Source organism: Limanda limanda, chromosome 15 (assembly GCF_963576545.1).
Source record: "Limanda limanda chromosome 15, fLimLim1.1, whole genome shotgun sequence".
Classification (NCBI taxonomy): domain Eukaryota; kingdom Metazoa; phylum Chordata; class Actinopteri; order Pleuronectiformes; family Pleuronectidae; genus Limanda; species Limanda limanda.
In genome coordinates, this window is record NC_083650.1 from 14120071 (window position 1) to 14667632 (window position 547562).

General features: G+C 41.6%; 9 protein-coding genes across 14 annotated transcripts; 3 read left to right on the forward strand and 6 right to left on the reverse strand.

Moving 5' to 3' along the window:
• The first annotated feature begins 62078 nt into the window (after positions 1-62078).
• On the forward strand, positions 62079-315759 carry LOC133020538 (neurexin-1a-like). Of its 3 annotated transcripts, none has more exons than XM_061087130.1 (23): positions 62079-62790; positions 77878-77895; positions 79504-79533; positions 80270-80281; positions 80724-80771; positions 143931-144232; positions 146936-146959; positions 148090-148251; positions 153649-154090; positions 161032-161415; positions 170779-170982; positions 173394-173420; positions 180860-180982; positions 182122-182503; positions 184508-184698; positions 185393-185566; positions 189601-189720; positions 229542-229723; positions 270559-270730; positions 277276-277365; positions 278738-279057; positions 300612-300699; positions 315458-315759. In XM_061087130.1, exons 1-23 carry the CDS (start codon positions 62079-62081, stop codon positions 315757-315759), a joined length of 4509 nt encoding a protein of 1502 aa, XP_060943113.1. The 3 variants fall into 3 exon arrangements, with proteins under 3 accessions (XP_060943113.1, XP_060943112.1, XP_060943114.1); XM_061087129.1 differs by lacking the exon at positions 80270-80281 and adding an exon at positions 187245-187271 and having other exon boundaries at positions 146936-146980; XM_061087131.1 differs by lacking the exon at positions 80270-80281.
• A 56372-nt stretch (positions 315760-372131) lies between these two features.
• On the reverse strand, positions 372132-375052 carry LOC133021098 (uncharacterized). 2 transcript variants are annotated; one of them, XM_061087868.1, is made up of 6 exons: positions 375013-375052; positions 373956-374052; positions 373757-373852; positions 373354-373500; positions 373048-373140; positions 372132-372795 (listed from the first exon to the last, which is right to left on the reverse strand). In XM_061087868.1, exons 3-6 carry the CDS (start codon positions 373805-373807, stop codon positions 372481-372483), a joined length of 606 nt encoding a protein of 201 aa, XP_060943851.1. In that variant the 5' UTR covers positions 373808-373852; positions 373956-374052; positions 375013-375052; the 3' UTR covers positions 372132-372480. The 2 variants fall into 2 exon arrangements, with proteins under 2 accessions (XP_060943851.1, XP_060943850.1); XM_061087867.1 differs by lacking the exon at positions 375013-375052 and adding an exon at positions 374313-374368.
• A 64040-nt stretch (positions 375053-439092) lies between these two features.
• On the forward strand, positions 439093-448040 carry LOC133020627 (lutropin-choriogonadotropic hormone receptor-like). Its single transcript, XM_061087260.1, has 11 exons — positions 439093-439259; positions 439532-439603; positions 442297-442371; positions 442672-442746; positions 443622-443696; positions 443983-444060; positions 444232-444300; positions 444719-444793; positions 446072-446260; positions 446430-446483; positions 446900-448040. The coding sequence occupies exons 1-11, from the start codon at positions 439093-439095 to the stop codon at positions 448038-448040; spliced, it is 2070 nt and encodes a 689-aa protein (XP_060943243.1).
• A 2128-nt stretch (positions 448041-450168) lies between these two features.
• Positions 450169-453640, reverse strand: gtf2a1l (general transcription factor IIA, 1-like). The gene is made up of 9 exons (XM_061086944.1): positions 453617-453640; positions 452993-453094; positions 452763-452880; positions 452607-452650; positions 451812-451905; positions 451197-451708; positions 450641-450877; positions 450383-450472; positions 450169-450276 (listed from the first exon to the last, which is right to left on the reverse strand). The coding sequence occupies exons 1-9, from the start codon at positions 453638-453640 to the stop codon at positions 450169-450171; spliced, it is 1329 nt and encodes a 442-aa protein (XP_060942927.1).
• A 4367-nt stretch (positions 453641-458007) lies between these two features.
• LOC133020406 (stonin-1) lies at positions 458008-466911 on the reverse strand. The gene is made up of 4 exons (XM_061086943.1): positions 466751-466911; positions 459896-461838; positions 459539-459741; positions 458008-459448 (listed from the first exon to the last, which is right to left on the reverse strand). Exons 2-4 carry the CDS (start codon positions 461748-461750, stop codon positions 459383-459385), a joined length of 2124 nt encoding a protein of 707 aa, XP_060942926.1. The 5' UTR covers positions 461751-461838; positions 466751-466911; the 3' UTR covers positions 458008-459382.
• Positions 466912-467973: 1062 nt separating this feature from the next.
• ppp1r21 (protein phosphatase 1, regulatory subunit 21) lies at positions 467974-480925 on the reverse strand. 2 transcript variants are annotated; one of them, XM_061086994.1, is made up of 22 exons: positions 480290-480925; positions 478870-478938; positions 478417-478563; positions 478087-478164; positions 477801-477965; positions 477648-477706; positions 477026-477120; positions 476729-476781; positions 476459-476608; positions 476243-476344; positions 476074-476162; positions 475854-475990; positions 475624-475716; positions 474673-474800; positions 473928-474077; positions 473595-473687; positions 472467-472721; positions 471248-471283; positions 471028-471144; positions 470321-470419; positions 470096-470224; positions 467974-469514 (listed from the first exon to the last, which is right to left on the reverse strand). In XM_061086994.1, the coding sequence occupies exons 1-22, from the start codon at positions 480347-480349 to the stop codon at positions 469485-469487; spliced, it is 2334 nt and encodes a 777-aa protein (XP_060942977.1). In that variant the 5' UTR covers positions 480350-480925; the 3' UTR covers positions 467974-469484. The 2 variants fall into 2 exon arrangements, with proteins under 2 accessions (XP_060942977.1, XP_060942976.1); XM_061086993.1 differs by having other exon boundaries at positions 478087-478188.
• A 2059-nt stretch (positions 480926-482984) lies between these two features.
• On the reverse strand, positions 482985-501762 carry foxn2a (forkhead box N2a). Its single transcript, XM_061086973.1, has 6 exons — positions 501595-501762; positions 491140-491714; positions 488930-489054; positions 488634-488683; positions 487899-487967; positions 482985-486657 (listed from the first exon to the last, which is right to left on the reverse strand). The coding sequence occupies exons 2-6, from the start codon at positions 491698-491700 to the stop codon at positions 486233-486235; spliced, it is 1230 nt and encodes a 409-aa protein (XP_060942956.1). The 5' UTR covers positions 491701-491714; positions 501595-501762; the 3' UTR covers positions 482985-486232.
• Positions 501763-513296: 11534 nt separating this feature from the next.
• On the forward strand, positions 513297-524360 carry LOC133020416 (F-box only protein 11). Of its 2 annotated transcripts, none has more exons than XM_061086967.1 (22): positions 513297-513583; positions 515541-515665; positions 515769-515850; positions 516683-516827; positions 517173-517302; positions 517834-517917; positions 518008-518140; positions 518229-518335; positions 518418-518529; positions 518611-518717; positions 518896-519033; positions 519349-519566; positions 519679-519859; positions 520015-520137; positions 520360-520445; positions 520596-520672; positions 520760-520903; positions 521068-521178; positions 521308-521415; positions 521514-521622; positions 521703-521801; positions 522677-524360. In XM_061086967.1, exons 1-22 carry the CDS (start codon positions 513490-513492, stop codon positions 522804-522806), a joined length of 2643 nt encoding a protein of 880 aa, XP_060942950.1. In that variant the 5' UTR covers positions 513297-513489; the 3' UTR covers positions 522807-524360. The 2 variants fall into 2 exon arrangements, with proteins under 2 accessions (XP_060942950.1, XP_060942951.1); XM_061086968.1 differs by having other exon boundaries at positions 516686-516827.
• Positions 524188-533086, reverse strand: msh6 (mutS homolog 6 (E. coli)). The gene is made up of 10 exons (XM_061086966.1): positions 532716-533086; positions 530745-530947; positions 530433-530608; positions 527638-530215; positions 526690-526964; positions 526460-526577; positions 525820-525909; positions 525558-525712; positions 525225-525424; positions 524188-524508 (listed from the first exon to the last, which is right to left on the reverse strand). Exons 1-10 carry the CDS (start codon positions 532982-532984, stop codon positions 524427-524429), a joined length of 4146 nt encoding a protein of 1381 aa, XP_060942949.1. The 5' UTR covers positions 532985-533086; the 3' UTR covers positions 524188-524426.
• Positions 533087-547562: the final 14476 nt, after the last annotated feature.

Below are 547562 nucleotides of genomic sequence, written 5' to 3' on the forward strand. Positions count from 1 at the left end.
CACACCAATGGAGTGAATGTTTAGAAATGTTGTCTTTTGTTTTTACATTTTTTCTATTGATCATATCTCATCTCTATTTGCACAAATTAGATACTGAACTTCCTCAAGCAATAATGCACATGCCAAGTAGTGAAGTTGATAAGATAAAGAATTTGGGAGAAATGCATGCAGAAGAACAGATGATTTCAGAATTCGAAGGTTGACTATGGTTAAGTTCTGTAAAGTTATATTATTTTATTAACACTATGAACATTTTTCAACTCTGCTGTTTTCTGATGCTCTGTCTCTCTTCTTCACAATCTAGACTGAGCTGGCCTCGAGGAAGTCGTGACTGAGACACGTCTGTCAGTCGAAGTTAAGATCTGAATTCACTCAACACTCAACTTCCCTGCATGTGATATAACCATTAGCAATTAATGGAGCTCAATCACTTTGCCTTGTTGCTTAGGGAACAACCGTCTCGTTCATAAGCACAGTGGCAGATAATATGGATACGTGTTTCATTACAAGGGAAATGTAATTCCATGGATGTCATGTTATTTAGTGCAGTGTTCCTGTTATTATCCTTGTGTTGTAAACAATACACGGGCTCTGGAGTGTGTTTAATAGAAATCCTGAAAACAACCAGCAGTGTCATCTTTTATCAACGTGAGAGCGCTCATTTTACGGAGCAGGGAGAAAAGTAATTATGACTCTTAATTGAAACTTGAGTTAGTGTGAGGGGAGAGAGAGACGGAAGGGTTGCTTCAACATGATGAGGAGGAAATAGCTGGTTGTATTGTGGAGCTTAAATCAGAGATCAACTAAACCTGAAGTCACACAGTGATGCCTTCAGGAGGAATTACACCAGGGGGAGCGTTTGTTGGATTGACTTCAGACTCTCTCTTTCCCTCATTCTCGGTCTCTATCACACACACACACACACACACACACACACACACACACACACACACACACACACACACACACACACACACACACACACACACACACACAAACACACACACACGCACACACACACACACTTTATTCACCTCTGTCTCGTAGTAATGAAGCGTACACAGAGATAATATTGTCCTTGTGGCAGATGACACCTTTGGGTGTTTCACACTGAATAGGTATCCCACTATCGGTGTCCGATGTGGGATACAGCTTGATGTGTACAATGACATTGTTTTCTAGTTCCAGCAGGAGCACTTAAACAAAGCAGCTGGTAAATGTAACAGGTACTGTGAGAGGGTTGTATGGGGCTTAGATTCAGATTCCCCTGTGATAGCAGGAGGGCACCACCTCAGTAAAGGACAGAGGATTGAAGAGGCAGATATTAATATACCAGGTCAGAACATATCAGATCAAAGCAGAGAAAAAACAAAGGGAATATGCATCTGAAATAGAACAGTAGCTATACCAAACCAATTTTTTTCTATGTTTCTATGGTGCTGAAAAAGAAAGTAAAGACAAAATATGTAATAAAAGGAAAATAAATATATAAAGCCTAATGTTGATGTGTACAGTTTGTGATATACAATAGTCACTTCACGAGAGGGGCATCCTCTGGTTGTCAGTGAGGCAACAGCGACATTTCAGATGTCTTACCAGTTCATGCTCTGGTGCTCCCTGTGAGTGACAGCTCTGATTTCCCACTGACAGACAACAGTGCTCGGGGGTATGAAGAGCAGGGAGTCCCCTTCTTTTAAATCACTGAAGGACTCCGAGCCCCTCCGGGAAGCCATCAGACTGCAAAGTCAAATGGGGAAAAAAGAAAGAAAGAAAAAAACACTGTCATAGAAATAAGTAAATAAATACATTTGATTTCAGAGTCTTCATGGCGCCAAATCAGTTTCAGAGTCGTTATTTTGTGCCCACTTATTTCTGCACTGTTTGCCAAACATAAGAGTAAAATGAATACATGTTGTTACTGTGTTTGAGTTTCAAGGAGCAGATTCACGCACTTGTTTTGTTTTGTGTTCTTTGAAATTATCGATTTTATTCGTGGAAGACGGCTGAACATGAAGTGAATTCAGAAGCACCATTATGACACATAAAAGTAATTTCCATTTGATTATCTGCTCCCTGACCTTGTTTTCTCTATGAAGTCCCCTCTAAAACATTTTTCATCTATAGTCTGTTCGGTAGGAGAATTGTGAGTGGAGCTTCCCCAACAGTGTTGAATAAATACACAGCTCATGTTGTTCTTCTTTTCCTTTGGAATCTCAGAGTTTTTCAAATTGCTTTCTCCAGTGAGAACAGAAGCTGATGCCTGTTTTCTGTACTTGACATTACTGAATGAGGTATGACTTCCTTTATAACTTTAGTACTGATAAAGAATCACCGGTTAAAAGGGCTTGTAGTCCATAATCACTGAAAAATGGTACAGCAGAACCTAAAAAACGAATTCTCTAAGATGAGGATCACGTTAAAGTGTGAAAGGTTTAGTGTTGTTATGTTTTAAATGGTCTGATATGATCATTCAGACTAAACATGTTTTCTTTAAAAAATGTCAATAAATGTATTTTGTCAAACCAATATACCATTTGTCTTGTTGCAAAAATTAATAATAATCGTAATGACCATAATAATCAAGATAATTTTGTTTATATTGTACCTTTGAAAACAGCCTTTAAAAAGTGATTCAAAACTAAAACAAACTAAAACAAAAAGACAGAAAATCCATAACAAGAAGCTCATTAGTAAAATATCATTACAAATTAAGACAACAAATGATATTTAAAAAAAAAACTATTATCAAGGACAGCAGATACAAATTTTAAACATATTGGAAAAAGAACATAAGAGAAAAAAATAAAGATAAGTGATAGCAACAGGGGTCAGGTTGGTGAAGGTTACATTAGTTTACATTAAAGTCTGAATGAAGAGTCACATGGAAATGGTGAAAACACTGATTTATAGACAGTCCACATAATGTGGTGGCCCAGCAGGATTTCTGCGGATACTGTCTATGGTTTTGTGTAAACTAAGGAGGATTTTAAAATGCATGGGGCAGCGTAAGCCCGACCCTCTGAAGGTTCCCTCATTTCTCACTGCTTGAATCTGCAGAGCTTTTCGAGCCCCTCCAGCTGATCAGTGAAAAATGACATTACTTGTAGAGGGCCAGACTCATTCCTCCTACTCTATAGACCCATACATTTTATAAAACCGTTCTTTGTGTACACATACGTATCACAATATCATCCGCTATGATTGATAACAGCACAATGGTGTCATGTTTTATATTCTTCAATTACTCACACATTGTTTCCTATTCAAAGATGCAAGTTTCATATTATTATAAGAATATAGACCTTTTATTGGAGTTATCAAATCATAAAATGAAATATTTCACTGTATAACTACTTATGTTATATTTCTTGTTAGAACGTCATTCATTTTTATGTTGTAAAAGCCTGAAAATATCCATAACACGAAAAATAACTTATTAGAACAATAAACGCTTAATGTTATAACATGATACTGATCCATTTCCTTTTTTGTTAAGGCAGCAGGTCTGAGCTCTAAGTGGTGCAATCCAATACCTGTCCTGTCATCTTTTAAATAAAGCTTCCTACCGTTGCGATATTAATATATAAGTAATTTCCATTTAGTGGAAGTTCAAGGATTAAAAGGTTTTTAGATCCCATTGACTATAAATGCGTTAATAAACGGGTATGATCACATGTATGAATGACTGCTGTACCTTATTATTTTAAAGGGCCATAAATCTTAACAGTACTGCAACAACAAAGAAAACAAAAAAGAAATTAGATTGTGTTTTGCAAATGCTTCAATAACAGAGATATTGAAATCCAAAGGCTTTTTGGATGTAGATAATTAATGAAAACAAAATTATTGGACAATGAATAATGGAGAATCCCCCGTTCTGTCATTACAGGGGTCTTCCTTCAGCGTGGCACTGCAGATAATGAGATTAATATTGAAGAAGTTTGATTAAAAGGAAGCTATGTGTCTGCAGGTCAAATATATGTTTGTGTTCAGTACATTAGTAGAATGGCTTTCTTGAGTCAGGCAATTTCACACCAAATACCAATCAATGGTAAACAATCCACTGGAATTGCAGCTATCACAGAATAATATAATATAATACTTTTGATAATATTGAGGGAACAAAATCACTCGTGTATCTTTATGTAAAAAGTTACATGAATAATATTTATTTTTTTTGTCTGATTAATGAGTAACAGGAAAATAATTGAAGTGATGAAACGGATTTGTTTCTTTAATGCCTCAACTTAACTCCCTCACGCAAGTCGGCCCTGCGTGTATTTATAGATGCTTTTAACAGACAGGAATGACACAGAGTACATCTGCAGAAAAGCAGTGACCACAGGAACAGATACAGACCAGCAAAAAACAAGGACACCAGAAAAAAAACACGCGATGAGAGCCAGAGCTTCTGTTTGTGTGTGCGTAAGTGGATAGGAGAGAACATGCACAATACCGGGGCACTCAGCAGTAGGTAGGTATATATTACAAATATATAAAGAGGAGGGAAAAGGGTCGGTGAGGCAGGAGGTAAGGTCGTCTCTGAACTGCAATGGATGGATTTGTCCTCTGTCTCAAGCTCTAAGAAGAAATCTGACTCCCTGACAGTGTCGAAAAGCTTATTTCACCAGTAGGGCTGTTGAAGGGGAAGACTCTGTATCCAGCAGTTTTTTCAGTGTGCCAGTATCGAGAGCTCCTGCTCCTTCTGAGGGGAACAGTATATATTAGCCGACACGGGATAAGTCAGACACAGCACCATGGAACGCCTCAGAAAGTTAGACGTGGTAGTGACATCAATAAAGGAGCCACTGGAGACGGAGCAGGACGAGAGTAATGCATCTGTATTTGCATGAAAACAGCCACATTTACGGCCCCTCCCCTCCCTGCCGTCGCTCTCCCGCGGTGCAGTCGTTGTTCATCACCGCGTTCGTTTCTGATGCGCATTAATGAACAAGCTGTCAGTGCCGCCACAAATGTCAGAGCGCGACTCATTTAGGTGAAGTACCTCAGTCATAATAATCATTATGTTGCTTACAGCGGTTGAGGGATGGGGGAAGCTAAGCAGCGCCGCACGCAGGGACGTAAGCGTGACTCAATTAAATTAGCTATCATTTCAAATAAAGGTCACATATTGCGCTGTCGGAGCATAAAGGGAAAACACAGAGCATGTAATTGAGCGAAATTCTACTTTTTATAATATTGTCCTCACGTTACCGAAGGCTATACTTCATTTATTAGGCTGTATATGCATCCCTTTACATTTTCTTTGAATAATGCAATTATATGCTGCGCACAGCTAAGTATAAAAGTAGTTGATATATCACACAAGAGAAAGAAACCCATTTCAAAATTGTATCAGCAGTTTAACCTGTTAGTGATTTTCTGCACAAAAGATTCAAGCTTGAAATTGCATCTTTTTCTCTAGAGACCGAAAACTACTGAACATTTGTTTCTGTCTCACAATTGAATGATTTTTGCTTTCAAGAATATAATCTGTTTTATAGATAATTTGGATGTAAATGTTTATGTCAATCTTATGATCATTTGGGACAAATATCATATCCATTCTTGTGAGTGGATTGGCAGTAAGCCTTTCTTCAGTGTGTTCATGCAATTTTGAAATGTAAGAGGAAACTGGACAAAAAGGTAAAACAACATGTACACATGTCCTGGTCCTTGCTGTTTGCACCTTCCCTCTTTGTTTAAATCCCTTGTTCCCTAGTTTCCTGTTTCCTTGCTCCCTGTCTAGTTTTGTAAATTTTGGATAATAAGTCAAGTCATTAATGTCCTGTAATCTCAAGACCTCAACAATTTTAAAATCTGACAAAAATTTTGAACACACACATTTTTAGATCAATGCAGTGCTTTGGTATTACTCATCTAAAAGGCACTTTTCACTACAAACTACAAGCAAACAAGCAATATGCAAACACCATCACATCTACTGAGAATGCAATTAAAAACAATCTTTGTACTTAACCAACTGTGATCCCTCTGGGCCAGTAAAAAACTCAATTCTTATACCATTACAGAATCTGTAGTCTTCACCAGGTAATTTACAAGACGCTTTATCAGAGAGTTAAAACCTGCTCCCACTAGAATTTATGTGATTATTACCACTTAGAAAAAGCATAGTGGTTAGCACTGCCATCTTACAGCTAAAAGGTTTCTTTGTTTAAATCCTAGTTTTTCTACGTAGTGTTTGCATGTTCCTCAAAATATCTCCACACTACCGAATTCTTCAAACCCTTCTTTCCGACAATGTCCTCGTCTTTTGAGCCTTGGGCTCTGTCTGTTGGGGTGTCTTCTTCAGTAACGCTGTTTTCTTTAACATTTTCTGTCGTCATTTTGTCTTTCATCCCGATTCCACTCCTGACGTACTGGTGTGCACGACTGCAGTAGCCCAAACATTAGCAGGTTAGGTGCTTCTCTGACCTTCAACCTAACCTGTCGTGGCTATAACTCTATTCCAGCCACATGATTGGTTCGGTGTGGTGCTATTCTCAATATCAGTGGCTGTTCGTGTGGTCCGTCAAAACATGAATGCAATGACTTTTTTCGAAGTATCAACCCTGTCTTTATACTCCTATGGAGGATAATCATCTTTACTGTTTTATCCAGCAGCCCTATAGGTCGGTTGAAGTCTCTAAATTGACCACAAGTGTGAATGTGAGCCTGAATGGTTGTTTGCCTCTGGCCCTTCAACACACTGGTGACCTGCTGACAAATCCCACCTCTGCATCCCACCTTTTAACATCACCAACAGCTCGATGCTGATGGTTTTGAAAAAAGTGCCATGTGGCTTTATTGCATCGCAGCAAAGCTGCAGTGTACATTTCTTTTTTCCTCCATCTGAGTTTCTGGTTCACAGTGAGAAGAATGATAAGATCCGATGCCTGGCATGGCTTTGAATACACTTACCTTCACATAATTCAGCAAAACTGTGCAAAGACATTGATTTCTTTTCTGAAGACTTGAAGAGTGCCAAGCCTGAGTTCTTTCCTATTTCACATCATACCTGGTACAACACAGCATGCATATTTCTCTCAGTGGAATTTAGTCGACTCATGTAATACACAAAGACGCCATCAAAGCCGGTTGGTTGGGATTCAAAGGGAAAGACAGACCCCCCCTGGGAAGGGGAGTCATGTGGGAGAAAAGTTAGGCAGCGCCTTTGAAGCCTGAGTAAATGAGGCACTTTTTGCTCATCTGGGGAGAGAATGAGCGAGAGGATGCCTGCGATGCAGACACACACATACCTGCAGATGGATCATTTCACAGCAAGGACAAGTGCCATATCACTGCAGCAGCATCCGCACAGCCAACACCTCATGTGGACTCTGAGGCGCAGGGCTATGAAATGAATTGTGCAACAGGGCTGGTTTGGCGGAATTGTGACATGAATTATTTTCGTGTTTCCTGAGGCACGAGTATAACTGAGCTTCTGGTAAAACAAAGCTAAAAAATGAAGCCTGCATTTGCAAGTGAAAAAAGACGTATGATTGGAAGCACGACCCAATGATTGTAATGCACTGCTGTGGTGCTCTCGACACTGTTTCTGTCTCTGTGACTGTCTGGGGCTGTGCCTAAATTGGCACTTTGAACACCAGGGTGCACCATCGGAAGACTCCAATTGCGACCAGGCGAGCTGCATCTCCGCAAAACAATAAAACTATGTTTGTCAGACTGCAAGCTGCTCCAGTGTTTATAGAGTGTGCTCCTGCGAGAGGATTTATCATCCTAATTAACTGTCATTTAGATTTTCTCTTGTCACTCCGCTCAATTAAAAACCAACTTTGTTTGTCATCAGATTACAGCTTCACACAAATGCTGATTCCACACTGTGTACATTTACTTGTATCGTCGTCTGCATGAAGAACAAACCGAGTTACTCACAGTTACTCTGAAATGAACTTTGTGGGAGCCACAGGTGACAAACTCAAACGAACATTTGGTGACAGAAATTCAAAAGTTCAGAAAGGAGAGACGGTTGTAGAAAATGTATGCATTATGTGATTTATGTTGTCATGTCGTCTATCTTTATATAGAGTGTATGGCTGACTGTAATGAATGTATTTTTATTTATCCTTTATATAACCAGGAAGAACCCACTGAGATACAATATCTATTTTGCCAGTGGGCCTTTGTCAAGATTGGCATGATTGAAGTAAAAAAAGATTCAAATATAAATACAGGGAGGGATAAAAATACACACACACACACACACACACACACACACACACACAAATATAAACATACATACACTAAAATAACACAGCAAATAGATTAAGAACAGAGAACACACATAAAAAACTTATAGGAATCAATATCAAAAATAAATTGTGGTAAATTAAATGCAATAACATTATTTTATGAAATACATCTGATATTTAAAAGTTTTTAAAACATGCAAACAAAGGGGAATGATGAAGGTTATGTGTTTAAAGATGGACGACATGACGGACCCAAAAAAGTGAAGCCAAATCATTCTGATCATCCCCCGTGGTAGCCGGGGAATAGATCACAGACAGTAGCCCAGTTAGTCTCCATGTTAGTAAATGGATCATGGACCAAAATATAAAGTACACATACTGTACATTGTTTTCCATCAAATATGATTTCTGTTACTTTATGTCATTTTTTCCTTTTAATACGTTTTTTAATTAGGTAAAAATTTGGTAAGTCGTCAAAACTGACAGTCGATTGGTCGAGCACATGTACCGACAGGACCTCAATACTGCAGCTCCAAACCCTGATCACTACTGTACAGGCTCCAAATGACCTCACGTATCCTGTGTTTGCAGATTATTGATTCGGGAGTCAGGACTTTCTCTTTTAGGTAGACGTGTTCTTCTTCGAAAGAGTAAACCAATTAATAATGTTCGCAAAAAAATAAATGGACTGCTCTAACAGAGTGGTCAGATTAGCTGCAGGAGGTAGCTACCTTCTAATTAACCCAGGTTGTATTCAAGTGTGAGATTTTGAGGGAGACTTTTGATCTGAGCGTGATTTATAATGAGACAACTGTGTTCAGGTTTCGTTCCCGTGCACAGACTTAGTCCACGATGATTCAGTGACAGCTGCAACAGAAAAACAGCAACTTGTATAGATTTTACCAAACCCAAAGATGTTCCCACCACCATTTGGACTCGTGCAGCCTTATAGTTTAATTTACAGCTCAAAGCACTGTATGTTCCCTGGTCCCTAGCGTTGATGGATCTGTTCCTGTGGGACTAATTATTACGATTTTTCTCGTCGCACCCTGCGAGATGAGTCTGTCTTCATCCTAATCTTCAGCCATGTGACATTTGGTGTAATTAATTCAAGTTGAGCCCTCTATTTCTGGCTGGCTGTCTCTAATGGAAGCAGGATGGTGCGGTTTTCTCACCTCTCACTAACACCTCCTGTTTGAAAGGCAGAGCGATGGGTTGGAGGAGATCACGGAAATGAGGATGAAGTGGTACCCAGAAATCAGCCGGACCAAGTCCATGTCTGAAAAGATACACATACTAATGGGCACTAAATTGAGGTAAATTAAATACTTATATTTGTACAAAATATTCGTCATTTTCAAAATGTCTCAATTTAATAATTTATAAGGGAAGTATGAACTGATTTGGATATGATATCTCATCTTTAATTTTCCAATATAGCCAACACAATCCACAGAAACTGTTATATAACCAAGTCTACTTAATTTCTACTACTGTTGGACTGTTACTCAGGGGGGGGGGCAAGAAGAACGAGGAGGCAGAAGGAAGTACATGATACTGTATCTGCCTTTTGGCAGTCGAGTAAATAGGACTCCAGCCAACTTAGTTTGAATGTCTTATTAAAGCACACTGTTCTCACTATGAGATTCCGAGATTTACTCACTGACAAGACCCCTAAAGCTGTTAGGAGACTAGAATGAAGCTAGCTGGGTGTTTAAAGAGTATTTATAAGCTTAGAATAAAACAACCGATAACACCCCCTGAAAGTATTAATTTACCTTTTGAGGGAACGCTTACTCGGATGCTTTCTCGCACAAGTGCTGGATTAGATGTTTTATACCACTTCTTATGTCTGTATATAGCAAACACGGAGCTGCAGACAGGTTGCCTGCAGATATGATGTGTTAATTAGTGAGCTCTGGATGTGTTGGCTGCTGCATGTAGCCGTGTTCTCATCGAACTCTCTCGGCAAGAAAAGTGAAGGGCTGTGTTTTCTCCGAAATGTCAAAGTATTTCTTGAACACCTTAAGAAGTCTGCTGGTAGAGCCTAAAGACAGGACCTTTTAAAAACAACGGTTTCCAAGGACGTAAAACTGAACACGTTACAGTGTTGAATGCCCTCCTCTGTTTCCTAATAAGCCTCATTGAATTAAAATAGTCTAACTTATTAGAGCATGACTCCCCTCAGATGGCACTGTGGCTGGTGACAAGCTTATAGAAGGTCATGCTCTTCTATTTTAGAAATTACAGATTCTTACTTTATATGATATAAATATCAAGGGATAGGAACGATTTTCATCAAACTAAATTCCCAAGTTCACTGTAATGTATCTCAACTCTATCTTCAATTTCCAATAAGATGTAGTGAAGACAAATAATGGAAATAGCTTTTCACAGGTGGCAAAGACGTGTTCTTCTGTAACATCTTTCAGAAAATGCTTAAAAAACTATTTAACTGCTGTTATGTCATATTTTTCTTTTATGTGTTGCTCTCTTTGGAGCTATGATTTGATTGTACAATTGATGACTATTAATGCATGTGTATTCTACTATAACTCACCACAACACACACTCACTCAGGTGCACAAAACAAATATCGTTTGTATTTATATTGATATAAGCTGGTGTTTATTTGTTTTTATTAGGCTATACATGTTATTGTTATATGCTGAGTCTCATATAGTCATATAATTTTGTGTATGCAATTTTTTATTTTCAAATTTTTTAAATGTTTACAATATTAAGGTAGATGCTTTCAAATAAGCCCACTGTGATTTCTTGCTCCTTCTGCACTGTGTATTATTATTTGCAAATGTTTGATGTGTTTTCTTTTTCTCTGTGTTAAGTAAAAAATCGTATCTAATCTAAAGTCCACAGACTTTTGCAGCGATTACCGATCTCTAAAGAGAATTCAACCAACTGGAAGAGCAGGCTAAAAATGAATTGTTAAGCTTTGAATGAAACTACTGATGCAAACCTCCAGCTCAAATTGCTGGTGGGTTAATATCCCAATATTGTGCAAAACGTCCGCAGACCGAATAAAAGGAATAGAGGAGAGACAAGGATGAAGGGCAAAGGAGAAAGAGAGATGGAGGGCAGAGGGAGAACATCAAGCTATCTGGAACTGCCGAGGTGTAATTTACTTGAGAGACGACAGGAAAGATACAAGCAGAAGTCCCAGACTGATAGCTTCTGGTTATGAGGGGAGTGGAACATCAGTTATCTGGTGGCTAAGTGACAGAGCGTGTTGATTGTACACAACACAGCCACAACTCTTCGGAGAGGAGCTGCGGATCTTAAATCAAAGAAAATTCCTGTCGTTTTTCTCTCGCCCTCCCTGGCAATCTATTTCTCCTTAATATTTCTTCACGCGGCCCCGGCACTGTATGGCGGCTTGTTTCACGCTTTACAAATGACCAGACAGACACTTCGGCCGGCTCTCGCTTTACTGTGCGCTTTTTGAACTCAAAACAGAAAATATGTATGATGTGACTCTGTACAAGCTGTGGAGTAAAATCAACCGTGTCGGGAAAAAAGACCCAGATATTGAGCGTTAACGTGCATTTAATAGACCCTATCATGCACAGTACACATCGCACAGGCCTGCAATTAGACCCACGTTTATGTTCCTCGCATAAAGCAAAGTTTCACACGGAAGCACTTGACACAAGCAGCCGTGCTCGATATCAAACAAAGGCCAGTGTTACCCCGAACGCCACACAGCAGCAGGCAGCAACTCCCATGGCTGAAGGCTTGAATTGGGCTGTCAGTGCAGACTTGAAGGAGCAGCACTGGGCCTCAAGCAGCAATTATCAGACTGGCAGCTGCTGATAACTGCCACCAGACAAAACAGAAGCGTGAAATATTACTCCTTTCTTCTCAAGTCTTTTCTTCTTTTTTTTTTTTTTTCACATCCTCAACTCTTAACACGTCTTTTCTACCACTGCTGCAGCAGACCAGCTCTGCACGAACTCTGTGGGGACTGTGAATGTGCACACCTCTACTCCCTTAATCATATATGCATATACATAAATGTTCCGTCTGATGCTCATTAGCAGTCGAGGTAGCTGTAGAGCCAGGGAAACGCAGACCCTAAACCAAATTCCACAATGTAACCCTGACTTCATCATCCATTGATTTCCATCCGTGGATTTGAAGTTAAGTGAGCGAAATGTTTCCTTATCTTTACTTGAAAGTGAATTAAAATTGGGCTAGATGAACGAAAGGATTAGACAAGCTCTGAAGGTGACCCTCTCCCTGTTCCGCAGCCTGAACCATCCTTTCTCTCTGCACACTGCGACTTTAGAGCAGGAATAGAAAAGGGAAAAAAAGACACTTCTAAGACCGCAGAGTTCCAACGAGTCTATAATTTAATATTGCTGGGGTTGGGCACCGTGTTCTCGGTTTAAACAAACTTAATCAGAGTTGACGTATGTAGAGTGACCTTCCTCGCATGGCAGGTGATAAAAGGGAGTATTTTAGTAAGAGTAGAGATGACTCAATTACTTGAATATACAGAGAGCAGTTTGTATAGCAGTGAACCTGATTTTCGTGTTGTTCATCAGGAAATTTGCGTACAAATGTGTTTGTATAGTGTGACATTTTTCTAGAAATATTTTTAATACGATTTAAATAATGAAACTCATATTTAACTCCTCTTTCTGGGTAAAGTTGTCTCCAGCTTTTTCTGTGCTCTTCGATTTACACTCTCGTATTTTGAATAAGACTGAAAACATTCAGAACTTACATAAATCCTTTAAAAAATAAAAAAGAACATGATTGTTCTTTAATTATATATGGACATGAAATGTCAGTATAATGTAGTTGTGCTGTGATTTGATATTTTTATTTTTGCTTTACATTATAACTATGATGATCTGGCCGTTCTTTTAAAAGTCCTGTCTGAACTCTGTCTGTGTTTCTTGTTTTAATTTGAAATAATAGTTATTTTGTGTTGTGATTTTACTTCCTGTCAGATTTGCGTGTTGTCAGTTTTCTGCCTCACCTGTCTCTCCTTAATTAAATAGTCCTCCATTTTTCTTACACCTGTCTTTCACCTTTTCAGCTGCTAGAAATCATATGTCAGTGCTGTTAAGGCTTTGAGTCTTTATTCCCTGTGTTTTTCCATCTTACTTGGAACTGTGGTCTGTGGATTTTGGATTAAGGCCTACTCCCCTCTGGATTTGTTTGAACTTCTCTCACTGGTCTTTGACTCGACCTTCTGTAAGTATAGTTCCTTGCCTGTATGTTTGAATTTGTGTCCTTCCCCTTGTGTCTGCTTAACCAGTTGTGATAATTACTAGTATTTTACTCCTGTTTGTTCAATAATGTTGGGTTAGGGTTAGGGTTAGGGTTATCAACTAAACAAATAGGACAGTGGCTTCTTTGTTTGTTGTAAGTAATGATGTTAAAAAAGGTTCACCATTATTTTGAGTTATTTTCATGATATGACTGAAAATTACACGATATTGTACTACATATTCTTATACTCCTCTTTGACAGTGGATGCGCTAATAAAAGATATCCACTTTACACTTACTTCTTACACTTTGCACTTGTTCTTGTGGCTCTGCATGAGAGGAGCGCCTATCAAGGGTTCTTGATACTATAAAGCAGGGGCAGCTAATTAAAAAATAGATAGATCCAGATGGAGAAAATGTCCTCGTGCAAAGGTCAGGAAATAATATATGTCCTTATATTATAATTCAGTGGAATATGTGTTCAGATATCGGATATATCAATGTCTGTGTATATTCAAAAGCTGATAGTCATATTATGTAATGATAATAATTCACCTTAGAAAGATTATAAATAGATACTGTTAATTCCTTGTCATCTAAAAAATAGAATACACAAGATATATTATATATATATAATTTGAATGATAAAAGTGCTTGATTTGGGAGACAAAGTGAAAACTAATTTCCACCTTTTCATATTTTTGTTAACTACCTTTTACTTAACATTTTCCAACAATTTCAACACATCTTAACAACTGAGCACATTTAACACCTGTTTCTCTCTTCCTTTCGTTTCCCTTCTATATCCCACCTCCACTTTTCTTGTTAAGTGACAGAGGGAGCTTGTTCTTGTGCTGCCAGGATTTTAACTCCAGGCAGGAATGGTGTAGTACTGTTTCACGCTGCTGCTTTTAACAATCACCATTGAACATGTGAGACACACTGATTGTGAACTGCCTGTCGGAGAAGAATGAACATGTACGTGTCTGTCCAGTCTTGATTTGAAGTGTCTACTTTTCTCTTTTTGGAGGACACCGTGTAAAGTTACTTTTTTACTTTTCGTCCTCGCTTGTCTGTCTATTTTTCCTCCTCTTCTTTCCAGTGTCTCTCACTGTCAGAATGCTCTTAGTGATTCACAGATTGTGTTGGGTTCAGTGGCTTCGTGTGAGATGATTTATGTTTCCTTGGCTGTTAAACCAGCTTCGGAAGAGAGAGAAAATCTGTTCAGGTTCAATTAGACGTGTGTCTAATTTGGATAATTCTCAATGATCAGTTTTAGGTCTGGGTCTGGATAAAACGGCATCTGGTTCAGAATCTGGACCGTGATCCCTCCATCAGTGACCTTAAGGAAGTTCTCGAATGTAACAGTGAGGGTTCTTTTCTTTAAGGTTACATAAGGAAGATGCTCCCTACTTGTTCTTGTCTTGCTGCAAACTCAGCAATGCACATGACTGATGTATTGTAGGACACAGGTCGACGTCTCTTTCACCCTGGTCTCCTACAGGTATATCACTGTAGAGGTCTTTTATGAGCCGGCTACACCACCCATAATTCATCTGATGTGGTCTGTTCCTGACACCACTGACTTTGTGAGGCAAATTCACTTCTCTGCCACGGTGGGAACATTCAATAACCGTCCCGCTGACTCAGAAACAATAATTATAACATCTCTTATTCATTAAAAAACGTATCTTGTCCTGACAGAGATGAAGGTCTCCATTTGTTGTGGGAGCCATTTTTATCACTGTCACCTTAAAAGGGCTAAATTGCTCATATTAAGATTGCAATTATGTTTTACATTTCTATGCCTCATATTTCGTTGTTGCAGAGAAATCCAGTGATAGTGGCATTTACAGGAAGAGTCTTTGAAGTAAACACAACACTGCCATGTGAGGAAGAGTGCACAGCCAGCTTAGAGGAGGAGGATTAGGTCAATCTACAGTATTTATGTAAATTATAAAGGGACCCTTTATTATCTAACACTCAGCATTCAATTTCTGACACTCTTCAGTACAGTCTCTACTCGAATATAGTCATTAGTGCGGTGTTCGTTTGTCTACTACTAACTGATAGTGGGGAAAAATTGACCCAAAATTTAAATGCCATCAAATCAAAAGAAAAATACGTTAAATGTCTTTGTAAACTGTTTTATTATGATTAAGGATTAATTTTCTCCAGAATCATGGGGATGTCTTTAAATATCACCTGTTGATTCTAATAATAACCAAGTTAATGAGTTTATGTGTGGTGGTTATCTTGGACCTTCTTTATTCAACAGTCTCCCCTGTGTGGACATTTCCCTCCCCCGCTTCTCACACTGACTCAATGATGCTACTTTGTAAACAAAGTAACATTTGCTAGGCTGTAACACTGCTGAGGAATGGGATGTACAATTTAATAAAAGCTGTCTGCAACTTTCATGTTGTCAGACCATTTTTTGTGTTGAGATAGAAATATGGTCACAAAGGGCTGTGGTTTTTATAATTTAAGATGGAATTATTAAGTCCATCCAGGGGAGAACATCAGATGTTCAGCTCGGAGGGGGAAAGACTATAGAGGCACTTAAATAGTAATTACCAACGCCAGTGCTCCTCTGGTGACGCTTCTGAGGATTTGGAACTCCTTTTCTGATGAGGTCAGGTCCTCATTATAATTACTTGTTTCACTTAAGTATACACAGCTGCAAACCGGAGCGCAATAACAGCAATAGTAATTAGTGCACTGGAAATTATTAGTGGTGAACTTCAAAATCAGCAGGGAGCCAATACTTTTTTTGATTAAATCGATGAAATTACTATAGGCTGGTGGGGAATCAATAAAAGAGAAATCAGCAACTTAATTCTGGAGAACTTCTCTTTATGTGCCTTAAACTCGTGTTGAATATTTGAGTCCTAGATGAGGCAAATGTCAGATGAGTTAAAGATAAATCTCTATATGTAACAAATATATTACATCAGCCGTTTAGGAATTGCCCCCATTTTTATTCGCAGTCCCTCCATTTTCAGAGGCTAAAAAGTAATTTGAAAGTTGACAGTTTCATGGCCAGCTGTGGCCTGTTCCTTTTTTATTTCATGGCAGATTAAGCAGATACACGGTCTCAATAAGCTGTCCAAAGAGGTGTCTATGCAAGGAGGCCAACATTAGGCTGAAAAACAAAACAAACCTATCAGACAGACACTTCAGCAGTGGCCAAATCAACCATTTGGTACATTATTAAAAAGAGAGAATGCACTGGCGAGTTAAGCAACAATAAAAGGCCTGGAAGACCATGGAAGACAACCCAAGTGAATTGTAGACTTCTTAATTTAAATTCTAGAATCAAGAGAGGCTTTCATGAATGTAAATACACAGGGTTTACCCTAAGGTGCAAACTACTGGTAAAACTCAAGAACAGATTGGCCAGATTATACTTTGACAGAAAAAATCTAGAAAATATTATTTGGATAGATGGAGCTAAGATTAATTGTACCAGAATGATGGGGATAGAATAGTATGGAGAAAGAAAGGTACGGCTCATGATTAAAAAGCACACCACATCATCTGTCAAACATGGTGGAGCCATTGTTATGACATAGGCATGGTTTATGTCATAACAATGGCATGTATGGCTGCAAATGGAACTGGGTCACATGTGTTTATTGATGATGTGACTGCTGATGGAAATAGCAAGATGAATTCTGACGTGTATCGGGGCTATACTATCTGCTCAGATTCAGCCAAATGCTGCAAAACAGATAGGAAGGTGCTTCACATTACAGATGGATAATGACCCAAATCACACTGCGAAAGAAACTTAAGAGCTTCTCCAGGGAAATAAATTTCTAGTTATTCATTGGCAGAATCAGTCACCTGACCTCAACCCAACTGATAAGGCTTTTCACATAATGAAGACAAAACTGAAGGCAGAAGGATCGACAAACAATCAGCATTTGGTGATGTCCATGAGTTCCAGACTTGAAGCAGTCATTGACTAAAAAAGGATTTCCAATCAAGCATTAAAAAAAATATTTTTAATTATTTTAGTTTGTCCAATTACTTTTGGGCCTCTGAAACTGGAGGAACTATTTATATAAATGGGTGTAATTCCTAAATGATGGCCGCTGTCTTGATAAATAATAAATTGAACCCACTCCATCTTAATTTATTGGATATGATTGCCGGACCTGTCTCATGACAGATGGAAATGTGTGAATAGTGAAGGGAACACAACAATCCTATTTTCAGGCTATTTCTATAGCTGGGGTGAGAGCACAGGGATTTTTCTCATTCACAATCCTAGTATAACGTTTCCCAGCCAGTAGCTACATGCAAATTCAGGTCAAAAAGTAAAACGTGTTTTGATCGAAGATTGAAATGTCATTGAAATTAGTTTTCAATGGAATATTTCAACTTTTGTTATGTCTTGTCCAAAGTAGATGTATAACGTATTCAGCTATTTTACACTTCCACTGTTCTCCTGAACGTTGACTCAAACCTGTATTTGACTGAACAGATGTTGACAGCTGCTGTGCCGTCGCATTCAGCTTCTTTTCACTCTCCCTCTAGACTGTTTGCATCCCCATGTTAAATTCAAAAGAAATTTGGCAAACTAAACAGAGATTCTCACTTTCTGGTTGTGGCAAGAGTTTAATAAGCCGTATGCAAAATGTTTCTGAGGCGTTTTTCTCTCCCATTGCTGGGCATCAAAAGCGGCAATGAACTCATTAGCGTGAGGCCAGCACTTGACAAATTATGATTGAAAGAACCCACAAAACATCTGCCTGCAGCGGCACTGTGGAAACGTAATGAGAAAAAAATGGTATATCTGACTGTAATAAACCTTATTACTATCTAATTAATTTTTTCATCCGATTAGATTTCTTTTTATATCAGATTTATGTAATGGATCAGTCAGAGTCACTTCTAAGAACTGAGATGTTAACATCCTAACCTCACACTCTGTGACAGTATGTAATTTGGTCCCATGGGCCAAGAATGAAGATTTAAGTATAAATTCATCACTAAGGGGGAATCCACTGTGTATTGTAAACTACTTGCATAATGGAAACAAACATTATGTTCAAAGCTTGTACAGTTATTCAACTGTATTGGAAAATCAAATGTATGTATTTTATTTAACATTAGAGGAGAGCTGTACCCTTTCTGATATGAACGCAATAACCTTTAAAAATATATATATATACTGGAATGAGTGGAAGTGTTTGACGTAATGGGCCAGAGAACTTCTTTTCATCCTCAGCTGAGTCAACTGTTTTTTTGCATTAGAGCTATGATAATAAATGCATTCACACCTAACTCCGGTTACTCTCAGATTAAAATGGCATCAGCTTAATATTCTTTTTGAAGTCTGTCTGTTAACATCCACCAACAAGGACTTGTTTGCTGACTCAGAAGGATTGTTCTCACTCCTGTTGATAAATACCCTTCATGATTTTCTCTCTGAGATTGTAACCAACCAGTATGTTTGGGGTTTAATGGTTTAATGGTTTAATGGTTTAAATTGATACTTTTTAAATGGTGCTGGTGCCTAAATGGTGCCAGTGCTGATACTTCTTTCTTTTAAACGGTGGATAGAGATAAAAACGGCTTTTTATTGCTGAGGCAAATTGAACGTTTAAACAGTTAACAGTTATGATATAAAAAAAGTGCAAAATTCACATAACAATCACATAATAAATATAACCTTACCCAACAATTTTATAAAAAACAAAAGTGCTTTATGAAACAAAAATACTCTCACCTCCAAACTCATCATCAATCGTCTCCCCATGGCCGCGGCCATTTGATGCATGTCCCAGCGTTGGAATCTATTCATGTGAAATACAGACACACTTTGGACCATTTAGCTTTAGGCGTTTTTATGTTGTGTCAGCTCGCGTCTGGAGTAACTACAAGCTAACTCTATGTAGTGTGTTGCCACAGGAGTTAAGTGAAATTTTGACTCAGTACGTGTGGGGATGTTTATGTTGCCTGTTCACAGGGCAACTATTTCAGGCCATAGCTCAGGTGCCGAAATGAGTTACGCGAAAGGATCGAAACAGAATCAAACTCATGTCCTACTTACAACATTACAATAAATATGTCTGCTAACATACAAACAGAAAGAGTGAGATTTAGTCCTTTAGGCTTATATTTTCTAAAGTGCTTACTGCTTATCTCTCCCCAAGCAAAAGATGTTAAACAATTTGTTCATTCATCAGTAATGTGTTGGTGGATGTGCAGGAAAAGTAGCTTGTTAAGCCTCTTTCTCCCGCTGTAGATCAGATGTGGCTCCTCAAACGACAGAGACGTGGAAAAACTCCGCTCTGCTGTGGCATTGGAAATAGCTGCAGTGATGTCGAGACACAGCAGCCTGTTCCTCTCAGTAAAAAAACACCTGCCACATCTCCTGCTGCTGCCAGAACATCAACGAGGATGGCTTCTTGTGTGAATTTTGCAGTTATTAGTTGCTATTGAGCAAAATTTCGTTTTTCTTCAATGTTCTGTAAGTACGTGTAAGTACTTTAATTACAGCCGAAAGTCTTGTCATGCCTCTTATTCTGGCGCTTGTGTTTTAGATGCCTTGTGTTTCTGCAATAAACCTGTATTATGAACCCCTGATTGGCCCTTTTTACACATTTTTGTAAGGATGTCAACCAATGTCATCTATACTCGTATCCAGATTCATAATTTTAATTTGAGTTGGTACTTGAAAAGGTTTACATGCTTAATGTTCAGAAAACACATCACTTTCCTCAGGGTCCATTGCTGCAGCTCCTCTTTTCAGCCTCTGTCTTAAACACTTGGTTTTAGCTTCTGTTTATCTAAGCCCTTCCTCCAGATAAAACCAAGTCTGCTCTGATTGGCCAACTGGCCCACTCTGTTGTGATTTGAAAATTCCTCTGCTCTCACTACACATGGCTTTGTGAGGGAGTGTGCTAGATTATCCATTATGCATCATGCCACTGTGTATCTATAACCAAGTCCAGTTGCCTTAGATCACACTGAGAATCCTCAGAGATGACCAATGAGCTCAAAGTTAGACTTGATAGGTCGTCTCATAACATACCTTCTGCAATGGTAGAAAAATCAACTTGCACAATCTAGGTGGAGACTTTGTAGTGTGGGAACATAAAGACGTAGCAAAGATTCGATAATGAATTCACAGGCTCGTGGTGCTGGGAGCAGAACATGCAGATATGTTGTTTTCATGCAGCTTCATGCCCTCTGGCTTGTGACTGTGGTTGCTAATAGATTCTCTGGAGAGCTCCTGTAAACATCAGATCAAGTTTGTTGTGATTTGACTGTTTCTGAGAACACTTCAGTCACTGTGTTCACAATCCTGCCACACACCACTGTGCGGCAAACAGTCGTACAACATTTAAATATATTTAATAGACGGGAGCTGTGGAGGCAACTTTGCTGTCTGATCTTTTCAAGAATAATGACCCACCAGGGCTTCAACACTTCTGCAGATTTCCAATCCATTCCCTCATATTCTCTTAGAAAGTACAAATCAAGCATTATTGTTGTTAATTCCAGATCCTACTGTGCTACTAAATTGTCGTAGACGTGAAGCGAAAAATCATGATTTATGTGCTCCCACAGTCCGATTGTTTGAAATGACCTGATCGCTGACTTTGTATGGTGCATCGTCTCCTCCGGACAAGCTCCATACTGGTGTTTTTGTCAAAGAAGAAGTGGAAGTTTATAACCTAACAATGCTAACCATGGAGAACCATGCTGTGCTGATCATGTGTTATTCTGTGTAAAGAAACATCCTATGCGTCAGCATATGGACACAATTGGAAGACCAGCTATTTTGCGGGGAAAAAAATTCTACTATTTTTTAGGCTACTATTCTGTATTGTAAATTGATCACCAGCTATGCTCTGATTACTGCACTGTAATATCCTCTTTATCACCTTCTTTTTCTTTCTTGCTGTGCAATTGCTTCCAGCCATGAACTACATTTCCTTCTATTTGTTTTACCATTTTGTGCACATGCAGTGAGTGAAAAAGCGGGACTATTCTTCAACTGTACAAGAGCCTGACGAAGGCCGAAAGAAACTTGTGAGATGTCAGAAATTCATCTAATCTTCCATTGAGAGGTTGGGAGCATCTTAAATCATTCCGACTCATGCGACCAAGACATAGTGCCAAAATGTGGCTCAAATTGCATAGTGTGTTCTCAGCTTTGTTCGCAGTGGGGAGATAAAATCCTCCCTTCTCCTTTTTAAGTAAGAAATATATAAAAGCTTCGACCTCCTTGAGTTTAAGGGACAGAGCAGTAAGTACAGTCCAAAGAGTGGAAATAGACACTATTTTACAGTCTGGGGCAAAACAATACATAAAAGCTTGTCTGTTTGAATGCAACTTTATCATAACCGACACTAAAACGATGTCCTAATTAAAGTGTGTATTCGCTAAACTGGAGCATTGCTAATTCAACACAGTTTCTGGTTCACAACGAGGTTTCTCTGCACAGTTGAAGATAAAAGTTGAATTTCATTACTACTATTGTAGGAAAGGGGCAGCACGTCTCCAGTATTCTCTTACAATACCAGGGAATTTAATAAATGACTTGATTTTATTTTGCAGCGCTCATCAGTCATGATTTGTGCTTCAACAAGCGTCAAGCCAGGTGAAATCAATTTAAGAATGTCATAATGATTGGTAATGCGACTGAGGCAAAATGAGTCATGAGTGAAAAGCAGCTAATCCTCGTTTTCTCTTGCTGGAAGCTGAATGGAGCTCTACTCTAATTCTATTTTCATGATGACTGACTCATTCCTGCATGTCTCACACTTTTTTTTTTCAGCTTTTCTCGCAAAATTGAACCGAGGCTTACTTTTTGTCTTCATTACCTGATTCCAGCATTACAGCCTGGCCCTTTTGCATTTTTATTATTCTGTCATTTGTTGACATCCCATGGGCAGTGCAGCATATTGTAGGAAAATCCTTTTAGAGGTTAGTTTAGACAGTAATCTAATGTTGGCGCAAAGTGAACAAACATATCTTTTCTACTGGTATTTTCATGTGATTTGATATGTATTTAAACTGCCTTCAGGAAATAGCCATATCATTGTTCTCTAAGGTCTCACACTGACAAAAGCTTTCACTCTCTCCCGCCTATTCAACTGACAATCAGCCGTATCAGTGAAGGCATGCGCAATCTTTAATAGTGCTACAAGTTCCCCTGAGTTCTGTGTGACTTTAATCTGTGCAGGTATTGTCTGATGGAAAGTTCTTCCCTTGAGTCTGCTGAGACCATTCAGTAATACAAACCCATATTGTCGACTTTACTGATACCAGCTCTTTCCTACAGGCACTCCTGGCACATGTCGAATTGTGTCAAAGACACAAACTGGCAGCTTGAGGGCTCACGTAACACAGTCGGACTGTAGGTGTGTAGCAGGGATCAACAGTAATATCCACAGCAAGTAACACACCTACAGTATGGAGAAACTTGTTGCTGCACTTTGGTTAAGTTCGACAACTTTTACAGCCTGCTAGTGTTAATCATTGTTCTGCATTTTGATATAGATACTTTAGTCATCTCCAGGTAATTAATTTTTTCTGCCACTGTCATGATACAACAAATCTGTGAGTTGGTTTCCAATGGATAACAGTCAGTAGGTAGTAGGTATTCGTGAGGGGAATGACCCCCAAACCATCACCTTGATAACCTGCCAATTGTGACAACCCTCTATCCCCTGTGAAAGAGAGTGCTGCCAGTGCAGATAGAGTATTCGTGTTTGCAGGTCAGCATCCTATAGTTAGGGCTGCCAACTAAATAATGGAATCCAAAGTTCTTTTTAAAAAGTTGAAACCGAATTGCATTGAAAAGGACAGAGCTCTATGCCTCGCTTTCCCTGTCTCTTCCAAACAAACACACTGACCGTCTGTCACAGTCAGATTGACCATCAGCCACACTGGGAGAAATCCTATCCACTTTCACTGTGCACATTACCGACACAAGCAAACAGCTCTCTAAAGAGTGGTTTTCACACACAGCCAAGACCGATCATCTCAAAGTTTGTGCACACACACAGACAGTGGTGAAAACAACACCCTGCTAGTTACATTGGCAAAATATAATAACTAATTTAAAGTTATTTAAGGCTCTGCTCTCTCTTGTTATTGTGTCAGGAGGAATTCACCTTCCTCCAGGAAAAAAAAATAACAAATACCCTACTGATAGCATTTCATATTGGTGTTCTTTGCTCTCTTGTGTCCTGAAAGTTGTGCAACACACTTTTCCGGAAAACCTGAATTACTTGATACATGTTGGGGATCTGCATCTGGGATATACCAAGAGAAAGTGACATCCAAATGTTTTCTAAACAACACTATGATTCAAGCAATTTTACATTTTGATAGAGGTGATTAAAGAAGACATTTTTAACAGGAAATTATCACTGAAATCCAAGCTTTTTGTACCAACACCTATCAAGCTTGGAGACATCCAGAGCCATGCTCAAGGGTACAAGGGTAGATGTTCTCAAAGTTCCTCCTGAAATAGAACTCCAGCCTGAGGGGGGAAATTGTGTAGAGCGTGCTAAAACTGGTCTTAGAAATTGATACATTTAGTACAGTACAGAACTTTGTCCTGTCATCCTGTCACTTTTGTGCTTTAAATCAGATGCATGCGCTCAATACAAATACATTTTCCTCCTCTTACCCACATCTGGATTGCTTCTGTGTTGCATCGGTTAGACCGATCATTGCCATCATTCAACAAAGCCAGGAGGAAAACGTCTAAAAATAACTTGTCTCGGGGTTGAGTGCTGCCTGTGATATTGTTTTAGTGTACTTATCCTCCTGTTTGAGGAAAAGGCGTTTTCTTCAGGCACATTCTTTTCATCCTCATGTGGCATCATTAGTTCCAGAGATGTTAACACAGCAAAAGACCTAGCTCAAGTGAAAATGAGAGTGACCTTGTTGTCACTGTCCCACAGCTGCTGAGAGACGTTAGATTTTAGGACTGTACTGTACTTTCTTTTTTTTTTATTCAATCTAATGTTGCTACTCAAAATGACCATGACAACACAACTCTCTTATTATTTTTCTTTCAGAAGTTTGCACTCATATATTAAGACCCTTGTGAAACAAACACAAGATGACTGATGATTGGACCTTCAGCTGAAATGGCTTCCCATAAGCTTTGTCGATGAGGGACAGTTTAAAAGCTGTGGTTTCTGAAGTTTGTGCGAAATGAAATGTTTATCTGGTGAATTCAAGTTTGCCGAATATTAGATACGTATCTTTGCAAACCACAAATACATAATGTTCAATGACTGTCTAATATCGAGAGTATTTATTAAATGTGTTTTTGGGAACATGTTTAAAAAGTATTTTTTTTAAACATAACTGTGTCGCTCTTTCTACCGAATGCAAGTAAGGATTTTTGGAACAATCAATTTAAAGCAATACTAGGTCGTTTTTATACCTTAAAATAAAAGCTTCAAAATCATTGTGATGTTACAAAAACTTTTAAGGAGAATGGCACATCTGTCATTGCCACAGCGCCCCCTGGGTACCTGGAACTGCACTCTGTAACTCTTGTGTACCATGCTAAAAACAACCAGAGCTAGCAGCTAGCTATAAGAGACAACTGGCAAGCCATTCTCAGTGTGGACATCATGGCAGAGAAACAAAAGAGTTTGTTGCAGGAATCGAAACAGAAGAAAGGAAAAAGTGACGAAGAGTGAATATGGGAATATATGGTTCACATATTCACCAGAGCTCTAAAAGGCCAAAGACGCAGGAAGATAGCACACTGGTGTTGTTGTTATTGGCTAAGTTAGCCACAACCTTTGCTTGTAGGGGGAGCCCGAGTATTACAGAGTGTATTGATTCTTGAATAGTTTTGCTTCAATGGAGAAATGAAATGGGCACAATGCTAAGATCTTTGTTTTCTTGGTTATGTGCGTTTGATTTTATGTAATTCCTCATAACAGCATCGCCTCCGAAATCCAAGTCTCCTTCCAGTGTTGTTGGCAGAAGCAAATCTTATGATCTACTATCATAATATTTATGTCTTCTGAAATGGTGTCATTTACAACGGCTACATTTTCTTCTCACCACAATTTGACAGATGTCTGCCTTCACTTTTTTTTTTGCATGTGATTTACCTTTTCATTGACGTGTACCTAATTAGGTTTTCGTATCGACTGATGTCAAAGATTCCAAGTTGGCCCTGGATCTTCATCTGGGGTATGTACGAGCACCGAGGGATTCCTCTCAGCACTGCAGCGCTTCTCATTTTAATCCAGCATCTGATTTCTCCTCCGAGTCTCAAGAGTCCTCGTACCTCCTCAGCATTGTGAATTCCACTTGATTAGCCTTGATCAATCTCTCTTCTGATCCTCTTGTTGTGATGGTTCATGTGAGCTGCTGCTGGTACCATCATCTTTACATCAACCGTGTAATTCGCATCACATAGGCTTCCGCGTTCTTATTTTACACACAAAGCTTTATATTTCTGTTGTTCAATAGGAAATGAGGGATGTCATAAAGTAAAACATTTGGTCTTCTGATGACATGTTTGTCTGACACTTTTCTTCATTTTAGTGTTCTGGAGAATTTGTTGCTTTAACTTTAATCTCCTCTACTTTAATTTCTAAGAAATCCTCTTTTTGAAACATGGAGGTAAGTAATGTGGCATAAAGTGAACGATTAAGCCAAAGACAAGGAAGACGTTGCAGTTTTTTTCACTTGTCCCTTTTTCTATTATTGGGAATTTTAGTGACAGTTTTTGATAGTCAATGTGCAAGGTTTTCACCAAAACAGGTCCTCCTCACGATGTATTTTGCAAGGGCATGGTCACTGCATCCTGGGCTCAGTGCCACCGAAGATGATCACGACTGTGTAAAGACGTACAAAAATGCCAGAGTTTCCAGTATAGCAGAATGATAATGGGTTCAGTCAGACTGTTCAGCATTGCTGTGTCAGCGCCACAGAATGGTCAGACAACTGCCTCCCCATCTCTTACCTTTTTAAACAGCTTATTTTACTCTGTCCAGAGCAGCAATGCTATGAAAATGCTACCCCACCAATGTATTAATGACCCGTGCATGTCACTACAATATGGAAGCAAGATCATTGATTTAATCCAAACAGGACATTTCTGTGTCTGAAAGTTTTGCTTAGACGTTTCATAAATGAGATGACCGTAATAATCCCTTAATTATTAGCACTACGGTTCTGTAAATCAGAACCATAGTGAATGAACAAAGATGTTATGAAAGTGGTGTTTGATAGTTGTTGATGCATCCACAGCCACCACCAGTACACACTTCAGTGCTTGTCATGTAAACAAGTAAAGTCATAATTATTTATTACTACTATTGTAAATCAATATATTCTCAGCTGCATGTTAACTATGTGAAATATATGAGTGTGTTTTGTTGACCTTGTCAGGGTTCTGAGCTTAATTAATTAATAAGAAGTGTAAAAAGAGGCTATTGGAAGTGGAGGTTGGGGGAAGAACAGATACGATTATGATACAAGATCAACATAAAAAAAGGCTGTTTTGCAAATAGTCCACAAAATCTTAGATTATTGTATCAAACTTTAAGAATAAAGCGATGCCACTTTTATCCCTTCAGAGAGTGTCACCAGTCCTAAACTATTAGAAGCTGTGTGAGAAAACATGTCTCATAACCTCAGGGAAATCACGACGTGGATTCTGCACCGCAGGGATGTATTTCCAAGCAATTTCATGTAGTGGACTTTGTCACTGGAAACGGCAAAGCTTTTTACACGTAAAAAGTCCTGCTCCAAAGGGAGAGGGGGCATACAAAGGGAAACAAGCAGCCAATAGCAAAGTGAACTATCCACATTCACAGGCACAGGAACAACAAGAACATCTCCCGTTACAGAAGTGCTACAGACCGCAAATATAAAACAAAAACAAATGTTTGTTGGTTTATTTGGAAATGCACTGTAGTAGTTGAACACATACAGTTTACAACCATGTGTGGAGATTCGTTTTTCAGGAGCATAACCAGCTGATTCATAGTTACACAAACAGTCAAGGTGAAGCTAAAACTATAAATTGATTACAATGGTCTGACGTCTTTGCATCAAAGGGGCCAAACAAACAGAGGGAGCAGCAGCAGCATCTTTAGGATGTTTGCACATGATAATTCTAGATAATCCGAACCACAACTTGCAATAGCAATCTACAGGTGAGTGTGCTTTAGTGTCCAGGGTAACGACTCATGCTTTATGCTAAGCTAAGATAATAACCGCTGGCTCCAGTTTATGAGCAGACTGATATGAGGCTGGTATCGATCTTTTCATTAAACTCTCAATAAAGCTGTTTTACAGACTTGAACTCCGGTAAACGTTTTTCTTTCACATATAAAGAATGCAACAGGAAAATTTACGGAGCATTCAGGCGAGGAGTGGTGCCCTGGTAGATCATGGAGAAGACATGATTATGTGTAATTTTTGTGTCGGCCCTTATCGTCAAAAGCTCCCGTATCTCATTGAAATCACACACTAATCACTGTACAGTGAGTTTGCCATTTTTTGGTGAAGTCCCAATGTGTAGTAAAAATTTGTTATACCCTCTTTAGTGCACTAACACTGCATTGTGAAAAGTAGTGCACAGCCGATGGTCACTAACCAAACAATATGGCACTTCTTCTTCATATCGAGACATTTTCTTCTAGATTGGCTTCTGTTATGTGTCACACACATCTATCACATGGGCCCACTTTCTCTAGACACGGACGCAAGCAGGAAAGTTAAGGAAAATGTGCAGAGCTACAGATTCTGGGATCTGCTTTCTCACATACAGCCGTAAATGTCCTCACTTCAGAACAAGATTTTTTTAGTGGTAAGTAATGAATCAATCAAATCTTATTTGAATATCCCATATTCACTAATCACAATTTCTCTCATAGGGCTTTAACAAGGTGTGACATCCTCTGCCCTTAACCCTCATCAAGAGTAAGAGAATAACTACTAGAAAACCCTTTTAACAGGGTAAAAATAATGTAGAGACCTCAGAGAGAGCCACCTGTGAGGGATCCCTCTCCCAGGACGGACAGAAGTGCAATAGATGCCACGTGTAATGAGAACATCAGAAAGATGAGGGTATTTGCAGCATTGATTAGAAAAAACACTTTGTAGCATAATGGGAGGTAAATTAATTGTCAGATAACCCCTCAATATTGGTCTGCCTCACCACGGCAACACATTTTCTGTTATTTGAATCTATTCATCTTCATGCGTACCTCTGATGAACATCTAGACGAACAGACTGGTGTGGACACATGGGAATTCATCAATAGGTCCCATCGACACCTTCACTGCAGCCAATCAATTAACAGCACAAAGTGACATTTTGTTTTTTCAGTCCCTTCACTGGCCTATTCACCTATTTCACATGATGTTTGTTCTTCAATCACTATCACCCCACATGGCCACAGAAGCCCAACGAGCCAAAGAATATTGAGGGGTGTTCTTTGTGACGGACCCGCCGGCATCTCATCTACCTTTTCTTTTCTTTTCTTCCTTTATTGACACAACATACAAAAATGGCTTTTCTCTGCCTGGAACAGCAGACCCCTCCTCTTCTTTTTCCATTTCTCCTCCACTCGCTTTCATCGAAGCCTAATTACATGGTGGACAAACTAATCGATACAGAGGAGAGCAGAAGTCCCCAGCAGGCAGCTCAAGGACCCCCTCATCTCCCTCGGCTCGACCCTTCCCATACTTGCACTTACCCACTAGTAAGTCATCTAGACTTTTTTATACACATTAGAACCAGGCCTTGCCTATTCCCAGAGAAGACTCCATGTTGCCTAAACAGAGGAAGTGCATTACACTTCACCTCAGGGTAAAGCAAATACACGATTGGAAAAGAAAAAAGATGGGGGGAGATGCTGCCTCCATGTTGTAGCTGCACAAATGGTTGAACACAGGAATGATGAGGAACCACATGTATTTTTGATGTTATGTGTATTTGTACGCCCAGCTGTTTTGTTGTCTGTGTTGTCGCTAAAACTATTGCATCACATCAACAGATAACAACATTGTAGCGCTAACCAGAGGGAAAAAAACAGTTGCATGGATATCAAGTTAGCATGTTGTGAACCAACTGCGGATTGTTCTTTTATTATGCAGCTCTTTCCAATCAGAATGGTACAGCATGCTGTCGAGTGTAAATGATGTAGAAGCAGCTGAGCAAATGAAACGGCGGTGTGAGAGGCTGCAATCACATGTCATGCATATTTGTACTCTGCTATTTGTCATACATTATTTCCCCACATTTTCCCAATGGTGAGTCTTTTAATCCATATGTAGCTGGCGCAGTGAAAGTCTATCCGAGCCACTGCAGTACTAACAACCTCTCATGCATATCATCACGGCACAGTGCTGCAAGTCAACCTTGGAGCCCATTTTACCCAGTGGTTGTATGTGGTATTGCAGAGGAAAGTCTCATGTTGCCTATAAAGCATTTCAAATTTAATTTTCTTGTCCAGTTGTGATTGTTGATAAGGAAATACGATTATTTTTATAATTCACTTTTCAGTCCACTATCCTATACAATACATCCACATGTCCTTATTCAAGCAGTGCATGTTTTCTCTAAGCTGCTCTTCCTCTCTGGATTGTTGCCTTGGGCGTATGTACAGATTCTCTGGTAGGTGTTCTCTCCCTGGACTGTATATAAAGATGGATGACATAGCAGCTTCCCTAAAAGTGAAGGCAAGTGTATTTGTATGTGTATGGGTGAAAGAATGTCATGATTGACAGCTGAGACCGATTCTCAATTGGTATCGGCAGGACCTCCATACTGCACCTTCATTCCACTGCCACTACTACACAGACTCTGGGTGCAAATGATGACAAAAAGTGCAAGATACTCATACGACTGCATACTCGTCCATGAGTTGGACAAGGTAATTGCAGCTCTAGTGGGTCTAATTTTGTAGCATATAGTTTTTTTCATATTGGTGGTTGCTTTTGTAGTAGACTTATTTTGGCTGTAAACCCGCCCTGTGCTGGCAGCCACCCTTACATAATATGTCCCAGAAGGAGTGTGAAGTTTTAGGTTGTGTGTTTAGAGTTATCCCTGTATACTGGCATTGTATATCTGTTGAGTGCTTTGATATTTCTCTTTGGTTTCCCCTGTTTTGAGCCCCACAGGCCCAGCAGAGTGAGGCCTGTTCACTGTGGGAGGACAAGGACGTACGCCACCTTTCACCCCTCTCTGATTATTTTGTGCTGTCCTGGGATTTGTGTTTTATTTTTGAGTTTGTGTGTGTCGGGCGCCAGCGTGTATTTAGGCTGCTTGGCCCATTTGGTAACTATCCTCTCTGCCACCTGCAGCGCCACTCCCCCAGCCTCCAGTGATCCTGTTAATCTAATTTCAGTTCTTGAAGCTTGCTCCATATCTTGTCTTTTCTTTTAGAGCCCTTGTAAATTCCCTGTTGATGTTGTGTTTCAGGTCTTTACAATCTTGTTTCTACCAGCTTTGTTGAAATAATCTCTGGTTAGCTTGGTTTGTGTGATCTAAGAGTTTTTTTCAGTTTGTATGAAATTAATGCTAAACTTTCCGCCCGCAGCCCCCAGGGCTTGCTCCTGCTGGCATCAAACTCTCCAAAGAGATTTATATCAGAGCTTTGGAATTACAAGCCGTGATATAAGGGATGATCATTATCATAGAATTGGTGTGTTCCAAAATTATGTGATGTGCTGTGATGCCTTTGTTTTCATATTTACATATTGAATATTTTTGAGTCAAATATTTGTATGTAGCAGGATTATTAGATTTGAGAATTAGTGCTTGGTTTACCTGTAACAGAATTGTACAAAGGATCTCACACTATAATGCATCCATTTTAGATATTTGTTGATATCATTGATATAAAAACAGTCATGGTCACATTATGTTAGCAATTTAAAGTATTGAGTGTGTATAATATGCGTTGGTCAGCATCCTTTAGCCGCCGACAATGGTTTTATTAGGCCAACACATTTCCTATTCAAATTATGTTCTCAGAAACTATTCACATCTATTTCAGTCTCAGTATAAACTCTCATTTATTGAATGTGTGAACTTACTTTTCCATTTTCACTTAATAAATAACAGACAGAATTGATATAAACTAAATATATTCACAATAAGCATTTCATTAACCAGGGTTAATTAAGGGAATATTTTCAACCTAATTTATAATAGAGAAAATTATATGCTTATAATTTGGTCTCACAAATTAGAATATTTTTCAGTATGTTCTTTTATAAAATAATTTAAATTGCATTTAATGAGGTGTTGCTCTGTAAAATATATTTTTGCTTCCGCTGGTTATCAGAACTTTCATGTAGCCGAACCTTGTTTTTTCAACTGCATTTCTAATTAAGTCTGAATGACCTTTATTGTAAGACAGCTTTTCAATAACCATCATTTGAAACATGCATCTTTACAAACAGAGGAGTGATTGCTGAACTGCGGCAGTAAGGAGTCCATGACTTCTCAAGAAATTACAAGTCTATTGAATATCAGCACACAACAAGAACTTAGTTTTTACAAAGGCAGAAAGATAAGGACTCTGTAGCCCTGAATGATTTTGTTTGACATCGAAATTGCTATTTCATTCATTTCTAATTGTGTGTCTATGATGGATGAAGTCTCAAGCAGAATAACGGGGTCTTTGTGGAGATTAATTGTAAATTAGTTATTGCTGTATCTGTATCTCTCTGCTATAGCTGTAGTTGTGGGCAGATGCACGGTATTGCACAACTTGTTTCATTAAAAATAAGACTCACAAAACACACACACTGAGGCACAGATGTTGTTTTGAGATTCATGTTAACATTTAATGTTGAACTGATGAAGTGCGAGTACCATGTTGACTGAAGGATTTCTCTGTTCCATTAATCATTGTAGGTTTACACACGTTGCTATGGTAACCTCAGGTAGATGGATTTGTTGGGACGTCTTGGGGTTAAATCACATGATTTAATTTGCCCAGAATCAAAACAAGACAAAAAAAGCAGGTTTATGAGGCTGTGGTCTGACACAGAATTGCTTCTTTGCTGAGTGCAAATGTCAGGATGTGCACCTGTTAACAATGCCAATGCTAACATCGTAATAGTATCAGATGAGAGAGCTGTTGAGAGTTTAATTTGGACCATAGATTGTACTCAAAGATGGACCACCTGTCCCCATGTCCTCCGCTAACCAAGGAAATGTAGATAATATATCTCAGATTCAAATATTGACATCTTGTGCATCTGGAGTCTTCATAGTAGCAACCAGTGATGGAGCCGTGGCATCGAGGTCCCACTCGACCAATCACGTTACAGCCAATCCTGACTTGCCGCCTGTTCTTATAGCATCAAATAACTAATAAAACAGTCATTGAAAAAAAGCATTTGAACAAACATCAGTGTCATAAGAACGATCCACAATCACATTTTTGACAACATTCTAATTGACGTATACTTGGACTTTTTAGTTTGGTCCATGCGGCATCAATTAATACGGTGGAGGAGGGATTTAAGACTGAGACTGCAGCCAGCCATCAGGCATGTATTCTAGACCAATGGGTTTACTGTGACCAGGTGGCCTACCGACCAACTGAGAAGCAATGGCAATACTTGGAGATACGTCCCCAGTCTGGCTTAAAGTCTTCCCAATAGGTTTCTTGTTGTAACATATATTTTTTTTCCAGTTATCATTGTACAGATTACCCCGTGTAGGTAGAAAACAATAGGTACTAGTGAGTGGATAATGAATCTTTCTCATCGTGCTATCTGATGAACAGGAGGATTGGATATTTGATTAAAATCTTGTTCACACACAGTTGTGCAGGCTGTGCACGTCACAGAGTTGTAATTCTCTTTGAAAAAATGCGGTTGTTTCAGTTAGTGATCACTGCTGTAGGTGCAGTGGTCAAAGATAAAGCACTGCAACAATCGCAAATAATCCAGTCTTAACAAGTTGCCCCCTCGATCGTATCACCCCAAATTCATTAGTGTTCTCTTTATTTTTAGCCAGAGTGATTTAAGTGTCTCATCTCAGTGAATCATTGCTGATAGTTAACCTCACCCTTCTTCGTCTGGCTCCCTCCCAGCTCCATCTTTGTTGCGGCCATGGCTTAAAGGCTGAACATGGGTGCACTGACACCACGGGATGAGCAGCGAGCACAAAGCCAGAGCTAATTAAAGAAGGCAAACTTCAGCGGCCGTGTCTCACCCTCATTGACCTTTATCAAAACACTGGCATTCATGTCGGGCAAATGCTGGCGCTTTTCACTGCAGGCAATGTGGAGGCAGAGGTAAACAAGCACAGACTCATTAGATTGCACCAGAGACAGTCCCATCACCCCAGCAATCTTGTGATGCTTAACAATTCAACACCCCCCCCCCCCATAGGGATTTTGAGCTGCAGATGGGCTAATGAAAACGTCACAGATGTTAATGAATTACAAGTCACATTTCATGTCACTGGATACAAAACAACTAAAAGTAATCAAACAATGTCCAATGCGTCATATCTCCTTCATAGTTTACCTGTTTTTTTTGGAATAACTTTGTCCCATATATGTCTTCAAAGTCAGCGCACTCTTGTATCAATATGGAATGTATGTAAATATGCAATTTTGATTCAAACTATTCACTGAGCTGATGAGTATGATGGAGTATTAGGGCCACTTTAAAGGAAATATTACAGAAAATAAGTCGTAAATTAATGAGAATAAAGTCGTAATGTTAAAGGGAAAAAGGCATACACTTACAGGAATTAAGTCTTAATAATACAAAAAAAAATTTGTAATATAACAAGATAAAAGTTCTATATTTACGAGGATGACGTTGTTATCAGCAAAAATCATAAATGTATGAGAATAAAGACAAAAGATAAAAATGTTGGTTTACAGAAGAAAAATTTGACATTAATTTATTTACAAGATTAAATCCGTATTATCATCAGAAAAATAATGCTATGAGAATAAAGTCAGATAACACTTTTTTGTAATAAATAAAATAAAATATTCCATATTTATATATATACATTTCTTTTAAATGGCCCTGATACAAAAGTGTTGATAAGAATAGCATTTATTTCAGGGTTAATCTGAATAGCATTGTGTTGAGCTCGGGAGCAGAACCAAATTTATTGAAAAACAAGGTGAGCAGAATGCAAAAGCTGCACTGCTCTGATCTGGCAAATATTAAAGGATATATATGTTTATTTAACTGCACCAAACTTACATCCAACAATTAAAGTGACCAATTTCCAGGAAAGTTTTCTAGAATTGGCTTTTTGAAATTTGTTGAACATGTCGGTGTTCAACGCTGCGGTTGTGATGTAGCAGCTAAACAAACAAACAACCGACAAATGAATGTAGAAACAGGCTGATTCTTTCATTCTTTCAAGTCATGCCGCTTGTCAAGGGGAGCTCCAGCATGTTAGTGAATAATTCAGCTGGAGGTGTCGGCTGCAAACAAAGCAAATGTTTTAAGCCAAGTCATTCTGCATTCAGAACCAAAGTGAGAAGCCTTGTTATCTCTCGATGGAGATCTAGAGTGATCATGTTCAACATTTCCCTTTACGTCATGTTTTAATAACGAATGAAACCATCATTGGGCTGAGCTAAAAAATGTTAAAATAATTTGAGACAATGCCCAACTGTGATGTTTGACTGAGAAAGCAGCAGATGCCGGATGGCAGCCCAAGTAGACTTTTCTTCCTGGGTGTAGTTACTCTTTAAGGACATGTCAGTTTGATGAATAGAGATAAAGTCAACACAGCAGTGTTTCATGTTAATGACTAATGGGCACTGACAGCATCTTTTGATGGGCTTTTGAAGCATCGTAGACTCCTTTCAGCTGTTCACCTCGGATGTGCTTCACCATAATGTATGCAAGGCAGACTACTACTGTTTATTTTTCAAAAATGAAACCCGACGCAATACGACGTTGAATATTGCATGACTGTGTTGTAGTAATGTAATCACCCATCCGGTTTCTTTACCCTCGCTCCTTTCTTTTTTCAGGATCTACTCGGGGGGGCTTGAGCCTCCTGCAGAGCTACACATTAACAAACACAGACCTATGGGCGATTTTTAGAATATCCAATTCACCTGACGTGCATGACTGAGCTGCTGGAGGCTACGGGAGCACCCAGAGGAGACACGTGAATGCGGCGAGCATGCACATCGAGAAAGGTCCCAGTCGGCCCTGGTTGTGTTCAAACCCGGAGCATTCTTGCTGTGAGGATAAGCACTGTGGAAACATGCCCTCCTAATGTGATTAATACTGTGGAAACGTAAATTATGCCGAATTCCCCACCCTGAACACTAAGATGATAGAAAAAAGCAATTATTTGAGACCTTTAAGATTAATGCTCTTATGTTAATGATCAGAAAAAAAAGCAAATGTTTTAAAACAACAAATATTTTTAATGCACTGAGTGGGTTGTAAATAACCGGTTGGCACAGTGTAAAAGTTTCACTATGACTTAACTTGTCATATCGGCGGATAAACAGTGTGCTTGTTCCTGTGTGGAGTTCAGGAAGCTGTGTGAATGAATAAAAACATATTCTTTCACCTGCACTGCTCCCTTAGTACCTCGGCCTAGACATTGCGGTGACCTCAGCCAGACACCACTGTAGATTAGCCATGGGGAGGCGATAACTCACACTGTCAGAGCTCTGTGTCACACAGTTTGAGTCATTCTATCCAAGCTCACAAAGTGATACTTCCAACAAATTCACGCATTTCTCTGCCTCTCCATTTCTGTATGTTTTCTTTGTCTTACGTCTCTTCTTTCTGGTCTTTGCCTAATGCCTTTCCCTCTGTCACGTCTTTGGCTCTTGTTTGAATCCCACTTTGTCTTTCTATGTGGAGTTTGCATGTTTCCCTATGGAATTGCGTGGGTTTTCAATACACATGCAGATTGGGGTTAGGTTATGGAGACCTTAAATTGATTGTAGGTGTGAATGGTTGTTTGCCTCCATATGTTGGTCCTGTGATTGACTGGTGACCTGTCTAAGGGTTTACCCCACCTTTTGACCAATGTTGGCTTGGATTGGCTCTTGCTCCCCCATGACCCTGAAAGGATAAGCCGTATAGATGGTGGATGGATCTTTGGATCAACTGGAGTCGACAGCCAAAGTAAGAGTTAAACAAACATGTTGATGAGGATTTCTGCATCTTATCAAACAATGATTAAACCAAAGATGGACGTCATGGGCCCTTGGCAGCATATTGGTAGCTATGTTTGCTGTTAAAGAAAAGAATATACTGATATTTTTACAGAACATGCCATAAATATGCTGTGTGATGTGAACACACCAGTGACGTCTCTGAAACACTTTCATCAAAGACTGAAGAAAGTTAGCCTTAGCCTTGTTGCCATCAAACTCTAAAAGCAAAAACACATTTCAACCCCATTTAAAATGTTTCACTTCAACACTAACTCAAGAGAACTGACCTATAAAATTCAATTTAGTCTCAAAAAGGAAGGAAAAGAAAAACTGAGCGAGAAGATCTTTCTTTTTGTCGCAAGAAATCAAAGTATCTTTAAGTCCTGATCATGAGGCTGAATTACATACTGTTCCCAGAATGTTTCCTTTCTCCTCTTACCTCATTACTTCTAACTCTCATAAATCAGAGTGTTGGATATATAAAACATAAATTACCCCCTCAAATTGCTGCAGTGTTAATTACAATTTACCGCAGCAGCTTTATCCACAGGATCTTTAGCCCGAGCTAATAAACATGACAACTTTTGTCAGAAATATGAATCAATCCTTTATATGTGGGTATTTTATCTTCCCAGCCTGACCTGTACCTTTTCTTTAAACTTGAACCCTTGTAGCAGCAACCGCTAACTTCATCTTGGGAGCTGATGCTACCTGTTAACATCCCATCCGCACTGTAAGGACGGGGATTGAGGAAGCTTTTAAGTGAGCTTTTCGACAGAGCCAGCATGTCTCTTTGTGTCTCGCATCAAGCCGACAGGAATTCAATAATTCTGGGGTCTCATTAAGTGCTGGCAATTTACCTGCTGTAACGTGTCAGGAGCACATCTGCAGTGAGAGCCCCTTAGCACACCAAGTCTGGAGTGCAGCACAATCTGCAGCAGCAGCAGCGGTTATTGTTCATGCAGCACCTCACCCTGGTGCCCAGCGCCTCACAATTCTTATTCAGAGAGAGACCTTCTCACAGCTACTGCGCCTTCCATCCCTTTGCTTTGCCACTGACGGAGAGGGAGAAAAAGGGAGGAAATCAATGAAACCAAGAATCAATAGGACTCCTCCATCGCCGAGCCCATCTGCTCCTTTTTAAAAAAGATGATGTAAAGTTAAGCCGTGAAAATAGCTGCAGTCTGGTGTTAATCCTTTCCACCGATTGTTGGAATTTATTATGAGCTATCGAAAGTCTTCAAAACTGGACCTTGTGCGACCTGGTGTTGTTTGTTGGAGTTGCTTCGAGGTGCATCCCCCTGATGGCACAGCCTATTCATCAATAGCAGTATAACTATCAGAGTTAAATTCACTGATAAAATGATCCAGTCTTAAGGGGAACTTGAACCCTGTGACATTTAGGGCAGAAGGCTACATGCTCCGTGAACCTAATGCAGAATAAACGTTCTCCTGTAAGGACACACTTGGATACACCCAAGAGAATCCTATGGTTTTTGCTTTTAGCTTGTCAAGCACCCTTTGTTTGTTTCGTCTTTGCTTAGCAATATATCACAGCCAAGTATCCTAAACATACACATTATCTGCCTGGTGTGATTCAACCTTCACGGGTCAAAATTCATACCTTTTCCCCCTAATATTATCTCACGCCCCCCCCCCCACCCTTTCTTTTATCTCTGTTGTAACCAGGCATAGCATTTGTAACTGTTATCTGTGTTATGCAATGAAAGATGGTGTCTTGTCAAAGCGGACTTTATTCAAAATGAAAGCGGAGAAAGGGGAGAGATTGCACAGATACTGTCGAGGAATAACTTATCGGTGCGAGTCAATAAACAACGAGCAGCTGGTATAGAAGCCCTAAAATGGGAAGACTGATGCTTTATATGAAGTTACAAAAACGTGAAAGCATTCATTATGTCCATTCAGCCATCAGTAAATAGTCTGCTGGCAGCACTGTTAAGCTCCCTTTAATTTATTCACCAGTATTTGAGTCAGATTTCCTTGTTGTTACCATTAGAGACTATTTTTCCTCACTTTAGCTCAATCTGTCACACTTTGGCCACTTTATTCAAAAATGTAATCGAAGAGTTTCAAATACAGACAAAGAGTATGTGTTTTAATGTCTATTGAGGAGCTGCAAATAATGTTTGATATAAAAGCCAGCTCCGAAGCAGGAATGTTTGGTTTGATGTTGGAGCATGCTTTTGGTGTACATTTTAGACATGCAGTTTGCTTTTTTCAAAATAGGAGTGGATTTTTATGCTGTGGATCTCAAGCACAGGGCTTGATATCTGTTTTACCCTGATGTGCTGGACACTTGCTTTTAGGAGTTTTCATCCTGACATGTTATATGATACCTCATTCTTTTGGAATTCATTTTAGTAGTATCATTTGATTTGTTATGGTCTAGTATTGATATTTGTAACTTTTTTTGATATAATTTATGCTCCAGATCACAGTGATTGGTAACATTAGGAAATGGACATGCTGGTGATGAGAACTCATAGTTTCATATGTCTAGCTTTGTTAATTATTGTTTTTTATTAAATAAATCTTACATTCCTTCTGCAATTAAAGCCGATAAGTCTGAACTTAAAAGTTCTTGTCCAGGGGCCGAGGATTCATCCTTTTACTTGCCCGGTTTAGATACGGAAACTATGTGAAAGAAAAAAAGGTAAAAGGAGGACAGTGATTATGATTATAATCATCATTATTATTTTTAAAATGTATTAAATTATACAATTATCAAGAGAGTTTGTCCTGCCTGCTACCTCTGAATATCATCGTCCAATCAGCTGCTGGGCCGAGCCCTCGTTAATAGACTATGGGGCATTTCATTGGCAGTGACTACTTCATGTTATCTCTGTTCATTTGACAATCTGGAATCTTAAATATTGAATCTTGAATTTTCATATGGCTGAAAATTGCCCCACATCTCTGTCATAGACTTTCATTGTAAAAATTTGTTACAAACTTCAGGCAGTGCAGTGCATTCCCTATGACTTCCGGGAGGGTCGCAAGAATGTGATTTCGTCATATGTAACTCTGTAACACGTGCACTTGGGCGGTGCAATCACGCGCAACCTATGATTATGTCACAGTCACGGCTAACCGGAGCAACTCGATCGTATCGTTAAAGAAATAACATTCAGTCGTCGCAGCAATGCAATATATAGACAACCAAAGAATGAGGATCACACAGACCGAATTTAAACATCAAGTATCTACAAAAGGAGGGAAATGTTATAAGCAGCGTTTTTCACGGAGCTGTTGTGACCAGAACTCATGGTTAACAGGATGCGAATGAGCTAACGTCTTGTTTTGCTCCCCCTGTTACTCTATTTCACCCCAAATCTAAAAAGGGTAACACTAAACAGAGCAAGAGTGACAGTAGGCAGAACCAGGGCCAACCTACAAATTGGGGAATGAACACCATTGCTCAGTGTCCCCCAGGCGAGACTCAGACCGTGGAGCACGTCTTCAGAGGGTGCCCATGGGGTCCTACTAGCTCCAGAAGGAGATGAACAACATCCATCCAACTGTAGAATGGATAAGATAAGATATGGTGATGATGATTAAATGAATCATCTATCTGACGTACCCTTGATCTCATGTCTTTCGTAAGCTCGTCACACAAAGTAACGCATGCAGACGGCCTCTTAGCCACTTTCTTGTTATTCCCTAAAGTATTCCTCCATGTTTCATATTGAAAATTAATTAAAACATGAATGAGTCTTCAATATCTAAATGTGGAATAATGTTTTATAAGTAAAGGAAGTATAGCCGTTATTAAAAGTGTCCTTATTCTGAAGCAACTTGGCATGCACGCCACCGCGATCTCCCTTAATTACATTCTCTGACACAATACTTCAGGAGCAGCCTTTGTGAACTGGAGAGACCCCATGTAATTTCTTTCTTCTTTTTATCCCGAAAGGCGCCGACTCCTTCCTGTGTCTCCTCAGACGAGTTGTGTAAAGATATGGCTACAGGCGATTGATTGAATAATCCTCCGCAGCCCTTATCTCAATCCAGTTCATCACTCCATCCAACCTCCTGAGCAAATCTCCATATCTCCTCACACTAGTCCACAGGTGAAAACACTGTTCCCAGGTCTATCTCCGCACTCAGCCCTCCATCTCTCCGTCTCTCTCTATGTCTTTGCCTTTCACTCTTCACTTTCTTTTGTTCTCTCGTGGATTCAGACCCGACATATTGTGGCTCAGAGTGCCCACGTAAATCAATAACAAGTCATTACGTTGTCAGATAGTTTGTCTCTATTATTATGATAATCTTCTGTTTACTGCCATACCACTTAAACATGCCATTAACACACCAATCTGAATGTAGCCGGGTTGAACCTAGCAAGGTTTCTATTGATGAAATCATGGTCATTTTTTTTTTCTTTTACAGCCGTTTGCCTTTTTTTCCCTCCATGCCGTGGCCTTGTGGCATGAGGTATGTTTCTATTCAATCTCATTTCAGACGTTGAAGACGGTACAAATCAATGCTTGACTCCTCACTTTAACCTTGGGATGTCATTACTGGGTGCACATTAAAGCCAAGCTTGACTTGAGCTAATTTAGCTAAATGAGGATATCTCCCAGCAGAGATGGAATGATGGAGGGGAGCCTTGGAAGTGTGACATTTATCCCTGCAGGAAAAACTATGGATTCATTGTCAAACCTTTTATTGGGCTATAATGCAAATAACATTCATGGTTGTTTGTTTTTATTCAATGCATTTGAGTTGTTTGGTCTTTTTAATAGTATATACGTATGATGTTATTGTTTGATTCATATGTCCATTTGTTTGATAGTTGGTTTGTTTGTATGGGTCAGGGAAGAACCCTTTTAATTTAGGTGCGGATCTGGATCCAGGGAATCTTTCTATAACTTTTGACATTTTCACAGATTTCCCAGGGAATAAGTCATGGATCTTGATGAAAAGAATCTGTAATGTTTTTGGATTAATATCTATAAGTGCGAACATCCTGGTGCAGCTTGTTTCCATTTAATTGGACTATTGGGCTTTGGCAGATGTATAATATGTGCTCTACTGAGTCCTATACTACCAAAACAAATTTAAGCTTAAATGAATCAGACTGCATTTTTGGGGGAATGTGTTAACTGAGGATTCAGGAATTATTCCAGAATTTTCAGAAATACTAATTTTGACACAGTTCAGGAGATCTAGTGCTATACACACTTCCAGAATGGGACTTTCAGGAAATGTTAAATTTGGTAAGAGTGCTGTAGGATCAGACCTATTGTATGGGTGCACTGTGTATGTGCTCTGCTAATCGAAAATTATACGACTTCTCAAAACCAAGTATGTGGTCATTTTGATGTTTGAATGTGTGCCAAATATACAATTTAAGAAAAATCCAGGTATTCTGTGTCTATGATCAGGCTTTGTCCACACAAACCTCATTATCATCAAACGTATCCTTTCTGTTGCTTCAGGAATGCATTTCACCCACAGATGCAGAATGTGCTATATCGACAGACTGAATGAGAAGGAGTCCAATAGTGGGAGTGTGATTGTCTCCTTGTGAGATAGTCACACATCTTATCGCCTCACGTATTCAGACACTTACCTCATTTATATGGTCTGTGTGTTTACTTGGCGACGGATTCTTTGCCACTCTTATCCATCGCCCATCAGCCTCTGTTGGATTTGTGCATCTGGGTAATCTTGAATCTAGCTCGGGTGGCAATTGCTCTCATTGTGCATGGAGATATTTCTTTATGCCGCTACCGGATCTGTCCATCACACGGGTGAGCTCCTCCAGCCTGATGCTTGCAGACACTCATTACTGGCTCAGAGTGAGTCTTGATTAGAATAATGAGAAATTAAATATTTTAAGAGGAAGGATACCCGCTTTTTCAAGTCTTAATCAATTTTATAGATATTGTCAGGGAATTAAATTAGAGGAGATAAAATTTGCATTTTCTAACTATCACCGAAAGCCTCCCTCCTTTCCTGGCAGAGTCTCAATCCAGAATCAGAGTCTCTTCTACTGTAAACGTCTTTATTAAAATAATACATTTTGCTCTAAAGCAGGAGGTTACTCCAGGTTTCAAATCTGTGCATCCAGCGTATAACGAATGGGAGAGCAGAAGAAATCCTTTGCAGACAAGACATGAGGTTCTTTAAATAGAAAGATATAAATGTGTCTGGGGTCAGAGAGGATACAGTGTCTACTTCCTAGATAATGTTGGCTTGTCATTCGGTGTGTGGAAACGTACTGAAACAAGCAATGCCATGGTTCAGGGTGAACATCTAGTCAAGAAATGCTAAATTGAATAAAAATACAGAAAAATGTCAAAAGAAACAAACTCTCGTGCTCCGAGACACTGATCGATTTGTTGAATTTGGGGCTGAAATTAAAGACAATACTATAGAGACACTATTGTTCATGTACCCTGATTAACTTAAAAGATTAATAAAACCATCGCCCACGTGGCTTTGCTTTAATTTCTCACTGAATAGAATAGAATTTTCTGCCATTACATGCACAACAAGGACGTTTATCCCATTAAGTCCAGGACGGAGAATTACCAATCATTGTGCCGAATGTGTGCATCAAACATTAATGCTGCAAGATGGGCCATATGGAGGAATGGTGCTGAGGCGGCATGTACATTTATAGTCTGATGCTTTTGAAAGACTTAAACAGTTAGTCTTTTTATTTTTTTAAATCATTAAGATCCCACTCACCTCCTCCAGCAATGTCAAATGACTGCCAATATATAACTAAATGAATGAATAATCGTTAAACTGTGGATGCTGCGGAGGATCATTGAAATGACTGTGAATAATGACCGAGCAAATGAGACAGTTGGCCCAACCGCTGTCTGAGTCTACATTATAGAGTTATTATTCAAGTGCTCGGCTCCAATCATTGCACTTGACAGGACAGGTACACAGAAAATATATAAGTAGCAGTCAATGGGCCCCATACATGGAGTCAGATTCAGATTCAATAACTTCACAAACCTAAATACAGTTTTTCCACTTATTAATGCCACCTGTTTTTTGTAGAATTAGCCAGATTGTTATATTCACACCTGCACTGCTCAGCGGTGGGTACATGTATTTTAATCAGTGGTGTTTGTCCATCTGTCCCACAACCAGGCAGTTTAAATCCTATTTGTTAGTTAGTTGAAAACTTGAGCCTACTGCATGGGGAGTATTCTCAGAAGTACAAATACAGACAAGTACAATTGAAAAGATTGCAGTTTTTTTACTGGCTTACATCCCTCTTATCATAATAATGTCAGAATTTTGACAATATACATATTGTACTCATTTAGCCTAAGGTTAAAAAGTTAACCAACTCTATACATGTTAACAAAATAAAACATTGGCTAGGGTATTAAGTGCATTTCTAGTTTGATGAGGTCTAACAATGTAGCAATGTAGCACAGGTAAAAAAAGAAGATATGTCTGGTTAAAGCTGGCAAGCTAATTTAGAGAGGCAGCATTTAAAATCAATGGATTTATTTGTTATTGTGAAATAACAAGAACAAGGAAGACAGACGTAGCTACAGGAAATTGAGAAAGTTATTACTGAGACCAAGTGGGAATAGCAGTGTCTCAACTGCAGGCTCAGGTTGGTGAGGGAGAGCTGCTCTTTAGTTGGCCTGCCAGTCTGGCTCACTGGTTCTCAAATGTGCTTTTCAAGGCACATCTTTATATGATTATATGCAAATCGTCATAACTGAGAGCGATTACCAGACTCACCTGAGTGGGATGGACGAGAGAGCAAGTTAAAATATACTCAAACTTCAAAAGAGCAAACCACAGGAAAGGGTGAGGTCACATGATGTGATGGGAGATGGATGTTTTTACAGTGCAGTAAGTCATAAATAACAATATAATGCTGATCAATCTACATCTGTAGCTCCATGGAATATTAGCCTGTTGGCCTATTGACATTTGGCAGTGTTACTATATGTGACCATCAGTTTATATGGAAACATTTATATTGATCACTGTACATGGATGGAATAGTCCATTAATGATTTGCTTGAATGTGGTTGATATGTTAAAATGTGTGGTTAACTCACTGTGTTGATAATCAAATCATCAGTTTAAACGAACAAGGATTCTGTGAGATTTTGGTTGCCATATTCCGACTCCGTCTTTTGTTGATGAGCAGGACAGGAGAGTGAGGAAGAGGGAGCGGAGGAGATGAGGAGTGAGAGAGACAGATGAGACACCAAAAGAGAGAGGTGAGGAAGATAGCATCAGAGAGACAGAATAGACACAGAGTTAACACATTAAGTCAGGGGCTCAAAATTTGTCACGGTTCAGAAAGGAGCGCTCGACACACAATAGAGGCAGAAGCTCAATTTAGCTCTGGTCAATTTTCTAAATTTAACAAAGCACTAACAACGTTCGGTTCTAAAACATCCCTTTTTATCTGCTAAGACTAGATATATTGTAGTTGAATGTTATTTTTCATTTTATTTTTTGACTTAAACATTTGATAGAACACTGTCTCAAGTCTTGCAAGTACATTAGGTATTAGCTGACCTGAACAATTGAATAATAATGCTATAGTCACATGTTCTTAGATAAGTGTTTATTCACTGAAAAAGGGAATTATGATATTTAAGCATTTGCCAGAAAATACCTTTGTTTTGTACCTTTACAAATATTTATTTTTTACATCAAACCCTTCAAACTGTACCCGGATCATCATTGTCACCTATTAAATCAGTAGTTAACATCGGTGCAATGTAGTATCCATAAGTTGCAGTAAGTTAAAAGTCTTCAAATTTACTGTGAAAATGTCTGCAAAAAACAAGAGAAATGCAGATTTGTTGAAAACTGGCTACTAAAAAAAGCTCTGGCATGATAAATATTGCATAGTTTGCCCTTTCAACAGATCGAATGTGTCACTGAGCCTCACATAATATTGAAATGTGTGCATTCGCTCACACTCTGAGGTACATTTGAATAGTAACAAGCAATTGAATATAACAATTTGAATCATGAGTGATTTTCCCTTTAAAAAACAAGCATTTCTGAAGCACACCTTTCCTCAGACGAGATGTTTTGCTTATTTAGGGCTGCTGCACACCAGACTATAATCGGTCTATAAATTTGCCCCTTCAGACATCGTGGGGGCGTTCCCGACTGGAGGTCGCTCGTTGCCGATTATCTGACAAAATAATCCTGAAGTGTGAGGGGTTTAAAAAAAAAAAGCTTTACCCATTGAGTCAGAGCCAGGGGTGGACTGGGAGAATAATTAAGGCCGGGATTTTGACTCGTTTCCAGTCCACACTTCACGTAAAGGACTAGACCTCTAATTTTGTAGGCGAACTCTATTTGGATTATACCACTGCCCTCTGCCATCTTTTCAGTGATTTCCTCTTAGCCAAGTGCCATAAGAATCTCCATTTCTCTTGCTACAACCAAAATATTGAAAATCTGATATTTCCAAGCGCTTTTACTTTAAAAGGTCAGATTGTCCTGGGAAAATCTGGTAAACCGTCATTGTGAAGTGAAATTAGTCTGTGGAAATTTGTCTGTTCTTGAATAAGTTTTTTTTTCATTATAAAGTTCACAGAGTGGTAATGAGCTCCACTTATTCATTTGTTTCAAAATGGTTCCAACAAATCCTTGTATCATTTGTAAACAAGCGAACAACTTGCTGTGAAATCTTCAAGGTTTACTAAACAGATGGTTTCCCAATTTGGTATGAAAGCCAACTGATGACAAGGTTATTTATTGTTGTTATCATTTTATTATGTCATTTATTGATATATCAATGAAACTAATTGTAAAAAATGTAAGAAACATTGCTTGTCTTCTGTTGCTGTGTTGTGTTTTTGTAATTATTAGAACACTAAACCATTCACACTGATGTGTTTAACTCCAACACTGTGTTAATTGATGAATCCTGTATCTTTATTCAGAAGGACATACACAGGTAGATGTTACCTTACTTGTTATATTTATTAACCATGTGTATAATATTAACATAATCAATAATATACTTATATATATAATATACTATCAACACATCCCTCTCTTGTTTGTTCACTGATTGTCTGCTGGTTCAGGAGTTTGTCTTTGTTCTAGACCTTCACTGTCCCCAGCTCATTCTCTGTCTCACTCAAAGAAGACAAGGTAGGATTTGGAATAAGCTTGTCTCTTGTTTGTTTCTGTCTTTATCAGCTCGTTCTTATCTCTCACTACCTCCTCGGCCCGTTCACTTTTCAGAATCTGAACTTGTTCTTTTAGAGACGTTTTTACTTTGTTGACGTCCTCCACCTTTCTGCAGCTCAGTGAGCACGGCCAGGCAGTCGATGTAGGCGTTGGTGCAAGTTCTCCTTTTCTTAGTAGCACTCATGATGAGCTGGTTCTTGTGTAAGTATCAGCTCATCCTCCAGCCTCCCCTGTCCGACCTTCAGCAGGTCGACCTCCTCCTTCAGAGCCTGGTTCTCCTTCTCCACCTCCACCTCTCTGTCCAGCTTGTCTCGGGCTGAGGTGGCTCCTGGTGCAGACTTGCCTCCAGACTCGTGCACTTGGCCTGACACTCAGTGAGCTCGACCAGGCAGTCCATGTAGGCTGTGAAGTGAGCATGCAGTTTCTTAGTCTCATTTTTTATGAGACCATCTTTGTCTCTCAGCTAGTCCCGGAGCTGCTCCACCTTCTCCTTCAGAGACGAGTTTCCATCCTTGAGAGCCTTAATCTCACCCAGAGAGAGAGAGAGGGAGAGTGAGATGTGATCTCTCACGTTTTTTTAAACGGTCGAGAGTTGAAAATCCTCCAGTGTGCAGCAGCTCTTACTTACAATTCATTTGATGTTGGTAAAATGTTAAAATTCAAATTCACTCAGATTAAAGGATTATCTTTCTTCATTCTAACCACATGGAAAGAGCCCTATCTACTATATCTGAATGCCAATTGTACGGAAGATTTGCAAAAATCTATTTTAATTTTTAAACCTTATAAGAAATTACTACATAGTATATGTTCAAACCAGTTATTTCCTTAAGAGGCTCAATGCCCCTTAACAAACAACACATTTTACCTTAACTGTTAGTAGCATACCTCTGTAATGTGTGCTTGTGTGGTTCCACGGCCAAATGTATTTATTTGCTCATCTACCTTTCCTGCAGCATGTGACATGTGGCGGGGCGGTGATGAAACAACCTCCGTGGCTAAACTGATAAATAATAGCCAGGGTTTCTCCGCTCATTTCCTTTGATTGACTCGAGCTCACACTTAAAAGGAAATGAACCTGGGCAGGAGTGACAAGCCTATTCAGCGTAATGCATCGTGGTCGTTCTAAGACTCCAGATTTGTGCCTGCTGTCTGGGAAAAGCCGCCATCCTCTGCCGTAGGAGTGGTTAATGAAGTGTGTTCCTGGGCGCTTGTTGGCAGTTTGACGAAACCACAGAACGGGGCGATCCTCTTCCCTTCCCCCCCGATGAAAGGACTGGGGGGGGGAGTGAGATGGCTGTGAATTGGCCGATTTCTCTTCCTGTCAGGAACAGCGAGCAACCAGCCTTTGCCATGCAGCTGTTAACTCCTTTTAATTGTGGCTCTTCACTGTGCTCGGAACACAAGTGGACTCTGATTTACCCAGCTCCTTCTCACGTTAGTCTTTGAATTGTTGTGAATTACTCCTATTTTGAGACTATCATTTCTGACCTCACCCTTCAACCAGTTTCTTTTCAAACTAAAAGAGGATTCACTGTTGGAATACATTAAGATGCTTCCTTGGAGCTCTCTTTTTGAGCAGGCAAAAATAATTTCTGAGATGTTTGGACTATTTCCAAATGATTGCCCTTTGAATGTTGCCTCTCCTGAGGTATACTTAAGGAGTTGTGAACAGGAGCGCCAGGGTTTGTGCATACTTTATCATTAGTTGCTGATTTACTGGCCTATCATCAACAGTCACTTTTAGGTTAAGTCTTTCTGTTAATACACTTGGTTATTCAAGCACGCAAAAGTTGTTTCTGTATTAATCCAAGAGAGAGAGAGAAAATTAGGCTGATAAGACGGATTCCTGTTGGCCCGCTGGGGACGAAGGCTGCTTCCCTCAGAGTAGCAGCAACAAGACAGCTCAGTTGACCTCGTGTTAACAATGTGAAAATATTTCATCGTTCTTACTAGTAGAGTAACACACCGTCAAGATTTGCTGTTATTAGCAGAACATGGACAGATTTAGCCCGGGCTGCAAAACACACAAAACGCCTCCCTGATGCACACACACAGTATTCACTGTGAATATGTAGCACTAGTGGTTTAAAGTCATTGGCTTTAAAATGTTGGAAATATTACATAACTTCAGAAATTAGTTTATTTTAGATATATGGACTCAGCGAAGTTGAGACTGAATTCCCCGTAGTAAAAACTAACCCAAATGCACAGAAAGATACAAGTAGTGTTGGCAGTACATGTAAGTGACTTATAATTAAGTCTTATTAGTAAAGTAAAAACACTTCGTCTGACTTTCTGCTTCTAATTTTGAAGTGATAACAGTGGGTGCAACAAAAAGGCAAAAAAAAATTGCTGGTGAAGAAACAGCTTTCTAAAAAGTTTCCAGCAGAACCATAACAGCTCCAGCAGACACTCTAGGTAAGTAGTTTCACTTGTACCTGCACTTCCCGAGCTGAGACAAAACACTTTGCTGCCTGCACTGCACTGCCTAACTTTATTATACACACGTTTACTGCATTAGGTTTACTGCTGTGAACGGACAGTTAGTTAGTCTTATGGGGCGAACTGTTTCAAGCCTGGAGAAACAAAACTGCAGGACCGGGCCACACTATCACACAGTCCATTTTAAAGCACCATTTTTTTTACCTTTCATTACACAATAACATTTTGACATGGAGAAATAAAACTATTCCCTAATTATTTTGAGATCCAGGGTTAACATCTTGTATCACCATTTTTGCATTGTAACTATAGTCATTTTAAGACACATGCAGGCCAAAGCTATGATTTGTATTATCCTTACAATGCTAGACACCATATAAATAGCATCTTATAGGGGATTTTAACAATTTCATAAAAACCCTACTCCTACACAGCTTTACCACTGACTATCCCTGGAGCTGTTATTCATGTAAAAGTGCCATATGTAAGTTTTCTCTGCCGCTGATCGTGCCGTCTTTCGTGGCAGTGGGCGGATGGATTTATGAGACAGGGCAATAATGCACCATCTAAGCAGTGCTGCTCCTTCAGGTCACACTGGACTGGAAAGCTAACTCTGGCTTGAAGAGGACAGAAGTTTGCTGCAAAATTACCAAATTTTTGTTTGACTTGTAAGTAAATTGCTTTTACTAAGGGTGGCGGCTCCTGACAAAATTCTCAGGGGTGTTGATTGTTGTGATGATGGCTTAGGTTCCCTTTTTAATGGGTAAATAAACTCAAGTCAGCTAGACATTGTCTCATTGAATTACGTACATTTGCATAAAATGTGCACGTGTTCGGGCTTACTTATGATGAAATGTCGTTAGTGCGAGCCCTCCCGGAAGTCATAGGGAACGCATTGCAGTGCCTGCAGTTGGAAAAAAAAACGTTTTACAATGAAAGTCTATGAGAGCAATGTGGGGCGATTTTCAGCCAAATGGAAAACGCCCCATAATCTTCGATTGGAAGATGATATTCAGAGGTACCAGGCAGGACAAACTGACAATAAAGTAATATTTATTATTTTATAAAACAATAGTGATGATAATAATCATAATTATCAACATTTATAATTATAATCCATTTTCTTTTTTTTCTTTGGGAGGGCGGTGCCCTATCGCCCCCGTTTGACCAGACAGCCCTGACTGCTAACATTGGCTATGTGGCAATAGCAACACATTGAAAAAGCCCCTTTAAGCGTCTCTCAGTGAGTTATACTTCTTTGATACAATCGTCCTTAATACACTCCTAATCTCCTGAAAGATTTATGCACATCTATTATGAATGTATGTGTTTCTCTTGTCCTCAACCGCAGTGTCATACTGAGACGGCAAGCGTTGCTCCAACACTGTGCATTTCAAAACAGCTCTGTGTGAAAAACCCACTTGATCTAACCGTTTAATGAAGTGAAAGACAAGAAATCTTTCAACACAAGAACAATAGAGCTCCGGGGCCATTAATCACTTAGTCATTGTCTGCTTGGTTGTCCCTTTATCACTGTGCTGCAGTCACCACCACCGCCATCCAGCCTTTTCTGAATCTCAGTGACGCCAGACGGATTTTACCACATTGTTTTGAGGAGCTTTAAAAAGTGATATTTTTGAGGAGCCTGTTATTTTCAAAATTTCAATCAATATTGTATTAGAAACCCCCTAACTCCAAAGTTTGAAGAGTATTGATGGTCTGCATTAAATCTGCATTAAAATAGACCAAGTCAAGTAAACTTAGAAAAACCTTGTGAATTTTAATATAGTGTGTGCTATTGTATAGTCTGTTCCTCAAAGGTGTTGTGTTTGCTCAACTTTGAGGTTATATCAGCAATAAGTAGAGAATTATGTGCATTTTTAATCTTGAATCTTGAATGTTTGCAGCTATACCCCCCCCCCCCCACACACACACACGTTATAAACTGTCCAAAGGTATTATGTTATGTTAAGAAGTATTCACTTTAAGTTAAGAGCACATTAACAGCAGTAACTTTTCAATGTGATCACATTTAAAACATTCTTCTGTGTTTTCCATTGTTAATGTCATGATCGGCTTATGTACATATCCTGCTTGTCTAATAACTATTCTTCTTCATTTATCTATATTCATTGAATGAACACTGATCAGAATGTTGTCTTCCTAGAGAGTTCGAGCTGTGGCGGCAACATAGGTATGTGTAAAAAAAAAGAAAAGAAAATGTATTATGGGCAACATGAAGTTAATATGAAATGCAGATGCATTTTCAACGGAGGGAGTCCTGTTCTATATCTGAGAAGATAAACTCCAGTGAAAGTACACCCAAATGGAATTAAGGATTTTATTTAAAATAATTTGAGTGCACTATGAAATATATCAGATTTATATTTGGTGTGTGTGTGTGTCTGTGTATGAGAACTGTGTTGTTTTGCTATTTCGGGGTTTAGGATGTGTATTGAGTAAAAAGCCTTTTCCATTGCAAAAGCACTGACAATCCTGAACGATAAGAAAGAAGCTGCCACAAAATACCAGGATTACTATTTGTGATCAGCAGGTGTGTCAACATTCTCATCTTATCAGGCCATTTCACACCAGCTTGCACTCCAATGAATATTATTCCACATTATCACATATTGGCCAATGATATGGTCGCTCCTTTACAACTCCCTTTGCAGCGCATACTGATTCTATGAAATTTGCCAAGTTCTTTTATTAAGATGCACAGTTCAGTGACGTCCGATATCAATTTAGACGGAATCATGTCGATGTCAGTCTGGTTTTATACTGAAATAAAGGACGGGTTGTGTGATTTGTCAAGAGCTCAGCTCCAGGAATTCTACCTTGACATTATAATAATCCTTTAATGGCTGCACCTGATGGAACAGGATGCGACAAATAAGGAATGATGCTGCATGCTTCCGTGAGGATTAATGCCCATTTCCTGACATGGTCAAGGTTTGCCTTAATACCTTTGAGGATTCTTGTTGAAATCCATTATTCATCAGACGTGCACATGCACTCGCATACGCAAACATTATCGGTAAACAGTTGCTTGCATGTTTATTTACACATAGTCATGAGAGTCCCCAAGGCAGCGTAGACTGAAGATCTCATGAATAGTGCAGATAAGAGTGGATGAAGACCTTTGAGAGGAGCTCGATCTTTAATCCGTCATGAATGCAGGAGTGTTGTGCAGCCTGAGATGATCTCTTGTGATCCACTGACTCACAGGGGATTTCTCAGCTTGTCGGGATCTGCTGGACCCAGTGGTCTGATATGAAGATAGAATAAAGGGGCGGAAGGATAATGCTGGGTGCTGGACTTGGTCTGAGTGGAAGGAAGTGTCAAAGTCAACAATCGACAAACCACAGTCTGGAAAAAAAAAAGATCAATAGAAATATCAATGTTTGGAGAGACGCATTACTAATACCCATCACGACAGGTTTGTAACACACACACACATCAGTCATCAGATATTTGACACCTTGACACCAGTACACGTAAAAGGCGTTCAGCTGTGACATTAATGTCACCGAATAAATGTCATTCAGTGTTGTATGACATATAGGTCACAGCCACAATGGTAATTAGACTAAATGTTCCCGTATTAGATTCTAGTTTGACGCTGTCATGAAAACAAGAGTAGCATCTCTTTACCCTCTAATGTCAAAAATCTTCCTTTAACAGATTTATTCCAATCGTCTCAGTATCACATCTGTGGCCAACATAGGCACAACAGAGCTTTGTGGATTTGCATTGATTCCAATAGCAAAGTGCAGACTTTTTGTCTTAAATCTCAATTGATTTCACTTTTCTACACTATTGAAGTATAATATTTTCTGTAAAAGAGCTAGAGCAAAGAAGCGTCTATGAAACCAAATGTTTCAACAGCGTCTGTTTGCAGCACTGCAAGGCTAGAGGGGCACAAGTAACCATGGTGATTTACCCTTGTAAAAGGTAAACTAACCACATAACCCGCTTTGATGCACCAGCTGCTGATTGTTTGGGTTTTGCATGCTTCCTGTATTTGTAGCAGGTTTGTTGATTTGCTCCTTGAAGAATGTTTTTATTTGCATCACATTTATGCTGTTGTATTTGTTTACTCTGTATGTTTTTGAATCAGTAGCATTTCTGAATTTGCAGCATATTTTTTCAGAAGGAAATGTTTTTGGCCATGGCAGCAGGTTTGCCCTTGTCAACCACTTTGCAGAGCAGTGTCCGTCTCGTACAAATAATTCACCATCTTCAACAAATTCAGCCAGTACAAAGGAAATAACGAGACACTGGCCGTCACTCTGCTTTCTATTTATAAAGTGAAATAATACACTTTAAGACTGACAATTGCAAAGACGTAAGCTACATAAGCTGGAATAAGATTTGTCTTTATGGATCCCCAGAGGGAAAATGTTGATGTTAGAGTAGTAAAACATATTCATGTGTGATGGTGAAAAAACAGTAAAAATATGGAAGGAGAAATGATATGGAAAATACAATTGGAGTCAGATTGTACACCACTGTATGTCCAATGTGTATCATGATCACCAAGAAATCCATGATAACAAAAGTCAATTTTGAAGAGTAGAAATAGGTAAAAAATATCACCATGGATAAGCCACCGTTTGTGTCGTTGGAGGATATCGAGTGGTTTGTGGTCGTAGCGGCTTAAATCAATGGTGTGATGACAAACATCTGCATCACTTCCTGGACTGGAGCCAAAATAATCTACAGACAGACTGAAAATGTGGGATTGATAAAACAAACCTGTTTGTTCAAGCAATTTTCTACTTTGCAAACCTGGAGCTACGACAACGAAAATCTACAACGATAAGTATTATGCAAATTCTGTGGAAAAATGTAGGAAAGGATACAAAAATCAATTGATTCAACAATCCCTGGATCTTTTGTCAATAAGGACCGAAGCAATTTGTTCCAGGCTGTTTGGTCAGCCTTTGAAATCTAGGTTTTAATCAGATTTTTGTCATGTTAATGCTTTTCTCATGCATCTTCAGTAGGGTCATTATGTTGGAGTCAATACAATCAGTAAGCTCATTTGAGCCGGACATGTGACCAGCTCTCTGATCCACACTCCTACATTTCATTAATTCCTCCAAAATTAAATTCAGAGTTGCAATGTCCTTTCCCTCCCTCGTAATCTAATAACTGTAATGATACAGATTTCTGAATTCAATCAGCTTTAATCTCGGGGATACAGATGCTTTCAATGGGGAGAGAAAAATGCTCTCAGCTGGTGAGTGGTGAAACACTTAAGAAAAAAAAATGGAGCTACTTTATAGGGATGAGGACATTACTAAAAAGGCAATTTGAGTATTTCCATTAAAATCCCTGCCCACTACGACCCCTCTGTTGTGGAATGAGACTGCTCAGTGGCTGTACATTTTAAGTTAGAGAAAATAATATGTATATTATGGGTAGAAACGTGTTGCTTCCCTGTGAAAACGCTGATCAGTTCACTAAAAAATAGAAGAGCGCCCAGAGAGCACATGTCTCCACCAAGGCTAATTCCCTATCTCGCCGTATCCAAGCCGTGTTTACCACTAATTATCCAGAGTGTGGTGGCCTGTCATATTCTAATTTGAACTGCTACAGTTTTGTAATAGACCCGGAAAAATGTTGACACTTCCCATAAGAGATCCCCAAATTTGTGCTTTGGTCGGTTGCTGCATTGCACAGCTGTGTGCAGAGCTACTTGCTGTGTGTTGACGATATCGCTTTAAAGTTGTTACTGTCCAACAAGCAGGCTGTCGGCTGCAGTTGTGCACGTACCAGCAAGTGGTATTCAATACGATACTCTCTCATGTGAGACCTTCTCTTTCCATCTTAATCTTGTGTACCTGTCACTCAATATCGGTTACTCACATGAGTGACCTTTGTGAGCATGTGTGTGCATGTGCACCCAGCTACTGCCCGAGACTGAGTGAATTCTGAGAAAGAAAAAACCCTGGATCCGCCCATTTATCAGAATCCCCCCCCCCCAAAAAAAATATTGAATAGGTTATTTTTTGGGCCATATCTCCCCCAAAACATTTCATGGAAATTGGTTTAGTCTTTGCATAATCCTGCTAAATGTCAAACAAACAAATACAGACATGCATAACCTCCTTGGTCGAGATAATAAGGATTCATTTTCTCATGAATTATATTGTCCGAAAAATTCTAAATAACTTTATTTCTAAACCTATTTTGTGAGTCCGGTAAATGTTTTTCTCAATTTGTGTGTTTTCTTTCACTGTTGAATCCATAACTGTGACAAATTACAGCAACTCATTATATTTAAATTTTTATGCTATCTTGTTTTCTTCTCTGCCATATACTAACTGTCGTGTCGTTTCAGAACTCCCCCCCCCCCCCCTGCAATGGAACAGTGGACACTAGTTTAAAGAGCAGCTCATGACCCCAAAGCATGTTCCACCTTATTTTGTCAAACATGATGGTGATTTGATCATCTCTGTCTCTGTCCTGGTAGTTTTGTAAAACTATAAATTTAATGATATAATTATATTCAGTCTTCACTCATTTTCCTGCCCCTCCTCAAAGCTCCACCCTCTTTCCACCCACCCACCACATTAAATGTCCATCAGCCAGCGTGATTGAAAACGCCTGTGTGGGCGTTTGGGGTCATTAAGCCAGTTTTCTGCATTTTATGAAGTGATCAATGTCAAAATGTAAAGTCATAGTTCTTGATCGCTGGAGGAGGATTTGAAGTTAAAAACAACAACCAATGTGTCTTTGAAAAAGAAGCAGTGAAACCACAGTGCCTCTAACTTCTCATGAGGTTAAAGATTGTATGAGTGTGCCAAATAAGTAAATTCATGCTGTTCCTATGAACTGAGATGCAAATTAATTCAGATTGCAGGAAATGTAACCTTATTTACTTATTTACAACTGTACCCTGAGTATGTTACTGCATTTATTTGTCTGCCAGCTTTTCTTGTCTTTGACAGTTGGATATGTTTCTTTATACCCAGTCTCTCTGAAAAAACAAAAAAGGAAGCACCGGCCTTCAAGGCTGTGCCTCGCATCTTGGCTGAACCCCCACCCCACCCCCCACCCCCCACCCACCGGACTACAAGTACAACCTACTGTAACTTCAAAGTGAGCAAAGCAGAATAACATACATTAACGTTATCCTTCTTCAACTGTTGTTTGAAGGGAAAGACAAAATAAATAGTTTTAATATTTAGATTGCGTTTGAAGAAGTCAATTACAAAGTATAAAACAACTCTTATTTATTTATTCTGCATCTCAACAAGTACGTACATGTTATTTGACAAGTAAGATAATATTATGGTTTATCTGAAAGTACCTTTCCCCCCCCCCTTGCTGTAGAAATGTGACATTTACTGTATCTATTGTGTCTGGATGCAGTGTTGATTTCTTTGGTCACATCAACAGAAACGTAATCTGCAGAAAAAAAGGTAGAGATTCCACTAAAGCTGTAACTAAAGTACAATACATTTTTACTGATGAGTATCTTAAGTAAATTAGTTTGTTAACAGGATTATTTTTTAAGGATTATTTTGGAAAGAGAGAGATTACACATGTATAAACAATAAAAAAGAGCTGCCTTTATCCTGTATGAATCCAGAAAGATTAGACTTCTATTAATCTGAAATGCTCCATCTCTCTGTTCTCCTATAAAACTGTAACCTCAAACGTTTAATAACCTCTTTATTTGGTAAAGCTTGGTTACTGCAGTAAATACCCCCCTAATAGAAAAAGCCCAATTTATTTTGATGTGTATTTTTTCCTATTACAAAGTTAATGATGTGTAGGGTTTTTCCTACCGTGTATCATCCAATTGCTATTGTACGATAGAATATACATTACACACAGATTCAGAGGTCTAGTACACATTCTCCATCAGTCAGACGCTCCAGTCTTTTGAATCCTACTGGTTTTTAAATGTCTTCCCTTTTTAATTCTACTTCAAGCTACTTGTGTTTTTATTACGTAAACTTTGAGCTTGCAGAGTTCCGTTGTGAACAAATCCCATATGTGGATTCCTTTGGACTTCCAAAAGTAAAATCAACCAATTTTAGCTTATAAAACAACACAAAGGGTAATAACATTTAAAGTTGTTAACATTTACTAGAGCTTTAACTTGAAATTTCAAGTGCAATAATGTCAGCAATCAAAAAACCACTGAGCCATAAGATAGCAGCTATTATCAACAAGCTACTATTATTACCAATTTAAGGTTTAATGATTATTAAAAGCAACAGTTTTTAGTTGTCAGACAAACACTAACAGTTCTCAGCTGTTTTTATCCCCCAACACTTTTTTTGGTCCAAAAAAATAAATTCTTCACTGAAAGTTACACATCAGTAGAGATACCACTCAAATGGTGTAGACTACTAAAATTAATATATATGTATATATATCTTCATTCAAATATCTGTTCACCATCTCCACTAGCAGAGCCACATTACTATTCATAGTGTGTCCATATTCTAGACTAAAGATTTTGTCTGCGCGTTGACATCCAGGAAAACGGTGGCTAAAAGGGAAAAGAAAAATATTCTTAAAGGGGAGAAAAAAAGAAATGACAGCAATACAGTCTTCTCTCTGTATGATCTTTTTAGAAATGTGGGAGGTTACAGGTCCCATGAAACACACATGGAAGCTTTCCACCACTAAATTGAAAGACAGAATTCCATCACAATTGCACCAGACACAAGTCTGCAAATTCAATACAGGGCTTGACTCGTGTGGATGAAGCATGTGTCAGGCATGCTTAGCTGTGAGGGGAGGAAACTTTGATATATAGAAAATGTTTACAGAAATAAGCATCACGTGTCCTTTTATAGCAAAATGTCCCTTCATGATAGTAAAATGATCAATATTATTAAAGCTGTACAGGTGATGATGGCCTATAGTTTATTTAAAACGTGCAAAATTAGGTTCAATGTTGACATTTCCTTTATTGGATGGACAGAGAAGCCACTGGGTTGAGCCTCTGAAATGAGTCAGTTACCAAATACAAATTGCTGGGCTGCAATTGTAATCAGCAGCATAATTAATTGAAGTTTAAAAAGTAATATAATCTGCCACTTTTTAATAGTTTTGCTCTCGAAACATCTGATAGCAAATCAGGTGATGAACACTGGAGGAATTATTAAAACAACGTTCAAGGTGAATCAAAATATTCAAAAGTCTATCAAACAGTCTGGGCTGATTAGAGCCTAGTTTGTAATCTGACGATGTCATCCAAGATTCAAGGGTCTCCACTGTTTCGGGACATGAGGTGAGGACACACACCACATGCAGTACAATCAAATGACCACATACACTCTTGTTTATTATTCCATTTAATGAACAAACTGTTCTACAGACTTCAAAACTTGCTGAAAGTTAGAATTAGTGACTTTTAAGATACTAAGCATCAACATGAAATATTCATTATGTATCATGTTTGTTCATCACATTTGCGGCTCATAATTTAACAATAAGTCCCTAATTACTCAGCAAGTGACATTTCAAATACAAACAGAGATAAAGCCAGGGCTGTATTATGACCTTTTCTTTTATTCTGTATGTACGAAACTAGCAGTCCAGTGCTTTCATTATTTACAATCTTAGTATGCATTAGATATGAATGCATTGGAATATATTAAAACAAATGGGCATTCACAGTCATAATTATTTCAGGAAAACTCGTAAGGGGGGAAAACAAATATTGTCCCAGTGATACACAAATATTTTGAAAAAAAATACTTATTTGATAAAAGAAAAATACTTCACACTGTGTGTAATGGGATTCTTTATTATATTATTCACGCGATATGAAAACCTGTAAGACCTTGGGGAATGTAATGAATATACAATGTACCACTGCAAATGTCATAAAGAAATTTCTAAAAAGCATTTAACTCTCCTTGAGGAATTATCCATAGAGCCGGATCTCATTATATTGACTAAACTGAGAACTTGTAGTGCTGTTCAGACGTAACACAGAAGTGATGTTGAGGCTCAATCCATCGCAGTTTTTTAAACCACGTATATTCACAAGTGCCTTTAACAAGGTCGTACTTTATTTTATTCTATATTTCTAACCATTTTGATTTGTATTTTTTATCTCTCTCTCTAAATGTCTATATGATCATTTTTACTCCTTTAACTTATTTCTTTTAATCATTGTACCTCTTTTTTCAACTCTTTACAATCTTTAATTTTACTTGACGGTTGTTAAAAAACTGTTATATTGTTGTCTTCTAATTTTGTCTCTGTGTTGTTTTTAATGTCCCTGTGCAGCACCTTGAATCTCTTTGTGAAACGTGCTTTACAAATAAAATAGCCTTGCCTGCTATAGTTTTCTGTGTAGCCGACACTGACCCTTTACACACTGAGCAGACCTGAAACCCTCCCTGTCTGCTCAGTGTCTTTAGTGCCATCAATTAATCAATCAGGGCAGTTTTACAAGCCTCCTCTCCGAACTCGCCTGCGTCTGCCATGAGTGTCCGGGGATGGATGCAGGCGGAGGCAGAGGCGCTGTCCAAGGTGCTGCATTCAGCCCCTCCCCGGCAGACATCACGGCGAGAGAGAGAGAGGGATGGGGAGAGAGAGAGGGAGAGAGAGAGAGAGACACGTGATCCTCGGTGTCGGTGGCTCCTGACAGTCGCTGGAGAAGCTCAACAGGGAAACCAGATTGCAGCGTTTCCCTCCACACACCATAACTGGATTTTCTCCTCCTTATTCTCCGTCCAGCGGTTTTGATCCTCTCTCTCTCTCCATCCACTTGCGTTTTTCTTCCCCTGGAATCGGGGAAACAAACTTGGGAGGACGAAATATGTGAGGTAATTGTTCTTTTCTTCTTCTCTCTTACCACTCACCCTGTAAGGTTTTTATCTTATAGTAGTTAGAGAGTAGAAAGTGGACGCGTTTTTGCCTGTTCCTCTCACTCTCTCTCTCTCTCCCTCTCTCTCTATCTCTCTTCTCTGGCGGATGCTGTGATTCACATGAAATCAGATCTTGATGAGGGAGGATTTGAAATAGATGCTCCGGAAAACACCGCGTTGTTTGTTTTTCTTCTCTCTCTCTCTCCCGTGCCAACTATTCAGGGTCCCGTAGAAGTAAAGGTGCGCACGCAAAGGTAACACGAACGCCTCGTCCAGATTCTATAGTTATGCGCTGGAAACGCCGCAGAAAATAGCACCATAACCGTGCGCTTTTTCCAGCTGTCGTCCCGGCTAAGATGTTGAGGCATGTTATTGATGAGGTGATGGCGGAAACAGGAATCCTGTCTCGTCTCTGCAGATCATGTGAAACGATCAATTTCACAGGAGACGATCGCTCATATATCTTGTTTAAATCCTGGCGATGATTTTAAATGTTTGACTGACATTTATCACATTTAAACCATCATTTCGGTCTGTTTAAAGTGCGCTGCTTGTAATAAGTGAAGCGGATCCACCGTCCGGGCAGCGGTGGCATATTTTTTCCTCCTTGAAATGGGAAGTAATTGCGGAGATTTGGAATTATGAGTCCTTTTTTTTCGTTTCTCGTTTCAGTGGTTTCACATGCTGAATTCGTCTGATTGTGCAAATGAAAAATATAGTGATAAGAAAAAAAAAGGATGTGTGAGGAGCAGATTTTGGGGTCTGACTGAGACCCTGTATCACCAGCTCCACTGGTTCGTCTTACACAAACCAACCACTGTGAATCAAATGACGCACTTCTTCCTCATGCTGGGACTTCAGCAGAGGGCAGGCCACTCTTTGAATGATGCTGATTATGACTGTGCAAGGTTGCAGAAGTTGTATCTCGTTTTTAAGAAAAAGTTATGTTGTAAATGAGTTTTAAACCACCTTGTTTTAATATGTTGTAACTGACGTCTGCAGGAATTTGAGATCAAACATGACGATTTACAAATCTGCAAGAATATGTCCATGTTTAGTTATTTTTCTGGGAGGGACTGCAAAACAGAATGATGGCCACACAGTGCTCGGTACTGAAATGAAGTAACGTGTCTCTTACTGCTGCTCGGTGCTTCCTGGAAAGCCCCGGTGATATTAATCTAATGAAACTGCTTGTGTTTGCTGTAACAATGGCCTCTCTGGATATAAGTGCCTTATTGGTGCTTCTGCCTTAATCATAGCATTAAGACTGGCTTTTGACCAAAGTGGATTAGGAGACGGATATGGCGAAAATGCTGATACTGTACTGAATTTGCTTTTCTTTTGCAGGGAGCTTTGCGAGTGAGGACTGCCTCTTGCACACAGACTGCTTCCCTTGCTGAGCTTATCGCCAGCGTGGCTCCATAGGACATTTTCCCTCCTTGCTACAGAGGATGCCGGGTGAAAAGCCCCAAGCAAGGCTCCCAGTTACCCGCCAAAGAATGTTGGCATGAACATGAATTATTAATTATATTATAGCTGCCATTTCAACTTGAGTGAATCCGTGTACGTTCTAGCCGGCAGCAGAAGGGACTGTTTAATAATTACATAAATTACCTAAAATGTGCCCGATGGATATTTGAATCTTCGTCACTTTGCTGTTAATAGCCATGGCAGAGGGGACCTTTGAACAGTTCAAAGTATTTTGGCGCAAACAGTGAGAGGTTTGGCCGGTGGCCTGGACAGTTTGAGGTAATGGTATTTGCTCCAGGAAATAAGTGCTGGCCAAGCCCATTGATATGCAAATATATGACAGCGATTACTATTTTGTGTTAAAATGCATCAGTTTACGCTTATATATTCATGTAGACAGTCAGTTATATGCCAGTCTGCTCTTTCGCAATCAACCCGGCACACATCCTGCCTAAGCAACAAGTAATTTCAGCCCGATAAGTCCCTATCCACTGGCACAGAATCTGTGATCACACGATGGTTTTACAAAAGCCACATGGTGCCCATATCTTATGGGCTGGGCTGCTCATCTGCTGCTTTGTAGAAATAGGCACTTGCCTAGAATTCACAGGTGCTGAGGGACAGTGGGCAAGATTTCCAGTGTGGAATGCCTGTTGCGAAAGTGAAATGAGCTTCAACATGAAAACGAAGAGTTCCCACGGGCTGCTGGTTTACTTCGACGACGAGGGATTTTGTGACTTCCTAGAACTTCTCATCCTGAACGGCAAACTCAGCCTGCGATTCTCCATCTTCTGTGCCGAGCCCGCGACCGTGGTGTCCGACACAGCGGTCAACGACAGCCAGTGGCACGCGGTCACGATAAGGAGAAACTTTAAGAACACAACCCTGATGGTGGACAACGAGATAAAGTGGGTCGAGGTGAAGTCCAAAAGACGGGATATGACTGTTTTCAGCCCTTTGTTTGTTGGCGGAATACCACCGGAATTACGATCGGAGGCGTTGAAACTGACTTCGGCTGGGGTCAAGGATCGGAAGCCTTTCACTGGATGGTTAACGAACATAAATGTCAACAACACGGAGTCTGTAACGGTCAACAGTGAGGGGGTCTTACACGACTTCTGCGGCACGGCCAACATGTGCTTAAATGGAGGAGTCTGCAGTTTAATTAACAATGAAGCGACTTGTGACTGCTCTCAGACTGGCTTCCAGGGAAAGGACTGCAGTGAAGGTAAGACATCTGGATTCCGTTACGACAACACAGTCGCTCCAACATGTCGTCTGCGGCACAAAGTCAAGTGCCTTATCATAATTACCATCCGTCCTAACGTAACGCATTCCCTTCCTCTACGTGGCTACAGCCGTGTGTTTGCATCAGTCTTAGGATGTGTGCCATTGATCTGCGATATACACTTTTAATGAGTGAGGCTCCTGCAAGGCCTCATTAGCCAAACATGCAGTTGTTCTCCGTCCCCTAAGGTGTCTCCCATTCTCCTCAAACAGGTCAGTAGGGATTGGTTGACCTATGAAACATCATCTCCAATGGTTTACCTCAAATGCTAGAGAGGCAGTAATCATTCAAACGTCAGTTGGAGTAAACATGAAGGATATAATTGACTTGAAAACAAATTCATACACTTGGGAACAGAGGAAACCACAAGTAGTAACCAGGTGAGGTCTATCTATCAGTTGCAGGTGGATAAACACATCGTCAATAATACTTTGATACCCTTGCGTAGAATTCTGATCAATCATTATTAAATGTTCTAAATAAAAACAAAAAAATAAAACCTCCCTCAAAGCAGTGGCCCTAAATGTTTGAATAATCCGAACAGATAAAAGTGTCATCATTCAGGAGGGTAAGAGATCCTGGATGTCTTTGAGGCAGGGAGGAAAGTACGACAATGACACGGTCCAAAGTTGGGATGATGATATCCGGATCCGTGTTGCCTCTCATCCTCAGCATTGCTCGTACAGAAACTGTATCAGTATTCAGGGTATTCAGTGCAGAGCTTCCCACAGGTTGGCAGCTCACTGCTGTGGTGGGGAGGAGCAGGCTTGTTGGTCAGGCCGAGTGCCGATGGGGGGAAGGGTGTGAATGTTTATGTGATTCTTAAATGTACAAACGCACAGAGGGACTTTAGCATGTCCTTATATGGCCATATACTGTTTACATTTGGTATAATGAGCTCATGTGTCTTTATTCAAGCTCATATATATTTTCTTTAACAATAAGCTCATTAGGAATGGGTTGGATGACCTACTACTGCAGCATAAGATATTCTCTTCTGATTGCCATTAGTTATTGAGGCAAATACGAAACACCATAATTAGAATTGTCCTCTACATACTGTTTTACTTCCTGCTCTGTTCATGTTTTGTTTTCTTGGCGAGGACTCGTAGGCTCCTTTACAAACCTCTTGCACTGACACACTGAGTGATGCTGTAGTTCACTAACAGGATTTCAGTGTTGAGCAGCATTAAAGTCTTTGTTTATTTAGACGTCGCCACATCAGTGAGAAATTGTGCGATGTATTGCCACGCTGCTTCAAAGCGCCCTGAATAAATCTAGATCAAAAATGAACTGTGGCAGTAAATATACTCGGGCATGACACCCGGATGGGGTTACTGTTCTCTCTCCTGCTCTTTTTTTTAAAGTGCAGACTTTCTGCATGTTTAATCACAAGTCTTTTACTGTAATGTGTTTTACTCGGCTTGCTACTCTCTTAGATTTAAGGTTTAGATTTATGTTAAAAGTAAAAAATTGTACATCAAATCCTCGTCCACACTGGACAGTGATATTAAAAGGCCAACAAGTCGATGCAGTTCACTGTGAAACATCTGTCTGCATTTGGCATCGATATTTCCTAAAGACATTACATTCGTTGATTTTATTTTGGCAACAAGAGTCACACTAAACAGGCCTCTTTAGAAGATTATTCATATTCTCAGACATTACAAATCACAATGAACGCTAAGTAATTTAATGGTAGGCAAACGGTCCTTCAGGGAGGCAGTGACACATTAGGAAACGATGCAATAAATTGCTGATGAATCATAATGTAAAAAACACCAGCAATTTTTGTAATACTTCAATAATTATTTTCACATTAATGGGTTGAGTCATAAAGTATGACTCAGTGCCCTGCCTTCTTAACTCAATAGCACTTGCCTCAAATACAATGACAGATTCAAAATATCATGCAAATGAAAATCTTGAACAATAATGGCCTATCCACTTAATTAAAATATTTCATAGTAAGGTGTGTGTGTGTGTGTGTGTGTGTGTGTGTGTGTGTGTGTGTGTGTGTGTGTGTGTGTGTGTGTGTGTGTGTGTGTGTGTGTGTTTTATGCTTTATTAGTTAAGAAATAGTAGGAAAAGAGGAACAAAGAGATGCTTTTGATGTTAATAGTTCTACACCAATGAAATAACTACTTGATTATTATGAGGAAGAGCAGTTTGAGCTCTTTTACAGAATGGCAATAGGGAAGATAAGTGTGATGGTCATGCCAGTGAAGGTCCCATGTATTGATCTACGTATATTAGCACACTTAAGGGAGTTGATTCTCTCGTGCACTTCGATGGGCTGGACTCACTGTGATACACACTTGTTCTCATGAATAAATCTCATCACACTCATAAATTCACAAATAGACTATAACTGTACAATAAACCCAACTGTACAGACAAAAGGTTTTAGGTTTAAAACACTGAATATTAAACAGTTTATCCTATTTCTAACTTTGCCACGGTGACAAAAAGTCTATTATTTATTTAGTAGTTGTCCTGAATAGAGAACTTGTCTTGCAACTTGCAGGATGGTGGGAGGGAAAACCAGTCAACCTGAGGTGCTCACTAATTCTTTATATCTTGCCTGAATTATCACATCAAAATACGCAAGACAAACTGCAGGTTACCAAACGCGAGTCATTAGATCCACTAGATTACACAACAGACGCCTCAAAGACAAACAAGCTATCTGTCAGTGGGGTTGTCTGCTGCTGTCACAGCAGATACAGCCACACAGCACAGTGTGGGACTGAAACCCCTCTCTCAGACATGCTCCTTCTCTGTTTGACAGAATTACACCAAACATACAGGCAGGCGCTCAGTTAGAGTTTCACAGATGAGCAATCGCCCCCATTCATGAGTGTATAACTGAGTTTTAAAGGTTTGGGAGTTTGGAGAGGCAGTGGGTTACGTCATCATCTGTATCTGGTGTCCATGGTTTGCTGATCGGTCTGGATATATATGTTTTATAGAGTAAAAGTGTTTTTATTGGCCACTTGGGGGCACTGCACCAGTCCTGTACATGATTGTTTAGTTCCTATAGTAGAGATATACAATAAACAAGGAAGTGGTCCGTTAATATAAATGTACGAAGGAAATGTAAAAGAAAGTGGAAAAAAAATTCTCCTGAATCCCAACTGCACCAGAACTAAATGGATTTTTCTGAAGCCCAGGCACCATCCCTACACCGAGTTTAGTGGAAATCACTTCAGTACTTTTTGCATAATCCTGCTAACTACCAAACAAACACTAATAAATACATGATCTTGTTGCTCTGCTTTGGTTTCCACCACCTCCTTAGGAGACAACGGGCCCGTCAGCCACTAAACGATTCTCTCTCAGTCACTTTCTCTGCAGTTCGGTGTTGGGTTGGTGGTGAACAGTTGGTTCATCACAGCTTTTTTTAAACTGGAAATAAGCTCCCTGCCTTCTGTTGGAAATAGTGTTAATGAAAGCGTAGAGGCTAAACTACAACATCGAAGCTTCAGGCTGTCAAACCGAAACAATGAGTTTCTGTAAAGCCCGACAGAGCGGAGGGGATTGCAGAGTCAGGTGTTACCTGTCTGCGAGTTTGTCACCATACGCAGCCCCTCTGATGTTACATGTTAGATTCATTGTTAATAAGGTCGGAAAATATATATTGAATTGTGCCGCTACACGATGTAGCCAGGTTGCAGGATTAGAAATGCACAAAATGTGTGTGAAGCTGATAGCGCCTTTAAATTAAAATCGTATTGAAATGTTTTAATTAAAGGACCGAGAGAGAGAGATCAGTTCAAATGCTAAAAAAGGGAATGTTTGGCTCTGCTGGATCACATCTTTGTATTTGTGTGCCTATAAAAATGAAGGAAAAGCTGGAAATATTGTCATTCTTCTTCTTCAATAGTAAAAAAGATTAATCACTTAATGATGAGATTTTTTGATACCTTTCATTTGTTTGAGCTTATGCTGAACCCTTAACATCAACTACGTTTTATGATTCAATCAGCCATGTTTTCAGACCATATAAAATACCATATAACTTAGCAGTACTACCTGCAATGAAGAAATACCGGTCGCTCTTTATAGCTCGTTTTAAATGGCCCTAATATTCCAAGATGTAGAGACTAAATTCCCAGCGGAGTCATCCATGTAGAAACTCTGTGAACTCACGGTTCCTTAAGTCACATTGGAAAAAAGCTAATTTTATCTCTTCCAGATTCAGTTTTCCAGCTAGAGCAAGGTTTTGCGGTGTTGCATTTTCACCATGATTCTGTGGAAGCCCTGGAAAGTAAAAGAAAGAAAAGAAATATTTTTTTAAGTTTATCTAAATTGCTTCAAAAACAGTTTTTACCTGTATTTTTTAATATTTAAAATCTTTTGGAAGCTTTGTGACCTCCTATTCATCCATGAAACCAAAAAAATAATGTTAGCCAGATTAAAGAAAAGCTTCAGCAGGATAATTTATGTGGTCATCTGTTAAAGGACACCTAAATAAATATTAAAGAGGCCTCCTTTTGATAAGATTTGATTTCTCTGCAAAAAGACCTGCCAAAACTGTTCACTTTATTCTCTGATTAAATGAAAAAGATACAAATATTTTGGATCAGACTCAAAAATGTTTCAACACTTTTATTTGCCTTTAATTGGCTTGTCCCAAATCCATGTTCTGCAAAAGCACAAACAGGGATCTAGCTGTAAAGTACATTGAAGTTTGAAATGTAACCGTCCATTAAATCATTTAAAAGCTGTTGCTACTCTGATTGGATGAAGGATTACAGGATTTCAATCCCTCGCCAGCAGCACGCCACACACTAAATCGCGTGTCACCATGACTCATGATGAATGATTATATTATGTTTTATATTCATAAATGAACCATAACTACTACTTGCCTGTACCTTAACACATATCTTCAGTTCAAAACAGAATCATTAATACTCTGTCATGTTGCTTTCTGTCCCCATAAGAAAAACAGGTCCCCACAACATGAGTAATATCTGAACGATACGCACACACGCACACACACATACACACACACACACACACACACACACACACACACACACACACACACACACATAAATCCTTTGATCGGTTAAAACAATTATTTAAATGCACTGTTCTTTGGCCACTAAGTTCCTAGAATCTGTCCCCTTGTTTCTCATTAGGGAAATAACATAGATGCATTGCATGGCTCCATATTTTATCCTGATAAAAAAATAAATAAACGAGTGATGTTGTTTATTTCATTATACATTAGCCAAATATAAATCAGTGCAGGTAAAAAAAAAAGTAGGGCAGACCTCAACTGAGACTGCACAACAAGTTATTTTTCATTTAGTGAGCTACGCTGTTCACAGGATGGCTGACGGTAAATAACTGTGATTGAACTGCACTTTGATTTTATGATTTTTAGCCGAGAGCGTCGCTTCAAGGTCCTCGTGAAGATGTAGTTAGAACTCCCTGTAGCTAACGTCACTTATTGTGGGACATGCAGTCAGAAAACTACCACTTGATTTATCTGCTAATGCGTCATGAGTACGACAGGGTACCAAGAATGACCGTTGCTCACATTAACTGAGGTTACGTCACACCTATTCTCTCATTTGAATCGTGGTCAACAGCTGACTTGGTTGTTGTTGTTGAACATTTTCGATCAACTTAGCAGAACAACATATTTGTTCTGAAAAGAATGGTGCAGTGTATATATGTTGGCCATGGTTTGGTCTTTGTTGATGCTGCCGCGGTAAATTTCATTCAGAACAACTATGACGCTCGATACCTATTATAACACCACTTGGTAAATGGAGGAGGAGGAGGGGAGGCGTGTAATGTCATAATGCAAATAGAACATGAGAGGTTGTATTGTTTTTTCACCGCAGTGTCCAGCCTATAACTTGATCAGTGAGATCTCTGTTTTTAAAGACATAACTTAAATGTGCAATTAATGTATATAAAAACCAAGACATAAACAAGAGAAGCTAGAGACAATACAAATTAAACACTGGCCAGGGGCAACATTGTCTTATCTAGTGCATATTGTCTAATGTACTGCTTTTAAATTTAACTCATGTTTTGTTTATTTACTGAGATATTAAAAAAATAAGTAAGTAATGCCATTACCATTACTTTTTTATCATATCATTTACTTCAGCCTCAGTTGGATGAGATTCAAAACTACATAAAATGTTGTACTTTTCCAAATATAGTTTACATTCTATATCGCACTAAATGTTCACATTTTTCTAAGCCATCGGCCAACCTGTGGCCTTGAGTTTTCTTCAACGATAAGGTGGGGAGGAGACATTTGTTTATTCCTTTTGTATGACTAGGGCGAAAATTAATATTTTAGAATCAGGTTTGCTTTACATCGCACAATAGGTGAATTATTTGTGAGATCTTGCACCAGAAAGTATAACTTACCATTGTCACATGTATAAATGATGGTCCCCTGGATGGTTCAAACTTAATGCAAAAAATACTTGTTTTTACCATTCAGCTTTAGCCTCAGTTCTGTAGTTTGCGCTTGTGTGGCTTTCTTTTATTTAGATGTTATGGAAACAGTTATTAACTTGGCCATGTGGGGGCAATGCAATAAGCTGCCATTTACTCCTCCCTAGCCCCTTTGCTCTGTTTTGGTCTGGACCAAAACCAGAGGGAAATATCTTAAAAATCTAAATCAACTATGTTAACATACTTATGTCTGTGAGCAGTGTGGTTGAAGAGGAAGAGTAAGGTGGGTTTATTATGAAAACAGCAGACTGCAGTATTTGGACATGGAGTCTGATTGCAGTGGTGAATTAAAAGAGTAAAACCCCAACAAAGAGCTGAAGAATGTTGACAGGATCTTTGGAGCAGAGAGGAGCTGCAGAGTTCACTGTAACAACCAAAACTACTTCAGTTAATTTCCACCAAATGGCGCCTGTGCCTGGGAAAATGTAAGATAAGTAAATGCTGGTATGGATGTGCACCAGTGTCCTTCTAGTTCTTTGTGGGTTTGTAACTATGAGCGAGTCCTTTGATATTTCACATACATTTGATGAATTGTTACATATGAAATATAAAAACATTGATTAGTGCATAACAGTTTGGTGACAGTGATGCTGACTGACTATTACAACTGACTGCTATAATCTAAATCAATACACTTAGTCATTAAATGGTCTATAACATGGACTATTTAAATGTATTTATGTATTATCAATATTTCACTTTTAGCAGCAACAGTGCAGCTCATGTAGCAGGAAACTTGTCGGACTGTTCAGCATCTGAAAACTGTTTCTTTTTCTGTATGAAGAAGGAAATGATTTCACAGCTCTGGCAAAGTACTGCACAGTTTGCGCCAAGTTGTGTCCCCGAGGACAATTCAACAGGAGACACAGGAGGCAACAATAGAAAGGAGAAGTTGGCAGGGTTACATCTGGTGGCTGGACAATTGAAGTAAAAATTGATTTTTGGCCAATGACAAATACAAATCGTTTGATCCCATAGAGTCCAACACTAGCAGGAACTATCTTGAGGCCACTTAAAAAAAGGAAAGTGTGTTATTTGTTTGCATTGATGCACAGAACACATGATGAGCATAGGTAACACACTTATTACCTTGTCACTGTGAACACAGATATTGCGCTGGACATTTATTGATTCCAATAATGAGCTCGTGTTGGACTCCCCAAAGCCAACACTGCCCTGTTTTGCATAAATGGCTCAATATGAATGGCATATATGGTTTATTCTTTATCATGTGGCATTTGCATTTTTCACTAACCTCACTCACATCCACGCGCCCAAATGAAACAGCTTGGAGACACACTGCGCTGGGAGATAAATTCTCCATTTGAACGAGCGCTCCCTCTCAGGCACGTCTGTCATTGTATGAGCACGGACCATGTGACCTCGGCGTATCTCTGAAAGTGTCACTCTGTCTGGGAGCCTCCTGCAGCTTCATTCAGACAGAAGCAGATTAACAGTATACTGCTGTCTCTGAGTCCAAAGACAGATCGCCTATTGGGATCAAAAGATTAGAGGGATTTTCCCGGAGGATTTTTGCCTTGTTTAAATACAACTGCTCCCGACTGTCAAAGGGTGTTTGTGAAATTCTTTGACACCAAACTCTTCCTTTAACAGGATTCGTCCCTCGACACAAATAAACACATAAATGACACAGACACACGCACACACACACACAAGCTTGTATTAAACTGGACAATACACTGTTATCTGGGCATCTTAAGCTCATGGGGCTTACAGTATATCATGAGATGCATAATTCATTGATTGAACACTGTTATCTCTCAACAGCTGACATGGAAATGAATGACATCTGCAAAAATTACAGCTTTAAACTTAATTTGCTTCTTTGTTTGCTTTTCACTTTGCATTTCTTTCGTTGCCGTCTGCACGGTTTGATCTTCTGTTTCAATAATGCTGTTCACGGGCGGGGAAAAAAAGCCTCTTTAGAATTCCAGGCTTCAGATGATTCTTTTTTTTCTTTTTTTTTTACTTTGAACATAAGTTGCCTTTGATGCTGCTGGTTGGGTGTCATCCTTCATGAGAGTCGTCTGAAATACTAAAAACAAGTCAAAAGTGCGGCGACATAATTTGAAAGCTGTCGTGCAAACGAGCAAGTGAAGACAAATCAGTTTTCAGGAACAATTCTCGTGACTTTAAAACTGTTAGTGAAAGCACCGATGCATATACACTGTACGTGATTTGGAGGAGTTTTCCACTTTAAGTACAAGTAGGAGGCGGCTTCTCCTTCCTCTATATCTCTCCTCTTAATATAGATTGTGACTTACACAATGAGTTTGTTAAAATAGTACTGCAGTCAATGCAGATTTATCAGGAACAAATCAATGGTTGCATCAGGGTCCTTTCTTAGGTCTTTAAAATCAAAAAGATTTAATGTTAAAGTTAAGGAACTGCTTAAGGAAATAGGGATTCATCACACGGCCGATGACAGCTTCCTCAACCTACTGCTGAGCATGTTTAGCCTGAAAAGGAAACATTGGTGTCTGTAGCTCAAAACATTAAGCTGTGAAATGTTTCATAACTAGTTACAAATAAGCTGAGCCCGTACTTACAACCTTGCAGTTTACATTGATTTCTTAATTCCTCTGCCTAATACTCCAGTGTTTAACAGCTACTGCATCGCAAAAAAAAAGAGATTTACTCCACATCTGTAATACAATCCTAGATATCGTCAATCCTGGGATTAAGGTTATTAGAACTACTGTATAAGCCAGTCTGATTATCCGGTTGGATCTTTCTAACCTACAAGATGTAAAAGAATGGAGAGGTCTTCAGCACATCTGCTGCCGCAATCCTGTCTGTTTGGTCTGTAGCCTTCGAAAAATCTGGATTGGAATATATTGTCCACACACCATCTGTCCCGTGAACCTCAGAGTGGCCGCATAATAAGATTAATTAAATCTACAATAAACTCTTGAACTTTGAGATGATTTAATTAATGAATTGAATAAAACAAAATATACAAATATTCTGTTAGTGTTTGTAGAACCATTCTTGTGAGAAAAAACAAACTGAAATATTTTAACGGTTAAAAAAAAAAAAAAGGGGAGAAAGTCGGTCCCTCTCGCTGAAACTCAATTTTGTCTCTCTCCGGAGATGGGAAAATCTGTCTAATGGTCTTTATCTCACAAGCTACAACTTATCAAAGTTGTTTATTTCTGTAACATACTCATGGCAGTATTATTTTTGCCCTAAGACAAAACCTGTTGTTGCCCCCTGTAAACAGTTTTTGTTGTGTAATCACACATTTTTGTACATTAATTCTAATTCTGAAAAAATTGATTGGATAACCCGATTTTGAGGAACCCAATGTCAATGGGGTGATTTCACATAAAAGCACTATTTATTATTTTATTATCTTCATTGTTTGGGATCCTGTAGTTCAACTGCACAGGTGTGGGAGCTTTCTGTTAACATGGGAGGGGCCGGTCACTCTGCCCCTTTCCTTTCTCAAGCCTTTTTGTAGCTTGAAGAGGATAATGGGGGAGATGGTGAGCTGTGTAATGCCACTAACCCTCCCCTGTTAGGTAGATGCATTAGGTTTGGGCTCTGGTACTAAGAGATGAGCCCCCACTTATATTCATTACTCTCCAAATTGTATTTTAACAACAAATCGATCCTCTGGAAGCTCTAACCTTTGCTGCAAGGCTTTTACATTTTCCCTTAAAGCGTCTCAGCGACAGGGGATTTTAGTGCAGCCTTCCTGATTGTATTTTTCCATTTTGTAACGACTAATGAGCTGGCAATAGCTTCACTGCCCTCTCTTCTTCTTTGTTTTTTTATATGTATGATGATGACATTTTAACATCAGGATGAATAACACTGCAGAAAAAAGGAAAAGGTCAACAAAAGCTCTCATCTTATCCAAAACATTCTGAAGAGATTTTAGATTTAGGGGTTTTGTGTTTTTCTCAAAGTGAGAAAATCGCCAAACATTTTGCTGGATCTGCAAGTATTGAGGTTTATAAATGTGTAGATGAATCTGACAATGCATCCTCAATTGGCTTGACCAGAGTTAAGATAACTGGGTGCTACCTTCGACTGAGGGTGGTGTACTATAGTTTTGGCAGCTACATTTGGAAATTTGCATATTGAAAGACATAGGTATGTAAGTTATTTCTATTTACACATTTTGTAAATATTTACAGAACAATGTAAACATTGTACTTCCTCAACATGTTTACAGATATATGTACACATTTATTATTTATTTAAATAATTGCATATAACATTTACTTATTTGGCAATTTTCTCAACACATTCACAAATCATTGTACACATTTATTTATTTTTTTACATATTTACATTTCCATATATTACATCTTTGTATACACATTAACAGATCTGTGTACACATTTACAGTTTTGCCTACATACACATTGTGCGCACATACAGTAGATTGAGATGGTTATGCAACCCTCGGCTCACATTTGTAAATACTGCCTCAACAGCCTCATACAGTGTGGCAAACATGAGCGTGTTTTGTCCAATCCACTGATGTCGTATTGCATAACGTTACTTAACATTTTCAGTCAGTTACCTCTCGTTCTCATTTGCAGCTTTTAACCTTTGAAGTCCGCTGCAGCATCTTTAAAGTGATATTCTCAGACAATTTTGTCAAGGCGAGGCTTTGAGTTTCAGCTTTGCCACAATGAAACTTAGTGCAGCTGACCCACTTTCTCAAAGCATAGCGGGGCGTGATAAACTGCTTCAGTTTGAGGCTATTTAAAATGGAATTGAACTGCTTTCATTAGGAAGTGTCAGTTGCTTAATAATTCATATTATTGAATATTATTTAACATATTACTTCATTTCATTTAATTACATTTACATATTATACAACATGCCCTTGTTTAAATGACTCTCGTTCTTACTGACCAGTCTGCCCAACAACCAGTGTCCTGAAATGCGTCTGCATGAGAAGGTGCAGGACGTCAATGTCAACTCTTTAATGGCAAAGTCTGAATATTTCTCCTTTCTTTTTTTAAATACACTTTCTTTCTAAGAGAAAATGGGGCTATTTGTTTAAAAACTGCTATATCACACATACAATGTGGTTTTCAAAGAACATGCTGCTGAAATAATTATTTAACTGAAAGCACGGCCTATCAGGTGGTGGCGGTGATTCAGCAAAGAACATAGAGTCCAGTTATAAATATCTTACGGGTCTAGATAATGTTGAAAAGGTGCAGTCTAAACACAGGCTAATGTTGTGGCCTTATTTGTGGTGGCATGCACTCAACCATGGCGATGTAGATATGAAGAATGTAGATTTCATTTGAACGCTTCGGGGTTATGTTTGTGACAGAGAAGCAAAAGAAAAAGGATAGTGTGGAGCAAACCATACACTTCTATTACAGTTGTCTCTGTTATTTGGTTCAGTAAATTTGACCTTATCACAGTTAGCACCACATAGGTCCCTATTGGAAGAGAAGAGAATCCCTAGTTAATTTTGGGGTATATTCGCTTTAAGCTTCTTTACATGAAGGGAGGCTTTACATTGTAAATCCTGCTGAAACATGGTGATAACAGAGAGGGGAGAAATTGAGCAAACCTACACCACTGCAATGCTGATGGCATTAGGAGCGGATGAAAAAAGATTGATTCAGGCAGAGAGCATGTTTTTAAACATTTTGAATGGCAGATAATGAAGGAATTCCAGGTCTGCCGGGTCTGCTCAGCCAACTGCATTCTGGACAGACACGGACAACTCCATGACAGTTTGTCGAGCCGGCTGACGGAGGCCCGTGCTGCTGTGCAATACCGGATTGAGTGGAGATAGTTTGGCTTTTCACCGACTGTCACTTTGGCTCACATATCACCGGGCTCATAGTCGGAGGGTCAAGGTTATATTGAAAGTGTCAGCAATACATCTGCAGAAGCCAAATCCAACAGAAGGAAAACCCATCCAATTTATAGATTTATTCACCGTCCTATTTTTCTTTTGTCAAACACCAGATGTGTCATTCACTGAGGCATCAACTTGAATAGTAATGTAATTATTTTCCAAGAGAGATACACCATGTGCATAATCAACGGCACAAGACCATCCGAGATGCAGTTTGCCTGATAGACAGTTGAGTGCATTTTGGTTTAGTGTTACCAGCACAATAGCACTGGGATCACTTTGTCAAGGGGATTAAATGGATTTACGTCTCTGGATTAGGATGTAACCAGCTGGCTACATTTGTAAAAGAAAGTGTGTGTTTTTGCCTGTGTGTGCATGTGTGTGTGTGTGTGTGCGTGTGTGTGTGTGTGTGTCAGGGGGGGCTTGTTTTAATGGTTCCTGTCAGGTGATACTGCTGTTAGAGGAAAGCCTCTTTTCCACAGAACACGACCAAATGAAGCCTCGTTTATTGTGGCCACAAAAGATTGCTTTAAAAGTTAAATTAAAAAAGAAAACACCCACCCTCGTAGAAACCATTTGCTGGTTGCGCTACAATTGGTCATCCATTCAAAGTCTCCTTCACCTGTTTTTTGTTTTCTTTATGTATCACAATCTGTATCTGAGGTTGAAATGCAAGTGTATTTCCTTTAGTGTGAAGACAATGAGCTCGGATCAGATTTAAGGTTGTGACACTCTAAACCTGTATGTAAGTAATAGCAATAATAACCTGATACTAATGTGGTTTCATCATTAACAATTTGAGGAAGGGAATCGGTAAAACAGAGTTAATTGCACAGTAACCTCACACTAAAACAAACGTTCAACATAAAGCTATTAAATAAGGGTAAATGCAGTGGAATAAATGATTATGTTATTGTGGGGAAAATGTATGAATCCGTGTCAGTCGTTGGGGTCTGGACATCAGGAAATGGTCTCGATTCTTTTTTTTTACTTTTCTCTTCTCATGTGGTCACTTTGCAAACTGCTCAGCTTCATGCCTGCCATGTCAAAACGCTTCTTCAGCAGCGAGCTTCTCATCATCAAGCAAACGTTTTGTGAACAAAGTGTATCCCTCATCACTCAACCTCACAAATTCTGAAACGCTATTGATTCGACACATTTACATGCACAAACGATAGATTAAAATGATAGTGTGATGCTCTTGTAACTTGTTCACAAAACGGGGATTTGGGTTGTTGTATGTGCATGGTGTCTGATTTGGAAATGGATCCTGCGACCGTGGTAAGTGTTGGGTCAAAAAAATCGCTTGAATCTGGGCAAGAATTTGGAAGAGGTAGGAGATCATGTTGCGGTGGAAACAAGGCTTCTGTTCCAATCTGGCTGCATGGCTGTAATAACTGGATTGACAGGAGAAAAAGATTGGTTAAGACGTTGCATGCATGAATTTTGAAATTAACATTGTGATGTCATCAAATTCTATTGCTTTTATATAAATTTGTGTATTTCCTTAAACATTTTTGTTTAATTTGTTAAATCAAAATATTTAAATACAAAATGGAATCAGTCTCCAGACTTAATGATGAACTAACTGTTGACTGACCAGCTTTTTGTTCTTTTCATAGGCATCTATGAGCCCTCACACTCTCATGTCATTGGTTTTGCATGCTTCCAGTCACATCATACTTTAGCTAATCCAAGTTATGTCCCCACTGAAGCATGACGTCTACCTCACCTCTCTGCCAACACTTTACCCACATGTAATTCCTCTCCTGGTCTCCTTTATCAGAGTGACAGATTTTACATGGATGTTTTTCTCACCTTCACAAACCTCACTTCAATTGCCAAAACTAATGTTAGGGCAATTTCATTTCGTAGGCAATCTCCTTCTGCATTTCCAATGCGTGCTCACTGGTCACCGCTCCCAGTGCTTTGACCAAATCACCTGAGTAGAAATCCAGTAACACGAGACCCCACAGCCTGTTCTGAAACCTGAGAGGCATTTCTGTACCACGGCCAACTCTATTTATTTAGGTTATTTTCTCGTTCAGTGCGTTTCATCACATGTGGTGTAGAGCAGCTTTTTCATTTACGGATAAAAAAGAAGAAAACAACACTCAACACAGATTCCTTTGGAGTCTGCTGAAATAAATAATTGTTGATACCATGGTTACAGTCCATCATGTTTTTGTTGTTGTAAGTCTAACTCAATAAATAAAAGATTTAATGAGCCAAACACAACGAGATGAACCAGCTTCAAAGTGTGCTTCTTTATCCCCCCACCATCTTATGCCTCATGATCAATACTGGTTCTTAAATCATTTAACGGTGAAGCCAGTTTTCTTTTTTTTCTTTTTCATTATTATCTGCTGCTGTCAACAAACACTTGAAATAATTGAATTCTTCAAGGTTTTATCAAATATTCAGAAGGGCTCATTAAGTTCAGTTCTTTCCTGGATTCCAGGTCAGTGTTTGAGCTAAAAAATAAATAAAAAAGGTTGGGTGGGGGGTGGGAGAAAAGAAAAAATTCCTCTGCAGGGGTTACAACAGGTCACTTGCATGTGATGTTTAATGTCTTGCATGGTTACGACATGCAATGGCCCGTACTAGTCTGCATGCTGCTTAATGAATGTTTTCCTCTCTTTCTCTCTGCCTGTCCGTGCTTCCAGAAGACAGCCAAACTGAAGGTGGGTGGGTTGCTGTATTTGTTGGTTTGCATTCTAGCTAAGAAAAAATCTGTATATGTCTACACATTCTCACGGCTGATGAGGCTCCTCAAATAACTGTAAGCCATGCAATGTTTTATACTGGTCGAGGTATTGATAATACTGTAATGGTAAGTCTGGTTACTCTGGTTTTCCTTTGTTTTAGTTTTTTATAATTGTTTTTTAAATACATTTCCCCCCAAAAAATAAAACATTTAAATTTTATGAAAATACAGATAAAAAATTTCTGTTGTATTTATCAGGGGGTAAAATACTGTATTGAAATGGGTAACAGGGATTGTGACAAATCAAGACCAATGCATTTTTGAAGAGATGGATTTGGCTGTTCCAACATAAAAGCTCAGCAGTGCGTCAATTACCTATCAAAAGTTTCTTCTAGTAACCTTGGAGTACTACAGATTTTCTAAGGTACAAATCATAAATGCTTTCATCTCAGGTGTAATTTAGTTTGATTGCCTCAATAACAAAGAACAGCAGGATTTGGACCCTGAACACTGCAGAACCTTTCATTTTCACTGGAATGTTTAAAAATCAGATATTGACAAATTCCCTTTTGACCGATGTTTAATTTAAACTCTAACAGCTAGCTTCCATAATCCAGGCAGATAACGTTTGCTCTAGCCACATGCCAGAGAAAACATAAAGTGCTGTTAATTGTGCCTATCGAATTAATTTAATACATTTTAACTGTTACTTAAGCGATTTGCTTCTTAAGATGGCGCAGTGACCAGACCATGTCCCATCCTCCTCATCTGTACAGCCGTTTTCAGACATGAACTCCAGAGTGGGTCCAGACTTTCTCTGCTCCGACGGGTTCACAACAGCAACAAATCCCAGGGTCCAGGCGAGGGGGGGGGTGCAGCAGGCAGAAGAAGGACGTAACATATTAATTCCTGACACTGGCATTGGCTCTTACCACCACAAACTCTCTTCACATCTTCGTCGACACTTTCTATGTTTTCGTCACTGCTTTTTACATGTTTTTTAACATTTTTGCGCCTGCCACATGTTGGAAACCTCACCCCCACTGGCTCGCGATAATTCCTGTGGGGGATCTCCCGCTGTTACATCGTTGCCGTCGCTCACTTTGCGTTACAGCCCCTGCGGAGAAAGTCTGAAGGATCTCTGGAGTTCAGTGCGTGTCTGAAAGCAGCATATGACACAAATGCTACACGGACGCACGACTATTGTTGTTGAAGGTCAAGGTAAAACAGGCTTCAGCTGTATTTGTGTTGAGCGACCGCTCTGTCAGGGCAATGTAGGATAAGTAAGTTTGGGTACTTCACATTTTAGGGAACTACCGGGTCAACCTGAGTTTTCTGAATTTCTGAATGATGTCTAGTAAGTGGCTGATGACGCATCGCAACCAGCTTCGGTTGGCCGAATGCTCCATCGTGCTCGCCCTGTCTGTCCATCCTCCTCTGTTTCTCTCCGTCCCACTCTTTCCTGATCCCGACGCTCCTCAAGTAGCACAGACATCTGCTGTGAAAGAGATGCCTGCCTGCCAGTGTCACACAGCTTCCCATGATCCCTTGTTCTCTGCTGACTGTGCTCTCGTTTCCCTTTAAGGTATGGCACACCTGATGATGGGCGACCAAGGTATGAGCTCCGTTCCTGTATCCCGTCACACTTCCATTGTCCCTCCCGCTCCTGTTGTGTTTGGAAATGTGCGTGCCTCTTACTCGCGTGTGGGGTGCTCAGGCTTGACGCTTCAGATACGGGCTGTCATTTCAATTATTTTACTTACTTTGAATTACCTCATTAATATTCATTCTCACGGTGACTTCCATTTTTTTCCCCCTTTGACCCCGTTTTTTTAACGCCCATTTAGAACCGTTCCCCACTCTGCTGGGTAGCCATTTCATTTCTCTCCATTTTCCCTTCCTTTCATTTTAAGTATTCAAATCTATTGTACATTCTTGTGCTTGACGGGGATGTGGTTCAAGTTAAGGGACCTTTGCATTACCATTATCAGGACACAATGCATGGTGGTGGAAAATAGCTGTCTGAAGTTTTTGGCCACGCTGCTGTTAATGCATGTTGCGAACAGTCCGTCTGTTCTATCTTCATCATTCCATCTCTATGGCCACTGCATATCCTCCTCATGTAGCAGAGCAATGTGAAGTATTGTTCTTCTCTTCCAAGTTTCCATTTCTTTGTCCCCTTTGCCTTTCTTTCTTATATTTACCCATATGTGTCGCCATCAAGCCTCCTTCTCCTCTCCTCTGTCCTTCTCCAACATAACCATGACACTTATCGGTGTCTCCTCTCCTTCTGTTCTTCCTTTTTGTCTGGAATCTGCTTTCTTCATGGAACATTTCATCAATTCTCATAGGTAAAAGTAAAGGTACAGCTGTTTTGATTATCTGAATTCATTTAGCTATGAAAGCAGTGTTTGTGGCTCGCATACTCATGCTAAATGAAGTATATAAAGTCATTGGCATTTTTTCAAATTGCTTTCTCAACTTTTAATGAAAGCTTTTCAAGGTAGGTGCCGCTCTGCTTTGCATTCACCCGTTTAAGCTGTGCCCACTGTCTCTCTTCTGCTTTGTGCATGGGAATCCTCAATGAGATTCATGGGGTTATTTGAACAGAACAATAGTTTCTGCTCTAGTTCCAGTACACCTCTACCACTCAGGGGTAACTACACTCTTTTTGTTCAAATAATGGGGTTGCGAGTGAGGCTTGATCATAGTGCTATGGGCCTCCCATCCTGGCTGTGATCCTCACCTCTTCTCCCCGTGGGGTAAGTGGATTTCTGATCTTTCCCATTTGACTCTCCTCCTCAGGGCAGAGAGGGGAACCTTGGCTTCTAAGGTCCCTACTGAGCATTCAAGGTAAAACTTTGATTCTTTCAAGTTGGTTACTAAAGTTAAGTCAAATTTAGCAAGTCATCATGAGCTGGCTAGAGTGTGGGTAACCTGAATGTCAATGTGTACGCTTTATTTAATGTAAAATTATGCAAAACTTTATAAATTATAATATAAGAAGCAGTTTTTAACACTGTGACATTCAAGTGTCCCACTTGCATTCTGGAACATTTGTTTTTCTTCTTTTATGTTGTTCTTGATGTTGCTTTGAAATGTACCAGGTTATTCATTTAGGTTTCACAAATTCTCATTCAGAATTTTGGTACATTTTTATTACTTTACACCGACAATAAAATAGTATATGTATTAAATGTCTGTTGTCATGAACTTGTGAAGCATCATCTGAGCAGGTAAGTCCTCAACCTGCCCTTTGTAATATATATTTAATGCGATTGTCATGTAGGATGTTACACACATACATGAAATGCACGTACGCACACACACACATACACATACACACAAAACCATTCTTCATGACAAGATTACAGGACTGATTTTTCCATCTCTTAAGGTAAGTGTCATTTCCAATTTACATATACCTGAAATGCACCTTTTGAATATAACTCCACCTTCAAATTACAATTACAATACAAGGACTAATATACTATTTGTCAATGATCCAATTCTGTACTTGGTTCTTTGCACAAGTGCCAATTTTTCATCACAATGATACAGGTCATCCAAAAGATACAAACTGAAATCACATAGTCCATGACCTGGTGAATACTGTCCCTGTGTCAATTTGCTGTTTCACACAAATTAGTCAAATAGTGGATTAAAACCCACTCAGTTTGAATGTTGTATTTAGTGTACACTCCAAGGCTTGATTTGAAACAAACAGGTTTTTACTACTCCAAACCAAACACCCAGCTCGGATGTGGCAGAAGGAAAGCCACAGGGAGAGATTGAGAGAATGCTGATGAGGCACAAATCGGACATACGTAGCACAATGCTTCTAATTTAGGCCGTGGTTTGTTGTCCCTCATGTCGTACACTTTGAAACCTAGTCGGTCCAGTTATGTACTGTGTGGTCTCAAAGACACATTGCCCATTTGAGTATTAAACCGAGAGGCGAGGACAAGCGCCTGTGTTCATTGTCTGCTTTAAGCTTGTGAGAATAGTGTGCATTATGTGAGCTCCCACTGAGGTCCTCCTGTGTCACGTTTAACCACTTGTGTGGTTTATCCGGTGCTTCATGGCTGCTCCTTTGAGGACGGGCTAGTTTATGTGTGCTGCTTTCAGCTTGTGCACCGACACCGGATTCGTGAAAAACCTTGTTCCCATGCAGCTCTGGAGAGCAGGGCATGCAGAGGGATAAGTCGTAATACCACTGGCACACAAATCACTGGGTATTTAATTGCTGTCATCACAATAACTGCCATGCGCAGCTTAAGAGGAACTGCAGGCTGTGCAGGCAGGCTTACAGGTACACTCATTTCTAAATTAGGCCACTTTCTAATGTAATTGCTTTCACTTTCAAAAGATAGAAATGGTCCCTTTTTATTTTACAGACTTACAGTATACGCGCACTCCCGGGGTTTTCATTGAAGTGAGGCCTTTGTTGGTGTGTTTGCTCCTGATGTGCTTTATTTTACTTGACCAATTAAATTGATGTCTTAACTGCAGGGTTCTTGTTCTTTTTATAACACATGAAGCTGTTGCAACAAGGTTTTTTAACTGGGTGCTGCACACTTAAAGGACAACACATCTAACAGATGCCTTCAAAGAGTAACATAGGGCTCATATCCAGAAATCAGCTTCACAAGCCAGATGTGTTGCTCTTTCAGTTTGAAGCTATTCTTTCTTCATCTTTGCTGGATTAGAAGGAGCTGAGGTAAATGTGTAACCAAATCACAGCCATTTGCTGTGTTCAAGCGTCTTTACTTAGTGCAGTTTATAGCTAGCTCGGTAGCTTCATCCCAAGCATGCAATGAATCCTGGGATAGGTTGGTCTGAGAGGGATTCACCCAATGGATCTTCTGTTGCTCAGTGATGATTGGACGCATTTGAAGGTATATTTGAAGTGGGACATCCTCGTTTTTCACTGTTACGCAATCTGTCTTCAGATGTAGCCTCCGAAGGACACAGCCCCTGAATTGGGATATATGTATGTGTTAACGAAATTTTGACATATGGGTTATGTTCTCACATATACAATTCCCCAAAGTAAAAATCCACAAAGTTGAAATATACATCAATAATTTGGTGTTTTTTTACATTTATGAATGAAACCTGAGCCACTTGAGACAAAACCAATGCCATAATCACTCCTTGATCAAAAATAAAGTTGCATATTGGCAATGGTATAGTGGATGTTAACAAATACATTAACAGCTTACCTTCCATGCAAGTAGATTCAAATATACATCTTGAGTCTTGGCTATGTTCTGATGCCGATGTCTAATCCAGGTCACGAGACTCTAAAAAAAGCATCTTTATGGAGGTGTGCATATGTTTGCATTCCTCATCTCCTGGTACAGTTATGGATATTATTTAAGCAGGCATTGAGCACAGCCCGGTGAGTAAGTTATGTGGGAGTGTGTTAAGAGAAAGATGTTGAAAAAAAGCCTCACTTTATGTACAGTATGTGGGATTTTCAGGTTCCACACATTTACAACAGCACGAGCTTCAGTGTAGATTTTTTATCTGCATACGAGATCATAATGGATTATCATTTAACTCCTGATGCTTTAACTCCATCACCTCAAACATTAGCCACATAATTATATTTCTATTTTACATTATTTTATATAATAGTAATTTCAAATCTGTAAAAATCTCTGCTGTAGTGCGTGATAGTTTTTGTATTTAACTTGTTCATAAGGAATATAATAACAGTCATGTACATTGGCTTGAATATTCCTTAAGTCAATTGTTCCCTAAGAAGACACTGACACAATTTGTCTCTATTTTGCTTGTGAGGCTGCTTATTAATACCCCTTTGATGTCATCTTCAGCCATCACATGAACATTTTCATGGATTTTAAAACAGTCAAGGAAACAGAAGTGTCTGAAATCCATATGGAGTGATACAATTCCTCTTATGATCTGGCTTTTGTATAAGTGACATCATCGGGGGGGTAAGAGTGCGCACCTGAGCAGAGCGTCAGAGTGGAAGGTGAGGAAGAGGCAGCGGAGCGATGGGATCACGATAGAGTTGGGTGCTCTCACGTTTGCTTCTTTCCATTTACAGTTGTGTTGACAGGTTTGTGAGATGGCAGCTGAAATTTACTGGTTGTCGGGATGTGACAACATAGATTTCCACATGTGACTGACCAGGCATGTGAGATAAATGTCACATGAAATGGAAGGATTTGTCAATGTACCGGTGTAGTAGATATTCACAGCGTCATGTTGAGCTTTAAGGGCTATGTCTAGGTGCTTGTGTGATACTGATGAGCGTAGCAGTGGTGAAAAATATGAAAAAAGGGAATTGAGTAGTTTTTGAAAAAGTTTAGAAACCATTTACTTATGCAGAAGTTCTATTTTGCTGCTCGGAAATGGTACATGCATATTGAAAAGATTAATTTTCAGTGTATAAAAGAGCGAAATGTACAGAGAGCTGCTTTATATGTTCTGATGATGGTTGTCAACTCGGAGTAGTTCATCTGCAGCACACGGGGACTTTGCAAACACGGCGTAACAAGTTCCTCTAAATAATGCGGAACAGCATATCAGAGCGTAACTTATCAAGACTTGTTTGCCGTCTTTATGTGACAGCTAACACAATAGCATGTGGTGTGCGTTGAATCAACAACAGATGTTGCCTTTGTAGCTTTACATAAAACCTGGCAGACTTGTCGGTGAGTTCCTCTCAGATTCACTGACTTCCTCCGCTCTAACCCGACACATTAAACACATCTTTAATACGTTTTAATGTCCGTGGTCAGTAGATGATCCTAAGTGAGGGCTACTCAGAGCGAACAACACCTTACAGTCAGTGTTCGTCTGTACCCTCATCATGTGAAATGTCAGGGGAAGTGCTGTTTGAGAACTTGACTCAGGATTCCCCACAAAAACTCAATTAGGTTTATCTCTAAAGTCGGGGCATATGGGTGATGTCATCGCCATCTGGTCTAAAAGACCCAAACTGTGGAGCCCAACCAAAGCTGTTTTTTTGTTTTGTTCCTAATCAGTGAATGATTGTGATTGTATATGAAAAATAACAGTAAAACTTTAGTTTAGTGTTATGTTCGATCTCTTTAACTAAGCAGGTGATTTACTGCCATGGCGATGAAAACAATTGTGTATTCAGTGTTTAATCTTCCAGGAGGCAAAGCTTTCAAAAGTGTCAGTGAAGTAGAAATGCGAGTTCTTACAGAAAGTCGGGGATCTGCCTCCGCCCTGAGTTTTTCTCTTTTCCTTTGCAGCTTCTGTCACATTCAAACAGCTCTTAAAGAGAAACTCACTTGGAAATTACAAACATGGAGGTGAAGGGAAAATGTTTACCGTGGCAATATTTCTTCAAGTGTCACACAGTCTTGCTCAGTTTCAGGTTTGAAGTCTTGGCAAATATGTATCTCTCACGTCTTTGGGGAGATTTCTGCCAGGAAATCCTCAAGTCTTCTGGCATACCTTTTTTTGTTTTCTTCTTTCTCTGAAAGCTTAAGCAAATATTCCTGTTGACGGACCCAAAACTTCAAAGCTCATCCCTTAGCACGAAAGTCATTGAACGGATGAAAGCCAGCTCCTCCCCACAATATCTTTAAAAGCTAATGTTGAAAGATAAAAAAAAATGAAATTAAATGACAAACGCTGAGTTACAGTGATTTACTTCACTAAAACCCTCATTAGCTGCAGGCGACAGACCCCTCAGGGCTGCTGCGAAGATGTGTAATTGTCGCTCCGTCTAAAAAGAACTAGTAGAGAGGAACAGACGTGGTTCCGTGTAGCTGTATTTGCATCGAGTCGAGGAAATGCTGCCGGAATTCTTTCAAAATGTGTTTCACACCTCTAATTATTCATGTTCCTTCATAACAATAGTGTGAAAAACATGATTCATGTTCGAGGGAGAGGGAAAGTGTGTAATTATGTAGCGAGATATGAGAGGATTTGATCAAATAATAATCTTTGGTCACTGATACACAGATCTGATACGTCGGAATTCGATTTTAAACAGATTCTGCTTGAGACAAGTAGAATCTGGATAAGAGGGACGAGGTTCTGGAGCCGGAAGCCTTCTGGTTTCGGGTTTTAGTTTGACCAATCACGTTTGAGCAGGCACAGTGAGCACAGAGCGCAGTGACCAAATGCAAGGGTTATATCAGCTTTTCTGATTCTGATTCATTCTAATGAACACGTACACAACCTATCACTCTATTACACATGCCTACGAGAAGTTTTTTAAAGAAGGTATTTAAATCCCATATTTAAGAGGTGATATACAATTACACAATCAAAGCCATACGAAACCCTGTAACTTCCTCAAGGACAGAAATACAGTGTTGAATTGAAATCTTTTTTCAGCTTATTTATTTGCCTTAAAATAAATCAATGTTTTTTGTGTTAAAATATGCTTTGTGCGTAATAAACTGCCAAATCAAAGTGACTTTCTGAACTCAGGTTTGGTCATTTGAATAACTCGCTGCAATCCAGCTCACCATCTGCTTTGTCTGTGAAGCTGACGAGTACAAAAACATAATATAATAATACTCAAATAAATCAGTTCTGAGGGGAAAAGTTGTCCCTTTTGAAACATACAATTAATTCAAACACCTGAGAGTGTAGGTCAGTTGTCAAAGCCACCTGGTTGATGGAATATTACTTTAATTCCTTAATATTTCATTAACTTTAATAAAAACTGTTATTATTATATGAACTGATGATGAAGGTATTTAGTAAATTAGAGTTGCTGCTTTTCCATCACCTCTATTATTTGTAAAGATTCATGATTTCCATTGAATTCAAGATGTTGAGCTGGTTTTCTTGTTGGACTCATTGCAGAGATTCTCCCATCAAACATTATAAAATTAAGACTTCATACACAGGGAATTTAGCTTATCTACTGGTGACTAATTTACCTCTCCGGTGCCTTCAGCGGCCAGGTCACCTGTTCCATACACCAGCCAAGGGCCCTCTGTGTTTACTACAAACAAGGTAATTGTACTTGATGGGTCACAGAGGCAGTTTTCACAGCTACAGAAATGGAGAAAAAGACTCCTTTGCAGTGCAGGAGAGGGGGGCTGCGGGGGGGACTGTAATTGCCGGGAGTGAGATTTGTGTATCTTGACGTGGCAGATTGGCAAGACTGCACTAAATCTCCACAGATTAGTACATTACCACAGATTCTCCTGAGGGGGAGGCAGGAAGATACAGAGCGAGTGAAGGACTTAAAGACAGAGAGGCCTCTCTCTCTCTCTTTCTCTCTCTCTCTCTCTTTAAAGAATGAGCACAAGAAAATGGGCAGAGAAAGGAAGAGGGGGCACAATGTGGAGAGAAGAAGTGCGATAAAGTGGGATTATAAAACAGAGGCATGTGATTATAATAGACACAGAGGGAAAATAAAGTGATGAAGGGAAAGAGAAACGTTCAGACTGTTGCCTGAAGTTCTATGAGCGTGTTTTTTCTTTTTAAAACAAAATCCCGCTTTTTTTGTTCGCAGCAAGAAAAAAGAAGGTATTTCGGTACATCAGAAACGCCTGTCTGGCTTCCTGATGGACATGTTTGGCGTCTCTTTATTCCAGACTCAGCTTCATCGTCAGCATCCTCAATCAGCATCGTACCCTCTCATCTCTCGGCTGTCACCGCCGACAGGTTTTCTGAGGCAGGTTTTCTGAGGCAGGCCTCAACGGCGCGTCCGTCATCTGGCGTAGATCAGCGGTGACAAGAAAATCCAACAGCACACTCTTGGATTAATAGTTATCAATGCCTTTCTCAAAGAATATTTACGATAAGAGATGACTGTTCCAAACCTAAAGAGAGGGCGAAGGAGAGCGCGGAATAAAAAGGTTGGATCGATATGAACAAGGCTCATCTGGCTCCCCAGGTGGACTGGAAGGAGATCTGCTCCGGATCAATATTGCTGGTCGATGCCAGTGAGAGACTGCAGTGATGAAAAACTCTATTTCTTGGCCCGCAGAAGGGAGTGGATGAATCGTAGCAGAAAATAGATAAAAGGGAGATACCTATACTTGAGCCGCGGACTGTGAAATGGATCCTTTGAATATCAGTTTGTTTAGTTATATTCCAGCTTTGAGATTGTGGATTATGGCCATTTCACCGGCCTCCGCTGATGGAAAGCTGCCAGGTGTTATTGCGATGCTGCGTGTTGGCGATGGAATCACGCCGCTGCTTTCTGTAGGTTTTAAGAAGTAGGAGGAAAATGCTCATAATACATGTTTATGGAGTGACGTACAGCACTGCTTTGTGTAGGTTATTTATGAGAGCAGGCACGTGGCTTATCTACCTTCAGAGAGATTATTTCCCCCCAGTCGTTATTGGTCCATTAATCATCTCCCGTTACACCGCGAGTCTGCGGCATCCGACTTAATGTAACCACGCACACAACAACCACAGAACAGGTCAACATTTATCCATCCTGGTTATTGATATGATAAATAGATATACTAAATTAAACTACAATCAGAACTTGAGACTTCTTCCACGACCTTCTGTGAATATTTCTGTGCCACTGCCCAGGCTGGATGCCGTTTCAGTGATGCATAGCGGGGTAATGGCAAGGCTCCCTGTGGGAAATTGAATAGTCCATTTCCAATCGAGTGTGCCCTGAAAAATCCATGGGGGTCAGTGGCAATTTGTCTCAGGAGGTCTGCAGTGAGAGTCATTACGTTCAAGACCAACATGTCCCGAGGGACAGAACCATTCTGTAGAGGGAGACTTGAATTCCCTATTTGATACGTATGAAATATTTCCCTTCTCTTCCTGCATTTCCTACAGTAAACAGGTGAGAAGATTTGCCCCTCTTCTCCTCAGAGGAGTTACATATGAATTGCCAGTTGCATAACAGCAAAAAATAACACAATATAACAAACGATTTTCTTCCGCTACTATGAAGGAAGCATCTCACTAACCTATTTTTTGGAGTCTCACAAATTGTCTCTTCTGAGATTACAGATGTCATGTGTTTAAGCAGTAGTAGGATGACTTAAAGAAATGTTTTCTGATATAAAGACAGATTCTTTTCTGAGCTCTTGCCATGTGAGCTCATTCTCCTCGTGCTTGTTGTTGTTTGGTAACCACAAGTCCTGACGTTGCTGTATTTAAAGATCCTGGCTGTGGCTTTTTTCCGAGGGAATCGCTTAAGTATTTATATGCAGTTAGTGTTGACTGTGTGGCTAATTTGTAGGCTGGACACTTCTATTCTGTAATTATATCCATGTGGTTAAAGCAACTCTTTGCCAATGTGATTTCTCAGAGATGGTCCGGGCTGAGGATTTCGTGGTCGATCGATTCGCTTGGATGACATTTTACGTTTTGTGTTCATGACTGAAAATGACAATAAACAATTCAGTGTAAATCTCTGCTCTGATTTATACATAATAAGGCAATATTTAAAAAAAAATGAGAACGATAACACTCTCATATATGGTGTTTCCGGTTTACAATAGTGCAACATGTCTTTGAATGAAACATGAGGTTTACATACAAAACCATCCTGCTGTATTCTGCTGCTCATCTAAAGACATGTTTTTCACTGTGGATGCAGTACTTGCATGTAAAGACGTCGGCCTCTGTGGTATTCATTTGCCCTTCCCTCTCATTTCCTGCCTTTTTTTCTCTCCCTCTGCTGCTTAAATTCAAAACAGCCATACGTTCCCCACACATCCTTAAAGCGAGAACAAACTGATGAGAGACAGTGGGAGATTACATGACCCCACTTGATCTATAGCTGCTGTATCGATGAGTTCTTAGCTTAGTTCAGCTCAGGAGTGTTTTGTCTTACGGATGACATCTGCCTCAGAGGCCATTACTGTTTTCCATTGTCTTGTCACGAGGAAGGAAATCCGAGGAGTTGTGATGTCACCATGGAGATCAGGGCTAAGATAAATGTAGCTTATTAACTACTTCCTGAAACACTAGAAAAGTGGTATTAGCTAAGGCTGGTTTATAAATATGTAATACGGTTACTTTTTCACAACACCACATAAGCTTGGCATTGTATGCAAGCTGCAATAACCAGTATAAAGTTGAAGCAATTTTGGATGTGGTCTTTAAAAAGAGACACCTCATGCTTCCCTTCCAACCACGAAAGAGAACCTGTGGCAGCCTTCAGTTGTCATTAAAACTCAAAAGGTGATTAGTTTTTCCATTTTGAAATACTGTAAAAAACATGGCGGCCTCCATGGAGAGGACCTGCTCCAGATTTAAAAAAAAGTATTCAAGTTTAGATCACAAAGACTTTTTTTTCAATCGATTATATGAATATTATTATTATAGAATGGATTTTTTAATAGATCCCCTCACCTAAATCTTACACACTGGTCTGTTAAAGAAAGTAAAGGAAAATTCCTTGGTCTACCCTTAACACCAAAATGTTATGGGTTCTTCACTGGCTCATACCAAACCCTTCCACCAAGTTTTGTGATAATCCAACCGACAGTTTTTGCGTAATCCTGCTAACTAACTTACAAACAAACCAACAATGATAAGAACATAACCTGCTAAATGGGGGTACAAATTCCTTTAATGCTGCTAAAGAATGTGAAAACCAGATTGATTTCCAGTCTAATTGCTAAAGCAATTTTGGAAGTAAAAACCCTTGTGGTTAATATCCTTGTAGTTTTCTCTAAGGTAGGTTTTAATATCTCTTTTCCAAACCCTCGTCTCAGCATTTTCATTGACAAATACAACGATGATCGAGAATTCCGCTGAAAAAAAAACTTGGTTGTTGATTTTCGGGATGAACATTTGCTCGTGACCCATTTGATAAAAGCTAAACCCCTGTGTTGTTCTAATTATTAAATGTAGCTCGCTCCACAATTTGAGGAGGAGACTTCTCACGTCCTGAACGTATTATTTTAAATGGTCAAATGACAGTGTTGTATTTGCCACCTCATTTAAAGGCAAAGCTGAACTCCAATAGAGTAAATAAGATTTTGCAGCATTATTTTGAAGTCATGTAAAATCCCTCTAATGGTGATTTGTCCGAGCTAATCATCTCACCAACCTGCTGTTAAAGATTCATTTCAGTACAACAATCAAGGATAAAACTAGGGATTTATCATCCACATCTCTCCAGTGGCCTCCACATAACTCATGAATTATAGATGAAACTAATTGTTTCATTTGTGGTTATTCCCTTTGGTGTTGCAGTTATCTATCATTTTTCCCCCCCTTGCTGATCTCTATCACTGTAATAGGTGTGTTTTGTAAGAAGCCTGAATCCAAACGCCCATTACAATTAAGCTCCTCGAGGAACGACAATCGTACAAAAGAACGACTGTTTCTGTTGTTTCGCTACATCACAGCAAGGGAGCGGATTACTGGAATTCAAAGGATTTTTATTTTTCAGAATTAAATCTAAGTTCTCCCCAAATACTTTCGGCGTTTAAGATAAATAAGTGCAATTAAATGTCAACACTGTATCGTGTTGTGTAAATGTTGTGTAAATTCAAACCTAAGCACACACACAGCAAGTGTTTTTCCTAGCTCCATTTAATTACCCTGTCAAGTAGCTACTCGCGTGTTCAAATAGCGAATGCACTTGCAGTGATCTGGATGTGTTGGTTTAAAGATGAGGTGTGGTCGGCGCATTGATGCCACATTGATGTGCTAAGCAATTACCCTTTTGACGAAATAATGCCTGGTGTGAAGTCAGTGGTGCAGTGTTTCACTGTTGTTGCAATGGAGCATCATCAAGACAGTAATATGCATCTACACAGGCGGGTGCACATCACGTGTCAGTCTCTTTTAACTTCTGTAAAATCTGCCACGATAATAACAGTCTGCAAGCCCGACCTGGCTCTGACGAGACGGCCCTCTGATTGGTTTATTGTATGCTACGTCCAAGCTACACCTATTATTGATTAGAGACTAAGTTAAACCCTTTTGAACCATCCGTCAAACAGCCGTTTAACGAGTTAAACTGAATTTGTACACACACAATAAATGAAATTGCACCATATGGTTCAGATCATTCAATTCATTTTTATTTGTGCGAATTCAAAACAAACACCTCAAGGCTCTTTACATAGTATTGTTTAGACCTCACAGTTTTATAGAGATACTCAAGGTCATAGTTAAGTTCCTTCAGACTGATTGTTTTAAAAGGAATGATAAAAAAAAAATTACTTATAGAAATAATGATGTTATTAATGAATGCCGTGTCAGTAATAGTAATGATAATTATAATATCAATAACTCAAATCCAAATTGTATTTGTACAGAGCCAGATCATAATTTACATTATCTCAAGGCACTTGACATAGAAGGTCAAGATCTTAAAAATGATGGACAAACCCAACAGTTAATGAGCAAACACTGGCGACTGTGGAGAGATGAAAACTCATTAATTAGAAGAAACCTCTAGCAGAACCAGACTCAATATGGGCGGCCATCTGCCTTGACCGGTTGGGGTGAGCAGAGACAAATGGGGACAAGAGGAGAGGTGGGTGAAAAAGAGGGGACAGAAGAGAGAGAGAGAGACTATGAAAGGGAAAAACCACAAGGTTAGTGACATGTAGTAAAATAAATGGAGGGCAGAGAGACGGAGATAGTGAGAGAGAGAGAGAGCAGTTAAGGCCAGTAGCGGCATAACTAGGGGATGGTTCATGACTCACCAGCCCAACCTGAATGTAGAGAGGGTGTCTGCCTCCGAGCCCAGAGTGGTAGCTGGTTCCACAGCAGAGGAGCCTGGTAGCTGAAGACTCTACCTCCCATTCTGCTCTTACAGACTCTGTAGGAATCACAAGCGTGCGTTTTGGGAGATCTTTGATAAATGAAGTGGCATTTTGTATGTGAGGAGCAGGATCTTGAATTCTGTTCTGATTTGACAGGGAGCCAATGCAGAGAACTTGTCCAGAATAAAAATTAAAATAATGATATATAATAATATATAATGTGTGCTCAGATTCTTAAAATAGAGCCTTTCATCTTAGAATTATACTGATGGGACCAGTCGGTACATTTTTTTAATCAAAAACTAAATTTTCAAGTTAAATGTTAAAGTAAGTGTCATAATTCTAAAATAAGAATTTCTTTGCTTTAATGCAATACCATATTGACCCGGTTGAAAAAGTAGGAGCTTCTAATTAAAAAGACCGAAGCGTGTTTACCTATCATTACTGGATAAACCTTGTGCTGCCAGTGGGGAGTGACATTATGAACTGTAAATATATTGCTTCTGCACAGTCCTGCTGAGGCCGTAATTCCCCGTCCCTGAGCTCAGGTGAAGGTCAACGGGGGAGCTGTCAAAACGTCCATGTTGCCCTGAATGTGCAACCAAGGCAAAGCTCCCAAGAATTAAACTGACTTTTCGAATCAGGTCAACCTGGATCATTAATTTTCGTTTTGTCGGACGTTACTTATTTATCCTTGGGTTTTGCAATGTTAAGCGTTGTGGGATTGGGCTCGATTTTCCCATGAGACAGTGAGCGTATATTTTGAATTTGAAATGTAGCAGCACGCCAAGCGTTGAGACTACCTTGAGAAGTTAAACCATGTGTGGATTACGTCAGCCTCTGGTTACTCTGCACTTGCCTTAAATCATTTCTGGTGTTGAGAATAGTCTCTTCAACCATAAGAAATTAAAAAAGCAGATTAATTCAAAAATGTCTCCGAAACATTCCCTGAACACTGAGCTTCTTAGCTTCTATGTTCAGGGAATCTCTTTGATATCGTGTTTCAGTCCCTTTGTGGATCTGCGCATTATCATTTTATTGTACCTGCTTTACAGTAACATTTGAGCTAAGGTCTTAAGTCTAAGTTTTAACAAGCGGTAATTTAACCACTGGTTAAGACAAGTTTAAGAACAAACAAGCGTCTTAAGTTAATGTAATGATAAGGAACATAACATCCATTGGCAGTATAGAGAACTGTATATATTATATCAAACATTTGATTAATAAATGATTGCTCTAAGTTGGGAATAAGCTCACAGCGATGCAATTTTTTTGTATTATTTATGAAGACTGTATGGGGCCCTACTTTTCTGGTGGTGGAGAATCACGATATTAAACAAATTAAGGCTCAGATTATCAAATTTTAAATTATATGTAACAATCCACCGACCCATCAAACAGCAGTTTGAGATTAATACTGCTCTGTACATGGGGACTTCATACATGGAAAATTAGATCCCTTTGAAAAAGAGGGTACATTATGATGTATAGTGGCATGTTACTTATTTCTTTATGTTTTCATGTAGAACAAATAGCAAACATAGCAAAGTAAAATAGATTTAATATATCATTATTGAATATTTTCCCCTTTTGCTAGTTTGTCAATGTTTTCCATCAAAGATAGAAAAAGATGGCGTATGATAACTGTTTTAGTCTGCTTTGGATTTACACCAATATATACCTAGAAAAAAACATCATACATGATATTAGTACAAATGTGAATTAATGTATGCACATATCATTCACCTATAGTATTATAATGCAGTATTACTGTACTAACAAGGAATTCACTCAAGAACACCAATGCTGTTGGGACAAGATATGTAAAATGATATTTGAAAAGGAGTTAATTTGAATTAAATCAGTTGTATTGGCTCTTTTACTGTTTTGCAAGCAGCTTATAGTTTGTAACAAGCAACATTCAGACCTGAGGATCTTACATCATGTGCAAAAATAAATTTCTAAGTAAAAGACTTTAGATAGACAGTTGGAAAACTGGTAGATTATTAATACTTGCATTTACATTTTCACAGCACACGAAGGTATAAAGGTAGCATACAAGTTTGCGATGGAGATAATTGTCAGTATCGTGGTTCTGAGGAAACATTATATGTACATCACAATTTAACAGTACTGGAGCTGCATTTTCTCTAAAGGTGTAATTTAGAGGCTGTGTCAGGGACTAAAATAGGCCTGCAGATAAGAGCTGAGGACGCCTTGCACATCATTAAGTGTGAAATATAACAACACACCCCTGAGCCGCCTACTGTTCCCCCGGAGAGACGACAGCTAGATAGGGCTCTGCACAATTAGGGCTGAGAGAGCCACGGACCTACACCTTCCCCATACTGCTTGGCTTTAAAACACTTCTGATGGAGAGTAGTTCAGTGCACCGCTGCATGAATCACCTGCTAACAAAGGAACAGTTCTCCTTCTGAGCATAGTTTGTTCTCTGATCCGGTAAAAGCAACGATGAGGCTAATGCAGTTCTGATTGGGTTTCTGTCCCTGCTAAAGTTGTGCTCGCAACACCTGAGCCCCGAGTGTTCACCAATAGAGGACGATTATCAGCGGAATAATTGCACACCACTTCAAGAACTCCCTTCGAAAAACTGAAGTGTTCTCTCTGTAAAAAGCAGGATGTTGTGGTCCCCTGCCTTGTCTTCCCTTTCCACTCCTTTCTGTCCATGGAAAGCCACTTTGCTGGGAGACTGCAGGCTTATTTCAGAGTTATACTAGGTTGGCTGGAAATGTTGGCGAGGTGTCCTCATTGTAATTCTGTCAGCTTTTAAAAATAATCAAATACCTCTTCGGTGAGTCATTTCATTACACGTTCTGAACAGAAGAATAATTAGAGGCAGTGTGAGGCAACAGCAACATCAACACATCTAATCAAACACCGGCTTTAATTTATTATACATTACAGGCATCTCCAGCAAACTCCTATTACATGTCACCCATCTGCGCATGCAATCCCACACACAGGATCACCGCCACTGTACGCAGCTGCACGGGGAATGGACAATGAATCACGTACATCACCGAGAAAAAGAGTGAATGCTATCTTGACATTGGTATTTTCCAATCTTCCCAATATCCCTCCCACGGCAGAACCCCTGGGATCCAGAGATGAGTTTAAAACAGTCTCCCAACATTGTGATTTTTTTTAGACTGCTGACAAGCTGTTCTCTCGCTATTAAATCCATTTCTCACTGTCAGTGGAGCCGGAGCGGCTCAGATTTGAATGAAGACATGCTGGCGCTCCTGCTGCTGTGGGACCTACAGTATATATACACTGAGGGACAGGGAGTCCGTACTGTGCACTGTGTCACACCTGATGCACTGTTGGGTTATTGACGCAGGCTGTAAGTGATTATAATAAGAAATGTGTTCATGTTTGGAATCATTAACATTATACATTATGGTTAGAAACTATAAAGGTATTGCTATGATACCATTAGCATATGTCTATCTGAAAAGACTATTCCTTTATTATATGATAGTCTTCATACCTTAACGTACCTATAAAAACACCTGGCGTTTTCTGATCTTTCACCTCTATGGTTGAAATTTGGTTAAATTGCAGAAACTATAGCTTAAGTTAAGTGGGAGATTGGTTTCATGGTTAAACAAATAGGGGCTGACTATATATTATGTCTATATATTATTAGTTTTGCCAAATACAAATGCAATTGCTAATTGATTAACAACCTACATTTATTTAAGTGCTACATTTATTACCAACCCTAACCCAAGGTCCTGTATGTTGTTAGATTTAGATGCTAAGCACTAGTTTGCATTCAGCAAAGGTCTTTGCTTCGGGTTAAACGTATTTAAATCACATCCTGTCGCACCATGTCCCTTTTGACACATTTGACATTTTCAATATTTGACGAAGATATCTCTTGACCGAGTGCTTTGATTGTGCCATACAATAACATGGCAGAGTGTTGGTGGGAAACTCAACATTCTGTTTATACCACTAATTTGTTTAGCCAAAGACATTAACTGCCCAGATCGTCTTCAGTGGCAAAAGACATTCTAATAAATGCTTAATTTATTCATCACACATAAGCCCAGCCCTGACCCTAACCTAGGGTCCTGTATGTTGTTAAATTTAGAGTGTAAAAGCCCTCAGCTCACAATTCTGGGAAGGTTTAGCTTTTCAACACAATGTCCACTAAATACACTAGCTCGATCCGGAGTTACTGAGCACATCAGACAGTCCGAAAATATATCCTCTTTAAAACAATTTTAAATAAATTAATGAGATTGTGTCACAGGAAAATAGAGGCACCATTTGTGCTCCCATTATTTTAGTGAAGTATTGTCTTGACTATTAATGACTAATCCTTTTAAACCAGAACCCACACAGCACTCAGCAAATGGCAAACATCACGGCATTATTGCATATTTATATTCTGACATGTAAACATAATTATATTAACACAAAAACCACCACACAAATCCCTCAGTCAGAGATTGATGCGAAGAGAAGAGAGGTGACAATGGGTTTCTGGTACCAAAATGATTGTTATGAACTTTATCTTGAGTCTTATTTGAGAAACAAATGGCCCTGTCATCGAGAACACGCCATCTATAATTCTTTGTCCTCTTTTTTTTTTTTTTTTTTTCATAAACAGTTATTCCGCCTTTACCGTCCTTGGTGCTAGAAGATAAATAAGGGGAATTAATTTGTGTCAGGATGACAGGAAAGCACTGCTCTGTTTGGCAGGAAAAACAGAGCGGAGAGTGTTATTAATGACCAGACGTGTGGACTGCAAGGACCACAGTCGCTCAGAAGGAGGTCAGAGAGAGGGAGGCGAGCCAGGGGGATGGGGAGGACGGAACCAGGCTGTTAATTCAAGAGTAAAGGGAATGTTCAGTAAAGTTTTCGATCAACTGCAGAAACTAGTCTTTGGGACGTTGGATTACCCAGAACCCCTCAGCACTCCTCGTTTGTCCTGCTCCTTTATGGCACACACCTCTCCTTTCACTTGTCCTTGCTGTGTGATGGTGTAATATAAATAACACGATCCTTACCGCTGACTGGGGAGCTGCTGTGTTGTGTTTTGTTGTGTAGAGGCAGCAGTGACGCAACCACCCGACTCCCTTAGACTAAGAAGGAATCATGATTATTTAATAGGAAGCATTGTCAAACTCATTGTGCACTTTTCTGTGAGTTTCTGTAAAATGCCTTTTGCATTAGAATTCAGTTAAAGTCTATAAGTGTTCAAATCGCATGGGGTCTAAAGGAATTGGCAATTAGATTCTGTGCAATTCATCATTGATCATTCGAATGAACAACAAATCAGGATTTATCGTCTAGCTTATTCTCTCAGTCAACTTCTATTACGAGTGATGGGATCCTTTATTTAAATAGCAATTATGTATTTCTGTCAAAGTTAGAATAGTTTTATTTTCTTATATTTTGCCTTTTCAGTTTTAAAGTTTCTTATTCAGTGAAACATGATGTCAAATGCCCCTGTGGTCCAGTCCCAGTTCAGCATAAATTGAATCAAAACGTGATTATGATGGTGGGATTGTCAAATCTGCTCAAACCACCTCAGCATAGTTCATCGGTGAGAAACTCTTAAAAGGTATTTGCTAAATTTTTTTGTTAAATCATAACTGTTGCACATAAAGTCAGTTTTGCATACAGTGCTGGTTTTGATGTTCCGATACCAGCATTGGAAATAACTGAGATATTGGAGAGTACCAATCCAATATCATGTTTTAGATTTGTATTAGTACTTCCCCGATAAAACTGCAATTTAGTTCTCCAGGAAATGACTCATCTTCAGCACTCCAAAATGGCAGTGTTTACTGTTTTTAGAGCTGTGAAGACGACGTGATTTCCAGCAAGGTAGCACAAATTTCAGCAATGTGTTAATATGTCATGATGGAAAATCTGCGACACGTCCCTTATACAAGACTTATGTTCGGAGGTTTGGCAATGGTGTTGTCAGTTACAACACATATTTAAAGGCAGTAATTGTTGAGTATTCCTAGATGTATTTATTTGTGTTCTTTTTAGTTAGGACTGTCAAACTTAATTAAAGTAGTCTACAGCATTTATTCTCTATATTTGTTTTTCAAAGGCCAAACAATAGTAACAATCATCACTTCCATAGGTTAGTAGCATACTGCTATTTAAAATACCAAAGCTACCTTAAAGAACCTCTTATTTTTCTTAATGCACTAGTGTTGGATTGGTACTCGATATCTACCAATACGCACGGTCCAGCTATCAGAAACGACATTTAAAAAACTCGTATTGGAGCACCACATTTTTCTGCTGTTTTAAACTTTTTCTCATCACAACATTTCCCCCCATTTTCCTTTGTACCTTTCTGATAAATCTGTGGCACGTCCTTTTTAAACTCATTCCACTAAACGAACAGTCAGGTGTTGACATGTGTCTAATTATGTCTCACGTTTAATCTGTTATAAAGAGAGTGTTATCGGTTGTTAGCGGCCACTGATGTGTTAATTATGGGTTATATCTTTAAATAGAGCAGTAGGTGACTATAATAGTGTTGTGACTGGGTGATTCGTCCAGACCTTTAATATTAGCAGCCTCATGGAGGGAGCTGTCGGTCCCGAGTTTACTCAGCAGCTCATACATGTTGGAGTCTGTCAAAACATGGCACATTGTTAGCGGTACATTCTTCATGAGTGACTGCTTCATGATTCATTAGTGTGTGGGTAGAAATAGCATGTGTGTGTACGGAAAAGGTGTGTATGGAAGAAGTCGTGTGTAAATGGTCGAACAAACTGGAACAGCGCGGCTTGCCGTTAATTACACATACGTTAGGGCAAAGTTAAATATAGAGCCCACCTTCCTATGGTGAACCCATTACGATAACACGTCCAAATGACCCACTTCATTGCATGAACTTGTGCTCTGCTGTTCACTGTTCATTCCCGACAAAGGTGAAGCGTTGCATTAAGCAGGTTTCTGTTTAGCCTTAGCCTCTTTGAACGGCTGATAACCTTCCACACCTCAAATGTTGCTTCTCTAGACATTAAATACAAAAAATCTACTTGCCAGCTGAACCTTGTTTTAGCTCATACACCACGCTAAAAAAAAACGATGTTATATATTCTTTTTGTAAAGCTGCCATCACAAGTGTCGTCGCTGGGTCAGCTGACGTAAGAACGTGTGAGTCACTGTGCATATTTAGTCTCTAGTGTCAACACCGCGGAATAAAAATACAACATGAATTCATGTTTCCCTCGAGTCTAGAACTTGAGTACATATCAGGCAAAAGGCTGCGATCACAGAAAACAATCCTCTGCCTCCAGCCAGTGAGACGTCGGCACTGACCGAGGCCTCAAAGTGAATATTTGCGCGAGTTTGCAATGTCTTCTTGGAAAAGGATAATGCAATCTTATTGTTTTTCTCCAACATGGTTCTATTGCAAAGAGGTAAACAGTGAAAGGGAGGTTCCCAGTTCAAAAGGTTCATGATTTGATACACAAAGCACTTGATGAAACGATATGCAAGATAAAGCTTTTTTTAAGGATCCTAGTGATTCCGGCGTTTTTCTATTTACCAGGCAAAAAGGGAAGTAAAGTGTTTTATTAAAGCTGCGAGAAGCCGTTTCCTTTTTTTTTGACATTACAGCTAAATCATCTCTTTATCTCTATTGAACAGGTAGAACAGACATTCACAGACAGGTCTAATGGACAAATATGGGACAGAGATACAAAAGAAAAGAGGAAACACTAGAGCACATAAGGAGAAAATTGGATAATAGAAGTAGCTCCCCAACAACTATATCCCAATATTGTACATTGACAATCATTTATTTTGATTTGGAGACGTGGTGAAACATATGAGCATTGCACTACCGCTGTTTGCATTGTTGTAAAGCTCTAAACTGCAGTAGCAGTTGTCGTGCAGAGACAAAGCAAACACACATAAAAGTACACAGACGTATACAGCAAACAGATTGAGCAAAGAGAGGCAAACCATGAGCAGCTGGACAAATAAATATGAATGTTTGTATATCAGGCTGCTTGTTAGTTGGTATTGTATTCCTGTTTTGTATTATACTATATACTCTAATATTGGCATGTCAACTAATTTTCTCAAGTGTCTGCAGTAAACCGCTAATCTCATGCCTTTAGAGTCTGTCATTAAAAATCATTCTGTCGCACTCATGCACTATAAGGGTGGGAAACCGCTCGGCTAATTGTCAACGGCGGCGTGTGATATGTTTTTCAACGCGTAAAGGTCAAGCATGCACTTCACGCTTGTGTGTGTGTGAGTGTGTGTGAATGTGAGTGTGTGGGTGGGTGGCCCTTGGGTGATAGCATCTCCTGAGTATCTTTGGCTATTACACCCACGCGGAGGAAACACAGTGGCCCACAAAAGCTAGGCTGACCTCACAGCTGGCACACATGCATGCAATATGGGCTCATTCGTCTTTTGTTGAGCCTGAATCCGGCAGCATAAAAAGCATGACTGGATTTTGCGCATACGGAACGTTTTTTTTCAGTATTAACAACCCCTATTGAGTTTGTGCTGTTTAAAAGTGCTTTTATTTGATGGTTAAAGTGAATAGGGACTGGAAATGCAGGGAAGGAGAGCACCAGAATGACGTGTGGTCAACAGTTCGGCCAGCGGGGAGTCATACGCACTGCTCAAGGCTTTTGTGCCCATGTAACATGTGCCGTCGCCACTCAGTTATCAGGTAGCATTAACAAGCTTCAATAATTATTTGCACAGACAACCACCTTGCCTCCGAACAAGCGAATCTATATATCGGAGGACTCAGAACGTGTGTTTGTGTGTTTTGTGTGACGATCTGACGGGACACAGGCACAGTTTACATACCTGACGTTACAGGAGTCCTGACAAACATGTGATTATTCCAAAGTAATTAGCTTGTTGGCGTCCCCATGGTATAAAAAAACAAACATGGCTGGTAATTATGAGGAGGAGGTCTTGGGACTGTCGTCTGCGTCTTTTCAGGAGACATAACTCAACGGGGGATTAGACAATGAGATGGGGACAGGATGACACAGGGGGGAGAGGTGGAGGAGGGGGGGGGGTGCATGTGTTGAATGTGTCGATGCTGTCATGGAAGACAAAACAGCCACGTAATTGCTATGCGAGGAAGCCAAACACGGGACGGCGACGCAGCGATGTGGAATTACATGAATAATACAATGTATGTGACTGCAAGTGCCTTTTAAAAGTCAAGTGTGGCCTGCATTGTCTGTATGTTGGTACCCTAATGGGTGTGTTGTAAATAATGGAGATAAACTTACTTCTAATGCTGCAGAGAATTTGACCTTAATTTGTTGAGATTCAAAATAAACCTGTAAATCTGTGGTGATATAACAACCTTTAGACCCACATTCCTGTGAAATACATACGTAAGTACATAAGTAAATTGTGAATATATTAGATTGTAGTGTATGCACCAAATACGTGACTCACATTGTCCGGTGAAGTGTTTGCAGCTTGGCCGTTTGTCTCGATCAGAGGGCCACAGGGTCACTGCGGACAGATGAAGATCTATCACAGCCTCGCCCGGCGCTGTTCGGACCGCGAGGCCACCCCAGGACCTGCAGGGTCCCAACCGCTGCTGCAGTTGCCTGGCAACCCCTCGCCGTAATTAGTCCTGAGATGTAGCGCCTTATGTCAGATGCCCAGTCTTCACTGCTGGGTCAGACCACAGGAGGAACGGAGCCACACCTACACAGGCTGCGGCTACTCCAGTGAATTCATATTAGAGCGCTAACCACATTGTCAGCATATGAACACAGGAAACCACTTCCCCTAATGGCTTCAAAACTAATTTCCTCTGACTTAGTGAAAGAAAAATTACGCCACTTGGATTTTATTTTGGTAATTGCTTTTATATTAAACAGACTGTATTCTTTAGAGAGAAAAGCTATTTCATTTTTTAAATATTATGTCATCTCAGTGCATACTTTACTTTTATAATCATAAATGACAAAACAAAGCCAGTGGCCTGTTTGCATACTCTAGTTTCAAAAAAGTTACTCACCTGCCTTTAATTTGAAATCTGTCCAAATAGTCTTTCTCAGGAAGCAAATAATGAAAAAGCAGCTTCTCTACCATATTTTTAGATGTCTAACTATGGAGGCTACATCTGCTGACACCAGAGAATTGCTTTCCTCGTGCAGCTATAGTGAGGCATGAGTGTTTCAATATACATATTTTACCAAACTAAAATATTACTGGGAGCGTGCAACGTGACAAATGAGCTACTGAGGAAGCTAAAGGCCACTTTTGGCCGACTGGAAGAGAATGACCCGCTCAGCAGAGGGGGCCGGGACGAGAAACCGAGGAATTAAATAAAGACAAATTGCCACGGCCATATTGTGGTGAGATTGCATTTACTGATGGAGGAAGAGAGTAACAGCTTATTCTCCAGAGGAACACTTGTATAAATAAATCATGCCGCGTGCACATGAGAGTGGCAGAACTTCTGTGAGCAGGCTGCGGCGACTGAAGAGAGGAATGAAGGGAGAGGATTGGATGAGTGAAATGCAAACAAGTATCACTCAGCGACTGCCGTGTAGAAGAGGGTTGTAAGGGCTCATCATACCCGCTAGACTTCAGATAATACATTTCATACCACTGTTGCAGATGCTTCATACTGTAGATTCAAATGAATTGTATTATTATATCGATAATAATAGCAATCATCATACGAATAAATACAATTTTGGACATGTCGATCAAATGTCTTCAAACTGTGTCCTTACAAATCGCTTCAGTTTAGTTCAAACTGTACAAAAAATGTAATTAATCTTATATTGACAGCACTTCACACTTTTCATACAATTGTATTAAACCACTAGACCTTGATATTCCCTGCAGGAAGCAGTGAGTGCTGCCAAAGAGAGAATTAACTGTGTATGAATTCTGTATAGAGGTACAGGAAACACTTTTTAAGAGTGTTTGTCAGGTCTGAATTTATAAACGTGTATTTTTCAGAGTCCAGATTCACACAGCTTCTGCAAATATTACATTCGAAGTAATGTAACAGTTATTAAAACATGTTGGTTTTAATAAGAAGAAGCCTAATGCCACGTGTTGCATTTGCAGAGTGGTGGTAGATGTTATTATTGGCCCATAAATAGTTTGCTGGAAATTATGATCATCACTTTGCTAATTTTGAATGGCGGTGCCCACAATTGAATTAACTTGTTTTGTTAGCTGACATTTGTTGGTAATGGTTAGTGCTGGTAAGGGAGAGGACAGTTAGCTGCTGTTGCTGGGACCAGGAGTGATTAGACCAGTGACTGTGAACCAGCTGTGATCCGTAAAAAAACGAAAACAATCAGCTGAAAGAAGCTAAAGTCCAGAGCAGGGGGAGCTACAGGGTTAGTTTCTATAAGTAGCCCTTACCATATAATACATAGTGATTTGATCCATTATATACAAAGGTATATATTTCACCAGCTTATACAGCTGAGCTAATGTATGGGCACTGTAAGTGTAGCTTTAAAAGATCGTTAAGCAGGCATTGCCGAAAATAGCCTTTAAGAGACACAGACATCATAGGCACTGAGGTGTCTTTTCATTTTCATTTTTCCTCTGTGTCACTAGATGGATAACAAGTCAGCGACATGGGCTTGTTTGGTAGTAATTCATGACCTGTGACCCATATTGGTGACCCATAAAACCTTGGCAAAGTACCGGGAGGTCAGTCCTGACTCAATAAATCCTGAGACCAGCCATCAGCATCCTCAGATAGAGGCGCAATAAAAGCAGACACAGCTCATAAACCCGGACCTGAGGAATATTCTTCCCCCGCCGGTGTTTAAACTATCATTTTAAGATCGGACTCTTGTGGCATTAAAATATTTAGTGAGAGTCTGTTTCCTTTCTTTTACCCCGTTTGCCTTTATTGGTACTGCATACAGTTGAAATGCATACAGTGAATCTCATTGTAGGTGAATGTTCTCCATTAGCTTTACTTTAAACTAAACTCGTGCTGATTTGATTGTACTTCAGTTTCTACAGAGCATTTAGTCGTCTTATTTCCTTCCTCGTCACCAGACGTCCCTCTCAATAGACACATGTACCAGACATTTTGATCTTTTTAAAGAGACATTCGATTTCCCACGATGTCGGTGAGTGTAGAACTCTGTGTGACATGAACATCGTGACCCACATCTCTTTGGAAGTGTTGCTGGGTCCCACTGGGGAGTTCTGACATTTCCCGATGTGTTCCTTTAACTTCATTTTTTTCCCTCCCTTTTAGCCATGCTGCTGACAGTTCTGCCTCCTCGTTATTTTAGAGCTTTGCGGCACTCTGCTAGCCTCGCTTTATTTTTCTCCCACCCCCCCACTCTTTTCAAAGGACCACTTTCCGACAGCACACATCCTCTGATGTCCTCATGGAGTCCGCCTGTCCACTAGCGAGCGGTGACAACAAACACTCATGGAATGGAATAGATTTATGACGGCCCAACCTTAATAAAGGGTGACCCTGGGGGCCGCATCTGCCGTTAAGCACCATGTCTCCATAATTTACAGCTCCGACTGTCTGGGCTTGCTCTCAATACTCTCTAATTCATAACTTTACATTTTCATTTATATACACTGTCTTTTCACTTTGATCGATGGCCCGTTAAAAAATGCAAGGGGTCAGAAATGGCTTTAATTCATTATTCTGACAGAGGTTATGATGTGCAGCCCGGACTCTCAATTGATCTGCAAGTTAAATCAATATGCTAATGTTGGAGAACTGACAATAATGAATATGGACTGAAAACATTCTTTCGAAATGCATAATATTTATAAATTATTATATAATCTACAATAGCAGACTTAATTAAATTGGAGTGTTGGAAGTCACAGTCAGTTTAAATCTGAAACATAGAAAACCTCACTTGTTTAATAGTGGTTAACGTTCTGTGTTGTGTTTACTGAGTTTAGTTGGTTACACATCCTGTTGTTTTTACTTTGTTTCCATCGAGTCTTCTACTATCCCCCTTTGATTTTCCCACTAATGACATACAGTGAAGGGAGAGAGAAAAACAATGTTCCAGTCATTAAGTGGAATAGGGGAGTACTGTAATTCAGAGAGCGTCCTCATTGGCTGTGCCGCTCTCCTCCTGTTATCCCTCTCGTCTCCCGCTCCCCGGTGACTCGCCTGTGGTAACATCGGCACCGGTGTGGATCCCATCCCAAGCTGGTCCCATGAGGAGCCTCATCATATGAGCCACATATACAGTATCCACTCTGAAGTATCTTGCCTTTACCTTGAGACTCTGCATATACAGCACGGGCCTAAGGGTGACACAGAATGTAGAAATCAGTGTTGCTGCTACATAATGGCATAATTATAACTTTGGTTTAACATCATCAAACCGCCTCCTGGAGGTATGTGCGTCAATGGAGCTCCAACTCATATTAATTATGTGTTTACTTGATTTAGGCAGTTTCTCATTACACTCGTGTGGAGGTGTTTCGGTAATGAGCATCAGTTACACTGAGGTGGGAAAGAGCTGAGTGATGTTGACTTGAGCTGAAAGTGCGTTCAAGCGTCTCTTCACTTTTAAAGTAATCAGACTGACAGGCTTGCCAAAAGCTTGACAGTTCTGAAAAAACTAACCCTAACCCTAACCCTAACCCATGGAAATAGTGTACGTTCTGTCGCGTCCTGTGGCGAATGATTTTCTTGCTTTTTAAGATATCTGTGCCTCGCTATGAAGTAGAATGTGGTTATTGGAAATAAACGGCCGTCAAGGTGTGGTTTAGGTCGGGTTAAATATAGCACATTGTTTGTTTTTCCATCCACCTTCTTGACCTCGGCACCCTCACTTTCTGCCTCATTACATTTGGGGCACATCATGTCATGCAGCAAATGGTGAAGTGTGGAACCATCCAGCATGAAGATATGTTTGCTATAAAACAAGAAACCTGTTTAGGATTTTGCTATTCATCGAACCGCACTGGTAGTGATCTAAGGCTTTGTTGAAGGCATTTTTGATGGGGGATAGCATGGTTGGCAAACTCCAAGGAAACATCGCTATAGATTATAGGAGGAGGCTTCCTCTGCTAAAGAGCATGACCGTGTGCTATGGGGTGAATATCATGACGCAATGGGAGATCAACATTGTTAAAAGTGTGTGGCTGTTTAGCCAAAACATTATGCAAGGCTTCGAAACTACACTTAAATCAATGCCAAGTTTTTTTTTTAGTCTAAAAATCTTCAACCTTTAGAAGCCTTTTTTCCAGTTTCACATTAAGGCTTTGTGTTTTTCTCATATGCATGCAAGTTTGAGATTATGTACAAAGGAGGTGTTGGCCCTATGCTTGTGCCATTTTAAAACTAAAAGGGGACAAAAACGTCTCCTGGAGACCATGTCAACTTTCAAAAAATTTTAAATCTATATTTTATCATTTAAACGTTGTGGACCCTAGCTGGAGATATTTTACTATTAGAAACGATTCAATACATGATTCTAATAAGCAGAGATCAGTGTTTCCCTGCGTCATGTCCACATCTTTGATTTCTTGAGCGCTGCAGTGAAAAGCTCTTATCTGCACTGCACCATAACCTTCCCCAGGGAGGTCGCCAGCTAATATCCACGCCTGAGTTTAGTCCGGGATAAAGACCTCTGCTCTCCGACTCTCTTGGTGACCGAGGGTACACAACAAAACAAGAGCACTATCTCTCTGCCAACTCAACCAATAAATGGGGAGGACCATTGTAGTGAAGCTTTTAGCCAGCATCCTGGGGAGTCCTGTAGCCGATGACATTTCTAAATGGACACACAGAGCACGGGGACAGATGCACTTACTCCACGGAGACACTTTGGTTCCCTTTTGTTACCTTTGGCTTTGTTCGCTAAATGCTTCTGTCCACACACACAACATATTTATTGTGCTAGCGTTTTCCTGCACACACAGTAGGTCTATGATACAGTTTGTTTCTAAAAGGCAGTTAGTTAATGTAAATAAACTACTAGAGTAAAATTAAACAACTATAATAAATATAGGATAATATCTTGGGAGTTCAAATGCCATATTCAATAATGTCGAGAACTGATTAATTCACCTCAATTCAAATATATCATCTAGGACCTTTTTTTCATAAATCTGTAATATCTGGCACGTACACAAATGGGATGAAGCCTAATTAAAGGGGGATAAAAAAACGTAACCTGACACAACGGCATTATTAATCTGGCAAATGAACACATTTACAGCAAAAGCCAGTGACAGAAAACTAGAACAATTAATTAAATTTAGGTGCTGCACAGAGTTAGGCTGATGTTGTCGTTAGGAACATCACAGAAAATACAGACACGTTAGTACACAACTATTTTTTTCCTGACGATATAATGAGGTGAAACACAAAGATTCTAACTTGACAGATAAGTTTTGAACTGACCAATCACGAAATCGCTGGTCATACAGTTATACAGAGATACAGTTTGAGTCTGCACACTATGACAAGAGCTGTTATTCTCCTAAATTACCCAAAATGCAGCTTGTTGAACAACAGTTTATTCAGAGATAATTTAATTTAAAATTTTTAAACTTGTAGCCTTTAGCCACAACTGACACTGACTTAAGTGACTTCGAGGCAACATGCGGCTCCCACTGAAGTCACAACAGCCTTTAAACCTTTTGTTTCACATATGGAATCGTATTTAATGATAAAAAAGGTGGAGTTCCACATTTATAACAGATGCAGAACTGAGGGGTTCATCATGTGAATGATACTAAAGCTGCATAGCCTGACGTATTTACTCATTTCAGTTTGCAGTGTAAAAAGAACGCCACCTTTCTCCAGACTCAAACCTCAAATAAAGATAGCTCAGTTGTGTTTCCCAATCAGATGTGGAAACAGGTCATGTGGATGTTGCTGTTGATCTGAGGAGAGAACTGTTGCGCTTCTGTTGAACAGTCCTTCAAATATATATTGTGCTTTCAACAAGGTTTATTTGAATAGCTGTATCATCCTGGACATGGGCTATTCTCATTGGTATCTACAGACAGCGGGGCCATAAAGAGGCACAAAGGTTGTTTTATGTTGTTATTAATATTCACATTCTCCGATCGGCCTTTGATCAACTTACATTCTTTGTTGCTTAAATAAAGTTGCACACAAGTAATTGGCGTACTTGCGTCAGCACGGTGCCGCAGTTGTTAGGACTGTCACATCTCAACGAGCCCGGGCCGAGGGCATTTTCCACGTGACCCTCGCAAGGATCACCGGGACATCTCATAGGGGACATCTTTGTATTCTGAGCCATGTTTGTTGATGGCATCCCTTTGATTATTTATGATGTTTATCCTCCCTCCTTTGCACTTCCTGTACCCATGGATCACAGGGAGAAAAAAATATGTGGACATTTATGGGAAGTGAACTAGTAAAGTAATAATCTCCTTATGAATAATGAATCTACTTAATGGTCTAAAGTATTGCAGTATGTATGCTGGATGACTGGAAATGTAAAGTGATGGAAACAGACAAGACAGAGACTTTCCCCATGAATGGGAAAGCGGTCTCAGACTTTTGGACCCCAGTGTACATCCCTGTCAGTAGACAGGATGTTCATTTGTGTTTTTTCACACAAAGGAACATCCTGTATTCAGTTCACATGCTGCAGATATGGATCATATGCTTTTTACAGTTTGCAAATACCTGACTGTGACAGATGACTTTTAAACTCGAATGGCGAAAACTTTTGCCAGACTTATGGAAATAATTTGCCTAAATGTGCCTGATTTTTATTCATAAAGAGCCATGAATTATTCCCTTGGAAATCATTAAAATATAAAGAAATACAACTTTAAAATTAAATTAATTCCACCATTTGCCACTTTATCCAGATCACTGGCAAACTTGATTGGGGTCTTTCTTGGCTAATTTTTCATCCTTATACTCTCCTGGAAATACGTTTTTGCATTTTCCTGCACCAACCTACACCCAATTTCACACACTCATAAATCCATTAGAAGTAGTTTCAGAAGAAATTCTGACAATCTAATCTAGTCTTGTTATTCCCTTGGATATCAGCGAAGATGTTAAAAAAGACACAAATTCAAGAAAGTGGATGACAAAGTCCTGGATCTGCCCTCAGATCCAGATTTGCACCGAAAATGTATAGGTTCTTTTTTTACCCATACGGCATCTTTCCACCAAGTTTCATGGAAATCTGTTCAGCAGTTTTTGCATAATCCCACTGATAAACAAACAAATAAACAGACAAACGGAGAGTGGCTACAACATAACCTCCTAATAACCTCCTCCATACCAACAGCTGAAGCTCATGCGTTTGAGCACAATCCTCTTTTTATACATTAAAGAAGATGGAGTGCTGGTGGGGAAGGTGAGCCTGACATGTCTGACTCTCGCCGCCATGCAGATTGCTGAATAATGCACAGGCATACCATCAAAATAAAACCTGCTCGGCACTGCTCCTCCTCTCACCGCCGTCTCCAGCCTCACTAACACACTCGGCTCTGAATAAAATATACCAGCTTCCTTCCGTGTTGAGAGCCCGTTTCTAGCGAAGGACATTAGCGGAAATCACTTTGGGGACATCGCTTGTGTTTGCGACCAGCCGAAGACAACATTGATTTATTTATTTATTTATTTTCGTCGCTGTTGTTTGAGCATGACTGAACTGACTTGTCGTGCAATACTCGGAGTCTGATTCTTCATCCTGTATTCATGGTGACTGCCCTGATAGTCTGGCATGCATGGCTGCCCCACAGACTTTTAGCCCCTGATTGATCTGAGATGTTGACAGACAGCGGTGTTTGATTCTGCTCCTGTTATCTGTAATGTAGCCGAAGCTCTCAATGGGCTGACAAGATTAGAATGCATTACTGTCAGCGAGCAGGGTGCCCTGGGGCTGCACCGCGCTCGCTGAGTGTTAATGACTCAGACTGGGCCTTGCAAGTGCCGAGCATGTGCTGACAGTCCACCTAGTCACACGCATCCCAATCAGTCCAGCCCGTGGCCAGACATACAGAGAGAAAGACAGCCAATTTAAATTGATTGATAGATTTTCAATCTTTAAGTATTGCTGATATTGGCCATATTAGATTTAGTCAGTCGCTCGAGGGCTAGTTAAAGACTATTGTTGATTTAGGAGCTATATTCGATCTCATAAGAGGATGTTGAGAGGTGCATTTACGGGCAGGATATTAATCATTATGATCCTCATGAATATACTGTTTGAGAGGTTATTAAAGTTAGAATGGGATTTTTGTTCTCACTATTGGAAAAACATAAAAGAGTTCACTATAGTTGAATTAAATGTTTTTTTTCGAACTCAAACAAGCCAGTAAAACTGGGGAATCCTAAGTTGAAATGTGCAACTGAGTGTTTTGTTAAATGTTTTATTATATCGAACAATTTCACATCCGTCCATTATCTCCAGCGCTTTTCCTTTGAGGGTTGCAAGGAGGGTGGGTGGGATTTGAACCAGGAACCTTATCGTTGTGAGGCAACAGTGCTAATTGCAAAAACTCATAACACATTCTGTAGCTGTACGTTATGGGGTTTGATTGTTATTCTCACTGTTGGGGTGGAAAACAAATCAAATACATTTGAATTTCATGATTTTTCAAGAATTTCTTCTAACCCTGACAAGTGGAGAAGACAAATTAGAAAACACACAAGTGGGAAATATTTTGTGACCTCGCTAAATACTTTACATGAATGCTGAATAGTTGAAGTGAACTCGTTTTCAGTCCCCGCTCAGCAGTTGTTGTTTAGCTAATCTTTCATCAAGGTAATGGACACATTTGAGAGGATCTAAACTACAGTATTATATAATCTCTGCAAGTGCTGTTTTATATTTTTCACATTTTTTTATCGTGTTAGATGTTCTAAATTCCACCTTTTTTAATGCCAAAAATTGTAGATAAATTGACTTTTATATTATAATATTATGAGGAAATAATAAGGGAATAATTCATGTTCTTTTAGAATCACCTGCAGAACTTTCCTTTTAATATATGAACTTTTTATTGAGTACCTTCCTGAGTGTATCTACTCTACATGTACATCTACACACACGCACCACAGGCAGGTGCACTACATGTCCTTGCCGTTGCAGCCTGTTGAGTTGGGAATCTGCTTGGAGAGCAGCTGAGTGGTCCTTGAGGATCATGAGATGGGGAATTGGATCATTAACGCTAAGATCTTTAATAAGAGCCCTGGGGAAAATTAATATCCACTTAATACTCAGTGCCAGTGGTTGCTCATCTAATAGGCTGAGCAGGGAATCTCACTGCTCACATGCAGGCGGGAAAAAAGACCTCTGCGATCCGACATAATGTTTGTCTCCAAAATGTCAGCCCTTTGACTCGTGATTGACGGTTTGTTTCTCACCTTTTGTTTTCGTATGCATCAGCCGTTGTGCTTCAAAAGCCCCCAGCTGGAAGCGTCCTGTGTACCAGAAATCCAATATGGTAGATTTTGTTTAGTGCTTCCTATCGACCCTCGCTTCCCATATTGGAGCCTTTTACTGGTTCTGCCCCGGTTTCAAGAAGGACGCGTCGCACGGCTCCAATTAAACCGCACTGGTTTAACACAATACGCAGCGTATGAGCACTGCTGCTGCTCAGTTTGACGCGTGTAGTCTCTGAAAACGGTCGCCTCATTAAGATGTCTTTGGCCTTGACTCTAAGTATAACAGATATGTCTACTGTTGCCATGGCGACAGGGCTTCTTCTATGGGTGACCCAAATTAATTTGCCAATTACAGTGTGTGCGAGACACCAACACTACTTCTCCCTAACTGGTTGGAAGAGAGAATGAGAGGTGAAATGTTTTGACTATATTTACATTTTTGTGGAGCGATGCGGAGCAGAAACTCATTTCGGCGCCACGTTTGCTGGAGTGTTTACTGTACATGTTCCTGTGACTTGACATTTTGCATGAGGATAGAAGTGTAGGAAGATGAACACATTGTAAATAATATGTAGGTGAGATAACAACCGTGCTCCAGGTCATCCAAGTGTATGCAAATTAAACAGGCTATTTTTCAGTCTTCCTCAGAATAAACAAATCACTGAATTTAAACTTCTAATCCAACATAAAACTATTTCCGTTGGTATTAGACCTGATATTGTCTTGTGATTAACTGCAGAGAGGGAAATAAATGGATAGGATGAAAAGCACATAACAGCTTTTCAGTATTTTCATTCCTTTGCACATGAAATGGTAAAATCACTGTGCAAACTGTGCTCTGAAATTTAATTAACATGAGTTAATATTCGGCATGAATCACTGATCCATTAGATGATTATTTAAACTGATATGTCGATGTGATGATTACAAATAGGTAACATCACAGCTCAAAGCAGTTGTCGGTTCAAATCCCAGGTTTGACTGTTTGGAGTTTGTTTCTTCTCCTTATGTCTGCGTGGGTTTTTCTCTGGTTCTTCCTCCAAACACATGCAGATTGGGTTTTAGTGAATTGGAGTATTTTGATTGTCCTTAGGTGTGAGGGTTGTTTATATGTTGGCCTTGGGATGCACTGGCGACTGGACCAGTGTGTAAGTGTCCCCCTCCTTTCGTCCAATGTCAGCTCGGATTAGCTCCAGCTCTTTACCCTCATTGGATTAGATGTATAGAAGATAGATAGATGGTTAATTCAAATAATATGATGAAATTAAAATGTAAAAATACAACTGTGATATTAGCCATGGCTCTATGTATATTTATTCATATTGCCAAATGTCAAGTGATTAAAGTGAAGCTTCTCTTCCATGTTCATTTCATCATGTAGCTGAATTTGAAGAGGAGACTCACTTTGCTTTACTCTGTCAGTGGATTTTATCTTCAGACTTTTCCACTGACAAATGCACTAATTAGTTGTTTTTATTTTTCTGTGAGTGCACCAAAAAGCTCCTTTCAATATTCTGATGTTCAAACACGAAAAAAACCCTCATTCACTCAGTTCCCACATTTTTAAATGAAAGCAGCAAAATGTATTTCTACTCTACCTGTATTCAAGCAGCAACCTCTTATTAGTCTCATACTGCGGCAGAGTATTTCATTTATTCAACGCTGTTGAAATTTTGAGTGTCTTTGTCAGCTGCCCTTCGCTTTTTGATGTGATGCCAGTAGTTGTCACGGTGATTTCCAGACCTACAGTTGCATGTGAGTTCGAGGTTAGATATTCCTCCATTGTATTCACTTCAGCATCAGTTAACTAGACGTGCGTTTTAGGGAAAGCTCCACACGCTCTACCTGTGTGTGGCCACGAACTTCTGCAAAACAACACTATTGGCGCACATGTTAAGATTCGTTACATCGGTGTAACCTAAATGTGCAATGATCTTCCAATGTGTAGGCTTCCACATTGGGAATTATCCCGTACAAGTGCAGTCAGGCTGAAGTTAAGAGTGGATGAGTGTAAGTGTTTTGAGGCACCAGGAAATCCCGTGTTGCTTTTTTGGGCCTACAGACTCACCTTGAAGCAGGAGGAAATACACTCGTTGCCGGACTCGGGTCGCAAGCTCGGCGATGGGACTGCGGATGAGACAAGGGCGAGGGAGAGATATGGAGACTGTCGGGGGTAGAAAAACAGGGAGGGTAAAAAAAAAATACTCAACAGGAAAAACAATATTCTGTCTGAGTCATGCGATGCAGAGGAAAGAGATAGAAGCAGGTAAGTATAGAGTGGATACGAGGGTATGGTAGCTGTCGTGTAGAATCATGCAGACGCCGCGAAACAAGGTCATCCTAATAGGGAGCCGAAATTTGCAAAACATGTAAACCTTTCCTTCTGCGTGTAAATGTTGCACTGTAACTCATTTCATTTGTATTTTCTGCCTCAAAACGTCCTTCCTTACCATTTTTAATAGCGGAGAGTGTTTGATCTTATACTGCACGCAACATCACCATGGTAACTCACTAGCAGCCATCAGTTTAATGTATCAGTAAAAAAAAAGGATGAAATAGAGGAAAAAAAGTGCAATTATTTTAGCCTCATTAACTTGCTTCATCATCTAATCGCCCACACTGCTAACCTGTCCGCCCTAATCTGAAGGTGATCCTCCTTCCAGGTTCGGTCCGGACAGACCGAGTGAGGTGAACAACAAGATTTATTGCGAGGGGAAATACTAAGAAAGCAGAATTTAGTGGAGATCGTACTTCCCTGTGAAGCTGTCTTCACGAGGGTCGTCGCTACATGAATCTCACGATCTACACAACACAATACAGACCTCTGGCAATTGAATGTTACCTAGAAAATAAGACACAGGTGGGTTCCTTTATGATCTCAGTATTGGTGAAGGGATGCGGTTTCAGCTTTCACCTTGCTCTGGCCTTGAGTGTGTGCACATGTTCTCTTTGAGATGTATAGAATTATCTCAGCAGTGAATAGAAGATGGAGCAATACATTATAAATAAAGTAGTAATGATATGTCTATTTAAAAATAATGTTTTCATTTAGATCATTATGTATTTGAAGGTGTTTTACCTATGTGGAACAAAGGAAACATGCATGGCTGCATATGTGTCACGGGAAAGACACACAATTATGTGTTATGAAGGTGACATTAGCCCTGCAGGGCAGCAGCAAGCAGAGATGAGACAATTTCTCAATTCTCTGGAGACAGATTTGAGGTAGAAGACCAGAGAATGTTATTTCACAATACGTACTCATTCATGATTTTATTTGGTATCATGACAAAATAAAGGGAAAACTGTGTTTTAGTGCAGAATGTTACATTTCTCTATTTACGCAATTAGCTCACTCATATATTTTATTTTCATGGTTTGTGTCAACCCTTTGTCATCTTGACGGACGGCCGACAGCAGCGGCATGCGACGCGATTATGAACTGTTCGCTCCCTAGTCTGTTCGCTCCCTTCTGGAGACGAGAGAGGAGCGACACACTGAGCAAACAGCAGCAACAGCCGCCTCTTTAGGGGACTGTAGTCTGCAGGTGAGACAGCAGAGGCCAAACGCTTTGATGAAGCAGTGTGACAGCAGGAGAAGCCACATGCAAACCTCCGCCATGGTTCACTTCACGTTTCTGCAGCTTCAAGAATAGGAAAAGGAAAATATCATAACACCTTTCTGAGGAATTGAGGAAAATATCAGAATATTGCAATGTTAAGAATGCAAGAAGAAAGATGAGAAATCCCTGCATCCACCTCTTTAACTGGATCCACTTCGAAATTTAAGGGATGTCCCACAGGCCCGTGTAGCTTCCCTCCAACCAGTTTGATGCAAATTAGCTCAGTTCCTTTTTTGTAATTCTGTTGACAATCTAGAATGGCACTGAGAGAGCATGTACCTCTGCCAAGGCCCATCAGTCCCCCTGTGAAACCATATGTAAATCTGCTAGATCTGGGTTTTAAATTTGGATCTGCACCAAATGGCAAACACTCATCAAGGTCCATGAATTATTACCTGGGAAATTGGTGAAAATATCACCAAGAACAAAAGGCAATGTTAAAAACAAACAAATCCTGGATCAGCCCCTTTGTTCAGATACACAAATAAGTTTAATTATTTTCTTGGCCCATGTCACATTCTTCCACCTAGTTTTGTAGAAATATATTCAGTAGCTTTGCGTAATCCTGCTGTCAAACAACAAAGAGCAAAAATCTGGCAGAGGTTTTTGAAAAACTTCTATCTTCTTACGATCAATTAGTAAAGTTATGCAATAGTGAGTAAAGTTATACAATTAGTGAGAACAAAACTAATCTTTTTTTATATTGCTGGCGGAGTTGGCTGCTTGTCTCTTTCTACATGTGTGGTACATTAGTAAGGGGTGTGATAAGTGGTGTGATGAAAATAAAGTGCAATAACTAAGGCTTTATATCAACACCCCGGGATTCATGAATAGCTGAGTTTGGTTATCTTACAACAGTTTGATGGAATCACATCCAATCGCAGGGGTCTCTCTAACAAAAGCCCTGAATGACACACATTCATAAGCCGCTGTGCTCTGCCACAGCCTCAGATTATTCTGAAAGATCCTTCAAATAGTGGGGGGGGGGAAAAACTATATGTGAAGTCAACTCAAACAGATTGCATTGCATTATATCGTTGTGTATTGCACGGAGACAGAGCTGAATTGAATCATATCAAAATGTCTGCCTCAAATACATTAGAGCTGCTCTGAATTATTGTGCCCATATTGAGGTGTATATTGAATCTGTCGCAGGAGGAGAGATACGCAGCCCGAGGAGGGAATTTGCTTGTGGTCCAGAATCTCATCCAGGCTTCTGCTCGGCTGTGATGAAGATGGAAAGGTTTACGAGTAGAACATTTACTGGAGAAAAAGTTGCTATAAAAAACATATCTCGTTCACAAATCAGTTTCATTAATGCACAGAAGTAAAGAAAGTTAGATTTAAGCTTTGTGTTAAATTAAAAACTCCATTTGACCCGATTACAAAACATCTCTGTCCAAAAGAGACACAAACACAAAAGTGACGACAATCATCATCATATTATGTTCAATATCATTGTCATCACTACTTTCTATTGCCAATTCAGCTAATGAACTTAACTTGTTTTTGTTCTATTGCTATTTCTATTAGGCACTGGTTCTGTGTGTAATCCGTATACACTATATTTTTATAGTATAGTATAACTTATAAAGTCTATTTTATCGTATCTTAGCTGATCTTATCAAACAAGCATGCCAGGCCAGTAGGTGGCGATAAAGTCTATATCAACAATCTGTCAGATACCAGAGAAGAACACTGTGGTCCCAGTGGCAATGGGCACGCGTGATGTCATCGTTTCCCAAATGCTTTGTTGTGCATGTACGCAAAGACAGATTTTGGGCCCAAACCCAAGAAAATTTTAACTTTGCAAAACATCTGCATCAGAATGGACAAGTGCGTGATACTGTAAAAAGATAAACTGCTCCATTCCCCCTTTTTATTTCTCCATGTGATTATTATGAAAATCGCATAACTCCTTGTCACATGACTCAGAGCTGAACAGATGTTGCTATGGAGCGAGCTCCCGATTGTCTTTCATGTCTTGGTCGGCCGGAGTCCCAGCTGTTAGCAGACAACAAAAAAAGAACTCTACGTAACTCTGGTTAGCATTCTGAAAATAAAATACAAATAAAAAGCTCACATTGCAGATGCGTGTGACTGTGAACTCTGCTTCTCCGAAGGGTCTGAGTTTCATTCCAGTAATTCAATTAGAGGAGAGGTAATCGCCATGGTTATCTCCCATTGAAACTTGACCATCTTTAAACATAACATCATATTACTGGATCTTACGGAAGATGCTCTTGAGGTGTACAGAGCCATTACGTTATTCATAATGGAGATTGAGGCCACAGAACTGCTCCATTTGAAAGCCGTTGACAGCGTCACAGTGATCTCCAGCAGCCCAATAACTCTTGTGTGATTAAAATGGATGCGCTGTATTGCACTGGGATATGTTCATCAGCATCATTTACTTGATTAATCTGCAGGGCCGTGTGCCAGGCTGCTCTTTTTCTACCTCGTTGTTGCTGCTTTTATAATGACATGACAGCATACAGCAGGGGGGGGGCTGGTTAGAACTGACCTTGTCATATTGTGTAGCTGGAAGACAATCATGTCGGTGATCTTTTCGTTATATAAGTACCATCCACCTGCAGGATTCTTCTCATTTCAGGTTCTTTTCTTTATGCCTGATTTACATTTTCCCACCCACCTCGCCATCCCTGCTGTTTTTTTTTTTTTTAACCTCCTCCTCAGGTGTCAGGTTTGCCATGCAGCGAGGTTCCTTCTTTTTGCCCGCTGGCGTAATGAGTCATATGGCATGGCACTAGTTGGCGGGGCCTTGTCTCCCCTCGGCCGCCTGAGGAGCCGTGTCAGATTGATGCACCAGTCACCTAGAGACTGCTTCGCATTCTGATTAGAGCGGCCGAGCGGCCACCGCGGCTATAGAGGAGTTCACCACAGGATGGATATAACCTCTTCCTCTGTGGCTCACACACACAAACACACACACACACACACCCATGACGGACATAGACTTAAATAGCAAAGGTGATGCAGCAGTCGCCCGAGCTCTGTCACCGGGCCTCAGCCTGTTTGTGCCCCCAGCTCTGTTTCCTGATGTTAAGCCGCTCATTAAGTTCAAACCCATTCCCCTTGAACACAGCACGCTCCTAGCCATGTTTTTAATTAGTTTATTTAGCCTTCCTTGTGACTCGGGGATGAAGCTGCCCTCCTCTCGCACTTGGCTATCCGTTAGTTCTTCACTCAACTCTGCTGTGGCTGCAACTCTGGCAGGATTTCAAATGACTAGCCCATAACCACAAAGGTGACTCAGAGGGTCAGATCCACTGTAGAGTCGCGGTGATGCTGAAGTTGACCGGATAACATTTGCCGTACGCCTGGACAGAGATCGACATGGATTCCAGGAGAAATGGACAAAGATAACTTTGAGTAACAAGTGGCAATAATAATTACACATTTGATCATTTAATCATATTTGGAGCAGCCAAATGGGGCTTGAGATCTCAGTGCCTTTGCCAACCCATTAGCTTAATCGTGTTACAGTATGCACAGTATTTTCTCACTAATATCTAATTGTATTTGCCGCCTCAAGCCATTTCTCCTCAGTAATGGTACTTTTCACATGTTTTTTTTCTGGTTTTCAAGAACTCTCCTTGGCAGCTACTGTAAATCTGTGTTTTTGCTGATTCTCTGTTAAGGTCAGGTTTGTTACATTCTGTCCAATACTGTAAGGTACAGGTCTGCAAGTTCATTTTCAGTTAATTTACTACATTTGCATGGTGGCCAAGACATTTCACACAGGCACATTAACTGAAAATGCAAATAAAAAAGCCACAACACAGCTCCAACTACTCGGGTGCTTTGAGCGCTTGACGCTCCCACTCATAATTTTCCCATTAATGTCTGAGAATTATTCTCTGGGAAATATGTTAAAAATAAAAGTGATGATTTTTATCACTTTTATCATTTTTAATGATAAAAGTGATAAAAATATAAAAACATACCTGGATCCACACTAAAATTGAATGGGTTCTCTCCTGACCCATACACTGTGATAATATACTTCTAAGCAAACAAACAAACCAAAAAACAAACATACAGGGGTGAAAACATAACCTCCAATATTTAGGATTATTATTTTTTCCCAACATCCTGCGACTGCAATTGCAATAAAAAGGCAGGCGTCTGACAGGACTGAGATATTCACACTTGAGTGATGCTCCTGGAAATATCTGTGCAGTTGACACAGAGCAGGAAACTGTGCAGGACTGAATGAGTCCTCGATGACGGAGCAGCGGATGATGTCACCCTGATGCAAAATGAAAAAAAAAATGAATCAGTCCAATTGTAAATGCAATGTGTCAGTTGCAGGATGTGTAGCCGAGGGGCTGGGGGCTGTTGGACTCCTGACAGTCAGAATGGTACAGGCCAGCCGGGGTGGTTGGGTTCTACGGATGAGCAGGCGTACCCCCCCCCCCCCCTTCCTCCTGCCTCCTCTTGCCAGCAACATGCTGACACAGCACTTTCCCCCCCACAGACTGAAGGATTGAAGGGATACAGAGAGCAAATCAGCTCCCTATCTCTGCTGGCAAGGGTTCATCTATCTGTCTATCACTCCAGTCTACAAGCAATCTGCCGTTATTTATTCATAAATCCCACGCGCTCTTTATTCATTGCAGCCATTTTGTTTCACAAGGTATTTGTCTAGGCTCCGACATGCTGACACACACACACACGCACGCGCACACAAACGTGTACCTTTTAAGCCCCAGTATAAGATTGCATCTCAGCCGCGGCACTTTATGAAATTATTGAACGTGCTGAGAAAATGATGCGACGCAGAGCGATGATACCAGAGGAAATTGGGAAATAAATACCAAGAGGGGAATCTTCCTGAATCCTACCAGTGTCGAAGTTCTTCCCGTCATTATCCAGCAGGGAGAGGGAAAAATAACATGGCAATTTAATAGTCCCGTTCATGGGCCTGCATCAAATTTATGGCTTCATTTATTATTTGCAATTGAGGTCTGTGACAAGTTATAAGGGAGCATGACCAGACACAAGGGGAGCGGTCGTCTCTCTGTATCCGAATGAGGGCAGTAAACATGAACAGGCCGTGCACTACCATAAAAACAATAAAATCAGATTGTCATTTTCTAATTTTTTTAAACTCGACTTGGCTCAGGAAGTTGTAAGGCTCTTACAGTTTGCAGGTGCATTTACTATATAAACACAGTGGCCGTATTTCACTCTGATGAGGTGTCATGACCGGTGATGGACTGGTATTAGATAGCCACTGGTGGCATGGGGATGGAACAATGTTTTACAGTTCAATTTCACCCCGTCAGCAGCCCTGTGATATCACAGCTGTTTGTTTTAGCCACGAGAAAGATCCTTGGCCCTGTATGACACGGCTGCATATTTCCTGAGAAATCCCTGGCCCTGCTTGATGATGTCAGCACACCGCTCGGTGCAGGACACGCTGTGAACTATGATGCTGACCGGTCCAGTGGCGTCACCTTCCTCCTCGAAGCCTGACCGTTTGCTTGTGCCCCTTCTCCTTCCCCCTCCCTCTTCTCTCCCGCCTTCATCCATCCTTTTTTATGCTGCTGGTTGTCCTGACAGTGAGCTGTGGTCAACAGGGCTGAGGGGATGGTCTGCATGTTAATCTGCCAGGGGACGGAGAGAGAGAGCCGGGGCCAAGGCTGACGCAGGTGTCCCTCCTATGGAAGGAGGGAGATAGTGAGAAAGATAGAGATATTCATCACGTTTTTATTAGGCCCACTGAGTGTTGCTATTTACATGGAAGCACCTGCCTTTAAGCACCTTTGTCATGAGTCGGAGTTGGTTCTCATTGTCACTATTTTGCAAACCTCCCTTTATTTAAAGAAATTCACCTTTTCCCATGAGTGGCTCTCTGCTGTGGATGATGAAGTTCCTCCCCCTGGCACAGCATCATATAGAGTGCATCTCTTTTTTACCGTGGGCACCCACTACGTTTGAATAAATTCTCTGCCAAAACATTAATCTGCTCTGTAATTGGACACCACTTCCACAGCAGACTGTGTTTCATGAGCAGGCGCACAATAGGACGATTGACTCGCTAAAGCTGCATATTCAGCGGTGTAATCTGGTGACATGGCTGTGTAAATAAGCAGTGGGGGGACACTCACAGATAAATACACACAGCAAAGACCACATGACGCTCAGTGGAAATGATCGTTCTGGTGTACCAGGCTTTTGTAATGATAGAGTTAGTGTTATGTACTGAAGCTGCATGGTTTTCATCGACATTCTGTTCATTTCAGCCGGTTCTACTGCTCCCTGATTAACATTTGATGCTTTGTTCCAATGAAGCAGTGTGACATTCATGTCGGAAAGAAGTGGTAGATGATGAGTATCTGACTCCACCACCAGAAACCAGAGGCTATCTTTTAGTGTGGCGCTTACAGCCGGTCAGCTCTAATTGGAGGATGTGGTGACTTGAGTATCTCAATCTGGTTTTGCTGTGACACCCGGCGCCGACATTCATGCACCATATTGAGATGAATTGTGATCATTGATTTAAGAAGTCAGTTTTTTAAAATGATATAGTAGTTTTCATCTTAGCACTGTGCCTGATAAAAAATGCCTGTTTGACCTGTGGTAATGCTGGTTTCCACTTTTCTAACTGAAACTTCAAAAGTAACCTGAGGTAACTGACCAGCTGCTGGACTCAGTCACAGAACCCTGCTGCACAAAGAGATGCCCACCTGTTTATATAAAGTTCATTGAAGCTCTACTCAGAACCCAGAAGCCAGATCTGGAGAACCGGTAGTTATTGTTTTGAATGCGCCAGTTGTCGTGAATGAGTTGGGATCGACAACGTCACTTCTGTTAATGAGTCTCAGCTGCAGCTGCGACAGAGCGCGTGTATTTTTTAAATTGTAAAAATATTTAATATATAATTATTGCATATTCAGATTTGATAAAATTCAACACTTCCTTGGGCTCTCAGTAATACACATGCCAAGTGTGAAACCGATGAGATTAACGATTCTAAATATGTACTTTCCACATGCGTTTGGGGCGGCCGTGGCTAAGGGGTGAGAGTGGGTCGTCCTCTAACTAGTGGGGCGGCAGTTCGAGCCCAGTCTTCCCTATTCGGCATGCCCTAGTGTCCTTGGTTAAGTGCCCCTGTTGGCTGTGCCGTTCTCATAAAGAAAGTGCTGCACATTTATGCATGAATGTGTGTGTGAATGGTTGAAAGGCTAAACCTGCACTGCAAAGTGCTTTGAGTGGTCATCAAGATTAGAAAAGCGCTATATAAATACAGACCATTATCATTTGCCACATACAGACGGACATATATATCTTATTTTGTACGGGGACACATCTAAGGTTTATAGTAAACAGCTCATATACAACTCACACGTGGCTATAGACTCTTTAGACTAGTTTAATTAACTGCTTTAAACACGTGTATCAGTTGCCAGTAGCGACCATACGTTTGTAGTTGTTACAAGAATGAATGTTGAAGGGATATATTAACTTAGGAAGAAAAACTCGATTGCACATTAAAATTGTTAATGGTCAAGTGCTGGATTTATTGGGTGTCCTACCATCTTATCAGAGGCAAGTCCAACATGGTGTGAGGTTCTACTCTGATTTTCTATTTTTCATTTAATAGTACAATTCCTGTTCTTGACACCTCCATGTAATGTAGATTGTAAAGTATCAGAATCCATACTGCAGAATGCTTTACCTTTTATACTTTTAAGCATCTGTCCATTTGTAGGGCATCGTTTGATGTTTCACCCTCAGATCTTTGTTCCAGAGGAATGCTCCAGATCTCCACAGCTGGAGGCGCAAACAGCTGTCCCGTGTGAGGACAGAGTTATAATGGCAAAAAAGTGTTAGATAAGCATCTCGGGGAGAAACGGTGAAATATTTATCAACCTGGTCTCTCACACTGCATGTTTGATGTCGCTGAAAGGCATTAGCATCCTTCCGGTGGACCAGCTGCTAAACTGACCGACTCCTGCCCCATTTCAATTAAAGTCCTGCAGAGACTTAACCACAATGCGTGCCCAAAGAAAGCAGGACAATTCGATTTACAGTAAGGGGACGCTAATGATGCTGAATTGAACTTTATATCATCCGGGTGTCTTATAAAAAGCCCTGTTTTTTAACTTTAGTATCCATCTGAGAGCCACTCCTTGTGCTCTACCATCACAGACTGCTCAAGCAGACCTGCAGATGTTAATTAGAGACGTGTGCTTCAGCCAGTTTGCAATCCACCGGGGCTTTTTCCCCGTGAGTCCCTCTGAGTTCTCCTCTCCAGTTTGCCACAATACATTGCAAAGTCTTTGCTTTTGTGGTGGAATGAATCAAGATAATGGCGAGCCGTAGATCCAGCCTGTCAACCGCGGCGCCATATTTATGGCTTAGGAGCCATTAGACGTTGGTTAGGTGTCAGTCCTGCCTGACAGACTGCCACCCTGGGGTCACAGAAGAGGGACAGTCTTAGCTTCCCTTCCCCAAAAAAATGAATCTACGAAGAGACAACAATGAGAGCAGAGTCTGCGCGAGTGACTTATTGCCTCTAGCTTTGTATCCCCTGGCTCTCTAAATTTGTTGAAGCTGCTTGGCTATTTTAATCTCCGTAAGCATTGTAGTAAATGAGGGCAGACGTCAGTGTGGATTGCCTCTCTAACAGCGCAGAGCTGATAGCTGCTGGTGCGGGTCATTTGGATGTGAAGTCATGCCCTTCATCATGCCTGAGTGCCGACCCATCATGGCCCCATGTGATTACTGTTACTGCTGTTTGCCTGAGGTTCCTGGAGAGAGACAGTCGTCAAGACTTTCACTGTTTGTCATTGTCTGTAGGAACCAGAACTCTAGGCTGTTTGATGGGCTCCGATTCAAGTCCAATACAGGACGTTTTTTTTTTGCTGTTCGAAGGTGCCGGAGTTTGGTATCATACAACCTGAGTGTAAAAACTCCAGTGAGGAGACAGTCTTCTGCCTGCAAATGTTTGAAAGTTTAATATTCTTCTTTACCACATGTAATTCTGCAAGTTGGGTAAAATATTCTGCAGGTTTAAACCATTTATAAGGATTTATTTTTTTTATAAGAAAATAAAGGGTTTGTCTGTCTGATAGAACAACACAAAAGTCCACAACTTCCTCTGAGACCAAAATCAAGACATTACATGATAGTGAATATTCAACTACCATCTTGCGACGGGATTTGGAGACAGAGCCATGGGAAATGGACAGACGTTAACTTGAGAATAAATTACTTAAGATTTATTTGACTTTTTATTTTTGTCCAGTGTCCCTTCCACTTTTATATGGAGTAGGCAGAGTCCATGACCTATACTGCAGACAGCCACCAGGGCACGATTGAGACACTTTGTGAATTGCACGTCATCCATTTCTATATACAGTGTACGGTTTATTATTTAAATCCTGTTCTACTGCTCCTATTTGGCCAAAGGCTGACATTGCATGTTATCTTATTTCTATGTTTACCTTTTTTTTTTCTTTTACTGGTTTTCTTACTCATGGTCACCACCAAACCATGTCATGTAAACCTGTGGTGAATTCCTGTAAATTACCAGAGCCCACGCCACATCCAAACACCTTCCAATCCATCACTGGTCTTGGTGCGGCTCCGGCCGTGAAACTGCCAAACTCTGCTCACATGATTGAGATGTTGAATGTGAAATATTGCTCACAAATCAGAGGTGAGGGCTGCACTTTGTCCTTGCTTCTGTATCCTCACTGCAGGAATGTGGTCAGAATGCACCGCAGCTAATCTGCCCTATATGCACAGTCTTCCTGACAGTTAGAGCTAGTAAATAACGAGCTGCATTGATCGGTGACCACTGTATCACATCCGTCTCTGACAAGGGTCTATTGGGAAGAGATCGATACACTTTTCAACATGCAACCCTCACATACTATAAGTAGTAAACCATTCAGTCAGATTAGGAAAAACAACATATTCATCTCCTGGCCAAGTAATGCTCCCTGTTTCTTTTGGTCTGTTTTTCTGTCTCTGTGTTATTTAAGCCTGGCCTCGCTCCCCTCTGCCGGCTCGAGGTCCGCAGACCCTTAAGACTAGAAGCAGTCTGGAACTGCAGTCCAGTGAGACAGTGCCAGGCAGCATCCAGGGGTTAATGCACTGTGATGGCTCTGGGTGCATGGCACTGGCATGGTTGAGTGCACATCCTGTCGAAGCATAGTGAGGCTAAACTCCTCTCCGATGCACAGGCCACAGATTGGCCTTCTCGCATGAGCGCACAAAGGAGGATGCGATTGTGAGTAAACAAAGCAAACGACAGACAGGGAGCTAGCCCCTTATTGTTCTGGTTCTCGGACTCACCTCCGAGCCCGGCGACCGCTGCACTCGAGCAGAGTTAACTAATTTTGTCTTCAAGGGCAGCGTGGAGACGCAGAATGGTGCGACAGCGAAATGTCAGTGGGTGGTGGGTGTGAGTTGGCAGGAAACCTCCAGCAGCAGAACTCTCCATTTGATCCCTGTGGCCCAGCTCCATCTGGCTATACACTGACCATGTTAGTGGACAACTGCCACTGCCTCATGGCAACGCAACACTGGCTCATCCTCGGCGTGATAGTGGAGGAGGTCTTATCTTTTAGTGAATCAGCGCTGTCTTATTAAACACATGGCGGGCCAGCGTCGCCAGAATCGTCTGCCAGGGTTGTATTAGCTGTTTAGCTCCAAACACACCACAGCAGATTAGGATCATTATTTAATAGCCAAAACAGCCTGTGGATTTTTTACTTTGTTTTATAAATATAATCAAGGCAGAATGTGCAGGTCAGAGTGGAAGCCTTTGAGATTAATTTCCAAATTTCCTTTTCAGTGAGGGTTTCTCTCACCATAGCAACGAGAAAGTATGTCTGCTGTGCCAAGTGCCGTTAGTTACACATGGTTAGATTTGGTGACAAGGGATATTTACAGGATAAGAGTAAAGCTAACAGTCGCTAGAGTAATAGTCATAACTCTATGTAGAATATCTAAGTAAAGGAAGCATTAGCCAATATAAGATACTGGTCATATAAGACCAAGGCTGCAGCAACAAAACTGTTGACTACATTGAGGGATGCATTTATACCTCAGCCAAGAATGTTATGTTTGTTTGTCAGGTTTACTCACAAACTACTGGACGGATTAACACAAAACGTAGAAGCATCTGTTGTTAAGATCAAGATTCAATGTCTTTATTTTCATCACAATAGAATATTGAAAAAAGGATAACCTATTTGATCTTGGTGCGGATCTAGATCAGGGGTTGGATCCAGGTTTTTTTTTTTATTTTCTCGATCGCGAGATAGGACAATTTCATTAATGGATCTCGATGAAAAATAAAATCTGTCATGTTTAGGGTACTTATATTTATGAGTGTGTGCAATTTGATGCAAAACCAAATAAAAACCTTGTTTGTTGGAGCTCCGTGGAGGTAGGTACTCTACTGAGTGCCATTCTAGTTTCACTTATGAATTAATTTTCTTCATAAGGGGAAAATGCATGAATTGAATTTATGTACTCTCACTTACCTTGTGCAAAGATCAACAGTAAAAGTTTTATGTGGCCACAGCATCCTGTAATTGCAGTTTCTAGTTTTCCATGATATTCTAACAAACAGCTTCTTATTTTATTATTCAAATAAAACATATATCATCTCAGTGTGGATTTGAGAACCAACCACATGTGATCGGATCATAACTCATGAAGAAAAGTTATACACTTGCTAAAAGTTCTTAAGTGTTTTCCTTTGATGGGGGTTTGCAACCTCCTGCATCGCCCGTGTAACGGACGGTGGCGTGCCATGCTGATAACCTTAATGAGCTGCGCCGAGTGCTCGCAGCCATCCCATAATGAAATTTGCTCGGGGCGGAACAGACCGGAGAGCCTTGGCAGAACATTGAGGCATATGGCGGAAACAGAAGCGATTGCCATGGCAGGTGGCTAGATGCTGCAGATAGGTAAAGGGCTCATTCACCCAGGGCTATGGCCCTGATATAGCGAGTGTGAGTGTAGGACTCTCCACAGAAATAGCCCACAAAACATTATCCTTTCATTTTACTGCTCTATTCTCATGTTTCTGCCAGAAAGCTGACTAATCTGTACGTTCGTCAGTGTCCCCCAAGCATTTAAACAGGCTGAATTATACATCATCGTTTTCTGTTTCACTTACATTCTTTGATGAGACCAGCAGAATAAAGATACCGAGCAGCGCACTTCCAGTGATACATGTGGACCATGGTGACCGTGTTTTATGTGGAGCAGGGGACTAACACAGTTTAAAAAATAGGACTAAATGATTAACAATCTGCAATGTCCCCTGTCTCTCTTTGTCTTGTATGTATTTCTTAAAGAAGCACATGCTGGGACCCTCATCAAGGCTTTTTCCACCAGTCTCTAGAGCGCACTTGAGAGGAACAGAACAAGCAACCCTGTTCTTTTAATTAATTCGTACATTTCTCGGCGTTTAGTTTAGAAATAGAGTTGCTCTCTCACGAGGGGGAATCAACAGAAGCATGGGTACACACAAATGTGTTTTTTTTTGTGGATTGTAGGACGTGCATTTTGCAAACTGTATGCATTTCAGCCTTTGTATATTTATTTGTTACAGCAGAAGGTATAAAATGGAATTAGACGATGTGTGCACTGAATCATTCCTTTGTCTTTAAACTGCTGAAACAAGGAAATCCCATTAAGTCCTGAGTCTGTTCCAGGATAACACTGTGTGAGAACGAGGCAGACAAGTAAACAGAAAGAAAAAACACACACACACACACACACACACACACACACACACGCACACACACACACACGCACACACACACACACACACACACACACACAAGGCGAGTAATCCTGCGATTTACACCAATTTTTTATTGGATCAACCGAAGAGTAGTGAAGCTCACCAGCCCCCTCCTACCTTTCCATAACAAACGTATGACATGCACAAATTGTTTCTGATTTGCATAATTTCCAATAATACAAATTATGGAAATGAAACGCCCTTATTCCAGGAGCAGGACACGTCTATTGATAGTGCTTCCACTTATGTAAAGCATTCTTTGTGCAGGCGACTAATGGCTGAACCCGAGTCTTGAATGGATCTAACATTATCATTTTCATTGCATAAGCAGGACAGAGGTTTTTCTTCAGAAGCAATATGTCAAGCCAGTGGAATCTTTATTAAAAATGTCTTCACCAGCCTCCCCCACTGTAATACAGGCAGATGTACCGGACCTAATCATCACATATACTGCAGGGAAATACTCACCTTAGCACTGATTGTCTCATGAAGCTTTTAGGTGGTCAACGTCTGTGGTTGGGATCCACACTGAATAAATACACAAGACCTAGAGAAATATATATTAATTCATAATTTGATTCAATTTATAATAAGTAACGGTAAACAACAATCAGAAAAGAAAAGAAATGACAAATACATATACCATATGATATGTGCCACATACATCAACATTTTAGATTTCAAGAATAATGTTGCAATATCACAGAAATGAATTGCAAACTTTGTTCTCGGAAAATTATGACTTGTATCTGAAGCTCCGCAGTTTGACGTTTTTCTTTTATATGACATTATATAAATTACATTATCGTGAATGAAACTTGTGTGAAAGTTTTGTTCCTGCCAAATCTCAGGAACACTCAACTCCTCGTGAAACAGGTCGTATTCATTCGTCTGAAGTTTTTGTGAGTTTGGTAAATCCGACCTGAGACAAACATATTGTCATACAAACAAAATCATAATACAAAACCAAACTTGCATGAGGTTGTATTAATAGCAATAAAACAACAAGTAGAATTTATGATTTGATATTAAAAGGATTGTTCTGTGGGTGAAAAGAAAAGAAAGGGGAGGTTGCAGCAGGTCACCTCTGCCCGGGCGACACAGGAATTTGAACTCCTTGAATCATATCTTTGTTGGATGAGTAACTCTGATGGATGTGAAGCCCGCTGATCAATTCATAAGCCTGACAAGATGGACAGTGACCAGACAAAAGAGCAGTAAGACAGTCGATACTTCTCCGGGTATGGCCGCGCTCTGATTGACTGCTCTTGCCAATCACATGCATTTATTCCTGAGGCATCATGGCCGCTGCAGCCCCCAGCCAAAATGCAAAACAGATCGGCCGTGCAGACGCAAGCTACAAAGCAGATCTATTTGTCACCACTTTGAAGGCTTAGGGGGGCAAAATGCAGGATCATCTTTTTTCTACCCTTCTCTCTTTCCCCCCAGTTTTCACTCCTGATAGAGGCTGATCTTTATCAAGCTGCCGCAGCCTTGACTCCTGTCGCCGTAACTGGCCGCACTCCCCTTCATCACTCAGGCCTGTTGACAGCAGAGTGGCAGCTGGACAACCCATTATGAAATGACCTTGGTGTCGTGTCAGCGGGGCCATTGTGCCGCTGAAACAGTAACACCCCAAAGTGAGTAATTCTCCCTCCATAGGTCAGCATCTTTGCAGACAGACAATCTCCCCCCTTGTAGATAAAGATGGAGGAGGGAGGGGTGGGGCTGCCTTGAGGAATCACTAAGGTGATGGACCGGGGGGGAAGGAGGGCTGTCCATACAAGAGAACCCCGTGTAAACCACCCCGAGCGAGGACAGTGGCGTCAATGTGATTAAAGGCTGATCTGATTAGGCCGAACGGTTAAACTGAGTAACAGATTAACAATGGCACAGTTCCATTTTGCTTTGGTTTCCCATGCAGGACCGTTTCACTCTCTTATATACAGGTTTTTTTTCCTATTTATCCTCCCACCAGAGTGGATTTCATTAATGCCTCGGATGTGTCGAGCCGTAGAGTGGTTACATTGTTCCCCTTCACATGTCAAGTGTTCAGCTTTTTATTTTTACCTCAGTGAGGTGGTTTAGCATTTGAAGAGGTGTGATCACAGCACTTTTTATAAGATAAGATAAGATACATTTGTATTTATCCCACACACATGCACAAACATGCACAGACACACTCATGCAATTGAGGGAAATTTGTCCTCTGCTTTTATCCCATCTGGTGCAGGACACACAGAGCAGTGGGCAGCCATGTACGGCGCCCGGGGAGCAGATGTTGGGGGAGTAAGGTGCCTTGCTCAGGGGCACTAGACAGGGTAGGGAGAATAGTCTTTTGATTTTTGGACAGATCCAGGTTCGTCTTTCTTTGTTGTTATTCCATCCAGGTAAGTTTTTGTTGAAACCCCTTGGAGTCGAACCATGGAGTCGAACCAGCATCGAACCAGAGACCTTTTTCTGCCACTAGTCCACCGACTCTGCATCACACAGAGGTGAAAGACATGACTGCCCAGGAACAGTGTTTTACTCACAACTTAAATTTAATGCAAACACCGATTACATTGTTAAGCTGGGAAACGAAAGAACACATTTGTTACGTAAGCTACACCCTGTTGGTGTCTGTGAGAACATGTTGTGCAACTTTTATCAATTTTTTATCAGTCTTTTAACATTTTCGTATTTCGGGCTGGTTCACTGGGTTCGTCAGCAACTCTGTTTAAATCATATTGGTAAAGACCTATGCTCCCACTGGGAGAATTGGGCGGTCCCGAAAGCAAAAGGAATCCGAAGCGGTTATTATCATGTACTCAAGGGAATTTCCTGTCATGCCCTCAGGCTGGCGCTGTTATATACCTGCTCTTAAAACAAATAGTTACTCCTTCTGCTGTCAGGCTTAAAGCTGTTGTTGTTGATTTGTGCCGTGGTCACTGGTATGTTGTCGTCTGATTGTGGCTACTTATCTATTTGTTCTTATCTATTTACATTATGAGTTAGACACTGTAACAAATTGTCCTTCTGGGATTAGTAAAGTTGCCTGAATCTGAATCCATCGCCGTGGAGGACACTTGTGTCTCTGGTTCTCCACAGCTAAGGGTGGTCTGATCCCACTCGTGGCTGGGAGGCTTTATCAAAGACATTGCATTGTCCGTCCCTGCTGAAATGCGCCTTATCACAGAGGCAAAGCTCGGTTGTGAAGAAATTCCTCGGTGCCTGCAGCACAAAGCCTGTAACGTAAAGCTTTGTCTGGGAGAGTCTTTGCCCAGTTCAATGAGAGGTAATTGGAGAGCGGCTGCTTTATCAGCCACGTCGTGTGTGGATGCGTTACCGAAACCAAAGCAACGTGATAATGTTGTGAATGTAACAATGGAATTTGAAAACCGCCGTCCTTTGGCCAACATCCTGCAGAAACCAGCTCTGGTGCTGGTGACCTTGTCCAGCAGCTCAGTGAGGTGATGCTGGAATTCTGTCAAGTTTCACTGTCCTGCAGCGATTTGTTCACTGGAGCACGTTTTCAAACACGCGGCGTGATGCTGCCCAACATGCCGCAGCGCCAGGTTACGTGTGTTCTCACCAAGGCTATTAGTAAATCTCTGTTTAGAAAATCGGAGGACTAAACACAATAAAAAGAAAACAAAATAAAACAAAAAAGGGAGGCTGTTCAAAATGCCCGAGAGCAGCCCGGGCTCCTTGTTCCATTTTCCTGTCAGCGGTGACGTGCCGGGAAGATTTGGTTCAGATTCAGGATACATTTAATTCAAGTTCACCTCACTGCACCTGAAAGAACTGGTCCTGAAAGACAGGCCACTTCGCCAGTGTCACAGTATGAGAGGCATGAATGAACAATCTGATCTCATTGTTCTGACTTTGGAAGTGAAAGAACAAAAGTGTATATGTGTGCCACCGGGAGAGAAGTGCTGCGGGAAGTTTCTACTGCAGAGACATCATAGGTAAACGCTGTTTCTTTCCAATGAGATATTCAGTCTTTCAGATTCTTTTCTATTCCTTTCCCCAAACTTAAAATTCTGAATAAATAAATATAAATTACCTGTTGCAAATACCATAGTTAATGTATCTATTATTTATTTTTATAGTATTTCTATTCTTGACATCATTTTGTATCTTTGTATGTAGATATGTGGTTTCTTTAGCCTAATACATTCATCCCTTACATTCCGATTTTCTTTTGCATACATTTGACTCTCGTGAAGGGAGTAAATGAAGGTTATGACAACGGCCGACATGATGACTGCCTTCCAAATGATATGGTTTAATTATATTTGGCAGCTCATAAAACACACCAGTAAGCATTTCCTCCACAGCTGATTAAGCAATTCCACTTTTATTGAGGTCTGAGCGCAAGCGACATTCAAATGCAGCGCAAGAAAACTTCCGGCAGACCAAATGAGTTTTTAGTTTTTTTCCCGCTGCTGTCAACCACTTATGTAATAAATCCATACCAGGAACGCACACATCTTTTGTATATTAGCGGACATTCTCTTTAAAGAATCAGATGAATTTAATTGACTTGATTTTGTTGAGCCAATCAAATGGCTGACGATGGCAGTGTAATTCCTCTCTTGTACGTTAAACAGTCTCTCCACCAAAGCTGTGTAGCTTAATACTTAAATGGATGTACACATTGTCTGAGGGATGAACACTGAGGATAAGGAGGAGGACTTGTTTTTTTTTCGTTGATGTGTCGTCTCACTATCAAGGATTCATGCTGCGTCAGACAGAGCGAGCGGATCTCGGGGCCTGAGAGCCGGGATGAGACGAGAGCAGCGCCCGCACAGAAAATCATCCCGAGACACGCCGCCGCCGACGTAATTAGCACATGAATTATTTCTGTGCAATGACACGCCTCAGCACCTCTTGACTTTGCTCTTGTCTGAGCAACGCCTCCGTGTATATGGCCCGAATTAGACATCTGCCAAATGTCAGTCCTTTTACAGTCAGACGCCGCTTTCCCGCCGCGCGCTCTGGTAATCAAAAGTGGACGGTAACCTCGGCCGCTCTCTCGCAGCGTGCTCTTTAGATCTACCCTGGCAACCTTGACAAGGTTACATCAGAACTGAGCAGCTTGTTTAGATGCGTACGCTGGTGATTTATTGCCGTTGGCCCATTTCGAATCGCGGCTCTTCGGATGTTGCCATGCACCTGTTCACGCAGTTCATTGCCGTTGATTGTCAATAAAATGATCATCTTGTGTAATATATTAATGCTGATAGGTTGATTATATTTCCTCTAGGAGAGAGAGAGAGAATGTTTATACACTCCTGCTCTTTAAATATAAATCATAAATATACCTGCATATTTAAGTGAGGTAGTAACTATATATTAGAATCAAAATGCTTGTCTTTTTGATGAGCCTATTGATCCTCCCCATCTCCCTGAGGCTTACATTATTATCTTCTGGATTTACTCTGCAGAAATGGATTGGGCTTTGCAGATTAGCATTCAGCACATTCCTCTCCCTCTACTACACTGTAATGCTGTTTTGATTTTGTAATGGTCCGGGAGCAAATGAGAGCTTTGCAGCTGGAAGTGTGTGGTTTGCTTTGTGTGTTCGTACGGTGTTTGTCTGCCGGGGGGGGCACAGGGTATTCACATGCATTTTTGTCGGTCTCTAAGTGTGTGTGTGTGTGTTGAGATGCCGGGACTCCCTCTAAACTTAAAACACCCGAGAGGCTGAGACACTTTTACCCCTTCCCTGGCTCTGCGCTCGGGATAAAAGAGGTTTCTGTGTATCGCTAGGAGATTGACTACCTTGTCTCTTGTCAGCGCCATTAAGTTCTCAAGACGCTGCTTTCGGGGGGGGAGTTATTTGTTAAAGCCACTCCACAGAAATGTTCCTGTTGGTGAGAGAGAGTGCACCAAAAGATCTGGTTTAATGGCCCAGCTGCCAACTATAAATGTCGGCCCGTTTTTTATCTAAGACATATATTTGATCTCAAGTATCTCCTGCAGTTTTAAACAAGAAGCCTCCTCCACTTCTCCTGCAGAGTCTCCGCTGATCAGCAGAGGAGCTAAAGCCGAGACTCTGGCACGCCATCACCATTTACTCTATTTCAAGATATAAAAAAACATCTGATGGAGGATTTTGAGATTTACGGGGACACAGGTTGCTCTGCATAATGGTGTTTTTCGGCGCCATCAGATTTCTTAAAAGCCTCAAGGAGGAGGAGGAAATGAGATGCTGTTGCCGAGTGGCCAGTTTTTGAATTAAATGAAACCTTTTCTCTGACATGCAGACAAATGTGGCGAGAGAGTCCGCACATATTACCTTGCTTTGTGAGCTGTCAGGTCTTCTACTTAGAAGGAAATTGCAGTTTGTCACGTGGACATTGCGGGAGCCAGTGATGTTATTAGACTTTCATCCAGCTCTTGTGTCAAAGCACAGAAATAGTCGGGTGGTTCTCCTGCACCAGCTCCATTGTCTATTGTGTGTTTGTTTTCTCGCATGCACTTATACAGGTGTCTTGTTTTCCATGCGTCAACAACACTGTGATGCCATTTGCAGCTGTGCATGAGATGATTCATGTCCTCGTGGGAGCTGATCCCACAGGAGGGTGGCCTGCATGTGCACCTGATTGAGACATTGCCAATTAGAGTGATTACACGTGGCCTATGTGTGGTCGCACTGACACACACTCCAGTAAGTGCTTGACTCTATTATCGCAAAATTACATCAGACTTTATGAGCTGCTTCCCCCTAATCTCAACAACCACATACCCCTTAGATTTCAACTTTTTTTTATCCCTGGACATTATGGTTCTTGTCAGCTCGGAGCCACACTCCCCTGCAGACGCCCTGTGCATCAGAGTATCATACTATAATGGAGGGGGATGCTGATAAAGATAGAGGCTATAAATAACAGGATGGAGCTTTGACCTTCATTCCAGCTTCGGCAGCAGCAGCAGTCGCTGTAAACACAGCTCTGTTGTCCGTAATGAACAGGCGAGCAGGCCAATATTTAGCGTTCATTTTGCTCAGCTCCACTCCACTGAGCAATTTATTCATCTTTATAGATATAAATTGAGGCATTTGCATAATACAAAGTAAGAGAGAATAGAGGAGGAGGTGCATGATATAGTGGGAAATGAGTCCTGTGTTTTATAAGGCTATTATACCACGATAACCTGGTGTGAGCTTTTCTCTTAGGTTATACGTTTATTGTGCTCTGTGTTGTGGTGACATATGCACCGATATGCATATGACTGCGATAAAATATGTGACACAGTCATGAAACACCATTATCCTCATTATATCCATCACCTTTATCGTGTGGCATTTTGCTTTCTTACATATTGGTAGTGAGCCAACAAGATGGACCGGTTCACAATGAGGAAGTGGTCTAACGAGGCAGCTTTCACTCTTTGTTTCTGCTTCCGAACAGGTTTTCGGAGACAAACCTTCTACCTGCTGTCCCGGTCGCCAGCTGTTACACAGGGTGCTATCTGTGATGCTGCTGGCAGCGACTGTGTGGAAATAATTTGATGCGGTGATTCCTCTGCGTGACTGTGTAAAAAAGCCGTGCAATACGTAGCTAATTTACTGGAGCAAACAGCCCATGGTGCACGCTAACAGCGGTGACACCATTACACGTACACACAGTGTCACTGGTTTCAGGGTTAACTGCAGTTTGATTGGCAAAGTTCTGGAGAGAAGCGAAATGTGGAAAAAAGGTTTACACCCAGTAACAAACAAATAAATAGAATGCATGAGTCAGCATAACAGAAATCCAGTGAGAATAGGTTGTTGCGAAGTTTAAGAAACATTTCTTATAATTATACAACTAAAAATAATAATATTTGCTTATATAGCACTTTTCAAAACTCATTTACAAAGTGCTTTACAAGTTAAGAATGAATATTTTAGGGCAAACGATAAAAAAAACCTACAGTCAATTACACCACTACACAAAATTTTAGCCCAAATATAAGAAAAAAGAAAAAAAATAATTAAAGTAAAACATTATACAAAGATTTAGACATTAAGTAAGATCAAAGCTGGATAAAATGAAAAAAGATAAATATAAATACTTAGTCGAAGGTGAATTCACACACCGGCGGAGAAGTGAGAAAGCACACCTTTGGAATTATTAATGTCTTGGTTCATTCACATGAACAATTCCTTGATTCCATCATTTTATCCATTTCTAGTAGTAGACGTGATTATACATTATTATAATCTTCTTTACCCAAGGAATATATTATTAATCTTGATGCAGACACAATGAAATTTGACCTGCTCTCAGTGCAGATATTTCACCTCCTGGCCACTAGGAGACGTATTTTCTCAGGTTCGTGTCTGTGCTTTATTAGCAGAGAACAAGCAGCAGTTCAGAGGCTGCGGTGAAAAAGATCATGTTCAGAGCACGTTGTCTCCACAGCTGTAGAGAAATGTGTTTTTATAAGTTCATCACTAACCTCACATCTGCGCTAATCCATCTGTAAGTATGTTGACATGTTTGTTTGTTTGTTTGTTTGTTGTGTTGGTAGAGACTCCGCTCTGACCTTTGACGTCAAACAGAGAGAAACTAAAGTGAAGCAGAATGAACAGAGCTTCGAAAAATACAATAGAAAGTTATATTAAATCATTTTGATACATTTATTAAATGTTCATGAGGTTGTAAATTCAATCTATATTTAGTTGTTGATCTGTAGGTGAGACAAAATCTGATTAATGTTATTATTTGGGCCCCGGCAACTTTATGCTGGATATTTTAAACCCAAAATTTTCACAGAGAGATTTATAGATATTGACAATGGTCATTAGTTATATTCCAAGAAAATAAAACACTATCATCTTTCTCCTACGTGAAAGGTAAAAAAAAGATAAACCAAACTGATGCATTGGCTTAATTAGGGCTGGATGAAGTAGCCAAAAATTCTATCAAGATAAGAAATTTCATATTAGTTGATGTCGATAATTATGATAAAAATCACATTGTTTCTGTGAAGTTTATTATTTTCTGTTAAGTTTAATTAAACATTTAGTGAATCTGATCGACTAATTGGACTTTCTTTATATTGCTATTCATAAAAAATGTATTCCAATAATTATTGAGATTGTTTGATTGCCCAGACCCAGACATAATCTAAATTTAATTAATATAATATCATAAAAAAACTGTTAAAACTACATAACCAAGAAAAACAAAAACCTTTCAGCACTCCATGTAGCTTGTGTTTGTCTGAACACTTTGCAGAATAGGTTTTACTAAGTGTCTAATTGACGCCTGAATGGCAAAGCCAATTATGAGTCCATTTCCCATGGATGGTGCGTCTCTGCAGACTGACACCGTGGAAGGAGCTCTGAGCACAGCAAGACATCCTTCACACTGTGGATCTAAATGACAGTGAACGTGGAGCACAGTGTGGTTTCTGACAGAACTTCAGGCTCACTCGCACACACACACACGCACACTCACACACACACACACACACACACACACACACACACACACACACACACACACACACACACTCTCACGCCCTGTCCCTCTCTTTAACGCCTGCATACGTTTAGATGAGCAAATTGAGGCTTCCTCTCTTTCACACAACTGTAGTTCTGTCAACACAGTCGGCGACAAGAAGCTTCTCCTGCGTTAATTTTTTTATCGCAGATGTATAAAAAGTACCGACAAGCACAAACACCCCGGTGGACGGCGGGATGCCTACCTTGCGAGCAGAGAGCAGTTCTGAGACATGTTATTAAGTCTTTTGAATGGCGTGATAATCATGTAATAAAATATGTTCTGGAAGAATAAGGCACTTCAGAAAACTCTTTGCTCTGTCACAACCTAAGAGGCTTAGGTCGGCTGCACGACGCTAACTTCCTATCATTTTAATGGGCTGCCAGACGCTAACTTCTGTATCATTTTAATAGGCCTCCAGTCAAACGGGGGGAACAGAGAGTGAATGGGAACGGAGTGAAATCCAGTGTCAGTCACTGAGCCCTGCCACAGACGATTAAACAACTTTGCTCCCCGCGTCGTGTCAGCGTCCAATTTTACTTATGGCACTTCTAGTCCCTCAGAATCCACAGGTGGTACTTTGGGAGTGCATGTTACTTTTTCTTTTTTCTTTTTTCTATTTTCCTCCACAACTGTGAACCTGCTCTGAACCTTAGAAAACCGAGTGTGACACAACAAGCTCTTTTTTTTTTACCTCAGCTTGTTACTGAGAGCTAAAGAATGGTGTTTCTAGTGGTGAAGGGAGGTTGGAGTCTCTGACAGGGGAACAGGGACGTATAGAGGTTCGTGCTGCAGCAACTGCCAGCACCACTGGAGGTGAGCGACATACTGTAATTATTGTGTCTGTTTAAGTGATGCCTATAATACCCCCCCCTCCAACTCCAGCACCTTAATAGCAGAGTCCTGCTTGTCATGGATCACGGAGGACAGTGAAATGTTGTCTTTAATATAGAATTTATATATGAATATTAAATTAAATCCAACAAAAATGACGGATAATTAGTCAAACGATTCCTGTCAATAAATATATTTTAGGCAAGACAAGTTTATTTGAATTTTGAAGTGCTTAGTGTTAAATATAAAGGGCATCATGACAGATTGTAAAAGAAACATAAAAACTTTAAAATTAGTTACATAGACTAGAATTATAAAAATAACTAAAAAAGAGAAAGTAACTATAAGTAAGTATTTATTTGTATATATTCAATCAAATATATGGAGAACAATAGTTTATTGGAAACATGCATTGTATATAAAGATGGAGGACATGAGTCATCTCTCAAAAAGTAAGGACCAAGCATCTTGATTTGAGGAGACATCCATCTTTATATACATTCTACAAATTTCACTCAAGCTGCACCAAATTTCACAAACTCATAGATATCAGTTGCCTTAAAGTGCCTGATTTTATTGCCATCAAGGTCCATGAATCATTCCCTTGGAAAACCATGAAAATGTTGAAAAATCTCACAATGTTTTAGAAAGTGGTTAAACATATCCTGTATCCATCCTGTGGACCAGATCTGCACCAAAGTTGAATGGTTTCTCCCTTGACCCAAACCACATCACTTTACCAAGTTTCGTGGCAATCCGTTCAGTTGGTTCAGTTTAATCTTGCTCACAGACAAACACGCGGCAGAAACACAACCTCTTGGTTTGAGGTAACCCAGGTGCATCTCTGTCATTCTCTCTCCTTTATCCCTTTTCTTGGCGTCTGTGATAGATTTATTACCTACATAATCCGTTCAGGAAAAAATCACCGATTAGAATAATGGCAATTAAAAATCAAAGCTTTTCCCCTGTCGTTCATTTAATAGGTAATCTTCCTCCGGCTCCTGCCAAGTCTGCTTCAGACTGTTGTGTCATGATTTGGTGTTGACAGGCCGTGCGCTCCCCTGGGTGCGGGCTAATTTAAAAAAGCAGCCATAGAGTAGCAGATGCCAGATTAATGTCAAAGGGAAAGTGACTGATGAGGAGCCTCCCAGTCGCTCGGTCACATGCTGGCACTGTTGCACATGTGACAAGCTCCTGCTCGTAGCCCCTCAGTGCATCGTAATGAATGAGTGAGGTGGTTTTACATACTCAGCTTCTATTAACCGAGGGTTAAATTATACTGCTGAGACATTTATGCTGCCTCTTCTACTTTTGCAGTGAGGTATATGCTTTTTTTTTTTATCGTTTCCACATGCAGCACCATACCTCTTTGACTCTGTGACACTAATTTCATTTGAGTGGCGAATAATTGTATCACTTCCATCAATATGGGTAGTTTGTTCTGCACGAGAGCCACAAACGTAATGTGCCCGTAGAGAATGGGGGCCCTGAATGGCACGAACAATTACATGCTATTGATTAACAATTATTTGTATCGCAGAGGACTCGCCTAAATTTGAAAACGGATTACGGGGAAATCAGGCTGTCGCGGCGCAGTTGTGCTTGTCACAACTCGTAATAAATCCAAGAAAAGAATAAAGCACTTTACGTTTAATATATGTGCTTTTAATGGCACATTTCTACATCTTGTCAACATCCTGGTGTAAAGTGGATGCGAGTTAAGTCACACACATTCTGTTTTTGTTTAAAAAAGGGTTTGAATGAGTCAGAACAACAGACTCTGACAAGTGTTTTACCCTTGTGTCTATTCCGGGCATATCCCCAGGATTAACACTCTAACTCTGTTCGTGTCTTTTTCTGTTCTCTGAAAAAAAAAAGACCAAAGAAGCCGGTTCTTTTGTGAGTTCTCATTCAGTGCCATGACTCCCGGGCGTTCAGGTGCTGGTGTCGTTGCTGTAGTTTGATTGACTGAGGAGCGTTGGACAGCCCATGAGAACACAATGACAAAACAGTTGTCTTCTTCAATATCAAGCAGCTTTATTTAACCTACAGGGAAATGACACATCGGAGTGACGCGTCAGCTGCTAAATATTACACCAGTGCAGGTTTGTGCGTCTGCTGTGATCCTGTGTTTGAAAGGGATGAACACTCAGGCGTCACACTCTGAATGCACAACATTCTGACAACGCCTTTTGCACAAAGTTGTTTAATGTCAGTATTCAAGCAAAAGTGAAGGGGATAATTGTCCAGAATCGTTCAACTTTATCTACTTTTCAAGAAAGTTGGATGTGTTTGATTTAGAAGTAAATATTTTACATGCTCCAGCTTTAAAATAAGACATTTATACGTTAAGCCCCGCTGTCTGTCTGTAATATTTATGTCTGTTTTCTCGTGGGGGACCCAGTCATCATGTTTAATCTGAGTGGGAAAAAATAAAATAATTCACAGTTTATGTGTCATGAATGGCAGAGAATTACCTTTGAACAGTGATTCATGCATTTCTAACTCATTTTATTTTACAACTTCTCACCCTAACTTTTTCAACTGATTTCAGATCAGTGAATTTTCAATAATTAGCAATACGTACAGATGTTTATCTCATTAAAGCACTGAATACTGATCTTTAAATATGGTGTGAATAAGCATTTAAAAGTTCAACCCATATTTCACTTTTTCAGTTATACGAACCCAGCTACTGGTTTAATAAGCAGGGTGTTGTGCTAATGTGATGGTGATAAGAGCTGCACAGTAGCTGATACATAGCATAAAGGTGCCTTGATATAAACTTGTGATCTTGATTTTCCTCATCGTGTCAAATGCATCTGTTTTTGGATCTTGGTTTAAAGAATGACAGCAAAGAGACATTCTATTGGTCCACTGCACTTTTTGCAGATCGAAGAAATATACAGTAGTTTGCAAAGAAGACTAATTTATTATCCAAATATGTAGAGATGGCTAAAGAAGACACTTCAAAACCAAATATCTTGAGGTTGACAAGTCAGAATTGATTGATCTATTTATTAGGACACAAAATAAAGTCTTGGAAAAATGGAGACTGATGCTCAAATCGTTGTGCTTCATGTAGACCCACAGACAGTTTGCTTACATCAGAGTGAACCTGGCTGCCAGCGGTTGAATGAATGAATTGATGTAAACCCTCACAGTCCTAAAACTGCCTCTGGGCTGTGCCCCAAGTGTTGTAAATTCCTCACAACGCCCCTGCTGTTCACACACACACACACACACAATTCTTTCCCCATTGGTTAGGGGAATTAACTGAGAGGCGCCAGGAGCGGGGATGTGTGGAGAGAGAGAGAGAGAGATGAGAATGACCCCCATGTATTAACTCTGTTTGTTATGTGGCCAGTGAGCTCCTGCAGCGGGGTGAGGTGGGTTCTTGTGACGAGGGTCGAGGTCTCTCATTTTCCCTGATAGAGGGCTCAGACATTGAGGGAAGGACCAAAGCGTGGCGGAATTCAGTCAACTTCAATTACAGCCCCTTGTAGTTTTCCCAAAGGCACACTATAGTGCCTTTAAGGGGGAATCAATGAGGTGACAAATTGTTGTGGACAGCAACCCCTTTTATTTGTTACGCTGTTGTGTCCAATGCCTGGATGCGAATCAAACAGCGTGCATGTGTGTGTGTGTCAAGGTGTGCGTTTGGCGTATATAGACGTGCAGTGCTTTCCATTTATGATAATTGAATGCTTTGGTCCATTTGTGTTTCGGTGCTTTATTTTCTGCTGGTGGCTTTAATGGCTTGTTATCTGTCAAAACCTATTTTTAAATGCTTCCTAATGACTGCTCACATGTATCAGCTCCTGAGGCTCACAGAAGCTTTGTGTTTTAATATCACAATAACAGTGTTAAGGGTTTTTCTTAAGGTTATTTGTGCTTTGTCAAGTCTCTGTCACGTCTGCACTCGTCTGACGGCTGATGAGGGGTGACTCGCTCGAGTACATCCAGAAACATATGTTGTCGCTGACTTGTTTTTTAATGATGGAGGGAGTCACCAATATGCTTTCTGCTTGAACAGCTCAGGAAATTGGATAAACACCAGTGTTGGACGTATGGCGGAGCTGAGCAATAGAGCTTTAGGTATAGGAGAGTCACAGGGAAGTGAGAATTTATCCATACACCTTTACACCTACACAAAAATAGATTTGGTAGAAGTATAAAGATAATTTAAATTTTGAGATATGCAAATTGATTACCGTTGTTTGTTTGTACCATGCATTAATCCAACAAGTAATGAACCTGATCGGCAGCCGACTGCTTTGGTCCATTTAATCTGTGAAGAGGTGAAATGTTTATCAGTCAGTGTTTGTGTAGCCCGTGCTTTGTGATAGCTGAGAGGCTTTGTGTAGTTTGCTTTTGCCCAGTGGTCAGGTTTATACTGTAAGTGTGAGAGTGTACTGACTTTACATTACCTGGTGAATCTAATGCACGTCACTTAATTACTCTGGACCTGCTGCAGGATATATTTCATGTAGAGTAGAGTACTTTCACATCATATTGTCTTATATATGTGTGCTTTTTAGAAATGATTATGTGTGAGTGTGGTGTTTGATCAGTCAAGCGAATGTCAAGTTGCTATTCCCGAAATGGTTGTCATGAGACTTGTGGAACTTGTACAAACAGAATGTGATTTCTCTATGTGCTTTTCTGTTCGGGCAGCTCTGGTCCACGACTGCATTTTGATAAAGCAGATAATTTTTTTGTCCTCTTACCTTGATCACACAGACACAACTGGGATGAGATGAGAGAAACAGTTCATGTCTACAGGAAAAGCAGAGCAGTTATTCAATTGTATGATGAAGCAGTGCAGTGATACTTTATCAGCATGCACAAGGAAAACCTTTGCTTAGTATGATGACAGGCCAAAAAATAGCAGAAGTGTGCATGTTAATTCTAATTAAGTGTATTAACAGTGAAGTCCTAATGCTTTGCCACAATCTACCTGTGTTCTCTGGCTAAGGTAGGTGCTATCTGCTGGTCATTGGAGTCGTAGGACCCAGCTGCACCACTAAATTAACTTCTATCCCATTTCAGCTCTGCAACTTTGTCCAATGTCTGTTTCTATTACTAATCCTGCAATTTTGAGACGCTCTTCATCATTTTCCTCGACAGCTTCCCATCAGGAACCCAAAGGGCCCGTGATTTTAATGCAGCACCTTTTTCTTTTTCTTTTTATGTCTCAGCAGGAAAAGAAGAGTACGTCGCAACCTTCAAAGGATCGGAGTTCTTCTGCTACGACTTGTCCTTGAACCCGATTCAAAGCAGCAGTGACGAAATCACCTTGTCATTCAAAACCCTGCAGAGGAACGGACTGATGCTGCACACGGGCAAATCAGCCGATTACGTCAACCTGGCCCTGAAAAATGGGGCTGTCTCTCTCGTCATTAATTTGGGGTCTGGAGCCTTTGAAGCTCTTGTGGAGCCAGTCAATGGGAAATTTAATGACAATGATTGGCATGATGTCAAAGTTACAAGGAATCTACGTCAGGTAACAGTACAGAGGATGATGCAGAGACTCAGTAAATGAATCCAAACAGATGCACTTTAATCATTACCATCATACAATATATTATTTTCTGACCAGACATCGTAATTGGATTTCTAAATTGAATCGTGGTAGTTTCTGGTGGAGATAAAACCGAACCGCAAGTGAACAGGGACTTTTAGATGTCAATCCAGAATTCTATTAAGTTACAAGGGGGAAAGGAGAGGAGTTGCATTCAGCCTCATTCAGACAATTGACAACATAGAGCATGACATTTATTTAGAGTTTTACGTTTTTACTATGATGACAATATCCTTAAACAAGACCTCAGTTTTCACAGTTTGTAGTATATCTGTGTGAAATTGACTGAACTCAAATGCCAGTGCAGTTAGAATAGCCTTTTTGTTTTTATTAGTACATTTCTATTATGGATGACATCACTGTTGGGAGCTTATTTCACAAGACAGTTTTCATAAAAGAGCAGTAAATGAATAGGAACAATTCTGATAACCTATTCTTTATAAGACGTCTATTGTGTAGACATTACACAGTTTAGTCGCTGAGGGTTATGCTTTGTATTCAAAGTTCAATGAGCAAATCACTCCAACTGGATCTACAGGCTTTAATAGGCTCTTCAGCATGGCCTTGACGACCCATCTCTGCATGTATAGCTCTTAAGAGACTATGTAGTGACAGCCTGTCTGGGTCAGACAGCAAAGGATTTCTTACGAATTCGACTTCCCGTTCCATTTAGCAGCTTGTGCCTCTTACATTACTCTACATCAGAGGACGGCCCCTTCTAGCCATCCTACTGATTGTGCCATGTGCCTCTGGCAATGCTGCTCACAAGTGGGGGACTAGACAGGGTATCAACAGAAATGGTTCATGCCGGATTCTCACCCAGAGCAGCGGAATCAGCTGGGATGAAGGAAAACGTGTAAAGCAGAGCCCTTGGCCATGTCCAAGTGCATCCATCTGCAAGAAGAGTTTGTCCTGACTGGGGGTGAGGCTGCAGAGAGTTAGGGGTTTGTTGCATTGCAAGCAGATTGACTAATTCTATTTGTACCAGGCCAGCATCCACTAAATGGTGTCGGGATTCAGCTGCCTCTCAGCAAATGGCAGCAAACCCTGGGATAGACCAACAGTGCTAGACTGTTGGACCCATGATTGATCTGAAGACACTGAAGGCTTGCTGCAGCACAGATCAAAGCATCCAGCGGCTTTGCAACTTGAACAACAATGCCAATCGATGTCAGCCGCTACTCAGCTGTAGGTTGGAATTTCACATCCCTGTTGGCTAAAGGCTGCCACCACTATAACAGGATCCTGATCCCTGCTTCCGTTTACAGTAGGCTGATGTGTTTTGACTCATTCTGGTCAGGGAGTCTATTGCAGGAAGTCACTGAGTGGTCTCTGTACTCCAGGAGCTACGTAGCAAAATGCCACAGGCTGAGATATTGGAGCTGTAATCTTTGGTGCACAAAGCACTGCTACATGTGTCTCATGAAGAAAAGCCAGTCACTAGCACCTACACCAAGCAGTTGGTACAGATCACTTACCAAAGCCAAAAGGACATAAAGGTTATTATATCATGGAGTTGCTAGGGAAAGAAATCTTGAATGGGGATTAGGTTTTTACGTGTAAGTGTTAAGGAAAGGCATATGCAAAACATATTTTATATGAATTACCACATACATACTGTTGCCTGCAAAGAGTGTAGTGTCAACTTTTCCCGGCATACATATAGATCCTGTTAAGCCCATGTACAGACTATTTTCAGTTAGCACAACAGTGTCATTCTAATTCTAGACCAGACTTTGAAAAACAACATCTCTAGATTCGTTCCTGCTCATTTGGTGGGAAATGTTTGTCTCCACCTCACTACCAGAGCTGCTTCTTCTGCATAATTAGCAGATTGATTATTGGAAAAAGCCAAGGATCTGGCCAGCTTGGAACATTCACTGCATTCAAATTGTGAAAGACAACCAAGCATATTGAGTGCATGCTCTATGGGGGAATCCGAATTACCATCCTCCTCATTTTGTGTCAGGGTCTTCTTTGCTTTGTCTCATTGCAGTAAAGTGATCCTAAAGTTCATCAATAAGACCAAGCGGAGGTACAGTATTGTATGGACGACGGAAAGTCTGAAACGCTGGATTGGTCTGAAGACTAAAACCAACAATAAAACAATGCAAAGATGTTAAAAAAAACAATAAATACCAATAAAATAAACAAAGCTTAAAATGGTCTCGAACGTAGGACAGTCAAAGAGGGTCGACTGATGTGCTTTAGGCATTCCTTCTTATGAACCATTTGGTGTCTGTTAATCATAACCTTTTGTGAGGACGTGGGTAAGGGAGCTTCGGCTTCTCAGTGGTCTGGTAACATAAAGAACATGGTGCACAACCACCGGGAGGAACTGAGGGAGTTACTGGTCGAGCTCCGGTACCTCTTGTGGAGCACTCCTGTTATTTCCTTGGTCTGCCTTTTTTCTTGTTAAACTTATTTTGCCCTTTTTTCCTCTACGTTACTAACATGCTTTGGAAACAAACTAACATCATTCATGGAATGTGCCATTCTACTAATCTGTATGGTTTTTGCCGTTTAACAATGTACTAACAGTATTGACCATCATATATTATTTGAGTAACAATCGTTATTCTGTTCACAGTTTTTAATTTCCTTTCTCCCCCCTTTTCCACAAAGCACTCAGGCATTGGACACGCTATGGTAAACAAACTACATTGTTCGGTAGATATCATTCTAATTGTTTCTTAGTTTGGGTTTGCCGTGTGTTTCTTTTCTTTTCTTTTTTTTTTACTGTAGACGTCATTTACAAAAAAAGGGAAATCGCGGTTGGTACTCTCTTCTGCTTACTTTTTCGAATCCTTTTTTAATTTCTCGGTTCATTTGTTTGTTCCGCCCTCTTTATTTCACTTGTCTCCTGTCCAATTCTGTTTGATCCACCTTTTTAGGAGCATCATTTCGAGCCTTTTGCATCAAGCTGTGGTTAATAATGAGGACCCTCTCCTGTCTGGCTGGCCTGATGCTCTTTGGCTCAGCCAGTTGTATCCCCATTCACTTTGCATGGCATGCACTTTGACTACGTGTTTTGCGAATGCCACGCTGCCTATTTGTCAAAAAACAATGTGACAGTCGAGCTGTGTGTGTCTGTGGTGCTTCTCCGGTGTTTCTTATTTGTCTTTGTGGTTTTGCAGTGTCCAAGAGCATTTGCATGCATTGGACACTGTGTCAAAAATTCTGACGGTGTCTCCCAATCAAGCAATTGGGAACATTTTCTTTTTGTACGCTTGTGAACAAAAAGAAAAGACAAATGCATGCATGCTGTTTTGTTTCTCTACTACCCTCAGTCAGTGTCCTGACCTATACTGAAAGGTGACTGTACTTTTCATGGCATGTGCTCCCTCTCTAACCCAGTGGCACGTTCTGATTTCATTGGTAGAACTGCTGGAAGTACTAATATGGAATTAACAGTTAAAACTAACCTGAATAACATTCTACTAACACCATTTTTGTGTCTGCTAAAGTACGTTTAAGTTGCTGTAGGGGCAATACTAACACTGTAGTATGGGCAGTTTACTAACTCTAACAATACTTTTTTTTGAAGGCTTGCAGTCTTCCTACTAATCAAACTGGACAAAATAATATTTGAAAACAAGAAAAAAGAGAATAAAAAAAATAACACAAAAAAAGAGAATACAAAAAATAATTAAAAAAAAAAAACAGACATGAAAATGGGTTTCAGTCTATCATAGACGACGAGAAGAAAAAGGCAATGGTGCTGCGGTGTATAGGCTGTCTGAGTATAGCATGTCTTTTCCCTGTGCTTTGTTGTCTAGGTAACAATATCCGTGGATGGGATTCTGACCACCACAGGATATACACAAGAAGACTACACCATGCTAGGCTCTGATGACTTTTTCTATGTTGGAGGGAGTCCTAGCACAGCTGACCTGCCCGGATCTCCGGTCAGCAACAACTTCATGGGCTGCCTCAAGGAGGTAAACACTGCTTCTGTGTGCACTCTGAGGCTGGTGGGTGTGCAGGAGATGACTGGCTTCACCTTAGGACACCCAAACAGGCACATCCACCCACACACTGACCCTGTCTCATCCTTTCCACTTTGCTTTAGTTAGTTTCACCTCCTTTCCCTCGTACGCTCTCACAGAAACTTTATCTTGCCTCTACCACCCCCTCAGTGCGGTGATAATATTAAACACACATACATTCACATGGAGGCACAAGCTGTCCCACACTGCCACACATGCAGAGCTCAGTCTTGCGTTGAACTCGACCACAGGCTTCATACAGATCTGTCAGGTGCATTTCTTAATCCCAATTCATCCGTCTGTGTCAAAAACTATACCGCAGCCTATGAGTGACCTGTACCCTATGTAGAGCCCTACGCCGCACCCTGACGTGCAACTCCCAAGAAAGTAACAACACGTAGAAGGGGGGGGGCGCATGACCACAAGAGCTGGGATTGGTCCGCTTGGTTACGTCCGATTTCGGGCAGACTCACTGCCATTTTTGATTTGAGTTGAAGGGACGCACACGGAGAGCGTCTTTCTTTTCTTTTCTTCGCTACTGTTCTTTGAGAAGAAGTAATTGTTCTTCGACATCTATCAGCTCAAACTCCAACATGATCAGATTAGTAATACTTGCCATTCTTCTGAGGTAAACAGAGACGCCACAGAATTTGTAAATAAGTGGACAAGAAACCGGTTTGCGTTTAAGCTGTGTAATTGCAGCACGACCCACACACTAACACCTATGCACAAATATGAATGCTTGGCCCCATGCTAAGGTACCGTGTGTACCTATGATGTAGCTTCGACGCAGATGCATGAATTGGGCTTAGGTGGAGCAGTGGTCCTGAGATCAGCCAAGTTGGAGCTACTTAACTCCTCACTATTCTTCCAGTGGGGGATTTGACTACTTATTTGACTACCATTGTGTTTAATCATTGTCAATAGTCGAATGTAACCTTAAAGTGCTCAAAATATGCAAGTAGTGTTACCTGGGTTTAAACTCGCCACTAAAAAACAGACATGGCTGTACTTCACTGTTTTGATGTAAAATCTATACTGTCTGAACACAGCTCATTCTGTATCTTGGGGGTTTCATGATGTAATGACTTATAGTCTGTCATTTGTCAATTAGATCTGAATTCATGTGCCGAGTACTCAAGGCGTATACCCGGCCATTATCTATACTGCTAATCCTTGTAAGGTTGCTGGAGCGAGTTACAGCTCACCAGTTTATCACAGGGACCACATAAAGACAAAACAACCAATCACACTCACACCTCTGGTCAGTTTAAAGTATCTAGTTAACTTAACCCCAATTTGCATGTCTGTGGACTGTGGGAGGAAGCTGGAGCATCTGCAGAAAACCCGTGCAGATATGGGGAGAGCATGCAAACTCCACACAGAAAGACTCTGGCTGTCTATATTTCATCTCTAGAGATGTGACAAGAGTAGGAAAGAAAGAGATAATTTGTCCAACAATGGGTTCTCAAGTGATTCCTTTCACCTGGAGCTTTTAATGTTGGTTAACATGGATTCTGACCTAAATCCACAAATATCGGTATAAATCTCTGTACAGCACAAATAAGCCATTGCTCTTTATTTTTTATCTCAAACGCTATTTCTCCCTTAGTCTTTTTCTTGTGTTGCTCCTCTTGCTCATTTGGTGTCCTACATTTTGTCTCTCGCCTCAAGCGCAGGCTCATCGTCAGTGAACCTCCGCGAGATGTCTAAGACAGCTCTGCTTAATGAGCAGGCAGGGTGTGGACCACATGTCCACACGCCATGTACTGCTCATTAGAGGTCTGCTTGTTAAGGAGACTCGTCTTAGTTAACTACGTGTCTCTGAGATGCTGCGGGAATGGGACTGGGGAACCCCAGGCACGCAGATCCACCCCACTGAGCTGCCTTTGCTGCTGCACATCAGCCTAACCACAGTGGCGGCTATCGCTATCCTCAGATCAGTTGCTCAAAAACTTTTAAATATGGTGCAGAGCCGTGATAGTTCCCAGGAGACGGGAGACAGACTTAGTTTCCCCTCTTTTATTTGCCTCTGGGATCATTTAATATCCCTTATTTAGTTTTACAGGACAAGTGCAGAAGTCAATACCAGTTTTTCTAAGAGAAAGCTCATACGCTGTAAAATCCATAGCGGCTCTATCACCTACTTGGCTTTTAATTTATTTCTGACGTTTTTAGTGCGGGAACAAACTCACTGCATCACGTCATCCGGCCTGTTGAATTAAACACATGCCCTGTCTCGGGTCAGCTCCTGTGTATGGCGTGATAACATATCAGCGGTGGTTCTTAACAGCGTGCGCCGCGGGGCCCTGATCGATGGCTCGGTCCCGAGTGGCCTCTTGCAGTGTTTGTGTGCAGATTCCAGATTTCTTGGGGTTGCCACGCCTGCCCGATGGTTCTTCTGATGGCAAAACAAACGCTGGTGCAGTAATAGCTCAGCTGTCACTGCCCGAGCTTGATGACAAATTAGTGCAACATTACTAGTGCAGCACCAGTCGTAGCTCACACCAGTCGCCCCTTCGACTCGGAGAGGTGCCCTTTGTCTCGACCATAAAAAATTGATTTGGGTTTATTGGCTGTGTCTCTGGCACCTTTAGCCGACAGGTCGAAAGTCCAGCAGGTAGAGATATCACCACGTCTGTCACTTTTACGTGCTTTACGGCACCGTCAGGAGATTATGGTCAAATCATCTTTATGACACTTCCATTTCCACTCTATTCTGCTCAGTGTCAGGCTCGAGAGCGAACTGTACTGTACATTTTTATGGGATGGAAGATAATGATGTGAGAATAAAAGCTCGCAGTTATCCGCTTCCTGTTTGTCCTTGCAGTTGAATGCGGCCTGATACAGTCAGTCACAAACGACCCGAGCATTTATAAGCCTGAGCTCGCCTAATTCCGAAGCTCCGCTGTGAGCTCGATCTACCAGAGCCACAGTAGATCTGACTCAGTGATAAACAAAATGCTCCATGCAAATGCAGTCCCATCGGAGGTGTCCCGTTTTTTCAGGTGAGCGAGTAGCACAACCGCAAATAGAGAACATGGCCACTGTTTTCCGCAGCTGTAACTCATGTCATGTGGTCCGTTGAAAGAGATATAGATTCACCATTACGACTCTTTTGTTATGTAAATACATATACAGGCTTTAACTATAATGGCGCTATCCGTCACTTCATAGTCGTGCCTAGCAATTAGTGGTGTTGGAGCGCTGTGTAGGAGAGCTGAGCGGCTCTGGATGGTTGTTGTTAAATATTAGTTGCTCCGTTATCCCTCTGCCTGGTGTTCTATTGGCAGCTTTATCTCAGGTGTTCATAATATTTCCTTTGCAACTTCATCATACAGCCTTTTCTTAAAATACTTGTGCATTTCAGTGGTGAAGTAATTTTAAATATCGTGACCGCGCTGACTTTTTAATGAAAAAAATTCTTGACATCCACCAAAATGTTAATTTGTCTCGTATGTGGAAATTAGAGGTAACAAGGCAGAGGGATCCTCCAGCTGCAGTCAAGCCACATACTTCTTCAAGACAGAGATTGGATGATGATGAGGTTAAGGCCGCCTCTAATTTCCGAAGATTGCTGCCAAAACAGTATCACTTCGTCCTAAACACAAACACACACATTGTGGCTACTACGTCTGCGGCTTCATCAATATTTTGAAGAATTCACTCCAGCAGCAGTGTTTAGAGCAGAATGTAATATGTATCATATAGTGTCTTTATGCCTCTATACCGAACATAGACAGGCATAACTCCTGAAGATAAGGGATGGATGGATGGATGGATGGATGGATGGATGGATGGATGGATGGATGGATGGATGGATGGATGGATGGATGGATGGATGGATGGATGGATGGATGGATGGATGGATGGATGGATGGATGGATGGATGGATGGATGGATGGATGGATGGATGGATGGATGGAGTTCCTAAACACAAATGGGTTTAACAAGGAAAGCCAATGCCAAACAAAAAATACTCAGGGTCAGTTAATGGCGGTGCTGAACCGTATGACAATGATCCTAATCGGTAATTGATGGTTTAACACATGACATTATGACACATTTCTTCTGTAATGGGCTCTTATGCCTCTGCAGCACTTGGCATCTCAAGGGTCACAGCACGGATGCACTTCATTTAGCTGAGAGCCAGACCTGGTTTACACGTCCTGAGAATATGAACTGACACTGATATCTGTGTCTCAGCAAAAAATGAAACGTGCTGACTGTCAAATTTCAGCCTTTTTTAAATAAAGAACAATACACTGTTTGTGTATGTGTATGCTCATTCATTGGTTTTTAATTTGTTTTAGGGTAACCAATAACCCTCATCTGCCAACTTTTCTCCTAATAACAGGGTCCAACAGGGGCCTTAATCAGCGTTTTCCTTCGCACCTGCGAACAAGACAGCGGTGCAGATTCATCATTTCAATAGAAACTCCCAGATGGAATCATCTCCTCCAGCCCTAATCACTACTGTCGTTTAAATTCAGACGTCTCTTCCTTCAGCAGACAGTCGAGCCAAATGTCAAAAAGCCATGTCTCAACTCTTTACACTTCACCCAGCCAGTACAGTGTGCGTGTGTTGTGAAGGCTTCAAATAGGGGGAAAGAAAAACAGGATGATGCGAGTGACACTTGGTGAACACTAAAAAAGGTGCAGGTCTGAAAAAGAAAACTCTTCAGGCCAAAGAGAAGGCAAAGGCTGCACTGCTTTGCTCGTACAATAATATTCATTGTATTTATTTGTTTTTCATATTAATGACAATCTGTAGCAGGTGGTCAAACCAGACACCAATTTAGAACTAATAAATTATAAATGATAACTAATTTAAAATATTTATCAATTGTTTAAAATTAGAACTGAACTGTATGTAGGTAAAAGATAAATGACATTTAGTGTCAGGCAAACATCTGAAGCCTTTCTGCAAACAACAACTTCAGATTTTCATAAGCAGCTCATTCATTTTTGAAAGCAATCATAAATAACAACTAGACATCCAGGGAAGTATAACAAGGGCCAAGCAGCTTGGCACAATTCACTGACCTTGCAATTAAAAAGCCATAAGCTTTGAGCAATAGGTGCTTTTACAAAGGCCTTAAAGTATATTTGCAGCTTGGCTGGGAAAACCTCTGACAGTGCACGCTGCCAAGATCTGGTTGAGTCGGGGACAGCTTTACTCTGGATCAAAATGTTTTAATCATATATCCTGAGCTAAGAAGTGTCTTAAGAAGTAAGATAGTCTCACGTTTAAATTTTGCAAACAATGCAAGATGGTAGTCTTTGACATTGGGTGAGATACTGTATGTATGACTGTAGAATTGATTTTCTCTTTCTACTCAAATTCAGGTTGTGTACAAAAACAATGATGTGAGACTGGAGCTGTCCAGGCTGGCCAGGCAGGGCGACCCCAAGATGAAGGTGCACGGTACCGTGGCCTTTAAGTGTGAGAACGTGGCCACTCTGGAACCCATCACCTTCGAGACGCCAGAGTCTTATATCATCCTCAACAAGTGGAACGCCAAGAAGACGGGCTCCATCTCCTTTGACTTCCGCACCACCGAGCCCAACGGCCTTCTCCTCTTCAGCCACGGCAAGCCCAAGCAGCCGGGGAAGGATTCCAAGAACCCCCAGACTCTCAAGGTGGACTTCTTTGCCATCGAGATGCTGGACGGACATTTGTACCTGCTGCTGGACATGGGCTCGGGAACCACTAAGACCAGGGCGGTCAATAAGAAGGTCAATGACGGAGAATGGTACCATGTGGACTTCCAGCGAGATGGCAGATCAGGTAAATTTAAAGTAATCATGTAGAGTTTTGAGGTGAAGAAGATGGAAAATGTTTGATGAAACACTAACGAATGTAGAATACGCCTTCAATCTGTCTGCATATATGTATGCGTTTTCTTTATCTGCAGTGCGTTCAGGGCCGCTGTGTTCATGAATATTTGCAGTCTGTTGTTGAGAGGATGACTGGTAGTCTGTAGTGTAAATATCTATCATAGAAGACATACATGCTCTACAACATGAAGCAGAATCCTAGAGTAGGAGCTCTGCTCTGTGCCGGGTACATCAATTATTTAAGTGCAACAAAAATACTACTGTGGTCTCACAGTTAACTTTTCTGTGGAAGAAATAGGCTGATACTACATCACTAGTGAAAAGTAAACATTTCTCCACATTACACGCTCATTGTAAACATCTAAAGACATTTAGATGAAAGTTTTTCACTGACATGGATACCATTACCGATATGAGGGATTAAAAAAAACGTCTGATACTGATATATAGGCAGATTTTAAAAAGATGGCATTGATTCTTTAGATGTTAGGATCAAACCGTTATTATATATAAATTGAATTGAAGTTTTATATTTTGCAGTTTAACCATAAAGTTCGTGATGAATAATTTCAAATAAGTTAAACCAAATCAACCAAATCCAACCAAATTAATGCAAACAGACAAACAGACAAAGGAAGACGAAACATAAACTAAGCGAATGTATACAAAAAAATTATATAACCAATAAAAAATGGGAGTTCATCCACCAATTCCCCTGGATTCAGACCACCAACCACTACAGAGCGTCACTGTGAAAGATCCTTGAGGTTCAGTGTGAGTGAATACCAGGCATATATTCCTGATTCCTTCATTCCATGAACTTGAGTGGTCGACAATATTAAAATAGAAATTGCTGACATGTCAATACCCAAGCACAAAAAGGCAGTTGGGAGGCCTCTAATGTGTTGCAACCACTTTATGTTAAAAAAAAAATATATATATTATAAAGTGAAAGTAAGGCTGAAAGTTGACTACTCATTCTCATAAAAGTTTTCATATCAGCCTGTATTGGCCGGATGATACTGTAGATTGGTCAGGCTCTATTAGTGACCTCATGACTTCAGCTGGTGGTACCTTGTGCCACACGTTTGGACTCTAGATGCACAATTACCACAAAATAAGTCCCTCATCTGCTCTGTCTCCCCTCCTGTCCTCTGAGCCCCCGGGTTCCTCTGCTCTGCTCCCTGTTGATTTGCTTATCTAAGCAGCAATTTGTTAGTGTGCGCTTAGAGCCAAGGCCTTACAATGTCATGCTGAAAATTAGATATACCCCTCGACCGTGTTTTTCCACTCCGTCTCAGGAGGTGGAAATTAGATTAACTGTTTCATTACCCCCCAAAGCATGACTGGGTGCTGGTCTAAATTGAGCTGTATATACAGTTTATAACAACAGGGCCCTTTCATGTTGTTTGGTGTTCAAGTCCAGCTGTTTCATGCAGCGCTGACGGTTCCCCTGTTTGCTTTACGACATGGAGCTCTCCTCGACTTCGGCTTAACATATAAGTATCAAAAAAGCTGCGGGTTACTTCTCCGAAAACAACAATCTACAATATTTACTTACAGACCAAACTATGAGAAACAAGAAACCTCCCATCATCCATCCCACATACAGTACAGTCCTTACTTAACTCTACACACAGTACACACATGCTCACACATACACACACACACACACACACACACACACACACACAAGTACGTCGACCTCTCTCTCTATACTCGCTCTTTTTCTCCGTCTACCCTGCCTAAGTTTCCATGGAAACAGGAGGTGGTCTCTCCCAGGACTGAGACAGTTACTGCGCAGTGCTGTGCTGAGCTGTGCACTAATGACATTTCAGAATAACTTTTCTTCTTTTGCCCAAGTCTCAGTCATCAACACTTACACGCCGGAGTGTAAAGGGGACGTAAAAAAAAAGGTCCCCACAGTGTGACGAATGACAAGCGCGCCCTGCGCAGTGCACTCACACAGCGCACTGCATAACAGAGAGCTATTTTCACATTTATTTGCTCACCTTTTAGATTAAAGCCAATCCCAAACAAAAGCAGTGCTGCTAAATGCAAAACTCCTGCATCTGAAGGTTTCCAGGAGCAGCACAGAGCACCATTGTTTGCAGAGTGTAATGATGTGTGCGCTGCACCTCAAATGGAAGCAGTGGAATTTTCTTTTTTTTGCAGCTCCTTTGTACAGAATAGGCCTCATGTGATTTCCATTCCCACAGGACACATGTAATTCCAACGGTGCGTATTTGTGCAAACAGAGGGGTTTGAAAACAATACAAATAATACCTTTTATTAAATGCAGCTTTTCAAATGTATTTTTTCCCCCATAAATTATGGATACACATTGATGTCTGGTTAAAAGCTGAGCCATTGTAGAGCTTTAGAAATATAGTCTGTGTCTGAAATCCCTCTCATTCACTAACACCTACCCATTATATAGTAACTTCAATGTAGAAGATTGTATTATAACTCATTAGCCAAAGATAAAAAGCTTTTGGACACTACTCTGTTTGGTCATTGTTGCAGGATCATGAGAAATATCAGCATCCAACAACAACAAATTCAAAATGTTTATTTTACACAAAGTATGAACACTTTAAGGTGACCATATTTAAATGTATAAATTAAGTTGTTTGCTATAGTTGCTGCTCTTATTAAATAATTTTAAATAGGAAATGCTAGGGACGTATGCTAAAAATCCTTCCGTGAAAATTGCGGCAGATATGAACCTGTCTGTCTTTAACATGACGATATTTCAGGTATTTCTGATAAAAGTTAGAAGGACTACAAATACCAGAGGGGAGAAGGCTGTGCTGCCCTCTCCCCTCTCGTCTCCCATTTGTTTTTCTGACGACACTTTTCAATGATGCATTGTGGGAAACAATCAAATTATAAAATCTCGCTAAAGATTTGAACAGCACCAGAAAATGGCGGATTCACCATGATTTAGTGAGTGATTTCAAACACTGTGATTCTTAAGATATATGAGCTACTGTTATCAATAAGCATGAGGGAATTTGTTGAAGGTGCACGCTCAGTCATGCAGTGAAACAGGTTTAAAAATCCATATGTGGGCATAATGCTGGTCTGACACCCATACACATTTTTGTCACAGTTAGTATTTCATAGAATTCAGGTAATTTTAAAACAGGATAAACTAACTCTGTGTTCCCCCTGAGAGTGTGAGCCGTCAAACATATGGGGAGCTCTGTTTCTCATCTGTTTTTTCAGATGTTTTATTAATACACGCCACCAAGTACATCACTCAAAAGTAAAGTGCTATGCCACAGCCGGGCATAATTACGTGCTGCCGGGTCCTCCATGTGCAGCGCCTCCTGCAGCCGTGACAATGGCAGATAATGATCCCTGCCCTATTTAGTTTAGACGGATGTTCCTGCAGGAAGCCAGTCTGGAAGTGGACTCTCGCTCTCAGACAGCATCTTCAAACCTCAATGCATTAGAGTCGCTGAGAGACACTCTGCTTTTAAGTGAGGGCTTCTGCACTGGGAGTGCCGTGGGTCACTCATCAGAGACATTACACGGACATTGCAGCCCCCCACTTCCTGCCCGGGCCCGCGCCACTACTTCAACACACTTTTGCACACGCGTACAGTACACAAATGGCCTCATGCGAATACAAATACACACACACACACGTAGACGGCGCATCCCCCATCTTCACAGCCCACTCACAAGCTCCTCTCTCCCCACAGAGAATCTAATCACATAGAGAGATTTGGCCGTATCGCCCTAACTGGATTGTAGTAATCCCCTGTCTAACATGTTTTGGGGATGTGTGAGTGGGGTTAGGGGACATCATGCCAAGTTGAGCCTGGCTGTTGATGCAGAAAGTGTGAGCGAGATCTGAGCTGTCATTTGGACCCCTGCCTTCAGGTTTGATGATGGAGTACCACTTACGGCTCAGCCCGCAGAGCGAGAGAGAGAGAGAGAGAAAGAGAGAGACAGACAGACAGAGAGAGGGAGGGAGTGTTTTGAAGTTGGCTGGAATTTTTGATCTTCGTCATCGTTATTCATCCTCGTTTATTGCTTGCATCATCACTTTGATCAAACCCCGCCTTAACTGTACATCCTGTGCTTGCATGTCAAGATATTATTTGCCGCTGTGTTCCCTCATCTGCTTTCTTATCTGTCATCAAACACCCCTCCCTCATCTTCTTTCCAGACATCTTTATCTCCCTGCTTCCATCTTGTTCTGAATCCATCTCCTCCTCTTTTATGCTCAGTAACATTCGTAGAGGCATATCCCTCTTCCCCTTTTGGCTGTGACTAATGTTCTAAACAGCAGCCCTGGACTGTGTGTGTGTGTGTGTTTGTGTTTCCATGTTTCCCATGCTCCACGCCTGGTGATGGCACATGTCCCCATGGGATCGTATAGTGCCTCCTGACTTAACATAGCTTGACTGTGTTTACACACTTTCTTACAGGACGTTGACAAGTGAGTGGAGCACTCTAAGCAGATGCCTGAGAGATGCTGACATCCTTCTCTTGTCATGCACTTACATCAATTTAGACATACATCGTTGTAGACTTAACAGCATCCTTGTTTGCTGTTTACCGCTCTTACAAGACTTAAGGATGCAGTAGAGGCGGAGAGAAGAAGCCGTTCGATAACGACCCCTGAAGCATTTACTTTGTGAATGTGTGCTTCACAAATAATTTAGAAAAGAAAGAAAGTCAAGATTTAGCTCCCGCCTGTCCCACGCTGAGATCTGACAGTGACCGTTTTTTTTCATTTACACATAACAGGAGTGTAGACAATCCCATCAAGGTTCCTCCTGACCATAATTCTTCAGCAAGGCACCTGCTCTACCCCGAGAAAGTTTCCACGCTAATGAGTTTGATGTAGTGAGCTCGTTAGCTCTAACCTGAAGGGAGCTGTTCTGGCTGCGTGACGGGTGGCCTCTGCCAAGTGTGCAAAGCTTGGCTGGAGAGAGCAGGGGCAGTGGGTGGCGGCAGGGAAAGTGCCGGAACAGATGCCTGGGGCCAAGACCTCGAGAAAAGAGCTGGAAGACGTTAGTGGGACCAGGTTAATCATTGTGCAACGGGTCCTTAGCTGTCTCTCTCTCTCGAGCGCCTCCGCAAAATGGCTGGTTCACCTTGGCAATACAAAGGATACATAACTGAGATTATTTTTAGGTTATACACTGATTTTAGTATATTTTCTTCTCGTCCGGTTTTATACAGCAAACAAACCTTCTTGCTGCGAAGCGGTCCTAGCCATAGATATATATATATAGAGGCTAGATGTCTCGGCCAACAGAGTCGAACATCCGCACATGGCGGCCATCTTGCCACAGGCGGCTCGCTCACCCATAACATTATGTGGTAGTGGTACGTACTTTTTAAATAACTATAACTTGCTCAATTTTCAACCGATTTTTTTTGTTATAAATGTCAGAGATGTAGTTAAGACACTTTATACTTATGAATAATTATGTTATTTTCTAAAAAAATAGACTAATGTTCTAAAATAGGTTCAAGATTTCCCTTTACAAATATACATCATGAATTATTTTATTTTATTTAAAAAGTACATGTACCACTACCAACACAATGTTATGGGTGGGCGAGCCGCTTGTGGCAAGATGGCCGCCATGTGCGGACGTTTGACTCTGTTGGTCGGCAACGCGGACGAGACATCTAGCCTTTATATATATAAATATCTATGGTCCTAGCCACCGCTCTGCTGTACTGTCCGTAAAAGATCTGTACTAGTACATCCATGCATGCTAATGGTAGCTGCAATGAAATGTAAAAGTCTCCATTTAATTAGTTTCAGACAAGCTCAGGGGTTGTTTCACCACATAAACACTTTGACTGGAAAAGTAACTTCAAAGTAACTTAAAAAGTTCCTCCACTCCAGATCCAAGCAGTTAGGGCTCTACTGTCATTTAGCTTGAGGCAATCAGCTAATAGCTCCTTCATATCTGCCATGGCATACATCTGCCACTCAAAATGCAAATGATGACTTTATGGCAATTTTTATTTTTTGAAGCTCCCGTAGCCAACCGTTTCTCTGCCACGCTCCCCGAGCCCAGGGTGTGTGAGCGCCCGGCTCCTCGGCAGCCCGGTTTATAGATTGCTGGACGGAGGATGCGGGCAGTGGACGCAGCCGCCATTAATTAAAGATCCACAGTGGCTCTTGTGCTGAGAGTAACGGATCCATATACAAATTAATCACCTGGTCTGAGTCCCACACTAAGGCTTTCCTTTTTCCACAGCTTTACAGTCCAGTCATGTCCGCTGTTGTTTACCGTGCTCCAGATCGAGAATTAAACCTGAATGAGAGCGATAAATCATGGTGGGGAAACACACAAACTCTCACTGCAGGTTTATGTGTTGGAGGGGCCAACAGAGGGAGAGACAGGGTGAAAAAAACACCCTGCAGTCCGTTAATCAAGTTCAAAAAGATGGCTACTATGTTTTTTTTTCCCCCCTGCTATTGTTTTGTTTGGTTGGCTGAAATGATAGAGGGGGCAATGATTTTTCTTTTCCCATCCTTTCGTTTTTATGACCACTGCTTTATAGATAAAGGAGATTTATGATGGGAAATCCAAGGAAAATGGAGAGGATACTCTTAGGGAGCCCAGATTAGGCTACTAATAGACTAGTTGTCCTGTGATTAATGTGTCTTATCACCAGTCATCAGTTATTCTAAATGAAGAAAATCCTGATCCTGTCCAGATGGATAACACCTAATTAGGCTAATTTCTTCATCAGGCCATCTTTAAATAGGTCTTCTCTGCATGTTTATGCCTCCGTTGGTCGGATAGTTTGCTTTTGCATCTACAGTCATCAGTAGGTGTCCATCTTGTGGTAGTTTCGGAAAAGCAAAGATTAACTTTTCCCTACTCTGTCTTATTTTCTCAGGCACCATTTCTATCAACACCCTCCGCACTGCCTACACGGCCCCTGGAGAAAGTGAGATCCTGGACTTGGATGACAACCTCTACCTCGGGGGTTTGCCAGAGAACAAAATGGGTCTGGTGTTCCCAACGGAGGTGTGGACAGCGCTGCTCAACTACGGCTACGTGGGCTGCATCCGGGATCTATTCATCGACGGCCAGAGTAAGGATATCCGGCGCCTGGCCGAGGTCCAGAAGGCTGCCGGGGTGAAACCCTCGTGCTCGAGGGAGCCTCCTAAGCAGTGTTTGAGCAACCCCTGCCAAAACAATGGGGTCTGTAGAGAGGGCTGGAACCGCTACGTGTGTGACTGCTCCGGAACTGGCTACCTGGGACGCTCCTGTGAAAGAGGTAGGACTTTTGGTTTACATTTTGGTCCCAGCCACTTCTTTGGAAGCATGTCATTTCTTCCTAGTAGGCAGGACCTGGATTTTTGTGTGAGACATATTGACAATGCCTAATAACTAGGGCTGTCAAAATTAACGCGTTCATCTATGAGGTTATTGTGCCCGAGATTAATGCGATAAAATATTTTAACGCAGTTAACGCAACTTTGTTTACTTCTGGTGTGCGGAAGAAAATTCAGCTCCTCGAGCAAGCTGCCAGCGTCGCCCTCACCGGTGACCACTGGACGTCAGTCGAGTCAGCACTCAGCAATGACAATTACCTGGGTGTCACAGCTCATTTTATTGACAATGTATGGAAAACTAGATATTTAGCGTTTGAAGTAAAAAAAAACAGAGGCGCGATATACAGCGGAGAACTTTGCGGAGCAATTCCTCGATGCACTTCAAACACAGCCCGTCAAAAGATAAGTCCCGTCTGAATCAAAGCACAGCAAACTGCACGAGGACAGCAGGAAGAGTCGCTAGTTCAAGATGTTGCCACCCGGTGGAATTCTGCCTTGGAGGTTATCAAACGGATCCAGCGAAACAAGGGTCCGCTCGCTGCCACCCTGGCTCAGCACAAGACCAACATCTCGATGTTGATTTCACCGGAGCTGGCTAAACTGGAGAAGTAGGAGAAGCTACTTGAACCAGGCAGGCAACTCCACTCTATCCGTCCTCTCATGTGCACTTTTTTTATCTTCCTCGATCTGTGTGTGTGTGTCTGTGTGTGTGTGTGCGCATGTTCGTCTGCGCGGCGCTAGCTAGCCCCTCGGAGTTAGCAGGGCTGCTAACTGGAGCTATGGGCAGTGGGCTATGGGAGCTGGAGCTAACTGCTCCAGCCCCCACTGCTCCCACTGCTCCCACTGCGGGCCTGCGCTGCGGCGCTGGGGCTCTAGCAGCCAGGCTTCGGTTCACCTGACACTGGTTCAAAACGATATGGTTGCAAGATTATATCTTCGTCTCCAGCACTCAAAACAGGTCAATCTGAGGAGGGCTGTTTTAGACGGGGTAAAAAGGCTGCTGTTTTAAATGATCCTTGTGGTATTTTGACCAAAATATGTCTCAGACATTTCATTAAGACCCCAAGGAAGCATATCAACTGTGGTGAAATGGGTATACGGTGGGACCTTTGAAGTAGCAGAGATCGTCCTGTTTTCATTTTCATGTTTGTTTGCACTTCAAGTTTTTGCACTTTAACATGACAGATTTGAATGTCAGTTCAGTTTACCAAGGCCACTTGTTATGCTGTTGTGTGTGTTGTTCAATGTTAAAGATGACAGTACCAATGGTGTCTCAAATACACCTCTTTTTTTACCTTTTACTAATCTGGATGTTTCAATGAAGAAAGAAGCAGTTTTATTGTTTCCAAGGACATTGGGAATATTTTCAGCTGGTTTTTAAAAAAAATTTTTACACAATTTATCATACATGATATTTAACGACCTGGCTGCCACTTTATAGGTAGGTGTTATAGGCCTGAGCCTCTTTGAAAACACAACATTGTGTAAAATACAGGCTGTCTGAAGTGATTACTCGTTAATTTATAAGATTGAGTCTTTAGAAGAAAAACAAACTTTTAACCGCGATTAATCTAGATTAATGAATTTCAAAATGTGAGATTAATTAGTTTTTTTTTTTTAATCTATTGACAGCCCTACTAATAACACTTCTTTCTCTATATGCCTGATCTACTGAGGCGGGACAAATATCACAGAAGCGCAGAAACAATTGACATCAAGGGCAACCAGCAAAATAATGGTTTTACTCATATCCATGAGACATTTTTTTTTTGTATTCTTGGTTTGAAGGGGACCTTGTTTCAAGTTCAGGCTGAGCGGCATCGCCAAAACACAGACCCTGCAGGTGGTCTTGTTATCAAGGCTGTTGGCTGTGCATCAGCATCCTGCAGCAAATGGAAAGTTTCGTAAGACAGGAACGGAAACTGTTGCGTGCGGAGATAGACAACCAGAGAGAGGCAGACAGGATGAGTCAGGCTACGTCAAGTGTTGACCGCCTGATGTTGGACCGTGTTGAGTGGCAGGTGACTGATGCACCGCTGAGGTGCTCCTGGTCACGTCCACTTTTCACACTAGCCTGTAAATTGGCTGTCTTCTGCTAACCATTTGGCTCATTAAACCACTCGGTCATGACCAGACCTGGTGCAGAATACTTATCCCTCTCTCCTCCCGAGAAGAGAAATAGAAGAGTGTCACTCGGTGAACTCGTTTAGCTCCGTGTCTTAGCTGGAATGCAGCTGACTCTGTAGTTTATTACAGTTTTTTATTACTGTTTATACTCAAATAAAAACTAACACCATCTCCTAGTCAGTGTTTCATATTGGTTGTGGTGGAAGTTATTGCTTTGTAACCAATATATATATGTGTGTTTGTCTATGGTAAGAGCTGCATTTGCTTGAAGTTACCCCCCCGAGACTCCATCCTGCCTGGTGTATTTTGTTGTTACTGTATCTGTAATGTGGCTGGAAATGAGAAGCAGTCATGAGGGCACATCTTTGCTTACGAAGGCAAAGCTCAGCGTAGAGCCAGTTTTCCGCCTGCTCAGCATTAGCTTGCTGGCCCGGTGACCGGATGGATTGCCCTTTGACCCCTTTGACTGAAATCTAGGCCGATTTAAAAACAACACCCAGCTGTGCGAGGGGGCCTAGATCCTTCCTGGTGTGCTCTTAGGCAATTATTCAAAAATTGGCGCTTCATGCTTATTTACATAATTAGACTGAGTGAATAAATATGCTTAATGTACAGTTCAGTCACCAAAGACATGTGCAGGATTAACATAAAATAACCCAGGACTCTGGAGCAACAAACACCAGTTGTGAGGTCTAATAGGATTTATATTATTTTTGTTTTAATGTTTTTTTGAGTTATCACATTTATGTCACCTAATGACATGTTATTGTATTTATAATTTAATAAAAGTGAATATGCGATGTTTGTCTTCAGAGTGAATTCATAATGAATTTGAACATTAAACATTTGCATAATCAAGGCAAAGTCAAAGAGCGAGCAGGAGTGTGTGACACCATTATCACAGTCACTGCGGTTACATGTGTCCGATTGAAACCCGATTTCTGGCGTTGTCTGGTTTCAATCGAAGATCCATTTCATGTAACTCCACAAATCTAGATTTCTTGTGTCCGACTGAAGTCGGATAACCACCCCCAGATAAGTAGATCAGATTTGGTTGTATATCGGACAACGCGCGCATGTAACTCTGGAAGCTAGACAACAACTGGAGATGACGTCTTTGCGCATGCTTGAGATCCTGCCCCCCCCTCCCTCCCTGGCCGTGTCCCGGAAGTCGACAGTTAGATAAAATGTCGCTGCCCGGTGCCGGCCGGCACAAACAAACAAACAAACCATTCTAATCAAATGCGCCGTTCGCATACGCAGTACTCCTAGAGTAAACATGCACAACATCATGTAGAGGGACGTAGCTTCACCTTGCTCTCCGTTCGTCATCTTTCTCACATGCTGAGTTGAAGGCTGTTGTTGTTTTTGTTGGTAGTCACCACTAGCTGTAATGAAAACAGCGCCACCTATCGTAGCGGGGTATGAAATGCTTTCGGACAAGAGTCGGATTTCTCAGTGCCATGTACCCTGAGATAGAGCAGTTAACCCCCCATGGATAGAGAAACCGGGCTTCAGCCGAAATCGGGTTTATGCCATCATGTAAACGTAGTGAGTGAGATGCATCTGCACGGGAACAGCAGCCCCGGACAGGTCTTCAGTGGGAAAACCTTAGCTGGAATGGAACACGTCCCACGCAGTTAAATACACGTGTCGGCTCCACTACTGCTCGAGCTTCTCCTCCTGCGCTCGAGTCATTCACCTTATAAAATATGAGAGCCTAAATATCCTGGGGTGTGTGGAATATGTCTGGCTGATGGAAATCTGCTGAGTCAAATGGAGGCAAAACAACACAAAAGCACGGGACACCAAAAAGATGCTGCCTCTCTTTTTTCCCCTGTTTCTAAATGCAGTTTATCCACTTGTGAACGTCTAATGACATGTGACCGCTCCTCTGAAAGCAGAGATGTGGTTGATTCCGAGACAGGAAATTAATATTTGAACTGAAAGACTACACAAACGAGAGGATCTAAATCCATCTCTGATGAATGCGTCAGCTCGGCCTGGTTTTGGCGCTGCTCACATTTTTGTCCCACATGTGCATTTTCCATTCTGACTAATGAGTTGACAGGAATTAGGGCACAGTACGCGGGGGAGGTGGGAGTGGGCATGGGACGGAGAATCGTTTCACTTTGGGAAGCTAATTATTAATCTGAAGGGTGGTCTCCAATGAAAGAAAAGAAAAATGACTCCACTCCCAAAACAAAAGCAGAAAAGCTGCATCTCTGCTTTCGGAACAGCTTTACAGGAAGTGCCGCATGTTGAGGAGGTCTCCGCCACAGTGACCCCCCTCTCTCCTCCTCCACCCCTACACGCTGAGCCTCCTCTGGCATCTTGACTCCTCTGTCCAATTTCCTATTTTTCTGGCTGTCTGTGCTCTGCGTGTACGAGCCTGGCGAGAGTGCGAGTGGGAGCAGTGGTACGGAGGATGGGTCCCGGTGTGCTGCCAGCTGTTTTGATGGCTCCAGATTGCCTCTGCGCTGGTAGGATGAAGCCGGCACCAGCAGGCCGAGGAGCTGTCAAAAGAATTACCCCGGCTCTCACTTATCCATGCATGGTGTACCACCCGGTGGCAAAATATAGCTACTGCATATGGCCGAGGAGGACAGGAAGGGGAAGGAGCAGGAGGTGGAGTTTTCCGAAGAGAACCGACGAGCTCTTCGCCCTATTTTGAGAGAATTTAATTAAGCAGACAAAGCAGTTTCCCCTCCTTGCATCCCAAATGTCTTCCCCTTTATTGTTCCTGCAGTTGCTAATTAGCCCAAATATTAGTCTTGCCGTGTGAGGCGACGGCAGCCTCCCAGATGGTGTAGTAGGTGCGTCGCGGCACACGCACGTATTCCCTAATGAGATATGACATACTGGCTCTCAGCGCTGACAGCACCTGCATGTCTTCACACGGAGAGTGGCTGCACATACCTGCGTTTAATAAAGGAACATGCAGGAGATCAATATAATAATAATAATATATATAAATGCACAAGTGCGCTTACAGTGACACACACACGCAATTCATGTGCACATGCAAGCAAAGATTGTCCACCAGAGTTGTTTTTTTTTTCATTCAGAAATTCATAGTATTTCAGCTAAACATTGCCACAGTTGTAAAATGTCTCGTTCCAAAAACACAAAACCCTCGACCACAACAACAACAGAATGCATCACCGCATTATGCAAATCGCCATAACTGTAGAGATACTGGTTCTTTGGGGACACGTATTGCTTTTCAGAGCATGAAACCATTCGCCACTGGTCCGCAGCGAAAGCCGAGGGGTGCAGGGTATTATTGCGTAATTGTGAAATGCCCTTCAAGGGGAACAGGGCTGAGTTTTTGTTGCAGTAAAACAGGTTTTTAGCCGTGTCCCTTTCAACAGCACACTGTGTGTTAGTCACCATTCACCACACTTGGATATAGTCACACATTAGAGAGAACTGGTTGTCTCACGTCCTTAAGCCATGAACACAGATGCGCAGAACATTGGTTGACAAACATGGAAAATGTGAGTGTGAGAGTAGAAATACTAAAGGATGATTATATTGGGTTATAGGCCCATGTTGAGGAGCAGAGGCTTTACTACTTTTTTCAAACCTATAGCAAACATTAATTCAAGACTGTTGGAGCTTTTGAGTTCTGCTTCCTACAGCTTATGATAATGGGTCTTGTTAAAAGACCTTGATAGAGCAGCATTGGCCAAACACTGAAGATTAACTTGTAAATCATTAAATGAAACGGTAATTCTCCTTTAATAGTCTCAGTGGGGTGAGAACCCTAATTTGCACGTGCTAAATCTTTACCATCTTGGCTGTCGCTCGCGTTCCCCTCAGCAGTCGCTGAAGTTGCAGATTCCACGGCTCTAAACGGACGAACCGATCCATTTTCTGTCTCTGCTCTCATTTCCTCGCCCTACTGACGCTGTCGTATTGTCACGGAGCAGCAGACGATGAAGATGAGGATGACGATGCTTCTCCTCTCTCCGTGGTGCCGTTTTTTTCTGAGTCTCAAAAATCCACTTGGATGTCAGTTTTCTTCTTTTCTCACACATTTACTAGCCGGCGAGTCTTTTTTCTCGGCTACTCAAAGGAGGCTGCGGTGAAGAGGACATGGGCGGCTTTGAATTATTTATGATATCTCAGAGCCAAATCGTCCTGTTTATTGTGGATGTTGAACATACATATTCCAAAAGCCTTTTGGCTGTTTTTTCTTTCCAGGGGAAATGTTGGAATTGGCTCGGGCCTGGTGCCCTGACACGGTGGGACATCACGGTCCTGTGACATGAAGCTGACAGCTCCCTCTTCCTCTGGAGCCTGTTAACCTTGGGGGGGGGGGGAGAATGCAGCACAAACTCCTGTCTTCACATTCCTACCTCTTGTTAGTGGCACAGCCAACCTCATTCTCCCCCGTTGCTCCTTGGGAAAATCAGAAAACAATGTGATATTTTGCTTTATCAGACAGAGGAGGGACGGTTGGTTAAGTTTGATATTTGCTCCGTCCGACCTCTGACAGCCTCCTGCTGGGCTGGCACAGACACTACAGCTTCAGTCCTCTCAATTTATTTTGATATTAAACACGGGAGTGCCATTAAAAAATGACGGGGCTTCCAGGATTGGATTTTTGACAGGTGCTCACTTTGCATTAGGTAATGATTCCCTCACTTGTCAACCTCCATATTTTCATATCTGTGCGGAACATTTGTTTTTTTTACTTCATGATATTTTAGACAACCTCTCGTATAATCTCAGGAGAGGTGACATCTTGGATGAAATGCGATATTTATTTACTCCAGCTGTGATTAATTCCGTCCATCTATTCAGCCTGAAAAGATTATTCATGAAAATAAATAATCTAGTAAAAATGTTGGATATTTATATGCAGAGCCGTAAAAAGGTCACTTTTCTTCTTACCTTGATTCTCCGTAGGTGTTTGTTTTCATAAGAGAGGCAGGCACTTGAACAGATCTCGTCGACAGTAAGTTATGAAGCAGAGCTGACGCAGAGTCACATTTTTGTCATCATCAGTTTCTTCCTTTTTGTTATCTCTCCTATTACCTTGAGTTTTTTTTTTTTGTGTATAATGGATCCTTTTTCAGAAAGGCATTTAAAAAGCAACAGGGTTGAAGCCCGAGCAGGAATTCTATACAGTGCAGCACTCAGATCTGTCACTCATTGTTGAGCAGTAATGATTTTTCACATCCCATCTTCCCAGCGTAAACATACACCACCAACTACAGGCGGCGACTGTTTACTTCAATACGCCATGAAGAGTAGATACAGACCGAGAATGAGTGAAATGAAGCTTGGGAATTCTCTGGTCGGGTCTAAAGTGCTGGCTAATGTTACAGTGACAAACATTTTTTCTGTCAGTATTAGGAGCTTGAACAGTGGCCCCCATTTTTCCTCGCATCTGCTAACAGTTTTCCGAACGCGGCTCTTTGCTGTAGCAGCCTGGCAGGGAGCAGTTTAGCAGCGAGAACTCGTTTGTCACACGCCCCTGTCATCTGCAGCGTACCCCAGGAGGGCGTGGAGAAATTGGATTTGGGTGAGGAATGTGACGGAGTCTTCCCAGGGGGACGGATGTGACATTGGCTCTGTGTGACGAGGAAGTGGTGATGAGGTGTGTGTGTGTGTGTGTGTGGATATTGGATCCCTATCACCCCCCACCTCCCCTCCTCTCTCCAACTACTCCCCCCTTCTATCTGTTGTGGCTCTGCAGCTGCAGTAATGGCTTTGTTATTGGGTTTTGGTTTAGTTACACTACCGGAAATGCTGTTACAACCTCCTGCCGGCGTTAAACACTCTCCCCAGCGTTTCTCCAGACGGCTGCCTAATGCTTTGAGTAAATGCAGTCACCCTGAGCAGAAGCTCAATATTCAAGGTCCTCAGACTGTTAAGATTCTGTCACAGTTTTTTCTCCTCAGTCGATACCAATTTGTCCCTTCTGTAGTTTGCCACTGTTATACAGCTGATACCCAAAAGAAATGTGGATGCACAGCTGCCACTTACATTACCTTTTTTTTCTCTTTGCAGTAGGATGTTTATCCAGGTGTCCTATATTCCATTTTGAGTGTTTATTCTTCTATGTACATGTGCCTACCTCTATACTCTGTTTTCACTGATGGAAGCCACCATTTAAACTGTCACAGAGATGACAGGGAAGAGACTATGGAGGGATTCCGGAGAGCTGTCAGCTTGAGCATAGTCTTATGCAACACAGTTAGACGAGTGGCAAGTGTTTGCATCCTTCTCTTTGATGACGTATATGTGCACATTACTGTGAGCGATTTTCTGTTGGTGGCCAAGAGAATATTAACTAACGCAAGCCTGATGTTTTCCCCGATTACAGGTAAATGCAGTGTCAAAAATCCTGTTCAAAGCCCAAACAAAGTGATTGAACCCGACCCAAATTCGAATCCATCCATCCTTTCTCTTTATCGCTTTTCCTTGTTGATTCGCGAGAGGAACTTGGGTCAATTCCGGCTGACATAGAGAGATAAAGATACAGAGATAAACAAAGAAGATCTACAAAGAAAGAACCCAGGCAAACTGGGATTTCAAACTGGAACCATCTCGCTAACCACTGACTCACCATGCCAACCCCCCCAAACCTGGTTATTATTGTCTGACCCTGGCATGACCTGTCAGGGCCAAGTTGGGCATTCACACTGTTGTGTGCATTAGGCATCACTTGCTCTTTTGTGTGTTGTATTTGTTATTTAACAAGTTGTTTAATTCATTACTTGTCTTCCTGAGCAAAGTAAGGACATGTCTGAGCTCCACCTCCACACTGAGTCCTGTAAGACCTGTAAATCATTGTCCGTGTGTCTGTCAGCTCCGTGGTTTAATCCTCCCTCATCCTCTAGACGCTGGAGGACAAGTCAGTCTGTAAAGGTTGCACTGCAGTAGGCGTATCTCTGTGCATTTTTTCGAACAGAAACACAATCCGCTCTTTCCCCTGTATGTTTGGTGACCTCTGAATCACAGGTCTGTATTTGAATACATAATCACTACTTCACATCTTCCCCTCTAATGTATTTCTTTGCTCCGGCACTAAATCACCTCCGCAAATAAGACATCATTTTGAACTGGGCTGACAGACCCCGGGTCACCGATTTACCGTGAAAACCTCTCTCCATTCTACCCGTCCCTTATCTCCGTTCTCTTCTTCCTTATCCTCCCTGCAGAGGCGACGATCCTCAGCTATGACGGCAGCAAGTTTATGAAGGTCCAGCTGCCAGTGGTGATGCACACAGAGGCCGAGGACGTGTCCCTGCGCTTCCGCTCCCAGCGAGCCTACGGCATCCTAATAGCCACCACGTCTCGGGACTCGACTGACAGCCTGCGTCTCGAGCTGGAGAGCGGGCGCGTCCGCCTGACTGTCAATTTAGGTAACGCCTCGGACACTCACTGGCTGCTGCTGCTGCGGCAGAGTCACGTGTCAGACAGAACAGAATTAAGCTTGATAACTTGTTTCAAACACACATAGTCGCATACTCTCTCTCTCTCTCTCACGCTCACAGACACAGGCACAGCTATTATCTTCATATCATACACACTTTGAATAGAAGGAGATGGTGTAAAGACTTTCAATGGCAAGAGTCTGCGGCTCTGCGCTCACTGCCAGCAGAGCACACAGCCACTGGTGCCCAGCAGGGAATGCTTGCCGCCCAATCCATCAACTAACCCCAGATCAACATCCATACATGGTTTATTGCTCCAAGGGGAGTTTGCCTTACACACACACACACACACGCACACACACGCACACACTCACAGCCAAATTCTTTCCTGGTGTTTTTTTTTTTATTTCGAACAGATTCATAGGAGGGAGCTAATAAATCATCTGGAGAAGAGGTTGTGTGTTTTTAATATCAAACCCCCTCTCAGCTTGTGGTTACCCAATATAACGCGGCCCCTTCGTTGCACCCACGCACTCATTTGTTCACCTCTGCACTTTAATCATTGCAGGGTGGGGAAAGTGCACGATTGCCCATAAAATCTGCAAATGTGTCCTAAATTAGCACACGGAAAAAATGACATGCCGCCACCCATTTCCCTCCGCCTTAAGCAAAAACAAGAAAATTGAGGTGAAATGAAATATGCGGCTTGTGTGTGTGCGTGCGTGCATGTGTGTGTGTGCACTTATTTGCTCGGGACAGGATTCAATGATGCCTGTGAAAAGTTTTGATCGCTCTCAAACAGAGCAGTGCCGCATAAATGATAGTCATCTATTTTTCCTTTCCACTGGCTAAACAGAGATGGGCTCCTTAAGCGAACCCGTTTAGCCGTGCATACGAAGCAGACAGTCCGTGTCTGCTGTCAACCACCAGGAGGCGCGTGTCCCGCCTCGATAAGACACTGACAGGGCTCACGAGTCGATCATTGCAACTCCCAAAAAGACAGATGCCTCCTGATGAAAGCAACAGGTCACCGTGTTATTTTTTTTATTCTTGAATTAGCTTTGACGTGTTTTTAAAGGCTTATTTTTTCTTTTAGCTCTTCCCCGTAGCCGTCGGATCTCGAAGCACCCGTCTTTCTTGTCCCTCCTTCAAAAAACAAAACAAAGCAAGAGCATTCCCTGTGAGGCTGGTGGCTGGTGTTGGTCTCTGGCTGTTTGCGACCACTTTTCTGCTGTGGTTGACGACACACGACAGGCAGGGCCAAATGGGAAGGAAGAGAGGGGAGTTTGATCTGGGTCACCTTTCTCTGAGCACGACACCAGCTAAGCCTTAGGAAACAGAGAGGTACAAAAAAGAAAAGAAGAGAGAAACCCTGGCAGTCTACAAGGCACTGCTGTGCGCTAGGAGATTAGACTGTTATTGTACTGGCAGTAATGACGACTAGGCCATCATACGCTGCTGCTGCTACTGCTGCTGCTGCTGCTGCTGCTGCTGTTTCCACTTGTCTCCAAAGGTAGGAGAAGTATTGCAGTATAAAAGTATCAGTACCATTATTTAAAATACTCAATTTTTATCATTCTAAATCTCACTTAAGAAAGTTTGCCCTTAAATGGTTTACTTAAGTAAGTCTTGCTATCATTACCCTTTCAGAAAAAAGGATCAACATTATGCAGAATGGTCCCTATTACACGATAATGTTTGTTTACATATTAACTAATTCATTAACATTTAAGCAGTGTGTTTTTATATTGTAGTGAGATGTAAAATGTACTATAACATATTTTATAACCTTATATTATGCTTCCTGTATGAAATGTAGCTATAGCTGTCAGATAAATGCAGTGGACTAAATGTTTGTAGAATATCTAGAAGTAGAGAAGCTTCACATGTAAATTCAGTATTAGCCTTGATCTATTGAATGTGACATTGTATAAAGAGAGATAGATGTCTGGATAGATGAGGATCAACAGAAGTAGAGAGAATCAACAAAAAATACCTTCCACCTGGCCCTGTCTGACCCTGACCCAACTCTGATGCTCTCACACTGAACCGACGATCGTATCCCACAATCTAACAGAAATCTCCCAGCATGCACTCGACATTCTGTTTGGCTGCAGAGAAAAAAAAAAAAACCTGAACAATGTCATCTAACTAGACCCTCAGCTCCGATGATTCCCGACTCTACATGGCTGTTCTCATGTAGGCCACGCTGTGCTCCTCTGGCGCCGCTGCACTGCCGAGCTCCGACCAGCTCGCCGGGGCCAACGGGTGAGAGCACCAGAGGACGGGCAGGGTCTGTGTGTGTGTGTCCCCAGAGGGGTGGACTGTATGTTTTAATGATGTCTGCAGATGTAACGTTGAAAGATGAATTTATCTCTCATCTATTCTTCCCCATCTAGATTGTGTCAGGATTAACTGTACCTCCAGTAAGTCACTGTTCAGCTTTTCTTCTACTTCTTCTTCCTCTTCTGTCGTCTCTGAATCTGTTTCTGGACATGTCATGTTTTAGCTGTGTTGTTTACAGTTTCTTCCCCCCCCACACCTAGCAGCCAGTTTATGACCCCCCTCCACATTACAGTCTCCCTTAAGGCGTGGAGTTTAATCAGTGCACTGGAATATATCTGACTTGCACCTTGCATTGGCATAGATGTTACATTTTATCATACCAATTCAAAGAGTTATGGCTACATAAGAATTGCATGATGCTGCTGCTGCTGCCTGCATCAGCTGTCCGGGAGAATAATGAGAGGGAGGGAGGGAGGGAGGGGGGGAGGCTCAAATTAATGACAAACCCAAATATGGCAGCGATTCCTCACACCGAGTTGTTTCTAATTAACAAACCTTTTCACTCACGTACTCAGGCTGATATAAAACGCATGATTTGGAAGCGCAGGCATTTCAGACATGCACGATTCCCTTGTCACTCCCTTACAACTTTTTTTCTCCCCCCCCCCTTCTCCCCTCCATCTCCCTCTTCAGTATTTCACGCCGGTTGTAAAGTGATGAGGCCATTCAAGGCGCAGAGGAAATACAGAGTGTGATTTTATTATTCTCATTAACCTGCCTCACAGAGCAGAAAGAAAAGGATGAAGAGGGAGGGAAGAGAGAATAGATCTAGTTGTGGGATTCACGGTGCATGCATGCATGCGTGCGTGCGTGCGTGTGTTTGTGTGTGTGTGTGTGTGTGTGTGTTTCAACGAAGAGGTTACATTGCAATATTTTGGGAGGTAAATATCCCTGACATTTATTATTCAGGGACAGTGATGAATTAATAATTACTTCTCCGGTGTCATAATACGCCAGCCCTCTTCCTGTTTAACGATTCTGAATTGACAGACACGCTCTCAGTATCAGTAAATACCAACAGAAATTAGACAGTTTAGTGATACACTGCCAGTGTCACATATTGTATAGAAGGACGAGTCGTTTCTGATCTTTTCCCGTGTGAAGTCTTAAAGTATTTGAAGGTCGTTGCCTGATGAGAAGCGGAGACTGAACACAACAAAAACGCCCCTGCAAACAATCACATGATGTGACCTCTAGCGAGCCCTTCTTAACACCTTTCTAAATGCTAAATAGCATTGTTCATGCATCTTGGATTGCATCCTTTGTTTGTGTATGCAAATACAAAGCTTTAAGGTCTAATTCCCCTCCTCCGGTGCTTTAAAAGGTCATTCTTAGCTTATGTGGATTGTACGAAGGCATAATCTGTTCGTGCGTGGATTCCACTGCTTGTTATTTGTTGCTTTGATTACTTTCCTTCTGTAATTAATAATTTCCTCTGCTAATATTACCCGATAGATGTCAACAGTGTGGTTCCAGAAGTAAAAATCTCATTAATTTCCTGAATAAAGGTTTTGTTCATCAGCCGTAATATTGTAACCGTCCCGAGAGGCTGAGCACAAGCTACGGGATTGTATGTCAACAGTTGCATTTCAAGAAAAATTTGTTTTATTTGTGATGTTAAGGACTACACTACCCACAATACTCAGGTGTATTAGGATGTGATTGGCGGGGCTTGCTGTTACCATGGAAACAACCATCACCAGAAAATATATATCGGCCACGATCGGATGGTTTAGCGTTACATTACGTTAACCACAGAGAAAGCGTAGTTTATTTTCTTACATGCCACAGAAGAGGAAAAGAGTCAGAAGGATTGAAAGTCGCTACAACAAGGCTGAACTCAAGAAGTTGTTAGAAGAGGGATCATTCGCAGTTGTTTATGTGATACGTGATACATTCACTCTTAAAATAATTATATACAGTCTTGTACCTTTACCTTTTTTTTGTTGTTGCTCCGAATCAAATGTTTGTGATTCATTTGTAGCTGGTCATTGTGGTTATAGTCTTAAAACTCTTCATAACTCTCCTTATTCCCTAATATCAATTTAGTTCTGTGCATCATCTTTTCCAAATTAGCCATCGCCAGATTCAGCATTAGTGGAAATGAAAGCTGGTTTAAGGAAAACGTTAAAGAATAGAATATCTTTAAGATAATCATCACCATTGTTGGTTCAACAGTTCCTTTCGTCTCATGCATCAAAAAGTGTAAACAGGCAGCGTGGAGAGTCTGTTAATTGGCTGGATGTTTACACACAGGCTGTTAAAGTAAAGCAAAATAAAAACACTATGCAGCATTACTCTGTTTTTGCTTTTAATTAACTTCCTGTTGACATGTTATTATTGGACTTAATTCTGTTTGTGTACATTTTAATGACCCTAATTCTTATATTTAAAAACCCTAGTCACATAAGCAAACAACAGTCACGTTAATTAATTAATTGATGTTTTCATAGATGTGAGAAATATACTTCAGAGTTTTTCTCTCATAATTAAGCTGCTCTATAATTCGAAGTGAAATTATTTTCATTCCATCGACATTTAATACACGGCAGAGAAAGTAAATGTTTAAATAAAGCCAGTGTGAGCATTTTCACTTATGAAGAGTTGGCATTTAATTTGTTTTTTTTTATCTAGGTTGTTATTTTTCTCCCAAGTTATTTTTATCCTCATTCTTTTTTTCAGTGTTAATTAATGTGTCTTGTCAGGCGCTGCAGCTCCGGTCAGCTCGGTGGATGAGGAATTTCAGTAGCGACTCAAAGAACACATCACTGTCTATTAGGGACCTCGGCTCCCTGGGGCTGCCCAGAGCCGTCTGAAGAAAACACTGCCACTTCGACTTAAACACTGTTAACAGGCACTGAGTGACAAGAAACTAAAAAAATGTGATCTAAAAATATCTTGTGACAGATTCCATGATGGACTTGTATTATTCATTCACTTCAACTGCAGGATAATCACAGTTGAGATTGTTGCCAGGATGCAGAGATGAGGGCAACTCAATGTGCTGATTCTCCATGTGACCTTCTTGAGCAGTTTTTCTCTCATAATTGATCTTTTACACGCATCAATCTTTCAAATTTTGACCTATTCAAGAGATGCAGGACAATCTTTTACATGGAAATTCCCCCAGTGTGCATGTTCCAATGATAGATGAGAGGACTTACAGGGAGGGTGCATAGGGAATGTGCTCTTATTTGCCAAAAACTGATTTGTAATAGCTAATGCTGTGTGGTTTTGCTGTTAGTATGAAGATTTACACAAACACATTTTGAGGTCACACATTTTCCTCATTACTAATGTGAATGATATACATAGAGTACAGCTCAAATATGAGCAAGCAGCATTTTACTTAAATACCCCATTTTATTTCAGTTGGCCTCAAAAATCTATGTGGTTAGTAAACAGATACAAGTGAACACAATTTATGTGACTGTATACACTGATGAGATGCAAAAATATTGTTCAGAGCAGTATTTTAACTTTTAGCTGATTTAAAAATACTGATAATGAAGTGCCGGACCCTGAAATGCCCAAAAAGTATCTTAAAAAAATACAAACTACAGAGTTATATAGCGCTCACCTTTGAAGGAATGGAAAATGTTAGTGCTGGTGAGTCAACCTGTCAATAAAAATACAGACCGTCCTCATGATAGCATGAAGCATGATCTGGATACTGGCTGCACATACATTATTTGGGTGTGGAGGAGGTTTTTCTCTGGATCCTACAACACCCTTCCCTCTTTAATCTAACTCAGATTTTCTTTGATGCACCTATTTTTACACAGCAAATCTGACGGCTCACATGAGATATAAATATCGCATAAGAGCATAAAATATCATACACTGTTTTTCCAAAAAAAAAGTAGACTACCCCTCCCTTCAGCAAGAATGAATCATCACCAATATACTATGGAGTAAAAGCAGTGAGGTGCTTCAGAATAAAGTTCCCTTATTTACAATTAGTTCCATGAAGAGGCTGTAACCTGTCGTATGAGCTAGTGCTTGTTTACGACACGAGCAACTTAAATGAAGAGCTGAGAATAAACATTGAACATCCTCCGAAGTAGCGGCGCGGATGAGGGACTCTCCTGTCATGCCAGCAGGTAGTTAACATGACACGATTTCGCAGTCGCTGCTAAAAATACTCACATCTCAGGGAAGCGATGGCAGTTAGATCGAGCAACAGCCCTTCAGCGTGTTCGGGGTGCGGAGCAGCCTCGGCTTGGAAGCACAAACGCAAACGGCATGAAAAAGCCGTTTATTTATTGTTTTGACACTATTAAACTCCGCTCGCTTAAACAATCTCATCATAGGTTTTCCAGTTAGCAAGCATCGATCGGACAAACGGGTCGTCCATCGTGGCAGCCTGTTACGCTTTCCTTTTGCGGCAGCTTTGTAGTGGGAGTTGATGGTCATCCAGCGATGGCGTCCTGCTGCCTGGTCAGCAAGCTTTTTTTTTTTTTTTCTTTTTTCCTCCACCTGTGTGAGTCACAGTGTCGGAGCAGGCAGCACCAGCATCAGACCTGTCATCCACCCCGGCCGGAGCTGATTGACTGGATAATCACATCTTCTCACGCTGCCCCGTGCCACACTTCTCCACTGTTCCCCTCGGGGCCTGAAGTCAATGAGGCAGGGAGAGATCACTGTAGATCCATCACTGCAGATAGATCAGTGAGGGCACCAGAGAGGGCCGGACGCTGCAGACAGTGGACTAAAAGCCCTTATTTTAAAAACGTAGGACAAGATGGTGAATACCCCTTGTTTGAAGGTGTTCTGCACTAATTTGATGATAAGTTGCCAACCACCAGCAGATCTCAGGGATCACCTGCGGATGCTAGGGACATATCATCAGTTGTGTACCTTGTTATCATCAGGCCAACCACTGGCTGATCCGACCAGGGTGTATGCCTCTTACATCTCGAGCTTGTTCCTCCTGATCCAAGCTGATTGGTTGTATTGTCTGCAGCCTGGACTTCTCTTTTGACAGTGTGGTGCAGGGCTTGTCCGTGGATTCCCTAGCTGACGGTGGATGTTGAAATAAAGCCCCTGCAGCGGACAATGGTCTTGGACTACCAGGTCTGGTCCAAGGCTCTGGCCAGCAGCTGGTACTGCACAACAGGTGTATAGCCAGGCGCTACAGTCGTGGATGTTGTGCAGGAATGTTGTACACAGCAAAATCGGGAGTGTTAATTCAACTCACAGAGTGTTAAATTTAACACTTTTTCTGAGTCTATATAATCCTCACGGATTCTGAGTTAAAATTACACTTTGAAAAGTGTTAATATTTTAACTCTTTAACAGTGATAAACATTTGACACCCTTGGTGTTATTTTATGACACCACGTAAGTGCACCTTTAAGTCTAAATTGTGTTATTCCCTTTCACTGTGAGTGTTAATTTTGAACATACATAGTGTTATTTTATGACACATTAAAGTGTATTTTTAACACTAAAATCGTGTTATTTCATTTCACTATGAGAGTTAATTTTTAACATAAATAGTGTTATTTTAGGACTCATTAAAGTGTATTTTTAAGACTAAAATGAGACCGAGGGTCAGTCTCACACCTGTCTTGATAAAGAGAGCCGAGGGATTTTGTTATGGTTCATTGGGTGCAGAGATTTGTGGTGAAGCTCCTCCCATATTTTATGATCAACTCCACCTGAAGTGAATCTAACGCAGTCACAGGTGTTAACATTTAACTCGCTTGATTGACGCTCGCAGAGCTTTTTTAACACTAGTGGTGTTAAAACAACTCCAAAATCAACACCCACCAACTCAAAAATATTAACACTGAAAAAACAACACTACAGATTTTGCTGTGTAGCTTAATACGATTGACCTTCTCCCCCCCCATTCCTTTCTTTCCCTCCTTGAAGGGCAGCAAGGACAGGATGATGGAAGGCAAAGATCAAGCAGGCATTCAAGTCCAACTCCATCCCATTATTTCATATGTCGTCCTTAATCCCTCGCCAGTCGTCTGGTTTCCGCCCTGCCCTGGTGTTCAGTGCTACAAAGCAGAATTGTGCCTCTGCAATTGAGTGTGTCCCGCTACTTTGGCGCCCGCATGATTTGCATACACATTGCATTGGGGGCTTTGAAGATTGCAGGAGAAGGGAGGAAATAAATAGCCATAAATGGGGTTTCAGGAGAAAGAACCTGGCGCCCATCTGAAATGCTCCCCACAGTGGGGAAGGAGTCCGCTGCCAGGGAATTTGAAAGCTGTCACAGTGGTTCAATTCTCAATGGTGTGTTTGGTTATGTGTGCCCTGGAGGGGAACGTCACGGCTACAGCATATAGCAATTCAAAGATGCTCTAAGATGGAGGCTGCATGGAGAGAAAAAAAAGTGTTTTGCTCCAGTTGGACAGTTGTTGGAATTTCTAAATTCAGAAATGTATCTAGGAATAAAACAATGTTACAGTGCTCATGAGATCATTAGGATTCGTTAAAGTTCCATTACCTTATCTGTTATTTCAAATATGATTATGCAGAATAATATTTAATTTTGCCACAGTGTAATTCAGTGTGACATCTTCATTACGACTTGCTGGCAGTGACCCACGTCGTAGAATATTAATATGCTGGGTTCAGGATTCAGTGAAGGAAAGATTCAGAGATTTGAAGTATTGTTATTCATCTAATGTTATCAGTTGAGTGTTATTTTATATATTTATAGAAAGAGAGAGATAGAAAGAGAGAGAGAGATTGAATGATTCCTGACTTAATATAGTGTGTGCATGGTTTCTACAGTGTTAGTGCAGCTTCCTGTTTCTTTTTTGCTCTTCCCAAATCCTCATTCATTGTCAAAGGCAGCAGATGAAAATCACATTCTGTATTTCCTGTATTTTCTAGGGACAATAGCCTGTCTGTTTTTTTTCTTCCACCACCAGACACACCGCCTCAATTATGCAAGAATTGTTTTTTTCCGTATCATTATTTCATTTAATTTGATGGACATGAGAGAAATCGAATACTGCGTTGCACCGTCGGTAGGTAAACAGGATGGAGAGTGATGCCCGGCTTTAAGTGGCTCACTCTGCCGAAGCCCTTTCAGTAGTTATCTGCTGCCACCAAGTGGCTTGATGGGAAGGGAAACATGAGAAATGACAGAGCAGCTCTAATGAGGAGTCAAATTATCCCCTGTTTTCTTTAGTGAACTCAAACCACACAGACAGTATGTGCACTTACAGAAGAACAGTCAGTGTTGGTAATAATAATGTGACCCTAATTACTGCCTCCTACCTCGCTGTGTGATGAAAACAGTGTTCAGTAAGAATTGCGTAAATTTCGATGCTCTGTCTAATGGTGCAGTGCAGCAAATGTAAGTCAGAATGATGTGTTTTTCTGCGCCATTAACTATGTTTACCTTAATGTTTTCTGTCTCTGTCAAACTACTTAACTAATTCACACTGTCCCCCCTTTCGGTTTATATCTCCTCTCTCTCAGCCTCTCTATTATGTGTGTGTCTGTGTGTTGATGTGCATGCGTGTTAACCGCTGTTTGGACTGTCCTGCAGGCAAAGGTCCAGAGACTATATTTGCGGGTCAGAATCTGAACGATAATGAGTGGCACACGGTGCGTGTGTACAGGCGAGGCAAGAGTTTGAAACTGACCGTAGACGATCTGCCGCCTGTAGAAGGTACTTCACACACCCTCCGCTGCCCTGACAGATACTGTGCTTTTCCTCCTGTAAACTTAAACAACACGTAACATGTCTCGGCCTTGGATGTCTTACATTCTAGGTAAGACACAAACTCTCTCACAGAATAGACCTTCAAGCAGTGTGTTTAGAATCCGAGAAATCCAATGTTCATCCCATATGAGCCTTTCACACACTTTTTGGTATCAGCGTTGATGTAAACAGGAAAACTTTCAACAGGGATAATGCAAAAAAAAAAAAAAGTTTTCCGGTTTACATTTTACATAGAATACCAATTACCAATTCGATCAGAGTTTGCTGATATGAATAATTTCATTTCATTGGCAAAAAAACGTGTATAAGATGTGTATTTATGTTTACATTTGACATAAAAATAAAAAATACATTTTATTTGATTTATTCAAGTCGTATATATTTCGGTCAACAAAGCTTTTCACAGACATATAGGTAACAGCGTTTGTTGGTATTAGAATAATATTGTGTATTTATGATCACACATAACATAGAACATCTTTTTTATTTTCTTAATTCAAATTCTTTATATTCTTTTTATTTATACATCTCTCTTATAAAGTGAATGATTAAACTGAACACTTTCAAACCTTAATAACATTTCTTTGTCATTAGAGTTTGATAACAACATCTCAGGAATCATTACTGTTAAAAATGAATATATAACAATGACTACAATTTAAGTCGGCCAATATGTGTCTATCATACATGATTAACTAAGCTTTAAAAAAAATCTAGTGCTGTGTCAGGTTGTGTGTTTTTGCTCATCTGAAGAGAGTCATTTATTAGTTTTTCTGAAATATTTAAGTTCTCTTATCAGAAAATGTCCTTTAATGGTTTAATATTAGATAAACACTGTCGCTATAAATGGCTGAATTTAGTCACTTTCAACAAAGCTATTAAGAAAGGCAGCACTAATAAAAAATATATTATTGAGGTTAATTTATTGTCTTTATTTTGTAGAACCAATTATATTTATTTTATAATACTATCTTCTGTCTTTTTACCATCAGCATTTAAAGGATCTGCAGGCGACCTTTTAATTGCAAAGGGTTGTGACTTTATTTGTCGTAGACCCCCAATAACATCCTCTCCCCCCCCCCAAGGTCAAATGGCGGGCGATCACACCCAACTGGAGTTCCATAACATAGAGACGGGCATAGTGACAGAGAAGCGCTTCTTGCCCATGGTGCCGTCCAACTTCATCGGCCACCTCCAGAGCCTCGCCTTCAACGGCATGGCCTACATCGACCTCTGCAAGAACGGCGACATCGATTACTGCGAGCTGAACGCCATGATCGGCTTCAAGAACATCATCGCCGACCCCGTCACCTTCAAGTCGCGCTCCAGCTACGTGACCCTCACCACTCTGCAGGCCTACTACTCCATGCACCTCTTCTTCCAGTTCAAGACCACGTCCTCGGACGGCCTCATCCTGTACAACAGCGGGGACGGGAACGACTTCATCGTGGTGGAGCTGGTCAAAGGGTAAGTGGATTCTCACTCCAAATACCAGAGCAGAAACCTGGACCATTTATCCTCACTCGCATCTTCTTCAGCTGCTGTCACTGGGCTTTTTGCGGCTGTTTGAAGAGAGTTTGTTCTTTCTGGTTCATTTGACTTTGTACTCGGTGCAGCAGCAGTTATTTCTTTGTTTTTCCTGTGCCGCCCCGCCCGAAGATGATTGGTCACACGATGGTGCTGCCTCTACTTTATTTTTTCCTCCTGTAGATGAAGTCTAATTTGGTTTAGGCGGAATTCATGATTTTTTATAGCTGCTGTGCCTGTAGCTGCTCAGGTTACGGTTATCGCTCAGCTGTTGCCTTCACAAACAAACACACACACACACACACACACACACACACACACACACACACACACACACACACACACACACACACACACACACACACACACACACACACACACACACACACACACACACACACACAAACACACAGACAAGACTCTATTTGTGGAGCGTCAACCTGCCACCCGGTGTGAAGACCCACAAAAAGCTCTAAACTCTGCAGAATTAGTTTTATTCTAGTGTAGCAAGAGGCTTGTTTATGTAAGAATATCCATATAAGTGGATTATGTTTTTAATAATGCAGCTCCTCAGACTGTATGACTGTTCCCAAACAGAATATGGTTCTTTACAGCTTTTTAAGCCATTATTATGGGAATTCATATTCTTTTCTTATCACCCTCATGCCAGAATATTCTGTGAAAGAGCTGTCGGCTATTACTGTTCTTTCCAAGTCTTCATGAAGGCACCGCAAACACACGACATAAAAGGGGAATCAGCCACACAAGGGTGCATTTCTTATTGCTGGAATGCAGCTATAGAATGACCTTCTTTTAAGTAGTGCCCGAAGTTAAGGTATAATTCAACGTGCGAAACATTAAAGGCACACGTTTTAATTAAAGTGAGCATGGAAGTCATGAATTGCCCGTAAACCAAAGAATTTAAGACCAATTAGTTCAGCACTGCCTGGAAGAGTTTGCAACCTGCCTATTGAGCTTCTTTTCAGACAGCTGCACTCGCTGATACTCTCATATCTAAACATGTGAACACACACACACACACACACATTCCCACAGCACTTTTCAGACGTTCATTAGACTTTTCTACTTTATTTGTGTCCTTTGTTTTTTTGCTATGATAGACTATTAGGGCTGCATGGAAGGGAAAAAAAGAGATTTTTTGAAGAGAGTCATTATTGAGAAGATGGTCATAATATTACGAGAATAAAGAAAACATTTTGTGTAGGAAATGATCGGTAAGGAGAACTCGCTGGAGTTTCATTCCTCCTGGATCCAAATATTGAACCAATTTCATGGTTTCTTGAGAAACAACAAAACCTTTTTGAATAATCACAAAAGAAGCAATTTCCTCCTAGTCTGTGTGTTTCTTTCTGCAGAATAGATGGATTCTTGAGCAATCTTTAAAGTCCTGCTATTCTGATAACGTGGCGCTGATGAGCCTGAATATTAAGTATTCCCATAACCTGAAACATTTATACTAAAGTACAACTTAACGAGATGCTCCACCTATTTCATTTTGGATAATAGGCTGATTGACATGCAGCCCTGGAATTAACCTTTTTCTCATAAAAATACAACTTAATTATCGTTATATTATGACTTTATTCTTGAAATATAACAGCTTTATTTTTGTGAAATTACAATTAAGTCTGCTTATATTATGACTTTATTTTCCTAAATTGCTGCATTTTTTCCTCGTAATATTACAACATTATTCTTTCACCCTTAGGTGGCCCTTATAGTCTTTTGTATGTTACAGCCTGATGTATCTTGTCTACTAAAAACTTGATGACAAATACATTTAATTTGCATGAGTAGGTGCATGGCAAATATAAGTATTCAATTATGTGTTAATAATATATTTAAATATTACATTTTTTTGCACATTTATTATAATGTCCTGTTTCCATGTCCCTCCACCTCTGTCCCTGGTTGTGTCCTCAGCTATCTGCACTATGTGTCCGACCTGGGGAACGGAGCCCACTTGATTAAAGGCAACTCCAACAAGCCCCTGAACGACAACAACTGGCACAACGTCATCATCTCCAGGGACACCAACAACCTTCACACTGTGAAGATCGATACCAAGATCACCACGCAGGCAACCTCGGGAGCCAAGAACCTGGACCTGAAGGGTGCGTCAGCAAAGTTCATGTCTGTATCTTTTCTCTGGGTTTACATTAAAGTGGGCCAGTGGAAGCCTAGAGGTGAGAAAAGCAGGTTTTGTGGCTGAAAGGTTCCAGCAGCAGGATGACGCCTCGGGGGTTTGGAGGGAAAAAGCAATGCTTGGCTCTCACTCATTACCACCTTGAGCAAGAACTCAGCCCCCCCGTCTGTTCAGAAGCCAACACTAATGGTGTGTGCTTGTGGAGCTTGGAGTTCATAGAAACGAGCATTCGCAGACCAACCTTGGGTAAAAGTAATTAGAAAGAAATATCAGTGAACAACAAAACAACCTTGTCACCAAGAAGGATATGGATTTAATTAATGTTCTACCTTGAAATGCTGTCATTATTGTTATTAATAATGTTCAATGAATCATTACACGTATTTCTGCTTTAGAAACAAAAAAAATGCACCATCAGAAATATCACTTGATAAAGATTAGAATATTTATTCACCCCAGGGATCATTCATATGCACAAATATCTTAAAGCAACTCACCATTTATTAAATATAATTCAAACTTCTGGTCTTAAGTCTGGAAATTTCAGTGGAAACCCAGTTACAACGTTCTATAAAATGAAGCATCACCGCCTGAGCCCTGCACCAGTTTTCCTTTTATCCACTAGGGGTCAGCGTTGTCTTTTTTTCTCATTCCCCTCACAGGCAACCTTTACGTTGGTGGGGTGGCGAAGGAGATGTTCAAGGAGCTGCCCAAGCTAGTGTTCGCCAAGGAGGGTTTCCAAGGCTGCCTGGCGTCGGTGGATCTGAACGGGCGGCTCCCGGACCTGATGTCGGACGCTCTGGACTGCGTGGGTCAGATAGAGAGAGGGTGTGAGGGTGAGTGGAAACCTCTAGCTCTGCTCCCTCAATGATGAGTTGCTGTGAAAAGATGTTTGAATTCACTTTATCAATTAAGTTTTCTTTGAGGTTCCTCTCATGAACTAACCTCAGGTGTCGATGTGACCCCGAGCTGCCGCTTCTCCATCTTTCTGTTCCTCTCACACTTGTCCTACGGGGACACGCACATACAGCGTGAAGCACACCCACCCCCCCAACCTGTGGCACATAATTTAACATCCATAAAGTGTGTTAGTATTCTGTTAGAATGCATCAAGCTCTGACACTCCTCTACAGGCAATCCTTTCCGTTTCACTTGGCCATAATCTGATTATTCTCTCGGCCATATTTGTAGCGCCAGTGTTATTTCTCATTTTATCCCCTCTCTGTTTTTGCTCCGTGCATGCTTGTTGGATCTGAGAGTTTGCCAGAAGCGATCCTTTTGAATTATGTATGAAGCCTTTTGTTGCATGCATGAATATCATTTGCCCGGTCTAATGTGCGCGCCGCATCCAGAGACAACATTTGATTTATTTTTCATCGTCACTCACTTAGTTTAATTTCACAATTCATCTGCTCTTTTTTTTTTCTTTTTTCTCTCTCTATTGACTGCACAACTTCTGATGTGTTCATGTTCCAACATAACAAATGTAATGAAATGCAGCGCGCTGTGTGGGTCTGAAGAACTTGCAGATTAAGTTGTGTATCACACGGAATCAACTGGCGCTCTCAATGGGAAACTGGCATCTCTGGTGATGCAATTAACTGGATTGTGCTTCAGGAGTCAGGAGCATAGAGCTGCTGAATAAAGCAGGGATCATTTCACAGTATACATGAGAAGGAATATACAGTTTTTCTATTACTTTAAGTATGACTAAACATCATGTTCCTTTAAAGTAACAATTAATTATCAATTACATACTTTTATGTAATAATACTGACGTACCACAGAATATGAACGTCAATTAAAGGGAATACAGATATAAGGTCTTTGAGAATTAAGTCATAATATTACAAGAATAAATGCATAGATTTACAAGAAGTCCTAATTTTAGGCGACCTGTCAGGCAAGTGGGGGGTTATCAAAATATCAGCCTGTCGCTTGTATTAAACTGAGGAAAGTGGAGCAGCTCGTTAAGTTAGACTTTAGTTCAGGCTTCACAAATAATAAAATACTTCATCATAAGTATCAGGACTTTAGAGAGTGTAAGAACTTGTGTGTATTCTCCACAGAGGTTATCGTTCGTTTTCCTAGTTTCTCAAGAAACAATGAGATCGGTTGAAGATGTCGGAGAAGAACTAGCACAGGTTCTCCTTGCTGCTCATTCCCTCAACATGATGTTGTCGTTTTTTCTTTATTCTTGTAATAATACAACTTTATCCTCATTAACTTAAGACTTTATTTACGATGTAATTTTTCTCAAAAGATTTCTGAATTGTGGCCCTTACACTTGGTCATGCTGATGCCATTTTGTATCCACTGATACAGTTTGGGTAAACCTGGCCTCTACATAAGCACAACGCTGCCCCCCCCCCCCCCCCCCCCCCCTTGAGGACAAACCCACCCTCCACTCGCCGCTCTGTCACTCCTGCTTCATCAGTCTCTCTGACTTCTCGGTGCTTTACTAACAGCTGGTATACTTTGCCTTTTCCTTTCCTATTATTTTGCTGACAAAAGTTGCATTGATGAAAGCTGACTTGCAAGGTAGATAGCTCTGTCTGTTTGATCCAGCGTCTGATGTCCCTCCTCCCCTCTTTGCATCTGTAATGCCCCTGCCCCCCCACCACCCCCCCTCCTGCACACACTTCTCCACAGTCTCTACCTCCACACACACTGCACATATGGACTTCTGTTCCATAGGAATACAAGTAGCATTCTTGTATCCACGTATATGGAGGCTCACACTTTGATTTGCACTAACTAGTCTTTGCAGTTTTATTGGGCTTTGCAGGTTTTTTTTATGTCGTGTTTTTTTTTTTTTAATGTTCAGATACTGTACATGTAAATTATATTTTTGCATGACTCACAATAGTCTCAATAACAGTGTTCTCTCCTGCATGTACTTATTTTATCAAAAACTGAGGTTTTAATTCAAACTTAAAACTTAATGTTTGACATTAAACTTATTTTTGTTGTTGTAAGTAAGTACCATGTTTATCAATGTCACATTCCTCGTATTGTCTCTGGCAGTCTCTACCATAATGTTATAACTACATTAAGTATCACGTTTTAATAATTAACAGTTAAAGGTGTGTTACAAAACAAATACTTCTTAAATGGTGTCAGATCTGATGTTTTTGTGTAAATAAATAAATTTAGAATATTAACAGAACATCAACGTACATTTAAAATTAAAGGTCCAGTGTTGAGGATTTAGGGGCATCTACTGAAATAAATTGAGTGTTTCACAATACAATAATAAAGGTCACCATTGATTCTCCTAAACACTTTGAGGGAGAAGGTGAAGTGTTCAAATTTAAGTTGGTTCCAATCTGCAACCTCACCACTAGTTGTCACTAAATCCTGAACACCGGTCCTTTATTTAAATCAATTAGTATCTGCATCGTGTTTTATGTGTAAATCTGAAAACATTATATAAATGGAAAACCGTATAATGAAACATTTATTCTTTACCTTACTATTTCTTATATTAACTAACCATGTTTACATGTTTGCCATCACATATCAGCTATCTAATTGACTCATAGTAATTAGACACCAAGTAATGTCAAATGAAGACCATTCAATGTATTTAATAAGCAGATTCCAATGACGTAAAGTATTTATAATTATTCTTGTATCAAACAGTTACAGACAATTTCAATTAAGAATTCTTTGGTTGTATTTCAGAAACATTTAAAACATGAAGCCTTGTGTGCCTTCTTTTTTTTCTTGTAACACTTTGTACAGCTTTGTGTTTTTTTTTTAATTTTTCAGCGTGAGTGGGCGACAGCATACGCTTAAGCTATTAAGCTGATGCTCTTTATTTAGAAAAAAGGTCACATATAAAGATGAGGTTGTAATGTATGTGTCCAACATAAGCTGAGTAAGTAAATAACTATATTACGGGAAATTATGGGGGAGTGTGACTTGTCCGGTCTGTCATTACAGATGTTTATGGGTCATAGAAGAAGTTCAAACATCAGAATAAATACTGTGATTGAAAAATGTGGCCTGTAAATCAACCAAAACGCCACACTGACAATATAGCATTTAAGAAAATACATGATAAGAACATCCATCCATGCTAACCACTGTCATTCCACTGACATGAACTAACTCAGCGTCACGGTCACACAGACACTGCCTGCACAGCTGTAAACTGACCTGAGCTCTGACTGACATTCACTTTAAACACATCTGGAATCATAGTACTCTGGTGTTTATAAGCCCATGGATAACTCAGGACTCGACTGCTTATCAGGAGAAATTCATTATCCTGCGACCCTGTCATCGCTGGTAGTAACATGTAGTTTGAAAGACCCAGTTGTGTCCAAGTGATCGTCCTGGATGTGAGACAGTTTGGAGGAGAAAAGGAGAACTGCTCTACTGAATTTATTTTGACTATTTCCTGCAAACTCGGACGGATGTAACAATATTCAAAATCAACATTAGATGTAGACACATTATAAATGCACGAACTCCCATTGTAAACAGGCTGTAACCTAATTCACTGTTGTATTTAATAATCTGCAGTGTAATTTACAAATGTAAAATGTAAAATAAAACAATTAAATCACTAACGTCAAATAAATCCAAATGTTACGAATATTTGAACTTATTTTAATAATTTAAATGTTTTTATTGCATTTCTTTATTTGAGGTTTTTTTTCTGATAACAATAAAAAACAGGAGACTAAACTAACCGTCGTGTTTTCATAGGGTGGATATGTAATTCCTGTGTAAGCTTCCATCTGCAGAAGCCTATTGTCTGTACTTTCTGTTTGACATTTAACTCCACTGCAGAGTCAGTGTGCTCACACTGGTGTTATGAAGGTCTACTCACCGACTTGCTGTTTGTCTCCACGTCCAGGCCCCAGCACCACGTGCCAGGAGGACTCGTGTGCCAACCAGGGCGTGTGCCTGCAGCAGTGGGAGGGCTTCAGCTGTGACTGCAGCATGACCACGTTCGGAGGGCCGTTGTGCAATGACGGTAGGATGGCTTCCACTTCTCAATTCTAGGTCTCATGAGGTAAAGCGGGTCGTCCTCTAACCAGCAACGTTGGAGGTTCGATCCCCTGCTCCTCTAGTCCACATGCTGATGTGTCCTGAAGATGTAAACCCTAAACGGCCCCTGAAGGCTGCATATAGAAGTGTTCTAGGAATGTGTGTGTGTGTAAATCCCAGTCAATAACACAAAAGCGCTTCACCAACACTCACAATCCAAATAGGGTTTATTTATTTCTGCCTGTCTTTATATGGATGCCACGTAGTAAACATGTTTATTTTTAATTGACTTTGCACAGGGCCTCACTAACATAAAATGGCGGGTCTCCTCAGTTACATTTTTAGTCCTGATGATTCATACAAGATGACATCCCTCATCCCCATCTCACAGCATTAGATGCATGATTCATCCCATCTGTTTAGCTCATTAAAAACCAGGAAGACCTTGGTGCTAGACGTTTAAAGGGTGTTATCATCAGCAGCAGGGACATTTTTATCCCTGCGCGTTCACAAGCAATTCTTATTCCAGCTCATTAATGTTTCCTGTCTGCGTTCTATATTTGGGTCCTAAAGCAGCACAGAGTTTGCCAGATTTATTACATCATTTGCTTTTTCGCAAACTTTCCCGATCAGACTAAGTAAAGAGGCCCCAAACTGTGCCGTCTACTTTCCACCGGTGACTGATGAGTTTGTGAGTCGATCGGTTAGAAAGAGCTTGACGCGAGTTTTATTTCAGCATCCCTGCTCTGCATAAATTTTAGCGTGGAGGGAGTCGAGAGCTGCTCGAAAACCCTGATGGGCGGAAGCCTCCACGTTTGTGACATCTGGCTGATGGTTCAGTGAGAGAGCTCATTAAAGTTTGAGGGACGCGCCACTAGAGGGAGCAACAAACACTGTGTTCTGCTAAATAAAACATCAACAGCAAGTCAAACAAGCAACAAAAGCATGAATGACATTTACCGAAAGATGCACTTTAATGGCACCGGGATGCATCTTGTCGAGCGCTGCGTTGATACAATTAGAACGCAGGCGCACACACACACACACATACACACACAAACGCACACACACACACAAGCAGTCGTGCCTCCATGAGACCAGAGGAGATAACAGTCGTTCCCTGAAGACGTACGTGAACCATTATCACTACTTGTCTAACCTTGACTCTAACCTTACACTGACCTTCAAGCATGTCTTCACTTGGAAATGCAATGATTTACGTCATAGCTACTTGTTGTTTGTCCCCATGTTAAAGACAAGTCCCCATAAGGTGACTCTTTAAAACCGATGTTGGTCCCCACAACAGTATTAACTATACCACACACACACACACACACACACAAACACTAAATATTCAAAGTGCAATTTAAAAGTTCTGTGATATTAATCTCTCTTAAAGACATTTAAATGGGCGTCTTGTTTTAGGGACTGTTTACTGATTAATGTTTCGCTTTTGGGAGAACTGGGCTAATGTCTTGCTCCGCTTTTAGAAAATGGGCTACTTCCTTATGCCAAACATGCACAGGGGGATTTGGAATGGTCATTATTTTCTTCTGCAGCGGTTCACACAGTGAGGGGTGAATGGGCAAAGTGCTGAACTGCGTTAAAGAGAAAGGAACGGAGTGGGCACTCGAGGGGGGGGATGACACGAAAGCAGAGGAGAGAGCGGCGTAAATGTTAATGCATTCCGTGTCACTTCCACCCCCCCGATAAGGCCCCTGTCTTTTGTTATCGAGAGAAAGTGTTAATAGTTTCCTGTGCAGCCTCATAGCCCCGAAACATATCTGCCGACTATGATAAGACTAAAAGGATTCTTCTGTCCGCGAGGTGTGAGCTGTGACTGTGGCTCGTCCTGATCCCAGTCCTCCTCTTCCTCCTTTTACTCCCGCGTTCATTCCTCAAACCGCGTCTGGATCAGCAGAGGAGCAGGGGCTCGTGCTGGAGGTGTTAAGGGATATTTTTGATGGCGAACTCCTCGTGAACCTTCCCTGTGCGGTTCCAGGGAGAAGACGTACAATTTGGCACTTGTTTTCTGTTTTTTTTCTCTCTCTCTCTCTCTCTCTCTTTCTCTCTCTCCTCCCTTCCTGTCATACATATTCATCCTGAGCAGGCCCGTGGAGCTTGTTTCAGCACTCGGAGCAGATCGGCTTACCAAACATGTTCGCATATATTATATCTGAGGGAAAAAATGGCTCTACCTGCTGGGTTGAGTCACCAGAGCTGCCGTACTGACCAAATGTGCAGGCCCGTGCTGGGGGGGTGGGGGTGGGGAATGCTATATGTGACCACGAAAGCATACTTTCCAAGGAAATCTCTCTCACTACGCCTGATCTGAACCAGTCCTTCAGAATAGTGATGCCAGGCAGCCTGAGTCTGCCAAAGGAAAAATCTATGAGTGGGAAAAAAATGAAGCTGGAGATGGTTGGGTTTTATCTGCGTTGATGGATTGTCACGGGGATAGAGAAGCGTCTCCGAGGAAAAGATCACTCTTTACCAGATATATTTGCATAAGCTGAAATGCAGGCAATTTACAACAGAGCCATGTGTCTCCGGTAAGGAACTTTCATGGGAAGCTCCCTGCCTTTCCAGATATTTCTCCAGTGGGATCGTCTTTGCATCCCGCCGCCGCACAAGGAGAAAAACTCCATTTCAAAGCTCCTACCCCCCACTGTTACATTTACAGCCAGGATGAAGTGTACAGGTGTCGGTCACAAATCGCAGAGGTACTGATATCATGACTGATAGAACAACACCCTTTGTTTCTTCCAATCATTCAAATTAAAAATCTGTTTTCCCTGTGGGTTCAAATTGGTTTATAAGATTCAACTCCAGTGCAGGTGACAGTGTCGTCCAATCAAATATTTTTTTAGCACATTTCGATTATCACATGAAAAAACACTTAATGGGTTCAAATGTTGTTTTTAATCAAACACAGATATCAGCCATTTGGAAGAACACTCTACTTTTCAGGATAAGTGGGCTGAGACGATAATAAGTTTTGACGTCTGCATATTTGCAGATATGTTCTAAAAGAACTCAACACAAAGGGAATATGCCATCTGAAATACTGTGTATTCATCTTGGGAGATAATCCCAAAAGCTGGTTTGACATCAATGCTAAATTACTTCATTCTCCTTCCAAACACAGATTTTACTCTTGACTTTCTGAAAATTCCACCTAGGTTAGAATCTGCTCAAAGAGAAACGGGATATCAGTGAGTCGGCATCGTTTTATTTTTAACATTGACGGAAGGAAAGGAGGAGGAAGTGGACTTACAGGGAAGTGACAAGTCCTCTTAATCACTGCAATGGAAGTTATGGCCACATGCACATGGCTGTCTGTTTCCACTGGTTTGTCCTGGGGGGGGGGGGGGGGGGGGAGTGTGGACCAACAGCCTCAGCGGTCTCCACTATGCACCGCTTGGATCCCCACCGACTCTGCAGCGGGTTTCATTTTTCAGAGCGATCCATCATTTCTTCGGGCAGCGCCTTGAGAGTTTTATGATAAAAAGTATTTCAACTTTTCAGAACGGCGCCGCACCTTTCACTTCAGTATGATTGTGGAGATGATGGCACAGATATAAAAACAATCTTCACATCTTCTCTTCATCACCTCTCCCAAACACTTCATCCCAGTGATGCGGGTGAGTGAGTGTGGCTCTTTTCTTTTCTTGAATGAACTGGGGACACGGTGGAGTCGTATCTATAGAACCAATTATCCCCACTGCACGGCTGCAGTCTGTAGATCTACTGAAAATACAAGACCATGGCCGAGATGAATCAGATTTCCCTCAGATCATCATGCATGTAAAATGAATTATGATGGTTGTGAGCAGGGTTCAGTGTGTGTCTGAATCAGTGGCTCTTGCCTGTAGGAACTCGAATAGCACTCTGTTGAGCCAGTACCTCCATCAGGACTCCACAGGCAGCTGAAATTAATTCAATCTACACACCTAAGTGCATACACTCATTGATATAAGTCATCTTAATAGCCATGCTTTTTATTATTATGTGGGAAAATGTCCAAAACACCCTATCTTATCTTATCGCATCTTGTTAGAGAAAGTGGAAGGTCCTGGATCAGCCCCTTTGTCAGAATGCGCGCCAACATTTTATGGATTCCTTTTTGGCCCATACCCCATCCTCCCACCATGTTTAGTGGAAATTGGTTCAGATGCTTTTGTGTTATCCTTAAATACCAATATAAATACCAGTTCCATAAACATGCCATCAAGATCCACCAACTATTTTCAAAGATATGAACGAAATATTTAGAAAACTACCCTAAATCACTATTTTAAAGATAGTGAAGTAAAAGCTCCTGGATCCGCCCCTTGATCCGGATCTGCACCAAAATGTAATGGGGTCTTCACTGATCCATAAGACATCCTTCCTACAACTCTCATATAGCTTTTGGGTTTCTCCAGAAACAAACCAGACAAATAACAGTGCGTTGTGAACTGATCGGTGCTGCTCTGCAAGTGTTAACCGATACTGGTTATCAGCTAAATGTGACCGATTTAAATTATAACGTTAATATTGTCATAATGCTCTGACCAGGACTTGCGTCGAGATGTTTTGCCTTTTAGCTTTTCCAGGTTTGTCACTTGAGTAAACACTTGGTTGAGCAAACCAGAAGAACCAGCAGTCCGAATTCTCTTTTCATCTCATTTCAGTGTGCAAGGGTTGAATCTGATAATATTTTATTGTACTTTGTATTTTGTTGCATCGATAATGTCCTATAGGGCTTGAATTAGTGCTCTGGATATCTGGCTTGGTGTGTGTGCGTGTGTGTGTGACTTGAGACTCCGGTCTAGACTTCCTGAGGGAGTTTGCCTGCAGTGGTCAAGCGTCTGAGTGTAATGTACAGAGACAAACAGAATAGTGTTTGCTGTTCGGCTAAAGTGGGTCGAGGAGAGGCTATAGTGAAGGGTATGTCTGGACATTCACGCAATCCTTGTCTCGCCTGACTGCTCATCCAGTCCGTCTTATAGCCAGAGCCATTAGTGCCATGTCAATATTGTATCAACAATTGAGATTGCGTGTGGGTCCCCTCTCCATTGTCTCTGCCCCAGGGGTAAAAGACGAGTCCCCTACTTATTTGATTTCTAAAGTGTCTGAGTCAGTGCTAATTCCTGTGTCACTGCACCTTGAGAAGAATCCGTCTGGGCCCTGGGCTCAATATCCACTCTGTGATCTGCAATGGACACAAGTCTGATTTTTCTTTAGCACAAACAGACGAAAGTGAAATAATTCTGTGTGTGTCAAGCGCCTCAACTTCAGGTAGTCCAGGAACGACTACTTCTTTAAACAGAGGAAGCCACACACAGAGGTTGCTTTAGTCCACAAACGCAATATTTCAAATAAATATTTTAGAATGACGAGAACCAAGAATGGAGGAAATGGAGGAAAGTTCAGAAAAAAGAGCACAACCGATCCACAGTGGTGAATTTCTCTGACAGTTATGTATTGTACATAAAAATACTTCAGGGGGCCCATCTGTGTGCTGGTATTCATCACATGTTTTTTTGTATGTTTTTCTTTTTAAGAAAAATAAGTGAGAAAATATTACAAGATTAACTATGGGTCCCAATTTAGCCCATTGTTAATCTTACGATGTGCTACTGGAAATTTCCCCGTCTTATAAAGTAGGGCACTCCTGTTTCATTGCAGTTGTGCGGTTCCTACACAAACACAGACAAACACACACACTCACACACACTCAGACGCGGGCAGGAAATACTCCAGACAGTTTTGTCCCAATCGTCCGCAGCAGCATGCAAGAATTAGACCACTTAGTCTGGCTTGGATCGATACAAGGGGACACCCGGTCCAGTAGTGAGGCCAAGGGGATACGAGCCACTGGAGTAAACAGCCTGCTGTCACATGGAAGTAATGTTCCCTCTCGCCATGGACGTCGCCCTCTTTTAACGCAGCCCAGCGAAAAGAAATCCCCGGCTCTGGAAGCATTTGAGCTCCAGTGTGTTTGGAATGCTTGGCCTGGCTTCCGACAACCAATTGTGCCCCGAGATATGAGAGAATCAGTCTTAAGTGCCCCTGTGTGTTCACCTCGGTGGCCCTTTCACGCAAAATGTGCAAGTGTTCCACCAGAGTCAAAGTGATCTGTTGTAAGGCACAAAACTAAATGACTATTCTGGATAATCAATAGAGACAATTATAATTTTCTATATATAGTACAAGTATATGAATAAGTAATCAACATTTACTTTATGTGTATACCTGCAATTTATCTACTCACAACATTATAACAGTAACTGTGTACATTGTGTGCTCATATTAATGGTCTTAATGATTAATTCTGGTCATATTCATTCGTTTTTTTTTTTTACTGTCAACAAATCCTATGAAGAGACAATGAATTAATCCCAGTAACAAGTATTGTGTGTGTATCCAGAGCGTGATATAGCTTTTTCCACTGAGCCATGACCTCCATTGTTTCCCTAAAACTATTAAGACACATCACTGAACCGCCCTACTGCCGGGTGGCGTGTTCCTTCATCACCACGAGCACGAGCCTGTATTAATCTGCCGCTGAAAATAGTCCCTCAACAAATGCACCATTTACGATCTGAGTAATGATCGGTGATATGTCGGCGCTCGGCTGTTTGAGGAAATTACCGAGCCTTTTTTGTTTTTGTTTGATGAAGCACTATTTTAACATTTGAACATAGTCAAATATTTAACCTCATATTTATCACAAGCTCCTCTAGTACAAAAGGAAGAAACCTGTTTGAAATAGGCCATTTATTTGAAGTCATGCTACGTCTAGATCCACTTTCACGCCTCTCATACTGCATGTGTCAGTGCCTGGAGCCAAATAGAGTATTGTGTATTTGCTCTCACATATATCCTATAGACGTTTGCTGTTCCAAATGAATACTGGCTGGGTCTGTTCCTCAACATTTCCATCACTGCTGAGAGACTTAAAGAGGATTTGTCATTTTGTCCTCGTTTTTTTTTGTTCTTTCTTTTATGTTCACTGATTCCTCCTCTGCGTCCAACTCACGGTCACTTTCTGTCCTAGTTATTTCCAATAATTTCCTCATGCTGATTGAGTGTCTGCATTTAAATGGGTTTCTGTGGCAGGAAGCAGTTGCCATATGTGGGTAAAGGCTGTTGGCATGGAAACATGATCTCCCTTTCCTCCCACTGTGGATGCTGTAACACGTCTGTAACTTTACCCAGGCAGGGAGGGCTGCAGAATCGCTAACGCCTTTTAGCCGGCTCGGTAGAACACTGGAGGCTCATGGATTCCACTCAATACTTTGCTTGACTGATGGTGAAACACGGAATTCAGCTGTGAGGACGCCACACACACGCCACTTATTATGGGATGCGCTGTAGCTTCATGCTGGCACGGTGACATCAGTATGGAGGAGCAGCAGTGTCTGACATATGTTGGACGGCTTCATAAGACCGTGCTGCTGCTCATATGGTGTGACAGAGCTCCGGGGTGCCCTCAGTAACACAGACTCAGTTGGGTGTAACGCTGGGAGGAAGTCCTCAGTCAGGGGCTGCGGCCCTGGAAGGACATGGTCTACGGAAGAGGCTGCCCACAAAAGGCCGAACCAGGAGGAGATTGACAGGTCTGTGGAGGATTTCCAAGATTTGCATCACCAGCCTGTCCTGCAGCTGCAGCTGAATTTGAAAAAGAAAAAGTATTGAGACCCCTTGGTGTTTTTAGGTGTTTGGTTTAGTTGAAGCTTGATACTTGCTTGTAAGAGTGTAGCCAATGCTGCCGCCGTCATTTCTTTAAGACACAGTTTGTCTCCAGTGCGCGAGAAATTCTTTGATAGGTTGGCCGAAGAAGGATCCACCTGTTGGAGCCTTCGTTGCCTAGGGACGGATTTGTCTGCCACATTTGCAAGAGCCTTAGAAAAAGGAAAGAATAGTTATGCTGCTGTGGCACAATCAGTCCCCAAATGTAGCCCCTGAGTTGCGACATAGCTTTGTTGGTGCCTTCATAAGAGTTTCATTAAACAACATTCAACATTATTGTTGCGTCAGTGAACAATACCTGGGCCGATCAGAGTGACGCTCGAGCACATTTAGTCGTCTTCGTTGTAATCTCTGTTGTAATCAGAGTCTCATCTCGAGCTCATTGCAGTGCAGCGGTGGGAACCTAATCTTTGAGGTGTTTTTTATTAATTGGTAGCCTGGGGGGGGCATGTTGACAGGAAATAAGAAGCTGTTGTTTCTCCACAGCACAATACTAATTAAAGTGTTGACTCGGAGACAGAACATCTGCTAAACTGCCCTGCTGGGTGATACACTGACACTGACACAATATTCCCCTCTCTCATAAACTCAGGCTATTGAACATGGCACTCAGGAGAACTGTAGCGAGACTTTTAAAACATCCCTTTAGAACAATGCTTACTTTAATGTAAGTGTTTCAAAAGTTTTGATTGCTTCTGTTGAAATTCTGTAAATGATGATTTCATTGAAAGAGGTCTTTTAATTGGGTAGAAAATGAGAATCTTAGATCGCTGAATTGCAAATTCTGATGATGGACGTTGTAATAAAAATGTAAGTCAATTTTTTTCCCCATTGACAGTAACACAATAAGCAGTTGGGTATGGCGCATAGTAGAGGCAGACAAACGAAAGAATGGATAAAGTATATCTCAGCAAAATGTAGATAAGTTACTGCAAATGCAACTGAATACGATTCTTGTGTATGTGGGGGAGACCAAACTTTGCTTTTAGAGGTGATACCTCTTACCTGCTGAGCATATGCAGTTCAAAAGGCAAATCCATTTTCTCTGTGGTAGGTGAGATGAGACCAGTGGGTTGGATCTGCAGGAGGTCTTGTTCCAGACGGACCACTTCTTGCTGCACAGGATCAGTGGCTCTACTTTCTGAGCAGTGCAATGTACTTCGAGTCCATCGAGCCAATTAAGTACCTGCAAGTAGACACGGCAATGCCTTATAACACTGTCAATAGGTCTTCCAGAATCAGACAGTAAAATCAATTGCCTGGTCATTCCCTTTAGAATGAGTGGATGGCTATCGACAGGGTGACATTATTTGTTTGTGCAATGGTCAAGGTTTGGGCAGGTTTAGCCACAAAAACAACTTTCTTAGGATTCTTGAAAGATCAAGGTTTGGGTAAGAACGAATGCTTTAAGGTCAGGGCAGCTCAGCTTTCACTGTTACAGTTCAAACCCATTAGTCGTGGCTCAGGAAACAATTTTTGCCGTGCCTAAAAAAACTGCAGGATTATTGCCCGGAGGAAACAGGAAAGAAACAGCAGTGTCGCCCATCGTTTTCTTTGCCAATCCATCAACCTTAACTTCTTGCCTATAAGGAATTTATTGTTGTTGTGTAGTACTGCTGCTGCACTCCTTCAATTGCTCCCCTCATAATTACAGAGGCCACTAGAAGAAAGACAACAAAAAGATGTGTCATTTAAGGGCACTTTGTGCAATGGGATTGCTCTTGGGAGGTTAGGTGCTAATTTGCTAAGAATCTTACCAGCTCTCACATGAAGATAATAATTGACCAACATTCCACAGTTCTGCTATTTAGCTTGAACAAAGCTTGAGGACAAACACCAGAGCATGGTGCATGGTGTTTTCTGATAAGCCTTCAATGTGGACCTTTTGGTTGTTTTTTCATTTGTGCAACATAGACCCTTTAGCAACCCTGTAGCATTGCATTTTATACCAAGTTAATTCCATTTAATTGTTTTTCCAGTTTGTAAAGTTAGTGTGAAATCCAAACTAAATAAGTGCTTGATAGATAAACGTCTTCTTCCCCTAAACCCTTTTTTAAAATCAAATCATTGTTGCAATACTCTGCAGGACATGTATGTATTGTGCCTGAAGTAAATGTACAGGACACTCTAAATGAACTTGTGAAATGCCATCACGCAGCAAACGCACAATCCTTCGCTTCTCAAGGGGCTTTTCAGCCAGTCTCCATAGCAAACACACAACCGCTCAGTATGTTTGAGCATAGCTCCGTGCTTTGAGTATTATTAACAATATGCACAAAGGGCTTAGACAATGCAAACTCATCTCTCTATCACCATCATGGGGAAGTCGATAGTACTTTTCCGTCTGGATTGTCCTTGAAGTCAACCAACTTCTGAAGTGTTTTATGCATAAAGGACAGATTTTATGTGTGGCACAACTCAAATCCTTTCTTATCGCCAGGCAGCAAGGGGGGGGGGGGGAGCACACATAGATCACTCACTGCCTTAGCTAAAGTCAGTCCCAGGAATAGAGCTGTCCTGACTGACTGATTTAGAGAAGAAACCTGCTTAATAGGCTCGAAAGATATTTGAGACTGGATATTCAGTGTTGGGAGCTGCCCCCCCCCACTGGCAACCTTGAGCATAACTCAGTGGAGGTTTCCTATCAGCTCATTCAAGAGACATAGTGGTGGATGTTAATCAAAAGTCATTCATTACAAAAGATCATTGCGTGCGTCACACCAACCCTTTAGGTCTGTGAACTGGATCTGGCTGTTGTAGTTGTTTTTTAATGTAATGGACTGTGTGGAAGCCAGATTTCAGTCAACATAAAATAAAGGGGGCAGGAGGCCAATTTAGATTTTTTTTGTGGGCACGAGGAAATAAATGCAGTGAAGGCTGCAAGGCTAGTCTCTGTGGACAACTGGAGTCATGCTGCTTCACTCATTGTGTGCGTGTGACACACTTTTACTAATATACAATGCGTGCTGTGCTTCAGGCCATTGACCTCTCAGTTACCAAAGCCTTCGCTTAGACATGAGTGGCTCTACATACTCTGGGACTGGCAAGACTGGTGGCTTCTTACTTTCCTACTTTGTTTTCCACTGCGCTACATCGCAAGCCTTCGGTGTTTTTTGGGAGGATTTGCAATTTATCTTGTCCCCTTTTCTTGATTAATTGTGTTTTTACCACATTACATATTGTCAGGGTAAAGTAAATTACATTTTAGATTTGTGAATGTTTGATTCAGCAAACAGTGAAACTAAAGCTTTGCACCATTCACACTATTATTCAATAACGGTACCAAAACTCCACTTTATTCCAGGATTTACTAACAACCACTGTACCCAAACTTTTTATCCAACAACACACGAGGATGATAGATCACCATACAGCTTGCAACATCTGCCCGGCAGCTAAATGTGTTGCCACCGGTATCCAAAACCTTGTTTAGCTGTTACATGGTGGTACCTCCTGAGCTCTTAAAGCAATTGTCACACTATGTCCATACTGTTGATGCCTTGGAGGACAATGGAAACACATCAGGACTATTTTGCTCGAGACAACTCCTCCTCCAAAGAACTTGTGGAATCTGAATCAAGAGGTGACTGTCCCAGATTGTGTTACGTCCTCCAAGGCACTAAAGTAGTTGTCGGCAGCAGGTTCTCCACTATTGTCCGCTGTTCAGACATACTTTTCAAAAAATAGTAATAGTCCTGTGAAATAACTTTTCCTTTCTACAGTGTCTTCTATCGTCATTCCAGTTCTTGCCCTCTGCCAGTCGCTCAGCAGACCTCGTTCAGCTGCTCCTCTTCACCTCACCTCGGTTTGCCCTGCACGGCTTTACATTCCTGAGCCTCTCACCTCCACCGCCATCTCAATCTCCACTGGAGTGAATGTCTAACAGAGCAGCTTTGATAGTCTGTGTTCAGTTTCTTAAAGGCAAGAGCCACAAGCGACTTCACACACTTCTCTCTGTGTCTGTGACGATCCTATTCACCTGCCTCTTGTTGCCTGAATGGTTTCAGGTTTTCTTGGATGATTTGAAACTGAAATAGGACTGACACAGTAATAGAAAGTTAAAATATATGACATCACATGTGATTTTGTTGAAGTTTAATAGTGATTTGAGTGCACTGTGAAAGAAGAACATTGGTAAAGAAGAACAATTGATGGAAGGCACTCTCTAGTTAAACTTTGAGTATGAAGGAGATGCTTTATGTGCCTGTATGTAAAGGGATCCTCACCTGGCTACCAGTACTGGCTACAGAATGCATGTGTATATAAAGAGCTACATTCATGATAGTGTTTTCAAGGACGAAAATGAGTTCACTGTAATATGCCTCTCCATCAAGAGTAGATCTTTTTTTCTCTCTTTTGCTTTATTTAGTAGTTTTGTGCCAAAGGAAATAAACGTCAGTCAAAAGGAGACACAGGGCTTTTGTGAGGAGTGGAGATGGTCTGTTTCTAAAAATATTTGTAGTCAGAAAAAAATATTGTTTCCTCTGCTACACCTTTCTTGTTGTCCAAGTTAGCCGGAGGGAGGCTGAGTGGTTGTCAACAGACAAGCCGTGGGCTCCGTGAGGGGGACACAGTCCGTCCTTGTCCTGCTCAGGATGACGCACTCTGAGAGGGGGAACTGATGTATTTGGGGGACGCATTTTCAGGAGAGACAGACAGACACAGTGCCCCAGTGGCCCACTGCATCTTGGGAACTGTCAGAGGAGATAGAGAGAAAGCCTCCGGAAAGCTGCTGACCTGTGACCCCCCCCATCTCTCTCACTGACACTTGGGATTTAGTTTATGCATTTTTGCAGACACATCATCGTCGCACACCCACACGCTGACACACACGTACGCGTGCACAACACACAGCGCACACAACCTTTACTTGCACTCATGTACAAGGATTTTTGAATGTTATGTCTGCCGCTCCTGATCCTAATGTGAATTTAAATGGATTTATGGTAATGAATAACACTGCTGTGGCATCGTTTATGGATTGGAAGGAGAAAAAAAAAAACCTACTTGGTCAGGTCAGCCGGGCTCTAGAAATCATCCCTCACTAGTAGTGTCCAGTGAGCGAGAGGAGCACAAGGAGCCTACTGGCGATACAAATACTAAACTGCTCAGTGTGCAATAAAAAGGAGGTCCATCTGTTTATCTTCCATCAACACAGTCTGGGTCTGCTGGAGCCCGGCCTATGGAAAGGATGCTCCATGCAGTATGTACGTGTTGGGAGCTGCTATGGTAAAACAAAGAAGAGAAAACAGCAACATAACTGAGCACAAAGACTGGAAATAAAGATGGATGATAATACGATACTTACAATCGACCATCTGTCAATCCTGATATTCATTGTAACCGCTTGAACACTGATGTTTATACCGATAATGAACACACGTACATGCATGGCTGTGATGAGAACTAGCTGCAAGGATTATATTGAAGATTTGTTAAACATACATACCTCTCACAATCTCCCTTTGAACAGGAAGTTGCCACAGACACCAGCAGACTGTTGGGGGGGGGGACCATCTGCCTCGACAGGTTGATAAAACTGCTGCGGCATGAAAATACAACAATGAAACCCAAATAACTTTCTGAATTAATGGCTCCAAAAGCACGTTTCCTAAACTTAATTTAGCAGCGCCATTAAATTATCTATAATGTTCAAGTCATTTCAGAGCAAATTAAAGTCGGGCTGGAAAGGAGAATTGATGTAGAGTTTGTTTTATACTTTCTTTTTATAAATGGAGTCATTTTATTACAGCCACCATGCAGCGCCATTTGCTGATTTGATTTTACAAACACTAAATGTGCATTATTTCCTATTAGTTGGCTGCTTTATCAGCTTGAGTGGTGTTATTTATGTCGGCTTCACAGCTTGCATAATGAACAGTGTTTGCGCCACAAGGAAGGCTCGCTGCATTTCAAGTTAACCGTGACATTTTGTTGTTGGTGAGTGTAGTGTCTTTCAAGCCGCAGTGTCTTGTCGAAGTCAGTGTTTGAAGAGAGGAGACCACAGACCCAGAACTTACAAGCATAATGTTTGTTATAAAGAAGTTTCACAGGTCAGGACGCAGGGGTGTCAAACTCATTTTTGTTATGGGGCCACATACTGCCCACTTTGATCTCAAGTGGGCCACACCAGTAAAATCATAGCATAATAGCCTCGTACCCCCCCCCCCCCCCGTTTTTTTCACCGCCGCCACCACGCCCCTCCGCCCTGGATTACGTCGCGTCGGACCCTTCTTGGAACACAGACCTAGGAGTCTATTACACGCATTGAAAGTGAAAGGTGATGGCCGGCGCGCGCTGGCTGAGGTGGGATTCCAGCCCCTTGGGGCTCCGTGCACACCACTGCGTACCCCCTGAACCACTTTGCGTACCCCGTACTCCAGTTTGGGAACCGATGGTCTAAGGCAGGGGTCACCAACCTTTCTGAAACTGAGAACTACTTCGAAGGTACTGAGTAGTACGAAGGGCTACTTGTTTGATACAAACTTCCTGAATAACAAAGTTGAAAAGTTCACATTTTAATTATAATAATAATATGTGAAGAGAATGTCTGATCACATCAATTTAAGTTATTTCTCGCAATAATCATTAACAACGATTTCCACAACATAATGGTAGGAAACAGATATATTAAAACAGGCTTTATTTTTTTGTTAAGCTGTTTCAACTTTGCTTAAATTCAACCTTATTGAAGTACTTTTGGTGCTATTTATCACTACATTCCTCCATCAATCTGTACTTTTTCAAAAATAGAGAAACAATAAATTAAATTAGAATCACTTTGTTACAACGATGATGAAGTTCAACCAAAAATAACACATGCATGTGACTGGGGTGTAATGTTTCTAAGTGTCTTCTTAATTTGTTGGGTCTCATACTGTCAGCTGCCAGAGTTTTCAGACCTAAAATATACACTAGTCTCTCCTCATCCCCCCTTCATTCACTGTGAACCCAAGAGCAAGACAGGCTTCATCATACGTTATTTACAAATTGGTTGGCGGTTTTGACTTTTTTTATTATTTAAAATTAAAAAAAAAAAAAAAAAAAAATTTTAATTTTTTTTTTTAATTTCGAGCAAGCCTTGCATCCGGCGGGCCGAGCTGGACCCCCTGGCGGGCCGTAACTGGCCCGCGGGCCGTATGTTTGACACCCCTGCTCTAGAGACTCGGAGACATCACAGCCAATAGTGAAAGTCTGCCTTGCCTCTGCAAGACAAGGAGTCTTAAAGGGGAGGTGGGACCCCAAAACTAGAGATAGCATGACATCACACAACAGGGTTTCTGATTACATTTGGCCATGCGTTGTACCTAAGATTTGAATATCCATAAGCTGGTCAAAGATGGTTTAGAGAATGGAGGAAACTTAACAGAACAAACACATCTGGAATAGTATTTAAAAGTCTGGGCAATAGACTCAAAGCCCTTAGGATATTAACGTCATTATGTTGTATAACCATGTTCAAAAGATCTCTCAGTTAAATATACTACATGAGTCGCCGAGCTTTCCGAGCCTACATGTATGATTGCTCTTTATCATCTAATGTAATAATCATCGTGTGTTTGACAACAGTACACGCGTGAGCGATGGATATTCAGGGTAAGAGCTAATCACTTAATGATGAGGGCAGTCGCGGCTTCGGTGAAGACTTGAATCCACGGAGCTCGGCGGCACGTGAGTCAGAGGAGAAGCCCCTCTTTGACCCCAAGGAGCTCAGAGCACACTTCCCCTCCTCTAACTGATGCGGCGGCGTAATCTGACAAGGCAGGCGCCCTGATGTAACATCCTCTGCTCACACAAACAGTATCGACACCCCGGTCTCACCCCCTGCGCGGAAACACTGTACATCTTGTGTGTTTGTATTGAGTGTTGACTCCCTGTACCCGTCTGTTCTTATCATGTCACTTCGGCGGATGAGTAAGACAGCACTGTGTTTCTATTTCTGTACACACATTAGCATCAGTTCATTGTGTGCTCCTCTGTCTCTCTTGCTCTCTCCCTCTCTCCTTCTTTCTCTGCAATGTCTGCAAAGCGTGAATAAAAATGACACGTTTCGATACTCGGTTGCATAAAGAGGCCAGTTCTATTATTGTATCTTAACGTAGGACTGGCAATGTGTTGAACTACTATGACCCTCAGTGCTGCTTTGTATACCAGGAGGAAGTAGAGGTAGGGTTGGTAAATTGTTCCTAAAACACTTTGTATCTCATTTGTTGAGTCGGTGTACAAAGGCGTGTTTTTTGGGGCGTAGCTTTAAGGAGAGGGATGATGGGAGGGGTTGTATTTTTTTAAAGAGTAGCGCCATGCTCTTACCAGCTTTTCCAGGATTGCCAACCCTAGCTTTAAATGTAACACTCCTCAGTTTATCATATAAACATTTAAGATATGTACATGACTCCATTGGACATGTACGGTTGATAACTGGCATTTTTTGACTTTTTAAAGTGTCTGCGTTTTCCCCTGTTAAAGCCTTTTCTCAATTTTTGGTACCTTTCCTCACTAGTCGAGGGTTAAGGGCAGATGATGTCATACCTTGTGCAGATTGTTAAGCCCTATTAGGCAATTTGTGGTAAGAAAACTATCTATTTCACATTGGAACCTAAAGGTAAAGGCCTCCTGAGTCCCCGGTCCATCGGGAACACATATGTTGCCGAGCCTGGCACAGATGTGTCAACTCCAGCACACAACCAGGTGCACCCGGTTCATGCACGACTTGGCCTGCATGCTTCATCTGCTCTGAGCCAACAACAACATCTGATGAACTAAACAGCCCCGTGCTTAGAGACACAATGTGTGAAATAGCCCCATTTGTGTGCTGACCTTTCAGGAAGCCACTGATTGTGTCCATTAAAACACAACGTCGCTGGTCGTGGCTCTCGAGTGGGAACGCCGCTCCTCTAAAGGGTCTTCGCGTGTGTGATTAAGTGTCACCTGATGGCCCTTTAACTGATTTAAGGGCCCTGCTACAGTCAGGTCAGGTACTCTTAGACCACACATCTGCTCCTCTCCCTCTGCTCCCCCCCGCCCCAGCTCTCCAAAAATCATCCCATCAGCTCTGTGGTTGCAGTCTTAAGCGAGTAAGAGAGACCACTCTTCTCCTTTTATTCCCTTTTCTCTCCAAGGGGCTATTAAACCCAATACCAATTTCTCCCCCTCTTACAGATTACTGAGTTTAGAAGTATGTGTGTGTGTGGGAGGGGGAGAGTCAGCCAACAGATTTCTTTTTTTTCTTTCTCCTCTTTCGTTTTCAGACAACTCTCGGTGGCTTTACTTTATGGTTTGTACCTTAAAATGAAACAAAGATAAACAGAGGAACCTAGATCCAAAAGGGGAATTGCGCTCAGTGCATCAGAGACTTTTCACAATCCTTTGGGTCTTAAATGGAATCAAAGACGAGCTGTTTCTGGCTCTCTGTCGAGAAGACGTCTCCTGAACGGGAACAGGAGTCAGAAAACAATAAGGGAATCAAAAGGACTCTTCAGTGGTGAAAGTTTAGTCGTGGAGGAGGATTTTCTCATTTCGTGGCAGACGCGCCGCGATCACGTGTTTTTAAAAGCGGGATGAGATCAGCAACTGGGCCCAAATTAGCTGGAATTAGTTTCGGCCGTGGTCCCAGGTGTTTCCTTTTGTGCAGGCACAAGGAATTCACTTGTGAATGTTTTCCCCGAGGCTGTGCGCACGCTCTCTGGCTTCTCATACTTCAGTTAGCCAATTTGTCAAGGAAAATGCTCGGAGCAGAGGGCAACCTGCTGAAGGCTCATAGTGGCATTCACCGAGACAAGCTTTCTAAGGGACCGACCTGAATTGAGAGTAGTTTATGGGAGACAGGTGAATGTCGTCTTCTGACATTGAATGTGTGAAGTGGATATGATGCAGTGATGAGTCATTTTCTCTGGCTTTGGTCCCATTATTTAATCTCATTGAATACAGAGGAGTTGTTTTGCTGTCGCACAGACGTGTGATAATCCCACAGATCCTTTGTGCATTTTACAGTTTCGCCACTTGGGGGCACAAATGATTAAGTAACTAATGGTGAATCTGATAAAGGTGTAACCTGGCTGCTGATGTCATTGACTTCAGGTGCTGCATACTAACACACTGTTTCCACTCAATGCAAACTAAAAACAATAGCTTGGACTATGAGTACAAATTAATTTGTATTAACGCTCATATGAAGCTTTGCAATTTTTCGATGCAATTTTCCTTCCCTGTAAAACTTTGCGGTTGAGGACAAGGTAAGTCAGGTTGTTGTCCTTGGCAAGCAGCCGTGATAGATTGCCTTATTAGGTGTAATTATGCAGATTGCACTGTTGATAATTATGAAAGTGTAAACACATTCAGCAGGAATGTTCCTTTTCACCATCCCAAATCCGAAAGACGGTGCTTCTTTTCGTGCTGCTGACTTTTTAGCACCAGGTGGCTGGAGCAAGTTATGTCTGCTTCAATCCCTTTCTCTCACGGTATGGAAACGCACACAATACCACATACACCAGAGGAGAAAAAAAGAGATATCCTCATGTGCTCTCGTGCCAGATGGCAGATTATATTCATTTTACTGATTATGTTCACCTTAGAACAAAGTATCTGTTCTGCTGTTACGATGAGCCCTCAGCTCTCTTGCATTTGTTCTCAGTAAATGGATCAAGTGAAATGTTCGTCATTAATGTTCGTTTAATTGGCACCTCACTTTCCTCAGGGTCTATTTTATAGTCTTCATGCGAAAAGTGAAAAAGAAAAAGGAGTCGGACATAGTATCCTCTGTGTCACGCTGCCTAAGTTGGCTTTCTTTGGGCACGAAATGCCTCTGTATTCCCTGTAAACCGTAAAGATCCGCTCAGCGGCGCTTACAGTGTTTTTCTTTTTTCACTCTTCTCCAGCTTAGAACACAGCGTTTCAAAGGGGAGGATGTTGAATGGCCAGTGTGCAAACACAAGCAGGCACACTGCAGCTGAGCCTCGTGCTCTCCAGTCCTGAACTCTGAACGCTGAGCGCACTTCCCAGCTGAACCGGATTGTGTTTATCAGCAGGGCTTTTATGTCCACATGTGCTCTACAGTCCCGTAACCCGCGCTGCTCACCGAGTCTGGGATCAGCATTCTCTCTCTTGTGAGAAATGGTCTTTTATTAGCAGGCGAGGCAGACTTGCCCAGATTCAGCACCGTCCCTGTGGACAGCGCTCAACTGCCAGCTCCTGCATTGTGCGCGCTTTGTTTACGCGCTTGTGTGTGTGTGTGTGTGTGTGTGTTTGTGTGAGTCTGTTCATGTGTTTGTGATAGAGAGGGAGAGAGAGAGTTGCCTTCAGTATTTGAGCTGCAGCATCATCACTCTTCTCAAATCTTGCAAACGATAGACTGCAGAGTTCAGTAGGTGGAGAACTCGTACAATACACTTTTTTTCCTGGACTGCTTCGCTGCAGTTTTCACATCCACGGGACAATTATCACAAAACTTGACTCTACATTTACAGAGCAGGAGAGAAAAAAAGGATGAGGAGGAAAAAGAGACACAGGGAGAGGAGGAATAAAGGAATCTCTAGAGATGAATCGATAAAAGTAGCGATAGAAAATAATTCAGCCTGTGCTGCATTCACGTCTGCTTTCTCTCTTCTTTTTTTTACTGCTCATTACTGCATTACTGTCCACGCATGAGAGTGGAAGTGAAAGCAAACGGCGAACAGGGGCAGTGGAGGGAGATTGTGAAAGGAATCAGAGCTGGGGGACATATAGCTTCAATTCCTGCTATCTGCCTAAATAGGCTCTTCCTCTGCACTGCACTCAGGCACCAGTGATTCGCTATGTGAATGCTGCCCATTTGCATAGCCACTCTCCCTCCTGCTTCCTGGCTGGCTGCTGAGGCTCCCCCCCCCTCCCTCTGCCGTCCTTCTCCTCCTCCTCCTCCTCCCCTCTCTCTCCTCTTCCTCTTGCGCACATCTCCTGGAACGACGCTGCCGATACTGCCTGCGTGTGCGTGTGTGTGTGCGCAGTGAGTTGGTGCTCCTGCTCAGGGCTGCTCTCTCAGGTACTGGCGTTGCTACCGCTCGGTCTCACTGAGAGCAGAGATCTCTGGATGGGGAACGGGTGTGCGCTGGCACTTGGCACAACTTGCAGGTGCAATCACGCTCCTCCGTGTGCGCGCCCGCTGCAGCTTGCAAATGAGACTGGGATTTAACTATGGTACAATTCCTCTGGACATCCTGTGAGACCCCTGTAGGAGGAAAAGGAGGGAAACTCGGAATGTCTGGCTTGCTTTTCTGAAGAAAAATCCACTTTGCCCAGGTGCTGTCAAGTCTCTTCTCAAGTTGGCGTCCTTCTTTTCCTGGCACTTGTGTTTTTTTTGGGGAATATTAACAGTTTTTGGTGCAAAGATGTTTGTGATTTTGTGAGGAGGAGAGAAGAAGAAAAGAGAGGAACACAGAGAACAAGGGAACTAGGGGAACTGGAACGGGCTGGGATTTCTCCACTGCCGTTGCCCTAATTTCTTGAGTGAGTGTTCTTGATTGTTTTTGAATGATGATTTATGATACTTCCTCACCTCCCTGGGTTCTGCTACGGATTTCCTAACTCAGTGGAGAACAACAAGAGGCTTCTTTTTTTTCTCTCCCCCACAACCGACATTTTGTGTTGTGTCCCTCATATTTTTTTCTTATTTTTTTTTCTCTGTGGATCTGTGCGAGTGTCTCCGGCCAAAGTGAGATTTGTTAAGGGGGGAGAAGTATGGGGCTGTAAAGGCTCGCTGCAAGTTCCACCTTCATCCCAAGCCTCATCTGGCCACTCAGGGAAGATGTTGGAAGGCTGGAGGTCACACTTGGCTCCCCTGAGGCCCGTGGCCGAGCCCCTGACCTGGAGTTCGGCTTCCCTCGCCCACCTGGCCTTGTGGATCACTGCCCTTGCCCTGGGCTTTGTGGCCGCGTCAGAACCAGGCGCTGTGGATAGTCTCCACCACATTCACCTCTCCCATGGAAACAAGCGTCACCATATTGTGCCTATTGCTATCCACAGATCACCTGCATCCCTAAGAGCAGGGCACAGTAAGTATTTTCATCATCTTACGATCAATAAGCTCTCTTTGCGTATGGACATTTTTGCGAACTTTCTCAATCTGTGCTAGCCTGTGTTAGTTCCTATTCAATCCTGAAATATTGCCTCATCTTATGGTTTTTAAGAATCCCCTTCCCGAATCACACACACAAACACACTCAAACACACACACACACACACACACATAGCTCTATCAGGCACAGTAAGCTTGGATCCACCCCCCACCCCCTTTTTTTCCCCTCCTCAGCAAAGTGCCCTCCGTCTCCATGTCTGAGATTAGCCATATCCCTATCTCCAGATGCTCCGCTGTGTCCAGATTAGGCAGGATTAGAACGCTGTGGCGCTCTATGTTGCCCCCGGGTGTTTGGAGGAGGAAAAGATGTATTGCCTCCAGCTCCGCAGGGCGTAGAGCCGCTCCTGGCCCCTGCCCAGCGTGGAGCGTATATAGCCGAGGCCCTCTCTTTGCCCCTCGTGGCGAGAAGGTTCACGACACAGGCGCTCAGAGCGAGGGAGGAGGGGACGCAAAAAAGAGAAAGAATCTCAACTATGAGGGTTTATATAACCCCAGCCCAAGTGCTCATGGTAGAATGCAGCATGCTCGCCTCAATACAGTATGTATGAATGAGTTCAGACATACTGCAGTTAGTTGTTTTTTTCCACTGTCTTCTGCATCTGGTCTCCATTTGTGTTTTTCTCTGTGGAATTTCACTTGAAGTTCTGACACAAATATTAAGACTGAGGCTGTAGGACACTTGAGAGAAGGAAATACTTTTCCTCGGTTGTCATTCTGGCAGCATTTGTCAGTGACGTAATCAGTATCGGTATAACGCTGACGTAATGCTTGTTTCCAAAGAGTAGTACTGCTTGGCACTGTACAGAAGATTCTCTCTAATGTTAAAGTTTAGTGAGTGATAACGCCTTCACTGGGAATTGGAGGATGTTTTTATTGGACACGTGGAAACGAGGCTGGAGCCCGGATCACTGGGCAGAGTTAGACCTCTCGGAGCGAGGGAGTCGGCGGCCCTCAGTGATGATGAGGGAGATGGGAGGTTTGCCGGGCCCGGCTGAGACAACAAGAGAGGCAATTAGGCCACTCTGCCATGACCTGTCTGGAGTGGACAACACTCAGCTCGCCTCCCGCTCTCCCCGAGGACCCCCGGGGCCACATGGTGCTTTCAGGCAGATACCACGACTTAATATCAGAGTTGTCATGGCTGCGGAGAGAGAGAGAGAGAGGGAGGGAGAGAGGCCAAGAAATTGCAGGTCCCCCAAAATAAAAAGCGCTCTCAGAAACATGATTACATTTTTTGGTTGGATCAGCACATGTGGGTTAGACTGTGGGTTTCTTATAATGCCAAATGGGAGAGAGGCTGCTCCACCTGGTACCTGGCTCCAGGACAAAGCCTGCTGCTGTTCAGCACCGGTGCTGTTGTGTTAGCTGTGCGGCGTCTGGTTCCCACTTACACGAGGTGTCTGATCGCTTCAATTTAACAAATACAGCTCAATTTTTCAGTCTAATTTTCAAATGCAAGAGTTATAGTCCCTCAGGTTTCATGCTGTCTTGTATTTGCAATTTTTTTGCATATTAAAACAGAAACGATTCCCCTCTCCATCTCTCTCTCTCTCTCTCTCTCTCTCTCTCTCTCTCTCTCTCTCTCTCTCTCTCTCTCTCTCCCTCTCGCGCTCAGCCCTCGTCGCTCCTCTGTTTCTCTCTCTCTCTCTCTCTCTCATTGCCTACGTCGTCACATCACTGCTAAAATCTAATCCCATTTGCAGAAACACACGTAACTGTACCTGCCGCTCGCTATTGTTGCTGCAGTGCATTTGCCATTGTCTCAAGTGATTAGAGCAAACCAAGCTAATAGAGTGCTGACAGTTAGTTCTGCTCCATGCAAATTGCCTCCATCTGCATTTCATGAAAATGCACTTTTTCACTTAGTGTGTTGCTTCTCTCGTTAACTCCCGTCTCCCTAATGGTCTGGCTATGCACACTTTGTCCTTTTTTTTCTTATTTTTTAACAAACACCATATACCAGCTCAACATTTCCTGCAAGTGATCTTGCAGCAAAGGCACACATATTACTCTCTGTATGTATCCGCGTCCTGTATGAGAACCAACCCCTTTGTTCCCTCTGCGTTGAACTTCTATACGTCTGTCATTGATTTATGTGGAAAGAAGGAGAAAATTACCATGGTCAGGATGTATGAAATTGAGTTGGAGTGTGATGCATTGTTTGTTTAGGGCGAGAAGTAATGAGGTTCAGACAGCATCAACTCTGAGGAGCAGACATCCCATTCATCATGAATAGACTCCCAGAGGTGATGCTCTTCTTTCCCAGAGATGGATACGATACTCGATATTCTGGATAACTAGGTTATCATATTCTCCTGCGTACCTGCGGTTCTTATTCATTGAGACCGGGTAGATGGAAGGGGTTTGATCAATAGAGCCGGGGGAAGAAGTCTTATACCCTTTAACTATTATTTCTCAGTGGCTAACGGGAATGTGGACTTTGTTGGGCTACAGATTTACTGCCTCTATTTACCGATGCAAAAAGTAGCGATTGGACGATTCCCCCCCCGTCTGATTGCAAACAGGCCACCTTCCACATTCTGTTTACGCTGTGTTTATTTGTTTGCGTGTCGTCCTCGGGAAATTATCCCCCTCGAGCTTAACCCGTATGGAAATGCGTGTAACCCATACGTCGAGAGGGGGGAGGTCAACCTCCAGATTGAGGATGATTATACGGTGTGCTAAACACATCTGAGGAAAGCCCCCACCCTCCCTCCCACTGCAACACCTGCTCCATGGACTATATACTGCACGGAGAGCTTTTGTATTTCAAAACTCTGCAGTTTGTATCAAAGTCAGCGAAGCGATTTATACGTGATTATAATCGCTTTTTTAAAGCTCTCCACCTTCGGAGCAGGCGCGGAGACGGTGCTGTGTGTGTGTGTGTGTGTGTGTGTGTGTGTGTGTGTGTGCGTGTGTGTGTGTGTGCTGGCACTGCTGCAGAGAAGAGATGAGGGAGGATAGGACAGACAGAGGGAAGGAATACAAGATAAAATAGAGGCGGAAGAACAATGGAGATGAAGAGAGGGATAACAAATTGGGGGAGAACGGGAAGAGAGTGGATGGTCTGTGACGCTCCCCTTGCCTTTGCCCGTGTTGTGGGGTTGCATAATGTAACTACTCCTATGTCTGCGAGTCGATGTGATTCTGCGATAGCGCGAGGATGACAGTATCTGGCGCTCGGCGAGGCAGCGGAGATGATAGCCGCCCTGATAAGGATCTGAGTACATGTTCCTCTCGCTCTAGAGGGAGCAGGCGCAGTTATTGACCCGCGGATGAGAGAGTCACTCTGTTCTCCTCCTCCTCCTCCTCCTCTGATGAGTGAGAAGACAAACACCCCCTTTTTTAAATGTGTGTGAGCTTTAGGTCTTTAACCTACTTGCATCTTATGATAGTCTCTCATTCCCTCTTCCTTCCTCCCCTCCTTCCGTCCTTTCTTTCTGCACTTTATTTCCTACCCGACCACTCTGCCTAACCCCCCCTCTTCTCCCTCCGTGGTCTACAGAGTCCATTCAAGCAGACAGAGTGGGCAGGCTTCTGCGCCTGCAGTGGTCTGTGTGGTTTCAGTGGTGACCAGGCTATGGTTGGCATGAAGGGAAATAAGACCTGACTGTGCATGCGGTGGGCAGCAAGGGGTCAGCTGAGTAATGTGTCCGGTTTGGGATTAGCGACTTGAAAGACAGAGAGGGAGGGAGGGAGGGAGGGAGGATAAGAAGAAGAGTAGCCCCCCCCTCTACACACACACACACACACTTGACTCAAGGGGGATGTCTGCGCCTCTCACATGCACGGGTCCTGGACAAGTTTGAGTCAGGCAGCTCTTCGGTGAATCATCGTCAACAGCATCTTATTTCTCCCTAACCCCCCCGCTCTCTGGCTCCTACATTCTGCCAGTCTGTTTACACCTCTGGCTTTCTTTTTAAAGGTAATATAAAATGAAAAACAAGTTGTCTGGTCGATGTTCATTGCTAGTGTTACACTTGCATCGCATCTAACAAGTGTGGTAGAGAAAACCAGGCGTCCTCACAGTACATTTAACAAGTTTTTCCAGAGTGTAATGGGAGGGATTTTTGTTGATATAGGAGCTCTATGCATTTCAGATATAAAAATGAAGAATAACAAAAGGACATTGTGCAATCATGTTTAAACTGGGGGAGTAGAATGTAGACATGCCAAACATCATAAATTCACGTACGATAAATCAACGAAATAAGATAAAGACAAGATGATATAAGATAAGATAATCCTTCATTAGTTCCACAAACGGGAAATGTGACATGTTTCAGCGGCAAAGACGACAGTCAAAAATATAACATGCTAATAAACATATGCAAATAGAACATACAAACAGGCAATACTCATTCATGTATAAAACATTATGGAATAAAAACGAACATATCCAGTTTTAACACAATATGTACAGTTTAATACTTTGCACATGAGCCATTGAATTTGCACAGACATAAATTAATATTGCACTGTTAAGAGAGTTATAGATATTATGAAGAGATCTGCATTACAATTACAGGTTGAGTTGTTCCCCACATTTACCTCGACATGCACTGTATGGGGGACATGCAGTGAATAGCAGGGATGCAGCTGTTGTGCACATCATGGTGCTAAAGATGCTAATGAAAGAGCTCCAGTAGTTCTCCACAGTCGATTTTTGATTGACTCTATAAATGCCTCTTCATTTCCAAGGGGACACAGCCCAAGAAAGGGAGGGGGGGGGTGTTGAAAAATAAATAAATAAATCCAGATAAATAAAGTGGAGATCAAGAATGCAGAACGCCTGCATTTTTTTTCCATCTAATCTGAATTGAGCCCAGTCACTTTGAAGAAGCCTCATTCTCTGTCATCATAATAAGGCTGCAGCTAGATCTGCGCCAGTCAAGGCCGTACACACACAGCCTCATGAACACTCACAATCACAGATGCCAGGTCTGCTTATAATACGCTTTTTTGGGAAGTTGCTTGGAAAAAAAACACGGATCGGGCTGCAGTTTTTTTGGGGGCTTATTTTAGAAACTCTAGAGTTTATTATGAATATCTAACAAGCAGGTATGTTTTTTTGACATTTATGATCACTATTCTCCCCCGATGCGTGTTAATCAACACGGACTCAGACTCACAACTAATATCAGAGCTGTGAGGTGGTTCGCCCTGAATTCTCTATCCCACACAAAAATCAGCGACATGTCAATCATGTTGTGGTTTGATCCGCCACCGCCAGTTTGTCGAGTTTGTTGTGATCTGAAGAGCAAGCGGCAAGATTGATGGTTGCGACCAAGTAAAATAATAGTTTGACACTTTCACTTTTACTTTCTTCTTACACTGTTACATCATATGGAACAACGATTACAGACCTTTCACCCCATCATAAACAAATACACATTATGGTTCGTAGTACTTTAATATTTATATATTGATGTTTTAATACTGGGCTTGTTTTTGAAGCTTCAGTTGCTTGTTTGTCTCGCGAGAGTTGGCCATGGTGCTCACAATGCACACAAGGTCACTGCACAAGGTCACTGCACAAGGTCACTGCACACTAAGGCTGTGTACCATTCACATTTCAACCAATATGATCCTGGCACCTGGAAATCTTTACCATTTTTGGCAGCTTTACTCAATCTGAAGCTTTACACAAATTTTCGGTTATGTTGTTGGTATTGCCACTGCTGCAGTACTATATATATATATTGATATATATATATTTGAGTCAAACAAAAATGTTCTAATACTGAACACATAGTATTTCGCCAAGGATCTTTGGTAGCACCCATCTGCTAATGCAAGTACATACTGTATAACAAGCCCACTTATCTCCCACAATGACTCAATCTAGCAAATTTGATTGTGTCATTAGCAAATGTGCACTGGGGAAAAGTTCAATGTATAAATATATTGGAACTTATCGTCCGCTATAGTTTCAAATGCATCATAAAGAAAGAAATGCACCAGGAAGGTGTGAAAACACAATTGTCAAGATACTGGAGAGTTCATTGGACTGTTCAGTGAGAGCTCCCTCAATGATGGTATAATTGTTTGGAGGAAAGGTCAAGGAAGAAGCAACAGAACATGGAGGGTGAAATATGATGATAACCCCAGCCACAGGGGAGGTTGCAGCGGATGGCTTTCCGTGGCAGTCCACTCCCACAAGACAAAAATGCATCATTGTCATTGATCATCCGATCGATCGTGAGCCTTTACTTAGATTTCACATTGCTGTTTTCAGAGTAAAAAAAAAAGAAAGAAAGTCCGTCCTCGATCCCTTCTGTGTGGGCAGTTTGAGTGACAGCATGCTAATTATTCTAAGCTTCCAAATCACTTCCTGACGTCTGTATTACCATGTATGTTTCCTTCATGATGGTTACATAAAGCAAAGCTTGAAAACTGAATGGCTGCCCTGTTTGACAATAGGAGGCCCCCGATAAGCACCAAATATGTCATAACTGTGTTTTTGTTTTTTTCGCAATTGCTCACCTGCGGCAGAGCGACAACAGAAAGAAAGCTGCCACCTAATCCACTCTAATAGGATTGTGTGGGAATTCACCTTCCTCATTGCTCCTTCCATATCTCAGCCTCAGGCCTGCTGGCAAGGGCTGATAAAAAACACCGCCGCCTATAACTCCTAAGTGCAGGCTAATATTAGCATCTATTTTGCAACATAGTGTAGAAATACAATGCAAACCCACGCACATTTCTTTTCCTCTCTGTTATATATTTATCTCTTGGTAGATTCATGGCGTCGTGCAGGTTGGAGGACAGCGCAGCTCTCTCATGGAGCTCCTATGCCTGTTGATAAGGGGGAGGCAGAGCTGTATATAAGGCGGTGGTTGTGCCACACAACAAAAACACCCTTTCATACACCTCCGGCACAGGCTATGTTTATTTCTGGTGATCTTCTTTTCCCATCTTCTCCGGATTCACTTTTATTGTGTCATTTCTATAAGACACGCAGCTAATTAAATAATATCGCGCCACTTAGCGGCGGCTTACTTTCAAAGGGAAGCTACCCGGCAATAGGCAAAGCAGATGTTTAATCCAGCAATTAAGACGAAGGCGCGCTCGCTCTCTCCTGGGTGCGGCTTACAAAAGAGTAAACAGTCAATATAAGGCAGTGTCATGCAAGGACGACATGTAAATGAGCGCGTTAGAATGAGGAATAAGGCTCGCTTTGTATAGAGCACATTTCCAACCCCGTATTAATACATGTTTTCTAATGCACGTGTCAGGTTTTCTGTAAAATGAAGGCTATAAATATTGCACCGGGCGCCGTGTGCATCAAATGGAGCGTGTGTTTTGAAGTATTGTTTATGCTCCACTTTTCGAATTACCTGCTGCACATGTACATCGCCTGCAGCTGCACGGTGATTTGTTGAAGAAGAACTACGGGGGAGAGGGACTAACCTGATATTTTCCATTGGATGTGGATGTATTAAATCATTTCAAGGTAGAAGAAAAAATAAACTCCTATAGAACAGCCATTTTTTATTCATGTAGCTGCTGTATAGGCCGCAATATAATTTGCTTTCATGAACGCTACAGCTGTAGAAGTCTGCTGAAGTATTTCCATCTGATCCCGCAGCAGCTCCTCTCTGAGAGCAGTGTTCGTGCTGATGCAGGTTGGACTGCATTTGGCGAAGGGCCCCCCCGAGTTGCCGGTAGTCTCAGATCAGAGCTTTGGCCCTGGACTGTGTTTTCTGCCTCACTTCCAGTGTGTAATTATCCCCAATACTTGTCTTCTTCAGTAATTAGAGCTGCAGTCATACCCCACATCTGTTGGCTCCCTAATAGAGAAGACAACAGCTTCTAGAGACCGTTCGGAGTCTCTGATGTTTCGGTGCTTGCTAGCACACAGAGACGCACTGAAACTAAATAATGCACTGAAGTCTGATGGCATGCAATCAGTCAAACTGGCTTTTAACGGCGAAATGAAAAATAGCCGCGCGTTGACTTACGCTTAGATATCTTAGAGTCGGGACTTTGATATGTGTGTTCGCTGGCGTGCAGATTAAACGCTGGATGCAGAAAAATCGCATCAACAAATTCTCGGCCAAACAAAATGGCTGACCTGCAGCGAGAGAAAGGGAGCATTGTGTCTGAGGAGCAAATGAGGCAAGTGATGATGAGAGAGTAAATTAGAAGCTGTCGATACTGTGGGACACCTCTATCAGAGCCAAGGCTGTTGGCTGGGGAGGCAGATATGCAGCTGCTCAGGGTGACAAAGGGCCCGTTTGGTGTATTGCTCCATTAAGACACTGGGTCTTGTCAGCTCTGCCCTGGATGGGCCACTCAGCTTCACAAGGCAGGGGCTCATGTATCACTCAGGGCTTAGGGGAAGTGAGCATGGCAGAGGAGGGGGCCAAAGGGTGTGGGTGGCACTGGTCGACTGAGCATTCATGGCATAATGTTACCAGCCCCGGGGGCAGAACCTTCCTTCAACCATGAATTGATGGTCCCCTGCCATGAAGAGCGAGGTTGGTTGGTGTGGCTACCCCGGGGCCCCATCGTGATGAGGTGATGGCTTATCTCTCCCGAGCAGTGAGAGGATAAAATGTGGTGAGGCACCGCCACGGTGTGATGCTGGGGCTGATTTCTTGATACGCATTTCCTGTCGAACTAGGTGGAAGCTGCAGGTATTATTGGTTTATGGCTGCTTGAAGGAAATATATAGAGTCCGTTATAGGGCATTCGTGACTACTGCAGTCCCGGTTGTAAACTATTCCCAGAAAATAGTCGACTGGTTGATTAATTTATTTTTTAACAGGGTTCTCCTATCTTAATACCTTGGGGACACTTTTTTGGGGTGATGCCAATAAAGTACACCTATAAAACATGACAAAAACATGAAGTGAAATGTAAAATCTCTTCACAGGTCTCAGGTTTTGCAGCTCCCGGACACAACACTGCTATTGCTATCTAAATGAAACCAGAGTGGCACCACCAAGGCCCAGCAGTCCCCTTATGAAACCACCTTTAAATTCACTACGTCCTGATTTTTATTCGGATCTCCACCAAATTGCACACACTCATGAATACCAGTCCCCTAAACATACTTGATTAAAACAAAAAATCAAGATGCATGAATTATTCTCAGAGAAATCAATGCAAATGTTGATAAACACCCTCTCCATGTTAAAGAGAGTGATACAAAATAATAATAATCCGTTCCATTATCCAACTCTGTCCTTTCACCAAGTTCCATTGTATTTCATCTCAGAGCTTTTTGTGTAATCCTGCCAACTACCAGACAAACAAATGGAGGGGAAATAATAGCATAGACAGAAAATACCCATTTGTTATGTCTCATTCAGGATGATGTCTCGACCAATTAACCATCACAACACTCACTCTTGGTATTGAAGTCTTGTTTTAAGAAAGACCAGAACATCAAATTGTACCTATACCCTTTAAAACTACAGTAAAAATTTAAACTCCCATTGCCCTTTGCAATATAAAACTTTCTAATAACCCTCTTTCTGCCGCAGATCTTTATCTCACCCTCCCTTCTCCCGTCCCTCCTCTTTTGATGTGGTCATTTTGTACCGTAGCCTTGAGGTCTGACCTAAGTGCTCCTGTGTTTTCTCTCCCTGTCGCCGTGTTTATTAGGTTTCGTGGCTCCTGTGATTTTGGAGCCGGCGTCTCATACCCTCTAATAGGGATGACCAATCACGGGGGCAAGAAGCAATGCCCCACTTTTAGTCCCCACTTAATTTAATTACATCAAATTAGCAAAGCAAGGAGAGAGAGAGCGAGAGGGAGAGAGTGGGGCAGAGGGAGCGGATTAATCCTTTGCAGCTTATGAAGGCAGGTTGGGCACTGTCAGCTGTCCTATGCAGAAAGGCAGCTTTAGGATTGTCTCAATTAGAAGGAGCTTAAGACTCATAGGTCACTGGATATGGTTAAAACAACACTGTGGAAATAGGCCAATTAGATTATTTGCCTAATGTATTCTAAAGACTAAAGGGAACTACATGCGCACGTTAGATTCTCATTTTTTACCTTCGCCAAGGAGGTTACGAAACATATTTTCATCTGCGTTTCTTGGTTATTTAAGAGGATTACACAAAATAACTACTAGACACAGTTTCATGGTGCAGATCCACAACAAGGGGTGGATCAAGGAATTCTTTATTTTGCAAGATAAGGTGATTTTGAAAAAAAATAATACGTTGCTCCTAATAAAACAAGATCAGGCCTCTTTAAGGTACTGATGTTGGCAATTTGGTGCAGGTTCAGAGGAAAATCAGGATCAAGTCAATTTCAATGTGGTTTCATAAGGGAACCTTGGCAGAGTTATTGGCTTGACTGAGTGCCATTCTAGTTTTATAGTTGTTTTTTTAAATCCATGTTTTTGCCTCGGTACCACTTATGATTCATCAAAACAACTTCCAGTGTGTCAAATTATAGATAATCACATTATTTGTAATTGCTAAATTCACCATCATTATAATATTAATTCAGGTTTTTTGTATGAAAATAAAGCGTATATCAGCTTCTACCTGATATCTCAATCCCCAACAGTAGATATATATATTAATACCCTGTCGGCCGGTGGTGAAGATTAAGTCTCTGGCCAATGAAGTGTAAAAGTTTATATTGACTCTGCTGTATATATGCCAATATGCCCAGACTTATTAAGCCAACACAAAGTAAGCAGGCGGTGTGCACTCCGGGGTGATTTAGCACCTCTGTCCGCCCTGCTTTCTGCTGACTGGAAAGAGAATAGCTCAGCTCCAGTCTTCTGATAAAGACTGAAGGAAGGATTTATCACTTAAAAAAAAAAAAAAAGAAATATGGAAGGAAGCAGAGCAGGACGTGGCAGAGTGAGCAGTGTAAGGTATTTTATGTTATGGTTTAGTTTCATGGCAGATCGGCAGCAGTTTAAGAAATTGCTCGGTTTACACTCTGTGGTCACAGAGTAAATGTATTGACTCTGCACACCGGCGAGATTAAAATGATATAAAAAGAAATGATTTGAAACGACTCAGACACTCACGCTATACTGTTACCTTGTGTTTTATCGCCCAGGGAATCCAAGCCCCTCATGTATAATTCAAACAATCGCGTTATAAGTTTGTTTCGCCGTCACTCCGCCGTTTGTTGGGAGGAGATTGCTCCGAGTTCGACCTGTGATGAAACCTTTTCCCATGACTGCCGGCTCTGTTCTGGTGGCCTATTCCATTGGAAGGGAGGCGAGTTGTTTGTGCTGAGAGAGGATTAAGACAAGTCAACAATCCATAGTCTCTTCAGTCTCCCAAAGGGCTTCTCACACACGGCTGAGGACAGAGAATAGCTTTTTTTCTCCACCGGCAAAGCTTAAGAGCGAGGTTTAAATTGTTGAAAGGACCTCGCCATACTGCAATAGAACAATGAACAGATAGAGAAATAGAGATTGGTTTGGGGGGAGGTGGCCGGAGGGATCCAGCTGTATCCACCACCCCTGCTTTCCAGTTTTTTTCGATTGTCCGGCTGAATTCTCCTCATCGGTACCCGTGGGGCTGTAAACCAGCGGCTGCGCTTTAAGCCGACTTCAAATGACTGGAACAATTGCTCTCAACACATATTTCCATAGCTGCTGCTGTTGTTCACACTGCTTAATTATCATAACACACAGAGGCTGCCAGTCAAAGGTGACAGGCAATTAATCACCTCCCATGTCAAAGCATTTGACGATGTCAGCTGCAGAAGTGACACCTGTCAGAGGCTCTGTTTCCTGCATCTCAAACACAAGAGGTGAAAAGGTTAAAGATAAATTAACTCATAGTTAATCAACCTCCCCTGTTGATTATTTACAACTGGATAATTGCTTTTGGTAAAACGTTTTTTTCTAAAATTGTTAATTTTAATATGCAAATGGTGTGTCTTCTAATTAAACAGGAACTAATTTGCATGTTTCAAAATTATTGATCTGAACACTGGTTCACAGATCTTTCATTTTTGTATTGGCATATTTAGGCCAAGGGTTTTCACAGAGGGGATTTTTGGAAATCTTATTTTATCACTTCATGAATCATAAAATACTGTCAACAGCCGTAAGAAAAAAAATCTATTTTCACCATGTCCTTTCGGAATAAAATGTTCTATAAACAGGTTATGAATGATATATGAACAAATCTCCTCTGTAAAAAGCTGCAGAGTATAGACGGGAATAAAAGTGGGGAAGTTTGGCGAATGTTAGTGCTCCTTAAAGTGGAGATTTCAGAAGTATGAGAAGGAAGAACTTATTTTGAGAAATTGCTTTTAAAGATATGTACTTAAAAATCCCATACATTTTTATTGGAAAGCACAAATGCATGTTGCATGTGCAAACTTTTGGTGAATTAAGGAGAAGTATCCAGACGTGAGTATCGAGTGAATTGTGTATTCCATGTTTAATTTTAATTGTATAAAAAAATAAGCCAAATAGCCCCAAGTATCAAAGTTGGCCAGTGCATTAAAAATATATTTTTTTATTGTGGTGTCTAACCTTTAAATTATACAAAACCCATATTGAGACATTATAATTGCTGTAATCAAGTATCATGACTCATTCGATTTAACTAAGAAAACGCCACAACCTGGAATTACTCACACTAGAAGGTTGAAGTGGGTCACTCTGGTGTAAGTCCATTCTCAGTTGCATTCCATTTCACAATGCCTGCTAATCCAACATACCACAACAGTCACCTTCACACTGATAAATCCTTTTTTTAAAGTGGCACAAAGCCGCCGTGAAAACACTAGAATGAGTGTAGAAGTCGACTCAGGACAAAAACAAACAAAACAACACTACAGGGGGTATTTCAGTGTTGCAGGCAAAGGTTAATACAAAGCTGTAACATGTCCACATTTGCTAGAATATGAGCTCAATGAAGATTCATTAGAAATTGCAGACCAGGCTACAGCTCTGAGCAAAAATATGTCGCTTAAATTGGCAAGTAATTATGCTTTTTGACATTTGAGTGTAAATAATTTGAATAATTCCCGTCTTGATTTAACCTCATTAACCCAAAAGTGTTGCTATTCTGGATACTTGGGGCTTTTCTCATGTCAGTGAACACAGCACAGAGTGACCGTGACCACGTGCAGCAACTGTGATGGTGTTGGTAACAGGGAATAATACATTATCTGTACATGTGAGTTGCATCAGTTCAGTTCTGGTATGTGTAAAAAAAAAAAAATCTAGCACAGAAAACGTTTGTCCTTGTGCAAAAGGTGCAAAATTGCCAGGAGCTAATAAAGACTACGGCTCATAAGATGTAACTAGCTACGGAGAAGGTAACATATCAGGCTTCTATGCTGCTCCGGTGCCAAGAGCGTCATCGGCAAATGAAAGAAACGTTTCAGTGACTTTATAAGAACAGAACCAGGAGTCGGCTGCAGGAGCCGTGTGACTTTGGCAAACTTGCACCCAGCAGCCGGTTCCTCCTTCACAGTACAGCCACATGTGGATATACTCGGGAGTGAAAAAAATTAAGCTTTTTTTTTTTCCTTCCTGCTTGAGGGAATTACTTCAAAGTCAAATTGGCCTACATATCCACAAAGGGACTTGGTAAGCCCATGATTAGGATCCATACATGCCCACATGATTTGATTTTTGAAGTAGCGCGCAGCATGACTGCAGTGCACCACCGCGGCAGGGACTCGGAAGGTGAAAGGGACAAGGACAAATCCCAGGTGTTGCAGAGTGCCGTTGCTCCTCTCCTCCTTTTTTTTGCGGGAGCAGCAAAGTTCACAGCGTGTCAACAGAACGCCAAACAAGCACAGACAAGAAAAAAAAGCCTGACAGAAATGTCACCCTCGCGAACACAGAGATCCACCATGCAGCGACAGGGAAGTACAGTCCTCCTGGGTAGCATCCTTTGGTGTAGAAAGATGCTTTATCTTTACACCTGCAGCAAAGGTGAACCAATCAGAAATAAGATGCAAGGTCACAACCCTACCCATAGGTACACATCAGGAAATGTACATTAACAGGAAGTTACGTATAAAATAGCATTCACAGCTAAGAAATGTGATCTTTTGGATTTACCTTAACAATACACCTAGTGCCAAGTGCTGCACTGACAAGATGATCGGTTGTGGAGGTGTGCCAGCCACAGACAGACAGAGATTCCTGGATTTATTTGAGAAATTATACATTTTTGACTATAAATGTAACAATATAAACCTTATTGACAGAACTGCAAGTAAGAAAACAGTCTGAAGTTGCTTATGTGGGTAAAAATCTGAAGCTGAAATCCATATTTCCTTCATTTCCATTGTGTGTTGAAATAACTGCAAGTCTGTCTAACAGCTAAAAAAACATTATTGAAGTTCAGACGCATAATCCACTTGCACACATTTAAATAATCAAATTATGTTTGTTTTTTAGTTTCTTTTCTTTTCTCCCATTATTGCTGGTTCATGTCGCAGGAGGTTTGAATAGGCTAATTATGATTCTGGCAAAGAAACCTGGAGAGGAATGACACCGCGGATCGAACAAGGATCCCCAGACTACACTGTACACTGTAGACAGATAGAAGTCAGTGTATTGGCATCATTATTTTTGGATCATGGGGTGTGATGAACCATTTAATTATACACCGACGCTGTGTGAACGGTGGCCCTACTCGACCGTCTCGGTAATTCACGGCTTTGTCATCACTGCCAAGTCCAAACATGCAGCGGAAAAGACATTTAATTAGCCAGGAGTTTGAGCGGTTTTGCTCATAACCGAACATTCTATTTACCACCTCATCTCCTTAACTGCCAGACCATTTAATTGTCCGGAAAGATAAAATATAGTGAGACAAAGGTAGATTAGGGGGGAGAGAGATAAAAAAAGAAAAAATTGATCACTTTGAGTCACAATTTTCCCCCTCGGTACTAAATCTTCAGGAGCATTGATTGGAGATAGCTCCTCCACCAGATACTGGTAATGTTTGATTGGATAATAGTGGCCTCATAAATTGTGCTAATGATTTCTCTGGAAACTAAAATGGTAATCCAATAGTCATCATTAAGCTTCTTTTAATTGTACGCTTCCCAGGAGGGGGGGCGAGACCAGAGATAAACCTAAGTGATGTTATCCTCAATATAGCTCTGTCCTTCCTAATGGTTTGCGGGATGTAGAACATGAACAGGATTCATGTTAATGTTTTCCCACGCTTCTCTGTCACAGCCACAAACAAGTTAGAGTGCTTTGCAGATGTTACAGAGGCCCTCCTCACTGGGCTGATTTCCATTATAAAGACACAGTTTAAGTTAAATATAACCCTGGAGAAGAGCGTGTGTGTGTCAACGTATGAGGATATATGGGTACAGACGACCGGGGAATGATTTTTTTCCTACGTTGAAATTCCTTTCAAGAGATTCATGGCAGTGATCAAACATTTATTTTCAAAAAGGCGATACTGTACCGTATATATGCTGCGTCTTGAAAAAAATCTATTTTTGCACACCAGTCATTACGGGAATCCTTGGCAGAAAATAGAGAGAAACACAATTGCCGGGTGCCGACAGAAAGCAGATCCATAATGTCATCTCTCCCTTTCATATTTCCATCACAACTATGTAATTATGATTGGATTCCTCCCCAGTTTCTCGGCAGAGGTGGTAATATGAGGCTCGTTACGACGGCCGTGTTGGAGGTCAGAGGAAAGACAGTCCGTGGGCCTAACCTGTGGAGCTGAGCAGCAAACACTCTGCCTGGTTTCAGTGCGCTAACCACCCGACGACTTCTATACAGAGCTACCGCCCTTTTCCCTTTGCTTACATCCGTCTTCCTCTTCATATGACACTGCACAGTTTGCTCTATATGCTCCTGCTCCACTGCAGAGGAAGCAGATTAAGACGTTGGGAGGCCGGTGCCAAGAGGCCTCTTACGCACCGGCCATGTTTACTACAGCCCACAGTCTGCTATCCCACACACCTCTTTGGCCAAACGCTGGGGAACTCCTGGGACGGTGCTACATTTTTAATGAAAGCCCGGCGTCTGCCAATGTTTATCTTCTGTGATGTGAACCGACGAAGCCAGTCCCTCAATGTAGTCCAACACCGGGGCAGATTGATTCATTATCCTTCAATAAGGGAGGCTGGTGTTTAAGGACTTGATCCTGAAGGTCTGATCGGGTGTAATCCTCTCGAGTAAGACACCACTATAGCTGCACAAAGAGACATCGCCTCTCGGCTCCTGCACCGCGACCTCTCTCTGGGGAAATGCATCCCGACGTAGAAGATGCAAATTCATGTGGGAGGGAACGTGCAGCAAGGAAATCTTAATTACATCCTGTTTTGCAGGGGTGCAGCGTGTATGCCTGCACCTCCGAGCTCCTTGCATCTCAATACCCGCTCCTCGATCTTTTGTTTGCTTTTTAATTTTTTTCTTATTAGGCGATGGGTGAATAGGGAATAAACTGAAACTCTTGTCAAATTAAAGAGACAACAAACAGGCAAGTATTTCCAGGACACTACTGTATCTAATGACTACAACAGATCCATATCAGGCCCCCGGGTCCCAGGGGAGCGAACAAATAACAAATACGGAGCCGGTGCATAATTACTCCCACCAGTGGAGATTCACAGGCATGTGTCTGCTGACTTCATGCCACTGCAGAGCCGTGTAGGTGTGCATTAGCCATGTTTCTTCATGTAGCCTAATCCTCACCGGTCCCTCAAGGAGTTGTTTTTCCCGCTAGTCGCACAGTCTCAGATTTTTCGGCTGCTTTGCAACATGTCGGTAACCTTATTATCTTCCCTCTCTGACTCTGTCTTTGGAGGCGTTCATGTAATCGGAATGTCACAGAGTAGTCGTTGACCTTTGGTGCCTTGACACGCGGGTCTTGCAGTTTATCCATTTAGCTTAAGGGTGACACGAGCCACATCTGCACAGCAAGTCCAGTGAAATGAGCAATCTTTATAGGATGCTTCTTTTTTTTTTTTTTGGGAGGTCACCAACAGTAAATAAGCTGTCAGTGGAATAAAGTGGGTGTCAAATCGTATGAATAGACAGAGGGGGCAATGGACGCTTAAGGGCCCAGCGAGTTCCAACAGTGACATGGTTTAAACGAGCTTAATTATAATAAGCTGGAGCATGAGGCAAGTGTTTGGTGGCTCGGGGTGGGGGGGGTGGACTCAGAGACAGTGACAACAGTCCAGCTACATGAAATGCAGATTGGTCTTTGAAGGGGCCAACATGAGATATGCATTACTGCAACACGAAGGTTTCTTTTTCAGCAGCAGCCTCCGCACATCATGAAAAAGAAATGATGCCCGCCTGGCGAAATATATTAGGCATAATGTATTTTGCTTTGTACAAGTCATCAAGCTTCATAACAGTTTATCCATTAGGAGAACAAGAACGCTTACAGTGTTATTTCATTAGGTTTTTACGAATGCGAGTTATGCTTTATGAAAACAATAAATCCCACCATAGATTTGTGTGTCCCAACATAGTTTGTTAATCACGTTATTGTTAATTAATGATGCAATTCTTTGTAGCTAATGGTCGACAGTGTGTATTGACTCAAAAATGAGAATGGGAACTTGAGAGGAGAGCGACACACTTTAATCACCCCAGTGTGAAAGAAAGCCAGCGGGAAGAAAACCGGAGAAATATATAAATAAATGCAAAATTTATCGATAGTTTTATATCCTTGTGAACTGGTTTACAAGAAAATATTGGAATTACAGTCAGAATGATTTATAATCTATTGTTCAGGCTAAGGCTGTTTAACTCCTTGCCCCTATGAATATTAACACACTGTCTCTTTCTCTCTCTCTCTCTCTCTCTCTATCGCACTCCCTGTTTCTCCTCTTCACTCACACACACACACACACCCACACCACACGTAGATGCATAGCACACTAGCAGAGCGCCTTGTCTAATTTTTCATGAAGATAGCTGTTTTTATGCTAATCTGACAGCTGCATTCATTTTCAGGGTTTCTCGCAGACATTTATTTCCCAATCACATACTCGCTCGTTCCCACTTGCACACACACACACACACACACCACACACACACACACACACACACACAAGCATAAAAATACTTATATTCATCCACGAATATACTTCTCTATGTCTTAGAAAAACTGATGCACCCTAATGAAGCTTTCTAATTGGGCAGAAATAGGCATATATTTGATTGAGACGAGTCTGACAGCTTTAAAAAGCTGAAGAGCTGGATGCTTGGCATCAAAACCCTGACACTCTGGCTTTGTACACGCAGACACATTCCCCCTTTTTAATACACCGCTGCCTTCATTAGACAAGGACTTATCTCTAACCATCAATTTGACTAGGTCACTGGCAAATTGCCGCGAGGCTTCTCCGCACTGAATAGCTAGGTAATTAGAAGCACTCTCCCATCCACTGGGTCATGTTCAGACCTTTCATACAGCTTCTAAAGACAACGGGGTAATGCGGCGAGACAGGAAAGAGCTGGTTTGGAGGTCAAAAGAAGGGCATAATTGGACCAGTCAGTCAATAGCGCTGCCGGCTGTGTCTGCCTTTGAGGCTGCTAATGAAGCGCGAGAGCCGAGGAGGTGCCCGCTGCTGGCACGCTGGTTACCTGGGCACCGGGGACACGGCTGCACACTCGCTGGCGCTCACTCGCACCTCTTCCCTCTAGAGGTGAACCAGGCGGTGGCCGTAAAACTGAGTAATTGTGCAGCATTACGAGGAAAGTGGTTCCTGCCTCCCTCATTCCTGCCGAATTTTCCCGTGCTCATGAATTGACATGAGTGTACTTAAACTCCCAGACAGGGCTGAGAGCTGTTCGAGAGTGATATGTTGCTCGGCGCTTTGCAAAGTCATTACTCAGCACAATATAACACTCCAGACTGACGTGCTCTGTACACATGGAGCTGATTCCGGCTCTGCTGTGTTAATAATGTTTATGTTGACAGTCAGTGGTTCACCTCAGGTACCCACTTTTAGAGAGGAGTACACTGTTAACATCCTCTTTCTGTTTTTTTCTCTCTTTCTAGCGGGAACAACGTACATATTCGGGCGAGATGGCGGACTGGTCACATACACGTGGCCGCCAAACGACCGTCCCAGCACGAGGGCAGACCGGCTAGCCATCGGTTTCAGCACGCACCTGAAGGATGCTGTCCTGGTGAGGGTGGACAGCTCCTCTGGTCTCGGAGACTTCTTGAAGCTCCACATCGTAAGTGGAAAATATGCTTTTCAAGTGCAGCACACCAAATTATACACAGGACGCACATTAGGGGTAAAGCCCCTGAGAATAGGCTTCATCCAGACTACATACAATGCATCAACTTTAGTACGGATACGCCTGGTGTTCACACTACTCTGGAGTTTAAGTATAACACTGATGGCCCTGTTTTAATATGAAAACTTCAGGGCTGCATTTCAGTCTGAATTGACAGTTATTAAGATGTTAAGAAATGATCACACAGAACCCTGCGACCACTTGCTGATTGGGCTTTGTCGGTCATAACATTGACTTCGCTGATTCGTCAAGCTCCAATCAAATGACCCCCTTTTTGGAAGAAAACAACTGGCGTTAGCCTCGGTTACCAATGTAGAACCTAACATGGATAATCAATTACTTGGTGGCTGACTTTGTTGTCCTTGCCAAAAGCTGTTGCCAACGGCTGCTTACATGCAAAGGAGATAAGCTATTATAAGAGGAATACCTGTGTTCACCAGCCCGTGCATACCTTTCTGGTTATGCCTATTTTAGGTGATTGGTCATGTGATATGCATTTATTAAGGATGGGGATTGAAACGGATCCGGGCCCAAAACTATCCGGTTGACCGAGATCGTTTTAGTTTGAAAACACTGAATGAAAACATAGTAGTGTGGTTGTCATCTTATTTTCTCAATCAGCTTGTATGAGTAATGAAAGAAAGATAGTATTTCCTGCCAAAGATAGAACTGTTTTGTTTATTTCACATTTTCAGTGTTTTTTTCCATTCCTTGCTTTTCACACTGATTTCAGGTGGGCGGGGATCAGTGGGAAGCATGATGTCATTCACTTGCGGATCTGGAAGCATTTTAATTAGAATCTAGTGACAGTTGGTGGGTTTGTGTTGTTGTTGTCAATCAATTTCCATCAAACCACACCAGCACAGACCCGATGAAGCAGATATTTTAAGTGTCTGGCGTCTAAAAAAGGTTTTTGTTGCTTATTTAGTCACAAAAATTTGATATTAAAGAGAAAAACTTGAGGTTTGAAGCCAAGTTTTCTGGGGTTTTAATAGTGATGGTGAATTCTATTACCAAAAACGAAAGGAGGAAGTCACCGTTTATTGGCACAAGTACAACATGTATGACCAGCAGTCCATTATTACTGTGTGAGGTAAAGTAAAGTATCTTTCTCACCTCCTCTTGCCTAGATGTTACAGATGCTGTGTTTGTGCAAACAGGAGCTGAGGGTTATGGTGAGGTAATAAGGTTTGGTTCTGTACAGTGCCTCTCTGACCTGGACATTATTCTGCTGGCGACCACATGGCCTTCCTCTTGCTCGCCCCCATTTACTGACAACAGATCTTATGCTGGCCAGGAGCATACAGCAACACATATATATACATACACACAAAACTATTGCACAGCACACACAGACACACACACACACACACACACACACACACACACACACACACACACACATACACACAAAAGAAACATGAGATTGGTCTTGAAGTTTGCCTCAACCCCAGCTGCCCACACACTGAGATTCACACATACAGTAAGCATGCAGTGACATAAGTAGGGCTGTCCTGAGGACACACAGCAGCCGTGATGTTTGTCTTATGAGACACCTCCATACTCAGTTCTGTGTGACAAGCCTCAGGGCAATATTATATTTTTTTCCCCTTATTTTTTATTTAGGACTGACCGGCCACTTAAAAAAACGATATATAATTTTTCATGCACAACATTCATCAGCAATTGCCACAAAGGGAGACGGACAAGATGCTCAAAAGCCCATAAAGCAGAGTGTCGGTGTAAAGGGACAGATGTGCTCACTGAGATGAGGAAATGTTCCACTGCAACCCTTGTGTGCTTCCTCGGTTCTTTTTCACCTGCACGGAGATACCTCAACAGAGATGAAACAGGCGAGATTTGCTTTGTACAGTAATTACATGTGAGTGATGGAAAAACATCCTCTCCGACGATTTGCTTCTTTTTAATAAAATGTCGCAGCAGGGCTCATCCCATCGCAGTTTTGAATTAATATACATACAAATGTGCTCCTTTGCTTAAACATCATGCAAACTTATTCCTGAATGGCTCACAATCTCTCGCAATTCATTCAAATATCATGTAGCTATTCAGTCCCTTGTCGCAGGAGGTAAACACTGTTGTTTGTACCTGCTGCATGGCTCTGCAGCTGGAGCATGTAAAACACCTTAAGGCCCATATGTTACATCATATCATTTCCCGATGCACAAAGAGAGTCTTGCCGAGGAAAGACATCGTTCACACTGTATCCTAATGAGACATCTCCTACAGTCGGAGCCTGTGTGCCGTGGCTCTATGTTTTACTAGAGATGAATGTTAGAGGTGGGAGACCCGAGCCACACAGTCAGGTGAGCCGAGAGAAGGGGGGGGGAGTCTTGCCCGGAATAACGAGGCCGCGAGATCATGCGGCTTACCTCAGATACACTCGCAGCCTGGTTGATGGAATGTGTAGCATTCAATTGACATTTTAGTGGGAGAAAAATGTTGATAAGGCATGTTCTTATACAGCAGGGGCAGTGGGTTGTGAGAATCCCCGCTCCTCTCGCATCAGCAGTCACACTGAATGCCTCTGCTTATTTATTTATTTCCTTGCATTAATCCCGGGGCTTTGTGAAATGTTGCATTTCATTAGAAAGTAAGAGAAGCATGAGAGAGTTTGAGCTTTAAAGAGACAGAGGAGGCCAAGGAGAGATGGAGGGTCATTGAAGATGAGCAACGGGATCGTTTGATGGAAATGCGTGAACAGATTTTGGTTCTGTGCATTATAATTTTTATCCCACCTGGTTTCTCTGCGGGGAATATTTTAGTCAACGTTTTTCATAAATTAAATTTCTGTTCAAGTGTGAAGCTTATATTTAAGTTTGAATAATTTACTTAAAATGCGTTTAGACACATGACAGGTGTCAAACAATCGAGACAAATCGTCACCTTTTCAAACTAAAAGCTTGGTAATTCTGCTATAAACCACCTAAAGAGGAAGTGATTCTATGAATATTACCACCATGATGGAGATCAGCAACCGTGAACATCTGCGTCAGTATGATATGGTATGAAATACAATTAATTTAATTATCAACAATAACAGACACGTCGAGTGTAAAGCCGATGAGAATAATGGTATTGTATTAAATGTCTTGTTTGTAACGTGTTTTTTGAACAGACTTAGTGTAATATATCTGATGGAAACACTCAGTTGAAGAAAGCTGCGTGCTCTATCCAAATAGAAAAAACCAGCAGAAAATGAAATCACAATACATTATGAAATTGGAATACTTATGATGAAAACCCTCTAGATATGTGTTTCACGCCTCTGTCTTCTCCTCATTAATTACACTGGAAAGGACGTGTTTTACAGCACTCCATTAAACACAATGAGCTGTGCAAAATTGCTACTTTGATGCGTTTGTATTATGCAAGAATAGCAGCACTCAGCTAGTCACCTGCGAAAACCCTATTTGGTTGAACTGTACCCTGAGCGGATCATGCAGTAATACGGCATATTATTATAATATAATCACTCTGAGGCCTAATTTGCTAAAGCGTGGCATTGGGAGCCAGTTAGTTTCACTCACAGTGACCAAATTGTCCTATTTCCTTAAGTAAATGTATTAAACGAGTGTGACTGACTGTTGATTTACATTATTGAATATGTAAAAAACTATTTATGGAGTTGTCAATTCATTCAGAGATGCATACTTTGCTAACAATGTTTTATACGGCTGAGTCCCAGTAGTATTCCCCTGATTCCTTTCATTTACCTCAGCTCTGAGCGTAAATGTCTTAGGAGGAGTGTATCTGCAGCTGTATGAGATGGGATTAGACCAGATTTCAGTATTTACCCCCTCATTCTTCATCCTCTACATCCCTTACCCCCCCCTAATCTCCTGCTCCCATTTCATGATGACAGGAAACCCAGCAGGGCTTGAAGGACGCCATCTCAGCTCACATTCTCAAGAGGGAATTTTCCGAGTAATATGTGGAGACTATGATTTAAATGCACCTCAGAGGAATTGTGATCCTTCCCCGCTTCTCCATCTCGATCACAGATAAAGACAATGACTGTGAAGTCAGCGAACCATCAAATGTACGACAATCACTTTCCTCGGGCTCATTACTGTAGCGCACATGGAAGCAGGACTAGATTCATAATAATGTTTCTGCTGTTTCTCCAATTACGATTCTTCACAATCCCTTTTCAATATTGCTAAGGTGAAGCATATTCATGAGGCTATTCGAACGAGGACATAAGACCTGGCCTTAAGTGTGCCCTGGCGAAGTATGTATATATATGAAATTAATTGTACTATTACTGAAAGTTAAATCCTGGGAAAAAATTCACAATGACATTATGCAAAACGGGGAAATATGGATGTAATGATCCTCAGTTGGTCTCGGCAGTAGTGTGATCCACGCAGAAGGAGAATTGGAACAAAGTTAGTTTGTAAGATGTGTGTGTTCAGTAGCGTCTCTGTAATACACAGTATACCGTGTAATACCTGGGAAATCTCCATACAGAATATTAAAGTGGAGGTAGATTGCACTTTGATGCCTTTAAGGTATTTTTTGTTTCACACAAACAACTGCTGTTATCGGAAATCTATCTGCACATTTCCATGAAGCCACTTACTCTGAGATGGAGGCTTTGCAGTTGTTTTCCTCCTTTTCAGTTGTCAATGAGCAGCGGTGACAGTGACTATCAGACGCTCACCTCAGTCTCAGGCAGGGCCCCCAGGGGCCCACTGAGCTTGTTTTCTGCCTCCGCGCAATCTCTGTGTGGGGGTTGGGGACCATTCCCAACACTTTCTTCTTTCCCCTCTTCTAATTGCATGCAGCCCTTAAAAAAAAAAAAAAAAAACAAGCAAGGAAGGCACTCTGGCTCAGACACAGACACAGTGTGAAGTTAATGTATTCCATAGAGCAGAGAGAATGGTGGAGAAATAATGACTTATGTGGTGGAGCAGTGCTCCCCTCGGTCCTCCTTTAGCTGACTACCAGAAAGGGGGTTCTCCTTCTGATGGAAGGCACCTTTAATTGCAGTTTCAACTCCTGCTCTCTCCCCTATTAATCATGTGAAATGACTGGAGAAAGAGACTACCAAGCTCACTGTCTGACTATCTCCACTTCCCAGTAAGATAACGTCATCCTTCATGAGTGTTATTCATTTTTTTCGGTGGGGGTAACTCACCTCACTGCTCTGGCTCAGATTATGCACGATTGCGTGCTTCATTAAGTGAATATTGTTCAGGGAGGTTTCATGCTACAGGTTGTAGTTACCTGAGAGAGGTGCTGCAGGTCTCCGGAGATGAGAACTCGTGTCACGCTATCCCCAACACTCTTATTAAAGCACCTGCAACTTCTCCTGTGTAGGTGTCTGGCCCAGTAATTACCTCCTGTGCACGCTCTGCACACAGACATAGAACAGACTTGTATGTATTGACCCCAGGAATCACTGGTGTACACCTCTCCTGTGTTGCTTGCTTAGTCATGGCACATCAATGTGTCATAAGCCTTTAAGGAGAATGACACATAAAGTATGTCTTATATTCATATCTATTATGAATAGAAAAGTAATGCAACGGAAACATACTTGTGTTAGAATATGTGTCTACAGATAAAACATATCATTTAATCTACTGCAATTGTATTTATGGTTATGGTTATTATATTTTAGCAGTTGCCACAGTGCTGTTTGGAAATTCACTTTTTTCCGCAAAATGTATCATCAGCTGTTGCTATGGCAACAATACTAGTATAGGAGTGGAACGGTAGTTTTAGTTCCATGTTGATAACATTGTTTTTAAGCTGGATCAAAATGAAACGCAGCATTTTAATTCCAATTTCAAATACAATATCGCATCTCTGCTCATTTTGGTCAAAATTCAACCATGAGTTATGCAGATTGTTGGAGACTGGTGGAACAAACTATAAAGCAAGTTTTTCCTGATCAAAACCAAAAAGAGTATTGAGAAAAAATGTCACAGATTTTGACATTAAGATATGTGCAAGTCTCCTCATGCACATGCAAAGTATTTTGGTAATAAAGACACAGTGTCCAAATATGGATTTGCTCTCGTTTCAATTGTTCATCATAGAACTGTCAAACTCTAATGAGCAAAGGGGGAGGGAGTAAACACATCCACCTGACAGATGATTTGACTTTCCATGGTTTGTGCTGACGCAAGTCACTCTTCCCTCTGAAGTATCTCTACCGGCTCACCGGGAGGATTTCTTAAGACAGCCACGCAGCTGCCAAACCTTCCCTGCTTTCGTCAAAAACAATCGGAGAGGAACGGGGAATGTAATTTGAGGATAATCAGGAGAGTGCTCTGGATAGGAAGACGCCCAAGTGTGTTATATATTTGTCTTTTAATTGAATTTATTAAATGGAAATGATATTGCCCTCTCTATTCTCCTTTTGTGGGATCAGTTAATCAAAGGAGGGATACCAGTTATAATAGCTGGATTTGCGTCAACAATGCTTTTTAACAAACCATCTTACAACCCCCACGACCAGATGTCGTTCCCCTCTTCCCCTTGCCCTCTCCTCCTCGTGCCAGTGACACCGGAACTGCCATTTGCAAGTTAGCATGTTTGGTTAATGGCGCTGTGATGGTGAGTTAATCGCTGACCATGTCGAGGACGCAGCAGTTGAAGGAAAGAATGGGGGGGGGGGGGTTCACTGACCTCATTTAGTCCCTCACTGTTGATTCAGTCACACATGCACGAGCCAGGGAGGGGACGGCGCCGGGACAGGATAATACCGCTTTAACGTATTTCCACGCTCCTCACATGGTTAAGATACAGAATTTGAGCTGAAATTGTTTAAGTGGCGATGAATGGCGGTAATAGTATGGTAAGGGGGCTGGTAAATAAAGCATTGATTTAATGTCAGCCGTGACCGATTGTGGCAACAGCCTGAATGCGAGAGTAAATGGCCTCCTACCTCTTTTAGTCATAGACGGGGCGGCCGCTCGGCTCGGATGATGTACCTGACCTCAAAGAATCAAATCTCATCATCTCCATATTGAGAAGGGACAGCGCTAGAATCACCATTACTCATCTTTCAATTCCAATCATTTCTCAATTTGTTCAAGCTCTTTGCCACTACAAAGCCAAGTGGTCCATGAAAAGGCATGAGGGTCTGTGTGTGCGTGTGTGTGCGTGTGTGTGTGTGTGTGCGTGTGCGAGAGAGAGCGAGGGCGAGGACGATTTGTGCGTATTTGTATTTGAGAGCGCAGGACAATAATGTACCTTCACTTTTATTAGTGTAACAAATCACGGTGAGTACAGCTTGTCATTCCCAAAGCTGTACATCAATACGTTATGGGCCTGTCTCATACGGAGCAATATTGCCATTGCTAACGTGGGGTAAATTTGATTTCTCCGTCGATGTTACACTGCGAGGCATGTCCGCTGTTTGCTGGGTTACGAGGTTAAAGGCATTGACATTCTGTGTATTTGTTATTGCAGTTCAAGAGTTGAATTCAGTTTGTATCGGCCCAGCGTGATCACCGACATCCCAGTTGGACGTGCTCCTGTAAAAAGCAAGGGCCCGTTTGACCTCATCCACATTTTCTGAATTCTTTAATCTGCCGTCTATTCCTTTTTATATCAAAAGTCAAATCCCGGTATATCCGTGCATACGTGAGTTTGTGTGCAGAAGAGATTGAGTTTGTGTGTTTTGGGAGTGGAGCAGTGTAGCACGGAGTCACTATAGTTGTTGACTTTTGACACAGCTGCCCCAGGCCTCGGGGAGGGATAAAAATAGTCCCACTCTTTCTCGCTCCATTACAGTGAGCAGAAGTACTGAGTCTCCCATCTAACCCATATGGAGTGCTTTTTCTCCACATTCACTCCCTGGTAGGACTTACTCACGTTGTGGGGACCAACGCTTGTGTCTTTCTTATGGGGACAAAAATACCCTTTAACTTAATTACTTGTCCCCATGATGTAAATGGATTAAACTTTAAGGTAAAGGCATGCGGTAAGGTAAGGTTAGAGGACGTTTAGGTGCAGCTTATAGTTGGCATTAGTCATTATTATTTATTTTAGAATATGTCTCTTGGATTTTAAAGTAAGTCAATGTAACATTTTGTCCAGGGGGCGCAAATCCTTGTTTTCTACTGTCAATGTACTCATAAATTGATTGGTTTGATATTTTTGTGCATACAGAACTCTCTGGACTCCATGTTGTTCAAATCATGGGGTAATATGATATCTCATAACTCAGTGTGTGGAAGTCAGAAACGACTCAGCAGGCGATAAAATTATGAAAAATAATGTATAGTGGAAATCTGTACTAATGTTTGCAAGCTACACGAAATCAGCTTGCTCTTTCTCAGTGGGGACTGTTTCCCTAGCTTGCAAGCTTCCATTTTTACCAATGATTTTTTAAAGTTAAATTGGAATACAAAATTGAAAACATCATATTTTCTTCCAAATTCTGAACTTTTTAAAGGCATGAGTTTAAGTCACTAATGTACACTGTGTGGGTTTTTCTTATTAAAAAAATGGTGTTGTTTCAACAGCTTTATGCTCGACAGATGCTGACTGTGCCTACGAGCAACAGGAAAGATCTCAACAGCTGCCGTGTGAAACGCCCACTCGGGGGGGTCAGAGCGTAGACTCTCTATCTATGTATAAGTCAAAAAAACTATTTTGTCCTCTTTTGGAGGAAAAACGTACGATAGCTAAAGTATAATTTCTTTTCTTAAAAAGTGAGAACCATTCAAGCTTCTCTTTGATAACACATAGAAGAGGAGGTTCGGAAAAAAAGCCCCATGAAGATAGAAAATGTGTATGCACTTCACACACATAAGCACCCGCTGTGCACCAAGTCAGCCTCCTGGTCTGTACCCAGGTTAAGAAAAAGCAAAAAGTCGATTTGGACCAGGCCGAGTCTGAAATTACAATTACTCTCGTATATATATCCCTGGCAAAGAAAAATCTGTCATGGTGCTTCTCAGCTAATTATTCCATAATTGTTGTTTGTGCCCCTGTTGTTGCGCTTTCCACGGTGCTTTGTATTGGGCTGCATGAAATATTAAATAGACAACTCGCCTTGTTCTGGTCAACTTAATTACCTTTTTCACTGCTGCACCGCTCTCATCTCCAGCCCCTTGTGCTTTCCATCCAACCCTACCAGCATGCTGTTTTTAATTATGTACTGCTGTGGAAACATTTTGCAGCATGGCACAGTGGGCGAATTGCTGTTGGGGGTCTGGCTCAGTTAATTTCAGTGCTTGATTTATTATATTTTAGTATTTTTTTTTTTTTTTGGGGAGGGGAGGGGAGGTGTTTCTTTTGTTGAAGGGAATATCTTTCCATATCTGCCAGGAACCAGAAAACGATGCTCTACTGTTACGGTTTGCTTTCACCAATAAACCACAAAGACTCATGAAACATTAAGAGTAAATGAGTAGCAGGAAGCTCCGGATCGAGAGGGCCAGACGTATCGTATGAACGTATGGAAACCAGCACAACTGAAACCAATCTGGACTGGGCCCGGCAAGGTGGGGAACTGTAACCGCGTATTAAACGTCTCAGGCTTCAGGGAGAGTAACCATACATGTCAGCAGAAACACTCATCCTCCCCTTGTCCCCTGTTTATGAATAATGGATTTAGTGACCCTGCCTACATCCTCCACGGCGACCAGTCGATATTACTCAGAACCGACTTTACCGAGAATTTGACTCTGACTATGCGCCGGGCAGCACTTGACATTTAAGTTAAATATTGCAAGACTTGTGTGTTTTCTTCATCATCGCTGCTATTAGGGAAGTCTGGCCAATGGCTGGTCTCCGGGCTGTAAGAGAGTTACACTGCAGCAAAGCACTGTTATGGAGCCTCTGGTCATAGATGCCTCATTCCACAGACTCATCAAAGGAAAAGGCTTTGTGTGTGTTTAAGTGCACGTGTGCGTCGCAGTCTATTCTCTGCCTCTTTTGCTACTGGTATAATAGGAGCTGTGGGGTGCAGGGCAGGCCAGCAGTGCTGTTCAAGCCCGAGCAAACAGTCTGTGACATGTCAGCAGTCTGGATGTGCAGCACAGCTCACACCGGGAGATCAAACAGACAGGCAGGTGTTGTTCCTTTGTCCCCCTCCGTCCCTCAGGTGAGCGCATGAGGTGAGAGGAGCACCCCTGGATCTGTGGCCTGGTTCTGCTCAGTCTACCAATCATGCAGCGTCGACGCCTAATCTCAGAGGAGAAGTGAGATGTTGCAGGCAAGAAGGCTGGGTTTTGTTTATGTTGCAGTAAATGTTGCACCGTCGAAGAGGTGTTAAACTTTATAGCTCATTCTGTGGCTCTTCTAAGTAGCTGGAATGAGTTATGGTTCAGCTTGCTTTTCCCAGAAGGGCAACGCAAACACCTTGACAACAGTAATTAAAAGTGCATTCGAGGCCTAATTCATTTTCTTCTCTTCATCTCCTCCCTTCACTTGGCCTAATAAATCAGTTATGCTTGAAGTATCTGCGTTTCCTTAACTCTTTAATTCACCAGTGCATTTGGCAAAATAGCCTTGTGTCTGACAGGGAGCTGCTATAAAAGATGTAGAAAATTGCTGTGGGAATTCTGTGTCTCTGCAGGATCCACACTGAGCTTAACACTCAAAGTCAAAGTTGTAATCTCCCTTCAGGGCTGAGGCATCATAATGTCTGATCAGGTAGGAAGCAGAATGGTGCACACACGACTGTATAGCTTAGTGTTACTATTATTTATGCAGGTGTTGCTTATTGTTACCTTCACTGTGTGTGACTTTTTCCTCTGAGGAAGATTAAGAGACGCGTTGGCAATGAAGTGCAAAACTAAAACAGCTTTGCTGAGAGAACAGATTAAGATAAAGGGAAATGAACTTGAGATGTCACTCAAATGTGCTCGTATTGTCCGAAGCCTAAAAAAAGCCTCTTTCTGAATCAATTCAATGCTGGCTTGCCCACTCTCATTCATTTAGTCATTTCTAAGGCAATTACAGGCCAGAAAGTCGCTGTTATTTATGTGAAAATGTAACTACTATTGAGCAGCAGTGTCGCCCACCACCCTCCTTTAGTCAATAGCAACTCAAATCGATGGGCAGCCAGTCGGCGAGTCTGTGCGTGTGTTTGTTTTTGAATCCATAAACATCCACTCCATAAACTCCACAAACCTTGGTCGTCACAGCCATTATTATGGTATTTCCAAGCTGGAAGTAATTGTATAATCATTACCACTTCATGAAATCTTAATAGGTGCTGTAGATTAGAGGCAAACGTAATGGCATGAGCCAGGAACCTGTGACTCCATCAGTTGTAAAACAGATGGCGGAAGAAAGTTTTTTGTCTTTGCAGAAACAACTTTGTGCCTTTTTTTATTATTTGCACTTCCTCATTATTTATTTTTAGCGTAAGACTGTTAACGAAAGTAAATACAAATAGAAAACAAAAATGCAACGTAATAAACACTAATAATACCAAACATTATAAGGCAAATGGATACCAGAGGATGGGTTCGATTAAGATTGATTTGGACTATCAGTGATGAACAGGGTAGCGTTGTGGTATCCTTGCCTGGAATAAGGAAACTGGGGCCCCCTCCTTGGGGGAGCTAACCAGCAAGCATCTGGTGGTTGGATCCTGACCCATAACGCCCAGTCGGACTCAACAGAGCTGCCCAACGTGGGCCCACCATCCATGGCGAAAGGCATTGGGTTGGATGCTATGCACAAGGGACAGCAAGGGAGGGAGGGAGCCCGGATGAGGTCACCCCGAGTGTTGTAGACTAGTTCTTAGACAAAAGGTCAACAACAACAAAAAAATGTGGATGTTGCAGGTGTGAATGGCAGCAGGAGCTAGTGGACGAACAGTAGGAATCACAGTTGCAGGACAGGTAGAGGTCACAACGACGTGCAACATCAAATCATTTGACAGCAATACAAGCCAGACAACTGTAAAAGCTATAACGCTAACATACAATTGTGCTTGTCAAAGGTGGAGGGTTGGCATTTTATCAAAGGTGGAACCTGACAGAGAGGGTTGATATCTCTCAGCCCCTCTGGGGACTTCTCAGCACACCCTGGGAAGAGGCAGACACAGCGGTGGGCGGAGGGAAGCAGCAGCGAACTCATCACCCACAAGGCCTTATCGGTCTGTCGTATTATTTCAACACAAAGAACCGCAGGGGCCTTATCTCGCTGCCATCTCCCTGATAAGGTCTGCTGCCTCAAACAAAAATAAAAGACAAAAGGGGGGGTCCGACAGAACAAAATGACAAAGCAGTGCAGGCCTCCTTCAACGTGTTGGCCTTCTATTACCTTTCCCTGCAAGATGACTGATAAGAGCCCAAAGACAATGAAGGAGGGAAAGACAGGAGATAAGTTTGAGGAAAGAGAAAGGATCAAACTGAAAAGATAAAGACCGTGTAAGGACCCAAACATTTCATTAAAGGAAAAGCCTGATGTTGGCACAGAGGGATGAGGAGGATAAGATGAAATGAGGGAGGTGGCAGGATTAAGCCTGGAGAAGGACATAAGCAGACACACACTCACAAGAGTGCATGTCCGCCCTATCTGTATATCCTATCCCTTTGTTTCCCGTGTTTTAGGAGAGCTGATGACAGGTTGTCAGGTGCAGCCTGCTCTACAAAACCTGTGTGACCATTTGCTGCTGCCTCTGTAGCCCTCCCTGTGCAGTGTGCATGCATGAGTGTGTCTGCCCGCCTCACAGTTGGAAGTTATTCACTGTGTGACTCTTTTTTTTGTGCTTCATCTTTTTTTAGCGGATAAGTCAGGCGTGAATGGAAGATCTAAGTCTGTGCAGACACCCAGCGTGGGGGATGAGGCACAGTCCACAGACATGTTATTATTATTTTGTATAGTACTCTATTCAAATGGGATATAGTGTGGCTAGAGCAAGCTTCATAAGACGGTTAAAAAAAGGGTTTAGGAATACCTGCTTCCTCTTCTCTCCCTCAGCTCTGTGCACCAACAACCACGGACTCAGGCCAGCCCGGACAGAGAGATCCAGACAGTTCTAATGCACGGCATTTATCATCATGGCAGTAGTGCTTGCCAACCCGGGCCGATCACTCCCCCTGTTGTAAACCACAGCTCCGGAAGAACGCTGAGTCAGGAGCAGCATGAGATCAGATCAGTACTCTAGCATAACGCAGAGATTTGCGTCGGCCCGGTTTTTACGACACGTTGTTTGATTCACACTGTCGTATTAGGAGACACAAACAATATGGTAGGACTTTACCGCACTTTACTGCCCGGTGTGGGGCTTTACATCACACCTTCCATCCCCGTAATGGGTACGCTGTTTAAGTTGACTACAATTACAGGACAGACCTTCAGTGAAACCTGGCTGATCCATGCATAAGGCTCTGCAGGAAGCCATTTCATTCCCCATGAAATCTTGATTTATTTGTGCTGGTTCTGTCGAGGATGGTGGGCAGCCGCTCTTATTCTGCCTGCCAGGACTGAGGACAATGAATTTCCAGTGGACACCTAGAAATCAAAGTTATAGTTGGCGGTGAAGGACGGATCCCGTGGTGGTGTGCGCATGAATGTGTGTCGTGAGCATGTGTGTGTGTGTGCGCGCGTGTGTGTGCCCTTGTGTGTGTCAGTGAGTGTGAATTGTTCAATAAACTCATCACAGGCCTCATAAAGAAAGCTGACATTTACAGCAAAAGCGCAAAGGTCAAGGAGTGGGACCTGATGAGATCATAATGGAGGAAAGAGTGTTTTACCCCGGCCACCTGAGGAAATCCAGAGAAGGGCAGGAGATGGGGAGAAAAATAAGTAAGGTAGGAATGAAATCAACAGAAAATAAGAATGGATTGAAATTACAATTTAGATATTTACAGGGGAGGCGTTTGGTTTATCCTGATGAAATGCTTCACATACAGAGATCGCTTGATGATTTATGATGCATCCAAACAGTAGCTGATAGGGCGAGTGTTAACAAACAGTCTGATAATGTAGATCTAATTAAAACTCCCCGAGTGCCTGTGTCTGCCGACCCGCACACACAACGGGCACAGCCGTGTCCTCATTAGCACCAACAATGTCATCCCAAAATTGCGGCAGGAAGAGGCGCCGTGCTCGCGTATCCCGGCGCTTTGAAACCATCCTGGATTCCGAAAGCAGGGCCTGACTGCTAATGTGAGCCGTGTCTAGAGATAAAGTTAATGAAGACAGTAACTTAGATGGGAGGGAGGCATCGGGCGTGCGCGTTTGAAAGAACCGCAGTTCTGTGTTCGGGGACTGAACGTGTTGCCAGATTGGCAGCTGAATCTTAGGGCCTCTCATACCTTTGATGAAACACTGAAACAGGTGAGGAAGAGCTGACAGGCACACTCCCTTTTGGCCAAGTTCTTTCTTTTTTTCCCCTGCGTCTCTGTTGTCTGACTGTCAGATCTGTGAATGTGTGTGTGTGTGAGAGAATGAGAGGGGAAGAGATAGAGAGATACCTTGTGTGTCTATGCCTGCTTGTGTGTGTGTGTTTGTGTGTTCTGGGTGAGCAGTCATCTGATGAACCGCCCTTTTCCACGGCCTGGCCTCGTGCACGCTCCCAGCCAGTGGGATCCTGTTGTTGTTGTGTTGGTTAACAATGCTCTCCCCTCCTGCACCACAACTCACCGAGCAGCAGTAAGAGCTTTGGCAGACCCTAATGGAAACGTCATCTCCCGGATAAAAGATGGCCGGGCTTTGATGAGAGGGGGAGTTATGGAAGGTGTATAATAAAAGAGCCATTTCCAATCAGTTCCTGAGCCAGTTGAAGAGCACTGAATGAAGACGGACGCTGTCATAGACAAACTGAGAAGCTGACGGTCACTCAGAGCAGTTTCTCCACTCTGTCAGGTAGAGGGACCTTTCAATGCAGCACTCCACACTGCCGTCTGGAGTGCGACAGGGGCAGTAACTCAAACCCGGAGCTCGATTTTGGGAATCAAAAAGTGTAATGTGCACCTTCATCATTGTTCCTCTTGAGTTTTCAGTCTCCGTCAGCCGCGGCGCAGCAAACCTGCTGTGAATGTTTTCTGACTGATGCCAGGTTTACAGAAAATAACGCATTCACGGTGTTTTTCTAACCCAGGTGGTACCACTCACTGCGAGAGCGTGGCGATAATTGGTTGAAAAGGAGAGTAGTGCTCGGAATTATGAAAAATCGGCTCTAAACGGAAAAGAAAACGGTTTAACTGCACCACGTCCTGTCGCTAGGTTACGGACAGTGCTTGTGTTGACAGGGTGGTCATTATGGCAGAAAAAGCAAATCATTTAGTGCTATTTGACGGATCAGGTGCTGACACTGGAACCTGCTCCTGATGCAGCGGGCGATTCTCCGCAAAGACGTCTCTCCAAATGTCAGCGAAAAGTGAGAGGAGACAGACAAGCAGGACAACTTTGAAATGTGTGGAGAAAAGATGGTGCTTCAGGACAAACAAGCAGACTTTACTGACGGCAAGGAATTAATGAAGCATATTCTGACCTGCCGAAGCCTGTAGTCACAGCAACCGCCATGTTAAAGCCAATACGTGAGATACCTAAACACTGGTGTGCACACAAAACACACCTGCTGTAGCTGTTGTCATATTGTGTTCATTGCTCGGGAGCTCCGACATCTGCTTATGTAATTACTGGACCCTCGAAATGTGCTCCTAGAAAAACGTGGGCGCTTTGTACAAAAATTCCTGTCAGGCCAGTGCCCACGCCATCAGCCTTTAATAAAGGTACCTGATAGCTGCTCGGGTCTTTAATCTCAGCCTGTCCCCTTCGTCCGATTGTCGCTATCTCTGTTCACAAGGTGCCAGAGCAGGAGCCGTGACATCATGTCAAAAACATTCCTTGTCACATCTTCACGGTGTAATAATGGATGGCGTCCGGCACAAGCTGGAGAAATGATTATGGAAATGCAGGCTTAACAAACAAGCATAATGCCTATTTTGCTTGTGCTCAATATAATTATTAATATAGGTGCTACCAAAGGGGAAATAATCTGTGTAAGCATGTTTCCGAAGCAGTTATTTCTCATAGCCTGCTGTGCATATACCTTGTCTGTGCACACGTACACTCTATGGTGCCTACGTGGTGTATACATTTGCATATTTATTGCCTGAGGCCTCTGCATAAGTGGTATTTCATCAAGTGTGCAGGATGGACAGGAAGGGCTTGCGAACACACCTACATTGATGATTGCGACAAGAGTTTTTCACTTAGAGAATTTCTTTGTACTGTGAAATCCGCTGTTTTAATGTGAAAGGATTAAACAGTTCTCACTCGGTGGCTTGTTGGCGTGTCGTTATCCCGTCTTTTATTGTGGAAAGGTAAAACGCACATCATGTTTTGCTTCGCTCAGGTAAATGCAAAGGATTTAACGCTCATCATGTCCATTGTGTTCAAGCAAACTGAACTCAGGTGATGGCTCAGTCTTCCAGCAAGTTCGGAAATTGTCATTCTTAGCATGGTTTTTCCTTCGATTTGTCTGCATTCTGAAATTTTCCCCAACTTCTCAAAGACGACAACACGGACGTGTCGCTTTCTCAAAGCAGAATCGACACTAGCTTCCCTTTTTCATCTTCAGGCGGATCTTTGTTTAACATATTTATGGAATCTGTTAGTTATTATCATCCTGTCAAGCAGACTGAGGAGTTTGTCAAAGAGAGACAGGAGGGCAGGAGTCGACGCTGCACAGAGGCAGCCATCTTTCAGAAGAGCCTTTTCATTTCAAAGGCTAAAATGTGTAAGACTCACAACAAAGACAAAGAATAGTCGTTTCCATCAGCCTTCTCCGCATTGCTTGTCTTCTTTTCCACTGGAACATACAGCGTGATACTGTTACTTAGCTGCAGCTTTCTCTGCGTCTTCCTCCCCGTCTCCGTTATCTCTCTTTATCTTTCACTGGAACTATTAGAAGATTAATCAGGCTGTCTTGGCTCTTCTGAGACAAACTCTGCTGATGGGGCTCTTCCACGGAGGAAGCTGGTGGAGGGGTGGCAGCCATTAGAACATGGCAGCACTTTGATCTGCCGGGGGGATTTACGAAATTGCACTTCTAGCTTCTCGTTGACGGGTGAAGGTTTGTGAATGCGAGAGAGCTGTTATAGGTAGATTTTTTTGTACAGTTATTTCCAATGGTAAAGCTGCTGTAGTTTGGTCTCTGAGAAAACAAATAAATGCAGGGTTTCCAATATGAGGATAAAGGCTCATTCATTCTCAATGTTAGATTCATTCACCAAAAAGGTCCCTTCTGTAAATTAATTTGGTCCAAATTTGTATCATGGATGCTGATGAAAGAGAGCAGTACCAAAGAAAAATTGCAGGGGGGCAGTGTAGCCAAGTATTCAGGCGTGTCGACCATAGGACACAAGTAAGAATTTTCAACAATAGAAGATATTTTTGTGTCGGCATGTTGGACCATTGCCGTTCACATTGCATCTGCTTTGGCTTTATTCAACGCAATTTTTATTGTCGGTAACTCGATATGCGCTGCCCTCTAGTGGAGGATTTGCCTAACAACTATGCCTCCATGAAGGAAACTTGAAGAATGTGGGCAGGTGTGGTTACATCGTTTGAAACGGACGTTTCACTTTTCGTACATGAAGGCAGCGTTTATGAGCCTGTCCTTCACTTTCTATTGATTCTTCTCGGAGCTTCCTCTACAAGCCACAAATAAGATAAGTGACTCCTACATGCCCTCCACATTGTCAGCGTAATGACTACAAAGCAATTTATCTCCTGTAACTGCCACCTCGCCCCACACACCTTGCTCTGTCAACTCAGCTTAATTAGCAGCAACGATAACGACCTGTAGTGAATTATTGTTTTTAATTATACAATTTTACCGCCTCTACAAATAAGATCAGTGTTTATGGGCTGGATAAGGGGCAGTCAGCAAGGAATCATTTACTGTCAATTTTATCCTCCGAGCTGAGGCGAGGGTGAACCGACGTGCAACCGCCGAAAAGGGGAAATTAAATCCAATTTCCCTTACCATGATAAAGTGATTACATCATATCAGAAAGTGCCCTATAGCTATGTATGGAAATTGGAGCACATGCATGTGCAAGCCTGCCTGCAGCCCCCACTGACAACGATGCCTGTCTGTGTGCAAATCAAGTGCGCCACACACATACTGTACTTGCCTCTTTCTCTCCTTCTCATAGGCCCACACACACATATACACACAACTACAAATCCACATACACACAGCCATAAAGAGTCTATTGAGCCATCACAGGGATTAATGTTTGGTAGAGTGGGCTTGGATTTGCTGGCCCCATAACAAGGTTCCCTCTGCTTGGATATCCAGCCTTCATGGCCATGTTACACCTGGGTGGCTCTGCTAATGGAAGCATTTTATTAGACGTGCATGCAGCAGGCCCGGCACGACCATCCCTTTTTTATTATTCATCTAGCCTTCTCTTCCGATTCTCTGCTCTTTTTGGCCCTGTGACCCCTCCATTTGGGGAGTGCACCATCTCCGCTGCACACTCTTCTGCATGCCTGACAATGTCCCCAGTGGGATATTTTTATATCTGCACAATTGGGGGTGCAGATGCATTCATTTGTTGTCCCTTACAGCTCATGCTTTGCTGCCTTTCCCAAAGAAAATCATTGTGAAAGGTCTTACAGAGATATCCGCATGGTGATTGAAGTGATGTGACGCCCCATCTCTTATATAAGTTATATTGTTTTTCAGACAGAAAAGCAAAACGGTGCCCGTGCAGGGGCCGGATGCCCTGTTGTGAACACTGAATGCGCCTCTGCTGAAATACTACTAATTTGCTCGACAATTTCCCAATGCGCATAATGAATGGAACGGAATTGCGCCTCATAGAGGCAGTGAGGCACTGAGTAGACGAGCTCTTATGTCAGTACAATGTGGTGAGTTGGAAACCTCTCATATGTACTTTGTGATTTAAATCGACATCCTTGAAGCCCATGTTTTCATGCTGAAAACGGATTGTTCCCTAATAGCTCCTGGCAAAAACAGCCCATTGCTTTGACTAGCGTTGAGAAACAATTCCTGGCTGCACCGTAAATATTGTGGGTGTCATTCAACCAAATGCAATATCACAGAGGAGAGCAACAATGGAAGTATTTATTTGGTGAATTGATACCGTATTGTACTGGAACAAAGCAATTTTTCGCTAGTGTGTCAGTATGTGTGTGTGTATATGTGTGTGTATGGGTGTGTGTGTGTTTGTGAGTCTGGAACAGCTGGATAAATCGTCTGATGCTCTATTGCCAAATGTCACAAGTGGTCCATCCTTCTGGGAAAAATAAATTGGCTCTTTCTTAAGCAGCAAGTAGTCGACAAGGAGCCACAACAACATGGGGACGACTGAAGACGACAGATTCTCCTCCACCGTTGCTTTTTTCTCATTATGATCTGGACAGCACCTTGATGACGAATGTGTCTTTGTGTAGAGCTCTTTTTTTGGGAGTAATATATCTGCGGGGCAACTCATGAATCTTTAATGAGGAGCTGAGTGTAATACTTGGCATGCTCCTGTTCAGCTGCCGCCTCGTGTCATTTACCTAAGACGTGATATTTTGTCGGGGACAAACACTTTCCTTGTGATGACTTGGTTGATGCAGCAGTGGAGCACTTTGCACAGCACTAATAATATCACTATGCTTAAAATGCTTCCAGTCACACAATCCAGACGTGATGATACCCCGGGATAAAAAGTCACGGAATCAATAAAGTTATTACAGTATATTCTAAGAGGCTGACATGATTGACTCTACAGAATCCAGTCTAACATTGCGATATTTTAGTCTGAATAAAGTGGTAGATTTTCCAGCTGATATTTACACCACTATTAATCTGTCAATCAAACTGAATTAATCTAGTGCTTTCAAACAAATCAAAGTGCCTTACACAAAACATGGGTCTACAAAACACAGTGTACAAATACATAATAAAACTACTTAGAGACTCATGCATATCAAAAAAAAGAAAAGAATATAATATGCAACAGAACTAGATGCAGTAAGAACATTTCACTCAGTATACTTACCTGTTTTCATACGCCAAATGGTTTGAAATCCTAATTAAAATGTGTCTGATACACAAGAATTTTAAAAAAGGAGCTCCACTGCCATGCTATCTCAGGAAAACTAAAGTGGGCTAAAACAAAGTATCAGCTCTAACATTATCGTATCACATACACACACTTCTGTAAAGGGAGCTTAGTCAAATTAGCCAAACACATAATGTAGGTACAGCCACCAAAAGCAACAGCGATATGTTCTGTTCCATTGGAAGTGTTCTGGACACACTGGAAGATGAGTGAAATGGAAGTGAAATGTAAATCCTCTTATGTTTTCATTTTGAATGGTCAACATTTCAGAAATCTTGCAAAATACCAAAACAGAATGATTTAGGAAACCTGCAAGAGAAATATGACCACTCATTTCCTATGGTGTCCTTCCCTACATGTATTACAAATACTGATGGTATTGCTATTCTTCTAACCTCTGATTTTGTAACTAGCCATTACGGACATATTGTTATTATAATTTATTTGAATAAGAAATGCTCATATTTGCAGTTTAACCAAAGAAGGGTTGAATCTCGACTAGGCTTAATGATGTAAGGAGCATACACACATGCAGTACATATACATAAACTACATACATACATACATACATTCCTTTGTAATATGAAACCCATATCTAAACCTCCAAACATGAATAATTCAACAGAAACATTTAAGTCATTTTCCTATGTAATCACGCAAAGGCCAGGAGATTATACACATTGTGTCTTGTTGTTAGCCAGGATAAAAATGACACATATCGCACAATAGCTCTTCGGTGCTAAATGATTAACATTATTTTGCATTCCATTTTCCCTGTCACCATGTTCAGCTAAAGACACTAAAAGTCATACTGTACCATCCATGGTACTGCACAAATCACAGATCTGACACACACACACACACACACTCTGCCCCCTCCCTGTATTAATTTTGCATTACTTACGCTGGGCTTTTTTTTTAACTATTAGGTTGCAATACTGAATAATTCAATATCTTGGCTAAAAACAGTACAAAGATGGCGAGAGCACTTGCTTTGTGAGCTCTCCCTTCATTTCATGCAGTTTCTACCTTAACAGTTCCGATGACTGTTGAGGTGAATGAAGCTCCTCCGTCGAAGCTCTTCATGCTGCACTGGCCCTCGCGCTGCCACCGTCCTCATGAGACTGAGTTTGCATCCGTTGCATCGACTCTTTGCTTTATTTAGCCACGGTGAGTAAGCTTCACTACAGTCATCACAGCAGTTTTTTATTGGTCTTGCCACGCCACCTTTTTGTTGGTTTGAGGGCATATGCCTGTTTTTATGACGGGGAAGAGTGTGAGCAGTGAAATTCAACTTGTTTTCACTTTCACAGACTAGGAAAAAAGAAAAACAAAAGCATCAGCATTAAAATGTGGTTCTCATTGTAAAGGTGTTGATTTGGATGTCACACAAATTGTTATATAAGGGCTCTAGTGTGTGCCTAAGATTGGAACCTTTCCAATATGTGATTGATGTCTTTCAATAGATTGCATGCACTTAAACGTCCACTATTTCATTTTGAATACCACGGTGGCAGGGTTCTGTTTTCTAATTATCAAGCAAAGTTGTAGCTACACATAAGAAATGAATGTCCTAATGTATGCATGGCTAAGAAATCTACATGAAATAATTATCGCCATTGTTATTTACTTTAGTTGATATTCAGAGGACAGTTTTGTTCAGAATTCAATAGTTCACAGCTTTGCTCATTTTTCTCTTTTCTTCTGTTCTTTCCGGTTTTGCTTATAATGTATCTGTTTTTCCATGTTCAGCATATTTTGTGCAGGAGGCCAGCTGGGCCGTAGACAGGCTCGAGGCAAGGCACAGCTGGGCGACAACACTTAGCCAACGAGAAGATAAAGTCCAGCGCGGAGAGAGAACGAAATGTGTCCATTTACTCAGCCATCCCCAGTGTTAAATCTGTACACATGCGAGCGAATAACACACGCTTGTGTACGTGCGAGTGGGTGGACAGGGCTCCCGCTGCATGGATATAGAAAGAGGGAGAAAAATACTGACATCACAGGCAAAGACGTATGCTTGGCTGGAGAAGTTAATAAAATTTAAGCTGTGTTATGATGAATAAGGAAAGGGCCATAAAAGAGAATGTATGTAGTGAATCTCCCTTGGCAAGCGGTGTTGAACAGCCTGGTGAGCGCACCCCGGGGACGGATTTTTAATCTGCAGCCCTCCCCGAACACTGTGCTGCACGGGGAAATAGGCCCACGTTCTGTTTGAGCTTCAATACGACCGAAGATACAGAAACCAGGAGCCGGACAGAAAGGGAAGGGTTGAAATAACAAGAAAGTGAGGAAGGTGAAATTAATGCGATACTGCTCGGGAACAGCAGGGGAGCGTGCCGACAAGTAAAATGACAATTCTTCATTAAATGTGTTTAAAAAAAAAACTGGTGGGAATGCGTAACATTGTCTTACAGAGGCATGTTGATGGATTTACTGGTGCCACATGCACGCACACGCACACACATACACACACACACGCTGCTCTCCTGTGGTAATGGAATCGGCTTTTGGCTACCAACACCGGATTGATTAGAAGAACACACATCGCTAATGCTTTCGTACCTTACACCCCCGAGAGCAATCGCTGTGCAGGAGGCTCAAGGTGTATTGTATAGTACGGTGCATGCATCTCTTGTGATAAGGACGTCCTCATGTGGAGATGTAGAAGACACAGAGAAGCAGAACGACATGACACCAAGAGAAAATTGTCACCGAGAGAAAAATCTTGTTTTCACTCATCAAACATTAAACATAAAATGTCATCCCGCTGTACACTGTACATACACTTGTTCAAGTCCTGCATTATTCTCCCTATTATACATAGTCACGACATTGCAGGTACTCCACATCCACTTTAAAAAGACAAGGATTATTAGTTTGCTTTTGAATCTATCCAATACATAGTGTCTCAGATTTTCAAATACAATGCATTTCTAGAGGACTGCAGCCTGTTCACGAGCACTGTATCCACCACCCACCTACAGTAATTGACCTATGAGGTGTAAACTGAAAACACGTAGACAACAGTGTTTCAGTCAGATTAGATGAGGTAACTGAGCCACTGTTTGGCAGTTTTTTTTATCCTCAAAATATTGTCTGTCAAAGATTTCAATCTTTTTGGAGATGAATGATCCAATCACAGAAAACATGCATGATGCTTGTACTCTCGCATTTTTCACAGTTTTTGTTTTTGTGTCCTTCCTGCATTTAGAATGCGGTTTAGAGGCCCTCTTCCATTCCAGTGTGCCATTTCCAGTCAGACAAATATGGCTCTTTGTGAGTAGTTGTGTATTTGAATGACAATATGTCTGACTTGTTTCCTGTAGCTGGATACCGCGGCTGGTGAAAAGGCAGAAAGAATGGTGCGGTATTCGCGAGCACACTCATGGCAGCTGTTCATTTTTCGCCCGAGTTGCTTTCAGAGAAGCCGGTTTACCTTGCTGATGATAAATGCCTCTGTACGCCGAGCTGTCTCAGAACTCCGGCAGCCTTTACACCCTGACAGCTGACGCAACCTCAGGCCTCCAGCCGCGGCCCCATCCCTCACTGCAACAAATCGATGGCCGTCCCTCCTCGCTCTGGCCCTGGCAACTTGCTATTGGCCGCGGTTGGCCCACGCTAAACAGCTAGCTCTGTAATATGTGAGGTAACGCTCATGTGCAGTGACAGGTGAGACCCTCGTGACAGCGTGATGTCCCAGGAACCATCACAGAGACAACATGTGTAGCCGGGGAAGCAGGCCAGAGAGTAAATGGTTTTGATGGGGGAGGTATTGGGGTGAGTGTGATTGCTATCTGCATGTGGACAAGCAGACATCTGGACACGATGTAATCTCTGACGGCGTGATGGAGCCAACCTCATTCCTTCAGTCCAACCAGCTCCCTGAAGATCAGCTGCTGGTCTTTGCCGTAATACCCTTTCCTCTGTAGCTCCAATCCAGGTCCACTTATTCTGTAACTCTCACACCACCTCGCTTCTCCGTTATCAAGTTTTTCATCCCTCTAGCCTCCCTTTGATCAACCTTCCTCTTTTACTCTGTAATTCACTCCAGTCTCTCCTCTCTGCTCTATCTTCCACTTCTCCTCTTCTGCACCCACTCCCTGTGAGTTAGGGCACTTGGGTAGGAGATTAATGATGGTCGAGAAGCTCTGGCAGTGTCTGATTTTCTATTATCAAAACTGAACTGCACCTGCCGGGCTGTATTTTCTGCTTGGGTGTGGCGGCGATGGCAGCTGGAATTGCCCTGTTATCGCTGAAATGAATGTGTATATCACCCAAAAGTACAAAAAAAAAAAATCACCCATTCCACTCCTAATAAGCAATCAGTTAAGAACTGCAAAAATACAGGCTGCAGACTCCCTCTATTCCAGAAATGCTGCTGAATGTAGAAGCTTCAAGGACCCTGCACACAGACACTAGTCACATAAATCATATCTTCCTTACACAACTAATAACACCTTTAGTTACAGGGCATTTATTTGTATATGATGATTTTCAATGGTAATAGGTTTGCGATCATTTGGAAAAGTTGTCAGCAATTTCTAATGTCTATTTATTCAGTCAGCAGTTCTGTAGGTCTGAGCCTCAGTCTGACCAGTGGTAATTACCTCCGCCAAGGAGGTAAACCAGGAAACCTGGCGGAAGGATGCGGTGTGGGTCAGGGGAGAACCCATTACATTTTGGTGCAGATCTGAATAAATGGATGGATCCAAGAATTTAGTTTTACTCTCTCTGCAGCATTTCCCACATAATTCAATTCAATTGCAATGGTGGGGGTGCACATGCATGAACACCGCTCTAATGCAAACCGATTTTGACTGACAGGTACACAGACTGAAGAGTGAAAGAAGGTTCCCTGTGTCAGACAAAACAGAGCAGTGCATGCCACTTGAGGTCTGCGTGTTCAGTGAAAACCTTATGGACGATAGCCAACTTGATACCTTATGTTATTATGAGAAGTGTATATTTATATATATATATATATATTTTTTTTTTAAACATTATGAAACTGTCAACTGTCTACAATCACATAAGATTACATATTATTTCTAATTTTTTCTCGACAAATGAGAGTCTTGAGTGTATGAACTGGTATTGTCTTCAAAATTCAAAATATCCAGTCTGCTTGTCGTATCAGACGCGTGGTGCATTTTAAAGAAGCGTGACCATGAAAGGAGAACAGGGGCAAATTGGAGGTAGAAGAAACTGCTGGATCCAGCGTAATTATGACCTTTTTCATTTCCATATTTATCAAAGTACATCACCTTTCCCACACTCTGGCCCCGGAGTTGCACAGGTCACACTTTGAGCAGATGAATTATGGAAGAGGATGCTAAATAGGCGATGCCAGGACAACGCCTTGGTAGGAATTCATTGTAAGCTTACAGCTCTTATTCACACGTTAGGATGCTTGTCTTAATGGTGTCACTACTCTGGTATCATCACAGAGACTCCTCTGTCCCGAAAGAGGCAACCAAGGCTTGCAAAGTGTGTGTAGGTGGCTAATGTGTGTGTGTCACGTGTCTTTCTCTCTGCTTTTTGAAGTCCCAGATACCTTCAAGGTAAAGGAGGGCTGACAAGGAAGGGATCAGAAACATGGAAAATGAGATTGGGGAAAAAGGGTGAGGGGGGAATCAAGTAGGAGGCAAAAACCGGGAGTAAGCAAAGAGTGGAGTGTAGGAAATAGGACACAGTGAAAATCGAAAAGCAAAGTGATAGAGCAAAGCGGGAGGAAAAAGAGTAAGAGCCTCAGGCTGAGAGGCACCAGCCCAAGTATCATAGTCAATTAACATCCCGGCCCAGCACTAACTCTCAGTCTATTTCAGACCATTAATTATGTGCACCATCAGTTCCAGCTCACTTGGCCTGACACAAGTCTTCATCACACGGCCCCGGCCCCGACGGATCATGTTTTAATGGAGAAATAGCTCCAGTTTACATATTCATGATGAGATGTCTGCGAAAAGACAAGTGATGGTTTTACTCTATGTTTTATCTAACTTCTTAAGACTAACCACTTTATTTAAGGGGACGTTTACACTGGGCATGCTATTACATCTCTACATTCTCATTCTTGGCAGTTGCCATGGTGCTCGAGGTGAGTTATTCTAAAAGTGACAGAGGTCTGGATAGTTTGCTTACATCGACAATGCTATTTTAGTTTCGTTATTTCACACATGTCTGACTCGTACACGGAGGTTAGAGGTGTCAGGAGAGCTCAGAGGGGGTGGTCCCAACCAAGACTGCTCCGAGTGTGTTCCCCTATCTCCGGACATGAGAAATCACCCTGCATGCGGAAAGTAGGTTAACTGTAGGGTAGGGGGGGGAGAAAAAGGACATCAGCAAAATACCTTTCTTTCATATCCTGGCCACAAGTTCTGGAGAGGCCAAATCAAAGTGCTGGACTTTTCTGTCTGACAGGATAGATGTACTGCATCTGCCCTGCTCTAATTTCACCTCCAGCTGGAGCCACAACCGGCAGCCCAGAAAACAATCGTCTACAGTTCAGGGAACAGGCCGCCAAATGTGGAAAAACATGCCGGGTTGTAAATAGAAAATGAAAATTCACAAAAACTAAGGGAATGTGCGAAATTGACTCTGGCCTATGTTTCATTGGACTTGAACTTAGCGTCAAACTCAAAAAATCAATTAGACAATGAAAAAAAAAAAAAGCACCACTGTGCAAACAAAGCCACTGGCGAGGTGACATTGTCTCATTAGAAGGTGCAAAAATAAACAAGTGCACCCACAGGGTCGCACACTTTTCTTACATCAATTTCTCGTTGAAGCAACCCAAGAGCCCGCCGAAATCAATTTCCTCTCATTAGAGTGTGTAATTGGCTTCTTCATAGTACAACAATTAATATGTGTCAATACCTCATCTAGTTAACCGTCCGATCGCTAGAGTTACAAAGCCCACTCCCTGTAATGATGAAGATCAATTGCTGGATATCAAATGGCCAGCGTGGACTCTCTGAAGATGAATGGGGCCGGGGCATTAACAGCTATATTCCAGGGGAGAGAGCTGTTTGCACCCGGTAGCCGGCGCTATGCTCGGCATCAATCGATCACGGCTGCACATGATTCTAGGGAGCCACAAACGCACAGAAACTGCAGTTTAAAAAGACGGTAGATCATCGTGAGATCATATTTTTTTTTTGGTCCCGGCTAAAGCTAAAGTGAATGCACGCTACACGCTGTGGCGTCTGATTATAGGCTGGGAAGGGAAGCAGAGGCGAGGCTGCATAAACACAGTGAACTCGGATGAAAGTGCCCGGTCAGCTCCACGGAGATGAGATGACAAACATCCAAATATCTGTCACTCCCCCGACTACTTGTCATCACCTTCCCGAGCGGCTGTCAGCACCACTGTCAGCATGTCCATTGGCAGATTCTGTTTTTTTTTTTTTTGTCCCACACCATTTATTCCTGAGCAGGTGTTCCTTACTGCGCTCACAATAAATGACAAGTGAGAATGATTGTACAAATCCCCGAAATTGAGAGGGCTGGATGAGATTTTTTTTTCTTTCTCCCCCCTAAAATCTTGAGAGAAAATTACAGTTGCGGCGTCTCATTGTGGATTTCGATGGCTTGGATCAATTTAAATCAGCGCTCATGATTTCAATGGGGAGGGTGTTCATTTGGAGAAAGGGTGAGAAGAAGGAGAAGAGCACTGCTACTGCTACTTTTTATATGAAGATGGATTTGCGTTCACCACTGACTCAACCTGCTCTTAATGACGGCCCCTGGCTAGACTCGTCACCTTGCTCCCTGGCCCTAACTGGCACTTTCTCTGACACCGTAATGACATGTAGGACGGAGGAGGGAGTTGGATTTAAATACTTGCAGTGTGAGCAGAGGAAGCTGGTGGGTAGTTAGACGTCCATTCACTTGGCTTGTGACACAGAGAAGAAAACGTCTTTAGCGGGTATGATCTTTCGTCAACATCCGCGCAATGGGACTTTCTCCGGAGATTGCCTTTCACGTATTTACAACACAGCAGGAGATTAACGGGTCAGACATGTCAACAGCAACAGGAAAATATAAAATCTTGTCTTTCCAAATTGACATCTTCGTCGGGGTCTACGTGTACGGTCATTGTTTTTTAACTTGAGATATTTTCTGCATCCGTCTTTTGTTAGAACTGTCATCAAACATTGTGTGGTGGTGAATCCAGATAGTCTCCTGCTGTGTTCTCACTATGGGGCTGGCAGGAGAGACTCCGGAGAGAATCCACAGCTACTGACTCTGACATTTGTGATCTCACACAAATTCCCTGCCAGGAGATTAAGTGTAGTTTGGTGCATCTGGCAGCAGCTTTGGTTCGGCTAAAAGAGTCTTACCTAGAAATACATCTAGTCGCCAATCTGTGTCCAAATCCCAGCTTGTTTGTATTCTTCATCACTATCCACCCTTACTGATAAATCACCAGCTATAACCGTTTGGTAAAATGAACTGAGCTGAAATCCAGTGGCAGAAAAGCTTTCGTAGGCTCTAAACTGAGAAAACCACCGGTGTCTTTAGGGATCACTCGGCTGTAGACTCACCAGCCTCGACAAAAAATGAGATGTCATTACTGAGAGACGGCACATCACAGAAGACTCACACCCTATAGATTTTTTTCTATAACTCCTTACCTCTAGTAAGTTTGCTGTAGCCTCACAGCCTCCTGCAGAGTACCGAAGCATACATCGGGCAGAGAGTCAGCTCCACACTATTATAGCTGCTGGACGAAGGGATAAAGACAATGATTCCATATCTCTTCAGGGTGCTCTGTGTAAGTATCGGGCTTCCTGGTGTTTCAGAAAGATACGGCTATAGGAGCAGACATTCATTTGAGCACTATCTGAGAGAAGCAACACCCAAACACAGACTAAATATCCCATTTGCTGCAGATATCACACATTTTCATGGTTTTTCCCTTGTGATGATTTGGGTTTTCTTTTATTGTGAGAGGCATCTTCGTTTCGGTGTCCTACTGTTGCAGTAAAATTATTTTCTTTGGTGGGTAAAATAATATACATGGTAGACATTTTTATATTTCCCTTTTTTATTGCTTAGATTTTTCCATCAAAGATACATTTTCCGGCTGCTCACTAAGTTGGTATCACATCCATTCATTTGCTCAGCTGTGTGGGATGAAATGATATCTCACCTCACCCGTTGCAGGCAAACAAAGAGGCTTGATTCTGTATCATAAATACCCCCATCAGACATCTTCTCCCCCTTGTTTCCCTCTCTCACTCTCTTTTCTCTTTCAACCGACCAGCAGCCACTAAATCTCTCCATCTGCCGGGGCATTGTTCAAAATGAATATGGGCCCCGTGAGCCGCTACAAACCGACTGTGGAATTATATATTAAAGATATTGTGAACAGCAGCAGATAGCCCTGCCGATATCTGCGGAAATCTAGGAAAAGGTTCATTCCTCGGTGGTTTAACACCTCTTGTTCCAGATCCTTTTAATGTATTCCTCGTCTGTGATGAACTGGCTTCAGTGCGGGGGATTGAAAAATAAGTCTGAGCTGTGTTAACATTAAAAAGACTGAGAAGTCAGCGGACATGAATTAGTGAGAGGGCACTGGGAGACTTTTTTTCTCTCTCGCCGTGGAGTTGGAATCAAACAGGAACAGGAACAGGGGAGGGGGTAGAAGGGGGGGTGGGCGGCATCATAATACATGGGGCTGAGGGGAAATAATGTTGGAGAAGTTGGAAAAAAAAAGTCATCCATGAAATTGCTTGTTGCATCCTTTAAAACCTCTTGATTGATGGTGGCAATTTTAAAGTCTGGCAGTTTCCCAGATCTGTGGAAGTATTAGAAACAAGTACTCCAGGGTTGTCTTCAAGGGGAAAATGCAGCCTAAAACACTTAACCTCAGCTATTGGCAATAAACTGGGTCCATCTTTGTGTGTTTGTGTGTCTATTTCTCTTCTTCCTGTTGATAACCAGCCAGACGTTACTCCCAGCTACTGCAGCCACTAGAATGTTGTTTTCTCACATGTCTGATTTAAGCATCTTTCAGTTGGAGAAAGCAGATAGCATCAGCATCTCAGTCTCAACTCTGAATTAAGTTTGATAATGGTAATTGCATCTTTGGATAAGCTCTGGATATTCATTCTCCACCTCGAAGAGACTTAAGAGTCAGAGATAACACGAGCCGCCCGTCTGACGTGTGACAGGCTGCAATGGTTATGACAATTGCTTGTAAGTGACTTTACCGTTTCACCCTCATCGCTATGGTAACAAGCATAGTAACCTCTAACCTTTACAGCCTTCTGATTCTTTTCTTCATTGCAGCTTTATTTTGTGGTTTTACAGGCAGTTTACAGACAATAGGAATACAAAATAGATCCATAAATACAAAAAAAGGTTTGACAACAAACAGATGATGAATGCTCTTGATATATAAACAGGTCATCTGTTTAAATATTAAAATGCCTATATTGTCATGGAAGAAGAATATTTATTTAAAGCTCCCTGTAGCTAAAAATGACTTATTTTATGAACTGTATCACATAAAGTCACTAAAATATCTGGTAGATTATTTACAAATGTTCAATAAAACCTAAACATATTGTTAATTTCCATAAATGAAAATGATTGCATTCAATTCGTTCCCTGAAAAAAAAAGAGCTTTATTGCAAACACTGTATTTACAATGGAAGTTCCTATGTCTGTTTACCATTCATATGTTGAAGACTGAGTCTGAGGTGTTATCACTTCCTCACGTTGTCCCTGAGGCAAAGTGCTTCTCTATAAACAGTATGTGCTGTAACAGTCAGCTCCTCGTGCCAAATGTAAGATGTCGTCAATGGAGCAGTTACTGTTTGTGTAGAAGATTGTTGGACGAGGTCCACTGATCTAAAGTGGCTCCCGTTGAATGGTCTATAGTAGAAGATAGATATTCTGTACAGTGCGGAGGCTGCAGTGTTGTGTTATGGGTTCCATTATTTTCATTACGACATGTTATTTTTATTTTAGAGGCTGATTTAAGTTATTCTTGTTAACATATTCTGAATATTATCAATCAATCCATCAAATTTTATTTGTATAGCCCATATTCACAAATCACAATTCGTCTCATAGGGCTTTAACATGGTGTGACATCCTCTCTCCTTAACCCTCAGCAAGAGTCAGGAAAAACTACTAAAAAACCTTCTAACAGGTAAAAATACGTAGAAACCTCAGAGAGCCACATGTGAAGGATCCCTTTCCCAGGATGGACAGAAGTGCAATAGATGTCAAGTGTAGGAAAACATCATCGGGATTAAAGTTTTTAGCACCATCGATGAGGGTAAACATTTTTGAAGGATAACTTCAATACTATATGTCAAGCAGTCCTATTCCATATTAGATGTCGAGGTCACGCAAAAAGCATTGTGAGTGCATAAACTGGTAAACATGGTACTTGTGTTGGTGGAGTGCATCAAACTGAAGTGCAGTGAGATTCAGGTAGAATCTGCTTTGTTTTTTCCAAGTACATTTCCTTGGCCTTTTTGCCTTTTATTTAAAAAAAAAAAAAAAACACGGGCTAATAGTGTGAGTAAATGGTTCAGCCGACCAGGAGTCGAGCTGGAGACCCTCTGCTCTAGGTTCATATGGTGTACACCCTAACCATGCACCCATCAGGTCGCCTGCTTCTGCCGAGAAACTCTTGCTTGATTTGCTGAACCGTCCTCGAACCCCGTCGAACTCTTGACCCGCCGCTGATTCCCACTTTTCCTCTTCACTTAACAACCGTAGAGGCACAGGCGACAGATTGACCTCCTTCCTCTATGTGCTCATTTCCATGCATGTTGTGTGAGGCAGTTCATAAGGAGCTTTTAGTCAAAGGGTTTGAAGACCTTTTTCCAATAAGCCATAGGGCTTTGATGAGAGAAATAATTAATTAACATATGAAAGACAGACCTTGAGAAGAAATAATTGGACTGTTTTTCCTAACATTTGGAATTGAAATCGCGAAAAAGGCAGCAAAAACAAAGCTTTCCTTCACACTTTAAGAAAATTAAGAAATGTTTAGAGCATCGCTCTTTCTGGATGATTATGGACAACAACGCAAAGAAGATGATAGAGGAACAAGGATGCTATAACCATTTGTTGTTTTTCATATGATTCAAGAAGGACCTTAATTTCCTTTTCTTCCACTTTCTCTCAGCTCTGCAAACCTGACAAACTGCAGCAATTTTCAAAGATAATTTGTGGACTAATTCTCTTTTCGAAATTCTTATAGGCAATGTTGTAGGAGTTAGTGTTCTGTGGAGGAAATGTTATTTATTGTACCTAAGAAATGAGGATATGTAACCTCCGCCAAGGAGGTTATGTTTTCACCCCTCTCTGTTTGTTTGTGGGTTGGATTGTAAGCAAGATAACACGTATCAAAACTAAATGGATTTCTATTAAACGTGATGAAAGGATCCCAAATGGCTCAGGGAAGAACTTACACTGTTTTGATCCAGATCCAGATCAGGGAGCAGTTTAACAGAATTCATGTATTTTTCTTTAACATTGAAAGATTTGGTTTTACCTGCGAATATCTTCATGGGAAAAAAAATCTGACACATTGAAGAAAGTGTTCTCTAAGACTGTGTGAAAGTTGGTGCAGCTTGATGGTATTAAAAAGAACTGTTGGGCCTTGGTGGAGCTATGTGCTCTATTCAGTGCAATTCTAGATTTACAAGTTTTATTACAAGAAAACACAAAAATATTCAAATGAGGAACATCAGCAAAAGGTCAAAACAAGCCAGAGCATCTAAAAATCACATTGTCATTGAATCAACAGTGTTATCGACATTAAGGTAGAAATAATATAGTTAAATAATCTGATTAGAATCAGAACTATAGTCTGCGGTAGATTTAAAAACATTAAGAACTCAAAAGATCTGAGATGGTTAATGACATCACAGATACAATGGAAAGATTAAGAAAAACATCCATTGTTAGTGTTGTAATATTAAATGGCACTTTATAGTCAGAATAAATGTCTACTTTATTGTCTGTGGCCTGTCACGCTCTATAATACACATATTTACAAAAGACACACATCCGTTGTCATACATTCACAGTTATTTCCATGAATTACACCGAATAAATGCACAAATACAAATTGAACAACACAATGCAGTAATTATGTAAAAATGTGACATAATCTAGCAGAACTGTTATCAAATTACGATTCTATGTTCGTGAGTTGAGACGTGTGTGACACCTTTTACGAGATTAGTGAACCTGTCACGTAATTACACGACGAGCTCGTATAGTGACAAAACACAGTGGAACTGATCTCAGTGGAATGAGGAAAGGATTTCTTATTCAATCCCATCATTACAGGAAACCCAGTTCGGTGAAAGCCATCCAAAATAGCAGCACCTCTTCTCATGGCGGGTAAAAAAAAACGAAACAATTATGATTATACGCAAATTGAATTTTCGGCAGATTGTGAGAGTGACACCTTATTTAGCGTTAGACTTCAAATGTGATGTGCATCATCTGTTTCTGAACTAAAGATAATCTGAAGGAAACACAACGATCATGTGAACCTATCATGTTAAGTGTGTGCAATCCTGGTCCTGAGGATTAAGGGGTCCATCCCAGCATATGTTCCCTGTCTTCCAGCATATGTCCAATACTTTTTTTTTCAATTCCATTTCTTACCGAGGTAATTTCGCTACCCCCCAGTCTCCCCATAGCGCCCCCCGTGATTATATTTGATCTTATTTAGCCAGAACGCCGGGCCGAGTGAGTCGCACAGATGAAGTGAGCCGGACTCCTGAGTGTGCTCCAGGGGACTCGGGGACTCGCTCGCAGGGGGGGGGGGGGGGGGGGGGGACAGAGATGAAGGTCGACTCACCCCGACCGCGAGCCAGCTGTCACAAGTGGACAGACAGGAGAGAATCACCTGAATCCCGAATTGATTTCTTTGAGCGAGAGAGAGAACAAAATTTCTGATATCTGTTGACCCCCCCCCGTGATGGAATATGTCACAGTCCGGCCGAAGACGGAGCGAGAAATAGAGAGTAAGGACAGACAGCAAATGTCATCTTAGGAAAGAAAGAAGAAGCAGTGGCTTTTGAAAAGAGACACTCTCCACTTCCTGTGGCTTACAGCTGAATGTTCGCTTCAGAAATCCCGTGTTTCTGTACGAGTAATGAGAAGAAAAGTGGATTTTTTTTTTTTATTCTAATAATGCCCCCTGTGTAAAACCGCTTGCATCTCACCGAGACGTACCTTTTGCATTATAAATTGAATTTTTCTTTTTGTAATATATCCCTCGTTGTAGCTGCGCCTTCCTTGCGACGGCCTCTGCGGCTGGCTCCGTGATTTGTTAACTTCAGGTATTTCATGGAGCTCTCCTACTTGATAGATCGAGTCTCCGAGCAATGGAAACAATCCCAACCCAGCTTCACAGATAATTAGGCACTTTAGCCGACGGACTCGGTTTTTGAAGTAAGCCGAGCTCCCGGCGGACGCGCTCATACCTCGCCACGGCAGACGTGCTCCGAGGTGACAGCGGAGTCGAGTGAGGGGAGAGATAGCATGTCAAATTTGTTCCATGACTCAGAACATGTTGTAAAAGTTGACTAACATGCAGCTTAGGATCCGACACGGTCTCTGAACCATTTTCTCGAGGCTCTTGGGACGTGTTCTGACAGAAAGTAAGAAATGTGAGAAGGAAATGATTCCTGCTACGTAGCTTCTATGTAGTGGTTAGTAAAATCGCACAAGTTAGATTGTGCTTCTCAGGAGTTGGTGTGTTAGGCGGGGGGATGGGGGTGGAATTATCTCTGTTTTTGCTTAAATGTTAAAGGAATACAGTAAATCCTTGTAAAAGATTATTGGTAATCTTGTAATAACTTAACGTATAAATGTAATTAGTTTATGCTCCAAGGTGACAGCGGAGTCGAGGGGGGGGGAGATAGCGTGCCAAATTTGTTCCATGACTCAGAACATGTAGTAAAAGTTGACTAACATGCAGCTTAGGATCCGACACGGTTTCTGAACCATTTTCTCGAGGCTCTTGGGACGTGTTCTGACAGAAAGTAAGAAATCTGAGAAGGAAATGATTCCTGCTACATAGCTACTAGGTAGTGGTTTGTAAAATCGCACAAGTTAGATTGTGCTTCTCATGAGTTGGTGTGTTAGGCCGGGGGTGGATTTCTCTCTGTTTTTGCTTAAATGTTAAAGGAAAACAGTAAATCCTTGTAAAAAATGATTGGTAATCTTGTAATAACTTAACGTATAAATGTAATTAGTTTATATTTCTGTGACACAAATTCTACAGTATGATTCTCCCATTAACATCAGATGAAAAACCAAGAAAGAGCAGTAATGCAATGATAATTAGACGGAAAGAGGATGGAAAAGAAATAAACTGAATTATTTGATCTAATATAGATGATCTCAATCAGTCACTTGATTCATTAAGATCTAAAAGGAAAATGTCTAAAAATCACACTGGAGGCTGCACATGCTTCCAAATCCATTCTAGCATGTGCTCAGCTGGTATCCAGGTCTGTCGGTTTCGGAGCTTAATGCTCAGCTCTGTGTACGAAGAGATAAATCTGCTGACACCTGTAGTTGCTGACAGTTTTTGCCATGAGGACGTTAATGCGCTGTGCCAAGATTTGACAGTAGTTGTCACTTACATCAACATGATGGTACGTTCATGTCAGGTGGTGATAATGAACCTTATGCTGAAGTGCACATATGTGCAAATTGGAACAGATACAGAAAAAGCATTGATGCATTTTTTTTTCCATTTTAATAGAAGCTGCCGTGTGTTGCATTTCTTAAGTCTGGCACAGGAATAAAGTACAGTGTGTGTGAGCACCGTATTGTGCTGCAGGTACTGTACATGTGTGGTTTGTGTTGTTTGTGATAAGTAGTTTTTATGAGGGATGAATCAGTCGTGGATATAGACATTTTCTAACTCAGGGGCCATAAAGAGCTACAATTTTACATGGAGGGGCCAATTATATCTCCTGCATCCATGCACTGTCTCTCATTCAGTAAGGTGCATGTTTAATTCATTCCTTGTTCACTGTTGGCTCTATAGCTCTGAGCGAAGACACACATCATTGAATATATTTTAAAAAATTGTTCCTCGTTGGAGACCATTGTGTTCTTCGAAAAAAGCTTAGGAAATAAAAAGTTCTTAATAAATTATCATATTATTTTGTAAGTATTATTAGTAAGTGAATTGTTTATTTATTGTTTGTAAAGAGAAGAGGAATAAATGCACAGGGGAACCTTAGTGGCCAATCAGAGTTCAGCTGAGGCCAGCGCCCCCCTGTCTCTGCCCCTGGTTCCACCCCCGCTTTCAACTTTTCTTTTCTTTTCTTTTTTACATCTTTGCATCCAAACTACGAAAGGAAATTGGATGTGCAGGCTCCACTGGTTTCAAACCCGGAGAGTTAATATACTGTAGGTTTGTCACAGTCTGTAGCATCATCAAATTGTTTCAGATATTAGGAAGTTAATGTTTCATACATGCTTCTATGAGGCTGAAATTCCTATTTTCTGCAGCACCATTGCCGAGCTTTCCACGGCGCTCTCGTTTGTTATGAATCGACTAAACATTCAAAATGATATCTGAGTGATTCCGTACACACAATGCTGCGTGTTTGTTTAGCTGTAATCGCAGGTGTATGGATGAATTGCTGCATAATGCACGTGATACGGACCAAATGCTGGAAGGGGGGGGGAAATCCTCTTCTCTCTCATAATTATTCCATTACATCTGTAATTTCATTAGCTCGGCTTTGCTTAAAAAAGGGAGAAGACTGTCAGAAGGTAATTAAAAGATAAGGTGAACAGTACCGTCTGCTTTGCCCCAGCTACATTAAGACGTTTAGCTTCTGCAGTCGGAGCGTAATGTCTCCTCTGCACGCTCGCATGCACAAACACACACACACACACACACACACACACACACACACACACACACACAGACACACACATGCCGAGCGGCACACGCGACACACGGACAGAGGTGCTCTCCCACCTGCCAGCGGACCCCTTGCAGACATGTGCACTGAAGGGAGATGTGTTGCAGTCCCCGCGGCGTCTGACCGCTGAGATATGAAATGTGACGGGTGCACAATGGTTGTCAACATGAATGACTCATAAACAAGCACAACATTAGGACAGCCCACACCACGGTGTTCATTTTATTTTTTTTTCCCGGGCAGGGGATTGAGGAGGAGGCCCGACACGGTCTCGATCACCACTTCTCACTTCCTCTCCTCTTTTGCGTCGCAGCTACGTGGGCCGGAGAAGTTTGAGCTCGCTCCAGTAAAGCATCACAAACACATGCATCATCTCCACTCGCTGCCGCTTTGTTTTTGCGCTCGCTTTGTTTGACCCTCGAGCGGATTATAAACAACATGTGATATATATATTCTTTTCGCCCAAAACATACAGGCAAACGTATGATTTATTTACTAATTGATTCATTATTTATGGGGACGCTGGTGTTTAAGTAACAGTAAAGCTGCAGGGGGGCTCTGCTGACTGACTCGGAGCATTAAACAGATACTGTATTTGCACAGACTGGGGGACATGATTTGGTAGAAAACATTATTCTACTTTAGCAGCACTGGTGCTTGCTAATAATATCAGGAAAAAAAAACAAACAGCTCTTGGTCTAGTGAGGCTGTTTTGCAGCTGTACAGTCAGTATAACAAGGACGTCTATGGCTGTATAATGAGTGCAGATGGGGAGTTTTAAAGAGAAACTGACACCCTGAGTATTGCTGCAGCGACCCCCCCCCCCCCTCCAGCTGCAAGGATGAGGAGCATAAAAAAAAGGAGCAGATTAGAGGAGAATGGCGGATCAACTTCATCAGTTAATTAAACGCTATTGCAGCCTGATGAGCAATTAATCAAGGCAGCGTGCCGAGTGTCAGGCAGGGCTGAGTTCTTCGGGTACGGTGTGTGTGTGTGTGTGCGAGTGTGTCAGTGTGTGAGCGTGTGTGTGTGTTCTCACCCAAAGGAGGGGGGGGGGGGGCCTGTGGGGATCAGCACTTACCAAGTGAGCAGCCCCTCAAATCGTACAGGGTGTGATGGCCTGGGTTTGGATAAGCAGCCATCAATCATCTCGCTGACATACATGTAAGCTTGCACCCTATTAAAGTGCCGGTATTAGTCTCCTCTCAGTGCTCCGACTAACGACTCGTCTAAGTAGAATGAATTCCAGGAAGTGATGAGATGTATTGGATTATTATTGAGGGGAAAAAATGATGATAATATTGGTGATTCAAGCAAATACCAGCCCTATCAAACGGTTAATCCCTGTGATAGAGGCTGAAACACGGGCTCGTCCAAACCTTAACTTGTGTTCTCCGCAGATTCAGGGTCTTATCTTACATCCGACTCTTTCATCTACCTCTTCATCTCGATAAAGAACAGGGCTTTTTTTTTTTATGCTATGGAAATTCGAGTTGGCAGTTTGTGACTAAATGCAGTTAATTTATTAACGAGACCACGGGGAACATTAAAAGTCAATTGAAGGAGGCTATTAAAAGCAGGATTTTAATTGGGTTGGTCCCTCCACTAAACCTTTTTTTCCCTCCCTGTCTCTCTCTCGGTTTTTTTTTTGTTCTCTCCTCCAAGAGCAACGGTACTAAAAAAAGTTCTCCGTGAATGTGTTCAGTGTGTGGTAGTCCTTGAACGGAAGCCCCTTATATACATATACAGTATATCATGTAAAATTGGACGTTATATTAAAGCACACGCAGAGGATTGTGTTGTGTTTGCTGCCTTTGACTCCTGAGCCCAGCCGAGGCGCCGCTGCCTCTGTGGCTTCACGCTAAAGAGTTTCAAGAGGTCGGACGCACAGCGAGCACAAGGTTTCACTACGACACCAGCCTCTGCAGATTCCTCCTCTCGCCCATTCACATCCGAGACCCTGACACGAGCTGTATCCATCTCCTCTCCGCCTCGGTTATTCAGTGTTTACGCCCTCGAGCGCTCTGCAAATTGTGTTAGTACTGTAGCTTTAATGCATCAGTTTATATAATCTGTTGAAATTACATTACAAAGCATACAGTTGTCCTAGTTTTGGTAACGTGGTGTGACACATTACAAATGGTTTTAATTGCACTTTAGCTTCTGGCTCTGGAGCTCGGCTCATTCCACACTTTGAGGGGAGCGGGCTTGGCGTGTACTGTACGAGCGTGCACAAGTGTGTGTGTGTGTGTGTCACTTTGTGCGAGAGATGGAGATGCAGTGTACTATTGGCTGTGCTGACTGGATAATAACATGCAGAGTGCTGCGCTGCCACAGTAGGTTGAGCCTCCAACCAGATGCTCCTTTCACTGCAGCTCATGAGCAGAAAGAGCGAGAGAGTGACTGCACCAACGTGCGCACTCATCTCCGACGGATTAAGCCGTAGGATTCAGGGACTTCGATCATGAAAAAGGAAAAAATGAAGCTTATTAGAGTAGACATCCATCACATGTGGATCTAAGAGCGACTCGGGCTAAATGGGTTCAAACTGCCATTAAAACATTTTCTCTAAGTTTAGGTTTTCATGTAATGACGGCGATTTCTGCTGCAAATTCATAATTCAGCCTCAGACAAACTGATTGAATGATTCTCCTCTCGTTTGAAGCTATACCTGAGGTGAAGTTTTTAAAGTGATGACGTGGGTTTGCTGAATGGGAGGCATGGGAGGAGTGGGAGTGTGTGTGTGAGGGGTGAATGTCTGCTCACAGCACTGGAGCTCGAAGCCGTGAACCATATCATTAATTGAATGGATGTTGTGGACACAAGGAAGGACACAGGATGCCTGTTTGTGCTGGTGTAATGTTTTTTTTAGACAGTTTTTTAAAAAGAATCTCCAGGAGCAATGTCATCTTCAAGAGCGTATGTCTCTACAATCTCTCTGCCAGTCCAAGGCAATGGCTTATACATCTACACTTGAATTAACATTGTATTGTAAAAACAGGGAGATACAAAACTTTCCTCAGGGAGTACACGATGTGTGTACAGTTTGTGTGTTCCTATAGGGTGTGACAGATCACAGGAACACAGCAACACAACATACAGAAAAAAAGTTAGACTGATCCCAATTCAATGACTCTCCTGACTTAAAATGCATGAATTCTGCAAATGTTTTACTAAAAGCAAAACAAGTACCGGTTGCCATAACTCTCCCTCTGGACCCTCCCTTCTAATGGCTCCAGCATTTTTATGTTTAAAATGAGCTCCAGGACAAAATGCGGTGGCCATATGGTTACTTTCATTTAGTGTCTGGTCCACTTCAAAAAGTGCAGTCCAGCTAATGCAGGGTAAATTACTGCGGAGTGGGTTTACGAACAAAGTTTGTCTATTTCAAATATTGTTATTGCACTATATCATCAAGGCAGATATCTTATAATTAGTCCCTGGTGTAAATAATATAATATAATAAAAATTAGTGTGTGTGTAATAATTTACAATTTCCGTGCGACTATTAAATTGAATAACAGAACAAAATCCTGGATTCACACATTTTTATTGAAAGAGCTGCACTACGATATATATGACACAAACAATATTGCATTCATTCACTGTTGTTTTACCATCTGTTAAGTTAATGTGAACTTGCTGTACATTAGCTAGATACCCTCTACCCCCTGTATCACATTTTCTTAAGGTCTCTTGATAACCTTCATCTTTTAAGAGCGGTGTTGTTTCATCATCACTAAAAACCTTTTCTCCTCTGTGTTCTTCTCTTTCGCAGGAAAAGGGAAACATTGCTGTTGTATTTAATGTCGGCACAGACGACATTAACATTGAGGAGACATCAAAGTTTGTAAATGACGGAAAGTACCATATAGTGAAGTTTACGAGGAGTGGGGGTAATGCCACTCTGCAGGTGGATGACCTGCCAGTCATTGAGCGCTACCCCACAGGTGAGTCAGCCACTTTGCCTTTAATTACACCTGCCACTGCCTTTTAGAGGCCATAAAATGCCCGAGAGATTATCAAGCCAACTGCTTCAGCCTTATCTCTGTCAGGATGTTTAACGGTGACTTGGCATGTGCTTTAATCGCTTTTTATGTTTCTGTTCCCAGCAGCTGTTAAAGAACAACACCGGTGTTGCTGAGTTGTTTTTCTCATCTCCAATGTTTATCACGTGGCATTAGTCGATACTCTTAAACAGACCGGGTGCACGTAAAAAAAAGGTTGCACTCAAGAAACCCATCTAAATATAAGATGTCTTACACAGCAGCCACCCCACCCTGTCTGCATATGTGTGATATTCCCCATATACATAAGTAATCCTCCTACAGTAACTCAAATCAATACGTGATTTACGGACAAATCACCACTTTTATTGTGGCAAGTAATTGTGTGCCAGTTCAGTATTTATCCATCTGCCGATACGGGAGATTGATTGAATGGAGGCAACAGAGGAGACAAACCCGTAATAACAGTCGAGCTAAAGTAAGACCTGAATTAATCTGCTGCTTATCCAGGACACCAGGTGAATGAGCTGTGATCGTTCCCTTTTGAATTAATTACTGACACACGCCACAGCTACTCACAGACAAAAACGAGGCTGTGTTAATGTCTGTTGCCATTAGTGTCACTGCTAATAATTCCGTTTGTGTTGCACTTTTCATAAACATAAACATTGTCTACAAGTCAGTAGAATATGAATTCACAAGTTACGGCCCTGTCGAGTGAGTGTTTAGTAAATGAAATATATATTTTAATAGCTCCTTCATTATATAAGTGGAATTATTGTACAGTACAGTACTTTTTACGATACCTTGTGATACAATACAATACTTTTCGACAGCTTGCGATAAAACGATACCTCACAATACGATGTGATACCACTTAGTTTACGATATGAAACCTTACAATACCTAACAATATGATACGATGCGATAGCTCTTGATACCTCACGATAACTTACAATCCAATCTGATAAAATACTTTCCAATAACTTACTATATGATACCTTATTATGCCTTATGATTCATGTTTATACGTTTCGATACTTACCCATAGGACAGACAACAGGAGAGAGAATATCATACAGCTCACATGTTGCATTGGCCCCTTCTTGGTTATTCATTATAATTTCCCATAAACTAAACTTTGTTTGTAGAAGTGACGATTCATTACGGTAATGAAAACAAGTTCTGTGTCCTGATATTTGCCAGAGAAAATATAAAGTAATCTAACGGTTGGAAATGGGAAAACAACTCGGCAACACTGATACGTTTCTGCAGAATGTCAAGATGTTAGTCGTACGACGGCTCGCACAAAGAATTTAAATGCCACTGCTTGTGTTTTCTGAAATTGTTAACTTTCCTAACTGCTCGAAGGCTTTGACAAAAGCTACAGGGGATTAAAGGAGTTTGAATGTGGATGTTCAAAACATAAAGAACAAAAATTACTGCTTTCGCTCCACAGGATTGAAAGCTGTTTGTATTTCTGACCTTGCGTAAGATGAGTGGGCAGCGGGACAAACAGGACAAATTCAACCTGTCTCTCCCCTTTTTTGCATAATGTTTGGTGACCTTTTTAGCTATGACCAGTGCATTCATCCAAATGAAAGAGGGTTTTATGACTGGGACTCAATCCTGGCCGCTTGCCTCAGGTGGGATGGGGAAGCTAATGGCTTTTGACATGTCGCGGACATGGTAGAATGCACAGCAGGGCTAAATGCCTGGACGCGAACATCTCAATCTTCAAACGACAAACACCCTCGGTCCCAAAACATATGATACACACAGATGTGCTGCTCATAAACAGGATCAAATCTGCGAAAAACAACTTTTAAATCATTCAGTGGGCGATTTAATGCACAGCAATGGAAGGAGCACGGTTTATCTAACGTGTATTGTTGACATAATTAAAATCTGCAAAATGGCAACATCTATTTGTTTTAGTTGAAATCCAGAGAAACTATAATAATGTACAAAACCATTTACTCTCATGATAAATGCTGAGTTATAAATGCCGCAGGGGGGGGCAAGTGACCGATCTCATACCCTTCTAATCATGCGTCAGTGACAATGCCAAGTCCAGCTACCTTATTAGGCTCATTGCAGACTAATTACATCTTACCACAATCACCGCGCAGTTCCTCCCCTTGCCCCCCCTCACCACACAAAGCCATTATTCTCTCAGCTCGCCTGTAGTTTGATTAGTATCCGTGTATGCCTCTAACGCACTCATAATAGCAGCCCTCAGCCACTCTCAGGCCACTCACAGATCAACAGTGATTATAATTGGAGTAGACAGCAAAGATAAAAAAAATGATGGCTGGAGAGTGAGGAAGACAGAGAGAGAGAGGAGGAGACTACATGGGAGGGTGCAATCGCTTCTCAAAGCAAAGAAATAATTGCTTCACCGGGGCCTACATTGCTGTCCTGGTAATCTCATTAAAAAAGTCTCGTACTACATACTTACGGCCCATTAAAAGTCTTTAGCACAATTATTAGAATCTAAAACGCAAAACACACACATAACTAGGTCTCTGCATGTTGTAGTTCAGCTCTCTCTCTCTCTCTCTCTCTCTCTCTCTCTTTTATTCGTGTCCTGCTTTCATTCTGCAGCACACACAAAAGACTGGGCAGCATCAAAAAAAAAAAGGAAAAGCGAGCCCCCTTCTCCAGAGCCTTGGCCATGGAAGTAATACCATCACAATGGCGCTGCCAGGCCCGCAGGGTACAGTGCAGTATCCTGTCGGAACACCCAATGAACACACGCCGCACACAAAGATAATGTAGAGGTCCCTGGCCTTATTCTTTTACTGCTATCAGAGCGTGATGCACTTACAGAGCTCGCCGTCTCTCACTCCGCTCCCCCGTCCCCTCCCTCTCTGTCCTTTTTACCTCTATCTGTCCGAGCCTGCCCCTTCTGTCAAGTTGCCCTCCATCCTGTTTTTTCTCCACCTCGCCGTGTGGTGTCTGAGATGTGGGGGTACAAGAGCAGCAGGTTTGGCTTCATCCATCGATGCTCCAATGCTACCCCATATTCTGGTTTATCCATGAGCCTATTCAGCCTATTGTGCAAGCAGTCCTCACTGAGCATGCTTTGCAAAGGAGCCACAGTGGGAAAAAGGAGCAGAATAATACAAAATAACAGTGAGATTTGTGTTAGGTCCCTCTTTTTAATTTCTCCCGGCTCCGTGAACAGTGGGATCATTTGCATATTTGTTCGTTCAACGTAGGAGTGTCCTGGGGCTTGTAATGAGATAAAGCTCCCACCTTATCTGACCACTTTATTAACAAAAAAGAAAACAAGTGAGTGAGGGCAAAGTGGGTCGACTGGGACGGCGGCGCTGAATCGCTGCTGTCTGGCGGAGGAGATAAGGCCAGGCGGTGCCGACACACCAAACCAAATCACCGCTCGGCAGCCGGGCGCAGGCGCCGCTCGCCGGCAGGATGAATGGGGCTCTCGCCGCCGCTCCCAGAGCCCAGGGACTATCATTGTTTAACACTCCGGTGTCCCACTGCGGCGATCAATACATGATCAGCCCTTGATTATATCCACACGTAATTAACCTCGGTATAGGCATAGTGTGAGAGGGCCCCGGGGTGCAGAGCCAAACAGGTGCCGCACTATCTGTCTATGAAAATGGAGAATGTTCTTGCAAAAAAAGTGGATTTTGGCACAGTCGCACAATGTGGGTGAAGATAAGTGTGTGTCTGTCTGTGTGAGTGTGTTGTTGCTGTTACAAGTGTTTGACGACAGCATGGGGACAAACACAAAAAGCTGCCATTTTAAATGCAAACTATGAGACATCCACAGTGTGTTCTTACTTTTAATTATAACTGTAAGAGAAGCACAAACAAATTACACACACACACACACCCACTATATAAATATAGTGGGTGTGTGTGTGTGTGTAATTTAGCCGACATTAATTAGGTAATTTACCCTGATTAATGATGAGTATATCAGGAAGGCCATTACCATTGTAATGACGGTTGCTCTTCTTCAGTCGAAGCCCGGGTGTCCTCGCTCTCCTCCCAACAGCTGCGGGCTAAATGTTCTCCCGAGCCCAGTTTGACGCTGACCTCTCCTCTGATGAGGTGTCGCGGCAGCAGGAAACACGGAGCGGTGACACAGCTAACACCCCGTGACTGACAAATGGAGGTGAGGGGAATTAGCCGAGCCCGCGACTGCTCCATGACACCAGCAATCAATGGATTATTCATTAATGTAACACATTCAGAATAGAAGGAAGTACAGAGGCGTGTCTGTGTGCTTGTTTGTGTTCGTGTTGTTGTTGTTGTGGGTAATACTTCCTCCGTGCGCAGAGCTAAAGTGAATCAGGTGGTGCAGAGCTCGGCACAGGGGGAATACAGTGTGTGTTTAACAGACGTTCCATAAGCCTAAAGCACCTGGAGGCTGCTGCGTTTTCAATCCACATACCTGAGAGAAGCTTGGCTTTTCTAACTCGCAGCATAAATTAAATATACTGCTCCATAATTTTCACTTAGAAGGTCCATCCGCTGCAGTTCGGTCTTAAGGGAATAATTGTTGTAGTTTATTCCTCTTTGCCTTAGAGCTGCAATCTTGTCTAAACACAATTAATAACACAGAAATGAGACACTCTGTTGCACTTGTTCTGTCATTGTGATGAGTTTAGTTTGTTTTCTACCAATCACACCTACACCATACTGCCGGAGAATATTCACCTGAGAACCAGATGTATATTAACCTGCAGCTGAAAGTAGGCACCCAGCAAATGCTCTTTTTGCTCATGTTCAAGCAACTTCTGGTGAAAAACGACAGTCTTCAACCTTACTTACTTACTAAGGGTATATTTGTGAGCCATCTTAAAAGATTTATGTCTTGGGAATCAAACCAACGACCAAAAACACATCCTTTAACATCAGTGCATCATGAATGAGTAGAAGTCAAAGTAGATTTGATTGTTTGGCTGAGTTTGACATGAAATCTGAAAACTTCTGACCATTGTGTGTTGAAAATAACCATATGCAGGTTTGAATTGATAAAAAAAAGACCTGATAAATTTGAAAAAAAGAGTCTTTATCAATAGCAGGTGAAGTATCACTCCAGATGATGAGGGTTTTCTTTTGTGTCTCCATAAGTAACATTTGGAGATTAACGTCAAATAATATACGCCGTGTCCCTGTGTGGCTTTGTTGTAATGCAGAGTGTATCTCTGTGTGGAGGGAGAAGTGCTCCAGTAAATCTCCTTCACAAGCCTTTGTGCTCCAACCCTGGCACAATCAACTGAAGCCAAATTCCATGAGCGGCACAGACCAGCTTTAAAACCCCTTTCTCCCCCTGTGTATCTGATCCTCCACAGTAATTCAACCTGATGCCATTAATAATATTTCTTTTTATGCGTCTTCTTATACCTCCAAGACCTTTCATCAGCCCAACTGTGCATCCGTTACAAGGTTACCTCCTTGCTTTCATGTCTGCGCGATCCTTTCCTCTTCCTCCAAATCGTTGTTAGCTACCTGATCTTTTATCTTGCCAGAACTGAATTAATATAGTTGATGGGACAAACATTGTCAATCTGCCGGAAGAATGGAGCAGACTGAATTCAATCTCGTCAGACAATGCCACGGGCAAAACCACTCAGAGACAGTGGCACTTTGCTGAAAGTCTTCCGTTCTGGAGAGGTTATTGGCCTCGACAAAAGGGGTGATGCAGAGTTTGGCCTCATTAATGCCAAGGTGCCTCTACAGTCTCGGAGCGGAGCTTTTTCCTGTGGCTGCTCTTTCTCTCGCTCGACACCTATCTGGGTCGGTCACTAAATACTGACGAGAAGCTGCTTCAGTGTGAAACCCTCAAACTTTTCCTTCTTTACGACTTGTAGCCTTTGTCAAAGCATCGTTAATCAAAGGTTCACTGTGATTGTTCCTCCTCTGATTTTCTCTTCTGACTAGATGCTCCGGATGTTTATACTGTGTTAACTGTTGCATTGCGATCAGCTTATTATTTCTTGTCAATTAGGCTGTTGATAAACGGGGTGGGCATTTGTAATATGTTGACGTTAAATTGTTTGATCCTTTAAACCATAAAAGGTTGATTCAATAATAAATTTAAATGGTGTTCTTGTGTATATAACTCGTTTAAAAGCCAGTTAAAAAGATGTAGAGGGTAAAGATAAAGGGGAGTTGGATATTTGGGTAAAGCTTTTGTAATGGAAATGTTTAAAGTTGTGATTTGGGTTGGTTTATAACATAGTCCTATTAACCTAGATGAAATATTTGCGTGTTCGTTGACTTATTTTCGATTAATATAGGCCTAATTTTGTTGGCTAAAATAAAATAAATGACTGAAGTTTGTTCAGATAATGTTTTTACGGTAAATATGTTTTTTTTAAATCTACAAAACGTTTTAAATATAAAAAGAGTTGTGCAGTTGTATAGCTCCAGCATTAAGTATGAACATTTAACCTTTGACCTTACAGATTGTAACCAATGAAATGTCTCTTTAAACTTTAAAGGCAACAATGATAACGAACGCCTGGCGATTGCTAGACAGCGAATCCCATACCGACTTGGTCGAGTAGTTGACGAATGGCTACTCGACAAAGGTAAAATCACTGATTAAAACTTCAAATAAAATAATTTGATCATAACCAAGGTGTAGCACTATTTTGTAAATCATAAACTTAAAAAAATAAATGTTCAGTAAAAAACATTAAAAACTAAATGATTTGAAGAGTTAAATTTAATTTGTTTTCATAATAATGTATTTATTTTCTAGTTGTCAGCTGTTTTAATACGTGTTTATTGTCAACTTAAGGTTAAAGGGACTGTAAATAAATGAATTTAAATCCACTTCTTGAAGTAAAATCATGATTAAAATGTCTATAAATTACTGTCGCATTTTGCTGTAAACTTCTAAAAGATAAATTTAAAAGTTAAAGTTTAGTCATTCATAAGTCATGAGTGTTGTTTGAAACACTTTTGAAACAGTACATGTACTGTACAGTAAAGTTCTTAGTCCTATTCGATGTATTCTGATTAAACTGCGAGCAATGATAAATAGTGTGCAATATGAATTGGCATCAGAATTTTGAGTCCCTTTAACAGACATTGTAAATATGTATAGGGCAATAGATCAAGGAACTGTAATATAAAACAAACTGAGTGCATGCTTTGTTTTTTTATAGTTCGATAACTAATTCATATTTATCACCTAAAATGTGAAATGAGCCCTATCATTTCTCTGTTTCCTTTGTTGGTTTGTTTCAGATTTTAAGTTGAAAGTGTTCTGTTGCGTTTGTTTCTTTATTGTTTTTTCATGTGCCAAACCGTATTCATTCACAATTCAGTTTTGTCTTGGTTACTTTTGCTAAAAGGAGCAACAGTTTAAAATCTATGACAAGTGTCTCCTGGTTCCTGTGAGACTGTACATGAGAGAAGTTTAGTTCTCACACACGCCTCTGGACATTTTAGTTTTCATGCTTGCTGTAACTTGTGACATTTGAAGTAAAAATAGAAGATTATATAAGTCAAGCAATAATGAAATTATTATTTAGAAAGATGTTTTATATATTTGTTTTATTTCTTAGTCAATTCGTCCATTTGTTTTACTTTCAAGATGATGCTCTCTCTTCTAGTGTAGAAACATATTTTACTTTTCCATAACATTACTACTTCCGATTAATCTTTTTTTATTATTATTATTATTTTCGATCAGACTGCCATTTTAGCAAAGCTGCATTGATTTTCTTAACCCTGCACTTTTATTCTACGTTTGTTCTTTTCCTCTCATCTCATCATTATAACTGCAATAAATTACCAGGGTTTGCTTCTACAACCTGTAATTTATTGGTCTCATTAGCCACTGGGCAAATAATCTGCCTTTCTGTCATTTTTTTCTTTTTTTTCCTGTTCAGTAAAAGTGGCTGAGTCCACAGTTCAACATTCTTGTATATATGTAACGCTGTTTTCCCACAGGGCGGCAGCTCACAATCTTCAACAGCCAAACCACTATACAGATTGGGGGCTGGGAGCGAGACCGGAGTCGATCGTTTCAGGGCCAGCTCTCGGGCCTCTACTATAATGGCTTGAAGGTGTTCAACATGGCCGCCGAGGGAGATCCTAACATTAAGGTCCAGGGCAGCGTGCGGCTTGTGGGGGACTCGCCCTCCTCCATCACGCCGCAGTCGAGCACCACGGCAAACCGCTCGGAGACGTCCACATCCATCATGGAGATCACCACCACCACGGCGTCCAGCAGGCGAGTCAAGCAGACGACGCCACGAGAGCCTCAGCAGGTGAGATCCTCTTTAAACGCTTCTATTCTATGAGACCTTCAAACGTGTCATTAATGTCTCGCGCTTGATCCGTTTTGAAACCCTTACAAAGCCCAGCGTGGAGCTAAGCACATCCTGGATTAACATAAGACATTTGATCATCACGCTTTTATAAGTGGAATAAGAGGAATATTTTTTTTTCTTTATTGTGTCACATCTTTCTTCTGCTTGAGTCCTCTGACATGAAATCTGAAGGAGAATAAATCCATTGTTCCACCCATTGGAGCAGCATCACTGTGCACTGCTGAGCATTTTCCCCCAGTGCAGTCACGTGTGGCACCAATGTGTGTGTGTGTGTGGTTGTGTGTGTGTGTGTGTGTGTGTTGGAGTGATAACCATCATCCAGTTCCTCCCTCATCTTTATCTGTCCCGCACGAGCGGTGCGTGGCATCTGCAGGAGCATATTATTTCTCCAACGTCACAATGTGTGTCTAAACAATGCAATACAAATTGTGTGTCCTCTCAAATGAAATGGAGCGCTCTTGCACAGTCACTGCCCCGAACAGAAGACACTTCCTGTTACACCTCACGCAAAACCCAACAGCAGCGGCAGCCATGGATTTTAAATCTGAAATTGTTCCTGAAGGATAATATAATGCCATTAAGAAATGTGTCTTAGTTTGAATACATTTAATAAAATAACTTATTTGTGTTACATTTTGTGCATTTTCAAAACAAACCAGTGACTTTATTTACCACGTCGTCGCTCTGGGAATTAGCCACGTTGACAGAACTTTATTATGAAGTAGGAATACCTCCACACATCGTTTTGACTCATTTAGGTCACCAAGAAATGTTGTTTGAAATGTTTTTTTATCGCAACAAAGATGGTAGACAGGATGTAGGAAAGGCCCTCACGTGCTGTTAGTGCAGAACAAAACTAGTGTGTGTCATGGCCCAAAGGAAATCTACCTCCTGTGTAAACAAGCCAATAAACAACTTCAGTGATAACAGAGGCACGTGCTTTAAAGGTGCAGTGTGTAGAATTTAGTGACATCTTGTGGTGAAGTTGCATGTTGCAGCTGATTACTCCTCACCTCAACCTCCCCTTCCAAACCTGAAAGATAACCTTTAGTAGCCTTCAGTTGTCATTAAAACTCAACAGGTTTTAGTTTGTCCAGTCTGGACTACTGTTAAAAACATGGCAGCCTCCATGTAGAGGACCCGCTCCTGATGTAAATATAAAGTATTTAAATATAAAATACCCATTCTAGGGTAAAGAAAACAATAATTGGTTCCATTTCGATGAAACACACCAGTGACCAGCAATTGGATTATTTAATATTCAATTTCTGCCAATAGATCCCTTTCACCTAAATCTTACACACTGGACCTTTAATTAATATGCTGCCAAAGATCATCTGTTGTAGTATTCTCAGTAAATAAACTGTTCATTACTTTACAAGATATGAAGTTCTCAAATTAGTCTTAATAGGATGTGAGGATGATCTAACTCAAAACTCACAAACATGCAGGGAAAACACATTCAGAGTTAAAATGTGTGTCAGTTGCGGTTGAAGCAGTGGCTTAAATGAAGCATAGGCGTTAACTAAAAAGAGCCTTTAATCAGAGCTTATCAGCTTTTACACATATAGTTTAAAATCATTTTGGATTTAACTCATTTTGGATTAATCCGATTGGGTAAAGGAAGATTATAGTATCCTCCCAAGGGGAGGCGGGTTTTTAAACTTCATGTTGAAAAATATACACACAATCAAAATTATTTGATTTTAAGACTTTTTTTTGAGACAAAAAATCTAAATTTTTGATATATTAGACACGCTCCAAATTAATATAATGAACCTGCACGTTAGACTTTCGTATGTATTTTTAATTTGGATCTTTTAAAAAGGATCAATCATAGTCAAAGAATAACAGTGCCTCAGTGTTGTTTTCCTTTTGTTTAAGCATACTGTTGAGCCCACACCTCATATTATGAAATGAGAAACTCCGACAGAATTCATCTCAACAGCAGTAAAGACCCCATGTTACTGTCTCTCCCTCTGTTACTGACCTGAGACCATCAACAGTTTGCGAAAGGGTCGGCAGATGCTGACAAATAATACAATCATAAATATTGATCCAGTGGAATGGTTTTCTCTGGGGCTCAGCGTGGCTCCTGAACCGTTGCAAGGAGCGTGTAATGCAGGCGAAATATCAGACAAGAGACTATAATTATATCCCAGCTCCATGCAGTGTTATAAATTGCCACCAGGGAGCTGAGGGAGATTGGCAGAAAGGAACAGGCTCGACAAGATGGATGCCCGTCTCTCTCTGGCCGTTTCATCTGGAGAGAAATAAAGTGATATAAATGACTGTGACAATTCCAAAATGCGGCCTGTTACAGGGGTATGCTACATGCGCAGGATTTCTACACCTATTACTTATTTTGTTCTTTGGCTGTGTTCTGAATTTGGTATTTCTGACATTTATCCTCCATGCTAATCAGACTCTGCTTCAACTGTTTCGTCAATAAGTGTTCACCCTGTAGAAATGATGTGCACAGCTTTTGTTTCTGATGTAAGCCGTGTACAGGGCGGTCTCAAGAGTTTTTGGGAGCCCAAGGTCTCCTTGTGCCTCTTGTTTTAGAAGTTTACAACAAGGCTTCGGGTGCTGATACTTGTCTGCTAAAAGGCATTTTCAAGATAGGTGTTACTGCTCACCTTTTAAAAGTGGAACATAAAGACTGAGGCGGAGGAGAAGAGTCAAGGCAAACTGTGTTGCTATGGGTGTTATCTAATGCATTCAAAGAGAAGAAAAAAGGTCTCTGGATTAAAGAGTTGCAGAGCAATGTAGGCGGAGAGATGAATGAGGCTTGCATAAACGTGCACGTTGGATGTCAGCGTGTTCGGGTTGATTCAACGTGACCCACAGAGGCTCATCGCTTTCTCAGGACGCTGCACTTAGAACCACATGTCTGCTCGATGTAAAAGGAGATGGTGCATTCACTGTCCTCTCTCTTGAATACTCAGCGTTTTCAGCATTGTCCAGCTGTTCCATCTCCCCTCAGATGGCGGACGCAACTCAGTGACTGTGTCCTAAGAGCCTTACATTAATAGGACATGTACGTTTTCAGTGCGGTTGGCCTCGTCTGTAATAGAATAGCGAGAACTGGCGGTGACGTATAAGGCTCCTGAGGCTCTGTAAAATTGGTGCTGTGAAAAATGTATCTCAGGATTTTGAAAAAATGATAAAAAAAAAGATATCTGATGTCTCAGTCCTGTCTGACATTGGGAGGTGAAGACAGGAGAACAGCAGAGATAAAAATATATATTAGTCAAGTTAAAGTCATTTGGTGTAAGCTCTGGTTGCTTGCAGTGTTACTCCTTACAGTCACCTGGAAACAGCAGATAAAGCGTCTTCAGGCTCCATAATTTATGTGTTTCCAAATGAAATAAGAAATGTGGGCTGTGTAACTTAGTAAAAACAAAGATTTGATCCTTCAAATTAGATGAGGGAACTCAAATGTGGGAATTAACAAAGTGGGCTAAACAAATGCGGCACGATACTAAGACCTCCACCAACATCTCCCTCGTCTGTGTTTGTAGGTCAGGAGCAGCAGAACCTATTTTAATGATATTTTTCTTCTACCTTCGTCGACGCACCACCTAATTAATTTGATTAAATTTGAATTAACAGTTTTTTTTATTTTTTTGTCAGAGATAGAGTGAGTCAGAAACAGCTGAAGATTTGATAGAGGGACGCAAACTCTGTAACAGATGATGTCGACAGTATTTCAATAATACAGATGTATCATGCGGCTGTGACTAAGGAGGTAGAGCGGGTCGTCCACTAACCAGAGGGTCAGGGGTTCGATCCCAGATGGTGACCTGACTAAACACTATTCGTTATTGTTATGCAAGAAAAAGAAAACGGTCAAAAGGCCAACACAATAAAAGTCTCCCATGTGAATCCGTCTCTGTACAGGATTTGTCTTTTTGCAATGGTCCACTTATCTCCTGGAGGGCAGAGTCAGGGCTAATGATCATTAGTGTAATGATTTTTGAAGGGTCTGGGGGGAGTGGACCGTCTCAGGTGTCCCATCAAAAAGTTATCTGAATGCTCGACTGGGGTTATACTGTTATTGAATACTGAGGGCCTTGGCTTATGGGTAACATTAATGTCAGTCATCTCAAACCACTGGGTGTCCACTTATGCTTTATTAGTGAAGGCTATCATCGTAGAGCGCGCTGATGAAGAAATGCACCATGGGAAAAAGAAGCTGAATGAGTCGGAATTTTTTATTTCAATAGAGTAAAAGAAATGCGTTTTCTTAAGGGATAATTAAATTGATAAAATGTCAGATTGTATAACCCACTACTATACAGAGATAGTCACAGTGAGACCTCCACCCGGCCTTTATTTTGATCTTCAGGTTCACTGACTAAAACATTCTACACTTGGCTCTTAGGTGTCAAATATTCCCTGAAGTGGCTGTTTGCTCACTGCCCTGTGTGGGGGTGGTAGCTTACTGTACGGGCCTGACTGTCATGTCTTAATGAAGTGTTTGCTCCCTGTAGCAGTGCCTGGTCACATCCAATTAAACCATAATGCTCCTTCACAAACAACGCACCAGCTACTGTCCATACGCACCATGGAAGTGCTACTCCCTCCCCTTGTCTACCCGTACGATTTGGACTATCTCTTCCACATCTTCATTTGTCTGTTGTTAAGGGGAAATACGCGTTTTCACGTATTGCACCCAAAGAAGAAAACTTGGTGGTAATTGGAGAGAATATATTTAGAGATATAGCAGCTCAGTATCTGCTGATTTGTCAATTTGGAGCCCAAACTGCCAACCCACACAGGTCTAATGGTGACACAAGCTGCCAATGGTCATTGCCCTCTCAGCAGTTCAGTGACCTACCTCTCATTAATCTGTCCCCGTGGCCGCCAACACAATATATCTATCAGTTTAATTTGTAAGAAAAAGTTGTAGAAACTCTGCTGACATTGTACTTTTTCGCTAACGTTCATTCAACCATAACCGTAAAAAATAGGTGTAATTGTGGGAAAGGATCATAATGTTTTGCAGTAATTACCCAACACATGCTTTTCCGAGGGCTAGAAAACAAAATGGAGTGACACGTCAAACTGCAGAGTGGTAGCTTTTAATACCAGGTGATGTTTAATCAAACCCACTCAAGGATGAGAGATAGCGCCCGATGTAGCTGTTATCCCCTCAGCAAAATAAGAAAAAATGAAAAAATCTTGAAAGCCTGCTATCTAGAAGAGCCATTGAGAGCTCTTGACAGTGATGGATCCTCATCTGAGCCGCTGTGTATTATCAACCCTGGCCAGCACACATACAGTATATAAATCTTACGAGTGGTCCTAGTGTGAGGCTGCCATCCACCATCAGTGCTGTCTGCAGGAGCTTCCTCTAAAGTAGGTGTTGTTGGCTCCGGCGTCACGGAGAGACACGGGGACAGAATACTCCAGAAGGCAAACACAGTAAAGCAATGGTGTTATGTGGTTAGAACAGTGGTGTTACACAAAGGTGACCTTGGTTTGGGAATTTATTCGTAAGTAAACACAAATTTCATATACATCAACCACTCAGATTTGTTAGGAGTTGAAGAATATGTGTATGTGTATGTATAGGTTAATAAATATTATTATCGATATAAAATCATAATGTCAACATGATATTGATTATTTGTGTCATTACAATAGTTACAATGCGAACATATAAATATTTAGCATGTTTATGATTTATGTTTATGTTTATTAGCTCAACAGAATAAAACTGAGCACGTCGATGTTTGTCTTTGGACATAAACCGATTTGACCATGGCAATAAATTGGAAGTGAAGGGCTCAAACAAAGGATCAGATTTTGTCTTCAAGGAACATTTCATATCTGCATTCAATAGTCGGTTAAACAGTTCATCCAGTAGTCAAGATATTTTATTCAAGATGGAAATTGTCTCTGCTCGATCAACCTTGACTGTAAAAACAGACAATAATCTCTCAAACACAACATTTGAAGCATTGTCTAATACACTGCTCAGGCCAAAGTGCCATTTCTTAAACACATCGGTAATATCTGTCGTTTCATGCTTGCCGTGTTTCTTTCATAACCTTTATGCGACTTACAATCTCTTTTTTTATGGCTTGTTGTTCTTGGAAAATTCGAGAAATGCAGATTATTGCCCACTCCCCGGGAGAATAAACGGCCACTATGTCACATCATCGCCGCCAAATAGCCAATTGGCCCCTCCGTTTCTGAATTAACCCTAGGTGAGGTGGGTGTAATGGCTGCTCAAGGGAAGAGAGGGACATTCAAAACACATTGTGCGGGCCATTTCATTTGCACTCCCAGCACATGGTTCAGTTCCGGCTGAACTGGCTTGTAGTGGCTCTGTTTGACTTGGTCCCCGAGACGAGGGGCAGAAACCCGGCCCTCTTTATAATTCACAGGGATAATCGAATATTTGACACGCTGCACTGCTGCGATGCTTGGGCACCTCCTCTCCTCGCTCTCCGGCTCTCACAAACACACTATAATAAACTTAGTGTCACAGTGATCTTGCGGTGAAAAATCCTCTGGAACTTAGTACCCCATAACCGTCCAGTCTGCAGCTTATCTCCTTTACATTACATTAGACACACTGTACATTATGTCTCTTTATTGTATCCGGTTCTACCTTTAGGGATTTTTGTGATTGTCCCGATACCGGTGGGGATTATTGTTTTACAAGCTAAGGCTGCATTAATTCTGCACAGCCTAGATTTAATACTAATCCTGCATGCATCAATGTTCAGACCTTAGACTTATCTTGGGTATTAAGCAGTCCTCAAGGCAACTGCACACATGCCCACTGCAGGTTCTTTAATTCTGTTATATCCTGCACTCCTTGGACGTGAGCTCAAAGATGACTTAGTCTTTATTGAGTGTGAGAGATGTAATATCTGCTTTTATAATTTGACTGACTTTGATTGGGCCGCGAGAAACTCTCTCTCTAATAGCCGAATATGAAAAGACCATCATCAATCCTTCAGCTTCATGGATTTAAACCCGTGTAGAGATACAGCCAGTTGCGGATATAGGACTTTCTCAGTCAAGTGCCATAAAGGAGCATTTTACACCACGGGCCAATTACGAGTCCAACATCCATGCTCGATTTCTGATTCAGTGAGGTGCACATTTAGGTCATCCCTTGTTTGCTGTTAGCTCTATAGCTTTCAATCATTGAATATATTTTTGATATTTTTTGTGTTCAAGCGAAATGTGTACTTGAGAAAAGCTTAGATATATATTGTCAATATTGTTAGTAAGTGACACTTCGAATCAAACACAAGCTGGGGCCAGTGCCCACCTGGACCCGCCCCTAGGTCCGCCCCTTTATACAGCTAAAAGGAAATCTTTGACTGTGTTAAAGTGTTTCTGCTGCAGCATTAGAGTCAGGGAAACCCTTCAGTTAAGTATTTCGCTCAGGTCACTGCGATTCTTTTGTAGCTGTAATCCACCTCAGGAACCAAATAACCTCTTGTCAGGAGCCTTGAAAAACGTAAACTGTAGTATAGTTCTCGGTTCTTGTTTCATCTTCCTGTAGTTCTTTAACCAAAATTGACACCACTCTGTCAGTTGCCTCTGCTGTACTACAGGATCAGCCATTTTGTTGTTTCTGTTTCCTTCTCTAAGATGGTCAACAGTCTCCGTGCATTTCAATTTCAATTTTGACCAAGTTACTAAGCAACAGACAGCTCTCAACGGTCCAGTTTTGTGTGAGTGTGTGTGTGTGTGTTTGATTGACAGGCAATTAATCCAAAGGCACTTTGCTCTTCAACAAACCTAGAAATTATTTGAGTATTTGAAAGAGTGGAGTGCATCCTGAATGTGAGGCAGTCAATGTTCCTGCTCATTTTACTGCAGAAATCAAAGCTTATTTTTACTCTGGTTGCTTATTTCATGGCATTAGGAGTCATTATCATGTGTGTGTGTGTGTGTAGGTGCGTGTGTGTGTGTGTGTGTGTGTGTGTGTGTGTGTGTGTGTGTGTAGGTGCATGTGTGTGTGTGTGTGTGTGTGTGTGTGTGTGCCGTGTCAGCCTTCATAGGCACACCGCTGAGTAAATGATAGCCTGTTGATCTGCCAGTTGCTGTGCTTTTTTAGGTGTCTTCAATTACTTTCTGTTTTTACCGGAGATTCACGGAGACGTAGGGAAAAATACCAGGATGTTGCCGCTAAATAATATGCAATTTGACAACAAGTGGTAACACATGACAGTTAAATGAAAAGCAGTCTGCCCGGCTCATTCCCAGCAGATGTATGGGTAAATCCACATCCCATTAGAATGAAAGTGACATGAAAATGGGAAACAGTGATTTCTAAAAAGGTTCAAAATAACACGGATGCTCTAATATCAGTTCACTTCTCATCTTTTTCTGGCATTTTAGATCAAATCTCACACATTTTCTCTCTTGTTATTCATGTTTACCCCAGATCATTTTTTTGATTGCACTCTATGGAAAGTTAATATTAGCTTTTGTATTACTGCTTTTAAAGTTATGCGGAGAGATTTTTCTGTGAGGTTCATCAAGTTTAAGGAAGTTATTTAGCTATCTTGACAAAGACACAGTTATTCAAAAATCCAACTTCATGCTCATCCTCAAAAAGACGCATAAAAACACACACAACACAAGCTAAATCATAATACAGTTGGAATTTGTCGATTCTTCTCAGAATATAATCAGAGCCAATTTAGCGACATTAATATTCCTGCCCTGTGTGGAGCTAAATGGGAAATTACTGATTTGCGGAGGTGATTGTACTTTTTCTCCCCCTCCAGACTCCTTTTCTTATTTCTATTAATGGGAACATTGCTCGTCACATCGCTAACCAAGTGGAACTGTTTCCCCTCGACTCATCTCGAGGCAGATCTTGTTATAAGAAGAAAACCAAACCTTTCTTTCCATCCGTGATTCCTACCTCTGCGTGCTCACCGATTAAAAAAAACAGACACCTGCATAAAGAGACTGAGAGGTTACAAAGAAAACACATATGTCCATTAACAGGGACAACAACAGTTCAGTCGTGTTGGGCGAGTCTCATTTCGTTCAGGATGCTAAAGCCGCTTCATTGCCTCTGCAGTGTTTAGTGTCAGTGTCCTGTGAGGTTGTGGTGCCTTCAATTATTCACAGAAAGAAAACATCCATGGGATAAGATTTCCCCTGCAATGCAGATGTATGGGATTGTCCATCATGCCACTGGGTCTCCTCTGTAAGCTTCAGGAGGAGAAGCAAAGACGATGGAATGACTCACCTCAGTCACAGTTGCGATATTGATTTTGCTGGTTTTATTATATTTATTGTCTTTTATTCCCCTTATGAAAACAGCCGGTGTCACCAGCAACAGAAAGGCCAGGGTGGATAACTCGATAGCCACATGACTTATAGGAACACTCATTTGACGAGAGCAGAAACAGGTTGTGTGTGTGTTGGGACCTCTGTCCTGAGCAGCGGTTGTCTGTCTCGCCGACCTAGCCACCAAAGTGAGGTATGTGCGTTGGGGGTCCTGGTGTGTGTGTGTGTGGGTGTGTGTGTGCTCTCCCAGTCCTGGTCATGGGTTTGTGCCCACCCAGTGCTGACAGATGGCGGTGGGGTTAGCGCCGTAGACCTGCGGCGGCCCCGGGCCCGCTGCGTTCACTCCCGGCGACAGACCATATCCATCATCTCAGCCTCACCAGGGGACCATTACGGAAACTGCCCTTCAACACGGAGCTCTGCTCATAGAGTCCGTGTGTCTCGCTGATCCAGTCCACCTTGGCAGGGGTGAACACGCACATGCCACACGACGCGTGTTCACATGATGTGATGAATGTTTTGCATTGTTTTTCCATTCGGGTGGTTGACAGCAGCGACAGGCTCGTGTGCAGCAGGTAGATGATTCGCCAGCTGAGGCACCGGGACGTCTTGTCTTCCTTTCGTCGCCTCTTGTCTGCTCGCTCGGTTTTAAAGGTTTAGAAATTTGCCGCCGCTAAGATGATCGTACTGGCTTCTATTATTAGGCCAGTCAACAAAGGAGAGTTTGTTTTCTGCAGGTTTCACAGTGCTGGCAGCGTCACAGAGGACCACAGATTGTCCCACTAAGTCTGTTTGGACAACAAGAATGAAACCTACGCAGTGTGACTGTTTATCTCTGTTGTTTAGTAAAGTGTCGCCTTGTGCGTGGAGGAGACACTGACAGCTTTACAGCTTGTTTTATAGACCATATTGTCGTCTCCCAGGACATTTGCTGTTAGGATTTGTAGAAACAGAAAAAAAATAGTCCCGGATCAACTGTTGAACACAGGATACAGTTTGTCCTACGTGTGCATGGCTCCCACCTGCGAGATTTCACAATCGCCAGCTTTATACATTACTGTATATCCAGGAGCGTGTCTCTGTGCCCACAGCTCATTGCAGAATCTGGCAGAAAGTGTCAGGCACATGGCTCATGCATCTAAAAGCCTCTTGGGTTACAAGCACTGCGAGTCACATTTTTTAAATGTTGTTGTCACCAAAGCAGAATTCATGAGCTGGTTTTATCCTCAGATAAACTCAATAATTGATCCTCTCAGTCGTGAAATTACCTGTATCAGTAAACCTTTACAGCTACAGGTTATCGACTCGTGGAGAGAACATCTATATCTCAAGATAGACTCTGGTAATTGAGTCTGCAGCTACAGAGAGCCTGAGATTAACAGGGAACTGTAGCCGCCATCTTGATTTGATGTTCAGCACCAGAATGTCACTCAGTAGAGCGCATTCCTCAGTCCGCTTCGACTCAATTAAGCTGCACCGCATTTCACACACTGATAGATGTGTTCTGTCAGTCAGTAGAATAACACAAGAACTCCTGATTTCTATCCAACTTGATGAAAGGACGTTTCAGCAAAGAACCAATTAAATTTGGATCAGATCCATGAATGTTTCTTCTTTATATAAACGTTGTGTGAAGTTTGTTTTTCAACATTTGTATTGATTTCTCATCGAATACTTCATGGATTTTGATGCCAAAAATTCTGATATATTAAACTTAGACGTGGTTTCCCTGATTGACCTTCCAGTTCTAGGAAAATGTTGAAAAGTTATTTTCAAATTTAAGTTAATGGGTTCTTCCCTGAGCAATACCACATCCTTTCACCAAGTTTGGTGGTTTTCATTCAGTAGTTTTTGTGTAATCTAGCTCACTAACAAACAAGCAAACATATACAGATGAAAATATAACTTCCTTGGCGGAGGTAATGAGGGTAAGTTTAGGGATGTCAGATTTAATGCAGGTAAAACATATTCCAGGAGATGAGAAATCAAGTCATGCCAGTAAATAAAGTCTTTTGTCAAATAAGTAGACATGACAGAGAGCGACTGAGAAATGGCCTTGGGAGAGGAATAAAACTCAATCGTCAAGCGGCAGGAGAGTGATAACATTCTTCTCCAACTCCTGTAACCTGCATTCAATTCTTTCTCTGAAAATCTCAGCGCTGAATAACAAGTCCAAATTGAAAAGAAGAAGTTTAAACAGTTTGAATAATTAATTAAGCGCAGATGAAGCCGTGCCGTGAATCCTGAGCTGCCGCACAGACTGGTGATTTTTTTCCTGAAATGTGTTACCGTCTCTTTTGTTTCCTCTCACGAGGGCGTTGCTCATTAGATCATGGCGGTCACGCTCGGCCCTCTGTGAGTGACACATCCAGACCTGCAGGACAGGAATCTGATTGTGATGACGCTGTGCCGGAGCCACAGGCGACCTGGTCTGCTTGTTGTAGGGCAAAGCCGCTCTTCCTCCCTCCTCATGTCATGTTTTTGCAAACGTTACACCGGGGAATTAGAGCCGAGTACATTCATCTCACAAGTTGTGGCATCTATATTAGGATGACAAATTTGTTCCTGTCACCTGATGAGGGACTGGGACCGCATGTCAAGAACCAGGTAAAGTCAGAAAGATAGTGATTTGTGGCCAGGCGGCAAATCTCCTCCTTTCCTGCGCTCTCTTTCATAAAAAAAAAACACACACACACACACGCAGCAACATGCTTAGATTTGTCATCTATTTTTAGACTTTGCAGGAAGGGAACATGAAAGAGAAGAATCGCACACTTGCTTTGAGTCGGGCCAAAATTAACCCCCCACTTCCCACCAAAGAAATGACAAGTTGCATGTCCGCGTTTTGATCGAAAGCGCCGTGATTACACGCCGTCCTCTGGTAATTGTTATTCCTCCCTCACTCCCCAGGTTACCTTTAGCGGTATTCCTCCTGGGCAGCTCTGTGCTCTCAGGCCAGATTACCACCACGGAGAGCTACAGATGTGCACAGAGACGCCCGATTCGATTTCAGATAACGGAAAATATCAGGGCATCCAGAGGGGGGGGGGGGGAATGCTTCAATGCCGACAGATTTCGTTTATCTGAGGAGTGCGAAATCCAGGATAAGGGGGAGGGACGAAGTCGACCATGTAATACAGTATACTGCCGTGGAGCGTTTGTTTATGCACAGGCGAGAGAGAGAGGAGAGGGGAAATGAGAGAACAGAGAACAAGAGGGGGGGTGGGGGGGCGTAGGAGGTAGATGGAGGCAGATAGTGTCTTGTGAATTTCATATTAAGATTTTATCATTTAGAGCATGTAGCTACAATAGAAGGCATCCAGCCTAGGAGCTGTATGCTACATGGCAGCCGCTCAATGTGAACCCCCCCCCCCGCTGCTCCGCGAGGTGACTCCAGCACTTGTCCATATTGCGCGCGCATTATTTATACGTTACGCGGACGATAAATAATAAGCAACGAGCTTAATTAGAAATCAAAATATCAACAGATTATCACACGGCGCCGGGAGTCTGGAGCCATACGAGAGGACAAATTGGGGCATCAGTCACACATGGTTCACTCTGAGTCACTGATTGACATGGTGACAGTGCGATGCCAGAGACGCCGAATGGGAAATGGAACTTTGTGTTTTTCCGCCCACGCAGCCAGACAACTTTCCCCCGGTTACCTTGGTTCCCCGGGGCCTCGGGTGTCGTGCGTATCATGAACTCAGTGTTGAATTTTCATGAAGGCCACGCAGGCGACTGTTCCCCGGGAAAGTGCGTTGATCGGGGTCCTCGGGGGGGGGGGGGGGGGGGGGGACGACCTGAGGAGCATCTACAAAGTGCAGCAGCGGTGCCTCGAAGGGAGCACATTCAAAGGAGTCCACACACAAGCTCAGTGTATTCTCCGGGTCCCCCAGGAGGGAGCGTGCATTTTTTTTAAGGGCACAGGCGTGTGTACATTTCTAAGCTGCTCTGTAATTACCATCTTCTGGTACGGCACACCTCAATGCCCCTCCATCAGACCCCCCCCCCCCTTCCGGTCCCTTTGTATCCCTCTCTTGACCGTGTGGCCTTTCATTTTACACAGCTGAAGCTTTTTGGGGGCCAGCCTTGTTGACCTGTCACCGCTCTGTCATTCTCAGCGCTCATTGTACTCCACACACTGAAACGGCTGTATTTTACTGTATTTGTTTCCTTGACTTCACCACCACTATTAGAAATTCTTCATCACACTCCGAAAGCTCGACACCCTTCACTTATAATGAAATCCAATGCTCTTCTTGCAGACACGCACACACATATATTATCAACACTGCTAATTCTGTGAAAATTGAATTCACCAGACTGTTGATGTTTATCAGACATAATCAAAATAAATGTATTTCCTATAATCTCTGTTCCTATTGAATGCGTTTTTTTAGTCCTAATTTGGAATTGATTTCATGGTCCTGGCTGTAATGGAAATGCCATTACCAGTTTGCCTGGGCATGTGTTTGTGTTTCTGTGTGAAACTACGCTTGTATGTTGCCTCACTCTGCGCTGTGGTGTGTGTAGCAGGTGTGTGTGTGTGTGTGTGTGTGGCTGTGTGTGTGGAGATGCCTCCCAGCACCTTGTTAGACTGTCTGGGGTGCGGTGACTCAAGCCCCGAGGAAGATGTATGGCAAGACAGGAACATGTGGGTACCAGGGGAGGAGATGGAGAGCCTCCGACCATTCTTTTTTTAATGACACTCCGATACTCAGCCCGAGGTCCAGTTGCAGCAACAGCTGCTTGGTTTTAAATAAAGCAAAAGCTCTTCTCCCATCAGGGACAGCGTCTCATAACTTAGCAAATGAAAACAGCTGTCCAAGCGCGGCCGGTTTTTACACTGTGGCTCACACAAGCAGTCAAAACAGACAGAAGTAGACGCCAATTACACCGAGTTAATTGCCTTTGAGCTTTTTTATGTTGAGTTCTCTGTTGCTCTGAGGAATCACTTAACCACTCTGCTTATATTCAATATAATATAATGCATAGGTAATTGCTGACAGCTCTGAACAACAAATACTGAGATGTGACCTTGTGTTTAGATGTTCTTTAAACTAACGGTGTTGGAGTCATAAAAGTCCGTGAAGTTGTTTATCATAAAATAATGAGGGTGCGGCGTGGTTTCAGTGCTCTCTAAATAGATTCCCAAAAGCTGTTTATCTCAATAGTGACTATTATTTTCCCAAATGATACATTTTTAGTGATTTACTGTTGGGGTTTGTCGCCTCTGTTTTTCTTAATAAGAGCACAGGATATTAACTCCCAAGCAGGTCAGAGCCGCGTGACGTCCAGATGACTCGTGTTTCCTCATCTGCTTTTAATCATAAACAGATTTTGTTTAATAGCCAAACTTTGCAGTAATGACGGGACTATATTTCGTAAGTGAACAAACGGCGCGGCAACCATCTGTGCTCAGTGGAACGCTCATTTCACCGGTGACAACATTTCAATAACATCCCGACACTTCTCTTCAAGCACCTAGTCCTGTTTGGTTCTGCTGTGAATACATATATTTTTAATTTGTTCGCTGACTGATGATTTCTTGGCAGTGACTGTTTCTGAAGCCCTGTTCGTTTGCAGAGAAATGCGGATGTTAATCCTCCTCAGTGAGGATACAGTAGAGAACATCTTCATTTCATTATTTTTTTTCATAGCCAGCTGGTTTTTCTTCCCACTTTCAATCACCTGACAATAATCATGATGTTTTCAACAAGATAAGGCGGCACGGTGGTGCAGTGGGTTGCACCACTGTCACCTAGCTTGCAGAAAGGCTCCAGTGTTGGATGACTGCATGGTTTCTCTCCTCGTGCTCCGGCTTCCTCCCAGTCAAAGACAAGCAGATGGGGATTAGGTTAGCAGGAGAATCAAAAAATCACTTTTCCACTGGTCAAAAAACCCACTAACATTTGATTTCTATCTACAATCAGCACGCAAACGTTGCGTTTGTGGCTTTGAATTTGACAAACCAGAACAACAAACCAAAGGCAAACTCTTCTGGCTGTTTACCAGCGTGTAGAAAACCTGCCTATACCAGCTAATTTAGGTATGAAAGAGGTCTAATGTGAGTGTGAGTGCTTGTTTGTTTCTGGTTGTCACCCCTCTTATACGCTGGCAATCTCTCCGGGGTGTAGCCCCAAGTCCGCTGGGATCCCCCCAGGATAAGCGGTCTAGATAATGGACGGTTGGATGGATTTATATCTCCATTTATAACAATCCGTCAGTGTTTGTTGGCCAGCTGAGCTGTGATAGTTCTAATTCCCCTCCATTGTCTCCCCGTCTTGCCGAAGTCTGTATCTGTGTGAGTCCATGATGTTAACAGCTTGGCAGACCAGCAGCAGGAAGAGTGTGGGCGAAGGCCAGGCAATACACTGAGCTGAACTCGCAGGCTTCCAGGCCCACACGCCTTCATTATTCAGTTTGAATCTATTGAGCATCTGGGACTAAATTATTCATCAACATTGACCTAGTTCCAGGGTGCTAACTTAGATACTTGGATGTCATCAGGCGTTCTGATAGGAGCTGCTGCAGCAGTGTGATATCTGCCACGGGTAAACAGTGCATGTGTGAGTTTGGATCATAAAGCGGCCTCGCCTCCATTTGGTTATCATGGACTGCCTCTCTGTATACTTTGTATATCGGAGCCTCTAGGTGAGTGGAGCTCAGTGTAAGACTAGGGAGGCATTCTTCATCCCATGTCTAACCGTGAGCCTTTTCTATCTGCTCCCCATCGCCTCCCTTCCTCCCTCGTTCCCTCCCTCGCTCCCTCTCACTGGCACACTAATGATGTGTTGCTGCAAAAGTGAAGCTTAGGACAACAAACTCCTCCCAGTGAGTCTGTGCAGACGACGACTCGGTTCAGATCTGGACACTGGCAGGCCGCTATCAGTGAAAATCAGTGGCAGCACGAGAAATAATGGCACACAGTCTGAGCGGGAGCAGGAGCAGAATACTGATTCCTCCGCTGCTTTGAGCCACATTTGCAGCTGTGTCTTCAGGGGCCGGTGCCAATTACAGGCAGGATATAAATAACATTCTCACCCATCCTATTGGCCTAAAGTGGAGTCTTGAGTATACGTCCTTGATTTGATTTCTTCAGGATTATTATGAGATAATGGCAATAAAAAAAACACGAGAGCTAAGCCAAGAACAGTATGAGCAACCCTGTGGGAGTCGGAGATTTCTTTTTTTACTCTGCTCTGATATGGCTAATTATTTAGCTAAACACATGCGCCATTATCCTGATGTTTCCTAAGCACAGCGGGATCCCATTTTCATACAGCGATTAGGAAAACCTGCTCTGCTGGTATAAAAGGTGGTATAAGAAAAGTATAAAAATAGTAGATTACATTTTGTAAATGGGGTTTTATCATTTTTATATATTTTATTTTGTTCATTTGACAAAGATTCTCAGAGGGAGTCACGCAGACACATATCAGGATAAGTTATAAGGCGAGATTTTGGTGTAGCAGACAGGAAGGGCTTTTATGTGATGATGATAATGTGCAACTAAGCCATTTCCTCTATAATTTTTTTTTCTTTTTTCGATTTTCCAATCAAGCCAGACTTTACTGGCTGATAACAGCACAGACTTTCTGGCATTCTGGAAAAAAAAATGATTGGGATTTGCACCAGATCTTAATGAGCAACAGATTATAGACATTGAGCAAAACAGATCAATTTTTATTATTGTCACTGATCTGCAGTATATGGAAAGAGAAAGAGCGTTTGCAAAAAAAAAGAGCTCACATATGTGTGGACAAAAAAACAAGGCTTACGATAGGGAAAACAAAAAATAAAAGTAGAGAGCAGAAAGAGAGAGAACAGCGAGCGTCCTCAGTGGAATACATTACCGGGACAGCGGAGGCATGCTGCGGATAAACCCTTCAGATGCCTTCAGTGTCCTCCTGACTTTCAGCTCGTCTCCAAAGAGACATGTTGTGTGCCAGGGAGCATTCATCAAATTAGAACAGAAAGGAAAAACAATGTGAAAACCGGCGGCGCACCGCAGAGACGTGCCGACAGGTTATCACAGAGAAGGTGTCTCTTGCACTACAACGCCGGGGCCAGAGGCGCAGCACAGCATCCTCCCTGAAGAGCAGCGCCCCCCCCGCCTCCCTCCCCCCCGCCTCCCTCCCCCCCGCACAGCCCCAGGATTAGGGTGGGGGGGGCACATGCATTCGGGGTAGAAGTGTACAAACGCAGTGCATTAGAGGAAAGCCACCTGCTTCGGTGCAATGGTTATTTAAGAGCGGCAGGGTTGTAGATTACCTGGTGTCCAGCCAGAATGAGACTGCTGACCGGGCGTTAGCGAGCGCGTGCGGGCCGCGGCTCGGGCTGGACATCTCATTAAGGAGGAGCGTTATCAATCCGCAGAGATCGAAACCGCCATGACAGTGCTAAAGAAGGCGCTGGGGCACCTTAGGCTGAGTCACGTCGGAATTTCCTGCTCCACGTCCCCTTCGATGGTTCAATCAGTTCATGGGCCAAGGTCAGTCGATAGCTTTATTTCATCGGGTACACTCAGGTAAATTCTCCCCTGACACCTCAGTTATTTTAGAGAGACACTGTACTCAGAATCTTTAAACAATGTTTAAGCTTTTTTTGTTTGTTTCATCCTCAACATTTTCTTTGTCCATTTTTTCTGTGTGTGTGTGTGTGTGTGTGTGTGTGTGTGTGTGTGTGTGTGTGTGTGTGTGTGTGTGTGTGTGTGTGTGTGTATGGTCCCCCCTGCTGTCTCCCCAGGTTTCCTCCGCTCCTCTCATTGCTCTCTGCAGCTCTGAGCTGAGGCAGATAAATGAGCTGTGTTGTGGTGTTCACTGTGGCTTCAGCGCTTTACCTTTAGATTAATGATGCTTTACAAGCCCCCGAGCCTTCGCTTCTCGCATGTTTGGAAGTACATTCATAGAGTGAACTACAGGTACGTCTTGTTTATACGCTTATCTATCGCTGCATCTTTCTTGTGGGCATGAGGCTCTTTGCATCGGTAACCCTTACTCCGCCCGAGCTAATGAACCCTCCCACAATAAAACACACGAGCAAAACTATGGAAATACCATTTGTGTAAGAAAAGCTGGTATTTTTTTCGATTCTCAACTGCTACGTCAAAACCATCACAAGCACACCCTGCGTTATTTAGGACATCTCCCTGAGAAAAGATCTCCAGAGATTTCAGTGTCCTTTTCTTCCCGGCATCCCGGCCCAGCTACCTGTCAGTTTTCATCACGGCGGCTAAATTGCACGGTAAGCCCCCTCGCATAGCTCGCATTGAATCGTCACGGGTGAAAAAGAAGCCAAGTGTTGCAGGAGGACACCATGAATTGGTAATGTTATTGGATTTCAACCAGGTCGTGACCACATCAAAATGTTGACCTACACACTAATCCTGGCAGGCAGGCCGATGCCCAGTAACACATGAATTCATTTTAGTGTTGATTTAGCGGCTTACCTGCACTGCGAACACACACACGATTCATTTAGAAGTGTAGCAGAGGGTTGATATTTCCATAAGATGGAAGAAGGATGGGACTTTGAGGCGGCTTAACAGACACAGTGGAGCTGCAGAACCACACACAGCGTTTGTCCTTGGACAGCAGATGACTATGACATTATTTTATGGTGCTGTTATGACATTATAAATCACCGTTCCCTTTCATTTGATTTTGAAAGTCTCAATCTAGGTGCAATCCAACATTTATTTTGTTCCTCGCAGTTATTGGTTTGGCCGTATAATGACGATTTCTAAAGGTCAGACCTGATGGAATCTCATAAACTCAAACAGCATATCAATATTTACTCCTATGGCTTTCACTCAGACATTTGTCTCATAAACAAGTGGATTCGATATCTTTAATCATAAAAACAAGGATTCTCATGTACAGAGATAAACCCATTCCGTCCGTTTCATTATTGGATTCCGCTGATGTGATGGAGTTGAAGGCCGCACGCTGCAGCTGTCTCACCTGAATGAAGAGACAGAGGCGTCTAAATATGAACGGGCATACGCCTCTGCTCGGGTTGTTCTGCCGGGGAGTTAACCTACATCCACTGCACCCACATCCCCATCGCTTCCTCTCCACCTCCTCTTTCAAATAAATCTGAAGGACGCAGTCGAAGGGAGAGAGCAGAGGAGGGATGCGAGCGGTAGAGAGAGAACGAGAGTGGACGAGGTGGGAAGAACAGAGAGCGAGAGTATTGATTCCCTGATTCTCGTAGCTCTGGCAGTGAGCGCCGAGTGTCAAGATCTCCCGCCAGGAAAAACAAATCACAAGGCAGAAGTGATGGATGTGGCACTCCAGGATCCGGCGGTTTTGCCATCTGGATGGCCGACACTGTATATCAGCCTCATGCACAGCAAATTGAATTTACATTTGGACGGCTTCCCCGGGCCTCACCCGGCACAGATGCACCAAAAACAGCCCTCCACCTGGCTGTTCCATAAGTCCCTTAATGGGCTTGATCTCTCATTTCCAGGTCTATTATGTAAAGATGATGTTGGTCCATGTTCAGAATGTCAAAATGATTTTGCAGTCGCGATAGAATTGCATTACGTGTCAATACTAATCCAACTTGCCGAAGTATTTTGATGCGCAGTCAAACATCAGTAAAATAATAGCGCAAATTCAATAAGAGCCGAGATCCATCTTCATTTTTGAAACCTAATGCATTTCTTAGGCCTCGTTATTATTTTGTGGCACAAACATACCCCAGAGTATAAGATATTTAAGGACATTGAAGATTCTCAAGCACGTATTTGAGGGATTTAGAAATATTTGCATAATAAGGATAAGTGGAGGAGCAAGGCTAAATGTATAGCGGCAGGTTATTCTGCTTAGCGGAGCGCCGTAACGGGGGGGAAAAAACTAACGCGGCCCCAAAGAGGCTGCCATGCTTAAATGAAATGACCTTTAACGCAGAGCTGATCAAATGGCCTGAAGCAAGACTATAAAAGAACACTGCGGTATAATGTTTTACAGTGTGCTTTTTTTTCCCCCTCTGCTCCTTTGTTTGCCCTTTCCCGTTCACCGGGAGTGTAAAATGTATTGTGTTTGGCAGGTGAGGAAGTGCGGTGAAATTGGCATGAGAGTAGACGTGCCGGTGAAATAACGAAGCACCGTCCATACGTTTCGTGGTTTCTTTTTTTTGTCAGATGCTTGTTTTGCAACAGAGATATTTCTTTCACATTAAGGGGAAATAACATGAAATATTGATCCGCCCCTCCGCCCCTCCGCCCCTCCGCCCTCCGTCTCCCGGCCTCTTCTCCTCGCCTTTCACGGGTGGTTTGTCCTCTAAATGTCAGAGGTGCTTTAGTGACGGCTCTTAACAGTTCCTTGAAGCGGCTATGCAAAGCCACACACTGCAACACAAATTGAGCATGCGACTTGACAACGGGCGCGATGAACTCCAGCCTCCTCCTGTGCCCCAATAATCAGATCTCATCTCTGTAAGTACGGTGATGCCAGGGCGGCGGCGCAACAGCTGCTCCGGCGTGTGGCCCGAGTTCACAGATACATCCAGCAGCCAAACAGTGGAGCTGTCTGGATTCACATCACATCTCCTCAAACCTTAACCCCTCTGGAAACACCACTATTCTCTATCTAAAGCAGAGGTGTTCAACAGGGGGTCGGACATTTTTGGTTGAGAGAATTTTTTTTTTTTTGTAAGAATTTTTTATTTATTTTCCAACCAATTATTTTTCCACAAATGTCTTAAAATACACATTAACATGCATCCAACATATTGTGAGGCTGATTTGACCCTCTGCCTGACAACTGCCATCCGTCCAAGGTTAGAAAAGTTGTGTGCTACTCATCAGGGTCCGACATCTCACTAATGTGGGAGTATGTGTGCGATCCACAGATGGCTTGAGGATTCACTGTCTCTTCTACATGTATGTTTAAAATAAAAAACATGAATCTGTGAATGATTGTAATAGCTCTGTGTTGTATGCAAGACGTATGTTTAAAAAACATGAATATATATGAAACTGTGTAATATTTTAATAGTTTAGTTACAAAATAACAGGGTAGCTATGTTTATACATGGCACTAGGACCATTTCAATATAAAACACAATTGTATACACTATATATAGTATGGGGTCCCTGCTCCATCTCTCCTCCAGTTTTGGGGTCCTTGGCCTGAAAAACTAAAGTATTTCCCCTCTCTATCCACTCTAACCGTGCGCCTCTCTCTTTCCAGACAACCGACGACTTTGTGGTGGCATCGGCCGAGTGTCCGAGCGACGACGAGGACATTGATCCCTGTGAGCCGAGCTCAGGTGGGTTAGGTTAGTCATCTCTTTTTTATTCTACTTCTCTCTGGGTGTGTCAGTGTGTCTCCGTGTGTCGTAGCCCACCCCCCCCCCCACCAAGACACTCTAGGCGAGCACACAGTGTTTGTGCGAGCAGATTGGAGTTTTAGTTAAAGCTCGAGCACTCCTCAGCCGCTGAGTTCCTCGTCTTTTGGCTTCACGATGCAGCGAGCTGGAGGCTCTCCATTAGTTCTGTCTGGGAAGCTTCCAATCTGCCAGAGCGAGCTTTTTACTTGTTCTTGTATTTCAGAGTCCTGGAGCGGAGAATGTAAATGCAGTAAAATTTTACATTCATTTATGACCGTAATATTCATGGGCTATTAATGGAAGCAGTTTAGCCATCTACCTTATCTGGAAATACATTTTTGGGAAATGCGCTTATTCACTTTCTCGCTAGTCGTTAGATAAGATCAGCACCGCTCTCATATCTGTCGGCTACATGTGAAGCTGGAGCCAGCACCTGGTTAGCTGAGCTTAACATACAGACTGATATCAGCAGGAAACAGCCTGGTTCCACACAAAATGTGCCTGCCAGTACTAACAGTAAATTAACATTTATATTGTCTTCCTTTAAACATATTACATGTAACGATTCCTTATTTAAATATCTAAAAAAAGTCTTGACCAATGTAAGATGTTTTCTTGACTTGTGTACTTACATTATTCAAAATGCTTCCAACAATGTTAAAGTGAAGAGAAATCCACGATTATTTGCAAAGTAACAGGAATTACAAAGGAAAAACACAGTTAGCCAGTCTGTTGTTTTCTAGTAATGGATCAGGATTATTCATTATCATTTGCTGTGTAATCTGAATAAAACGTTAATATCTTACCTGATCCATGATTCTATGTCAGGTAGATTTTAATCTGCATTGGTGGTGAAGACAACTCCCATGATGGGATGCTGCTTCACGACATCATCAAACGAGGTCTAGAAGCCAAAGTTACATATTGTTTGTTTAGTTTAGACAAAAGCTGAGAGTAAAAAAACAACCTCTGGGAGTTTATAGGATCATTACCAGACTATTGCTGTGCTAGGTGGCTGCTCTAGTCACATTCTTCATGCTGAGCTTACTTAGCTTTATCTTAAGTATACAGATATGAGCGCGTTATTAATCTTCTCCACTAACTTTTACCAAGAAAGCACATTTCTCAAAATAATTACTTCAATGTGATAAAATGCACCTTTTTCTTTTTTTGTTCATAGAAAACTTTTGTTTTCTGGCTTCCACCCACTGAGATTAAACTCAGCACAGGTTTTTTGTTGTTCTTGGTTTTTTTTCCAGAACAAATCTATTTCTGAGAGTCACATGACTAAAACTCCAATCTGCTTTAGGTGTTTTGTATGTGTCGGTGCAGTTGTTAATAATGCGCTTTAGTTGTGCACCTATTCATCTTCATGGGCATTTATTAATGCGCCGACACGGGTGTTTTGAGAGCGACCGAGAAGACGCGAAAGCGCACAGTTGTAATTACAAGGCCGGCATGACAGCACAGGATCAAGGAGGGTAAACCCAGAGAGCAGTGAGTGAAGGCTGATGTTTACACGTGTACTTGTGTTTGTGTGTGTGTGTGTGTGTCCCTACTGTTGTTCATTAAGTTCTGCAGCAGGCAGTGGAAGTTCATCCCGTTGTTTCTCATCTACTATTATTCACGATATCTGCACGTAACAGCCCTCGGAGTTTATGATTGCGGCGCATGTCAGCCGTTTCTCTTCATAAAACAAACATAAAAAGAAATCTATTTTGGTCCCCAAGTTGTAACTGTGTGTTCAAGAGCCCTGATGAATTCAAAATAAAGAGGGCGCACTTCTCGCGCCCCCTGCAAGTGTTTGAAAATGCCTCTGTTTTATCAGCTTCCCTCCGACAAATTGGGATTGTAAATGTTTGTTCCCTTCAATGCCGCCAGACTTTTAATCTCTTACCTTGCCACACATGGAAGGCAATTAAGTCTAACCCCAGTGCCTGGCTATGAATAGAAGGACTTTCGAAAGCATTCACAGGCGATGAGCGGCGCAGAGAACAATTAAATCCAGACCCAAGGCCCCCCCACTCCATCTTGATGTGCTATCGATCAGTATGTGGTCATAAAACCTTCACTAAATTAATGTCTGCCCCACAGCAAAGACTATCAACCTTCTCGTCTGTCTCTCTTCCTGTTACTTTTGCCTTCCACCGGCGAGATTAGCTTTCGTAACTCCCTCTTCCTTTAACTCTCTGCACTGCACGTTTGAGTGATATCCCCATCGGGCAGCATCACAATAGGTGCTTCCAACATGCATCTGCTAACTCTGTCAAACGCTATACACAGGAGAGATTGGTGCGCAAACTCATTCACACCAGCAGCCTGCATAATGTTGTTGTTTTTTTTTCTGACAAGGGCATCTGCCAAAAACATCAGTCGTGAACCGCGCGACGCTCGGGGACGCACACCCTCGGAGCAGAAGTATCCCTCTCTCTCTCTCTCTGTGATCACTGGAGGGGATTTGACACCAGAGCTGCTGGCTCCCGCGGTGGCAGCTGTCTAACACCGCATCCTGATTAATATCTACATTCAGAACCGTTCACACGCGCTGCCAAGCCCTCAGCGCATCCCGGGCGCTGTTCGCCGTGCCGTGCAGAGAACTGGAGCCACTGCTGCCCCGTGCAGCCGCTAGTTTCTCGTGTTACCGTTCCGCCAGCTCTTTTTCTAATGACACCGACAATATATCATTCCCCATGCAACACCTTCGCGGTCGGTTCAGTCTGCCAACTCCAAAGCAGAGGCCAGATGTGCACACCTTTGATATCGCGCTCTCTCCTCTCTCCTCTCTCCTCTCTCCTCTCTCCTCTCTCCTCTCTCCTCTCTCCTCTCTCCTCTCTTCTCTCTCCTCTCTCTTCTCTCCTCCCTCATCTCTCCTCTCTCTCCTCTCTCCTCTCTCCTCCCACCTCTCTCCTCTCTCCTATCTCCTTCCTCCTCCCTCATCTCTCCTCTCTCCTCTCTCCTCTCTCCTCTCTCCTCTCTCCTCTCTCCTCTCTCCTCTCTCCTCTCTCCTCTCTCCTCTCTCCTCTCTCCTCTCTCTTCTCTCTTCTCTCATCTCTCTTCTCTCCTCTCTCCTCTCTCCTCTCTCTTCTCTCCTCCCTCATCTCTCCTCTCTCTCCTCTCTCCTCTCTCCTCCCACCTCTCTCCTCTCTCCTATCTCCTTCCTCCTCCCTCATCTCTCCTCTCTCCTCTCTCCTCTCTCCTCTCTCCTCTCTCCTCTCTCTTCTCTCTTCTCTCATCTCTCCTCTCTCCTCTCTCCTCTCTCTTCTCTCTTCTCTCCTCTCTCCTCTCTCTTCTCTCCTCCCTCATCTCTCCTCTCTCTCCTCTCTCCTCTCTCCTCCCACCTTTCTCCTCTCTCCTATCTCCTTCCTCCTCCCTCATCTCTCCTCTCTCCTCTCTCCTCTCTCCTCTCTCCTCTCTCCTCTCTCCTCTCTCCTCTCTCCTCTCTCCTCTCTCCTCTCAACTCTCTCCTCTCAACTCTCTCCTCTCAACTCTCTCCTCTCTCCTCTCTCTTCTCTCCTCCCTCCTTCCTCTCTCCTCTCTCTTCTCTCCTCTTTCTTCTCTCCTCTCTCTTCTCTCCACTCTCTCTCCATTCTCCTCTCTTCTCTGTCCTCTCTCCTCCCTCCTCTCATCTCTCTCCTCTCTCCTCTCATCTTTCTCCTCTCTCCTCCCTTCTCTCTCCTCTCTCTTCTCTCTCCTCTCTCCTCTCTCCTCTCTCCTCTCTCCTCTCTCCTCTCTCCTCTCTCCTCTCTCCTCTCTCCTCTCTCATCTCTCTCTCCTCTCTCTTCTCTCCTCCCACCTCTCTCAGTTCTCCTCTTTCCTCTCTCCTTCCTCCTCCCTCATCTCTCCTCTCTCCTCTCAACTCTCTCCTCTCTCCTCTCTCCTCTCTCCTCTCTCCTCTCTCCTCTCTCCTCTCTCCTCCCTCCTCTCTCCTCTCTCCTCCCTCCTCTCTCTCCTCTCTCTCAATCGCTCGTGCACTGGCTCCTGTATATATACTGTAAGATAACGTTAGGTGCTTCCCAAGACGCAAGCTGTGAGAGATACTACATTTCGTGAGTTATCTCTGGCTCAAGGTCAGCTCTAGATCGTCCTGTAAATCACCGGAGTCTCATCCCGCGGCCCCCCCCCCTATCAGCCGCTGAGTGACATCAGTCGGGTAAACTTACTCATTGCCATGCTTTATTTCTCTTAGCTCTGGAAACCATGGAAAGTCGGCGCTACCAGCAGAGCTTATCGCCCGGCAAGGCTCAGATTAGATCATACTGCAGCAAATTGAACCCCCCCCCCCCCTCCCCCAGCTCAGGAAACCAGAAAATAATATACAGGCCCGTGCTGCTGTAACACATCTGATCAGTAATAGGAGGCTGATTCGTGGAGTGTGCATATGGTCCTCAGCATCTGAACGTCACTGTGTCAGACGAACATCGATTCACCCGTTGCAGCCCGTTGTGAAAAATGTTCAGAAATAGCTGATTAAAGTCAGGTGCGAATGTTCCTATATGTAGGTGATTGTGTGTGAAGTGTCGGCCAATCAGCTGGTGAGAATATAGATGCGGTCTCGGGCCGTGTGAAAATTGCCGGGCGCACGCTCCACCGAGAGGCCGGCAGGTGCTGATTTTCAAGTGTCAACCTCAGCTCGCGTGGTGAAAGTTAATGGAACGGGTTGTTGCAGAGCAGCATGGGGTCAGACGGAATGGAAGTCTCTTACCTACCTGCTTCATTTTCACGGGCGTCATGCGGGCCGTTGATGGAGGGCAGCTGCCGCACGCCGACCCGTGCTCAAGGTCACGTCCCGCGACTGCTTTTGTCCCTCGCCCTTCGTTGTTTCTCCTCTGAGCGTTCTTGAGTTTAGTCCTTCACAGCTGTGCCAATTTGGCCAAGTCCCAGTCTACAAATCAGAATGTATCCTTCAGTGGGAATAATAGTATATCATGCTTTTATTTTGGATACTTCCTGTATAGCGAGAATTCATCTCAATCCTCGAGAATTATCTGTATAGCAACATAACACAATATTATAGATTATCTCAATGCACTTGACATAGTGAGGTGGAGCCTAATGATCTGATTATCAAGAAATCCAACTGATCCCACAATGAGCAAACACTTTGGTGACTGTGGAGAAAAAACTCCTCCATCAGAACCAGAGAGAGAGAAAGAGAGAGAGAGACCAGGAGCAGTTGTTTAACCGTCATAGAGGTAGTGATGTTATTAATGATAGCAGCAGTTATCAATAGTATTAGTATTGTAAGTATCAAATATTGCTCTATGATGATAATCTGTAGGAAATAGGCTGATATGATAGAAATGTCCGTAAGGGAGAGTTTCTCTTTTGTAGCCGAGTTCGCAAAAGCAGAGCGACAATTCCTCACATAACATTGGATGCATCAGGCGGATGTTTGTCTTTTATATGTTCACAACAAACCTTTTCCACCATTCCACCTTCTTTAATAATGTAAGAGGCAGTCAAAAACAAATAGATACTGGGCTCTGTCCACACCAGCAGCCTCACTGAGCATTTTGATAAATGCAGTCTTCCACATTTCACAAATAATCTCTCAGCGCCTTTATTCTCAGCTCCAGTTGCCCTTCACTGTGGATCGCCCATAGGCAGGTTAAGGTTAATCATCTCTAGTTTCCACTTCTCTCCGCGCTCTCTCATCTTCTGCTATCCTCAAGCATTCCGCGGCGACATTAGCAGCTACTAATGTGTTTGACATTTGTTTTAATAGGTTTAATTTATGGCTGGGGAAACAATACATAGAGTAAACCAATAAATCAAACGGCAAATGAATGCTCTCTTTAACCCGATGGCAATGGCTGGAATGCACTCAGCCAGGAGAAAGGGGGAGAAAAGGAAATCTGAGTAAATTATTGTTTTAAAAGTAGCTGCGAGATTAATGAAACATCAAGAGCACTGTGCTGCGTTAAGAGGTCACTGCCCACATTTAATAGGTTATTCAATCATACCCAGCTGGAGCTCCGTGTGTGTTCATTGCTTCCTTTGCTGAACACAGTGGCATGCACCCTGCGTGCCAACAGACTGCTGCTGTACAAGAGATGGTTTCACAGATGAAAAGCCCTCCTGAAGACCGGTTGCCCACTGAATGGGGTCAGAGCTCGCGTCCATCTCAACACGCTGATGACCTTCAAACAAATAATGAAAAAGGTTCCGCTGTTGATGCCATACACTTTGCCAAATTCTGCAGACAATCTTAAGGAATTCTGCCATTTTTGTTTTCCTGAACTCTTTCAGGGAGGATTATTCCGTCCAAGTCTTTTCTCTACACCCTATTTTAAATGAAGTGTGTTCCGAGAGGAAACAGGATTTCACGCTCACTGTCAGTCTTTCTCTTTGCTGATCCAGCCATATTTATACTTTCAATTATTTTTATTTTTTTACGACCACACATCTTCTGCGTGTGCTGACATTGATGCAAACACAATGTGTCTGTTGATCAGTCTAAGTGGGGCGTGAAAGACTTTGCTTACCCGAGAAAAGAAAAGACGCCCAACCAAAGGTCCCTTATGATAAAATTGAAAGTATATAATATTAATATATAATATTGCCCAGCAAGTCACATCAAACCAATCAATCAACCAATCAACTTCTTTTTAAAGATCTACAAGTTTTGTCCAACTGACTCCCCCATCTTGCAGCTTTGGGAAAGATGTCTGGTCTGTGCACTGCTGTTAAATCTCTTAATACATAATGTCAGCTATTATGTTGTGAGGACAAGAAATAGTCTCCATTTAAATAGAAATAAGTGACTTTTAAAAATACATAATAAAGCGAACTATAGTATGTTCTCAAAACTCTCAATAGGTTGTATTTTTTCCAAAGACAAGGAGCCTTAAAAGAGATATAAAATAACAGCAAAGTGCATTCATACGTCATTCAATAACATTTAAATGTCAGTCTTTGTCTCTGGCTGAAATCTAATTACCCTGCACGCTGGCATAACTGCTCTAGCAAGATCTTTAGCCTTGTCTGTGTTTGTACAAAATATCTCAAGAATGCATCCACATACTTTTACCAAACTTGGTGGAGATATTACTTTAGAATGTGTTTCAAGATGAATAGCTTTTGAAACCAATCAGTCTGAGTGCAAGGTCAACATACATGGCCCAAGAAACACTTTTGGTCAAATGATATGATACAAACAATTAAGTCAGGAAAAGACCTCATGTACATTTAAAAAATGCCTATTTCATGGTGTCTTTTCATCCTATAGGGACACAAACTTGAGCTTATGCAGATCCAAAATTCACAATCTTATGGTAGCAATTATGTCACCAGTATGATGAGATACAATATATATACAGCTTATTTAGGTTAAGGAATTATTTGTCACCATATGTTATAACTGTAACTATCATAATGACATCATGATGTAGTGTCATTTTTACAGAATAAAATAGCTGTTGCCTGATCAGGGTATATACAACATGCGTATGTATGGGTGTGTATCACCCCCAGCCGTATCAACCTGCAGCAGTGGTGTGGTCTTGTCGAGCTGTGTCACTATAAGCCTTCTGTAAAAGTAACAACCACGGACCTGAAGAGCACGTAGCCCGACTCCTCAATCTAATCAAGAGATGAACTCCAGAATCGTGGCGTTCAAGCTGAGTAAGCTTCACCCTCTCCTTTCATCTCACCTCTTTTAGTGGAACCCCTCTGGGCAAAGGCTTGATCTGCACCGTTCCTTTTTACTGGGCTTAATCCACCACCTTTTAATATTTCTCGCTTGGACCTCATTTCGTGCTCTCGCAGCTCTCTGTTCATCCTCCACCATCAGCACGAGCGATGCCACTTCAGACTCACACATGCCCATGCTGTCATCAGGCACACTGCCAGCATGTCACAAGTACAGGATGGCTTGTATCACTTCTTGACGACACTCAGATAATTAAAGAGGGAAGAGGGATTTAATAAGTGTCTGGGCCTCGCTGCAGTTAATACAGTGACCTGTCTGCAGACTGATCCCCAACTCTGTGATGGCTCAGACAGCTTGTGATTATGGGTGGATATGTGCAGTGAGAAGATGGTATAACACTAATCTGGCTGAATAACAGCAATGTGTCACTGAGCATGTCGACTAAGCCTGGGTCGCTTGGGAGGCATCGCAACACCACACCTCCTTCAGCTCCCAAACATGCATGATGCACTGCATGTTTATCAGCTACTGCCGGTTGCCGGGGGTGATCATGTTAAAAATCTCCTTTTATCACCATCTTACTGACTTCACTTCATTTTTCGTTTTTTTCTGATTGATAAAGGAGAAAAAACGGTGTTGCCATGGTGCATCAATCAGCCATTGTCCATGTGTTCTCTACACAGCTCTCTCGACCTGTTACCACCGCCAGTTAATGAAAGGTCAAGCCAACTCTGTCCATTTAATATATCCTGAGTAGTCTTGGTTGCTCCATTACCTCTTAACAAGCCTTCACGCGCACCTGAAGTTGCACCACCCCCCCTCTCTCATTCATCCATGGACCCCGTCAACCTGCTCACCCCGTTGCAAATTACCAAACAAATGAACCTTCTCGCCGGAGACAAATGAGGAGAAATAGTCTTTGAAGAGGACCATTTATTCAAATCCCGCCTGACAGTGTGGACTCTCTGATCCCATTCATCTCCTCGGGTGCACGTGGCAGAGAAGAAGTCAGGCGAACATAAAAGGGGAATCACATCCGGCAGTACAAATGCAGACTTTTTTTATATATATATATATATATATATGAATATATTTTTTTTAATGACAAGTTCCCGATCACCAGTGCTAATATCTGAGGCGGTCATGTATCCATACTGGAGTCTGGTGGATTAAGAGAAGAGATGCTATCGAACCCTGGAGTAACCAGAACACTGAGGCCAAACCAGTCACAGCGGTGATGTCATTACACTCTTCACTGCCTCTCTTTATGGGAAATGAAATTCCTGCTCAGGCTGTTTTCATTTTCTTCACTAACATTTACTGTTTGGGTCATGGTCACATCGAAGATCATCTATAGCTCTTTGTTCATGTTTTTTTTCATGTGCATTTCTCCCGGTGAAAGCAAATGATTTGTGACAAAAGGGCGAAATGTTAACTGTTGTCCTTGTGAACGAAACAGCAAGGACTTTACGATGTTCTGGATGTGATACTGTAATTTAACTCTCGCTCTGGGATGAGTCGGAGGGAAGGAGAAAATTATTCCGGCAGCCTTTCTGTAACGGCAATCATTCAAAAGTTAACCCCCCCTGAGTTTACCTCCATTGCCTCGCGAGTGCACCCCCGCTATGCTGCCATGAAGCCAGGCGCCACTTTAAGGTCATTTTCCCCCACGTATAATTTTACCGTTGGGTACGCTCAAGTAGAGCGCATAAGAGCAGCCATCATTTTAAACACTTGTTTCAGGCGCTATTTCTCTCTCAGTTTATGTGCCTCCATTCTGAGGTGATGGACTGCTAATGAACTGAGAGGCGGATGCATTTTGACTGAGATCGTGTGAGGCTTTCTCGGAGGCCCAACTCGAGGGTGAGGGGGGGGTGCAGGGGTGCACAGACAGGCTTACGGGTGGCAAATAAGCCGCATCACCAAGTGCATCAGGTAAATTTAGCGGCTTCAAAACAACCCTGCCTGCCATCAGGGGACTACCGGAATAAGCAGTGTTGAGTCGCAATGCAAACTACTGAGCTGTGATGAATACTAATCATTTTGGAAAGAAACATGGCGTGTCAGCACCACGTTAACTGAAGTGTTAATCCAGTAATGAAAGAAAAATCTGTTTGATTTAGGCTTTCCCCAAAGTCTCGGTCTGAAAGGAGCCTATAGGGAGCCAATCAACAGATACAGGCAACAGGAAATAACAAAGCCCACAGCTTGACATGTTAGATCACTGATGGAAGAACAGCGCCCATGGCTCACCCCTGATAAAGCAGACCGAGACCACCTGCCTCTAGAACTCTTCCAACTCTGTCACCTCGCAGTGGGAGCCCAGCCGAGGTCTCATATACAACCCTCAGCTGCCACATCCCTGAGCTCCCAACCTCCATCAACCTGTGTACGTTATCTACACTTTCAACTTTTTGACCCCGAACAGAGGATAGGTAGCAAATATGAAAGCAACTCGCCCGGTAATGCATGCGCAGCGGCTTGCTGGGGAAGAGCCGTGTCAACCAGTAGCCTACAAGGCAAGAGCATTCTTCACACCTGTCTGCAAGGATAAGTGGGCTTGTCACGAGCAGAGCTAATCTGTTTCAACACTCAGTCACACTCAATCCCCCTGTGGTACTCTGTGCTTGTCCTTGAATGTCTACTGGCATTGGGAGCACACTAAGACCGCTGATCACTCTAACCACGGTGGGAAAACGTCAATGAGCGGCCGTGGTGTCTCCTCTCCTGGCAGACAGCTCGGACAACTTTACAGTTTACACCTTCCTGTGCCCTTTAGTCTGCCGTGAACGAGATCTCGTCCAAACTAGACAATCGGGCCATCTGTGTGGGTCATTGGCAAATATTACACCATGCAATGTGATGTTTGTCTGAGCATTAAGCTGTCACTCAAGAGGAGATATGAATGCAATAAAAAATGAGCTGTATCTCTGAAACCATAAACGCAGAGTGAGACAACGGAGATGACAATGGAGAGAGCTATCAGAGAACTGAGGAGGTTTGTCTCACAACTTGGAAAGCGTTCAGAATTTGAAGTGGGCACAGTGATGTGCGCTATTCACCGGTGGAAATGATTTCCAATAGTGGTATATGTGCTCAGATCTAGTAGTTTATTTTAAAAAAGTAGTTTATTGTACAAACACTGGAGTACAATCATAACGATAACTATATTTTTTGAAAAATGTGTGAAGTAAAGTTAAAGGGAGGGCGTGAGGGGGTGTAGTTTAAGATTTTTAGATTTCAACTGGCAATGGCATTCTCTCTCATATGCCATGAAAATCACATGGTCACTCTTCCACTTGTTATTGGTCCAGTAGTTTGTCTCTGCTGGCAGCTATGACACGGCGACAGTGGCTACAAGGTAACCTTAAGGGGAAACAGCGACGGTCCTAAAATTGTTTTTTTTTACCAATAAAAGGCTTCAGTTGTTGCTGCTGGGTCCGTCTCACTCTGTGGACATTCCGTGGACTGTCGCAGTTGCCCCATTAGATGACATTATAGCCACTGCTGTCATGTTGTGGCTGCTGGCAGAGGAAGTCTTTCCGTACACATAGGGTTCAGGTTGAAAAATAACCGAATTCCCCTTTAATTTTATCCTATTCCATCAATGGCAGCAAATGGATGCCTGGAAATTGCAATTAACTGTCTTGTAGGTTACAGTATATGTGATTCACACTTAATTGGAAAAAATATGCAAAACAATTGGCACAACATCTGGTATCTAGGACAGGCACAACTTCACTGAAAAATCTCAGAGAACCAGACCAATGTCTTATGTTCTTGTTCGACATTGAGAAATAGCCTCACAAGTGTAGGACGGAATCTGCTGCGTCATCTTAATTCTGCCCCTACTTCATGGATCAGGAAGAAACAAGCTTTTCCTAGAATGCGAACAAGAACTTCCGTCTTTGCTCACGCTCAGAGAAGTTAGTCCATCGTGAAAAAAGAATGTGATAAGATAGGACAAGGTGATTATGACAAACCTCAATAGCAGCAAAATTTTGTTTTTCATGTCTTTTTCCTTTTGATGTGAGTTCTTTCCTGCTGATACGGGGTTGTAGCCCAGAAAGAGAGTTCCTCTTGTGGAAATGTTGCTCTGGCTGACCAAGATCAAAAGAATTTAATAATGAAGAGACAATGTCGTGGTTTTTGGTTTAGAAAGAAATCTCTTCTCTTTTTTTTCAAACTAGTTCAATTTCAAAGCTGAAAAATGCAATTATTTTTCTAAAATCCAATCTGTGCTGTAAAAAAAAAAAAAAAAAGTGCGAAAAAGTGGGGCAGCAAAATGGGCCAGGTTCAATAAATATGAATTACCTATTTCATTCAACTCTAAAAATGATTGTACCTGTCATTGTGAATGAAAAAATCTATGGAGGACTGAGGCCAATTTGTTCACGTTAATATTCATATGAATACTGTACTAACTGTTAATGCATATGCCATTAGGTTCTGTTCATTTCCTCATATAGCCATGTCTCTCCATGCCCTATGTTTCAATATATAATGTGTGGTTCTCTGTGTGCTGGGGAGTGTAGCATTGCCCGCTGAATGTCACTTAAACTGATGGTTCATAAAAGCTTTAATGTCGTACTGAATACTGAGTGCTGTAGCTCCATGACCCCACTGTAAGAGCCAGAGAAAGGAAACTAGAATTAAAAGAAAATCAATCTCTTTATATCCTCACAGAATTTAATGTAGCCTACTTTTGTAGCTTTAAACTCGTATTTCACCTCAGTCTCAAAGGCCTTATACTACAAGCGTCAGCCTGAGAATGAAAATGCGTTCAATAAATTAACACAATTAACTATTACAATTTTTTTAAATTTTAAATACATACAGTATTAACTTAAATTGGGCATATTATACAAATATAGTGGTTCATAATTTAAATTTGTGTTATTACTTATGTTTTACAAGCTCTTATGTTAAGAAAACCAGACCAGACCATTGCTGTGGCTCCTCTTTTCAGCCTCTGTCTGAAACATTTGGTTTTAGCTTCTGTCTCTTAAAGGACCCCCCTCAGCCCTTCCATCACATGTCATAAATGTTGTCCTCCGTTTTTAATTTCATCTGGATTTGTAAGGGCGTGTGACATGACACATTAGGATTCCATGGACTTATGGAACTAGCAATGAGGTGTTTAGGAGCTGGGTTTTTTCCACTAGAGGAAAGAATAACTGGAAAACAAAGCATTCTGTCTGTTTTAAAAATATAAAAGCACCAGATCATCCAAAAACATGACAAGAGTAGGAAGTGCATATTACCCATCATGCTTTACATGTTGACTGTAAATGACCTCCGGTGACCTCCGGTGACCTCAGGCTAGTATCAAGCATATACTTGAATGAGCACTTCCAGTGTTCGAGTGTTCTTTAGCCAAGTCAAGTTAATATAATTATACTAAGCTAATATAGCAGTCTTGCTAGCTCACATATGCTTTCTGCAGTAAAGCTAAACTTTAAAATGTTACTCAATATATTACACTAAGTGCTGCCGTATAGTGCCCTTAAATGATCCCAACTGTCTGCATTTACCATGCTAACACGCTTTACCAATTTATCATGCATCAGCATTTAATCTTCAAAGTAGGATGTCTTATATTAATAGTATGAAAATATAGTAGCCTACAAAGCCTACGGGTGGAATAAACATGTAAAAAAACAATATTCCCAGCCTGTGCTAGACGCCACCTGAGGTCATTCGCTGGGAATAACAAGGGCGTTGACTCCGTGGCAGCAGCAAAGTGAAATATTGCAAATCTTGTTCAATGTGTTTTAACATAACTGTCCAGTCAACAAAGAGAAACTATTTCAGACCTAGATCTCAGCACCGTTTCTGTTTTTACTGTTTGTTTGTCCGGCGTAAAAAAAAAATATGCAAATCAAAGCACAAAACATTCTCACGTCAATGGAACTGTGATCTGAACCAAGCTGTAAATCCCTCCAGTATTCTGCGCCCCAATCCGGGGAACCAGAGTGCTTTCATTTCCAAATGTTACTGTTGCGTGTTTGGATTTCTCAAAAGCAACAAAGAGAGCTTAAGCAGAAATGATGACTCCTACAAAAACACACAGAGCGATGTGCCAGGAGGACTGAATAATATCAGGGGGGCTGATGTGTTTCCAGAATGTGCTCCGTTGAATGGCACCATTTCAGCACAGAAGTGGGGACAGCCTTTGGCAAAATCTGCTGAGTCAATTGAAGAATTGTCTCTCCCTGAAAGATTTATTTCACAGACGTTTGAGTTTATAGCAAATGTCGTGAACGTGGCATGTTCATTCATGACAGTTCGACATGCAATGAGCAGTGAACTTTTTAACTGTCTTCTTCTCAGCTTCAGCAAATCTCTTCATCCTACAGCTCCTCATCTCCCGAATATGAACAATACACCTCAATGAGGCATCATCAAGATAGTGTTACGCAAAAGTTGTAATGATGACAGGCAGCGAATTAGAGAGGTATAATGACATGTACTTTTGGCAAAATCTAAAAAAAGAATATTTAATGAAAATCCCAATGATACTTCAGATTCATCAGGCTGCTGTAGGATTGACTGCTTGGCATTTCCACTTAAATCTCAGTTTGTGACTGTTGGAAGATGCAAAGTACAATCTTCAAGAGATTTAAAAGAAAATCCCCACGTTAGGTTTTTGGGTCTCATTTGACTGAGAGTAATATCTGACAGTTGTAGCTGACATTTAATCGACCAAGATTTACTACTTTGTTTTAATTCATTTAAGTTGGTCAGAAAGAATTTGACTGGGGCCCTTGAGTCCTCACTTGTGTGTGGAATTTCATTTTTGTTCATTAATGTAAGACGTTGTTGGTTTTGGTGTGTCCTCGTGAATGGGTTTCCATGAAGCAGGAAATCAATTTTCCTTTTGCTTCAACAAGCCTCAGGGATGGTGTCTGAACTATCATTCAGTTTTGCACAGTGATATTGATCCACACATGCATTCACTCACTACCGTAAATCTGGCTACACTAATGATGGCAAAATGTAGAAATCGGTGGCTGTAGTACATTTGTGCTGATCATATCTCTATCTCTCTTGCAGCCAATCCCACGGGTTCTGCACCGAGGAACCCGGGCACATCGGAGGTCTTCAGGGAGTCCAGCAGCACGACGGGGATGGTGGTCGGCATCGTGGCGGCGGCGGCGCTGTGCATCCTCATCCTGCTCTACGCCATGTACAAATACCGGAACAGAGATGAAGGCTCGTACCACGTAGACGAGAGTCGCAACTACATCAGTAACTCGGCGCAGTCCAACGGCACCGTGGTCAAAGAGAAACCAGTCAACACTGCAAAGACCTCGGGCAAGAATAAGAAGAACAAGGACAAGGAGTACTACGTGTGATTGTCCAAACTTTGGTCTCTGCCAGACCAACTTAAAAAACGTTTATCAAAAAGACAAATCAGGACATCAACATGTGTACAGTATAATAACAAAGATGAACATTATTTAGTCATTTTTCCTAAAAGACGATGCTCTGAAAAGTAAATATGAAAAATGAAAAAATAACTTTCTTTTAGACTCAAGCACTGGCGATAGAAAACATATACAGTCCAGAAAGAGAAAAGACGGAAACATGGCTCTGGCAAGCAGTTGAAAAAGAACTGAACACATATCTAACATGTCAACCAAACAACATTAACCCACCTGTGACTCGTCTCCTTGGCCAGGACGATGTGATCTAACTCCCTTGTTTCGGGAGAACAGGGGGGGCAGAGGTGCACGTGTGACGAGACAGGTTCAGCATTACGAACTCAATGTTATCATTTACATTGCCTGTGTTTGTGTTGTTGAGACTTTTTCTACAGAAAATGACACAAAGCTCAAATGAATACATACATAAACGCGCCAAATATTTAACGTGGGTGGAAGAGTAAAAAAAAAAATCTGGTGACAGCGGTGAACTCGGACAGAAAAAAAATGGACGCCCGTGGAATCAGGACTCAACAAAGGAGGAGCTGACGGCCGGCAAAGACCTAACACCTGCCTGACAAGGCTGCCGCAGTACGACCTCGATGGTGGGGGGGGGCAGTTTCTCTGGAAAGACTATGATTTTAAAGAAGAATATGTCCATTGTGCCAGTACGAAATCTGGAGGCCTTCGTCTTCACGTCATGTGAACTCAAAGGGGAGCGTTTCCTCAGAGAGCCGGGGGCGTCTGGACAAGCGTCACTCGGGAAGCCATGCACGCAAAATTATCTTATTACAGTACATATGTTTATATACAGTACAACCACATCTATATGTGCTTTCTGGACTGTGACAAAGTGGTGTTTTATAGCCTGTTGTATAGATGATGCAAACTATAACTGCTCCTCTACCATTTTGGAATAAAAGAGAAAAAAAAGGACAAAAAGAAGACATAAGTGTTATTAAGTGTTGCTAGTCATAGAAGATTTTATGAAGACATCTGCATTTTTTTCTCATTTGAATAATAATGATTTGATGACCCCTTGTTTTTACATGTGTTCCTATATAGTTTTTTATACAAATGCAAACCAGAGACAGACGATCCCGGACCAGTAGTAGCCGAACCGTCCCCCAAAAACTGCAAAAGGCGTGACATGACGACTTATGTGGGTCTGTTAAGGATTCCAGTTGAATCACTGCCTTCCTCCTCAATCCTGACTTACACGAGTGAGAATGAAGACCAAGAATATGAGTGATGATGACGATGATGGATGGTGACAACGATTAATATAAATTAACTTGCTGTGTGTGTTTCCAAGTGGTATTACGAGGTTGTCCGACGTGTGCTTGGGCTGACGCGAAACCAGAGGAGGGAGCTCCAATCTGTCTCCATTTCAGCTGTTCTGTGTTTGTTCTGTCATTCTGTCCGTCAGTTCTGCTTTCCAGAGACCTGTACTTTGAATGACTATGAGGAACATGACCTTGAACTATAAATGATGATTATAAATTCTCTTTGTTTGCTCCTTTTTCATTTCCTCTGGCCTTTTATGTTCGACTGTACCTCTAAGTTCTTGTACTCCGCGTAAAAATTATTATAAACCAAAAAAAAAAACTTTTGAAAATCAAATGAATTGCCTAAGTGAACAAAAAACGGTCTACTGACAACATGCAGGTTTTATGATTTTTATTTATCCTAATACTGGGTCCTGATGGAAAATCTGAAGTAGCGATAATATACCCTGAGCTTACATCCATACAAACACATTTTGTTTTGAAACAATCTCCAACCCCCCGAGCATTTTAGCTCTGCATCGGTAATAATCCCTCTCCATGTTAATGCACCTGAAAACATGTATCACGTGACCATTCTCATACACTGGGGATGAGCGTGCCGGTGTAAACAGAAGGTAGATACTAAAGTGCTTCTACTCTGCAGTGGGTTGCTTATTCATAGAAAATACTACAAATGTGAATGATGAAAACTAAGAGCGAGGATTTATTTTCTTGACTCAACGATGAGGTGGAACTGTTGGTGTTGGTGTCGCTGGTAGTCGAGTCGTGACTGCATCATCGTCTGCAAATATCTTTGTTTCTTCTCCTCCATACCACAGTCATGTAGTTCAGTCCAAGTGATGCTTTTAAAACTAAAACATAGAAGTCGGGATGTAGCCTGAGTCACAAAAACAGACTGAGACAAACATTAGAACTGACTCTATTGACTTCTGTAACATCTAACCACTGCATTCATTCATGCGTTATGTAATTTGCTCAAACAAAAAGGAAGAACTTTGACTGATTTCTGAGATTTATAGCAGTTTTTCATCTTTATTTACCCATATGACCTTGTTAAAATGAGTCAGTTTACACAATTTACACACAACTGTCCTCAAATTGCAGACAGGTTTCCAGGCACCATGTAAGTTTTTTTATCTCTAGATAAACTGTGTGTGCCCCATCAGATAAGACGCTGTCTGGCTAAATTAACTTTTAGCACTAAACTATTACTTGACTTTAAATTGAAGTCGTAATCTCTGAACCTCTCACTGGAAAATCTACCCTGCAAAATAAAATCGAGTCTGACTAACGACCGGATGGGGTTCATGACACTGAAGCATCACTCAGCGCAGGCAGCCCATCTCCACACTGGCGCTAATAGAAACACAGGTGGAGGAAGGTGCTTGAACTTTGGATCTACTACAGCGCACTTCAGCTGAAGTTTTACATCTGTGCTTTTTAGATAGTGGAGGAGATGAACAAGATTAAAGGCATAAAGGTGTCACAGACAATTCAGCTGGTTTTAAACCCGTGCAGCAGACAGATGGTTCCTCAAGAGAATCTACTTAGTGTCACAGCCCTTCATCAGCTCCTCAAACAGCTTTCTAATGTGATAATGTGTAATGTGTGACATGTTTCTGCATGATGCCCATACGGAATTTCATCATTGCACGTAGCCGTTTTCAGTTTTGCTCAAGTACACTTCTGCGCGCTATAGGTGCTTAATAACACAATATCACACATGAGGCAACCTCCAGACAAAGACATAGTGCTGTGTTAAATTGCACTGACCTATGCTGGTGCTACCAGAGCTAGAAGTGAGAAGCTGAACCACAATCCGGAAAGCTCACTGAAACCGTGACCTTCAACCAGATGAAAAAAATTGCTCTGACATTTTGAAAACAACGTGAAAGAGGATCCTCATTTAGCCTTTACTTTATTTAAAGGTTTGCAGTCAGAAAATCAGCTGGATGGGGTTTAATCTCATTTAAATTTACATAGTATTTTGCTAAATTTGAATCGGTGCATAAGTACACCTGAGTTCACCGTATTCAAGCCAGTCAGAGACACTCTTGGCCTTATATTAGCCTTACCAGTAAAAGACAGACACGTCTCCAATTTGTCCCTTTGTACAAATAACGAGGCTAAAATATCCAAGATACAGGTGCCGCCATCTTGCTTTTTCTGATGTCATCATGGAGCCGGAGTCTGTGCAGTAGTGATCGAAGAATAGAGCTGATGCGTGCACTTGACAAGTTGTGAGTCAGTCTCAGCTGTCAATCATCAAATAACTGATTAAAACCACACTTACTAGAGAGCTGAACAATTCAACAAACATCAGAGTTATAAGAACTATCTTAAGTGATAGAATTAATTTGGGATATTTTGGCCTGGTCCATGTCCAATTCACTAACATGGAGGAAACAGGATATAAGACCTATACTACAGCAAGCCACCGGGGGGGGATCAAGATGATTTTGCTTCAGTTTTGCGATTGTCGTGTTGTCCATCTTTATATTCAGTTTATGCACCAACTATAAAACATAGATCGTGGACCTTCCAGGCGTCCAGGTTTATTTAGAAGGTTTACCAATTTCTTTTCATGATGAGATATAATCATTTCTGTCAGATGTCAAAATATTTCTGGCTAATAATCCCATGATACACATTCTGTTAAATAAAATCAAAGCACATGAGGTCAGCACAGGCAAGTCTAAATGTGTATCATATAATATTCATGCAATATCCTTGTGGTCCTTCCGTACTGTTTAAAATATAATGCAAACCCTATTTATACTCAGAACCGATCAGAGGCACACGAGTTACATTGCACTAAAGATCACTAAAGTAATATATAAGTAAATGGAAGTTTCATCATTCATGCAGAAGGCTTCCTGGGTTCTGCTGACTGCTGCGGAGTCATTTTCACCTCTGTGCAGGAGGTCATTCATGCCTTGATGTCACATGAGAGTCACTGAGGTCGCACTCAGGTTTAACAGGTCGCGAGTTGCTGTGATGTCACATGGGAAAAGATGTCAGGACAGCAGTCTAAGTAGGTGATAGGTTGTACCGCAGACCAACGTGCGTCTCCTCTCTCAGCGTTCAAGGGCAGTGGTTCCTGTCTTCACATATCGTCCAACAGCAGCCTCTCTCAATCCTCGTCCAAAGCATCTCTACATTCTGTGTCCATCCAGACGTGTTGTGTTGTTAAGAAAAACACAAGAATGCACAAATACACACAAGTTATCTAGAGAGTTCCTTGCCACACAAGGGATTTCCAGGGTTTTCATGTTGTGCTGCCCTGACCTCATCTTTCCCATGAATTTTGCTCTTGACCTCCACATGCAGCATCAGAACTTTACCCTGCCGTTCCCCAGAGGTAATTCATACAAAGCTCCACCTTCCTCCGTGTAGTGGTGTTGTGCATCGTACACTGGGAGACGCTGGTGAACCCATAGTGTACCTGTGTTTCTCTCTCCGTTGAAATCAGTCTTATACCCATAAGATGAGGAGGTCAATTATCTGATCCACTCAAGCTCTTTTCAAAGCTACTTCCTCATCTGTTAACATGTACATTCTTTATCTGTGATCGTGCAGATACATGATAGGACACTGTGTTCCAGGTCGAGATGTGTAAGCACCAATCAGTGTTCTTCTCCGTTCGTCGTAACTATTCTTTGATTTCTTTGATTTAAGCGTGGTGTCGTGCACTGTTTCGCATCTAGTGCTGCAGAAGTCGATCGCTCAAGAGTTTGAGTACAGTCTGCTTTGTTGAGCACAACGGCGCATCCTCTGTTACCCAGCAGCAGGATGGTGATATTTTGGTTGCTGCTAATCGATGTCAGAGCCCTTCTCAGCTCAACGCTTGTACAGAGGTTTTGTTCTGGAAAGGCTGCAGAGCCTTTGGACCTGCCGCTTGTAAGTTGTTGGTACAGAGAGCCAATCGTGTAGCTGAGTAAAGATTTGCAACTGGCAAATTTAACTGCTCCCACAACAAAGTTTCCTTTCAATTCAGGGTCCGCATTCTTCAATCTTTAATCTGTTGCATTTGGAAGGCTTCTTCAAAGCCGTCCAACCCTCCCCAGGAAACGATCCAATGACTGATTCCGTCCCAGCCCAAAGAGGTAATGGGGCCGGCAAGTAATAAGATGCTCATTGCTTGAGTATTATTCTTCAACTCAACTGAACAGGTAACTGTACACAGGTCAAAAAGCAAAAACAAGGGGCATTAAAGTGTTCTGGTTGTGTCCAACCTCAGTTCTGTTGCTATGCAACAGCAATAAGGGGTGGACGAGATGGTGACGCTGATCATGTCAATCCTCTGTAGACCAGTAGTCTTATTTTGGTTCGGGCTTCTTGGTGTGTGCCAGGGTACGTTCACTCGTTACCCATTTTTACAGTGTCCTGCACTGTTTCCCCATTGTCCTTCCACTTTCAGGTTTACTTTCTGCCCTCTCAGTGTTACTGGATTGAGCCAGTACAGCACTGAACTTGTCTCTTCTCCCCCTGCCTCAGTTTTGCTGCGTGTGCATGTTTAGCAGTATTTTCTCTGTGATGTCAGTGGGGATATTAACGGGCAACATAGTGCAGACGGCTGTTCAGCTGCTGCAGGGCATCAGTGGTGATGTGGAACTGTCTCACTTTGCCATTTGTTCATGTCACTGAGCGTTCTACATCCTTTTAATCTGTAGTGCAAGTATGCAAGTATGAACTGTTGTAAGAGTAGGCCCACAATGATGTACTGTTAAAAGTACAATGCATAGGGATGTTATATATTGTGTTTTCTTAACAGACAGAATAAGAAAAAGAGTATGTAAACAAATCTCTGTACAATTTTTTGAGATTTATTGTTTTGTCGATATAATCCTAAAATCCTACTTTGCTTAACACACGTTAATATCTTAACACTGTTTGAATTAAAGATGAAATAATGGAGGGAACAGTTGCCCACTTAAAATGAATAAAACATATGACAGCAGGGGATAAAGGAAATTATGTTCTCTCAGTTTGCCACTCAGTGTGTATAACGTCCTGTAAATTACTTTGAATTAAATTCACTTTGTCTCACAACAAACACGACCGATCCATCCGCTGAAAATACACAACAAATGTCCCCCCTGTGTTATTAACAGTACATTTTTCAGAACTTGTATATGTAATTCAAAGCTTTTTTCAAGCAAGATCATGCCTAATACATGCCCAGCCTCTGGGATCCACCAGTAGGAGGAATGTCAGATGATATTTTGAGGGCCTGAAGATGGTTATTCATAATGGTTTCCTTTTTATAGGTTCCATTTCAGGCTGGGGGGAAGTTTCTCTACAAGAGAGTGAATATGACATATTTTTTCTTTAACTTTTTAACAATTCTCACTGAAACACATTATTTGTACTATGAAGGCCTAATAAACATTGAACACCTTTTCTAAACTGCATTTTCTACCTTATGCAGAAGATGTGTATTGGCACCCTCCAGGTCCAAAAGTTCACTTGATGTTTGTCCATACAGTATTTATAATTCAACTCCATTCCAGATCTTTAATGGCATAATTTCAATGTTCTTTTCTTTAATTTGCTCGCAGTGGCTCGATTGTGAACTCTTTTCCCTTCTCCTCCTGGGACACACTGTAGCTTCTGTACACAAAATTCAGGGGAATAATGAAATAACAATAACAAGCTCACACAGCTTTATTTCAGCATACATCGTCTATGCCAGTAGACTCAAAAACTCATGGGGTGGTGTGGTATTTTTAGCAACGTGTTTATCCTTTTCTCTCATCCTCCCTCCCCTGCATCGCTCACGCTCACACACAATGTCTTTGTCCCTGTCTTTTGCATTCATCTACTGCCATTTCCCCACTCTCACTCATGCTCTTTGCTTCCATCTCAGCTGGATATACCAGACGTCCCTTTAATTCGACACACTAATGTAATTCGCCTTCTCTATAATCATCCATTTTCCCATTTTCATGCCCTCTCCCCGAACTTGAGACACGTCTTGTGGATTCTATTTCACAGCAGCAGACCCGACAACATCAGTTTTCAATTCATTTATTCGGTATTTGTTTGGAAGCCCCATGCTGGTCTGCTATGAATCAACATCGCCTAATAGAACCTACTCTTACTGACCAGGTTAAAATAGATACAATTATGCGCAGATCTAAAACCATGATTTTATATTAATGTTCTGAATCAAATGAAAATGAATCGGGGTCCATGCGGCTAAAATTATAAGTCCTACAAGATTACAGAGGAGCATTCATCTTGCAATCTAAAAACCGTGTGCTCATCCTGAACGCTCTGTGCATCTGTAAGCATCCATTTAGTCAAGCTGCCTCGCCACAGTACGCCTCCTAACTAACTCTAATGCTTTTCTTTTCTACAATGGCAAAAGGTTCGGTGCTGCTACACACAATATGATATATACATGCTGAAATTCCACCTGCTCTTTTATATCTTATTACAAAATAATTTCAAAAACGACTGGTATTAATGTGAATTCCCTGCATTGCCATTTACAATATGAATCAGTGAGTAGATTGTATTACGTTGAGATGTATCGAGTGTTTTCTCCTGAAATGACAAATAATTGCGGCTGAAATAGTCCATCTATTGTGACGTAATTTAGAGTCATTATAGTATCATATTCTGCACAACCTCTTCGTAGAATCTACTTTATAAAAACAAACACTTGAATCCTCTTGGTTTCAATACATAGCCAGAGATATGTTACATTTAACAACACGTTTATTAGCCGCATTACAAACTTATATGTTCATATGCTTGCCTGTACCATGTGTTACTGGAGGGAACATCAGAGCTATAGGGCTTTTTGCATAATGTAATCAATTAAACTGGCAACATTATTCTACTGTGGTTTTCAGTATCTAAATTCTGTAAATAGCTCAGATCACTGACGACTGGTGGACAAAATACTCCACTTGTACCGCCCCCCCACTGTTTGCCAATATTATCCAATGCGAAGGGAGGAAAGGTTCTCCATTTATTTCAGGGCCCATATCATTTCCCTAGTCCTAGTGCTCTGGTGCCTCCCCTGTCTTGTGAAAATAACTCAACAAATGAAACGTTAACATCAAGAGTATAAACAACATATTAAATAGTAAAACATAATTTCAACTTAACACATTTAAAAATACCAGCAGAAGAAAAGGAGAGCCATATTGTTGCAGGCAGCTAAAATCAATTTACTCTGTAAAAGCAAATTTTTAGAGATGCTTGAAAAACAAACAGTGACAGTATAACATTGCATTTTGTCCTCAACACACCAAGTGGTTGCAGGATATGTGAGACAGAAATCATTGGCAGGGGAAGACGGTGTTAAAAGCAGGTGCATCTCAGGCCGAAGCAGGATTGACTGAGGACACTGAGGACGCGACAGTAAAAAGTCTTGTTTCAATGTGACGCCAGAGATAAGTGAGATCAGAGAAGGAGAGAGGTGACGCAAGACTCAAATGTTTGCTCCCAAAGGCCCATATGAATGTGAAACCGATTTTTTTTTTAAATGTAGAAAGTTAACAGACAGATATTTCTGCTCTGATGCACTTATGCAAATGAATGAGACAGAGAGAAATCTGTAATCCACTCTAAAAATATTCTGTCTTATGACACACTGATGCTTGTGTGTGCAGCCCTCAAACAATACATTGCAAACCATTCATTCAGCGTATTTAAAGATGAAAATAGGCTTTTTCCTCTGTGATGATATTTTACTTTCTTGTTATTTTCTGTCTTCAGTGTGTTTATCGGACATTTATTATTTGTTTCTTTTATATCTTTTTGGGGGGCTTTTTATTGCCTTTAATGGATGGGACAGAGTGTAAGCTGTGAAGGGGGGACGGCGAGAGAGTGGGGGAGGACATGCATAAATGGCCGCAGGTCGGAATCCAACCATTATCGTGCATTTCCTCACATTTTGGTACGGCACTGGTGCAGGATGAAGCGTTCTATTTGTCCAACATGTTGTGACGGTTAATGACCTGAGATCATTATAGGATATGATCTGATAATGGAAGATATGTAAATTAAGCCTGGCTATGCTAATTGTATTATATTATTATACATTATGAGGGTAGGAAATCACATGGATGGATGGACCGTCCATTACATCACTTATCCTTGGAGGGTAGTGGAGGGGGAGTGAATCCCAGCAGACATTAGATGAGCAGCGGATACACCGTGGACAGGAGACCAGTCTGTCCCACAGCAGACAGAGAGACAGATGACCGTTCACATTCACCTATGGGCAATTCTGCGTCACTGAAGAGTCACCATAGATTTGTATAAATAAATCCAATAGACTTATAGTTAAGCTAACATTTCGTTATGTGGCATTATTTAAAGCAAAATATGTTCTTTCTGCAGGATTACCTTCTTTCAGGAGAAATTATTTACAGACTTTTAACCGCGGAGCACATGAGACTGAGCAGAGCGCCGTCTGTGAGTCAGAGATCCCGGCAATCTCGGCCCTGCCTTCATCCTGTCAGCGTTGAGCGCCGAGCAGAGGTTAAGGTCTGAGCTCCAGGCCAAACCCAGCAGTCGAGAGCCCGCCCTCAGGGGGGGAGGGAGTCAACATGGCAAGGGCACCGAACACATTCAGGATGCATAGGTGCCATTTATCATGGTTGACAACCGCACCTCTCAGTGCCATTTGGGTTTATTACCGCGACATTTCTCCCCACAAAATGATGTTTTCCTTAGCACTTGTCCTCTGAGAACGGCCTCAATGAAAAACTGCAGTGGAAACATCAAGGTGACAGCTTTTTGTTGCTTGCCACCACTCTTTTTTCACTTTTATATTAATTTTGCCTCATGGCACTTCTTAGGGCCTGGAAATAAAACAAAGAGGAAGCAGAGTTTCTTACTTTGGCTAAAAGTTGGAGGATTAAGGCAGCAAATCAGTGGCCATGCAGCGCAGCCTTAATACCTGCACAGCACGGCACTCAGACTCTTATTTGGGAACCCGAATCCTTTCAAGGTTTGGAACCAAATAGACATCCACTTGGAAATTTAAAAGGATTTTGATCCAATCCAACAGCTTTTTATATGATTGCAAATTAAAAGTGAAATGACATGTATCCCCTCCCCGTCTTTCCCTCACTTACCCTTTCCATTCATGCGCTGTCTGTACGTAACATGGTGTTAAGTTATATTAGATATTTGTTCTTGTTGCCAAAGACATTCAAAGAAAGCGTCATTAAGCAGGTCTGCTAATGACAACATTCATCTATATTTATTTGTTTTATGAGTCTCTGTGATGGAAAAACAAATATAAAGCAGACACCCCGCATCCATCATGGATTTGAAGGTGGAGAGATCAGTGGAAACAGTGACTCAAAGCAATAACATTGGATTTAACAGGTTGGGTCACCACAGTGAATTGCATCCAGAGGACGGAGGTTACAGTTACAGATATATATTCCGTGTTGGATGAAGTTTGCGATTCGATTTTTGGGCACCTGATATTTACTTTGTTGAAACTTTGTCTGTTTCACCTTTACCTATCAAGAGTTAGGACCAGGACACTCTTTCTTCTCCACCCCGGAAAAAATTCTCAAGTAGACCTTCAACCTGAAAGTTGAAAATAAACATTTGTGTTTCTTGTTTTTCTTTTGATGGGTTCAGTCAGTGTGCTGTGTCCCCAGAAGAAGCTACAGAGTAAGTGCCCCTTGCTTTTAATGCCGCTCTCCAGGGTAAAATCATTCCAGTATGACAAGTTGTCCTTTCTGCTTGGACCCAGAGTGAGTCTGAGTGAGGACAGCTGTCTGGTCCGGCTCCAGCACAATGCTATCTTCTGTCGTCTGCTCACAAGTGGTGAATATACAGTGCACAGTAAATTAATGAGATCTCTGGCTTCTGTTTGAAGTAATTGATAAAGAATTTGCTGCACATTTTCTATCCATCTATAGCACAAGTGAGCATAACAGAATTCTGATGCCCGGGCCACACTGGATGTTTAAGCTGCTTTTGGAGCCCATGTTAAAGGGTTCAAGGGACTACACTGCCTGAGATGCACCTTAGACACGCTGCTCTTCCAGGGAGTCGGGATCTCCTCCTTGTGCAGCACATGATTCACAGCAAAACCGAAAGTGAAAATGACCTTTCCCACAATGTCAACGTCTATATCGGTTGATTATGTCACAAACATAAACATTTGCAACACCTCCTTTAGACATTTCAAAGTAAAATAACTTTACCATTTCTGTTGACTAAATCCATTCATTTGTTTTAATGTTTTTATTGTTATTATTGCGTAACCAGAAGATGCACATCTTCAGAGTTCCAATCCGGTCAAATTTGCGCTAGAATTCAACACAACAAAAATGTCTCGTCCATTCTTACTTTTATTCTTCTTCCCACCACAACACCACAAACTGTCAGGCACACGTCAACATTTACACTACGAACATTTTAAAGCAAGCTTAAAACATACCACCATGAATCTTTAATAATAGCCTGGAGCTGATCTAATGGTTGACTGCCAAAAGCAGAGCAAGTTGCTGATGTTGAAGAAATGTGTAATACAGACATTGACAAACTAAACTACACTATGTTGAACGTATTAATCTGATATCTTCACACATTTGTCATACTTCTCGTATGTCTGACTTAAATAAACTTCAGGAGCTAGAAGTCTGAAGTTAAAAAGTGTTTCAGCATGAAACTCCTTCAGCAAAAAGCTTGAACAACAAGTGAAGTCCCCACTCATTTGGACTGGACGGGAGACATTTAAAATTAATTATCTATGTTCGATGAAATTTAGAGCTGTTCCATTAGCACCATTGGTCATAATACAAATAGACTTAGCCTGCATTTCTATTGTCTTATCTGAAGAGTGTCTGCACTTTATCTCTGTCAGCTAACTCCTAATCATAGCCTTAGAGGAAGGATCTCATTAGCACAAGTCGTTCTCTTTGCCTGTGAGATGGTGCCGATCATTATCTTTGTTGTGGTGCTGATGGTGTTGGTGGTGCGGATGGTGATGAAGATGATGAGCCGCTGATTGATTTGTGCCAGCGGGTTTGATCTTTGTTCGTGAAATTAAATATGCTCTTTCAAATGAAATTTATTTTCTGCTTCTGGGATCCGCCATAATGCTGAAATCAATATTTAATATCCTCAGATCAATGCTGTGTGAGGTTTTGTTTTGCATTGGTTCCGTCAATATTCCAGAGGAAGAATGTAAAAGAGGAAAACTAACACTTAGGGATGCAGTAGCAACCCTTGGGAGTTTTATCGCTTCCCGAAGAGAAAGAGATTGTTTATAGTTTTTTAATATGTGAAATGTATATTTTATCATTTCGACAATGAATAAATACATAAATAACAGATAATCATTTTAAGACTATAAAGCATAAAGCCAACAAAGACATACACAAACTAATTCAGTAAAGCCCATACGTCCACCAAGGCCAAACAGTACTATTGTGAAACCATATTTAGGTTCAGTAGATCTGGAATTTAAAATATATTTTCTCAAGCAGGCAAGAATTGAGAATCATGAAACCTTTTTATTGAGGTAAAAATATAAATTTGAATTCAGCTAAACTTTCATATTCACATTTACTTTCATTACATATTAAAAACATATCCAACTTATATTTGAATTAAGGGGACAAAGTTAACACAGGTGATGTGACTCAGCCAATGGGTGCAGCAGGATGCATCCAACACTTCAACTTATTGCCACTTCCTGTTAGCAGGAGCACTATTTCTCACTCACTGAGCATTAACATGGTGAATCTGAACGGGTTGTGTTTTTATCACGTGTGGAGACTCAGTGACTTTCTAGGAAATGGGAGAATATATGCTCCTTCACTTCACCCACCCCTCTGTCGGTAAAGTGGTGAGTAGATAATGAGTGCTTTTTCATTTTTGGGTGAAGTATCCCTTTAATGTATTCACATTCAATCACAACCACCAAGGCGTTATTTTGTCATGATGCCTTTATGGTCAATGGATGACCTCTTCCTCTGTTGCCTACAAATTCGGACATCTCACAGTTATCTCTCTGCAATGTTTATCAACATTTTGTGCTGAAGCGACTGATCAGGAGTTTCTTCATTTGAGATCTGTGCCTGTAATGAACTACAAATGTTAAATTAACATTATGGCTATTTTCCACATCTACAACAACAAATATCTTTGTCACAGGTGCTCAGTTGTTCTGCAACTATAATACCTTCATGTAATTGTATGAAATCTTATATTTAGAAGTGTGTTAGGTAGGCGGGCTTGCAAACTTTTTGTCCATTTCCCATATCTCGCCATGTGTTTAACAGAATGACATTTTAAGTGTTTGGTTTGTGTGGGACTGTCTGTGCTTGTGTGTGTGTATGTGTGTTGGAGGAGTTGTCGTAGAAATTAAGCCAAAGTGTCTTGATCGCCACCTGGTGGCAGGCTGCAGTGTGGGTAGTAAATCATGCCTCCTTCATGTTAATGGATGTTTGTAGCCAACATGTGCATGTATGATTCCACAAGGACCTTTTTGTATCACTCGCTGGTTTAGAAACCATAAAGTGTACACTCAAATCAAAGATTGAAATCTGTGTGAAATGGAAAACGTATTACTGAAGATTTAACATGGTTAATATGCTACAGTAAAAACTATCAGCTTGACAGGCATGGTCACAATACAAAGTACAGTTCAAAGGCTTAATGTTGGGATAAATAGGGCCTAAAGTGTCTCTGTCTGTAGATATTAACTTCTTCGACTGTAAAGGTATTATGTGATTCTGCTCAGCTGCTGGACCGGCTGGAGGAAAGGGATGGGGGTGGGCGGAGGAGCCGTAATGTGGCCACAAGTTCAAATTAAATTTAAGCCCTTGCATCCTGTCGTCTTTATTGTCCAAGACAAGGTCAGAATTTATTATTTATCTTGGGAAGGAAATGCATTCTTGTGGTTGTTGCCTTCATAATTGAGTCATCACTGCCAGAGAACATAAAGGCAAGGCCATTTTCTATCCATGGTTTAATAGGCTGCTCAGATTTAGACTCTGTCTTTAATCTAAGCAGAGCAGAGCTCAGACATGCTGTCCACATTGCACTGAGTCACCATGATTATAGCAAGGTCTCCCCTGTTCATCTTTGCCTCCGTCAGCTGTGCAATATGTAGTAACAGAACCACGACACGGTGTACAAATCAGTTTGGTTTTTTAAAAACAAGCCTCCCAGGTTATTGATTTTCAGCCCAGATACAGTATCTACATTTTTCAAAGCTATTTGGTTTGAATTATTGACAACAAAACTGTGACAAATACTCAATTCGATTTAAGATTTCCAAACAAAGCAACAGTAGATCAGGCAGAACATTTTAAATGGTGAGCATAATTGTTTTAATTAAAAACACACAAAGTCGAAACTTACCTGCAGCACAAAGGACCAAATCTTAAAATGTAATTATTTTTAAGTGAGTGCCAATTAGCTGACAAGTCTGAACTGTGTTGAGAGTTTTCTAAGCAATGTATAATTTGAATTACCTGATTAGCAGGGTCCTGACTAAAGCAGCTCCATGTACTTCTGACTGTTAGGCAGTTAAATCACTCATTCACTCTCCCAAGACAAAAGAAGACTACGGGCGAATGTCTCCCATCGGAGCATCCGTATGCTCAGTTTGGAGAACAGTGACCAAAAGCCGTCCAAAAAACAGATGAACAGATTCATAATGAGTGGATCTCATGATTTAGACGAGCCCCAGAATCCAGCGAGAATACCAACTGTCTCGTGCCAAAACAGACATGCATGGTTTCTGGCAGTTTACGCTGCTTTGGCTGTAAAGGAAAAAAGGAAGGAATAAGGGTGATATTTTGAATGGAGAAACATGAAAGACACACAGTGTGCAGATGGAATTAGGGGTGATTTGAATTTTTTTAATCCACTGGAAATGGAAAAATGTCATTATTAAAATTGGAAATGTATATATAATAGAATTTGGTTACATAATATATCTTAATAAAAAAAGCAACGCCAGTGAAAGGCAAAATACAGTATGTGCTTCTTTCTAAGTATTAACAGGGTAGGTTGGAAACTGGCTTTCCTGGTAGATTACAGTTGTACAAAAATACAAAGAAAAAGGCATAGATACAATTTAACACATGATGTCACCAGGGCTGTCTCCTCTCGGATCTGACGCCATGAATCACCATGTTAAAGTCTGTTGACTGTCCGATTCCACGGTATGAACACTGTAGGTGTTTTAGATTTTGGTCATTGCAATGAACTGTATTTACACGTTTGTCATGAAGGGGTCAGAAACTCAGAATACATAGTGCATGTTGGGTATTTTACAATCACTGCTTAGGTTTGTTATGTCCACAGTCCCTAAAACAGCCTGGGGTAACTAGTAGCTCCAGGCAGCTGTTGCCTATCCTAGAGATTGGAGGTAAACACATATTTAGTATATCAGTGGAATAACTTGTCTGTTTTTCAGACTGAGATAGGAGTGATGTCCCACAAGACTAAACAACTTTTCATCAGATATTACATTCAGAGGGATTATATGTCAACAATTCTAGAGAATAACATTTGCAAATGAAACAGTTTTTCAGATGAGTTGATATGGTTGTGAACTGAAACTGTTCCACATTCAAGCAGTGATGAGGCTGAGACATTTAACTTTAGAGTGATTAGTGTTTCTCAAGCAACAAGAGCCGATTCAAAGCGTCAGTCTGGTGCAGAACATTTGTATTATATTAATCATAAATTTATTAGAACATAATTGAATGCAATGGAATGTCAAAGGTAGCAAGGCAATGTTTAAATATTGAAAAAGTAAGTTAAGAAGCAAATAGCCAGCAGGTGAAGTACAAAAAATGTGAAAAAATGAGAGTTCATGGCTTTATGTTGCCCAAACTTATGTTGTATTGTGACATGATTGACCTTTTAAAGCGTGTATACCTCAGAAGGGAGTTCACTTAACAGTCACAGTAACGAGACTCATGTGAAGTTAAGAAAAAGCAGTAGAACAAAATACACGACAATGAAAATTAAAGGGATTTATTTCTTTTTTTCGATTTCCTGCACTTAGTGTCTGCTGCGCCTACACCCGCAGTGGCTTTATGGTTATATTAGCCCCCGGCTAGAAGCTGTTTCAGTGTAGACAGCTCATCAGGATGAGTGACAAGTGTGGGGGTGGGAACTTGACCAGCTGACGGGGAGGAGGGCAGGACTAACAATACATTTTCTACCTCAAAGTGAAAACTTGCATATTGTAGCTATAACCTGGAAACCACTGTCAGAGGGGAAAAAAATATCTTACTTCCTGCTGTTCCCTCAGTTTCTCATCTGTGTTTGCTTCTTCTCATTTACATTGTTTTAGAAATGCATTGCTGGCACTTCCACTACAGATCTAACTTGCATTTAAATCAGTCGGTAACCATCATTCATTTAGTCTCTTGTTAATGAACCTTTTCTGTTTCACTCTGAGGCGATCTATTGGATTGGCTGACTGACGGAACCGCAAGCTGCGAGTCAGAGGAAATCTGTGACCGGCCATACAGTCAGTTACCTCACAACAGACAAGTTATTTGAGTAAAAGGCCAGTTGGTTATTTTCTATCCTTTTTTTTCCCAGGGATCAATATCTTTGCAACAGATTCTCTAAGACTTGCATTGATCCACCGCCTCCTCCTCTTGTTCTCTTGAGCCAGTTGCTGCTGCCGAGAGTCTGAAGAGCACAATACCTTGTTTTTCAACTCAAGGACACTTTCTGCATCTCGCTGTTCTGCTGCGGCAAGTCACAGCCACAGTACAAAGACATCCTTGTAAATGCGGCAAGGGACTCGCATCCCTGTGATATCTACAGTTTTCAGTTGTCAGGGTTATTCGTGCTACTTCAGTACAGCAGGGCTCGGATATCATCTGTTCGGAATGGCTACCAGGGAATGCAGTCACTTCAGAGGGGCTTCAACAACCCTGTTATGTTGTTCTGTGAAGCATTTGTGCTCACATGGCGAAGGGACGCCTCGCCTTTTCCTTTTTATGCCTTTTTTTTTACATCACTTGATCTGAACGGAACCTCATCGGCCTCACAGCCTCACCTCTGCACTTGCTTAGATCAACAAGGTACCTCTCATCTTGACCTACAGAGTGAGATAACTGTGGAGGAGCAAGACCACATTTCCTTCTGTGTGCACCACTAACTTGTTTTTATCAGTCGAGCCTTCTCTGCTCTTTGGTGACGAGACAGCAATGTGTGTGTGTGCGCGCATTTGAGTGCATGTGTGTCGCAGGGGTGGGGTATTGGGGTCACTATGCAATTTAGCGAAACACCAACCAGAGCTAGCAAGAAAAAAAAGGTCACAACATGAAGGCGGCAAGTGCTGTGTCAGCATGTTCCCATTGCTATGCATTACATTTTTGCCAAAACAGGACAGCTGTTAGACATGGGACACACTGTCTGCATTGCACCTGATGATAGTCCTACTGTAAACATACAAGCAACAGTTCATAAAAGTGACATCTTTCACTTCAGTTTGAGAGTCTAGGATGCAGGTCAGTACTTTTCTGAGAAATCTTTAAAGTTAAGAGTTGGTAGCTCACATAGTAGCACACATTTATGTCCGAACCGTGAAAACCATGAGTCTAAACTGAACTCGATCCGAGGCCATTCCATTGGACAGAACCCAGCCCGACCTGTCAGGACCCATCTCTGGTTGGATATCCACACTCTTACAGCCTGAGCATAGTCTAATATATGACTGTGCACGGTTTTGTTGTGGCTTGATTTAAACGTTATATAACTACTGCTCCTACGTTTACATACATTAGTCAGCTTAGCACACACTCAAGTGCTAGGCTGGCATTAAGCATAGCCAAACAGCCATTAAGCTAGCACCATGGATGTAATGGATTGTAATTAGCGTGGCATGAAGCAATACTATCAGGGTGCTCAGAGAGCCCATTACTCAGCCAAGGCTAATGTCCTAACTTACTATTTAAAAATCCTGGATATGCCAGCGATTCCGGATTTTCTCAAAAAATGTCATGAGCTCTTCCTTGTGTCGTTCTCCACCCCTGCACAAAAAATCAATGACAGAAAGACAGACAAAAACTTAACGAAGACATAACCTCCCCCTTCGTGGAGGTACTAGAGAAACTGTCAGATGAGTGATCTGTGCATGAAAGGATGTTTTGCTGCCTTTTCATTTTAAATAGTTAAAGTTAGCTAAGTAGACAAAATGATTTGATTCACAGTTGATATGTTTTCTTGCATGGTGCTCAATGCATAATTCGACAGCATGAATTTATCAATACATCTTAAAAATCAACTTGACAACTCTGATGATTGAATATACTGGATCGTCTTGCTAGACTTCAATTACGATTGCATGCTCAATATATTGTATATGAATTTCAAATGGATGATGTGAATTGCAAAAAAAGAAAAACATGGCGCCGTGGATCCTGGCAGCTCTGCCCTGTATAATAACGGCCCTGTCACATTTACAATGTAGTGTCCAGGATGTAATGGAGTGCTGTGTTAGCATGGAGGACACACTGGCACTAGCTTATTGCCTCTCATCATTGTGGTGCATTGCTGAGCAATTAAAAAGCTATCAACTTTCTCTCATCTAATTACCTACAGTGTCATCTAACCTTGTTGTTGATATTAAATAAAGTACTCGTCTGTAAAATGAGGTGAACGGAGTAAAAGCATATTCTCAGTATAGTGGAGACTGGACCAGGGCCATATGCTGCTTATTACAACGCAGCCATTACTGTGATACAAATTAACGTTCGGCCAAAGAAAGAGGAAATGGGCACATTTGCCCACATTACGTATTAAAGTGGACTTTTATCAGAGAGCGTCACATGGCAGTAATGGAGAGGGATATTGGAAGGAGATGCGGTGGGTCAGTGATGCAAAACACAGGTCAGATTCTATAAATGAGATGTAATGGAAACAGACTTAGTCAGTTTATACATAGTTTAGATATTAATGCAGAAATCAGTTAGATAAGAGTAGTATTTAAATCAACTTCTGTAATAAAATGTTGAAGTTATTATCCAGATCTACAATATATCCCTCCCTCATCCCAAGAGTCCCTGTAGTCGTAATTAGTTCTTTCTCTTCCACTTGAAAAAACTTGTGAAGTCTCTGGCAGTAAAAATGTTTTCAATGATTGGATTCAATCAAGGATGACGAAAACAAACTAGTCCCTAAAACTAGGTGATCATCCACATGATTGTTCATTCAAGAGTGGGTTATTGTGGTTTTTCAAGTATTAATGATGGAGGTGAAACAGAAATGTTTCATGTTCAACACGAGTACTGTTAAAAGTCTTTGGAGAACTGAAAGGATAATTTTTGAAAGGAGGCAGAATGAATGAGCAGTACCTTTTATTAACAATGTAATATAGTTTCTATTCATCCGGGACTTTAAAACAATCCTTGCCATGATTCGGCTTTCTCCACAAAAGTCAGAACTGGTTTGACATTTTTTTACAGCAGGACCGAGCCACTGGCCTTTTCCACAGCGCTCAGCATTAATTTACTATGAGGTGGACTTCAAAGACCAGCGTGTTGCTGTACATGCCTCCACATCACAGTTGATGCATCGATAAGTTTGTGTAAAATGATACGTGTTACCAGCCTAGAGACAATGCTATGCTAGTTTAGGCCTTTATTAAAATCCTGGTGCCTGCTTAATGGAGATGATCAATCAATGCATAACTTACTAGATAAAGTCAGAGTTTAAACATACAAATGAGCTCTCTCTCCTTAAAGAGTCCAACTCTTATCCCTTAGCCAATGAAGTGACTTAAAGCTACAGCTCTTACTGAGGAACTGCGCCCTCTACAGGCACACAAGGTGATTCATTCTGTTGTGCTCCGTATCCAAGGCATAGATTGGTTTTGATGCTGAGAAGAAACAAACCTATCAGACTGGAGCTCTGACTGCATAGTCCCACTCACTGAACTGAAACACAACTGAACAGTGGAGATTCGTCATGATCCCCAGCTTCCTGAACCTTTCTTCTCATTTCAAAAGTTTCCTCACTGAATATTGGAGACCAAACACTGTCTTTTATTGACGTCCGAGTGTTTTTCCTGATCTACAGTACGTCGACACTGCTATTCAACTGGCTTGGACTGGTTCTGACAAGATTCACCAAAGTTACACAGCACAATAACATGTGCTTGACACAAGAGTTGGGAGTGAAAGCGGCACCATTCTCCCTCATCAAAGTCACTGTACCATCAAACTGATTTTGAAGCTGCTACTGTTTGGTTTAAAAAGTGGCATTGTGTTACTTTTAGTTTATGTTTTGGAGATGCATAGTACAATGAGAAATCCAGAGACACGTCCAGAAACTGCAGTGATCGTGTGCAGTACTCTGCAGTTCTTTAAACCCAAGTTCACTTTTTCTGGCTTTTTTCCGTCCTCTGATGAGGTCGTATTATTCCTCTTTATGTCACCACCTTTCAAAGTCCCCATGCTCTTATCAGAGGTGGAGTGCTGATGGAGCAGCTGGGCTCTTCGCTGCTGTTGGGCAGCAGAATTAGTTTGGTTTCACTGAATAATGAAGTAGAATGTGTACCCAGTGTTCTAATTAAAACTCATGGTCATTCATCTATCTAATTGATACACTGCCTTGCAGTATAATTTTGTCCCAAATGTACTATTCCGGTCTCTGTTCTCCGCTCGGAGACTCGGCCGAGCACAGCGGCTCTGCACCCATGCCCCCCCAAACATATGTGCACTCACCCTCAAGAAAATAAACACGCAGAGGCACGCAAACTAGTCACTTAATCTTAGTTCAACATCGGGACATCTTTATGTTTCTGATAATTGATAGTCCCTAAAAGCCCTTCAAAAAGTGATTGTGTCCAAACCATAGAATGTATATAAAAATGGGCAAAGATGGCATTTAGGTTATAAACCTCACCTCAGCTACGTCAACAGATGGGACAAGGAGAAAAATAAAGTACATGTGAGATACATTTTTATCGAAGATGTTCTCTGTCATTTCAGATAGTTCCCATCAAACTGGTGTATGTTCATGATCCTGAAACGGTTGATTTTAATGAGTTATTTGATGGTATAAAACAGGGTGAAACGTCACGGTAGACAGTTGAAGCTGACTCGCGATTGGTCCATCATGTCCTTGCTACTGAAGCTCCATCCCAATCACTACTACGCAGAAGCTGCCTCAAAATGTCATCATGTTCTTGTATCGATGTTTCATATTTGTACAGACTATTGTCCAAACCCTCTGCATGCAAGAACAAATCGTTTTTGTAAAATCTCTATTTCTGATACTGTAGAGGGCCTTTTAAGCTTGACATACAACATTACTATTTCATTTCTACTATTTACTCTCATTTTAAAATGAGTCGACAGAAAAGCAAATCATTCAGAGGTTTAGTTTCCAACCACTTAACATGGTAAATGTTAGCTAGATCTGATGAAATCTGTCTAAAGATGCCAATTCAGTCAATAAAATCTATATTTTTCTTTCAGAAAAGGGAAAGCAGCTTATTTTTACTTGTGTGAAACTGAAGCTAAAATGTGACAAATCATCTTGAACAGATTTTGTTTGGTCAAAGCTGCCAAGGTTTCCAAATTTAAAGTGCCGAAATTAGATGTCTTAGGATCATACAAAGCCCTGGTTATGGTTTCCATTCATCCATAGAAAGGAGGATGATTGTTTTGTCTTTTCCGTGGACAACCATCCAGTCTTTTGTTTGCAGTGTGTTACATTTGACAAAGAAGCTAGCAGCAGTCCCGTCTTCACAGCCCCAGAAGAATCAGAATTGTGACATATCTCCAGCACCACACTGACAAGCCCCAAGCTACCCTGATGGAAACAAATCTAAAAATATCCACATATATATAATATATATCAGGGAGGTATTATGTGATAATATTGTACAATATACTTTACATATGTCCTGATACAGCACATGTTCATGCACTTACTATGAACTCTGATCCTGGAAACCTTGTGGATATCTGTCCTCTCTGATAAATTAAAAAGAAGTGAACCTGAACTAATTTTAATGAATTATATATATATAACATGTCGAGTATGTATTTTTTATAACATAATTTAGAGATAAGGAGATGGAGGAGTATGTAAAAGGCAGTAGAGTGTTAGGAAGGGGCTGACACTTAAAGTGGCATTTGGTGTCTATGCTGTAATCAAGGATTCAGGATTATTCTTCTGCCTTTCACATTTGTTTTGGGCATTTTTTTCTTTTTAATATGAATTTTTCTTCGTACTCTAAAAGTGGAGGAAATGTATCCACGACATCCTGTCTTGCACCAGGATGCACAGCAGCAGAGTGTTTCAAGCCCAATGAGTGCACATGTCTTTGGTCTGATAAGAGAGCACATCAAGTGGGAGCATGCTTCAATCAGATCTGATGCTTTTCTCAGCGGATATGTGAAAATGTGGTTCTGAGTGATAATCCTGTTTTGTTTTTTTATTCAAATCATGTTTGTCCTGGGAAAATAAAAATGTCATGCCTACAATTAAAAAGGAATGAAAACGGTTTGCTAAAGGTTGAGGTAAATGAACAAGTAAAGCCAGCAATGAAAGACAGACTTTAAGCATCACTGGCACTGACTGTCAATGTGAGGCCAACTTAGTGGATAATTGGGTTTATTGACAGTACACAAAGCTCTGGTTTTCTGCTCGTTCTACAACACTAAAATAAACCTCGTTGCGGATTAAGGTCCCCTCCGTGTTCATTTGATAAAACGATAACGAGTGAAAGCTATGTGCGCCTCACTTTATGTAAAAAAGCAAAACAGATGCACAAGCAGTGGCAGCTGTTAACCATTAAGTCCCTATTAATGGCGAACCTTAGAGCTCCAGAAGGACCTAGTTGCATCTATTTTTTCACCAGATCCGTCTTACGATAATATGAAGAGCCAGTTAATAGATGAATTAGCACACAACTTGCTTAACCTGGTTGCATTATGTCCCTGTGCTCAGTTTTCTAAGGCACTTGTTCCACATTTAAAGTTACATAATGGGACCCAGGAAGTGTAACAAGACCATTACCTGCCCGAGACATTGCTGCATTTTATGGCTTAAAAATTGCAAAGGAAACGATTGGAGCAGCTGAAATGCCATCACACAGTCTTAACTATTTTCCCTGAGGGACTCCATGTGTCGGTTTCATAAGAGATGAGGCAACACAGGCCACAGTTTCTCCACTATTACATGTGTATGAAGAAAAAAAAATCTCACTCAAGCTGCTGCTCCATGGACACATACAGCAGAGATCCAGCTCGATACTGTACTCACCAGTATAATGAACTATTTCAGCCACATTATGAAGGCTACAACTCATCAGACCATAACTTGTTATTACTGTGTTGCTACAGTATCATAAACAACATATAATACTGGTCATAATGATACACACAGGAACATTTCGGAAAACACATCGTATCCAATCACCAAAACTGACATAATATACATATACAAACAACAACATGAAAATAAAACGTATACACATTTTAAGCAGCCATTGTATTATTTTAGCAACCTTTATATGTGTAGTCTTCATTTTACATGAATATCTGAAAAAACATGATTGGTCAAACACATTTGCAACATTGATAATGCTATTATTTCAAATTGCAGGAATTATTTTGATTGTAGCTTGTAACCATATTTATGATTTATAAAATCAATATTATTTATTTGATATATACAGTATATTACATATATTATAAATAAGCTGTCATTTTATCAATCTATAAAAGTGCTGACTGACTGGGCTGATTTGCATAATTGACTCATTGATCAATACGTTGGCTGTGTGGGACTAGTGATGAATTGATGATATTGATAAACAATCCTCCCATCCATTATCCATAATGCTAGTCCTTTAGGGGGGAGGAAGCAAGCACTGGCAAGTGCAACAAACAATGAAAACTAATACCAAAGATAACAGTAGTGGAGGAATCCCTGATGACAGTTGGCATATGGCTTGATTCGCTGATTGTTCATTTACCAAGCAGCTACAGTCATGAAGAGCTTGTTCAAGTGTTCGATAAAAGTTTTCAGAATCGGATTAAAGTGTGATTGCTCTTGCTTGTTTGATTCATCATTAAGTCCAGCACCACCAGCAGCTTGTCTTTTAGTGGTCAATAAGGCGTAGTTTTGTGGGCATCAGCCAGACCAATTTATTTCTAATTATTTGCCCAGCCATGCTTGTATAAAATGTGGCAGCTGCTTGCTGCATAGATTTGAAACCTCACTTGAAATTCCAGGGATCCCCTTGCGATTATTGACATGCAGGCACACATGAATAAGAATGTAAAACATGTTGAAAGTAGCATCTGTCAGTCATTCCCGGCTCTCAGGCATCGCCCATGCGCTGCCTTCAGATATCTCCCCGTGAGCAGTCTATGTTTAATTCCTCTGTACAAATACTCAAATCTGCTCAATTACCCATGATGCAGATCTCATCTCTCTCATCTTTTAAATGTCACTGTATTATAAGCAATGCTCATGTTGATATGTACTCATAAATCACTTGTAGCCAGAGGTGGCCTACAAGCTAACATGCTGCTTTGGGTTAGGTATGAACTCATCCATAATTTCCCAGGATGCAGGGTGAGGGGGTGTGGGCAGGGGAGGTTGCTCCTGCTAAAATGCCCCACGCTACAGGAGGCACATGTTTACTGACAGCCCCACAGAGGCTGCGAACAATCACCTGCTATCACACATTCCTTTAGGGGCCGTGCTGTTACATTAATGCATGGAGCCTCATCTCATTATTCATAGCTGCTTGACTCCAGGGGGAAGCTGTTGGGATGAAGCGCTGCTACAGTAGCAAAAGGATACTGGGTCATCTTTAGCATTCCAGGTGGTATCAAGCCAAAGGGAACGTGGCCCATAGAGAGAGAGCTGTCGCCGTGTGGCATGCGAAATAGAAAAGCATTTTTAGATTTAGCCTCAAATGTACTGATTACAATATAATGAATATGCTCGGGCTTAATGAGCTCACTCTGTCCGCTCGGCTTTATTTTTTGACTGAGAGTATCTGTCTGGAAGTAAAGAAAGTCATCCAGGATGGCAACTAATGCCAGAAATGATTATGAATAAATAGCTACAAATCATTATTGAAAAGCAATTCATGACCGGAAGGACACTCGTTTGAAAAGCATAGCAGGTAAATAGATTGTCTTTCTTCAGCAGCCGTGAAATGCAAATAAGCTTGCGGATATGGGACATAAATCAATACCACATCCATACTAATAAAGTCGTAGCAGTGGTCAGGTTTTCTGTCTTAAGATGCACATGGTGTTTAGCAGATAAGCTGTAAAGGTGAATCACAATAGTGTAAAGGATGAAATTCAGTGTAATATTTCACCACTATATTTATGAAGCATGTTTCATATACAGTGGTAGATTCAATACGCTGTACAGGGAGAATAAAACCAACGCAGACAAATATAATAAGATTAAGATGTAGTGTTGATATCATTTTTCTCTCTGAGTTCAGTGGACTGGTCCAGGATGAGCTGGCTCGGCACAGGCCTGGATGTTTTGGAAAAGTGTTCAGTTTCTACTTTAAGACTCCCAGTAGCTCCAAAGTGGCCACCTGTTGTTTTTTTTTACAGTTGAAGGGTGAGAAACCTTAAAGTCACTTACACTTACTCACTGGGTGCATGCTTAAGTGTGACTTATTACACATATGCAATGCACCATAGATGTTTCATCAACACTATTGATGCGATGAATAAAGCAGGGGTTTTTTTTGGAGTACGTGGTTCCACGGCAGGTTTGAGACATCAGACCGATAAGGGTGATGAAACGGTGTGTTGTTAGGGACTAATTGCAGAAAGGCAAAGCGGCAAACGATTATTTTTTTATTTTTTTATTAAATTGGAAAATCATTAATTTTTTTCAAATGAGAAATAACTAAATACCCATACAATTTACAAAAGTTGAAAAATAACTAAAACATCAGGGCCCAAACTTAAATATGTTAACTAAGCTATAAGGCGCCGACAGCTTCAACATAACTAACAGACCTTGTTTTACTACACACTGGAGGTATATACACACAGGTGGACTAGTCCAGACAGGCAAACAGGGGCAAACCTACTCCAACATACAAAATTAACTACACAAATAAACTATCAACATCGAAAAATGAACAATTAATCGAAAATAAGTGTATACACAAACAAATAGGATTCACTTTAAACAAATATTACTAAATCCATTATTAGCTAAATTGTCTTCCCCCAACATGAACAATTAACTGTCAAATAAATGAAGATGTACTAAGAACACAGAACTATGTTTAATGTTTTTACTGGAATGAAATGTAGAATGTGACTAAATTCGACTAACAGTGAGTGAGCTGATGATGCAACCGTCACAAGTGACATGCCATGAAGGGTTTTGGTGAACTAACTAGCGTAAGCAGCATTTTATACACAAGTCAACTTAACATCACTGGATGGATCAACTTTTTATGTATAGTGGAACTCGGCTTAATATGTGTAGCACATTTAAAAAACAACGGGGGTTTCACCAAAGTGCTTGAGGCCCAGAGTTTGAGGGGGTAACTGCCGGCCACATAATGAAATAAGATAGTCTTTGAGGAGCAGACGAATATAGTTACATACTTTGTATGAATTACAATTAATTCATCATTATAATAATAACCTTTGAGTGCAGACCACCCAATACGAAAATGAAGCAAAAATTACTGGCAAAACCTGTACTATTACTATTATAAATCCTCTGTACAAACGTCGTAAATTGGTCCCCTGATATGAAAGACATGCATGACTCAGTAGGAAAGGCGCAGAACTACGTATGTAATGCAATGTGTTATGGGTAGGGTTGCAAAGGGGCGGAAAGTTTCTGGTAAAAATCCGGAAACTTTCCGGAAACTTTCCACAGGAAGTTTAGCTCGGGAATTTTGGGAATTTTGAAAAAAAAATAATATACGGAAATTAAACTGTGAGCAATAAAAACATCATTCAAAACTCTATTTTAAAGATGTATGGAATGCAGCACACACTGCACGTTGAAGTTCAAGCCTCCACTGTGCATTCTTCCATCACATGCACAGATAATTCCCAGCATCCTGCACACTACAGCAGGGCGATTGAGGCCTGCTGTAGTGTGCAGGACTAGTCAGGTAAGTTTCGATGATATTACTGGGGAAAATATACTAGCATGCTGATTGAGGATTGTTCATCTGTTCATCTAGCCTATTTCTATTCATTTATCCATCAATTGTAAAATATGTTATTGTTTACAGACGATTCCAATTGTTTGGCTAACTATTTATATCTCTGGCATTGCATTAGCGTTTTTTTACAAACTTTTTTCTCATCTTATTCTACAGAACAATGCCACGTGCACTCTCTCATGTGTGGAGACATTTAACCCCATCCAATGTAGAAGGAAAGGCTGTGTACATTTGCAAATACTGTGCAAAGACCTGTGTTAAGAATGACGCAACGATGCAGAAGCATATAGTCACATGCCCAAAGTTTCCTCAGGGCTCAAATCAGCCTATGACACAAAAAAAATGTTTATATTTATGTCTGTATATGACAAGGTAAATACAGTTAGTATAAATTACCCACAACATTTCCAGTTTATTCCCGTTTATTCCCGTTAATTCCCGTATATTCCCGTTTATTCCCGTTAATTCCCGTTAATTCCCATAGAAAGTTTCCAACTTTGAATATTCCCGGATTTTTGCAACCCTAGTTATGGGTAATCCATTTAGCAGTTTATTGTCCTGGTACTGTGCACGCTAGTTTACTTCACCAGTGTCATGGCGAGTTCTGAATCAAGCTAAGTTGGAAGAAAAGGAAGACAAGCAGACTTGATTCCTGTCGTCACACCATAAATAGGATTGTTGTGTTTTGTGTTTGCTGCAGTTCATTAACAATTTGGTTACAAACAAATAGTGCATGTGTGAGTTGTAGGCATTATATTGGTGGTAATATTGGATTGTATTCTGATGTGGAACTGGAAGTAGTGGTGCATTTGCAAAGGGTTTGTTTACTTGTCGTCGTCAACAATGCCTGATATCTGTGACTCGTAATTAGAAGAAAACATTCTGAGGCTGACAGGAGCAGTTTTTCTTACTCCACTGCTCGTAATTATAGAGTTATATGACACGAATGTGAAATTACTGTGATACTTGAATAGCTGTGAGCCGTTGTTAATGCTGTAACATCTGTGCTTTCCCTTTCACTTGGACAAATATAAATCAATCAGAACGAAACCATAAAAATATCTTCGACTTATACAGTTGAATAATTACTTTTTTCTCTGAGAAATGTTTAATATGAGCAAGTGATCTTAATTTTTCAAGGAACTCGCCGAACCCAGCTAATCAACGCCAGGCTTCTTCCTGAAACCACACACAGCTCGGTTCTGTGGCTGAACGACTGAGCGCTGCATCCATCATGCGTCCTGAAAGAGTTCTTTCTTTGCAACTTCAAAGTGGGAAACGATGCAAAATAAGCTTATAGAAGGAAAAAGAAACACAGGCATAGAGAATCGGGTTAAATAAAGCGAGTGTCCATACTCTCGAACTTCAGCTTTATTGATATTTTATGAGCGGAGTGACGACTTCAAAGGGAAGCTGGGTCCGATCGATGGGACAGATTCCAGGGTATTATGTTGACTCTCGCTGTCAACAACTTAAAGGACGAATGGAATGATTCTTCCTTGCCTGCCTTACCTCCACAATATCACTTTTCATCCTCACTTCTGGCTTTAACCTCCACCGGCATTCTCAAAATTCCCTTATCTTTTATCTGAGATGGTGTCAGGGTGTTACCGGAGCCCAATAGATCACCACATAGATAAGTGAGTGTGCACTTGTATATTTGTGTGGAGCCATTGTTATTTTCACTTGAAAATGAGCTGTGCACTGTGCAAACACAGAGGTGGCTTTCACTCCTTTGTGGTGGAATTTAAAATATTCATAACTTATTCTCAGTAGTCTCGACTCCGCGAGGGGATGGCATGGAAACTGCATAATGGTCTCTAGCTTCGTAAAAAGACAGTGTGAAATAGAAAAAGTGATTCCGCGTCCCGAAATTATATTTATAAATCACAGCAGCATATTGGCACGAAAATTCCCAGACTGGATTGAATCCATCCTTGAGCTCTGCAAACGAAACACCCGACACACGCAGTACATGGCTTACGCTCGAGGGAGTTATCAGCGGGGTGCAAAGTGATAAATGTGATTACGTTCTTTAGAAATGGTTTACCTACCTGTGTTTTCATCTAAAGTGAGAATTCAAAAGGAGGTGTAGTAAACAAACAAAAAAGGGGGATGCCATTGGTTGTGTCTGGTTTTGTTTGATCAGATATCCTGAAAATTGAAATCAATAGTGTTCGTTTCGTGTTGCTGGTAGTGTAAACTCCAGCAGACAAATGAACCTGCTCTTACGTGATGTTACAAATACTCAGTTTTCCTACTTCACAAGGATACATTCAAGGGCACACTGCGGCTACAAGCCAGCGAGGAAATCCCAGTGCAGCTTCAAGGGAAAAAGTTTCTGACAGGTTTATTGGGAGACCTGGATGTGAGCCCACAAGCTCAGAAGAACTGTTTAATACGAGATTGTTAGAGAACGCGGATGAACTCTTTGACGTCGAGGACGGACTCAAGCAAAGCCAGGCCCTGTGAGAAAAGAACAGAGCCGGGCTACAGTGGTGAATATTTCATCACATCATATCGAGATAATTCTTTTTTTCAGTCTCACTCTTTTACCTGTGGACAGAATCCATTTAGGAGGAACACCGTCTCGGAATCTACTCGATGGCATCAAAGTCAAAAATCTGTGCTAATGGCAAAGTGCGGCACAAAGTGCATCTCCCTGCTCGGGTATTCTGCCCTTTCATCTGCCTTTTGTATGGTTGTTCAGTCTTTAATAGTCCCAGACTTTTGTCCTCTGGACTCAGAAGTTCCTTAAAGGGGTTCTTACACTCTCCAATATGAATACTGAGTACTGTAGTAATCCAGGTGGAATCTTTAAGCTACGACTCAATTAAAAATCATGAGAGCACAGCGCATATTTACCTTAAAAATAGAATGTGTTAAACGTGTCCATTTGACCCCGTGCAGGGCAGGCTGCTTAAATTTGCAATGGGTAATGAGTGTCACCACAAGACAAGGTGTGAGGCAAGGTGTGTTCACTCACTTATTAATATCTGGGATCAGAGCTAAATATGCTCCTACTTTGTTTGGGGAAAAAAACTAAACTTAAAAATATCTTTCTTTGCTCGTGAGAATTCCTTCAAGTTGTTGCTGTTGTTGCTTGGATGAGCTTTAAAAAGATGATTTATTTATGATCTATGTTTCGAAACAGAAGTTATCGTATTGTCAACCTGATTTATATGTGAGAATTTAACGGTTGCAAAGGAGGGAGGAATGTAAAGTGGTGCGCTTCATACAATAAGATATGTGGAATCATTTGCTGCTAAATTGATCTCTTCTTTCAGGTCGTCATTCCTTCCACAAGAACGTCTGCACCCTACTTCTGAACACGATAGCCCAGCAACTCCCTGAGGGGATTCTTATAAATTTTATACAAATTTCTTCACACTTAGTACAAAGTTTACTCTGACTCAATGATGAACTGACCACATTTTGGTGATCAAAGGTCAAGGTCACCGGAACTTTACCAAACCCTTTTTTACCTTGTGAAAACTTTATTCTTGAAAATGCCTGAAGAGAATCCTTTTACATTTGACAAAAATGTTCACTTAAACTCACAGATTTATTGGTTGGTCAAAGGTCACATTGATCTTATGAAACATGTTTTGGGCCTCTTGAACATGATATCTCAAGTCTGCCTTTGAGTTCAGAGGTCAAAGGTCATTTGGGAGATTGAGGCGCCAGTATTTCGACTACAGTCCTTAAACTGTGCACATGCTGACTGGTAGATATGAATGAAAAAATTTGCTTCACAAACATAATATTTAAAATACATGTTGTTTTGTTGCCATTTTACAAAATATCTGTAAAAGCAATTGCTTAAGTACAAAATAACTACTGTTTAAATTTCCTACATTTCAAAATGATCGTTTCTTCCCCCTTTATCCGTGATGTAGAATGTATTACTTTCTAATTGCGACATGTGGCTTACATATCGATATCTGTAATATCTATAATATATTTTTGTTTAAGTTTAAATGCTGGAGTGAATATTTGCATTGTTAGAATTTAGTTCCTGCCTGCCATTCATTCAGACCAGCTTGTTTTCCTCTCTCTGTCTTTACAACACTCCACCATAAAGCTGGACATAGTAAGGATTTAAAGTGAACCGATCCCAGCTTTAAGGGAGGTGCGGCGTGGAAGGCCATCAGTCAGTAAACCATCATTCCAGTCTGAGCTGTAGAAAGTGAGAGAGCTTAGCGGATCAATACTACATTCCCTTTGTGCACTGAATCAACAAATATGCCCAAAGGATCACAGGGGGACAATCGTCCGTGGGCTTGTGCAGTGCAGTCCAGATCCTCTGTCTGTCAGTGAAGATGGACACATCAGCCGTGTGCTTTCTGAGGACTCGTCTGCAAAGAGTCAACCTTTTTCCATTATAATACTGATTGAGTAAAGACCAGGAGAGACGTGACTGCGGCGGGATGAAGAACACTGTAATGCTGCCGCGAGCAGGTAGTGTGCCGTGTGCTAATCCACTTCCACAGAGCAGTTTGGAAAGACTCCTGAACAGACAGGTAGCGGCTACGGATTACCGGGAGGAATAAAGTAAAGCTTTTAAAAAAATAAACTACCCCAACAAAGAGGAAAGCACACAGCAGCAGTATCCAGTGAACTGAGAGTCTATTTTTATCATATTATTATAGAAGTAGGAGGGATGCGATTAATGTCTGGGTGGAAGAAACATGCTTTAAAAATGGAAAAATGTAACGGATACAAAGAAGAGAGGCCATCAAATATTCAGGTGTGGTAATCTTCCAGGAAGCAGTTGAAATTACATTTTCTTCCAATTCATCTGTCTCTCACTTCACATGTTTTGTAAGTTCGGCCAAAAGTATCGCACTTGTTAATCAGGTCTGCCCCCCCCCTTCTCCCTGCTCAGCCAGTTAAGAAATATGATCCAATACGTGAAAATGCGGTTTAATGAACCTTTTCTGTGCCCAGTCCAAGAAGACTGGGATGTAGATTACAGTAATGAATAAGAGGAAAGCGCTTGATTTGAGATGAGCGTCGCCAAAATGCAGATGATGGCTTGAAAGCTGCTAAAGTGAGTTTAATTTATCACGGTCTATTACAGCATGTGCAAGCTTTCATGATCAAGGCAACGACCCGTTTTTCCAAACAACTGCACAGCGTGTGGTTGGAACACACTGTGGGAGAGAAAATGTATTGGGCCTGATTTATCCAGCAGTGTAGACGTATCAGTGAGCGCCAGCGATATAATATGTAATCTACAGCCTGATCTAACTCTGCTTGATTTGACGTTTTGCTCCGTTTAACATTAGTGTTTAAATGCATCACTTGCACTGATATTTTGAAATCTGGAAAATGATCACTAAAATCAGAGCATAGATAGTTTATCATTGCATCCTTGCTACAATTGTGCCCCCTCCCCCCCTTTTCTTTCTGTCTGTCTTTTTAAATCATTAGTAGGAGGAGGTTTATTTTCTCTGTAAAGTATCAGAGTCACTAAAGATCTGAAGCGTCTATTTCTGTCGTCTGCTCCTAACTCTGTGGTTTCTGTTGTAGTGTTGAATTTCATCATCTTGCCTCGCAGGTTATAAACAGTGCCTTTCAGGTCGTCTTCTGTTTCTCTGTCGACGTCTTCCAGCGCGAGTTCCGCGATAGAGTTACTTCTTATGTGATAGCAGTCATCATCTCCAGGTGAAATTGTTCCTACATTTGAATCTCCACTCTCTAGTGGGATAAGTTTGTTATTTTATTTCTTCTTTTTTTTCAGTCAGAAGCTCCAACAAGCCTTCCCTCACTCATGTGTGACGTGTAAACCCTCCACATGAATGCCGAGGGCCAGATGGATCAGTGTAATGATTTACTTAAAGATGTGTGTTTACTCATATAATGACCTTTTCACATATGCGGTCTTCAGGATCAAGCCCTGTGGCCAAATCAAATATGAAATTCCTAAATACCAGTCATAGAGAGGTTCACGAGCCTGAAATAATTCAGAAAAAAGCCAAAACATACCTCAAATAACCAAGAATTTAAAAGGGCCAGGAAAAACCTGAATAATAGGCCTCCATAATCAATATCCCTGATCAAACTGCAAATCAATCACAGACAATACCACCTTTTAAGCATGCCGTCTTTTTGTGGCAGCAAAGGTATTTGTGTTTCTCTGGTACGACTGCTGTCCATGGTGCTGAATCTGGAGCAGCTCTGGGTGTTGCCTGTTATTTCCCTTGACTTGCTCTAGATTCCTTGTTGTTCCACATCCTGCTCGTGTCTGAGATCTCAACAGTTAGCCTCCAAGTTATTTACTTACCTTTGTCTCATCCCGGCTGTAGATGTTCTTGTTTCTATTGATTAAAGAAAAAAAATTGTGAGTTTGTAAAGTGAGGAATGACATGCGATGTGTTTGGTCCAGTTAGGCAACATGTCAGCTTTACCCATCTTTTTTTCACTGGTTCTCACCATATCGATAGGGAAGATAAAAAAAAACAAATGCCAAAGTTGTAGTCAAACTTTTCTATTTGTAAAGAAAGGAAATGATGTATAACCTTGTAAAACCAGCAGACAAAGCTTAGACAGCAGCAGTCAGTTCAAATTGAATTTATAATGGATTCTTGATCTTACCGTTCAGATCTGTGTCACATTCTTCAGAGATTCTTGAAATATTGAAGTTGTTGTTATTGCAGTTTATGTGATCCGTATACTGAAAAACAGGCAAGAATAGGAAGTGAATTTTAATTTAATCAAAGCACTGGAAACTTATTTACAGTCAGTCTTACAGGAAGGGGATGCAGGAAGTTATCATGCAGGACGTGTCCTTAAAAGTCTTTAGAAGTCTGCACTTGATGATGTGCTTGACATGTGGGTTAGATCATTTCTTCTCTCATGTCATCCCTGCCTGGATGGTTTGAATACTGATGGTATGGTACTAAATACTTTTCCTACTGGCTAACAGTTCTGTTTGTATCACTCTCCTCTGCTTGTACTACTTGAGGAGGAACCTTTAAATACTTTTAGCACCCACAGTAATGTTCAGTTTTATGAACGCTGCCATGTGTGGGGCGTTGCTTCTCGGTGCTGTAACATGGCGTCAAAGGCAGAAATGGCCTCTTTAGCTGCAGCTTTAAAAGGCCCCTGGAGTAACACTTTACGAGAAGTGTAGCTCCTCAGAGTTTATCAAGGAATTTTACTCAAATGTCCTTTCTTGTGAGGCACTTAAGATTTTTTATATCTCTATACGGGAGGCATGTGGTAGGGATGACTCATCAAAATAAGGGTTGCCAAGAACTTCTGATCTATAGGCCTTGCTCCTGACAGTTTTTATATGTTTATAACAGAGTGAATAAGTTGTATCCAGATGAGGCTCAATGTCCCATCGGCTTCGTAGCTTTGTGGTGGCTCTGCAGAAAGGTCATTTTCACTCGTGCAGCCATAGCAAACCAGAGTTTCAATTTCAACATGAATCCTGCTTTGAATCTTTGGCATATTTGCAAAATGCCCACACTGGCTGCAAGCAGTGGGCAAGGCTGTTATAGCCTCACAACTTCTTCAAGTAAACAAAGTCAAAACCCTCAGAGTGCAAGTGATTTACATGAGACAAGCCGGCGCGGTGCATGTATGTTTATGCCATCCGAGTCATTATGATTGGTTTAAGCGTATTTACATAATGCAAGGCAGCAAAGCCTGCAGGGGTGTGTGTGTGGGAAATATGGAAACCAATCGAGGATAGAGTAAGAGTAAGATTATTTGTAACAACACTGTTGCGGACAGAATAAAATGTGTAATGGAATAATTACTAACTTATTTGTGTTCCTAGGCTTTTTTGGGTCCATATCTGTTTCCAATGCTGTTTTCAGTCTTTTTTAAGACAAATGTTAAAAGAATCACTTTTAAATTTGGAACTGAGGATAAGTGCAAATTACTTTTTTTGTCATTTACCACAATGGCAACATTTTCCATCTGTCCAAGACCTTAGTTCATGACTGGAAACAACACTTTTTTTGGTAAAGTAAGATTTAAGCTTCCTTGGCCCTGACACGTTGAGTCCCAGATGTCCAAGTAAAGAGGTCATATCTGTGCAGCATCCACACAAATATGTTGTTTTCCTGTCCACCACACCTCACAGGGCGGCTAGCAAGGCTATCAACTGTAACGCTTAATTACAAATGATTTATTATTTTACAATGTATTCACTTCTTTATTTAACCGTTTCTTGAATTATTTATGAATGGTAAATGGTTGTACTTGGCTACACTCATGCATTATCGATGATCTGTGCCAACACATTTGTTTCATGTCAGATAAACAGCTTCACAGATGTGTAGTGTTGAGCTGCTCACCCTGAGCAAAACATTAGGATAAAGAGTGTCTTCATACTTAATTTTCTGTCTGCTTTTGGAATTACTTTTATAAAGAGAGTAACCAGCTGCTCTTCATGGTAATGCAAATATATTTCAGTGTGCGAAACAAATAGTTTAAAGTTTCCAACCAGCTAGAGTCAATCAATTATTATTATTATTTGTATAGCCCATATTCTTAATCACAAAGTAATATTAACAACATTCACAAAAAAAGACTGTGAAATAGTCTGACACAGACAAAGGGAGCAGCAATGATAGCTGTAGTGATAGAGGTATTGTTTGCAATGGTAGTATATTTTTGGAATGTTGTATATCAATCTAGTTGTAATAATAATCCACAATCCGTTTCCAGCACAGTTTGATTTTGTTAGAGTTGGTTTAAACTTTCTTGTCACATAAAAGTACTCCTACAAACCTCAAATGTGTTTATAAAATCTCAGTGGAAGAGAGTTGCCTGTGATTATTTCAGAAATAATTATATTCCTCTTGCAAACATTGTATATGAAGCAGGTATTCCTGTGACTTACTGGATAGCTGACACTAATTCATGCATTTCCTACGAATTTGCATTAGGCTTTATTCTCTCCTGTCAATCTTCTAACCAGAGCAAAGCACATCGCCTCCTCCACCCTCATGTGAACCCAAAGTGGACGATTCCAGCAAGGTCAGTCTTTTTCTGGTTATTGATCACTCTGTAGATCAGTGCCAGCAGCCGATAAAATGTAGAGTCAAGGACTGCTAAATCCAATCCCTGGAAGCCAAAAGGACTATATCACTCCCCGGGTCGGAGGACTTTATGATTTGGAACCAATAGACTCGTATGTGATGCTGTAAAACAAAGTGGATTGTTCAGATATATTCAGCATCAGGCCTTAATGATTAAGATGTGTGATTCAGCAGCGCTGCAGCTCTAGTTTATGATTACTGGATTAGGAACTGAATCCATATTTCATAAATGAGGGTGTCGGTGCAGAGGAGAATTTCATATGAGGTGTTCATTATTCTCTTCCCGAACAACTGTCAACATGGAGGAAACAAGTTCGGGCCACAACTTTCAAAGTAAAACAAGCAAAGGGAATTCAATTTTAAACTGATGCCAATGCTTACAAATAGTAATTTATAAAAACATTTTATTTTTTATTGTATGAGGGCCAGCCCCAGAGAACAGCCGGAAGGTTTAAGTTCAGACGCGAGAGAAACAGAGACAACACAGATCAACTTGTGTCAAAAAAGGAAGTTGGTGAGATCAGGAACTTGATTCTCTGCCAACAGGGAGTTTAAGTTTTCTGGCCAACATGGAAAGTTTAGAGAGACAAATTGGCCCCCTCTTTTTTGGACTTGACAGCTGAGGGCTGACAGCCTGTATGTGCAGGAAATCATTTTATTTTACACTGTAGGACTGACGCTGATTGTATACTGTCACATGTATCACATGCTTGCACCGATGCATTGATTGGGGGATTTGTTTTCTCACTTTCTTTCTCATGTAGGTTTGTCTTTTTTCCTTTAACTGTATCTACAGTACATATCAAGTAGCGTAAGAATACCAACATTACCATTTGATGCCTCATAATGCTAAAGGAGAAGAGTAAATTAATACTGAAATATCGACGTTCATCTTGGTCACATGTATTTAAGATTGGAAGTCTGGAGAAGGCGGAGGATGTAGTCAAGCTTGCAAAGTAAATGTTAAATGCTCAAAAACCATCAAACCACAGGATAACGGTTTTGCTTTGTAAACTTCTGAAGTTTCCCCGGAGAGGGAGGATTATCTTCTATAGGCTAATTCATGATAAAGTGATATAAAAATGATGGTAAATACTTCACTTGATTCTTTCCTTCAGAGGAAAGACAGGCCATTAGTATTCACATCCATCTCACAGAAAATACAGACATGAATCATTTTTCGCGACAATCAAGTCTTGGGAAACATAAAAGTCATTTGCTGGACGTATAGTGTAGAGATTCAAAGAAAAATTTTCTATTTACTAACTTTAAAGAACCATCAGGCATCAAGGTGCGTTTGAAAGGTTTTGTGACTGAAAGTTTATTTGAATTGTGAGTCCTATAAACATGTGATTAAATTCAAAGAATTAGTGTTTAAATAAAAATAGTGTATTTAAAAAAATAGATAATTTAACATAGCACCTATTCCGAAACTACCAATGTAATATATATGAGTGCGACTGACAAGGGTTCCAATGTCTTTAAATATTTTTTTTACGATGAACAGTCTATAAGCATAATTGTTGGTAAAATATTGTCTATAATATCCCCAAAGAGAGTTTATATATGTGCAAAAAAGTGATAATATGACATATGATTCTTTATGTCTGGCTAAATGCTCATTGATCCTCACAAAAGATTCTCAACAACAGTGTGTAACCATCGGCAGGACCACATTTTAAAAAGATGTGCTCCAACGTGTTATTACTGGTCAAAACCTCCACAGGGTATAATGACAGACAATTTTTCTATTCTTCTTTTGGGTCTTTCAAAATAATGTCATGAAAGATAAGTTTTCTTCACTTTGACCAATTTTCTCTGTAGCAATGACAGACTCTTTGAAAATATGTTTGTATTTTTTTTGCATAAAAAAAAAAACCATTGTGTGATCTACGTCCAGTAAATGAAGCCGTCACACAAATCAAACTGCCTGTCTCTTTCAAACGTTTGGCTCTTTAACTGGATTAATAAAAACACTCCTCAGTTCCATACATGTTTCAGATTAGTTTATTTTTGACTGAGCTGCTCTGTTCTCTTGGTAGAAGTGTTCAGGGATGAGCAGGTGCTAAACATCTCTTATCAAAGATCCTCTGAGGTGAGGAGCCACCAAGGAAGGGCCAGTCCTCGATCCCTCAGTGCAGCTTCCACTCACAGTCATTGTTTGCATGGATAAGATCAATTGCAAACTTCTCCGCCATTTGCCTTCCTGCTCCTCTTGACATCGTCTGAGTCCTCGAGGGAAGACAACCGGCAGCGGGGATAAGCCTTTGGGAGTGGGAGGAATCAGAAACCAGCCAGACTGTGACGAAGTGATGCAGTGGTACACAAAATAAAGCTGCCCCCCCCTTAGACTTTCTAGTAACTGGCGTGAGATTTTCTTTGGGGAAGTGAGGGCAGATAAAGATGATGGCTCTCAGGAACCAGACAAACACAAACCTCAACAAATCAATGTATAAATTGTCACAATCTTGGTGAGAAAAAGAAATCCAGACAAAACCTAAAATATCATGAAACTGAACAAATTTGAATTTTTCTTTTTGAAGTGCTGTCTTATTTATTTGAATTTTTCCATCATTTTTTTTCCTGCATTTATGATGAAGATGTGCAATCTGAAGGGGTCACAGTGACAATGACAAAGATTCCTTATAAAGCCCTAAATTAAAGTTTTTGAACAAAAGATAAAAATATATAAATTTACCAGGTCAATGAAACAGTTTGGCAAACGAGGACAAGAATTTCAACTAACCTCTGATTAACATTTGAGGGGCAGCGCCGTGGTGACAAGTAGGTTTCCTGTTGGAATCCAAATCAAATTTCCACTCCGGCTTCATCTCACAGTCCAAAGACGTGCCGATCGGGATCATGTTAACTGTAGACTCTCAATTGTTCCTAGGTGTGAATATGAGTGTGAATGATTGTTTGCGATACAGTGGCAACTTCCAGGTCTTCTTCATGAGCTGCACTTCTTTTACCATTGCTGTTATTCCTTGCAAAGTATCACCTGCAAAAATTATCACACATTTTCAGAAACACCTGCAGATTCAGTCATCTTTATGGCACAATAATCACAGCTATCATTCCTCGATAAGCATAGGATCCATGAACACCTGCATTATAACGTGCAGCTCAACAGCCCTGCCATAAGTGCCACTGAAAATGCTCATTTGTGTTGACAGTGTCTCGGCGGTGCTGACAAGTGAATACTTAAGCTTCGGAAAGGTGCTATTTACTGCAGGGATGTTGTTCGCAGCTGCTTTATGTCGTATAGGTGTTCATGTCATCACCCCCCCCCCTCTGCTTGAGAACACGGAAACATCCTTATTATTCAAGTTAGTAGCAGGGTGAAGAACTGTGGGATGCTTAACTTGACAGCGGGCAGGAAATTGATTCTGTGTAAGAGTAAACTTGGGATTCCAGGTTGTTGGTGAAAAGCTCAGGGTGATTTTTCATTAACACAATGATAACACTGCTTTGCTTCGTCGCAGAGAAACACCGTCTGCTCCATGAATGTGACTGCCTCACTGTCGCTCGGTGTTGTTTATACCGAGGTGGCATTCATGAGTCAAATTAATATTGCCACTTAGTGTTCATCACTTATAATGAGCTATATAATCAACCAATTACTTTCATAATAGTCTATGCTGATTTCCAATTTACTCTGATATAAATTCTTCCGCAGGTTTTATAACTTTTGAGCGGGGGAAGCCGTCGGTGGATCAGATGACGTGAAGATTCGCTTCCCAAAAAATGGAAATTCACTTATTTTATCTGTTCATCTCAACGTGGACAAAAAAAAGCACAAAGACTTTACATTTGTTGTGAGACACCCTCACATCAAACAGTATCCCCCACTGAGTGCATCCCCTCTGAGGAGTTTGGTGTAATATGTAGAACCAAAGACTTGACTTTGTAAACATGCTGCTTTATCTGGCAGCCATTGCATCAGGTGTGCCTCCACAGAGCTTTATCAAAAGGAGATTCGAGCCTCCTCCTTGCTCCAATCATGACAAAAACGAGGAGCTGATGTTTATCATCTCTGGGAGATGCAGTGTTTTTGCCACGGGCGTCACTCCACAGATAACGTGATTACTTAACTTTGCATGTCCTTATTTTTCTGCTTAGATCATATTAATGTTTGAGGAGCTGTAACAAAGGACTGCCTAAAAAATCAAGGTGAGTTTTTTTTTAATTTTAATATCGATATTTCGATGTGTATGGAAACAACAACATTACAGCATCTTAAAAATTGATTTGTAATTGAGTTTTGCAAGTGTTGACAATGTTACTCCGCATTCAATACGATTTGGGTTGTGTTCAATTGATTTTTGTTCTGAGTTTAAATGAAGGTGGCACTTGCAACTTTAAATGAAATCACCCATTCTACACTATCCTCCTGACTAATTTTTAGAATTAGGGCATTTTACATTTGACAAAGAGTTTTTTCCCACCAAAGTTAAGACATGTGACATCATTTTGCAGCAGTAAAGTCATACTGAAGAGATCAGTGTGGCCATTTATATGAGAGCCTGGTCTAGCCATCCCATGGACAAATAAGGAATGGATTCAGACATGTAAAAGACCCGACACAGTTCACAGATAGAAGCGAGACAGCCAGACTAAAAGAGCCACACTATGACAAAATGCTGTGTCTCCTAATGGTGGTTGGTGTCTTTGAAGTTGTCCTTCTTTATGGCTGGTCCGTGTGTCATTGAACTTTTTCAACACATCTTTTAGTTGTTATCTCTTTGTGGTTGTTTTGCATCGGGTATGTGTTGGATGGACCGAGTTCCTGGCAGTTTGTATTAATAAAAATCGTACAATCTTTCTTTACTTTAAATCAAGTGTTAGGCCTTGTAGATGAACTTGAACATATAGAAGCACATCTCTATCTCAAAATCCCTAAAATATGTCTCTCTATTTGTGTGTGGAATCCATATCTCGTGAACAATTCATCTTATCGGCTTCACACTTAATGGCCTTTGAAGTACAGTAATACATTTTGTGCGGTTTGAATAAACAGGCTAATTGCTGTATGTGCAGCAGCCGTTACTTCTTGCATCTGGCAGCAGGTATTTACTTGCCATGCTTCAATTAGTGCAGGTCATTTTTTACAGTTCCAGAAAGAGAACAGCATCACCACAGGCCAAACAGACATCCCATTCCTAACAGGCAGCTTAAGAACAGGTACTGCGCTAGGAAAAAGAATAACACAATAACGCCACATGGTCATATTATCACCGTATGAAAGTGATATTGCTAACTTGCTTGCAGACAGTTGCCCATCACTTGAGCTGCATTAGCATTCATTAGGAGTTCCCTGCTTTTAGCTGGGTTGTGGTCTCCTGTGGACAATATCAGGCTGTTTAGCTGCGAAATGCTCCACTTTGTTCACTAGCTAGTCAATAACTGTCCTCGGTGTCATGCTGGGCAGGTAGAGTACGCTGGATTTATTAGAGCTTTTTTCCCTGAAAACAGCTGTCGGATGCTGGGCAAGGTAATGCTGATAAGAGGAAAAGAACAGTACAGAAACAGTGCAGATGCAGAGCAGAAACCGAACCAAAGATCTGAAAGATGCAAACGGATCTGGCAGAGCTGAGCAAAACTGTGGAGTTGTGTTGTAATAGTTTGTCACTTCGAGCAGCAGTTTTCACTTTGCAAGTCGGCTCTTTACCCATTGTTGATGTAAAAGCATTGATTGAGTTTAGGTGGTAGATCAGAAAACGTTTGCACAGTAATAAATTCCACCAACAAACTACGAATTTTTGGGTATTTCGCTATCACAACAGTTTATCTCCTCATTGTGAAAGAACTCTATGTGAAAGAAACTGAGTGTGGGATCGAGCCGGAGCGCGTGACAATATTTTTAACCGCATTTCTTTGCACTTCAGCCGTTTTTTTGTATGAATACATCGCTGAGGAGACTTTTCAAAAGAGTCCAGAATAAGCCTCGGCTGCAAGTCAAGCAGCCTCCCTGGGAGAGGAGGCGTTGGGACTGACGGAGCAGTGAGAGGTGGTGTCAGGCCCACAGAGATTTTAAAAAGTAAATGCTGCAACAACTTAGACTCTGTGCAGGTTTCTTTCTTTATTTATTTGTGCTTGATTTCCTAGCTGACTCGGAAAGAACACCCATCACAGAGTGTGCTTGTGTGCTGCTTGATTCTCCTCTGTGTGTTTGTCCAACAGTTGCATGATTCAGAGGAGACGCACAGAATAAAGCTCAAGATGCTCGCCTCTCTTGAAGATGCCAGAATACTTTGTTGCTCCTTGTATTTTTACATTTCATATCTGCCTAAGATGCCAGCTGAATGGTACATACTGCTTGTGGTGCTCATCTAGTACATATCTCAACCACTGACACAAGCTTAGGTCAAAGAATACAGTATCGGAAAAGCAGTGTCGAGAACCAGCGAGTGCACAGACCTATGTACCGATGCAATACCACAGGAAACACTTATTCGCTGCTCCAAATCAGCAGTTGCCCTGAACTGGTCGAGACTATTTTTAGAGTGGCGAAGAAGAAGTGATTTCCGCTAGTGAAGCGTGTGCCAGAGCTTAAATATCTGCAATTTGGCAACATTACCCGCTTGAAAGTCCTTCAAGTAAAATAACAACATGTACCATATGCAAGACTTTAGTTTCGAGGGTTGGCATGAACTGAGGCTGAACTTCAACAGCTTTTTAAAGGAGGTAATTGTTGTGCATGCCAAGATATAATTAGTTGTGTTCTTTTGCAGTAATGAAACTAAATGAAAAAATAAGTTTTATAGCATCATTCTCTGTACATACTTCTTTTTAAAAGGCCATACGACAATGATATAAACCATAGTGTTCATACAGGGTTATTAGCATACAGCTGTTAATATACTGTATATAAGTAATTGCCTTTTTTAAATCCCAAGTCCAGGTATTGGAATCGGGAAAGGGAAAAATAGTATTGTAACATCTTTGTAACACTAGGATAAAAAATATCAAGACATTATGTATGGCCTAGTATTTTAAGAACATCTGGTATGTGCTTTTCAGTGAGGTTATACAATGTGTTTGGCCCTATTTGGGAAAATAGACATACTATGAAAAAGATCAAATAAAAGGGTCCCATTACATTTTGCTGTGGAGAAAGCTGCATCTTGAATGCTCACCGATGACTACTATGTGAAAGATCCATTTGACTGTGTAGGTCTATTTGTAGAGAAACAGTGTTATGACCAAGAGGAAATGAATAGACTCAATAGATAAGCGTACATTTCCCTTTAGCTGTCAGAGACAGTGTAGATGTTGGCTGTAAATGGCTCTTTAGACCATTAGGAGAGGTTCATTCATAGTGCCTGGGGGTTTGCACAAGACCCAGATACGCTTAATGATATATCCACACTGCGCTCAAGCTGTGAGTTTTAAGGCCGTGCCCATTGAGAAAATTTGTTTTTTTTGTTATGACTCATGTCCTCGCTGCAAGTAGATCTTCCTGGCTAAAGCAGCAGAATCGAGATTGCTCCAGAAAAAAAAAGGCGCAGCCATGAAATGGAGCGTGACTTTTGACAGGGCAAGAGGGGGTAAGAGGGGACCTGGGGGTTGCGGGCAGGGAAGGGCTGATGGAAGTGATTGTGAAATTGGGTTAATGTACTTAGAAGTGTCCCCTGCACGAATCTGTGCAGGAGCTATTTAGAAATGTCCTTTCGGACGTAGGCAGTGACAAATAGCCGAGACAGGAAAGAGAAAGAGGAGAAGTAATCCCCTTGGGTGAACCCATGTGTGTCGGGACTGTCGCTGCTGTGAGTCTGGTTTATAACTTTCACCTGAATATAAATTGGTTTTCTAAAGGAAATATTTTTCCGTAGGCTGCTTGTTTACATTCGATCTGGACATTTTTGGGGCCAGTGAAGGTGGAAGTAAAGGTGTTTCTCGCTAGCACCTACATTCCCAATGACCTATTTTTTCTGACATACATATGCAGTTTAGGTCCACATGCACATGTACTGTACTGTGCCTGTTTATACAGGTCTGTTATTGATACATACAGCTGCAGTGCACTCTCATGTTGTGCCTTTGAATTGACCAATTTTACAGCTCCACCTTCCTTTGTTAGTGTTGCTATGGCAGATAAATACATTTTACAGTCATAACAGTGGCAGATTTAACACTTGAAAGGACATTAAAAAAGACTATCTGAATTATTTATATATGCAGTATCACTCCGTGCAAGCCACTTAATCATGTGGTACACAATACTGTGTGTCTTGATGTTGGTACACCAGGGAATCTTTGAGCTTGGACTGTACCCTGGGAAAGATGAACAACACAGCAGCCATCATTGTGTTCCTGTAGTGGTTCAACTTTAAATAGTTTTCTTAACAAAAGTTCAGGAGTCAAACAAAGAATTTACCTTTTTTGTTTAAATTGAGTGTAGATTTATATTTCTATTCAGGTGACATCGGACCTGTAGGATTCCATCGTACCGACTGAAATCATACTTTCTCTTGCCGTGTTTGTTTCCTGAGGTACAAAAAAGTTTGATTCCGTCTATGTTTCTGTTATAACTGTGTAATTTCCCTTGATTTATGGCTTAGATCTACAATTGTGTCATTGACTGGTGATTGGAGGGTCTACAATTGCAGAGTGAGTTGACTAGTGTGCCAGAACAAAAATCAACTCGTCTCAGAGAGCCCGGTGATGGTCTGTTTAAACAACAACGAAAGTCAGACAGATTCAAAATATATTGCGATTGTTTCTCGCGTATACGTGTGTGGACTCGTGTGGTGTCGTTTTCAGATTCCCTACGAAACTGATAAAAGCAACAAAGTGGTTGTGCACACCAGATTTGCCACAGTCTCTCTGCTGTGAGAGTGTTTGATTGTAAGTGTTTGAGGACGTGAGGATAATGATTCATCTCGAACTTCATTAAGTGTCACTATAATGAGGCATCTCCCAGATAACGTTTCCCGGATAAATCTATTTGCCAAATGTGAAATTAATTTATCAGGGAGATACCTCAATGTGGGTTCCTGTAGATAACACTAATAATGTAAAAAAGATAAGCCTGATATAATTCTGTGTACATTTACTCCATCATGGCAATCTCTTTTTAAAACAGTGCAACGTCCTTGAAAAATTTAAAACAAGAAACCGTTGCAGCTGACTTACAGTAATACTCTATAGCTATAACCCAATATCAATAGACTTACAGAGAGGATAAACATGAAAAGAGACAACTCGCTGCATCCTTCGATTGCATTTGTTTGATTGTGATGACCACATATTTCCAATGTTTCATCATTTGAAAAGACGTTCGTATGTGGAGCTCGGAACCAGATGGTCTCTGCTTTTTTTTGTTTTGATTAACATAACCCTGACTTGTATTGCACACGTCGAGAAACACAAAGTGCATTTCAGTCTGATTGCAGGGCTCCCAGACATTGCACGCCTCCACACAGATGACAGTGTGGCGCCTATGTACAGGAAAAGGCAGCTTCAAACACATGTTGTGCAGAGCATTGGTACCAAGTGACCCTGTATGAAATGAAAAGTCATTTGTGTGGTTCACAAGATGCCTTAACATTATGATTCAGTTTTAGTCTTGTTCATAAAGGATGTTTCTGATATCTTTGTGATGACGTGTCCGCCCACAGACGCAGCTTGGTCCAGTCACTTAATCACTATATAGCTGTTATGATTCACATTTCCATATTCAAGTTTTCATGGGTTGTTAGAAGTGTATGTGATGAATGAGTGAGCGGTTGTGACGTACATGGTTTTGAGATTGTTTGTGATTATTGAAATTAGCCATGATTGTTTGAATATGTATGAATCAAAGGGGAACGCATAGCAGACTTAATTTTGGTTCGTTAAAGGGATGGTTCACCCTAAAATGAAAGGCCAATCATTCTGTACTAACCAGTGTAATGTAAAAATTATTAAAAAGTATGGTTGAAACCTATGTTGTAGTTGAAAAGTAAGTTTTATAACCTATATCTACATCCATATACAAACTGTCCAAAGACTTTATGACCTAGTCTGTTTTATGGTCTGAACTGTGTATGACCTGAAAGCTGTCTGACCCTTTTTATTGCTTATTTAGACTCCCCAAAGAACTGAATGTATGTCTGTTTATCTCCGAAGGAAACATATGTTAATCAGTTGTCAGTGTTTAGATTCCTCTCTCAACCTGCTTACAGAACCAGTCTGAACTGGACACAAAAACAAATATGGTGTTCCAGCCTCTTGTATTTCCAGATTTCCACCACACCAGTATGCCAAGGGGTGGGTGAGGTGTTTGAGTCCACTAAACACTTTAGGAGTTTCACGGGTAAACAGCGTTGCAGCCAAATCCAAGACAATTGAAGGAACTGGGGATGCAGCCATACATTTCTCTTTGCTCCAAAAAGACATTGAAGAATATTTTCGAGTTTATAGATCATGGAAACCAATATTTTAGCTGGTATTTTCTATTATAAAAAAACAATTTTAAGAAAAATACTAGATATGAACGGTGGACATGTGTGTAAAAAAGAAAGCCTATTATCTGAGTACCATGCTGGTCACAGTGGGGCTTCAAAGGCTCCATGAACCAAACACTGGAAACACAAGCTCAGCTCAGGATGCCCACCAGAGATCTGAGTCCTGATCCTGAGTCAGTTTAGACAGGGTGTTCGTGGTGAATCACAAATCATTTCACTGTCTGTGCTTTGAACGAACAGGCACAGAACAGAACTGCATTTATCCACCCTCCTTGTATTAGCCGACCTATGTTTCTCAACCGGAAAAAAACACATTGGCTCTGTGATTAGTCTGAACCTTTCCAGTGCAGTGAAGCCCTTTCTCTGAGGCTACTCTAAGTCAGTGTGGGAAATCACAGGGAAGCTCTGACTGAAGCAAAAGCTCGCCAAGCTGTTTGAGGGGAAAATAGGTTTACAGAAAAAACTACAACACTTGTCATTATCATTTTCAGGAACACAGTGGACACCACCAGTTAGGACTGAAGTGAACCGTGTTCAGATCATGAAACAGTGAATATTTCAGAGAACCCGTAATTGAGTCGTTAACCTTGATGGAAAATAAGTGTTTCCACAGCGATAAATTCTTAAAAGTGGGACACAAGGCTGCAGCAGCAGACTTATTTAAAACAAAGTCTATCGGACTTAAAGCAAAACGCTCACACTATCCAGATTTGAATGTGATAAATATTCAGATGAAAACGTCTGAGGAAAAACCTCTAGAACTGCTCTAGAACTGACTTGGTGCTGCTGTTAGCCTCGAAGCCATGACCACAGGATGAAAAAAAGATGAAACCTAATACCTTCAATTAACTATAACAAGCACACATGAACAGCATGGAGCTGCTAAATGTATTCCCTTCTCCAATGTATTACCTAATTTATTCCCCTTATCGTCTTTAGTGGGTTAACATGCTTAAGGGAATCCAAGTGTTTGGTGTGCTTTTATGGTTGTTACCCCCTGTATGTAGGATTTGTATGGTGTTGTTGAGGGACTTGTGGAAGGAGTATCAAAAGTAGGGTCGCTCCATTTTTTTCAGGATTCAGGGTTCAAGTCAAATTCAAGACTATAATTTACAGGCCGTAAAATTCTTCAATATGTGGATGGTGAAAACTAAAGAAAAAAAAACAAATGTACATTTTTAAGTCCCCAGATGCAACTGCAGAACCTTGTGGTGCTGTTTCTTTTTAAACCTAGCCAAACAACCTTCCACTTCTTTTCTTTGAAAGCAGCTTTGTAATTGCACTTCATTAAGGACTTATTTATTTTGCAGATAAAGTGATGACATTTGATACTGTATTATCTGATATGACTTGGATGGATGGTTTCTGATGAGTTGCATGGATTTTAAGTGAAGTTATGTTTATGGATTACTAATCTGTTATGTTGAACATGTCATATCCCAGCACATACAGTAGTTATACTATTGTCCAATTTGATTTTGCCTTATGTAGGGCGTTTGGTTTTAAGTTGACTTAAAACCATAGAAAATATGTAAATGAAATGCCGCAGAGCTTTGGTCCTGGGCTTGTGAGCAGAAAAGAAAATCCAAATGGCTACACAGAGCGACCTCTTCGAACACAGCACACCTCGTTCTCTTCTTCCTCTTCAATTTGTGGAGTAGAAGTTCTCCCCCTGGAGCTGAAGATGCCCAAGTCAACTTTTCTACCACTGAAAGGAACTCTTTCTAATACCACCGACTTGATAGCTGGATCACTAGAATATTGTTTATTTAATAAATGCAATGTATGGACTTGTACTTATCTTGGGCTGAAATACACTTAGGTGAGTCTAAACTATGTCAATGATCACTTAAGCGCTAACGCTAATTCTGCTGCACTATATAAATTGGGTTTGGCAGATTGCTATTATTATGGGGGCGTTCTCACGTTCACTTTCCATCAGACGTTTGTTTGTCAAGTGCACAATCACTTTCTCAAGATAGCAATGCATCATTAATGCGCCTCGTGAGCACACCTCATCTTGACACCAACAAACCCATAGATGCTCAGCTGGGCACAGTGGAGGTGCTGGACGGGAAAATGCCAACTTTGTCAGTCGGCCACGAGCATAGATATGTCTGTTGTGCGAGGTGTCGGCGTTGCTTTCCTCAGTGTAAGATAGGGTCCTTCATGTCTATCTCTCGTTATCTACCCCTTTCTCTCTTTCTCCTTCCAGCTTTGTGTTTCCCACTCTTTCTTTTCCTGCTCCTGCAACAGCTCCCCTCCTGCTGTGTTGATAACAACCTCCACAAAATACCCTGTAGAAAACATGTTGTCCTTGATCTGAGATTGCAGCATCCTCCCCGTTCAAAGGCATTGCTTCTTTTTGTAGGAGACCTGGTTACCAAACAATGAAGAGAGATTACGGGGCGCTTTATTGATTCATTGACTTACTCAGTCCAACCTTGGATTTTCTCTGAATTTGATGGGGGATCGTCGCACTCCGTGAAGATGCACTGTGGGAAGACTGCATCTACCCTGTTGCTAAAATTGCTCACTGTCTTTTGTTTCCAGGGTAAAAAAAATGGAAATTTTTGTCTCTCTCTGTTGAAATGTCACGCACCATAGCAATAGTGAAAGTCGGGATAATGAGAGGAAAACAGTGAAGGTAATGATGCTTCATCATGCATTGCCACACTTGATTTGTTCAAATTAACTTTTTTAGAAAAAATCATTGTTTGAAACTTTACTTGTAATGATTGCCTATTGGTTGAGATATTAATCTACAAAAATCTACAATAGGTGAAGGTGCATGTGGGGAAGGGGACGTGTGTTTGCACTGGTGCGAGTGATCATACAGTGATACATACTCTGTGAGACGTTGTTTGCATTACAATGTTAAACAAACAAGCCTGTGAACTGAAAGCACATTTAAAAACACACAGAAAAACAACAGTTACCTGTAATCTAGTTTACAACATTAACCTGTATTCTATTCAAATTACAGAAGTTAGCTGGCAGCTACAGTTGCCAGTAGCTTATGATACACTATGTTATACATATTGGGAAGTAGTCAGAGTAAGACCAGGTTTACCATTAATCCAGCCTTTATTAATATTGCTACATTCACTTCACCTGTTAAATAAAACCAGAGTCAAAGCTGCAATCAAATAACATGTTTATTAAAACTAAGTTGAGTTATAACATGTGTACATTTTAAGAACCTGAGATGACCTTGCTTTTTCTGAAAAACTCCTAAAATCAGAGTCTGAGAAGCAGATCTAATCAGAACAAACTTACATTAGAAGAAAGACTATTTTTACTTGAATACTTCAGCCAGGTGGTATTAAAACTGAACGTATACTAGACTTAAAGGCCAAATCTCAAAAAAGGACCTGAGGTAGAAATCTGTTAAGAACATGGCGACATTAATAAATCTTCTTTTCTCATGCACCCTCCTACGTCTTTGGCTGACCAGCTTTACTGTCTTGGTGCCACTGGTGTGGTTCATTTCAACAAAACATCTGAAATCGCATTCACATGAAAATAAACTTCATTAAAAAGCTGCAACTCACAGCTGCTCCCAAGAGACAGCCAAATCAGTCTGGTTGTTATCTGTTTTAAAAAAAAATTACATTTAATTTTTCTTTCCTTTTTTTAATGTTTTCTAAATTTATAATTGCACAAACACTTGGCTTGGCAATATAACTCGATTCTGCTTCTGATGGCTATAGTGAGTTTATGTTTGCCAAACGGTGCAGACAGAGTCGAACGGTGAAATTCGTTGAATACTAGTTGAATCCCATTTTAATTGTATACATTATTTACGTTCATCTTACTTATGGATGAGTGGATGGATGCTTCTGTTGCTCCTCTGCTTCAGTCATCAGATGCATGTCCAGCTCCTTGTTTTTCCCACCTTCTGCACTAAAGTACTTAACTGTAATTTACATCATCTACACAATTTTACAATATGTTACTGCGGAAAAATGCTGCTGTTATTATTTTGAACCCATGATGCATTGCGGTATACAGTTACATTTTGTAAAATAAAATAACAAGAAGTTTTAGCAACTGAGCAGTGTGGGCACCACTGCTCAGTTTTATCTCCTGTGCTGTTTTCCCATATCCTCTGTTTTCTCTGTTTGCCATGCTTCTATTCATTTGATGCAGTTTCTTGGTTGTGAGCTGGTGGTTAGGTGGATTAGGAGCACACAGCAACAGTAGAACGTGCTTTACCTCCAGGCTGTTCTTCTGAGTCAGGCCTGAGCGGGAGAAGCCCCCCGCTAACACTCTTCACTCTGTCAACAATGCAGTTGGTCTCTGAACTATAACACTGCTCACTTTCCTCAACTGTCTCCCCTTCTGCATGCTCCTTTAAAGCATGCGGCAAGACACTGTTTGTTTGTGTGTGTCTGTTTGTGTGTGTGTGTGCGTGTGTGCGCATGCATGTGTGTGCGTGCCTGCATTTATAAAAACAATGTATTCTCATACAGAAGCACGCTGTAAAAAATTGGGGATTACATGTTTCTCAAGGGCATTTCGGGAGTGGGAGTACTCACTGTGTTAATTAAATCTTTGTGCCAACACATTCTCTATGTATATGTTCTGCCATCGATGAATGATGCAAGTTTCCATCCTGACATCATAAAACCCGCTCTGTCAAAAACTGTAAAACAGCAGAAAACTAAGGGTTTAACTAGGAGGCAATATCCCTGAGGGTTTGGGAGTTAAAAAAAAGTGAAGATATCAGGATTAAACACACGCACACACACACAGGGTGATTCATATGTTTTATTATTAGGATTTTTATTATCATTATTAGTTTTTCTTTGCTAGGTTTGGCCTGATTTTAGATAAAAATAAATGGAAAACAAATTAAAATGAAAGGAATAAGTCTTCACCAGAAATGAAAAAACATTGTCCTTGAAAATAATTTAGGGAGATAAAGCTGAGTGTCTTGACCTCGATGCTGTGGAAAGCTCCAGAAAAAGCTCGTAATTGGACCTTGAGTTGGGAGAATTCAGAGGTAGAATTTACAGAAGAGTTAAATAGATACATTTACAGACCTTGGTTGAATGGGAGTCAAAAACGAATGACGTCGGTAATATCTGCAGATGATCCATTATCTTTTCCCGTAATTGAAAATCCATAAATCAAAGATTCATAAAACATACACTGAGTATCCTTGTTGCGCATCACATTACTTCTTAGTCAGAAAGAAACGTTTGAAGTTGGAGAGCTAATCTGCGTTAGAGGTCTGGCTTATGAAAAACAAAATCTGTTTGTGAAGATGTTTGTCAAATCTGAAGTGTCTCACACAGGTTAGAGACTCAGAAGTTTTCCCTCATTCCAACTTGACAAGTGTTAAAGTCTTGACGCACAGGAGTGAACAGCAAACGTTTTCATCCCTGACAGGAGGGAAACGTGTTGATTTGTTTTTCTATACTCGGAAACCACCGAGATGAGAGCCATGCTGAAATGAGAGGGATGAGGGGGGGGGGGGCAAGGACGTAAACAGATGATGTAGCCATTTTTGCTCATTAGAGATTTTCGCCTCCAGCCACAGGGCTGTATTACCCACAGTGATAGAAAACACTGTAACACCTTCTTTTGTAACCCTTGTGTGATAAAATTGGCGTTTTCACTTGAAGTGTTCCTTCCGAAGACAGAGTGAGTTATGGCATGGAATGAAATTCTGGCACGTGAGTCGAAACACCCCCCCCCCCTCCCTCTCCCAGCCTCCTTCCCTGTCTGTGAAGGTGTCTCGCAGCTCTCTGGGGTAAGAGACATAAACCGCACAGCAGCGGAGCACACATTTAGATTTTTTTCGGAGATTAAAAAGTGATGATGCATAAACAGTGTATGTTTGGAAAACGCTTGCACTGGCTGCACCACCTGTGTCTTGTTATGTATTCAGTCACAGCGATGCTTTCTGCAGAATGAGACATCAGAAGTCCAGGGTACAGTGAGAGCGGCACAATTACAACATGTCACTTCTGTCTTTCGGGCAAAGAGATGAACGAATATTTATTTTCTTTGCTTCCATCCCGTCTTTTCAAAAAAAAGGTATTAAACATTTACATTTTCCATCACTGAATTAAAGCCAAGCTAAGGAGCTGACACCTGCTGACACTGGGCGAGAGGTGAGGTACATCCTGGACAGGTCCCCAATGCATCGCAGGGCTGATACAGACATGAACTCCGGAAAACATCTGACCAGTCAGGCCCAGACTTGCTGTGGCCTTTCACATTTGGACAACGCCGCAGGAGATTCTCCGGGTCCGACACGTTGACGACTACAGGATCATCTTCTGAGTGTTCATGCTGGCGTCTGCGTGAGAGCATACACGAGGCAGGACATCACGTATGTGGAAATCACGTGTTTTTGTTCAGAGGACATCAACAGGACATCTACACTTACCACCAAAAGCTCTGGAATCTCTTTGTCTTTCCAAGTCGTCATCTTCCTCAGTGTCTTCTACAATACACCCACTCGCTCACGAGTAATTCTCTTGACATTATATAGCTTTACTCTTGCATGTGCTCATTCCCTAGAGTTTTATTAGGGAGCTGGTAGGAACAGCTCCAGAGAATATCAGCAGCTATTGAACTGGATATTTGCATCACACATACGGCTCCTAATTGCAGGGGAATGTCCACGGTTCCTTGCATGTCTTCACTAAACTGCAGGTCTTTAGACTGTGGGAGGTTTACTACGCAGACGTGGGGAGAACATGTAAACTCCAGAACCTTCTCATTGTGAGGTGACAGAGCTAACAACTGCACCACCTTGCTCTAAAAATGATTTGAATAATTCTGCATTACAGCTCAAATTGGCAAACACACAAACTACGCTGATGTGATTGTCAGGCGCTGTCAAGCAGAAAATATCCCGAGCACATCCCTCAGGAGGCTGGTGCATAAGCTTCACTGAAACGTATCCTCGATTGATATGAAATAATGTCTCGCAAATTACCACAACTTTCAAGCTGAAACCAGATTAAGAGGCATTTCCCAGTTACGAAAGATTAAATGACTGAAATCGTGTGGAAATATATCAACAGATCAAAGGAGGAGAATTAGTTAGATGAAAGCTAGAACTGTCAGTTTTGGATGAGCCAACAGAGAAAGAAGAAAGTGAAACTCTTGCCAGAAAGAAAGAAAAAAACTACAGTGAGACGATATTACTCAAAGAGTGAGTATCAGATATTTATAGAAGAGAGAAGCTGGTGGTTAACAACGTTATCAAAAAGAACGATTATTATTAAATGATGAAAACAAGGTTTGGAAACTGAACATTAAATCGAGTTACAATTGCAGCTCTATGTATAGAAGTGACGGGTTCTTTCATCTGCTGTCAAGTCTTTTGTGCAGCACACATGTTTTTGTATTGTTGCATTGTTTCCTTATGCCACACTACCTTTCAAAACAACAGGGTTTTCCATCGTCTGTGTCTTTGTGTGAAGATGATGATATGTTCCGGAAAACACGTTGTGATTGGATATGTCGATAGAAAGTCAATTCATCGCCCAGGAAGTAAATGCCATCATCTTGTACCTCAGTCGGTGTCCTCATTTTAGTGAAGGTTTTAGAATACCCATGAAATTATGTTCTTCACTGTAGGCCAAAAGTGGTAGTTATGGACTTGTCCTTTTTTCTTCTCCTGGTGGATCATGTAAAGTTTTAAATTGTTTAATTGTAGCACCTTAGCATAATATACATTTATTTTAATTATCACAAAACACAAAACTAACAGCTGAGGTTGACAGAGATATGATTGGTTTAACACCTATTAAATCATAGATCAAAGCATGTGATGTAATGTAATCAACCAGTGCAGTGCCAAAGGCCAAACAATACTTGTACAATATGTTTTTCCAAAACAACATCTCACAATATGATTAAAAATGTTCCATACTGCGGCTCCAAATGACACAAAATCACAAGATGGTGGCTCACCTATCTGTTGGCATACATTTTATACATAGCTAGGATATAAAGATACATTTTTCATACTTATAAACAATCTAAGCATCAGAGCAGATTTTGTTGGTCAATCACGCAATTGCAAGATAGCAATGCTGTGTGTGTGTGTGTGTGTGTGTGTGTGTGTGTGTGTGTGTTGCACTGTACAAACCCCACTGTATCAGTATAATGAAGTGTTGACTTAAAGTAATGAATTCCTATGGTTGACTCTATCTATCAGAGAGGCAAAGTTGTTTCAGGAGCCATGGGGAGATGTTAGCCTGGGAAAGCAGGAGCATCTTTTTCTCCTCCATACATCTCATATGCTGACGCAACCATTTTTGCTAATCTGCTTACATTGTGATTGTGGAATGTCACCAGTGACTTATAAAGGAATACCTCTGTCTTTTGAAGTTTTCTGAGATAAGTGTCACTTGAACTCTGAACCTTCTCAGCAATTACCAGTGTGTGAACTCTCCTTCCTTCATGGCACTAATTCAGATGGCATTCCATATGAGATATTAGAAATTAAATCCCCTTTTTTAACTTGTGTTTGCTAATCACAAGTCCTGGGCTTTGGGTGGGCCCACGACCGCCAACTTAGTGAACAAATAGAGGAATTAGAGGAAGAAGAAAGGAGATCCAAATAGCAGGATGTTACTTTGCTCTGGATAAATAGCAGGTTTTAATCTGAAAAGCCTTCAGCGTCTCCTCAATCTTTTCAGCAAACTGAAATCCACATGCTCGTATGCCATGACTCAGCTGCTGCCTCTCTGAAACCTCAGCTTGAACCTGCAACTACATTCAGGAAGAAATCCTCTGAGTGTTTTACCGAATGACTAGATATGCTTTAATGCACAGGCTACATGCACTTCCCCACAGCCTCCCCTGTCCACTCACACTCAAAAAAAGAATTCTTTGGATTTATTTAAAAAAATCATGGAAAGTATTTCCACACTATTAAATCGGTTTCTTTCAACATTAAGCAATTATGTTGGTCTAACATAATGTTCTTAGGTTGGGTTAGTGTAATTTCTTTAAGTTGATCCAATTTAGTTAGTTGAAGTAGATCCAACTTGATTCGATAGAGTTGATCCAATTCAATTCAAATTATTACATTTAAACTATTAAATGGAGTTAATCTAACCCAAAAAAATTAAGTTGGCCCAACATAATTGCTTAGTGCTAAAAGAAAGCCATTCAATCACATGGAAATACTTTCCATGACTTAATTAAGTAAATTCAAACCATAGCTTTTAAGTGCAAACAACTTGACTTGTAACAAAACCAAATTAAACGTATAAAAGGCTGGAAACAAGACAAGACAAACTGTGGATGAGGCAATCGAATTGTATTACATCAAAAACACAAAGTTTACCTTTCAGGTGCTTGAAAAAAACATAAAAGTAGAGTTATTTAGTTATTCATACCAGATTTTTATGTCGATTATTGGGAGGGGCCAGGGCATAAATTTGACGTGAACCTTGCAGTGTGAGGCCAGCATTAGACTCACATTTTCCTTGAAACATTTCACATTCCACTTCAACATCAGAACAACATATTTACACACACATTTGGAATGTTAACAGTGAACAGTTACAGGTAAAATTACAACTTTACCTTCGTGAAATAACGAAACATTTCACAGTTTGACATAAAAGCCAACAGTGGGCAACCTTAAACATTGTCAAAGAAAAAAATGTTCTGTCATGTATCTTGTGTCATTATTAACGGGAAAGCATTGTTTTGAGCGCTTGCACTTTTGCGGAAAGTTTATTTCCATCTAGATTCATAATGACCTTCTGCAGAGCTTCAAAGGTGTATTTTAGCTCTCTGGGGTAGCTCAGGTTTAGAGCATACACAAGCGCAAGCAACATTGCCACTGCAAAAGGCACATACCTTAACTCATGCAACACCTTTACACCCTCCAGAAGAATTACGACATCCTCTGGGTTCTCACTGGGCCCTGCACCGTGGAGTCGAATGACAAAGACTCCAAAGACCGTCTCTGCCATAGCCGCCAGACTGTTGTCATCATTGCTCTGAAATTAAGAAAAAAATTAATTAAATAAGAGAAATAATGTTTCATTTATGTGCATTATATTCCATATCCCATAGCACGTGTCATTTTTACACTATTAATGTAAAACAGCTATGACCAACTATCTTTAAATAATCATGTTACATTCCAAATGTTTTTGAGGCTGATATTTTGAAAGTTTGAAGGGCAATGTGAATTCAAAGGAATATTAACCATGATCATCCCCAGTTAAGATTAACTTAAATAAACATACCAGGTACTCTTTCACCAGCATCTCTGGATCTTCATTCAAGTAGACGCAAAGACTTTTCAGTAGGCATTCTCTTTTGACATCAATGCTGTCAGTCTAAGTATTCAGATTAGAGAGAATATGAGAACAAAAGAAAAAACACATTAGGAAAACCATCTTGACCAACCAGCAGAGTAGTTTTCACGTGATTTAATGCAAGATTCACAGGTCATCACAACATGAACAGCCTTTAGAAGCTAGAGTAGATGTGTATGCAGTAATTATTATAAATAGGAGTATATAATATGAGTCCCTTTTCCATTATCATACCTCAGTCATGACGCTTCTGATCTGTCTCCCCTGAACTCCGCCTTTCTTGGCAAACACCTTGATTAGGTCTGCAGAGTGAGCATCCAGCTCAGAGAAGAACTTTGACTCTAAATGGATAGTTGTGATTCTCTGGAATTCCACACACACCTACAAATTGAGAAAAAGACAAACAATTTTTTTTTTGTTTGGCTATTTTGATATCAGTGGTACATGTTGGATTGAGCAGGTCAGACTGAAAACACGTGTTTATCAATATTAGTTTTCTCCATACAAATTCCACTGTCAGAGCCAGTGTATCCTTACCAGTTTATGAATTACATCAGAGTCTGCAAATAGGTGTCTCTATATAGCTCAGACTGTAAAAAGTAAAAGGGGATGTTCCTTCACACAGTAATTTACTTACCTCATGCACATGGAAGAGAGCCGGCCACCTCGTTTTGAAATCAGCTATCATTGGTGCCTCCCGAACTACTTCCAATGGACTTGCAGTCTAAGTGAACTACAAATGGACAAAGGTTTCAGCTGCTCTAGCTAACAAAAAGAACACAAGGCAATTTGGCAGATATACTTATATAAAGAAAGTTTATGATGGCGTTCTTTACCTGCATTCACACGCAGGTTGGACAGCAGACACAGGGGCAGTCAGGACGCTCTTGTGCTCAGACAGCAGTCACAGCACACTTTGGCATTCACAAATTTCTGTAGTAAATTTAGTGAGATTGATCAGTTAACATGAAGTTATCATTCAATAATTGGATAAACACATCCACACGCGCACATAAACACACACAGGCAAGAGCTAGATGCAGAGGTAGAAAAAGCTGAGTGTAAGGAGGAGATAGGGAGATATGGAAACAGACTAAGGGAGGAAGAGAGAGATAGAAAGGCTAATGCAAAGCAGAACAAAATAGAAATACTTAAACATACTATAGAGACATTTTATTTTACCAGGCAATTACCTTTTCATGTATGGTTATTATAATTTTACCAGCAGGTTGAATAACCCAGCAGGAGCTGGCAACAATGATCAATCTGATTCACCATTAAAATGGGGGGAGAAAAAGAGAAGAGCTGTTATTAAGGTTTTGCTGACAATTTCACGCAGTGGACACGCAGTGTTTGTGGACGTCCCGTTTCACGTGTCTGCATGAATGAGTCACGTGCTACGCCATGCTCGACTCGTATTCACTTCAACTCGTTAACTAGTCACACTGTCCTAGTGCGCTAACGTTACTCACTATTTCTGCCAGCGAGTCTTCCTTCGTGTTAAAGTAAGCCGAGTGAGGCCGTCATGGAGCTCTGCTCCCCTGAACCGGCGTTCAAACACGCCGCGTCTTCTCTGATGTACCCGCCGATTCATCACATATCCTCTGTTTCAATTCTCACACGATGTAACGTAAATCTTCAATTCAATGCTTATATAAAAGTATTTGAGTGACTATTTCTAAAGCAATAGAAGCACAACTAGCAACACAAAACACCGTGTTAACTCGCAATGTGCGACGGACGACTTGCTAAGTTTGACAAACATCCGCTAACACCGAGTAACAAATACACTGCTGCGATCTAATAGCATGGGGAATGAACAGACCAACCGCTGATGAGATTTCTGAACATATTTCGCTCGCATATGATTGGATGGAAATTGATTTTCCTTACCTTCTCCGTGAGCCTGACGATATGCTGACGAACACCACCGGTCACGGACCAGACTTCCGGTATTTTTCCTCTCGCGATGACTCACCGAGGTGTGTTCTCGCGACGATTGCAGTGCTTCTTGCGCAGAAACTCGAACATATCAATTCGTATCAACGTGATTGAATCGTATTAAATCGAAGTTGTTGAATATTAAGTAAATCCAACGCAATTTTATCACGTTCGACTGGCAAACATGAAATTATTTCTTTCAAAATACACTTTTAATTCAAGTAAAAAGGACAGCCAGCCAATATCCTTTTTTTGAGTGCAGTACAGTGGGAAATCTGTGTCCTGGTCTAGTATGACGTCCCATCTTTCTTTTCTCCTCCTCTGCTGTAAAATGGCTTCAGCCTCTGTTGCCCTGTCAACTGTGTTTTGCTGTCTATCTGTCAAGGAGACAACTTCCTCCCTGAGACACTGTCATTGGTAATTATGGCCTGAGATAAACTCGGCTGGAACAGCTGGAGCCAGCCTCCAACTTACAGCGCCGAGGTCAAGCTCTGAAGGACACGCAGCAGAAATGGGCCACCTGAGGAAACAGTAACATTGAGTGTTCCATTTGCAAGGATTTCATTTCTTTTTTTTTACCCCCACTCAGCTTTTTACTTTGCTTCTTTAAAAAAACAAAACATTGTCTTTATTATGTAGCTTTTGACTTTACGTTATTATCAATCTTCCTGATCATCCATTAGCCGTATTTTCATGGTTTTATGAAGCTTCAGGTGAACAACTGTTATCAGTTCGGTTCCAGTGTCTGTGATGGAGGGCATTTGGCTGCGGACCGAGTCAGAGTCTGTGCTTTACAGTGCCGGGCTGGGCAGCACTTAGAGCTGGGAGCTGTAATTCTGCCTCCAGCCGACAGATAAAGTGAGCAGGTAGTAAATAATAGGAGGCAGTAGAAGACCTTGGAGGTGGCCACTGAATTAAATTAATGTCCCTTCTTCTGAATTTAAATTAGACTGTAATCCACAACTGCTTTTTTCAAATGAAGAAAATATGCTCCCAGTGCCGCTGCTGCTGCTGCGTCATTCAAGGGCTGAAACACAACGTGCACACTGGTGGCCCGTTTTGCACTGTCTAGGAAACAAAGGCAGAAATAAGATACTTCATCACAGATTTTGATTCATTGGAGGTACTCTCAGTAATATTAAATATTTATGGAATGAGGCCATTCTATCAATAACTACAAAAAAGTCTGTGCCATCAGTCTTTGTCATTTATCAGACGAGTGCTCGCTTTCACTTTGGAGAAATGAGGAACTTGGGCATATAGATTTCTATCTGAAATCGGTCGGAGAGAGGAAGAAATCAATAGCTGGGTTTGATTCCGGCAACATTTGGGATAAAGAGTGAGTGGCACCAGCCAGACGTCCAGCTGAAAGAGAGACGGAGACAAATCGCTGAAATAATCGGTCTCCTTCCGTTTATGTGTTTCTGTCCCCTTCATCTCAACATGCTCTCTAAACAAAACATTTAAGGCCATTGCTCCTGGGGCATGTACGGGAACAAACCAGCTACTCATTAAATCTTCTGAGAATGTGATCCATCCAGCGAATCAGCAGAAACTCTGAAAATCCCGCTGTTTCTGCAGTACTCGAATTATAAATCAAATCTCAGCATAATTCGAACTATCATTTTTTATGAGCCTATTCAATTTAGATGAATATACTCTAAATGCACAAATTAATGGAAGCATGAGCATAAAATTAAATTCTAGACATTTTAAACAAAACAAAGAAGCTCAGAAATTTGCAGAAAAGAACTGCAAGCTTATACCATTAGCAAGACCATGAGTTGTAGTTTAAATGTCTGGAAGAATATCGTAAGTGGTCTTTTAGTGAGAGTATGTTGTCAAACTATAGTTTCTAAGGTCAGTATCTAAATTTCACACTCAACAAGCCAACATAGGTGTTATCTCCCAAAAGAGTTTAGAATCTTCTGAAGAAGACAGTGACTTGTGGCTGAAAGATCCACGGAAAGCGGCAACTCTGGTAAATCGTCTTTGGGGTAATGCTCGGGCTTGGAGACTAAACATTTTGAACAAAACTAAAAGATGCAAAACTGGATTTGTTGAGTTTCAAATTATTCACGAGGCAATGACGATCTAATGAAAGACATAATTGAGTAAGATTATGGGAATAGTGAGGTACAACTTTCAGGATATCGGTGTCTGTTGCTTCAATTTTGACTATTCTTTAGTTAAGTTGTCTTTTGAGCCCACAATCCACGACTGCCTTTTTGCTTGGAATGGATATAATAAAACATATTGCAGCTGTAATTGCTTCCGCCTGAACTGAACTTGTTGAGCATGACACACAACGTCCGTAGTATTTTGTATTCACTTCATGTCTGAATTCAAATGAGGGCAAATGGGCAAAGAGCAAGGTAAGCATGGCGAAATAAAAAGGAACCAAGGCCATGCAATGACACGGATTCATGATAATAATCACCCCAACCAAAACAAACTCCGCTGGAAGAGATCATGAAGAGCATTTCCGTTTGCTTATTAGCCGCTGTGGTGGTGAGGAGGTGAGCAGCGGCTCCCATCACGAGCAGAGGCGGCCTTTGATGGCTAATGATACAAAAAGACAGTGGCATGTAATGGGGTGGCAGCGGTGGTATCATGCAAAACAGGTAGGTCGAAGTAGGTTGAGCGTGGAGGAAGAATTGCAAATGGCCCATGGGGGGGGACAGCGAGAGGACGGAGCGACGCAAGCATCCCCAGCCACCTGCTGCCTGCTGTGCAGCAACGAGTCCGGCGAGAAGCCCTCTCTCTAATGAAATTTGACATAGTGGAGATGACAGGTGCCGTGACAGCACTCCGCTCGGATGCAGCGGATGAGGGGGGGGGGACAGGAATTCTTATAAGTTACCACACCTGTGCACCCCTGCTCCGCTGCTCCAAGGTGAGGGAGACTGTGTGATGGAGGCGCCGGTGATTTCTCAGTCGACAGGTGATACATCATTCAGCAGTGGGTCCGCGGAGGTACACTCTCAGCAGAATAATGACAGGTGTGATGACAGTCGCACATCTGAATAATCGTGTGGCATTAATGTATGAATGTTGAATGGACCTTGACCCGAGGTAGTTTATACCTTGTAGATTGAGGTTAAAATCCTCCTACGGACCACAGAGAGCTGACAGCGCTGCGTTTGTGCTGCGTGCGTGTGTGCGTGTGTGTGTGTGTGTGTGTGTGTGTGTGTGTGTGTGTGCGTGTGTGTGTGTGTGTGTGCGTGTGTGTGTGTGTGTGTGCGTGTGTGTGTGTGTGTGCGTGCGTGCGTGCGTGCGTGCGTGTGTGCGCGCGCTCCCCACAGTGTGTGCCCGTGTGTCTAATTTGAATAAGGTTTCTGTTTTTACATGTTTCTACATTCGTGTTGTGAATTCTGCCCTGATTAATTTATAGTAGGATTCTGTCTTAGTGAATCATTCATCTCCGCTCTCATTTCACTCACAGATCCTTATCTCTGTTGCTGTTTCGGAATTGTCACCGTGTGCAGCTCGTCAGACATGACATTCAATTTGATTTTGTTGTTTGTCTTTCTAATGTTTTTTTTCGTGGAGGGGCCTGCTAATTAACATCAGCTCCATACAACTAAATTCAAAAGAAAAAAACTTTAATGGGGCAACTAGTTTTGGTTTTAGATAAGTAAATGTGCTAGTTGCTTTCAAGGGATGTCTTGAAAAAGTATTGAGTTCTTAATGAGTTGCTGTAGCTGAATCCATGGACTTGCACTGTGGCTACAATCAATTTGTGCTGAGCCTGAATTGACCCAGTTTCTTCCATGCAAGATTAGACTGGACTGAATTTCAGCCTCCTTGTGCACTGTTTCTTTTGTACTGACCGGTTGTGGATGCTCCATGCTTGGATTTAGCAGGTCTGAAATATTGGTTTGTCGTCTAGTTGAAATGTTCTCAAAAGTTGATTCCCCAAATAGCAAAACACAACTAAAGAAAACAGGCCATATGGACCCATGGAGGCCAGGCCGGTCGAACTGTCGTAGAAGCAGCATACTTGACTATTGATGGTTCCACATCAACCCATCATATTCGAATTAACAGAAAGAAATGTTAGCACACGCTTTGGTGCAAATGGCACATTCAATCAAGGTAGCGTGTTTTTGTCCCACTTTAGGATTGTGAACACAAACAAAATTCATTCAGAGGCCTGACTCCTCCTGCAGCTTCACGGGATCGGCTCTGACCCTCTACTGCCTGTCTGCCCCCATTCTCTCTCCCCATTTTAGTTCGAGGTCATAAATCATGAGCTTTGGCGTTTCATCTCAGATAATGTAATCCTACAGTGTGAGTTGGAATTTAACTACTTTTTTTAAATCGCACAGTGTAAGCCCCCCTGTATTCACTCAGTTATGTCCAGGAGTCATAAATGATGTATAAGGTACCTCAACTGACCTTTAAAACAGACCACCAGCTGTTTAAGAAAGTAGTCCTCTGCACGTAGCCTCCAAGATATCAAAGGATTATAAGCCTGCAAAATTAATTTGCAGTCAATGAGAAACTGAAATGAGTAGGACGTCTTTACACACTGTATCCAGCTTTCATTATATATCCATGAGCTGCACAGCTGCGTAACATCTACTGTAGCATCAATATGAGAGCTCTGGGACATCAACAATGAAAGTGTCCACGTGCCTTTATTAAAACTGTCCTCAGATTAATATTCAACGAGAAGTGACAGCCCGCGGTGACGTGAAATGCTCACAAGTGAGACCATGTATCTGGGCCAACACTTGCATATGATTCTGACGATTATACTGTACTGATATGACATTCAGTTTCATCATTGAAATGACTTATGAGGGGCATTATCTGAAACTAGGAAAGCAAAGATATGACCTCTTTCAAGCATCCTTCCACCAGCAATGGTACGTTTCAAGATGCTTACCTGGGGAAAACCCAGTTGTTGTGTTGTTTGTCAAGCTAAGTGACATTATATGTTTTATGCATGGAAGAGGTCTGGGTATTTCTTTTGCATTTTTCTGTCACCTGTATTCCAAATTATACCCTTGACTGCCTGTGATTGTTTGTATGAACAAATCTGCCTCCTCTCCACCCATGCATGCTGAAGGATCATGTTAGTGTTTCTGCATTTTTTTACCCTGCTCACTTTCTACTTGAAATCTCTGCTGCAGGCTGCTGTGTGCTTGTAAGGCTGAACTACCATGGTGTATTCATGAGCCTTGGGAACGACTTGATAGTCACGGGCTGGAGAGCAGTTTTTATTGGAAGAAGTTTTACATGAAATTTACACAGTCTCCATGTTTAAAAAAAAAAGAAAACTGATGTTCAGCGCCTGACAATCAAGTTACTGGATATAGGATCATATGGGAGGAACATCAAATCCACAAGGTGTTGTCCTCTGGAGACGGATCAGAGTCTAACACTCAGGTCAGGTGATAAATTAAAAAGGTTAGGTATGAATCTTTATCAGAAGTGCAGCTTTTGTATGTTTGTGTTTATTCCAGACTTATTTCTCACATTAATTTACATGTTTATGCATACACATTAATGCATGATATACTTTCATTATTGGTGGAAATGAGCACCCTTTCCATGTCGGAAATCAATATTTTCCTGTTTCAACTTGTGTGCCAGTTTGTGTGTGTTTGTTTGTATGTAAGCGTGCATGCATGTGTGTGTGTGTGTGTGTGTGTGTGTGTGTGTGTGTGTGTGCGTGTGTGTGTGTTTGTGTGTGTACATGCACATGCCTGGCCAGACTAATAAGGGGGGAGAATGCAGAGAATGACCAACCATACGACGCCTCGAGAATTGCACACAAGGAAAAAACCTTGAACTTGTTTCCTTGACAACTCAATAACCTCAATGTTTTATTTTGGTATCTAAAAATATCAGATAGCAGCAGCTGGTGGGAAGTAAAGAAAGTTAGTAAAAAAAAAGTTACTGGAAGCAGTAAGGAGGAATAAAGTGCTGCTTTAGTATATTTATAGCTACAAAAATATAGATTATACAAAATCGCAAATATCTGAAGGAACTGGAGAACCTGAGCTAAAGCCATATATAAGGAGGCAGATTGTTCTGAATAGTGCCCAGGGGTGATACTGTTTACTTACCTCATCTGCAGCACAGCAAGCATCGCAGCAGTTACGTGCCACTGCCTTGACTCCAGTGTAGGGGCCTCACCATGGGTGCAGAGCCTCCCAGCGCCATGGCACTCAGCTGCACTAACAGAAACAGGACTAATCAAAACGAATAATCACAAGCAAGTATACAACCCAGATGATTGGAGAAAACAAGCAAGCAAATAACCACTCAAACCAAAATAGAAGGCCACTGAGTAGAGAACATACCTCCTCCAAGGCCCAAATCTTTCATCAAGCTCCATGTATTATTCTCAGGGAAATCTGTTAAAAATGTCCTCGCAATGTTAAAACCAATAATTACAAACCAGCAGCAGGTGAATATCCAAAGAAGGAACATGAAAGTCCTATATGCCTACGAACTTTGATATATTAACTCTACTTAGCTCCACTGATACAGGGTTTCAGCACCCGAGTCCCTCAAAGCAGTCAGGACTAAACCAAGGTTCAGATCAAAGCTGATTAAAGAGTGGTAAATTAAGTAGCCAGTATAAAAAAGGATCACTTTAACTGTATCATCATGCACTTCTAGTTATGACAGAGACAAGATATGAACAAAAAACCTAGGTAAACAAAGGTCCAATGTGCCTTATATATTCTGCCCCTGTTGTGGTTAGATGGAGGAGTCAGGCTTAGGGCTGTATAAACCAGCACATACATAAATATATATACACTGTACATGTACATTTATCCAGGAGGGAAGTGCATTGTTTTACATCGAGGCTTCTTGTCATTTGGCATCTTCTCTCTTTGTAGAGCAGGTGTCGACGTGCAGGCCAGTGTATTTAGCAACCGCGGCTACATCAGAGCCACATTCAATCTTCATGATGTGCATATAATGAGAATATAGACATTGTGTAAAGTGTTTCCATGCAAAGTGATGCATGGCCTGCTGCCAAGGTCCTAGCATATGCGCATGTGAACATAATAAAGTGTGTGACTGGATGAAATAGTGCTCGCAATTACTCTGTTAAATAATACATAAAATTGTTCAATAATCATCGTTTTGCACTAATGTTCTAATGGATTTGTCACAGTTAACATCAAGCTCACAACAAGGTCTCAACTTATCCTTCCATGATGTGATTAGTGATACATTGGCTGCTTCATTTGTGAATGCGGCTGCCGCAGAAGATCAATGGCGCCTCGTCTCTGTCTGTCCCTTTTTTCCTATCTCTCCACAGAAGCGGTGAGCACTAAAGCCATTCTTCCCCATTTTAACACTGTTTTCGCTCCAGCTGCAGAAATTGCCTCATACATAATACATCAACTTTCAGTTATTTATTCATTACAACTGTTAGCATCGTTTGAGATGCACACTTTTTATGCAGTGCTCAGACTCCAGTTCCCTTTTCTGCGCTATTGCTCTATGACACCAGCTTACTTGAACTTCACTTTTTTTTATTCCTCCTGTGACACATTGATTTATCTATTTCAATGTAGACATCAGACTCTCTGTCTGATGGATGATGCTGGTAAGAAAGAAATAAACATGTTATGTCAAATGTCGAAACGGTCTGAGTTATACAGTCACACTGGAAACACTGGATTTAGAGATAGCTTTGTGGCGCAGCTGGTGCACCACATTGTTCCAAACTGAAATACGTCTTTTGATTGAATTGCCAGGACATGTTGAGATATTCATGGTGCCTAGAGGATGAATTCTACTGACCATCTGGTGAAAATCGACAGTTATGCAGTGGAATGTGTCAAGAACTGATGGAATGTCTACGAACTACATTTGTATTTGCTATGTTGCTGCAAAGGATAATCAACCTCATTTAAAAACCCAACATTTTGACATGTTTCACCTCATTTTGGCTCGGAGCATTTTGGCAGCGGCCCAATTTTTACCACTGTGAATGTAATCACCTATGAAGTTATCGTCCAAAATGTCTAACTTTTAATGAGTAAACAAATCACGAGTGATGAAACTAAAATAAGCAAAACATCCTGAAGTTTGGCTCCTCCGTAAAAAGTGCCGGATCAGAGTGTTGCGCAGCAGCGAATCTCCCCGACTCCTGCTGCTTTAATCATCGAGTGTCTGGATTCCTGCAGCTCCTTCCTGACCACTCTCTTGAGAAACCCTCCACAGCTCCTTGTCTCTTCAGCCTCCCCAAACTACTGAGTGCCTCGAGCTTACTACTTTGCCTGCTCAAATTTTAAATGAGGGTTACACACACACACATGCATACAGTACAGTAATCTGCTAAGGGTCTTCGTTGGTTCAGCCTCTGTTGTCCTGGATTCCGATCAGACTGAATAAAGGATTATCTTATTTTATCTTAAACATAACCATTCCCGGAACCCCAAGCCATCGCCTGCTTTGCCTAGCCTGTTCGATCGCCCATGATCACAACAAGATTTTGTCTTTTTTTTCCCGACCTTTCCTCACAGGACCATTGGCACAGTTTATACTTGTAAAGCTAATTTATTGATTTGAAACAAATATTTCACTGATCTTACTGATCATAATGGAAGAAGCTTATGCCTGAAAGTGACTCCCCATGAGTTTAGACTTGGGCTATGCATGTTTGAAATTGTCACCGGTCTTCCAAGGAGCAAATGCTGCGCTTAAGACATCAGCTTTGTTTTTGTACTTACCCTTTTGACTGCCAGGCAGAGTAAATATTTATTTTGACAAATTTCTTATTCTCTTTCCCCCATAGCAAGCTGTTATTGCGACAAGATGTTTTGCTGTTGGAGCAATAATGGGTAAAGGGCTCCACAAGACGGGCTTAGTGAACTATTGTTGGAAAGCATCAATCCCCTTCAAGAATATGAGATTTAATGCATGAGAGGTGAGACTTTTCATTGCAGTCTACAGCAATGACGCTTTGTCCGGCATATTTGTTTGGGGCTAAGGTATTGTGTTTTCTGCCACGACAATTTATTTCTGGCCAACCTCATTTAAATTGTCCGAAGATAACATGCTTAACCATACAATGCTGAATTGCAATTTTAGCCATACAGTTGCTGCTGTTAGTCAGATTTATTTCCTCCCACAAATGTGTATTTCAGTGAAACAATGCTTGAATGGTGACCTCTATTTATTTTATATTGAGTTATTGTCATGCTAGCAAAAGTTCAGAATTTCTGGGAAAAAGAAAGCAAACCTTCCATGTTAAAGGCCACATCGGAAGAACCTCTGTGTATCCTCAGCAGGATAATAACTTGTGTGTTTTCCAAATGTAACCCACATGGAGGGTAGGTGCACACTGGACCAGTATAACCCAGATTCGTAGGGAGGAGTAATTAACAGGAATCAGACACCACAATGAGAAACCAGAACACAGAGTTAAGTTTAAATGAAAACAATTGTATTTACACACAAAATAATTACAACATTGCCGGCATTCAGTTTAGAAAAATTAGAAATGTCTTTTGTAATGGGTGCACCCAGAAAATAAAAGTGATCCTCAAAAAATAGGATGTTCTGCTAGATTCAACTGTCCTTTGAGGTCCTTCCCCACAGTCCTACCACACTGACAGCAAGGTAGATGAATGCTGGAAGCGCTCCTCAATCCAGGTGCTCAACACGGGTGGCTCGCCATCTTCCTCGTCAGGAAGAGATTCCAATCCAACTCAAAGTTCAAGGGTATCCAGAAAACCCAGCCTGTGTAACATAACACGGCTTATATAGCAACATATGCAAATATTCGTATTCTCTTAACTGTACAGTTCAATTTTATCAATGTCAACATATAATACAATTCAGTACTTAACCCATGAATAAAGGATTACTGTTGTATCATAACATTTAACTCTTAATATTAAAGTATAAGCAATACTTATTAAATTACAATTGTAATGGCAGTGAAACCATATGAATGTTAGATTATTATGCAAACAACCTACAGCTTATCATCAAATACTCACTATATGTGAATATCGTAAGTAAAGCAATGTGAATATTTTTCTTGTCACAACACTGACACCTTGCATTTGTGAATGCAAGCAGCACAATGATGAACAGAAAGCTAATCTCAAAGCTGAAATTCAGCTACATAATCCTTAGCTCTGTACTCAATGTAACTAATATACATACTCATATTACACACACAAATGTCCCCTTTTGTCTCTATAACTAAAGAAATATGAAACATCTTACAGTACACTCAATGGCAAAAACACCACGAGGCTATGCTAAGTCATATAGCATTTCACTACTGTGCCACGTGTGGTGGCTAATTGAGCATGTGCAACTCACCGGGAAAAGAAAAGAATAACCGGTGCTCTAAGCTGCTCTCCAGGTCTTCTCAGTAGTTGATAAACTTCTTATGGGCTCAAACATACTCTAACTTCTCTTTGTTCAGTATTATATCGATTACCAGTAGCAGTAATATCGCTCCGTAATTTCAACTTCTCCACTTCTCATCAGGCCGGGTCTGTCTCCACACTCGACTGCACACCTATCTAACTTGAGTGAGGAGGCGGGACTTAGACCGTTTTACCCCAATAACATGCAGTTATCTCACCTTGAACCAATAGGCTCATTTGTTGTCAAGTTTTTTGACCTGTAGACACTTCCTGAGCAAAAAGGAAATGACTTAATAATAATAAATTAAATACAGAAGAAATAAAACAGAATTGTTAATTAAATAAAAGGAATTCTCAGTAAGGAGGAAATATAAATAATACTATAAATAAGTGTTTTGGTAACAACTGGTTTTCCCAGAGGGTTACACAAAGCACAGCAGATCATAATTTGTTCATGTCAGCATCCTTTCCAGTGTGGAGGCAATTACTCTGTCCATAAAGTCGAGCATCTCAATACATAAGGAACCTCTCTGGGCAGTTAAGATCACATATGAAATCAAAATGTGGGCAGAATGAATTCCTGTCATCTCCTGAGATCACTGTTGCTGAGTCTAGGATTGAAAAACCCCAACTCTTGGTTTGAAGTCGAAAGTATCTCTTCAAACAGCATTTCAGCGTTTTTTTTTATCCTTTCACATGTTTCCTGTATCTTTTATCTTGCCAAAGCAAGGAGGCTGCGTATGATAGTAATTTATACCCATAGGGGTAACAGAAGGCATATTGTGTATAATAAGCTGTTTGCGACCCTGATGTGGCCATGAGTATATAGTACATGGTATATGTCCATTGTTCTCACTGTGCTGACCACTGCTCTGGCTCTGTATGGCCTAGGTAAATTATGTTTAGATAACAGTATTTGTTTTTAACCCTGCTGCTGAAGCTGCCTTTTGGCAGGATTGAAAGTGCTTCCTTTGTTCAGATACTGAGATACTGGAGGAAAAACCCTGAATTTTGGCCTCTGGTGGTCCACATTGAATTGAAGCATACAAGGGCACACTGCTGCATCATCTGTCCACTGGAAAAATATCCTGGAGTGAGGGATTTGGAGGATTCAGAGACTATCCAAAAGCTCTGTGTCTTACTGTACGTGCTGATCAAATCTCCTGGTGTTTTTAGGCATCAATTTTCCAGTTTTTTTGAGAAGAGAAGTGTTGCTTGGATGGTTGGTGGTACATTCACGGAAATGATTCAGCTGTGGGGCAACTGAGTGTTACATTAATTTCGTATAAACACCAGCACAGTGTTGGTTTTTACATTCAGAGTTAATTAACACTGATGAAAAAAATCACATTTACTTTCAGGCCTCTTGATTTTAATGGGAAAAAAAAATACTACCAGTGCATGATGGTACATTCAAACCACTAAGTGGTCTTACATGGGTGGTTATGCCATTTATTTATCCATTTATTCACTCTGTATTCCTTTCACTGTTATGCACTCGTATTTCTTTTCAGAGTAGCAGAGTTCGAGCACCTACAGTACCACAGGCTTTCAGAGGTTATCAACCCAGCTTTTTTATTATATTGTGACATATTTTTTATACAGGGAACTGCAGAATGTAAACGATAGTTGTATGAATTCTGTGTGTTTAAAGCAGATACAACGTGGTAGAATCTATGCAAATAGGTAATATTGTATATTGTATATACATTTCAGGTATGAGAGGATAGATGACAAAATGTGAACGGGGCACTGATATCTATGGATCTATTTACATTATGCATGCGTGCATGTAAATGTGGAAGCCTAGTATTTAATTTGCACAAACACATGTGAAATTCTACATGGTAATAAATCTTTCTAATGTTTGGAGACCAAAGCTGTTCATTTTGTTCATTTAAAATTTCTATGCAGCAGATATATTAAAAGGTTATATAAATATATCCTACCATTCTCACATATATTGCAGGCAACAGTCTCAGTTACAAATAGATGTAATTAAATTCACCAAAGCTACAAGAGACCATGAAAGCATGTTTCCATTCCTAAATCTGCAAAGTTGGCGACTATTTAAGGTCATGCATATTTATAAGAGTGAGAGCCCCAAAGAAATTAGAATATCTTGCATTTATCTTATTGTCATTTTACAATTAATGTCAATCTTTCCCCGGGGAGGCAGTTTTACAACCATCTATGTTCCATTGACTCACATGCAATTCAAATTAAACACCACATATGAAAGAGAACTAATTTACAAAATTCCTATTTGATGAACAGCATTTTAGATGGAGAAAGAGATGACAGTCCCTAATGGTTGAATGTATCTATAGATAACTTGCGCTGAGCAACCAATAAAAAGGTGAGAAATGAAATGATCAAAAATAGATGTTTATTAGATGTTTGATCTAAATTGTAATACATTTGAAAGAACGTATTAAAACATAGGGAATGATAGGACACATAGTTCTATTAGGTGGTGCTGTTCTCATTGTTTACCTTCTCGATTTTCGAGGGACCAGTTTTCCCCTTCTCTTCAAGTGATTGATCAAGAAACGTCTCTGACGGTTTGATGGGAGCCTGAGTGATGGGAATCCCTGACCATATCCCACCTGTCAGGCTGGAATGAATTGTCCATCCCATCAAAGATCACCTTTGATCTTACTGGTGGAGATAGTGGAGAGGCACAAGTTGAAGTAAGGGGGAAAAAAACATTAAATCATGTTTCAGCACAGGAAAAATAAACTGAGACTCCTTCACCTTTTTTCCAGTCAATCTCATACTATGGAATTGTTCACTCTTCCGAGTCATTTCACATGTGGGGTTTTTGTGATATGGTTTAAATGTCTTTTACAAGATTCTCACATGATACGTTTATAATTGGACACCTTGACAAGATAACTGTGTGACTGACTCTGGCTATAATCAAAGCCCCTTTACTATCACAAGTAAACAAGGCTGTGTGCAGATGTGTCCAATTTTAAATCAATCCAGAGTGAGCATGCCCTCTTCAACATTCAAGTGTTGATCTGTAAATATGTAAGCAAACAGACTCTGAGGTGTAATCTGTCATGGGAATTTAAGTTGCCAGGCAGACTTAAACACGATTATCCCCAAAACAAATGTTTCTTCTCATTGCAGAACCCCTCCAACCCTTGCTGCTTGCTAACAACAAACACAGGGAGTAGGATGAGCCTGGATGGCTGCTTTTCACAAACAGAGTCGTGTTTGGAAGCCCTGATTGATAAGAGCTTCCATGGCACTGCTTGAAAGAGAGTCAACAATGCATCCGGATGGTATAGAGGGGGGAAAAAACACTCACCCACTGCTGCAGGGACCTGGGTTCAGTTACTGGCAGCCTGTGTGGTCTAAAACAATAGGCGTGGTGGGCAGCCAGCAGTGGATCAGATCCTGGTTGCTGCTAGCGTCTCATCCTGGGTTGACTCTCTGTCCTACCGGGTGGTATCGCTCTCACATTGAGGGTTTGGGTTGCGGCAGTCGAGACCAATGAACATTGTTAACACTGAGGACATATTGAGCCAAAGAGAGCACTGTCACAACCTCATAGCTGACAGCAAGCCCGGCGCTTTGTCATGGATGCTGCAGCTGGAGTCAAATCTCACAGGGTGATGGAAAAAATCAATTACTCCTCTTTTCCACAGAAGATTAAACGTTTCATTAAAATCAACCTAATGTCAAAATCTATTAAACATTTAAACCTCTGCGGGTGCAGGAGTCGGGACAAGCGTCAAGGGAAGATACAACTAAAGGCACATCACAAGGAGCAAGGCGATTCAACATAAACAAAGAAGAGCCTGAACACTTGTGCGACTCTGTGCCACAGAAAATGGAATTACACAACGTTACCATCCAGAGCGAAGATCCTCGTCCGTTCCTTTCAAACCTCTAACAATTTCTGTGGTGTGTTGAATTAAGTGTCATCAATTTTGCATGAGAGTGAAACTACACCTGTTTGCGTGTGTGTCTTTTAGTGAGATCTGCCAAACTGAAAACCTCCATATTTGTCGCCCATTTTGAACCCGACAAAACGTGAACAAAATACCTTGCGGTGGCCAGGCTTCAATTTCCGTCCTTTAGACATTAGCCTACTATTCGCTTTCACACACACTTTTATGTTAGAAAGTAACCACAACCTATAACAATCTGTGAGTCTGTTAACAGCATGTTACAAAGTTAACATTGTTGGGGAAGGCCCAGTGATCTGACTTAAAACAATGAGTCATAAAGCGTGAGACTTGCCTAGGGAGACCCCTCACATGAAAAATCCAGCATGGAGCTCTTATCTCCATGTGGCAGCAGATCACTTCCTGGGTCCCCCACTGTAAACCGCCCCTTGGGGCCAAATTCTGATAGTTAATTGGCCGGGGGCCACACTGACCCCTGACCCCTCCTCCCAGGGGGGAGTCACCTGGAACATGACTTAAAAAGGCTGAGCTCCCAGAAACCTTTCTCTTTTCCTCCGATGCTGACGTCGCCACTAGACCCCCCCCCCCCCCGTCGACCCAGTAAGCTAATGGAGGCGATAAGACGTTTGTTTTATTCATTTCAATTCATTTCAGTCATTTATTCTTTTATCTTAGTTGACGTTTTATTTTGAAAGGACATTTTCCTGTTTTAACCTGAAAAGACCAGACAGGAATCTCACTCGCGAGACGAGTGAGACACGGACTTTACTTTTATTCTTTCTCCACACGATCTACAACGGCTACAAGCAGCCGCACGTTCCTGTGAGGCAGCACGATCTCCGCTGCTACCGAAGAAGACGAAGCATCATCTCGCCACGGAGCACGACTAATCCGCTCCGGTCCTGCCCAGCTGCGGTGCTCACGGGAGCTCGCCTAGAGACTACGAGCTTGTTCACTGGACTTCCGGGAGATTCGCGCGGAAAGCGCACGCACCCCACGAAACTACGGTCACAGTAAGAGAGGCGAAATTGTCTGGGCAGATGTTAGTTTCAGATACGTAGCATATTGTTTAATATTTGATTGTATTTGTTGCGAGACCGCTGAGTCTCATTGTTTAACCGGCTACTACGAGCCGCTACTTCCGGTTCATTTCCGGTTTTTGTGTTAGTGTTTGAGCGCCGCGAGGAAAGCCTCCAGCCACGCTGTTAACGTCTGTGTTAGTCTGCAGTGAGTTTACCCATCAGAAACTCAGCCCACAACGTCCGCTTGGGGCTGAGTGGTTAAATCACTGGTAATCTATCTCTGGCGTGTTTTAAGAGCTTCTTGGAACTCTCCTTGCATGTTTTCCCTCTCTCTCTCTCTCCTTCTGAACCGACCTATACACCCGTTCCGATCTGTATTTAGAATACAGTTCATGTAACATAGTTAAATCTATATTTAAAGGGCCTGAACGCATCTGGCCGCCATTTTGAAGCCAAAGCTAAACCAGAACAAAGAATCCTTTGTTCCACCTCCTCCTTTGTGCCTCACACGTGGTCCGGCGGCCATTGGAGATTATTCATCGGTAGACCCGCCCTCAATTCTGGCTCTAAATTCATAACGAACCCGCCATTTTGTTTTGTAGTTTTAAGCCTAACATTGTCGGCCTCCATCTTAGATGTGATGTCACTACGTGACTGCGTCATCGCCACGCCCCTTCTTTTTCTCTCTCTCTCGCACACACACACACACACACACACACACACACACACACACACACATTGATAGACACAGACAGATACACACACACAGAGACACATAGATGGACCAGAGGTTACATGAGTGTTCTAAATTGTGATAAGCTGCTGTTGTTATCTTTGAAATATGGGAGTTTGTTAAAATGATAAATCATTAAATAACACTAACTTTATTTCACATACACACACATAGACACACATACACAGAGACACTTTGACACAGACACACACACACAGAGACAGACATACATAGGTAGACCGCAGGTTTTACATGTATTTTCTGAATTGTGATAAGTGCTGCTGCTGTGTTTATCTTTGAAATATTGGAGCTTGTTAAAATGATGAATCATTGAATAACATTATAACTTTATTTCCCCTTTTTAATAAATACTTTTGTAATTAAAGTATCTGTAGTCTGTGATTATTTGTGCATAAGTGTGTGAATACAGCTGGATTATGATTGCCTGTGCTCGAACTTAGAAGCCTTCACTGTTTATTAAGTAATCGTTAATATTAAAATATTGACATTATTTATTTGACATTTATCATTATGAGACTGATAATTATAGCTTGACATCGTTGGTCCCTGGAAACCAGGGTGGTGCCCCTCTATGATAAGTTATGGCCTTATCATTTTTAATTATTTTTAATAAATAATCTTTTATTATTTTAATAATCATATTTCATGATTATTAATAATTAGCCAACGTCAAGTCTACTCCTATTGCACAACAACATAATAGCTGTTGTACCGTGGCGTGCTAAAACCAGCTATAGTTATAGTTAAAGGCACAATCTAGGTAGACTTGACTTGATCCAAATTTGGCAAAGGTTGATGAAGAAATAACTTTTTGTCTGTCACACTGAGCCCCCCAAGGTGCCTTCCACTTCCCCTACTGTTGAATAAAAAATAATCCATGAATAGCCAAGTCGTCCCTCTGATTTTCATCCTTCCAGCGGTAATGTTGTAACATTTCCCCAATGTCCCTGGTAACCCTCAAGTCGTGTTCTTAAAAAGAGGCTCATATTGACTTATACTGAGTTAACATCTATACTTGGCATGAATCAACATGCATCTCTGGGAGAGGTGTACTTGTTGTTGTTGTAGGAGTTTTTCCTTGAGAGCCTGGGTCAGAAACCTGTGCTGTTGTGAGTCTGCGAAGCCCTCTGAGACACTGAATGTGATTCATGGGCAATACAAATAAAGTTGACCTGACTTGCTTTGCTATTATCAGAGAATAAAGGTCTGCATCCCTCTGCTCCTTGGATTGTTTTCAGCCTACACAGCCATAGATATCCTATCATATCAAATGTGGTACATATATTCATGTTACACAGTTATGCAAAGACCGAATGTGGCATTTATTTCGAATACCATTTGTCACTGTCATGGCACATCACAATCAATATGTCACCTACCCAGATTTTTCATATGCTAAATTCAACTCTTTTGATTATTTGTGACTTTTGTTATTATTATAGGTAATCTATTGTCATTATAGTTAACCCCAGCTAACATTTGTCATAATCTGCTCAATGTCATTCCTGGATTAGCATGGTCAGAAATCGGGCTATGAGCTGGAATAACAGGCGTGCTGTATATGTATAACATTAGATGAGACTTAATGGTGTTTTTCTTGCCGTCTTTTTTAATCTATTTGAATAGTAAATGCAAACAAAGCCCGCGAAACAAATATCATGGATATCTTGTTATTAATAGTATGCCTGTGCAATGCAATAGAAGCAGAGTTATATTCTTTTTAAAACTTTTGCATTTTAGCCTGTGGTTATGTTAGCATGCATTTTATAGAGGGTTTGTATGTGTACCTTTTTTGTTGTTGCAAAATCTTTTGGTTTGTTTTTGTTTCTCTGAGAGCCTTTCAGAACAGTCGATTCACCTGCACCTGCATCCCGCTTGTTTTTACGTGGACGTAGGAGTAGAAAGCCATATCCATGATTGATGACTTTCCAGGCAATAAAAAACTAAAGCTGAAAAATCTTACATGTCTTGTGGCTATATTGCAGTACCGACTACTGAGACTGCTGCTGGTGGAAAACTAGAACAGTATCTTTTTTTCCTGTTCATTGGACCTCTCCATGCATGATAGCTGCAATTGCTGAGCCGTCAGTGAAAAACAGCAATTATAGAAAAATAGGTTTTGATGTTTACCACTTACTGACAGCAAACTTCTATTTATATAACAATTATTTATACTTGAGAGTGCAAATTTTAGTACGCTCCTCATATCTCTTTCTGATCTAAATCTGAATCTAAATCTAAATTGATGAAACAATAAACCTGATCCAGAGATTAAGTGTATACGACAATCATCTGCATTGAAAAGAAGTTTGTGGAGTTTTGAATTTGTTCCCCCATAAATTTTTTGTATTATCCAGTGAATCGATGCCAGCTCGTAGACCTGGGTCTGGCGCATCCGTCACAGTCAACTAATGTGTTTACCAAGCACACAGCTCAGATTCTCCCAACTCCCCAGTGCAATGAGGCCGCAGCGAGGGCCCGACCTCCATCGGCCCTCTTAAGCCCCCATCCTGTCTGTTCTTCAGACTAGTGGCTCTGCCCAGCTGAAGGTGAAGGTAAAGACTTTCACTAATGAATTAACTGTCCAATTATAGATACCGCGGCTACACAGACATCCCAATTTTTTCCCCCTTTCATTTACCCACACCGGATTACCTGGATTCCTCTGTTTACCTCCCTCAGCCTATCCAGATAACAAGAGCACACTGCGGCAAGTTTGGCCAATCTGGCTGTTATTCAGAGAAAGTGATACAGAAATAAAAAACGTTCTCAGGTGAAAACTAATCTTCTCAGGTGCACACAGGCTGGTTACGATTTCAAAGATTGACAATTCTGTTAACGTAGGTGTCGGAAAGTGTTCCACATAAAGTCAGATTCTTTAGTGGGACACATTAAACGCAGATGATCTTATGCTGTTTTATCTACAGGAATTGTGTCTGCATCTGTGGAGGCTGCTGCATTTCCTTTTATTCCCCAGTCTGACAGTTATGAAGGCATCTTGACTTTAATTCACAGCTCAGCAGCTTGTGTCTTCATATTTGTCTCAATAACTCCTTTAAAGTACCTGCTGCTTTGTGTTGTTTTCCTCTCATTATGGGCAAATTACCACTCTCTCTTTGTTTACTATGAAATAGTGAACCTAATGCAGACCAGCAAACAGCCCGAGGCCCCAACCCACTTGAGTCTCTCTCCCTGTCAATCACATATAATTGGATCAACAACAGAACGGACATTCAATGAATCATGTCAGGGAGAAACGCTAATTTTAATTGACACGGAAACATGTACAGGCACAAACAAATAATCAAGTGCACATCAAAAGATGGAGAAGGTGTAATGCCTTTTATATTATACTGTACCATTAAACGTTTTACACATGAGAGAGGAGATTGCTTGACTACAACTCTTTTAAACTAATCGTGTGTTGGCATCCATGTCACTCAAAGCGTAATGAAACCTGAAAAGCAGCGACTGTGTCCATCACCGAAAGCACATAAAAGTCCCAAACTGACAAAAACAGGGAAGTGAATGCTGAGTGCTGAAAGACTTGATGTGTACACATAACCAGCAGAGCCTTTGTGCAGCTGGTGGTGAATCATCTCCCCACCCCCCACCCCAACACACACACAACAATTTCAGAGCTGTAAACTGAGTCAATTTCTGGCAATTGTGAAAGACATTTTGAAATTGCTTACAACGTGTGGGGTTTCTTTGAGATAAACTCGCAGGGGGAAAGTGACAGTTGTATTGGATAAGGCATTTGAAGCTACTTTTATTCTTATAGTATAGCAACAGTGGAAAGTTATATGCAGTGGCGGTTCGTCATACAGGGCGCTGGGGCGCCGCCCACCCTACAATTTTGTGATGAAAAAAAAAAAAAAAAAAAAAAAATGACATGTCAAAAAACATTATATATCAAATAATTTAATAAGAAATGTACTGTTTTAAAGCGTTAAATGTGTGCCGGAGACCGTAAGCCCCTGTCAAAAACCACTTAATATATTATATTTGGTAATATATTTGCCATTCATTATCACTGAGAGAGAAGCCACTCCTCCCTGTGGGCGCCGGGCAAGTGGAAGTCTATGGAAGCCAACAAAAGGGGCAGGAACATTTGAGCAAGGACAGCTTCTCAATGGCGGATGACAGTTCGAGCCATGGGCGCACTTCACTTGCGCCTACAGCCAATGAAAGGGTTTCTTATACATCATGCTGACAGGACTGTCCAATCAGAGACCTTATCACTGATCTACAGGAGCTGCATAGTTAGCAGATACTTTTAATCTGCACGGAGGTGCAGCTCCGGTCCCGGAGCACTGAGTGAGACAGGTAGAGGACAGACAGTGGACAGATAGAATCATTGTTGTTTACTGTGTCGTGTGTGTAGTTTTATCGATCAGTAATAATCAGCTGAAATTTTTAACCACATGTTAACGTGCATGGGGACGTGCTCCTCCGGGCCCGGGACCGGAGCACCTCCCGGAGCACCTCCCCGGGGACCGGGACCGTCCCCGGGGACGTCCCGGCGACCGGAGCACCTCCCGGAGCACCGGAGCACCTCCCCAGGTGCACCTCCCTCCGGTGCTCCGGAGACCGGGACGTCCCCGGGGACGACCCGGAGCACCTCCCGGAGCACTCCGGGGACGGTCCCGGAGGAGCACGTCCCCGGGGACGTCCGGACCGGGTCCCGGACCAGAGCACAGGACCGGAGCACCCCGGAGTTTTTTTTCTCTCATTGCGGTGGGCTATTTAAACCGCACCGCCCAAGTGCGCCCCCCCCAAAAAAAATTTCACCAGCCGCCACTGGTTATATGACAGCAATGCACAAACCAGATCTGAGATGGAGCCGTGCAATGGAACTCGGGACAGAGGAGAATTACACCCTACTGGTAGCTCCTCAGGTAGCTCACCAGCTACGGCGTATGTAAATCCTAGAAATGAAGCGGCGTCTGTCATGGCTGTCACAACACAATCCTGTAGAGACTTCGCTCAGCACAGGAATGAAAAACAGACCTTGCTGCAGTGCTTTGTTATTGTGATCTACTGTAAATACTCCAGGAATAGACACTTATTCATTGTTGAGCTGCAGGGCCGGGTCTAGGCAGGGGCAAGAGGGGGCCTGGCCCCCTCAAATAAATGTTGTGCCCCCTCAAACTAAATCCCAATTTATAATAATAATAATATAATAAAGCACAATGCCCCCTCAAGATTTGTGGCTGCCCCCTCATACATGCCTGTCTAGACCCGGCCCTGTTGAGCTGTAACAAGTCCATCAGTGACATTCCTACAAAATAAATCCAGCTTCATAACAGAGCATTGCATCAGTCGGTATCCGCTGTATTGCCTCTCTAGCTTTGAAAACACAATTCTGGCTTCTCGAGGCATTGTAATGCTTTAAGGATGCTGTAAAACAGAGCCAGATGCTAACCTGTTTTTACACTCGGCACCATATATCTTCCCGAACCACATCAAGGAGGCACACTCTACCCGTAGCTTTCATTCCTCCAGGTCTATTTTTAAGTGAAGAGTTTCCATGGTAACCCAAGGTGGAGGTATTGCTTGTTGAAAGTGGTTTTTGAGGTCTAGCCACGGTTTTTGGAATTTAATAAAATAAGGAAGAAGCAGAAACAACAGCCGTGCCTCGCATTTATTCTTTTAAGCTTCGGAGTCGTTGATGACATGAGAGAGAACTGTTTGAACTGGTGGACACGGTGGTGCTGAGAGGTGAAGGTACCAAACTGTTGCTTGATAGAAGCAAGCTGAGATCTCAGCAGTGTGTGTGAATTAGACAGCTTTGTCTCAATTTAATTGTTTGTCTTCAGGGAATTTCCTCTGAACAGGCACAAATGTTCATAATGGTGTGCACGGACAACAGCATGCTCTTAATTTGAAGGGCGTTAGAAATTGACCCACACACGTGGGACAAATGCACAAGTATTTAAGGCAGAAATAGGAAAATAAAAGATTGATATTGAGGCACTGAAGTGCAGAGCAGCCACTCTCTCTTCTCCAAAGCCTTCAGGATGAAAGAAATGATGACTGGGCTGTCAAGCAGCGTATCTTGAGTGCTGTGACTGTGCTGCAAAACTGGTCAAGAGAAAAGAAAGCTGCATTGATTATATTGACTGACAGCAGCAGCAATGACTTGGTGAAATGAATAGTCGTGGGAGTCATTCGATTATGAAATGAAAAGCCCCAACACCTCACCTCCATCACAAAGACTGATATCTATTAAAGAGCAAGAACCCTTCAAACATCAATGGAAAGATCCACCCACATAAAGTATGTTCACACAGTTTTAGAACAAACAGTAGCACGTATATAGTAAAAAATTAATTTTCTTCAGGCAGGTTCCTATTGTAACTGTGTCCTTTTTAATGTGGAATCATAGACTATATACAAAGATGGACGAAGTGACTGCTCCTCTAAATTGAAGCAAAAATATGTCCATTGTCATTTTGTGTCTTGCTGTTGTATAGTTCATAAAACCTGCATCCAACTTGTTAGTGGATGGAAAATAAACTAAGTATAAAGTCTAGTTATTTAATGCTTCAAAAATGAGGACAAACGACATGATTGGCAGCCAAGACTGACTCACGATTGGTGGACTTCACTTCAACTATTCGATCCCCGACCTCATTGGTATCAGGGATAGTGGGGTTCATTTCTGGATAGTGGGGTTCATTTCTGAATAGTGGGTGGAAGTGGATCATCCATCTTTATATACAGTCTATGGTAGAAACTGATATTATATATTCAAGGGTATGTTGATAAAGCAATCCAAACACTTGGTCATACAGATTTTATTGTCTGCCTCTGTGTGACATTAGAACCTGGACACTGTAAAGTGAAATTATACTTTAAATATCTCTGTACAAACTGGAATATGCATGATTTAAATTGTAAATATCATCATCAACCTGAAGTTTTTGCATTTACCACAATGGGTAGCCATATGTGTTACTGACAGCATCTACTTTAAGGTTATATAAAGAACTTAAAACATCAATATAGCAGCAAACAACTGTTTCCACATATAGAGATATAGTGGAATACCATGTTATGGTTGCCTGTTTGGCCACACAAGGCAATTAAAAGGCAGCTGACAAGGTCAATATTTCTCTTTGATGAAAAGCCCTACGAGCTGCTAAGGGGCTCTTACTTGACTCTCAACTGTCTTCTTCTTGATGCGAGAGTATCTTCATATGTACTTAATGAAACACATCTGTCTTCATTATTGGGCAGCTAGAGTAATATTAAGATTGCTAAATGGCTCAGTGCACAACCACAGAGACGACTATCACATTTATCAAATTGAGCCAATGGTTGTGACTGGATTTTTTGTGATTTAATGTTATTCATTTGTTCTTTTCATTGTGTGTTAAGGTGCAACCTCCATGCAACACCTTCACCACACCTTGCTGAGAACATGAGCAAGGCATTTGTTTTGGTCCGAGATGCTGGTGCTAGTGTGAAATCTACTGCCATTGAATATCATACATATACAACAATAAAGATCAGATATTAACAAATATGAAATTCTATGCAAATCAAAGGACAGAGAAAAATGTGAGTACCCTACAGATGCTTTTCCTCGAATCAATCGATATTCATGCATTCCAGGCAAGTTGGTGGGGACACAATGATATATGAATAAGTAGATTTATTTTCAGTGAAATACATGCATACAACATGTGCAACTCAAACAATACACCCGAAAAATCCATATATTGTAAATATCAAATGTTTTATCCTGATTAACATGTTAATGAGATCAAATCTAATATATTTATGATATACAATGTTGAATTAGTTAAGTAGCTATTGCTCTTCTAACCACTAGAACATTGATTCTCCTCTTAAAGAAACTCTGCAATCAGTGTAAATGGATGGTAATATCACAATCTGGTGTTAGTTTTAGGGGGTTAGCCATGATCATAACAGAGACCACCGCTTATAGCTTCTTTTAAAAAGACATGCTTTTGAGTGCATTTTACCTTTAAATCTCATCTGGATTAAGGTGGCCTCTGTTGACACTAAGTTATGCAAGTGAATGTGACCTGTTCACATTGTTTTTAGTCTTGCATCACCACAAGAAGAATAAACGTTGAGAAAAAATATGTACTGAATTATCACACTTTAAAAAGCCTTCCCTTTACAATGGGTTCACCCGCAGGCAATCCTTTATCCAGCTACTCTGTTGGATTCAGGAGAGATGGAGAACATTTTATATTGACAAAGCTTTCCATCTGAAAAGAAATGTGTCTGGAATTGCCATAGACATAGTACTGTATTTCAAAGGCCCATATATTATTATGGTGGCTACTGAGCACTGGATAAAAACAGACCAACTCCAGTTATGAATACATTTTCTCTGGTTCATTCAGTGTCTTCAACTCAGCCACAGGTTTAGAGCTAAATAGAGGGAAATAAACTGAGAAATTAGGCAGGGTGACTTCCCAAAGATCCAGTGGAGTGTGTAGCCACTTGAGTGTAATGCAGGCAGACACAGATGACACGTAAGGAGCTCATCTCTTCAACTGTTCATGTTCGAGGTCGTAATGGTCCAGAAATAGAAAGAAATTCAGTGTAGCTGCAGTGACTATGAAAAGCCAGGATGTAACTGATTCTTCCACAACAGAAGTATTGACGTTTTTTGGTCACTGGTCTTGTGAGCTATAATAAAAAGCTATCGCACTGTTTTTTATTCAAAATGAGAGCTACTCATTTTGATAAGAAACTGCTTTATTTGCTATTTAGCCAGTGCACTATGCAGTCTTAGATTGTGTCCTATTTAGATTATCTATACGCAGGCTGTGCAGGCTTTCAGAAAGAATACTGTATATACTGTAGATCAGTGATTCTCCAGAAATCTTGTCCACCCTGGCTTTTCCTTCTGTTATATTTAGTCAAACAGCACGATGAGTCATGCCCATTGTTTAGCGATGCGGTGCCTCTTGTGTTGCTAATCTTGCCGGCTGCTAAATCTCTGCGATTGTCCTGCTGCAGTGAATCAGTCAGTTTCCAGGTATAGATTTCTAATGTTTTGTTCTCCTCGCGGTAATCTTATCTTCCCTCTCTCTTTCCTTTCTCCCTCCTCTCCGCTTGTCTCCTCCACTCCCCACCAACCCCACAAAGGCGGGAGTATTAATCAAAAGAAGTACGTCTCCCCATTCCCTCCTAATAAGTAGAGAGTGAATGCATGGCTGCCTCCATCACAAATAGCAATGAGACCTTGGACTCCATTACCACGGGCCTGTTAATTCATGAAGTGGGTTTCTTCGTGCCCCCCTTCCAGAGGTCTCTGCTCTCACACGCCCTCTTCCCTTATTCTCCTTGATTCTTGACATAATTTGCACCCTAGCTAACACATTCTTTCCTCTCGTTCCACTGTCATATTTGAGGCAGAAGAACATTTTTGTTTGGGGAGTGCTTCCAGTCCAAACCATGTCCCACTTCATAATTCAACAGCAAGGTACACGGTATTTTGCGGACAAGCAGGGAAGAAAGATTTTTCGGAATTAGGCTTGCAAGAATGCTGGAAGTCAGGGTGATAAGGAGGCTGCAGCACCCCCTACTGATGAGGGGTGTAACTTCAAAAGTTTACGTTACCAACTTTTATTTAATTCCATTTCCAAGATGAAGAGAGAAGCACAGCATGAAATAAGATTCATAATAAATTATATTTCTCTGTAACCTCTCTGATGCATTATTGTTTTTACAAATTCTGATGAAGAATAAACGTGCATTCTGATTCTATGCTGCTTCGACATGCAGAAAGTTTCTCTAAAATTGTTGCGGAAAATATCAACCATTAAAATGACTTAAATTAAGCGGCTCTGCATTTAAAATGTCATCATTATATAAACTTTGGTCAAAAGTAAGAAGCTACCACTAGCACCTCAAGCTCAATAATCATTGTGGTATAGCAAATCTTGTTTATTAAATTTTAAGTAAAGTATTAAACCTGCTTTAAGAGGAGTTATAGGAGTGTTCCGCTGATTGGCTATAGCAGAAACTTCCTGGAATTAACCTACAGTAGGACTAGCTTTTTCCCCGTGTTTTTCAGTCGTTGTGCTAAGCTAAGTTAAGTAGCTGCTAGCAGTTGCTTCATATTTAACAAAAATGTCAAACTATTCCTTCAATGGTTGCGTCAAATATTTTAATCAATCTTTTAACAGTCGTCACCCTTTACCTCAGACCCTTACATAATTGATGTGTGAGTTGAAGCGGATTACTTAAACACCAGAGGTTCCTTTCCTTTGATAATATTCTTGAGATAATCAAATATAATTTGGCTCTGTTGGTGATCCAGACGGAGTGTGTGGGTAAAGTGTTTAATTTTCCTAGTGGACTAGTGGAACCCGCTGCTCTTAATACAATTATATCTGTTACCTGCAGCCTGTGGCCATAGCGCCTCAGCCTTCCTGCTCTCTCTGACATAAATTGAGGGCCCCAGTAATATTTGCCGAGCTCATTTGGACTCTGTGTGGCACATGAAATTGCCATTGAGTGCAATCTTGCAAGCTCTCAGTGGCCTCACATCGACAGTGCTTGTTAAAACTGCACCATGAATAAGTCCTGGGATAGGGAGACACGCCTCAGGGGACTCCGAGACGGCTAACAAGCACATTAGGTATGGCAACGATGTAGTGCACATTGTTTACACCCACACTCCAGGCATTCACATGGACACACACATACACACACATGCGCATTCACCTAAAGCTGAAATGTTGGAGGGTAAATAGAGAGAATATGGTCAGAACAGAAGCAAATTTGGCTTATTAAGCAAAGTTTTTCTCTGCAGCCTCGGAGTTAGGGATCGTACACAGCCCGAGCGCCAACCAAGGATCAGGTAGTCAGGATAATGATTGTATAGTAGTTTTGAGTTTTTACCGTTGGCTGTCAGCCATTCCTATGAAGGCCGTTCATCTTGTTTGATAGTCTGTACCAAAAGAAAAGCTTGTTCACACAGCTTCCCCTCTTCACTGCTATTCCTCCGCGCTCCTCCTCTGCACTCTGGTGCATTGCCAGAAAATCTGATTTCTCACATGGGCAACTTTTCTCCTACTGAGAGATTATTTCAATAAAAAATAAACAGTCTTCCCCCGCAAGGCATGGTCGCAGGCCAAATGATCCACTCAGAGAATGTGGCTTTAAAAATGAATAATGCATATGTTCGATGTTAAATTGTATCCAGCTTACAAGAAAGGGGGAGGATATCTGTCTCGCTGCCAATGTGAAATGTGTTGAACCATCAAGAAATTTAATAATACATGTTATAGAAATAAATGCAAACTAAATATACGGTTATGCAACTAACAGTAAAAAAATTATGTGCTATTTTCCACGGTTTCTGACCAACTTTGCAGAGGCTTTATAGCTGGAAAACATCCAATATAAGAAGTAAAGGTTTATCTAGAATCAAAATCATTTTGTAGGATATTATGTTTTTAAATGAGTGTAAGGATTATAACCCACATCACCCCAGGCTGGTGTCAAGACAGGATGAGCGGTGCATTAAATATGAAAATATATAAAAAATACGCCCTCTGAGAAGCTTTTAATGGAGCTAAAAAGCAACAAAAATAATACATTTAGAGGATGACATGCCATCTCTCCTTGTCCTGCTAGATTCCTTATATATTTTTCTTTGCTCACACGTTCACTCCTCTCATTGCATCGTCACATTTGAGGCAGAAGAACAAGGTCTCATTTGGGAGTGCTTCCAGTCCAAACCTTGTTCCTCTTCATAATTCAGCAGCACACAAAGAACAAGTTATTTCTGGACACAACGGGGATAACGGAAGAGCATTCATGACAAGTTGATAGTCTTCCACCTGCTAATGGATGTACGTAAAAATGGAGGAGGACAAAGGTCAATTGGCGACATTTAGTCATTGAACTTTATTTCTTCTCCTTGTTCCTTGAACGGGGAAAAACTAAAAGTGAGGATATTATTCTCTGTGAAATGATTATTCTTCTTCCCTGACTCCGGGATCCAGATTTGTTTCAATTAGTGGCTGCTCTCCAACATATTATTCCTACAGCTCGGGTCCTCCCTGTAGGAATTTTATTCATCAACATCTGCCCTGACTCCAGCATTAATTAAGTCTCTTAAATGATCCACAAGCCTGTTGTAGTATTGTGCAATTGGACCACAGGTGCTGGTGCAGTGTTGTATTTATAACACCTTTTTCAAATTCCCAACAGCGTTAGGAACAGTACCAGTGAAAGGATTCCGGTGGGATGTAGCTTTTTCTCTTCAACCCATGGAGTGCCTGCAAATAAAACTACATTATCTATTAACCACCCTTCTATTTTCTCTTTTTTATCATCCATTGTCTTGTGTTCCCATAAGATTTGCAGGTTGCATTTAAAAATATCGCCTTGGGTAATGGAACTCAAACATGTTGGGCACCAGCCCAGTGAGTCTATTTCGCTGGCACCCTGCACTTTTCCCATTAATCCCCATTGAAATTTTGGCAGGTGAGGATAATTTGGCACAGTCACAGTCTGAATGGGAACAAGAAGGAGAAAGCAGGAGAACAAATTATTGTCACAAGCCATCACACGGACTCAGGACTGGGATCATCACACCACTGGTGACATGTACTCGAAAAAACAAGTCGGGGATATGAATTCCTTGCTGTGAATTTGGTTCAGCTATTATTCAGTCAAGTCTAAACGTCTTTCAAGAAATGTAGCTGCATATTACTCGATTACATTTCAAGAGCTGATCAATCATTCAAAAAGAAATTGATTGGTTAATTTGTGTTCAATAACTTTGAGTTGTCAGAATTTGAGTTGTCAGAATTGTCAGAATTACCTTTGTTTTGTAGATGAAAACTGGTTGCTTCAGGGTTTTTATCTGTTTCACGTAAACAGAGAAATGCCTTTAAACTGCAAACTGCTGCTCTCTACACCATCTTGTTTCATTTTCACTTTACACAAGTGTTAAATGTGTGACCAGGTGCAGAGACCATGGAGGCAACACTAAGTAATTATGTGAATCTAAGTAACATTCTACTGATGAGTAACTATTGCTATCACCAATAGTTGCAGCTGGGGTTTAGGAGGTTGAGCGGGTTGTCCTCTAACCTGAATGTATATATAGAAGCACTGTGTGAGTGTGTGCATGAAAGAGTGAATGTGATTTGTACTGTAAGGCAATTTGAGCAGTGGTTAAGGCTGGAAAATCTATATAAATAGTCCATTTATCAACCTTAACATATATTGAATTGATTAAATTTTTCAAGTTACTTGCCCAACACTCAATCATTTTATTTAGTACAAGTAACATTACTATTGTTTGTGCATTTCTTTAAAAGCAATATCAACTTTTTGTATTAGTAGTAATAGCAATAGTAATATTGGTAGTTAATAAAGAATATTAGAAATTCATGGGCCAAATATGGCAATAATTATTGATCTTGACTAGTTCGTAACCTTTAAGCCGAGCCCTGTGCTGTCGTTTCTTTTAAAGCCGCATTCAAGAGTCAAATCATTTCTAGAAGGCCACAGTGCCACAAGTGTAAGTGGGGTGAGGGGCGGGTGGGGTGAGGGGCGGGTGGGGTTGGGCCGCAGCTGAAACTTCCTGCCAAAACAGACCATCAGCAGCTCATACACTGATCAAAAACCACGTCCTCGTTGTCTCAAGCAGCCGATCTTTAAGGCACTCATCTTTATTCAGCTGATCTGATTACAGCGCGCGCCCTCAATTAATGCTACAATCTAGGGGGGGGGGGGGGGGACTCGGATGGTGCTGGTGGTGGTGGTGGGAGAGGGGAGATGTAGGAAGGGAAGTCGATTTTTTTCAGGACGAGTTTGAAATGTGGGGCTGATTGTAAATGAAGTGAACGAGCGCTGGATGCATGGAAAGGCGCCAAAGATGCTTCGGAGGAGCACATCTGGAGCCCCTCCAAGTGCCCTGGGGGGGTCGCTACGAGGGGCTCCACTCGTTGGATCCGTCAGCTGCGGCGCGGGGAGAGAGAGAGAGACAGAGAGATAGAGAGCATCTAAGAAAATGAGAAGAGGGGAGAGACGGGGAGAGTTGGCTGGCAGGGTCTGATTTGTTCTGTTGAGCAGCTGTTCTTTGCAGAGCTTCCTGTTTTATCTGCCCTCAAAGAGATACTTTGTCATATCTCCGCAATAGCTCAAAGACATGCTGCATCCGTCTGCGCTGTTTATCTGTCTCTCCATCCCAAAATACTCACCCACCGAGGGGAGACTGGTGATTCTGCCTCAGTACCTGGAGACGGGAATCTCCCCCCAAAAATCTGCAAGTTTCCAATTAAGATATAAAAAATACCAGGTCGAATTTGACGTCTGGGTGTGTTTGAAAAATGTTCAAATGTCGGGAGAGAGCGGCTCGTGAGAACAGGGCGGGTGAGGTTATTCACGGGCAGAAATAGCACCGAGCTCAGGGCAGACACAGCATCCTGTGTGTGCGAGAGGTGACGTGGGAAAGGGCTCGTTTTAGAGGCACATAAGACGATGCCTCATTTGGATGCAGTTAATTAGAAAGGTTGATTGATTCGATGGCACTAGCGGGGCGGGACAGCAAAGTGCACCGGTCTGTGAAGGAGTCCACGCTCAGGTCGATATTTACGCCTTCCAGGGAGGCTTTAATAACAACATTAAAGGCTCGGTGGAGAAGCCTCATCTCCCTGTGTTTTCGTGTGTTTGTCTTCCAGGACTCTGTCTCCACATGATTACAGGAATCCTTCTCCGGATAAATTTCTGTTTGCTCTCGCCACGACTCGGCTCCGTGAAGCACTGTGGCGACTTTGGTTTACAGTACGCACTTGTATCAAAGAGAATTGATTCTTATTTGAGAGATGAGCTACTTTAATGAAATGCTGTTTATGGCACATGGTTGTTGAAGAGGATATGAGGCTCCTCTGATGATGATACACTTCATGCTACATCTATTCATCTCTTTGGGATTAGCCTGTGTAATAAAGCCAGATTCCCGTGGAGACGCTCGGCTCGGAGTCTATACATTATTTTCTTTACTCCATCACAATTTAACCCCTCTTCTATTTACATAATAGGGCTAGAGCCACCTGTGACCTAGACTCTATAGAAGGGTAGCCTTTTTACCACTGCCAAAGATGTGTTTTCATGTTTGTGTGTTAGCAGGAAGAATCTTCTTCAAGGGTGGGCAACAGGCCAAGGAAGAACTCTTTCAGTTTTGAGGCAGATTTTATTAAATGGCAGTTTTAGGATTAATAATTGTTGTCAGCTTCTTTGGTATTGCATAAAAGGCACTTTTTATAATTTTTTTTTAATTTCTCAAGGAATAATGCAGAGATTGTGATGGGAAAAAAAGTATTGAGCGCTCATATCCACAAACAGGTGAAATTTGGTGCAGATCCAGATTGTAATCTGGATTTATCTGATCTCAATGTAAATGAAAGATGATGATAAAGTAGCAAATCAGACTTGTTGGAGGTTTGTGCTCTGTATGTGCCCCAGTTGTGTTTTCATTCCTATTTGTTTGTAGCAGGATTCCACAAAAACTACTGAACCTATCTCCTTGAAACCTGGTGGAATGGGTAAGTTTGGGACAATGAATAACTGATTATATTTTGGTGCAGATCTGGATTATGAAGGCTGGTTAATGCATTTTTCTTTGTCACAGATCTTGATAAAAAATTACACATGTGTAAAGTGGTAACGTCTATAAACAGGTGTTAAACTGATCTGGATGTATCTGATTTCAATACGTGCAATAAGATGGTGAATTGCTGTAAGAGGGGCCTACAAATTAGTTTGTGTCACTTTCTCTAACATTGTTTGATAGGGTGTTTTTAGAAAAGTTTTCTTGAAATAAATCTGTCATATAGGGAATTCTATGAGTGTGTGCAATTCAGTGCAGCTTGACTGAATCCATTTGAGTTAAATTATAGTTCAAATCTGGGACATGTGGTTATTACATTAACAGACAAATAATGTGTCATTGCGGCTGAGTGAAAACCAATAAGTTTGTTCCTTAAAGTTGGGTGACAGTTGAATATCGTGCCTATCAACTGTTTGCAAAAAAAAAACTGCAGCCCTTGGGCTTATCAGCATTTCCAAACCAAACATCGCTGCAAGCAACAATACAAGACTTGAACACATGCTTGGGATGAGCCCGGGTTAAATAATTGACACAAATGATACCATATGTCTCAGGACTACAGAGGAGCTGAGTGCGCTCGGTGTATGTTATTGCTTTTGGAAGGGAAAGGTGAAATGCTGTTGAAGTGTCTCACGCTGTAGGCAGAAACACACACTTAACTTCGCCTGTCTTATTTTTAGGAGACGGGCTGAAACTCACCAGGGAGGGACCGGCTTTTACAACAGGAATCCTTTGCTGTACGTCGGTGTTGTTACACAGCGAGTTGAACAGCGAGTGTGATGAAACATGTAAGTGAAAGAGGCAAACGTTAGAAGATGGAGCGAATCTGGAAAAGAGTTGACCTTATAGTTACATAGATCAGATAATACTCTGAATATAAGTTCACTAGCTGGATACAGTATAACTTTTTTCCAATCTATAAGAATTGCTCCAAAGGCAACAGAAAAATCGACAACAAGAACAGATGTGTGACCTCATTCCCATTTGGTGTAGAACGGATTTTCTTTTTTCACAATTGTTTTTCAATTGGTTTAACTGCTTAAATGGTTATAATGATTGTAACTATTATTATCCACACTAACCAATTGTGCATCAGCCCATATTTAACACAAAACATAATGTAGTCTATCGAATATAAAACTATAGAGTTGACATTTTGGACATGAACGTGAATGACATATTCTGTCTTTCTTTCTGTGATATGAAGAGATAGATGCGAGTGCAGATCTATACCAGCTCTCTCTCACTCTGACTCACGTACACACACACGTACACACACACACACACACACACACGTACACACACACACACACCCACACACACACACACACACACACACACACACACACACACACACACACACACACACACACACACACCAACACTAGAAGTCAATCATTTTCATCTGACATCCAAATTAAAACTAAGCGTCCCCCAGAGGATTGTATTACCACAGTGTTGTGTGCTTATGACAGCTTCATCACAGTGGTGTGAAATGCCGACCAGGCCGGAGGGACACTGTTGTTTACCCCCAAACCATTACCAACTATTCTACGGTATAAATCATTGCTTGCATCCTCTCAGCCTCTCTTCTTTTTCTCTTTTTTTCTCTCTCTGTGTCTGGTGGTTTATTAGTACTTGCACCCTTCATGCTTGGATGAACGAGATGAGTCCCAGACTTCTGGCATCATCCATGCACCTTGTCATGCGGAATTGATTTTTGCTTTGTTGCTTTTGGGCATCTTCTGTCTGACTATGTTCAAAAACTATTGGCAGATGCTTCGTATGTGTGTACAGTGCAACACAGCCCGAATGTCTGACGTGGACTCTGCTGCACTCAGTCAGTATAAACACATTCCTGCAGCTGTCTCAGTCATTGGTTTTATGACCGAACTTTTTGTGTTTTTATGTTTTTGTTCTTGTTTTTAAAGCCTTCTAAATGTGCTTGGTCGCATATCGTTTTATTTTCCTGACAACATTCTGCTTTTATATCCAAAGAGTCCTTTCATTTTGGTTCATATTCTTCCTATTTAGAAAAGCACATCACTCATGTTTGAGACAGATTTGACAGGAATCTCACAGAATTTATTTAAGACGTTTTCCAGCTCCAAAACAGACATTTACGATAAAAAAATTCTTAGAATTGCTGAATTAAGTCTTAACATTACAAGAATGAGGTTGTCTTTTAATGAGAAAAACAGTCATAAAATTGTACTATTACAAGAATTAAGGGATTTTAATGAAAATAATCTTGACTCATCTCTTGTAGCTTTAGAAACTATGAAAACTCTTTGAATAGCACAGATGTAACCGACATTAACTTAACAGTTGACTACTGCCAAAAGAGTCTGTGTGGTTCTTTCTGCAGAAGACACCTAATTGTTTTCAAAGTCATGAAACTTGAGATAATTTGATGCTGATGAGCCAGAAGACTACATATTTTGTTATATATTAAAATTATACGAAAGTACAACTTAACAAGATGCTCCACATTCCACATTTTAATGCATGCAACAGGCTGATCTTTGAAATTCCCCTTCTAAAATGACATTTTTTCCTAAAATTAGAATTTTATTATTGAATATATCAACTCTATTCTTGTCATCTCCGATTTTTCCCTTTAAGTGGCGAGAGTACTCCACTGAAGAAATTACTCTTGATGACTCATTTAAAACAAAAGCTTGAATAAAGGTTAAGGTTTTTGTTTTTTTATGAAGATTCATTGTTATTGCAGCCTGTATTGTTGTTTTCATTTTTGTGTTTGTTTTTATGACAAAGGCAACAAAGAAACAAAACATCCTGGTGAATTGCAGATGATGTTACATTTCCAGGCAGGACAGAGCTTTAGTTATCTGCCATAAAGGATCATGAAAGGATCCTGTATCTCACAGATGGCAGAAAAGATGCTTTACAATAATGAGCTGCTCTTTGATTGAGAGATGAAACCTGCCTCTCATGAATCTCTAAACACCTGAATATTTACAGAATCAATTCAGTTCCTCAATTTCAGCAATCAATACAAGGGGGGCAACCTCAATGGCAATTTCTTCACCTCAAAGCTAAAGAAAACAGCAGAAATATTCAAATAAATGGAATCAACGTTTTATTTAGAACACAGATCTCACACAGTCTTTGCTTGAACCTCTCATCATTTAATAATCATATAATGCATCAGAAAATCCATTATCTGACTTTTATCTTTACTATGCTGCATTGAAAATGTCCTTTGGAATAAAAAAAAAATTGTTTGTGGAATCTACAATTTATTTACGTGGTTATCTTTAGCTATATTGCGTGTGCTTTTTATATTGGGTGGCTTTGAAACCTGAGAGGGATTCCCTACTCGAGCCTTTCTCTTCGTAAACAACGCTTTGTTTTCCTCCGATTATTCAAGCAGGTGAGAGCTAATGTCAGCATCATGACCATTTTAAAGAACTGATGAGATATTGGCATTCTGTAAAGGTGTGCATGTTGATTGGCTGCTTATTCTCGATGTCGCCTGTGACCTTTGGAGTCAATCAGAGAAGAATATGGGGAGGCCCTGTGCAATGCTCTGGGATGTATTGACCATTTCCAGCAGATGGTTAGAGCCATTTCAAAATCCCAGTGGATGCTCAGAGCACCAGCACCACCCTTTGTTCCCTAACACACTGTAGCACACTCAAAGTGGTGACGCAATAAAAATCAATCTTACTGTGACAGAGCTTCCCCCAGCAGCTGGGGGCCTAAATATATTGGTCTAAATCAGGATCTGACCCAAAACTCACAGGAGACGAGAGGTTGTACGATTTGGAAATCCAACATCAGACTGTCGGCAAAATGGAAATACCTTTTTCCCATTGGAGCGATATATTTCTGATTGATGTGGAAACAGGCCTCTTTAATTCTCACACAACAGTTGCTGCTCCTTAAAACTAACACAGTGTTAGAGGTAGAACAGTTAATGTAATGTTGTATTTTAAAAATACATGTGACGAATCAGTCCATCCATCTTTTTTCAATACCACTTATCCTTTGAGGATGGCTGGGTGGCTGAAGCCAATCCCAGCTAGCATTGGGTAAGAAGCGGGCTACACCCTGGATAGCACACGGACAAACAACCATTCACACTCACAGCTAAGGGTAGTTTTAGAGTCTCTTAGTCTCCTTGTCTGTGGACTGTGGGAGGAAGCAGGAGTACCCACGCAGGCACAGGAACATGCAAACTCCACACAATAAGGCTCTGGTCAGCCGTCAAGGTTCGAACCCTGTGAGGCAACAGGACTAACCTCTGCTCCACCGTGCCATGATGGTGTGTTATCCATAATGATGATTAGATAAAGCTAACTATTCAATAAGTTATCTCAAGGGATCATCGAACAGACAGTTCTCCAGGGAATTCTAATGCAGATGTCAGACGGTATATGAAGCTTAAATAATGTCTTTAAATCAATTTAACTTCTCATCACCACATAATCCCATTAAAGAGAAAATAAAAATAATATAGACACCCCCAGCTGATTGTAAAAGCTATTAAGCAAGAGATAGAGAAGTAAAATGAACGGGTAAATGGTTGAAATAAAGAGATATATTAGATAAACAACTAAAATAATGAAATTTAATCAATTTTATTTACAAACAGTTGGAATCTTAATTTCTCTCTCTGCATCAATACATCAACCAAGCTGTCAGAGTTATACTCATTGAACTATATACTGTTGTAAGAAGATCTCATCCGCTGGAACAACTTACCCATCTCTTTAATCTGAAGAATAGCAGCAATCAAAATGACTATCTCACCACAAAATAAATGATCTCTTTTCCATTTCTCCAGTTCAGCCTACAGCACATTGGTTTAACACTATGGACTCCACCTGCAATACATTTAACTGGAAAAATAAACCCTGGATCCAACTGTCTTCCCTACAAAAAGACCATGGAGGCCTAGCTGACCCAGATCTTCAGACACTATCATCTTGCAAACCATCTTCAAGAAATGTCCAGTTACAATCACACTTCCCCTGGATAGACATAGAGCAATATGACTTTAAAGAATTGTCAATATCAGAACTCCTATTCTTTGCCCAATCAATCAAAAACCCATCCAGAGTTGCAACTCTGACAGGTTGGTGGAAATCCCTCCAAATCTCACAGACACTCCTGATATATGATAGAAATATGATTTTTCAATACAATTTTTTTTTTGCAATATTCAGAACAAAAAAAGCATCGAAAATTAATAACCGACATTAACAACAGTCTACAGCCACCCCCACTGTTTAATGAACTCTAGCTCATAGCCACAAAGAATTTACTAATTTCCGGTGAAAACAGACCATAACCTTCCAAGACTGAGAAATAGATTTGAACCTAAACACAAATTCCTGATTGCACATTTGCAATAACACCTTCACAATCTCACACAACCTCCAACTCATCCAATATAAAATCTTGCACAGACTCCATCTCACCCAATACAAACTACACAAAAAGGGACTCACAGAGCACGACACCTGCACGCACTTTAAACACACAAAGACGATCGCCTCCACACCACTTGGCTCTGCCCACCCATCCATTCATCCTGGACGCACATCACACACTCTATCCACAATCACAGGTCCAGTCTCACCATCTGGACGTTTGCTGGGAGATCTATCATCAGTTGAACCGCAACACATTATGAACAACCCACCTTGTTCGCGCTAACAATTGCAGAGAAGACAATACTGCTCGACTGGAAAAACCAAAACAGCCTCTCAAACACCCCATGGCACCATCTGCTTTCTGATTACATCTCCATAGGAAGGCAAGACGCAATGAAGAAAATAATTCATCACTCATTTGATACAATAGAGCCCATTCATGAACACCTTTTAAAATATGATACTATAGAGATTAATACACATACACACATGCAGAGATCCCTCACACATATGATAAGCTCCCCCTATTATTGACAATAACACCTACACACCCCCTTCCCCCTTAATGTGACTACAACGATATAACAGACTCACAGAACTCAAGCTCTGCCAGCCAGTCCCTAAATATCAATACAAATCAATCAATACCACAAGATGTTTCTAAATAAGGATAATAACAATAAAAATAATTATTATTAGTAGTAGTAATAGTAGTAGTAGTAGTATTGTTGTTGTTATTATTATTGTTGATTTATAATCATTCAAATGTATATTTATTGTTTCTTGTTTGTATATTTTCTTGACATTTTCTTTCACACTTTTTTCATTTATGTATTTTTATGTATTTCCATTGCCACATTGTTTGTTTTATTATAGTTCAATTATAATAATATTATTATTATTATTATTATTATTATTATTATTATTATTATTATAAATAAAATAAAGAATCAGTTGGAGTCATGAGCAGGAGACCTTGGAGATGGCACTCAGCACTGATTCTGTTCAACAAGACACATCAGGGTGCTAGAGGAGAGGAGGCACTCTCTCAAGCCTTCAAGAGATTCTTTAAGTTAGAGAGGGAAGACCCTGCTCTCATAACATGAGGTAGCATCTTCGATCACAAGTGAGAACAACCTGGATTGGGACTGCCAATAACAATGCAAGACGCGGTTCTCAAAGGAACGTGATGCGTCAAGAAGAAGCATAAGGCTAGATGTTTGAGTTGAAGCTGATTGGTGCAGACCCAGAAGTCACTCTGTATTCACACATTAAAATAGCAATTATGATGTTGATATTATGATGGAGCATTTAATTAGCCAGGAAAATAGGTTTAGTTGAAGGTGGCATTCTGTCATCCAGATGGAATTTTCTGAGAGACAATTTGCACCAAAACCATGAGGCCATCCAATGCAATTGACAGGTATCTATTTGATTATAATCTGCGTCCAGTGATATGACAATTAATTCAAGTGGATAATGACAACCAAGGTGGTGATGTATATAAGAAGGAGAGGGGGCCCAAGAGCCAAGCCTTGGAGCATCCCATCGGAGAAGCAATGGGAAACATTTGTCCTTGCTGTGAGACATTGAAAGGAGGATAAGGCAGGATTAAAAAACCAAGAATGCACTTTTCCCCAGATGCCCATATTAGAGAGCATGGATAGCAGGTCCATCGAGATAAGAACAGAGGACTGAGCTGCAGCCCTAGCCGCCCTTAGGGTTTTCTGTCTTAGACAACAGAGCCGTTTCATTGGAGTGGCCGACTGATTCGGATCAAGGAGGGCTTTCAGTGAGAGGAATTTTGAGACCTGTTTGAAAACCGCCCTCTCGATAGCCTTAGATAAGAATGGAAGTGACGGGACCGGTCGATAGTTCTCAACTTGAGCGGGGTCTAGAGAAAGCTTTTTGAGGTGTCATCAGTGTGTCACACAAGCCTGTTTGAAATGTTCCTGAAGCCGGTGAAGCGTTTATCACACGTGACTTCTGAAACAGCGGTGGGAGATGTGGCTCGAAGCAGGTTGATAGGAAGGGGGTGCAGTGCACGTGTAGGGTGGCACAAGTCAGGAATTTTGATACCTCCATCTCAGTGAGAGGGGTGAATGGAGAGATGCACCATTGACCACGGTGGACAGAGAAGAGCTTGTTGTCGCACTACTGAGCGAGGGGGGCGGTTAACAGGAGGCAGAGATATGCACAATATATCATTATTTTTATATAGCATTGGATAAAGTATAAAAGAAGCGTTTTTTTGTGGAATGTATTCCTCTTTATTTGCTCTTTAAAATACAGTATCAGTTTCCCTTGATGCACACCAGCCACACCAGGGTTCGGAAAATTTTCAGTGAAAAAACTTCAAATCTGCCATTTGTTTGCTGTTATCAATAAGTCTAATGAGGTGGAAAATAACCTGCATTCAAACGGTGTCCAGATGTTTCATTGTGGGGGGGGGGGGGGGAAGTGACTCACAATTGCTCAATTCAAAGGGAGTGCTGCAATCAGATCAAAACAAACCTTCTTATTACAGCCTCCGAGCTGTCATCTCCATCTTCAAAAATGATTTGCCAACGCTCCGAAAGCAACTCGTTAGGGCTCGACCTTGTGGAGGTGTCGACGATCAAAGATTTACTTGATTTAGTTATTTTGAAAGGAAGAGAAAAGGTCAACGAAGCTATCTTCACGTTATTCACACCATTCTGCTGCTCATGGAGATGAAGGCATATTTGTCAGATAGTTGTCATCCCCAATTAATTGCAGTGTTTGTTGTGCAATACTGTTTCTGTTTATATATATATACTTTTCAACTATAAAAAGTTGAGTAAAGGTACATATATAGCAATCTTGATATGTCATTCACCATTATAATAATAACAACTACACAGAGTGGATTCTGTCTGTAACTACATATGGTAGGTCTCTCTTGAAGATGCCATTTGGAATCTCAGCGGGATCTGATTAAAGGAAACTGAAATTTAATCTTAAGTTCAAGTTGCTCGCAGTTTGCCTCATTTGTTTGATGATTGCTTTCAGCGTTTAATGTTCTCGCCACCATGCCGAGTTAATTCTATCCAGTACAGGCTGATACACTGGCACTGAAAACTGGCCACATTGCACTAATAGCAGAGATTCTTAATTGATCTCTGTGGGGAAAATTGTAAGGTCAGATTTCAGGGTTAGCTTTCAGAACAGCAGCCTGAGCTTTAATGCCCGGTTCAGACACATGGAGGAAGAACAAGCGCAGTCTATTTTCTAGCCATATTAGAAACTATTACACAGAAGCTTCTATTTCATAGAATTGTAAAAAAAAGAATTTTAACAATCTTCAATCCGTTTTTTACTGTGCTGATTAAGCTACATTATAATATAACCTATTTTATAAAGTAGTATTTTTTCGGTTAACATTAAAACAGCAATTACAAACATTGGCCTTTAAAGTTCAGTGTGTAAGATTTAGGTGAAACAGATCTATTAGCTGAAATTGAATATAAAATAATCATAGTGATGTTTTTCACAGTGTGTTTCATCTAAATTGTACGAGTTGTTGTTTTCTTTACCCTAGAATGGGACCTTTATATTTAAATACTTTATATTTACATCAGGAGCGGCTCCTCTCTACGGAGGCCGCCATGTTTTTTTACAGAATCACAGACCTGACAAACGAAACACTTTTTGAAGTTTGATGACAACTGAAGCCTCCCACAGGTTCTCTTTAATGTTTGGAAGGGGAGGGTGAGGTGAGAAGTATTCAGCTTCAATATGACACTTCAACACTAGATGTCACTAAATTCTACACACTGAACCTTTAATATATTTTATATAGTAAATATATGTTGTTCTAACACACACATTTTATTGAATTATTTAAATATCTCCCTCCTCTCAAAGCCGCACTCTCAATTTTGAGAATGTTAAATATATTTTGAAATATTCTGCAGTTGAATACAAACAAGAACCTAAGAATGAAGACAAGAAAAGAATGGTACTCAATAGCAAGCATCCCCAATTTCGCTTGCCAAAGTGTCTTTAATACTGAATCCAAATTGCCCCTGTGCTGTGCCGTCAGTGTGTGAGTTATGTGTGATGGTAAATGTGTTGCACATAAATGCACTGAATGTGTTTAGAGAGCTTTGAGTTATCATGAAGACTAGAAAAACGCTATGTAAATACAGGCCATTAACCATGACAATGATAAATATGTTTTCAAATGTTCTGTGTGTAAATACAAAGATACGACCAAAGAACAAACCCAGCAATCAATTTTAGTCTTATAATAATTGCTATACATTGCTGTTTGAAGAAAAGAAAATATATCTGCTGAGGCCCAGCTGTTCCTTTGAATTCAAACAAATTGTATACACTCGTAAATATCAGTTCACTAAATATTATGAGATTTCTTCCATCAATATCCAGAAATTATTCCTTGGTAAATCCTTGAAAATGTCAATAAGTGCCCATTCTCGCTATGTTCAAGATCAAACTCCTTCATGTCTTATTCTTTCACCAAGTTTTGTGGAAAATCTGTGGACAAATAAACCTCCTAACTAATGGAAAGTGGTGAAAGAATAAATTCCCTGGCAGAGATGAAAAGAAAAGACAATATTATATTTTACTTATCAATGTTTACTTAGTTGTTAACTCAGTTGTTAACTGTAGGCCAGAGTCCAAGCTAGGTCAGCATCCAAATGATCCATTTATTCTCCCATCGAGAAACTGTTGCTCCATCAATTTCGCAAAAATAAACACAATACTTTCTGGTGCTCAGTGGAAAGGCTGGAGTTCAGTGAACCTGAGGAGCACAACTGCTTCACCCGCCTCCCCACACCTGTACATTAGTATCATCACTCAGGCAAATCTAACACTCTGTGACTCCCTGTTGGTGTAATTAAGGCAATAATTCCAAACCCTCTCCATGTGTTCTCCTTTGTTCAGCTGCAGTCGGCTGCTTCTCTGGTGGAGGGGAGAGAAAAGAAAACGCTTGAAAAAGAGATGACGAAGCAAGGAAAGAATCCAGAGGACCAGGTAATAGATGAGCCTCAGACATTTGTTGGGATGCGTGTCAGTGGTATCAGACGCTCTTCCCCACCTCCTCTGTTTCCATGTCGGCCGCTCAGCAGGAGGCAGGATAAAGGTGAACCTGTGACACATGGTCACATCTACACGTGTCCAACATGCTTCGAATGGGTGTTGAGGAGAGAGAGACATCTCAAGTCTCTGAACTTTCATCAACTTCTTTTGTTTTTAAGTCCCGGTCACCACCTATTCCAGAAAATCTCTGCACCTTAGCACTGTACGTGCCCATAACTCTCTTACTGCATATATTGTTTTGTTTTATATTGTTTTATATTGTTTTATATTGTTGTTTAATGTCTGATTGTTATTTATGTACAGTGCACCAACCATCCTGTATGTGCAAATATACTTGGCAAATAAAACGAATTCTGATTCTGATTCTGATTCTGTCGCCTGTAGAACACGGCGGGGGGGGGGAGCCCCCCAGGACCATCCCCGGCCGGTGAGAGCGGCGTCCCGTCCAGCCTGACAGCCGCTGCCCTTGTCGTCTGAAAACACGCGCCGGATCAGAATATGTATCAGCACTTATTGGTAAGACAATCGCTCTGCCTCTCCCTGTTTCGATCTCTCCGTTTTTTCCTTTTCAGGAAACACGGACAGACTCTCGCCTCACGTTGCCGTTTCCAGTGAAGGAGACAAATCAAGCCATTGGTATATGACCGTGTGATAGTATGAATGGTATCTACTGCCAACAGCAACTCAGGCTGGATCCCAGTTCAACAGGCCATGAAATATTCATCCCTAATTCCAAAATGTCTGTCATGAATACTGTACAACACGGCCCCTCCTGAATCCTGGAGTGCAGCAGCAGCAGCACGTTTGAGTGAAGCCACAGCAGTGCAGGGAATGACATATATAAGTTTGTGTTTTACATTGTTTAGGATGCAGGGTGGTCGTGGTATCGCAGCGTGTGAGGATGGAAGAAAGCCTCATTGCCTCAGTATCTTGTTTTCCAGATAAGGCCGAGCTGTCACAGTCACACACTTTGTCCGGCAACATGTTTCTGCCGCGCAAACATCTGAATCGGAGCCAGATCCGTCCACTACCGGGCCGTCAGACACGGTACGGCTACCGCGGGCCGTAGATATCCGCTTCCTTAGTACCCATTAGCAAGCAGCCGAGGATTTATCACCAATGTCAGGGAGGCATTAGCAGACCTAATGAAATTTCACGTTGTTCTTCAAGCAATATTATCCCTGTGACCCGGCTCTTTTCACCACGGCAAGGTTTAACTGCTGAATGTCAAACAGCCGGCTAAGCCCGTGGCATCAAGCTTAGTTACTTTTTTCTACATATTTTTTTTATCTGTCCTCATTTGGATTTGTGCTCCTCTCAGAATAATAGAAAATAATGACAGCCCCCCCCCAGCCCCCCAGCCTCTTTCAGTCTGAGGTGGGCTGTGAGTTAATGACATGGGGCCATGTTGCACTTGGCTGCATCCCCACACATAATTATGGTCTGATTGTCACAAAAAAAAAAATCGCCCGCGCTCGCCACCGTGGCTGCTGTAAGCCCCCCCCCCACTCAAGATTAACGAAAAAGGCAAATTATCTTTAGTGTGCTGGGGCTCAAACCAGAACTGCCCCGGAATGAGTAATTAAAATGTAGCTTCATGGGCGCTAGGTGCAGCCTGGGAATTAATTGCCATGCCTGAAATACAAATTCTCATTTCAGCAACCGCAGTAAAAAAGTACAGTATTTGCATGTGGTGGTAATGGTCGTTCTGTATGTATTTATATAATCTCATAGTGTTTTTATCTTTGTGGCTGAATGAATGAACGCCTGAGGAATGAAACATGTCAATACATATCTTATACTTAGAGATACATAAGACAGAGGGCATTTTCACAACTGAACGTCCAGGCCAAGGTCTGAGGTTTGTGTCTTAGTTGTGTTGTAAATGATCCAGTGAGTTTTGGCATCACATTACAATGTAAGGAACGGACTACAGTCTTTTTTGGCTGTTGTATTCCCTGACATCTTTTTAATAAAGTTAAATTAAAAGGTTGTCTTTAGGTTTAGATGGAGAAAATGAATGAGTCTGTCAATTTCGTTAACTTTGGTTGCGATTAGGATATTTGTTTTTAGAACCAGCAAAATGAACGTCCAAGCAATCCTGAGACCTGCACCCCACTTATTTTTCTTTTTCTATTGTTTGATGCTGTCTCTGAAAGTACCAACTATCCCAAAAAGTCTGAATCATGGCTCAGTTTGATCCGGACTGAGACCAGGACTTTTTTGTCTGGACAAGATTGTGAGGTTTTGGTCTTGAGCTCCTGTCACACCTGTTATTTTGGTTCAGACTCAACAGAAAAGTCTGAAGGTCCAAACAATACAAGGTGTGAAAGTGCCCTCAGATAAGCTGTTTGTTTCAAGTGCAGTTTATATTGTTTGCTTTGTTCCAACTTTGGATAAAACACAATAATTGACTTGTTACGTTCTAATCTTAATTACTTAATGTTGTTGCCTAGAAACTTTAAAACACATACTCAGCGACTGAGCCAGTAGATGTGCCTGTGCGCCGAGACGATAAAGTTTGCTTTGTCTGCTCCTCCAAAGTAAAAAGCAGTTTGAGAATAGACTCCCTCTGTGACCATCCACACAAACAGTAAACAGAAGCAGAAGTCTTTTCCGACCCCTGCATAACTTCAGATGTTCTGCAGGGGCTGCTCTCCCGGTGCATTTCTAACTGTGTGAGTTTTCCATTTTTTAAATTAATCAGCCGGTTGTAAACCAATTCCCTGGAAATGAGAAGTTCTGCAGGATTTTGCCACCACCCACGACATCACAGACAGCCTCCGAGTGCCGGCAGTCTGAGGTTCAGAGAGGATGTACCTGATCACATTCTGGGTCAGGGCAACTCCAGTTCAGCCGTATCAAACAGAACCCATTACGCGTGTGGCACATGGAGAGGTGTAACGGCTAGTTTGGACGAGGACGAGAGAACAAATTCTCATAAATAAACATTGTTTGCAGGGAATAGGTGGATGAGTGCGTGGGTGGGAAGAGGTGGAGGGGTAATTAAAAGCAATTAAAAGCCCCAAACAGGATTGATCTTGCGTATTACAGTCAGTGGTTCCCAGTTTCTCACTTGTTTCGCAGATTTTTTAATTGAGCCTCCCAGTGGAGCCGTCATCGCACAACACTGAGAAGACTTGTTTATCATGAGAAGACACGCAGAGGACTTGGAAAAGTGTAAAACCAGGACACACACTCGCACACACTCGCACACACACACACACACACACACACACACACACACACACACACACACACACACACACAAACACACCTCTCGTCCCACCTCTCCCTCTTGCAGATCTCTCCTGGGACTTGCCTCCAAGTTCAGGTGGTTGGTCGCCATGGTAACTGCTGGGAGTGAGGGCTATTTGCATTGTTTCTGCTTTCATCTCTAAAACCATGTCATTATCTATACAGTACAGGTACTCATGTTTATTTGTATGCTCCAGCCGGACTGATTGTCAGTCTCGTCCTCTGTCAAGTTATCAGTCTCTGTCAGGGTCTGCTTTCCTCCCCTCCTCGATTTTCTCTCCATCCGACCGCGGTGCAGTCCCTCCATCACCGATTCATTCATTTACCACATCTGCTCTTTATCTGCTGCACAGCTGGAGCCCTACATGTATCTGCACCTACTTTGTTCTGCACCCGTTCTCCATTAATTACTAAATTATCACACACTCACAAACACACAGAGCGAAGACCTCCACAGTTAAATTAGTTATTTACTCACCTGACGGAATTCACACACAAAAAAAAATACCAACCCCTGTGTTGTGCCTGTATAACATTTACATTTACATGTAAATTGTGCAAGGGAACAAGCTGGATGACATGTGATCCCAATGCTTAGGAACACACAGGTTTTGAGGAACACTTCTGACATCTGGTGGCCGCCATGTGAATGTCACATAAAAAAACACCACAAAGCAAATGGAGCAGAGCCTGATGGTGGCAGGTCGAAGCAGAAATGGCAAATGTGGTTGACTAAGCAGCTAATTAAGGCTCTGCAGAAAAAGGGGCTGAGTGCAATTTTTCATCATAAAACATGCAAATATTGAAATACAGGTAATATTTAAACATATTTCATCATTTGCAAATGCAATTTAAGATTCAACAGGGGAAGAATGAAACTTACAACCGCACAGACCCGTAATCAAGCACTTAACACGCATACACATATATATGAATAAAAGATAAAATTATTAGGATCTGCATACATTGACAATTTCTGCTTGGGCAAAGCACATGGTGATTATGCTGGATTTCTGAATGATGACACTGTTTCGTGTGAGATATCTGTTTCTTTTACAAAAAGAAATAAAGGAGATCTGCTACTCCACAGTTTCACTGCTGCACTAATTTGGAGGATTTATAAGCGATCAAAATGAATGTGATTTTTCTGTCTGTTTCTATTTCACTGTGTTCCCTCTGCGTTTAAAGTAAACAGGTTGATTTTAACATTAAAGTCCAATTATGGGACGTATTTAACAAACTCTACCTGGAGCAAACATCTCTCTCGGGACACAATATGAGAGACAGAGACCGATAAGAGTTGTGTTTTCATCTGTCCTCATACAGTGTATATTTAAGCCAGATGAAAGTGAGAATACACAGAAGACTGTGTAAAGGCCCTTGAGTCTGCAGTGTTTTATACTGAGTTTGGATATTTGCCATGAGAGGACGAACAGCTGTTTGCTGAATTCACAAATCCACATCCAACTGCTCAATTCCCACCTTGCAACAGCACGGTTCATTTCAGAGATGAAGAGTTTTATATAGTCATTGCTAGCAAGTTATAGGCTTTAAAATAAACATGGAATCCATTTGGTTTATGTAAGACGTTATAGTAATATACATAAAAAAAACTGAAAAAGTAGAATAGGTTCAGACTCATATTTTCACAAAGTAGCATGACTTGTATATATATGTATATAACAATATAAAACAATAATATATCCACATAAAAAACATTGGACATTGAATCTACAGTGAGTGATTTGTTTGTTTAATTAGGTGCAGCAGAAGAGAGGCTGTCAAAAGATGTGTGAGAATATGTGTATTAACACTGTTCTGTTCTTCACCATCTCCTTCAGGGAATATCTGTCTCCATAGCTGTTGAATACTGCATCCCATGCTTATTTCCCTTGCAAATATAGATACTTCACATCACGAAAATCAGCTTTAACAAAAACGTCATCGCAGCGTAGAGAGGCTGCACAGTCAATCTGCAGGTTGTAAAACCAATTAACTGAAAGATACAAAAAAAAAGCATCACAGACCAGAGGGACTGCAGAGCAGAGTGATAATTATCAATTTGCAAGGACAAGTTTAAACATATGTAACTTCGGCCGCTAAGGGTCTCTCAATCAAATCAATAACAAAATAGTTAGTTCTAGGTTTGGAAGGAGCGTGGGATCATGGGACCTCACCACCATCAGCAATAAAAAAGCCACGTTTAAAGTGGTTATATTCCAATTAAAAGGCGACCGTCATGAAACGTCCTTTTACTTTTATATACAATTTGGGATTTTTCAGGTTTTTAACAATGTAGGGGAAAGATAATTGGATAAAAAAAAAAGTTTTGTTGTTTTTAGACATTTTAAACGAAGAATTTTTCCACATTACATCTTTAAGTTTAAGCATGAACAAGTAACTTGTGTCTTCTGTATTTATATAATTGTAAATATATTCCATCCTCCCACTGAAACCTCCTCGGGTTCCTCTCATACGCTTCCTCCAGAAGGCAGTTCAGGCCAGAGGAGCCGTGGACCCACAACGAAAACTCATGGGAAAGTGAGTCATGGAGTGGACGCTGCAGACAGGATGTGAGGATATGATGGGCAGTGGAGAAACATGTGCCGGCACTGAGAGCTTAATCCGTCTTATCGATGACAGGTCAGCGTCTCCGTGGAAGTCTACGATCGATGGCACTTGACCCCCTTTAAATATCACAAGTGCCGACAGCCCTCCCGTCTCCGCGAATCAGGATTGATTGCAACCCGTCTACATGCAGACAAATGGCTGCCGTTAGTTCTGTTTGTCATGCAAATCAAGCGACGCTTCCTGGAAAATCTGTCACTGTCAAATGCCGCAAAATATGAATTAAAGGAATTCTAGATGGTTGTCGAAAAACAAACACCAACTGCACATGAATACAAATTTCTGAAGATCTATTGGTTATAATCTGATTTTGATGTATTGTTGGTTGGACGCAAATAAAATCTAGAGTTATCTCATCCCATTCATTCTTTGGGTTTTATTCAAGACCAAACAAAATATCTTGTTCAGAAACAACCAGGACCCTCAACAATCTACTTCACACAGTGCAGGATGTTTTCATTGCACGGACCAAGAATTGATCAGCTCAGAAAAACTTTGATCAGCCTTGAAGCCATATGTCTCTTTAGATCCAAATGATGTTGTATCTTAAATCTACCATCAAGTGGTTTGGTGTGTGTTGATGTTATTAGTGACTGTGATCGTTCAGCTGTCTTGTAGGAAAGTGTGTGTGGGCGCAGCAATCACAGTTTTTGAGTGAGTGACTAAGTAAACTGCAGCATCTGTGCAAAAATACAAGCTGACTTGTATTGAGCTGTAGTTTCAAACGTTTCCTAAGATTTCCCAGAGGGGCAGTAAGAGGGAACGTAAATGTTTGAGTCACTTGCACGCCCTCAGGGTAAAATGAGTAAAATGTCTGTAAATGATCAGAGTTGGCCCATATGAGAACACAGCAGGTAAATGTCACTAAATTCACTGCGGGCAAGTTGGGACATTGATGACAAAGAATACAAATATCTCGTGATAAAAAAAGGGCCCATACACACATGATGCAAACAAAAACATGCGATTCCATGGAATTCTTTGAATTCATACTTGTTTCCTGCCTCCTGCATGCTCTAGTCGGGCACCAGCCCTGAATGTTCAATCTCCTGCTGTGTTCTTCACATGTGAAATATCTGGACCCACTTTTTATGTTTATGTATATAACATTAGTTAGCTACAATGGATTAGACCTGTTCAGCCATTCAACCTCCAGCCAGTTCCAGACTCAACACAGGCGGATCTGTGAAAACCTTTTTGTAAGTCAAGAACAGTGATGTTACATTTATGAATAAATGGATTCTTTGGAACGACTGTGAATGAAGGGAACCGAGTTGTACTTGAAAAGTGTTCTTTTTATTGTAGAGCCAGAAATGTCAGTTGTGTCCCTAAATCAACTCCCCATCATGCAGGGAAGTGAAATTAATAAAGTCCTGGTTCTTACCACAGGCACTGACAGGGTCAGAGAAGGTGTTGGCAAATCTCCCCAGTGGCTTCATCAGTAATTAGCAAATGTAATATGCTGAGTCTTGTGTTTTAAGATAAATTCGCTATGATTTTAGATTTGTCGTACCCTGTGGTTGCCATGTTATGGTGAGAATGAGGACAGTTGGTTATCGTGTTGATGGGTTTCGGGCCCACTCCAGCGTGACCATCATAGATACCTATGGCCGGCAGCGCTAACCAACATGACAAAACACATTGTGTCTCCTGTGGGTGCTTGACAATAACAGCCTCGCCACGTTTTGCCGGTTGAACGCCTTCAATGTAAAGCAGCCACAGTCGGATGCTCCATTTGCATTAATATATTCTACATAACAGTAAACAGTGAGCTTGATATTAATGAAATGAAATCACAGCGGAGTGCACGGATGCTTCATTAACTGGGGATCCCTCACGCTTAAGCAGGCAAATTTATTTCCGGAATGGGAACAGTGGACTCTGCCACAACCAATCAAAGCTACTGTACAGAGAGTAAAGACTGTGACTGGCCGTCTTATTATTTTTGTAGGTAAACTCCATTCAACCGTGCATCCATTGGCTCGGCTGGGGGTAGAGTGGGTAGTCTGCTTACCAGAAGGTCGGTGGGGGTTCAATCACCCCCACTGTAGGAATGCGTGTGTGAATGGGTGAATGGGAAACATGGCTGTCAAGCACTTTGAGTTGTCATAAAGACTAGAAAAGCTCCATATAGATACAGACCTTTTATTCTCTGAGGGTCATTGGGACACGACAGCCAATCCCAGCTGACATTGGGCGAAAGACGGGGTACACACTGTACAAGTCGCTGAGGCTAACACATCAACAAACAACCAATCATCCTCACATTTACCTACAGGTCATTCAGAGACGCCGATTTAATAATAACAATGATGATAACTTTATCGCACTTTTCAATACGAGTAACAAAGTGCTTTACAAACACAGACATTTTCAAACTCCATCACAGAAACCCCATTGACGGCCGTCAGGTTCCTGTGAGGTAACCGTGCCAACCACTGCACCAGCGTGCCGCCATAAGCAAACTAAGAAACCTGAAAAGCCTTCCTACAAATGACTGTAAACTACATCACGTCCGATGTGTTCTGCGCCGATGTTCTGACCCGAAGGAGCCTCTGATCGTTTTCGGAGTGCGGAGGAGGATGTCGTCATTTGGTTTGTATTTGTCAAATAAAGAGCACAGGCTCCGTGTCCTCACGGGGCCTCCTAACAAAGTCGTTGACCTTTTCTCTGACACCGACTGTATTTCAGTTTGCAGAACGCTCAAACAGCCAAAGCTGGCGCCCCGGAGATGCGGTTTGTGTGCCGTGATTAACGCGCCTCTCTCCCAATCTCTGACAAGCACAAGGGCCACCCTGCCTGCGTGATACACTCCTTCCCAAATTGAATCCTCCCTTCTTTTTTCTTTCCCGTGATGTAATCGCACTCGCTATGGCCACTTCTCACAGGACAGCTATCACCTTTTCATTCCCGGCCATAAAGTACTACGTGCGATCCGACTGCAGCAGCAGCTCGCACAATGCGTCGGGCGGTTTCGAGGTCAACACGGGGATTCATCAGTGCCGCTCCCTGCTGAGGATGTAATGATCAAAGTTTGTGTGCCACAGACATAGCACAATTTACAGCACCCCCAAGTTCCCTTGCCCATCACTCTGCATGGCACTAAGCTTATCATTGTTCAGACCAATTATATGACCCGGTGAGAAGAAGGCGATTGCTGCTCTGTACCAGTGGCTCGCCAAATAAATAAGTGCTTAATGACCCCCTCACTCCCTCTTTTCAACTTAATTAGGTGGGGGGACAGATTTGCGGGATGGATGGCTCTACAGCAGCAGACTGTGAATCTGAGGCAGGGGACCGCCAGCCCTCCATCCGTCGTGTGCACCGGTTTGTTCTGCAGCTGTGTGATTGCTGCCCGAGCCACTTACGCTGACCGCCAGCAGACCCAGCTGTGTGGCTACGGCACATCTGACAAAACAGACACGGCCGTCATGTAACCAATTCTGCCGGCTGCTGAACTGTGTCTCTCCGATGACATGCGTGTGTTGGGTGTGTGTGTGTGTCACACTGATGGATTACAATCAAATATATTTGTCTGGCATTCGTACAGTGACAACACAGAGACAGCAGATGAGGAGCGACTGCAAGCTGGTAATTCTGCCTGTGGTTTTCACAGGGTGTACAGATGACACAGCACGGGCCAACTGTCGGGGAAATGAAACACGCAGCTCACAATCGATCACATTTGTTGGTACATGTGTTTCTCAACATGCATCATAGGATGCAGACATCACAAGAACTGATAAATGACGATAAATGACTAGGATACTGTTGTATATTCAGCTAAGAGATCTTTTTAACATGGCTATAAACCAGAATGAAATGTTTACTTGTATGGCGCCTAATTCTCAGACTTTTTAGACACTATTCCAGATGGTTGTGTTAGTTTTCTCCCTTCTTGGAATGATCTTTGACCTGCTAATGGATGAGTAAAGAAGGGATGTTCTTCAACAGGCTCTTCAACTTTAGATGCAAACATGCCCATATTTAGTCAGGGATGTGATGTCATTTTATCTCTGGGTTTGGGGAAAGCATCTCCCCTATTAGAATCCTTGTCATGCATCGGCAAGGCAGACTTTCACTATTTGGCTTAGGTGATGTCTCCGGGTATACCATGGTGCCCGTCTGACCTGTAAAACTTGTGTGTAATAAACATATTATACAAACAAGAATGAGGTCCGCTGAGATTCCTTCATCAACATCAACTTCAACAAAAACATTGAGAACTCGGTTGCAAAGAATATACCATAATACTGACTAAATGCTACATTTTACAAAGAAAAGAATGACATTGAGACAAGTGAATAAAGTTGGTGTCCGATAGAAGTCAGACATTTCTTTGATCAACAGGATAAGTGGTTCTCCTGCTTTACAAAGAAAAGCCTCCCTAGTGTGCACGATAACCATTAAAGCCCTTCACTTGGCTTTTCATCAATTGTGAATATCAGCAAAACTTCGGATGATCATAACTTCTGCACAATCCCTGTCAATTCCATATTCAGCCCAGCTGAGGCCAAACTTTCAACAGTGTCTGAGAATAAATAGAAGATTATGGCATTAAAAGAGAAGGCTTCCTCTCTTTCAATGGCTATTGCATTCCTTGAAAGCAGGTTAGATGGACTTTCTTTCTGCTGAATGCACCTTCTGTATAACTGAGAGAGTTGCGTGGTTCAATTTGAACCACATGCTCTTCCTTTCTTGACGTCATCAGGGTTACTTTCCTCAATTTACTTTCATTAAAAGTCAGACCCTGTAATGGCTGCATTTGAAAATACAAGTACATTTTTTTATCCATGAGTAAAAATCACACTTTTGCTGCATTTACTGTTCATGGTTCTTCTTGAGCTCTGACCTTTAATAAATCATATTCCAGTAGTAAGTGGGTTTATACACAGGGACTTCGGAACAGATTTCCATAAAACTCGGTGATAAGATGGAGCGTGGGCCAAGAAAGAAGACAATACATTTTGGCACGAAATCACTTTCTTTAACATCCCAACATATGTTGTTTTTTGACATTTTCATTGATTTCTCACAGAATAGTTCATCCATCTTGATGGAAAACATTCTTTGATAGAGATTATGATTTAATCTGAATTGATTTGTTGACTCAGCTCTAAGGCTTGATTAAATTTAAGGGGACTATATTTAGTGCTCTATATAACCACCGTATCTATCTATCTAGATAGTGTGTCTTCTTGGGTCATCAACTCCTAGAAATCTGCCTACTCATGCACACTTCTATAATAAATAATTCTATGAAATATGTTTGCTTTTTCAGTATTTACATAGATGAGGTTGATATCATATCAATACTTCCTTCTTGCATGGCAGCAGCCCTGGAAAGGCCCTGGTGAGGCCTTACGATGAGCCGTTTTGACTTGTCTAAATTATCCAACGGAACAATTATGAGGACAGATTTGGGGTTTTATGTTTTGTTTAGGGGTAGGGTTAGTCCTGCATCTTGCCATCGTTTGGCATGAATCATTCTGTACTTTCTGCGTATTCCTGCTGACAAATACACAAACACAGGTGGAGACACGACCTTCCTGGCAGAAGTAATCACTGGTTATGTGCCATTCAGCACCTGATTCAGATGATGAGAAGCAATTTCAAGTGTTTCCCTAGTTTGCAAATAAACTAAATTCTGCTCAACTTCCTTTTTTTCAAAAGCCTCTGTGAGACGATCTGCTCTCCCAGGTGCTTCCACTTACTGCTGCTGATTATACTCATTTCAGCAGAGTGGTAATGGACACACTGATAAATTCACATCGCACAATTTTATATATTTGATTTTACTTCATCGCCAAGTTCATAGCAGAGATGACAGGAAATGAGTGGGGAGAGAAAATGAGCTACAACAGAGTTGGTGTCATGGAAACATGGAAGATGGTTTGCTAATTACTGCTCCTCTCAGTGTCCACCTACATTTTAATAGGTGAACATGCTTTTCACTAAAATGTTGTCTGTTTGTTTACAAGGTGTCGGGTTAATCTGAAAAATTTGTTACCAACTGGGAAAATATATTTGAACGCCGCCTCGAGTCAGAACTTTCTAAGTCTGCGAAAATGTTGTACACAAGTTCCCGGGCTGCTGATGTCAACACTAACAAACCAAATAACACATTGGTACAATCAAGTAGAATCAAATAGCTTCTGCGATGCTGTTGCTGATATGCGTCTTTATAAGCTTAAATACTTTGGTTACTTGCAAACTATTTGTCCATCTCTCAAAAGCGTATATAGCACCAAAGGTTTGCACAATACAGACGTTTTTATGATTAATACTTTAAAATGATCTATATGTCAAATATGATTCAGTGTTGTTTACATGCTCTTAACACATAAACACAACACATTCTGTTTACAGCGTCCATGATTGGCCATGAACCTTCAGAAGAGCCTTGGCCTGTGAAGCCACAGTAACTTGAGTGAGTGTGAATAAAGACATTTATCAATAAATCCATCATGAATAAAACAGTTGTCATTCTTGACATATTGATTATTGGTGACAGATCAACTTGAAAAAAATGAGCCCCCAAATAATATATTGTATACATTTTTTTTAAAACATTTTTACAGATTTTATAGTCAACATTGATGATGTTTGAGACTTTATAATCGTGCTCGAACTCTGACTGTGTTTTAATGCAGCTCCACGCAGAAATCCCTTTGAATATAACAGAGGTGCCCCAGACAAACCAAAGTAATTAACCTTTCTCCGGAACCAACAAGAAACTGATCACTCGACTCTGTGCTCTGCCCAGATTATGAGTTGGTGGCTTAATGTTTTCCCTGGGATGATTAAATGTCATATAATGATTCACATCTCATTATATTGTAGCCCCTTCTGATTCTCAATTTTTAATTAGCATATTTGGTGGCCACCAGGAGTCCCAGCTGCTTCTGTGTCTTGATGGGCGACACCAGCTGTCCTCTGCAACACAGCACATGACTCAGTCCTATACACGGAGACATGAGAGGCTGTGTGCTCCGGCTTTATGGCCCATTCATGTTTAAACAGCATCCAAATTATTTATACAGGGGATGAAGATAGGAGCCAAGATTATGAAAGTCAGTGAATGGAACAGATTTGAGCGGTCAGTTAAAAGTAGAGCATTCCTCTCGGAATCCAGGGTGCTAAACGTCCGGCCTGCAGAGTTTCTAAGCAGCAGCAGCAGACAGGTTCGTCCTTCGGTGAAAAGTGTCCTCAGTGGACACAACACCACTTCTTCTGGATAAACGTCACGGCATCCAGAGAAAAGGTGTGCTAAGATGTGCTTATCAACACAAATACACCGCGGGCTGGGCCTCAGTCCAAGTCTCTCAGAGTCTAACTCGCACACAAACACACAAACAGACAGACACACACACACACACAGACACACACACACACACACACAAACACTCTCAGCCAATCTCACCACTGCTGTTGCTGTCCAGCTGGCACTGAAACGGATGCTTTGATGTTGGTAGAGGCCAAAAAAAATCTGCTGGAATTGCATGAAGGGTAGAAGTTATGAGCGGTTCTGCCTGTAGTAAATACATTTTAGATACTGTGCCGGAGATAATGTTGAGACATTTGGAACAAATACTTTTTAAGTGACTGCAAAGTTTCCTTTGATCTATTTGTGTGTGTCTGTGATTTGGACCGCTGCTCAGGACAGAGCAGACTGTTCACTGTGTTTTACTCACGGATTTGAACGGGGATTAAAAGAATTGAAATATCGAGGACATTCTAATGACGCCTCGCGTTTGAACACTGAGGAAAACAAAACGGCCCCAAACTCATATTTTACCCCTTTGAACGAGTCTCGAGACATTCAGCAAAGCATTCGAAAGAGATCTAATGAACACTGCTTTCATCACTGATTGCTGATTTAGCAATTATCTCATTACAGAAGAGACAGTGGGAGAAATCTGCGTTCATTAAATAGACGGATAATCAACATTTCCCTGTATTTAAAGAGATTTGCAGTTTAAACGACTTTAAATGGATGGTCTGTGTGAATGTGTGTGAGTAGTTTATTTTTAGCCTCAGTGCAGATGACAGCCACTGACCAGAGGCATGCTTACTGACGTAGGCTCGTGAATACGATATCTCAAGATCGCCTTGAGGGAACTTCTTCAAATTTCCTACAAATGTTCAACTTCACTTAAGGGTAAAGTAAATTGATTTTGGGGGTAAAAATGTAAAAGGCAAAGCCACCATGACCTTATGAAACATATTTGTAGTCTTGTAAATGCAAAAACTCAGGAACGCCTTGAGGGAATTTCTTCAAATGATAAATAAACTGATAAACTGATTTGATTTATGTGGTCAGAGGTCAAAGATCATGGTGATCCACTGAAACAACTCAAGGATTACCTGATTAGACTTTGAAGGTCAAAGGTCTAGGTCACTGGGACTAAACCCTTTCTGCTTTGTGAAACTTCAACTTGTTAGATTTAGTTGGTGACCTCACATGTGTCTGGTAAAAAATGTGTTGAATGTAGACTGAAACTGTAATGTTTGATGGAGGAATACAAACAAAGGGTCAGCCCTTTGATACCATGGTGACTGGGCCAGGGTGTATCCCACCACTCACATAATGTTAGCTGGGATTGGCTCCAGCTCCCAGGCATCTTTAAAGGATCAGCAGTGCAGATGATGGATGGATTTATTGATTGATCTGCAGTATGGGTCCAAACATTAGTCCACTCAAATCATTTGATATATTTGCTGAGAGATAAAGGGAAATATGCTCCAATAATATGCTTCTCTTTTTTTGATGACATGTTTTAGTTCCTCATCATGAACACAGTGGAAAAACTGAATTATTTCTGTACATCTAGATGGTAAAGACGACCGCTCCACCGCCCCATCTGTATCTCTCAGTCTGGCAACTTTATGATTTTTGCTCACTAGCCTCCGCTGAGGTTGTAACCAGGCCTGTGTAACATTTTTACAACGCTGATTATTCTGTAGCTCTGGATCAGAACGAATTCCTGATCAAAGACCAGCTGGCTTTTTTCAGTCAGAACCCAGAGCTACATCCAGATATGAAAGAGTCACCTGTTGATCAAACTGGAGAACTGCAGCCACTTCTGACAAAGGGCTGTACATACAGTACGAGCATCAAACAACCCAATGCATGTTTCAACATGCTGGGAAATATGATGGTATTTGAGGATGACATTTTTTTTAAGGGGGGGGGGGGGTCGCGCAGGGACGAAGAACAACGTTGTTGCTCAAATACTCTTTGTTGTGAGTTTGTCGTGAACGAGGTTCCTGTCTCGCCTGGTAGTGGAAGGGTTAACTTTCTTAATGCGATATCTCTGTGATGCGTTTTGGATTGTCCAAGGACCCGTGAGCTCCTGCCCTGATAAGCTGTCAGGAGCATTGCCCTGTGAACAAATTGTGTGGTGCATGTGGGTGTGTGTGTGCATATTATATGTATGTGTGTGTGTGATTGGGTTTTGCAGAGAGAGCGGACAGCCTCAAGGTCACTTGCCATTAAAAACAAGACTGCATAAATTCCGCCTAATAATTCATAATAATGACTCCCCTGTTTGTTGGTTGCTTGTTTATCCCACGTTCATTAGCATGCCAGCCTCATGGTGCTCGTACTGCAAAATGTCTTCTGAGTGGGAGTGAGGCAGAGTGATTAGAGGGCATATGGAAATGATTATAACCTGCTGAAGTGGAAGTATCCCAGATCCACAGCACTCTCATACAAACCCCTCATGAACAGCGAGGATTAAGAAAGTAGATTAGTAAGTAAGTCCTCTGTGGAACTGTACAGTATGTGTGTCTTCAGGTTGTGTGTTTGTGTGTGTCGGTATCTCTGCCTTGTCGAACTCTCTTGGCTCAGTTTCAGTCTCCTTGGCTGTACCTTATATTTCTGACCCGGCGATATGAGACTCCTGTGGTGCCCTTGAGTGCAGAGCCTTGATTTTACAAAGTTTTGATTCCAAAGGGATCATCGTGGTCCTCGCAGTTCTTCCTCTTAAACATCATTTGGCTCTGGTAGTATCAAAAACTAGGTAGAAGTTACGTGTGGATGCAGAAGGACAGATTTAAAAGCTCATTCTCACGTAACATAAACTGAGGTCCAGGTGGAGATATCAGAAATGGAAAGCGAAGCTCAAGGCTCTTATATACTTCTACGTATCCGTTTCTCGGAGAGGTCTCAGCGGGAGACAAAGTGTCTTTTTGATTTTTACTTCTCCGACGACTATCCGTCTAAAAACAATTCCCCGCCAAACCCATAGGTGGCGCAACGGAAGACGAGCTCAGAGAAGCCTACCCCATTTGGGAAGAAGAAGTCCACGTGTCTCTGTTGACATGTTAGCTTGCGTCCCACACACTGAACCATGGCAACTAACAGATCTAAATAAAGTGACACCCAGCGTGTCAAAATGCTGATGTAATCGTTTCTTAGCGCAGCGGTTCCCCGGTCTTGTTTCCGAACTGTGTTGCTGATTCCACAGCTTGAATCTGCTTGAGGCTACATGTAGCTAGAAGCTACCCGGACCTAGCTCCCCCCCAGCTTCCACACACAGTCAGCAGGGACTCCCGACACTAACTACTACCCAGTGTTTGCTTCTAACCTGACGGTATTATAGAAACAGTGTCATGATAGAAGTGGAATTAAAGTCGTGACGGCGGGTTCTTGCACTGTTACCACCGCAGTTAGCATGGTAGCTAGCCTAGCCCGCTAGACTAGCCTGCTAGCGCCGTTTTGAAAGCTCGTTATAACCGTATGTGACCGTGCACACATGCCCTCAGTGCTCTAACGAGCCACCGTCAGCCGGACAACTCCGCTGGCTTAACACACACGTCACATTAATCGTAGAATCATAGTTGTGTTCGTGTTTGTTGCTACAAGTAAACAGAAAGTTTGAGGTCCGGAAATACGGAAATGACGTCATACGGAAATGATGTCGTTCGCGGACCAATCACAGCCAAGAGCGGTCCGTCGGGTCTCCAAAATGAAGACGGATAGTTAGAAAAATCAGACGTGTACGAAAAGCTGTCGGAGGCGCTCGGAGAGGACGTTTCACGACGGATAGGGCGGTCTTATCTGTCCGTAATAGAAATAACGGAGAGGCATAAATTGGCCTTTAGTAAGAGAGTGTGGTAAAGGGGGAAGTGTCTTCTTTTCATTTCCATGAGAAGCCAGAAACCAACCAGTGATCTGGAGCTGAAATTATTGATTATGATTTATCGGTTAATCAATGAGACATAATTACACAATATACCACAAAAGTCACAACACTGGCCTGGTACCAGATATTTCATACATTTTCTCTAAAATAGTAAATTCTATCATTTTGGGGATTTGATGATGATGACTTAAATTTTCCATACTAAGGGTCATAACATAACTATAAAAACACAAGAACAAGAACAAGAAGTATTATACTTATTATTATCATCAAACAATGAGTAATACAAAATAATGGTGTATTTTGTCCAATTGGTAAAATACAGTGTAACATACAGAGTGATATACAGTTTGATATACTTCAAGCTGCAGCTTTAATCAAGTTACACCAAATTTAATCAAACTCTCAATTTAATAATGAGGTCATTCACTTGACTTTGAGGGTTTTTCCAAAACTCAGTCACCTCTGACTAATTTTGAAAAACGAATCACTTCAGAAACGTGTCTGTGAACTGACCATTAACAGCAAATGTTTGAGTGTTTCTCAACACTCACAAATGTGTTTAAGTTTAATTTTTAACCTGTCCTTAAAAAATAGAGTTGGTGTAAGTCCTTTGAAATACACTACACCGCAGTGAGGAATGAAACAATGAGACTCAGTACACACTCAGTGCCCGTATTGCCAATTACCTCAAATGCCACAGTGATGCGTGTTCACTCTTAAACTCGGTCCCTGAAAATGTCACTTCATGTAGGAATAGCAAGTAAACAGCACTTGACACCAATTGCAGCCTCCACCACTTTCATTAATGACGGTTCTGACTCAGCGCTTATGTGCTGTCCTGAAGTTTCTGTACCTTCTGTGTGACTCCATGTTGTGTTCCATTGTTGCTTGATGGCCTGGGTAAGGGCTGGTTTATGTTGCCTGGTGTCCGACAGTCATTTTGGGTTGTCGTGTTTCTCATGCCCTACTTATCAGCTCTGGAAAGCCACAGGACGCTGGCAGGTCAACAGCCTCACACCCTGAGGTAAGAAGAACCTTGTCCCTAAAAAATGAATCTCTTACTATGTACACTAACAAAGCCAGTGAGGGCGACCATGTGGGGTGCAGTCACACCTCCAGCCAGTCATGTCACATCCACACAGTTCTTAATGACACGACACTCTGTTAACCCCTGGTCGGTCTCACGGTAAAATGGACTCACAAATTATTCCTGTAGACATAGATTTAGATCCTCACCGGCGAATTCACATGGTTTTCTCTGTGAACACAAAAGCACAAGAACAACAGCAAGGTCAAACCTGAGTGTTGGAAGGTTTATGTGTGAACATGACAGTCACACCTGAGGTCAAACTGTATTTGTGGTTTGGCATGACTGAGAATATAAACGGAGCCAAGTCAAGGAAACTGCACCAGAGTAACTCGTTTAAAAAGAACAGGAAGGCCAATGTTGATATCTGATAACAAGCTGCTTCTGAAGATACTATTTTCTTTATGTATTCTTCATTTGTTCCTCAAGAGGTGTTAATCACCAATGTGACAAATGTATCCTGACAATATACTCTTCAAAGTTGTGATTCTGTCTTGCTGAATTGAAAGAGAAAGTACCTCGTAACAGAGGTGAAAAAACAACACAAGGACACATAAAACAACCACAAGGAGATGCAAATGGCATCAAAAAGACACAAAACAGTTGCAAGGAGATCCACAACGACCATGAGGAGACGCAAAACGACCACAAAGATGCTAAACGACCACAAAGAGACGCAAAACGACCACAAGGAGATGTAAAATGCTTTCTGGTGAGAAAGAGAATCCTCTCTCGTGCACACCAGAAACTTGTATCTCTTTTTTTTGCCCATGTCCCTTCAGGGACCCTTAGGCGTCCATTCATCTCACTGAACAATAAATACAGAAACTAACTATCACCATTGTCAAAAGTTTGCAAGTCTAAGCGTATTTTAACAAATTTTAAAATATACACACAACCCCTATCACCAATTGAAAAGTGTCTAAGCCTGCCCCTGCCACATTATTAGAACAAACTGTTTCAAATGCAATTTACCAGTGTATAATTCAAAGTGAACTTTCAGCATTAGCCGTTCCAGCCATGCTGATAAATCCAATAAAGCGGGCTAAGGGCTGTCTGCTAAAGCACAGCTAATGCTTTAGAGGCAGCAGTAATCTAACAATCAGCTCGGTGCAGCCATTAGAATATTCTGTCGAGCATTTATGCAATTTTAATGTGGCGTTCCTCTTAATTCTGAACCTGTGTCTTTGTGCATTTTTCCTGAACGTCACACCCCGCTGCGTCCGACCTTCCAGGTGTGACGTGATGCACAGCGTGTTGGTTAGCATGGAGGCTGATTCACAGAGGCCACCGACCCCCCCGTTCAGTCTCTCTCTCCCCGTCACTGTCTTTTTATCTTTCTTATACAGGGTTAAACATCTTGGAGGTTGACCCTGTGCTCGGCAGAGACGCTGGCAAGTCTGGATAAACAGTACTGGGCAGTAACCTCTCCAGGGAACCGTGTGTGTGTGTGTGTGTGCGTGTGTGTGTGTGTGTGTACGTGTACGTGTGTGGTCCTCGAGAACAGTCACGGGAAGGTGTTGCTGCTCTGTTGACACAGGTCACAGTGGCAGGGTGGAGGAGCGGGATAAGAGAGTCGTATAAATGAGGTCAGGGTCACTGGCAGCAGAGGAGATTCGGTGACAAGGAGCGTTTCCTTTGACAAACCAGTGTAAACGGGATCGTGACTCATTGTTGTGATGTGTCTTGTGGTGTTAAGTGTTGTGAGTTTGAGATGTAAAGTGTGCGTGTAATAGCAAAGAGCTCGTGTTTGATTTATGTTGTTGCCGTATTTAAGCTTGTTTGTTTTTTTATATCCAGGTTGACAAGCCACTCAATGAAAAGGGGTTTAACAGTGGAACAACAAACAGACGCCTCCTGACCTGAGAGTCATCTTCATCGATGAATATCATTAAAATGGGCCATGGTTGTCCATCCATCCATTCATTATCTACACCTCTTATCCTCTGAGGGTGATGGGGGAGTCTGGAGCCAATCCCAGCTGACATTAGGCGAGAGGAGATGTACAGGTCGCCAGCGTATTACAGACACAAACAACCATTCACATTCACACCTATCCAGTCAATCTAGGGTCTCCAATTAACGTACCCCCAAACTGCGTGAGTCTGGACTATCAGAGGGAGGCGGAGTGTCCTGAAAAATCCCAAACACACAAGAGAGACAACACACAAACTCCACAAAGGAAGACAGAAGCTGAACAGGGATTTGAACAGATGTGCAGTGCTAACCACCGCCCTACTGTACCGCCCCTTTCTTGGCTGTGACATTAATTTCCAAAGACTCTCTGCAGCTGCACAGATGTCAAGAGGAGAAAACCTGCTGTTAGCATGTAGAAATGAAACATTTTTAGTTTTTGTATTTTCGGCTATAAATGAAAGTACAGTTTCTGATGTTCTCTAACATCAGGTTTAATTTCTGTCCTTTTTACTGGTACATCATCATAACTCTTTCCCCTTTGGTTGGTACTTTACACATCCTTTTAAAAAGGTAGTGCTGTTTCCTTTCAGGCCTATTTACACCCTCACTGGAAGAGTGATGTGCTGCACTCAAGTGCACATTTGCTTTAGTCCTTTTTCCAAATGTGTTTGCGGCAGGTGAATTACAATTTGTCCAACAACATAAACAGAGGTGATCTCCTGTGAAAGTCTCGTCGACCCATCCACCTGCTGCAGTTGATGTTTCCAATCTCAAAACTACTTTCCTCGCTTTCCCAAATTAAGTAGTTGTTGTTTTGTGTTTTTACTTTCCCAGAAATCCATTGGTTTCCATTGATTCCAGTATGATAGAGGCCTATCTACATTTAAATCTAGATGGATGTCAAACATTATTGGATTATGAGAAACCAATGGATGTGTTACATCGTAGGGAGAACATATCCTTCAATATATAAACTGCACAGTATGCATTGGAAAATGTGAAATTTATATATACCTGCAAAAACCTGAAATCACATCAACTGTGCATAAATAGACCTCACTCATCAGAGAGTTTACAAAAAGTGAGTGAACAAATAAATAATGATTTGAAATAACCAGTTGATTGCGTGGATAACTTAATTAAGTGTTTAGCCATATGATAATCTAAATTACTCCAGTATCTATGAAAGAGAAGGACTTTTTACTAACTTTAACTTTAAGTAATTTCAAAATAGTTCTGTAGAAGTTTTTTTAAACCATAAACTCTGTAGGGACCTTTGAACTTCACTCTTTCTCTCAAAACTTGGTCATTTCTACGTGAATAAATAACTTGATTTTAATATTAAACAATGGGACTAACCCATGCTGCATTGTCTATCTATCCATTCTCAGGCCTGTTCATCCACATTAGAACTGCACAGCAAAGTCAGCTCCTCCCTTCAGAGGTGATGTATGACACAGTGATTGACAGAGTGACTTCACCACACCACCCTTAACTCCGGAGCCTCCTCGGATCTCCTCCCCCTGAGCGTCACGTCTCCTCGGCTCAGCTGTCGGAGGAGATCCCGCCCGGGTTCCACTTTGTCAGCTCCTCTCTCCACACGCACAGCAGACTGATTCGCGCAATTACTGCGGCACCTGAAGGCAGCACGGGCTCCTCAGAGAGTGCAGAAAATACAATAGATCAGATTCATATTTAGTTTTTTTACAAAATGTCAGCTCCACTCCAACTTTAGAGTTCCACTTTTATATATCCAATCTACTTTATTAGGGTGTTTTCTGCAGTCAGCAGAGCCGGTGTCTCTCATGCGCCTCTGCGGCCTCCTGGCGGCGCTGTGCTGGCTCCTGGATGTGCGCTCCTGCGAGTCTTACAGGTGTCCGAGCATCTGCCTCTGCAGCCCGGACACGTTCCAGTGCAGCCGGGACTCTCAGCTGGCCTCCGGACGAACAAACTCCAGACCCACGACTCGACTGTGAGTAACACCAACTTTACCTGTCGTCCTATAGATGTGCCCCTGAACGCATCACCGCCCTTCAGCGCCAACTTCCACTTTGCTCTTCTTTTCCTCTGGGACATATAATTCCCGACTTCTGTCTTATTAAGTCACTGGTTGTTCTTTGTTTTATGATATGATTTGTCATAAATGTAACAGCTGCTCGAGGACGAGCTGATGGTGCATTTTGCTCCTTTTTATTTATGGCATGTAAATGTGGAGTTTACAACTTTTATTTCTGGTTGTTACAGGAGGTTCAGTCATCTGCCCTTGGAACAAGTCCCCACTCACGCCTTCAAGGAGCTTATCAACATCACGGTGATGTAAGTCTCCTGCACTGCTTCCTATACATTTGTTAAGGGTGAACAATAGTACAGGAGGGGAATTTAAGTTGTATTGTCGACTGATTGATTGATATGTTATTTTTGTGGTTTTTACTTAAAAAATTTCACAAGATACATTATATAGTTGTTTTTCCATGATTATTTCTCATTTTGCTAAAAAGCAATTCAAGCAAAGGAGAGTGATCACTATTCAAACCTCAATATCCTGTTTTGCATTCACCTGACTAACTCGATTAACTCAACATGACAGAACTTGCACGTGAAACTCAGATATAGTGTTTGTGCAACCCTTAATAAACCTCTACAGATGTAATATCAACATTGAGTCTGCAGATCCAGTGGAAGTGTCATGTGTAGGGCAATTACAAAAAAACTTGAAAATTAAAATACTACTCTATAGGGGAGACATTGTGTGTGCAGAGCATTCATAATGTCCATGTTCTTCCCCAAAAACAATAGCATTCAAGTATTGAAATATTCATAAATATTACAGTTAATAAAGCAAGCTGGAGGGTGTCCACCTAGTCATCAGAAGCCTGGAATGGCTCAATAATATGGGTCATGTTTTAAATTATAAAACTAAACACTACAGTAGTGATCTGTGGGGAACTGTTGTAGAATGCTGGAAGTTGTCAAAACGAATGAACTTAAGTTGAGTTATTAAATAATAACATTAATGAAATATGTCTAGTGGAGAATTGTGTGGTCTACTTTTCAGAAATAAGACTTGAAAATAAAAATGAGGCGAATACAAAATGTCTAACAATGTGATTTTTAAAACAATTCTGAATATATATATATATGTTTTCAGGACCAAGTTAATAATAATTAAGACTCACAAATGTATTAAATGCTTGTACCTTGACATTTTCTTACGACTAAATTAATTAATTGCACTACAGTTGGACGTCTTTCTCTGGTATTTTCTTAATAAGTGAAGAAAAAAACACACGCTGGTGTCATTAGCCTGAAAGCCATGCATGTAATTTTTCTCACAGCAGTACACTTAAGTCTCTATTATCAGCCATTGGGTACTTTTAAGTCGTCAGGAATACAGACCTGACTATATGCCAGTAAGGCAATTATGATTAAGCAATAAAAGTGAACTACCTGTATAAGTTCCTATTCTTTGTTAAAGTTATCGTCTGAAATAGCAGAGAAATGTAAAGTATAATATCCCACAGCTGTGAAACAGTGAAGGCCACCTACATAAGCTATGAGCTGGACGGGTTTCAAGATCTCATCGTTTCATAAGCAGATGAGAGAAGAGCACACAAAAGGCGCTGCATGTGTATCAGTAAAAACTCCAAAATGTCCAGAAATCATCACATAAATAAATGTAGTCATCTGTTCCTTGGTTCAAATGGCGACAAGACCAACATGTTTCATATTCATTATGTTTGCAGCGAAAGCCATAACATTACCTGGAATAGGTTTCACCATTCATTTAATGTATCATGGTTTGATGAGATTAGTTCGTGCAGAAATAAAAAGAAAAACAATAAACTTTATTTGTAAAGTTAGCAATCTGTGTACTTTACAATAAACAATGAGAATAAAGTGGAAAGAATTACAAATTCTAATAAATATGATTGGTCAGTGGAAATCAGAGCCAATAGGAGGTCAGTCATTTGTAAAAAAATTTAAGAAGAGATTCACAAGAAGCCGGAGCTCAGTCACCCTTGTTACAAGGTGAGACCTGACAGTAACCAGCAGGGCTAAATCTGTGGATTCACACAGTGGACAGGGCTCGAACCAGGACGAGTCTGGTCTTCAGCATTTTCATGCGAGAGGTTCATTGCGTTCACATTTTGTCTCTCAAAGTAGTTTTAGAGACAAGAGTTTAAAAGTTTCAGATCCCCTCCTTTTTTTCCCCAGCCCAGAACAGAGTAGCCATGTAAAACCTGTGTCAAGGTAGAATGACACCAGTAGCTGCATGTGGTGCGTCAGCGTCCTCCAGATGATTGTGTGGAAAAAGCCTTTCAAAAGCTCTAAGTGGTAATTATGACACAGGACAATAAAGGGAGGGGATACGAGATAAACTATATATATATATACACACACACGCAGTACTCTACAGATGGAGTCATTTAATTGTTTCTCAGTTTGAAATGGAGGCGGAGCGGCGTCAACCCTAAAGTGTCGGCTGATTACAGCTGAGTGAGGGAGGCAGAGTCTGTGATTACGTAAAAAAAAAAAAAGGAGATGGAGAGAGGGACTCGGAAACAGGAGAGTCAGCCATCAGAAAACAAAGTGTTCAAGGACGAACCAAGAACTCTTGTTGACTTTGTTTGTCTCCACTCGTCTTTGTTTAGTCCTCCTTTTTAAACATCTTCACTTAGTCTTCTTGGCCCAGATGCATCCTTGATGTATCTATGGAGCTTTTCCAAATATGAAGTGAAGCTACTGTGTGTTTGTGTGTGTGTGTGTTGTGCCCTAGAAGTTTGAATTGTATTTTTAACGGTTTGTCTCCCAGTATCAATCAACTCTGTCCCATTTCTCAAAGACAGTACATGAAAAAGTAAACGTGGGAATAAATACCCAATGTGCACTGGTGTCGCTCGTCATACTCGCTTCACCAAAAAGCCAGATTTGCCGCCTGGATCTGAGAGAATTCACGAGTCATTTGTTCATCTGTTGACTGATGCTGAGCCATTTCTTTGTTGTCACAGTGAGATTTCCCAGAGCGACCGCATCACGCAGATCCAGCGACATGCCTTCCTCTCCCTCCACAGCCTGGCACAAATGTAAGCGTACGCCTACCTTCCACCTCACGTCACATTCAAACGCCATGAAGGCAATTATTAATTTGAACAGCTGCTGTGTGTGTGTGTGTGTGTGTGTGTGTGTGTGTGTGTGTGTGTGTGTGTGTGTGTGTGTGTGTGTGCGTGTGTTGCATTTCGTTTAAGTGTCGTCTCCCAATTACAAGGCGGCGTGTTTAATCCCCGGCTTTCAGCTGAAGGATGCACGGGTTTGTATGTTTTTTTGACAGCAACCGACTTCACTTGTAATGACTCATATTTCTCCCGTCATTTTTGATCCTGCAGTTTCGTGCAGAACATCAACAGTCTGAGGTCTATTGAGAAAGGGGCCTTCACTGACCTGCCCAAACTGGAATACTTGTAAGTGTTTATCGTTGATAGATTCTGTTGAAATGTGAATTTATATTAAACTAGGTCAGATTCTGTTCAGAACCTTCCTGTTTGGTATTTTCTGTTCACTCGACCTGCGTTAACGCTCCAGAGCTTTTTATTAACAGCCTATGGTGCAGAGTGAAGTCTGTTATGTGGGAAACTAAACGGAGGCTAACTGGATGTTAAGGTTGAAAGGTGATAGGTCACTTCAGCCAGAGACAAGCGGACACTTGTATTAGCCGGTATTTACCTGATTAAGAAAACAGTCTGAATAAAATGCTGCCATGTAAACAGCACTGTATGAATAACTTAGCCTACAAGGTCATACTGAAAATAATATATTCTATTAGCAACTCTTGTAAACATCACAAACAAAATTATGCAATTTGGAATATATAACTATATAACTGGGATCACGGAGTTTGTAACGAGAGGGCATCCAACTGGCAGGGGAGCTTCAGTGAACAAGTTGCATTATGGGAACTGTTGGGAGTTTTGAAGCTTGATCTATATAAGGAACTAAAAGTCAGGATATATCAGCCTCTGTTACATGAATTTTGACTCTTGTTATTGTTTTACTTTCTCTGTGCTGTAGCTGTTCAACGCTACGTGCAGCATGATTCTACATCTTTTCTTTTCAGTCGTTTTATTGTGGCAACTTACATACGAGATCTTCCCTGGTAAAATCTTTGTCCTTTTTAAAAAAAAAGGCCCTATGGAGATATTTTTAAATTAATCTCTTCAAGTTACCGGGTGACAGATATAAAAGAGCAACATGATAAGATAAACAACATTTAAACTGAATTGTTTTCCAGAACTGGCTCCTGAAATGTCTAATCTGTCTCTGCTGCTTTTCTTCCCAGGACCATCTCCAACACAGGGATGACAAACTTCCCAGATTTTACAACCATCTCGTCCTTGGTGCCTAATATTATTCTGTAAGTAATCCCATTAAAAGAAAACATGCATTCCTCAATTGGATTAGTCTTTTCCGCATGTTGCAAGACTGCACGTTTATCAAGCTCTTCCCCTCAAGCGGAATCCAAGTGGCTCACTCTGAGGCCAGGTTCAGTTTTATCTATCAATGTCCCAATGCCACCAACCCTGCAACAAATCCTCCGCCTGCGTCACAGTTCATCACCCTTCTTGTTCTTTTGGTGTGCATGCAGATCATTTTGTCTAACTGATTATTTGAATGCAGGATGTTATCTCTTCTGTGTGCAGAGAAATGGCAGACAACATGAGGATCCACTTCATTCCTGCCAACTCCTTCCAGGGTTTCACAGACGAGTATCTTGACATGTGAGTACAGGAGCCAAATTCTTTTTTATCAGAGCTGAGAGCAACAGTTTGTGGTTAAGAGTGTTTAAAAATAACATTATATGAGTATGTAATTGAATGTTCAGTTGTCTGACCTTGGTGATAGATGCTTCTGACAACAAACTAAAATTAAGAACATTGTGTCCTTGGCAGGAACCTGGTTAGAAACGGCTTCAAGGAAATTAATTCTCATGCATTCAACGGAACCAAGCTCAACACATTGTAAGTATTTGTATTAAGATTTTCCTTTCATCTAGTAACAAGCTACTACACTAGTCGATACAGTACGCTGCTGTTGAGTAGGTTATTCAGGTTGAGGTCTCTCCTTTTCTTAATCATAAAAAACACAATGTACCAGTAAACAAACATTATATAAGACTAAACAAAGATTGGATGCCCTGTTGTTTTTTTTTTTGCTCTGGCCCAGTGCTGCTGAATGTTGATGGGGACGAGATATGTGCAGGCACCGTGCAGTCTAAAAATATAGCTCATCTTCCTCAGTGTCACATTGAGAAAACTAAAAGGAGATGAAAAATGGGGTTTGAGGCATTGTTGGCCATTATCGTTTCATTTTACATTTTCTATCATATTGCATGTTAACTGCAAAGCTACAGTTAGGAGTGTGTAATGTATTTTTTAGGATTTTGAGAGACAACAGGCATCTCAGGTCCATTCAAGAAGATGCCTTCGAAGGAGCCACAGGTCCGACTTCTCTGTAAGTAACAGCAATTCAAGTTGATACAACTAATAAAACCAGAGTCATGACAATATGCTTACAAATCAGCAGAGACTGAACTATATTGTTTATTTAAAGCTGCCATAATCTTTATTTTCATATTTACAGAGGTTTGCATGACTAATTGTGCATGAAAGTGGTCTTTCATAGGAACAATCCCAAAGTGAATGGCCCGAATCTTGCAGTTTGCCTCAGTTCTACTTAAAAGCTTTGAAGCGTCTTTAAGCTCATCATTTTGGTTTTATGGCCGACAAAGTTACTGTTTTGGTTCCATCACTGTTTTCCACTGTGTCATTATCAGCAATGGCAGACGGTCAATTTGTTGCAAACAAATGTCTCAGCGACAAAATTAGCATGTAGCTAATGAACTTAGTGGAAATTTGAGTTAAAGTATAATGTGTTACTTTTTAATGAATAGTTATAAGTGTGCGAAGCTCAATGTGACAGAGGACAATATACAGTCTGTCTTTTGTTGTTTAAATCAACAGAATTGTGGAGATCATATTTTAACTGGGTCAGTAAAGCAAGAATATTCACAACAGTGTTTATCATTTCATTCTATAAACACCATGGTAACGACAGTGTGTCTGTGTCAACAACCAACAAGGCAGCCAGGACTGCTGAATACTGATTAGAACTGAGGAGCACGCAGCTCAGCAAAGTCTCTTGTTGTGGGCTACCCCCTTTTGTAGATATGAAATTTCCTATTATCTTGGTTATGAATAAGTGTTTGAGGTACTCACTGACATACAGGAAATGTCAAAGGTACTCCTTATGAATCTGTGGGGGGTGCAGTGTGGCACTTCTGGGTAATGTCAGGTTATAAGTATCCAATCAAATAAGGGAACATTGGAGGCTATTTATTATTTTTGCTTTGGATAAAATGAATTCACTCCTGAGTAAATGTCAGAGTAATTACAATCTCCATGCATGTTAACAGTCAATGTGGTCTCTTTAGAAAAACCTCACGAGTTACACATTGACGTAATGAATATAAACTGTGAGTCAGGGCTTTGGCTGCCGCAGTCACTTGGGTCCACCTGTGGGAGATGGTGCCGATTTGCACCAAGGATTTTTTTCACCACCATTAACAAAACAGCAATCTCAAGGGAAAGTCTGGCTTTGTATTCCTCCAGCAGGGTGTAAATCACAAAGACGACAGACCAAGAGCTGTCTTAGTGCCTTGTGATTATGCTTTTTTATTGGTAGAAACTGTACTAACCGTAACTGAAATATATTTCTACGTGTGTGATTCAGGGATGTTTCCTCCACAGCTCTGAGTTCTCTCCCGGCTAAAGGGTTAAGGCAAGTGGGGTTCCTGAAAGCCAGCTCTACCTTTGCTATGAAGAGCCTCCCTCCGCTGGATAGCCTGTCTGAACTGGTGGAGGCGGAGTTCACGTATCCCAGCCACTGCTGTGCCTTCCAAACATGGCGTCGGAAAGAAAGGTAACAGCAAACCGCCCCCAGAGCTGCAACAAATCCATTCACATCTGCGTAAAAAAACTACTAAAGCTCCATCAAGTGAATATAGATCATCAATAGTCTGGTCATTTGCAGTTGACTTTATTTGCATTTAATCATGTCTAATCCTTTCCTTCTTTTATTTGTATTTAAGGGAAAGTGCCTTGAAGAACTCTACAACGTTTTGTGATCTTATCGAAACAGAAAAGTAAGTTGTATTAGTGAGTTCCAAGTCGGGGAGGTGAATTTTATATTTCCCTTTAACAGCATCCTCCTCAAAGCTTGAAGTGAAGTAGCTCTTCTAACAGTTGACAAAGAATTTGAAAAACACGCAATTGGAGTGGGATCAGCAATCTGCTAAATTATGAACAAAACCGAATATATATTCTAGCCACTCTCTATTTTAGAACCAAGAGCTGGAACTGTCACTTTAACTTAGATCACTAATAAATAACATGACTTTTTATGCCATTTCTTTAACATATTGTTACGATTGTTACCAATAGCTTCTTAGTTAAGAAAAAGAAAATTTAGAAAATAATTGGTACATTTAAAAAACAAAGCACATGCTTTGCCTTGATCAATTGATGATAATTGTATTCTCAACATCTGTGTATCCTTTAGAAACCCCAGCTCGGATGGCGTGAATCCTCCTGACGACATCAACTTCCAGTATCATGACCTGGAGATTAATTGTCTTAACGACCCGGTCATCAAGTGCACCCCGAAGCCAGACGCCTTCAACCCGTGTGAGGACCTGCTGGGCTTTCCCTTCCTGCGCTGCCTCACCTGGATAATCTCTTTTTTCTCTGTAACCGGAAACCTGGCTGTTCTAGTTATTCTGCTCATCAGCCACCGAAAGCTAACCATCTCCAGGTTTCTCATGTGCAACCTGGCTTTTGCCGATCTGTGCATGGGGCTCTACCTGATGCTCATCGCCTGCATGGATCACTACTCCCGTCACGAGTACTACAACCACGCCACCGACTGGCAGCTGGGGCCCGGGTGTGGCATAGCCGGGTTTCTGATAGTGTTTGCCGGGGAGTTATCAGTGTACACGCTGACTGTGATTAGCATTGAACGCTGGCACACCATCATCAACGCCATGCACGTCAACAAGAGGCTGCGGATGCACCACGTGACGGCCATGATGGGGGCAGGTTGGGGTTTCTCTCTGCTGGTTGCCCTGCTCCCTCTAGTGGGGGTCAGCAGTTACAGCAAGGTGAGCATCTGTCTGCCCATGGACATCGACACGCCGGGCTCGCAGGTCTACGTGGTGGCTGTGCTCGTCCTCAACGTTGTCGCTTTTGCCGTGGTCTGCTACTGCTACATCTGCATTTACCTGAGCGTTCACAACCCAGAGCAGTCGTCCACCCGTCGCGGAGACACCAAGATCGCCAAACGCATGGCTGTGCTCATTTTCACGGACTTCATTTGTATGGCGCCGATCTCATTCTTCGCCATCTCTGCAGCCCTACGCATGCCTCTCATCACCGTCTCTCACTCAAAGATCCTGCTCATCCTCTTCTATCCCATCAACTCCCTCTGCAACCCTTTCTTATACACCATCTTCACTCGGGCTTTCCGGAGGGACATGCGCCGGCTGCTGAGTCGCTGCTTCTGCTGCGAGGCCAGCGCCGACTTCTACAGGTCACAGACTCAGGCCTCAAACCTCACCTGTACCGACAGGAAACCTCCCTCCCATAGCTTCTATGCCTATCACATCAAGATGAAGGGTTGCTTTCTAGACAAGGGAACCACATGAGTGTCAAAATAGGAGAATTTTGTTTTGAACTGCAAGGCAGCATCAGCTGTCTCGTGAAAAATGTAGCATTTCTTCAACATTTTGGTTAGATTGTGAGCATGGTAGAAGGCGTCACATTGGCTTTGTTTAGGATGAGAGACTTTCGTCAGTCAGGACCAACAGACCACAAATTGAAGATAACAAGTACTGCAGCCTCCACTTCCACTGGTGGTGTGCAAAGCAGCAGATGGAGAATAGGGAAAGCACAGGAATAGGGAACTAATCACACAGGCCAGCTCATTTGTAAAGCTATCCAAAAAAAAACATGTCAGGTCATGTAGTTAGATGAAGTTACCTCCAACTGCACTTTAGTAAGGTATTGCAAGAAGAGATTAAGTTCTATTAAAGATCAAGAAGTGGAAAGATTATTTATTATTAAAGATTCAGTTCTTAGTTTGAATGAATGCAATGGAGTGAATGTGATTACATGCGAGTCAGTGTTCTTAGCTCCTTACAGATGAGTTTTACTGCCATCTATTGGACTGTTGGACTCAAGAGACAAGCCAGAGGACCCACAGGTACTCAGTTAAGAGTGTGGCCTGGTTTATGAGAAATAATGCTGCTGTTTAAAATGTCCTCGATTCGTAGATTAACATTTGAATAAAAAGTTAACTGTGTTCAACAGCAACAGCTGTCAGGATAAAAGTATTAAGATTCACATGCTAGACCTCCATTTCTCTGCATACTTTCTTCCAGAGACTTGCACACTAATTTTGTTTTCATTGCCGTTTGTCTGTCTGGTCACAGATATACATAAAAACTACTGAACCTTGGTTGAAGACTGGTGTATGGGCCAAGGAAGAAACCATTACATTTTAGAGCAGATTCATTTAATGGGGCGGATACAGGGCCGTTTTTTTCCCACTGTATGTATAATTACAAGATAGGGTGTTAGCCTTGGCACAGGGACGTGTTCTCCAAGTGTCCTTCTAGTTCCCTTTTGTGGTTGATAGTTTACGTATATCATTTTTGTGAACTTGACATAGCAATAGCAAAAAGTACTTTCCGAGAATTATGTGCTTTTGTTTGTTGGCAGGATTCTGCAAAACTACAGCACGGATTCCCACAAATAAGAACTTATTAGATATTGGTGTAGATCCAGGGGACAGATCCAGAGATGTGCCACTTTCTTTAACATTTGGAGATAGTGTTATTTCAACATTTTAATTTTCAGAGAATAATCCATGGGTCTTAATGGGTAAAAAAAAAAACAGGCATGTTTAGGGCACTGATATTGGATCTGTATTTATGAGTGTGTGCAATCCAGCTCTACTGCATTTAAATATGTTTATACAACTGTTAGGCCTTCTTGTAGGTTTGAACTCTCTCTGTGCCATTCTAGTTTTGTTTGTTGAGTTGAGTTGGAGTTCTCAAACCACCTCCAAGTTTATTTCAAGTCGTGAGTGACGTTTTGTTACCAAAACTTGTGTCAAGAATTTGAATAAATTTCAGTGTGTGAATTCTGTCTTTTCATGCGACTTCATATACATCAGAGAACAGGGATCTGTTTGATTTCAATCTGTCAATAGGAACGAAAAAAACTTAATTGTAAAAACTAATATGACAACGAGGGAACAGCGGCTTTGAACAGAAAGAACAGAGCTTATCGACTCCACCACCACAGAACAGTCAAGTGTATTTGATTCATGAACACAAGGCGACACATTACAATGCCAGAAAATCAAACGGCGTGTTGGTGCCTTCAGAGCAACATTGTCATGACAGAGAAACACAAACTCCAAGTCAGATCATTTTTGGTGCAAAAGAAAACTATTTAACAGAATATTATACAACATAAATTCATGCTGGCTTCCTCCGTAAATTGGATTCCCAGGCACCACTGTAAGTTATCGTTCGTAGCATCGTAAATGATGCAGGGTTGCTCTGATAATTACCTAACCCCCCCTCCAGAAAAATAAAACAAACAGAAGTATCAGTAATTTTGCACAGTGGTGTTTAAACTTGCAGCTCTGTGAGCCAAATTACACCAACAAGAGGTCTAAATTCAATAATTGTCTTCCCCCTATTAAATCATCGCTTTCCCTCTTTCAACACTATTATCTGATGTGTTCAGGAGAACTAAAGCTCATTACCACTCAGCTTCCCCGACAGCTTTAGAGAACACGTAGTCTCTGCCCGCGTAGCACATCACACCATCTTTCAAATGAAACTTCCAGCGGTTCTTGCTGCGGTGAATCTGCAATAGAAAAACACATTTTACAATATAAACAGTCGGTAGTCGGCGCTCGGCTTTGCTGAGAGGTAACTAATTGCCGGGGGGGGGGAGTTGAGATGTTTCTTACTTTGTCGTACTGGCAGACGATTACATTGTCGGTGTCAAAGAGATCCGGGATGTCCTGCTCCATCACGTCGTCGCCCGAGTTCAAGGGATCCTCGTGAACAGAAGGTGTGTAAATTAATGTGCAATCAAATAAATGCTGTTAAGAAAATAAAAAAAACTGTTGCCTGGAAAACATATAACTGCAAAATTCAATTTCTAAGGAGAGCCACATAGTTTTGCATGCAATAACAGATAAAACATTCAAAAATGACCAAAACACCTCATCTTCTGCAGACAGTTTATCGGCTCCCTCGCTGTCGCTGCTGGAGGAGATGCTGTTGCCGTCGCTGCTCCCCCCCCCCTCCTGCAGGGCCTTTATGGCCTCTGCATTGATTATACACAGAAAGTCGTTCTCTTCCAGCGGAGCTCCGCCCTCCTCCTCGGCGTCCGAGTTGTCTGCGGGACCGTCCAGCTGAACGATGTCCGACAGGTCACTGTAGCCGTAGTCGAGGTCCAGCTTAGCAAGGGAAGGCAAGAAGAAATGTCAACGTTAGGCTATTTGTAAATAGCTTAATATAATGTTTGTAAATATTTCTCTTTTAGTATCATTTGCATTTTTCGTATAACTGCCTTTTATTCCCTGCTGCTTTATAATCAGTTTTTTTCTCTTTTAATTAAGCCCCCTAAAGTTTATCAATATATATAATTATTATTTACGAAAATGAAGAATCATTCACTCAATAGTATACATCTGCACCTCAGCATCTGGCCTCTTCCTGTCACCGTTTGTGCAATTTACTTTAAAAAAAAAAGGGGGAATATATTCATCAATTTACCCCAGCGAGAACAGCCTCGGTCTGATCTTGACTTCTGGCAGGTGGCAGATTCCTCCTCCGTTCTGCTTTCTCTCTCTCCTCCTCAATCACTTCCTTCAGGATGTCATCTATGTCTCGGCTCTTTAACTGAGTCGTCTGCGCCAAGGCCTCCTCTAATAACTGACTGCAGGGTGAGGAGGGCATGCTGTAGTTCACGGGTTCAGATTGGGGACTCGGCTCATTTTCTTCTGCCGGTGGAGAGGGGACAACCGGGAGCTGCGTGGAGTCAGCAGCGTGAACCTGTGGCTGCTGGACTGGGCTGCTCTCTGGACTGGGGGGTAAATCGGGCCGCGGCGACTGGGAGACAGAAGGAGCTGAAGCAGGGGGTGGCTCCACCTGCTGAGGAGGTTTGGTAGTTGGAGGAGCTGCAGTTGACTGAGGGGCACGAGCTCTCTGTATTTGTAGGGATAAAGGCTTCTGACCCACCGGGGCCTGAGTGACCACGACAGGAACATTGACCTTGTAAAGTTGACCTTAGTGACACAAAAGAATAGAGTGCAGTGTTATTTTTTCTCGTTAGTCCCGGCTGAAAACCACAACAAATGTTAGCCCAGGGAAGGTTAAGTCATTTCATACCAGAGGCTGTTTGTAGAGTGACTCCTGCTGGGATCTGCACAGGGTAAGCTAACCCGGCGGGGAGAGAAAAAGTAGCAAGTGTCTCTGAGTTGTTCTGCAATTAAACATTGTGTGTAAAGGAGTTAAATACGTCACTACGACAACCATCTCAATGAATCTGTGAGGTTGTGGCTAACACACATGATGACTTTAGACTTTAAGAACTTTCAGGTTTCAGGGGAATAAAATTCCAAGGCTCCAATATTTTAGAAAATACATCCAATTTGCTCACATTCCATATTCAGTTTGAACGCTTCAGGTTTAATTAAATCAAGTTGCTGAACCAAAGATACAAACATAAAATAAAAACAAAGTTAAAGCCCCACTGTGAAGGATATAGAGGATCTATTTGCAGAAATTGTATTTAATATGCATAATTCTGTTTGATGCTTGTGAGGCATATATGGATATTGATGTTGTTTTCAAATGGTATAACAATAATGAATTAACCTGGACAGTATCTGTATATACACGTTATTTTTCTCTTGTCAGCACGAACTAATAAAACAACAGTATAAATCACTTGAAACTAAGTATGATTGTTTCCATTAATGTAGTAGGAGTCTTTCATTTAAAAAAAGGGAAGTTCAAGCCAAATTAATTTAGACAGGCAAATTTCAAATTTCAAAATTTCAAGGGATACAATTTAACAGTAAGAATTCAGATGCTTATATGATTATAATTCTCCCAGCTGTTATTTGCCATATAATGTCAGATAGTAGATACACTGTAAACCTGGATAACACTTGCCTTGACTGGGAATCTGTGGATACTCTGACTCGCAGGGATCACAACTGTGGCTGGTAGCAGAAATCAAAACAAACACAAACACACACACACCACCAACATTAGTTTTTACTCCTTCATAACTAAAGTGTCCAGATTCACACTGTTATCTGTCTGAAACGTAACCTGTGTGCTCTCGGTCCATCTGGCCGTAGCTGTCCGGGAGCTGGAGCACAAAGTTGGATGAGTTGATCTTCCTGAAGTCTTCCATGGCTTTGGACTGCATCATCTTGGACTCCCAGAGCTGCACAGAGCAGAAGAGACAGCAGTCTGTCTTCCTGTTCCCTTCTATATTATACAACCTGGCTGGAACTGACAACCACAGTGAAGGTGTGCGTGTGCTACAGTTTGCTCACACGTCTCAAATCGTCCAGGACGCGGTCTTCCAGCCCTTCGTCCAGGTAGAGCTCCCTCATGCTCTCGATCACATCGTCAATTATGGACAAGTAGAGTTTGGCCTGAAGCGGGTTGCAAACACTTTAAAGTCAGAAGCTTGTGAGAGGATGAAGAGATCCATTAAATAACATAAGCCCTTTAAAAAAATTCTGCCTTTCCTGTGTTCACTGCTGCTGTAAAACACAGATTCAAGGGACTCAATGTATCTGAGGACATTTTCTGCACATGTTAAATCCACTTTTCATTGCGGCTTACATATAACACATCAGTGGGATATAGTACTACTTTGGTGTGTAATTATTTTTGGGAATTTACTTCAGATCAGATTCCTCATTCATTTCAGTCAATCAAACACCAGAAAAAGATCCTGGTTCAACATTAAATATTATGATTAAATGGCAGCTGTTTATAGAGGAAAAAGTGTGATACAAACGCTAGATTTTTGAATGAGGTCTGGCAACGAGACGAATTGAATAAACAGCTGGAGGCTAACGATGGAGCTAGTTCACATGAAGGCTACACGCAACAGTGTTATTGTGAGTTAGCTTTTTAGCAAAAACTGGCTAAAAACAAAGCAGGCTCACCACCGGGCCCGTGTTGGACAACATGCTCCTGAAGGCGGCTGGACTTCCATCAAAGGGGAAACAGGAAGTCAATGGCGAGGTTTGTTTTGCCTGCAGCTCGTCGATGAACTCACAGGTGACAGTGATGAGGCTGCAGGCGGGGGGAGTGGCAGGGGTGTTCCGACCTGTTTCAGGGCACCTAGGGGGCCCTACATCCCCCCTCCCATCCCCCCTTTTGATTTTTTGGGTCTCACAATTTTAGTAAGTGCATAGTGTGCACCTACCAACTAATCCCACAGATTTTTTTGTCTGTACTACTTGTCTGTATTACTCAGGAAAGTCACAGTGCCGATTTTGTAAAACTATAAATTAATAAATGGGTGATCATCACTCTGAAGAAGTCAGTAGGGGTGTTCAAAGTCACTCATCAAGTGCCCAATCTGCTGTGGTGCCATCAAACAGAAGCTCAAGACCTACATCTCTTAAGGGAATAAAAAAGAACGCTTGCTGACTTCAATGCTGCTTTCCCCTCTAACTTTATAATATTGTATTTTACAATTAAATGTAGATAGCCTGTTATATATTTGAAGACCAATGTCGTCTGTATGAATATGAGAATGAAAGAACAAGGAAATGTTTGGACAATCTGAAGTGGTACATAGCTGTTAATATTGAGGTGATATAATATATAGTAATTGCTGATTTTCAATCATGAATACTGACATCTGTAAATACACACTTAAATATATTTCCCATATTATAACACTCATTCTTGCCAGAAGTGCCTTTTGAGTACTTAATGCTTTATGTACTAATATCTAGATTTCTAGATAGCAGTGATGCCTTCATTCTGTGGTGAACGTGTCTTCTTCTACGTATCCTGACTACAGCAGTGGTCGGCAACCCGGTCAAACTGTGGATCAAAATTGCCCCAAGATCATTTTGTTGATTGGATTATTTTTATTTCACCCCATCGCAACCAGGTGTGCTGTGCTGATCTCTGTCATGGCAACATGCTAGACTTCTTTTTGTTGATTTTAGTTCCGCTATTAATCTCATTCAACCACACATTCTTTTGAAGAAATTAGTTCAGCTAAATGTCAATCCTTTCTTAATTCGGTGGTACTATTCTTTTTTATCGAATAGGCCACAGAAGGTTAAGTTTAACTCAGCTTTGTCTGATCTGGCTGTATGCAGCACTGGTGCCCCCCAGGGGTGTGTTAGTTCACCTTTTCTGTACACGTTGTATACCAATGACTGTGTCAGTTCTGAGCCAAATCAATTCACAGTAAAATTTTCTGATGACACTGTCATACTTAGCCTGCTCACCAAACATACTAATTTGAGTGTTCATCAACTTGCGGTTGACAAGTTTGTCAACTGGTGTGATGCCCACTCGCTGCTCATTAATACAACTAAAACTGTTGAGATGTTGTTGGATCCTAGATCAATGGGAGACCAGAGCCCTGTGGCTGTCCATGGCCAGGACATTGTGCAGGTCAAAACATTCAGGTACCTTGGTGTCCATGTTGACAGCGATTTGAGATGGGGCACACAGGTGGCCAATGTTTGTGCCAAAATTCACCAACGTCTCCATATCCTACGTAGGCTCAGAGTATTTGGAGTTTGCAAAAATATTATGCAAATTTTTTATAGAGCAGCAATTGAGTCAATACTCCGCTATGGTATCACCAGCTGGTTTGGTAACCTATCTGTTAAATCTAGAGCTGAAATCTCAAGCCTTGTCAAAACTGCTGGCAAGATTATGGGAATAACACCCCCCCTAAATCCACAGGACCTTTTTGAGCAGGCGACGATCAGACAGGCAAATGCCATTTTAACAGATAGTTCTCATGTGCTGAATAGTGAATATACTCTCCTGAACTCTGGAAGGAGATATAGGCTTCCCTTGTGCAGGCACAATCGATACAAACATTCCTTTGTGCCTGTATCAACCAAACTTCTCAACAGCAGGAAATTATTGCAATGTTTCTGTATATGTATACGAACATAGGCTATGTGTATATGGAAATGAATGTATTATGAGTCAAACTATGGACATACTGTATGTGAGTGAACAGATTAATGTATGCTTGAGGTTATGTGATGCTGATATGAATGTATATTTATGATTACAGTTAGAGTAGCGGTGTGGAAGCATGTGAATGCGTTCACGTCGGCTTGCTGCATGTGCAGGATTGTCCAGTGGTCTGTTTACTCCACCAGACTTTTAACTTGATGTTCTTTTTGTACTGTATGTGTTTTTATGTATGCAACATGTTCCCTGTCTTCACGACAAATTTCTCCCTGGTGGAGACCAATAAACTAACCTAACCTAACCTAACAGCGTTCACAGGATCCCTTCCTCTTTAGTCTATTGGAAATTAGTCTTCCCAGTAAAAGCACAATGTCCGTTACGTTGCTGCAGTACTTTATGTCGAGCTGAATTATAGAGCTTTTATTTTGAAAATGTGTGCACTTAGGTCTGCAGATTGTTAAGAAAACAAGAAAACAGCAATAAAGCAAATTCAGTTTATTTTAAGAAAGGATTAACAGAAACTTTTCCAACTTTACTTTGCACCAAGTACTGTTTATGAAAGCCCTGCACACGATGTCCATCGTGCAAACAGTAAAAGTGACAGTACATTGTTTACCATGGCGTCAGTGCAGTTTCCTGTACATAGCCCATCATAAATTTAAGGGGGTACTCGCAAAGTTTACTGTGGAACATAATCGGTGGGGCCCCCCTCAGATTAACGCCCCAGGCAATCTTCTGCTTTTCCTGCCCTGCTGCAACACCCCTTGTCTCACAAAATAGCAATAATACTGTTTAATGTACTAACAGCAGGGGGTGAAAATGGTGGGTACCCCTGCAGGTCATTTTACTGGAGCCTTGAATACTCGAATTTGCAACAGTAAAAGCAACAGACAAAAACACAAACATCCTAATGCTGAATACGGCTCCGGTGCCTGAGCAGTGGCTTATCTCACACATGTAGTTTCAGAGGGAGCTGCGGTTACCCAATGCCTCAAAGATATTCCTGTCCAACAGAACATTTCCATTATTGTTCTCTGCTTTCTTTCAACAGAGAGCTTACACTTTTCCACAGTGCTGGGCGCTCGGTACAGATTTCTCATCCCATGAGTGCACACTGCCAGGAGTTAAAAATATTTCACCCCTTTACAAACGCTTGGTTTTTTGAACGTGGCGTTTAATGGATTCGTAGCAACAGCAGGATCCGTGACCCTTGCCTCCTCCGAGCATCTGATTGGCAACGCTGGCACTCTTTCAACGCTGTGGGCTGACTCCTCTGATGAGGATGAGCGCCGAGGCTGAAGAGCAGCAGCACCACACGGCACTGTTGTTACTGCAGCCGCGGAAACCATCAGGCGCACATTGATAGAAAGCTCCAGTGGACTGAGAGAGAGGCTTCACTTGGAGAAAATAAGAAACTGACACTTAATATATTATTCTTAGTAGAACTGCACAGAGCCAGCATGACGTGGAATTAACCAGTCAATTACTGACACTAACAAAACACACTGTGATGCTCAGTTACTACTTACTAAAAAATAATCTGCAGTAATGGCCAAACATATAATTTTGACTAGTGAATCAAAAGATTAAGATTAAGATTAAGCTACATTTATTTGTCCCAAACACATGCACAGACATGCACAAGTACACTCATGCAAGGAGGGAAATTTAACCTCTGCTTTTAACCCATCTGGTGCAGGACACACAGAGCAGTGGGCAGCCATGTACGGCGCCCGGGAGCAGAAGTTGGGGGAGTAAGGTGCCTTGCTCAGGGGCACTAGACAGGTTAGGGAGAATCCTCTTGGATTTTTGGACAGATCAATCCAGGTTCGTCTTTTTGTTGTTTCTCCGTGGAGTCGAATCAGAGACGAACCAGAGACCTTTTCTGCCCATAGTCCACTGCCTCTGCCCAAAAAAAGTTGATAGGTCTGTGTTTAAAGACCTTTTTACAAGTAACAGATCACATCCCAGATCATAACCAGTTACAGTTATCATACAGTATCATTGTGGTAGCCAATTCTAGTTGACATTTTGTGAGAAATGGGGCCAACACACAAACACCATTCACACTCATGTTCACACCAACTGACAATTTAGAGTCACCAATTAACCTAACCCTAATCTGTTTATTTTGAGAAAGTAAGGTAAGTAAACCTTGACTACAGCGTTAACCACTGTACAACCATGCCGACCCTTAAGATAGACATGGACATTCATTTTATGCATTTTGCCACATTCCAAGATGCAATTAATGCTTTAGGACTTAGTTTAACAAGGCATTAAAGTCTTAAACCTTTCAGTAGAGGGAGTGAGAGCAGGACACTTTATTCCAGTCTTGACAACATCTATGAAGAAGTACCAGGAGTCATACAGGTTTATTTCAATTTTTAATCTTGATGTACATAATATCCAGCTTAAGCCAGGTACCTCATACATACAAGTTCATCATTGAATGCCTTGTTGTTCACCACGAAGTTTCACCACTCTTTTCCATTCAACCTATTCACAACCCAGAGGCAGAAAGATCACATAATAAAGATTTGATTTGTTTAAATAACAGTTCTCCAGAGATACAACCTTGGTATAAAGTCAACGGTCAGCTCGAGGTAAGCAACAAAAAGTAATGAGTTGTATTCATGTGAAGAAAAATTATCACTTTTACTAAAAACACTCAAAAGGTGGGACATACTGCAGGTTAATCAGTCTTGTTAGTGTCTGGATAACTGTTTCCCTTTGTAAGTGCACTTTGTGTGTATTTGGCAAAAGCTAAATAGTTACCCTTCAAAATATTTAATTATTTTGTATCCAATGAACTTGCAATTAGGCAAAATTATTATTTACTTGTGTGTTTGTCTCAAGTTAATGACTCTTAAGGCACATAATCAAAAACTATAATGCTACTGCTGTTTACATGGAGAGCAATATTTTGACTTGGCTTTATTCTGAATAGGACATTACAATGATTTTGTTTATGATGCTAATAGAATACTTTATAAATATTGTCATTTACATTACGTTCTACTGCTTGTTGTCTTTATTATGCGACTAAGTTCAGAATGCTTCACATATCCCGAGTATTTATTCAGGTAAAGGTAATCCCAAAATGTGTTTATACGGCAGAGTCATATTCAGACTATTGCCTTAATTGGGTTAATGTTTGAATATTGGTTTCCATGTAAACGTGTCTTCTGAAAAAAATATATTTAGTAGAAACATAGAGTAGTCGTACCTAAATGAACTGGTTTGTAACAAGGTCATGTTTCAACCATGCAAGGCAACAACAAGGGTCACACCCTAAACCTCTGCTGGCATTTAGTTTTTCTAAACACACAGTGAATATTTCTCATTACTGATGCCTTTTATCTCATTCAGTCTGTTTGGCAAACCTTTGTTGCCAATCATTCGGGAGAGCAGTGCAGACGATGCAAATGCAAGCTTATATACAGTACTCATATAAACTGTAATCTTACAATTAATTAATCTATTACATGTAAAGTGCTAGGTAAAATGACAATGTTAAAGTTTTGATTAGGTCTAGAGGACTAATTCAGTCTCAATGAAAAGGATACAAAATTGATTACCAGGCTATGTGTAATTAGATGAATGCGACACCGGATATAAGCAGAAAGTCCCTCATCACCCTGTTGTTCTTGGTTTTTTTTTGTTGTTATCCCTTTTGACGTTCAAAACTATTTTGGGAAATGTCGTAGACCGAAAGGATAACGTCGTCTTCAGAGCTTCTCTAATCGTCACTGAGTCATACAGCCAGACTGCCTCTCTGACTCGGTTTCAATCCATTTCTTCTCCACTTCCACCTTAAAAACACAACATTAAGTAAGTCGCACATTAAAATTGGCACGTGCATTGAAACAAGACATCATTTTCCTTCCGTTTAAACAGCTTACCTGACAGTGATAGCGTGTCCAGCTGGTCAGATGTTTCTGCGGCTGGATGTCGTTCGCCGTGCCCAGAGACTTCACCCTGGTCTGTGACACGACTGCTCCCATTATTTCACATTCCATCGTGACGAAAGGGTACCAGTCATTTGGGATCTCCTGATCAGATCCCAGCTCTAGCTTGCAGGAGAAGGAATGGGGATGATCCACTGCTGCAAAAAAAAGAAAACAAAGGTCAGTTGTAGTTAGAGTGTTACACCACTAAGAGGCAAACATACTGTGAATATGCACAAGTAGCTAATGAGAAACTGATTTGTTGGGCTGTGGTGCAGGGAGGCTAAAATTGATCTCTCAGAAATGCGTTACCCATATTTTTCGCTGGCAGCCTCTCGATCCTCCACACGATGGCTGAATATACATTATCATACTTGACAGTGCCGATGGACACCTGCATGACAGGTTGCGAGTCTGCGCTGCCGACAGCGCCCAAGCAGGCGTTTCTGTTCATACGGGCTTTCAGTGACCTCTGTCGCAGCAAGGCCACCGTCTGTGTCACCTTGACCCAGTCGCCTGGCACCGGCACGCGGATCACTACATTCTCACACAGTGGGTACCGTTCAGACCCCCCTACAGACGAAAGAAAGCTTGCCGACATGTTGAGGAAGGCCTGGAGCTCCACATAGGCACCTTGAACTGTGACCACAGCTTTGATTGAGAAAGGAATATCTGTGCAACCCAGGGTCGTCGTCTTGTACCGCATCAGCTCAACTCGGCACGCGTCAGGAGGCGAGAACTTTATCAGTCGGGACCTCACAAACTCTGACTCATTCACACATTTGTGGAATTGACAGTCGGCGATCTCCATCCAGAGTTCGCTGCCCTCGTCCGACCCGTAGCTGGAGTTGGAGCGCAGCAGCCCGAGATCGTTAAGGGCAAGAAAACAATCACCTAGTCCGTTCAGGAAAGCAAGGCAGTGAATCTGGGTGAATCCAGTCCGCTCTATGACTCCTCCCGACTTATCCAGTTGAACCCAGATATGATCAGTGATCTGCAACGACAGCTCCTGCTCCTCGTAGTGCCGCCTCTGCTGATGGTGTACACACAGTCTGAAGATTTCCTCTTCCATGGTGATCACCAGGTCCTCCATGTCCTCATGCACTGTGGAGCCGAACTTGAGCAGCTGCTCCACCTCCGCCTCATGACTAACCTCCAACTTCGGGTGATAGCGTTTCTTTTCTATGTAGGAGAAATGCTCCACCTTGACCGTGAGGACTTTGCGGGGCTCGCCGTAGCTTTCATGTTTAAGGTCCGAGAGCCTAAACTGTGGGAGAAGCTGGAACTCCTTGTATGGCTTCTCCAGCCCTTTCTCATAGTACATTTGCAGCACACCACCCTGCAACAAGCGGAGGTAGATCGGCCCCCATTGTCGAGAGGACATACGGTTCTTTTTTTCAGGGATCCTGAGCATGACAGACCAGCCGTCCCTCTTCTGTGTGCGATACAGACCCCGAGGAACAAACTGAGATGAGTCCTCGCTTAACACCTCAGTTCTGCAACTTAGACGCCTCTCCCCATCTTTTTCAGTCTCTGTTTCATTGTCCGTTTGTACTCGTAAGCCTTCTAGTTTGTGGCAAACATAGGAGAAGGAGCTCTGGAGCTGGTCACGTGGAGGCTCGTGGCCGTCTTTGGTCCGAATAAAGAAACGTGGTAGGCTGTTGTCACATTCTGAGTCAGAGGAGGAACTGTCCACATCTGCACTGTGTCTAGATCCATCCCAGAAAGGGTTATAGTGTCCTGAGTTCCCCTGGAAAGAAGGAAATGGTCTTGGTCCATCTGAGGTTTGAGTTAAGGCCTCTGGTGCAGGAGAAGGGGCAGAGGTGGTCGAAACGCTTGACAAAAGCCGGAGGAAGTCGTTCTTTTGCCATGTGCTGGAGGGAAGCAGGGACACACTTCTAGGTGCCCCACCTACAGGAGTGCTAAAGGGTGTGGTACATGGTACGGAGGAACTTCCACTAAGACTCGAGTGGCTTTGAGGAGATTCCAGGGAAGGATTGAAGCTCCAGGAAGTGTCTCTGATTGGAGGAAGCACTAATTTGAGGCCATTGGGACGCGGAACAGAGGCTTTGATAAGGCCTGGTGCCTGCGAGGGCTTCTGAGGTGAGGAGAGGGGTGTGTTGTCATCTTCAAACGTGACCCAGTTTGAATGATTGGTCGAACACATGGCTGTAGATGACTGGTTTCCGGTCCAAAAAAAATAAAAACGTCCTCCTTTGCTGGATTAATTGTCCCCCACTTCAGGACCTTCCCTTCTGTAAGAGAACACATTAGAAGAGTTAGAAAACAAGGAAATAACTGAAGATATTCCAAATGTAGCATTTAAAACCGATCAGTTCTCAACTTGAAAGTATGAACAAGTCAGCTTATGCTTTCGGTAGAAAAGAGAGCTCTTGGGGGTATAAATAAAACATATTTCCTTAATGTACTCCATGAAAACTTAATGAGAGACTGACCTTGAAGCCCTGGAACAAGTTCATATCTGTTAACAGCACAATTAACCAAAGTTCAATTGATGTGGAATTGAGTGGAAGCTGAAGCCGGCACTCTGCAGTTCAGAGACACAGCAGGGGATCTTTCCCTGTCACACCACAGACACTTCCATTTTCTACATTTTTTCTTAGGTTTCTGGAGAATCTCTCATGCACACATTTATAAACTGAGCTGTCTGGCGAGTTCTCGATCACTACAGTTTGAACAGTGTCATCTTTTAGCTATAAAGTAAGAAATGAGCCTGCGGAGATAGAGGGCTTCTGGGATTTTTTAATTATCACTTTCTTGTTTTTCCTGATTTTGCAGCAGTGATGTAAAACAGGCAGTAATTTACACAAGCTTGTTTATTTAACACTAATTTGATCTGTGAGGTTAAACCAGGGGTATTTTTCTTAATATTATAATTCTCTATAACACTGTGAGGTCTCTACCCTACCATGTTGAGTCTCACGATAATATATGTTGTTATTAGGCACATTACAAATTAAGTTGAATTGAATTGAAATGGGTGAGGCAAATAGAGCATTGCCATGTTCCCACTGTAATTGTGTTTACAATCTCAGAGCCCACTGGCTATCTTCAAATGACGAATTAGACTCTCGGGGCAACGGCCAGTATTTTGGGACTTTTGGCAAAGAGAGCAGAATTACAGGCCAAGGGTCCCTCTTCTATTCTCTGTACACTGTTTACAGTTCAATTAGTTATTTTTTAATTAAATCCCAACAGTCAAACGTCTATCCACACAAACAGTGATACTGAGGTGGTTTAGGTCCAGCCGACATTTTGGTTAATCTCTATTATTAATGAATCTGCATATGAACGCAGATCCATTAAGAAGCCATTGGCCGATGCATTTCGATTAAACTCTCTGCCTCTTTTGCTGGGGGCAAGTAATAAGCTCCTACATTTTGAGAGTTCAAAAGTTGTATACTGCAAATTGATGAGGTAAAATGTTGTATTTTATATATACTGTGCTTTGAAATGAGCATAATCTAAATATTTCATTGCAAGCCTGCTCTAAAATGCAGGTGAGAGAAGCCATTTCATCAAAAGGCCTGCTCTGAAATGCAAGTGAGAGATGTTAGCCATGGTGGAAAAGATCCCGCCTCATTTATCAGCATGAAGTCGGCTGTGAGACGCAGGTATAATGTGGCACAACAGCTGGTGCAGCGCCAAGCTTCACAAAGGGTTCAGAGCTGTTAAACTTGTAAGGCGCCTCTGGAAAATGAATGGGTTTTAGCCGGTGTGATATTAGATCTGCCGAACATATTTCAATACAGGTATTCACTGATGAAAAAGTGTGGGAATATTACTGGAGACTGGTGGTAGTCAGGCTGATCCCACAGATAATTGTCGTGCTACTCGATCGCAATCTGTCGTTTGATGTCCTCTCACTAACATCTGCCTCTGAAGCTTCAGAGACGCCACTTTCAAGACGCGAAAGCCTCATGTCCCCATGAAAAAATGAAAAATAATTGAAAGCAGGCAGCCTCAATTACAGCCTCCCTCCTCCCTCCGAGATCACAGCCCTGTGATTGCATGACGGACAAATCCAGTGGCAAGTTCCTCTAAGCTATAAATAAACAGGGAAGTGGGGGCTCTGGTTCAGGGTGGTGGATTGACAGGTCTTCAAACGCCGGAGAACATCTTTGTAATGAGAGGATGTTTGTGGCGGCGCGCAGACGTTTCCACAAGTTCATCCCTCCTCTCCCGACTCAAAGAATCCCTCGGATTTGGTTCAAAGCGACGGGCACAGAGAAGTGGGAGCTCTTCGCGGGGGGGTTACTGAACAGACTCTCAGACTGCTTCCTCTCTGCCAGTGCAGAAATGAGAAGCTGCTAAATCTACAGAGGACAAAAGAATACATTCCGCGCATTCCTCTGGGACCAGCAGCGTCGCACACAGGAAATACCAGCCCGCTATATCCGTGTGAACTGACAACAAATATCATCTTAATGTCACTTTTTATAAATTTATATAAATGCACCAGAGTTAGGGGTCATCTATTCTGCTGCGTCTGGTTATTTATCACCGTCAAACTAAACTAAACAGTGACAAAGACTGAAATAGGGGATTAGAATAGACATTCATTTTGAACTAACCCTCAAAAGGAACTGTATAAACATGAGGAATTACTATATAACCTAAAATATGAAGAATTCACACAAGAATTCAAGGTTCTCTCCCAAACACTGTGCAGGTTTGTTCCAGGTCAAATTGCAGCACAGTAATTAAAAACAAACAGTAGACTAATCCCACGAGTATCTCAGGTTCCTCTTCACTGACTGATTATTACTATACTTAGACTAATTACTGCACTGGCTATACCTGGCATAGGCAAAATCACCCGCACACCTCACGGACAACAGCTTAAAGTCTGAAGTAATTTAATTATAACAATCACTGGGTCAAACTGAGTCATCATACGTTGCCAAAGAGGCACAGTTGTCGTCTGTAGGAGAGCAGAATCAGCGAGCTCTTAAAAACTGCTCCGTGGAATCATCTGTGATATCGTGAGAACTTATTTCAAACTCAGAGACAGTGAAATCCACAAAAAGGAACAACAATCATGAAATGAAACTGTCTGAATCAGGAACAAAACTATGTAGTATGAACTCAATTAATACTGGATCACTTTGTTTTTGATGACTTTGCAGGAAACTGTTGAGGTTCAAGGATAAATCTGCTGCTCACTCACACACTAGCACACGCACAGACACACACACACGGACATTTGAACTTAAACTTAGCCAACAGATGCTTCCTGATGAAACAAGATCAGTTCCTGTTGGATCCTCCGGGTATTTACTTCACACTAGCACTAGATTATTTCAACAGTCCTCTTAGAAGAAACAAACAAAATAAGACGTCCTCCTGTTTAATTTGACAGGAGAGTTCTACTGTTACGACCACAATGACCATGTCATGTAAAGTGCAGAGTTGAAAATGAGAGGACACACTTCCAGGCTGCAAAGAGAGCGGTGGCCTCCCTTTAAACACAACAGAGAACTGGGTGCAGCTGCTGGTTTTGTTTGGTCTCCTTCACACGGAGAACACTCTAAATGGATCGATATTATGTAAGATAATCAATATTGTTTCATTACAGGACTCCCTGCATTCGCTGTAGAGATTTGTTCCACTTCAGAAAATCGAGACTGGAACAAAAACACACGAGCTGGAATGAATGAAAGATAGATGTTTGTTTGTGTAAATCTTTCAGGCAAGCGTTTAACACACTTATCCACTGTTTGCTCAGCGAGTTGTTATCAAACAGAAGTTATTTGCCGACAGATAAATCTGTTGCCCGATAAAATTGAACGGTTTGAGCCTTTCGCCGACTTATTGGTATCGACTTTAAATACGTATGAACATTTTTACAGGATACAAAACAATTCTAGCATCTGTTTACATTTCACATACATAACAAGATCACTAATTTATAAGAAATTCTAAATATATGGTTGATTTTGTATTTTCTTTTAATGGATTTGCCACTTCATTTCAGTAACGTTTACTTTTGCTGTATTTAAGATAAACATATTTTTACAATATTTATTTGTTTTTTTATTGTGTTTTCCCACTCCAAGTCTTTCTTTTAGGTTTAATATGTTACCGATTAAGCATCTACACTCTAGGCTAACTTTACACAAAGATTAATTTGCACAGAGTAAATAAAGATCTCTTAAACTTTGAACTGTATTTGTAGTTATTCATCATCAAGTTTATGGTTAAACACACATCTTGTCGTGAGGGTTTGATAAGGTCTAAAGTTTCTCCCCAGTATCGGTCTGGATCTAATGTTGACCTCAGTCATTCAGGCATAAAGTCACTGACTCATGGAAAACACAACTTGAATATATGTGTGTTTCAGAGCAATCTCACAACGAGACTGTAGCCTTGTAGTCAAGCTACACAAAAACTTCATAAACAATCAAACACACCTTTCAAACACTGGGTTTCTTCTGCTGTATCCTGGCTGGTAGCAGCATGAGCCAGCAGTGAACATGGCTAAACGTTAGCTCATGTTAGCAAACTTTATGACAGTCTGCTGTTCTCCACCCTCGCCACTGTCACACTACATTTCAGCCAAAAGTAAACACAACCCTGTGGAACAAACAGTTTCCCTTCCAGTGACTGGTGTCAGCTTCAGAACTGGTCCATGAATGAGTGGTTTCATGCCAATCTCCATTAGAAAAGCTGCACATTGAAGTTTTCACCCACAATAAACTATCATTGAAGAGAGTGGGTCATGTGTGGATAAATCCTTCTGGTTGTTGCTCCACACCCACGGAGCGGGGCCACAAATGTCGGACTCACACGCCAGTCGCCGGGTAAACAACAACATTTGTTTCCCCCCCCCCCCCCCACAGCAGCCTGGAGAAAGCCAACACAAGCAGCGTGCTGTCACCCTCCTCACAGCCGGGCCTCGGGTCCCTGTCCCCGGGCACCGAGGCCCGGGTTCCCCGCCGGGCAGCTCCGCTCAGCGCCGCTGGTTTGATGCTAACTTGTTTTTAAAGACTCCGGTAGGACTTTTATTTTACTGGGAGACACACAAACATGGGTCAGACACCGAGCTGACGACTGACAACAAACCGAGTCCACGTCCACTTTGTCCTAAACAAGGAGTTTCTAACATGGAGTTCATTTAAAAAGACACGAAGAAGAGAAACTCACCCGGAGTCACAGACGAAGTTCCCTGGTCCAGGTCATGACTCCTCGGCTCTGCTCCTGGTGTCCGCCGGTTTGCTCCAAAATGGCAGAGAGTAAATCCTGCGAGTTCTAACAGCGATTCCCCTCCCGACTAAACACACACACACTCACACGGACACACACGAAATCACACACACGGACTCACACACACGGGACACTGCAGGAATGAACACACTGCTGCTCCTGCTGCTGCTGCTGCTGCTGCCTTCAGGACTGTAGGAAATCTCTCCATCCGGACATTGGGCGCGCACATTGACAACAACTGGAGCCAACACACAACAAACACAAACCTTTAGGCTTAGTGACTACAGGTCATTAAAACCCGTTGGCTGTGTCAGCATTGTTGGGAATTAAATGTTACAAATCACACGTGCATTGATTTAATGTTCCCACTTGGTGAATTTCAATCACATATTAATTGCACAATATCTTACACTATGTCAATTTAAAAACACAAACAATTAAATAAAAAATATGAAAAATGAAATGAAAAAATTAATTTCATTAAATTAAATTAAATTAAGTGGAAGTGCGCAATCTGCTTCTGCGCAGGATGTGCGCAGTTCGCTTCTGCGCAGGAGGTAAATAAAAAAAAAATGAAACATTGAATTAAAAATATTATTTAACAGTAAATAAATGAAAAGTAAATTTTCACCACTTTCTTATTTTCTTTGAGCATGTTAAAGCCCTCAAAAAGCCAATTAATTTGCCTGTTAAATAATAATAATAATCGTTACACTGTCATTGCCTGTCAGTGCTTGGCCGTAATTATGCAGCCAAATGTGCTTCTTGGATTTAAAATAAAGAAAACAAATAGTTTTGTTATGTTTTTCCAGTTTGTCTACCTGTATCTCTTCAGTGTGCAAACAAGTGGTAGTTATTACTACTTTTTAGTGCTTCGGCCTCTCCAGCTGAAAACCAACAGTACATGAAAGCATCATAAATTCGACTAAAATGACACGTTCTCCCTTCCAAAACAAAGTGACGGCATCAAACAGTAATCCTCCACTTCTCATGTGTCCTGTTTAATGGTGCTGCCTCAATTCCCAGTGGTGAGGGTGTGTTACAGGGTGTTTTTTAAAATTATAGGCAATTCAAAATTCCAGTCTCCCCCAACTCCCCAAAATGCTGCATGTACAGTTAGGTCAGCTTCATTGCTGAGCAGATAAATCTGAAAACAAGACTCATTTTAGTGTTGAGCAAACTCTTTATTATGTGACACATGTTTAAATGTGCTTTTCAATGGGTTACACTGTGAGAATCAAGTATTCTTTTATCAGTTCGGGGCTGTGTTGGTAAATCTCTGTGATAAAGAGGTTTGCTGGCAGGTCGAGAAGGTTTGAATAGTCATCATCACTGCTGGGCTTTTCTTTTTTCTTTCAGCTGTCTCCTGTCACTACAAGCCGGAGACGTTCTCTTTTACTGCAAATGTTCACTGCACTTTGCCATGACTCATAATTCCGGTTGCCCAAGCAGCACTGGGTTGACTCCTGCACGACACACCCAGGAATCAGGCTTGTTGAGATAAATTAATGCAGATTTCGTTTTCCCAATTTTGTGTAAAATAAAGATTTGTAACCTCTGAATAAATGCCTTTTATATATTTTTTGCAAAAATTATACAGTACAATTATATCATGATTTGAAATGAGTGTATATTCATATAAACCCTTTTTTCATATTACAACATGAATGTAGAGACCGTGGCCTCACCGGTGCACATCCACACTTACTTTGGTGATAAAATCGACTTGTTACAGAGTGACTTCACAGAGACAGAGACAGACTGACACCGCTTTACGAGCTCCGACCTGCCCATCTCACCCTCTCTGTCTCGGTAGAAACCATTAATCAGAGCTTCAGGGCAGACTTCTTTTTTTCTGTTCACCTCCTCGAGAGGATGGAAATGTTTCCAAAATGTAGAATTCATTCAAGTGTGTCTTTGTTGTCATTTGTTCATTCAGGTTTTAAAGCCCTTCTTTATCAACGCTCATGATGTAGGTTTGTGTTATCGGGGTATTTTGCTGTCTGTAGACATTGGAACCAAAGCTTTTAATCTATAGTCTCAAATTTGATTTAAAAAAAAATGTAAGCGTGAAACAGTACAAACATGTTGTAAAGCCTGGTGCCACAGTCACAAAATGACACAACACACATACAGCAACACCAACATTTGCTCTGTTCAACTGCTCTCACAGATAAGCAGTTTCATTTTCTCTCACATGTACACGAAGCAGGAAATGTCCACACACTGATCGACAGGGTTTGGTCTTCAAGTCTTGACTTCAGCGAACAACTTCTACTGTTGTCAGCTGTTTATCTTCCTCTGTCCTTGTGGAGGAAAAGCAGTTTCTCTCCCACTCTGCGTGGTCCAAAAGGTCAAGTAGCAGCTTCCGGTGCAGTTTCAGAAAACGTCAGATATTTTTCAGCGAATCATGTGTTTGTTATAACTGGTGCTGTGTCAAGGAAAAAGGGGGAAAACAGAAGCTTCTTCAGTCAAACGGGTTGCAGCCTCCATGCAGCTCACTTGTACTGCCACTGTCCGACAGCAGAGGAATCTGAGGCTCATGTGTCCGTCCTGTGGTTTGGAGACAGTGGTTGTGTTGGTACCAGGACGCTGCTGGGAGGCTCCACAGTCCAGCTCATCACTCAAGGTAACCTTTGTGACATCAAATGGAGCCAGAGTTCCGAGGGTAGCTCTAGCGACCTTTGTTTTTTTTGGCATTTCCCTAAAGGAAACACAAACAAAAAAACATACGACTCAGTTCACACATCCAGGGTTAGGATTAAAAGCACTGTGCTGCGTTCAAGTGCAGTAAGCTGGGTTGGTCGCATTTTTCCCCAAAATCGAAAGACATGCTGAGTCTGGTTTCTGGGCTTCAAGAGGAAATCGTCACCAAAACGTGTTCAGTCCTGTAACTTCCCAACATGCAGCTGTGTGTGTGGAACATGCAGGAACACGCTCGCTTTAAAAGGCCTCTCCGTTTCGGCAGCTTGAACATAATGACTTTTTCAGATGGTTCGTGCAGGTGCTTATCCCATTAGACCCGCGAGCAACCACCACACACCACAGCTGACCTCCCCGGGTCACCTCTCAACTGACAGGAACTTTACAACGTCACATTTTGCTGTAACTATCCTTCACACTCTTTGAAGATGTTTGGTTTTATCACTGCTCTTTAGTTATGGACCGTTAAGATAAATGTACACAGAGTGATAGTAAGGGGCCGCTCAACACCAACCTGAGAGAAGGAACTTGATTAAAAAAGGGGAATGAAAGCAGAAATAACAGGAATATGTCTGTGCCGACCTTGCTGCCCAGTTTGAGCGTGTCGATTTCCTCCCTCTGCTTGCTCAAAGTCTCGTTCATGCTGCACAGGTGGTCGCTCATCATGCTGAGCTGGTCCTCGTAGCTCCTCTTAGTCGTAGTCAGCTCATCCTGGATGACAGGAGACACAGTTACAATACGAGGGAGGAGGGAGGCGGATGTCTATACTTAGACTGGAAGCTCTTTGGCAAAGTGACTCCATCTTACCTGCAAGCGTGTGATGTTCTGATTTGCCACCTTGACCTCCTCGCTCAGTGTCTCACGCGATTTCTCGGCTATGGTTAATCTCCTGGCCAAGGCGCGACACTAGGAAGAACAAAAGCAAAGTAAACATCTGCTTCCCCCTGATGCGTTGCTCGCACAGTTTAGAGAAAAAGCTGCAACAAATAATTCAGTGGGAATTACATCTATTTTAGGACAGCGTCAAGAATGCACACTGGGAAAAAAGTGACAGTTTAATACCTGAGACACAGACTCAAGATCAGGCGCTTTCCTGTTGCTACGATACAAAATGAGGATGACGGACATGCCAGTTAGTCACAATGCCACAGGAAGTCACTTAGACAAGTATCTAAATTCAGATCAAGATTCCGCGCAATACTAAAAATATTAGGCCTCAGCTTCTCAGTAAAAAAAAAATGTGTAACTTGGTAATTATGGGCGAATAAAAGAAGAACACGGTTAACTTCTGTTTCTGCTTCTCCATTACAGAGGCAGACATAAAATAGTTGTATAGTTGTATTTATAGAAAAGAACACATGAGGGAGAAGAGTGTTCTGTACTAAATGTTTAGAGGAGGTTATAAGTTTCCATACCACTCTCAGGACTACATGTGAGGTCAGAAAGGCTGTGTGCGATCAAGAGGTCTTTGCTTTAGGATGCAGCTAATAAAAGCGCTGGAGTAAGAGCTTCACCTCAGAGTGGAAGTGCACGGCTTTGCTGTCGGAGATCTGCAGCTGGGTGGTGAGCTCTCCCACTCGGACCATGTAGTGAGTCTTTATCAGCTGCTCCCTGGACTCCTCGTCTCCCGCCTGCAAACACAGACACAACATCCACCGAGATTAGATGCTTCCCGAAAACCAAACTCGTATATTTTGGGGAGTCTGTTTATTGGGTGAGTGTACAACAACTCACATGTTCAACTGTAGATGTGGTGCACAGCATGCCGACCTGGAAACGACATCATAAATCAGAGTGTCAGAGAGCAAATCATAGATCAGAGGTTCACAGACAGGTCTCTAAAACTGCTGGGGCAAACCACCCACAGCCGTCCTTCAGGAACGTAACTGGCGCCCTTTCCCACAGTGGATCCAATCCAAAGTCCTTCTGCTCACTCACAAATACCACCCTCCCTTCTAGCTCACTGTCGCTGCTTTCACACATACACTGAACTCCGGATAATCTCCTGACATTCTCGGAAGGGGCTGTATGCTAGAATGCAAATCTCAGAGTGAGATGCTCCCGACATTCTTCAGGGTTTCTCCTGCCAGTCCCCCTGGGAAAAGCATCTGGAGAGTGTCCGAATGAGCTCATGTGAGAACACAGCAGGAGATCGTCCCGACCTTTCAACCACGAGCGGGTGTGGAGAATTTTTCTAACACGCGACACATTAAAAACCCTGAAAACAATAGAAATATCTCAGGATGAAAGAAGCAGTGTCATACATGTTGAAGAAACTGAAGAAAGGAGTCAAGAGTGTTGATGTCAACAAAAACATGTGATATCTGCCACGGAATTATTATGTTACATCCTGCCTCGGCCTGCTGCACCACCCCTCACCTGAGATTTCTGTGTTGTCATAAACACGTTGGACTGTAGAATCTCTTGCTGGATTGTTCATGTGAAAGGCAAAATCCGGAGACAGTCTAGACCCAATTGGGCGGTCATTTTCTGGAGTTCATGTCCTGTAGCCCTTCGCTCCTCTGAGGTCAACCTCCTCCCACCTCAACTCAGGACCAAACATCTGACCTGGGGCAACAGAATCTTTGCCATCTTTAAAACACTGGCATAAAACCCACTAAAACTGCCTTTAACGTTTGATTATGACTTGTATCTTATATTTAAATGTTATTATGACGTATGAGCATTGTTGAAAGCCCTGATCCCAAACTAAAATAATCCACTAGTAGTAAAAAGACGATTGAGACAAACAGCTCTGGTTTGTGAACTCTGCATCGACTTGAATAAACAACAGTATTCTTCTGTACTGAAGCAAAAACTTGTAAGGCGGGGGAGCCAGAAGAAAAGAATGTTAATACTCCCTTTGTTGAAGCAAATCAGAAGCCAGTGACACAGTGAAAATGTTCCTATGCAAGTGAAGAAGTGAACAACAGGCAAAGCGGAGTGACTGTACCAGGCTGGTGCACAGCGTAGCCTCTTTCCCCGACGCTTTCTGCTCCATCTCCGCTTCCTCGTGGCTCGGCGCCAGCGTGCTGGCTGCAGCTGTCAGAGAGTTTGGACTTCCCCCTAGAGCCGCCGTGAGCTGCACTTCCAGGTCCGCAATGCGCTGGTTTTCTTTTTCCAACCGCACCTTCCCCAGCTGGGCCTCCAGGAGCCAGTGCTCCTTCTCCTGCTCCAGCCGGGCGATCTTCTCCTGGCTCTGCATCACCTGCAGGAGGACGGTGGTGAGAGGAAAGGAGTAGACAGTGAGCTTGTGGGAAGAGGACTGAGCAGAGGTTGGGAGGAGTGAAAGGGCAACGGTGTTTAGGAAGGAGTGAGGAAAACTATATAACAAACCACACACACGCTTTACAACTTAATCTGATCTATAGACTTTGAAAAACTACATTTATGTGTCAATGTAAAAGATGGAAGTGATTGGGATCCCGAGCCCTTGATTGTTCCCAGATCAGAAGGCTTAAAGAGCAGAAGCCCAACAAGCTCAAACTTTATAGATTAATTTCATGACTTTGTGGTTGTGATAGTAACCTTGGTACTGAAATTTAATAAGGGCAATATCGATCGGAAAAGGGACACTAAACTCTCTGAGGACAGAATATGAATAACCTCGGGTCCAAGTTTCTCAAATCTTCACAACCGCTCTTTAATGAACGACTTTCTGCACCGCATCTGAAAAATCACATGACTGTGTTTTGTCAATGCAAGACCCAGATTTCTGTTCATTTCTGTGCTTTTATGACCGACTGATCCACATCTTAATGTTTTCTCAACAACTGTTGATGTTGGAGTTCTGCCATTTCCATTTTTTTTTTCCATTTCATTTGTTCATGAATCTTCATGTGCCTCATTGTAAAACTTAGCGACAATAAACATAACTGCATTTGGAACCATTTTGACTTTATCTCTGCGTTATTACACCACTAGCACACTGACTCATTCGAGGTTATATTGGCCACAAAACACTTACTGCCTGGCTGTCGCTCTTTGACGGATGTAACCCCCTTCAACACTTAAAAGCAAAAGCTTAAAATGAATAAATTCTAAACAGAAATAGTATATAGTAGAAGTTTGAGGGTCCTACCTGTTGAGTGAGACCCTCTCTGCTCTCAGTGGAACTGGTGAGTACACGACGGTTTGTCAGGGCTTCTTTGTAGGCAACGGTCTGTGGCCTGGGCTGAAATAAGAAACAATACATTGCAGGAGAACAGTCATTTATTTACATGTATTATTTATTCACCACCACAATATAGTGGTGAAATAAAACCAGATGGACATTTTCATAAAATAATGTTTTTAAAGAAGCACAGAAGCTTTCCTTGTAACATCAGTGGGCAGAATATTCAGAACTCTTTTAGGCTTTTACTGTCACCAGCCCAGCCCTGGGTATGCCCAACAGATTTAGACGCATACAAACCTTTTTGATCGCTTGAATATAAGCGGCTGCTTTCTTTTTGTTGGCCAACATACTCTCTGCTTGCAATGGGTTGAGGGATAGTGTGCTGGTTCTCGGACTGTATCCTGAGGATGTGAAGAAGTCCAAGTTGTTGCTGAAGAAAGTGGCGATCTGCAACAAGACAGTGATAATATTATATTTTTTTTATTCAAACAAAAGAGAACAAAACGCTAATTAATTAGTGTGGTTCTCAGTGCAGATGCTCAGCGTTAACCGGTGTGTTTACAGCAGAGAAGTGATTCCACCACCGAGTGTCCGTGGTCATAAACATCTGAGCTATTAAGCTTTTTCCTGCAGAGAGGATCACTCACAAAATGCAGCTCACGCCACACATCCCGTGCCAGCGTGTTATTCAGCTCTGCAACCCACCGAACTGTGCCTCCCATCAGCACACACACATCAGCCAACAGTTAACTTGATTCGCAAAGAGAAATCATTTAATCCCTTTACTCTGACTGGGGAGCAGCTGTACAAACTGTGATTTGGACGGTATCTTTGAACATCTCGCTGCTGCCCACCTGAGTCCCGCCATTCTGTGTTATCACATCGGTGGCAATTCACCAACGTAATCCAGTTGCAGGGAAAATTCACTGCGATTTGCAATTAAGCCTTTATGAATTACAGCAATCAAAGAACACACACATCGACTGAACGTGCAGCAAAGGAAACATAAACCCGGCGGCTGCCTGCCCTCTGTTGGCTGTACCTTGCCAGTGCTGCTGGTCAGCGAGCCCAGAGATCCCAGCAGACACTCTGAGGTGGTGCAGAGCTTCTGTGTGATGGTGGGGAGCTCCTGCTCTAAGCCGGCCTTCTGGTTATAGTGCTTTGACATCTCTGGAAACACAAGAAGGAAACAGGAGAGGCATTAACAGAGCATATTGTTCCTTGATTGAACTTCACCATATGATATATTTCCATTGTGTAAAACAGCAGGTTTTGTGTAAGCTAGCGCACCGGCCTTAAGAAGTGGCCTTACATGCTGGTTTCGAATGGGCTGTTACTTGACCTGTGAGGATTATGGTTGCCGTTTTCTTTCTGAATCTGTAAAAGTGACCTTAAAGTATAACTGAGCTGCAGCAAGTAAAGACCTGCAGCTAGGCTCATTCCACAGAACCCTGAAGCCACTGCTGCTACACAAAGAGTTGTTCACCTGTTTATTCAAAGTTCAGTGAATCTCAACTCAGTACACACAACTCCAAATTCGACAATCAGTTGTAAATGCTGCTACTGTGAATGTGCTGTTGTCGTGATCAACAACGTCACTTGTATTGATGAGTCCAAGCCACTGCTGCTGCAGAGCATTAGTCGTCTGTTTATTCACAGTGTATTAATATTGAACGTTTTGTGTGTCCAAAATGCACCAAATTTTACATTGCAACTTTTGGAATCAGTAGATACATTTGGCCACAATATTACATACAAAGTGACAAATTAAATAAACACATTAAATTGTTGTCTGTTCCAAAATGTGGCTCTTTCTGACTGGAGAGCACAGCAGTGTCACCACACTGCCAATGTTCACGCTACTCTAAAGCTTCTAGATATTTAGTCCACAACCACTGGGCAGGTGGTGTATTGTTGTGATCACAGAAGATGTGTGCATGTTGTGCTGGTCGTGAATGACTGTGGGTGAAAAATGGCTCCCAGCACCGCTCACCTTTAATGGCATCGTGGAGACTGTGTAGGCAGCCGGCCAGCTGGGTGAAGACAGCTGAGGTGCTGCTCTGTGGCATGGCGTCCTGCTGAACACCTGAGACACAGGGCAGAGAGTAAGCCATTCCGTCTTTAAAAATAAGCAAATTCTGCATTTAAATTTTTGACTTGAAATTGAAGATAAATATTATGTTATGGAGCTTTCAAGCAAACACAGCGGAGAAAATAACATACTGGGTAAGGCCAAAAGGTTAATGTAGTTCTTCAGTTTATCAAACACAGATGTAATTCTCTTCATGTCGCTCTGCAGCTCATGGTTTTTCGCAGTGAGAGCAGCAGTACTAAGAGCCGCCGCACTCTCTTCTTCAAGGCTGAAAGGAAAAGAGTAGAGAGTCGTCAGAGCGGCCTCCACCACTGCATTTCTTTATCACTAACACACACACGCAGGGCTGACCTTTTCAGCTGGTAGGGAAGGATCTTTTGCAGGAAGTGGGTGTACGAGGAGAAATTATCAGCAAAGGTCTTCAGCTTCACCACAGTCTCCTTCAAGTCACAACAATAACCACAGTTAGTGTTTAAATATAAAACAAGCAACAAAATGTTCCCGACGAAAAACCACTCACCAATACTGTGACGGTGTCCTCTGTGATGCTTTGGTGTAACTGCAGGAAGCTGTCCTCCAGGGGGCGCACATAGGCTGCATTCTCATGAAGGTACTGAGAAAACTGGGTAAAGAGAAGAATAAAATGTCATTGAATACTACTCCACATGCAGAACCAGTCGTAACTTTATTCCAGAGAGAAGTTGTCTTTTTGTCTCATGTGGGGTGGTAGCCTCACCTTCTGGTTCAGAGGCGAGATGGGCTCAATGGAGGAGTCCAGGGGATAGATGTGAACTCTCTGCTCGGTGTACGAGTGGAAGTTCAACAGAGCAGCGACCAGGTCCTGGATGAAGCTCAAAGCCTGACCTGCCACATCCCGGGACTTAAGCTGTATCCACAGAAAAACACACAAATATGTTAAGTCATAAAGCTTTATGAATTGTGTTGCTGTATAAATATACAATTACAGGCTCTGTATGACTAATCTTTGGTTTGTTCTCTCACTCACCTGGTGCCGTCGATTGTGTGGTGGAACATTGAGGCTGTTGTAGTCACTAAATTCTGCAGGACGAGAGCAAAAAGCGTTTAAAACCAGAGCAGATCCTCGGCCCCGGCACTGAACTTTATTGACTTGACCAATATAAATGGTTTAGCCTCCTGCCTCCTCCTGTGCAGTATTGTGTGGTGTAGCATTACACAGTTTACTCCTGGGCAGAATGTTGTTAAGTATCGGTGACACAGAAATCAGTGTTCGCAAATAGATCTCTGCTCCGTAGCAAGTTGTTTTTGCCCGAGTGATACTCACTGGTGTCATTGAAGGGCACTTTCTCCTGGATAACACTGCTGCTCTGTTTCACCTGTTTGCTCAGCTCCGACTGGCACCGCCTCAACTGCTGCTGACTGGAGACACAGAACATAAATAATAGAACAAAATAGGTGACGCTTTTCAACGAATAGCACTGAGGGTTAAAACTACAATTGGAAAAAATGTAAGATCAAGGTTCATGTAATTTATGTGTAGCTAATGTGTGGAAGTAAATAATCAAATTCTCAAAAATGAAGGGATGCTAGTATCTTATCAATACCAAGATTATATCAACATCGATACAAATGTGTTTATTGTGTTATGTTTCCACCCGTTGCATGTAGTTTAAGTATACTGTGACTCTACATTTATTGCTAAAGTAGTTCATAAGCATCATAAGCTGTTTTCAGACATACACTGTGCTCTTGAAATAATCCAAAGGGGCTGTATCAGAGAACGAAAATGTCCGAGTGAATGACGCTTCTAACACGTGACAGATGCAAAATTGTAAAAGTGGTGTGAAGACGTAGAGTTTGTGGTTTAAAGAGATGACACCGTTGTTTATGTGATGTAAAAAAAAACATATTTGAGAGCTTCTGGTGATAGTAAAAAGTAGATATACCACTCTTCTGTTCGCATTCTGCACTCTTTTGCTTCCCTCTCCAGAGTCTGTGCTTTCACCTATGAAAAAAAAGGAAAATAAACACATTTTAATGAATGTCATAGAAAACAAACTGGATATCACGTACTTCATCCTCGTCCTGTGGATCCTCACCTCTAAACGCGCCTTGTCGCTCTGCAGCCGCTCGATATTTTCCATGTACTTAGTGGTGAGTCCGTCCACAACAGCCTGGTGCTGATCAGAGTCTTTCTCCAGCTCCTGGAGTCGTGTGCTCAGCTCAGCCTCCTGCCTCCTATGCTGCTCATCTGCTTCATAAAACTAATGAGTGTACAGCAGAGCACAGAGCCATCACATGCACTGCTATCCCCGGTGCGTTCACTTCAAACACTGTGTGTGCAGAACAATGATGGACAATTATTAACACAGCATGGTTTCTTACTTGGATATGAAGTCGCTCATTTTCCTCTATCTTCTTCTGCAGGTCCTCATCAAATACACTCTGTGTCTGCAGGCCATGCTGTGAGGGAGAGTCTCCTTTACTCTGCAGAAATTACAGCTACATTAGGGACGGTTGACTATGGTAATTTAGCTCCACAAACATTAGCGTTTGATAGTTATCATTACAGAGCTTGTTAATTTCAAATATCACTCTTAAAGCTAATGTCTGAGCTATCAAATTAATTTGAATGTCCATTACAAAGAGGACACAGTACATCCTGTACACTCTCTACCACACTTTCTACATGCTTATATTTCCCCTCATGATCACCTTCCCCTTTTTGCCCTTGGCTTCACTGGTGGTTAGCTCCTCTTGTAGAAGCTCCACCCTCTTGGCTAGTTGTTGGTTCCTGAAGCTGAGACTGTCCATCTCCTGCTCCTGTTTCCTCAGGCTCTGGTCCCTCTGCTTCAGCTGGTCCTGGTGACAGAATAAGAAAGTGTCTCGTGAGCAACACATGTTGCATATAACATGTCCGCATGTCTTCTTTTTACTAATGATTTACAGTAAGTTCTGCAGAAATTGGAGTTTGTGCTTTGATTGAAAAAAGGCAGAGGAGGTACAGTTTTCATTTGTAATTGTAACCTAACTAATAGCACCATAGCAACAAGTACAGTCAAATTAGGTGGCCCTCTGAATTTGTTCAGCAAATATGACTATGTAGGTGTTTACAGAAATGATCCATGGCTCTGCTCGTACTCATATTATTTGAATATGTAAATGTACCTTTAGCGAGACAGAGTTGGCCTGTTCATCTACCACTCCCTTCTTCAGCACCTGATTCTGGGCACGGAGCTGTGAAAAGACAAACAAAACTGTTCAGATATGACATAAATACAATATAAATCATGATCAGTGATCAGGCTTGACATGGAAAGGCACTTTGTGATATGTATTCACGTTTCCATTACACCGAAAAAAATCGTAGTCATATGCTTGTGTGTTATCCCTGTTTTTTAATCCTATTCTGCACCAAAATAGGTAAAAGTCAAGGCTTTTTACTCTGTGGCTGTTGACCACAGTTGCAGCATGTGGGACAGTTGCACAGTCAGCACTTTCTGTGCAGGAAGGAGGTGGTTGGTAAACATGTAGATCCGAGCAGAACAGGAAGCAGCACACACTCCCTGTGCTGTCAGCTGACACAGAAACAAAGGGCACACACAGCTCACTGGAGGAATTACAGGCTTTGATTTTTTCCCCTGTCAACTTGAAATGTGACAAGAGTGACTGGTATTTACAACATTAAAACAGTTTAGTGATTCAAGCTGGGCAATAACAATTATCAAAAGTATTGCAACATCAATTTCCTCAGTAGCAAACTGCAATCATATAATGCGAATATTTATTGTGTAAACACAGCGAGGAGGACATTTTTATCCTGACATAATTTTTGCCAGCGGGTTTGAATTTTACTCATCAAGAAATGACAGCAGTTATAACCACAATAAATCTAATCTGACCTCACATTGCCTTTATCAGTACACCGTAGACTCATGTGCCTCAATACGCGGCTGTGGCTCAGGGGTGGGAGTGGTTCATCCATTAACCAGAAGGTAACTAGTTCGATCCCAGACAAGCAGTCTCCCCCATCCTGCCAAAGTGTCCTTGGGCAAGATACTAAACCCAAACTGCCCTGAGAGCTGTGCTGGCAGTGTGTGATGAAGAAGGTGCATCACATAAATCCACTGTATGAATGTGTTTGAGTGGATGGATGGAAACACTGATCTGTTGAGCACTGTGTGAATACAGACTTACAAGTTACACCTTACAAACAGTAATCAGGCATCATTTAATAAGTTCTAAGGCTTAAAGGCTGAAGTTTGTGTTACTGAACCACGTCTAGTGTCATTGTCTTTCTTTCTTTCTTTCTTTCTCCATCTACTTGACTTTAATGGAGTGTGACACAACACAACTAGTTTACAGCCTCCATGACACAAGTCACCACAAGGATCGTGAAAGTGAGTCAACACCTCGACACTCAAACTGTCTGAACACAATCAGGTGTGATTTATGAATTAGTAATGTCCGCAGCACTGATCTATCTGTCACTGTCTTCCCTCGTTAAAGGGGAGGCTAATGCTAACAACACATGGCTACCCTGTGTCCTGGTCCCCATGACAGGAGCAGTGATAGTTGTGAGTCTTACCTTGGAGTACTCCTGTGCCAGCTTGCTGTATTTGGTCTGCAGGTCGGTGACGTTCGCCATGGTCCCCGGACACGGTGTCCCGTCGGATGCTGGGTAGCCTGGGTAGCCTCGGTTAGCTGATGCTGGTCCCGTTAGCTCGTTCCAACCCAAACCCGGACAGTCCTCTCACTGTGCTCCTCTGCCGGAGGTGTGCACGGTGCTGAGCTGGAGCTAAGTCTGCCGAGCTACCTCAGTATGACGAGCTACTTATCGGAGGCTTGTCCCGTTACTCGGTGAGACTGAGCTCGGACACATTGTGACAGTGACTCGTTCCCGGAGTTTCCCGGGGAGAGAAGCCCTCGCTGGACATGAGATTCACGCCGGTTTCCTGAGCACAGCAACTGAAAGCAGTGTTCTTTTTAAGTTAGCGGTGACAGGCTGCTAGCTTACCGACTAGCCAAGAGCTAACTGGCTATGTAGCAAAACAAATGCAGCTAAGCTAGCCCCGTGTTTCCTGACAGCAGCCGTGAAAGCGCCCGGCTCCGTTAATCCTCACAGAGAGGAGGTGAAGCTGCTGCTGAAGCTACTGAAACAGCTTTAATAAGCCATTCATGTGAAGGAGTGACTCCATTCTCCAACCCGCAGAATCCTCCTCCTGACAGAGGGAGCCGAGCTGACACAGGCACAGGTGTCAGAGGTCACAAAACAGGAAGCGGTGGGCAGGTCTAAACAGGGCGCCCTCTAGCGTTTGAAGGTTTCAAAAAGGATAGATCGATAGATATTATTGTTATCTACTTGAATAATAATCTAGTATTGTCTATCATATATGATAATACTAATACTACTACTAATAATAATAATAACAATATTATATTGCTGATGATAAATTGATAACTGAAGTGGAATATAATTATAATAATGATCATAATAATTAGTTTAATAGTCAACATCATTATCATTATTATGATCATTATTATAATTATATTCCACTTCATTTATCAATTTATCATATGAATTAATAGCAATATTAAAATAACAATTTTTTATAAATTGATGATACAGTTGACAGTTTTGCATAATGTGTTATTAATACTCTCATACTTTATAGTTTTAATAATAACTTAAAGTACGTACTTTTACATTATTAACAGTTTGAATGCAAGAATTGTAATTGCATTGGACTACTATAATACTATTATAAGATCTTCAACTTCTGCCACCACTGCAGGCACATAGATAAATCCTGGGATCACACCATTAACAAATTAATGTAAGGAATTCAAATTAAAGGGAAAAGAACAAGAAAATTGTACATTTGTACATTTCACTACTGATATGCTTCACCCTAAAAATGTCAACCTAATGTCATATATTGTACCTATTCTGTACATTTGTGGTTATAGGAATGTCCGATAATGATTTTAAATTGACACGGTATAGAGAATCCACTGTTATTGTGACATAGTTCCTTCTGCTTTTATGTTTTCCTGACCTAATGCCATTAAACATGATGTCATCCAACTGATAAATTATTTACTGCTGACTCTGAGTGTGGTAAGGGCTGCATTAACATAAACAAGGTCAACAAATATTAAATGGGCTGTGGCACTATGACTAGTGGTAGTCCCTGTGATTTCCCTTTAAAACGCACATGACCCATTTAGACTGGAAGTGAAACGACATGTTGCTAATGCAGCCATCAGCGCTAAAATCCTACACGATTAATTTCACCTAATCCATAATAATCTCTTTATATTCTGACCAAAGGATATCGCCTTTCCTTTTCAAAGAAATCATAACTGTGGATTTTTTTTTTTAATTCTGTCAGCTTCTAAATGTGTTTGTTGTTTTTTTGCACCAAAGAAAAGACATTTCCTCTGCTGCTGTCTCACCATCTCTGATCTTCAATGCACACAGGCAAAACACAAACTCTCTCACACACACGCATGCACGCCACAGCCAGTGGCTCCAGCATTGTCTGGTTGCGTGGCAACTGTCGGCGTGGCGTGGTTGCTAGGGCCGTGTGGGAGGGGGAGGGTTGGGTGGGGGGCTGATGCTGCTCTGATTTCCAGCTGAATTGAGGCAGTCAGTAGGGAGAAGCCCCCCTCTTCCAGTCCACACACAGGACTCTATTGAACAATAGAGCTGTGCCAATGGGCCTGAGGCTAGTCAGACAGGCCCTTGTTCAGGGTCACACTGTGTTCATCCCGCAGTCCTCCATGACTAATTAACTTACAGGGAAGAGTGTCGTAGAGGACATCTGATGATGCATCCATCACTGGCACAGACCTGAAATCTACATCCATGTGAGGTGCATTTCCTGGCAGCCTGCCACGCTGGTGCGTTCATGAGACATGCGGTGGGAAGAAAGGGGAAAAGTGTGGTGGAGCCGCCACACGTGGTGCTGAGCACAGCTTGTGCAGTCAAAATGGCACTGAACTGCTGGACCTGGTGGGAAATATTTGCCAGCTGCAACATGGTTGTGTGAAAAGCAAGTGAGAAAGCAGCCACATGGAGAACTACTCCAAAGAATGGGCATTATTAAGTAGAATGTGGCCTTCACAGCAGGTGGCAATGTTGATCAAACATTTAGTAAGTGAAGGATAATAATTTGAAGTGAAGCCTTCTTCTGCTGTGGAGGAGAGTTTGTCAAGTCTTATTTGCAGTGAAAGTTGATCTCGGGCTGAGACGGGGAACATAAAGATGCTCACAATCATAACAAGAACAGGTTTTTATTAATATTTTGTAATACCATATATAATGCAATTGCATATCTTTGGCGAAAATAAATCTTATAAACATTTTATCAACAGAGGTTAGCATACAAAAACCAAAAAGGTGTGTCGGTCTAATAGACATGGCAGACAACTGACACAAACTGATACTGGGTTGGCAGCTTTTGTCAAATGCAACAACATGTTCCGTCAGAGAAACTGCAACAGAATTTAGAGAATCACATAATCGCTGCTGAGCAATCAGGTAGTTCGTCCACAGGTCGACCCACTGACTCAGAGTCACTTTGAGACCAATTAAACATATCTTTTTGCATTTGCAACAGAACGACTTTGTGAGATTTTTTTACTCTCTATAATTTCTCTGCAAATGTTGGTCTGAACCTACACAGCAGCAACAGCAGCCCGACTTATGTCTGATCCAGTGATATTCAAAACATTTCAACATCCCATAACAATACCTGGAAGCTTGAGTCATGAGTGGCAGTATTTTTTTTTCCTTTTCAAAGATTATTCTCTCGAGATGAGATCAACAGCGAATCTTCAATTTGTGACTACTTAGTCATAATATCTAAACATGAACCACACATGTGACAAATGTAAAAAATGATTAAATTAGTTTCAAAGAGCTTCTACAGTATGTGGGGAATGTGTCCATCTTCAACCTTCAATCTTTAACCCCAGCTGTACATCAATTTTGGCAACAAATGCTTTCAGGATCAGTGTAAATTAACTGTCTTCTATCTCAGCTTAACAAAGAGCATAACAAAACATCAAGGAAACCTGGCAGTCGTGGTTAAATTGAAAAAATAAAAATAAAATTAAAACACCCGCTCTAAAGACAATAGACATTGGCATACTTAATCACTATAACATAGTGAAAGAAAAAAGTGTATTGCTGTAAAATAAACAAGGAAAACAAATACTTATTAAGGAGTTCACAGAGGGAGAAAAATAAACGTGCCCAGTCATTCCTTTCAAATGACCAGCGCATGAAATAGTATGCATTTAATAATCCCATAAATTAATGTCATAAATAAGGTAATGATTAATGAACAATAATTTGTTCTTCTTTTTCACAGCTAAACAAGACCAGTGTATGCAAGTATTACTTTTGAGAACTGAAGCTCAGTCTGGCGAGAGCAGTTCCCGCAATGAAGTGACAAAACTAAACCAAGAGATTGGTTAAAGTCACTGCACTGACCAGAGTCCTCTCCCATTTCCTGTTAGGATGAGTCAGAAAACTAGGGCATTGTCGCTCTACAGCACATTTACATTGTGGCAGAGCTGCAGTAGGGGGAGTAAAGCAACCATGGTCCGTCGCAGGATAACATCAGTGGCACAAGAAAATGTTTGGCACCCACCTTACATGCTATACTAACAGCCACCGTGACACAACGTGATCGATCACCGTGGGATGAATTCATATAATTTCCAGTTTGCCAGCCTTATGCAGTTCCATTCTACCTTGTATTTTGTGCTGCGGGTGTGCAGCCTTTTTAAAAAGCTCTAGTGAGAATATTGGCCTTTTGACACAAGTGGCTCGCAACTTCCCCTCAGTGAACTGCGTGCAATCAACTGACAATAAACACTCCATTTCACAGCTTGAGAGGAGAGCGTGCACTTCCTTATTTTGTTCTAGAAGGAAGAACGAAACACCAATGGCCGAGCCAGAACCGAGGGCACAATACTGCTTGCCACGGCAAATGTAAAGTTTACTTCTCTCTGGCCATGACTGTGTTGTCACCCCTCTCATTCTTTGCAAAGCTTCTTGGTGTTTCCTTGATCTGAACCGAAACACACACTTTCCCTCAACTTATTAGTAACTTAGCCACAGGATCACCAGCAGAAACTCTGATAAAAAGTAAAAAAAGAAAATTAAATCAAAGAGAACACACAGAGGTATAATCAAACTGCAAACCCAAATAATGGAGCAAGAAGCTGTGATCATTGACTGCCTGCACCGGCTGCTCACAATTAACCAGCTCCGCATTCAACAGGACCAGAAGCGACCGGAGAACCACACAGCCTGACACTTCTGCTATAGTGAGAGGATCTGTCATTACGGATTCATCGGAATGAAACGACCATTATTTCAGAAAAAGAAAAATTTAAAATCTTTCATGTCCTGACAGTCATCTCAGGTTCAGGCTGAAGTCAACATGCATTATGATATACACGCACGCACACACACACGCCCCTGTACACAAAAATAAAATAAAATAAAAAAATAATAAAATCTATGGAGCATAACCTATGAACACACAGTGAACATCTGGGAAAAGCAGGTGTTCACTTTGCATAGGCCGTCCCCAAACATGTGAATATATGTTCAGCATCCGCGCGAGAAATGTGAAAAACACACAAACACATGATTGAAAGGATGGGCAGTGAATTTGTATAGCAGTGTAATCGCCGCACAAAACTTTGCAACTAAATTTGGCAGTGGCAGAGTAATACTATTTCCACGTCTTGCTGATTGTGAAAAACAGCTGGAGCTCGTGTGTAATAAGTTTATCGCATAACAAGATCATAATACTACTCCATTCATTCTCATATTGGTAAAGTTTAACTAGCATACTTGACTCGGAAAAATGCCACCATGAAATCAAGTCAAAAGGTTAAGGTTGTGGATCAATTATTGCAAATCTCTTACAAGAGGATTCATAGAGCGAGGATTCCTTTCAAAACAGTGGCATCTTTTTTTTTCTTTAGCACAAAAAAGGAGAAGGTGATAACAACAGGAGGTTAGATTTTTGTCTTGTTACAAACATGCACTCATTCGCGTCATAAATAGATTCACTTGGAAGAGGATACAGGTTTGAGGAGGAAGCATGCAACGCTTTGAGTTAAAAAACCTTCAGCTTGTCCCATTTGTCTTTCAGAGGAAAACGAAATTCTTGAATCGCAGTCTCCCAGTCCAACAGAAGCAGGCGGGTCATTTTGGATAGGTATCAGGATGGTTCTCCACAGGCCAAACACCCACCCCCAGCAGTCACCCCGAGTTACAAAAGTCTCTATATGGCTTTGTTCTCCTGTGTGAGCGATACTATTGCCATTTGTTTATTTGGACAGGGATATTTCCAAACAAAAAAAAGGCTCAAAATGGCCAATGAACGATCAGATAAGGAGAAGGAGGCACACTGGGACACATGATCAGGGGTCAGAGGTTTGGGGTCACAGGGTCCGGAGTCTGATGGGGGCAAAAAAGAAAAGAAAAGAAAAGAAATCTTCATTTCCTGTTAAGTTTTGTGCTCTTGACAGTACGTTTGGCTCCCTCCATGCAGCTGCGTATACCAGCGAGGTGCAGCAAGGAGCCGGCCGCTTCCTTTAGCTCCTCGTCCAGCTCTGGCTTGACCTCGCGCCGCACCCTCTTGCTGATGGGCCACTTGATGGCAGGTGGACGGCGAGAAGTCTGGTGGACGCCCCTCTCGTCCCAGAGATCGGAGTCCTCGTCGCTGTGGAAGCCCTCGCTGCCGGCGCGGCGGGACTGCCTGCGGTCGCAGCCTCCTTCGTCAAGCGAGGAAAGGGACGAAGAGGAGGAGCGGGAAGAGCAGCGCTGCAAGGCAACGCTACTATAGTTATGGTCCTGCTTTGGATCACTGCTCACCAGAACAGAGTCTGGTCTGGAGAGGTCCAGTGGACCGTCAGAATTGCCTGAGGAGAGCAGAAGATGGACATAAATACACATTCAAATGCTAAAAGATAAATATTGTATCGTAAAGTCATAAACTGCATTTGCTCTGGCTGGTAAATGTGTATCTGAAAATACATTTTGAGAGAAAGTAAATCCTAATACAACTTTACAGTAAATTTGCTTTTGTTTTATTGAGCTTTTCTCTGAAGAAGAAAAGGCAGAAATCAGACACGGTGAACTACACACCACAGCTTTAGCTTGCTTTGTTTACATGTATAAAGCAGAACTAAGACGAGTCTCGACCCAGAAGGGCAAACCTTAATTTAAAAATATGTTGCCTGGAAATGCAGAAACAGAAATGCGGAAATTACAAATATTAGCATTACCCACTCTCATGAATTATCCTATCAGGCTTTTGTAGTAAATGAATTCAGCACAGGGTAAATAAATTTCAATCTCAGGTGTAAGTAAAAACAGCAATGGCATAGGTTTAATTATAAAAAGAGAATGAAATTACTGATTTTCCCTGTACTTTCACAACACTTCTTAAAACTGCCTTTAGCAGCTCTCATTAAAGTTTCTAAAACATTTTGAATCAATCAAAAAATAAAGGGACAGTTTGACAATCTTGGATTTACTTATTCACTTTCTGGAGAGACTATTTAGGATATTTGGAGCATTAACTTCCTGTTGGGCACCTAATGACAACCCATATGATATGTTACTTAAGCACATTTTGCACTGGTCATTCACTCCTGGGTCAAGGTTTTTAAATTGGTTCTGACTCTGATCGTCAGTGATGGAAACATGACACCCAGGTGAATGTGCAAGTTTCTTCTTCCTCCTTTATTTAGATGCAGACGCCTCACTTTCTCTCTCCAATGTTATGATACAGATTGAATTTTGGGTTGTTAGCATATAAATAGCAACGAATGAGCAACGGCGATTGATTTCTTCATTGTCTCTATTCTTTGTGCTACGCTAAGCTAACCAGCTGCTAACTCTAGTATTCCCCATATGTTGAACTGTTCCTTTAATACCTCTGTCTACAGGATAAAATAATAGGTACAAGTTATGTTCTTCAAACATTTCCTGTGCAAGACCGTCATTTTGATTATAAAGAACTGGTGATGTACACGAAACAAATTAAAGCACACAAATAAACAATATTTAAGCAATGGCAGGGTGGTATGTCCGTGGTACAAAGAGACAAAGAGTTGGTGGAGTAGGTGAAAGTATGGCTGCTTGTGGAGTCTCTTACATGGGTCAACGTGGTGCCCGGGGGCAGAGTTTAAGAGCATCATGGCAGTGGCAGCATCAATGTCAGACTCTGGAAGAGGAGAGAACATGCATGATGGTCAGTCCTAAGGTGTGAGAGCATGGTGGCATGGTATCTTTACTAGGACCGGGAGGACTTGAATCTCAATCAATTGAAACTAGAGATAAAGTGACCCGATCTGATGTTTACTGAATGGATATGCAGGAGATTCATGGAAACAAATCATAGGATAATTTCAAGCCACTGGTACTGAGAGTCATCTGATCTCTTCAGACCCAACAAAGTGTCTAAAAGCCTCATAGCTCGCTTCTGGGGCTCTAAATAATTAATGATTACAGTGAGACTGAGTGGCTCGACACTCAGCATCAGCAAAACCTCTGCCTGTCGTCAAGGTTACAAATCCAAGAGGCAGAGGGGGGAAACGAGGAGGCAGAGACATCGACTGCGAGCTCTCGACATTATGGTCTAACATGAGGCATCAATGACTGAAAAGCAACAAATCAAACCAAGAGTTGAGGGTAAAAGCACAGTGATGCTGAATGTTCTGGGACTGAAATGTGCAAACAAAGGCAACACACTCAAAATACTACACAAACAAACAACAAGGTAAAAAAAAACTGCACTGGATTGGAATCTCTGCAGTTTCTTGCAGGGCAGGCAGCTTTTTGTTGTACATACAGAAACTTAAAACACATGATAACTTTGCTTCTGTCTCACCTTTGAATGAGCAGCCTTGTAGATAGAGATGGCGAGGGGGTGAGGAGGCACTGGGGAAGGTAAACACGAAACAAGTAGACTCAGATTTTGTGTTTTAAAAGCAGATGTACAGAACATGTTCTGGTGTCTAAAAGCATCTATTGTCAAATCGAGAGAGATGTAGACCTCCAGAATAAAATCTTAAAAAGTTAAGAAATGTTTAAATGCAAAGAAGGTAATATTACGATAACACAGACAGAGCTGATTTGCCAATATAAGTATATCATTCATCCACAGGGTGAGGGATGAGGGTTTACCTGGGTGGGGAGGCGGGTGGTGTGCAGAAGGCATGTGCGGCAGGGAAGTGCTGCTTCTTAAGGGCTTGGATCAGGTTGGGGCGGTACTCGGGGTCAACACACCAGAGGGAACCTTTACCATTGGCCTGTGAGGAAGAGCAAAGACGGTCAGACTTTTACATCCCAAGTAAGAAGACTTGAGGCAAGTAACTGTGAGAAAACTTTTAATTTACAGCAGTTCTTCTATTGGAAAAGAAAAACATTGATTCCTGATCATTACACAAATGTGCAATATGTAAACATGAGAGAAATTGTTCTCACAGGTCCTCTGACGATATTTAAAGAAAAATCCCTGTGATTTGTCTTTAAAACAAACACAAGCTATGTTTAAGGACAGTGTTTATAGAAGCATATCGCATTTAAAAAGCTGAATTTTTATTATGTGGAATTTTGAGCTGCTTGTATTCACATCTGCTGGCTTGAAAAGTTTTTCACTACCCTTTTTAGTTCACTCTTATATTAGTCTTTTTCAACAAAAACATATACAGGATATGCTTGTATTATATAATTATATATGTATTTTAAAGATACATAAAAAAAATCTCACTCCTTGTGGCACTTTTCTATTTTTAATCCGTCAAGACTTTAAATATTAAGAAGATTCTCAGCTGCCATGTATCAGCTGTGACTAAATCAACATAGTGTTATGTTACATTTTATTTATGTGAAACTCAAATGGTTAAAAAAATATCTGACGCATGGTAAAATAATTCCTCAACAGCTTCAGTAGAAGGAGGAAATAATTGCTCCACAGCTCAGTTTGAGGAATGAATTTGTCTGTTGGTGATGTGTGTGCGTGTGTGTGTGGTAACTGTCACTTTATCTGATGGTGGCGTATTCTTGCCCGGTCTGGGAGGGAGGGAGCGAGGGAGGGGAATAACCTTGACTCAGATTACCAACCAGCCCTGATGCAGGAAGAAGGAAATGTCTCCATGGCAACGGAAACCACCAGCCAGTGTGTCATGTGAAACTGGTGCTGGTCTCTCAGCAGACGGAGGGCTCACACTGTGCACCTGCACGCTGAACGTCCTGCACTGCACCATGTTGCCACTCGCTTAGCGCTAACCGCCATCCCCACCCACAGTGGGAAAATATCAGGTCTTAGCCAGGCACAGCTCTGGCACCACAGGCTTTACCCGTCACAAGTCTGAACTCATACCGATGCTCAATATGGCTACCATCATGTCACTCCCTGGATGAGTTATGGTAACATGTAAATTAGGCTGCGTACATAGTCCTGACACAGGTAGTGCTCTCAGGGATGTTTGTTTTCAATCAAATTAAGATTAACTGAGAATTAAATGTTTAATTAAAAATAAAGATTTTTTTAAAAAGGTTTCACTTTCGGCTTCTTCAAATCATGAATATAACCGTTGAACAGTAATACTTAAAAAATGGAAACATATTTTTTGGGTGCTTTTAAGTCAGTAATGTTTTCAAACAAGGGCTTTCTCCTGTTTTTATGTTTGTCACCACAGTTTTCCACACAAATGAAACTGGAAAGCTAACTGGGAATTGCAGCCATTGGTGAAGCAAATTAACAATTTCACAACAAACGCTTCACTCACATGCTTTTCATTTAACAGGAATGCTTGAGCAGGATACGCAGGACGTGTTTAACCATTTGTCACAAACATGTGCATATGAGGAGGCCAACTTCTCTATTTTCTTCCTTTCTACATATGAACAAAAACAAGTTCTGCCAGAATCTGGCTGACCAAGATTTTTCCTACAAACTCATATCTGCCGTTCTGGTCACGTTACTTCCCCCGGGTTTCAAACAATGGGATGCTTCTCTCCCTGGTTAAAAACAGTTGCACCACATTGTAGTGGTGCTTCGGGAGATAAAGTCCTATCTTGGTGTGCTGTGTTTGCATTTTCTCTGAAGGAGTATGTGCGACCTTGACTGGATTCCGCCCTCATGCAGCAGAGTCAGAGGTTTCTGCAGCTGTGTTACGGACCTGGACACTGTCACATGAGCCACACTGCAGCTTCAAACTGCATCACTCTGTTCAAACTGCTAATTAAAGCCTCTGGAGATTCTGATATATATAGATATGTATAATACAGACACATATTTAACAGTTTCAAGAGGCGATCTATAAATAGAGCATTTCTTAGGTTGAATATGTGCAGTGTAGTGTATGTGAGGACACAGTTTGCTGACCTACCTTTCCCAAACTCCTCTCAACCTTGCGGAAGCATTTGTTCAGGGACAAGTTGTGACGAACTGAGTTCTTCCAGCCGGTGGGAGCATTGGAGAAATAGGGAAAGTGCTCAAGAATCCAGCCGTAGATTTCTTTAACAGGCAAGGACTTGCTGGGCGACTGCTCAATGGCCATGTAGATGAGCAGAGAAAACGAGAAGGGGGGCTTAGACTTCAACGAGTCCCGCTCCCTGCCTCGGCCTTGCGACGAAGATGAAGAGGAGGATTGGCCCTGGCTGGAGCCGTAATCTCCCTCTATGTCAAAAAGGGGGCTGCCACTGGGCGGAGCTTCGGGGCCTCCCAGGGCGAAGTTCTGGAGCAGGTTCTCGTGGAGCCAGTTGAGGTTGGTGAGCTCCTCATCCTCTGCGCCTCCAGTGCGATCCACGCTGGTCGCCAGCGGACTGGAGGCGCACTCCGCCTCAGGCAGTGTTCCCACGCCACAGACGCCTCGGAGCCCCGTCCGCTCCTCTTGCATACCCGGAATTTCCGTTTTCTTATCTGGTGACATCCCAATGATTGGACCCATTAAATCAAAGAGGTCTGGAGAGACAGAGAGAAACAAATTGTTAATGTTCAACTGGATTTCATAATAAAGGTTGACAGGATGTGGCACATTGAAATAATGTGCTCTGCCATGCATTGGCCCTGTTCCATTAAGCCCCATTTCCAATGGTCAAAAAAAACACCAACAACATCTGGCTATTCAAGCTGCTGCAAGTAGACGTAGATGGTATTTTGGTGAACTCACTGATTTGGCTTGATAGCAAGGTGAGAGAGTGCCTGTACCTGTGCGCCTCTATTCCACTTCCTGACCCTCTCCTTTACTCCTAGTGAGGACAGAGAGGCTCTCAGCTGCTCCTCGCCGCCCCCCCCTCAACACCAGCCAAGGAGCTTTGAGGAGGTACACTCAAGCAACTGAACCGACTGAAGGCTGCACTTCTCGACGCCCACCTCATTCTCTGACAGGACCCAGCTGCTTGTTATGTTTAAATGAGCATGAAACCATCCGGCAACTGCGGGAACAAGTGGAAGGCCTCCATCTTACAGAGTGGATGGCTCTTACACACTGATCTCCTGCAATCAGACAGGATCAAGTCTCAATTTGTCACATGCCAGATTAAGTAGTGTGAAGAGGCTACAGCCCCAGACAGTCGTTTGACAGCACTAGGAAATTCAATATTGCCAGGAGCCCGTGTCATTAAGTACCCTTATTAATAAGACGATTTTTGAATTAGTTCAGAAGAAGCATATCATCTAATATAACAACAGTATTCGTGTCGAGGTTTTAGTAGAACCCAATGTACAGAAAGAGATATGACCAGGTGTCATGGTCCATATAGAATATTGACACCTGTATTATTTAGGTTTTTTGCCATGGTCTTTCACAGTGGTTGGTGAGGCCAGAAGCACAAAGAGATCACTCGCTGATTCAGCTCACAACAAGCTTTATGTCCTGGGTGTCACCATGACAACCATGCAGTCCCTTCAATTAAGAGCAGAAATCCCACAAACAAGAGTCAACAGGAAAATAAGTAATCCATGCTGGCTGGCGCTGCCACAGACGACCGCTGGGCATCCACCCTGTAACAAAGTCCTCCTGCTCGACCCCTTGTGTGGACACCAGATGTCTCTGGGTCTGGGGTGGTGGTCCTGGATGCTCTTGGACCCAGTCTGAGGAGAAGGTAAGGTTGGGAAGGCTGGAGAGGTAAAGGCGCACAGAGCTGGGTGGATAGGCATGTCTTTTCCTTTCTGTGATAAGATAAGAACTGGGTCAAACGCAAGAGTGTTTGCACGGTGGGTGAGACAAGAGAGGGAGTGTAGACACACTTACACACATAAATCAGTTTGTCAAAGCCAGCCAGCGAGGAAAGGAGGAGGGGGAAAAGAGCAGGCATTAGTGCATTTACAAAATGACCACTCAAGTCTAAATGAGGGCAGAAACATACAGCACACAAACAGGAGTGGCTTACATATCTAGGGTCATGGCTTCTTCAGCTTTAAAAGGCAGACTTGATATTTTTTCTTGTCAGCGCATTCACCTGACTGTCACGTTACCATCACTGCAAATCAGAGCCCCAGTGAACGTAGATCGGATCCATTCCCATTGCAGACAAAAGCCAGATGTTAGTGGGTGTGGTTTTCTGACCAGTTTAAAAGGTGCTTCAGATACATTTTGTCCTCTACTTAAATTTCCATATGTACAACATGTCATGTACTTGATCAAAATGAAAGTAAATGAAGCTCCTTCCAGGCAAATGGGCAAAAGGGACATGCAGAGCGAACATAGGAAGAGACATAACAATAGGGAAATCCTTTTTAAGCAAAGGAGAGCATGACAGAAACAGTGAAAGAGTGACCAAGAGACTGAGGAAGGCAAAGAGAAAGAAAGAGTGCCAGCTGAGAATCAGCTGGTAGCGAGGTAGGCTACGTAAGATATCCTTAGTCTAGGATGAATCATGGCTCACAGCAAAGTAGAGCAATGAGTTATGTCAGGCAGCGAGAGAACTGCCCATTTGTGTTTAAAGAAATATCTGCTCAAGAGACCACAACAGAAAAAAGATATTCCCTGACATGACAGGCTCCTACTCTGAATGAATTTACAAATACAGTTTTAGACGGAATTATTATTTAACCGTCCAGAGCATTTCAGACTATATTAAGCTATGTGTGCTTTTGAGAGATGTTTAGGTAGAGTTAGGGTAAGGTCTTTTAAAATAGCGGTTATATAAAGAATGAGTCAGTGGGGAATCTCACAAAGATCTCAGGCTGGGTTCAAAATATAGTTAAATGGAAGATAATGCAGCCGACTGACCCACCATGACGCCCTACTTTCTTTGAGTTTAAGTCAAGTCTACAACCCCCGACTTGCCCAACACATGCTAAAGATAAATATTTAGATCACAGTAGATCACAAGCAAAGGCATTGACGCCATAGCATATTCCATTGATAACTATTATTATAATAACTGCCTGCGAATGCAAGCTTTGGGACTGGGAAACGGAAAGAAGTCTCGGCCTGGGTTTAAGTGTTAGACCACCGATTAACCTTAAAAGCACGAGGGAGCTTCACTTCAGTTCATCCACGTGGCCCTGACCTCTCAGCTGGGCCCTTGGTGCCAGAGAGAGCACTTATTCTCCTTTGAGGAGTTCCTCCTGAAGACCGCCAACGAATATCAACAGAGGCCGAGTGATTGAATGAAGAAAACTGACTCTCCTATCCGGCCAAACACAGAACATTTTTTACCATGACTGCAGCTGGTCAATTACCACTGCTGTTGCAATCATCGCCGTTATCATTGCTTTTATGAAAAGGCATCACAGAGAGGCGGCTGGCAATGCGATGAATGATGGGAAGCTAAAGTGTAAAAGAGTGGAGAGGGGAGAGGGAGCTAATAAGCCGGACTGGCCTGTTGACTGCAGCTCATCCTTGAAAATACACCAAAGCTGCAATGGTGCTGACCTGATGGCTCATCTGCAAGTTAAAATAGCCCAGCGCACCGCCAGCCTCATCATATTCATGTGCAAACAGGCAGGCACTAACAGCAGGTGCCAAGGCACATTTCCCCCCCTTTCAAACTGCTCTTTTATCCTGTTAAGCACTTAGCCTATTGAAAAATACACAAAGACATATGGAGATAGCTTTTAAGTGGCAAATCAAGCCGTTGATGTGGCAAATATGTACATGGGAATGTAAAGGAGAGGATGGCGGCATCGAAATGAAGAGGCTCTGGTTGGAGATGTTTTCTGTGAGCCAATCTCAAGATCGGGACTCAGTTGCCACGGCAGCCGATGTTGTAAGGGAAGCAATTGTGCTCATGTCTGTGCATGAAGAGAGAGCTAATGTGGGGAGATCAATATAGGCGGAAAATGCTGAGGCCAGCAGTCTGCTGCTGTTCTCCACAAACCTGTCTGACAAAGAGCGGCCGGGGAAAGACAACAGCCAACCTGGATGTCTCTGCACTACACACTGTGCGGCTTTAAGGCAAACTTTTAAAATGCTCGCTCCATAAAGTAAATGGGTTACTTTATTATACCAAGTAACCCATGAAACACAAATCATCATGTTTATCTAAGAAAGAAAACAAGATTTTTAGAGATAATGGATGTATCTGCCTGTATTTACTCCCACCACACCCTTTTAGCCAGAAATAAACCACTCGAAACAAATCAGTTACACCTCTTTACTAGACACACAAAGGTGTGTCGTACAGCCCCATGGCTAGAGCTGTTATTTGAAACCCTAACTGATATTTAGGTGACTACCCGGTCTGGCTGGACCTCTGAAACTGTGAATGAGACAAAGGAGGGTTGAGTTAAGAGTGGGAGAGAGAGAGAGCGAAAGAGAGAGAAAGAGAAAGAGGCTGTCCCTGAGCAAGATAGCTAAGTGGCAAGTCTTATTTTATGGGAGGGTCAACTTATTTCATAACAACATCCATTAAAAGTGAGGGCTAATCAGCAGGCCAGTCCCAAAGCAAGTCCAAATAATTCATTTTGGAATAAAAACTACTCAATGGATTAAAACGATCCACTCAGAGAAAGCTCACACAAAGCGTTACAATTGGCCCCCACACTCGCCTCATACAAAGGAGCAGTTGTTTTTGCTCTAGTCATGTTTCAGAAGTGCTCAGTATTCGACTCACAGCTAAAAAACAGAGGACCGGGAGGGAAGGAAACACCTCCTGCCTGTTGAGGAAGTTCATCTTCAGAAAACAAATTGAGACTTCACACAGACAGTTAGGCTTGTTCTGCACCAGAACAGTGGACTCGAGCGGACAGTCAGCCTTTATGGAAGCAACGGGGTCAACATTGGCAATCTATGAATTCCACCATGATGTAGCGTATGGACTCCAGAGCTGATACAATCACTTAAAAGTAAAAAAGCACACAAAGGAAAACAAAACAATGATAATGATGTTCATCTGAGACATTGATTTCACGCATGTTCTCAAGCTCAAACCCACAGTGCTGCACTTTGACTGTCAACAGAGAGGAGGCCTTCCAAAGTACACGTCAGCCCCTAGCCAACACTGAAACCTTATCTCTAAGGTCATGTGGCTGGAAGTTCTGTGAGCAAACACTCACCACCAATCAACACGAGGAGCGACCGTAAATACTTTCAAACTACAAAAGCAACACTATTTGGCAGAACGTTCTCCTTCTACATGTACATGAAAGTCCAAACTCCTTGTAAAAGAATGAAGGGAGATTTTATTTCTAGGTTTTTACATTTCTGGAGCTTAGTTGAAGTTTCAACATAAGCCCCCCCACAGGAATGTGCTCTGTACGAGATTACCTTCCATGTAAATACTACAAGTGTTTGCGAATTAGATGTTGTGTACAAGAAACACAGAAAGCACCCGTGAGGCCCTGCGGGGAAATCAAGAAACAAAAACCTTAATTCCTGAATTATAGCAAACTCTGACAGAGTCATTCATAGAGTTCAACATTCAATACAATGGGAGGAAAATGGCTCCTGCAAAAACAGCAGGTGGAGGCAGCTTGCTTTCAAAAAGTGACGATATTTACTGAAGCTCCTCAAGTGGATAAATCAATACAAGTGCACACATGCTGTAAGTAGCAGTAATGTAACATGGAGACAGACAACAAGCCTTGAGCTTTACAATCTGCACGTTACATTACAGCCTCATTCACTTCTATTCCTCAGCAGCTTCTATAAATATTTACATTTTCGGGCTACTACAAAACTGTCAATAAAAAGCTGTTTATAGTAAAGTCATCATTCATCTTGCACTGTTTGAGGTATGTGTACTATTATTGTATATTGTAATTACTGCATCACATAAACCCCAAGCTTCATTAACACTGATCTTCTATTTAAGCACCTGTTTTTTTGCAATGTTTTTTCTACAAAAACCTTTCCTTAAATTTTAAACTGAATGACAGGAAGAGTTCCAATACGCCGTAATAGAGAGAAATATATTTCTGTTAACCAACATTAACTTTCGTCATACAGGAGTCAGGCCACAGAAGATAACGCACATTAGGCGTAATAAACATTGGGCAACTGCAAACAAGTTTTTTTTAAAGAATCAACACAACCTTTCGATGCCATACAAGGACACGGCCTCTGTTGTACCTTCTGCTCAAATTAAGTTTTGACTTCAATTTTAGTTAAATTTGCAGCAAACTTTTTGGGCAGTAATTCAACATGGTGATCTAATGACTGAATTCTAAAAACAACAAAGCTCTAGTTTAACAGAGCTGTGTGCGTATTCTTGGATTGAGCTGTTTCCAGTATAAAATTGGGCTCTGAATAAAAACAGCGTATGATGTGTTACTTTGATGTTCACATTTTGCTTTGGCCAGATGCCAAACCAGAGCTGCTCTACTGATGATACTGTTGGAGTTGGCGCTGGTTCCTAGATACGGTCCCCACACAGCCAAGAAGATCCTGATCATTTATTTGCACACAAGCTGGTCAACCCGCACTGTTGTTGTCGTAGCGTCATCAATTAAATAAATCCTGTTAATTCAGCCAGGGGTGACGAGACAAAGAGCCATTGTGACACAGGACACAGCCGTGCTTCCGTCTTCCCTCCTCTCAATCAAGAAACCGCTCACATGACTGTTGCTCTCAATGAGGCGGGCCCTAATGAGCTGCGTCTGGAGTCCACCCCGTCAAAAGCGAGACAGGCACAGGACAGTCAGGGGGTTAGAGAGGGGGGGAGGAGGGGGTGGTGCAATCAAGAAGTGGGAAACAATAACTGTCGAGGGGAAATCACCACAACAGGAATTGTACAGTTTACCCGTGTGCATCTGTAAAAATACACTCTCACACACAGGCGGCCCCAAAGAGGGAAAACTGAGGTAGAAACTCAAAACATTCACTGTGTATAACCCCTGCGACCAATCACAGGAGAGAAAAAACTAAAGCTGTAAAACATTCTCTCTGTGTATTTTTAGATTTGCAGAACCAAATCGCGACCTATCCCATCCTTTTGTTGATGTCATAAGATGAACGGCAATAAGTTGACCCCGGTTTGTAAAATTGTGACAGCTGTTGAATGGAAAGCTTATGCTATAAAAATAGATGTAATTTAGCTGCACCCTGCATCTCTCAGGAGACGCGAAACATCACAAAAAACTGACAAGTTCACCATTTGATTTGAGCATGTCAACAAGGTCATGGCCAGAAAAACGAAAGCAGGTTGCACGTGCCTCAAAAGGCGTTTACATTTGCATCTGAAGTTCACAGCTACCGCCTCTGCTTGATAAGAACAATGTCACAGACCAGAGCCCATACACTCGTGGGGACGTCCCTTCTTCAAAAACACGGGGGCTGTGGGCCCAAGTGTGCAGCTTCTATCAGTCAAGACAACAATAGCGCCTGAAGCAGTCACCTCCACAAGCTTGACAGGCCAACGTCAGCACTCAACAGCTGGAGCTTAACTGATTTCAGATAGGTGTGATTGTTCTGTTAAACAACCTAGGTTCTCATTATAGGAGGTAGACGTAAATCAGTGCCTGGTTAATACATACAACATTATGTTAAGACTTTCTTTGGGCGATACTTCAAAAAATATATACAACACTGACACAAAAGTAGAAGAGCTCATCTACTTTCAGTTCATTACCAACAAACTATTCACTCCCAGCAACAAAATGAAGGGACAACAATCACTTTGAGTACTTAAATACTGCCAACGCCCCTGGTCACATGGTCATCAAATTATTCAACCTCACCTACAATAAAAATTTAAATCAAAGTTACCAATGACTTGGTAATTACAGGTTTTTCCAGATAACAGAAGGTTCAAAAGCTTTGAGCCAATCCATGATAGAAAAGGTTTCAACTGTGTTGCGCAATCCCTAAAGTTTCTGCCGCACGCTTTCGTAATGAAAGCCACTCGTATGCCTACAAAGAGCAAGTTGGATTTCAGAGGACGCAACCTATCCTTTATTCTGGGTCAGAGTATACAATTCGGAGATAACACTGATTGCTTGGAAACCACCAAATTCGGAACTGCAGATTCTGTTACTCTCGCTTGAAAAGAGGATAAGAGGTTATACAAGCTGCAATCCAGCACCAAGCCATTTCCTTATTAAAAGGTTTAATACCTTACATTCAGTCTGCCGTGACAACTGGACAGGAAAATTGGAGCTTGGATTATTGGGTGTAAAATGTAAAAATTGTACTTGATATAAATAACGTGCTGTGGTCTCTTTTGCCGTGTTGCTTTATTGTCATCATACGTCCTCTAGTTCTGTAATAAAGGAGCAACTTCTCAGAAAAGTGACACCAGTGTGTTTGCCAAGTAGTAAAACTGAAGCGTGGCACTCGAGGGTTGAAAAGAAACTCAAGATGTATTTGATACAACCATGTTCAGCTGGTTGTAAAGTATTTCAATTATGTGAAATATCAGGTATTTGTCTATCTGAGTATTACTCGGCTGGTAAATGTTTTTTTCAAGGCAGAAGAAAAAGGTCTAGACTTTGAGCTAATCAAATTAAATGATGTTTACAAGCAGGACATTCCCTCAGAGTTTACTATCAGGGTGATATGACAAAAGCGAATGATACTATGACTCATGGAAGCACTTGTAACGTCAACTAGTTGTAAATTTCAAGTTTCACTAATCAAAAGTTCTGGCTAAACTCTCAAGACTGGCATTTACCTTTTGTGATTGGGGAGCTGACCAATAAGGAAAGAACCGAATAAATATATGTTGGAATATAAATGAAAAACCTGCTCCCAATTTGGCATCTTACTGAGGTAGCAAAGAAACTCAAACGACAGAGTAAAGCTACCTGTGATACTAAGTATGTCTCAGAGGCCTATTCCAGCAATCCAAATAACCTCATGATGGCAGTTACTAAACTTAACTGACAATATGTCAGATCCTTGAAGTTATTAAAGCCATTTCACGTCAGTAATAACCACATCACCGGGTTAAGACGTGTCTTATTTATAGAAGTGAATGTCGGTACAGCAGACACTCGTCTATTCTGGGAGGCAAAAAGTACTTACCCATCTGAGGCTTCTGTACATACCAACATGTACACGAGTGAATACATGTACATGCAAGGAGCACACAAACAACAGCAGAAGACAACAGATGGTTTGACCCACAATATGACCATGGAGATTTCGGGGGCCAATAAAATAATGGCAGGTTGACAACATCTGTTTTCAATTTTTTGTGTGTGTCTTTTTTGTGTCCCTTAAGCCCCTGATGCCTTTGTCCTCTATTTACCAGCAGGGGCTTTAACAACTGTCAAGCGAGAAGAAAGAAAGGAAGGGATGTCAGTCTACATTAATGTCACAACCTCAGGAAAAAAAAAAGAAATGTTCCTTTTCACTTTACCAAACCATGAATTTTAGATGAAGAGTATGCAGCCCGGTAAACACAAGACAGGTTAGAGGGACTACACGTGGAAAAGCATCGCATCTGTGGAGATCTATTAAACCATAACAACATGTGAAGTGAATCCCACTGGATTAAAGAAGAGATGTGCGTCCCCCCCCCCCCCCCCCCTACTCTGTGACATTGTTTGTGGAGCTCTGGTGTATCTGGGACAATCTTGTGATAATCCATTACATCATGTGCCCAGCTAGCCCCGTGTAGCCTCCCAACCTCTGGTTACACATCCGCCAGTGAAATATTGAACTATTTGATACCTAACAGCAGGGAGGATTGTGTGTCTTCACTGGGACACAGACACACACTCTCCTTCTGATAAACATGTGTAGCTTAAGTCGAGACAGTGTCGGGGGACGTGTAGTGAAACCCGGGGGCGACGAGAGAGAGAGCAGAACCGAAAGTGCTGTTAGCGGAGGAAACTGAAATGTGCGTCGGAGCTAACGCTACAGACGCCGTGACGCTGGAACGCCACGGACACACAACGAGGACTCCAAAGTTTACACGTAACAAGAAGTGGAGAGAATTGCCCAACACTTCCCGACACGAGGGCGACATGTCCAACGCCCCCCCCCCCCCCCCTCTCTCTCTCTTCGCCCCGTTTGTCACATTTCACTCAGTTTCCCCGGAGAGAAGTAAGTTCGGTAGCCGTGTGACGTTAGCTCCAAGTAGCGCTAGCGGTCGTTAGGAGGGTCAGTTGATCTGCCGCTGCTAGCGTTAGCATAACTGTTTAACAAGCTGCTAATACCCGTTTTATTATTCCAACATATCCAACATTAGGGCAGCATTACGTGCTGTTAACACCGCTGTCCTCCACTCTCTCAGCCCAGAGGAACCCAGAGGAGTCCGGGTAGCTAGCTGGACCACATGCCGTCGCTGGCTCTGCCATGCTGGCTGCTCCACGCAAACTCACTTGGCCACATTTACTTTCAGCTTGTTCGAACCCCCGTCCAACCCCGAGCGCTGCCGGAGACACCGTGTCCGTACAGGAAGTGGACATTTAATAACAGTAACACAATCAAGAGGGAACGGATACTCACAATCATGCACGGCGTGCCTCGGCGCGGAGTGTTTTAAAAGAGACCCGTCGGTGCGCAGTTTGTCCCGATGTCTGTCTCACACAGTGTCAGAGATCAGAGCAGCAGCTGCTTCCTCCATACACGCAGCGAGCGGATCACACACACTCTCACACAGGCACGGCAACGCTACCAAACCCCCGGCCGTCGCCATGGCAACAGGCCCCACTTCAGCCAATCACAACCCCTCCCCTCCTATCTCCCCTGGCAACTGCCGCAGCGCCGGGGCGTCGCGAACGCGCACGCCGTCCCCCTGTTTTGCATCGTGCAACGTGCTTTCACTTGCTCCGCCAGCTGCTCGCTGGGGGGGTTTGACAGTGTTTTAAAGGGATTTGTTGGGATGATCAGGTCCCGGGGGGGGGGGGTTGAAGAGTGACGGGATCAACTGTACACGGGTAAAAAGTGTGTCTGATGCAGCCGGACGGGTCCCAGACACACACACTCCCGCGTTATTCGGACAAACACAAACACCTCGGGGCGGAGAGAGAGGATGTGTCGCCACACCCAGCCTGGTGACGAGCGTGGCCCCTCCGCCGGGCCCCTCCCACAGTACATGAGGATCCAGGGAGCCAACGTGACGTGTACATATACGCAGGGTGATGATGCCTGAGCTCTTTGTACCAAGCAAAGTATTAAGAAGAGAGAAGAGAGAAGAGAGAACGAAAAGCACAATTGTGTACTTTTTAACCAGTTGTATATGTGTTTAAATAGTTATTATTATTTACATGACATGTGTGGATGTGTTTTTTTAAAGCCAAAAGTGTCCTCCAGTTGATACGATTAAGATACATTTATTTGTCCCAAACATATGCACAGACATGCACAAGCACACTCATGCAAGGAGGGAAATTTAACCTCTGCTTTTAACCCATTGGGGGAGTAAGGTGCCTTGCTCAGGGGCACTAGACAGGGTAGGGAGAATCCTCTTGGATTTTTGGACAGATCAATCCAGGTTCGTCTTTTTGTTGTTTCTCCGTGGAGTCGAACCAGATACCTTTTCTGCCCATAGTCTAAGTTTCTGCCACTAGTCCACCGCCTCTCATCGTTGTGTCGTTTGTGTGTGTGTGTGTGTCTCCGTGTGTCTCCGTGTGTCTCTTCCTGTCTATCTGGTGAGTGCAGCTTTACCGGCCAACTGACTTCACACCAAACTGCAACTTTCACATGGTGGTGATACCTCACTCATCCTCCGCCACTCCATTTCATAAGCGTACACACGAGTAGCTCTCTCAGGGGACTGATCTAATATCCTCTCTGTTTGCTTCCACTGTGTATAAACCCAAATACCTGCCACGCAGCAGTGCTGTAGTAAAGGTTGTTACACACCCTTGTTTTTCTTCTTCTCTCAACTGGACAAACAGGCTTTTTCAGTGGCGTGAAGGCCATTTTGTGTCCCAGTTAATGCCTGTCTGATACTGTGGCAAGTATATCTGCTCATCTGGAACTTAACTGTATTGTTATGTTATTTAATTCAGTTTCTTGTTAATCTTGTGTTCGAATTTTGTGTTGTACGCCCACACAGAAAGCGAGGAATGACGTTGAATTATGTTACACAATAAAGAAGTGTGAGGAGTGAGTTGGCAGCTCTACGTGAACCTTTATTTTCATTCATCCCTGCATTAATTAATTAATTCCTGTTTTTTTCTGGGCCTTTGCTCAGGTTGCCGTGGCATCGTTTCCTTGCACACATGAGCTATTCTTAGGGCCAGCGAGCAGCTTAGACTCTGTCCCATTTTCCCTTCCTGTAGCACTCCTTCCGAGAGATGACGAAGTTGCAAAGCTAGCACACGAGAGAGGAGAGAGCAAGATGCATTAATCACCAGGGAAACAGTTGATTGAAGATGCCTCGAAAAGACAGATCCATTAGACCTTGTGCCTGCGATGGTGCTAATCTGATTGTAAAACTGTTAGGGCTAAAACAACATGCCCCACTGAGAGTTCAGAGCACTACTGGAGCATTTCCTGGCCCATATAACACGCTGTCTGACCAAGGTGCTGATGAGGGGCTTTATTAGGATGAACCTGAAAGAGCAACAACAAAAAAAGAGTCTTTGTGACAACTGTGTTAACTTGACAAAGGGTAAGAATAACTCAGTGCACATCTCACTTTGAATCAAAAGGAGTGAGGTGAAGGATAGTGGGATTACAGACTGCATAAGAGCAGTTCATGTGAGGCAGTAAAAGTGGTACTGATGGAGGGATGAACAATAAGGGAGCCGGCCAGTGATGGAGAGTAGTGGCCGAGCATGAATGAGGGTGCAGTGTTTCTCAGCAGCCAGCCTATGGTGGCACGGCGGTCAGGGGGCCTGCTGCTTTAATGGTCCATAAATCTGCGCGGACTGCCTGGTCTGATGCCGCCCCAGCGAGACCCTCTCATGTGGAAAATGAATCAGACCATTTTTACGGAGCACAAGTGTGGAAGCTCTCACCCTCCCCGTGCTGCCAGCGAGCCGATAAGAGCTGCGGCACACGCACACCACTCCATTTCAGCAGGTCTGGAGCTCATAAAAGTCTCTATTAGGCACAACCCTTGTTTGTATGCTGCTCTTCATTCAATCCATCCTCTCGCCTTTGTTGTATTCTCTCCCTATTTTCTCTTCTGTCTCATATCCCCCAGATTTTGTGTCTGGTGGAGTGGGAACACTAACACCGCCACTTTGGTGCACCGCCGGCAAAGAGGTGAAAACTGTAAAGAAAATGTAATCACATTCCAGAAGAAACTAGCTCTTACAACAAGATTGCACTGCTACAGGTGTAATATAGCTTCTAAATCATCTCTCCTTTTCTCTCTATCTCTGTCACACATACCCAACTGCACTGAATCATAAATCGTAAGTCCCTTCATGACATGAGGGCCTATGATGTTAGCCAAAATATTTACCAGTATGCACATTTTGGAAGACTTCAGGTATTGTTTTCTCCAAAACAGGTGAGGATAGCACAGAGTGCCCTATACAAAGTCACTGTCCTGCTCCTTTTACTGGATTTAGATAACAAAAGAATCAACTGCATTTGTTCCAGGACTGAAGATCAGCCGACAAGCAGCGCCCTGTGCTAATTAGTTTGAACCTCCTTTGAAATGTGAAATGGAAGAATCGTCTAGAGAATTGTAATGCAGATAAAAGCGTGCCTTAACACACATACATGCATGCACAGATACACATGCAGACGTCTGTCATAATGAACTACAGCATTTAATGTTTCTTGATAAGTGTGGTAAGAGTTGTTACCGGTTAAACAGGTAGTATTTGCATTCTCCACAGGACGAGACTGCGCCTTGTCTGTGAAGCTGCCACCTGCTGTGTAAAAGACCAGGCCAGACTTTAATTGCCCCAGAAGGACCAAACTGCTGTTTAAGGGGAGAGAATCAAATAAGCACCACCACAGCACTTATTTTTCTATGTTTTTGTGTATTTTTTATTAAAAGCTCACAGGCTAAATTTGCGTCTCTGCAGTGAAAACAGTGTCATGTGTAGGCCTGCATGCCCTCTAACTGTCAGCAGAGGCGCGGTCAGCTTGTTTCAAATGCAACGCCGTCTTTTGTTCTTCAGGTTTGTTTCCCCTGGAGCTTTTTCTCAGATTCCGCCCGCAGTTATCCTCCACTGAAGAGCATGTTTGCCTACAGGAGCCTTTGTTTGACAATCCTTTCTGCTAACCGGGTCTTATGAATTGTGTCAGCAGCGTGTCGATTGTCTGTTATCTGTCAGCTGATAAGTGTCTCTCTTTAATGCACAAGGGCAATAAAATGTAAGAGAGGACTGATCGTTTCAACAGTCAGGCAAACATCCTGTAATTCTGTATTGATTCAGTCTATTTGTTCAGGTTATAGTGGACAAATGCCTTTTTTAAACAGGCCCAAGTGTCAATCTGTTCCAGCGGAGGATTAAGATTATACCAGCATGAACTGTAGACATTAAATACAATTTAACTAATGCTTAATGGAAAACAAGTCAACTGTTTAATGAGAGAGGATGTTTAACTAACTACTTAGTATTTTCTTTGGCGTTCATTTGTCCTCTTCAGAGATCCGCACTCAGTAAACAACAAGGTAAACAACCTCGTCAGCTCCTTGTGATGAAGACAGGGAATGTGTTAAGTAAAGTGGTTTTAATCAGTTCAAAGGGCCGAACCAGTGGTGCCCCCAAGCAAGATGTAACACTGGGCCCCAAAATAAATTTACACAGTAAATATCAAAACATCTCCTCTTGTCTGAGGCTACATCCACTACCACTACATTTTCATTTGAAACGTGCTTTTTCAAACTAAAACACACAGGTTTTAGCTCTGCATCAGTTTTAATCCCCATCTGTACAAACTAAAACAGGGCCAGCAGCATTTAAGTGACTCTAAAACTGGGTGGAACTGAATGGACGCCGGGTGTATGCATAGCAGAGTTGATGCTTTTTCAAACGAAACATAGTAGTAGGGATGTAGCCTGCGAGAGCCACTGTTGCTTTAAGCTTTAAGCCTCCATTACACCACCAAACTCAATAAACACACACTATATATGGGCCAGGGAGGAATGGATGACCTACAGAGTACTTACAGTAACTTATCATAAACGAATGATGTTGCATTGTTATAATACCTAAAAAGCTCTTAGTGTATGCAATGAGAGCAGTGTTCTAAAGTTCACTACAACAAGTACAGGACTTACACTCAGCCCTGAACTTTGATCTTCTTTATTTCACTGCCTGCACTGCTGCTCTTTCACTCTATTGACCAATACCCACACTATCTCTTTGCACTTTTAAGCACACTAAAGCTGTAGGACTCCCTTGTAAAGACCTCCAAATGGCCCTGCCATACAATACACCACATGCAGGGGCAATTGAATTAACCCATTGATCTCTGACTGTTCTATTGCCAAGCTAAATTTTGTTATTCGACCCTAATGACTGCTCCTCGCAGGCAAATGAACACTTGCAGTCAATTAACTGGGATGCAGGAGGAGGATAGAGAAAAGACGTCCCACTATGACATGTACCGGCAGTTTAAAAGGCCCCATCAGCGACCTGGAGTCATGAAGTCTAATAGGAACATTCAAATGATAGATTTACTGTAAACAACAACACAACACAACACCAAAAGCTTTGTTCCTTGACACTCCCTTGTCTTTTCAGAGCATCTGGTCCTCCCCGCCTTGCCTTGGTCACAGACACACTTTATTTCACGGGACAATGGCAGTCTTGTGCCCAGCAGTGTTGTCTGGCACTACCAGCTCCGTAGTGGGCTATGACATGTATATGAGGGATTGTTAGTGCTCTCCCAGTAGTGTGAATGAGTTTGTTTGGTTTTTTACTCATGTGCATAAAATACAATATCAGTCTGCCCTCTAGCTGGTAATATAAGTTATTCTTTTAAACTTTTGTTTTTAAAGTGAAGTGATCATATAGCAAGATGCAACATATGGACACATAAATTCACGATATAACAATTGCAATGTTTCAAGAATTGTTATTTTGGTGTATAAGTACTCAATGTATTACTGCAACTTGTGCTTCACAGAATTTTTAGAATTTGCTATTTAAGATATATCAACATACAGTATATCTGAAGAATGGTGTGGGGATTACTTAGATAAATGACAGCGGTTAGCTTTTTTCAGTTCTGGTAGTATCAATACTAATGTAACCCAAATAATCCAATTGTAGACCTTTCAATTGTATGATGACATCCACTTTTATATAATTAGTAGTCAAATAAAACTTTAAATCTGTTCAAACAATAGCTCTCAGTGGAGCGCATACCTCATCCAAGGCCCAACAGTCCTGTTATATTAAATCAAGCTGCACACACACACACACACACACACATAGATATCAGTAATATGCCATCAAAATATATTAATTATGTTTCTTAAGGGAAAGTTGATCTGCAGATCTGCACCAGAATGAATGTGTTTTTCCCTGACCCATACCACTTCCTTCCATCACGTGTTGTGGAAATCCATTCAGTTTTTTATGTGTCATCCTGCCTACAAACAAATAAACAAACAAACCAACCAATCAACAAATGGACAGCTCCTTGGCGAAGGAAACCAACATTTGGGTGGTGACTGCTGCTGCCAATGAACGGGTATTGAGTTCATCAAACAGGACGGCGGGGGTGTGTCTGACCCACTGCTCAGCATCATCCAAGTGACGACTTCCCAGTGTTGTCTCTGCACCGTGCACAGAAAGGGAGTGTGACCCGATGCCCGAGGGCCAGTGTACACCCTGCCTGGGTGGATGGATGGAGAGCCTGGCTGGCTGTGAGCGGGCACACGGCTGTAGTGTGGAGAAAGTGGTGCAGTGCCTCTCTGTGCATGGCTGAGCACTGGGTAATGAAGCGTGGCTTAGGAGAGAGGAAAGGAGTGTGTCTGCAGGGTAGGCATGGCCCTCGTGTTCCTATGCAACCAGGGCGGCTGGCTAGGTGATGCAGGACCGCCTCTTTTCTCCTTAGTTGTCATGCTGCTGCCACGCTTTCTTCCCCTCCTTCTGGCTAGCGGTCCTTTTTGTCCCCTCCCTTCCCATCCTTCTTTTCTCTTCCAACACATGTGATGCCGTGCGACATCATCCCCCAAGATTTGTTCACTTTTACCCCCCCCCGACAAACATTATGACAAATGAGAGGAAATTAACACAATCAGCGAGTGTGGTTAGAAATCAGATCTAAACAAGCACTCAATAATTACCACACTGAGGCATTTATGGCCAACATTTTTCATTTATTTAATTCAGACGCTTTTATTCTCCCAATTGATTTCTCCTCCTTCCTGTGAGTGAGGCAGTTGGCTACACTTGCCCTTTCAACCAGAGGTCTAGTGAGAGCAGATGTGCTTTTGTTTCAGATGTGGTTTTGTGGGGGAGATCATTTCCATAGGAAGAAGGGTTTCCCCTATTTTTGGTACACTTTTTTATTTGCATAGCGAGTAACACATGTAGCAAACACTGAAAACAGGTTCAGTCACTTGAACAGGGGGATGTTCAGATTAGCAGAACAAGGGAAATTAAAAATAAAAGAGGTGTGGCTGAAAAAATCCCCCCCTTATTTGCACATGATGGGGTAGGTGTGTGTGTGTGAGTGTGTACTTGTTTTTGCGACCTCTTTACTGCCTTTTCCAGCATAAACACTGACCTTGTTAGGACTAGTAGACCTCACGGGGGCCAAAGCCTGGTCCTGTTGAGGTAAAACCTCATTTCTGAGGTAATTGTAGAACTTTCCTGTACAGGGGTTGACCATATCCCTGACATCATGTGTTAAACAAAATTGCAACAAAAGACAACCAGTCATTATCCTCAGTGAAGGATTTTCCATCCTAGAGACAGCATTACACTACTACAAAGACAAACTCTTAACATATTATCATCTATTGTGCAGCCACACATTTCCCGTGGGCAACAAGTGTGGATCTATTCTTAGCTGATGGCCTGGGCTTCAGCGCTTTCTGCTCCTGCCTCTGATACGTTGGACGGGTTGAGGTGTGATTCAGCCCTGCCAGGTCCCACTGTGTCTGTGTAGCCCGTGTCCACCGTGTCCAGCTGTAAAGACGTTGGGGCCCGTCGACCATCTGTCCCCGACCAGCAGATTCAAGGCTCTGTCCCCAGAGCAGGGAACGAGGGGGCGGGAGCGATATGAGGTCGGATGGGGGGAATCAGCTTTGTGTTGCTATAAAGCTGTCTTTCCTCTCTCCTAGCAACGGCCTCCCATTTCCTTGGTTTTGGGTGGCATGGTCCTCTTGGTCGGTGTGCAAGGCCCCCTCACTTACTCTCTCTCTGTCCTATTTATGGTAATGAGCCATCTGCCCTCTCTGTAACAGCCGCCCAAATAGAGGAGAGGCTGGTCGAGGGGGGGGCGGGGGGGTTGTCTCTGACAGACAGGAGTCTGAGACAAAGACGCTTATCCTGTTGTGTCTGCCTCTGCACAAGTGGATGCCTTCAGATGTGGATGAGACTCAGTGATGGAGGAGAATGGAGACAAAATCTGAAACATGTCAAATGTCTTCAAGGGAGGATGTAATGGAGGGAGGTATTTTGAACATAGACTGTGTGTTTGTGTGTGTGTGTGCATGTTTGTGTGTATGCAACTGATCGAGACAGGGAAAGTGACAGAGACAGAGAGTGCTACCACCTGCAGGTCAGTACATCAAGTTGTTGTACACAAAGAGCATAAGTAATATCAGTGCTTGGATGACCTCCTCCCCAGTCCCACTCACGCACAATATTAGCGAGATATTACACAACCCTACCATTATGTAGAGCCGCTATATGGATGTGCCTCTCTGACTCGGTGACACAGGAGAGTGGTGGGCACACCAGCCAATACAGAGCCACCCAGCATTCAATAGACCTCTGTTGCCACTGGATACTAGATTGGTTACCAAGCCAACACATGTGCCTCACTGTCATATCTCCAACAGATTAGTGTTGAAAACAACAGATCTTGACAGTTAAGCTCTCTCCATGTTCCAGGCTGAAGTGTCTCTCAGTATATTTGTCCAAGTGGACTGGTGATTTAGTATGAGAGAATGGCAGGAGAAAGACTAAATGAGGATTGTGTAATGGGATATTCCTTCTGGCCATGGATAAACACTTTTTCATCAGAGGAGAAAGCTAATGAATCATGAACACAGAGACAATGTGTGTTCGTTTTAACACCGCGGAAAAACTCATTCAGGAAAAGTGATCAACATGATGAAGCAGCCACATACCAGCAGACAAGCTAAAGAGGACACAAGACAAAAAGTACAAGAACTCCTTTACTTCATGTTGTAACGGTGACTCATGTTATACAATGTCCGACACAAGGCTCTCAGCTGATTCCTCTCCTGAGGTCAATCAACATTAACCCCATCAGACAGAAAGGTCGATGACCGCAGAGTCACTAACCACAGATGGTCCTGCTGTAGGGCCTGGAGTCAGATTTAAGCATTCAAGAACAATATAAAAGCAAACAGACAAATTCAAAATAAAATGTCATGTGTATGAAGGCTAACAATACTGCATGAGTTGTGAGGACGCTGCCACCTAAAGGCAGCAGTTGGGAAGTTTCACAGCTCTGGTTTTGCAGGTAGTAAATTAGTCAGTGGAGCAATAGCCATTAAGATCAGACTAAATACACCCTAATTAATTACCAGGCTGTCACCACAGATATTGCTGCCTTACATGCCAATATTTATGCTGAGCATAGCTGTTGTACTCAGGCTAGACTTTCACTCTGTCAGACAGGAGTTAATTGTTCGATGTATTTGGCCTAACACTCAGTAAGACAAGATATATTGTTGTCATGGCAGCGGCCATTGGGCATTGGGGTCTGCAAAGACAAACAAGAGGGAACAGTGGCCGACAACACGTGTAGGTGATGTAAGTGAAAGATAAGAAGAAGATATTTGAATAACAATGATGAGACAAGTGAACAAGGTGAGGCATCCTTTAGACAATCGAAACAAAAAGACACAGAGGTGAAGTGTCATGTGATGCTCATCCCAGCATGTAGTGGATACTCAGATGTAGAGATGAGGAGACATCTAGTGGTACAAGCAGGTTACTGTGCAAGTACGTTTTTAAATACTGAGTTTAGTAATTCCAGTTTTTGTCATCGAGCACCTGCAACATGGAACAACATCCAGAACAAAGCTCAACTGAGTTTTGTCCTTAGGGCAATACAAGTTTTTAATGTTGCCTTATTTTACTTCTAGCTGCTCCTGTTAAAATTGATTAATTTGCTTTAAATTCTATTGCAAGTACTGTATTTATTCCTAAGGCTTCACTGCTGCTTTTGCTTCAGTCATATTTTTATATTTGACTGTTTCTTATTTGTGTTTTCCTGGTGTCTCTGAATGTTTTGTATATTTTCTGCGCTCTGCTATAATGTCAATGATGTCACAATTACTCAATATATTCTCAAATTAAAATAGTTTGAATGAATGAATTGTCTGTAAACTAAGGAAACTCCCACACACTTTTTTTGAAGTTATTTTCTAAGTGCTGAATTCCTAACAACTTCTCATATTATGTGTTTGGGCTGGACTCAGATATACTTTTAAGAACCTCTTCATGGAGCTTTTTTGGTAATACTGAACAGCACCACCTTTGAATTGAACCAGATTTATAGCATTTACACATTTCACCTCTAAGTGTTAGGAATTGTTGAGGAATTTTTTGATATATAAATATAATTGTTTTGCATGAAATGCTTGGATCCATAGGTTTTATTATAGCTGCATTACTTTAGTTTTTATATTAATGCTTAAACATTTTTCAATGTAGTGGTAGTAATAATAGTAGTAATAATAAAGTGTTTTACTGAAACAATGAACCACATATCACACTCTATGTCATATAGTAAAAGTTTGTGGGAAAAAAGGGTTTGGTCAAATGTAAAAAATGTATCTACTTTGTATCGTTTATAACACATATAATTGTAATAAACACACATAATTGTTACAGTGTGCTGTTTGACATGAAGAAATATTATTTTCCTTAAAAGCTTTTCAAAATAATGCAAAATCTGAAGTTATTTAAGAGATGATAATTATTTAAACTGGTGTCGAGTCACTTGATTCACTTTGTGTACTTGCCGTACAAGGATTAATCTAAACAGGTTTGAGCCATGGCAGAAAAAAGCATGTTCAATCGTTAATATTGGACACTTTTACAATGTATATCACGTGTATAACTGTGCAAACACTCCCAAAGCAGTGAGCATCCTCAGCACACATCCAAACTACCTCAACGTGCCTCAGTCTGAAAGGGTCTTCAAAACACTGACCACCTGTATCCACAATCTCAATTTTTGACTCATTATGAAAAAGTCTTGATCACTTCATGCAAACTGAACAAAAATAATAATGGTATTATTTAACCCCTTTTTTTAATTATTTCTTGCGCTCAAGCAACTTCCATTAGCCTGTATGGTTTTTAATCTACTGCCAGGGCCAGCTAGAGTGAATTAGGGTCACAGAGGACAAATTTTGCAATTGGCACAAAATCAATATATTTTGGCATGTAGCCAATACAATATAATCACATCCAATAACTACCTAATCACTACGTTTGTTATGTTTAGTTATGTTATAGTATAGTATAGTGTAGTATAGTGTAATGTAGTGTAGTATAGTATGACATAGAGTAGTACAATATAGTATCATAGTATTGAATAGTACAGTGTAGTGTATTATGGTACTGTATAGTTTTGTATAGTATAGTGTCAAAGCAGTTTGATCAGGGACCGTACTTGAAATTTGATTCATCATTTATTTAAAAAAAAATTGTACTGGAGTAAAATATTTTAAGTAGGCCTATTATTCCCTTGATCAGAGTTACGGTTTAAATTATACCCATGTTAAAATACACTGTGTTTTTTGATATTGTGGTGTCACAGTGAGTAATAATGAATCATAATTAAGTCATAATCGTAGATAAATTGGCTGCAGTAAAAGTACGTGGCATCATGGATCTGCTCTCCTCTCCTGTGTGTAAACAGCAGATAAAGTGCAGGTTCTCTCATGGCGGTGCTACCAGTGAACTCCCGGTTGATTCGGCCGTCCTGACCGGGGAGCCAGCGACGGGCCGGGTGGCGGAGAGAGAGAAAGAGAGAGAGACAGGTCCTCCTCCCATGTGATGTGACCGGGGCCTGACGGACCGTGCCTGTGTGTTATGGCTCCTCCTGCTCCAGTGGAACGGGACCAGACGTGAGACCAGTGCAGGGGAACGGGAATAACACACCGCCGTACGCCTGTTCTCTCTCTTCCACCGGAGCCGCGGCTAGAACATGGCAGATCGTGCAGTGTTGACGAGAAACACCTAGTCGATGTGCTCGGCGTCGCCTCTTCTGCTGCGGAAGGCTTCGACATTTCCTCAGGATTAACAACACCACCAAATGAACTCCGTCAGAGCCAGTAACGTTAGCAGAAGACCCAGGCGAGTGTCGAGGCCGCGCCCGGTGCAGCCGGAGAGGAACCACCAGGAAAGAGGTGATGTGAGCTCGCCTCGCCGGGCTGCTTGTCAAACACCCCCGGCTCCGAACTGTGTGTTTAATGGTTGCACTTATTAAAATTGTATTTGTGTTCACCCGTGCCGCGTCCATTAGTGCCAGGCTGGTTGTTGAGGTGGAGCAGTAGGGGGCTAGCAGCAGCCTCGGAGGGGCGCCGTGCAGCCAGGAAACACCGAGGCTTTTGTGCGTGAAGGCCGCGCTTTGTTTTGCTTGATTTTTGCCCCGACACGGCCTTTCTTCCCCCGGTCCGGACTCACTCCACAGCCGGATGTACCTATCCGACCAGTCCACGTTACCGTCGCGATGAAGCTAACAAGCGGCTGACCACGGGTCACTCGGTTCACGAGTGACAAACGCAAGAGAGGGATTCACAAACAGTGGTTTTGCCCCTTGTCGTAGCATGCTAACTGGGGCTAGCCTCTGCGAGTTAGCTGTTATTATTAGCATTCTTGGCTAGCTCCCTTCGCCTCTTGTGTTTAAAACCTCAACTTTTATTTGATCTACAACGTTTAAATGTTACTGCACGGATTTATTGTCAGTAGTAAATGTAGTTAGATCTCTGTGACGACTCGGTCACATTACATGTGAGGGTTTTCTCCATTGCCGCTGTGACAGCAGTGTGATGTAAACGAACCTCCACTGCATATTTTTACAAAGTAAACATTGGAATTAGAGATGCTCTTAAATCACCGCTGCCATCACCGCTGCGAGAGACCTTTGCTACAGGGAATAATAACATTAGGGATTGGTTCTTGAATCTTAATTTGAGGTTGTCCGGTTGATTAGTGTCATGTTGTGATACTGGATCTCTTAGCATCAGCTGCAGAAGGTTTCCTCTCACTTGTTACCTATAAGAAATTATTGTAAACAGGAAACACTTAGGTAAAAACCTTGATACACCTCTAAAGTCATGATAAATAGAAATTTTACAGTTTTCCTTATCCTAATAATTAAAAGGTTTTCGGGTGCATCTCCTTGTCCATTTATTCTAAATATTTAAAGCGTGGCTCAGTTGTCTTTTTAATGTGACTTTAAATGATAGTGTGATATGAAAACAGAAGGTTGAAACCACCTTATCCCCTTTCACGTAAAACTGTATATTTGCTGCTAAATTAAACATGTTTGTTTGAGTCCAAGATGTTCGGAGAATCATTACATTTCTCAGAGAAGTTGTTGTATTTGGCCTGGTTTGTTACATACCCAGGGTTTGTAGTGGTTACTGGCCCAGTAGCTGGGGAGAGTCAACCTTGCAACCAGAGCAACCAGCAGACAGAGTTTGCATCTCCCATCTGGGGTATCTATCAACTCATCATGCCATGGTGAATAGGTTTCCAAGTTGATGTCTTGTTTAGCTCAGGGTTTATGCTGTGCTTGTTTTTCTGATGATTGATTTCCCCTCTTGATAGAATCTGTAATCAAGCTGTAGCACACAGAGCAAGCAACGAACAACACTTGTTTTGTTTTTCACCTGGGTTTTCTCTAATAGGTTTGATTAAGAACTTTTATTTCAATTCCCTTTGCTAATCTGTTGTTACAATCTATTGATCACTAGGGACCATACAATGTAATAAAGCTGAAGCAAATATGTCTATAGTTAAGCTTTAGTTGAATGTTTAAATTCATGCCACAAACTATCTGTAACAACCAATATCGTTGATGAAGCTACACCTGAATCAGGGCTCTAAAGTAGGAAACACTATGGCACGCTCATGTGAATGCTTAATATTATTTAGTCATAGTGCTTGCTATTGAAAGATGACTCAAATCCTTAATGAGCATTCCTGAAATGCTACATCATGAAAATGTTGTTTATAAATGCCTCAAAAACACATTTCTTGTGTTTATCCGTTTGTTTTGCATCGTCCATTCTTCTGCATTTGTTTATTGAACAGCATTGTAATTGTATTCATTTATTCTATCTTTTGCACCATTTGTAGATGAGGACGTCCCTGCAGATATGGTTGCAGAAGAATCCGGTCCAGGAGCTCAGAACAGTCCCTACCAACTTAGAAGAAAGTCTCTTCCCAAGAGAACTGTGTGTCCGACAAAGACCAACATGGAGGTGCATTTACCAGACACCCTGAAAGCATTGTAGACATTGTTTATTTTGTTAAAAAGCACTAATCAATGTTTTTTATACTTCCTCTGGCTTTTTTAATCTACAGGGTGCTTCCACTTCAACCACAGACAACTTTGGACACCGACCTAAGCGTCCAAGAGTTTCAGGAAAGTGTCCAGAATTACCAGGTAAGAAAAAATCCATCACTGCACTTTTAATGTGTCACCTGCAAAGGTGCATTCATCATAGCATTTCCCGACCGCTCTGAGGGATAACTGTGGGGGTAATTGGAGTAGGTTTATTGATACCTTGTCATTCTATACAATGAGAGAACTGTGATGACCCATTTATCAGAGCAAAATGTGCAGTATCTCCCAGATGTTGTCTGCTGGTATTGAGCTGTAATGTATCACACAAAGGGTCATGTCGCTGTTTTCAAATTCTGCTGTGAATAAATGTTTTCTCTTTCAATTTTATAATGAGAGGTCTGTGAACTGCATGGAGCCTATTTATACAATATGATTTGTAGGTTATGGTATCAACCTCTTGTGTGGTCACCTCTTTAAAAAGCTCTTTGGTAAAGACATGAAGCAGATGCATGAGTTTCACAAAGTGGAAATTATAGATATGTTATTTGTGGCATTTGGAGTCTTTCTCATGCTGTGTAGTGCTAGCCAAAGCAACCATTGTATGCTATTTGCTTTTGGCTTTGCACTTAATGGTTTTGAGATGTCAGAGTACAGGGTCAAGACATTAGTCTCTCCTGCTGTGCTCATGGTTGCTCCTCATGATTTCGCTTAAAATCTAAGAGACCTCCATATCCAATTTCATTTTTATGTCCCTTCTCAGACTCATTTTAGCCCAGAATCTTGCAGTGCCCAATGCAGGCTTCAGTTTCTCTGCAGAAATGTGTTGCTATCGTCATCGGGATCATATATGTCCTGCAGCTGTCTAACCTCACCCAAAAACTCTGTTCTTTCTAAATATTTTATTCTGATTCTGTGGTCATCCTCCTCCCAGCAGCTCCAGCAGAGCAGTACTTGCAGGAGAAGCTTCCGGACGAGGTGGTGCTAAAGATCTTCTCGTACCTGTTGGAGCAGGACCTGTGCCGTGCCGCATGTGTGTGCAAACGCTTCAGTGAGCTGGCCAATGACCCCATCCTATGGTGAGAAATCTTGAAATAGATTATCTGTAGACTTTCTCCTTATCACTACCTTATGTTAGTTATTTTGTGCCTTTTGTGTTTATTTAGTCAATAGTAAATAGCAGCGTTAAATTTAGAATATATGATACTTAGTTCAAATGTTCCTTGGGCAAGAATTCCATATACATAGATACATGTTCAACTCATTATGGTTTTTATAGTATTTTTAATATGCCTTTGTTTTGGTTATGCATCTCATTTGCAATCACAAACAATGTTTTTCTCAGTCTGTGTTCGGAGACAAAGAAAAGCTACCACAAAAGAGAGGAGGACGATGTTAACCATTATTCTTCCTTCATGTTTCAGGAAGAGGCTTTACATGGAAGTTTTTGAATACACACGACCCATGATGCACCCTGAGGCAGGGAAGTTCTACCAGATAAACCCAGAAGACTACGAACAGCCAAACCCGTGGAAGGAAAGTTTTCAGCAGCTGGTACGGAACCACCTCTGGGCTCAGTGATTCACTGCTGATCACTTCAAAATCTTCCTTTTTTTTGTCCCCCTAAAAAGTCTGTCACCATCCTAAAAAGAAACACATGATTTCATATTTTACCATGAAGCGGATGACACAATGTCACAGCTGTTGGAACAGAGCATTTCTCTTCTTATCAGAGGTTTTATTGTTGATATACAGTATGTAGTACTAGCACTGACTTTGCAGTTTCCATCTGTGCGACGTTAAATCCTCCAGTGTACAGACAGCTAATGTCATGTGAGAGGGTAATGCCACAAGCCATAATGGTGACTTTCACTGAGTGTGATGGTGTTTAAATAGTTTTTTTAATGTTATATTGACCTTTCAGGATTGATTTCCCTAGACAATTTGTTTTCTCTTAAGGACTTGTTTCCCTCCATCTGGTTCATGTCAGTGAAATGCCTTTGTTGTCTCAATTATTTCCTTATGAATCATTTGTTTCTTCAAAATGTGATAGTAAAATGATAGTTTGACTGGTTTTTTTTACAGTATAAAGGAGCACATGTTAAACCAGGCTTTGCAGAACACTTCTACAGTAATCCTGCCAGATACAAAGGGAGAGATAACATGTTTGTAAGTGACCTTTTTTCAACTTCTTTTTTTTTTATTCTTCCCCCTGTTTAAATGCTCCTGTCATTGACCTAACTTGGGTTCTTTCTCCAGTATTATGACACCATCGAGGACGCGCTCGGAGGGGGTCAGGAGCCTCACTTTGACGGCCTCATATTCGTCCACTCTGGCATTTACACAGACGAGTGGATCTACATCGAGTCGCCTATCACAATGATCGGAGCAGGTATGTGTGTGTCAAAAGTCCCGAATACCACTTTATTGTGTATTCATCAAGTTGTGTGTCAACTTTAACTTCTCTGATCGTTCTGCAGCTCCTGGAAAAGTAGCAGAGAAAGTCATCATTGAGAACACCAGAGACTCCACGTTTGTATTCATGGAAGGCTCAGAAGATGCTTACGTTGGCTACATGACCATTAGGGTGAGATGACTTTTCAAAGTTAACACGCACACTCACCCAGTATGTCAGGTACTGTTGCTAACATTTATTGTGGCCACTGCAGTTCAATCCTGATGATAAATCCGCCCAGCACCACAATGCACATCACTGCTTGGAGATTACAGTCAACTGCAGCCCCATCATCGACCACTGCATCATACGCAGCACGTGCACAGGTAATGATCTTAATGAATCTGTTGTCGTAACCGCTGGATTTTATGTCGTGCTAATAAATAAATCTATCCTGCTCGTTTCAGTGGGTTCAGCAGTCTGTGTCAGCGGCCAAGGTGCTTGTCCCACGATCAAGCACTGCAACATCAGTGACTGTGAAAATGTCGGACTTTATATCACCGACCATGCACAGGTAACACAAACATTCATGTCACATATTATGTTAACAGTATATAGCAACTACAATGCAGATCAAAGTGGTTTACAACAATTAATTTACATTAAATACATGATGACGTACAATGAACAAGGGCTGTCATAATGGTATATAAAAAAATAGCTTTAATCACACAACATTGTCATTATTTCAGGGAATATATGAAGACAACGAGATCTCCAACAACGCTCTGGCTGGGATCTGGGTGAAGAACCATGGCAATCCAATTATCAGAAGGAATCACATCCACCACGGCAGGGACGTGGGTGTTTTTACATTCGACCACGGCATGGTAAGATACAGTTTACTAGTGTTTGTCGATTTTTTTTTTTTTAACTGTTTCCTGTTTGCTGACAGCTTAAGTTGTTTACCTTGACTGCTTCACAATAAGTGAGCCGTTTTGAAGAACTGCACTAATTACGGTGTCACTGCAATGCCGCATTTGTAAAATGCTCTCATATGAATATCAATGTTTGAAGACCTGCATTTAAGTATAATTAGTGTTTGCAGTGTATATAGTTGAATTATTATAAGAATTGTATGTTGTTTTACACAACATTCTTAATCCTGGACACAGTATTTAGTATTTCTCCATTTCCATTTCCAGGGTTACTTTGAGAGCTGCAACATTCATAGGAACCGTATAGCCGGCTTTGAGGTAAAGGCCTACGCCAATCCAACGGTGGTCCGCTGCGAGATCCATCACGGCCAGACGGGGGGGATCTACGTGCACGAAAAGGGCCGTGGCCAGTTCATCGAAAACAAGATCTATGCAAATAACTTTGCGGGAGTGTGGATCACGTCGAACAGTGACCCCACAATAAGGTCAGTGTGGTCTTGAGTTCAAAGCTCAAATATGAAACTGAAAGTATTATCTAAATGGTATAGAAATAGTCATTGGTTCATGTCCTGATATGTCTTGTTTTCATCCAAATAGGGGCAATGCCATTTTTAATGGCAATCAAGGTGGCGTCTACATTTTTGGTGACGGCCGAGGCCTCATCGAAGGCAACGATATCTACGGTAACGCCCTAGCAGGAATCCAGATCAGGACAAACAGCTGCCCAATTGTCAGACACAACAAGATCCATGATGGCCAACATGGCGGCATTTACGTGGTAAATATTTTCAAACCACCATTTGCCCTTAAACTCATTAAGTTTATAAAAATATTAGAAGTAGTGTTACATCTTGGAATCTTTTCACCTTCTTTAGCTTTTAATGCTATCAGTTGGGAACAGCCCTAACGTATGGGTTGTTGTGTATCACTCAGCATGAAAAAGGACAAGGCGTCATCGAGGAGAATGAGGTGTACAGCAACACGCTGGCAGGAGTGTGGGTGACAACAGGCAGCACGCCAGTACTGAGGAGGAACAGGATACACAGCGGGAAGCAGGTAAGACTACACGACAGTTTAATGTTGAGAAATAAATGTAAAGTCACAAACCAGAAAAAGCAGACGCAAACTCGAAGATGATGTGATGAAGTTACACCAACACTTTTGTCATTCTCTCATATATGTACTAAATAACAGTCTTGATCTTATGTGGATATATCTGTCATATTGACACACATTTATAAAATGCATTTTATACTAATGTTTTTTTCATTGAAACAGGTTGGGGTCTACTTCTATGACAATGGCCATGGGGTGCTGGAGGACAATGATATCTACAATCACATGTACTCTGGAGTTCAAATTAGGTGTGTTGGAAATCGAAAGTGATACAAAAGCTGTTGTTTTGATGTGATGACTGTCGCGGTGATGTCAGCGTTTCCAGGAAGGAATTGCATGTCGCATTGGTGAAGCAGTGGATCAACTCTCCCTTGTGTGTCCTTTGTTTTCTTTCACAGGACTGGCAGCAATCCTAAGATCAGGCGGAACAAGATCTGGGGAGGCCAGAATGGAGGCATTTTGGTCTACAACTCAGGTGAGATACCAAGAACCATCTGCTAATCAGCTGTTTGACTTTCATGGCAATATTTCTCTTATGACGAAATACAAATGTGCGTTTCAGGCCTGGGCTTTATCGAGGACAATGAGATCTTTGACAATGCCATGGCTGGAGTGTGGATCAAGACGGACAGCAACCCCACTCTGCGGAGAAATAAGATCCACGACGGGAGAGATGGTGGGATCTGTATATTCAATGGAGGAAGAGGTAACCATCAATTTGTTTTTACGAAAGAAATGGTCAGGAGGGGGACGTCTGGATTTAATTTGGCCAGAGTCAGTGTAGAGTCAGAAATAATATTCAATTTGCCTTTTTTTTAGTTTCATGTAAGAAGTTTCTGTAAATTACTTTGTCCTTGTCTATTTTTTAAGGTTTGCTAGAAGAAAATGACATCTTCAGAAATGCCCAAGCAGGAGTCCTCATTAGCACCAACAGCCACCCGGTCCTGCGGAAAAACAGAATATTTGACGGTTTTGCTGCAGGTGAGTAAAACCTGTGCACGAGCTGTCGTCATGCAAATTTGTGATGAGGTCTCAATATTGAAATATGTCAGAGTAAGCAAACAGTTCACTGTAATATGGAATGTGTGCTTTGTGTTTTTTTAATGGCAGGTATTGAGATCACCAATCATGCCACAGCGACCCTAGAGGGAAACCAGATCTTCAACAATCGCTTCGGGGGATTGTTCCTGGCATCTGGTGTCAATGTTACGATGAAAGGTAGCGTTTCATCTCAGAAAGATTTGAACACTTTGTCTTGACAATTCCTCAAATGCAAGTCGCATGAACTTCATTAATTTCTGCTTTCTGTCCTCCAGATAATAAAATAATGAACAATCAAGATGCAATTGAAAAGGCTGTTAGCAGAGGTCAGTGCCTGTACAAGATTTCAAGTTACACCAGCTACCCAATGCATGATTTTTACAGGTAATGTATGTTTGTATTTAGTAGAATATGCTGTTGCACATTTTTTGTGAAAGTTAACGAGCACGCTTGGGTTCCCACAGGTGTCACACCTGTAACACCACAGACCGCAACGCCATCTGCGTGAACTGCATCAAGAAGTGTCACCAAGGACATGACGTGGAGTTCATCAGACACGATAGGTCAGTTTTACTTTTCCATAGTTCTTCAAATGAATGATGTTAGTTTTGTGACCACGGTGCGACCAATTGAAACCCTGACCTTATTATTACACCTGCATAAAACCAAATTTGTGTTTCCATCCTTGATGAGTGGGATCTAACATGGTTTAGAAAGGGATCGATCATGAGTGTCAGAGGAGCAGGTTTGATCATAACATCATAAACAATAACAATAAGAAACAGTGAGGAGATCAGGCAATAACAAATAATCTTGTTGTGTAAACATAAAATGCATTGCACACGTTTCTGTATATGAGCTCATAGCAGCTGATCAGCAGAGAATGCATCTTCTGTCCATGTTTAACTGCTGAAGACAGCCAGAGGGGCTTAAAAGGGACATTTTCTCAAATCACCAAAAAATGCTGTCAATCAAATACAGCGGAGATGAAGACAGCTTCATCTACCAACAGATTATGTGGGCTAATGAATGACTCATTAAGAGTGAAGAGTAAAGAAAACATAGAATATGAACGACGGACCTAAAACAAAACCAGGGACAATCAAAACTTGCACAACCCACTTAAAATTAAAAGAATCGTATCCCGGCCACTAAATGACCAAATAAGGCAGTTCGAATTTTTAATCATCTGTTTTCTTCTTGCTGTAACGCAAATTTTTTAACATTAGTTAATGTACACCTTTATTAGAAAACAAGAAATAGCATTTGCAAAGGATCATCAGTTAAGTTTAATATAGCAATCAGCCCTCAAACCTTATATTCTGTTGTCCAGAGTTAATATATGTAATATAGATACTATACCAACTGTGTTTTCCTGTTTACCTCCATGGAGTTTAACTGATGATATTTCTCCTCCTTCTTATATCTCCACCTACAGATTCTTCTGTGACTGTGGTGCAGGGACGCTGTCAAATCCATGCACATTAGCCGGAGAGCCGACTCACGACACAGACACACTGTATGACTCAGCTCCTCCTATAGAGTCCAACACACTGCAGCACAACTGAGCTCCAGAGCTGAAGCCCCCTTCGCTCCAGCAGTAACGGACATAAGACACTTTACGTTGTGCGGCGGAGGACGAAATCCAAACTAAAGTACAGATTCACTTTGACAGAGCATATACAGTGACTTTAAAAAAAAAGAGACTCTACACGAATATGCTACAAGGAGACATTTAGAGGAAAAACCTAAAGTCCGATTATGGATGCCTCACCTTTTTTCCTCATCAATTATTTTACACAAAAAAGACTTCAGTGGGACCGAGCAGAAGAGCAGCTGACTCAGAGTTTGTGGTTGTGAAACTGATGAGATGGACAAAAAGCCACAGGCTCACCTGCTACTGAAGAAGTGGAGGAACGAGGTTCTGCAGCCATGTACAGTCAGAGGAGGCACAACTTTTCTCACGAGGAGGCGAATTCTCCAAAACACAGCAATGCTTCCATCACTGGGCAACCGACGTGCTCGTACGATACGTACGGGAAAAATGACCTAGCACTTCAGCTTTTTCTCTTCCCCCCCCTCGAGACAACTGTTGAGATTTTGATTTTAATGCTTTTTGTGTAGTTTTGTATTTTCATGCAAAAATCTTACTGTACTTGAATGTCTTTATTTTATTAAATGTGTTTAAATTTGTTTTGTTATACCCTAGAATTGCTGTAATTATACTCATGTCACGGTATTTAACTTCTTTCTATGAAAGATCAGAGAAAAGAGAGGAAAACACTAAACCTTTTCTCCAGCAACGTTGACTCATTTACATTTTGCAATACAGTTAAAATAGAAGCTGCGATGTGCTTTCACAGGACTTGTTGATGAACGTTGTCTTTGTTAGCGAGCTGAACAGTTATGTCTGTTTTACATAATCTATGCATATTTTCTGTTTGTCATTCAAAATCCAGCATTTTTTCTCAAGCCCGCAGTCGTTTTAAGAGTTTAGGAATTTAGTTTATATACTAGATATTGCCTTTTTTATTTAATATTAATATCAAACTCATCTATTACATGGCTGATCAGCTGGCTGGGGTCCAGGTATTATGCATTTGTTGGGACATTTGTATGATTGTACCCACTGCGGTATACAGATATATCAGTTTGGTAGATTGCAAAATCTATATAGGTCTGTTAGTCAATGAACAGCCACACATGCTGCTACAAGGCCAAGATGTACAATTTCTTTAATAGGACAGATTTTATTTTTTACATTTAAGGCTCAGAAAAAATAAGCCGACAAGTCTTGTGAAAGCACAACAAACCGGACGTGTTTGTTCCCTCATTTGCCAACGTTGCTGGCGAATTGGAAATGCTTTTACTCTACTGAAGCTGAGACAAGTACCTATATGGTTTCATTTCCCCCAGCACCCCCACCCCCCCTCTCATTCATGTGTACTGGTGATTGTGGGTTTTTCATACAGACTGAAATGTATGCATGTATCATAACATCTAGACTTAATATATTGTGAAGTATTCAATAACCGTTATGTAGGCGCTAGCGTGAATTAAAGGGGTTTAATTTCCTAGATGAAACATTGTCCTTTTTTTAAAAATAAACTTTATTAGATCATTACAGTAGTGTTTTTTCAAGTGCTGACTAAACAAATGATCCAGAAACAATGTTTTTTTTTTAACAACTACACATTGTTGAGCATCTGAACAAGTGAATGAAAGTGTGTGCCGCCCTTAGTGGCATCTTCAGCGAACTGGCAGAGCTTCCTGCAAGAGAGAAGGGGAGAGGAAATCAGAACAATACTTTGGTCCGAGATTCTTTGACCGAGTATTCATGCCACAATGAAGAAATACTAAAATAGACATTGCGATAATAAAGTGTAAATTTAGGATACATATATAAATATCAGGAGATCAGCCTGTGGCCTGTGTTAAAACGAGGAATGTGGAGCATCTTGTTAAATATACTTTGGTACAGGGTTCACAAATAATTTAGTGATCTTGGCTCACTTAATAATTGGCTAATCAGCTCCACCTTATCACAAGTATCAGGACTTTGAAAAGACTGTCAAAGTAACAGTTTTCTAAAGAAAGAACTACAGTTTGAGGAATTTGCCTCCTGTGGAGGAGGAAATGTTTGGTAGTGGTCGACTGCAAGGATATTGTTAACGTCTGGATATTCAAAAGGGTTTTGTTGTTTCTCAAGAATCAGTCAGATTGGTTCATCCAGGGGGAGAGGATCTCAAGCCAGCATCAGTTCTCATTGCAGCTCATTTCCTTACGACTTCACTTATTCCAGAAATCTCTCTGTATGTGGAACGTGCATCTCAAAAAACGTTCTCATCAGATGCACCACAACCGATAGCCCATTTACAACAGGTAGTTTGAAAATGACAAATACTTTGTCATACAGTTACAGACACCAAGTTCAAATCAAAGTGTTACTGCAGTAACAGTACAAAAACAGTAATATGAACACATACTTGAACAGTCTGAGGCTCAGGGTGCCCTTCTCAAACTCTCGGGCCTTCCTGTGTCCTGACTGGATGACCTCCTCTGGGAGGTTCGCAAGTCGAGCAGCGTTGAAGCCGTAACTCTTTGGACAAGCTCCACCGATGAACTTGTAGAGGAATGTGATGGTTTCCTGACTTGGATCCTCACATTCATTCTCCACCATGCACGCCTGAAAAAGGGACAAATCAGGGGAAAGCACATTTAGAATGCACCACAACATGGTCAGATATTTCCCTGGATTATAATTTTAGTCACCGCCTGTCGTTGCTGTATATAGCTTGTTTTTGTGTCGCAGTACTCACCATGTGGCCCAACCGCACAGCAGGGTTGTTGGTGTAGTCCTCCACCAGGGAGTGGTAATGTGTGGAGAAGAGTGTGCGACAGCAGATCTTCTCAGCGAGTTCATTCACAACAGCACTGGCAATCGCTGTGCCATCATATGTGGCTGTGCCCCTTCCTGCAAATAGGTCACCACTGAATGATCACACAAAACAAACAAACCGCCACAGAGACTGAACAGTTCTGAAGAGAAAGCGCATGAATGAGCCATATAAATAATAATACCTAATTCATCCAGGAGCACGAGTGAATGCTTGGTGGCATGGTGCAGGATGCTGGCAGTCTCACTTAACTCCACAAAGAAGGTGCTCTCTCCTACATAGAGAAGACAGATTGGACAATAAAAGTCAAACACATGAGGAGGAAGCTCAGATCAATAAATAAAAGCTGAGTCTCAATTCAGGAGCTTCATCCTTCAGTGGCTGCATTTAAAGGCTGACTGCGTCACAGCGATGCGACCTGATAATCTCATTTCAGAGGCTCGTCCAAATCCTTTCATCGCAAAGAAACAAAGGCTCCAGCGGGTGGATCCTCCTCGGGCCAACCTATCCCAGGATTCATTGTGCATCAGCGATGAACGGTTTCTCAGAGGTAATTGTGCCAGAAAGTGACAAGACTTTCGATGCTTAAACATCAGGCTTCAACTCAATCAAACTAACTAAAAAAAAAAAAAAAGGCATTAGAACCTTCTCCTCCTGTCCAACTGTAACTCTGTTGCTGGGCGACAGCAGAAAGAGCAGGACAAGCTGTTAACGCTGATCACAGATATCCAGCCTGTCTATATGTGGTCTACTATGTCCTCCAAAGGAGGCGACTCCTGAATATGGACACAGCTTGTATTCATAACAAGAATGTGTGATGTTACCAGCCATAATGTTATCAGAGGCTCCCAGTCTGGTGAAGACTCTGTCGACTGGTGTGAAGCGCAGGCTCTCAGCAGGAACGTAGCAACCCAGCTGAGCCAGGATGATCACAAGCCCACACTGTGCACAGAGAGCAGAGCTGCATGAGAACATGGACCAACAGAGACTTTTCATAGACCTGCACTGTCCACGTCATTATCTCTTTCTGTTCATGTGTCCATAGGTGACCCACCTGTCTCATGAGAGTGGACTTTCCACCCATGTTCGGTCCCGTGACAAGGACACACAACGCGGGGCTTCTCTCCTCGTCTGTTTGGTCGCTGCCGATAAAGATGTCATTTGGAATGAAGTCGTCACCAAAGAAGGTCTTGGTGACACACGGGTGGCGGGATCCGACGATGTCCACAAAGGGCGCTACCTGCTTGTTACCCTCAGGGAGAACCAGCTGCGGCCTGGTCATCGGTCCGTCTCCATCCTGACTGTAGCGTGACAGGGTCAGCAGCACATCTAGGAGAAAAGACAAGACAATTAAGTGGTAGTTAAGGTTAAGAGGAATTAGGCTCTGTCTTCTTTTTTAACAGAATACCGTCTTGATTTGGTCTCTCTCTGTTAAAACAACAATAAATAAAAACACAAAAACTTACATTTTGCAGAATAAAAGATGCTGAAAAGATGTAAATTCATGTTTATATTTTACATAAATGTTATTTGGGTTAATTCAGGTTCTACCTTATCGTGCATTGTTTTTTTATTTCGTTATTTATAATATGGTTTAAGGTTAAACTAAGAAAGAAAAAAAACAATACAATTTTGACAACAAGTTTGATGACTGCAAATTGAGAATTATTGACATAATATCGATTTGGCCTTATCAGATGTGCCTCTAATATTCAACTTAGTTAAGTTTTCAGCTAATGAGAGATAGGTTTTCAACAAACTCAGACTGTTGCAACATCATATTAAGGATGTTGCACCAACATGGAGATATGTTGGTAACAGCTGCAGGAAATGTATTAAGAGCAGACACCTGCTTGTTTTTTCCTCTGAAACCGTTACGATATAAGAAAGAGAAACATACAATATAACTTAGTAGATGTGAAGAGGAACTCTTTTTTCTGTGCTAGCATAATATAAAAATAATACTTATGCATGCTGTCAAATAGAAAAAAAAGATAATTACCAAGCACTGCCATGCACTCGACACCAGTCTTCCACTCTCTGTAGTCTTTGTCAAAGTTGAAGAAGAGCCTCCTCATGCAGTCTTTCAAGGCAGCGTCTCTCTTCTCCTCGAATCCTTGCAGCTCGGAAAACATCTGCTCAGTCTCCGCTGTCACGTAACGCTTCCAGCCTTTCTTTGTAGACTTCACATCATACTCTTCAGGAATGTTCCGCTCGGAGAAGCTGTCGGGCACCTCCATCTGGTAGCGGTTCCTTCCTGTTCCCCAGTAGGACATGTTTTTACAGCCAAGCCTCTTCTTCTGTCTGTCCAGGTAATCCAGCAGCTCTCGTTCACAGTTCTTGACCCCGGTCAGGGACTCGTCGTACTCCGGGTCAAAGCCAAGTTTCGGGCTTATGATACCGGTGGTGCGGGCTTTCTGGTGGTCAAAAGCCGTCTCCCAGCGCCGGAGTTCGGCAGAGAGGTCGGGAAAGAGGCCGTTGTTCTCACCTTTCAGGCTGACGACTTGACGGAGCAGCGAGGAGCGAAACTCCCCCGTCATGGGAGCAAGGATCGAAATGATTTCCTGCATAGTTTTGAAACCTTCCAGTGCGGAGAGGAAGTCTGTTATCTTGCGTTTGCTGTAGGTGACCTCCTCGTAGAGAACCGCTCTGCTGTCAGGGTGGTCCTGGCCCTTCAGAGGAGTTCCAATGCTGTGGATTTTGCTCAGGAGACGCTCCAGGTCTGGGAGTTTCTTCAGCAGGTCTGAGACCTCGGTAGCCTGGGCCTGAGCTCCCATCAGGTCCTCAACGGCATCCAGTCTGTCTTTCACAGATTTGGGGTTACACAGCGGAGCACAGAGCCACTGCTTCAGCAGCCTCTTGCCGAATGGGGTAGCGCAGGTGTCCAAACGTTCCAGTAGCGTCCCCTCGGTTCCTCCTGAGCCATTCTGAAAGATTTCCAAGTTTGCCAGCGTCACCCCATCGAGGACCATTCGCTGACGAGTCTTGGCAAAGAAACTGGCGGGTCCGGCAGCTTTCTCCATCTCAACGTCCACAGGGACGTATTCTTCAAAGTTGGCCATGGAGAGCAGCTCCATATCTACCAGACATTTCTTCAGGTAGAAAATGCATCCACCCAGTGCTGACAGAGCCAGCTCGTGGCCCTCTTTAGGAGTAAGGCACAGAGAATCACTCTCAGAGGTCATCTTCTTCAAAAGAGGAGGCAGAAAATGGTTTCCAGCCTTCTCCTCCTTGCCTGTTGTATCTTTGAAATAGTCTTCTTCTGAGAGGGTTTTAAGCGTCTTCTGTGCATCCCAGAACTGAGTTCCTGCGTTCAGCCCTTCCTGAAGAGCAGAGGATAGAGATGCCTTCAGTATTTTGCGTGTTTCGACGGACGGGTTCCCCCTTTCAAAGAGCACCTCAACTGGTGCAAAGTGGGCTATCAGGGTGCGCAGGCGTGAGCAGTGACGATCGTCTGGGAACTGACCCACGTGGAAATAACCCACAGACGTGTCCACAAAGCAGACTCCATAGGTGCGACATCGACCCGAGCTGTCCTCTTCTGCCTTCTCCTTCAAACTCAGCAGGAACTTGCTCTGACTCTCCGAGGGGGCGCCGTCCAACACACTGTAGGTTTGGGTTCCGCGAGTGATAATGCGGCACACCTCTCTTTTCACCACACGGTCAAATTTGGTGGGCTTGAACATGGTCTTACAGCGAGTCTCCATCATCTCTGGGGTCTCGGTCTGCTCCACCCGAGCCACCTTGTAGCCTTTCTGGACCAGCACGTCCGAGAAACGGCCAAAGCCGATCTCCGGAAAACCAGAGTGCGCCCAGTTCCCCTTCATGAAGGTCAGACCCAACTCGTTGACTCCAATCACAGCGTCCATGTGGTAGAGCTCATAAAACTTGCCCACCTTGTAAAAGATGACTGTGTCAAACATCTCCGATTTGAGCTGCCACCACCGACGCATACCCGGGGTTGTTCTGTTCTGAAAGTCTTCGGGCACGTACAGGGTGGTAGGATCGTAGCCATCCTCGGACTCTCGCTTCCTTTGCTTGTCTTTCCTCCGGCCTTCCTGCAACCACTCCAGGTTGTCGTGGTCCCAAACCGTTGCTGCTCCACCGCCGCCTGAACCGTTTGCTTGGCTGTCAAAGCTGTCGGGGGCGGAGAAGGCGGACAAGCGGGACTTTGTGTCCGCGGCGACAGCTGCTGGAGCTCGTTTAGGCGCAGCAGATGGGGTAGTTGCCAGTTTGGGTTTTGCACTAGCCGGCCTTTCTTCAGGACGTTTGCGCTTCGCAGGCTTGATGGGGCTTTCTACCTCGGACTCATCCATGCTCTCCTCTTTCTCCTCTTCACTACTCACTGTTGCTTCTTCTTCCTCTTCATCCTCACTGCTGGAAGCAGTCTTTTCTGGTTTAAATTCCTCACCCGAGTCCTCACTGTCTGAGGCAATAACAATGCGACGTCTCTTGGCCTTGTTGCTCTGTTCTGTTGAAGCCCGGGATGAACGGCGACCAGCTTTGGATGACTTCTCTTCCTCGTGTGTCTGGTCATCCTCATCACTGAGCTCTTCATCAGATAGAGTTGATTTGTCGACCTGACAAAACATAGACACATTGTTGGCATGATTAGACTCACCATGAACTATGAGAAGTGATATCTGTGTTACTGTGCCTAGAGTAATGTTAGGATTAGACGCTATAGGCAAAAATTGGACTAGAATAAAATGAAATTGAATGACTCATTAAATATTTTAGAAACTATTTTTAAATACATATTTACAGCATGCCAACTGAATGTTAAAACAATGTTACCTCCATATCTTCTTCATACTCATCTTCATCATCAGATGGGTCTTTGCAGAGCGGCATCTGTATTCTTTTCTCCGGGCTGTCGAACATGACTCCGTCAGCAAGTTCCATCGCACGTTGGATCACACGCTTGCTGCTGAAGAACACCCCGCCGGTTTTGGCGTCACTGCTATCAGACCCTGAAACAACAGAGAACAAAGTCATCACTCAACTGGGTCAAAACAGCCATTAAGTTTGCTTCATGGAGGCCATGACACAAAATAATTTATACATTTGATTTTTAGTATTGTCATTACAGGAGTAATTGCTGCCAACCTTGATACGCTCTGATATATTTGGTGCTGACCCATCCTCTGGTGGGAGGTTCATCGAAGAAATGGACATGAATGCGTTGCGCTCGACCGCGGCCTCTCATCTGCTGACCAGTCAGAGGTTGGGGTACCACCATGCATGGCCACCAAGGGTGTCCCTCCAACTTCGCCCACACGAGGGCACCGGCACTGAACGAGCATGTGGAGCTGCCGGAGAAAAGAAAATCAAAAGGCAAGGAAATAATGTATTAGCGCCCCCACTGATCCAGGTCTAAGTGAAAGTGTAACTGCACAGCATCCTGGGTATATTTAATGCCTTTTTTTGAAATACTTATAAATGAAAATTCCCATAATTTTACATCTGTGCAACAGTTGAAGTTCAATGATGATAATGTTAAAAGTATAGTTCAGGTTACAAGGCAGGAACCCAAATGGAATGACTAAAACTGGAACAAAACATTGTAAAACACTCAATAACACGTAACATGTAGGGTTGCAAAATTCCGGGAATATTCAAAGTTGGAAACTTTGCATGGGAATTAACGGGAATATACGGGAATTAACGGGAATAAACTGGAAATGTTGTGGGTAATTTATACTAACTGTTTTTACCTTGTCATGTACAGACATAAATATAAACATTTTGTTTTGTCATAGGCTGATTTGAGCCCTGAGGAAACTTTGGGCACTTGACTATATGCTTCTGCATCGTTGTGTCATTCTTAACATAGGTCTTTGCACAGTATTTGCAAATGTACACAGCCTTTCCTCCTACATTGGATGGGGTGAAATGTCTCCACACATGAGATAGTGCACGTGGCATTGTTCTGTAGAATAAGATGAGAAAAAAGTTTGTAAAAAAACACTAATGCAATGCCAGAGATATAAATAGTTAGCTAAACAATTTGAATCGTCTGTAAATATTTTACAATTGATGGATAAATGAATGGAAATAGGCTAGATGAACAGATGAAAAGTCCTCAATCGGCATGCTAATATATTTTCCCCAGTAATATCATCGAAACTTACCTGACTAGTCCTGCACACTACAGCAGGCCTCACTAGCCCTGCTGTAGAGTGAAGGATGCTGGGAGTTATCTGTGCATGTGATGGAAGAATGCACAGGGGAGGGTTGAAATTCAACGTGCAGCGTGTGCTGCATTCCATACATCTTTAAAATAGAGTTTTGAATGATGTTTTTATTGATCAGCGTTTAATTTGCATAGTTTTTTTATTTTCAAAATTCCCAAAATTCCCGAGCTAAACTTCCCATGGAAAGTTTCCGGAAATTTACCGGAAACTTTCCGCCCCATTGCAACCCTAGTTACATGTCATGCTCAAGTCCTGATATGAGATATGTAGTTGCATTTTCTGCATATATTATAATACTGTACTTAATTGTACTTCAAATGATTGCCACAATTCAAAGTGATAAATAGGTGACATGTTTTTACTGCTGCTGTAATTCAACTGTGAGAATGACTCTTAGTATGAATGTTGCCACCAGGCTCATTCTATTATGTTGTGATTTCCTTTTCTTTACTGATTGGAAACATGTCATCTCGTGGATGTGGAACAAAATTATGAATCTTTTGTTATTGAAGCAGCAAATGTTTATGATAAAACTCGAATACACCAACTATCACCAAACCAGCACATGACGTTATGGCAGCCGTCTGCAGCCACTGGTGATCACCTGTAATCCACGTTGTGACATGGGATTAGCAGTGAATTAAACCGTGGAAACTTCTTTGTCCGGTGTTAAATCGGGTCACTGTTCAGGTGTCAGGCTCATTGAATGCATGAAATGAACAGAATGATTTCCTTAGTTTTTTTTATAAATGACTAGTTTCACATTTGCAGAAACACTTCATAGGTATTTCCTGCTTTTTGCAGACGCTCTTCACCAGGAAGAGGCCAAACGGGGATGAACGTGGTTCCAGGAGCTACACCGAGCCGGACATCACCACCTCACCTTTCTTTCTCTGCAGCGGCCTTGTCTCCGAACAGCTTCTTGAATCCACCTTTCACAGCCCGGGACTCGCTCTTCGGTTTGACTCGGTGACTCTTGGCTTGTTGTTGTTGTTGTTGTTGTGCCGCTTGCTCCTTCGGGGACGAGCTGGACTTGTGCACCGAGGAGGGCAGGTCCGCCTCGGTCGGAGAGGGACTGGGCTTCGGCTTGGGCTTGGAGGCCGGCGGCGGGGACTTGGCGAAGAAGCTGAACAGAGAGCTTTGCTTCGCCATGTTTGTGAATCTTCAGGTTTGTAATGTGGTGGCAGAGAGAGAAGAACCTGAGCAGCGTGTCCTCGGACTCCTGCACCTCCTCACCCAGGTTACACGGGGCCGAGTTCGCGGGAAACTCACGCAGGAAGCTTCCGCCAATGACAAGCGAAATGAGAAGTCACGTGGTCACAACATGACTTCCGTTGGCGCCAGAGGATTTCTTTTTTTTTAACTTAACAACTTTATTAACAGCACAGGCTCCATGCTTATCGTGTGAAAATATTAATATACTATTAAAAGAGAAAGAAAAAACTAGGTTATAATTGAAAAACCCTGGATTGAAAATGCTACCTTAGTATATAAATAGACTCTGGAATAAAAGGCACCCAATATATTAAAATTAAAAATACTCAATGCATAATAGTCCTTGTTATAATATATTAACACTAGTGAGTAAATAGTGAGTCAGTAATAATAGTAAGTCAGTAATAATGCGATAACTTTATTAAGTGTAAGGAGAATAATAATTAAGTGTATGGAAATATAAGAAATATGGGAAAATATGAATAGAATATATACAGTGTAAAAACAAGACAAATATGTGCGAGGGAATGGATTGCACATGAACCATTGTTTTGCCCAGAATCAATGAATATTGCACAGCTAGACCAGAGTTAGACCAGAGTTAAAGTGCAGTTATTGTATTACTATGACATATTATACCATAAGATTACAAACGGACTTACACACATACTGTTCCTTTTTCACCAGCAGGGGGCAGCAGCACACTGGAAGCTTCAGGAGTATTACCCTCTGTGTTGATATTCTTCATATTCCTACAAGTCCACTCTGCGATTCCAATATTTCAGTTTATTTCAAACTTTGCTCATCGAAAACAAACCTGAGCCTTGTGCGTTCTTCACTCCAATATCTCTTTTTTTGTTACTGCAAGAATTGCACATAAACTCTGATTCGTGGCCATTCGTGTCTGATGTGACCCACTGTTACATCATTTGATCAATGGGAATGAGAGGACCAGTCCAAAGCCTTAAAGCATGAGTCATCATTTATACAGAGGCCTTGATTCCGCATGAGTCTCCAAAATATTACAGTCTGCCTGCACACCCCCAGCTGTGAGGTACAAAGACTTCAAACGATGTGACGAAAAAATATATATTATATTGGTGCCAAAGTAGTAGTGTAAATAAATGCTGCTAAATACCTGAGAGAATTCACCTTACATCTCCTAAACTACGAAAAACATCCGCCCCCACAAAATTTCTTTTCGGCGTATGGTGTGTGGGTAATAGGAAGCTTTACACAGCTGTTGTTATGAGGAGCTGTTTTAATTCAGTGAGACAGAATAAAGACTAATTAATGAGTAAATGTGATCTATACACTATGTATTTGTGAGAATCCAGAGTGTCTGTGTAAGCCAAACATTCTGTATATCGCAATTAACATGTTGATTTTTAGCAGAATGAATGCAGTTAGCTTAGTTTGAAGTGGCGCATAAATAATTGAATGACGTTCACATGGGAGAAAACAAGGTAATTCATTCCGTAGTAACTTGGAATTGGTCTCCAGGACGCCGCCTCCTGAAAAGCAGGCAGCTAATTAAAAAAGGCCAAAATGTCCTGACACAAATAGGTCCTTTTGTCACTCCAGGAATTTTGACTTATCTCAGTGTGACGAGCCCAGGAGTAGTTAATGACATTAAGAATGACTCGGTTCTATTCAAGTAACTTCAGTAAGGTCACAGCAGTGTGACAGTGAGGCAGCGGGAACAGTGGCAGCGCCCTGAAACTGAAGCAGCGGAATGGAAGTCATCCGTCATTCATTTTACTATCTACACACATGCTTCTCTCTGCTGTGACAAGTAGAAATGTCTTCAATAGAGAAATTAGCCTATTTAGGTATTATCAGAACTAGTGGATTCAAAGAGCCGTCATTAGGGAATGAGCTGTAGGCGGCCCTTTTTCATTCCTTTATGAGAAGAAGGGAAATAAGCCCATATGAATGCAAGGTAGTGAAAACATGCCCTGAAGTATTACTTTGTTTACAAAAATTAATTAAGTCCACCACAACAGATACAATTCTAAGCAAGAAAAAATTAAGAATACCTTCTCATAGTCATGTAAAAACAGGAGACAGGAATGGAAATATAATTTCCCCAAAATGTCATTATGATTCTTAAAAACAACAACAAAATCCAAAGCAAAGACAAACTCAGATTGTATTTTGTCTTCAAACATAAATTTTCTTGTTTTTGGGTATAGTGCATTTTTTTTACCTTTGCAAAGGAGGTTATGTTTTCACCCCCGTCCTTTAGTTTCTTTCCTGGTTTGTTAGATTTTAGGCAAGATTACTCGAAAACTACTTGACAGCTTACATTATAACTTGGTGGGAGGATATGGTATGGGTTCCGACAATAATCCACCAAAGTTTAGTTTGGATCCAATTTTTTTTTTTTCACTTAAAAAAAAATGTTGGTAGATGTTTTTTCAACATTTTCACAGATTTTCCAGGGAACCATTTATAGATCTGGATGAAAGATGAACATTCAGGGAACTCATATATACATATAAGTGAATGAAACTTGGTGTAGCTTGAAATTAAGACTGTTGGACCTTGACAGAGGTATCTGATATTCCTATTTTTCCTGCATTGCACACAAACCCTGTTTCCTGTTGCATCTGCAGTGTCCACAGTGATGGTGGACACTTGCCCAGCAGGCACACGGATAATGCTGATGTCAAGCGTTTCCTCTCCTTCCTCACCCCTTTTTACCATGCTCCTCTGAGAGGTGTGTGTAAACCAGAGAGCAAAGCACACCACACTCACCCTGTGTGTTTATATTCCGAGCACAGAAGTCATCTTGAAATCAATCTGAACGACAGACGCCTTTCACAAGCTTGTTTAAACTGTGTCAAATGCTCTATCAAATGAAGTGTAAGGTGCTGCCCTGGATAACATTATAAAATGCAACATCATGCTCTACGCTCCCTGATGCGGTCATCGTCTGGTCAAGGAAGATTTATGTGTTAAAATACACCCAGCTCATTTACTCAAAGCATGAATAATCCTCCGTCCTGCCGTGTTGGGGCTGTATATCAAATGTCCTGCACTGTGAACGGTCACTTGTCAGCAGCAAAACAACAACAACAGATCAGGGCAAGCTGCACTGTGCAATGCTCGATAAACCAGCATGAGAAGGGCTTTCTATTAAAAATATACATTTTACTTTGGTAAAAGTACAAATAAATAGAACAAATGTCTTAAATTAAAAGTAAAAGTACTTTCAGAGTGTAGCCTATACCCCAATGCAATGATCTAGACCAGGGGTGTCCAAAGTTTTTGTCCCGAGGGCCACATACAGAAAAAAATACCAAGGACTGGGCCACTTACGCCGCCACACCCCCCTGCCCTGGAGTGGACTGTTGACAGTCGAGTCGCTAAGGGCGGGGGGGCGTGGCGGCGTGGCGTGATGGCGTTCTGAGGGACAGCTAGCAAGTCAGCAAAGCAATTCACCGCCAGACCACTAGGTGGAGTAACGTTTTTGTCGAAGACAACCTTAGAGACACCTTCTTTGTGTGTGGCAGTCTTTGTCGACTGTTTATTACTTTTTCTGGAGGACAAATTTGTCCCTGATCTTTCTACACAGCTTCGTACACTCGTCGTCCTGGAAACCGACGTCAGCCGAGATCTCCTTCCAGGAATTGCAGTTCATCTGCGTGTCCTCGTATTTAGTCAGTGACGGGTTATACAAGTGGTCATACTTTCAGATCTCTTCTGCCAAGTGCTCTTCTATTTGGTCCATATCCGTTCTTCTAAATCTTCCTTGGTTTCTGCCGGTATTATGGGGCATGAAACCGGAAATATGACTCTGGAAAGGATGTAGTTAGCGGACCAATCACAGCCTTGCGGGCTGCGTGAGGCTTGCGTAGCTTTGTCGTATAGTTACAAAAATTGGTGAATGCACGCAAGCACGAAAGAAGGGGCACGCAAGCACGCAAGGGCTCTTGCGTGCCTGCGTGCCCCTTCTTGCGTGTCAGTGAAAACGCAGAAGCATGCACCGGCCTCTCCCCTGTCGAAGAAGCCTGGCCCCATAAAGCAAAACAAAGTCCTTCAAGTAAGTGCCATTTTGAGTTTCAAAAAAAAAAAAAAAAAAAAAAAAATGTTTTTATAAATTATGTTTTTAGACATTGATGCGGGCCAATTAAAAATGGATGGCGGGCCGCAGTTGGCCCGCGGGCCGTAGTTTGGACACCCCTGATCTAGACACTACATCATTAAGGTGGTGGCCAGTGAACCTGTAACACAATACATTGTAAAAATACAGTGGAGTAGAAAGTATATATATTTGCTTGATATATGTAGTGGAGTAAAAGTACCTGAAATTAAATCTACTTAAGTAAAGAACAGACACAAACAAAATGTATTTAAGTACAGTAATGAAGTATATGTACTTTGTTACATCCCACCACTGAATACAAGTCATTTGAGATATTAAGATCATACATCCGTCCGTCTGTCCGTCCAATCCTTCCATTCTCTGATCTTTTGGTCTTTTCAAGACTTATCATTTTATAATGTTTTATTTGATCTTCTTTTTAATCTTTTCCAGTAGTAACACTTAATTTTGTATTTGTTCTCTAATGCTGTGTGGTCTTCCAATTGCTTCTAAAGGTTTCCTTTTGTTTGTCCTTATTTTTAAATTGTAAAGCACCTTGTTGCTGTGTTTTGAAAGGTGTTATTTATATGAAATTTGTTTTTATTCAAACCATTCACACTCACCTTCACAGTCTCCAATTACCCCGACCCCAATCTGCATGAGTTTGGACTGTAGGAAGCTGGAGTATATAATGATCAATATATTATTTTGATTGACAGTTGTACTTGCAGGGATGTCAAAGACATATTCTCATTTCAGGAACTCTCAGGATGTGAGTGTCAGGTCAGCAGATTTATCATGTCTTCGGTACAGGGGATGAGGATAATCTCTCAGACTGATACAGCACCTGACACTGTTACACTGCAGCAGCACCATGTTTGTTGTGAAGGTTGGAAAAAAACCTCCTTATAATAGTGTCATTCATTTTATACTTGGACTTAACAGCCGTCTGTGTGCACATCTGTGGGGAGCGGAATAAAAGCAATATGAAAGATGAGAGGACAGAGCCTGCATCTCTGTTGTTCTTATTCCCAGTCTCCCTTTGATGGGCTGCACCACAGCTACCTTACCTGCTATTTCTGCTATTATTTTTATTTTTTATTTCTTCCTCCTGGGTGTCTTCCCTCTCCTCCATCCACTTCTGGTGAACCACCATTTGAAAGCATCTCCGTGGGACTCCCATTAGCATAATGAGGAGTGCACATCAGGCTCATGTAGAGACCCGTTCCCCGTGCACTTCTATATGGAGAGAAAAAACATGAAGGAAAACCCAGCTCAGCCCTTCCTCTCTCTCTCTCTCTCTCTTCCTTCCCTCCTTCCTTCCTCTCATCTCTTCTTCCTCTGCCGTGCTGCCTAATAGGGAGCCCGGATAAAAACGGGCTCCCTCTCTTTTTTGTTGCTCTCACTTTACACGACATGAGACAGATTCTGTGATCACAGGGGTTCATTTTTACTTTCAATGCAGCACAGTAAAAAAAACAGAGACCAATTAAAAGTCCTAATGCAGACGACTGGAGCCACTTTGCCTCCTCGCAGGGATCCGCTCAGTGATTTCCCCCCCCCGTCGCTCTGCACCTCTCCTCTGTCTCTGTGCCTCACTGAAACAGTGTAAATGTGGAGGGTTCAGTCACATCTCTCTTCAGCTGCCTCTCGGGGAGCTGTGGCAGGAGGGCCGACATGCAGTGATATGCCAGTGATAGTGCAGTCAGCAGATTTAACAGCAACCGCAGTATCTTTCTCCAGACGGAGGGGAAGCGAGGGAGTATTTGTGTAGATGAAAATGGGAAAATGATCGAGAAGAGAGATGGGAGAAGATATTAGTGCATACAGCGCGTCCCTCTCTTTGGTGCAATATGAACAAATTTGTCTATATTTAGACAGATTTAGTTGCCAGGGTCTTTGCAAACAAGGTTATTTTTCGCATTCACACTAAGAAAACCTGAAAAAAAGTGTCCATAAAGGATGAAAAAACGTTCCATCATCCCTGGAGTTTCTGCTCTCCTTGACATGCACCGAAGCTGTGCACGCTGATTTGCAATTCAAAAGCAATAATGGCATTTTGCAAATGAAATTTTCTCTTTTTTTCCCCCAACGAGAGACCTTCATATTTTAGAAAAATACTTTAGTGTTCTTTTTGCAGAGCTGTAAATACTTCTCATCTACTTATGCCACCCACTGCTGTCTGTGTGTGGAGCGCAAATCTCGACAACCGTTTATCTCTTTGGCTTCACACTTGGCAGGTGTGATGTTAAAGGCCCAGGGAAGTACAGTGCTTGCATCGATCTGGATAAATAATGCATTCAATATTACAAACATTTGAATAAACAGATGTGTAGGAGACTGCCTTCAGTCTGTGGACCGAGGTTGAACCTGTCTTCATCCACGTCCTCGAATAAACTACAGCAGCGTTCGACCACTGGCAGCCTGTGACCAATAATATCTCTCCTGTAAGATCATTTTGATAATCTGATAACTCTTAGTAAACCACATCAGACTGAGGCAGACAGGTTGTCTGAGCGCTGGTAAACTGTTTATTCAATAGTAATATTGAACGTATCACTAACCCAAATTCGACACTGTACTTCCCTGGGCCATTAAGAATGCACAAGCCATGTGTGAAGCCGATAAGATGAGCAGTTCATGAAATATGCACTCTGAACACAGAAAGACAGACAGACGATGTGGATTCTGTCAGTAGATGATAATGTGTGTTGTGAACAAATTGTAATAATTCTTCTGGTAGAGTTGATGAGGAATCTGGAACTACAGTATTTATTTTTTTCCAAAATGAAAGAAAAAGCCATTTGAAATGTACTTCATGCACTTGATCTGAGTCGTCGAGGCGCTCAAAGCTAAATGGTTTTCTCCTCACCTCCAGCTTGATTACCATTCCTCTGACTTTATCGGCTGCGAACTGTGCGGTTTATTCCATTTAAGCCCGGCTGACACTGAAGCATCCCTGCAGTTGTTAACGCCGCTTCTTTCTAATCTGAGGAAGAGATCATATTGAACTTCATTAGCAGAAATGGTGAGTCTCTCTTATCTATTAACCCCTCGCTTCCTCTGTCTCTCCTCCCACAGTGACTGAAGGAGCAGATGTTGTAAGGTAATTGCCTCATCGCTCAGATGGCTCAGCTCCTCTATACATGTACATTTCCTGTGTTCTCACCGACTCTTGACTCTCACACTCCGACACTTGAATTCAGGGGATAGTGGTCTCCTCAGATACCATCTCGGCGATGTGGGCTATTTCAGCAGACGTCCCCGTGTGCATCCTGAGCAGAGGAATCAAACAGCGGCCATGTTCGAAACACATGAAAGCAATGTGTAAGAAGAAGTTGTTGGCGTTAAAAGTGATCCTTAAGGGATAAAATGTATTATTGCCCCAGGTTAAGACATGTGGGTAAGGAGTAACTAGCCTGAGGCAACTGGAGGCTACTGGACAAATTAACAACTATATTATGCAGTCAATTATAGTCAATACCTGAATTTAAAGTGATGACACATTCATTGTTTAGAGTCACAGGTTCTGTGCCATATTTCTATTTTTCTATATCAAAGAGCCAGTCAAATGTAAAGAATCATTTGAGACTTTATTCTGCCAGCAGTGCATGTTCTGCTTTATCTTTCTTTTCATCTCCAAAGATCTGAACCTCACAAGTCTGAGAAAAATATCTTAATTAATTTCGTTGGGCTGCAATCTCATGTAATCGCCGGCTTATTTCTGAATACAGTAAAAGGCTGCGGAAGTTCAATGTCTAACAAATCCAGAGATGTAGAAACAAGAATATACACTTGGGGGGCACTGCAGTGTTTTTTTTGTTGCAGAACTTGAATGCGAGGGAATAGAAGTTTTGCTGTTGACTAGTATTCAGTGCAGATTAACACACATTTGTTGCACAAGTGAGAATTTATGGCACTACTTTGGTATTTGTGGAATTGATTAAAAATAAAGTACCATGCCCATTTCACATTGTAAGGATGTTTACCGTAAGAAAAGAAATTTTTTTTGTCTGACAAAGGAGATTACACCATATCAGGTTTTGGCTACACAAGAAAATTTGATATGCAGCAAAATGCAACCCATTAAATCTAGTTATCAAGTTATTGCTGACCTATTTTTGAATATGGTTTGAAAAATTAACTCAAACACATTTAACCATCCACTTGCTCCCTCTTCACGTGCACATCTTTAAAAACACCTCAGCAACACTTTCAGAGAGATTTTCTAGCAGCAGTATGGTATAGGGAATTGGTGGAATTGATTTAAATTAAAGAACAATGCCCACCTCTAACTATATTTATTGAAAATGCCAACGCATGGTCAGACAATGGAGAATGCACCATATCCCGCTTCGGGTAAACAATATTTGATCATGTAATCTGGTTTGGTTTGGGTCTATTTATGGGATTTGTCATAAAAATGTAGAATGATAGCAGCCTCACACTTGAATGAACTCACAAAATTTCAAGTTTTTGGTTGCATATTGCGTCAACTCTCTCTTATTTCTTCCTGTTTTTTTTAAGGTCAATACATAGTTCTGCTGACCATTTGTTGAACATGGTGTGAAAAATAACATTTAACCTCCTTTCACACACCTACTGCCACTTTAAAGGTTTAATGCCCGTCACATTTTCCAGATCGGACAATGTATTTAATTTGACAATTTTTAAAGAAAACCTGTCATCCAAATCCCCTGGAACAATCTCAGCATGAAGATAGATTACATTTTCTGAGGCAGTTCATTATAGAAGGTAAGAACACCAGTGGATGTAATGAATGTGTCTATTTACAGAAAGATTCTCTGATGTATCCTAATGAAGCTGCAGCAGAAGTGTTGATATTTTGCTGTGGAAGGGAGGAAGCAGAGGAGAGGTGCAGAGAAACAGCGTGAGCAGCCTTTGACAAATGGCAGGGAGTCCGTGGTTTCTGCCGCAGTGAAGGAATTGAGGCACATGTTACAGACGGCTGGACCCAGAGGAAACACTCCAGCCTGCTGCTGTTGGAGGTTTGACTGCAGTCCCCGTCTCCCCGTGGAATAATCTTGCCTTTCACATTGTAACAGTGTGACATGAAGGTTTGTTTGCCCGCCAAGGAAAGGAAAAACAAAGAACAGAGACATGCATTTGATTGGTTCTCCCTCTGTAACTGTCTGTATATCAGGAAAGTCTTTTGGGCTTCAAAGCAGCATTTGGCTGCGCTGCAGTAAAAGATGGATTTATTTTTGTGTGATTTATTGTAGGAAACAGAGGCTGGTTATTTTGTAAACGTCTGGCAACGTGCAGATATTCCAGCATAACAATAACGCCAGTGATCAAAAGTGGTCGAGCAGAAGTGGAGGGCGAGTTGAAGTCATCCTCGGTGGGTGTTAATTGCTCCAAACGTCTCTGCTAACGGTCGAATCAAGCCTTCTTGCTAAACAGAAAATTACTGATGAGTACAGACATTTCCTCCACACAGACTCCTCTTACCCCCTGTTCAGTGAGATAATGTATGTTGTTTTTCTGCATAATTTGCTGGGATCAGACTCATTTCAATAATGAATGCAATTACAGGCTCCCCTTTATGACTAACATCCTGATCGACCCATTACCAACGAGCCACGCTGCTTCAAGGTCTTTCCAGCAAACTGGATGTAGAGCAGGCTACCAAAATGATCATTATTAGCGGCTTACTAAAAAACCAGCGGAGCATTTATGAGCATAATTAAAGAGAGAACTGTAAAAATAAATAAATAAAAAACCCTCCTCTTTTGTGTCTCTTTACTTTGAAATGTGTCGCTGAGAGGCAGCGAGCGTTTGTCTGGCCTCCGCTGGTGAAAGAAATTCTCAGATATATTAAACCTGAAAATACTGAAGGTTTCTGTTAGTGCCAGTTATGCAGCTCAATAGTTTTTTTACAATTACTATTTGCATTTTAGTATTACTATGAATTTTCTCTCGGCTGAACCATGTTACCATGTTTTATCTAATTATGGTATCACTTTTTGAGATGCCCCAATATCACAAAGCCGGTCACTTTTAATGGTTAATCAACTATACAGATTAGTTCAGCATAAAGACTGGAAGTATCTGCCTGAAAGTATTTATATCCACCTTCCACCCTCTCTGGAAGTTTTAAACTGTAGGTTTAGGTGCCAAGCTATTTTGTTATTCATTATTGATCAACTTTATGCTGTAATATTGGAGTTATAAAATTCCTGACTGGTAAAGAGTGATCATGTGAACACACAAGTCAAAATTACAACCGAGAAACTAGCCAAATTCTGATATATCATATTCTACATAAAATGTACGATATCCATAAACATTGGGATTGTAAGTCATTATCAGATGGTGTAGGAACATCAAAACATCAGAGGAACATCATTAAATATCAGTGTTTTAATGGAACCCCGTCTTGTTTCATATATGTTTTACTTTTAATTACATAAATATAAAAGTACAATCATTGGTATAAATGTGCAACTTGCAAACAGAATTCATTTGCATACATTAACTGGATGTCCAACCACAACGCAAGCAACATGAGACACGCCCACACCGAGGTGCTGATGCCAATGTTGATGGAGGCAAAGGTCAACATAGCTGTGGATTACAGACGCCTGGAGCAGCTGTTCAATTGAAACGTGGATGCAGTTTGCGTCTCCGTATCATCGTCCTCATGTAGCCTATATAAAAAACCTGCAGCTACATATGTCCTGTGGATTTGGAAAACAAGCTCCGGATCAAAGCCGACAAGTGTGACTCTTGTTTGAGATCAGAAGCAGTCGAGCAGAGCTGGAATATGTCATTCTGTTACCGAGCCACTCAGCTGTTTACCTGCCTGCTGTCAACAGCCATTTCCAGTGTGCTCCAGTCAAATGAATGTGCAATGCCTCTTGTTCTTGAAACGAACAGCGTTAACAGCCTCTGAATGCAAAAAGTGTTCCCGCGCTCCGCCTCAGAGGAGAGCGGCGCGGAGAGCACAGTGTTGTGTAGCGTACTGTGAAATCATAGCTTTGCTGAATTAATGATAATGCTGTCAGCGCCATTGAAAGCCTTTTAGATGAACTCTAACAACATCTCCAGTCTCTGCTCATTTCAAACAAATTGTTTTATTGTGGTGCTTGTAACAGATATGGAGCATGTCATTTTAATGGAGCTTCTGCACAGTACAAGTGCTGTTGACTACAGATCTGATTTTCCAATGTGTTAACTGGGATAAACTCGCAGATATTTAACAATTAACGTCTAAATGAACGATTATAACTTAACTGCAAATCTCATAGCGCTGGGATCCAAGTCTGCTATGTTCACCCATGTTATATACAAATAATGTGGGCTTTAAATACTCTGCGTTGTTTCAGTCTAATTTCATATCTGATGAGAGCATGAGAGAATTGATTACATGAAAAAAAGATAAATCAGTGAAATCACATTGAAGAGGCATTTCTGCTGATAACAAACATACAGTAAATCCTTATTCCGCCTGTCTCCTCTTACAGAAGATACAGGGGACAGCGGAGCAGATAAAAACCATTGCAATCAATGGAGATCAATTTTGCAAAATGCAAAAGGATTGTATGGTACAACACACAAGCTCTAAACACTAAGATCTGTTAGGAACCTTTTTGTCATATGCAAGGACTAAAGTAAGGCAATTGATTTCAAGACACGCATGCATTTTAGGTGAGCAAACATCAAATACTCTATTGAATGCCTTAAAAAGCTTGATGTGTTTCAGACGTAGGGAAAAATGCATTTTGATGGTTATTATACTGAATCAAATGCCTTCTAGGGGGATGTATATTCAGGGAAGCATTTAAGATAACATTCACAGTCCTTTAATTTTCATTATCAGTCTTGTACACACTGGTTTGGACACACAGATGCATTAAACACACACACACATGCTCCTTGTCGGGAAGGGAGGTTAAGGACACGATGCAGCAGGTGGCCACAGGAGCTTGTAAAACGCAGTTGGCAATCCTGAAACCTCTGCCGCTGTTACCTTAAACCTCGGAGGGGAAATATGAAGGTTCACATACTGTATTACATCAGTCATGAATCATTATTCTAGAGACATGCCAGCAAATCATTCCACCTCTGGCGACGTATTGCAGCAGGGAATCACCATTGAATTGAAACTACCATATGTCATTTGCTACCGCATGGCCGCACTCCTCCCTACATGTCCCTGTACTCTACGCTTTTACGTCTAAAATGTCACAGTTAACAACAGAGTAATCTTGCCCCTGGCTCTGCAAGCTCCACATCACCAACATATGTTCACTCCACGGTTCATGAGTCACTCTACTGGGTATTGTCAAAGAACAAAATTAACATTTTTGGAAATACGTGTCTTTATCATAGACTGTATATAAGAATGGACGACATGACGACCACTAAAAGTGAAGCCAAAATGTCTCAGCCGCCCCCTGGTGGTAGGCTACAATTGTGCCTACTCTGTGTTAGTGGATGAGACTTGGACCAAACTAAAAAGTCAAAGTGGACGTCAAATAAATGTGATGGTTTTTAGGTAGTTCTTATTGCACTGGTGGATGTCCAAGTGCTACATTCTCCAATAAGTTTGGTATTAGATAGCTATTTGATGCTATGAGTTTGACTCTCTCCAAATGTGGTAATCCGTTCCAAATGACGTAATCGGAGCGAAACGTTGGCGTTAGTAAGGCTTCATATCTGTAAAGAGGGAAGAGGTAGCGATGCGTCGTCCATCTTTATTGACAGTTTAAGGTATTATATAATATGAAGCTATAGCTATCAGCCGATGAGCTTAGCTCTTTGTTTTAGCATTAAGACAAAGAATGGGGAAATAGCTGGAAACACATGAAAACAGTCTGTCAGTGGTGATGGAACTTACGAGCTATTTGCAGTGTGTTTCTGGTTTTGCATGTGTTGTGACCTTTTGTAGCGCATGTGTCATCAACTTGATGGAGTTGTTTTTCTATGTGCATGTGATTTCTTTATTTGCAGTGCGTCAAGCTCTCAAAATATCAGATTTTATGACTAAGTAGCTTCTTGGCCTTCATGCAAAACTTAGGCTTTAGCTTCATATTTACAGCACAGATGGGAAGTGGTGTCATCTTCTCATCTAACTGTCGACAATACCTCGAACATGCATTTTTCCAAATCTTTCTCAATATTCTTCAACACTTGAAATGCCTGTGTTCACTATGACCATACTTTTTCTGGGTGGGTAAGTTGTGAATGTTGCATCCCATCGGTCTGTTGACGGAGTGTGTGAGACGTGACAGTGACCTCTTCAGTCATCCACATGTAGATATTTGAAAGCTATACTGTAAGTAGAAAAATAGACTTTAAAGAGTCCTCTGTTTTATATACATCTATCTTGTATGGCTTAACCATAATGGCATGCAGGTTAAAACTAAGACAAGCCTGAAGATTGAACTACCTGAGTCATTTTTCTCTAGTCCTCTCAGTGAGACTGGGGAGTGAAGGAAATTATCTAGCTCTATGCTTTGAAGTGATGGAATACACTGAGGACAGATCAAGATGCGTGTCACGCCTTATTCTTATAGGAACGCTTTTTAAGACGTTCCAGTTCTTCATGTATATATACATTTATGGCATGTCTCATATTCACAGTGTAAAGGGTGATGAGCGTGAGGAGAGAGCAAGAGATCTGCAAAAAAAAAAGGAAGGAGGAGGGTTTTGGTGCAGTGTGTGTGAAGCGAATGCAGAGATGAAGAAGTGAGCGGCCCGCGTGGATATTAAGATGATGAAGATCTACGCCAGGAAGAGTTGATTTGAGAGGCCGTTGATTCGTATCGTGTGTATGTTTGGATTTCCTTCTCTCCCGGACATTTAACAATCAATGTCTTCTCCACTGCACACCTTTACATCACAGATTCCTCGGAATAGATGGTTCCTGGCAACACGAACATCGCAATCGAAACCTGACAGAGTAGCACCCTGTTCTCCGAAAAACACCCTCTATCCATTAAATCTTGGCAAAACGTTTACAGTGAAATCAAGAGGAAAATCAGCCTCTGCAGACTTTCTTTTACCCTCAATGTAAATTTCCACGAAGGATCAATCAATACAAGTTAGAGGAATCCTTTGGGGGTTTGTGTTCCCACTCCAGCAAAAGGAGATTGACCCGGCTACGTTTGATCTGCTTCATTTAACATAATGTGCCAATAACAATAATTTGCCTCCTTCCATTCCCTTTTATTTAACTTCAAACAAAAAATAAACCCACACTGCATTTATTTAGTTTTAAAAAGACATTAGTCCGCAGTCTGCATTCAAAGAGTAATTAATACATTGCCAGCCATTATCATTTGACTTCCTCGCAGACAGCTGTAAGGCTGGAAAAAACACAGAGAGAGGAACAGTTGGAAGGTGCCGTCTTTCACCCTTCAAGTCAAAGTCTCAGCCACCAAAATATGTTGCAAGCTG

Bases quoted from the DNA above. Each gene is read 5' to 3' on its own strand.
- msh6 (XM_061086966.1), bottom strand. From the start codon at position 532,984: ATGGCGAAGCAAAGCTCTCTGTTCAGCTTCTTCGCCAAGTCCCCGCCG. The intron at 526,965-527,637 runs GTAATTATCTTT...CTTTTCTCCTAG, and splicing joins CGAGTGCATGGCAGTGCTTG to ATGTGCTGCTGACCCTGTCA. The intron at 525,425-525,557 runs GTGAGTACTGCG...TCCCTTTTTCAG, and splicing joins CTGTGCGGTTGGGCCACATG to GCGTGCATGGTGGAGAATGA.
- ppp1r21 (XM_061086993.1), bottom strand. From the start codon at position 480,349: ATGGCGAACGTCACCGACCTGCAGACCAAATACAGCAAGCTGGCACAG. The intron at 478,189-478,416 runs GTGATCATGAGG...TAATTTCTGCAG, and splicing joins CCAAGGGCAAAAAGGGGAAG to AGTAAAGGAGACTCTCCCTC. The intron at 474,078-474,672 runs GTACAGCCAACA...GTCTTGTTGCAG, and splicing joins TGACCAGCAGCACTGGCAAG to ATCGCCACTTTCTTCAGCAA.
- LOC133020406 (XM_061086943.1), bottom strand. From the start codon at position 461,750: ATGTGTTCGACCAATCATTCAAACTGGGTCACGTTTGAAGATGACAAC. The intron at 459,742-459,895 runs GTAACGCATTTC...TTTTTTTTGCAG, and splicing joins GCTGCCAGCGAAAAATATGG to CAGTGGATCATCCCCATTCC. The intron at 459,449-459,538 runs GTAAGCTGTTTA...TGTGTTTTTAAG, and splicing joins GGACACGCTATCACTGTCAG to GTGGAAGTGGAGAAGAAATG.
- LOC133021098 (XM_061087868.1), bottom strand. From the start codon at position 373,807: ATGATAGCTGATTTCAAAACGAGGTGGCCGGCTCTCTTCCATGTGCAT. The intron at 373,501-373,756 runs GTAAGTAAATTA...CTCAATTTGTAG, and splicing joins CTCTCTTCCATGTGCATGAG to GTGTGTGTGGAATTCCAGAG. The intron at 372,796-373,047 runs GTATGTTTATTT...TCTTAATTTCAG, and splicing joins TGCTGGTGAAAGAGTACCTG to AGCAATGATGACAACAGTCT.
- gtf2a1l (XM_061086944.1), bottom strand. From the start codon at position 453,640: ATGTTGTCCAACACGGGCCCGGTG. The intron at 452,651-452,762 runs GTTACGTTTCAG...TTCTGCTACCAG, and splicing joins GATGGACCGAGAGCACACAG to CCACAGTTGTGATCCCTGCG. The intron at 450,473-450,640 runs GTGTTTTGGTCA...TCTGTTCACGAG, and splicing joins AACTGTCTGCAGAAGATGAG to GATCCCTTGAACTCGGGCGA.
- LOC133020416 (XM_061086967.1), top strand. From the start codon at position 513,490: ATGAACTCCGTCAGAGCCAGTAACGTTAGCAGAAGACCCAGGCGAGTG. The intron at 518,336-518,417 runs GTGAGATGACTT...TGGCCACTGCAG, and splicing joins TTGGCTACATGACCATTAGG to TTCAATCCTGATGATAAATC. The intron at 519,860-520,014 runs GTAAATATTTTC...TGTATCACTCAG, and splicing joins AACATGGCGGCATTTACGTG to CATGAAAAAGGACAAGGCGT.
- foxn2a (XM_061086973.1), bottom strand. From the start codon at position 491,700: ATGGGTCCAATCATTGGGATGTCACCAGATAAGAAAACGGAAATTCCG. The intron at 489,055-491,139 runs GTAGGTCAGCAA...TCTTCCTCACAG, and splicing joins TTGAGAGGAGTTTGGGAAAG to GCCAATGGTAAAGGTTCCCT. The intron at 486,658-487,898 runs GTAAGAGACTCC...TGCTCTCCTCAG, and splicing joins CGGGCACCACGTTGACCCAT to GCAATTCTGACGGTCCACTG.
- LOC133020538 (XM_061087129.1), top strand. From the start codon at position 62,079: ATGGTTTTACAAAAGCCACATGGTGCCCATATCTTATGGGCTGGGCTG. The intron at 173,421-180,859 runs GTAAGTCACTGT...ACTGTCCTGCAG, and splicing joins CAGGATTAACTGTACCTCCA to GCAAAGGTCCAGAGACTATA. The intron at 270,731-277,275 runs GTGAGTCAGCCA...TAAACTTTAAAG, and splicing joins CATTGAGCGCTACCCCACAG to GCAACAATGATAACGAACGC.
- LOC133020627 (XM_061087260.1), top strand. From the start codon at position 439,093: ATGCGCCTCTGCGGCCTCCTGGCGGCGCTGTGCTGGCTCCTGGATGTG. The intron at 439,604-442,296 runs GTAAGTCTCCTG...TTGTTGTCACAG, and splicing joins CTTATCAACATCACGGTGAT to TGAGATTTCCCAGAGCGACC. The intron at 444,061-444,231 runs GTGAGTACAGGA...TGTCCTTGGCAG, and splicing joins ACAGACGAGTATCTTGACAT to GAACCTGGTTAGAAACGGCT.